Here is a 576,506-nt window from a genome sequence, read left to right as displayed (position 1 = left end):
CCTTAATGTCATTTTTCATTTCTGCCATTTAAAGCAATACGCTGGCTTGGTAAATACATAAATCATGTTAATTTACATGTATTTCTGAGGTCCCTTTCACACTGCCGTTGCGAGAACAGTCATTAAAGTCTTTTTTTTTTTGTGACTTTCCATTCTCATGACATGGAGCAACAGGCAACAATGGGTCCCGCCGGCTACCATTTACTAACTCCCGTTATTTTTTGATGGGACTTGCGGGACAAAAAATTTTCTCCTGCTATTTCACCGGGCTCCCCGAATGGCCATCACACTGCTGTGTGCTAACTGCAGCCTGAAAGAAGCCCAAATGTAGATCTAAAACTTGCATTATGGCTTCATTGCAGGAAGGAAGCTTATTAACACAGCCAATCAGGTTTCTCCTCCTCGCCTTCTACGAGCCATAACTTTTTTTTTTTTCACATAGCCAAATGGGGGTTTGTTTCTTGCGTAGCCAGTTGTACTTTTGTTATGATAGTTTTCATTTTACAATGTATGGTGCAATGAAAAAATTATTTGTGGGAGGAAATCCTGCAATATTGCAACTTTTTTGGTTTTTATGCATTGCATTATACAGTAAAACTGACATTGTCTCTTAAAGGGGTATTCCAGGCCAAAACTTTTTTTAATATATCAAAAGGCTCCGGAAAGTTGAACAGATTTGTAAATTAATTCTATTAAAAAATCTTAATCCTTCCAATAGTTATTAGCTTCTGAAGTTGAGTTGCTGTTTTCTGTCTAACTGCTCTCTGATGACTCCCGTCCCGGGAGCTGTCCAGCTCCTATGGGGATATTCTCCCATCATGCACAGCTCCCGAGACGTGACATCATCATTGAGCAGTTAGACAGAAAACTTCAGAAGCTAATAACTATTGGAAGGATTAAGATTTTTTAATAGAAGTAATTTACAAATCTGTTTAACTTTCCAGAGCCAGTTGATATATATATATATATATATATATATATATATATATATATATAAGTTTTTGCCTGGAATACCCCTTTAATGCTGTGGGTCAAAACAATTAAAATGATACTCATGTTTATATGCTTTTCTAAAGAAACTCACACTTTTTAACAAAGTAAGTATTCTTAAAATTGCACTATTCTGACCCATAAACTTTCTTATTTTTTTTTGTCAGTTTCTTTCTTATTGTTTCGGGCACTATGAGAGCTCATTTATTCATCAGTCCTCTATAGTTTTTTCGTAGATTGGAGAGGGCGACTGAGCACCGCAAGCAAGGAGAGTAGGAGGATCTCGGCAGCAGTGGTATGTGGATGGCGGTGGGGGTGGGATGAACCTGGTAGCAAGGTGTGGAGTGGTACTCACATACAGTCTGAACAGCGAAATAAAACGGGACCAAGAAGAAAGGAAATAGGAGCACACACCTGTATCTCTTGCTTGAAGTGGTTTTATTCCATGAGGTACAAATCCAACATCCCGACACCCCTAAACCAGACAGAGCCGGAGCGGCAGGAGCTATCCCTGTGAAACTGTGCGGTCGTCCAGGTGAATAGCTCCTGCCGCTCCGTCTGGTTTAGGGGTGTCGGGATGTTGGATTTGTACCTCATGGAATAAAACCACTTCAAGCAAGAGATACAGGTGTGTGCTCCTATTTCCTTTCTTCTTGTTCACCCTCGATAGTTTTTGATGGCACCCCTTACATGCATGGCACATTTTGCAAACTTTTTATTCAGTTTATTTTATTTTTTATTTTATGGGATAATCAAAAATGTAATAAAAAAATCTAATTATGTTCATCATATTTATGCCGTAACCTGTTTATTGTAATAAATTTTATCTTAATAGTTAACATTTACGCATGTGACTAGGGATCGAATCTTGAGAATCCAAATTTGTTACGAATTTCTGGAAAAATTCAATTCACAAGGAATGTGAATATCGCCGGGATTCGATCGTGCGAATCGCTTTATTAAACTCTATTTAGTGCGGTCCAGGCTCCAGGGCATCTAAAATGGCGGATCCACATGTGAGGACAAGGAATCCTGGGAAGGGGGGAACAAGGGTAGGCGGGATGACCTTGAAACAAATGCAGCATGCTGCCTATCAGCAGCCAGTCACCCCTGTGGTGTCACAGCCCTATATAATCGGCAGCCATCTTGCGGCCAGTCACTTCAGTGTTCTATTGCAGAGAGAGAGGGACAGAGAGCAGTGTGTTGCACAGAAAAGCTTTTTTTACAGCAGCGAATTACCCAGGGGCGTATGATATGGGGGTGGGGGGGGGGTTAATGGAGGGACATATTCCCCCCCCATGAATTCATGCGGATGACCAATAAAGATGGATGTGACACCCCCCCCCCCCCCCCCCCCAGATTTGTCTCCGCCACTTTAATTAACATTACTGTGCCGCTGGGTACCTAAAGAACCAGTCTGCTACTTCTGCTGCTGAGTTTCCAACTGGCTACAGACTCCTGCCGGATGCCGTCTCTTTAAGAATGAGGTGCATGATAGGAGGAGCAGACAGGCCTGCACACACCTCAGTCACTGCATGTCTCCATCTCCCTGCCACAGGGGAGTTGTGGTGTATGGAGCTCCTGATTCACTACAGTGTGCAGAAAGGAAAAGGCAAGTTTAGTAGTGTTCTGTGTGAGGAGGGGATTGTCAGATTATACATGTGAGGGGGGATATACATGTACATAGGGGATTATTAGATTATACATGTGAGGGGGAATATACATGTACATAGGGGATTATTAGATTATACATGTGAGGGGGAATATACATGTAAATCGGGGATTATTAGATTATACATGTGAGGGGGAATATACATGTACATAGGGGATTATTAGATTATACATGTGAGGGGGGATATACATGTACATAGGGGATTATTAGATTATACATGTGAGGGGGACTATACATGTACATAGGGGATTATTAGATTATATGTGAGGGGGGAATATACATGTAAATAGGGGATTATTAGATTATACATGTGAGGGGCAATATACATGTACATAGGGGATTATTAGATTATACATGTGAGGGGGGATATACATGTATATAGGGGATTATTAGATTATACATGTGAGGGGGGCTATACATGTACATAGGGGATTATTAGATTATACATGTGAGGGGGAATATACATATAAATAGGGGATTATTAGATTATACATGTGAGGGGGGATATACATGTACATAGGGAATTTTTAGATTATACATGTGAGGGGTGATATACATGTACATAGGGGATTATTAGATTATACATGTGAGGGGGGAATATACATGTAAATAGGGGATTATTAGATTATATGTGAGGGGGGATATACATGTACATAGGGGATTATTAGATTATATGTGAGGGGGGATATACATGTACATAGGGGATAATTAGATTATATGTGAGGGGGAACATACATGTGCATAGGGGATTGTGAGATTATACATGTGAGGGGGAATATACATGTACATAGGGGATTATTAGATTATATGTGAGGGGGGAATATACATGTAAATAGGGGATTATTAGATTATACATGTGAGGGGGAATATACATGTACATAGGGGATTATTAGATTATACATGTGAGGGGGTATATACATGTACATAGGGGATTATTAGATTATACATGTGAGGGGGCTATACATGTACATAGGGGATTATTAGATTATACATGTGAGGGGGAATATACATGTAAATAGGGGATTATTAGATTATACATGTGAGGGGGGATATACATGTACATAGGGGATTTTTAGATTATACATGTGAGGGGTGATATACATGTTCATAGGGGATTATTAGATTATACATGTGAGGGGGGAATATACATGTACATAGGGGATTATTAGATTATACATGTGAGGGGGGAATATACATGTACATAGGGGATTATTAGATTATATGTGAGGGGGGATATACATGTACATAGGGGATTATTAGATTATATGTGAGGGGGGATATACATGTACGTAGGGGATTATTAGATTATACATGTGAGGGGTATATACATGTACATAGGGGATTATTAGATTATACATGTGAGGGGGAATATACATGTACATAGGGGATTATTAGATTATGCATGTGAGGGGGAATATACATGTACATAGGGGATTATTAGATTAAACATGTGAGTGGGGATATACATCTACATAGGGGATTATCAGATTATACATGTGAGGGGGGGATATACATGTACATAGGGGATAATTTGATTATATGTGAGGGGGAACATACATGTGCATAGGGGATTGTGAGATTATACATGTGAGGGGGGATATACATGTACATAGGGGGTTGTTAGATTATATGTGAGGGGGGAATATACATGTAAATAGGGGATTATTAGATTATACATGTGAGGGGGAATATACATGTAAATAGGGGATTATTAGATTATACATGTGAGGGGGAATATACATGTACATAGGGGGTTATCAGATTATACATGTGAGGGGGGATATACATGTACATAGGGGATTAATAGATTATACATGTGAGGGGGGAATATACATGTACATAGGGGATTATTAGATTATACATGTGAGGGGGGAATATACATGTACATAGGGGATTATTAGATTATATGTGAGGGGGGATATACATGTACATAGGGGATTATTAGATTATATGTGAGGGGGGATATACATGTACGTAGGGGATTATTAGATTATACATGTGAGGGGTATATACATGTACATAGGGGATTATTAGATTATACATGTGAGGGGGAATATACATGTACATAGGGGATTATTAGATTATGCATGTGAGGGGGAATATACATGTACATAGGGGATTATTAGATTAAACATGTGAGTGGGGATATACATCTACATAGGGGATTATCAGATTATACATGTGAGGGGGGGATATACATGTACATAGGGGATAATTTGATTATATGTGAGGGGGAACATACATGTGCATAGGGGATTGTGAGATTATACATGTGAGGGGGGATATACATGTACATAGGGGGTTGTTAGATTATATGTGAGGGGGGAATATACATGTAAATAGGGGATTATTAGATTATACATGTGAGGGGGAATATACATGTAAATAGGGGATTATTAGATTATACATGTGAGGGGGAATATACATGTACATAGGGGGTTATCAGATTATACATGTGAGGGGGGATATACATGTACATAGGGGATTATTAGATTATACATGTGAGGGGGCTATACATGTACATAGGGGATTATTAGATTATACATGTGAGGGGGAATATACCTAGGGGATTATTAGATTATATGTGAGGGGGGATATACATGTATATAGGCAATTATTAGATTATACATGTGAGGGGGATATACATGTACATAGGGGATTATTAGATTATACATGTGAGGGGTGATATACATGTAAATAGGGGATTATTAGATTATACATGTGAGGGGGATATACATGTACATAGGGGATTATTAGATTATACATGTGAGGGGGGAATATACATGTACATGGGGGATTATTAGATTATACATGTGAGGGGGAATATACATGTACATAGGGGATTATCAGATTATACATGTGAGGGGGGATATACATGTACATAGGGGATTATTAGATTATACATGTGAGGGGGAATATACATGTACATAGGGGATTATCAGATTATACATGTGAGGGGGGATATACATGTACATAGGGGATTATTAGATTATACATGTGAGGCGGGCTATACATGTACATAGGGGATTATTAGATTATACATGTGAGGGGGAATATACATAGGGGATTATTAGATTATATGTGAGGGGGGATATACATGTATATAGGCAATTATTAGATTATACATGTGAGGGGGGGATATACATGTACATAGGGGATTATTAGATTATACATGTGAGGGGTGATATACATGTACATAGGGGATTATTAGATTATACATGTGAGGGGGGAATATACATGTACATAGGGGATTATTAGATTATGCATGTGAGGGGGGAATATACATGTACATAGGGGATTATTAGATTATACATGTGAGGGGGGATATACATGTACATAGGGGATTATTAGATTATATGTGAGGGGGATATACATGTACATAGGGGATTATTAGATTATACATGTGAGGGGGAATATAAATGTACATAGGGGATTATTAGATTATACATGTGAGGGGGGATATAAATGTACATAATGGATTATTAGATTATACATGTGAGGGGGGAATATACATGTACATAGGGGATTATTAGATTATACATGTGGGGGGGAATATACATGTACATAGGGGATTATTAGATTATACATATGAGGGGGATATACATGTACATAGGGGATTATTAGATTATACATGTGAGGGGGGATATACATGTACATAGGGGATTATTAGATTATACATGTGAGGGGGGAATATACATGTACATAGGGGATTATTACATTATACATGTGAAGGGGGAATATACATGTACAAGGGGAATTATTAGATTATACATGTGAGGGGGATATACGTGTAAATAGGGGATTATTAGATTATACATGTCAGGGGGGAATATACATGTACATAGGGGATTATTAGATTATACATGTTGGGGGGGAATATACATGTACATAGGGGATTATTAGATTATACATATGAGGGGGATATACATGTACATAGGGGATTATTAGATTATACATGTGAGGGGGGATATACATGTACATAGGGGATTATTAGATTATACATGTGAGGGGGGAATATACATGTACATAGGGGATTATTAGATTATACATGTGAGTGGGGAATATACATGTACATATGGGATTATTAGATTATACATGTGAGGGGGAATATACATGTACATAGGGGATTATTAGATTATACATGTGAGGGGGGATATACATGGACATAGGGGATTATTAGATTATACATGTGAGGGGGAATATACATGTACATAGGGGATTATTAGATTATACATGTGAGGGGGGAATATACATGTACATAGGGGATTATTAGATTATACATGTGAGGGGGAATATACATGTACATAGGGGATTATTAGATTATATGTGAGGGGGGATATACATGTACATAGGGGATTATTAGATTATACATGTGAGGGGGGAATATACATGTACATAGGGGAATATTAGATTATATGTGAGGGGGGATATACATGTACATAGGGGATTATTAGATTATACATGTGAGTGGGGAATATACATGTACAAAGGGGGTTATTATATTATATGTGAGGGGGCATAAACATATACATAGGGGATTATTACATTATACATGTGAAGGGGGAATATACATGTACAAGGGGAATTATTAGATTATACATGTGAGGGGGATATACGTGTAAATAGGGGATTATTAGATTATACATGTCAGGGGGGAATATACATGTACATAGGGGATTATTAGATTATACATGTTAGGGGGGAATATACATGTACATAGGGGATTATTAGATTATGCATGTTAGGGGGAATATACATGTACATAGGGGATTATTAGATTATATGTGAGGGGGGAATATACATGTACATAGGGGATTATTAGATTATGCACGTTAGGGGGGAATATACATGTACATAGGGGATTATTAGATTATGCATGTTAGGGGGGAATATACATGTAAATAGGAGATTATTAGATTATACATGTGAGGGGGGATTATGATAATCTTCTCTTATGTATAATTCCCTCCTTATTTGTATAATCCTCTAACACATATAATCTGATAATTCCCTGCCACATCCCCTAACATGTATAAATTGAAAATCCCCTCCCATGTACAAATCCCCTCATATATAAAATATGGCTGGACATTGTATATACAGGGTCCTCACTCCTCTTGTGTCTATTTCCTCATAGATTGTAAACTCTTGTGATCAGGATCCTCACTCCTCATGTCTCCTATTTTCTCATAGATTGTAAACTCTTGTGATCAGGATCCAGGATCAGGCAACTTTGCTGTTCTAGGACAAAACCAAAATGACTTCCATTATGTTTCTCACAGGAATCATCTTCCTAGATACCAGAGTGACAGATGTATTTAATGATGGAGGTATTTTGGACTGCCAGCGTATAGTTACATGATTGGGCAAATTTGCTCTTCAGGATTCTGGGAAAGCTGGGTGACAATCAGTTGTCATCCAGATACCTAAGTGTCAAATATGCCTTGTCATGAGTGTATACAGAAGTATTGGATATATTGCCCAATTTAAACGCTGGATAGGCGAATATGCTGCTCAGTTGCGTAACAGGGGAACGCACCTTTAAGTGTTCCCTGTTTAGCATTCAGAAATCTTGGATGATGGTTTCTAAACAACTGATGCAGTTGTGGTGAGTTTTAGGCTGAGTTCACTGAGCTGTACGCCGAATATATGTGAATCCAATCTAAATGGTTATTAGCAGGGCACCATTTTGTTAACTGGCTGCAGTGGAGGACACAGGGCGTACATGTATGTCCTGTGCCCGCTCCCACTGTGTGAAGCGTGCTCAGGAGCTGATGCTCTTCATACCGAGTTGGTCCCAGTTGATATCAGCAGCCGGGACCAACAGGTAATTCCAGAAATCGCCATCTGGGCCAATATCCAGCATTAACCCTTCAGACACTGCAATCAAACAAAAAAGTTGTGTATCTACAGTACAGACCAAAAGTTTGGACACACCTCATTCAGAGTTTTCTTTATTTTCATGACTATGAAAATTGTAGATTCATATTGAAGGCATTAAAACTATGAATTAACACATGTGGAATTACATACATAACAAAAAAAGTGTGAAACAATTGAAAATATGTAATATTATATTCTAGGTTCTTCAAAGTAGCCACCTTTTGCTTTGATTACTGCTTTGCACACTCTTGGGATTCTCTTGTTGAGATTCAAGAGGTAGTCACCTGAAATGGTTTTCACTTCACAGGTGTGCTGGTGTGGAGGAGGAGGTGTGATGGTGTGGGGGTGCTTTGCTGGTGACACTGTTGGGGATTTATTCACAATTGAAAGCATACTGAACCAGCATGGCTACCACAGCATCTTGCAGCGGCATGCTATTCCATCCGGTTTGCGTTTAGTTGGCCCATCATCTATTTTTCAGCAGAACAATGACCCCAAACACAGCTCCAGGCTGTGTAAGGGCTATTTGACCAAGAAGGAGAGTGATGGGGTGCTGCGCCAGATGACCTGGCCTCCACAGTCACCGGACCTGAACCCAATCAAGATGGTTTGGGGTGAGCTGGACCGCAGAGTGAAGGCAAAAGGGCCAACAAGTGCTAAGCATCTCTGGGAGCTCCTTCAAGACTGTTGGAAGACCATTTCAGGTGACTACCTCTTGAAGAGAATGCCAGGAGTGTGCAAAGCAGTAATCAAAGCAAAAGGTGTCTAGAACCTAGAATAGGACATATTTTCACACTTTTTTGTTATGTATATAATTCCACATGTGTTAATTCATAGTTTTGATGCCTTCAGTGTGAATCTACAATTTTTATAGTCATGAAAATAAAGAAAACACTGAATGAGAAGGTGTGTCCAAACTTTTGGTCTATACTGTACATGAACCTGTTGGGGACGGAGGGCGTACCATCGCCCACTCCCTTTCTATAACGCAGGGCCACGGTGTGGCCCCACCTCATAGCGGGTCGGGCCTGGCCTCTAACAACGGCCGAGACCCATGGCTAATAGCGTGCGGAACTGATCATGGTGCTTCGCGCTATTAACCATTTAGACGTGGCGTTCAATGTTGAATGCCACGTCTAAAGTGAAAGTAAACGAATGCCGGTTAGCTCAGGGGGCTGTTCACCGCAGCGAAAACACGGCATCCCGAAAAGCTGTAGGACAGCAGGAGAGTCCCCTACCTTACTCCTCGCTGTCCGATCGCCGAAAGACTGCTCAGTGCCTGAGATCCAGGCATGAGCAGTCAAGTGGCAGAATCATTGATCAATGGTTTCCTATGAGAAACCATTGATCAATGTAAAAGATCAATGTGTGCAGTATTATAGCCAGTATTATAGATATAACATTGCAAAAAATTTTTAACCCCTTCCCTAATAAAAGTTTGAATCACCCCCTTTTTCCCATTTATAAAAAAAAAAACAGTGGAAATAAAAATAATCATATGTGATATCACCGCGTGCGGAAATGTCCGATTTATAAAAATATATCATTAATTAAACCACACAGTCAATGGCGTACGCGCAAAAAAATTCCAAAGTCCAAAATAGCGTATTTTTGTTCACTTTTTATATAATTAAAAAATTTATAAAAAGCGATCAAAAAGTCCGATCAATACAAAAATGGAAACACTAAACACTTCAGATCGCGGCGCAAAAAATGAGCTCTCATACCACCTCGTACGCGGAAAAGTAAAAAAGTTATAGGGGTCAGAAAATGACAATGTTAAACGTATACATTTTCTTGCATGTAGTTATGATTTTTTTTCCAGAAGTACAACAAAATCAAACCTACATTGGGGATCAAAAGTTTGGGCAACCCAGGTAAAAATTTGTATTAATGTGCATAAAGAAGCCAAGGAAAGATGGAAAAATCGCATCAAAAGGCATCAAATTACAGATTAGACATTCTTATAATATATACAAGCAAAAAGAAAAATAGCCAGCACAACAACCTAATACACGGGTGCACACTGCTGTGGCAGATACAGAGTATACAAAAAAGAAGATTGCAGCAGCACACATTGGTCAAAAAATTGAGGCTCTCAGCGCACTTTTTTTTTTATCAAAAACGTGTCCCCCATCCACCACGGGGAGGTGGCCTCATTAAGGATGGGACCCTAACACACATTCTGAGCCTAACACTCAACTATCCACTCACCTCTGCTGGGCATATCGCCTCTGACTGGGTGACATGCTGGATCCATATACAATTTAAAACAATTTAAAACACATCCCAGGTGGTGTTTTAAATTGTATATGGATCCAGCATGTCACCCAGTCAGAGGCTATATGCCCAGCAGAGGTGAGTTGGTATCTGAGTGTTAGGCTCAGAATGTGTGTTAGGGTCCCATCCTAAATGAGGCCACCTCCCCGTGGTGGATCAAAACAGTGCGCTAAGAGCCTAAATTTTTTGACCAATGTGTGCTGCTGCAATCTTCTTTTTTGTATATTCTTATTATATGTCAACAAAAGTTAGATTTTATTTCCATCATTTACACTTTCAAAATAACAGAAAACAAAAAAATGGTGTCTGCAAAAGTTTGGGCACCCTGCAGAGTTAATATCTTGTACTGCCCCCTTGGGCAAGTATCACAGCTTGTAAATGCTTTTTGTAGCCAGCCAAGAGTCTTTCAATTCTTGTTTGAGGTGTCTTTGCCCATTCTTCCTTACAGAAGTCTTCCAGTTCTTTGAGATTTCTGGGCTGTCTGTCACGCACTGCTCTTTTAAGGTCTATCCATAGATTTTCAATTATGTTGAGGTCAGGAGATTGTGAAGGCCATGGCAAAACCTTCAGTCTACGCCTATTGATGTAGTCCCCTGTGGATTTCGAGGTGTGTTTAGGATCATTATCCATTTGTAGAAGCCAGTGGCGTAGCGTGGGTTGTCAGCACCTGGGGCAAGGCAAGTAATTTGCGCCCCCTAACCCGTGGATTTTAGCACTCGAGTCTATTCCACTAGATTAGTTAAAGAAACCCTTACCCCCTAAGCACATGTATTGTTTGTTATGAAAATACTGATGTAATTAAAGTAAAATGCATCTAAATACAAGTTTATTTTCAAACACTTTATTGAGTGCGAACATGCATTACACATTCTCCACATTTTCAGCAGGTCTATGAATACAAATCTACAAATGTGGTAACGTAGCATGGGCCATGCTATTATATGTCTTCTCACAACCATTGTAAACTACAAAAAATATCAAGAACAAAAACTAAACATCAAAATGAAACCATACCCTGGAGATGATCCAAGACTGGGCTAGATGGAGCCAACTTCCTCAATCCTGTACCTCTAATTGTAATTCTTTAATAGAAGTGCAAGATATCGATCTGTATATAATTAGGTAGGCAGTAAAGTTCCCCCACATTAGGTAGGCAGTATAGTTCCCCCCACGTTAGATAGGCAGTATTGTTCCCCCACATTAGGTTGCAGTTCCCCCACATTAAGTTGGCAGTTCCCCCACATTAGATTGCCAGCTCCCCCACATTAGGTCGGGAGTTCCCCCACATTAATAGGCAGCTCCCCCACAATAGTAGGCAGCTCCCCCACATTAATAGGCAGCTCCCCAACAATAGTAGGCAGTTCCCCCACAATAGTAGCAGTTCCCCCACAATAGTAGACAGCTCCCCCACATTAGGTCAGCATTCCCCCTACAATAGTAGGCAGGTTCCCCACAATAGTAGACAGTTCCCCCACAATATTAGTCAGCTCCCCCCCCACAATATTAGGCAGCTCCCCCCACATTTGTAGGCAGCTCCCCCCCACATTAGGTTAGCAGTTCCCCCACAATAGTAGGCAGCTTCCCCCCACCCCACAGACATACAGCTTCCAGCCATATACAGTGTATGGCTGGAGGCTGTATGTCTGTACTGCTGCCCCCACAGTGATTCGGTCACCGCTCCTCCGGCCCGGGGTGACATCTACTGCTATGGCCTATGGACCATAGCAGTAGGTGCCGGGACCGGGGGAGCGGTGACCGGAACACTGAAGAAGATGACGCGCCGCCGGTCACTTACCAGGCCCCGGCCAGCGCGAGTCCTCCTGCGATGATCCTGCGGTCCTCCTGCGTCTCTATGGTTGTACGCACGGGACGTCAGTGATGTCCCGTGCGTACAAACATAGAGGCGGAGAAGCGAAGGACCGAAGGAGGACCGGGGAGGACGCGCGCTGGCCGGGGAATGGTGAGTGACCGGCGGACATCCTTATGTCCTGAAAAGATTTTTCGGGACACAGGGATGTCCGGGATAGGAATACTTCTTTTTATGTGCCCGGGCCGGCTCCCGTGTGTGGCTGCAGTCGGGGGCCGACCAGAGCATATAAAACTAATAGTGTATACTAAAAACCAGGGGGCCTCCAGCTGTTGTGAAACTACAACTCCCAGCATGCCCGGACAGCCTTTGCCTGTCCGGGCATGCTGGGAGTTGTAGTTTCACAACAGCTGGAGGCTACCTGGTTTTTAGTATACAGAATTAGTTTTTATATGCTCTGGCCGGCCCCCGCCTGCAGCCACACATGGGAGCCGGCCCGGGCACATAAAAAGAAGTATTCCTATCCTGGAAAACGCGCCCCCCAGATGTTGCGCCTGGTGCGGCCGGCCCCCCCTGCACCCCCCATGCTACGCCCCTGGTAGAAGCCATCCTCTCTTTAACTTCAGCTTTTTCACAGATGGTATCAAGTAAGCATCCAAAATTTGCTGAAATTTTATTGAATCCTTTTTTCCTTCTACTCATGAGCTGTTCCCTGTGCCACTCGCTGCAATACAACCCCAAAGCATGATTGATCCACCCCCATGCTTAACAGTTGGACAGAGGTTCTTTTCATTAAATTCTGTTCGCCTTCTTCTCCAAACGTACCTTTGCTCATTCCGGCCAAAAAGTTAAATTTTAACCTCATCAGTCCACAGAACTTGTTTCCAAAATGCATCAGGCTTGTCTATGTGTTCATTTGCAAAGTTCAAATGCTGATTTTTGTGGTGAGGACTTAGAAGAGGTTTTCTTCTGATGACTCTTCCATAAAGACCGTATTTGTACAAGTATTTCTTTATAGTGGAATAGTGTACCACAACTCCAGTGTCTGCCAGATCTTTCTGGAGGGATTGTGCAGTCAAACGTGGGTTTTTCTCCCAATCCTGCGAGCTGTTCTGTCTGATATTTTTCTTGGTCTTCCAGATCTTGCTTTAACTTCCACTGTTCCTGATTACTGCCATTTCTTAATTACAGTCCAAACAGAGGATATTGACATCTGAAAATGTTTTGCTATCTTCTTATAGCCTTTTCTAGCTTTGTGAGCGTCAACTATTTTCAGTTTCAGATTTCTAGACAACTGCTTAGAAGAACCCATGGTGCTGATTGTTGGGGCAATGTCAGATGAGTCTGGGCATTTAAAACCTTTGAGATTGACATCACCTGGTCTTCCCAGATGATGATTGAGAACAATCCATGACACTGGCAGGTCTCAGCTTTGCAGGGGGAAGTGCATGCTATAAATTCTGCAGGGTTCCCAAACATTTCCAGATGACATTTTTTTGTTTTCTGTTATTTTGAAAGTGTAAATGATTGAAATAAAATCTAACTTTTGTTGACATATTATAAGAATGTCTAATCTCTAATTTGATGCCTTTTCAAGATTTTTCCATCTTTCCTTGGCTTCTTTATGCACATTAATACAATTTTTTACCTGGGGTGCCCAAACTTTTGATCCCCACTGTATATAAGTAGAGTATCATTTTAATCATATGGACCTACAGAATAAAGAGAAGGTGTAATTTTTCACAAAAATGTACTGCGTAGAAACGGAAGCCCCCAAAATTTACAAAATGCCCACAGTACTAATGATGAGCGGCATTGTCCATATTCGAATTTGCGATATTTCGTGAATATATTGTCGAATATTCTTCCTATATTCGCAAATTTCAGGTATTCGTTATATTTGCATATGCGAATATTCGCATATGAGAATATTTGCATATTCACATATTCAAATAAGAAAACAGTGAGGGGGTGGGCAACTTTACTATTGGTTGCTAGGGATGTTGTTAATAACCACTGACAAGTGTATTTGCATCATTTTAGTTGGCCCCCAAGTGAATAGAAGGAATATTTGAATATTCACATATGTGAATATGCAGAAAAAGGTGAATATTCATAATTTCGAATATATAGCGGATATATTTGCAATATTTGCGAATTTGCGATATTCGCGATAAAAATTCGAAATATGAATATTCGCGCCCAACACTACCCTGTACATGATGACAGATATCCATGAACCAGTCCAGAATTTTTTTTGTATATATAGAGTCCCATAGAACCCCCCCCCCTTTTCCCCACCACCCAACCTAAACTAAACCCCAACACAATGTGATGAACCAACCCCTAGAAAAAAAAATTATATGCTAATATATACAAACAAATATATAAACACTAAATATATATAAATACACAAACAGAAATATATACAAAAATAGTACAAACCAAACAACAAGCAACAATGAGACTTTCCAGCCACACAAAGCCCAAGTTCAGCGCCTGCAAGTCCTATATTACCATATACCTACAGCACAAAACAGAAAGACTAATGTGTCAGAATCAGTCAACCACCAGGGAAGGAGACAACAGGCTAAGGCACTTTAAAGGCAGAGCCCCTCCACAGACGAGAAGCCCTGCCAGCACCCAGCCTCTAGTACTCCAGAGAACGCACCTTCAACAGGTAACCCAGTATGTTCCTAACCACCACACCCACAGGGAGGATTTTATGCTGCATCGACACTAAACACCGTGCATTCCACGTGTAGTACCTGACCACTGAGCTAACTAGAAATAAAGTGCTCCAGTCCCAGCCTCCAAGGTTTCTGAATGCCCCATAGGCCCATTCTGCATAGGAGAGACTGGCCAGCCTAGGCCAACCGATGGAAGCACCTACCCTGTTGTAAACCTCTGTGTTAAAGGGACAATGAAGCAGAAAATGCTCCATTCCTTCCAGCATGCCTCCACACTCCTCGCATGGACATCCCCGGTCCTCAGAGCTCCTGTACTTCAGGTTGTCCCTCACACACAGTTTACCATGGAAGCAGCGCCAAGTCAAGTCCCAAAACTTTAAGGGGATCCTGATAGAATTTAGAAGCCTTAAACCAACCTCCAGATGCCGACTTGGGCAATCCTTAAGTGCCTTAAGCGCCTCTGGAAATGAGAAGACAGAACCCTCTTGTCAAGGAATTTCCTAGACAGAGTCCTAATCTCCCACATCCCCAGACCACACCGACGAATAACCTTCAGAACCAGGGTAGCATAAGCCGGGAGTTGCTCATGTGGTGTGCGAAGATCCTTCACTTGCCCTCCTGTCTCCCATTTCTGGAAGAAAAGCCGAAACCATCCCCTACAGAAGGATACCCACGGAGGAGCCCTCTCTTTCCAGAGGTTTGCAATATTGGTCTTAAGAAAGGTATTCACTAAGAATACCACAGGGTTGACCATACACAACCCGCCTAGTCTCCTTGTATGGTAAGTAACCTCCCTCTTCACTAGCTTCAGTCTATTCCCCCATAACATTTGGAAGAACACACTGTAGACCCGGATCCAGAGAGGTTCAGGCATCATGCAAACACTGCCCAGATATATCAGCAAAGGGAGAAAGAATGTTTTGATAAGGTTAATCCTTTCCCGGAGGGTTAAAGACCAACCCTTCCACTGATCCACCTTCTGAGCGGTGATCTTAAAGGTGTAATCCACCCCTAGACATCTTATCCCTTATCCAAAGAATAGGGGATAAGATGTCTGTCACGATTCGGCTTACAGGTTGTGGATCCTCTGTGTCAGCGAGGGATTGGCGTGGACCGTGCTGGTGGACCGGTTCTAAGAGGCTACTGGTGTTCACTAGAGCCCGCCGCAAAGCGGGATGGTCTTGCTGCGGCAGTAGCAACCAGGTCGTATCTACTAGCAACGGCTCAACCTCGCTGACTGCTGAGAAGGCGTGGGACAGAAGGACTAGGCAGAGGCAAGGTCAGACGTAGCAGAAGGTCGGGGCAGGCGGCAAGGTTCGTAGTCAAGGTGGATAGCAGGAGTTCAGGTAACACAGGCTTTGGACAACACTAAACGCTTTCACTGGCACAAGGCAACAAGATCCGGCAAGGGAGTGCAGGGGAAGTGATGTGATATAGCCAGGGAGCAGGTGGAAGCTAATAAAGCTAATTGGGCCAGGCACCAATCATTGGTGCACTGGCCCTTTAAGTCTCAGAGAGCTGGCGCGCGCGCACCCTAGAGAGCGGAGCCGCGCGCGCCAGCAGATGACAGCCGGGGACCGGGACGGGTAAGTGACTTGGGATGCGACTCGCGAGCGGGCGCGTCCCGCTGTGCGAATCGCATCCCCGACGGCCATGTCAGTGCAGCGCTCCCGGTCAGCGGGACTGACCGGGGCGCTGCAGGGAGAGAGACGCCGTGAGCGCTCCGGGGAGGAGCAGGGACCCGGAGCGCTCGGCGTAACAGTACCCCCCCCCCCTTAGGTCTCCCCCTTTCTTTGTCCGGTAACTGCTTCCCATGGGATGAGGACACCGGGAGTGATTGAAGGGTTTCCTCAAAGGCAGGCCGTACAGCAGGAGTGGGAATGGGGAGGGAGGGCAGAGGGTGAAGCTTAGCACGGGGCAGGGTGACACCAGGACGGGGGCCATGAGGAGGCACTGAGGCTTGCCTGACGGGACTGGGAGGGGGGGAGAGGCATTTCTTGTGGCAAGCAGAGTCCCAGTTCTTGATCTCCCCGGTGGTCCAGTCAAGGGTGGGAGAATGAAGCTGGAGCCATGGCAGACCGAGGAGGACCTCAGAGGTGCAGTTGGGAAGGACGAAAAATTCAATCCTTTCGTGGTGGGGTCCAATGCACATTAAGAGGGGTTTTGTGCGGTAACGCACGGTGCAATCCAATCTAACTCCGTTGACCGCGGAAATGTAGAGCGGCTTGACGAGACGGGTCACCGGGATGCAGAATTTATTCACCAAAGAATCCAAAATGAAATTCCCAGAGGCACCAGAGTCCAAGCAGGCCACGGCTGAGAGGGAGGAGTTGGCGGAGGAGATGGTTGCTGCTGTAGCAGAGGCAGAAGTTGCTGTAACGTGGCGGTCAACTGCGACAGCTGCTGTCCTTGTTGGGCAATTTGCTGCGATTGCTGAGCGACCACCGTGGTAAGGTCAGCGAGACTTGGCAGCGGCACCTCAGCGGGATCCATGGCCGGATCTACTGTCACGATTCGGCTTACAGGTTGTGGATCCACTGTGTCAGCGAGGGATTGGCGTGGACCGTGCTGGTGGACCGGTTCTAAGAGGCTACTGTTGTTCACCAGAGCCCGCCGCAAAGCCGGATGGTCTTGCTGCGGCAGTAGCAACCAGGTCGTATCCACTAGCAACGGCTCAACCTCGCTGACTGCTGAGAAGGCGTGGGACAGAAGGACTAGGCAGAGGCAAGGTCAGACGTAGCAGAAGGTCGGGGCAGGCGGCAAGGTTCGTAGTCAAGGTGGATAGCAGGAGTTCAGGTAACACAGGCTTTGGACAACACTAAACGCTTTCACTGGCACAAGGCAACAAGATCCGGCAAGGGAGTGCAGGGGAAGTGATGTGATATAGCCAGGGAGCAGGTGGAAGCTAATAAAGCTAATTGGGCCAGGCACCAATCATTGGTGCACTGGCCCTTTAAGTCTCAGAGAGCTGGCGCGCGCGCCCTAGAGAGCGGAGCCGCGCGCGCCAGCAGATGACAGCCGGGGACCGGGACGGGTAAGTGACTTGGGATGCGACTCACGAGCGGGCGCGTCCCGCTGTGCGAATCGCATCCCCGACGGCCATGTCAGTGCAGCGCTCCCGGTCAGCAGGACTGACCGGGGCGCTGCAGGGAGAGAGACGCCGTGAGCGCTCCGGGGAGGAGCGGGGACCCGGAGCGCTCGGCGTAACAATGTCAGATTGCCGGGGTCCTGCTGCTGGGGACCCCCGGGATCGCCGCTGCGGCACCACGCTATCATTACTGCATAGAGCAAGTTCGCTCTGCGCGTAATGATGGGCAATACAGGGGACAGTGCATCTTTACGTCATGGCTCCGCCCCTCGTGATGTCACTGCCTGCCACCTCAATACAAGTCTATGGGAGGGGGCGTGGTGACCGCCACGCCCCCTGCCATAGACTTGCATTAAGGTGCCGGGTTGAGATGTCACAAGGTGCGGAGCCATGATGTCACGCTGCTCTGTCCCCTGTATCGCCCGTCATCACGCGCAGCGCGAACTTGCTCTGTGCAGTAATGATAGCGCGGTGCTGCAGCGGTGATCCCGGGGGTCCCCAGCAGCGGGACCCGGTGATCTGACATCTTATCCCCTTTGGATAGGGGATAAGATGTCTAGGGGCAGAGTACCCCTTTAAGCCTGCTTTCCCAGTTTTGTTTTGGGCAATCCCCTTGGCCAAATTCGATGCCGATGACTTTTGCAGATTACTGGGGCTCTGGAAGGGCATCCGGGAGATCAAAACCAGGATCTACACCTCCCAGGAAAAGACTCTCACACTTATCCTGGTTGATCTTGGAACCGGATGACTCCAAGTATCGGTCCACCTCTGACATCAACCATTGGCCCTCCTCTTGTGAGGAGACAAACAAGGTGACATCATCAGCATACGCTACTGCCATCAGAGCCGAATTCGGCACCACCATGTCCATTCTCATCCCTGCCAATGGTCCACAATCAATCCTCCTAAGGAAAGGATCAATTGCAAACACGTACAGCAACAGGCTCAAAGGACAACCCTGACGGACGCCAGACCCAACCTCAAAAGATCGGCCAATCCAACCATTCACAAGCGGGAAACTCTCTGCCCCTACATACAAGGTCTTAAGCCAAACCCCTCCGGCAGGCCCCATCTCAGAAGAACAGACCAGAGGTACTCATGGTTAACCGATCAAATGCATTTGCCTGATCCAAGGACAGCAAGTACCCCTTCCAGTGGCCAGCTCTACCCTGCTCCACAACCTCTCGGACACTGAGCACAGCACTAAATGTACTGCGGCCCAGTCAAGACAAGGTGCTCAAGGACCCTGTACAAGCGATACCCGTTTAGGCTTCTGAGGCCTGAGAGCTGTTGGAAGAATCTTGCAACCCTTTTTTTGAAGATCCCCCACCACTTTGACTTACTGCTACAAAGGCCCAGCAATGGTACCTGGCTCTGAAGAAAATCCTCAAAGGACTGTCTTATCTCCACTTCTTCCAAGAGAGACAAATTGAGCTTCCAATAGCCTCTGCCCATCCGGGGGGTCTCTGTGACATTCAGAGAAAACAAAATTAAACAGTGGTCAGAGAACTCCACCTCAACAAAAGACACTGCTGAAGAGATGGCTGGCTTCCTCCTTTAAATAAAACCTGTCTATTCTGGACCTACAACTACCCCTATGATAGGTGAATCCCGCGTGACCTGGGGTGTACCGGATGTGGACATCCACCAGGCGAGCCTCACTCGCTATGCTATTAAGGACGACGCTATCATAAGTCAGCTTGTCTCTGGAACCTCCCCTGTCTTGGGACCTCATGACCGCATTAAAGTCCCCTCCAAAGATCACCTGCCGACTTGTAAAAAGATAGGGCTTGATCCTCATAAAGAGACATTTCTGGTCCCACTTAGACTGGGGCCGTAGATGTTAATAAGGTGAAGTTCTTGTCCATTCATGAGGACATCTAAAATCAGGCACCTCCCCAATTCTAACTCAACCCATCGGCATTCTACCGCTGCAGTAAAAAGGACCGCCACTCCGCTATACGGCTCTGCCGCAAGAGACCAGTAGGATGGCCCATGCCTCCACTCCCTTCTGGCTTTAAATATAGATGATATATCTGTTAACCTAATCTCCTGCAAAAATAAATATCAGCATTAATACAGCTAAAAGAATCAAAGGCCGCAAATCGAGCCGTATCTAACTTAACCCCTTAAGAACTCAGCGTTTTTCCATTTTTGCATTTGCATTTTTTCCTCATCACCTTCTAAAAATCATAACACTTTCAATTTTGCACATAAAATTCCATATGATGGCTTATTTTTTCCAATTCTACTTTGCAGTGACCTTAGTCATTTTACCAAAAAATCCAGAATCCAAGAAACGGGAAAAAAATTATTTGTGCGACAAAATTGTCATTTTGTAAATTTTGGGGGCTTCCGTTTCTAGGCAGTGCAATTTTTGGTAAAAATGACACCTTATCTTTATTCTGTAGGTCCATACGGTTAAAATGATACCCTACTTATATAGGTTTGATTTTGTCGTACTTCTGAAAAAAATCATAACTACATGCAGGAAAATTTATACGTTAAAAATTCTCTTTTTCTGACCCCTATAACTTTTTATTTTTCCACATACGGGTGGGTATGATGGCTAATTTTTTGCGCCATGCTCTGAGATTTTTATCGGTACCATTTTTGTATTGATCTGACTTTTTGATCGCTTTTTATTCATTTTTTCATTATCTAAAAAGTGACCAAAAATACGCTATTTTGGACTTTGGAATTTTTGGGCGCTTACGCCATTAACCATGCAGTTTAATTAACAATATATTTTTATAGTTCAGACGTTTCCACACACGGCAATACCACATATGTTTATTTTTATTTACACAGTTTTTTTGATGGGAAAAGGGGGGGGGGGGTAATTCAAACTTTTAAAAGGGAAGGGGTTAAATGACCTTTCTTAACTTTTTTTTTTACTTTTTTTTTTGCAGTGTTATTGCTCCCATAGGTCCCTTTTAAATACCAGGCGCAGGGCGTACAGGTACGTCCTGCGTCCTTAAGAGGTTAATTCTGGCGACATTATTGGACGCCAGTGTCAACGGAGAGGGTGCTGCCATCGAGGGTGATAAAGTTAGACAGCTTTCATTTTCCCACTTCTCTTCACCCTCTTGAGAGATACTGAAGTATCCATCACACCAAACACATTTTTACTTTCCTCGTCTCCGGACACCAGGCCAATCCCTTCCCCTGGGGACATAAACTCCTCAGGAGAAGAGGACTCGGCACCCCCCGGAAGCCCCACCATCACCTTCAGAACCTCACCCTCAGCCTCCCCTTCCGAATAAGAGATGTCCTTGAGGGGTCGGAATGGATTGGAAAGGCCAATCAGAGGGGAGCCAGTTTTGCCTTCCTTTGGCACCTGAACCAGGGTGGGAGAAGATCTTAAATCTTCCCTTTTTCTACTTGTACCCCGCTTTCGTGTCTCCTTCTACCATCCCTCATCATCCTCCTCCACTCTGAGGAGATGGCACCTTCCTCATTCTGGATCCTCCTGACCTCCTTATCCTGCTCATCATTCCTCAGGGTCTCAGCAGCAAGGTTAGCCTCTGGGACAGGATTAAAGGTAATCTCGGTAACCTGGGCTTTCCCCATCACCCTATCCCTTTGGCGTTTATCAAGACGTCTTAGTTGGGCTGGTGTCTTTTTCTTGCTTTTCCTCACTGACCCCTCAGTTCCCTCCCCTCTGCTAGTCCCCTCCCCAGCAGATTACGGCTCGTGATCTTCATCCACTGGGGCCAAGACTGCATTAGCGAAAGAAAGAGGACAACGACTGAATGGGTGACCTAAGTCCCCACACAGGTGACACCTAATCTCTGCACAAGATACGGCAAGATGGCCTATACCCCCACACAAGGCATATTTCTGTACCGTACAGTTTGCACTGAAGTGTGTGGGGTCACCACACATGTGACAGAGCTTCGGTAGACCCCGGTAGAAAATCTTGATACGATCCCTACCGAGTAAGGCAGAGGATGGAATATGGGTAACTGTATTTCCTGAACGTTTAAGTTTTACCAAAAATGTCCAGGCTCCTGACCAGATGCCAAACTCGTCCCTGTACTTCTGGGGAACCCCCATTGCCTTGCCATACCGTCCTAACCAGGTGATGATGTCTACACAAGAGAGTGATTCGTTACGGGTCAAAATGGTCACTCTCTTGATTTTGTTTTGACGAGAGAATGCCTGCACAGCAAAGTCTCGCCAGCCAGGCTCATTCTTCACCAATTCATAGTTCGACCAGAAAAGCTCAAGCCCCTCAGGCCGAACAAAACTGATATTGAATTCAGGAGAACATAGGGATGTATCAGGGCATATATATCAACTGCCTTGAAGCCTATCTTTAGCAATATCTCAACCACTTTGGTCCTTGATGGACACATATCTTTGCCCTGCCACCGAAGACAAACCACATTCCTACGGTTACTACCTGGCCCGGCTCTTGGGAGGGACCACAAAGTACCCCCCCCCCTCTTTCCTCTCAGAAGGCAGAGAGACCATGCTTCTCTACCCTCTACATTGATCGACCTTTCCACCTTTTTCAGAGCTTCCAGGAGACCCTGTTGCAATAAACCGTCCCTAGAGTCAGGAGACAAGGAAAGTATCCTACTACCCCCAGCAATGACATTTGCATAGCTCCTAGGGTCTGTCACAACTGGGGGGCAACCGGACCAGACCCTACACCACTATTTTTTACAATACCCTCATACCCAGTCACATTACCACCACCCCCAAGAACAGTATCTCTAAGCAAATCACCACCCTCAATAACAACATCCCCACCCCACCCCCAACAACAACATCAGCACCAACCCCAATAACATGGTCCCCAACAACATTTTTTCTAGCCCCATCACCACCACCCCCAACAAGAGGAACACCACCACCTTCCCCCAAAACTCTTTCCCTGGTAATATCAACTTCCATCCTCTCCCCAGTCATACACCCGTACCCCCATTTACCTTCTCATTCACACTGGCTGGACCAGAATCAGATAAATCAGCAGCAGATGATGATAATGATCAATTTTCAGTCCATTTTGCCTCGGCATCACGGCACTAGGGCTGGGACAACCTCTGCTGGCCCTTTAAGGGACCAGGCAGCATGCTTACCCAGTCTAGAGGAGGCCCCAGCACTGTTCTTATTAGTGCCCTCCACCTCATCAGCAATTTCTCCAATCTTATCAGGGTGCCGCTGATCAATGAGATCAGCGGCACCAATGCAAAACAATATTTTTCCCTTACTAACCAGCCTTTTGGCCGATGCCTTCTCTGCTCCATCCCTGCTACTGCAAACAGGCATGGAGCTCTGTGCCCTTTTAGTACCTATACTCTCCCCGCAGCTTTGCACCAAGTCCACCACAGAACTCAGGCTGGGCTGGGTAATGGGGCTCGCACAATGAGCTGACCCTGCGGCCGACTCAGGGTTTACAGGGAGGGGGGTGTAGATGTAACTCACCACTTCTTGATGCTTTGGCTTGGTCTTCTTTTTCTTATCCCCAGGTGCCTCATGTGAGAGTTCATTTCTGAATACCAGGACACACTGGGGATTCCAGCATTCTGATCTGGGCCATCAGCACCCCTCCCTGGCTGCTGCTGTCACTGTCCTCCCCTGAGTCCTCCTGAGACTGTATGGGGCCTGCTGGTTTTGCTGCAGGCTACCAGTTGGATCTTGCTGTTGCTCTCCGTCCATCTCCTCCGCATTATCCACCTGGCTCTCAGGTTGCAGCCCCATCAACCTTCTCTCTTTGTTTTCAGCCATTTCCCCGAAGCGGTCGTTGTTTTCCATTTTCTCTTTAAATGGGCCACTCATCTCACTTAACACTGCTTTCCTGTCCTCCAAGGCATCAATTTCAGCCATAAGTCTTTTTATCTGTGCCTGAATTTCTGGCTTCCTCTTCTTCGGAGTAACATCAGCCCTGGCACAGACACACCTTAGTTCCTCCTGAAGCCTCCGGGCAGCTTTGCTGGCGTCTTCATACTCACGGAGGTGACTTATTACCCGGGTGCCAGCTTTCCTGAGTTGGGATTTTCATTTCCAGAAACCTTTTGGCTTCTATCCTCTGTGGGGGGAGTTGGAGCAACATTGCTGCGACTCCGGGTGGAACGCCTCACCCCCACATCCTTTGATGTACAGGCCGCTTGCTGGCCTCTCCTGCTCCCTTGCGGTCTACTGCGTGGGTGCAGAAGCCTGGGCCTCGCCTCCCTCACTCATCCCTGGAAACCCACTCCCGCCCTGGGGAGGAGTAAGCAGGCTCCAGATGAAACAGATGGAAATTCCTAGAGCTCAGGAGGCACATCAGACACAGCTGAATTGAAGCACGACCACAACCACCACTAATTGGTCAGCACTCCAGAGCTGTACGCACTAGTCTGCTGGTGAGGTCACTGTGTACATACATTACAAGACTTATCCTGTACTGATCCTGAGTTATATCCTGTAGATCTTTTATTAAAAAATATAAAACATTACAAAAAGAACAAACATCACCATAACAATAATACAAACAACATACACCTGTATAATATATACAAAAATGAGTCCATATTAGTCCAAAAATGTCCAACCAAGTATCTTCTGGTCCAGCCTCATTCTCACCAAACACACCGCTATAATAACAACAACTACTAAACACTCTACAATAATAATAATACTTAGTAATAATAGTACAGTAATAATAATAACAACAATAATAACTAAAAAACTGGTCCGGTTGCATTTCCCCACCCAAAATAATAAATATGTCAAACCACCAACAAACACCGCAAACAGAAAAACAGAATATACAATGTATTTTTTATTTTTTTTTTGGCCCTGAGCTGGTCCCGCATCCCATGCCCCCAGTACATGATAACAGACGTCCATGAACCAGTCCAGAATTTATTTATTTTTTTATAAAAAGTCCCACACAGAAACCCCCCTCCCCCCATCTACCCACCACCCAACCTAACACTGAACCCCAACACAACACAACCCCTAGAAAAAAACACAATATATATATATACATATATACACATATACATAAATGTACAAACAAAACAAATATATACAAAATAATGCAAACTATACAAACCAAACAACAAACAACAATAAGGCTTTTCAATCACACAAACCCCTAAAGCTCAAGTTCAGTGCCTGCAAGCCCTATATTACCATATATCTACAGCACAAAACAAAAAGACTAATGTGCCAGCATCAGCCCACCACCAGGGGGAGACAACAGGCCAAGGCACTTTAAAGGCAGAGCCCCTCCACAGACGAGAGGCCCTGCCAGCACCCAGCCTCTCGTACTCCAGAGAACGCACCTTCACCAGGTCACCAAGAATGTTCCTAACCACCTCACCCACAGGGAGGATTTTACGCTGCGTCGGCACTAAACACCGTGCGTTCCACGTGTAGTACCTGACCACTGAGCTGACTAGGAATAAAGTGCACCGGTCCCAGCCTCCAAGGTTTCTGAATGCCCCATAGGCCCATTCCGCATAGGAGAGACTGGCCAGCCGAGGCCAACCAATGGAAGCGCCCACCCTGTTGTAAACCTCTGTGTTAAAGGGACAATGAAGCAAAAAATGCTCCATGCTTTCCAGCATGCCTCCACACTCTTCGCGGGGACATCCCCGGTCATCAGAGCTCCTGCACTTCAGATTGTCCCTCACACACAGTTTCCCATGGAAGCAGCGCCAAGTCAAGTCCCAAAACTTCAAGGGGATCCTGATAGAATTCAAAAGCTCTAAACCCACCTCCAGATCCCGACTTGGGCAGTCCTTGAGCGCCAATGGCCTCTGGAAATGAGAAGACAGGACCCCCTTGTCAAGGAATTTCCTCGACAGAGTCCTAATCTCCCACATCCCCAGACCCCACCGACGAATAACCTTCAGAACCGGGGTAGCATAAGCCGGGAGATGCCCGTGTGGTGTGCGAAGATCCTTCACTTGTCCTCCTGTCTCCCATTCCTGGAAGAAAGGCCGAAACCATCCCCTACAGGAGGATACCCACGGAGGAGCCCTCTCTGACCAGAGGTTTGCTATATTGGTCTTAAGAAAGGTATTCACTAGGAACACCACAGGGTTGACCATACACAACCCCCCTAGTCTCCTCGAACGGTAAGTAACCTCCCTCTTCACTAGGTTCAGTCTATTCCCCCATAACATTTGGAAGAACACACTGTAGACCCGGGTCCAAAGAGGTTCTGGCAACATGCATACACTGCCCAGATATATCAGCAAAGGGAGCAGGAAAGTTTTCATCAGGTTAACCCTTTCCCGGAGGGTCAAAGACCAACCCTTCCACTGATCCACCTTCTGAGCGGCGATCTTAAGCCTGCTTTCCCAGTTTTGTTTGGGGTAATCCCCTTGACCAAATTCGATGCCGAGGACTTTTGCGGATTCCTGGGGCTCTGGAAGGGCGTCCGGGAGATCAAAATCAGGATCTCCCCCTCCCAGCCAGAGACTCTCACACTTATCCTGATTGATCTTGGACCTGGATGCCTCCGAGTAGCGGTCCACCTCTGACATCACCCATCTGCCCTCCTCTTGTGAGGAGACAAACACGGTGACATCATCAGCGTACGCTACCGCCCTCAGAGCCGAATCCGGCACCACCAGGTCCATTCTCACCCCCGCCAACGGTCCACAATCAATTCTTCTAAGGAAAGGATCGATTGCAAACACGTACAGCAAAGGGCTCAAAGGACAACCCTGACGGACACCAGACCCAACCTCAAAAGAGCGGCCAATCCAACCATTCACAAGCGGGAAACTCTCTGCCCCTACATACAAAGTCTTAAGCCAATCAACAAACCCCCCTGGCAGACCATATCTCAGAAGGACAGACCAGAGGTAATCATGGTTAACCCGATCAAACGCTTTTGCCTGATCCAAGGACATCAAGTACCCCTTCCAGTGGCCAGCCCTACCCTGCTCCACAGCCTCTCGGACACTGAGCACAGCACTAAATGTACTGTGGCCCGGAACAGAGCAATGCTGAGCCCCCGAAAGGAGCCGGGGTGCAAACTCCACCAACCGGTTAAACAGCACTTTTGCCAGAATCTTTCTGTCCGCATTGAGAGGTGCTATGGGACGCCAATTCTCCATGTGGGACGGGTCTTTACCCTTTGACAGGATGATCAGCGCTGACCTCCTCATTGACTTTGGCAGAGTGCCCGAGGATAGACACTCATTAAAAACCGCGGTCAAGAGGGGAACCAAAGTGTCCTTAAAGGTCTTATAGAACTCAGATGTTAAGCCATCCGGACCGGGTGACTTCTTGAGGACAAGCCCATCAACAGCCGTCCTGACTTCCTCTTCCCGGATCATCTCTGTCAAAATGTCAAGAGAGGGGTCTACTCCTGGTTCAGGGACGGTTTCAGCCAAGAAAGCTGATACCTTATCTCGATCTAGATCCTTCCTTCCCAAAAGGTGCGAGTAGAAGGATCTGACGACCTCCAGGATCCCTGATCTGGACCTTTTCAAGGATCCCGTACTATCAATCAGTCCTGAGACTACTTTACTATTCACTGACATCTTGCAGTTTCTGTAAGGGTCGGGCGAGCGGTACTTCCCGTAATCCCTCTCAAAAACCAAAGATGCGTGCCTATCGTACTGGCACTTCATCAGCAAGGACTTCACTCTGGAGATATCATCACGACTACCTCCAGTCGAGACAAGGTTCTCAAGTTTCTTCCTCAGGCCCTGGTACAAGCGGTACCTGTTTAGGCTTCTGAGGCCCGAGAGCTGGCGGAAGAATCTCGCAACCCTTTCCTTGAAGATCTCCCACCACTCTGACTTACTGCTACAAAGGCCCAGCAATGGTACCTGGCTCTGAAGAAAATCCTCAAAGGACTGTCTTATCTCCGCTTCTTCCAAGAGAGACGAATTCAACTTCCAATAGCCTCTGCCCATCCGGGGGGTCTCTGTGACATTCAGAGAAAACATAATTAAACAGTGATCGGAGAACTCCACCTCAACAACAGACACTGCTGAAGAGACGGCTTCCTCCTTTAAATAAAACCTGTCTATCCTAGACCTACAACTACCCCTATGATAGGTGAATCCCGCGTGGCCTGGGGTGTGCCGGATGTGGACATCCACCAGGCGAGCCTCACTCGCTATGCTATTAAGGGCGACGCTATCATAAGTCAGCTTGTCTCTGGCACCTCCCCTGTCTTGGGGCCTCGTGACAGCATTAAAGTCCCCTCCAAAGACCACCTGCCGACTTGTAAAAAGATAGGGCTTGATCCTCATAAAGAGACACTTCCGGTCCCACTTAGACTGTGGGCCGTAGATGTTAATAACGCGAAGTTCTTGTCCCCTCATGAGGACATCTAAGATCAGGCACCTCCCCATTTCTAACTCGATAACCCGTCGGCATTCTACCGCTGCGGTAAAAAGGACTGCCACTCTGCTATACGGCTCGGCCCCAAGAGACCAGTAGGAGGGCCCATTCCTCCACTCTCTTTTAGCCTTGTAGATAGATGACATATCTGTTAGCCTGGTCTCCTGCAAAAATAAAATATCAGCATTAATATGGGCAAAAAAATCATAGGCAGCAAAACGAGCTGTATCTGACTTAATGCTGGCGACATTAATGGACGCCAGCGTCAACGGAGAGGGTGCCGCCATCGAGGGTGATTGAGTTAAACAGCTTTCTTTTTCCCACTCCCCTTCTCACCCTCCACATCAGAAGAACTCTTCACCCTCTTTAGAGAAATAGAAGTGTCCATCTCACCAGACGTCGTTTTACTTTCCTTGTCTCCGGATTCTAGGCCAGTCCCTTCCCCTGAGGACATAACCTCCCCAGGGGAAGAGGACTCGGCGCCCCCTGGAAGCCCCTCTGCCACCTCCCCCTCATCCTCCCCTTCCGAAGAAGAGGAGGAGATGTCCCTGAGGGGTCGGAATCGATTGGAAAGGCCAACCAGAGGGGAGTCAGTTTTGCCTTCCTTTGGCACCTGGACCAGGGTGGGAGAAGATCTTAAATCTCCCTTTTTTCTACTTGTACCCCGTTTTCGTGTCTCCTTCTGCCATCCCCCATCATCCTCCTCCACGCTATCTGAGGAGATGGCACCTTCCTCATTCTGGATCCTCCTGACCTCCTCATTCAACTCGCCATCCCTCGGGGTCTCAGCAGCAAGGTTGGCCTCTGGGACAGAATGAGAGGTCGTCCCGGTGACCCGGGCTTTCCCCATCACCCTATCCCTTTGGCGTTTATCAAGACGTCTTAGTTGGGCTGGTGTCTTTCTCTTGCTGTTCCTCACTGACCCCTCAGTTCCTCCACCCCTGCTAGTCCCCTCCCCAGCAGATTCCGACTCGTGATCTTCACCCGCTGGGGACAAGACCGCATTAGCGAAAGAACGAGGACAACGACTGAATGGGTGACCTAAGTCACCACACAGGTGACACCTAATCTCTGCACAAGATGCGGCAAGATGGCCTACACCCCCACACAAGGCACATTTCTGCACCGTACAGTTTGCACTGAAGTGTGTGAGGTCACCACATCTGTGACAGAGCTTCGGCTGACCCCGGTAGAAAATCTGGATACGATCCCTACCGAGAAAGGCAGAGGATGGAATATGGGTAACTGTATTTCCTGAACGCTTAAGTTTTACCAAAAACGTCCAGGCTCCTGACCAGATGCCAAACTCGTCCCTGTTCTTCTGCGGGACCCCCATTACCTCGCCATACCGTCCTAACCAGGTGATGATGTCAACACAAGAGAGTGATTCGTTACGGGTCAAAACGGTCACTTTCTTGATTTCGTTTTGACGAGACAATGCCTGTACGGCAAAGTCTCGCCAGCCGGGCTCATTCTTTACCAATTCATAATTCGACCAGAAAAGCTCAAGCCCCTCTGGCCGAACAAAACTGATATCGAATTCAGGAGTACCGTAGGGATGTATCAAGGCGAAGATATCGACTGCCTTGAAGCCCATCTTTAGCAAGAGCTCAACCACTTTGGTCCTTGAAGGACACGTATCTTCGCCCTGCCACTGAAGACGAACCACATTCCTACGGTTACTACCTGCCCCGGCTGTTGGGAGGGACCACACAGTATCGCCCCCTCTTTCCTCTCAGAAGGCAGAGAGACCGTGTCTCTCTATCCAGAAAGACAGATCAACTGCTCTACCCTCTACATTAATCGACCTTTCCCCCTTTTTCAGAGCTTCCAGGAGACGTCGCTGCAATAAACCGTCCCTAGAGTCAGGAGACGAGGAAAATATTCTACTTCCCCCAGCAGTGACATTGGCATAACTCCTATGGTCTGTCACCACTGGGGGGGCAACCGGACCAGACTCTACACCTACACCACTGCCAATGACAACATCCCCACCACCCCCAATGACAACATTAGCACTTCCCCCAACAACATTGTTTCCAAGAGCCTCATCTGTAGTCCCATCACCACCACCCCCAATTACAGCAACAGCAAAATCACCTTCTCCAATAACATTAACCTCCATCCTCTCCCCAGTCATACACCCCGCACCCCCATTTACCTTCTCATTCACTCTAGCTGGACCAGAAATAGCAAATCCGGGAAACGAGGATGATGATGATGATGATGTTTTTTCCCGTTTTGCCTCAGCATCACGGGGCACTGGGGCTGGGACAACCTCCGCTGGCCCTTTAAGGGACCGGGCAGCATGCTTGCCCAGTCTAGAGGAGGCCCCAGCCCTGTTCTTATTAGTGCCCTCCGCCTCATCAGCATCATCTCCAGTCTTCTCATGGCGCCGCTGATCAATGGGATCAGCGGCACCAATGCAAAATAAACGTTTTTCTTTGCTTTTAGGAGTGTCTATTATGCCCTTTGTTACCTCCGGCACTGAGTCACCCCCCTCTCCCACAGGGGAGCGAACTACAGCACCGGAGTCTGCCTCTATGCCCACCGCTGGGCCGCCCTCACTGTACGGCCTTGCGGCCGATGCCTTCTCTGCTCCATCCCTGCTACTGCAGACAGGCATGGAGCTCTGCGCCCTTTTAGTATTTAGTATCTGTACTCTCCCCGCACCTTTGCACCGAGTCCACCACAGAACACGGGCTGGGCTGAGTAACGGGGCTTGCACAATGAGCTGACCCTGCGGCCGACTCAGGGTTTACAGGGAGGGGGGTGTAGATGTAACTCACCACTTCTTGCTGCTTTGGCTTGGTCTTCTTTTTCTTCTTACCCCCAGGTGCCTCATTTGGGAGCTCATCTCCAAACACCAGATTCTGAGGACACACTGGGGATTCCAGCATGCGGATCTGGGCCATTAGCGCCCCTCCCTGGTAGCTGCTGTCACTGTCCTCTCCTGAGTCGGCAGGTGATACTGCTGGTTGCTGTGCAGGGGGCCCACTGTACGGGGCCTGCTGCTGTTGCCGCAGGCCACCAGGTGGATCTGGCTGTAGTTCTTCCTCCATCTCCTCCGCATCATCCACCTGGCTCTCAGGTTGCAGCCCCATCAACCTTTTATTTTTTTCTTCTTCTGTCACCCTGAAGCACTCCTCATTTTCCAATTTTTCTTTAAATGGACCACTCTTCTCCAGTAATGCTGCTCTCCTCTCCTCCAAAACTTGCATGTCAGCCATAAGTCTTTTTATCTCTGCCTTGATCTCAGTTTTTTTCCGTTTAGGAGTTACCTTGGCTCTGGCACGGGCACAGCGCAGTTCCTCTCGGAGCCTCCTGATGGCCTTACAGGCGTCTTCATACTCACGGAGGTGACTTTTTACCCGGGAGGTATAGGTGGAAATAGACTCCCGGGTCCTCAGCACTCCCCAGCCTTCCTCACTGAGGTCGGCTTCACCTCCGTGAGCACTCTGCCTTCTTCCGGACGAACTCAGCTTTCCACTGGCAGCACCCAGCTTTCCCAAGGAGGATCCCACCTTGGAGCTTCTCGCCTCTGTGGGGGGAGTTGGAGCAGCATTGCTGCGACTCCTGGTGGAACGCCTCACCCCCAAATACTCCGATGTTCCGGCCGCTTGCTGGCTTCTACTGCTCCCCTGCGGCCTAGTCCGAGGAGCAGAAGCCTGGGCCTCGCCTCCCTAACTCATGCCTGGAAACCCACTCCCTCCCTGGGGAGGAGGAAGCAGGCCCCAGGTGGAACAGATGGAAATCCCTGGAGCTCAGGAGACACAGCAGACACACGCAGCACAGCTGAAGCACGACCACACCCGCAACTAATTGGTCAGCACTCCAGAGCTGTACGCACTAGTCTGCTGGTGAGGTCACTGTGTACATACATTACAAGACTTATCCTGTACTGATCCTGAGTTATATCCTGTATTATACTCCAGAGCTGTACTCACTATTCTGCTGGTGAAGTCACTGTGTCCATACATTACATTACTTATCCTGTACTGATCCAGAGTTATATTTTGTATTATACTTCAGAGCTGTACTCACTATTCTGTGAGTGGGGTCACTGTGTACATACATTATATTACTTATCCTGTACTGATCCTTAGTTATATCCTGTATTATACACTTATACTGTACTCACTATTCCACTGGTAAGGTCACTGTGTACATACATTACATTACTTATACAGTCTTAAAGGAATAGTCCGGCATGCACTTTTCTTATTTTATCCAATCTGGGCTGAAAAAAAAAATGAAAATAAACTTTCTCTTACCTGCCAACGCACCCCAGGAGCTCTGGTACAGGTGTTCAGTCGCCGGGCTGTTTGCTTCCTACTTCCTGTTAGCCCGGCACGTCACACGGAGCTTCAGCCTATCACCGGCTGCAGCAATGTCGCTCCTCGGCCGGTGATCCACTGAAGCTCCGTGTGACATGCCGGGCTAACAGGAAGTAAGAAGCAAACAGCCCGGCGACCAAACACCTGTACCGGAGCTCCTGGGGCATGTTGGCAGGTAAGAGAAAGTTTTTTTTTTTTTTTGCAGCCCGGACAACATAAGAAAAGTGCGCGCCGGACTACTCCTTTAATTGGAAGACAGGACCTTCAGCTGTATGGGGTAAAATTCTTGTTGGTGGCCTCGGTTGTGACCACATGGAGGCAGATGCGGCTCAAGGCTGTGCTTATTATACTAACAGGGGGACGAGGAATCAGTTCAGCCAGGCTTAAGGCACTAGAGGTAGCTTGTCTTTCTGTTGCCCAATGCCCAGCTGCCCGGACTCCACCTCTCTCCGTAGGGGCACATCATGAGTGTGGTGCATGGTGTCACTGAGGAAGCTGGAGCCAGTTCTTCTCCCATCTGGCCTGATTCCAGTCTCAATAGGGACATATGGGTCTGGGCCAGATGAAATATATGACTTAATTGCGCCTACACGGGCTGTAAAGAGCCTGACCCCACACACGGCCTGCCATGGTCCTGAATTGCTAACTCCTGAATTCAGTGCTCCATGATGGTACCTTTAATAAGCCTGCAGCTCAATTTTTTAGCGTCCTGCACCATTGGGTTGTTCTGCTCCTCTTGTCCCCTCCCTTTTTGAAGCCTCCCTTTTTGTGGCCCCACCCTCACATTGCCACGCCCAGTTAACATTCTGTCCTCCCCCAGATTTGTAGGAGTTCCTATGCCCCTGGATTCACCTCAAGCCCAAATCCAGCCTAGAAGCACAGATAGAGAAGGGAGAGAGATTGAGAGAGAAACTGCAGTTGTGGGTATATTACAGCAGTGATTCACCTCAAACCCAAATCCAGCCTAGAAGCACTCATACGGAAGGAAGTGAAATTTTGAGTGTAGTACACACACCTGTGTGTTGCAGCACTAAAAGTGTATTGTCCTCTATTAAGTGTAACCAGTGCGTACATGTACGTAGCGTACCATTTTGTTCCTGTCTTAAGTCTTAAGGGCCTAGATACTGTGAAAGGACAGCCAAAAGTACACACCTGCTCAAAAGTACACACCTGCTGGCGTTGTAGACAAATACTGTTTTAAGCGTAGTGGAGCATATTCTACTCCCCACATAGGTGCATACCACATATGTACATCTAAGTGGTGTATTATTTTGTTCCTGTTAAATTCTTAAGGGCCTAGATACTGTAAAAGGCCAGCCAAAAGTACACACCTGCTCAAAAGTACACACCTGCTGCTGTTGTAGACAAATACTGTTTTAAGCTTAATGGAGTGTATTCTACTCCCCACAAAAGTGCAAACCACGTACGTACATGTACATGGTGTATCATTTTGTTTCTGTTAAAGTCTTAACCTCTTGGGGACAGAGCCCAATATAACCCTAAGGACAGGATCATTTTTTTCAAATCTGACCTCTATCAATTTATTCATTAATAACTCTGGGATGCTTTAACTTATAAATTTGATTCCGAGATAGTTTTTTCGTGACATATCCTACTTTCTATCAGTGGTAAATTTTTGTCGATTCTTGGTGAAAAATTCACAAATTTCTCATGAAAAATGTAAAAATTTTGCATTTTTCTAACTTTGAAGCTCTCTGCTTGTAAGGAAAAGGGACATGTATAATAAATTGCATATTGATTCACATATACAATATGTTAACTTTATGTTTGCATCATAAAGTTGACATGTTTTTACTTTTTGAAGACATCAGAGGGCTTCAGAGTATAGCAGCAATTTTCCAATTTTTCACTAAAATTTAAAAATCAAAATTTTTCAGGGACCAGTTAAGTTTAGAAGTGAATTTGAGGGTCTTTATGTTGCAAATCCCCTATAATGGACCCCATTATGAAAACTGCAGCCCTCAAAGTATTCAAAAGGGCATTCAAAAAGTTTGTTAACCCTTTAGGTGTTTCACAGGAATAGCAGCAAAATGAAGGAGAAAAATCTAAATCTCAATTTTTTACACTAACATGTTATTATAGCCCCATTGTTTTCATTTTTACAAGAGGTGAAAGGTAAAAAGGCCCCCCAAAACTTGTAATTCATTTTCTCTCTAGTAAGGAAATACCTCATATGTGGATGTAAAGTGCTCTATGGGTGCACTAGAGGGCTCAGAAGGGAAGGAGCGACATTGGGCTTTTGGAGAGTGAATTTTGCTGAAATGGGGGTTTTTTTTGGGGGGGGGGGGGGGGGGGGGCATGTCGCATTTAGGAAGCCCCATGATGCCAGAACAGTAAAAAAAAAAAAAACACATGGCATACTATTTTGGAAACTTTACCCCTCAAGAAAGATAACAAGGGGTAAAGTGAGCCTTAACACCCCATAGGTGATTGACGAACTTTCATTAAAATGGGACGTAAAAATAAAAAAAATGTCAATAAAATGCTGGTGTTACCCCAAATTTTTCATTTTCACAAGGGGTAATAGGAGAAAAAGCCCCCAAAAATGTGTAACCCCATTTCTTCTGAGTATGGAAATACCCCATATGTAGATGTAAGGTGCTTTGCAGGCATACTATAATGTTCAGACGAGAAGGAGCACCATTGGGCTTTTGAAGAGAGAATTTGGTTGGAATGGAAGTCGGGGGCCATGTGCATTTACAAAGCCCCCATGGTGCCAGAACACACACACACGTGACCCCATTTTGGAAACTACACCCCTCACGGAATGTAATAAGAGGTGCAGTGAGCATTTACACCCCACTGGCATTTGACAGATCTTTGGAACAATGGGCTGTGCAAATGAAAAATTTTATTTTTCATTTTCACGGACCACTGTTCCAAAAATCTGTCAGACACCTGTGGGGTGTAAATGCTCACTGCACCCCTTATTACATTGCATGAGGGGTGTAGTTTCCACAATGGGGCCACATGTGGGGGGGGTCCACTGTTCTGGCAGCATGGGGGCTTTGTAAACGCACATGGCCTTCAATTCCAGCCTAATTCTCTCTCCAAAAGCCCAATGGTGCTGCTTCTCTTCTGAGCATTGTTGTTCACCAGCAGAGCACTTTACATCCACATATGGGGTATTTCCAGACTCCCTATTTCCATACTAAGAAATGGGATTACAAATTTTGGGAGCCTTTTTTACTATTACCCCTTGTGAAAATGATAAATTTGGGGTAACACCAGAATTTCAGGGGGGAAAAAACAATTTTTTTTATTTTCACCTCCAACTTTAACGACAATTCGTCAAACACCTGTGGAGTGTTAAGGCTCACTATACGCTTGTTACATTCTGTGAGGGGTGTATTTTCCAAAATGGGGTCACAGGTGGGTATATTTACTTTTGTGTTTATGTCAGAACCGCTGTAACCAGCAGCCATCCCTGTGCAAATAACCAATTTAGACCTCAAATGTACTTGCCGCTCTCTCACTCCTGAGCCATGTTGTGCGCCCGCAGATCACTTAACGTCCACATATGGGGTATTTCTATACTCAGAAAAAATTGCACTACAAATTTTGTGGGTCTTTTTCTCCTTTTACCTCTTGTGAAAATGAAAAGTTTGCGGCAACACCAACATGTTAGTGTAAAAATTTGTATTTTTACACTAACATGCTGGTGTGGCCCCTAAGTTTTCCTTTTTATAAGGGGTAAAAGGAGAAAAATCCCGCCAAAATTTGTAACACAATTTCTCCTGAGTACAGAGATACCCCATATGTGGCCCTAAACTGTTGCCTTGAAATACGACAGTTCTCTGAAGTGAGAGAGCGCCATGCGCATTTAAGGCCTAAATTAGAACTTTGCAATAGGGGCGACCCGGATACAAGAATGGGACTGGTCTCCACCAAAACCCTATGGCAGTGTTTCCCAAACAGGGTGCCTCCAGCTGTTGCAAAACTCCCAGCCTGCCAGGACAGTCAATGGCTGTCTGGCAATACTGGGAGATGTTGTTTTGCAACAGCTCGAGACATACTGCCGTATGAGACCTTTTTCATTTTCATTGGGGGGGGGGGGGGGGGGGTTAACTGTGCAGGGGTATATGTAGTGTTTTACTTTTTTATTTTGTGTCAGTGTCGTGTAGTGTAGTATTTTTAGGGCACATTCCCACAGCTCAAACTTGTAGAAGGAAACCCACTGTAAACCCGCCCGTGTGAATGTACCCTGTACATTCACATGGGAGGGGGGCGCCCCAAACCTTCAGCTGTTGCAAAACTACAACTCCCAGAATGCACTGACAGACCGTAAATGCTGGGTTGTAGTTTTGCAACAACTGTAGGCACACTGGTGGGGAACCACTGAGTTAGGAAACAGACTCTAGCGCAGTGATTAAACCCGTGTGCCTCCAGCTGTTCACCACTACACAGTGGTCTCCAAACTGTGGCCCTCCAGATGTTGCAAAACTACAACTCTCAGCATGTACAGTCTGTCAGTGCTAGAGATGAGCGAACTTACAGTAAATTCGATTCGTCACGAACTTCTCGGCTCGGCGGTTGCTGACTTTTCCTGCATAGTTCAGCTTTCCGGTGCTCCGGTGGGCTGGAAAAGGTGGATACAGTCCTAGGAAAGAGTCTCCTAGGACTGTATCCACCTTTTCCAGCCCATGGGAGCACCTGAAAGCTGAACTAATTTATGCAGGAAAATTTACTGTAAGTTCGCTCATCTCTAGTCAGTGCATTCTAGGAGTTGTAGTTTTGCAACAGCTGGAGGCACACGGGTTGGAATCACTGAGTTAGGAAACAGACTCTAGCTCAATGTTTCCCAACCAGTGTGCCTACAGCTGTTGCAAAACTACTATTTCCAGCATGCCCAGACAGTCAAGGATGCTGGGCGGTGTAGTTCTGCAATATCTGGCCCTTCAGATGTTGCAGAACTACAACTCCCATCTTGGAGTTGTAGTTATGCAACAGCTGTGGAAGAACAGTTTGGAGACCGCTAAGTAGTGGTCTCCAAACTGTAGCACTCCAGATGTTGCAAAACTACAACTCCAGGCATGCCCAAACTGTCCAGACATGCTGGGAGTTGTAGTTCTGAAACAAATAAAGGTCTAGATATTGCAGAACTACACTGCCCAACATCCGACTGTCTGGGCATGCTGGGAATTGTAGTTTTGCAACATCCGGGGGGGGGGGGGGGGAGTGGGTGTACAGTTTAGAGACCACCCTATAGTGGTCTCCAAACTGTGCCACTTCAGATGTTGCAAAATTACAACTCCCAGCATGCTCAGACAGTCAGTGCATGCTGAAAGTTGTCATTTTGCAACATCTGGAGGACCAAAGTTTGGGGACCCCTACACAGTGGTCTCCAAACTGTGGCCCTCCAGATGTTGCAAAACTACAACTCCCAGCATGCCCAGTGAAGGCCACAGTGAAGATCACTTATCGGCGATCTTCACTTCAGCCTCCTCTGCCACACTTTCCGGCCGCACTCCTGATGTCTCCATCGCCCACCACTGCTCAAGTAAGTCCGGTCTCCCCCCCTTGTTTCCCCCCCGCTCTTCCCGAAATTTGATCGGTGGGCAGAGCAGGGAAAATTAACTTTAACCCTCCCGTCCCCAGCTGCCATTGGTCATCAGCCTGATCGACCAATGGCAGGGGATAGGAGGTGGTGAAGCACTGCCACCTCGCTCCTATCCTTAAGCATGGTTGGAGCTGTCTGTGACAGCTCCGATCACTGTTATTTTCCAGGCGATGGGTCACCAGTGACCCCATTGGCCCCAAATCGTTGCAAATCACCGGTCTGAATTGCCGACATGGGGGGGTCTCAGGCCCCCCTAGGCATTGCCACGGGATGCCTGCTGATAGATATCAGCAGTCATCCTGGTCCAATCACAGCCCCGGTGAGCGTCTGTGATTGGAAATGCAGAGGGCATACAGGTATGCCCTCCGTCCTTAAGTGATAAGACACGAGGGCTTATCCATATGCCCTCCATTCCCAACAAGATAAGGGCCTAGATACTGTGAAAGGCCAGCCAAAAGTACACAACTGCTCAAAAGTACACACCTGCTCAAAAGTACACACCTGCTGCTATTGCAGACAAATACTATTTTAAGCGTGGTGGAGCGTATTCTACTCCCCACATAAGTGCATACCATGTACGTACATGTACGTGGTGTACCATTTTGTTCCTGTTAAAGTCTTAAGGGCCTAGATACTGTAAAAGGCCAGCCAAAAGTACACACGCTTAGTGGAACGTATTCTATACCCTTCATATACGCACTAAGTATGTCAGGCAGAGAAGTGTTAGGATGTGCACAAAGGAGTGGCAGAGGCCTAAATTCATCTGGCGCAGGCAGAGGTTGGAGCAGCCTAGGCGCAAGTGGCAGCATAAGTCGCACCGAGAGGCCTGAGCTCCTTGTATCAGCTAGCGGTCGTGTCTCGAACAGCAAGCCATCTGCTGTCATTGACTGGTGAACTTGGTCATCCATTTGATCACAAGTGACATCTGACACTCCCAGTCAACAGTTGGTGGGTTCCTCAGACACAACCATCAGTTGGCATGGCCTGGTAACAGTCCCTGTCCTCCAAATACCTCTGTACTATGCTGTTCCCTCCCCCATAGAAGTATCCTATGCTGTGGGTTCAGCTCCACTTTTTAGTCAGGATGATCTACTAGAGGACAGTCAGCAGCTACTGCCCAGCCAAGAAGTGGAGAAGACACCCCCCTTCCTTCGCTAGGCAGGAAAGTAGTGATGAGGAGAGTGGTGTGGTAGGTGCCGTTGGGAGCGTCAGGCTCCTGAAGCAGACACTGTTGAGGAACCTGAGGAGGATATCAATGACATGCAGACACAACTCGATGATGATGAAGCCCATTGCACTTGGGAGCCAGGTGCAGAAGGGGCTTCATCACCATCAGGAGAAGAGTGTGGCAGGTTGCCCGTGAGGCAGCAGTTGAGCCAGCAAGGTGGTAGCATGGTTGGAAGTCAAGCATGGTGGCAGCAGTAGGAAGTGTGGAGCCAAATGTGCCCGTGGTAGATCACCTGCTTTGCGGCAGCCTACCTGCCCGGGAAGTAGTGGAACAGGGGTCCCTGGAGTCGGCGGCAGTACCAGTCAATCAGTGCGGACTGTTGGGGAGAAAATCAGCTACTTAGCGGTGTGGCAGTTTTTCATCAAGCATCTGGAGGATGTTTACATGGCCACATGCAATTTAAAAAATTATATTTAATATTTTCAATTGTGAGGCCCTTTGGTCTCGTCAGGCTGTGTCCTTGTGCCGCCATGTGGTCTCCTCCTGCTGCTGGCACATTACAAAATTTTTTTTGTGTTAAAGTATTTAAAATCTTCAATTTAAATTTTAAAATATATCTTTAATCTTTTAAATTGTGAGGCTCTATGGTCTCCGCATGCTGCTGGCGCATTACATAAAATTTTATATGATAATCTATTTAAAACCTTCAATTTAAATTACAAAATATATCTTTAATCTTTTCAATTGTATGGTCTCCTCTTGCTGTTGCCACCTCAAGGCTTAGTCATTCTGCCACTATATGGTCTCCTTATGCTGCTGCCACCTCCAGGCTGTGTCAATGTGCCGCCATATCTCTTCATGCTGCTGGCACATAAAAATTTAAAATAAACAATTTTAATAAATTTTAATAACTTAATTTTAATACATTTTAATAAATAAATTAATTTTAATTAATCATTTTCATAAAAATGCCCCTCCAGCATACCATGTCTGCTGGGCACGGCGGTGTCACGCTGTTCTTCACATGGTTTTCCTTGGCAAATGGAGTCAAACAGGGGAGGAACTGCTAAAAGTCATTCATCAAGAAATCGAATCATGGTTTACTCCACAAAAACTGGAAATGGGAGCCATGGTGACTGACAATGGGAAGAACATCTTGTCTGTGCTGCTTCAAGGAAGCCTGAGCCATGCTCCCTGCATGTCACACGTGTTCAATCTGGTTGTCAATCGATTCCTGCAAAACATCCTAACCATGGGAAGAAAATTTGGCATACACTTCAGCCACTCGTACAGCGCAAAGCACACCTTCCTTGAGCTGCAGCGTCAGTACGGCATCCCCCAACATAGTCTGATTTGCGACGTTTCAAGACGTTTGAATTCCACCCTCCGTATGTTGGACCGACTATATGAACAGAACATTTTCTTATAAGAGAAAAGCCATTACCATTTCTTGATGATCCAAGCGGATAGGGGGACTCCCCTGTGTAACTTCAGTGTCAACCAGTGGCAGCTCATATGTGACACCTGCCGTTTGCTCAGACCCTTTGAGGAAGCCACATTATTAGTCAGTTGCCAGGATTACGGGATAAACTACGTCATTCCACTATTCATTTACCCCAACACGTGTTTGAAACGATGGCTGATCAGGGCATTGGAGACGTGGTGCCTACAGCTCAAAGCCACATGAGCACAGGCAAGGTTTTGCGAAATGGGTGGTTTTTATAGTCATCTGACAGGAGAAGAGGAGCAGGAGCAGGATGTGGAGCTACAGGGTGATGAGGAAGACGAGACAGAGGACCCAGACACACCGTGGCCATGTGCTCTCCTCATGCTGCTGGCACATTAAATTAAACTTAATCTATTTTAAATTTTCAATAAAAAATTTCCAAAATATCTTTGATCCTTTCAATTGTGAGGCCCTGATGTCGTCAGGCTGTTGCCACCTCCAGAATGGGTTATTCTGTCACTATATGATCTCCTATTGCTGACGCCAATTCCAGGCTGTGTCATTCTGCCAGATTATGTTCTCCTCATGCTGCTGCAACCTATAGGCTGTGTTGTTGTGCCATCATATGGTCTCCTTATGCTGTTGGCACCTTAAATAAAACTTTTTATTTTATTTTAATCTATCTAAAATCTTCAATTTAAATTTTCACAAATATCTTTAATCTTTTCTATTGTGAGGCCCTATTATCTAGTCAGGCTGCTTCTACCTCTAGGCTCTGTCATTGTGCCGCCATGTGACTCCTTGTTATATTGGGTTTTGTGGTCATACAGTATTAGTTCAAAGTAAATGCTTTGAGCAGCCGGGACATTAAACTTGTGAATCTAATCAAAATCCTAAATTTAAAGAAATCCATGTAATCTTTTCAAAACTAAGGCCCTATGGTTGTCGACGTCATATATTACCTGTGGAATTACCACAAGAATCCAATCAAACAGGTTGGAGCAATAACAGTGAACCATAACTGATTAAATAAAACATTCACACTTTCACAGATTCGGGGGGGGGGGGGGGGGTACTGAGGGGCAGGGACTGGAACAGGTGGTAGCTTACCTGGTGGAGGACCGCCAGCTCAATTTTAATATAAAAGTACAAGCTTTTTCACTGCAGCCTTTTCACTGCAGCCAGTTCTAGCTTTATGCACCGACTTATCCAAGGGCACAGAAGCTGAATGTGCTCCTGTCCAAGTTGCTGGGGCTGCAGTCCCTCCCTTTTGAGGTGGACACTCAGTCATGAGCATGGGGGTGCGCTGAGAGGCAGGGGCTGGTACAGGCAGTTGCAGTCCTCGTGGCGGACCACCAACTTGATTTTAAGATACAAGTACAAGCTTTTTCACTGCAGCAACTTATACACTGCAGCAAATTTTACACTATTGGAGCTGGAACTCTTTTTATTATAAAATACAAAAACTTTACAATACAGAAAACAAAACAAAACAATCGTAACCAGCTATAACATAATTACAAGAACAAAAACCCTGCCTAACCGGCCAGCCCAGCTTTACTGAAATACTAAACTAATCCTACTTTCCTAACCAAACTCAACTTATCAAATCAACAAACCCAAACATCCCGAAAAAGAACAAAAAAATAGCCCAACTTGGCTTATATAAACATAAAAGTTAGCACTACCGGCTTTAACTGAAAAACTTCCCCCCAAAAAAACCCACAGAAACCTAACAAAAACATAACACACCACTGCAAACTTTTCCTCCTCCTTTTTTTTTCTTTTTAATTTAAATTATTATTATTTTTTTATATAATATATTTGTTTATGTAACTAAAATAAAATTTTGCACTGCCCAGCTATAACTCATACCATCCATACTTGGAAAAAGAAGACGAAAAATAAATAAATAAATAAATAAATAAACAAATAACAACAAAATAACATACAAAACCACACACACACGTAATGAAAGTACCAACCAAAACATAACAGATCCTGGACAAACAAAAGTATAACAGATCATCATAAAAATATTTGTGACACCACACAAACACACATATTAACATAACATCTGGCCCGACTGCCTTATCTACTATGATGTATAACATACAAAACAAAATATACATATACATTTTTTTTCCTTCCTCTACAATATAAATGTAATTATAAATATAGTATAATAATATATACAGCAGAAACTTACAAAACAATAGAAAACCCATAGAAAAACCCTACACTAAAACTGTCCCCTCCCCCCACACCTCCTGTACATGGGTCAGAGTCCATAGTGTCCATACAGTTCACATAAGCCCAGTCCTTACCTGACCCATGTCAGGTCCCCCAAACCGAACACAAATACACCCACCCCATCTAGCACTCCTCCCAACCAACTTATACACAAACTTACACACACAAAAACACAACCCACTTTAGGCCCAAGTTTGGTTGCCTGTAAGCCCTTCATACCATGTCAACCTAAAACAAAACAAACTCTCTGCCCCTGCATATAAAGTCACAAGCCAATTCACAAAGGTACCCAGTAAGCCATATCTCAGAAGGACGGACCAGAGGTACTCATGGTTCACCCAATCAAATGCTTTGGCCTGATCCAAGGACAGCATGTACCCCTTCCAAAGGCCCACCATACCCCGCTCCACTGCTTCCCGGACAACGAGAACAGCACTTAAGGTGCTACGGCCTGGAACGGAGCAGTGCTGAGCCCCCGAAAGGAGCCAGGGTGCAAACTTGGCCAACCGATTAAACAGTATTTTGGCCAGAAGCTTCCTATCCGTATTGAGAAGAGCTATGGGCCTCCAATTCTCAATACGGCTTGGATCTTTACCCTATGACAGAAGAATCAGGGCTGACCTCCTCATCGACTTTGGCAGAGTACCCGAGGAAAGACACTCATTAAAGACCTCGGTCAAGAGGGGAGCTAAAGACTGCTTAAAGGTCCTGTACCACTCAGATGCCATCCGGACCTGGCGACTTCTTATGGGCAAGCCCCTCGATCTCCAGTCTCACTTCCTCTTCCCTGATTTCCTCAACCAAAATGCCAAGAGAGGGGTTTACCCCTGGCTCAGGAACAGTTTCAGTCAGGAAAGCCGACATCCTGTCTCGATCTAGATCCTTCCTTCCCAAGAGGTGGGAGTAGAAGGATCTGACAACCTCCAAGATCCCTTATCTGGACCGATTCAAGGATCCTGGACTATCAACCAGTCCCGGAATGAACTTACTACTCACTGACATCTTGCAGTTTCTGTAAGGGTCGGGCGAGCGGTACCTCCCAAAATCCCTGTCAAAAACCAAAGATGTGTGCCTATCATACTGACACTTCATCAGCAAGGATTTCACTCTGGAGATATCCTCCTGGCTATCTCCAGTCGAGACAAGGAGCTCGAGTTTCCTCCTCAGACCCGGATACAGCCGATACCTGTTCAGGGACCTGAGGCTCGAGAGCTAGCGGAAGAACCCCACAACCCACTTCTTGAACATCTCCCACCACTCTAGCTTATTACTACAAAGGCCCAGCAAAGGTACCTGGCTCTGAAGAAAATCCTCAAAGGACTGTCTTATCTCTGCTTCCTCCAGGAGAGACGAATTGAGCTTCCAGTAACCTTTGCCAATCCGAGGAGTTTCTGAAACATTCAAAGAATAAGAAATCATACGGTGGTCGGAAAACTCTACCTCAAGCGCGGACACTGCAGAAGAGACAGCTTCCTCCTTTAAATAAAACCTGTCTAGTCTAGACCTACAGCTACCTCGATGATAGGTGAAACCTGCATGGCCTGAGGGGCTCCGGATGTGGGCATCCTCTAGGCGAGCTTCCCTAACTATGCTATTGAAAGCTATGCTATCATAAGCCAACCGATCATTGGAGCCTGTCCTATCTTGGGACCTGGTGACATTATTGAAATACCCTCCAAAGATCACCTGTCGGCTCGTAAAAAGGAAGGGCTTAATTCTCATAAAGAGATCCTTTCGCCCCCACTTTGTCTGCGGGTTGTAGATGTTAATGAGCCGAAGCTCTTGTCCCTTCATGAGGACATCCAAGATCAGGCACCTCCCCATTTCTAACTTAATAACCAGTCGGCATTCAATCGCTGTGGAAAAAAGGACCGCCACCCCACTATACGGCTCAGCCGCAAGAGACCAGTGGGAGGGATCGCGCCTCCACTCTCCTGGCTTTAACCAGAGAGGCAAGATCTGACAACCTGGTCTCTTGTAAAAAGAAAATGTCGGCTTCAACACGGTCGAGAAAATCAAAGGCTGCAAATCTAGCCGTATCAGACATAATACTGGCGCAATTAATGGACGCCAGCATCAGTGGGGGGAGTGCCGCCATCATTGGTGATTGAGTTAGATGGCCTTAACCCCCTCATTTTTGCCTTTTCTTGGCCCCTTCATCCCCAGAAGAAGAGGCCTCCTTGTTTTTGGTCCTTTTTTTGGATTCTGTTTGATCCATTATCGGGTCCCCGTCTATGCCTGGCTCCAGGTTGGCCCCACCCCCAGGGGAAACCTCCCCTGCAGGACAGGGCCCAGTTCCCCCCAGAGGCTCCCCCACTACAGGCACCCCATCCCCGGCTCCCCCCCCCTCCAAGTAGGGGGAGGAGATGTATTCAAGGACGGAGTACCAGTTAGACAGGCCAATCAGAGGGGGGGGGGGGCGGTAGGCTTCCGCTCGGGACCCTGTCTGCAGCACAGGGCTTTACAGAGGACACCGACCTCTTCTTCCCCTTCTTCCCCTTTTTATTGCCCTTCACTTTTGGCCTCTCCTCCCTCTCCTCATCCACACTTCCATAGTGGGAGGAATCAGAAAGAATGGCCCCACCACCTTCCTCATTGGAAATTCTCCTCATCTCCTCATCCAGAACGTCATCCTCCAGAGCCTCAGATTTTTCGATTACAGGACTAACCTCAGGAGCAGGACCAGGAGCTGCCTCTGGTTCTTCACCCCTTTTACGGCTATCCTCCCGCCTTGGCATAGCGGGATCTTTCCTCCTCACTGACCCTGTTGGGCTATGCCCCACACTCGTGCCCTCCCCAGCAGGGGCAACATTAACGCTCTCCCCGGCATAGGCAACCATCGCATGGGAAAAGGCACTAGGACAACGACTGAATGGGTGCCCTAAAACACCACACAGGTGGCACCTGATCTGCCTACAAGATGCAGCAAGATGACCTACTCCACCACACAGCACAGACCTGTATAGTACAGGCCGCACTAAAGTGGGTGGGGCTGCCACACCTGTGACAGACCTTGGGCTGCCCCTGGTAGAAGACCTGGATCCTGTCTCTCCCAAGAAAAGCAGCCGAAGGGATGTGGGCAACAGTGCTCCCCGAACGCTTTAATTTGATGGAAAACGTCCAGGCCCCAGACCAGATCCCATACTCATCCAAATTCTTTTTAGGCATGTCCGTCACTTCGCCGTACCTCCCAAGCCAGGTCATGATATCATAACAAGAAAGTTACAAGTCAAACCGGTCACTTTCTTGACTAGGTTCTGGCGCGGAACCACCTTTACGGCAAAATTACGCCAGCCGGGCTTACTCTTCACCACCTCATAGTTCGACCAGAAGAGCTCCAGCCCCTCCGGCCGAACGAAGCTGATGTCGAACTCGGAGGTACCGTAGCGGTGAATTAGGGCAAAGATGTCACTTGCCCTGAATTCCATCTTGAGAAGGAGCTCAACCACCTTACCCCTAGGTGGGCACACATCTTTGCCCCTCCAAACCAAGCGGACCACATTCCTATGACCACTCTCCGGCCCGGGTGTCGGGAGGGACCAGACCACCTCCCCATTCTGCTCTCGGAAGGCCCCCAACCCGTGTCTCTCTATCCAGAAAGACAGGTCAACTGAACCCCTCCCCTCTACCTGGATTGACCTATCTCCCCTACGCAGAGCCTCTAGGAGGACCCCAAACCTGCAAACGCATCAAAAGCCTCACTAACCATTTTCTTGTCAATGGCATCACAAACACCCCTCTCATTTACTCCACTAACACCCCTCTCATTCACACCACTTGCACCCCTCTCATTCACGCCACTTGTACCCCTCTCATTCACTCCACTAGCACCCCTCTCATTCACTCCACTAGCACCCCTCTATTCACTCCACCAGCACCCCTCTCATTCACTCCACCAGCACCCCTCTCATTCACTCCACCAGCACCCCTCTCATTCACTCCACCAGCACCCCTCTCATTTGATCCACTAGCACTCCTCTTATCCATACTGCTGGCACCCATCACTTGCAAACTGCAATCACTCTTTCTACTCCCAGCGGCCATTTTCCCTTTATTAGATTCACTGCTCTTATTTAAACTTTCACCTTTGTTAGCTGGCCCGGCCTCCGTCCTCATCTGTTTAGATGCAGCAGGCTTGTTGGATCTCTCCGACATCACGGGCTCAGGGACATCTTCTGGCATAGGCGCAGGTTACCCCGCCCCCTTTCTTGACACCGCCGCCATCGACCTGGGTGGGAGCTGCCCCTCCGAGCGCACTCCCGCCCCACCTCCTACTCCCAAGCGGGGGACCCCCGTGACACCAGATCCGTCCTGGGGACCGCTCCCTGAGCCGACAAGGTCTGACGCCCGGACACCCCCCCCCCCTCACAGGGGGGTGTCCCACAGCACCATGACCAGCACCAACCTTTTCACCCAGGGGACCGCCCCCTGAAAGGGGGATTTCGCTCACAGACCCCAGTGCCAGGACACCCCATCCCCCTCACAGGGGGATGTCGCATAGCACCAGAGCCGCTCAGGGGACCGCCCCCTAAGCCAGTTTGGGAATGCGTATAGAGACCCCGAGTATGCCCTGCCCATCCCTACCGACAGGACACCCGGCAGAGTCTCCGGCATCCCCTATAGCACTCGCTGCCATCTTGAGCGCACCACTGTACCCCCCATGCTGGCCCAGTTCCACTTCAGAAACGGGGTCTGGCAGTTTCGGGGGCCTGACCAGCAGGTCCAGACTGCTGGAAAGAAGAGAAAACAAACTTAGTTACTTCTTCTTTCTTTTGTTTTTTCCTTCCTTTTTTCTTCCTCTTCTTTCCAGTCTTGTCAGGACCCATTTCGTCACCAAAGGTAAAGTTCTCAAACCGAGTGGGGGACTCCTGCATGACAATGGCCTGGAGCACCCCACCCTCCAGGAGACCGCTGCTACTATCTGACTCATATTCACTGTTATCCGAGGAAGGCAGGGTGACCCTCTGGGCTGCATCCAGGTGATCCTCACTGAGGGGAAAACTGGGGGTGGGGGTGACACAGGCACCAACAGGCAAAGCCTCAACAGTTACTACTGAACCCCCCTTACTACTCCCAGCCACTTCACCACCTTCTCCATCTTTACTGCCAATATCTTCACTGGGGGGAAAAGCAGGGATGGGGGTGACAAAGACACCAGCAGCCACACTATTGCTAGCCACTGTATTAGCTTCTGCACCCCCCTCACTTACCCCAGCCACTTCACCATCTTCTCTGCCATGACTATCTTCCATAGCCTCCACCTGCTCCTTCACCGACAGCACTTCATCTTCACCACCACTACTCTGCCCATCATCCTCCACCACAACCTCCTTACCTGGGGTTTGGTGGCGAATCTGTTGTCGTTTAGCAGCTTCTTGAAGATACCACTGCCTTCCACCATTTCTTGCCTCCTCTCCTCCAGCTTTTACATTTCTAGCTTTAAAGAGTCCATGCGTTTATTTAAATCTGACCTCTTCTTTTTGGATCCAGTGTTATGAAGGTTCCTTAGCAGCTTCAGGTCTTCTCTTGCTGACTGAAGCTCTTTACCGCAGGCTTCGTATTCCTTAAACCTCACTGTCATACAGCAACAGAAGGTGTCTGTTGATTCCCTGGGTCCTCTGTTCCCCCACATCTCCACATCAGCCACAGTTTTCTTGCTTTGCTTTTTCTTTGCTGTCGCCTGGGAAGCAGAGTCTGTATTGCTACAGACTCTGCTTGATCTTCTCCCATAGGCCGGAATGTTGGCTGTAGCAGGCTGCTCTCCACCCCCCGCCAGCCTAGAACGGGGAGTGGAGGCCAGGCATTCCATGCAGGAAACTCTCCCAGAGAGGCTGCCACACTCCTGGGAAGATGCTAGTTGGAAACTCTGCTGGCTTTGGATTAGTTCCTGGCCTAGTTCCCATAGCTTTACAGCAGGAGTCCAGGACATTACAGCTGCCGCAGTGAGCATTTGCACAAAGGGACTCCAGCGGTGCCAAGGTTCCTTTTTTCTCCCATATTGCATATATTAGAGATATGTTGTATGTTAATTTTACATTTTTAAGTCCACATAGAGGACTATTTAAATGGTAACTCTCATTAAAAATAATTTTTGCTATTGCATTCCTTATGTTAAATAAAAAATATTTCTAATATACATTGACCCCCCGACCTACGATGGCCCCAACATACGATGATTTCACCTGAGAGGCCATCGCATGTTGAAGGCAGCATCAACATACGATGTTTTTCTATGTCGGGGCCAACGCATAAACGGCTATCCGGCAGCACTGACTGCTTCAGCTGCCGCCGGATAGCCGTTTACGGTGCCCAGTTTGCTCCGGTGATGGTCTCCTACCTGTCCTCGGGGCTGTGGAGCGTCATCTTCGGGATCCCCTCCATCGCCGGCGCTCTCCATCGTCGTCATCACGTCGCCGCGCACGCTGTCCCATCATCCAATAGGAGCGGCGTGCATAGTGACGTGATGATGGCGATGTGAGAGCGACGTACCCAGGCAGCAGAGACATTTCGGAGCCCACGGGGACGAGGCGACAGCGATGGAGGGCGACATCCACGGCAGCGGTGACCAGCGGTGACGGGTCCGGAGTGGCGGGGACAGGTGAGTACAACTTCCTATTCTTTACATTGCCTCAAAATACGATGGTTTCAGCAAACGATGGTTCATTTGGAACGGATTACCATCGTATGTTGAGGGACCACTATACAGGGTGGGCCATTTATATGGATACAGCTTAATAAAATGGGAATGGTTGGTGATATTAACTTCCTGTTTGTGGCACATTAGTATATGTGAGGGGGGAACTTTTCAAGATGGGTGGTGACCATGGTGGCCATTTTGAAGTTGGAGATTTTAGATCCAAATTTTGTTTTTTCAATAGGAAGAGGGTCATGTGACTCATCAAACTTATTGGGAATTTCACAAGAAAAACAATGATGTGCTTGGTTTTAACGTAACTTTATTCTTTCATTAGTTATTTACAAGTTTCTGACCACTTATAAAATGTGTTCAATGTGCTGCCCATTGTGTTGGATTGTCAATGCAACCCTCTTCTCCCATTCTTCACACACTGATAGCAACACCACAGGAGAAATGCTAGCACAGGCTTCCAATATCCGTAGTTTCAGGTGCTGCACATCTCGTATCTTCACAGCATAGACAATTGCCTTCAGATGACCCCAAAGATAAAAGTCTAAGGGGGTCAGATCTGGAGACCTTGGGGGCCATTCAACTTGCCCACGACGACCAATTCACTTTCCAGGAAACTGTTCATCTAGGAATGCTCGGACCTGACACCCATAATGTGGTGGTGCACCATCTTGCTGGAAAAACTCAGGGAACGTGCCAGCTTCAGTGCATAAAGAGGGAAACACATCAAGTGGATTGGTCACCGTGGGCCAGTTGAATGGCCCCCAAGGTCTCCCGTTCTGACCCCCTTAGACTTTTATCTTTGGGGTCATCTGAAGGCAATTGTCTATGCTGTGAAGATACGAGATGTGCAGCACCTGAAACTACGGATACTGGAAGCCTGTGCTAGCATTTCTCCTGGAATGTTGCTATCAGTGTGTGAAGAGTGTGAGAAGAGGGTTGCATTGACAATCCAACACAATGGGCAGCACATTGAACACATTTTATAAGTGGTCAGAAACTTGTAAATAACTCATGAAAGAATAAAGTTATGTTAAAACCAAGCACATCATTGTTTTTCCTGTGAAATTCCCAATAAGTTTGATGTGTCACATGACCCTCTTCCTATTGAAAAAACAAAAGTTGGATTTAAAATGGCCAACTTCAAAATGGCCGCCATGGTCACCACCCATCATGAAAAGTTTCCCCCCTCACATATACTAATGTGCCACAAACAGGAAGTTATTATCACCAACCATTCCCATTTTATTAAGGTGTATCCATATAAATGGCCCACCCTGTACTATGTGTTAAAAAAACACCGAAGCCCAAACACAGGAAGTGCAGCCTGGAGTGCTGAGGGGGGGGGGATCCAACCAACAGCATATGGCAGTTAAGTGTGAGAGGAGCTATGATTGGAAGAGGTTGGACACACTCCCTCAGCACTCCAGGCTGCACTTATTTTGTTTGGGCTTCGGTCCAAAGTCTGTGTATGAGATGGGGGAAAATGTGCTCTTGAGCTTTTTTAAGCACAATTAAAATATAGAAAACAAAGTATATTAGAAATATTTTTTATTTACCATAAGGAGGGCAATAGCAAAAATTAGTTTTAATGAGAGTTACCATTTAAGTTCTAGTCCTCATTGCTAAAGTATTTATGCCTCCCCTATAAATAAAGCCTTAGAATAATTATTTGCTTATTTGATGTCAATTCCAGACAGACCCATATATTGCACATAAAGATGCAGCATTAAGGGTTTATCTGGGAACCTAAAAAACTTGTTGTGTGGAATGCACTTTCTTGTTTCTGGTACCATTCACTGCTCACTGATGCACCGTCCTCCTCTGTCCACTGCTCCATGTTTCCTCTGCTCCCTCCTCCTGCATACCCTATTAAAACTACATTTCCAAGCCATACTCACTGCCGAGACTGAGAGAAAGGGGGTATGGCTTGCTGTTATGATGTTAGAAGGGATGTGGCTTGATTAGCTGTGAAAAAGAAGGGTGGTTTGTTTGGACAATGTTATAAAGCGGGCACGACTTGTTGGTATGATGTCGGTATGGCTTGGCTTACAAGGTGAGGATGCTGAAAGCCAGTACAAAGTGTCACATGATCTCTTTTTGGGGGCAGAGGGCATAGAGAAGACAAAGTGGACAGAGGATGGCAGGTTTTTCTTCACTTCCTGCCTGTATATTCACAATATACAGCATATTCCAACAGGAGAAACAGCTCAGTACAGGTACTAAATGTATATTACAATAACGTTTATCTAGCCACGAGAGAACAAAATATAAATAATTGTTGTGGAGTACCCCCTTTAGCCACTATTTTTACTCTTAATATGTTGCCACATCAATATGGTAGTCCATAGAAAAGGATTGTATTTATCCTCTGGAGACAACACATCTGTGGAAAAGATAGAGAAGTGCCTTTGATTTAAATGGGGAATAGAGTTTGGTGTTTTGGGGGGTTTTAATCTACATGAGCATACTGGAATGCAATAAATAACTATATTTGTATATAGCAGATGGGGAGCGGAGGGGGGGGGGTAAAAGTTTGATTCTGTGATGGGAGTGGCGGTGGAGGTGGCTAATCGGGCAGGAGCCAGGAGGTGAGTAGTTGCCTAGCAACATCCGGAGGGCCACAGTTTGGAGACCAGTATGCAGTGGTCTCTAAACTGTAGCCCTCCAGGTGTTGCAAAACTACAACTCCCAGCATGCCCAGACAGCTTTTTGCTGTTTGGGCATGCTGGGATTTGTAGTTTTGCAACATCTGGAGGGCCACAGTTTGGAGATCACTGTGCGGTGGTCTCTAAACCGTGGCCCTCTACATTTTGCAAAACTTCAACTCCCAACATGCACGAACAGCAAATAGCTGTCTCGGCATGCTGGGAGTTGTACTTGTGTGGGAGTTGTAGTTTTGCAACAGCTGGAGGCACACTGGTTGGAAAATTCTGAGTTAGGTAACAGAACCTAACTCAAGGTTTTCCAACCAGTGTCTGTCAGTGCATACTGGAAGTTGTAGTTTTGCAACAGCTGGATGTTTGCCCCCCCCCCCCCCCCCCCCCCATGTGAATGTACAGGGTACATTCATACGGGCGGGTTTACAGCTTTCCTGCTTCAAGTTTGAGCTGTGGCAAATTTTCCGCCGAAGCTCAAACTCCTAGCGGGAAACTCACCATAAACCCTCACCCATGGGAATGTACCCTAAAAACACTACACTACACTAACACAAAATAAAGGGCAAAACACTACATATACACACCAGTACACAGCCCCCCCCCCCCCCCTTAATAAAAATCGTATTGTACTGTTTCCAAAACAGAGCCTCCAGCTGTGGGAAAACAACAACTCCCAGCATTTCCAGACAGCCACTGACAGGCATGCTAGGAGTTTAGCAACAGCTGGAGGCACCCTGTTTTGGAATCACTGGAGTCGAATATTTTTGGTAGTGGAGGCAATTGTAAAGCTTGCATCATAGTACACCCCTATGCAAATCCCTAATTTAGGCCTCAAATGCACATGGTGCTCTCTCACTTCGGAGCCCTGTCATATTTCAAGGAAACAGTTTAGGGCCACATATGGGGTATTTCAGTACTCGGGAGAAATTGCGTTACAAATTTGGCGGGGCTTTTTCTCCTTTTACCCCATATGAAAAGGAAAAGTGTGGGTTTACACCAGCCTGTAAAAAAAAAAGAAATGTTATGCTAACATGCTGGTGTTGCCCCATACTTTTAATTTTCACAAGAGGTAAAAGGAAAAAAAAGACCCCCAAAATTTGTAACGCAATTTCTCCTGAGTACAAAAATACCCCAAATGTGGACGTAAAATGCTCTGCATGCGCACAACAAGGCTCATGAGTGAGAGCGCACTATGTACATTTGAGGCCTAAATTGGTGATTTGCACTGGGGTGGCTGATTTTACAGCGGTTCTGACATAAGCACAAAAACATAAATACTCACGTGTGACCCCATTTTGGAAAATACACCCCTCACAGACCATAACAAGGGGTATAGTGATCCTTAACACCCCACAGGAGTTTGACACATTTTTGTTAAAGTTGGATGAGAAAAAAGCCCGCCAAAATTTGTAACCCCATATGTGGATGTAAAGTGTTTTGCGGGCATATACAATGCACAGAAGGGAAGGAGCACCATTGGGTTTTGAAGAGAAAATTTGTCCAGAATTGAAGGCTACGTGTGTTTACAAAGCCCCCATGGTACCAGAACAATGGACCCCCCCCCACATGTGACCCCATTTTGGAAACTACACCCTCACGTAATAAGGGGTACAGTGAGTATTTAAGCCCCACAGGTTTTTTGACAGATTTTTGGAACAGTGGTCCGTGAAAATGAAAAATTTTGTTTTTCATTTGCACTGCCCACTGTTCCAAAGATCTATCAAATGCCAGTGGGTTGTAAATGCTCACTGCACCCCTTATTAAATTCTGTGAGGGGTGTAGTTTCCAAAATGGGGTCACATGGGGGTGGCTCCACTGTTCTGGTACCATGGCAGCTTTGTAAATACACATGGCCCCTGAATTCCATTCCAAACAAAGTCTCTCTCTCTAAAAGCTCAATGGCGCTCCTCCTCTTCTGAGCATTGTAGTGAGCCAGCAGAGCACTTGACGTCCACACATAGGGTATTTCCATACTCATAAGTGCTGTTTTTGCTGTTCTGGCACCATTGGGGCTTCCTAAATGCAACATGCCCCCCCAAAAACCATTTCAGCAAAATTTGCTTTCCAAAAGCCAAATGTGACTCCTTCTCTTCTGAGCATTGTAGTTCGCCCTCAGAGTATTTTACGTCCTAACATGGGGTATTTCCATACTCCGAAGAAATGGGGTTACACATTTTGGGGGGCATTTTCTCCCATCACCCTTTGTAAAAATGGTAAATTTGAGAAAAAAACTGTACTTTAGTGAAAAAAAAATTCATTTACACATCCGACTTTAACAAAAAGTCGTCAAACATCTATGAGGTGTTAAGGCTCACTGTGCCATGTGTTTTTTTTTTTGCTGTTCTGGCACCATAGGAGCTTCCTAAATGCAACATGCCCCCAAAAACCATTTCAGCAAAATTTGCTTTCCAAAAGCCAAATGTGACTCCTTCTCTTCTGAGCATTGTAGATCACCCACAGTGCACTTGATGTCCACAAATGGGGTGTCAAATTTTGAGGAGCATTTTCTCGCATTACCCCTAGTAAAAATGTAACATTTTGGGGAAAAAAACTACATTTTAGTGAAAAAAAGAATAATTTACACATCCGACTTTAATGAAAAGACGTCAAACACCTTTGGGGTGTTAAAGGTGTACTCCGGCGGTAAATTTTTTTGACTATATGGCATCTTCTATGTAAGTTTAGTTTTTTTGCAATATACATGTATTATATGTTTTGGCAGCATGAGTGTGTTTGCTTACCTGTTTGTTGGGCAGGAAGTTCTGTAGTTCAGAGGTTTTTTTTTTTTACTGTCGTCCATGTTCTGAATCTTCTGAATCTCTTGTGGACAAGACGTCAGAGCTTTTTTTTTTCTCTCTGTCTGCATGACAGGAATAAGCCACGCCCCCTCATTTCCCCCCTCCCGGAGTTCTGCATAAGAAGCCATAGTACACAGCTCCTTATCTCCCCTCCCCCCCCCTGCTCTGCTCCTGAGGACGCAGGTCTGCACAGGAGAACGGAACACAGAAGATAAGTGTGTTATCTGAAGGGAAGGATTACAAGGTGCACGGGCCGGGGATGTACAGACTGCAGGGGAAGAAATCTCATACTGGATCTCTATATGTGAAGGGGGAGGGGGACTCCTGAATGACACATGCTGGGAGTTGTAGGTTGTAGTCCCTGTTATGTGTGTGTATGCTAGTGTTTCCAAACCAGTGTGCCTCCAGCTGTTGCAAAACTGCAACTCCCAGCATACCTTGACAGACTTTGGGCATGCTGGTAGTTGTACATTTGCAACAGCTGGAGGCACACTAGTTGGGAAACACTGTTCTAGCCTATTCAGCATACACATCATTTTACATCAGTGTTTCCCAACCAGTGTGCCTCCAGCTGTTGCAAAACTGCAACTCCTAGCATGCCCAAAGGCTGTCAGGTCATGCTGGGAGTTGTAGTTTTGCAACACCTGGAGGCACCCTGGTTGGGAAACACAGGTGTATGCCCTATAGAGGTGTGGTGGACTACAACCCCCAGGAGACTACAGAGGCAGCATGCTGGTGTTATACCACAGACTGAAGTAGTCCCTTTTGCGTGTGTATGACAGTGTATCCCAACCAGGACTGATTATATTAGTGTGCTGTGTATAAGGGGGCTGACCCGGGAAAATAGTAGGATGGGTAAAGGGCGGAACAAACAAACAAAAAAAAAAAAAGCCGCCCCAAACCAGCAAGGCTTGTGGCATGCTGGGATTTGTAGTTTTCAGCACAGCAAGAAACAGGAAATAGAAGCAAAGATAGGAAAACAAAGTGGGGGATAAAACGACAACAAAAAACGGAAATAGAGTAGCCTAAACAACAAGAATAGAAATGAAACAAAACAAATAGGGTAAGTAAAAAACGGAAAAACATGTTGGCCACCGGAGTACCCCTTTAAGGCTCACTGTCTCACTTGTTACATTCCCTGAGGGGTGTAGTTTCCAAAATAGTATGCCATTTTTTTTTACTTTTTTGCTGTTCTGGCACCATGGGGGCTTCCTAAATGCGATATGCCCTCCAAAAACCATTTCAGCAAAATTCACTCTCCAAAATCCCATTGTCACTCCTTCCCTTCTGAGCCCTCTAATGCACCTGCAGAACACTTTACATCCACATATAAAGTATTTGCCTATTCGCAAGAAATTGCGTTACAAATTTTGGGGGGATTTCTCTCCTTTTACCCCTTGTAAAAATTTAAAAAATGGCTCAACAAGAACATTCGAGTGTAAAAAAATTAAGATTTTGAATTTTCTTCTTTACTTTGCTGCTATTTCTGTAAAATACCTAAAGGGTTAACAAACTTTATGAATGTCATTTTAAATACTTTGAGGGGTGCAGTTTTTATAATGGGTCATTTATGGGGTATTTATAACATGAAAGCCCCTCAAATCCACCTCAAACTGAACTGGCCCCTGAAAAATTCAGATTTTTAAATTTTCGTGAAAAATTTGAAAATTGCTGCAATACTTTGAAGCCATCTAATGTCTTCAAAAAGTAAAAACATGTCAACTTTGTGATGTCAACATGAAGGAGACGTATTGTATATGTGAATCAATATGTAATTTATTTGGGATGTCCATTTTCCTTATAAGCAGAGAGTTTCACAGTTTAAAAAAAATGCAAAAATCTCAATTTTTTCATAAAATTTTTGCATTTTGCTGAAAATTTACCACTAACATAAAGTAGAATATGTCAAGAAAAATAAACATCCTAGAGTTATTAATGCATTAAGTGACAGTGGTCAGAATTGCAAAAAAGGGGGAAATTAGAGTCCTAAAGGTGAAATTGGGAATAAAACATAATACTGGTTTTGATTTTACAAAACATTGGATGAATGGATGTCAGCACTTTGGTGTAGCAGAACTTTTAAAACTCATATTACAATAAATATGTCTGTATATTATGTGAAAGTACCTGGTATAGAAATTGGTGACTGAAAATATATTAAACAACTGAGACGTCCCCAGTACACTACGCCTGTGTTAGAAGATAATATCGCATGTACATAAATAACTTCTTAGCTTTCAGATCACATTTTTTGCTATTGGCAAGTGAAAGTGTAGCAGTCAATTCTTGCTTCTGGACAATAAAAAGCTGAGCTTGAGCTTTATCTCTCTCATGAATATGCAGTGGAAAAATGTCATCTGTGTTGTTTATGATTGTGTTATACATGTTAGGACATACCCTGCCTCTGGTCAGACAAAACACACACACATATCTATATATATATATATATATATATATATATATATATATATATATATATATATATATACATATATATATATATATACTGAAAAATAAAAGTAATTATGGAGAGTCTTCCTTAAAATTTTAGTTTATTTTACAGTAACATGAACATTTCAAAATTATTTCTGGTAGTAAACACAAAGAAGATACTTGTAAAAACAACTGTTTTGCCAGAAGCTTAAACATCATATATATTTTAAATCAGTACCTGTAGGTTATTTTTCTTACTGCTTGGCCGCTATATAACTCATGAGCTGTAAGGACAGTATAGAGACAGTGTCTAGAGGGGGCTGAGGTAGTCTAAGACACACCTCCTGTCTTGGTATTGGTTCAGGCAGCTTCTCTCTCCCGCCTCTCTGCAGTTTTGCCTACACAGATTGGCTGATGTGTATAAATACTAGTCTGTCAAAAGCTTGGCTAAAAGTCATTGCAGAATAATTACAAACTACTTAAACACAAAAAAAAATATGAAAAAATTTGAAGGTAAATAAATTATAATAAGTAGAAGACTGCAGGAACACTTGGATGGGGATATGAAGACATAGGTTGTTAACCCAAAATGCATTTAGAATACTGTACTGAAGAGCTGGGAATTGAAGCATACATATGTTCTTTGTAAAAACAGGCAGGACAAGCAGGGCTGTGTGCAAGCTCCCTGTGGCCTACACCTACTCTGGAGAGGATCCTGCTGCCTACACCTACTGTGGGGGGACCCTGCTGCCTACACCTACTGTGGTAGGGGACTCTGTCTGCTGTGTGAGCCAGGGGCATATCATCTTTGCACAGAGACACATAGGCAATAGCTGCAGGGACATAACAGCATTTTTTTAACCCAAAAATATACATATTTTTTAACCAATGTATATTACTAATATACATATAATTTTATTATCAACCATATAGAAAAAGTTTTTGCAAATGACAGCTCCATTTTAATGCTTTACTTTCAATACATTTTAAACATATATGTAGGGCTTTTATATGACAATTTTTTTTAACTTACTTTTGCTTATATGCGAGCTATTTATCAAATAGTCACATGACCTTGATAAATAAATCACACGTAAGCAAAACCCAGGAAACCCACTTAAAAAAGCATTTTTTAAAGAAGAAAAGTTCTCCCTTATTTCAATAGCCGAAGTTCTTTATCTACCCTTTATTACCAGTAGTGTTGCTAGAGAGTGATGGAGAGGGGGCATACCGCATCGGGTGACATCGGTACTCTGCTGCCTACACCTACTGTGTGTGTGGGGGGGGGGGACTCTGCTGCCTACACCTACTGTGTGGGGGGAACTCTGCTGTCCACACCTACTGGTGGGGAAACTCTGATGCCTACACCTACTGGGGGAACTCTGATGCCTACACCTACTGTGGGGGGACCCTGCTGCCTACACCTACTGTAGGGGGAAACTCTGCTGCCTACACCTACGGGGGGGACTCTGCTGCCTACACCTACTGTGGGGGGATCCTGCTGCCCACACCTACTCTACTGTGCGGGGACCCTGCTGCCTACACTTAATCTGGGGAAGATCCTGCTGCCTACACTAACTGTAGGGGGACCTTGCTGCCTACACTTACTGTGGGGGGACCCTGCTGCCTACACCTACTGTGGGAGAATCCTGCTGCCCACACTTACTGTGGGGGGACTCTGCTGCCTACACCTATTGTGGGGGGACCCTGCTACCTACACTGGCTGTGGGGGGCCCTGCTGCCTACACCTACTGTGAGGTAACTCTGCTGCCTACCCCTACTGTGGGGGAACATTGCTGCCGACACCTACTGTGGGGGAACTCTGCTGCTTACATCTACTGTGGGGAAACTCTGCTGCCTACACCTAATGTGAGGGATCTCTGCTGCCTACACCAAATGTGAGGGACTATCTACTATATTCCTGTCTAGCTAATTTGTGGACAAATTACCAAACTAATAGGAGGGCTAACTACTACCTACATAGGGGGTTTTCATACAGGGGGCCACTATCTGTGGGATTTACCTACAAGGGGCATGACTACCTATCTGGGGGACATTAACTACCTGGGGCAATGATCTACTAGGGGCCACTACGTCCTGAGGATATTACCTACCTGTAACTTCCGTAAGCAATACCTTATTTTCTGTTCAGAGACTAGACTCTGGATCCACCGCTGGATGAAGGGGGGATGCTGGCTACCTACTTGATTGACTACCTGGCTACCTAACTTTATACCTGGATGCTTAACTACTTACCTACATACCTGGCTATCTAACTACCTACCTACATACCTGGCTACATAACTATGTACATACCTAGCCATCATACATGGCTGCCTAACTACCTAGCTAGCAACCTAACTAGCTGGCTAGTCACCTACTTCCATATCTGGATTCCTGATTTACCTACCTAGTTACCTATTTACCTGGCTACCTACATACCTGCCCTTTACTGTGCAGGACACCAAGGAGGGCAGTATTACAGTTTGTGGGCCTATAGATGGGAAGATTGTGTAGAGGAGGGGAGAGCACTGGAAGAATGCAGAGTCTAACATGTTTGTCCTGCAGATGTTAAGAGATCGACAAGGCGGTCTCATCCAGATGGAGAAGAAAAGGAAAGAGGATGCCGCTGATCAGAAAAGACAAAATTGTGAGTCCATGGATGTAACTGTAATCACTTATATGGTATACACATCCTGTGTACAGCTGATATCTACTGCCATATGGTCCTGTGTATAATCACATATTGTATACAGATCTCTGTACAGCTGGTATCTACCGCTATATGGGCACTGTATATAATCACTTATATAGTATACAGATCTTGTAAAGTATACTGGTCTGTTTTTAATGCTTACACCATATACTGTATGGGATCACTAACATTATATTTTGATTGTTTGGATATTGACGCATGTGGCAATACCACATATGTTTATTAATTATATATTTTTTTTATCCTTTTTGCGATAAAATGGGAAAAAGGGGCCATTTACATTTTTATTGGGGGAAGGAGCTTTTTCTCTTTTTTTGGGATGGGGTGGGGGGACTGTTTCTCCACCTCTCCCATGGAGATAAGTGGAGAGGGCATGTTTCGACCAGATGACATGCTGGGTACGAAACGCGTTCTAGCAGCACAGAGCTAGGGCCAAGCCGGAGCCCCATACGGGAGACCAAAGGGGGTCCCAGTGGTCGAATTCCCCCAATCGGACATTTATCTTATACATTTTTTAGCACTTGACTTCTCGATAACCCATGGTAATTAACAGCTTGCTATTTACAGTAGGGGTTGTTGTATGTTTATTAACGCTAAAATAAAGCTACAAAAAGTATCCTGGGTTGTTGGCAGATGCCTGCCGGTGTTAAAATGCAGGAGAAAGTATCGGAAGGCACAATGGCTTTTCCAAGCATTCCAAAAATCATCCCTTTTGAGAGTAGTAACAGGTTTTAAGTTTGACAAGTTAAGAAGATAGCATGAAATGACTAAGCATTCTAAAAAGTATCCCTTTTTTAGGAGCAACAGGATTGGTGTCCCAAAATAGTGAAGAAGAAATTGCTTTTGTAGGAAAAGACAAAAATCATGGGTTCTGTATGTGTAGGCCTGGCTGGAAGTAGCAGCAGCTAGGGTCATGGCAGACTGGTGGGATCCATAGTAACCAATGAATGGCAGGAGGTGGCGGACTTGTAGTAGACAGTATAGAGAAGGAGGTGACAGAATGTAGTAGCCAGCGTTCAGCAGAAGAGGCAGACATGTAGTAACCAGCATAAAGGAGGAGATGACGGACTTGTAGCCAACAAACAGCAGGAGATGGCGGACTGGTGGGATGTGTAATAGCCAGTGTATAGCAGGAGGTGGTGGACTGGTGGGAGTTGTAGTAGCCAGAGAACAGCAGGGGTTGTGGTAGTACGGTATTATCAGTGGCATCCGGCATAAGAGGTTTAAATTCCTCTCTGTTCCATGCCTGATTCATTTTAACAAACACAAGTTTTTCCATATTGCTGCCAGACACTCTTCATCTCTTAGGGGTGACTGCTGCACTGAACACTCTCTTTGATGCTACACTGGTAGATGCCTGCCAGTCTTAAGTGCAAACTAAGGTATCAAAAGATAAAATTATTTTTTCAAAGAGTTCCAAAAATTATCCCTTTTTGCGAGTTGCAACAGGATTAGTTACGGTGTTTAAAAATGGTGAACAACCTCATGACAGTGAAGCAACTGCTTTTGTTAATATTGAAAAATGTTTAAAAAAATTATGCAAAATTCTCCTTTTGGCACCTGCAACAGGAACCTGCATACCGTAAAGAAGTGTTTTTTTGTTAATTCTTTAAAAAAGTTTTTAACATTTTCAAAACAATGTTTTTTAATTTAAAAAAAGGACATTTACATTTCTCATTCAGTTTACATTCATCAAATGTTTTAAATTTTAAAGATATAAAATTCTCCCTTTAGAGGAGTTCCAATTGTATCAAGAAGAACCTGTAGAAAAAAGTGAAAAAAGTTAGATTTTTTTTATATTTTAACCCCTTTAGGACGCAGGGTTTTTCCGTTTTTGCACTTTCATTTTTTCCTCATCACCTTCTAAAAATCATAACTTTCAAATTTCCACCTAAAAATCCATATGATGGCCTATTTTTTGCACCACCAATTCTACTTTGCAGTGACATTAGTCATTTTACCCAAAAATCCACGGCGAAACAGAAAAAAAAATTCATTGTGCGACAAAATTGAAGAAAAAATGTCATTTTGTAATTTTTGAAGGCTTCCGTTTCTACGCAGTGCATTTTTCGGTAAAAATAACACCTTATCTTTATTCTTTAGGTCCATACGGTTAAAATTATACCCTACTTATATAGGTTGGATTTTGTCGTACTTCGGAAAAAAATCATATGCAATCATATGCAAGAAAATTTATATGGTAAAAATTCTCATCTTCTAACCCCTATAACTTTTTTATTTTTCCGTGTACGGGCCGGTTTGAGGACTCATTTTTTGCGCCGTATTCTGAAGATTTTATCGGTACCATTTTTGTATTAATCAGACTTTTTGATCGCTTTTTATTAATTTTTTCATGGTATAAAAAGTGACCAAAAATACGCTATTTTGGACTTTGGAATTTCTTTGCGCGTATGTCATTAACCGTGTGGTTTAATTAACAATATATTTCTATAGTTTGGACATTTCCGCACGCGGCAATACCACATATGTTTATTTTTATTTACACTGTTTTATTTTTTTTATGGGAAAAGGGGGGTGATTCAAACTTTGATTAGGGAATCATTTTTTTTTGCAATGTTATAGCTCCCATAGGAAGCCATAACACTGCACACACTGATCTTTTTCACAGATCACTGGTGTGTATTAACACTCCTGTGATCAGTGTTATCGACGCTTGACTGCTCCTGTCTGGATCTCAGGCACGGAGCAGTCATTCGCCGATCGGACACCGAGGAGGCAGGAAGGTCCCTCCTGATGTCATATAAGCGGTTTGGGATGCCGCGATTTCACCACGGCAGTCCCGAACAGCCCGACTGAGCAGCCGGGATACTTTCGCTTAAGACGCGGCGGTCAGCTTTGATCACCGCGTCTGAAGGGTTAATACAGGGCATCACCGCGATCGGTGATGTCCTGTATTAGCCTCAGGACCTGGCCGTTGATGGCCGCCGGGACCGACCCGATATGACGCGGGGTCACCGCGTGACCCCGCGGCATATCGCGGGAGCCAGAGGAGGACATAAATATACGTCCTTCGTCGTTAAGGGGTTAAACATTAGAATTTGTTTTTTTATAAATAGATAGATCTGTTATACCTCATTCTTCTATATATAGGATGTTAGTCAGTCATATATATATATATATATATATATATATATGTATCATACTACATGGGGGCAGTATAGGGGCTTACTACTGTATAGAGGCCCACTGCTATATGTGGCCAGTATGACGGCATGCTTCTTTATGGGGGCAGTGTAGGGGCACTATTACTGTGTGGGACAATACACATGGGGGTTTAAATAAAGGTTGGCATAGTGCTAGAGAAAGGAGCCTGGAATGTTTGTCCAAATTTCAAATTCTGTGGTGACAAGAGAAGTCTACAATGAGGTCTTGGCCAGATAGAGAAGAAAAGGAAAAGTGAATGATTCCAATCAGAGAAGACATCTCCTGTGAGTCAATAATTATCACAAATGTCACTTATACAGTCTACAGAGCCTGTGTAAAGCTAGTATCTGCCACTATATGACCTACTACTGCTGTATTGTGGCCTAACTACTGTATGGGGGCCTAACTTCTATAAAGAAGGAGGCTGGGTGTGTTTAGGCGTGTCTGAGGATGTGGTTGGGGACTTGTCTGAGGGAGCGGCAAAGGGAATATCTGAGGATGTGGTTAGGGTCATGGCTGGGCTGTAGGTTCTAGCCTTGGGTCTTTTGGAGCATCAACAGCACCCCAGCTGCAGACAATGAAGAATCCATTGACAGCTGTCTCACTATCATATTTTCAGACTTTTCTTCCTTCTCCTGAGAAGACTTTGAACCTGTCAATTGGGGCCATACTATCTTCTGAAACCACACAACCCTTGGAAGACAGGGAGAACATTTGTTTGCTAAAGTAGCTGCTATTACTACCACCAGGCACCTCGGTACTGCTGCAACCTAGTACTGCCCCCAACATTGTTACAGGTAGACAACATGGCAGAGGGGTTCTGTCCTCTACTTTGTCCAGCAATTCCTTTACCAGACATTCTTTTATTATTATAAAAGATTTCAAGGTTATTTTTACATTTTTTGAGTGAATTGTCACTATTGGTCAACTATCTTTCTCAATGCTTTTAACTGCTTTAAGTTATACCCACAGAAGGAATACTGTTTGTGTGATTAAACCAAGAAAATACACATAAATGCACTTTAGATGGCTAATGCGTGTTCAATGTACACACTTTAAGCTGTTATGTTACAACAAGGTAGAAATACTTTGTGTGGGGGCGGAGCCTAGCCGCGGAAAGAGATGGACGCGTGAGCTCTCGGCTCTCCCGTCTGACCAGGGATTCAGCACCCTTAACTCCCTTGTTTTACACGAAACATGGTCAAATACGGCAAGTCAGCTCCAGGAGATCCTGGGGATTCACCAAGACCTGTGAGGAGCCAGGCTGACATGGCGAAATTCTTCAAGAAGAAAGGAGGCCTCTCTCCTGCTCGCCTGCCCAAGATGGCGCAGGACGCGCACCCACTAAGAGACTCTGGAGATGAAGGCGAGCAGGAGAGCGAAACTGAAGAAGGAGCTCCGACGCAGCTCACCCAGCAGTTTTTGAAATCCTTCATGAAGAAAGCCCTGACTCAAGCTATCAAGCCGGTACTAACGGAGCTGGCGGAAATTAAGTCGGAGGTCCAGGCCATTGGCTTCCGCACGGAAGCACTGGAGTCTGCCTGCGCGGCGTTGTCCACACATTCCTCTGCTATGGTGGACCGGGCTGCGCTAGTGGAGTCCCATCTGAACTCTGTGTATGCGCAAATCGAGGACCAAGAAAACCGCAGCCGACGCAAGAACATTCGTCTCAAAGGACTCCCTGAGACTTGGGCAAATGAAGCGCTGCCCGGAATAGCCGCTGAAATCTTCGCGGGCTTACTGGGCGCAGACCGAGCCTCTAAAGTGGTCGTTGAACGGATCCACAGAGCCCTCAGACCGAAGCCTAAGCCCACCGAGCCACCGAGAGATGTCGTTTGTGGGCTGCTATCTTTTGTTAACACAGCGGAGATCCTTCGGGCGGCAAGAGAGCAAAGACCTATTCGCTACGGGGATGCCCAAATCGCACTCTATCAGGATATAGCTCCCTCTACCTTGGCCAAACGACGCCTCCTGAAACCCTTCCTAGAAAAGCTAAGGGAGAAAGGCCTAATGTATGCTTGGCTATATCCTTTCGGCCTATCGGTCACCTGCAATGGGCGCAGAATCACCATCAGAACCCCCGCGGATCTCGACAAGGCCTGGTCAGCTCTAGATCTCCCCCCGATGGAGGTCCCTTCATGGCTCCCGATCTCGGACCTAGCCCTGCTCCCCCCGCTGCCGAGGATGGACGACTGGAGAGTGGCCTCCCGCACGAAGCCCGGCAAGACCAAGAAGGCCGCTGGTAAAGAAAACCCCCCGCAGCGCTGAGGTGGGGAGTGATGGAGTCCTCGCTCTGCTGTAGACGGTGAACCTGCAAGCTGACAGTTGAGTTGTACTCTCACCTGATGCGACCAGGCGCTCATGAGAGCCTGGATATGTTTTGATGCCCAAGCGGACTCTCCTGGAGGGAAGGTACTGTACGAACTCCCTGTCCCTATCCTCCCTCTCCCTCCCTGGCCTTAGTTGTGGCCCGTCTTCTTCCCATCTTCTTGGCCTTGCAGCACACCCATGAACGCCCCAAGCCCTCGCCTCTTTCCCGCAATAACTGCAGTCCCCTACACGCAACAAGATGGACTCTCAGAACCTGGGCTTACTCCATTGATCCTACCTTAATCCTCCCAACCCTAGGTCCTCTCTTTCGCAACTTCCAATATCAACAATTGACAGTTGACTCCTCGTTTGTATCTGAACTCATACACTCCCGGTCCCCTGGAAGAAGCAGGTCTCACTCACCTCCCCCTCTACCCCTCCCTCCCCCCCCCCCTCCTATCCATTAGGAGGATTGATGCTCATGACTGTTAGTTGATGGACCCCGGTCCACACACAAGCCGCCTGCCACTGAACTCATTAGGCTCGATCTCGAAATAACCATGAGAAATGGCTATTACATGAAGGATCTAGGAGGGGAACCACCTCAGGGGTTCTCTGTGGGTGTTGCATCACGCCTGTGTTTCCTGTTATTGTGTGCAGCGCTCTTCCATGTATTCACATCTTATGTACTTGAAGCATCTTATCCTCCCCTTTTCCCTGCGCTCCCTCTACCTCCATTTCTCCCCCTCTTCCCTGAACTTTCCCCAAGCAGCTTACTGTCCCACTGTCCCCTCTCCCCCCCCTCTCTATCCCACTCCCATTCTTCCCTACCCCTTCCTTCTCCTCCCTTCCCTTCCCTCCCTCACCATACCCCCCCCCCCTTTTTGTTCCTCCACGTCCCTACCCCTGTCTCTCCCTCTCTTCTTCTCCCTTTTGCACTGGCACCCTGCCCCCTCCCCCCCCCCTACCTCCCGTTCCCCTTCCGTCCCCTAACTTTCTCTCATCTCTTATATCCTTCCCTCAACTCTCCTCTCCTTTCTCTCCTTCCACTATCGCTTGGTTAACCATCCTTTCTTCTCTCCAGCGCTGCCTTCCTTCCTCGACGGTCTGCTACTATCCTGGCTGCGGACCTGGGTTGCCTCGATTGTTCTGGTTTTCTGCCAGACCAGGCCTGGTTGCTTATTGTTATACGTGTTGATATATGCTCCTTGCTATGTTATAATTAGGTTGATCTGTATGTGTATATACTAGTAGGGTGCTGTACCCTGGTGCACTCAGACTAGGATTTGTACTTTGTACACCCCCCCCCCCCCCGCTCGAATTGGTACACTGTAAGGTATATCCTTTATTGAGCGATCACTATCCATTCACCCGCCCACCCTTACCTCCCCCACCCGATACTCCGTTTCCCCACTTTATCCCTCTCACCAGACTATCTCTTCGACCCCTCTCTCCCTGCTCTATCCCCTTTCACCCCCCCCCCCTCTACCGGTCTTCTAATTAGCTCTGCTACAAACCGGCTATGTCAGTTGTGCATTTCGCTTCTTTTAATGTTAGAGGGCTTAATACTCCTGAAAAAAGACATCATGTGGTGGACCATCTCAAGGGTCTCGGAGTCTCTGTAGCTTTCATGCAAGAGACGCATTTCAAGAGAGATGGGATACCTAAACTGCCGATTAAGCATTTTTCACAGTGGTTTCACTCCTGCCATGGCTCCTCGGCGTCGAAGGGGGTTTCAATAGCCTTCAGCTCATCCCTGCCAGTTGAAGTTTTGAAACAATACGAGGACTCCGAAGGTAGGGCTTTGTTTCTGCGTGTTCGCCTATTTAACTCCACCTACACATTGGCAAATATTTATGCCCCGAATCACGCCCAGGTGCCATGGCTCATCAACACACTATCCGCCCTGAAAGCTTTCTCAGAGGGACCCATTATCCTGGGCGCAGATTTGAATGTAACCTTAAACCCCTGCCTAGACTCCACATCAATGCATGTCGGCGTCTCACAGAAACAAATTGCTAAACTTCACTCTAAACTTGCTGATCTCTCCCTAACAGACTCCTGGCGGTTTCGGAACCCTTCCGTTCAAGATTACTCCTACTTCTCGTCACAGCATAAAACCTACCAGAGGATTGACTACATCCTAATTCACGCCTCCCTACTACCACTGGTGAGTGATGCCCGTATTGGGGTGATTGCGATCTCGGATCATGCACCTGTCTCTCTGTCTCTGTCCCTCTCCCCTTCCCCCATCTCTGCTCCCACATGGAAACTGAATGAATCTATACTAGAAAATCCCGATGCTCTAGCTGACCTCACGTCTCACCTCAAGCAGTACTTTGACACTAATTGCACACCTGACCCCTCCTCCCCCTCCCCCCCTCTAATCTGGGAAGCCCATAAAGCCTACATTAGAGGCATTTTCATTTCATGGGGAGCTAGGTTAAAGAAAGCTTACAGAGAGAAGACTGACCGTCTGCTAACCGCCATCTCAAATCTGGAGAGGGCGCACAAGAGATCTCTGGTGGAGGCTACTTTGGTGGAGCTCAAGGCACTTAGGGACCAATTGCTTTCCCATCTGCACGATAGATCCTCCAAAGCTTACCTGCATCACCAGCAAAAAATATATGCACATGGAAACAAGGGAGGAAGACTAATGTCTTCTCTCTTAAAAAAAAGGAGAGCCAAACAGAAAATACATCAGATTAAGGATAGGACTGGTAAAACACTTACGGACACCTCCCACATAGCTACAGCTTTCCATCAGTTCTACACAGACCTTTACAATCTCCCTTCGCCCCAGCTCTGCACCTCCCACCCAACCCTGCCCTCAGCCCAAGAAGCCTTTCTTGGAGACCTACAGCTCCCTCAGCTGGACTCGACCATGACCTCTGCCCTACTCTCCCCGATAACGGAACTAGAGGTCGCTAAAGTCATACAATCCTTCCCCCAGGGGAAAAGCCCGGGACCTGACGGTCTACCCCTTCGTTACTACACTAAATTCATGGACCTACTGGTCCCACATCTTGCTAACTCTCTTAATCATCTACTGAAAGGGGGAACTATACCTCGACAAGCCTTAGAGGCCTATGTGACCCTCATTGCCAAGGAGGGGAAGGATCCGGCGGAGTGTGGGAGTTATAGACCCATCTCCTTACTGAACTTTGATCTTAAGGTATGGGCCAAACTTCTCTCACAGCGCCTCAAACCATTGCTGCCTCATCTGATAGCGCCTGAACAATCTGGTTTCGTCCCGGGGAGGGAGGGCAAAACCAACACAATCAAGCTACTTTCATGTGTGCACTACGCACACTCTCGCAACCGCCCCTTAATCCTTCTCGGTGTAGACGCCGAGAAGGCCTTCGATAGGGTTAGCTGGTCTTACATGAAGGCAGTCCTCCTCAAGTTCGGTCTACCTCCCGTTTTCATAGACGCAATATTTTCTCTGTATTCGGATCCTTATGCCTCCCTACGCATAAATGATTCATTGTCCCACCCGTTTTCGATAGCGAATGGCACCAGGCAGGGATGTCCCTTATCACCCTCGTTGTTCATCCTGGTGATGGAGACCCTTCTCCAAAAAATCAGGCAAACGCCAGAGATCAGGGGGTTTGAAACCCCTGAGGGGGAACTCAAGACGCTAGCATTCGCTGACGACTTGCTCTTCCTTCTGCCAGACCCATTAAACGGGCTTCCCTGCCTGGTGTCACTTTTCTCAGAATTCGGCATTGTATCAAATTTTAAAGTTAATGTTCACAAATCAGAACTTCTCAATATTACGCTGCCCCCCCGAATTGTTGCCACTCTGCAAAATAATACCCCTTTCCCATGGGCCCGCTCCTCCTTAAAGTACCTGGGAGTCCATATTACACCAACTATCCCTCAACTTTATAAAGCCAACTTCGAACCACTCCTCACAGAAACCCAGCAGCTTTTGACTGAATATGACAATCCCTTAATCTCATGGATAGGTAGACGCAATGTTTTGCAAACATACGTAGTACCGAAAATAACATACAAGCTAAACATGCTGCCCATAGCCCTCCCTACATCTTTCTTCCTCTCCCTACGCAGAACGTTCTCACGATATTTATGGAAGAACAAAAAACCCCGCCTGGCGAGATCCCTGCTAGCTAGGCCTATTAACAGGGGAGGTCTGGGAATGCCAGAGATCCATGATCACTATAGAGCCATACAGTTGAGAAGATGGATCTCCTGTTATAGGTCATCTCACTCTTCTCACACTACGCAACAATTTAGGGAAGCGTTGTGGTCTCATTGGGCGTATGGCCCGGATTTTGTTCATCATCTCTGGATTCCTAAACGACGAGTGTTTTCACATTCCCACCCCCAACTTCTCTTCCTAGGTCTCTTCATGGTCTGGGCTTCTCTGGCTCCTATTCTGTCCCCTTCGCTCTCCCCTCTGCTACCTGCTTCTCTCATTCCGGTGATCCTGGATCGCATGACCCCCACATACGGCTCACTCTGGTCTAAATTGGAGGGTTTCACAATCAACCAGATTTTCGACAACGGAAGGGTTCCGGACATGGGGGAGATCACCTCGCTGCTGCCAGCGGTGAGGTTGTCTTTTCTCCAGGTGTCACATCTCAGATCTTGTTTCGAGGCGTTCTGGAGGGGTGTGACTCAGCTGAGAGAGCTAACTGCTTTTGAGATCGAATTAATGTCGCCGCAGAGAGGATGGTTTCGGCTCTCGTACTCAAGGAAGTGGTGTGCCTCAAGTGGCTCAACCTCAACCCCTGGCTACCTCACCTCATGGGCGAAGGAGTTGAATGTGGTCCTCTCTGACGGTGATGTAGAATATATCCTAAGGCACTCACAAGGGTTTTCTAGATGCATAAGACTGAGGGAGATGCACTTTAAACTTTTGTCCAGATGGTACAGGACTCCGGAGTTCCTGCATGCACATGGTCTGTCCCCTTGTAAACTGTGTTGGAGATGCAACACGCACACTGGCACCCACACGCACATCTGGTGGACCTGCCCAGCCCTGACCCCTTTCTGGACGGAGATAGAATCGAAGATAAATGAGATATTTTCCACTGATCTTAAATTGCAACCGGAGATGGTGCTGATTGGCAAACCTTCACCCTCCTACCAGCCCCACAAAACCAAACTCCTCTCTCACCTCATATCCGCTGCTAAATCCTTAATACCCTTAAAGTGGCTTTCCCCCACACCGCCTAAGATCTCTGAGTGGGAGGCGAAGGTCCACCAGATCTGCCGATTCGAAGAGATGGCGAGCAGGGTCGATCGGACACATGAAAATTTCCTTGTTACCTGGTCCCCCTGGCTGTCATACAAAAAGGGTCTATGAGACAACACCTCGTGGTAGATATGGTACCTGCTATACGTCGCCAGCAGAGAGGAAAACATCGTAACAAAAACTTATATGGAATTGTACTCAATTGTGGGTTTTATTATTTGCACACAAATGACGTTGTCGCACTGATTCCCACCCACCCACCCCCCCAGAGATATGCGCAGCCGCGCACGATACCCCCTTCCTCTCCACCCCCCCTTCTTCACTCCTGTCTCTTCTCTCCCCCCTTCTCTCCCCCCTTCTCCCCCCCCTCTCCCTTTGTTGCTTCTCCCAAGCCCCCTCCTTAGCTCCCCCCATACCCACACACCCAGACTGCGCTTAGGCGCAAATCCTTTTCATAAGTGTTAAACTATTTGTTTATATTGCAAGGAAAGTTTATCTCTTGTATCTTCCTTATGATATCCTGATATTTTGTGGATGTTTGTGTTGGAAAACCAATAAACATTTATTTGAAAAAAAAAAAAAAGAAATACTTTGTGTGCAGTTTAACCAAGAAAAGTAAATGCGCTTTAGATGGCTATTGTGTATTTAATTTACACGCTTTAAACTATGTTGTTATCTTACAACCAAGTAGAAATATTGTGTTTGTGATTAAACCAAGAAAATACATGTAAGTGCACTTTAGATGCCTAAGCGTGTTCCATTTACACACTTTAGCCTGTATTGTTATCTTGCAACCAGGTAGGAATACTGTGTGTATGATTAAACCAATAAAATACATGTAAATGCATTTTAGATGACTAATGCGTGTTCCGTTTACACGTTTTTAACTGTGTTATCTTACAGCCAGGTAGGAATACTGTGTGTGTGGTTAAACCAAGAAAATACACATAAATATGCCTTAGATGGCTAATATGTGTTCAATTTAAACACTTTTTATAGGTTTTCTATGTAACCAGGTTATGGTAATGTTTAACCAGGTAGAAACACTTTGTCATTAAACCCAGAAAATACACATACATGCGGATTAGATGGCTAATGTACATGCATTTTCTGGGTTTATTCGCACACAAAGTATTTTTACCTGGTTGTAAAATAACACTGCAATTAATAGTGTTTGAATTAAATGCACATTAGCCACTTAAAGGGCATTTACGAGTATTTTCTGTGTTTATTCATACACAAAGTATTTCTACCTTGTTGTCACATAACGCATTTAAAAGCATTTAACTTAAACATGCTTGAGCAATCTAAAGCACATATATGTGTCACAACGAGCGCTCCGGTCCCCTCCTCCGGACCGGAGCGCCCGCTTCTTCAGCCCCCCTCCTCAGGATCCCAGCACCTCCCGGTCAGACGCGCTGACCGGGAGCACGGTGTGTCGGGGACGCGGCTGCCGTGGCGGCTGGTCCCCACTCACGTGCCGCGTCCCGGTCTGTCTCACCTTGCTCCTCGCTCCCTGCGCTGACGGTCTCTGCCTCCTGGCACGCGCAGCCCTCTAGGGCACGTGCGCTCTCTAGGGCACGCGCACGCCGGCTTCTGTAAATTTAAAGGGCCAGCGCGCCATTGATTTGTGCGCTGGTTACTGACCTCTGGTACCTTCCCTATAAATGTAACCTGCCCCTTCCTGCCCTTGCCGGATCTTTGTGCCCTTGTGCCTCTGAGAAAGTGTTCCCTGTAGCCTTGTTTTGCCTTGCCTGTTGCCGAACCCGTTGCTACCGACTACTCGCCTGTGAACCCTTGCTGCCTGCCCTGACCTCTGCTACGTTCGACTTCGCTCTTGCCTGCTCCCTGTGTACCACGCCATATCAGCTGCCAGAGAGGTCGAGTCGCTACTGGGGGACACGACATGGTAGTTACCGCCACAGCAAATCCATCCCACTTTACGGCGGGCTCTGGTGAAGACCAGTAACTGCTTAGAACCGATCCCTCAGTACGACCCGCGCCATCGCCTCTCTGGTCTAGAGGATCCACTACCTGTCCTGCCAGTTCGTGACAGTAAGATCTGGCCATGGATCCCACTGATGTTCCCCTGCCAAGCCTAGCGGACCTCACCACCATTGTGGCCCAGCAGGGTCAACAGCTGGCTCAGCTGACCGCTATGATGCAGCAGCTTCTGTCTTCTCAGCAACAGCCAGTCCCTCCGTCTGCACCTGCTGCATCACCTCCGCCTGCAGTAGCCTCCTGTTCCAGAGTCCGTTTGTCCCTGCCTGACAAATATGACGGAGATCCGAAGCAGTGCCGTGGGTTCCTGTGGCATTGCTCTCTCCACCTCGAGCTACTCTCCGACCAATTCCCTTCTGAGCGAGCCAAGGTAGCCTTTATCCTCAGTTTGCTGTCCGGGGGAAGGCCCTGGCCTGGGCTACACCGCTATTGGACCGCGCTGATCCAGCCACCTCTTCCGTTCAGAGCTTCTGCCAGGAGTTCCGGAATGTTTTCGAGGAACCTGCCCGGGTTACCTCCGCAGAGACTGCCTTATTTAACTTGACCCAAGGAGGTTCTACCGTGGGTGACTATGCCATTCAGTTCCGCACCCTAGCTTCTGAACTAAACTGGAACAATGAAGCTCTTTGTGCCACCTTCAAGAAGGGACTTAACAGCGAGATAAAGGACGTTCTGGCTGCACGTGAGCTACCTTCCACCCTTAGTGACCTCATTATGCTGGCCACTAGGATAGACAAGCGTTTCACCGAGAGACAAGAGGAGCTCCTCCTGGAAAAGGATAAAGCTCGTCCTAGACGCTACCCTCGTCTGGCTCCTGTTTTTCTGCGTCCACCTCAACCCGTTACTGGGCCTCCCGCAGTGGAGGCCATGCAGGTGGATCGGTCACGTCTGACTCCGCAAGAACGAAGCCGTCACAGAGACGAAAACCTGTGTCTGTACTGTGCTAGTACCGAGCACTTCCTTAGAGATTGTCCTCAATGTCCACCGCATTCGGGAAACGCTCGCACCTAGTAAACATGGGAGAGTCGTTGCTAGGTGTGGACTCTTCCTCTCCACGCCTCATCATACCCGTGCAGTTGTCCCTCTCTTCCAAGTCCTCTTTCTCCGCTGCTGCCTTCTTGGATTCCGGTTCAGCTGGCAACTTCATCCACGCCTCTTTGGTAGACAAGTACCGTATTTCCATAATCCGTCTATCCAAGCCGTTCCTCATCTCTACTGTTAACGGTGAGAGACTCTCTGCCACAGTGCAGTACCGTACCCAGCCTCTGCAGATGGACATTGGGATATTTCATACAGAGACTTTGGAGTTCTTTGTCCTTCCCTTCTGCTCTACCAAGCTCATCCTGGGCCTGCCGTGGCTTCAACGTCATTGTCCTGTCCTCAATTGGTCCACCCAGTGTCTCAAGTCTACTCTTGTCAAACAGGACCCGCAAGTTTCTCCGCCTCCTGGTCTGCCCAAGCCATACCATTCCTTTGCGGATGTCTTCTGCAAGAAAAAAGCCGAGGTCCTTCCTCCTCACAGACCCTATGATTGTCCGATCGACCTTATACCCAGTTCTACCCACCCCCGGGGCAGAATTTATCCTCTCTCACCTCCTGAGACTCTTGCCATGTCTGACTATATACGGGAGAACCTAGAGAGAGGATTCATAAGAAAGTCTTCTTCTCCTGCTGGGGCAGGTTTCTTCTTCGTGACTAAAAAGGACGGCTCCTTCCGCCCCTGCATCGACTACAGAGGACTTAATAAAATTACCATCAAGAACCGTTACCCTCTGCCCCTAATCCCTTAACTTTTTGATCGTCTCCGAGGGGCAAAGGTCTTCACCAATTTGGACCTTCGTGGGGCCTATAATTTGATCCGTATCCGTGAGGGAGACGAGTGGAAGACCGCCTTTAACACAAGGGACGGCCATTTCGAGTACCTGGTGATGCCCTTTGGCCTCTGTGACACGCCTGCCGTCTTCCAGGAATTTGTCAACGATATTTTCAGGGACTTACTTTACACCTGTGTGGTCGTATACTTGGATGACATCCTTGTCTTTTCCTCCAATTTGGACAACACCGGGGCCATATGCGACAATTTCTCACTCGTCTTAGGAGAAATCACCTATATGCCAAGATTGAAAAATTTATTTTTGAACGGTCCTCCCTGCCTTTCCTGGGGCACATTATCTCAGCCCAAGGACTTCAAATGGACCCAGCCAAACTCTCGGCGGTTCTGGATTGGCCACGCCCCTCAGGACCCCGAGCCATACAAAGATTTCTGGGCTTTGCTAATTACTACAGACAATTCATCCCTCACTATTCCACTCTGGTGGCCCCTATTGTGACTTTAACTAGAAAGGTCGCTAACCCTAAATCCTGGCCATCCCAAGCTGAAGAGGCCTTCCAGTCTTTGAAAGCCGCCTTTGCCTCAGCACCTGTTCTCTCTAGACCAGATTCCACCAAGCCCTTCTTTCTTGAAGTGGATGCCTCCTCGGTTGGAGCCGGAGCTGTGCTCACCCAAAAGTCTTCCAGGGGCAAGACTGTAACTTGTGGCTTCTTTTCGAAGACATTCTCTCCCGCATAGAGAAATTATTCCATTGGGGACAGAGAACTGCTGGCTATTAAATTAGCACTGGAGGAATGGAGACATCTACTCAAGGGCACCACACATCCTGTGAATATCTTCACGGACCACAAGAACCTGGCTTATCTCCAGTCTGCTCAGAGACTAAATCCCCGTCAGGCTCGGGAGTCTCTGTTCTTCGGCCTCTTTAATTTTGAGATCCATTTCCGTCCGGCTTGTAAGAACATTAGGGCAGATGCTCTGTCTCGCTCTTCTGATGTGGTGGGCGACGAGATAACTCCTCAATATATTATCCCACCAGAACGCCTTATTGCCGTCGCTCCCGTGGACCTGCGCCTTCTTCCTCCTGGCAAAACCTACGTACCTCCACGTCAGCGGTTGCAAATTCTCAAGTGGGGCCACGCTTCTCCTTTTGCCGGTCATTCTGGGGTGCAAAAATCTCTCCAACTAATTTCCAAGAGGTACTGGTAGCCTTCTCTGGAGAAAGATGTCTCGGACTTTGTCCAAGCCTGTATGATTTGCGCCTGAGATAAATCGCCTCGCCAGAGACCAGCGGGTCTCCTCTTACCCCTACCTGTTCCGGAAGTTCTCTGGTCTCACATCGCTATGGACTTTGTTACAGATCTTCCCTCCTCCCATGGCAAGTCTGTTATTTGAGTCGTGGTGGATCACTTCTCCAAGATGGCTCACTTTGTGCCCCTGCCCGGTCTTCCCTCTGCACCCATGCTGGCCAAACAATTCTTCCAACACATCTTCCGCCTCCATGGCCTTCCCAAACATATTGTTTCGGATCGGGGAGTACAATTTGTCTCCAAATTCTGGAGGGCTCTATGTGGTCAGCTCGGGATCAAATTGGACTTTTCTTCTTCCTACCATCCTCAGTCTAACGGCCAAGTAGAACGGGTGAACCAAATTTTGGCTGACTATCTGCACCACTTTGTATCCTCTCGCCATGACGATTGGGCGGATCTACTTCCCTGGGCAGAGTTCTCCTACAATTGCAAACAATCCTCTGCCTCCAACAAGTCTAATTTCTTTGTAGTTTTTGGCCGTCATCCTCTTCCACCTCTGCCACAGTATCCCACTCCTTCTTCTGTACCTGCCGTTGACAGTCTTGTACAGGACTTTCCCTCCATCTGGCGAGAAACTCACGCCGCTCTCCTCAAGGCTTCCGCCCATATGAAGGTTCAAGCTGACAAGAGACGCAGAGCTCCTCCGGAATTTCGCCCGGGTGACAAGGTATGGCTCTCCTCTAAGTACATCCGATTTAGGGTCCCAAGTTACAAGTTGGGCCCTCGTTACTTGGGGCACTATAAAATCAAGAGTCGTATCAATCAAGTCTCTTATCAGCTCCATCTTCCCCCCTCCCTCCAAATCCATAACTCTTTCCATGTCTCCCTTCTTAAACCTGCTGTCATTAACCGTTTTTCTCCCAAGCTTTTTTCTCCCACCCCGGTCGCCGACACCTCTGATATATTCTCTTGGCGACCAAGTTCTCTCAGGGGAAAATATTTTTTTTGGTCAAATTGGAGGGCTGAAGTCCTGAGGAAAGGTCTTGGGAGCGTGAGGAGAACATTTTAGACCGCAGCCTCATCCTCAGTTTTCTGGGTACCAAAAAGAGGGGGAGACCTAAGGGGGGGGGTACTGTCACAGTGAGCGCTCAGGTCCCCTCCTCCGGACCGGAGTGCCCGCTTCCTCGGCCCTCCTCCTCGGGATCCTGGCGCCTCCCGGTGAGACGCGCTGACCGGGTCCCCTTGTGTCGGGGACGTGGCTGCCGTGGCGGCTGGTCCCCGCTCACGTGCCGCGTCCCGGTCTGTCTCATCTTGCTCCTCGCTCCCTGCGCCGACGGTCTCTGCCTCCCGGCGCGCGCGGCCCTGCTCTCTAGGGCGCGCGCACGCCGGCTTCTGTAAATTTAAAGGGCCAGCACTACATTGATTGTTGCGCTGGTTACTGACCTCTGGTTCCTTCCCTATAAATGTAACCTGCCCCTTCCTGCCCTTGCCGGATCTTTGTGCCCTTGCGCCTCTGAGAAAGCGTTCCCTGTAGCCTTGTTTTGCCTTGCCTGTTGCAGAACCCGTTGCTACTGACTACTCGCCTGTGAACCCTTGCCGCCTGCCCTAACCTCTGCTACGTCCGACTTCGCTCTTGCCTGCTCCCTGTGTACCACGCAATATCAGCTGCCAGAGAGGTCGAGTCGCTACTGGGGGACACGACCTGGTAGTTACCGCCGCAGCAAATCCATCCCGCTTTGCGGCGGGCTCTGGTGAAGACCAGTAACTGCTTAGAACCGATCCCCCAGTACGACGCGCACCATCGCCTCTCTGGTCTAGAGGATCCACTACCTGTCCTGCCGGTTCGTGACAATATGTAGTCTCTGGGTTTATTCGGACACAAAGTATTTCTGCCTGTTTGTAATTTAACAAAATTAAATTATTATGTTACAACCAGGTAATAATACTTTGTGTGCTAATAGACCAGGAAAATACACGTACATGCACTTTTGATAATGTGTGCTTAATTTAAACACTTAACTTTTTTCTGTTATGTTACACCAGGTAGAATTACTTGGTGTGTGATTAAACCAAGAAATTACACGTAAAGGTGCTTTAGACGCCATGCTGCGTTCACTGCACTTTTAATATGTTTTGCTAAAATACAGGTTAACCCACTGTTTTGCTCAGTTTTATGGATATTTGAATGTGATACTTGTTATGTTGTGATTTGTAGTGCACAATCAGACTTTTGCAGGTAGGGACATAACAGGAGGTCCTTGATATCAGCTCACAGGTTAACACTGTGCTTAGTTTGCTGTGAAATTTAATAGATTAGGATTTGTGCTCAGCTAGTTCTGCATTTGTGAAATTGTATATTTTAGAATATGGGTATAGCTAGTTGTGGATTTGGGGAATGGTATAGATTAGAGTTTAAGCTCAACCTTCTGTGGATTTGTGGAATTGTATAAATTAGAGCTTGCTCTAAATCTCACTCTCTTTAGAATGGTGGCTGGACTTTATCTGTGTCTAAAATCTCACACCTTTGATGTTTCGTATTGGCTTGGGAGCTGATTACAATTATTTTATAATCTGGGGCCATCATGTGATAGTTGCAAGGTATGCAGGGTATTACGCCGAGCGCTCCGGGTCCCTGCTCCACCCCGTAGCGTTCGCGGCGTTCCGCTCTCTGCAGCGCCCCGGTCAGACCCGCTGACCGGGAGCGCTGCACTGACACTGCCGGCGGGGATGCGATTCGCATAGCGGGACACGCCCGCTCATGAATCGCATCCCAAGCTACTCACCTGTCCCGGTCCCCGGCTGTTACGTCCTGGCGCGCGTGGCTCCGCTCCTTAGGGCGCGCGCACACCAGCTCACTAAGATTTAAATGGCCAGTGCACCAATGATTGGTGCCTGGCCCAAATTAGTCTAATTAGCTTCCACCTGCTCCACGTCCATATAACCTCACTTCCCCTTCCCTGCTTTGCCGGATCTTGTTGCCCTTGTGCCTAGAGAAAGCGTTTACTGTGTTTGCCATACCAGTGTTCCAGACCTCTTGCTATCACCATTGACTACGAACCTTGCCGCCTGCCCTGACCTTCCGCTACGTCTGACCCCGCCTCTGTCTAGTCCTTCTGTCCTACGCCTTCTCAGCAGTCGGCGAGGTTGAGCCGTTGCCGGTAGATACGACCTGGTTGCTACTGCCGCAGCAAGTCCATCCCGCTTTGCGGCGGGCTCTGGTGAATACCAGTAGCAACCTAGAACCGGTCCACCGGTACGGTCCACGCCAATCCCTCGCTGACACAGAGGATCCACATCCAGCCTGCCGAATCGTAACAGTAGATCCGGCCATGGATCCCGCTGAGGTCCCGCTGCCAGTTGTCGCTGACCTTACCACGGTGGTCGCCCAGCAGTCTCAACAGATAGCGCAACTAGGACAACAGTTCGTCCAACAAGGACAGCAGCTGTCGCAGTTGACCGCCATGCTACAGCAACTTCTGCCACAGCTACAGCAGCAACCATCTCCTCCACCAGCTCCTGCACCTCCTCCGCAGCGAGTGGCCGCTCCTAACCTCCGCTTGTCCCTACCGGACAAATATGATGGGGACTCTAAACTCTGCCGTGGTTTCCTGCCTCAATGTTCCTTACATTTGGAGATGTTGTCGGACCAATTTCCCACAGAACGGTCAAAGGTGGCTTTCGTGGTTAGTCTCCTGTCTGGGAAGGCCTTGTCATGGGCCACACCGCTCTGGGACCACAACAATCCTGTCACTGCCACTGTTCAGTCCTTCTTCGCTGAGGTTCGTAGTGTCTTCGAGGAACCAGCCCGAGCCTCTTCTGCCGAAACAGCCTTGCTGAACCTGGTCCAAGGAAATTCTTCTGTAGGCGAATACGCCATCCAATTTCGTACCCTCACCTCTGAATTATCTTGAAACAACGAGGCCCTCTGCGCGACCTTTAAAAAAGGCCTATCCAGTAACATCAAAGATGTGCTGGCCGCACAAGAAATTCCTGCCAACCTGCATGAACTTATCAATTTGGCCACCCGCATTGACATGCCTTTTTCTGAAAGACACCAGGAGCTCCGCCAGGAAAAAGACCTTGATCTCTGGGCACCTCTCTCCCAGTATCCTTTGCAATCTACCCCTGTGCCTCCCGCCGAGGAGGCTATGCAAGTGGATCGGTCTCGCCTGACCCATGAAGAGAGGACTCGCCGCAGAGATAAAAATTTATGTCTGTACTGCGCTAGTACCGAACATTTCCTAGTGGATTGCCCTATTCGTCCTCCACGTCTGGGAAAGGCACGTACGCACCCAGCTCACGTGGGAGTGGCGTCTCTTGGTATGAAGTCTGCTTCTCCACGTCTCACTGTGCCCGTGCGGATTTCTCCTTCTGCCAACTCCTCCTTCTCAGCTGTGGCCTTCTTGGACTCTGGTTCTGCGGGAAATTTTATTTTGGCCTCTTTTGTTAATAAGTTCAACATCCCTGTGACCCGTCTCGTCAAGCCGCTCTACATTTTCTCGGTCAACGGAGTAAAATTGGACTGCACTGTGCGTTACCGCACAGAACCCCTGCTCATGAGCATTGGACTGCATCACGAAAAAATTACATTTTTTGTTCTGCCCAACTGCACCTCGGAAGTCCTCCTCGGTCTGCCATGGCTCCAACGCCATTCTCCTACCCTTGACTGGACCACCGGGGAGATCAAGAGTTGGGGTGCTGCTTGCCCCAAAAAATGCCTCACGTCGGCTCCAAGTCCCGTCAGTCAAACCTCTGTGACTCCTCCTATACCAGGTCTCCCCAAGGCCTATCAGGGCTATGCCGATGTTTTTTGCAAAAAACGAGCAGAGATTTTGCCTCCTCATAGCCCCCTTCCTGGTAACACTCTGCCCCATTGCAACCTTCACCTTCTGCCCCCCCTCCCCATTCCCACTTCTTCTGGACTGCCTGCCATGGATGAATTTACCCAGGACTTCTCTGTCTTCCAGAAAGAAACTCAAGAATCGCTTCCAATAGCCTCATCTCATGTGAAGCGACAACCAGACAAAAAGAGGGGGAGACCTAAGGGGGGGGGGTACTGTTACGCCGAGCGCTCCGGGTCCCTGCTCCTCCCCGGAGCGCTCACGGCGTTTCCCTCTCTGCAGCGCCCCGGTCAGATTCGCTGACCGGGAGCGCTGCACTGACACTGCCGGCGGGGATGCGATTTGCATAGCGGGACGCGCCCGCTCACGAATCGCATCCCAAGCTATTCACCTGTCCCGGTCCTCAGCTGTCACGTCCTGGCGCACGCGGCTCCGCTCCTTAGGGCGCGCGCGCGCCAGCTCTCTAAGATTTAAAGGGCCAGTGCACCAATGATTGGTGCCTGGCCCAAATTAGTCTAATTAGCTTCCACCTGCTCCATGTCCATATAACCTCACTTCCCCTTCCCTGCTTTGCCGGATCTTGTTGCCCTTGTGCCTAGAGAAAGCGTTTACTGTGTTTGCCATACCAGTGTTCCAGACCTCTTGCTATCACCATTGACTATGAAACTTGCTGCCTGCCCTGACCTTCTGCTACGTCTGACCTCGCCTCTGTCTAGTCCTTCTGTCCTACGCCTTCTCAGCAGTCAGCGAGGTTGAGCCATTGCCGGTGGATACGACCTGGTTGCTACTGCCGCAGCAAGTCCATCCCGCTTTGCGGCGGGCTCTGGTGAATACCAGTAGCAACCTAGAACCGGTCCACCGGTACGGTCCACGCCAATCCCTCACTGACACAGAGGATCCACATCCAGCCTGCCGAATCGTAACACAGGGCTACCGTGATGTCATCTCACTGCCCTAGTACTTCCTGCTTTCCTCTGCACGCCAAAACACATGTGTTCCTCATACCTTCTGTTATTATTGTGTGATCCAAACCAGGCAATGTTCGAATGCTCTGCAAGCCATAGCAACCCCGAAATTGGGGGTCGAACCTGGGTTTGCAGGGCTCACTGATCTCTAGTTGTGACACTTCATGGAACATCCCTCATGTTTTGTGACTGACTACTGATATTCATTTTATATGATTATTCATATGTACAAATAAATAAACAATCAAAAGAAACTTTAGATCACAAACTGAATATTAAGCTAAAAAATGTAAAAAAAATTAATAAATCTGCAGTCTTTTATGATGCTATCAGATCAAAAATGTATTGGAACACCAGCCACAAAAACAGTGGCAAGAAGATTGGGAGTCAAAATAACCATGGTATTTTATGCCCTTCTTTTTTCTGTTAGGCCGAGTTTACAACACAGAATTTCTGAGGGCAGCACTAGGACTAAGCATATTGCATTGCCGTTCCCATAGACAGCAATTTTTTTTCTGAGCGGATCTATCAAAGGAATGTTCAATTGGTGGAGCCAATCTCAGGATCTCCGTACAGAATTCCAGCAGGAAATTCTCTGGTGTGACTACTTTAAGGGATTCTCCGTTTACACAGGATCTCTCACCCCAGTACCCGTCTTGTTTTTACATATATTTTTTAACATTATTTATCTAATGATATTATTATGAATTTAATCTGTATTATGAATTAAAGGCATACCCTTTAATAAATGCAATAAATAATATATTTTCAACCATGTAGTTGGTACGAGCCGCTACGAGCAGACACTACTGTGATGTACGAGTTGCTGCACATGTGCGATGTACTCGCACACATCGCGGCCACTCCCCCTGCTCCCTGAGCTAGGCCGAGAGCAGCCGTGATGTGCGAGTATACTGCGCATGCACGTGGCGTCTCGCACATGGCAGTGTGTATGCTCATATCGGCGGATTGCCGCTCCGAGCAGGCACCTGTAAAGGCAGCACACAGCCATGCTTCAGAGGCGGATCCACGCGCAATCCGCGATCAGGATCCACTCATGTGAATGTACCCTTAGGCCCTTTTCACACTACAAAAATTCTCTGTTTTTAAACATCCGTACGAAGTTCTGTCTGAAAACCAGTTGAAAACGGCAGTAGCAAAATCCAATACGTCCATTAGAAAATCCCATTATAGTCTATGGGATCTTTCTAATAGCCGTTTTAACCCGTTATAGTCCGTTATTGATAACGGCCATTATATTGTGATGGACGATAGTACGGAAGAAAATAGTTAATTAACTATTTTCTTCCGTACTATCTTCCGTCACAAAAAAATTATCAAGATCATGCCTGATACACCATGTGTTCATCTTCATACAGATTTTTCAAGTTTTGGCGTAAATGGGACAGAAAAGTCACATTCTTTTTATATAAAGCAGCTACATATGCTTTTTGATCATTTCCTCACAATTTGAATAAAATAAAATATAATAAAACAGCCCTTATGTGTCACACATAGCATTTTTAGGCAAAAACAACACTTTTTTTTTTTGCTTTAAAAAGCCTACGTTTCCTTGCCTTAGGTTAGGTTCACACAGTGTTTGTTCATGTATATTTCATTTGCAAAAATGTGTTTGCAAAATCGCAGACAAATTGGGGGGAGATTCTCAAAAAGTACTGTAATTTCTGTTCTAGCGATATTATTCACACCTTTTTTTTCTCCTCACATTTTCAAAGGTCTCTTGTGCTGCTTTGAAAATATGTGAAAATTAATTTTCGCGCCACTTTTGTTTTTTTGGGGCAAATTTTTTTTATTTGTTGCCGCCATATTGGATTTTACTTTTTGCGCCAAAATTAAAAAAAATTTGTGCCAAAATTAACAATTTTTGTGCCAAATTTTACATCCCAGAAAATTCTGGTGGAAACATCTCACAAAATATTCCATGGTTACTAGTGCCCAAACAAGTGATAACTGTATAAATAAAACATTTCAGAGTTTAAATGTGAGTGTAGGTGCAGGGACCATGAAAAAAAAAAATTTTAAATAAAAATTTTCAATAATAATTTTTTCTTTTTTAATAATTACTTAAATAATACCTCCCCCCCCCCAAAAAAAAAAACAAAGAAAAAAACAATAAAACTATAACCATTTCTGTGATTTCTAAACTATTAAAAAGGTGATGTGAAATTTTTTATGTAAACTGGACTCTCACCTGTTTGAAAATATCATGGAAAGCAGACAATATACGTGGACATGCCCACTATTACAAAACTGACGAGAACAGTGTAAACCGCAGAACAAAGCTCTTTGAATCTCCCCCATTGTGTCCACATTTTTAACATTATTGTGCACAGACTTTGTAAATCTATGGTAAAGTGGTTGTACACAAAATATGTAAAAAAAAATAAAATACGTACATATTTTGTTACAGCAGCATAAATGAGTGACAAAATAGTTTTTACTGTTTATGGTTACCATGTTTGGATTTTTCAATGTTTCCTTATTTTCTAATCTGGTGATATACTTGCTGTTTAATTGTGTGTCATTGCTGTCTATATTCTATGACTGGTACCTTCCGGTTGGAAGGTGTATTTTGTCACCTATAACAAAATAAATCCTCGTTTAAACTACAGTACCTCTCTATTTTGTTGTATGGTGCATAAAGTAGCCAGTCCTCAATAGTCCTCAGGTAAACTTTTCTGTGGTCGACGACTAAGGACTGAATCTGACTACAAAATCTCCTCCGGGAGTTGTCCATCACTACCGTCTTTCACAGTCCACCCACCCTGCTCACTCCCCTCCCACAGTATTTCTGCTGCTCTACACGGCAGACTATCTGTCCACAGAGAAAGTCTGCCAAAGATGCTGTAGGGAGATGGTGATGTAGGCTATAGAGATTTTGACATTATTCAGGGGTAGGTCTTGAGCTCAGAGATAAGATCTATTTATGCCTCCTGAGACAGCAAATAATGATGTGCTGTCTCGGGAGAGAAGGTTGGAGTCGGGAGCTGCCAATAACTTCACAACATAACTGCAGAGCAATAACCTGATTTAATAATCTGAGGACATGCTTATGTTGTGGGTTATCAAACCTGTCTCTATGTTTTGTAAAGGTAAGCCAGTTGTTTTAGTTTACCAGGTGCGTAATCCCGGCATTCATCAAGTTTACCATTTGTGTAATCCCGGCATTCATCAAAAGTTCCCATCCCTGCAAATGAATTAAACAGATATCATGGATTAGAACATATCTGCTGTCCTCCAAAAACAACGCCCCATCTGTTCTCTGGTGATGTGTGGAACTGACTTACCACACAAACTGAAGACAACAGTGGTACTGTTTATGGAACAAATCACCTACATTTTTCTAATTCTGGATAATCCTTTAACCCTCCCAGTAGTTCCAAAGTGGCCACCATTTAAGACCCCCCACTGATTCTGTACACTCCCTTGATATTAATACTTGTATAGCTAGCAAGTGTAGAGGGAAAATTGTGCATTGGTAAGCCAGTTATTTACTAAGAGTATATAAGCAGGAATTGCTGCTCAGCAGAGCAGCAGGGGGACAGTATGGCAGCATAAACAGGGAATTGGGCAGGTGAGCATAAGTTCTTTTTTAGGTGTGAGCCAGATGGAACCCATAACTTAAAATGTTGTGGATCCAGACAAACCCTTTAAAGCACAGAGCCACCTACAGACCTACAGTAGCACCCTCAGACCCAGAGCCTTACCACAATGGAGGAAGAAAGTGGCCACTTTAACATCATCTACAATAGATGAGGCCTCCACCAGTTCTGGAGACAAAATGAGAGATGCAGTCTCAAATTTGTGTCTCTTAATTTCTGTATTATTTCCAGATGCCTGAGAAGCATATGGAAAGTCATAAAAACATATACAGTGTTTGTTATGGACACCACAGAACCGACCATATTCCCTGCAGGACCGCAAACAGACAGAGCACTGCTGGAGTTAGTAACGTAGGTTATCTCCTTCAGGACGAAGGGTGTACCTGTACACCCCTCGCCTGGTCCCGGTGTTTAAAACGGGGTCACGCCGTGACCCCGCATCACACCGGGTCGGTCCCAGCTGCTAACGATAGCCAGGATCCTGGGCTAATAGCCTGCGGCACCGATCGTTGTGCCACGCGCTATTAACCCTTTAGACGAGGCGATCAACGGGAAAAAAAATTTATTGTGCGACAAAGTTGAAGAAAAATGTCATTTTGTAACGTTTGGGGGCTTCCGTTTCTACGCAGTGCATTTTTCAGTAAAAAAATAACACCTTATCTTTATTCTGTAGGTCCATATGGTTAAAATGATACCCTACTTATATAGGTTGGATATTGTCGTACTTTGGAAAAAAATCATAACTACATTGGATTTTTGGGTAAAATGACTAATGTCACTGCAAAGTAGAATTGGTGGCGCAAAAAATAAGTCATAATATGTAATTTTATGTCCAAATTGAAAGCGTTATGATTTTTACAAGGTGATGAGGAAAAAAATGAAAAAGCAAAAACGGAAAAACCCTACGTCCTTAAGGGGTTATTGGTCTGTAGCAGCACTTCTGTGTCTCTAGATTTGTTTCAGATTCAGATGCCATCAGTGTAGGCCTTTTCAGTCAACACAAGGGCTTGGTTATTAGAGTCCCTAGACTCTCTCACACAATGATTTACATAGAAGACAAAGGATCACCTCAGTGCACACCCATTCTGTGACATCCAGAAAGTGTGGAACCACAAGGTGCCACATTTACACGCATAGGGGAGTAGGCAGATATAACTCTAGGGAAAAATTGCAGGTGTAAAACAGTGTTTTGACTGGACAAAGTACATTGTCTATTCAGGATAGGGATTTGTGGGTTGGGAAATAACATGAGAATTTCTTTCCTCTTTAATGCAAGAACCTCTATGCAACATTCCACCTCACAGTGTTTAATCATTTGGTCAATGTCATTACCCATTCCCAGTAACTGGATCTCAGACCTCTAGTTAGCCTATCCAGGACAGGTTTTGGTAACATGTTAGTAGTAGTGTTAAAGGAGTAGTCCAGTGCTGAAAAACATATCCCCCATCCTAATCTATGTTTCAGATTGCAAGGGGTCTGACGGCTGGGCCACCAGCTGGAGATTGCCGAAGGCAGCGCTCCGGCTCTGCAATAGAGTTGTATTGAGGGGGCGTGTCAGCTGCCGCTTCATGCGGTGGTCAACATCAAAGGACAGGGGATAAGATGTCTGATCACGGGGGTCCCACCACTGGGACCCCCGCGATCTCTTCTGCAGCACACCAGTCATCCGGTGCGCGGTGAGAACTTCTGGATGACTAGTGATGCCGCACCGGAGGCTCATGACGTGAGGGTCCCCCCTCGTGACATCATGCCCTCCCTCTCAATGCAAGTCTACGGGAGGGGATGTGATGGCTGCCACGCCCCCTCCCATAGATTTGCATTGAGGGGGCATGGCTTTACATCACAAGCGGGCATGGCCGTGACATCACGAGCCTCCAGCGTAGCAGCTGGCATTCTAAAAGAACACCGGTTGCTGCAGGAAGATCGTGGGGGTCCCAGCGACAGGACCCCTGCAATCAGACGTCTTATCCCCCCATACCCCCCCCCGGCAATGCCACTGGGGAAGAACATGAAATAGGGATCCATAGTGATTGATACGGATAAAAGTTTCAGCCTCAGAAAAACAATGTTACCTGTAGACAGTGGTGCAAGCTATGATACAGGGCCCCTTTGAAAAACCTGTAAAAGGGCACGGAGCTATAATGCTATATTACTGGTCTACCCATCAAGAGAAGCAAGACCTTATGAAACTCTGAGGCTCCGGGGCCTAGGTAAAACTGCACCCCCTATACTTACACCCTTGCCTGTAGATCAAACAATTTCTCTCAGGCAACTGTGCCCACTGATATTGCTTCTTTTGTTATTTTGCAAACAAATCTTGGGAAAGTATATATATGCACATTTCTTGTTAAAGATCACTGTTTTACAGTGCCATAGTCAGGATTTTCTCCTAGTCTTTACAATTAAGCTGCTGCATACTGAGTGGCTTTGGTGGAGCCTGGAGGTATAGGGGCCTGATGTTCCCTGTTAACCATCAAGACATCATCACCAAAAAGCTTCTGAAGCCATCACTCTGCATACTGCTCAGGTACGATCCCTTGTTTTTTTTGTTTTTTTTTATCAGGCAGGCTAAGTCTCCACTTGGTTTCTTGCACTGCGTTTTTAGGGATTAAAAAAACGCCTGAAAAATCGCCAGTGCAAGTGACGTCATCATGCGTTTTTTCTTGCGTTTTTTCTGGCGTTTTTTTTAGGGCGTTTTTTTCATTTGTGTGAAAATTGCACCTTGGCGTTTATTTTTTTTTTGGTACCCCAAATTTCTTGGGTACCAAAAAAAAAGGATGCAGCAGTGATGGAAATTTTTTTATTAAACGCATTGTATATATTTTATAACCCAATTTTTATTATTTTTTAATAAAGTGTGTGTTTCACTTTTTTTTATATACATTTTTAAAATTTTTAATGTAGTACTACTACTCCCAGCATGGAACAGAATGTTCCCTGCTGGGAGTGATAGTACCTGTACCATAGACATATATCGTCCATAATATAGCAGAGAAGCGAGCTGGTGTATACATTGCTCGCCTCTCTGCACTATACTCCGGCCCCTGATGTCAACAGAAATTCATATTTCCCACCCAGAGCTGTGATTGGCTGGATGGTTTCAGCCAATCACAGCTCTGAGGAAAAGATGAATGAATGAGTGGCCGGCCCGGAGTATAGTGCAGAGCAGGGATGCGAGCGATGTATACAGTCGCTCCCTCTCTGCTATAGACAGGACGATCACAGAGGGTGTCAGTAGTGACATCCACTGTGATGTGTCCTTAAGCAGACACTACTACTCCCAACATGGAGCACACTCTGCTCCATGCTGGGAGCTGTAGTACCTGTATTAATAGACAGATCGCAGCAAGTGTAACTTCTGACACCTGCTTCGAACTGTCTATTAATGCAGATACTACAGCTCCCAGCATGAAGCAGAGTTGGGAGTAGTATTACCTGCAGTTCTGGAAAGATCACTGCGGGTATCACTCCTGACACCCGCTGTGATGCTCCTGTATAATGTATAGATGCAGCAGCCGCTCTCCTGTGGTCCCCTACACGGCCGTATATATACACATGTTTCTATTTCTCACAGAGAGCTGTGATTGGCTGGAACCATCTGGCCAATCACAGCCCTGCGGGAAATATGAATAAGCGTAAATATACGTCAGGGCAGGGGACCATAGAAGAGCGGCCGCCGCATCTATATATTATACAGAAAGATCGCAGCGGGCGATCTGTCTATTAGTACAGGTAGTACTACTCCCATCATGGAACAGTGTGTTCCATGCTGGGGGTAGTAGTACTAACTAAAAAAAATGTAAAAAATAAAGCAAAAAAGTGAAAAACACACACACAATACATTTTTATAATTGTCGGCTACATTTTTATTTCCCCGCACACATAAATTGATCCCTGTTTAAAAAGTAATAGTTTTTTTTTTCAGTAATATATATTTCGTTAGATACTATTTTTTCCTTCACTACTGTATATTTTTGAAAAAAAAATTTTAATGATACCCTACGAAATTTTATTAAAAACAGCTATCTACATCACGTTTTTGGATCGCTAAAGTCCAAAAAAGATTAAAAACCGCCTGCAAAAACGCCAAAGTTAAAATCCACATAGCGTTTTTCTTGGCGTTTTCTCACTCCCATAGACTTCTATTGGAGCAAAACGCCACGATTTTGACAAAAAACACCGGTTTGAGGGAACTACAGCGTTTTTTCAAAATGCCAAAGAGCGGAAAAAAATGCAGAAAAAGTGAAAAAACGCCAAAAGGATTAAAAAAACGCCAAAGTGAAAAAACGCAAAGTGGAATTCGAAATTAGCGATTTCTCATTGACTTACAGCTAACATCTGGCCGCAGCGTTTTTTGACCAAAAAAACGCCATGCGGCAGAATTGGCGTTTTTCTTTGCGTTTTGCAAAAAAAAAAAAAAGTGGAGACTTAGCCTAAGACTTGTACATTGTTGTGGTGAAGTCTCTGGTCTAGTCTCTAGTTCTCTAGATTGTCAGCTTTCATGTGTCAGCTTGGGTAGCAATGTCATAGACCACGCTGCAAAGGGTTCGGACCTAATCCTCCATGTTAGACACATGGGTCTTGATCACTGTTTTATGGGGGGAGGGGTTAAAATATTGTCAGAATAAGCCTAGGTTTCCACTTGTTTTTTTTTGTACACCTAAAAAAACGCCAGCAAAAGCGCCAGAAAAACTGCCACAGGTTTTTCCTGAGTTTTGGCAGTTTTTCTGGCGTTTTTTCTGGCGTTTTCCCTGGGGTGTGGAAACAGCCAAATTTGTCCCCTGTTTCAGTTTTTTCACTGCCTTCTGGGTACCACTCTGTGGGTCGGATGCTGAGCGCCCGGTCCACAGAGTGTAAAGAGATGAGGAGTGATGTACAGCATCACTGCTCACCTCCCCCGGCCGTATAGTATACAGGGGGGCATAGTGTACCAGTGTATACTATACAAGAGCAGGGAATCCGGTCACCAAACTGACAGGACTCCCTGCTCCTATAGCCCCTTTGGGCGGTATACAGAATATACAGCTATCTATACATAGCTTTATATAGTGTATACAGAACAGGAGGTCCACTTACCTCCCTCATTTCTGTCACCGCCGATCCGTGTAGCTCAGCCCTAGTGATGACGTCATTAGGGGCGGAGCTACATACAGGATTCAGGCTAGTCTGAAGCTCTGTTCACATTGTCCGTTTTGGATAATGGGAACAGACCCTTCTGCAAGTGTCTACCCAGACAGGGAGACTCCAGCTGTTTCTAAACGTCAACTCCTAGCATGCCTTTGGCTGTCTGGGCATGCTGAGAGTTGTAGTTTTGCACCAGTGGGATGCTCCCTGTTTAGGTAGACATTGCATTATGGGCGCTCTCCCCTGCAGAGAGCGCAAAAAATGTCCTAACCCATTTTTTTGTGTTTTTTTTTCTTCTCGTTTCAGATCCGTGTATGCAGAGGATTACAACGGATTCGATGGATTAATAACTTGTTTTTTTTATTTTAATAAAATGGTCAACGAGGGCTGTGGGGGAGTGTTTTTTAAAATAAAATAATTTTTCCAATGTATTAAGCCGGGGCTTAGCGTTAGCCCAGAAAAAACAGCTGGCGCTAACCCCCAATTATTACCCTGGTACCCACTGCCACAGGGGTGCCGGGAAGAGTCGGACCCAACAGGCCCGGAGTGTCAAAAATGGCACTCCTGGGCCTAGGTGGTAACAGGCTGGCATTATTTAGGCTGGGGAGGGCCAGTAACAATGGTCCTCGCCCACCCTGGTAACGGCAGGCTGTTGCTGCTTTGTTGGTATCTGGCTGATACTGAATATACAGGGAACCCTATGCGTTTTTTTCATAAATAAATAAAAAATAAAATAAAAAAACGCATAGGGTTCCCCCTATTTTCAGTATCAGCCAGATACCAACCAAGCAGCAACAGCCTGACGTTACTAGGGTGGGCGAGGACCCACCTGTGGCGGTGGGTAATGGGGTAATAATTGGGGGTTAGCGCCAGCTGTTTTTGGGTCTAACGTTAAGCCCTGACTTACTAATGGATTCCGTCTATTAGACAGCCTCCATTACTAAGCCTGAATATTCAATAAAAAAAAAAACACAACACATTGGAAAAATTATTTAATTTAAAAAAAAACACTCCCCCTCAGCCCTCATTAACCATTTTATTAAAATTAAAAAAATCAAGTTCATCCGTCGTAATCCATCGAATCCGTCGTAATCCTCTGCATACACGGATCTGAAACGAGTAGAAAAAAACACAAAAAATGCAGGGGAGAGCGCCCATAATGCAATGTCTACCTAAACAGTGAGCCTCCAATTGGTGCAAAACTACCACTCCAAGCATGCCCAGACAGCCTTTGGCTGTCTGGCATGCTGGAAGTTGTAGTTTAGCAACAGCTGGAGTCTCCCTGTCTGGGTAGACACTGGCAGAAGGGTCTGTTCACATTATCCAAAACGGACAATGTGAACAGAGCTTCAGACTTACTAGCCTGGATCTCGTCTGTAGCTCCATCCCTAATGACGTCATCACTAGGGGGCGGAGCTACACAGACCCGTGGGGACTGGACGGAGGTAAGGGGACTTCTCCATCTTCTATATACACTATATACAGCTATCTATAGATAGCTGTATATAGTGTATACCACCCAAAGGGTTAACCTACACTGTCCAGCAGTGTAAGTTAACTCTTTCCTTGCCGTCTGGCTTAGCGCACAGCTCAGCAAGGGGTTAAGTGAGCCAGCAATGTGAATACTGTATACACATTGCAGGCTCACTGTAAGTTCTTGCTGGGCAGTTGGTATACGATGTCTATCTACTGCTCAGCATCAGCTGATCTCCCGCCTCTGTAGCCTTGAGAACAGCTGGTCCCGACAGTCACTTCAAGAGGATCGCAGCGGGTGTCAGGAGGAGTGACATCCGCTGTGATCTGTCCCTTACTGCAGGTACTACTGCTCCTAACATGGAGCACACTCTGCTGGGAGCAGTAGTATCTACATTAATAGACAGATCGCAGTGAATGTCACTCCTCCTGACACCCGCTGTGATCCTCCGGTATAATGTATGGATGCGGCGGCCGCTCTTCTATGGTCCCCTGCACTGACGTATATATACACATATTCTTATTTCCCACAGAGTTGTGATTGGCTGGAACCATCTGACCAATCACAGCTCTCTGGGGAAATATGAATATGTGTATATATATGGCAGTGCAGGGGACCATAGAAGAGCGGCCGCCTCATCTATACATTATACAGGTGCGCAACGGACCCCGGCGATCTTTCAATTAGTACAGGTAACTACTACGCCTATCATGGAACAGTGTGTTCCATGCGGGGAGTAGTAGTACTACCTAAAAAAAAATAAAAAGTGAAACACACACACACTACATTTTTATTATTGTCGGCTACATTTTTAGTGCCCTACCCGCGCACATAAATTGATCCCTGTTTAAAAATTAATTAAAATTTTGTTATAAAAAAGATAAATTTCGTTAAATACAATTTTATCCATCACTACTGTATCTTTTTTATTATTATTTTTTAATGGTACCCTACTAAATTTTAATAAAAAAAAGGTATCTCCAACACTTTTTTGGATCGCTAAAGTCCAAAAGAGAATAAAAACTGCCCGAAAAAATGCCAAATTTAAAACCCACATGGCGTTTTTCTTGGCGTTTTTTCACTCCCATAGACTTACTCCCATACCGTATTGTGTTTACAGAGAGCAAAATTGCATTTCTGTCATTTATTTAATAAATTATTGTAAAGTCAATGGGGGAAATTTACTAAGACTGGTGTATCCCACTGATGTTCCTGATCGCACCAGCTTTTAAATGAATGATCCTGTGCCTCGATAAACCTATGCCAGCTCTGAGCTGGGGTAGATTTACGCTATGATTTATACCAGGTCGCTAGTGTAAATCATAGTAAATCCAGAGAGCCACTGTGACCACTTCCCCTTTTTACCATGCCCCACCCACTTTTTTTTAAAGCTGCCAAAAAGTTGTAAAGCCTTGTTGAAATACCAAAGGGAGGAATGAATCATTAGGAGCAAACTGTGGAAATCCGCAAAATGTTAATGGTTCAGTTTTGTACAACATTTTTTAAAGTTTTTAAACTTAACCTCTCACTCACCAAGTGGCTGCAAAATGAGATGTGGCTTCCTGCTACGCCAGATTTTTTCAAATTCAAAAGGGTTTTTATTTCGGAAAAGAATGAACAGAGATATACATAAACATGTGAACAATATACAAGCCCGACAGCCAGGGTAGGCCGAGTCTGCGAGGGGTAACAAAATACAGTAAGATACCAATCGTTCCACAAAAGTGCAATGGAAAATGCGTGCATCAAACAAATAGCATAGCATGAAATATACAAAGAACAGAAAAGGCGTTCAGGATATAACAGCGAGCCAGCCATACCCACAGTTTGGAATTCAGATTATGCGCCCAGTCCAAAACACGTGCATGTACACAAGCCAAAAAATATAGGCGACAGTCAGGTAATCTAGTACCTCCTGACAATTTAGGTCTGGAAAGGAGGGTACGATTCAGGCGAGGACGTGTTGAGGACCAGACGAACAAGCCGAAGCATTTGCGCACTGAGAGCCAAAAAGAGGCAGGGACATGGATAGGCAAAGTCTGCAAAAGGTACAACAGACGAGGCATTAAAGTCATTTTTAAGATATTCATTCGGCCGAACCAGGAGAACTCCCTCTTATTCCAGGATGACAAGTCAGCATGGAAACGAGCTAATAGAGGAGAGAAATTAAGAGAGAACAATTGGGAGAGGTCAGATGTAATCCGGGTCCCTAGGTATGATATCCCCCCAGATGGCCAAGTAAAAGGGAATGCAGAGCGAAGGGAGGCTTCTATGTGCCTCCCAGAAGGTCTCGAACAACACAGTCCAATTCCTCCGGAGAGAAAGGAGCCTCTAGGGCCTCAACCGATTCTGAGGACAGAGTTGGGAACGGGGATGCGGGAGGGGGAGGGGGAGGGGGGGGTGGGGGAGGAGGGAGGTTATAGAGATCGGAAAAAAAGGACCTGAAAGCGGAAGCTACCTCATCAGTGGAATGAACAACCCGGCCAGAGGGGGTATGAATGCAAGGGATATGGGATTGAGCTATCTTAGAACATAGCACCCTAGCCAGCATGCTGCTACGCCAGATTTATTACAATTTGCAAAATTAGCATCTATACTAGCTTGATAGTAGCATAAAGTTCAGTACATCTTACACAGCACTTGAAAATGAGTTTTTTCACTTTTTTTACATAACTGGAAGCAACATAAATAAAAGGTAGCAGAGAAATGTGAGTGCCAGGAAAATATGATCTGTGTGTGACACAGAGCTATAGCTAGCTCCTTTTGCGCCCAAGGCAAAAACAGAAGATTGTGCCCCCTCCCCCATTTGGGCTCAGGGCACCCCTCTGAATTATTTTTTTGTCTGCGGGCCACCCCGACCAAATTTTTTTTTTTATGTTTCTTATGTAGCTTACAGTACTGCTATATGCAGTGACTCACAAATGACATATTCACTGATCGGAGTCATTCTCTTTTTCTTTTCTTCCCCACCTGGCCCAGGACATCATGACGATCTCTTCTAGACAAAACTCTTCAGTGCAGAACCTGCAACGTAAACATATTAGACTCTGCCCTTTTCCAGCATTATCCTCCCCTTTTCCCCACAAATGCCTCCAGCCTCCACCAAACACAATGCACCTGCCTTCCTACAACGCACAATGTTTCCAGCCTCACTCAAATGCATACATCCCCCCCCACAAGCACACACAATGCTTCCTGCCTTACCGATATTCCTCCAGCCTCACCCACACACAATGCCTCCAGCCTCACTCAAACACAATGCCTCCAGTCTCACCCCACACAGTGACAGAGGGGTGTACATGGGAGACAAAGGTGTACAGGGGTGTACATGGGTGACAGAGGGGCATACAGGGGTGACAGAGGCGTATAGAGGGTGACAGAGTGGTGTAGAGGGTAACAGAGTGGTGTACAGGGTAACAATGGGGTGTACAGTGGTGACAGAGGGGTTTAGAGGGGTGACAGTAGGGTGTAGAGGGGTGACAGAGGGGTGTGCAGGATAACAGAGGGGTGTCCAGGGGTGATAGAGAGGTGACGAGGGGTGCCAGAGAGGTGTAGAGGAGTGAAAGAAGGGTGGAGGTGCACTACCTGAGGCTAGGTAGGCCTCTGTCAGCACTGCCCCTGCTCCTTCCCTACATCCACATCATTCTGCTGAGGGACCAGGGAGAATACAGAATCCACAGCTGCGTCACAGGAGAAGGAGGATACACGGGGATCAGAGCTGCAGCATCCAGTCCCGGCAGTGCGCATAGACGTCTCCTCCCCCTGGCCTGCGCGCCTGTGACTCACTCACAGGTGTGCAGGCCGGAATGGAAAAATCAACAACATTGTTGAGTCATCTTTTCCACTGGAGTGTCCTGGAACCCCTGCCAGAGCACCCTGGTTGGGAATCTCTGGCAAGTGTAATGTGTGCTGGACATCCTTAGCAGATGTGCCCCCTTGCAGCAGCATGCCTAAGACAATCATCTCAGTCACCTTATGGGAGCTACTGCCCTGGTGTGACAGATATGATAGTGCAGTGAAGCACAAGGTGGATACAAATAGACATGTTAAATTTATTATCACAAATAGCTTTATTGACAAATGACAAGCTCCCTCCCCTACTGTAATTTATTTTTTTGTTTTTGTAACACAGGAATACAAGGATCGATATCATAAAGTACTGGCCTTGTGGCTTAAACTCCAATCTTCATCTAATCTATTAGTGTCATGTGTAGTCATAGGAATCATGTGTTCCTGTATTTGGTGAAAAGATTATAGAGCAGTAACGTGGTAGGAAACGAGTGTTTAGCTCACTGTCTAAATTCTTCATTATGCCCTTAATCACATTTATGATTTGTACTCCATACAGTAGAGAGACAACTCATGGGGGCAACTACTAAATGCAGATGATTTAATTGTGGAAATACAGTAAGTTATTGTATTTGATGTCCAACTTACATGACCAGTACAAATGTAAAAAGGCTTTTGGTCATGAAATAATTATATCATCACTTTTCAAGTGATTAGATCTCTTTCCATGTCAAGTGTGATCATTTCATTTATGGTTAACCATTACACCACCAATACTGAGAGACCTAATGTCACTTTCTATGGGGAAAAATAAGACGACCTGATTCAAATCCTAATATGAAAATGTAGTATTCTATGTTTGCAATTTATGGAATGTTGTCCTAGTGAAACAAGTTCAAATGTTTTCAATTTCCCTTGGCATTCAAAGTGTTAACTTGTAAGCATGGATGAGCATGTTATGAATGGGGGCAGAGTCTGACGCAGTTTATTATTGATAAGGCTCTTGACGTCACCCACATGGCATATTAAAATACAGGGCTGATTTAATACTACCCTAGGCTACATTTTCTATTACTATCCCAACAATTGGTACCTAAGAATTCTTCTTGCTTGCTTTCCTACCCTAGCCATGCATGCTGCAACACACTCAGAATCATATTATTATTATCTGTAGAACTGTTTTATTCACTTGCTGGGTAACAGACAGTTACAGACTTAAAATTAGAAGGAAAAAAAAACTAAGTAATCTGAAAATACAGTAGAATAGTGGTGACTATCTTATTACCACCATCAATCACAAGATCAGCTACAAACAAGCTAGAGGAGATACAAAACCATGTGTTGCTCCATAGATGGTTTTACAATCCAAAAACCTTAGGGTTCTCACTAACTGTACTAGAGATGTGCAAAAAAGGACAATTCTCTGTCAGGGTATGCAAAAAGTGTTGCCTACTCCTTCCTCTTAGGATCTGACCTATAGAAACTACATCCATTGTAAGAAATTATCAGAAGGAAGAAAATTATCAATTGTCTGGTAAAAACATTGAACCCTAAAACTTTTGTTGATTACACAGAAATAGAATCATAACTACTGCAAAGGCAAAGCGGAGGAGTTTCCAATAGCAACTAATCTGGTCTATAAATATCAACCAAATAGGGCCTAACTATGATTAATCTGATTGTCGCAATGGGCAATGAGCCTAGTATGCCTTTGCATTATTTTTTATAAATACATTTAATTGTGCTTTAGAGTAAATAAAAGCCAACATCAACAATTCCACTCCAAAAAGGCAATTACTAAGAGCACTGTTTGCAGGATTCAGAGCAAGAGAAAGCAGCCAGTGAGGCATACAGTATGCATAGTAATTGTACATAGCAGAGACTCCTGTGTTTGACAGGAGTCCCTGCTACTGTATGTATTTTCTCAGAGCTTTACACAAATGTGTTGGAATGCCCTGTGATAAATGATGATACTGTATACATCACTCCTTACATTCACTATATCTGCTGGGCTAGGTGCTTTCCATTCGGCTTAGAGAATGTTAAAGGGGTACTACCGTGCTGACAACTTATCGCCTATCTAAAGGATAGGGGATAAGTTGCTTGACCGTGCGTGGTCCCACCGCTGGGGGCCCCTGTGATCTCGCACGCAGCACCCCACTTTCATCGCTCCATGTCTGATGACTGCCGATCACAGGGCCGGAGTATCGTGATGTCACGGCTCCGCCCCATGTGACATCACGCTCCGCCCCCTCAATGTAAGTCTATGGCATTGAGGGGCGGAGCATGACATCACATGGGGCGGAGCTGTGACATCATGATCACCATCCCCGTCATCAGACCCACCGCGGATGTTCGCTCCGGGACCACACGCAATCAGGCAACTTATCCTTTAGATAGGGGATAAGTTGTCAGGACGGTAGTACCCCTTTAACCCCTTAAGGACCAAGGGTTTTTCATTTTTGCACTTTTATTTTTTCCTCCTTACCTTTAAAAAATCATAACTCTTTCAATTTTGCACCTAAAAATCCATTTGATAGCTTATTTTTTGCGCCACCAATTCTACTTTGTAATGATATCAGTCATTTTACCCAGATATTGACAGTGAAATGGGAAAAAATCATTGTGAGACAAAATTGAAAAAAAAAATGCCATTTTGTAACTTATGGGGGCTTCTGTTTCTAAGCGTAAATTTTTTGGTAAAAATGACACATTCTCTGTATTCTGTAGGTCCATAAAATTAAAATGATACCCTACTTATATAGGTTGAATTTTTTTGTACTTCTGAAAAACATCATAACTACATGCAGGAAAATGTATACGTTTAAAATTGTCATCTTCTGACCCCTATAACTTATTTATTTTTTCGCGTATGGGGCGATATGAGGGCTCATTTTTTGCGTCGTGATCTGAAGTTTTTAGCGGTACCATGTTTGTATTGATCGGACTTATTGATCGCTTTTTATTCATTTTTTCATGATATAAAAAGTGACCAAAAATACACTATTTTGGACCTTGGAATTTTTTTGCGCGTACGCCATTGAACGTGCGGTTTAATTAATGATATATTTTTTATAATTCGGACATTTCCGCACGCGGCCATACCACATGACAGGACAGAGATGTCAGCAGAGAGCACTGTGCTCGTGATTCAGCAGACAGCTCTGTGTTTCAAACGGAAAAGAATTTCCACTGTAGTATTCAACAGCTAATAAGGACAGGAAGGATTAAGATTTTTTAATAGAAGTAATTTACAAATCTGTTTAACTTTCTGGCACCAGTTGATTTAAAAAAAAAAGTTTTTCACCGGAGTACCCCTTTAAATATGTGGTAAAACATATCTTGTAAGCCTCACCACACTCTATGCAGGAACAAGGATTCCTGTATTTTAACAGAAGTCCCTGCTCCTGTACCATTCCAAATCGGCTGTCGAATCTGATGGCTAATTCAATTGAATCCTTTTTAAATGTATGAATCACAGATTATCATGATGCAATTTAGGGGTGCGTTCACACAGGTGGATTTTGTTTAAACTGAAGTCAATGTGGTCTGCAGTAGATTTTTAGCAGTGGGGAAACCCGCTGCAAGTTTGAAACAAAAACCGCTCATGTGTAAAAGCCCTTAAAGAGGTTTTCTTATCTTATGCAGAGATGTCTTATGGCTAGAATATGGCATCAGTTTATGATCGTGGGAATTTGACCTCTGGGAATTCCACTGACATTGCTTGTTTAGATAATGGGAACGATAATTTAGATAAGAAGTTTTCATGTTTATTTCTTCCTGCCCCTTGCTGAAATTGAATTACTGTTACAGAGCTGCATAATAATACTGTACCTAAGCTGTTGCAAATTGGAGTGACTGCAAGCAAGATGTTTTAAGAAATCTATTCAAACTATTTTTACAGTGCTTTACAATAATTGCTAAAAAAAACGGTATGCATTCAAAGCATTTTTGGTAGCATTATTTATTTAGTGCATTAGATCTCACGTATCTCTATGGGAGAGCTGGAGATACAGCATTCAGGTATCTCCAGCTCTCCCATAGTGATACATAAAGGGGGCGTGTTGGCCACCGCTTCATGTGGGGGTCGACAACCCTCATTCCTGGGGACTGCCAGAGTGCCGTGCAGAAGATTGCGGTCTCTTTATCATAATGAAAGCAGCTGCCATGAAGTAATGAACTTGGACAGGCACAATGCTAGACAAGCCATTCTATACATGTGTCCATACACAGGTGCCAGAGGACTTAGAGACCAAGAAAGCAATCCCCACACTATTACACCACCATTAACTCTTGACACCTGACTAGAATTAATGCTGGATTATAAATCTAGATTAACCTAAACAGGCAATGTTTAGTTTTCCCATTGTTTAGTGATCCTTTGTTTGCCTCACAGAGAGCAATTGTACCAAAGGTGGATAGTTATAGGGAATTTTTGCTAAGGAATGACCAGGTGTGTTATTGGACACTTTAGTTGTATTTCTCTTTACTTTGCTTAAATGTGTGCAGTTTGTTCATCAAAATGCTTGTTGATATCTGTTACGCCGAGCGCTCCGGGTCCCCGCTCCTCCCCGGAGCGCTCGCTTCACTCTCCCCGCGGCAGCGCTCCGGTCACGTCCTCTGACCCGGGGCGCTGCGATTCCGCTGCCAGCCGGGATGCGATTCGCGATGCGGGTAGCGCCCGCTCGCGATGCGCACCCCGGCTCCCCTACCTGACTCGCTCTCCGTCTGTTCTGTCCCGGCGCGCGCGGCCCCGCTCCCTAGGGCGCGCGCGCGCCGGGTCTCTGCGATTTAAAGGGCCACTGCGCCGCTGATTGGCGCAGTGGTCCCAATTAGTGTGTTCACCTGTGCACTTCCCTATATCACCTCAATTCCCCTGCACTCCCTTGCCGGATCTTGTTGCCTTAGTGCCAGTGAAAGCGTTCCTTGTGTGTTCCTTGCCTGTGTTTCCAGACCTTCTGCCGTTGCCCCTGACTACGATCCTTGCTGCCTGCCCCGACCTTCTGCTACGTCCGACCTTGCTTTTGCCTACTCCCTTGTACCGCGCCTATCTTCAGCAGCCAGAGAGGTGAGCCGTTGCTAGTGGATACGACCTGGTCACTACCGCCGCAGCAAGACCATCCCGCTTTGCGGCGGGCTCTGGTGAAAACCAGTAGTGGCTTAGAACCGGTCCACTAGCACGGTCCACGCCAATCCCTCTCTGGCACAGAGGATCCACTACCTGCCAGCCGGCATCGTGACAGTAGATCCGGCCATGGATCCCGCTGAAGTTCCTCTGCCAGTTGTCGCTGACCTCACCACGGTGGTCGCCCAGCAGTCACAACAGATAGCGCAACAAGGCCAACAGCTGTCTCAACTGACCGATATGCTACAACAGTTACTACCACAGCTTCAGCAGTCATCTCCTCCGCCAGCTCCTGCACCTCCTCCGCAGCGAGTGGCCGCTCCTGGGATACGCTTATCCTTGCCGGATAAATTTGATGGGGACTCTAAGTTTTGCCGTGGCTTTCTTTCCCAATGTTCCCTGCATCTGGAGATGATGTCGGACCTGTTTCCCACTGAAAGGTCTAAGGTGGCTTTCGTAGTCAGCCTTCTGTCCGGAAAAGCCCTGTCATGGGCCACACCGCTCTGGGACCGCAATGACCCCGTCACTGCCTCTGTACACTCCTTCTTCTCGGAAATCCGAAGTGTCTTTGAGGAACCTGCCCGAGCCTCTTCTGCTGAGACTGCCCTGTTGAACCTGGTCCAGGGTAATTCTTCCGTTGGCGAGTATGCCGTACAATTCCGTACTCTTGCTTCAGAATTGTCCTGGAATAATGAGGCCCTCTGCGCGACCTTCAAAAAAGGCCTATCCAGCAACATTAAAGATGTTCTGGCCGCACGAGAAATTCCTGCTAATCTACATGAACTTATTCACCTAGCCACTCGCATTGACATGCGTTTTTCCGAAAGGCGTCAGGAACTCCGCCAAGATATGGACTCTGTTCGCACGAGGCGTTTCTCCTCCTCGGCTCCTCTCTCCTCTGGTCCCCTGCAATCTGTTCCTGTGCCTCCCGCCGTGGAGGCTATGCAGGTCGACCGGTCTCGCCTGACACCTCAAGAGAGGACACGACGCCGTATGGAGAACCTCTGCCTGTACTGTGCTAGTACCGAACACTTCCTAAGAGATTGTCCTATCCGTCCTCCCCGCCTGGAAAGACGTACGCTGACTCCGCACAAAGGTGAAACAGTCCTTGATGTCTACTCTGCTTCTCCACGTCTTACTGTGCCTGTGCGGATGTCTGCCTCTGCCTTCTCCTTCTCTACAGTGGCCTTCTTGGACTCAGGATCTGCAGGAAATTTTATTTTGGCCTCTCTCGTCAACAGGTTCAACATCCCGGTGACCAGTCTCGCCAGACCCCTCTACATCAATTGTGTAAATAATGAAAGATTGGACTGTACCATACGTTTCCGCACGGAGCCCCTTCTTATGAGCATCGGATCTCATCATGAGAGGATTGAACTTTTGGTCCTCCCCAATTGCACCTCGGAAATTCTCCTTGGACTTCCCTGGCTTCAACTTCATTCCCCTACCCTGGATTGGTCCACTGGGGAGATCAAGAGTTGGGGGTCCTCTTGTTCCAAGAACTGTCTAAAACCGGTTCCCAGTAACCCTTGCCGTAACTCTGTGGTTCCTCCAGTAACCGGTCTCCCTAAGGCCTATGTGGACTTCGCGGATGTTTTCTGCAAAAAACAAGCTGAGACTCTACCTCCTCACAGGCCTTATGATTGCCCTATCGACCTCCTCCCGGGCACTACTCCACCCCGGGGCAGAATTTATCCTCTCTCTGCCCCAGAGACTCTTGCCATGTCCGAATACGTCCAGGAGAATCTAAAAAAGGGCTTTATCCGTAAATCCTCCTCTCCTGCCGGAGCCGGATTTTTCTTTGTGTCCAAAAAAGATGGCTCCCTACGTCCTTGCATTGACTACCGCGGTCTTAATAAAATCACGGTTAAGAACCGCTACCCCTTACCCCTCATCTCTGAACTCTTTGATCGCCTCCAAGGTGCCCACATCTTCACTAAATTGGACTTAAGAGGCGCCTATAACCTCATCCGCATCAGAGAGGGGGACGAGTGGAAAACGGCATTTAACACCAGAGATGGACACTTTGAGTATCTGGTCATGCCCTTTGGACTGTGCAACGCCCCTGCCGTCTTCCAAGACTTTGTCAATGAAATTTTTCGTGATCTGTTATACTCCTGTGTTGTTGTATATCTGGACGATATCCTAATTTTTTCTGCCAATCTAGAAGAACACCGCCAGCATGTCCGTATGGTTCTTCAGAGACTTCGTGATAACCAACTCTATGCCAAAATTGAGAAATGTCTGTTTGAATGCCAATCTCTTCCTTTTCTAGGATATTTGGTCTCTGGCCAGGGACTACAGATGGATCCAGACAAACTCTCTGCCGTCTTAGATTGGCCACGCCCCTCCGGACTCCGTGCTATCCAACGCTTTTTGGGGTTCGCCAATTATTACAGGCAATTTATTCCACATTTTTCTACCATTGTGGCTCCTATCGTGGCTTTAACCAAAAAAAATGCTGATCCCAAGTCCTGGCCTCCTCAAGCAGAAGACGCCTTTAAACGACTCAAGTCTGCCTTTTCTTCGGCTCCCGTCCTCTCCAGACCTGACCCTTCCAAACCCTTCCTATTGGAGGTTGATGCCTCCTCAGTGGGAGCTGGAGCTGTTCTTCTACAAAAAAATTCTTCCGGGCATGCTGTCACTTGTGGTTTTTTCTCTAGGACCTTCTCTCCAGCGGAGAGGAACTACTCCATCGGGGATCGAGAGCTTCTAGCCATTAAATTAGCACTTGAGGAATGGAGGCATCTGCTGGAGGGATCAAGTTCTCCTGTTATTATCTACACCGACCACAAGAACCTCTCCTACCTCCAGTCTGCCCAACGGCTGAATCCTCGCCAGGCCCGGTGGTCTCTGTTCTTTGCCCGATTTAATTTTGAGATTCACTTTCGTCCTGCCGATAAGAACATTAGGGCCGATGCTCTCTCTCGTTCCTCGGATGCCTCAGAAGTTGAACTCTCTCCGCAACACATCATTCCACCTGACTGCCTGATCTCCACTTCTCCTGCCTCCATCAGGCAGACTCCTCCAGGAAAGACCTTTGTTTCTCCTCGCCAACGCCTCGGAATCCTCAAATGGGGTCACTCCTCTCATCTCGCAGGTCATGCGGGTATCAAGAAATCTGTGCAACTCATCTCCCGCTTCTATTGGTGGCCGACTCTGGAGACGGATGTTGTGGACTTTGTGCGAGCCTGCACTATCTGTGCTCGGGATAAGACTCCTCGCCAGAAGCCCGCTGGTTTTCTTCATCCTCTGCCTGTCCCCGAACAGCCTTGGTCTCTGATTGGTATGGATTTTATTACTGATTTACCCCCTTCCCGTGGCAACACTGTTATTTGGGTGGTCGTTGATCGATTCTCCAAAATGGCACATTTCATCCCTCTTCCTGGTCTTCCTTCTGCGCCTCAGTTGGCTAAACAATTTTTTGTACACATTTTTCGTCTTCACGGGTTGCCTACGCAGATTGTCTCGGATAGAGGCGTCCAATTCGTGTCTAAATTCTGGAGGGCTCTCTGTAAACAACTCAAGATTAAATTAAATTTTTCTTCTGCATATCATCCCCAGTCCAATGGACAAGTAGAAAGGATTAACCAGATCTTGGGTGATTATTTGCGACATTTTGTTTCCTCCCGCCAGGATGACTGGGCAGATCTCCTCCCATGGGCCGAATTCTCGTATAACTTCAGGGTCTCTGAGTCTTCCTCCAAATCCCCATTTTTCGTGGTGTACGGCCGTCACCCTCTTCCCCCCCTCCCTACTCCCTTGCCCTCTGGTCTGCCCGCTGTGGATGAAATTTCTCGTGACCTTTCCATCATATGGAGAGAGACCCAAAATTCTCTCTTACAGGCTTCATCACGCATGAAGAAGTTCGCGGATAAGAAAAGAAGAGCTCCCCCCGTTTTTTCCCCTGGAGACAAGGTATGGCTCTCCGCTAAATATGTCCGCTTCCGTGTCCCTAGCTACAAGTTGGGACCACGCTATCTTGGTCCTTTCAAAATTTTGTGTCAAATTAATCCTGTCTCTTATAAACTTCTTCTTCCTCCCTCTCTTCGTATCCCTAATGCCTTTCACGTCTCTCTTCTCAAACCACTCATCCTCAACCGTTTTTCTCCCAAATCTGTTCCTCCCACTCCTGTTTCTGGCTCCTCGGACATCTTCTCGGTCAAAGAAATTTTAGCTGCCAAAAAGGTCAGAGGGAAAAATTTTTTTTTAGTGGACTGGGAGGGTTGTGGTCCTGAAGAGAGATCCTGGGAACCTGAGGACAACATCCTAGACAAAAGTCTGCTCCTCAGGTTCTCAGGCTCTAAGAAGAGGGGGAGACCCAAGGGGGGGGGTACTGTTACGCCGAGCGCTCCGGGTCCCCGCTCCTCCCCGGAGCGCTCGCTTCACTCTCCCCGCGGCAGCGCTCCGGTCACGTCCTCTGACCCGGGGCGCTGCGATTCCGCTGCCAGCCGGGATGCGATTCGCGATGCGGGTAGCGCCCGCTCGCGATGCGCACCCCGGCTCCCCTACCTGACTCGCTCTCCGTCTGTTCTGTCCCGGCGCGCGCGGCCCCGCTCCCTAGGGCGCGCGCGCGCCGGGTCTCTGCGATTTAAAGGGCCACTGCGCCACTGATTGGCGCAGTGGTCCCAATTAGTGTGTTCACCTGTGCACTTCCCTATATCACCTCACTTCCCCTGCACTCCCTTGCCGGATCTTGTTGCCTTAGTGCCAGTGAAAGCGTTCCTTGTGTGTTCCTTGCCTGTGTTTCCAGACCTTCTGCCGTTGCCCCTGACTACGATCCTTGCTGCCTGCCCCGACCTTCTGCTACGTCCGACCTTGCTTTTGCCTACTCCCTTGTACCGCGCCTATCTTCAGCAGCCAGAGAGGTGAGCCGTTGCTAGTGGATACGACCTGGTCACTACCGCCGCAGCAAGACCATCCCGCTTTGCGGCGGGCTCTGGTGAAAACCAGTAGTGGCTTAGAACCGGTCCACTAGCACGGTCCACGCCAATCCCTCTCTGGCACAGAGGATCCACTACCTGCCAGCCGGCATCGTGACAATATCCTGTTCTGACCCCTTTCTGGGAACAGGATTCTCTTTCCCTGAATGTTTTTCTTCAGTTCACAATTCTCAGTATACTCTCACTGTTCCAGGACAAAGCCCTATAAAAAACACCCACCAGTTCTGGGTTTGCTTTTCACAAGAAGCATTGCCTGATGTGAGTGATGCCTTGCACAAAAGAGCTCTCAGAAGACCTACAATTAAGAATTGTTGACTTGCATTAAGCTGGAAAGGGTTATAAAAGTATCTCCAAAAGACTTGCTGTTCATCAGTCCATGGTAAGACAAATTGTCTATAAATTGATAAAGTTCAGCACTGCTACTACTCTCCCTAGGAGTGGAAGTCTTGTAAAGATGACTGCAAGAGCATTGCGCAGACTGCTCAATAAAGTGAAGAAGAATCCCAAAATTTCTGCTAAAGATTTACAAAAGGCTCTGGCATATGCTAACATCCCTGTTAGCGAGTCTACGATACGTAAAACACTAAATAAGAATTGATTTCTTGGGAGGATACCACAGAGGAAGCCACCACAAAAAACATTGCTGCACCTTTACAGTTTGCACGAGAGCACCTGGATGTTCCATAGCAATACTGGCAAAATATTCTACGGACAGATGAAACCAAAGTTGAGTTGTTTGGAAGAAACACACAACACTATGTGTGGAGAAAAGAGGCACAGCACACCAACATCAAAACCTCAATCCAACTGTGAAGTATGGTGGTGGAGGCATCATGGTTTGGCTGCTTTGTTGCATCAGGGACGGGACGGATTGCTAATAGAGATGAGCGAATCGAAGCTGACGGATCCGAATTTCATGAAAAATCGCTTCATTAAACTCTAGTGTGGTCCAGGCTCCAGGGCATCTAAAATGGCGGATCCACATGTGAGGATATGGGGCAAGGAACTTTGGGAAGGCGGGAAGGCAAGGCGGGTAGGCGGGATGACCATTAATCACATGCAGGATTCAGCCTATCAGCAGCCAGTCACTAGTGTTGAGCGGCATAGGCCATATTCGAATTCGCGAATATTCGCGAATATATGGACGAATATTCGTCATATATTCGCGAATATTCGCATATTCGTTATATTCTCGTTTTATTTTTCGCATATGCGAAAATTAACACATGTGAATATTAGCATACACAAAATTTGCATGTGCAAAAATTCGCATGTGCGAAAATTCGCACATGCTAATTTTCGCATATGCGAATATTCGCACATGCTAATTTTCGCATATGTGAATTTTCGCACGCCAGTCTCACACAGTAGTATTAGAGCCTTCTTTACACCACACAAGCTGGAAGCAGAGAGGGGTGATCACTGTGATGTGTACTGTGAAGAAAAAAAAAAAAAAAAAAAACACGAATATTCGTAATTACGAATATATAGCGCTATATTCGCGAAATTCGCGAATTCGCGAATATGCGATATTCGCGAATAATATTCGAATTGCGAATATTCGGGAGCAACACTACCAGTCACCCCTTTGATGCCACAGCCCTATATAATAAGTAGTAGATATATCCTGGCTAGAGACTTCATTCATTACACTGCAGAGAGACAGCCTGCTTTTTCCAGCAGCATTTCACCTCCTAGTCACATCAGTGTTCTGGTGGACAGAGAGCAGTGTTTTTTTCCACTGAAAATTATTTTTACTGCAGCCATTAACCTCCCAGTCACTTTCTACAGCATTGTATTACAGAGAGGGGCAGAGAGCTGTGTGTTGCCTCATACATTTCAACAAGCTGCCTCACCTTCATAAACCTTAGCAGAGGAGGCAGGAATAATTTTTCAGCACAATTCTTTGTTCCACAACAAATCATCTGCTGGTTATACTAGTCTGTAGACGGTATAATACCCAGCAGTCAATCCATAATAGTCTTTGACAGAGTGCAATTTTGGGTTTAGTACACAGCTGTTGTGTGCTGCAGCACTGTTGTGTACTGCTGGTGTTCTGCAAAAATATGCTTTTTTTTAAGTGTCCTGTAGCACATTTTTTCTGCCCTGATAAGTGCATGCCACATACCTACATCTAAGTAGTGTACTATTTTGTACCTATTAAGCTCTCAGGGGCCAAGATACTGTGAAAGTCCAGGGAAAAGTAATCACTGGCTGGTGTTTTCCTAAAATACGTTTTTTTTAGCGTACTGTCGCGCATTTTCTGCCCTCTTTGTTCAACAACAAATGGTCTGCTGGTTATACTAGTCTGTAGATGGCATAGTACATACCCAGCAGTCCATTCCTAATAGTTTGTGAGAGAGTGCAATTTTGGGTTTAGTACACAGAGACACACAGCTGCAGCACTGTTGTGTACTGCTGGTGTTGTGCAAAAATACATATTTTTAAGTGTACTGTAGCACATTTTTCTGCCTTCATAAGTGCATACCACATACCTACATCTCAGTAGTGTACTATTTTGTACCTGTTAATCTGTCAAGGGCCTAGATACTGTGAAGGGACAGCCAAACATACACACCTGCTGCGGTTCTAGACAAATACTGTTTTAAGCATAGTGAAGCGTATTGTACTCCCCTCATATACGCACTAAGTATGTCAGGCAGAGAAGTGCCAGGACGTGCAAAAAGGACGACTGACGAAAAAGCCGGAACAGCTTTGAAACGCGTTACATGGATCCTTTGTGTGCAATAAATTTACCCATATATACTTCTTGTGGCAGCGCGATTTATCTCCCTTTCTTGGATCTACTTTTATCTATATTTGCGCCTGGACACTGGGAGCCGCAGCAGCCGCGATTACAGGATTCAAGCACATTGAGTGTTGTGCCTCCATTCGCTCAACTCACATAGGTAGGTGCGTTTTGATTGGGCTCTTCACTATCTCATCCATCAGGTTCCATACAGGGGCACGCACACTGTTCTCTATTGTATATGTGCAAAGAGGTGTGGCAGAGGCCTATTTTCATTAGGCGCAGGCAGAGGTCGCAGCAGACTAGGGGCGAGTGGCAGCAGAAGTCGCAGCTAGAGGCCTGAGCTCCCGGTATCAGCTAGGGGTCGTGTCTTGACCAGCAACCCATCTACCGTCATTAATTGGTTAGCAAGGTTATCCACTTCATCACAAGTGAAATCTGATACCCCCAGTCGACAGTTGGTGGGTTCCTCAGACACAACCCTCAGTCGGCATGGCTCGGGAGCAGTCCCTGTCCTCCCACTGCCTCTGTCCTATGCTGTTCCCTCCCATAAAGAAGTAACTTATGCTGTGGGTTCAGTTCCACTATTCAGTGAGGACGATCCAATAGAGGACAGTCAGCAGCCACTGCCCAGCCAAGAAGTGGAGTAGACATCCGCCGCTTCCTCCGCTAGGCGGGCAAGTAGTGATGAGAAGAGTGATGTGGGAGGCGGTGTTCAGAGAACTGATGGCTTGTGCCAAACCCGAGGTGGAGAGTGCCAAGCCGTCATTTCTTTGCGAAGAAGGCAGTACCAGCCCTGCACAATTTTGTGGACGAGAAGGTGGGCCAATCCTTGAGCCAGTCGGTGTGTACCAAAGTGAGGTCTGGAGCTATAACTATTGTCAGGCACAATACATGTCCTTTATGGCTCACTGGGTGAATGTTGTCCCTGCACAGCCAAAACACCAACTTGGACAGGTCATGCCGATTTCTCCTGCACGCTCTCAGGCCATTGGTCCTGTGACAGTGTGAGACTCTGCCTCCTTCTCCTCCACCGTGTCCTCAGCCTCCACTGCCCAGACAAGTCTCAGTGCCCCTTCAGCATACCATGTGTGCATGGCACGGCGGTGTCACACTGTTCTTCACATGGTTTGCCTTGGAGTCACACAGGGGAGGAACTGCTAAAAGTCATTCATAAAGAAATCAAAGCATGGCTTACTCCACAAAGACTGGAAATGGGAACCATGGTGACTGACAACGGGAAGAACATCTTGTGTGCACTGCGACTGGGACGGCTGAGCCTGCATGGCACATGTGTTCAATCTGGTTGTCAAGCGGTTCCTGAAGTGTTCCCACAATTTGCAAGACATCCTAACAAAGGGAAGGAAACTTTGCATGCACTTCAGCCACTCGTACACGCCAAAGCACACCCTCCTTGAGCTGCAGTGTCAGTACAGTATCCCCCAACATAGTCTGATTTGCGATGTTCCACCCTCCATATGTTGGACCGAGTATAAGAACAGAGAAAAGCCATCATCAATTTCTTGATGATCCAAGCGGATAGGGGTACTCCCCCTAACTTCAATGTCAACCAGTGACAGCTCATACGTGACACCTGCCGTTTGCTCAGGCCCTTTAAGAAAGCCACATTACAAGTGAGTAACCAGGATTACAGGATGAACAACGTCATTCCAATGCTTCATTTCTTACAACCCGTGTTGGAAACGATGGCTGGTCAAGGCAATGGAAACAAGGTGCCTACATCTCACGGCCACATGAGCCCTGTGGGGGCTGAACTGAAGGAGGAGGAAGGGCACAGTGGAGCACAGTTTAGGTTCCACCAAATGGGCAGTTTTTCTAGCAATCTGACAGGAGAGGAGGAGAATGACAAGCAAAAGGAGCAAGAGGGTTATAAGGAAGGCGAGACAAAGGACCCAGAAACACCGTGGCAGTATGCAGTAGTGTTGCTCGCGAATATTGGCACTGCAAATTTTATTCGCGAATATCGCATATTCACGAATTTGCAAATATTCATGAATATAGCACTATATATTCGCAATTACGAATATTTTTTTTTTTTTTTCACAGTATACATCACAGTGATCATCCTTCTCTGCTTCCAGCTTGTGTGGTGTAAAGAAGGCTCTAACACTATTGTGTGAGACAGGCGTGTGAATTTTCACATACGTAAATTTTTGCATATGCGAAAATAGAACGCGAATATTACGAATATGCGAATTTAGCGAATATATGACGAATATTCGTCCATATATTCGCTAAATATCGCAAATTCGAATATGACCTATGCCGCTCAACACTAGTATGCAGTGGAGATGGAGGTAGAGAGTCCCTCCAAGTCACTTGCACAAATAGCAAGATGCATGCTCACTTGCTTATGTAGTGTTGTCACCATTCGGCAGCGGGATGACTTCTGATTCTCCATCTTATTAGACCCTCGCTACCTCCACAAAATAGGGGCATTTTTTACACCCACTGAGAGGGAGGACAAACTGACCTACTAAAGAGGCATCCTATGTAGTCAGTTGGCCGATGCCTATCGGTGCCATCGTCCATCCTCTCACAGGTCTGAATAGGGGGCCCTCTGCGCTGACCTTCCACTGCCATGGCTGCTGGGGAGTGGTAGGTAGCAGGACCAGTACCAGCTCCATCAGCAGCAGCCTGAGTCTACAGTCCATGATGAGTACCTTTCTTCACCCGCATAGTGAAGCAACTAATCAGCAGCATGTAGACCTGGAGCAGGACCTGAAACAGCAGGTCTTGGCATACCTTGACATGCCCATGCCAACACACCTTAAAGATCCGCTGGACTTCTGTGCAGCCAAACTTGATTTGTGGCCGCAACTAGCAGAGTTTGCCCTGGAAAAGCTGTCCTGTCCAGCCAGTAGTGTGCCATCAGAGCGGGTGTTTAGTGCGGCGGGAGCCTCAGTCACTCCAAGGAGAACTCATCGGTCCACGAAAAATGTGGAGAGACTGACCTTTGTGAAGATGAATCAGGCATGGATCAGCCAGGATTTCCACCCACCAATGCCTGATGCATCAGAGTAGATTGACCATGGTGCCACATCAACACTTCACAAATATGGATAGTGCCAAACAGATTTAAGATACTGCTCCCCAGTTACAAATATTCCTCCGCATCAGACCTTTTTTCACCCACCTTCATCACCGGGTACTGGTAATGCCACCCACGACACCACTTTATTAGTGTTGCTCACGAATATTCGCAATTCGAATATTATTCGCGAATATCGCATATTCGCGAATTCGCGAATTTCGCGAATATAGCGCTATATATTCGTAATTACGAATATTCGTTTTTTTTGTTTTTTTTTACACAGTACACATCACAGTGATCACCCCTCTCTGCTTCCAGCTTGTGTGGTGTAAAGAAGGCTGTAATACTACTGTGTGAGACTGACGTGCGAAAATTCGCATATGCGAAAATTCGCATATGCGAATTTTCGCATGTTAATTTTAGCATATGCGAATATTCACATATGTTAATTTTCGCATGCGCGCATTTTCGCAGATGCGAAAATAAAACAAAAATATAACGAATATGCGAATATTCGCAAATATATGACGAATATTCGTCCATATATTCGCGAATATTCGTGAATTCGAATATGGCCTATGCCGCTCAACACTGCACTTTATCACTGGAACACTTTCAGGACTCCTGATGCTGCTGCCACCCCCAGGCTGTCTCATTCAGCCACCATATCGTCTCCTCATGCTTCTGCCAACTCCAGGTTGTGCCATGCAGCCACTATATGTTCTCCTCATGGTTCACCACCTCCAGGCTGTGCCATTCAGCCACTATATGGTCTCCTCATGCTTCAGCCAACTCCAGGCTGTACCATTCAGCCACTATATGGTCTCCTCATGCTTCACCACCTCCAAGCTCTGCCATTTAGCCACTATATCGGCTCCTTCTGCTTCAGACAACTCCAGGCTGTGCCATTCAACCACTATATGATCTCCTCATGTTTAAGCCACCTTCAGGCTGTGCCATTCAGACACTATATGGTATCCTCATGCTGCCACAAACTCCATGCTGTGCCATTCAGCCACTATATGTTCTACTTATACTGCCGCCAACTCCGGGCTGTGCCATTCAGCCTCTATTATGTCTCCTCATGCTTCAGCAACCTCCTGGCTGTGCCATTCAGCCACTATATGGTCTCCTTATTCTTCAGCCACCTCCAGGCTGTGCCATTCAGCCACTATATGTTCTTCCCTTGCTTCACCACATCCAAGCTCTGCCATTTAGCCACTATATGGTCTCCTCCTGCTTCAGCCAACTCCAGGCTGTGCCATTCAGCAACTATATGGTCTCCTCATGTTTAAGCCACCTTAAGGCTGTGCCATTCAGACACTATATGGTCTCCTCATGCTGCCACAAACTCCAGGCTGTGCCATTCAGACACTATATGTTCTACTCATATTGCCGCCAACTCCGGGCTGTGCCATTCAGCCTCTATTATGTCTCGTCATGCTTCAGCCACCTCCTGGCTGTGTCATTCAGCCACCATATGGTCTCCTTATCCTTCCGCCACCTCCAGGCTGTGCCATTCAGCCACTATATGTTCTACTTATACTGCCGCCAACTCCGGGCTGTGCCATTCAGCCTCTATTATGTCTCGTCATGCTTCAGCCACCTCCTGGCTGTGTCATTCAGCCACCATATGGTCTCCTTATCCTTCCACCACCTCCAGGCTGTGCCATTCAGCCACTATATGTTCTTCCCATGCTTCACCACATGCAAGCTCTGCCATTTAGCCACTATATGGTCTCCTCCTGCTTCAGCCAACTCCAGGCTGTGCCACTCAGCCACTATATGGTCTCCTCATGTTTAAGCCACCTCCAGGCTGTGCCATTCAGACATTATATATGGTCTCCTCACGTTGCCACAAACTCCAGGCTGTGCCAGTCAGCCACTATATGGTCTACTCATACTGCTGCCAACTCCAGGCTGTGCCATTCAGCCACTATTATGTCTCCTCATGCTTCAGCCACCTCCTGGCTGTGCCATTTAGCCACTATATGGTCTCCTCATGCTTCAGCTAACTCCAGGCTAGGCAATTCAGCAACAATATGGTCTCCTCATGCTTCTGCCAACTCCAGGTTGTGCCATGCAGCCACTATATGGTCTCCTCATGGTTCACCACCTCCAGGCTGTGCCATTCAGCCACTATATGGTCTCCTCATGCTTCAGCCAACTCCAGGCTGTACCATTCAGCCACTATATGGTCTCCTCATGCTTCACCACCTCCAAGCTCTGCCATTTAGCCACTATATCGACTCCTCCTGCTTCAGACAACTCCAGGCTGTGCCATTCAACCACTATATGGTCTCCTCATGTTTAAGCCACCTTCAGGCTGTGCCATTCAGACACTATATGGTATCCTCATGCTGCCACAAACTCCATGCTGTGCCATTCAGCCACTATATGTTCTACTTATACTGCCGCCAACTCCGGGCTGTGCCATTCAGCCTCTATTATGTCTCCTCATGCTTCAGCAACCTCCTGGCTGTGCCATTCAGCCACTATATGGTCTCCTTATTCTTCAGCCACCTCCAGGCTGTGCCATTCAGCTACTATATGTTCTTCCCTTGCTTCACCACATCCAAGCTCTGCCATTTAGCCACTATATGGTCTCCTCCTGCTTCAGCCAACTCCAGGCTGTGCCATTCAGCCACTATATGGTGTCCTCATGTTTAAGCCATCTTCAGGCTGTGCCATTCAGACACTATATGGTCTCCTCATGCTGCCACAAACTCCAGGCTGTGCCATTCAGACACTATATGTTCTACTCATATTGCCGCCAACTCCGGGCTGTGCCATTCAGCCTCTATTATGTCTCGTCATGCTTCAGCCACCTCCTGGCTGTGTCATTCAGTCACCATATGGTCTCCTTATCCTTCAGCCACCTCCAGGCTGTGCCATTCAGCCACTATATGTTCTTCCCATGCTTCACCACATACAAGCTCTGCCATTTAGCCACTATATGTTCTCCTCCTGCTTCAGCCAACTCCAGGCTGTGCCACTCAGCCACTATATGGTCTCCTCATGTTTAAGCCACCTCCAGGCTGTGCCATTCAGACATTATATATGGTCTCCTCACGCTGCCACAAACTCCAGGCTGTGCCAGTCAGCCACTATATGGTCTACTCATACTGCTGCCAACTCCAGGCTGTGTCATTCAGCCACTATTATGTCTCCTCATGCTTCAGCCACCTCCTGGCTGTGCCATTTAGCCACTATATGGTCTCCTCATGCTTCAGCTAACTCCAGGCTAGGCAATTCAGCAACAATATTGTCTCCTCATGCTTCAGCCACCTCCAGGCTGTGCCATTCAGACACTATATGGTCTCCCCATGCTGCCACAAACTCCAGGCTGTGCTATTCAGCCACTATATGTTCTACTCATGCTGCTGCCAACTCCAGGCTGTGCCATTCAGACACTATATGGTCTCCTCATGTTTAAGCCACCTCCAGGCTGTGCCATTCAGACACTATATATGGTCTCCTTATGCTGCCACAATCTCCAGGCTGTGACAGTCAGCCACTCTATGGTCTACTCATACTGCCGCCAACTCCAGGCTGTGCCATTCAGCCACTATTATGTCTCCTCATGCTTCAGCCACCTCCTGGCTGTGCCATTTAGCCACTATATGGTCTCCTCATGCTTCAGCTAACTCCAGGCTAGGCCATTCAGCCACAATATGGTCTCCTCATGCTTCAGCCACCTCCAGGCTGTGCCATTCAGACACTATATGGTCTCCTCATGCTGCCACAAACTCCAGGCTGTGCTATTCAGCCACTATATGTTCTACTCATGCTGCTGCCAACTCCAGGCTGTGCCATTCAGACACTATATGGTCTCCTCATGCTTCAGCCGACTCTAGGCTGTGCCATTCAGTCACTATATGGTCTCCTCATGCTTCAGCCAACTCGAGGCTGTGCCATACGGCCACTATATGGTCTCCTCATGCTTCAGCCACCTTCCGTCTGTGCCATTCAGCCACTATATGATCTCCTCATGCTTCAGCCAGCTCCAGGCTGTGCCATTCAGCCACTATATGGACTCCTCATGCTTCAGCCACCTCCAGGCTGTGCCATTCAGACACTATATGGTCTCCTCATGCTGCCACAAACTCCAGGCTGTGCCATTCAGCCACTATATGTTCTACTCATGCTGCCGCCAATTTCAGGCTGTGCTATTCAGCCACTATATGGTCTCCTCATGCTTCAGCCACCTCCAGGCTGTGCCATTCAGCCACTATATGTTCTCCTCATGCTGCCACAAACTCCAGGCTGTGCCATTCAGCCACTATATGTTCTCCTCATGCTGCCACAAACTCCAGGCTGTGCCATTCAGCCACTATATGTTCTATTCATGCTGCTGCCAACTCCAGGCTGTGATATTCAGCCACTATATGGTCTCTTCATGCTTCAGCCAACTCTAGGCTGTGCCATTCAGCCACTATATGGTCTCCTCATGCTTCAGCCCACTCGAGGCTGTGCCATATGGCCACTATATGGTCTCCTCATGCTTCAGCCAAATCCAGGCTTTGCCATTCTGCCACAATATGGTCTCCTCATGCTTCAGCCACCTTCAGTCTGTGCCATTCGGCCACTATATGGTCTCCTCATGCCTCAGCCATCTCCAGGCTGTGCCATTCAGCATTTATATGTTCTCCTCATGCTGCCACAAACTCCAGGCTGTGCCATTCAGCCACTATATGGTCTCCTCATGCTTCAGCCATCTCCAGGCTGTGCCATTCAGCATTTATATGTTCTCCTCATGCTGCCACAAACTCCAGGCTGTGCCATTCAGCCACTATATGGTCTCCTCATGCTTCAGCCAACTTCAGGCTGTGCCATTCAGCCACTATATGGTCTCCTCATGCTTCAGCCACCTCCAGGCTGTGCCATTAAGCCACTCTATGGTCTCCTCATGCTTCAACCAACTCCAGGCTGTGCCATTCAGCCACAATATGGTCTCCTCATGCTTCAGCCTCCTCCAGGCTGTGCCATTCAGCCACTATATGGTCTCCTCATGCTGCCACAAACTCCAGGTGGTCATCCAGCCACTATATGGTCTCCTCATACTGATGACACCTCCAGACTCTGTCATGTGCGATTAAAAATCTGCATCATGTGAACATATTGGGTGCCTTTCGGCACTTTCGTGATGTTCACTGCGGTGATATATCTTCTTTAACCTTCTATGGCATAGAATTAATACATAGACCAGCACATGGAGGTGACGGTGTGAGACTTCTACGTAATTGAGAGGTCTTTTGGATTTACAATCTGCATACAACACAACCGCATGGATTGAATCTCAAGACAGATCTTATACTTCATTACTAGTGTGTCAGTGTCTCATATTTACTTTCAGGTTATATTATATTATAATCTTTTCCATGTGTATATATACTTTTGCATTTAAGATTTTTATTCCATCTGATCAAACACACAGCACCGTTTTTCCATATTAATGTGTATTTTTATCCATTATTTCATATGTATATGATTTGGATATCATTGTGTCCGAACATTATTGATAAGTTCACTATGTACTGGATGTTTCGATTGTGGAAGGTAAAGGTTAATTTCCAGGATTGTATCCTAGAACTCTGCCTTTTCCCCTTCCGAATCCCTATATATGCTTTGACTATACTTGAGACCTTGTGTGCATAGACGAAGGTTTATATCCAAAACGCGTCCACACTGTCTCTCTGTTGCTTTTTTAATGGCTGTTCCGCATGTTTTGCGGCTTTTATTTGCATCTCAATAAAGAATACATCTTTACCACTGGCATATCTGCATTTTGTCTATACAGGAAACATTTGGTTGAAGTTATTGCTGCAAAAGGAGGTTCAACCAGTTATTAAATCCAAGGGTTCATATACTTTTTCCAGCAGCACTGTGAATGTTTACATGGTGTGTTCAATAAAAACATGGTAAGATTTAATTCTTTGTGTGTTATTAGTTTAAGCAGACTGTGATTGTCTATTGCTGTGACTTAGCTGAAGATCAGATCACATTTTATGACCAATTTGTGCAGAAATCCATATCATTCCAAAGGGTTCACATACTTTTTCTTGCAACTGTATATATCTTACACAATATATCTTGGCTTGCTTCATAGACTTATAATGGTTCCAATCTAGGGCAGCTAGAAGGAGATCTCGGCCAGCCGGGGAGTATAGTACACTGCTGTGCGTTTCTCCCAGCGATATGTAGAGATTGGTCAGCATCTGATCACTTAGGCCCCTATGTGATGAAAACTTTAGACATACATTCAAAGTTTTTATACATGACAGGGACACTTTAAACATCTATAATAGGCTGTAAAATGTGTAAGTAATGTGAACTAGACTTTGGAGATAATAATGAAAATTACATTTTACAGCTATTCTGAAATAAAAGAATACCCATTTATCATTGGAACAAATGATTAATTCCGGCAAATACTAAAAAGACCCTTGGACTCACCGCTGTGACTTCCAAATTCATTTTTGGAGTGAGGGAAGTCTAATATGTGTCTTCGATTCTGTAATTACCTACAAGCTCAGAAACTATGCTCATCTAAATCTCAGCTGGACTAAAGTAATTCTAGTAGAGAGTAAACTTTAATTCAGGCTATATTAAAAAAATATTAATTTATATCCAACGACATAACTGGTGTCATAGAAACTGTTGCACTCTCTTTGGGACTTGTCACAGCTAGCGCTCCGGTCCCCGCCTCCGGACCAGAGCGCTCGCTTCCCCGCTCCCCCTTCCCGGGAGCACGGCATCCCTTGTGTCAGGGACGCGGCTGCCGTGGCGGCTGGTCCCCGCTCACGTGCCGTGTCCATGTCTGACTTACCTGGCTCCTCATTCCCGGCGCAGACTGGCTCTCCCTTCCGGTGGGCGCGGCCCCGCTCTCTAGGGCGCGCACGGCCTCCTTCTGTAAATATAAAGGGCCAGCGCACCATTGATTGGTGTGCTGGCTAATTATCCCTGCCTCCTTCCCTAATAAAAGTCTCCTGCCCCTTCCTGCCCTTGCCGGATCTTTGTGCCCTAGTGCCTTTGAGAAAGCGTTCCATACTGTGTATACTGCCCTGCCTGTTGCCGTACCCTTGCTACCGTCTACTCGCCTTTGAACCCTTGCCGCCTGCCCTTACCTCTGCTACGTCCGACTACGCTCCTGCCTGCTCCCTGTGTACCACGCCATATCAGCTACCAGTGAGGTCGAGTTGCTACTGGAGGATACGACCTGGTGGTTACCGCCGCAACAAGTCCATCCCGCTTTGCGGTGGGCTCTGGTGAAAACCAGTAACCACTTAGAACCGGTCCTCTGGTACAACCCACGTCATTGCCTCTCTGGTCCAGAGGATCCACTACCAGTCCTGCCGGTACGTTACAGTAAGATCCGGCCATGGATCCAGCTGAAGTTCCTTTACCAAGCCTAGCGGACCTCACCACCATTGTGGCCCAGCAAGGTCAGAAGCTGGCCCAGTTAACCACCATCTTCCAGCAGCTCTGTTACGCCTAGCGCTCCGGGTCCCCGCTCCTCCCCGGAGCGCTCACGGCGTCTTTCTTCCTGCAGCTCCCCGGTCACTCCCGCTGACCGGGAGCGCTGCTCTGTCATGGCCGTTGGGGATGCGATTCGCACAGCGGGACGCGCCCGCTCGCGAATCGCATCCCAGGTCTCTTACCCGTTCCCGTCTCCTGCTGTCATGTGCTGGCGCGCGCGGCTCCGCTCTCTAGGGCGCGCGCGCGCCAGCTCCCTGAGATTTAAAGGGCCAGTGCACCAATGATTGGTGCCTGGCCCAATTAGCTTATTGTGTTCACCTGTGCACTTCCCTATATCACCTCACTTCCCCTGCACTCCCTTGCCGGATCTTTATGCACTTGTGCCTAGTGAAAGCGTTCCCTTGTCTGTTCCTAGTCCGTGTTCCTGACCTCCTGCCGTTGTCCCTTACTACGATCCTTGCCGCCTGCCCCCGACCTTCTGCTACGTCCGACCTTGCTTCTGCCTACTCCCTTGTACCGCGCCTATCTTCAGCATCTTCAGCAGCCAGAGAGGTAGCCGTTGCTAGTGGATACGACCTGGTCACTACCGCCGCAGCAAGACCATCCCGCTTTGCGGCGGGCTCTGGTGAAAACCTGTAGTGGCTTAGAACCGGTCCACTAGCGCGGTCCTCTCCATCCCTCTCTGGCACAGAGGATCCACTACCTGCCAGCCGGCATCGTGACAGTAGATCCGGCCATGGATCCCGCTGAAGTTCCTCTGTCAGTTGTCGCTGACCTAACCACGGTGGCCGCCCAGCAAGCCCGACAGATCGCCCTTCTAACCCGTCAGCTGTCGGAAATGTCCACCATTTCGCACCAACTTCAGTCGCAACTTCTCCAGCAATCTTCTCCTCCGCCAGCTCCTGCACCTCCTCCGCAGCGAGTGGCCACTCCTAGCCTCTGCCTGTCCTTGCCGGACAAATTTGATGGGGACTCTAAGTATTGCCGTGGCTTTCTTTCGCAATGTTCCCAGCACTTGGAGATGATGTCGGACCAGTTTCCTACTGAAAGGTCTAAGGTGGCTTTCGTGTTCTGCCTTCTGTCTGGAAAAGCCCTGTCATGGGCCGCACCGCTCTGGGACCGCAATGACCCCGTCACTGCCTCTGTACACTCCTTCTTCTCGGAAATTCGAAGTGTCTTTGAGGAACCTGCCCGAGCTTCTTCAGCCGAGATTGCCCTGCTGAACCTGGCCCAGGGTGTTTCTTCCGTTGGCGAGTACGCCATTCAGTTCCGTGCTCTTGCTTACGAGTTGTCCTGGAATAGTGAGGTTCTCTGCGCGACCTTTAAAAAAGGCCTATCCAGCAACATTAAAGATGTTCTGGCCGCACGAGAGACTCCTGCTGACCTACATGAACTCATTCATCTAGCCACTCGCATTGACATGCGTTCTTCCGGATGGCGTCTGGAGCTCCGCCTGGATATGGACTTTGTTCGCACGAAGCGTTTTTTCTCTCCGGCTCCTCTCTCCTCTGGTCCTCTGCAATCTGTTCCTGTGCTTCCCGCCGCGGAGGCTATGCAAGTTGACCGGTCTTGCTTGACACCTCAAGAGAGGACACGACGCCGCATGGAGAATCTTTGCCTGTACTATGCCGGTACCGAACACTTCCTGAAGGATTGTCCTATCCGTCCTCCCCGCCTGGAAAGACGTACGCTGACTCCGCACAAAGGTGACACAGTTCTTGATGTCAACTCTGCTTCTCCACGCCTTACTGTGCCTGTGCGGATATCTGCCTCTACCTTCTCCTTCTCTACTATGCTCTTCTTGGATTCCGGATCTGCAGGAAAATTTTTTTTGGCCTCTCTCATCAACAGGTTTCTACGTTCCTGTGACCAGTCTCGCCAGACCCCTCTACATCTATTGTTTTTACAATAAAAGATTGGACTGTCTCGTACGTTTCCACACAGAACCCCTCCTAATTTGCATCGGACCTCATCACGGAAAAATTGAGTTTTTTTTCCTCAGGTTCTTTGGCCCCAAGAAGAGGGGGAGACCCAAGGGGGGGGGTACTGTTACGCCTAGCGCTCCGGGTCCCCGCTCCTCCCCGGAGCGCTCACGGCGTCTTTCTTCCTGCAGCTCCCCGGTCACTCCCGCTGACCGGGAGCGCTGCTCTGTCATGGCCGTTGGGGATGCGATTCGCACAGCGGGACGCGCCCGCTCGCGAATCGCATCCCAGGTCTCTTACCCGTTCCCGTCTCCTGCTGTCATGTGCTGGCGCGCGCGGCTCCGCTCTCTAGGGCGCGCGCGCGCCAGCTCCCTGAGATTTAAAGGGCCAGTGCACCAATGATTGGTGCCTGGCCCAATTAGCTTATTGTGTTCACCTGTGCACTTCCCTATATCACCTCACTTCCCCTGCACTCCCTTGCCGGATCTTTATGCACTTGTGCCTAGTGAAAGCGTTCCCTTGTCTGTTCCTAGTCCGTGTTCCTGACCTCCTGCCGTTGTCCCTTACTACGATCCTTGCCGCCTGCCCCCGACCTTCTGCTACGTCCGACCTTGCTTCTGCCTACTCCCTTGTACCGCGCCTATCTTCAGCATCTTCAGCAGCCAGAGAGGTAGCCGTTGCTAGTGGATACGACCTGGTCACTACCGCCGCAGCAAGACCATCCCGCTTTGCGGCGGGCTCTGGTGAAAACCTGTAGTGGCTTAGAACCGGTCCACTAGCGCGGTCCTCTCCATCCCTCTCTGGCACAGAGGATCCACTACCTGCCAGCCGGCATCGTGACAAGCTCCTGCCGTCTCAGCAACAGCCAGCTCCTCCACCTGCATCTGCTACATCTCCTCCGCTTGCAGTTGCCTCCCGTTCCAAAATCCGTCTGTCCCTGACTGACAAGTATGACGGAGATCTTAAGCAGTGCCGAGAGTTCCTGTCGCAGTGCTCTCTCCACCTCGAGCTACTGTCTGACCAATTTCCCTCTGAGTGAGGCAAGGTAGCCTTTATTCTCAGTCTACTCTCCGGGAAGGCCCTGGCCTGGGCTACACCGCTGTGGGACCGCTCTGATCCTGCCACCTCCTCCGTCCAAAACTTCTGCCAAGAATTCCGGAATGTTTTCGAGGAACCTGCCCGGGTTACCTCCGCAGAGACTGCCTTACTGAACTCGAACCAAGAAGCCTCTACCGTGGGTGACTATGCCGTTCAGTTTCGCACCCTAGCCTCTGAGCTGAACTGGAATAATGAAGCCCTCTGTGCCACATTCAAGAAGGGACTAAACAGTGAAGTAAAGGACGTTGTGGCTGCACGAGAACTTCCTTCCTCCCTTAGTGACCTCATCTTGCTGGCCACCAGAATCGACAAGCGTTTCGCCGAGAGACAAGAGGAACTCCTTCTAGAAAAGGGAAAGGCTCAATCTAGACGCTACCCTCGTCTGGCTCCCGTTTCTCAACGTCCACCTCAACCCCTTTCTGGGCCATGGAAGCCATGCAGGTGGACCGGTCACACCTGACTCCGCAAGAACGAAGCCGTCGCAGAGACGAGAACCTGTGTCTATACTGCGCCAGTACTGAGCACTTCCTACGTGATTGTCCTCTCCGTCCACCGCGTTCGGGAAATGCTCGCACCTAGTAAACGCGGGAGAGGCGTTGCTAGGTGTGGATTCCTCCTCTCCACGTCTCATCATATCCGTGCAGTTGTTCCTCCCTTCCAAGTCCTTCTTCACTGCCGCAGCCTCATTGGATTCCGGTTCAGCTGGCAACTTCATTCAGGCCTCCTTGGTCGACAAGTACCGCATTCCGGTTGTCCGTCTAACCAAGCCCCTCATCATTTCTACGGTTAACGGTGAGAGACTCTCTGCCCCTGTGCAGTTCTGTACCCTGCCACTGCAGATGGACATTGGAATTTTTCATACAGAGACTCTAGAGTTCCTTGTCCTTCCCTTCTGCTCCTCCGAACTCCTCCTGGGCATGCCGTGGCTACAACGTCATAGTCCTGTCCTGAACTGGTCCTCCGATGAGATCCTGCGTTGGGGTACCTCCTGTTCAGACCAGTGTCTCAAGCCTGCTCCAGTCAAGCAACTTCAGCAAATTTCTCCGCCTCCCGGTCTGCCAAAACCACACCACTGCTTTGCGGATGTCTTTTGCAAAAAACAAGCCGAGGTCCTTCCTCCTCACAGATCCTATGATTGTCCAATTGACCTAATGCCTGGTTCCCCTCCACCTCGGGGAAGAATTTATCCTCTCTCACCTCCAGAGACGCTTGCCATGTCTGAATATATTCGTGAAAACCTCCAGAGAGGATTCATAAGGAAGTCTTCTCCTGCTGGGGCTGGCTTCTTCTTCGTGACCAAGAAGGACGGTTCCCTTCGCCCCTGTATTGACTACAGAGGACTCACCATCAAGAACCGTTACCCTCTGCCCCTAATCTCTGAGTTATTTGATCGTCTCCGAGGGGCAAAGATCTTCACCAAATTGGATCTTCGAGGGGCCTATAATTTGATCCGTATCCGTGCGTATCAGGCGTATCAGGCGATGAATGGAAGATCTCCTTTAACACCAAAGACAGTCACTTTGAATACTTAGTGATGCCTTTTGGACTTTGTAATGCACCTGCAGTCTTCCAAGAATTCGTTAATGACATCTTCCGGGACCTTCTTTACACTTGTGTAGTAGTATACCTTGCTGATATTCTTATTTTTTCCTCTAATTTGGATCAACATCGAGTTCATGTCCAACAAGTTCTCACTTGGCTCAGAAAGAACCGCCTCTATGCCAAGATTGAGAAATGCCAGTTCGAGTGTTCCTCTTTGCCCTTCCTGGGGTACATCATCTCAGCCCAAGGACTCCAAATGGATCCTGCCAAGCTCTCTGCGGTCCTGGACTGGCCACGCCCCTCTGGTCTCCGAGCCATACAGAGGTTCCTGGGTTTTGCCAACTATTACAGACAATTTATTCCCCATTACTCCACCCTGGTGGCCCCCCTTGTGGCTTTGACTAAGAAGGGTGCTAATCCCAAAACCTGGCCTACTCAAGCTGAAGAAGCCTTCCAGTTCCTGAAAGCCTCCTTTGCTTCCGCATCTGTTCTTTCCCGGCCTGGTCCTTCCAAGCCATTCTATCTTGAAGTGGATGCATCCGCGATGGGAGCAGGAGCTGTGCTTACACAGAAGTCTTCCAGAGGCAAGACCATAACTTGTGGCTTCTTTTCTAAAACCTTTTCTCCTGCCGAGAAGAATTACACTATTGGGGACAGAGAACTGTTGGCAATTGAATTGGCTTTGGAGGAGTGGAGACATCTTCTCGAGGGTGCTCCTCACCCTGTGACCATTTGAACCTAGCCTACCTCCAGTCAGCTCAGAGACTCAATCCCCGCCTAGCCCGTTGGTCCATCTTCTTCGCCCGCTTCAATTTCCAAATTAATTTCCGTCCTGCTGCCAAGAACGTCAGAGCGGATGCCCTTTCTCGCTCTTCAGATGTGGTGGGTGACGTACCTACTCCTCAACACATTATTCCACCTGAATGTCTCATCTCAGTGGCACCTGTGGACTTGCGACTTCTTCCCCCGGGTAAAACCTATGTTCCTCCTCGTCAGCGGTTACAGGTTCTCAAGTGGGGTCACGCTTCCCTCTTTGCCGGTCATCCTGAGATTAAGAAGTCTCTTCAGTTAATCTCCCAAAGATATTGGTAGTCCTCGCTGGAGAAAGACGTCACTGAGTGCGTCCAGTCCTGTGCGATCTGCGCCCGTGACAAGACTCCTCGTCTAAAACCGTTGGGTCTTCTTCTGCCCCTTCCAGTTCCGGAGACCCCTTGGTCGCACATCGCCATGGACTTCATAACTGATCTCCCTTCTTCTCATGGTATGACGGTTATTTGGGTCGTGGTGGACCAACTTTGTGGCTCTGCCTGGTCTCCCGTCCGCGCCTCAGTTGACCAAACAGTTTTTCCTACACATCTTCCGCCTCCACGGTCTTCCCAGACACATCGTCTCTGACCGTGGGGTGCAGTTCATTTCCAGATTTTGGAGGGCTCTTTGTGGACAGCTCAGGGTCAAGCTGGACTTTTCTTCCTCGTATCACCCTCAGTCTAATGGCCAAGTAGAACGGGTGAACCAGATTCTGGGAGATTATCTATGCCATTTTGTGTCCTCCCGCCAAGATGACTTACTCCCTTGGGCAGAGTTCTCTTATAATTTCAAACAATCTTCGGCCACCAATATGTCTCCATTTTTTGTGGTTTATGGTCATCACCCTCTGCCACCACTACCTCGGACCTCCGCTCCCTCTTCTGTACCAGCTGTAGAGGACCTCCTTCAAGACTTCTCTTCCATTTGGCGAGAGACCCACTCAGCCCCCCTCAAGGCCTCGACCCGTATGAAATTCCAGGCCAATAAAAGTCGTAGAGCTCCTCCGGAATTCAATCCTGGTGACAAGGTGTGGCTTTCCTCGAAATACATCAGATTTAAAGGGGAACTCCGGTGGAATTTTTTTTTTGACAAATCAACTGGTGCCAGAAAGTTAAACAGATTTGTAAATTACTTCTATTTAAAAATCTTAACCCTTCTAGTACTTATCAGCTGCTGTATACTACAGATATACTACAGAGAAATGTGTGAATTTCTTTTCTGCCTGACAACAGTGCTCTCTACTGACACCTCTGTCCGTGTCAGGACTGTCCAGAACAGGAGGTTTTCTATGGGGATTTGCTTCTAACCTGACAGTTCCTGACACGGACAGAGGTGTTAGCAGAGAGCACTGTTGTCAGGCAGAAAAGAAATTCACAAATTTCTCTGTAGTATATCTGTAGTATACAGCAGCTGATAAGTACTAGAAGGGTTAAGATTTTTAAATAGAAGTAATTTACAAATCTTAAAAATAGGATATTAGTCCTCAGCTCAATATCAAAAAGATTAATGGGGGATGTCTGGTATCAATAATAGAGAAGAAACTAAATTGGTATATTAATGATATTTAATAGATATTAGATATTAAATAGTGGGTTCCCGCAGGGCCCTACGGTAGCGCACAATTAGTTAAAAAGTAATAAATATAAAAATGCAACAAGTTATTACACTACAGAGCGAATAATACTCCTAATAACAAATGTATCTATTATGGCTAACAGCCGTATAATGATACACTGGGTGATGATGTGACATACAATGTTACTCTGATCAGAATGGTGGTAAATTCAATGTGCACAGAAAATAAAAATAAATATAAAACGTTCCTCCTGGAAAGGAAATGGCTTATTGGAAAAAATAATAAAAAAAATAAAAATAAAAAAAATAATAAAAAATGCAAAAAAAGTCCTGAAAATAAAAAGTGACAGTGCAAAAAGTCCTGTAAATAAAAAATGATGGAATTGTGTCCTGTAGGGTGGATCCTACAATTGACCTGAAATAATGTCCTGCAAAAAAATCGTATGCTGTATATGATTATAACATCTGAATTAGTTGGAATTGGATCGCTGTTGCCGGTTTCTCCACTCCACAGCCAGATGGTCTGCAAATAGAAATATAGTCGCTGGCACAATTGTGCCACTCACCGCACCGCTGGTGGACAGATGGACGATGGACAAATGCGCTCTAGCCGGGGCGGCGTGATGGTCACAGGATATACAGCCGTTCTCACCGGCGAGCTGTCCCTTGGCATCAGGTGTACTCTAGCCGGGGCGGAGTGTTGGTCGCGGAATATCCAGCCGCTCTCACCGGCGAGTTGATTCTTGGCGTCTGACGTAGCAGGTCAGCTGATGGCAGGTCAGCTGACCTTGTGCGGGAGGTTAGTTGATACTAGATGACGTTGAATATCAATAATGCATGCAGATGGAGATATTAATCCAATGATGGAGGGCTCTGCACCGGTTCAGCAGATGGATTGGAATACAGGACCATGTAATGGATGAATAGTAAATCAGATCTCTCTAGAGAGGAACTATCCGATCAGTGCTTGTATAACCGCAGCTGTAGTGTGAACTAGACCAATATAAAAAGGCTCAATCACAGTCACCAAACGCGTTTCGGGGTTCAAAGCAGATTAGTAGTGCCCCTTCCTCAGTGGTGTAAGTGGCTACACCACTGAGGAAGGGGCACTACTAATCTGCTTTGAACCCCGAAACACGTTTGGTGACTGTGATTGAGCCTTTTTATATTGGTCTAGTTCACACTACAGCTGCGGTTATACAAGCACTGATCGGATAGTTCCTCTTTGGAGAGATCTGATTTACTATTTATCCATTACATGGTCCTGTATTCCAATCCATCTGCTGAACCGGTGCAGAGCCCTCCATCATTGGATTAATATCTCCATCTGCATGCATTATTGATATTCAACGTCATCTAGTATCAACTAACCTCCCGCACAAGGTCAGCTGACCTGCCATCAGCTGAGCTGCTACGTCAGACGCCAAGAATCAACTCGCCGGTGAGAGCGGCTGGATATTCCGCGACCAACACTCCGCCCCGGCTAGAGTACACCTGACGCCAAGGGACAGCTCGCCGGTGAGAACGGCTGTATATCCTGTGACCATCACGCCGCCCTGGCTAGAGCGCATTTGATCGCGGCGATGTGCGGTATTAACCCTTTAGAAGCGGTGGTCAAAGCTGACCGCCGCTTCTAAAGTGAAACTGAAAGTGACCTGGCTGCTCAGTCAGGCTGTTCGGGACCGCCGCGGTGAAATCGCGGCGTCCCGAACAGCTGATCGGACACCGGGAGGGCCCTTACCTGCCTCCTCGGTGTCCGATCGACGAATGACTGCTCCGTGCCTGAGATCCAGGCAGGAGCAGTCAAGCGCCGATAATGCTGATCACAGGCATGTTAATACACGCCAGTGATCAGCATAGGAGATCAGTGTGTGCAGTGTTATAGGTCCCTATGTTAATAAAGGTCATTTAACCCCTTCCCTAATAAAAGTTTGAATCACCCCCCTTTTCCCATAAAAAAAATAAAACAGTGTAAAAAAATAAATAAATAAACATATGTGGTATCGCCGCGTGCGTAAATGTCCGAACTATAAAAATATATCATTATATTTTCGCATTATCGCACGGTCAATGGCGTACGCGCAAAAAAATTCCAAAGTCCAAAAAAGCGTATTTTGGTCACTTTTTATACCATTAAAAAAATGAATAAAAAGTGATCAAAAAGTCCGATCAAAACAAAAATCATACCGATAAAACTTCAGATCACGGCACAAAAAATGAGCCCTCATACCGCCCTGTACGTGTAAAAATAAAAAAGTTATAGGGGTCAGAAGATGACATTTTTAAACGTATACATTTTCCTGCATGTAGTTATGATTTTTTCCAGAAGTGCGACAAAATCAAACCTATATAAGTAGGGTATCATTTTAACCGTATGGACCTACAGAATAATGATAAGGTGTAATTTTTACCGAACTATGCACTGCATAGAGACGGAAGCCCCCAAAAGTTACAAAATGGCGTTTTTTTCCGATTTTGTCGCACAATGATTTTTTTTTCCGTTTCGCCGTGCATTTTTGGGTAAAATGACTAATGTTACTGCAAAGTAGAATTGGCGACACAAAAAATAAGCCATAATATGGATTTTTAGGTGGAAAATTGAAAGGGTTATGATTTTTAAAAGGTAAGGAGGAAAAAACGAAAGTGCAAAAACGGAAAAACCCTGAGTCCTTAAGGGGTTAAGGTACCAAGTTACAAGCTGGGCCCTCGTTACTTGGGTCCCTTCATAGTTAAGAGCCGCATTAATCCGGTGTCCTACCAGCTCCATCTTCCTCCCTCCCTCAGAATTCATAACTCTTTCAATGTCTCCCTTCTCAAACCTACCATCTTTAATTGCTTTTCTCCTAAACTTTCTCCCACCCCTGGTCACTGGTACTTCAGATATTTTTTCGGGTAAAAAATTCATAGCTACCAAGGTCTCTTGGGGAAAAAGATTTTTTCTGCTTGACTGGGAGGGTTGCGATCCTGAGGAGAGATCCTGGGAGCCTGAAGAGAATATCCTGGACCGCAACCTCATCCGTAGTTTTCTGGGTACCAAAAAGAGGGGGAGACCAAAGGGGGGGGTACTGTCACAGCTTGCGCTCCGATCCCTGCCTCCGGACTGGAGCGCTCGCTTCCCCACTCCCCCTTCCCGGGATCCCGATGCCTCCCGCACAGTCACACTGACCGGGAGCACGGGATCCCTTGTGTAGGGGACGCGGCTGCCGTGGCGGCTGGTCCCCGCTCAAGCGCCGCGTCCCTGTCTGACTTACCTGGCTCCTGGTTCCCGACGCAGACTGGCTCTGCCTTCCGGCGTGCGCGGCCCCGCTCTCTAGGGTGCGCGCGACACCTTCTGTAAATTTAAAGGGCCAGCGCACCATTGATTGGTGTGCTGGCTAATTATCCCTGCCTTCTTCCCTAATAAAAGTCTCCTGCCCCTTCCTGGATCATTGTGCCCTAGTGCCTTTGAGAAAGCGTTCCATACTGTGTATACTGCCCTGCCTGTTGCCGTACCCTTGCTACCGTCTACTCGCCTTTGAACCCTTGCCGCCTGCCCTGACCTCTGCTACGTCCGACTACGCTCCTGCCTGCTCCCTGTGTACCACGCCATATCAGCTACTAGTGAGGTCGAGTTGCTACTGGAGGATACAACCTGGTGGTTACCGCCGCAGCAAGTCCATCCCACTTTGCGGCGGGCTCTGGTGAAAACCAGTATCCACTTAGAACCGGTCCTCTGGTACAACCCGCGTCATCGCCTCTCTGGTCCAGAGGATCCACTACCAGTCCTGCCGGTACGTTACAGGACTAAATGTATAGGGAAACATATGAGCCTAGTGGGCTGTTCTGACATATTTGGTATTTTTCAGTGGTCAATTCAATGTATGCCCTCTATGGAATTCATTCACTGCCGTTACATGAAAGATTCTATACAGGGCACCATCAACATTGAATAAATATATTACAAGTTGAATTTTGGAGAGTTTCCACCTGTGAGCAATGTCTGTTAGCAATGCATCCAGTGTTAATTGTGATCCAAAGGAGAAATTTTCAAAATAAGTACTCTCCAGTTTCCCCCCCCCCCCCCTCTTTTACTATTTGGTCATTCTTGCAGTGCTGATTCCCATATGCAGGGACATAGCTAAAGGGATGGCCTGTATCTGGGTTCCACCATAAAGCCATGTTCCCATAACAGAGATTCTGCTATTCCGCTTAAAGCTTGCAGCAACATTTTTGCAGTTTTACAGAATCTTTGACGGAATTCCTGAGTGCTCAAAACACAGAGTTGTGACTGAATTTAAAGCTTCATTGAGTTCAATGGGATTTGGTCCGGAAGCCTACAAAGCAAGACAGATCAATTGTCCAGAGCAGGATAGGTTTGCCATGAAGATTTGTTCCTTCTCTGGACAAATAATGACATGGAGAGAGGTATCAGCAAACAGCACTGTGGTCAGACAGAAAAGAAATTCAAAAAGAAAAGAACTTCCTCTGTAGCATACAGCAGCTGAAAAGCACCCTTTAAGGGTATATTCACACGTACAGTATTCTGCGCAGATTTGATGCGCTGGATTTTCTGCTGCAGATCTCAATGTAAACTGAACACATCTTGAAATCCTGCGCATCAAATCTGCGCAGAATACTGTACGTGTGAATAGACTCTTAAGGACACAGCCAGTTTTATTTTTGCATTTTTGTTTTTTCCTACTAGTTATTTAAGAGCCATACCTATATAAAGGCTGTTTTTTGCACAACCAATTGTACTCTATAATGACATTATTCTATTTACCATTTCATGTACGGAAAATAAAAAAAAATAATGTTTGTTGTTGGGAAAATGAAAAGAAAATGAAAAGCAATTTTGCAAATTTTGGAGGATTTTTTTCTATGCTGTATACTTTATAACAAAACATTCATTTGATTCCCTCCCCTAAAATTTTTATTAAAGAGTAGCTCCCACCATCCGTTCTCACTACCAGGCAGACTTCCCCAGCAGGCACTACGTCACTGATGCCTGCTGGGCCAACACTTCCGCCCTTAGTTCATCTATACAGGGTGCCTACAGCTGTTTTACCACTACAACTCCCAGCTTGCCCTGACATCTATTGGCTGTCAGGGAATGCTTGGAGTTGTAGTGGTTAAAAAACTGGAGGCACCCTGTGTTGAAAGCAATAACTTTGTTAGGGCCATGGCCACAGTGCTACCCCGAACCCCGCTCTCCCCCCTCTGTTGAAAACAAGTTTTAGGGCCACGGCGCTACCCCGAACCCCCGTTTGCCCCCTCCCCTCTGTTCAAAACAAGTTTTAGGGCCGCGGCGCTACCCCAAACCCCCGCTCTCCCCCCCTCCCCTCTGTTCAAAACAAGTTTTATGGCCGCAGCGCTACCCCGATCCCCCACTCCCCCCCCTTCCCTTTGTTGAAAACAAGTTTTAGGGCCGCGGCGCTACCCTGAATCCCCGCTCTCCCCCCCCCCCCCACAAAAGACATACCCGAGTGCAAAGCAGCAGCAGCGTGTAGATGCCGGGAGGCGGGGCTGGCGTGTGAGGCCAGGGAGCCAATTCGCTCTCAGCACTCGCTCCCCCTGTCTGATTGACAGGCAGGGAGTGAGTGCAGGCTGAATTAATTAAGACCGATTGCCCGGCCGGCATCGGTCCGAATTCAGATGTCACGCCAGCCTGCAGCCTGCGGAGGGAGACCCCTAGTGGCCGGTTTTCGAACATAAATTACAATATATTAATAAAAAAAATATATTATGAAAATATATTAGAGATATGTTGTGGTACATATGTACTAGAACATATAAAAAAAAAAGTTGATGACAGTGCCCATTTAAGATATGTTAAGAGAAAAAATTGTGAATCACACTTTAAACCCTTTAAGGACGAAGCCCATTTTGACCTTAAGGACCAGGCCAATTACTTTGTAATGACATCAATCATTTAAAGGGGTACTCTGGTGGAAAACTTTTTTTTTTAAATCAACTGGTGCCAGAAAGTTAAACAGATTTGGAAATTACTTCTATTAAAAAATTTTAATCCTTCCAGTACTTATCAGCTGCTGTATAATACAGAGGAAGTTCTTTTCTTTTTTGAATTTCTTTTCTGTCTGTCCACAGTGCTCTTTGCTGACACTTCTGTTCATGTCAGGAACTGTCCAGAGCAGAAGAGATTTGCTATGGGGAATTGTTTCTGGTCTGGATAGTTCCTGACATGGAGAGAGGGATCAGCAGAGAGCACCGTGGACAGAAAAAAATTAAATAAATGAACTTCCTCTGTAGTATACAGTAGCTAATAAGTACTGGAAGGATGAAGATTTTTAAATAGAATAATTTACAAATCTGTTTAACTTTTAGGCACCAGTTGAGTTAAAAAAAATATGTTTTCCACCGGAGTACCCCTTTAATAACATAATCTACAGCAAAACAAAAAAAAATATATGTATTTGTGGGGTGAAATTGAAAAAAAAAAAACTGCCATTTTGTAACCTTTGGGGGCTTCTGTTGCTACACAGTGCACTTCTCAGTAAAAATGGCCCCTTATCTTTATTCTGTAGGTCCATGCGGTTATAAGAATTCCCAATTTATGGTTTTATTTTATTTTTCTACTTAAAAAAAAAATGATAACTACATGCAAAGTTAGTATGCTTAACCTCTTAAGGACTACAGGTTTTTCCATTTTTGCACCTTTTGTTTTTTCCTCAACACCTTCTAAAAATCATAACGTAATTTTGCACCTACAGACTCATATGAGGGCTTATTTTTTGCCCTCAATTGTACTTTGTAATGACATCAATCATTTCACCACAAAATTTGAGTCAAACCAAGAAAAAAAATATTTGTGGGGCAAAAATGGGAAAAAAAAGTCATTTTGTACATTTTGGGGTCCTTTCGATCCTATGCAGTGCATTTTTCGGTAAAAAGTATGCCATATATTTATTCTGTAGGCCCATACGGTTACAATGATACCCAATTTATATAGGTTTTTCTTTATTTCACTACTTTAAAAAAATTATAACTACGTGCACAACAATTTGTATGTTTAAAATTGTCCTCTTCTGACCTCTATAACTTTTAGATTTTTCCGTATGCGTAGTGGTATGAGGGCAATTTTTTTGTGCTATGATCTGAAATTTCCATTGGTACCATTTTTGTTTTGATGGGACTTTTTGATCAATTTTTATAAATTATTTGAGAGTACACAAAGTGACCAAAAATACGCAATTTTGGACTTTGGTATTTTTTTACGTATACGCCATTGACCGTGCGGTTTAATTAACATTACATTTTGATAGTTCGGACATTTACGCATGCGGCGATACCACATATGTTTATTTTTATTATGTATTTATATTTTTTTTATATAGAATTTGGGAAAAGGGGGGATTTGAACTTTTAATAAGGAAGGGGTTAATGTGTGTGTTTTTTTAAACATTTATTAAACTTATTTTTTACACTTTATTAGTCTCCTTAGGGGACTTTTAGGAGGAATCATTAGATTCCTTATACAGATCAATGTGGTTCATAGAACCACATTGATCGGTGTGATCTGTGCTCCATTGATAAAGCCTCGGCCTGGGCTTTATCAATAGGAGAGCTGGGACAGCTGCAGCAGCAGAGGTAAGCCCTCCAGCTACCTCCACAGTGGTTTGCCCCCTGCAATAGCACTGCTGGGGTACGATTCACCCCACTGGACCACCAAGGAGTGTTCACAGCATCCTTTAGACAACGGCGATCTAAAGGGTTAATAGCCACCGCATGTTGGCTATTAACACCGGCCCCCAGCTACAAGAATCATTTGGGGGCTAGTCAGTATGATGCGAGCTCGAGTCGTGAGTCCGCGTTGTACAACGGTTAACTGGACATGGAGTATGCACGTCCATGGTCGTTAAACAGTTAAAATTGTTATCTTCTGACCCCTATTACTTTTTTATTTTTCAGCATAGGGGCTATATGAGAGCTAATTTTTGCGATGTGACCTAGTTTTTATTGGTACCAGTTTTATTTTGATGGGACGTTTTGATCACTTTTTATAAAAAAAAATTTATGATATATGAAGTGACCAAAAATTTGCAATATTGGAATTTATGCACGCGGCAGTACCGCATTATTTTTATTGCATTATTTTATTTTTTTTAAATGGGAAAAGGGGGGTGATTAAAACTTTTATTAGGAAGGGGTTAATTCACTTTTATTAACTTTTTTTTTATTCCCCATAGGGGGCTATACTATGCAATCTTTTTATTGCACATACTAATCCATAGCATAGCATTGATCAATGTTATCGGTGCTCTGCTGCTCCAGCCTGCTGAAGCTCCTGGAGAAGAAGAGGACCAATCGGATGGCGAGGAGGCAGATAAGGGCCATCCCGCTGTCCACTCAGCTGATCGGGACATCACAATGGTCCCAATAAGCTCTGCTGAGCTGCTGGGATAGTTTCACTTTAATTTTAGACACCGCAATCAACTTTGATCAGCCCGATCGGTAATGCCCGTCATGAACCGTGGGTCCCGGCTGCTGATAGCAGTCGGGACCCACCTGTTTTGAAGCATTATCTGCTTGTTAGAATGGTTTAAACTCCGATAAAGGGATCAGGGTGTACAGTTACACCCTCGGTCCTTAAGGTGTTAAAATCCCAGCCCTTCTGTGTCTTGTAGTAAATATAATGGATATTAAATATTAAGGAATTTACTTTCTTGTAATCAACAGTTTTGGGGGGAAAAGGGGATCAAAAATGTGGATCAACTGTTTGTAGATTGTGGAGTTTTCAACGCTTGAACGAGAATAATGGGGTTAAACAAAAAGAATTGTTTTACTACGTGTAACTACAATTTGCAGTAAGTAAAACGATAGATAAAAATATTTTCAAGGTATATAGGCAGGCTGGAATAGAAGCACTTTTGCACTTCGGGAAGATGAAAAGGGTATTATCGATAATGTCTAATAGTTTAAATAAACTAATAGGAGACTTTTGCTTTAGAGGATTTTTAGAACATGATGCATTCTAGACAGAAAAATGCATTGGTGCTGAATTTATGTACAGCGACTTTTTGGCGAAAAATGGCATTGGCCGAAAGTACGATGAAATGTCACACCATGCTGGAGCAGGTTTAAATACAGTCTAAACCATAGATCCCGAAGTCAGTGCGCAGAATATATCAAGAGCTGTGTGACTTTTGATAAATTAGGCACACAATAGACTGGCTTAACGCTCTGTAGGTTGGTCTATATTGATGCGGGAAATAGACAACTTTGATAAATCTCCCCCATTGAGTTGTATTGGATTAAAGTAGTAGAGGAAACTGAAAGGAGGACGAGTAGGAGCTTAGTGGGAAATTGAGAGATGCTTATAATGGGAAACATTGACGTAGAGGGAAATTTAACTGTCATTATATGTAAGGTACTTTTTTACGCCAGGTTGGCCATTTTACGTAAATGGATAAATTCAGAACCACCTGACCCAAAAGAATGGCTGCATGAATTGCAGCTCCTAAAACGGAGAGAACAGATATGGATTAAAGGGGTCCTCCGGTGGAAAATATTTTATTTTTAATCAACTGGTGCCAGAAAGTTAAACAGATTTGTAAATTACTTCTATTAAAAAAAATCTTTATCTTTCCAGTACTCATTAGCTGCTATATACTACAGAGAAAGTTCCTTTCTTTTTGGATTTATTTTTTTATCTGTCCACAGTGCTTTCTGCTGACACCTATGTCCATATCAGGAACTATCCAGAGCAGGAACAAACCTTCATAGCAAACCTATACTACTCTGAACAGTTCCTGATAGGGACAGATGTGTCACCAGAGAGCACTGTGGAAAGAAAAGAAAAAAAGAAATCCAAAAAGAAAGGAACTTTCTCTGTAATGTACAGCCGCTAATAAGTACTGGAAGGATAAAGATTTTTTAATAGAAGTAATTTACAAATCTGTTTAACTTTTTGGCACCAGATGATTTAAAAAAAAAAGTTTTCCACTGGAGAACCCAACCCCTTAAGGACCCGGGGTTTTTCCGTTTTTGCATTTTCGTTTTTTCCTCCTTACCTTTAAAAAATCATAACTCTTTCAATTTTGCACCTAAAAATCCATATGATAGCTTATTTCTTGCGCCACCAATTCTACTTTTTAATTACATCAGTCAGTTTACCAAAAAATCTACGACGAAATGGCAAAAAAAATAATTGTGAGACAAATTTTTTTTTTTAAATCCTATTTTGTAACTTTTTGGGGCTTCCGTTTCTACACAGTTAATTTTTCGGTAAAAATTACACCTTCTCTTTATTCTGTAGGTCCATACGATTAAAATTATAACCTACTTATATAGGTTTGATTTTGTCGTACTTCTGGAAAAAATCATAACTACATGCAGGACCATTTATACGTTTAAAATTGTCATCTTCTGACCCCTATAACTTTTTTATTTTTCCTCATATGGGGCGGTATGAGGGCTCATTTTTTGCGCTGTGATCTGAAGTTTTTAGCGGTACCATTTTTGCATTGATAGGACTTATTATTCATTTTTTCATGATATGCCAATGACCATGCAGTTTAATTAATTATATATTTTTATAATTCGGACATTTCCGCACGCGGCAATACCACATATGTTTATTTTTATTTACACAGGTTTTTTTTTAAATGGGAAAGTGGGGTGATTCAAACTTTTTTTTGGGTAGAGGTTAAATGATCTTTATTCACTTTTTTTCCCACTTTTTTTTGCAATGTTATAGCTCCCATAGGGGGCTATAACACTGCACACACTGATCTTTTACATTGATCAGTGGTTTCTCATAGGAAACCACTGATCGATGATTCTGCCGCTTGAATGCTCATGCCTGGATCACAGGCACTGAGCAGTCATTCGGCGATCGAACAGCATGGAGGCAGGTAGGGATCCTCCGGCTGTCTTGCAAGCTGTTCGGGATTCCGCCATTTCACCGCCACGATCCCGAACAGCTCCCTGAGCTAACCGGCATGTTTTTTTTTTTCCTATATTTTATTTAACAAATATGCCAAATACAATAACAACACATACCAATTATAAACCTCATTCAATATTATTTCCTTATCTTACCCATAACCCCCCCCCCCCCCAAAAAAAAAAAACCCTCCCCTCCCTCTCTCTCACCAATGTTCTAACCATCCCCCTAATTATTGGGAATTTCCGCCATTTCTTCCCCAGCAGCTGCCCTGACTCTAGCACCTGGAAGATGTCGTCGTACCTTTCTTTAGTATTATCTATGATATATTTATACAATCCAAATTTCCTCGATTCTGTCAAAAAATATAATTGCCCTGCCAATACATCTGGTAAACCTATACCTACCATATCCTTTCTTTGACATAAATAATCAATCTTTATCCGCGTTCTCTTTCTCCCCCATATAAGTGCATTAAATATAGCGATAATCTTCCCAAAAATATTTTTATCACACCACAAAGGTGCAGACCCAAATTTGTAAAGGATTTTTGGTAGTACTACTGTTTTAATAATAACTATCTTTTCTGCCCTTGATAACCACATGTTATTCCAGACATTTACTTTTTTTTAAAGTTATTAATCAGTGGGATAGTGTTAAGATTATGATAGTTTTCAACTTTGTCTGATATTTGTATACCCAGATAACTAAATTTATCTCCTCTTTCCAATACCTTGATCTCCTGGGAGGGTCTGATATCATTTATACCTATAGGTAACATAATTGATTTCTCCCAGTTTATTGCCATGCCTGAAAAGGATCCATAATCCTCTATTGTGCTAATTATCCTATCTATAGAATTTTCAGGTTTATTTAAAAAAAAGGGTGTCTCCCTATCTCCTCGACATCAATCAACTCCAACCAGTAAGGGTTCATTTTCCTCATCTAGCATGTTTTTACTTTCACTTTAGACGCGGCGTTCAACTTTGAACACCGCGTCTAAAGGGTTAATAGCGCGCAGCACCGCGATCAGTGCTGCGCGCTATTAGCCACGGGTCCCAGCTGAGGCCACGTGTTATAGAACGGGAGCGGACTCATGACGTACCGGTACATCATGGGTCCCTAAGAGGTTAAAGGGAAAAGGGGAAGGTCCCAGTGGGAGAAAAATCTGAAGGTTTGGTAACGCATTATATGCTGATCAATTGGTTCGGATAAATATATATATATATATATATATATTTTTTTTTTTTTTTTTTTTTTTTTTCCTCTGGCTAGCAAAGAGGGAGGGGAAGTAGGGTTGTATTTATATAATATTTGACGCAACTATGCTATGCATTATTGTTCTTTAAAATAACAAAACATTTGAAAATGTGTACTTTATTGACTTTGACTCATCTTTTTTTCTATTGAAACTGTTACAATGTATGTATTTATAATAAATGACAATAATGCTGTTAAATTTTAAAGTGCTCAATTAAAGAATATAGAATAAAAAAAATATATAATGGATATGGATCACAACAGTGATCAGCAATTTGTTATATGTAACACTGGTCCAAAGGTCTGTAGTCTCACTGAACCTCCAATCACACTGGGCTAATTATTAAACTAGCACCAACTATGCCCCCCCCCCCCTGTACATGTTTGTTATAACAGTAACGTCCTCAGGAGGAAAAATGGGCATCAACTCATTCTGCCAACTACTTCCGTATTTATGTCCTCTATGACACATCAATTCCCACCCTCTAACCAAACTCCGCCTATTACAACATTTCTAGCAATCATCACTTCCATCCTTACCAATCCCGATGTTCTGCTTGTTATTTTCCTTACTTACGCTCTGCTTCTAACCAATCTGCAAAGAGTATATATGCCGCATCATCATTACAGCGTAAGTGCCATGTTTTCTTTATTCTGTGGGTCAATATGATTAAAATAATACACATGTTTAAAGGGGTTGTGAGCTGCCCTGACTTTCGGAGCTCCGCTCACAGCGTCCGGAAGTTCATTACTCCGAACGCTGTGTGCGGGCTTCCGTGTTCGCGGCCACTGGGCGTGATGTCACGCCCATCCCCTCGTGACGTCATGCCCGCCCCCTCTACCAAAGTCTATGGGAAGGGGGCGTGACAGTGGTCGCGCCCCCTTCTCATAGACTTTCGTTGAGGGGGCGAGCGAGACATCACGCCCAGCATCTGCGAACACGGAAGCCTGCACACAGCGTTCGGAGTAATGAACTTCCGGACGCTGTGAGCGGAGCTCCGAAAGTCAGGGCAGCGCACAGCCCCTTTAATGCTTTTTTATTATTGTACTTACTCAAAAATACTAAATTATTTTCATTAACCTCTTAAGGACGCAGGGAGTACCTGTATGCTCTGCGCTCGGTCCCGGTCTATAACGCGTGGTCATGCCATGACCCAGAGCCATAGCGAGTCAGTCCCGGCGGCTAATGAAAGTCGGGACCCTGGGCTAATAGCGTGCGGCACCGATTATTGTGCCACGTGCTCTTAACCCTTTAGACATGGCGATTAAAGTTGTTTGCCATTTCTAAAGTTGAAAAAATTGAACCGCGGTGTCCCAATCAGCTAGGACGCAGCAGGAGGGTCCCTTTCCTACCTCTGGCGCATCCGATCGGCGATTGAGATCAAGGCAGGAGAAGTCAAGCCCCAATAACACTGATCGTCCGCATATAGTTCTATGCCGATAATCAGCGTTAGGAATCAATGCAATGCATGTCATAGCTCCTAGAGGGGGCGATAACATAGCAAAAAAAAGTGGGGAAAAAAGTTACTGATGATGAATGAACCCCTTCCCTAATAAAAGTGAAAATCACCCCCCTTTTCCCATTTTGAAAAAAAAACTGTGTAACTAAAAATAAACATATGTGGTGTTGCCGCGTGCGTAAATGTCCGAATTATAAACATATATATCACACAAAAAAAATTCCAAAGCCTAAAATAGCGTCTTTTTTGGCACCTTTTACAGCACAAAAAAATGGAAAAAAAAAGTGATCAAAAAGTTTAATGAAAACAAAAATGGTACCGATAAAAACTTCAGATCACGGTGCAAAAAATGGGCATTAATACCGGCCAGTATGTGGAAAAATAAAATAAGTTATAGGGGTCAGAAGATGACAATTTTAAACATATACATTTTCTTGCATGTAGTGATGATTTTTTTTTTAGAAGTAATACAAAATCAAACCTATATAAGTATGGTAAAATTTTAACCATATGAACCAAAAGAATAAAGATAAGGTGTAATTTTTACCGAAAAAGCATTGTGTAGAAACGGAAGCCCCCAAAAGTTACAAAATGGCATAAGTAGAATTGGTGGTGCAAAAACAAAGCCATAATATGTAATTTTTAGGTGCAAAATTTAAACAGTTAGGGTTTATAAAAGGTAAGGAGGAAAAAACTAAAGTGGAAAAACCCTGTGTCCTTAAGGGGTTAAGATACACCAGAATAGAAGATTAAAAAATCTTACCCATAACAGATATTAAACTTACAGGCCTATAGTTCCCAGGATCCCTTTTTGACCCCTTTTTTGAATATTGGTAGCACATTAGCCAAGCACCAGTCCTATGGAACAATTCCTGTCATTATAGAATCTTTAAACATAAGGAATAAGGATCTGTCTAACACGATACTTCATTCCTGCAAAACCCTGGTATGGATGCCATCTGGGCACGGAGATTTGTGTGTCCTACTTTGTTACTAAAGTGGTACCGTACTTCTTGTTGGGTTATACAGGTGTGATTTGTGGAAATTTTACATTATCCCTTCCCTTGACCTCTGACATTGGATTTTAAATTTTTTGCTAGTTTTATTTCTTTTTACAAAATATATTCCTCTCCTTTTTAACACTTCCCCACTACCTTCTTGTTTTATTAGTCTGTATGCTTTCCTTTTATCATTTATCGCATCCCAACTGTTTTGGTTAACCAAATTAGTTTTCTCCTATTTGTAGCCCGTTTATACCTGTAGGGTATGTGTCGTTCACTAGATCAAGTTAGGATGCTCTTAACTACTTAGGGACACAGGGCATACAGGAACGCTCCCGTTCCCAAATCCTTAACCCCTTAATGACCAAGGGTTTTTCCATTTTTGCATTTTCGTTTTTTCCTCCTTGCCTTAAAAAAACTCTTTCAATTTTGCACATAAAAATCCATATGATGACTTATTTTTTGCGCCACCAATTCCACTTTGTAATGACGTCAGTCATTTTGCCATAAAAAATCTACGGCAAAACAGGAAAAAAAATCATTGTGAGACAAAATTGAAAAAAAAAACTACGTAGTACATTTTTCGGTAAATTTTTTTTATTCTGTAGGTCCATACGATTAAAATTATATCCTACTTATATAGGTTTAATTTTGTCGTACTTCTGGAAAAAATCCTACTACTACATGCAGGAAAATTAATACGTTTAAAATTGACATCTTCTGACCCCTATAACTTTTTTTATTTTTCCGCCTATGGGGTGGTATGAGGGCTCATTTTTTGCGCCGTGATCTGAAGTTTTTAGCGGTACCATTTTGCATTGATAGGACTTATTGATCTCTTTTTATAAATTTTTGGGACTATTTAGTACTTTGGAATTTTTTTCTCGTACGCCATAGACCGAGCGGTTTAATTAACTATATATTTTTATAAATCGGACATTTCCGCACGCGGCAATACCATATATGTTTATTTTTATTTACACTGTGTTTTTTTTTATGGGAAAAGGGGGGTTATTCAAACTTTTAATAGGGAAGGGGTTCAATGATCTTTATTCACTTTTTTTTTTTCACTTTTTTTTTGCAGTGTTATAGCTCCCATAGGGACCTATAACGCTGCACACACTGACCTATTACATTGATCACTGGTTTCTCATAGGAAACCAGTGATCGATGATTCTGCCACTTGACTGCTCATGCCTGGATCTCAAGCACTGAGCAGTCATTCGGCGATCGGACAGCGAGGAAGCAGGTAGGGATCCTCCAGCTGTCCTGTAAGCTGTTCGGGATGCCGCGATTTCGCCGCGGCTATCCCGAACAGCTCCCTGAGCTAATCGGCATGCTTTCACTTTCACTTTAGATGTGGTGTTCAACTTTGAACGCCCGTCTAAAGGGTTAATAGCGCGCGGCACCACGATCAATGCCGCGCGCTATTAGCCACGGGTCCCGGCCGTTGTTAGAGACCGGGCCCGACCCGCTATGACGTCGGGCCCGGCCGTGGCCCCGCGTTATAGATCGGGAGTGGACACATGATGTACCGGTATGTCATGTGTCCTTAAGGAGTTAAGGACGCAGGATGCACCGGTACACCCTGGTCCCGTTACCAGCATTTAAAGCGTTCTCATGAGCAGAGAACGCTTTAAACACGGTGGGTCCCGACTGCTATCAGTAGCTAGGACCCAGGGTTAATTCCGGGCATCACCATTCGTGCCGAACCCTTTATATGCCGTAATCAAAGTTGATTGTAGCATCTAAAATGAAACTGAATGCATCCCGGCAGCTCAGCAGAGCTGATCGGGACTATCACAATGAAATCGCAATGCCCCAATCAGCTGAGAGGATGGGGGGAAGGCACTTACCTGCCTCCTTGCTGTCCGATTGGTGTTCTATTGGTCCAAGCCTGCCATGCAGGATGGAGCAGCAGAGCACCGATAACACTGATAAATGCTATGCTATGGCCTAGCATTAAACAGTGTATGCAATCAAAAGACTGCATGGCATAGCTCCCTATGGGGACTAAAAGAAAAGGTAAAAAGTGCAAAAAAAATTATAAATGTGAATAAGCCCTTCCCTAATAAAAGTTTGAATCACCCCCCATTTCCCATTTTTTAAATACAATAATGTAGTTAAAAATAATCATATGTGGTACCGCCACGTGTGTAAATGTCTGAACTATTAAAATATAAAGTTACCTAAACTGCACGGTTGATGGTGTACAAGTAAAAAAATACCATTTTAATAGACCATTTTTGGTCACTTCACATCTCATAAAAATATTAATAAAAAGTGATCAAAAAGTCTCATCATAACAAAAATGGTACCAATAAAAACTACAGACCACAGCGCAAAAAATGAGTCCTCACATAGCCCCATATGCGGAAAAATTAAAAAGTTATAGAGGTCAGAAGAGGACAATTTTAAAAATACAAATTTTGGTGCATGTAGTTATAATTTTTTTAAGTAGAAAAATAAAACCTATATAAGTTACTTATCCTTGTAACCGTATGGACCTACAGAATAAAGATAAGGTGTCATTTTTACCGAAAAGTGCACTCTGTAGAAACGGAAACCCTAAAAAGTAGCAAAATTGCATTTTATTATTTTTATTGCACCCCACAAATAATTGTTTTTATATAGTTACATAGTTACCGTATATACTCGAGTATAAGCCGAGTTTTTCAGCACGATTTTTCGTGCTGAAAACACCCCCCTCGGCTTATACTCGAGTGAACTCCCCCACCCGCAGTGGTCTTCAACCTGCGGACTTCCAGAGGTTTCAAAACTACAACTCCCAGCAAGCCAGGGCAGCCATCGGCTGTCCGGGCTTGCTGGGAGTTGTAGTTTTGAAACCTCCGGAGGTCCGCAGGTTGAAGACCACTGCGGCCTTCAACATCATTCAGCCCCCTCTCACCCCCTTTAGTTCTGAGTACTCACCTCCGCTCGGCGCTGGTCCGGTCCTGCAGGGCTGTCCGATAAGGAGGTGGTCCGGTGAGGAGGTGGTCCGGGCTGCTATCTTCACCGGGGAGGCCTCTTCTAAGCGCTTCGGGCCCGGCCTCAGAATAGTCACGTTGCCTTGACAACGACGCAGATGCGTCGTTGTCAAGGCAACGGCTCTATTCCGGGCCGGAAGCGCGGAGAAGAGGCGCCCCCGGTGAAGATAGCAGCCCGGACCACCTCCTCACCGGACCACCTCCTTACCGGACAGCCCTGCAGGACCGGACCAGCGCCGAGCGGAGGTGAGTACTCAGAACTAAAGGGGGTGAGAGGGGGCTGGATGATGTTGAAGGCCGCAGTGGTCTTCAACCTGCGGACCTCCGGAGGTTTCAAAACTACAACTCCCAGCAAGCCCGGACAGCCGATGGCTGCCCGGGCTTGCTGGGAGTTGTAGTTTTGAAACCTCTGGAGGTCCGCATGTTGAAGGCCGCAGTGGTCTTCAACCTGCGGACCTCCGGAGGTTTCAAAACTACAACTCCCAGCAAGCCCGGACAGCCGATGGCTGCCCGGGCTTGCTGGGAGTTGTAGTTTTGAAACCTCTGGAGGTCCGCATGTTGAAGGCCGCAGTGGTCTTCAACCTGCGGACCTCCGGAGGTTTCAAAACTACAACTCCCAGCAAGCCCGGACAGCCGATGGCTGCCCGGGCTTGCTGAGAGTTGTAGTTTTGAAACCTCTGGAGGTCCGCAGGTTGAAGACCACTGAGGGCGAATGATGAGAAGAGGATGATGAAGGGGGGGGGGGGTGTGGGGATGATGAAGGGGGGTGGGGATGATGAAGGGGGGGGGGGGTGTGGGATGATTACAAGGGGATGATGAAGGGGGGATGTGTGGGATGATAAGGGGATGTGTGGGATGATGACAAGGGGATGATGAAGGGGGGATGTGTGGGATGATAAGGGGATGTGTGGGATGATGACAAGGGGATGATGAAGGGGGGATGTGTGGGATGATAAGGGGATGTGTGGGATGATGACAAGGGGATGATGAAGGGGGGATGTGTGGGATGATAAGGGGATGTGTGGGATGATGACAAGGGGATGATGAAGGGGGGATGTGTGGGATGATGACAAGGGGATGATGAAGGGGGGATGTGTGGGATAAGGGGATGTGTGGGATGATGACAAGGGGATGATGAAGGGGGGATGTGTGGGATAAGGGGATGTGTGGGATGATGACAAGGGGATGATGAAGGGGGGATGTGTGGGATGATGACAAGGGGATGATGAAGGGGGGATGTGTGGGATGATAAGGGGATGTGTGGGATGATGACAAGGGGATGATGAAGGGGGGATGTGTGGGATGATGACAAGGGGATGATGAAGGGGGGATGTGTGGGATAAGGGGATGTGTGGGATGATGACAAGGGGATGATGAAGGGGGGATGTGTGGGATAAGGGGATGTGTGGGATGATGACAAGGGGATGATGAAGGGGGGATGTGTGGGATGATGACAAGGGGATGATGAAGGGGGGATGTGTGGGATGATAAGGGGATGTGTGGGATGATGACAAGGGGATGATGAAGGGGGGATGTGTGGGATGATAAGGGGATGTGTGGGATGATGACAAGGGGATGATGAAGGGGGGATGTGTGGGATGATGACAAGGGGATGATGAGGATGTTAATGACGGGTCTGGATGATGACAGGGGGGGATGAGGTATTTCCCACCCTAGGCTTATACTCGAGTCAATAACTTTTCCTGGGATTTTGGGTTGAAATTAGGGGTCTCGGCTTATACTCGGGTCGGCTTATACTCGAGTATATACGGTACATAGTTAGTACGGTCGAAAAAAGACATATGTCCATCAAGTTCAACCAGGGAATTAAGGGGTAGGGGTGTGGCGCGATATTGGGAATGGATGAGATTTTATATTTCTTCATAAGCATTAATGTTATTTTGTTCCAGGAATGTATCTAATCCTGTTTTAAAGCTGTAAATTGTTCCAGCTGTGACCAGTTCCTGAGGTAGACCGTTCCATAAATTCACAGTCCTCACGGTAAAGAAGGCGTGTCGCCCCTTGAGACTAAACTTTTTCTTCTCCAGACGGAGGGAGTGCCCCCTCGTCCTTTGGGGGGGGTTTAACCTGGAACAGTTTTTCTCCATATTTTTTGTATGGGCCATTAATATACTTATATACGTTTATCATATCCCCCCTTAAACGTCTCTTCTCAAGACTAAACAATTGTAACTCCTTTAATCGCTCCTCATAGCTAAGATGTTCCATGCCCCATATTAGTTTAGTCGCGCGTCTCTGCACCCTTTCCAACTCCGCAGTGTCCCTTTTATGGACAGGTGCCCAAAACTGAACAGCATATTCCAGGTGAGGCCGTACCAATGATTTATAAAGGGGGAGTATTATGTCCCTGTCCCTTGAGTCCATGCCTCTTTTGATACATGACAATATCCTGCCGGCTTTGGAAGCAGCAGCCTGACATTGCATGCTATTCTGTAGTCTGTGATCTACAAGTACACCCAGATCCTTCTCTACCAGTGACTCTGACAGTTTAATCCCCCCTAAGACATACGATGCATGCAGGTTATTAGTACCCAGATGCATAACTTTACATTTATCCACATTGAACCTCATTTGCCAAGTGGATGCCCAGACACTTAGTCTATCCAAGTCATCTTGTAACTTATGCACATCCTCTATAGACTGTACTGTGCTACAAAGCTTGGTGTCATCTGCAAAGATAGAAACAGAGCTGTTAATACCATCCTCTATATCATTGATAAATAAATTAAACAACAGCGGTCCCAGTACTGAACCTTGGGGTACACCACTAATAACCGGGGACCAATCAGAGTACGAATCATTGACCACCACTCTCTGGGTACGATCCATGAGCCAGTGTTCAATCCAGTTACAAACTAAAATTTCCAAACCCAAAGACCTTAACTTACCTGTCAGACGTCTATGAGGGACAGTATCAAACGCTTTAGCAAAATCCAGAAACACTATATCCACAGCCATTCCTCTGTCAAGGCTTCTACTCACCTCTTCATAAAAGCAAATTAGATTGGTTTGACAACTTCTATCCTTAGTAAACCCATGCTGGCTATCACTTATAATACAATTATCCCCTATGTATTCCTGTATGTAATCAATGCACGTTAAACTTACCGGTCTATAGTTTCCTGGGGAAGACCTAGAGCCCTTTTTGAAGATTGGCACCACATTCGCCTTGCGCCAGTCCCTTGGCACAATACCAGACACCAGAGAATCTCTAAATATCATGAACAGGGGTACAGATATTACTGAACTTACCTCTCTAAGAACTCTTGGGTGTAGTCCATCCGGTCCTGGGGATTTGCTTACATTTATATCACTTAACTTACCTTGTACCATCTCTACATTAAGCCAGTTCAGTACATTACATGATGTGTTACCAGCACTGACCTGGCCAATGTCAGCTCCTTCTTCCATAGTGTATACAGAACTAAAGAACCCATTCAGTAGCTCCGCCTTCTCTTGATCGCCTGTGACAACCTCCCCATTATCATTATTAAGGGGTCCTACATGCTCTGTCCTAGGTTTTTTTGCATTTATATATCTAAAAAAATATTTAGGATTAGTTTTGCTTTCTTTGGCCATCTGTCTCTCATTTTGAATTTTTGCTGTTTTTATTACATTTTACAGATTTTATTAAGCTCCTTGTACTGTTTAAATGTTATAGCTGACCCAACAGATTTGTATTTTTTGAAGGCTATTTTTTTGTTGTTTATTGCTCTTTTAACATCATGTGTCAGCCATGTAGGATTTAGTTTTAATCGTTTATATTTGTTCCCCTTTGGTATATATTTAGCTGTATAGTTATTTAGAGTTGATTTAAAGATGTCCCATTTACCTTCTGTATCAGTATTTGACAACACCTCCCCCCAGTCTATGTCCTGTAGTGCAGCCCTCAGCCCAGGGAAATTTGCCTTTTTAAAGTTATATGTTTTTGCCTTCCCCGCCTGTCTTTGTTTTCTACATTTTAAGTCAAAAGTAACTATATTGTGGTCGCTATTACCAAGGTTTTCCCGCACAGTTACATTACCAACCAGCTCTGCGTTGTTGGAAATGATCAGATCCAACAAGGCATCACTTCTTGTTGGGTCCTCCACAAACTGGCCCATAAAATTATCCTGCAATAAATTTAGGAATTGTCGCCCCTTTGTAGTTTTAGCCAACCCCGGACCCCAATCTATATCTGGATAGTTAAAATCTCCCATTATTACCACTGTACCTGCCCGGGCGGCCCTCTCTATTTGTTTATGAAGCCGAACTTCTATCTCTTCAGTGATATTAGGGGGTCTGTAGATTACACCAAATACTATTTTTTCAGTATTTCCCTCCTTTTGTAATTCTACCCACAATGATTCCACATCCTCAGAATCATCACACACTATGGCATCGTTCACACTGACTTTCATACCACTTCTTACATACAGACAGACTCCACCACCTTTTCTGTTCATTCTATCCTTGCGAAACAATGTAAACCCCTGCAGATTGACAGCCCAGTCATGCGAGGAGTCCAGCCATGTCTCAGTGACCCCAACTATATCAATATGTTCCTCCAGTATCAAGGCCTCAAGCTCCCCCATTTTATTTGCTAGACTTCTGGCATTTGTGAACATACACTTTACATTTCCATCCTTTATGTTATTGGGGTTAATGGGATTCAAGGGTGTAAGTTTTATTTTCCTATGAAGCTTATTCCTATTAACTATTCTAACCCCTCCCTCCGCTCCACCCCCAGGTACATTTATAATTCCCACCTCTCTATCTACACTATCTTCCCCCTCTTTGCTGTAGGTTCCCTCCCCCCAAGTCCCTAGTTTAAACACTCCTCCACCCTTCTAGCCATCTTCTCCCCAAGCAAAGCTGCACCCTCCCCATTGAGGTGCAGCCCGTCCCTACGGTAGAGCCGGTAACCGACAGCAAAGTCAGCCCAGTTCTCCATGAACCCAAACCCTTCCTTCCTACACCAGCTTCTGAGCCACTTGTTTACCTCCCTGATCTCCCGCTGCCTCTCTGGTGCGGCTCGTGGTACTGGTAGTATTTCAGAAAAGACTACCTTGGAGGTCCTTGCCTTAAGCTTGCGGCCTAAGTCCCTGAAATCATTTTTAAGGACACTCCACCTACCTCTTACTTTGTCATTGGTGCCAATATGTACTATGACTGCTGGGTCCTCTCCAGCCCCGCCCAACAACCTGTCAACCCGATCCGCGATGTGCCGAACTCGTGCGCCAGGCAGACAACACACTGTTCGGCGATCCCGGTCTTTGTGACAGATTGCCCTGTCTGTCCCCCTAATAATTGAGTCCCCCACCACTAGTACCTGTCTGGCCTGCCCTGTACTCCTCCCTCCCTCCTTACTGGAGCAGACACCCCCCTGGCGGTCAGAGGCGGTATCCTGCTGCAGTTCTGCTAGCTCTGTAATGGCATCCCCCTCATCTGCCAAGCGGGCAAACTTGTTGGGGTGTGCCAGTTCAGGACTAGCCTCCCTGACACTTTTTCCCCTACCCCTCTTTCTAACTGTAACCCAGCTAACTGCCTGACTGTCCTGCAACTCCGTCCCACTGTCCTCCCCCACCTCTATTCCCGAGAGTGCCTGCTCAGTGAGCAGGAGACTCCTCTCCATGTTGTTAATGCTTCTCATTGTTGCCAGTCGCCCCTCTAGATGCAGGATCTGGGCTTCCAAACGGACAACTAGCACACATCTCGCACAACAATATGCACCCTCAAACTGTTGTTCAAGGATTGCATACATTGAACAGGATGTACATTGGACTGCATTTTCCAACATGGAGGCCATCTAGTTATGGGGATTTCACAAATGTATAGGAAAAAACAGACAGTCAAAATTACACTTAAAATTTTTTGTAGACCTTGTGGGTTCAAAAATTAAAACTCACAGCGATCTCAACCTCCTGCTTTCAAACTCCAGTTTTTGAAACTCCTCTTTCACGCCCCCTGTTACACAGCAACACTCAGAAAGAGCAAGCTCTCAATAAGAGTCCCAAGCTAAGATTTATCCCCCTGTGCCCAATCTACTCCTCCTCCCCCTAGAGGTGGAACAGAGAAAAAAAAAAAAAATGAAAAAGGGTGTTTAAACTCTAACAGTTATCCCACTATGTGCAAAAGAGAAAAACTTACCCAAAATATGAATGTGGGCTATAGGCAGTCGCACCCACTCCACAGATTCACTCCGCACAACAGATAATCACAGTTTTTGAAACTCCTCTTTCACGCCCCCTCTTACACAGCAACACTCAGAAAGAGCAAGCTCTCAATAAGAGTCCCAAGCTAAGATTTATACACCTGTGCCCAATCTACTCCTCCTCCCCCTAGAGGTGGAACAGAGAAAAAAAAAAAAAAATGAAAAAGGGTGTTTAAACTCTAACAGTTATCCCACTATGTGCAAAAGAGAAAAACTTACCCAAAATATGAATGGGGGCTATAGGCAGTCGCACCCACTCCACAGATTCACTCCGCACAACAGATAATCACAGTTTTTGAAACTCCTCTTTCACGCCCCCTCTTACACAGCAACACTCAGAAAGAGCCGCAGATTATGTTGTAATCATTACAAAGCACAATTGGTGACATGTTATGATTTTTAGAAGGGGAGAAGGAAAAAATGAAATTGCAAAAACCAAAATGGGCTCAATTCTTAAGGTGTTAAAAATTTCCCATTTAGCTTATGTATTTTTATTACAGAGGGCATGGTCCCAATCTATGCCACTAAGGTCCTCTCTTGGTGAAAATTGTCCTTCCTGAAGTGTAATGTTTTTGTTGCCCCAGTAGTGGCCATCCTGCTATACAGTGGGGATCAAAAGTTTGGGCACCCCAGGTAAAAATTTGTATTAATGTGCATAAAGAAGCCAAGGAAAGATGGAAAAATCTCCAAAAGGCATCAAATTACAGATTAGACATTCTTATAATATGTCAACAAAAGTTAGATTTTATTTCCATCATTTACACTTTCAAAATAACAGAAAACAAAAAAATTGTGTCTGCAAAAGTTTGGGCACCCTGCAGAGTTAATATCTTGTACTGCCCCCTTTGGCAAGTATCACAGCTTGTAAACGCTTTTTGTAGCCAGCCAAGAGTCTTTCAATTCTTGTTTGAGGTATCTTTGCCCATTCTTCCTTACAAAAGTCTTCCAGTTCTTTGAGATTTCTGGGCTGTCTGTCACGCTCTGCTCTTTTAAGGTCTATCCATAGATTTTCAATTAAGTTGAGTTCAGGAGATTGTGAAGGCCATGGCAAAACTTTCAGTTTACGCCTCTTGATGTAATCCCCCGTGGATTTCGAGGTGTGTTTAGGATCATTATCCATTTGTAGAAGCCATCCTCCCTTAAACTTCAGTTTTTTCACAGATGGCATCAAGTTAGCATCCAAAATTTACTTAAGTTTTATTGAATACATTTTTCATTCTACTCGTGAGATGTTCCATGTGCCACTGGCTGCAATACAACCCCAAAGCATGACTGATCCAACCCCATGCTTAACAGTTAGACCGAGGTTCTTTTCTTTTTTTCATAATAAAGTTTTATTGACATTCACAATGTGACAATCAAAAGACTGTAAGATAGCAAAATATATATACAAAATGAATAGGCAATATGCAACGCATGCACAAGTGTATAGTAAGTCAACAGAACAAGCTACAAAGCGCATGTGTAATCATATTATTGTCCACTGCCAGCAAAGCAAGCTATGGGTCAGTCCTATCTTGTGTCATGACTGGCAGTGAGATATAGGTGCATATGCCCTACTGGCACATATAACGTAACAAAGCAACAAAACAAGAGGGAAAGAGAAAAGAGAGAAGGGAGGGAAAGGGAAAAAGAACAGAAAAGAAAAGAAGGTGGAAGCAAGGGTGTGGATATGAATGGTGCATACCTTTAGTGGTCGTGCACACGGATCAGGCCCCAACCGTCGAGCAGCTTGACAGAACTAGACGGGTCACACATCCGAGAAAAGGCACAGCTATCTATTGAGGAGGGCTATTCTGTGCGTGTAGTGACCTATATTCGGGGGAGGATATGAAGGAAGTCCAGGGGTGCCATATCTGGTAATATTTTGACAGCTGCCTGGTGGAGTCAGCTAAAAGTTCCTCCATTCTGTGAACATGGGACAATTCTTGCAGCCAGTCTGAAAAAGTGGGAGGGGAGATGGATTTCCATTTCCTAGGTATGACTGATTTAGCAGCTTATAACATGAATCTTATCAAACAGGAGTATTCCATGGGCACCGAGGGAGAATGGACAGGAGGAGGGAGGCCTGGTCGAGGGTGAGACGAACCTTAGTTAGCTTGAAGATCAGGCTGATCACTTGTTTCCAAAAGGGAAGAAGCAACGGGCAATGGAGCCAGATATGAGACATGGTACCACCCTGCACACCACATCTCCAGCAGTTATCAGGCTACCCAGGGTAGATACGGGACAGGAGGGTAGGCACCTCTACCACCTTGTCAGCACTTTATAACAACTCATCTGTGCTTTACTAGAGATGGAAGTTTTATGGCAAAAAGAAATTGCCTGTCCCCACTCCCCGTCGCACGGTTCAATTCTCTCTCCCAACCACTACGGAAGGGAAGAGGGTCATCTCGGAGCGTATCTATGAAGAGAGCATACAAAGTGCTAATCGGGCGGACAGAAGCAGAGCTAGAAGTGCATAACTTCTCAAACGGGGAGAGGGCACGGCAGAGGCCAAGATGCACACCCCCAGCAGCACAAAAATGACTCAATTGTGTATATTGAAAGCTAGCAAGGGGCCAGGGTAAGGGTACAGGGAGCCGGTCAGTTAGCGGCTTCAGGCCCGAGGGTGTTAAGAAATGCGAAAAGGAAGTACCCGCAGTTCTGGAGTAGCCCAGGAATCTAGCTGAGTCAAAGGCAGGCGGAAACGCCTGATTGCCGAATACAATCACCCGACTGGTGTAGGAGGGAGTTCAGCAGAAGAGAGCGGTGAGCTCTAGCAATAGAGGACGTGACTTGACAGAGGTTCTTTTCATGAAATTCTGTTCCCCTTCTTCTCCAAATGCCTTTGCTCATTCCGACCAAAAAGTTCAATTTTAACCTCATCGGTCCACAGAACTTGTTTCCAAAAAGCATCAGGTTTTTCTGTATGTTCATTTGCAAAGTTCAAACACTGATTTTTGTGGTGAGAACGTAGAAGAGGTTTTCTTCTGATGACTCTTCCGTGAAGAATATATTTGTACAATTATCTCTTTATAGTGTAATAGTGTACCACAACTCCAGTGTCTGCAAGATCTTTCTGGGGGGGATTGTGCAGTCAAACGTGGGTTTTGAATTGTTTTTCTCACAATCCTGCGAGCTGTTCTGTCGGATATTTTTCTTGGTCTTCCATTTCTTGCTTTAACTTCCACTGTTCCTGATGACTGCCATTTCTTAATTACATTCCGAACAGAGGATATTGACATCTGAAAACGTTTTGCTATCTTCTTATAGCTTTCTCCAGCTTTGTGAGCGTCAACTATTTTCAGTTTCAAATTTCTAGACAACTGCTTAGAAGAACGCATGGTGCTGATTGTTGGGGCAAGGTCAGATGAGTCTGAGCATTTAAAATCTTTGAGATTGACATCACCTGGTCTTCCCAGATGATGATTGAGAACAATCCATGACACTGGCAGGTCCCATCTTTGCAAAGGGGACAGTGCATGCTATAAATTCTGCAGGGTACCCACATTTTTGCAGGCGCCATTTTTATGTTTTCTGTTATTTTGAAAGTGTAAATTATGGAAACAAAATTTAACTTTTGTTGATATAAGAATGTCTAATCTGTAATTTGATGCCTTTTGGAGATTTTTCCATCTTTTCTTGGCTTCTTTATGCACATTAATACAATTTTTTTCTTGGGGTGCCCAAACTTTTGATCCCCACTGGAGTATAAGTGAAAACTGAATATGCTGTGGTCACTATTACCAAGATGACCCCCTACCTCTACCTTGGTTACTATGTCTGGCCTATTGGTTAGTATAAAGTTCAGAAGTGACCCCCTCTTGTTGGGTCCTGATCTAGTTGGGAAAGGTAATTGTCCTTTATTATAGCCAAAAACCTGTTTCCCTTGCTGGAGCTACAAATTTCAGCTCCACAGTCTATATCAGGGTAGTTAAAATCCCCCCTTATAATGACTTCCCCCTTTTTTGCTGCCCCATCTATTTGTCTTGTTAGTATGTTTTCTGCTTCCATTAGACTTGGCACCTTATAACAGACCCCTATCAGTAATTTATTATTCTTTCTCCCTCCTCTTATTTCTGCCCACATAGACTCCACATGATTCACCTATGTCCTTGCACATAATTGGCCTAAGACAGGATTTTACATATAAGCAAACCCCATCCCCTTTCTTACTTGGACGATCCTTTCTGAAGAAACTGTATATTAACGTGCCAGTCATACCTCGCATTCAGCCATGTCTCACTTATTTCCACTATATCGTAATCTTCTTCCAACATTGAGGCTAGGTTCATTCACACTGCGGAATCTCTGGGCAGAAAATTTCCGCCCGGAGATTCCGAGTGCGGCCAGCACCGACTGAGTCAGTCGGTGTTGGGACCATGCGGACATTGCAGTTTCCAACAGACTGCAATGTGTTCCGCGAGTATTTCCGCCTGAAGAATGAGCAATGCCATTCTTCAGGTGGAAATTTTCAAGCGGATTTTCCGTTCACAAATTCCGCTTGACAAATTCCAAAGTGTGTATTTGTGGACAGAAACCCATTCACTATACAGTACATTTTAGTAAGCAGAATTTCTGCCTTCAATTTCAAAGCGGAATTGCAGGCGGTAATTCCGTAGTGTGAACCTAGCCTAACAGTTCCAGTTCATCCATCTTATTATTGAGGCTTCTGGCATTAGTATACATGCACTTGGGAGATTTATCAAAACCTGTGCAGAGGAAAAGTTGCCCATATCAACCAATCAGATCACTTCTTTCATTTTTAACAAGTGAAAGAAGCGATCTGATTGGTTGCTATGGGCAACTTTTCCTTTGCACAGGTTTTAATAAATCTCTCCCTTAATGTTTTCTTTCCTATTTCCTTTCCTCTTATCACTGTTTTATTCCCTCCCTCTGCTTCTCCCCAGTTTTATTACCTATCCCTATCTCTCTATCTACACTATCTTCCCCTTCTATATTGTATTCACCCCCCAGTCCCTTTTCTTGTTAACCCTATGTACCATGACCTGCTTTTTTGACTTGTGTACTGTGTTGTCTATTGTTTTGGACCTTGTTACTGAGAACAGAGACCGCCATCCAGTTGAGGATCCATTGTTTACGGCAGAGACTCAAGTAGGCGGGGAAAGTAGCTGTGCGTGAGCTCAGGGCTGCACATATCCCTGCCCTATGTCACAGTCTGGCTTTGTTTTCCAGTCTGCACTGTTTCTATCTGACTCCGTAATGTGGACACATTCAATCTAGACAGATTTGCTCTTTAAACCTACCTGTTAAATGAAAATAGGTTTCAATTGCAAATGTTGACATCTTTCCTCCCTGTATTAGATATTCTAAGGCATGAGACAAAGAGTTAACGTAATTTGTGCCTGGAAAGTATTTTCATAAGCAAACTATTTATTTCAGCTTATTCTAGCATACAAGTACGTCTGTCTCTGAATAATATCTTCTTTATTATCTAAACAGAGATAAAAATCCCCCTTTTATTTTATAAGACCATTTTCATGCACACTTCAATTAGAAGGTACAACATGTATTATAGAGTGAGCCTTTGGTCATTGAATTTTTGCTGCCAGTGAAGCTAAATAGTCCCTATGTGAATTATCAATGAAATGTATTACTTAGGTGAACAGAAAATGTATTTTCATTCCTAGAAAACCTAAACCATGAATTACGAATAAAACTAATAGCAGTGCTTAACCTACTTGTGAACTTCCAAGTAATAATATTGAAATTGTTCAGGTAGATATGTCTACTACTTCAGAATGCATAGCGATAGAGTAATGTAAATTAGATGTGCTGGCGTAACAGGAAATAAGTGGTGGGCTAAAAACTGTGCCCTTCACCATATTTTCTTGCTCCCTTGACTTGTAGCTGTACTGAAAATAAAGTATTTTAGTTTCCCAAAAAATCTAATAACATAGCTAAATAATATAAGACTGTGTATAGCAATTGTAGGGCAGGATGCAGTGAAGAAGAATGGGGGAGCTGGAGCTACTCCAACAATCATTCATAGGCTGCAGCCACTTCAGGCCTGCAGCCTATGAGCTACTGGAACATGATCCCCACTCTGGCTGGTGTCATGATATAGCATCATAGCGCCTGACCAGGATCCTGTCCCTGTGGCTCACAGGCTGCAAGCCTGAAAGAGCAGCTTTATTTATTATTGGAAACAGAACTAGGTTTTTTTTCCACTGTTTTCTGTTTGGCCACAATGGGGCACTTAAGACCATTTGGGGGAACAGAGAGCATAATTACTGGCACATTGGGCATTAGAAGTATTCTGAATGAAAGCACAGGGGGCATTATTACCATTTTGGGGCACAGGGGGTATTATTACCATTCTGGATAAAGTTGGCTTTATTACTATATGGTGACATTATTATTGTATTAGAGCACAGGGGCATTATTACTGTATGGAGTCATAGGGGGAATTATTACTGTATGGTGGTGTACATTAAGTGTATTGTGTACAAAAACAACTTGCTCTTCTACTGACATAGACCATGAACAAAAATAAGAGACCAATTGAGACTGTAGTTTTAATCTTTTGTTTTTTTGCTCACTTTTAAAAATCATAATAAAGTTCCATTTTATTCTATTATAGACATATGAACCTGGAGGACTTTTGGAATTCCTCTAGGGATTCTTTTGTTGTAATTGTTCTTGCTCTTCTACTGACATAGACCATGAACAAAAATAAGAGACCAATTGAGACTGTAGTTTTAATCTTTTGTTTTTCTGTTCACTTTTAAAAATCATAATAAAGTTCCATTTTATTCTATTATAGACATATGAAACTGGAGGACTTTTTGGAATTCCTCTAGGGATTCTTTTGTTGTAATTGTAGTAGCCTCCTCATGTGTCTTGAGGCGAAAATTTTTGGTTACATAGTTAGTATGGTTGAAAAAAGACATCCATCCATCAAGTCCAACCAGGGAATTGAAGGGAAGGGTGTAAGGGGATAAGGGAAAGGGATGTAGTTTTATAATTCTGCATAAGCATTAATGTTATTTTATTGTGTTGTCTTTATTACTGTATGGGGGCATTTTTACTAAGTGAGAGTACATGAAGCACTATTAATGTATTGGGGACATTACACAGGGGTACATTAGGCAATATAATAAAGTGGGGGTACCATTAAGGCATTACTTGTAAATGAGATCACAGTAGGGGCATTATTAGTGAGTGGAGGCAAAGTTGGGGCATTATTAGTAAGTGGAGGGTCACAGTTAGGGCATTATTAGTGAGAGGGGAGTTAGGACATTATTAGTGAATGGGGCACGGTGGGTGCATTATTAGTAAGTGTGAAGCTCAGTTGGGGCATTATTAGTGAGTGGAAAGCAAAGTTGGAGCAAATATAAGTTTGGACATTATGGTATGGTACACTAAAGGGGGCACCATACTGTGCAAAGACAAGTCACATTTGGGTAAAGTCTTCATGGCCTTCTGAGTCAAACAAAGAAGTAAAGGGAAAGAGAATGACTCTGATTAGAGAAGACATCACTTATGACTCACTGGATGTAACCACTTTAGTTTCTTATACAGTTTGCAGAGCCTATCTTGTATTGGTATCTACTGCTATATGGCCATTGTATGGGGGTAATATTGGTTATCGTATGGCAGCCATTCCATTTCAGTGTCTGTTAACCCATTGAAAGGGTTGTCCAATGGGATTTTCGTATTGTCCTCAGGCTGTCTAATTTAAAAAAAACAACAAAGAATTAATTTTAACTGACCTTTCTCTGCTCTCTCACATCTCTGGTATCAGGGTGCCCCATCGTTGGCCAGTCTCTGCTGACAGTCTAACTTGATGTGACGTCACAGCACTGCTCCAGCAATCACTGGCTATAGCGGTGTCCCATCTCAGCCAGTGATTGGCGAGAGGCCTGTCAGTTCCCCCAGCTGTAGACGCCTGGCTCTGCAGCTCAGGGGAAAGCAGAGTCACCAGCCGTGGACAGGGTGCCACCAGCCGTGGACAGAATTACAAAGGAGCGAAGGAAGGCAAGTTAAAATGATTATTTCATTAAACAGGCTGGCGACAATAAAGAAATATTAAATTACATTGGACAACATCTTAATGACACAGACCATTTTGCTCTTAGGACACAGCAAATTTCCTTTTTTGTGTTTTCGTTTTTTCCTCCACGCCTTTATAAATGCCATAACTATGTTATTATTCCATCCAAAGACCCATATGAGGGCTTGTATTTTGCGTGTCAGTACAAATAAATTGATACCTATTTTTACACGCTTTTCTATTATTTGGTATTACTTTAAAAAATTTTTTTTTAACAAAAGAAGTATGTTTAAAATTGCTATAATCTGAACCCCCTATAACTTTCTTATTTTTCGGTATACAGGGCTGTAACAGGGCTCATTTTTTGCACCGTGATCCGATCTGTGTTTTCATTGGTACAACTTTTGTATATATGTGAATTTTTGATTACTTTTTATTTTTTTCTGGTATGTGATGTGACCAAAAATCAGCAATTTTGCTGAAAAGAGGGGAATTTCATTTTTTATTGAGGGAGGGGTTTATTCACATTTATCACAGGGGACGATTTTTGCAATCTTTAGATTACTAATACTGATCCGTGGATATAGCACTGATCAGTATTATTGGCAATCTACTTATCTGTACAACCACCGCATACTTCAAATGCCGTGATCAGTATTGATTACTTCATCTGAAGCATTAATGGTGGACATCAGCATGATCACTGATGTCCACCATTACCTGCAGGTCCTATCAGCAGCCGGGACCCGGGGTCTATGATGCGAGGGCAGCTCCAGCACTCACTTCATAGCTGGGACGGGGCTCAGAACATACATGTATGTCCTGGTGCGCCAACTACGTATGCAGGGTTGTAGGAGGGCTAATTTTTTCTTTTTTTTGCACCACTATCTGTGTGTTAATTGGTATCATCTAATTGCATATATGGCTTTTTGATCACTTTTTATTCTATTTTCCTGGGATGTGATGTGACACAAGTCAGTTGTTTTGGATCTCGGACATCTCTGCACATGGTGATACCAAACAAGTTGGATTTTTTGGTCTTTATTTAAAAAATGGGAAAATAAATGTTAATAAAGGGAGAGGCTTATGTGTTTTGAAAAACATTTCATTATTAATTTATGCAAACTTTTTAAGACTTTTACTTTAGACCTTCACATTTATAACACTGAGTATTGCTCTGCTATTGCATAGCATTAATTAATATTAATAGCGATCTACTGATAAAGCAGGTAAGAGAAACTCCAGAGAGCCTGTAAACTGATCGGGCCCCTGTGAACATGTTGCAAGGGTGCCAATTGGTTAGGGAAAAAATCATTGCAGGGCTTAAGTGCCGTGATTGTTATTTATGACGGCACTTAAAGGAGTACTTTGCTGGAAAACATTTTTTTTTATTAACTGGTGCCAGAAAGTTAAACAGATTTGTATATTAAAAAGAAAAATAGCCAACACAACTAACAAATAAACTGGTACACTTTGCTGCTGTGGCAAATACAAAGTATACAAAAAAGAAGGTTGTAGCAGCACTCTTGGTCAAAATATGGAGGCTCTTAGCACACTTTTTGATCAAAATGTGTCCCCCATGCACCACCCGGAGGTGGCCTCATTTCGGAGGTCCCTTCCGCAATGAGGCAACCTCCACGTGGTGGAAGGGGGACACGAAAAGTGCACTAAGAGCCTCCATTTTTTGACCAAAAGTGCTGCTGCAACCTTCTTTTTTGTATACTTTGTATTTGCCACAGCAGCGTGCACCCGTGTATTAGGTAGTTCTGCTGGCTATTTTTATTTTTGCTGTGCAATTTAGGGGAAGTGGCAACCCCTGTAGCCGTGCACCCCTCCCTATTTCACAGGTTTTTTAAATTGATAGTGGATCCAGCATGTCACCCAGTCAGAGGCTATATGCCCAACAGAGGTAAGTGAAATGAGTGTTAGGGTCTCCTCAACGTGGTGGATGGGGGACACGTTTTGATCAAAAAGTGCGCTAAGAGTCTCCATTTTTTGACCAAGAGTGCTGTTGCAACCTTCTTTTTTGTATAGATTTGTAAATTACTTCTATTTAAAAAAAACGTTATCCTTCCAATACTTTTCAGCTGCTGTATACTACAAAGGAAGTTCTTTTCTTTTTGAATTTCGTTTCAGTCTGAACACAGCGCTCTCTGCTGACACCTCTGTTCATGTCAGGAACTTTCCAGAGTAGGAGCATATCCCCAAAGCAACATATCCTGCTCTGAACAGTTCCTGACATGGACAGAGGTGTCAGCATAGAGCACTGTGGTCAGACAGAAAGGAAATTTAAAAAGAAAAGAACTACCTGTGGAGCATACAACAGCTGATAAGTACTGGAGGGATTAAGATTTTTAAACAGAAGTAATTTACAAGTCTGTTTAACTTTCTGGCATCAATTGATTTCTAAAAAAAAAAAAATCTAGTGGAGTACCCCTTTAAGGGAATAATGATGGAGAATGATTATTGTGTATTAAGGTGCAATACTTCCTGGTGTGTTCAGAACCAGGGCACCAGAATGTTAATTTCCGACCATAGTGCTAAGGGGTTAAATTTCAACACAGGAAAACCTCATTTTATTTAAAGGAAAACTGTCAGCAAGTTCACCCACACTAAACCCAATACACTGGGTTATAGTGTGGGTGAACAGGAGGCCATACAGGGATCACTTACATTTTTTGGTTGGGTTACCGCCGAGTTTTCGTCCTTTAAAGTCCTGTAATTCACCCCCTTAGTTGCACTCTCTGCAGGTGTGTCCCCCACTGGCAGTCATACTTTGGGGCCCAGAGGAAGGTGCCTAAGCCCGCCCCCCTTATTCGCATATGCATTTTCTTCAACTCCATGTCCTAGTGACATGGAGTCACACACACCCCCTGAGCGCTGCGCTCTGTATGCAGAGCGCATGCGCTAAAGATTTTACGCAGCCCTCATGTCCTGATCATGTGAGGGCTGTGCATCTCCGGAGAGCGCTCTGCACAGTGTAACTGCGCATGTGCCAGGCCCTTGCTACTCCCGACTTCTGTGGACAGGGCCCGGTGCATGCGCACAGCTCTAACGTGATCAGGACGTGAGAGCTGCGTAAAATCTCCAGCACATGCACTCTGCATACAGACCGCATTGCTCAGGGGCGTGTGACTCCACATCACTAGGACATGGAGTTGAACAAAATGCATATGCGAATAATGGGAGCAGGTTTAGGCACCTTCCTCCGGGACCCAAAGTATGTCTGCTGGCAGGGCACATGCCTTCAGAGCGCAACTAAGGGGGTGAAATATGGGACTTTACAGGACAAAAACTCGTTGGCAACCCAACAAAAAAAATATAAGTGACCCCTGTATGGCCTGCTGTTCACCCACACTATAACCTGGTGTATTGGGTTTAGTGTGGGTGAACTTGCTGACAGTTTTCCTTTAATGAGTTACTGATTAAGTGATTACCCAAACCAAATCTAATTTAATGAGAAACTGTATAAAAGCCACTGTTGTGGATTTCACTATCCTGTTACAATAGGAACAGTTGGACGGCAATCACATTGCAAGTAGTACCTAAAAGGAAAAGGGATTTAAATTTAAAAATAACTATTCAGTGTGACAAAAAAAGAGTTGAAAGAGACAAGCTATGAGTATGGAAAGTAAGGGTTCAATTCTGCCTTTATTGGCTACAATTAGGGATATAATGAACATCTGTTTGATTCCATCCTGGAAATTTCAAAGACGGGGGTTTATAAGAACAAGGTCCAGCAAAGGACATTGGAGACAACAAAGCTACAGACTCGCAGGTGACAAAAATTACTGTCCACTAATGGAGATTTGGATGCCACTTAACAACCATAGGATGACATCAAGTGACCTACAAAAAGAATGGAAAACAGCAGGTGGGGTTAAAAGCATGGCGAGCACGGTTCGAGACATGCTCCTAGTGGCAGGATTAAAGTCATGCAAAGCTAGAAAATTGCCCTTCATCGGTAAGAAGCAAAGGAGCCATGCTGAAGTTTACAAAAGCCCATAAGGATTGGACCGTAGAGGAAAGGGCTAAGGTCATCTTATCTGACAAGTCAAATTTTCAGATTCGTCCAACATCTGATCATCTATTAGTTAGACAGAGACCTGGAAAGGCCTACAAGCCACAGTAACTTGCACCCACTGTTAAATATGGTGGAAGGTGATGATCTTAGGATGCTTCAGCAAGGCTGAAATCGGGTAGATTCGTCATTGTGAAAGACTCATGAATTAAGTCAAGTACAAGGTTCCCCCTGGAAGAACACCTGCTTATTTCTGCTCTGACAGTGTTCCCCAACTCTAAGAATTGTTTTTTTTCCAGCAGGACAATGCTCCACAACACACAGCCAGGTCAATAAAGGTGTGGATGGAGGACCACCAAATCAAGACCCTTTAATGGCCAGCTCAATCTCCAGACCTGAGCCTTGTTGAAAACCATTGTAATTTCCCTGTCTGCATGTTCTCTATAAATGTTCAAAAACCTCTGTTTCCAAAGGTCTCCAAAGGAAAAGGGTTAAACAAAATGTTTGAGGGGAGGATGGGAATGCAGTAGAATTTTCATTGCCATTGTCTTTTCTGTAAAAAAGAATGAGGAGACAAAAACATAGGTAACCACCATATACTTTAATACCTGAATGGAGAATGGAGTATCATGGAAATCAGAATCAGTTCTAAAAATCCAATAATTACATAGTAAGGCAACGTTCACACACTGGATTTTTTTTAGTCTTATTTTTACGCTTAATTTTCACATACAGTTTTTTCAGTCGATTGTTGCTTTTGGTCTATTATTTTAGCAGTTTATGGCTCAAAAATGTATGAACATAGCCTAACTCAACATTTTATGCTAGAAATAGGTGCTCATTTAATGATATTTCTTATATTTCTATTGAATTCTTAGACAGGCTTTCAGACTTTGCCCACAATAAATGAGAACAATGCAAGCAATGTTCAGAAATGTGTAGAAGCAGCAGAGTACTGGATGGACTATATGAAGGCAGGGACAGGTAGTCAAGTAACCCTCTGTTACTATTTATTTATTTATTCATTCATTTATTATTAATTGGTGTGTAGGAGACAAATTAAAACCTTAGATTATATGATGGTTTGCCTTATAAATGATTAATGTCATTCAATGATAAGTAAACATCAGGTGCGTGAGGTCCCGGCATTAAATCGATAATATATTACCTACTACACTGAAGGTAAATTAACTGGCTGTACAATGCAGACCAGGGATAACAAATCAAGAAAATAATCTGTCCAAGCTGAATATACCCCAGTCAGCAATAACATTACTACCACAGAAAGGTGAAGTGAATAACACAAAATATCTTGGTATAATGGCTGCTGTGAACAGGTGGGATACATTAGACAGCAATTGAACAGTCAGTTCTTGATAATAACAGTTCACTAAGAATGTCTATTTTACTATGTGGTCTGGTCTGCAGGAAACATAACATAGCAGTATACTTACCCGCCCCGCTTCCCTTCACTGCCAGTTTCCTGAATGCTCATTCTTCACTGTAGTCTTCTTTTACACTACTTCTGTTGATGTGCCATGTGGATAGAAAATGCCATGAATGGACATTTCCTGTCTGCGTGGCACATCACTGGAAGTAATGAAAAAGAGAACAGGGGAAAAGACTAGGTGATCAGAAAATCGTCGGGGCTTCAGTAATGTATTAAATATTGGAAAAAATAAAAGCATTAAACTGTGATAATTTGTAATTGTGATATGTTACAAACTGTATGTTACAATCCTCACAAAAATGGGTGTACTTTTTCAATTAACAGGTATTACTGTTCAATGTCATGACTGGCCTGCAACCTGTTTATTCTACTTTTAGTTCTATGCTGATCTCAAAGATATTTTAGAGATTTTTATATTACACTATGTGATGTAACCTTTATGTAGGCTTTGACACCCACTGTTGCTATAAAAAGAAGCGTAGAGGGAATCCATGGAATAAGAATATGACTGCCATATAGCATGAGCACCTGTAGGGAAAAAGAAAGGGGTAGACAGCATTTTGTGTGGTACCATATGAGTGGGTTGTTTTGTCCCCCAATGTCTGTTGTCTCAATAAATTGGACTTTCACCTTGAATCAATTTAATAGGGGCCAAGAAGCTTCAACCATGATGCCTTCTTGGACCTGTAAGGATAGTAGAAATGCAGTAGACAATTGACACTACCAAATTAATCAATACTTTTGCAGATTTGCAGATTTTAGGTTTGATGGTTTTTACATTAAGCAAAGACAGGAATGTGTTCCTGGAGTAAATCCCCCCTTCATTAAATTAGCAATACTTGCCTTATCAGCTCCTCTAATGCCATCAGCCTAGGAGTCAGCAAAGAAGGGAGGTAATGAGAGAGGGTTCCATCTTTCTTTTGGAAGGGTAAAATTGATCTACCTGCACCAAAACATTTCATAGAGATGCCAATTCATACAGCCAGTTACAATTCAGATTTTTTTCGCCATATACACAGATTAGGAGAGGAGGTAACCGAGCAAAATTGTTATGTCAGAAGAAATTAAAATGGATCTACACATATTCCTTTTTCCATTCTGTTCTTATAGAAAATGTGCATGTTAATGATTAATGTTTATTTCCCTTTGTAATGTAATATAGTACTGTCACTTATAGAACTTCCACAAAATGTTTTTATAGTATATAGCTTCAATTTTTTTTCAATATAATGGAGCGCTACCGTGCCAAATTGATTTGAAATCTCTACTGCTTTTGAATATGTGTGATTAATTTGGATTGGAGGTTCCATGCTTTAAACTATGACCTCCAACCCGGTGTACTACATATACTAATTATACTACAACCATATTCTGCACTCACCACCCTGATGATGTTACCTATAGATAAGGTGACAGAAACACATTGGCAGTGTTGTATGTAAAGGCGGTGTTGTATGTAAAAATCCAACTACCTTGAACTAAGAATATACCCTGCTCAGAGTTGGTTGTGACTAAATATACATTTAGAGATGCACAAATTCGGTTCAAGGGTGTAGTTGTGGGATATAATGTGGACCGAGTTCCCATTTTTTATTAGTTATGGATTAACACTTTAATAATTTTAGAGGTTTTTAATGTATACTAATAAAACGTATTAAAGGGGTACTCCACTGTAAACATCTTATCTATGTACTAGCTGTATTCCAGATGCCATTGCTACAGGTCCCCGGCGGAGGGACCCCCGCGATCTAACATTGGATAGGGGATAACATGTTTACAGCAGAGTACCCCTTTAAGGCTCACCTTTCTGCACATTGGTGTTTATTTTTTATTTATTTATACTGCCTCAGGTGAATCTGCAAAAGAATGGGCTACATGTGGCCTCTACCTTTGCATATATGATTGTCCAGAATGATGGGGGAAACTTCAATTTTAAAATTTTATCACAAGGCCTCAACATAACAAAATGTTAAAACAATGCAAGGGTCTAAAGACTTTCCAAATGCACATGTTTCTTTTAAGTTGTTCCATAGTTGGCTGTACCCCAATGGTAGGGACAACATTAGTTAACTAAGGAAAATATGTTATATGTGACAACACATGTTCAGAAAAAGACCCTCTTCCTCATGCCAGTCTGGTGCAGTAATAAGGTGTCGCTTAGTTCATATAGAGGGTATATTAGTTATAGAATTATGAGGATAGTTCAGGGGCAGCTTGTCTACACAAATCATGTATGACTTGAATTCACTGTTGCTGGAACTAAGGATGGCAGAGGGCCCCAAGGGTAGTCCACAGAGTGAGAAAATTACTATAAAGCCAGAGCAGTATTTGTCCAGCCAGTTTCTCCAGTGTGATCCACCTGAGCCAGCAAAGAAGGGACCTAATAGAGGCAGTGAAGAGAGACAGCCCCCTTAATAAATAAAATAAAAAAATGTAAACTGTTGTTTTGTAACAAAAGTGACTCCGAAAATATCTGATGGAAATCCGCTACTCATATTGCACAAATCAATCAGTTGCAACCTGAACACCTGTTTACTCAGACTTTATTTTAGGGCACTGTATATAGCATCTAACATCACCAACAACTGGGGGAAACAATAGAAATGTGTGCCCCACTTATGTGTTATGTGGTAAAAACAGGAAATTGCAGCCATTATGAAGGAAGCCATCCAAATGGCAAGTCTTGTGGGGTGTTTCTCATATCTATTGATTAGTTCCTACCAAAATTGTTCAACCAGAAAGGGCCACCAGTGAACCATCAGCAGAACAATGGGCATTCAAGGCACATTTGGTTTTTTTCCTTCCTTTTTTTTGTTTAGTTTAAACACACACAAAGGGAATAAACATGTGTATAGCAAAACATGTGTTACTGCAATCCATTTCTGTGAGAAATACTTCATTTTCAGGGGTGTCAACATTTACGGCCATGACTGTATAACATTACTGATGACCCATTTGTTCTCTTGCTATATTATGTTGTAACATTGGCCCGCTCCACCTTCTTTATGGATACCCTTATCTATTTACACATTTGTTTTTGCATAAAATACACTTATGTATGTTTTTAAGCAATTTGTTAATAAAAACGTATTTTTAATAAGTAGCAATTGCTCTAGTTATCTTTGTATACTATACATTATTAGGCAGGTGGCTTTAAAGGAGTATTCCAGTAAAAAAAAAAAAAAAATCATATCAACTGGCTCCAGAAAGTTAAACAGATTTGTAAATTACTTTAATGCTATAACTGATCAGTGTATATCCTTTATATACTTCCTCATAAGCTCATTAAATGGGCTGTTATGGGATCTCTGTAGTGCATACACACATAGGCAAATGCTACACAGGTGTAGTGCCAGTGGATTGTTATAAAAAGACCCTTTTGTCATATACTTGGCAATAATGAACTGTTTACATTATGACTGAATGTGAAAAATATACAAAGACCAATAAGTAGTTAAATCATAACCAGTTTTTCATTGAAGCTACATAATAGATGATCACACTTGCAAATGAGCCTTAACTTTCAGCAAAAGCAAAATATAAAAGAATATATGCACTAAAAATATGATACACAAACCCCCAAAATAACACTGGAAACAGTCATTTAAATAAAAGATAAATTAACAATACAATTATTTCCCATTGAAAACAAATTCAAGTATTTTTTTTTAAATGTTTTCAGATAGTTGTGCAATTCATAACGTTGCATAGTAAAGAAAAAACAGAAATTGAAGATACAAATAGATTTGATCGAATCAACATGCACCTAAACAATGTTCAATGAAAGAAGACAGCTGTCATACAGGAGGCTTAGTCTATTAAAGAGGAGTCGTGCAGAGAGTGTAGCAAAAATGATGTTTTAGAGCATTTTTAGTGAGAAACTGCAATGCCTTTAGGGCAATATTCATGATCTGTAGACATTACCAGTTTTTTTCACTCTAAGGCTTCACACATTGTAAACTTACATGAGCAATACCAACTAAAAATTGTTATAAAAAAGGCTGCTATTTAATGTAATAATGTGGCCTATGCAAGTTCATGGAAAAGTGGCCATCAGTACCCACAGTTTGAAAAAAAAAGTCCCTAAGTCCGTAGTTGGATTTACAGACAATTTTAAAAACATTGTACATTGTGTGAACTAACCGCCACTATTCCATAGACTTGCATAAAGCACATTATTACATTAAAAAATATGGCTATTTTATTATACCTATTTTATAGCCGTATTTTGCTTTTCCTTTAAAGGTGTGTCAACCCAGCCTGAATATGTGCATGCTATGAAGGAAAAAAAAATATATGTCATGAAGAGGGCCATTGTCAAGTTCTGTGAAAATTAAGGGAAAAATGAGAAAAACTTAGAAAAAGTTTGCTTTGCATACCTATAACACATTTTACATCCATTTTTAGGAGGCTTGACTTTTAGTGTACATTATTTTACTTTAGTGAGTTTTTCAACTGAGGTATAGATAAAGCTATGTTTGTTTTAATTGAGGCATGAAGCACATCTTGTGGTTGTGGGGCTTTTTCCCATTCACGTAAAGTGGAAAAAATGCAATGTAAAGTCCATATTAAGGTTTTTCACCTGCAGCCCCCGACATGCGGTTCCAGTAGAAACATCTCTTAGAATTTTCATGGTCAAGTGTGGTGTTTGCAGTAAAATCTGCAATTCGTGTAACTTACTGAAAGAAATTTGACGGGAGGTTTGCAAAATCCAAATTCACATCAGGTATGTCCGGCAGGTCTAGGATATGAGTGTTGGACTAAAATACATGTTTCCTATTGGCTTAAAGGACACAAACACTCCAATCATCTCTGCTCCCCACATTTGAAGCCGTTAAGGAGTTATGGTCCTATTTGTATAATGTACGATTATGTTGTAGAGACTCAGGTCAGTGTTTGTATCTCAGTTTTTAGTTTGGATTAGTGAGAAAAAGGAAACTCTGACTTTAAATAAGACATAGTGTGTGGTGAAGAATTATATTGTGTAAAAATCTATTATTTAAAAAGTGTGCATCTGCTTGCCATGAGGATTAGATAAATGTAAGATAAATAAAAGCCATCAAAACATGCTTTGACATGCATTATGGCAGTAACACATTGCCACTGATTTAGTCCAATTTTTCCATTCCACATTGAGGACTTTCAGCTTCATGGCTAGGCCTACACAACAATGTTGGGTGTGATAAGGGTCATGTGATCAAAAATCAGTGTCACAATCTGTTGCACCTAATGTAAGTAAATGTGGTCCCATTTCAGCCCACAAGTGGCTGCAACCTGACAGTCACAAAAAAAAACATGTCTTTGTGGCCATTTGTGGGTTGCACTGTGAACCCATTTATATTAGGTGTGATGCAGAGCACAGCGATTTTTGGTTGTGCAGCCCCTTGCACACCCAAAATCATGGTGTAGCCTCAGCCTTACACAATGGACTGAAGTAATTTCTTTTTTTTTAATAAAGGCATCCATGATCTACACAGAAAATGTAGTTCTTGATATATTGGTTGCCTAACTAATATACCGGTTGCCCAGCTAGAGCATTTATTGTCAATATATAGGCTCTCCAGCTGTTGCAAACCTACAACTCCCAGCATGCTCTGACACCTTAACTTCAGAGACATAGGTGGATACCACTGGACAAGTCAATTACATTGCATGGAAATTATGCTGCTGTTGTGTTAGGGACCTTGACAACAAAATCTGGAGTAATCCAGGATTAATGGTGAAAATAATGACTAGTACAGAGAGGTAATATTTATATTACACTGATGTGTGTTTTCTTCTAACAAAAAGATGTCAATCAAATAGCAAATTCTAAAAGGGTCACATGTGTTACTCCTTATTCCTTATGTGATAAACATGATACCCTAGTCTGTGAGAGATGAACTACACACAAATGATTGTTGACAGTGTATCAATACAGCAAGACAATTACGATGCAGTCCTATTCTTTTCAGAAACGTATTCTATTCCGATATTAGACAGCTGACGCTTTAACGATTTCAACAATGATCGTCTTGATTGGTGAACATGAATAATGACTTCATACTGACTCTCTTATATTTGTCATATGACTCATCTACATTCATTTCTTCATTCGTTAAGGACTAAGGAAATTGAATCCTACAATGTTTTCTTCTCTATTACATTCACACACTCAAGCTTATCTAATGCATTTCTAATTGCATTACTAAAAGATTTGATTGTTCTTGACTAAGGTCATCATGGAAGTTAAACTACAGATGATACAAACATAACATATCTCTATATAACTAGAAATATATTTTAAAATCCTAAAAAGTGACTATTTACTAATGTACATTTTCCCGCTGCTCTATACAAAGGAGTGCCAATGAAATTGTACAGAGAAAATGATTCCTATTAATTATTTTTAGATACATATCAGAAAACTGAAATGATGTCTGGTTTACAGTATTATCCCTCTGGATCACCATTATGGTTATGAACCCATATTTCATTAAGTGACCTGACTATTATTAATCAGCACATGTAAAATATAAATTCTAGTCTTATAACTGTATTGGAATATCTAGATCCAAGTTATCCTCAGATATAAACATTTAAGTGACTGCAGTTACCCACAATTCCAGACCCCCTATATCATACTCACAGGGTCTAAGAAGCAGAGACACAAGTTTTTGTTTTCCTTAGCTCTTTACAATCATAGACATAGCTATAAGGAATGCAATGGTGGGAGCTGCACCCAACCCTAGTGCATGAGGAAGCCCCTCTGAAATACACATTGGGGGGTATTTATCAATACTAGTGGTTCTAGTTAATTTTTTACCCTTTTTTTGTGGTTATTTTGACGGACGTGGGCCAAAGTTATCATTTGTCGCACGTTGTTTAATAACTTTGGCGCAAATGCTGAAAGAGCCGTGGCACTGCGTCTTTTAGTAACAAACGACCGCCATACCTTTCTTGCTGCTGAAAACGTTGAATTTATCCCTTTTTTCCGTCATTTCTCCAGAACTAAAGGTATGTATAATGCTTGTGGCCTTCTTGTGAGTTCATATGGATTTAGGCATGTATTTTTCATTGTGAATCTTTACTCGTCTGGTCTCCCCTCTCATCTGTCTTGTTTTTGGATGTTGAAGCTGTCATGTTTGCCGAAATGTCTTCTGAAGGAGAGGGTATTTCGCAGCTAAATGCCTCACAAGTCAGTGAAATCCTCCCTCGCAAGTGTAGGGTCTATCAAAAAAAGAAGAACTTCTCGGTCCAGGAGATAGCAGTGTTAGTTGCTGGGGTGAGATGCTGAAGTGTGTTTCTGTTTGCTTTCTCTCTATATTGTTGTAAAGTTTGTAATGGTGGTTCATCTTCTTCCCTTTTTACCTCATTAAAAAATATGGTCTCATGGCTCACTGTGTGAGTCACATCTTTCATATTTTACTTAACGTTTTTAAAATGTCCTCCATAATTACCTACTTGAGTTAAAATTTCATTTAAGTGGTCTAGGTTTAGTTTAGGTTGCCTTTCGGGAGGATACGCATATTTCCTAGATGTGTTTTTTTGTGGCGGCCAGATGCGCCTAAGTTGCGGTCCAACGGTGATCATTTGCGACAAACGTTAAATGTCGCAGATAGTAAATTATCGTGTACTGCAGCAAAAGTGGCTATGCCGCGTTAAAAATAAGTATAGACTGGAATCCAGCGGAAAGCATTTGTCGCATTGAAAGTCGCAAATCTAAAAAGTCGCACGAAAACTGCGACAAATATAAGCCAAAAAAACGGAGTAAATACATTGATATATAACCCCCCATTGATCCCGTTTTATTCATGGGACACAGATTTTGGATTACAAGCTTCAAGTTACATCACTGCTTGCAATGTAGAGCTGCTTCAGTCATCCTTGACCAAGGACATGGAGGGAATACTGTCAGTATTCTGCTTTCACTAAAAAATAGCAACCAAGCATGGTTCAAAAACAAGTCCTCATATCTCTGCTTCTTGAACACGTGCAAATATGAAATACAAGAGAATGAAACATCCTATAGGGTCAACTTCAGTCAATTTTTTTCAGTAAACTTTTTTGCCTAAAATGGCATAATGATTTTAATCAGTATATGTAGAATACCAATAGATCACTAGAAATCCTCCAAACTGAGGAACTACATTATGAATTAAACACAAATAACTTTTCTATGTATAGGTAGTTAGCAAATGTGATAAATCAGTAATCATATGTAAAAAAAAATAGATTTAAACATAGTTAAATTAAAAGTTATTTAACATTCTAAAGTTAAAGGGGTACTCCAGCGCTTAGACATCTTATCCCCTATCAAAAGGATAGGGGATAAGATGCCTGATCGCGGGGGTCCTGCCGCTGGGGACCTCGTGATCTTGCACGCCGCACCCCGTTTATAATCAGTCTCCGGACCGTGTTCGCTCTGGGTCTGATTACTGTCAATCATGGGGCCGAAGCGTTGTGACATCAAGGCTCCGCCCCGTGTGATGTCACAATCCGCCCCCCCTCAATGCAAGCCTATGGGAGGGGGCATGACAGCTGCCACACCCCCTCCCATAGGGTTGCATTGAGGGGGCGGACAGTAATCGACAGTAATCAGACCCGGAGCGAACACGAGCCGGGGACTGATTATAAACGGGGTGCAGCATGCAAGATCACGGGGGTCCCGAGCGGCGGGACCCCCGCGATCAGGCATCTTATCCCCTATCCAAAGGATAGGGGATAAGATGTCTAAGCGCCGGAGTACCCCTTTAAATGTATACACTTCAAAGTAAATGTTTCTTCCCCAATGTATAGACAAAATTAAATAATATATAAATCATAAAACACAAGGGTTTTCTATGAATATACGTTTTATTATATCATATATACATGTGCTGGTTTACATAAAATCTTTCACTTACCAATATAGTATTATTATAAATAAAGGGCCCCCATTCTAGAAACCTGTAGCCACATGTAAACAATGTGATCACAATTGATGTGTCATCCATACTCAAATGAGGGCCCAGTAAGTACAGTCGCACAGGGGATAAATCTTAATAAAACACTGTATTGGTAAGAAAAATTATTTAAATGAAGCAGCACATTCATACTTGGAAATGAAAAATTACTGACAATCTCTTCACTCTAGAAAACTGAGCATATTGGGCCTAATATATCAAAACTACATTAGAGTTCAGCTATCATTTTCCAAACTGGAAAAGTTTATTGATGTTTCTTTCAGCTGAATGCATAAGACCTATTTAAATGGGCACTGTCAGATCCAAAAACTTTTTATGTTGTTACTGGTGAAAATTAAAGACCTTTTGCATTATGGTTGTTTACATATTTTTTTAAATATTTAATAAAGAAAATGGCTCCTGAAAATCCCACCACTAGGGGTCCCCATACCTACTAGGAAACTAACCAGTCCTGAGCAGCATCAGGCTTGTCCATGAGTCATGGACAAGGCTGCATGAGCAGACACACCAATCAACTCCCACCACCAAAAGGGAGGGACACGTCCCCTTCCCTTGGAAGGATTTCTAACACTGTGAGCTAATGAAAAGAGGTATTTTTATAATAAATATAGGTAATAGAGGCAAAAAAATAACATGTATATGATACATGTCAGGATTAGGTACTGAGTAACATAAAAATAAATTTGTGGGATCTGACAGGTACTCTTTAATGTATTTGTAGATTAAAATGTTACTTGTTCAATCATATAAAATTACATTCAATTTAAACTTGGTACACTTACTGTTTATGTGGACATCATAAGCTAGTACAGTACCTCTAAAATCACTTATTGTAATAGAACTTTGCATAGTTTGTGTATGGGACTCTACATTTATTTCTATATTATTACCTGATGATGATTACTTCTGAATGGGACAAATATTTATCCTAGGGTTATAATGTTAAAATTAAAGTGTCAAGAAAGGTTAAAAAAGAAGAACTTGTAGGACATAATATAACAAAGTTAAAAGTTACTTTAGATTTATAGAGCAGGTAAATTTAGCAATCACCATATAAAGCAATATGCTAAGAAAATTGGTATGTAATAATAAATGGTTGATCTGAAGCTAAAACATCGTAATTAAATAAATGTGTATCATAAAGAGGCCATACATATTAGGTAAATGTTATCTAACACCCAACATAAATAAGCCCAATATGCATGGTTATGCTGGAGTTAGAAAAAATAACTATTGGCCAAATCAGGGTTTAGCTAACGTTTACCTGAAGTGCATGGTCAGCTATAGGTCTAAAGTACATTTCCATGAATTTGTGTTTATTGGATTGATGTAAACTATAATTATCAGTCACTAACTTGGTCTTAGGAGATACAATAATAAAAACTCTGTATCCTCAGCATTAGCTGTAAATTAAAGTGTACCTCAAATGTTGTGGGCACTTTTATTAAAAATGACTATAGAGCAGCACTGTGCACAAGTTATTTTTATATGTCCCGTTCAGTTTGATTTTGGCATCCAAATACCTTCATGGAGTGCCTGTTCTCCCCACACCTTGCTGCTTATAACTGTACATTAAAAGAGAGAGCTTCCTGCTCCATCTCCCAGCACCCATCTTTATTGTGAGGGTACAGGCGCTATAGAGACAGAACAGGAAGCTCTGTGTCCTCATGCACAGTTAGAAGAGGCTAGGAGAACAAGTGCTCTGTGAAGGTATTTCAGCGCCAAATTCAAAATGTTAGGGGTTATAGGCGCTTGTTTCTTTTTCCTGAGGTGAGCAGCCATCTACGAGAGGTATCAGTTGTTGACTACTAGTATCTATCACTCTACAGAGGGTAATATACAAGGCGCCGTCCATCGTGGTCTCTCCTTTTTTCTATTTTACTATAAATTCAAAATTAAAGTAATGAAGAATAATAACCATCTTGCACAGTACTGCTCTTTAGTCCTTTTCCATAAAAGTGCCAACAACATTGGAGGTACACTTTAAATATTAGCATATTAAGAAGAATTAGCATGTAGTGTATAGAAATAACCCCTCCTAACTCATTTTATACCCTACAATATCAAATGATGGTTAGTTTTTACCAAAATGTTTTACCTGGCCTGATGCAACATTTCTAATGGGTAATGTTCAAGAACCAAGTTATGACCTTTCCATGTTTGACTTATGGGCAATATTATTTCTAGTGATACTAAGGGAATTATCTCTAGGGACTTCTAATAAAAGTGTGTTTAATGCCTAAACCAAGTGTCTATACATAAAGGTCAGAAACAGACAGACAAGGGTCTAGAATTCTTAATCACATAAAATTTACAGACACTGGAACTGATTTATGAAAACTGATTAAAGGAAAAATGGACCTTGATGCTCATAACATTACAGTGCAACTTTTGTTACTTTTAAGAGCAAAATACAAAATGAGCTGCAATTGGTTGTTATGGGCAACAAATCCTATATCTATGTGGCAGTGCCTAATTCGTGCAGTTGTTAGAAGGGTTTTCCAAAGCTTTAGGGTACGGTCATATGTAATATATGTGCTGCAGATTACCCACAACTGAAATTCTGCTTGCAGATTTTCTGATGTGGAAATTCTACTTAAAGGGGTACTCCGGTGCTTAGACATCTTATCCCCTATCCAAAGTTTAGGGGATAAGATGCCTGATCGTGGGAGTCCCGCCGCTGGGGACCCCCGTGATCTTGCTCGCGGCACCCCGTTTGTAATCAGTCCCCGGAGCGTGTTCGCTCCGGGACTGATTACCGGCGACTACAGGGTGGGCGGCGTGTGACATTACGCTCCCGCCCCCATGTGATGTCCCGCTCCGCCCCTCAATGCAAGCCTACGGGAGGGGGCGTGACAGCTATCACGCCCCCTGCCGTAGGCTTGCATTGAAGGGCGGAGCGTGACATCACACGGGGGCGGGGGTGTGACGTCACACGCCGCCCGCCCTGTAGTCACCGGTAATCAGTCCCGGAGCGAACACGTTCTGGGGATTGATTACAAACGGGGTGCCGCATGCAAGATCATGGGGGTCCCCAGTGGCGGGACAAATTTGTCAGACACTGTTAGATAGCTGTTATCTGTTATAGCGGGTAAAAAAAACAAAGTGTTCCTTTCATGGAACTGATGGAGATTGCCAAATTTATAAAATCTCATTTTTATTTCTCAGCCAAATGTCATTGAGGCGGGGCCTGCCATACTGTCTTCACCCACAGCTTCTCCTTGTTTGACATATAAAGATGTGGCACATGAGCATTGTTCCACCTCCTTGACACTTGGATGAGAAATTGTTTATATTTATAGGTTTATATAGAAAGCAAAAAGAACAAAACAGGAGAGTGGACCTCGAACTCACACACATAGAATGCAGAACAATCTTTTTTGAAGTACTTAAAAGTAATTACGTCTATGAGAGGAGTAAAACAACTACTCACCTTCCATTCTCATCATGGATCAGTCTAAGTTTGGCTGGGAACCTTCTTGCTAACCCTCTTGCTTCGTCTCCATTAGCAGACTTGTTACTCCATTTATTTGTGATATAAAATAATAATGAAAAAAAGAAAAAAATATCCTACAAATGGATATTTGTATTGATTTTTGTAATTAAAAGTGTTGTTTACAATTGTGTTATTATTTTATGTCACAAATCAATGCATTTTCATTACTGAAGCTAGTAGTCTAATAAATTGAAACAACAGGTGGCGGAACAAGTTTGTAAAGGGAGACAAAGTACGAAGAGAGGATAAGAGATACGGTTCCCAGCCCAACCTCAGTTGATCCATGTCAAGGATGAGACATGCTGTCCAGGCCTGAGGAAAGTAGTTGTTCAACTGTTTTTGTTCTTTTTGTTTCTAAGTATTCATGTTGGGTAAACCATGAGTTCCACAGTAGGGTTTAAAGCAGATCAATGAGGATTAATTGTTTTGACTTTGTGGAGTTGTGAGTGGTAATTTGTACCACTCACCAAGTGTGAGTGCATTATTTTTTTTTTTCAATAATCTGAATAAGAAGGTCTATGTTGGAATAGAGTTGCTCCAGATGTTATGCATTTTTTCTTCTAATATTTATACATTTGGCAACCACCACCAACTTCAGGGAAGGTGCTATCCAACATTATCTGCAGTCCTTAGCAGCAAACAGAGCTACCAAATTCTCTTTAATATTTATAGCCTATTCTTAGGATATACCACCAGTATCAGATCAGTAGGGGTCTGACTTTGTCACCTCTGTCACCTCTAACAATCAGATGATTGAAGAAGGGGCAATGCACCAGCAGGCACTGCAGCCTCTTCTTTATCAGGCACAGGTTAATACATTTTGTAATGCTCTGCCTGGCACTGCAGCTTAATTCCATAAATTATTATTAAATTAAGCTGTGCCTGAGGAACAATGAAAAGGTTCTGCAGTACTGATCAGTGGGGGTGCTGGGAGTTAGATCTCCACTAAGGATAGGCCAGCAATATAAGAGTGCCAGAAAACTCTTTGACTTACACTGACTTACTTTCTCTCCTAGCCTCATAAACAACCCATTAGTTTAGAAAGGGATGCAAACAGTTACATATTTACGTGCACAATGAAGAAGATGTGATAAAAGAAATGTGCATATGATCTTGGCACTTTAGTGAATAATTTGAGTATGTAGCTATATTTCTGTTTTCATACATTATGTACAAAATTAGCTTGACACAAAAAAATGGAACTTAGAATTTTTAAATACATATCCATTTACAGTATATACTTAAATAAAGGTGTATGTTTTTGGTTTCAAGCATACAAACCCTAGAGCACATCTGTTTTGTGCCAAAATTTCCTGCATGTACATGCTTAATCTTCCTTATTTATGTATGCAAGCCCAGCGTGCCTACCCTACATGCTAGAAAAATGAGGGGGCAGAATATATATATATATATATATATATATATATATATATATATATATTCATATATGTGATATTTATAAAATATATAGCACATACCTATATACATATAAATATATGCATATATTTCAACATATTTCAATATATTATTTATACATACACATAAAGCTTTTGTTGTCAGAAAATCTTTCAATACACTTGATATTTAAAGTTTTCTATTTTCATATGTACAGGTCCTCAATAATTTGTTATTCATTGAATGACTTCATGTCTAATCTGCGGCTGCAGAGAAATCATGGCTTGGATTTCAGCAAAAGTTTGCTTTAAGTTTAAAAGAATGAAAAGCACATAATGATCTGACGTCATAAAATAGTCTTGGTTTTCTCCCTCTTCGATATTTTGGGGGTGGCGCTGAAGATCATCAGCCTAATAGCTGGTTGTTAGCACTGTGCCATGCAGCTTTGCTCTATTTTGAAAAAAATAAATAAAAAATGACATGCCTTGGATTTTCCCAGTGTTCCTTTAGGAAAGTTAGTCATGCTTATGCTAGACAATGTTTATCAAACACTTCAGTTGCTTCTCATAATCAGCCCTGCATTTGGCAAAAAAAAAATTAAAAATACTATTGCATTTATTTTATGAGATGTCTTGTTGTTGATGCCCTTTTCAGAAGCCGTATGATTTCTTAGGCCTGTATAAAAAAGCCATTGATAATATTGTTTTGTAGTATTGAAGGCTTAACGTATATGGATGATGAAGATATGGAGACAGTGCAAATTCCACACAGATATGAACTTGCGCTCATTGATACTGAAGGAAGACGTTGTGGCAAAGTTGCTTTATATTCCAGACTGAGATGGGTCGTATCTTCTCTTTTTGACATTTCTTCCAAAATGCATCAAAGAAAAGATGGAAATGTGAGAGAAAAGCAAAGAATCATTAGTTTACATCTTATATCCCTCAAACAATGGCTACGTTCATGGAAGAGCAAGCAGGTCACCATGAGGCAGTGTCTGGATAATGTTCAATGTTAGGAAATCCAACACACCCGTATCAAGCCAATCACTCCAGATTTTTTGAGTATTACAAAAGAAAAGTGCTAAAGAACAACAGTGCCAGTTGGTGAATGTTGCTTTACCAAAGAAGCCAACAAATTTGTACAAAAAAGAAAAAAAGTGTAAATAAATTCCACAAAGATAATGCACACCAAGGGGAATGGACCCATTAATTGGTTAGTGAATAATTACAGCTGGGAAGGTTTTGTTAAATGATAAGTACACAGCACACTGATGTCCATTCTCCTTATACAGTGGTACAGTCTGTAAAGAAATACAGCATGACATTACAAGGCAACATACACTGGGTGCAACCCCCCTATTATCTGGCTTTATGTGGGGCATCAAGCAAAGGGGCTCATGCATTCAGTTTGGTAACACTTGGCATATGCACCACTACAGCCACCAGTTTCACATGCAAAACACAGAAGAGTAGTATTAAAATATACATATACAGCCATGTGTTCTGTGACACGCGTGTGAATCGCTTCATTAATCCAAACAAAAAAGTGATTTTAAACACATCTTTAAGACACAAGTTAAAGCAGGCAGTTGTAGATATATGTGAATTGAAAATGCACAAATGTGGCACATAAATATATACATATACTAATATATGAGGATACATTTATATGTGGAGAGACGCTGTAGAGGTGAAATATTTAGTAATACAGGTGCCTACATATGTTTAAAGTCACTGATAGTAACTAGGCTCGCAAGAAACTGCAATAATCAAAGATCCTTGCATTTTGTTACACATTATTATTACATCTAATAAGTGACATAGAACGTTCAGTTCCTCATTGCAATACATTCAGTATTTTCTTTAGAACTTTCTAACAGACAACACATAGTATCTTTATATTGTGGTCTGAAAGTAAATAAGTCCTTCAGGCTTAACGTAATAGTGCAAGGCTAATATGATTAAATCTAATCCAGCCTAAGGACCAATTCATATTTGATAGTTTTTCTGGACACATTTTAGGTACAACCAGCAGAAGATTGTAAAGGGAGAAGAAGTCATTGTTAGTGTGGCTGCAAAATTCCACAACAACCAAAACTTATACTACAGCTTTATCCACTAAAGCCTAAATGACTCATTCTCTGTGGTTCATTGTTAACAAGTCATCATTTCCCTTTCTCCCGTTTTACTTAAAAAATCATAATTCCCCATTCTCCATCTTTACCCTCCCCCTATTCTCTTCCTCCTTCCTTTTCCTTTTGGTCTTCCTTGGCTTACATTTATTCCATTTGGGTCTCTTTATATTAAACTCTCTTTATTTTAAACTACACAATCTGAAACATTCTTCTGGGACCTATTCTACAAACCTGTGCTTCCTTAACTATTGTTAAAAAAAAGGATGGGAGGGGATGGTAATAAAAAGAAGGTGGGTGGGGGCTGAACCCGGAAATACTGATCAAACTACAAAAATTTGATTAGCATTCAAACAAGGATTATATACATTTACAAAAGTGTTTATATTATTTTGTACTGAGAAATCATCTGGGCCTGTCTTGAAGACATCAACTGTTTCTGGTAGACCTGACTTGACATTCCCCGTAAGTAAAGTATCAGAAAAAGCCTTGTCACCTCTGGAGAGAAGACCTATGTGGAGTGCCCACTTGCCTTTTTAGATGACCTTATATGCAACATATTTTCACCGCATTATTATATGTTGATTGAAATAAATGTTGATATTGTTGTGCTAATTTTAGACATGGCCTTAGATTTCCTGTTAACAGGGTACTCCAATAGAAAACATTTTTTTTAAATCAACTGGTGCCAGAAAGTTAAACAGATTTGTAAATTACTTTTCTTAAAAAAATCTTAATCCTTTCAGTACTTATCAGCTGCTGTTATGATCCACAGGATCATAACAGCAGCTTTTTGAATTTCCTTTCTGTCTGACCACAGTGCTCTCTGCTAACACCTCTGTCCATTTTAGGAACTGTCCAGAGAAGAATAGCTTTTCTATGGGGATTTGCTTCTTCTCTGGACAGTTCCTAAAATGGACAGAGGGGTCAGCAGAGTGCACTGTGGTTAGGCAGAAAGGAAATTCAAAAAGAAAAGAACTTCCTGTGGATCATAACAGCAGCTGATAAGTACTTTGAGAATTAAGATTTGTTTATTAGAAGTAATTTACAAATCTGTTTAACTTTCTAGCACGTTTATTTAAAAAAAAAAAAAAACGTTTTCCAGTGGAGTACCCCTTTAAATGCATAGAAACCTGTGAAATATGAGTGCATAAATAACTATAAAATGTGATTTGCCTTTTCAGCTATTGTTCATTTAAAGGGGTACTCCGGTATTAAAAATTCTTAATCCTGTATTTACTAGCGGTAAATAGGTGTCAGCAGAGAGCACTTTGATCGTGACAGAAAAGAAATCCAAAAAGAAAATAATTTCCTCTGTAGTATACAGCCCCTAATATATACTGGAAGGATTAAGAGTTTTTAATAGAAGTAATTTACAAATCTGTTTAACTTTCTGGCACCAGTTGATTGGAAAAAAAAAAAAAGTTTTCCACCGAAGTACCCCTTTAAATGGAGAGATGACACTTTTAGGTCAGGTTAATCAAATGGTAGTTTTATACAGTAACAGCTGCCATTATATTTCTCATGAGGGTAATATTAACCTTTTTTAGGCTAAAACATAACATATATAACAGCTTAGCTTTCTGCCTGGGTTTATAGAGTGCAATATAACCCATTAAATTAAGAAGAATGAATGCAGAGCTCAGTTCATTTCTCAAGTGCTGTAAATTTACACTACCTTATCTTTGATATACCTGATATTATCAGTTGTAAGGGTGATTATCAGCTAGTTTATCAATCTAAAAGTATCAGTGTAAATACTAAACTTTATCAGCTGTGTCAAAAATAAACTCAGAATCCACAATAACAGGAAGTGGGTAATATACATAGAAAAAGACCAGGCATTAGTAGACTGTTATCATGTGTGCACATTATAATCACATGTTACCTATTCCGTATCCAATTCAGGATTGTTGACATAAATTTGTTGTTGGAGGAAGAGTAAAGCTCATTTAGGTTTTGAATGACTGGACAGTAAACCTTTTTATTCTAAATTAGTGGTCAATAAAATTATGATAGCACTGTTTATATGCAGTTACATAAATGGTTGGAAAAACACAAGGGTCCATCCAAACCAACCTATAATCCTACAGAATTGATCAAGAGGAAAGTAGTTGGTATTTTTATATATACGAAATAAAAAAATGTAGTTTAACTACAGCCTGTTTACGCCTTTCGCCTCGACTGTTAACCCCTTTCCCTCCTGGGACATATGGATACGTCCTTACAGTAGGCACATTCCCATGACAGGACATACCCATAAGCCCTACCTATTTCTTCCTCTGTGAGACGTGCTGCAGGAGATAGGTGGCAGAATATGGCTGTCAGTCATGGAAGGGATCCCACTGCAACTTTTGAGACTGAGATTGCGATGGTTTTGGCATTTTTAACCACATAGATGCCATGGCCAGTACTGACCACAGCATGTAGCAAAATTTGCTAAATAAATCATGATGAAAAACAACATTTATCGGGGAAATTTATCAATGTTTTTTGTAGGCTTTGGTTCCTTTGTTTGGTGCTAAAATTAAGAACGCCGTGCAAAAATTAGCAATTCTTTTAACACAAGTTTTCTGCTCAGAGCATTGATAAATCCCCCCTCAATATGTTTTACTCAAAGCATAACAAGAACATGGAACAATCTACATATATGAGCACTGTATCTTAACACCGGCATACAATTGCACCCTGTGTATCCTGTCTTCCCCCCCCCCCCAAGATTATAATGTAAGAAACTGATGACTTAAACATACAGTAAGTAACATCACCACAGCTAACCCCTAACCAGACGAGCAATTTAAGTCTATTCTAATGTTCCCATCCCCTTGAATAATAACATGCACGTCAAGCTGTGTGCTAGGCCAGGCCAGAGATAGAGGTTCTGCTACAGCAAATAATTAACATTGCATTCCTTTTTCTGCAGTTATCAGGGGGAAATCAAATTTAATTTTACTTTTATATTAAATGACAAAAAATGACACTTGGGTGCAAAGATAGCAGCTAAAAAAGATTTTGGTGAAAAATGCTATATAGATTGCCTTTACCTTGACTGGCAGCTATGTAATGTTTTTTCCTTTTAAGTCAAATCACTTAATTTAAACTTCAGTAACATTCTACATTGGGATAATTATGTTTTTATTATTATAACAAAGAATATATTGTACTATGTTGAAACCAAAAATCAAAACTTTTTTAATGTTATCTTAATGTGGTCAATTTCTCTTAGTAAACATTGTTTAACTGGAGACAAGGTGGGCAATATTGAATGACTTTTCAATACACTATACAGTTACATTTTTACTTTTCTTCAGGCCACAACATGGCTGCAGCAGCTACATCAAAAGTATTTGTCTTTTTTTTTTTTTTTTTTTACTTACTGAAGTGCTGCCTTCTCAACACTGCTGCCCTAGGCACAGGCCCACCAGTGCCTAATGGCAAATACAGTACTGACAATGAGTAATCAGTTTTTTCAACCCTATGTTTGCTGTGTTAGATGAATGATGCTCAAGAACCTTTGAGGTTACTTATATTATAGGAAAAAGCAGGATCAGACATGGAAAACATAGCTTTATTAATCTACATTATACCTATGTCCAGGTCTTGTGAAAAGTCACTTCATGTTTATGGTCAGCTTTAGATAATCCTTTTTACTGTTTGCACTCATCTTTTACAACCTTATTAGAGTATGATAAAATCTGACTAGTTCATATGATTCTGTACCATCACTTAACATAGTTTTCTTATCATATACTTTCATCATTTGTAATATCTTATAAGAGGCTACAGCATAAACTGCATGAGCGGATATGAGTACCATGGTGTATACTACCAGATATATCTTTATGTGTTATAAGGAAACCTGGCAGATTAATTTACAGCTGTACATTACTGCAGTGCAGATGAATACCTGTAAGTATGCTTTATTATATCAGATAACAGAAGTTTTATAAACATGTTTTTTTTTTTTATATACGTTTGATAACATACTTAGGGGGGACAAATATTTCTGTCATTTGCACTTTACATAAGCATTAATGCCACTTTTGGCCAACTAAAACCCTAAAGTATTACTTCCATTGCAGGAAATCATGTTACTCTAGTTGGCAAACAAGCTAGCTAAGTAAGGCTACATTCACATCATGATTTTGCCATACTGTTTTGCATCAGTTTTGTTTATTGCAGAATGTATGCCTTAAAAACCGAAAAAAACTGTATGCATATGCTCTGAAATTAAACTGCATACAGTTTTAAACCATATGCGGTTTGAATTTAGAGGTCTGGTTCCATCAGTTTTTGTAAAAAAAAATTAATAATAATTATACATTTTTTTGGTTAACATTTTAGTGCAATAAAGTTTAAACATTTTTTATTGAAGTTCCAAGGAAAGTAGGTTTTTTGTGCGAGAAAAAAACCCCATATGCTATCTCAAAAACCATATGGTACCGTAGACACCTGTTTTTCATTGACTTCAATGTTAAAAAAACATATAAGGTTGGTAGACTGCGGTTTTGTGTACAGCAAAAAAAAAAAAAATCAATACAAGCCGTATACTGGAACCGTATAGCAAAATCGTGGTGTGAATGCACCCCCTGACATTAACATCTGTATGCTTAGCAACAAAATAAACTAATGCTACAAATATTTGTTATAAATTGCAAATACAAAAGTTTAAACTTACGGTGCTTTTTGTGTTTACCATGTTTGATCTGATAGCCCTGCTAGAACTATAATGGTGTGAATGATTAAAATATGTTGGAATCCTGAACTTTATAAGCACTAAAGCTTCATACTAATTCATTTAAACAAGAATGAGGCAGACTGGATGTGACACTGTGTCAGAAGGCATTGGGAACTACTGATATTTACAGCAGTGCTGAATAGTAGATTTGTCTATAGTTCTTAAAGGGAGCCTTGCACAACTTTCATGCTGCCTGAAAGAAGAGTCATCAGGGTGGTCTCTGATGGCTTCTTCCCACCCCACTAGCCTTGGTTGACAGATCTCTTCCTGTTTGGGAATAGCGAGAGATCTATCAAGCAAGACTTGTAGGGCAGAGAAAAGGGCAAAGAGATATGTAATCAAGTCTGGTGGGGCGGAGAAATGCCACCAGGGACTGACCTGATGACTTGTGGTTCAGGCATCATGAAAACAATTACAGGTTCCCTATACAAATTCAACATGCAGTTTTTCATAAGTAGTACCATACCAAGATCTGATTTTGCAGTTGGCTGAGTAAATCTGTATTAGACAGGAGGCAATAGGACAACACACCCATCTTCTGCGTAGACATGACAACATGGAGCTCAGACCCTAATCATCACAGCCTCAATATAAGACATAGATTTCTTTCTTCTATTTTTCTCAGCTATCTCATCACCCAAGTGGCATTACATTTTATTTATCTTTCATGGTTTAATGAACATTCCTGATTAGTGAAACCTCAGAACCATGTAGCAGAAACTCAAATGTGATATACAGTAAGCAGAAAGAGTTATGGCATTGCCATTGAAGAGAAGACATGCGTTGTTCCTTACTTAAAGCCCCATCCAGTCCCCCCAAGGACAATAGCTGCTACCAGGATGGCACCAGCGATGGACCCTATTATAAGGTTGGTGGCACTAGGACCTGTAGTAAAGGATTATGGGAAGAAAAACATAAGAACCAACCACAAAAGGGAAACGCAGGCAAATAATCTTGACTTCTAACCTGAGAAATACATTCAGATTAATCTCTATTAATCTCGGATTTTCACCTCATCAAGCAAATGTGGATTTTTTAATACATTTGCTACACTGGCCCCATTTCATTAAGCTTTTAACTGCTAATAATTTAACAGAACATTATTTTGCAATAAAAAAGGTTAGTGGGAATTCTATACAATACGGTTTTGTGCTTTTAGTAATAAGGTATTTAAAGGGCAATACGATTTAGATTTTTGCATTTCCATTTTATTGTTTTTTATCAACTTTTACACATTCCATAGTACTCAAATGATAGAATATGAGTTACATGATGTTACTGTATACAGTTTCTTTCTTATTCCAGGAGAACACACTGTTAGTTAATATCAGGATATATAATTATTTTATTTGTTCACTTAATTCCGCCACCAACGTAAAAATTGATATTGCTCTCTTTATGTGAACTCTGTTAACTATATTTAAACTTTAATTATTGTATCAAGGGTTTCCATGTTCATTGGACAATTAAGAACATCAAAGCAATTTATTTGACATTTACATGAACCATCAAACAATGTCAGGCAATGAGCAAACTTAAAAGAAAAAGGCACTAGATGAGAGATCTCTGTGGATAATTTTCCCATAGAGAACACTTAAAATTTGAATGATCCTTGAAATAACTATCTCATAGTCACACCTTGACATTTCCATAAAGTTGTCTCTTTGTACTTACTTCTACAACCCATATGCTGTTTGTGCAGAACATTGCCATGTTTCTTATACAGACTTTAGTTTTTCTAGTACAAAATTAAGGTTAGAGAATTTCCAGACCAAATTAAAAATGTTACTTTCCTGTCATTATGTTGTCATGCAGTAAAAACGTTATATCTATCTGGCAAATCTAGTGAATTCAGGTATTTTATGTGCCCAGGGTTGATACAAGGTATATCTAGTTTACATATTTGATGCAGATATTACCATTATATGTATATTTGTAATATACACTGGTTAAAACATATATTTTTGGGTAAAAAAGTATTTTGGGTAAAAAGAGTCTTGTCCCTGAAGCTGTTGCCTGTGTGTCTCTGTGAGAAGACAAAATACAGGAAGTGAGGGCAGGACAAGCAGGGCTCTGTGCAGGCTCCTGGCTTTTCAATAAGCCTACGTCACAGAGCCTCAGTGTACAGAGCCCTGCTTGCCCTCAGTGTACAGAGCCCTGCTTGTCCTAAGTGCACAGAGACCTGCTTGTTCTCAGTGCACAGAGCCGTGCTTGTCCTCGGTGCACAGAGCCCTGCTTGTTCTCAGTGCACAGAGCCCTGCTTGTCCACCCTCACTTCCTGTATTTTGTCTCTGCACAGAGACACACAGGCAATACAGTCATGTCCGTAAATGTTGGCACCCCTGATATTTTTCAAGAAAATGAAGTATTTCTCACAGAAAAGAATTGCAGTAACAAATGTTTTGCTATACACATGTTTATTCCCTTTGTGTGTATTGGAACTAAAACAAAAAAGAGAGGACAAAAAGCAAATTGGATATAATGTCACAAATGGGCTGGTCAAAATTATTGGCCCCCTTAACTTAATATTTGGTGGCACACCCTTTGGAAAAAATCAGTTGCTTCCTATAACCATCAATAAGCTTCTTACACCTCTCAGCCGGAATGTTGGACCACTCTTCCTTTGCAAACTGCTCCAGGTCTCTCTTATTGGAAGGGCGCCTTTTTGCAACAGCAATTTTAAGATCTCTCCACAGGTGTTCAATGGGATTTAGATCTGGACTCATTGTTGGCATCTTCAGAAATCTCCAGTGCTTTGTTGCAATCCATTTCTGGATGCTTTGGAGTCATTGTCCTGCTGGAAGACCCAAGATCTAGGACGCAAAGCCAGCTTTCTTACACTGGGCTCTACAGTGTGAAATCCGTTGGTAATCCTCAGATTTCATGATGCCTTGCACACATTCAAGGCACCCAGTGCCAGAGGCAGCAAAACAACCCCAAAACATAATTGAACCTCCACCATATTTCACTGTAGGTACTGTGTTCTTTTCTTTTTAGGCCTCATTCCATTTTTGGTAAACAGAAGAATGATGTGCTTTACCAAAAAACTCTATCTTGGTTTTTACAAATATGTGACGAAAAAGAAAGGAGACTGCACTCACCGTCCAGTGATCATAGTTTTACTTGGGTCCGTAAGGCATATACATAGCGTGCAGAACAGGCATCATAGACTGTGAGGCAGAGGTGATGACAGGACAGTACTGTTTCGCACACTAAGTGTGCTTCCACTTGCCGACACCTGGCGTCTCTCTGTGTGCAAGCGCACTTTATATAAAAGACACCGGAACAGGTAAGAAACAGGTAAAGTCATGTGGTCGCAACAAATAGATGCAAAAACAGTATATGTGTTATACAAAGTAAAAAATGTATTAAAAAAAACATACATATATATATATAAATCAACGGCATATAAAAGCTATTGGACACAGAAACTGCAGTTACTATAAAAAGGGGCTAAATTCATAGCAATCATTAAAGCCAAGAGCTCCTGTGGCATCAAGCTTAATGATCCAGCGTATGTCTATCACTGCCATCTGAGGGTGGGTATACTGATTCTAGACCTGCAAATTTAAGTAAGGTGGTATCACTATTGTGGATCTCGCGCATGTGGGTGATACGACGTGTAGCTCATATTCCGGTTCTGACGGATCTCAAATGTTCATGAATGCGGACATGGAGCTGACGAATTGTCTTACCTACATAGTAAAACCCACATGGGCAGATTAATATGTAAATGACAAATGTAGTTCGGCATGTTATAAGTTGGTTAACTATATGTATGTAATTTCCCAATTTTAAATGCCTGCTAGCCCAATTCTGTGAAGAAAAAGAACAGCTCCTACATGGGAAATTTCCTTTCAAGGAATAACCTCTTCCAAGAGGAAGAAGTTGTTTTTTGTGTATTGATGTCAGAATTTTCAGGCGGTCACCTATGGTGACCTTTTTTTCTGAAGGTAATCAAAGGTTTTTCACTGTTACATGTTTGAGGTCAGCATCTGTTTCCAAGCATGTACCAGTGACGATGTATTGCTCTAATAATGATGACTTAATTTAGATTGGAGTTGCTAAGGGAGAAAACGAATCGCCTCTCATTGTCGTTATTTTTAAGATTTTTATTTGGTAGCAATAAGTCAGATCTTTTTATTTCCCTATCCCTATCTAAAGCTGTATCAATAACTGATAATGGGTTGTTCCTGGCTAGGAGACAAGTTTTAAGTTCATCGGCTTGATCTTCAAAAATCTGGCTATCACTATTAATGCGTCTCAGACGTAGAAATTGTGAGTATGGAATTCCCTGTTTTGTGTGTAGTGAGAGCTCTGAAGGTGAGAGAGAGCTCTGAAAGAATTACGGGCGATGGGTTTGCGATATCCCATTGTCACCCATATGTCTCCAAAGATTTTCAGCTTCACCTCTAGGAATTCGAGCTCTGATCCGCCAAACCCAATGAACAGCATATTTTCTTGTATGCATATATTCTTCTAAGTATGTCACGAATTCTTGAAATTCTGTCTCCTGGCCATCCTATACTACCAAAATGTTGTCGACAAAACGAAGGAAGAGTTTAATGTACCTAACATAGGGGTTGAGATTGGAAAAGATGTAGCGTCGTTCGAAAAAGGCGAGGAACAGATTGGCATAGATGCAGGAGACCGGTGTGCCCATCGCAGTACCGGTCTCCTACTTATACCAATTCTCTTCCTCTTTAAACTCATTATGTGACAAGATGAATGAAAGGGCATCACATATGAATAAAGTAAATGCTTCAGTTTTATTAGTCTCTAAAAGAAACTCACGAATAGCCTGCACACCCGCATCCCGAGGAATGCGGGTGTACAAACTCTCGATATCGATGGAGGCTAGTCGATAATTGGTGTGCCATTCAAAACTCTCAAGGTGTACCAGGAGATCTCCAGTGTCCTTAAAGTATGTCGGTGTATGTCTCAATAGGGGTTTTAACAGCAACTCAATGTATTGGGATAAGTACTCAGTCGCAGAGCCAATCCCCACAACGAATGGCGACCAGGGGGTTGGCTCTGCGACTTATGCACTTTAGGTAAAAAGTACCATTTAGCAGGCCTAGAGTTGGAAATAGTTTTTCTGTGGTATTGGGAGAAATTATACCTTGTTCAGATTGATGTCTAAGAAAAGAAAGTAACTGATTAAATGTTTTATGTGTAGGATCTGAGGGGAGGCGTACATACGTGATGCTATCTCCTAGCAGTCGTTGTGTTTCAGGCATGTAGTACTCAGTGGGCATAACCACGGTACTCCCACATTTGTCTGCCCGTGAAACTTTCAAATCTGGTCTGCTGGCTAGCCATCTAAGTGCGCGTTCTTCCCCTTTAGATAAATTGCTAGTTGCTTGCAAATACATCAATGCCTTCACATCTTTATGAATGGCCTATATGAACAGGTCCAAAGGGCTGCCTGGTGAAAAAGGAGGAGAAAACTTGCAGGGATTACCTCCTTTAAATCTATCTTGGTTTCATCTGTCCACAAAACATTTTCCCAGAAGGATTTTGGCTTACTCAAGTTTTGGCAAAATGTAGTCTTGCTTTTTTATGTTTCTGTGTCAGCAGTGGAGTCCTCCTGGGTCTCCTGCCATAGAGTTTCATTTAATTTAAATGTCGACAGATAGTTTGCGCTGACACAGATTCTCCCTGAGACTGCAGGAAAGCTTGAATATCTTTGGAACTTGTTTGGGGCTGCTTATCCACCATCCGGACTATCCAGCGTTGACACTTCTCATAAATTTTTCTCTTTTATACACGCCCAGGGAAATTAGCTACAGTGCCATGGGTTGCAAACTTCTTCATAATGTTGCGCACTGTGGACAAAGATAAATCTAGATCTCTGGAGATGGACTTGTAACCTTGAGATAGTTTTTTCCACAATTTTGGTTCTCAAGTTCTCTTCTCCTCTTTCTGTTGTCCATGCTTAGTGTGGCACACACAGACACACAATGCAAAGACTAAGTAAACTTCTCTCCTTTTTATCTGCTTTCAGGTGTGATTTTTGTATTGCCCACACCTGTTACTTTCCCCAGGTGAGTTTAAAGGAGCATCACATGCTTTAACAATCTTATTTTTCCACAATTTTGAAAGGATTCCAATAATTTTGTCCAGACCATTTTTGGAGTTTGGTGTGACATTATGTCCACTTTGCTTTTTTTTTCCTCCCTTTTTTGGTTTAGTTCCAATACACACAAAGGTAATAAACATGTGTATAACAAAACATGTTACTGCAATCCTTTTCTGTGAGAAATACTTCATTTTCTAGAAAAATTTCAGGGGTGCCAACATTTACGGCCATGACTGTAGCTGCAGGAACAAGATAGCATATTTTACCCAAAAATATACAAATATTTTAACCAATGTATATTACAAATATACATATGATGTTATTCTATATATTAAATATAAAGTTTTTGCAAATGACAGTGCCTGCTTAAATTACATAAAACACACATGTTTATTTATTGTTTGAGAGCCCAAAACCAGGCTTTCTGATTGGTTAATATGCGTTGCAAAATGTATGAAGGATGCAGCCTCTCTCTAAAAGCAAAAAAGACATGACCCTGCAAAGGCCGAAAACAAGTGGGACCTCAGTCCTGACTTACAAAACTAGATGACCAACCTTTTTGTGCTCTAAAGTTCAAGTCACCAAGAAGATACCCCATTTTACTTTACTTAATAGTGTCAATAAAACCATTTCAAACATAGTGCTACTATGCCTAAGTAAAGCCTACTGGAATGAAATATTAGATATACAGTTACATGCTTACTTCATTCCAGTAGGCAAATAGATTTTGGTGTTGGTTGCAAAGTCTTAAAAAGGGAGTAAATGTAATGTAGCTATAAAACCTGTTTTTAGTAGAATCACTTTTTAGACAGGTGGTAGTAATAAAGTATTATTGGTTAATGAGTTACAAAAGAGTAGGCAGGAGAGAAAAAGAAAATACATTTATGGGTATAAGAATGCTGCTGAAAATCCACTTAATGATAATGATGGGTTTAATATAATGTCAATTTTAAATGTACACATTGCAATTTATTAAAGATTTGCATTACCTGCAATTTACCTACAGGCTATTCACACATTTGAATTTTTGTATGTTTTCTCTGAACTTTATTATGGTACAAAAACTCTTTCTCCATATTTTTTTTTTATAAAAGAAAAAAAAAACTTAGTTTATTTCTTCTATATCTTTCTGCTGTGTCTTGTTAACAGTAAAGTCCACCAGAGAAGCTAGTTTGTATAGTCTCTTTTTAGCCCCTATATCAACTCCCCTGAGCTGCCCTCTAAGCTAATTTGTGACCAGATCAAAGGAGTTAAGAGCTAAAATCAAACCTATCGGAGAATAGCTTTTCCTTCTCTGATGGACATCACTGATAACAGAACAATGCAGAGGCTGCAGAAGAGAAAGTTAACACAATTTTTTAATCCATTGCAATAAAGGATTTTTGTATAATAAGTACTGAGCAAGTATAAGAATGTTTTTAAAAGTGCCCATAGCCCTTATAAAATCTCATTGGGAGACATTTATTATTGGCTTTACACCACTTTAATGTTCTAAATGTCTCAGCAAGTTTTGCATTATTAGCACATTTTTTTAGCGACATTTTCTGTTCAAAGTTGTCCACTGTTTGGTGCACTGTACACCACTTTATACTTTTTTTGTGCAAACCTACACCACCTTATAGGACATGTAAATATGTGTCAGATGCCAGAGCACAAAGCTTAAACCTAGCTCTGCAGCTCACTGGCATATATAATTGTGAAGAATTTATCAAGTCTGTGCACCATTTTGATAAATTTGGTAAAAAAAATACACCAGGCAAACTATACTTCCAGGTAAAATCTATACTTCTTCACACCAACATTGATAAATGTCCCCCATAATGTCTACTGTTGGTGCTATTAGAACAGCTTAAAACAGGTTTGGAGAAAGCAAATTCCAGCCTGGTTGCCCATGGAGCCTGTCAGGGACGTGGGATCATAATGCCACAATCATAATTAGTACTTAGACTCACAGCTTTTTGCACTACCATACATGTCTATTAGGGAACTTTATTTATGGAGATATCCTTTCCTTAAAGCAGTGCTCTTTATGCCAGTTAGGCTTGGTTCACGTATGTCTGGCATCCGGCATAGGTGAACTCAGCCTAGACCTTGACACAACTAATGTATGGCATCCGGCGTCCTTTGCTTCTGCAGGACGGACAGGGGAACGCAGCAAGCAGCATTCCCCTGTCCTTTGCTATCCGAGCTGGATGATTGTGAACTGTCCCATTTAAATGGATGGGATCAGTTCTAGCATTAGTTTCCCTCCGATGCATGCCGGAGGGAAAACTATGCCGGACGCCTGATATATGTGAACCCAGCCTTAGGCATACAAAGGTACAGTAGAGGCCATCTAAACCTCTACGACAGCCCTATTATAGCTCAGTACAGTCCTCCTTACAGTCGTTCTTGGTTGTTGATAATTCAATTTTTATTGTAATGCAATACCCCAATACATTAATATAAACAAAGCACAGTACATATTAAAAGTAAGTAAAACAATTATGAAATAATCTTTGATATAAGAATGATGCTCTTACAAACCTTACGTTATTCAGTAGTATTGCTAACAATGATAAGTTTTCTCTCTAAGTACCTTCACCAAAACTGTGATATATAACGTACTAATGAATGTTGAAAAATAAATGCATTTTTTATAGTATACAAATGTAGTATATAAAATACTACATTTGCACTGGTGCACCCATTGGAATGCACTAATATGTTGAAAGCAGCAGAATTGAAATTTGAAAAAGGGAAACATGCAAATTGTGACAGATGTTCTTATAAAAGCAATAGCACTTTTGTGTGTCCTATCAAAAAGTCTTATAGTACTTACCTTTATTAAACATATTCAGTACATACCATTATAACATCTGCTATTAATAAAAGTTTAATGTTTGGGATGCACAATAATAAAGCTTTAATGACACCTGTAGTATATTCTATAAACATAACATTTTACACTAATATGTTTATTATTTGTATGCCATTAACTAAATTTTTACCTATATTGGCCAGCCTAAAAAATATACATTTTACAGATATATAAGAAAGTACACCCTCTTTAAATGATATGGTTTTAAGTATCATAATAATATAAAAAATCTAGTCCTTAGAATATCTTAAAATTAGGTAAACACATTAGATGAACAACAACACATGGCAAAGTACACAGTGTCATTATTTATTAAAAAAAAAACAACGATGCCATAATGCAGAAGCAGTGTGTGAAAAAAATAAGTACACCCTTACTGCGTGCAGGAATTAAGAGGGTAAGTGGCTGCTAATAAAATGCTCTTGATTTATTGATCACACTGGACAACACATTTAAAAAAAGTCTTTGTTCCTGAAAACTTTTTGGTGATTATTAGACCCCCTCCAGAGTGAACACTTTGGTAAGAATTTTGAGAAACATGAACTTAGTTTTTATTGACTACAGAGTGTTTAGTTGCATACATTTTCTGACACGCTGCATAAGTTCAATTGTTTGGCTCCTGATTTTCGTGTGTACTTGCGTCAGTTCCATGTCTTTGTAGTGACCAACAATGGCAAGCATTAACAGATCCCAGTTGCCAGGACACCGTTTTTCCATTGTGGCAATGTCCTGGCGAAACCTTTGACCATGTTCATCACTGACTGCACCAATATTTCTGGGGAAGAAGCCCAAGTGTGAATGCAGGAAATGACACGTGACATGCTGCACCTCATGGTTTTGTATGCTTTAAGACATTTGCACTTGATGATTTTGACATGCTGTACTTCATGGTTTTGTATGTTTTAAGACATTTGTAAATGAGCTTAATGTAGTTTGGTGCTCTCTTTGAATCATGCTGCATTTCACGAAGCAGAGCCACAACTTTTAGATCTCCACAGTTGTTCCAGTTGTACTTGGTGTACTGGATGTGACTCAACAACAGTTTCATATTTTCATATGTTTCTTTTGTGTGTTGCCATTGTGTAACAAGATAACCTTCATGATGCTTAAAGGAAAATGGTCATACTGTTCACCCAAATTACCCCCATTTTCACCATAAGGACCCAAGCTTATTTTGCACATTTGACCACTGTCACTTCCACCCTTAACCTCTTGGGGACGCAGGGCGTATGCATACGTCCTGCATCCCCGAACCTTAAGGAATCAGGGCGTACCTGTATGCCCTGGTCCCATCTACCAGGTTTAAACCGTTCTCACCAGCAAAGAATGGGTTAAACCCCATGGGTCCCGGTTGTTACGGGCAGCCAGAACCCATGGCTAATGCCGGGCATGGCCGATCAGGCAGATTCTCGGCATTAACCCTTTAGATGCCGCAGAAGTTGATAGCGGAGTCTAAAACTAAAGTAAAAGAATCCCGGCAGCTCAGCAGAGCTGATTGGGACTATCACGACAAAATCGCAATGTCCCGATCAGCTTTCCGGACTACGATAGGGTCCTCACCTGACTCTCTGTTGTCCAATCGGCCATCTACTGCTCCATGCCTGTGTAGCAGGCAGAAGCAGCAGAGTGCTGGTAACACTGATCATTGCTTTGCAATGGCATAGCACTGATCAGTGTAAAAAAATGTAAATAAAATTTCATTAACCCCTTCCCTATTAAAAGTTAAAATCACCCCCTGTTTCCCATTTTTTAAATAAAATATTGTAATAAAGAATAAAAATAATCATATGTGGTACGGCCGCATGCGTAAATGTCCGAACTATTAAAATATTAGGTTAGCTAAACCAAAAATACCAGTCCAAAATTGTGCATTTTTGGTCACTTAATATAAGATAAAAAAAATATTAATAAAAAGCGATCAGAAAGTCCCATCAAAACAAAAATAGTACCTACAAAAACTACATATAACGGTGCAAAAAATGAGCCCTCATACCGCCGAGTAAACAAAAAAATGTAAAAGTTATAGGGGTCATAAGATGCCAATTTTAAACATACTAATTTTGGTGCATGTCGTTTATATTTTTTTTAAAATGGGCACTGTCACCAAACTTTTTTTGATATGTTGTAGTACTTATGTACTACAACATATCTCTAATATAAATGTCTACATTTTTTTTTCATTAAAATAGTTTATTTTAATGTTGAAAGCCGGCCACTAGGGGTCTCCCTACTAGTGGCTGGCTGCAGGCTGGCTGCAGGCTGGCGCGACGTCACGCATGAATTCGGACCGATGCCGGCCGGGCATCGGTCCTAATTCATTTAGCCTGCGCTCGCTCCCTGACTGTCAATCAGACAGGTGGGAGCGAGCACTGAGAGTGCATTGGCTCCATGGCTTCACATGCAGGCCCCGCCTCCCGGCATCTACACGCCGCCGCCGCTGCTGCTCTGCACTCGGGTATGGTTGGGGGGGAGGGGTAGCGCTGCAGCAACTATTGATTTGAACGGGGGGGGGCGGGGTTTGGGGTAGCGCTGCGGCAACTATTGATTTCAACAAGTGGGGGAGAGAGCGGGGTTCGGGGTAGCACCGCGGCCCATGCAAATCTATTGATTTCAACAGAGGGGGGAGAGAGTGGTGTTCGGTGTAGCGCCACGGCGCTAACAAAGTTATTGTTTTCGACACAGGGTGCCTCCAGTTATTTCACCACTACAACTCCCAGCATGCCCTGACAGCCAGTAGATGTCAGGGCAAGCTGGGAGTTGCAGTGGTGAAACAGCTGGAGGCATCCTGTATAGTGAACTAAGGGCGGAAGTGTCGGCCCCAGCAGGCATCAGTGACGTTGTTCCTGCTGGGGAAGTGAGCACACTACCAGGCAGACAAAAAGCCATTTTTAATATAGTAAAAAAAAATGTAAAGACAGGGAGGCGGTTAGGGATAGATGGGCAGTAGGCAGGGACAGAAAAAAATGGATGGTGGGAGCTACCCTAAGTATTAAAATAAAACCTATATAAATTGGGTATCCTTGTAACCATATGGACCTACAGAATAAATATAAGGTTTTAACAAATACTGCACTGCGTAGAAACGGAGCCCTCAAAAGTTACAAAATGGCATGTTTTTTTTTAATTTCACCCCACAAATAATTTTGGTTTGGTTTTGCCGCAGGTTTTATTATCAAATAAGTGATGTCATTGCAAAGTACAATTGGTGACGCAAAAAACAAGCCCTTAAATGGGTCTGTAGGTGCAAAATTGAAAGCGTTATGATTTTTAGAAAGAAAGGAGGAAAAAGCAAAAATGCAAAAAACGAAAATTTGCTGAGTCCTTATGGTGAAAATAGGCTGAGTCCCTAAGGGGTTAATAACTCTGGGATGCTTTTACTTTTCATTCTGATTTCGAGATAGTTTTTTCGTGATATATTCTACTTTATGTTACTGGTAACATATGTTCGTCGATACTTGCATCATTTCTTGGTGAAAATTTCCCAAATTTGCTGAAAAAATTTGAAAATGTTGCATTTTTTTTTACTTTGAAACTCTCTGCTTATAAGGAAAATAGACATCCCAAATAAATGATATATTGATTCACATATACAATATGTCTACTTTATGTTTGCGTCATAAAGTTGACATGTTTTTACTTTTGGAAGACATCATAGGGCTTTAAAGTTCAGCAGCAATTTTCCAATTTTTCACAAAATTAGCAAAATCAGAATTTTTCAGGGACCAGTTAAGCCTTGAAGTGGATTAGAAGGGCCTTTATATTAAAAATACCCCATAAATGACCCCATTATAAAAACTGCACCCCTCAACGTATTCAAAATGACATTCAATAAGTGTGTTAACCTTTTCGGTATTTCACAGGAATAGCAGCAAAGTGAAGGAGAAAATTCTAAATCTTAATTTTTTACACGTGCATGTTCTTGTAGACCAAGTTTTTGAATTTTTACAAGGGAAATCTCACTAAAATGTGTAACCCAATTTCTTTTGCGTAAAGGAAATACCTCATATGTGTATGTAAAGTGTATATCAGGTGCAGAAGAGGGCTCAGAAAAGAAGGAGGGACAATGGGATTTTAGAGAGTGAGTTTGGTGCCAGAACAGCGAAAAAATAAATAAATCATGGCATACTATTTTGGAAACTATAGTGAGCCTTAACACCCCACAAGTGTTTGACAACTTTCTGCTAAAGTTGGATGTGTAACCGATTTTTTTTTTTTATGTATTGAAATATCTCATGTGTGGACGTCAAGTGCACTGCGGGCGCACTACAATGTTCAGGAGAGAAAGAGTCACATCTGGCTTTTGGAAAGCAAATTTTGCTGAAATAGTTTTTGGGGTTCATGTTGCATTTAGGAAGCCCCTAGAACAGCAAAAAAAAAAAAAAACACATGGCATACTGATTTGGAAACTACACCCCTCAAGGAACATAACAAGCAGTACAGTGAGCCTTAAAGGACATCTGCAGCGCTCATACATAAAAAAAAAAAAAAAAAAGTTTACCTCATCTGATAGCTCTTTCAAAGACCTTTCCAACGATGCCTCATTTGTCAAATTTGGCCCAGCCATTCTCTTGTAATTGCCACCTGTAGCAGTAAGCAGCCATGTCATAAAGACTACATTTCCCATGACTCCCTGTGACAGCTTCCTGTTAGCTGCTGCTCTCTCCCCCTCCTCTCCCCCCCACCGAGGAAATTATAATAAATTATAATAAAGTGACGACCACAGCTCCTTCCCTTGTGGTTATCTCCTCACATCCTCCCCTTCCCAGCTCATCAGTCCTCTCCACCCTCACCACATGTACTGTACTGGCCCCTAGTGCTGGGTGGTATACCGGTATGAACCGGATACCGGTTTTCTTTTTCTCCCACGGTATGGATTTTTGCCCATACCGCTATACCGGTCGGGCCCCTCCCCCACCCTCCAGATGAATTGTAGAGCCCAGCGCGGCGCCCTCACTTGTCCCAGTGTGCTTCTGTGGCCCGATAGAAGCTAATCCATTTACTGTGTCCCCCCGCTGCGCCTGTCAGCCAGTGTCCACGCGAGCACGATCAATCCCCACCGCTAGCGGGATCCATGTGCCCACTAGCGGTGTCACAAGAATGCCTCCCATGAGCGCGAGCGCTACCATCACCGCTAGCGGGGTCCCTGTGCCCACTAGCGGTGTCACAAGAATGCCTCCCGCGAGCGTGAGCGCAACCATCACCGCTACCGGGGTCCCTGTGCCCACTAGCGGTGTCACAAGAATGCCTCCCGCGAGCGTGAGCGCTACCATCACCGCTAGCAGGGTCCCTGTGCCCACTAGCGGTGTCACAAGAATGCCGAGCGCGGCTCTGTTCCCTGTCCCTGTCAGCTCTCAGGGTACTGGAACAGATTTAAAAGCCTCACGCGCGGCTAACGTAGTACTGCGCAGGTGCAGCACTACGCAAATAGCGTAGGGCTAACGTAGGCAGCACTAGGAGCCTAGCGTTAGCCCTACGCTATTTGCGTAGTACTGCGCATGCGCAGTACTACGTTAGCTGGGCGTGAGGCTTTTAAATCTGTTCCCGTACCATGAGAGCTGACAGGGACGGGGAACAGAGCCGCGCTCGGCATTCTTGTGACACTGCTAGTGGGCACAGGGACCCCACTAGCGGTGATGGTAGTGCTCGTGCTCGCTGGATGCATTCTTGTGACATCGCTAGTGGGCACAGGGACCCCGCTAGCGGTGATGGTAGCGATCGCGCTCGAGGGAGGCATTCTTGTGACACTGCTAGTGGGCACAGGGACCCCGCTAGCGGTCATGGTAGCGCTCGCGCTCGCGGGAGGCATTCTTGTGACACCGCTAGTGGGCACAGGGACCCCGCTAGGGGTGATGATAGCGATCGCGCTCGCGGGAGGCATTCTTGTGACACCGTAGTGGGCACAGGGACCCCACTAGCGGTGATGGTAGCGATCGCGCTCGCGGGAGACATTCTTGTTTTAATAGGAGAAAATGTCACCGTAAATTTGTCAATATATTTACCTCATATTAGGACGTAAACGGCTCTGCGGGTGCACACCAGGTCTCGGAAGGGCAGGAGCGCAGTCGGGGGCCTTGAGCATTTACGGAGCTATCTATAGAGCCAGAACAGTGCCCCACCCCCCTCAAGGAATGTTACATGGGGTACAATAAGTTAGTAAAGTGGGGTATAGTGGGCCGTAATATGACAAAATAGGTTATGTTCCCAGAATGATGACCAAGAGCATAGCCAAAACTAAAAAATATGCCCATCCCAAACCCTATGCTCTGAATCATCATTCTGGGAATGTGATGTCTGTGGCCGTCCCTAACCTGTTGCCTCAAAGGAGCACACCATTCAGGTGGAGAGAGAGCTCTGCACATTTGAGGCAATATATAAAAGTCCTCGATGCTAGTGACCCATGACCCATTTTTGGAAAAAAAAAATACCCCCAGAGGTCTTATCAAGTTTTTCTTTTTTATGAAACAGTTATTTGGGGGCAATTTAGTGGTTATAAGTCATAATAACTAAAACAGTCTATTTCAGTGTATCCGGCCATGTCAATCCGGATTCCTGAGTCGCCAACAAACTCAGGAATTCGTGGCTGATATCCCTCAGGGGGTCTCCAGACAGGTTCACCGTAAAGGGGGCTCCGGTATGCTTGTCTGGGGGGTCGGACTCCTATGACGAGTGGCATGGATGCTCATACTAGTGTCGGCCACTGAGTCAAATGGGGGGTGTAGCCTCGTCTGGCGGTGTCTCTACCGCCTTCTGGGGGGCTCATCATCAGTGTTAGATGAGGAGGACGAGGAAAAACACAGAAAAGTAGGATCTTCCTCGTCCTCAATGGCAGATTCTGAGTCGGAGGCAAGTAAAGCATATGCATCCTCCACCGGGGGGGAGGGGAAGTGTGTGTGAGGGGGTGGGGATGGGTTTAGTGTATGTGCTTGGTGTATACTATATATAACGGTGTGTGATTATAAATCACACCGTTATATATAAAAAAAGGGGGGGCCCAAATGCTGCACCCTGAAACCCATATAGGGCCCGGGTCACGCTGCAAAATCTGCGGCGGACCCTTTAGGGCCTATTAGGGGGTCAGGGGGGGATTTTTTTAAAAACATTTTCTTACTTTATTTTTTAACCTCCTACCTGTCCATGTGCCCTGAAGCTCACCCTGACTACACAGCTCTTCTTTAGCCCTGAGGGGCACAGATCTTGGTAGTGGGGGGTCCCTGGCTTCTTATCTCAGCTCTGCCCGCTGACTGAACTTGGTGGGCTAGCAGAGCTGAGAGAAGGGACATTAACCCCTCCTCTGCCGGCTGATATTGGTCGGGCGCTCCTTGGGAGGTGACGGGATCACCACCTCCCGCCCAGTTACAGAAGATGATTATTCTGGGTCATCGGGTCACACGTGACCTGTATGACCGGAATCGTCGCAGATCGCCGGTGTGGACCCCCCTCGGCATTGTCATGGGATGCCTGCTGAATGATTACAGTAGGCAACCCGCAATTCCCACGGGCGTACAGCTATGCCCTGGGTCCTTAAGTTCCAGGGCATCAGGGCGTACCTGTACACCCTGGGTCCATAAGTGTCAGGATCCGGACTGGCGGCTGGTGAGGACACAGGAGGTGGATCATCTGTGCCGGAGAGGCGATAGCACGGGTCGTACTGGGGAATCGGTTCTAAGTAGTTACTGGTGTTCACCAGAGCCCGCCGCAAAGCGGGATGGACTTGCTGCGGCGGTAATTACCAGGTCGTGTACCCCAGTAGAGACTCGACCTCTCTGGCAGCTGAGACTGGCGCGGTACACAAGGACTAGACAGAGGCGAGGTCAGACTTAGCAGAAGGTCAGGGCAGGCGGCAAGGTTCATAGTCAGGGGCAACAGCAGAAGGTCTGGATAGGCAGGCTAGGGAACACACTATAACGCTTTCTCAGGGCACAAGGCAACAGGATCCAGCAGGGACAGGAAGGGGGAGTGGGTTTTTATAGTGTAGGGAGTGATTGGAACTAATTGGGCCAGGCACCAATTAATGGTGCGCTGGCCCTTTAAATCTGAGAGACCTGGTGCGCGCGCGCCCTAGAGAGCGGGGCCGCGCACGCCGGGACTGAGCAGGAGGACGGGGCCGGTGAGTGACACGGAATGCGACCCACGGGCGGGCACGTCCCGCCACGGGGATCGCATCCCCGCCGAGAGACACAGAGCAGCGCTCCCGGTCAGCGAGTCTGACCGGGGCACTGCAAGCAGGAGTGTAACGCTGTGAGCGCTCTGGGGGAGAAGCGGGACCCTGAGCGCTCGGCGTTACAATAAGTGGTTAAACCCAATACACCGGGTTATATTGTGGGTGAACAGGAGACCGAAGCGAGGTCTCTGACAAAGATACCTACCTTCAGTCCAGCGCTTGGTCCCTCTGAAGATCGGCTTCTATCTTTGCTGAATTGAGGCACAAGCGCTCACCTGACCAGCGATCATGAATATTCATATTCACCCGGCGGGCACGCCTCCAGTGCGCAAGTCAGCGAAGATAAAAGTTGATCTTCAGAGGGACCGAGCTCCGGACTGAAGGTAGGTATCTTAGTCAGAAACCCTGCATCGGTCTTCTGTTCACCCGCACTATAACTCGGTGTATTGGGTTTAGTGTGGGTTAACAGGATGACTGTTTTCCTTTAACACTGATAAATCACTAAAGAAATACCATTTTTGTGGTCATACTCAACCCAAACATGTGAACAACCCATAAATGTCAGTACAGAAAACAAGGTTGTCAGCTTGGTGTCAAAAAGTACTAAAATGTAATAACTAAACTTTTTGCACAAACTCAATCTAAGTCCCTCACCAGATCGATTCATTTCAACTGTGTAATGAGATGAGGTTTACCAGACATACATGGTTCAAAATCCAGAGCAATCCAGTCAATATCCATGCTCAGCTCGTGCGTTGCAGCATCTTTGATCTGTTTAGTCTAAGCTTTACTTCTCAGGTGGCTCTGGTATTAAAAGACTGTCGTCATGTGGCACTCATCTCATGGCTAAGGGCAGATTAGGGTATTACATTGATTTCTAATTTTTTACAGAAAACCCAGAGACATTAGTCAAGCAGATGTAACAGTCTGTCACGTGATCCTTCTGCTCTCGCTATATCATTGGGAGGGACAGCATTGCTTTCGCACCACAAATGTGAGGAGTCCAGGCCTTGTCTTGATCAACAATCTTACAAACAACGTAGAGATAATGTGCTTTCTTAGCAAGCTCAGTCATTGTGCTTCTTTGGGGCTTAAGCGTATATTTGTCACAAATGTAGCAGAACGTATCATGGCTGTTGTGACATTGTCAAGTCATTTATGCTGTCATTTATAGCCCTGAGTCTATAACTTTCTTACTTATAAAGTAAGTACCGACAAAGAAACTGTCCTTCCTATATGTAGGCTCCAGTAAAAATCAATAATTTCTAAATTATGAGTTAGGGGTTTACAAGAACCAACACTTAAATATAGAACCTATAGGTGTGTGGAACACACCAGTATGTGAGACCCCAAGGAGTAAAACCGAATACGGTGTATGGTTAAACATATTTTATTAAATAATTAATAGGGTAAGCATACAAAATCAATCAATACATATAAATAAATATATTATTAAATAAAAGGCGTAAATATATAGATTAAAAGAAGTGGGGTACTGGGGTTAAAATTTATGTCTAAGAAAACAGGTAAGTAAATAGATATAGCATAAATATATGGTATAGAGACCTGACTCGACTGTATAAAGTGCTGGTGCTCTAGGAGTGCAAACAATGTGCAGTTAAACTGAGTGAAAGAAAAAAGGTGTTAAATCAATCCATAAATAAATAAAATACACTCATGTGAAACATCTATATAACAGAAGAAACAGGTGACAGTGCAAATAGCACCAGATACCATGAAAATAGCAGCAAATACCATGAGAATAGCAGCAAAAACAAGGAATAAGTGACTGTGCAAATATCAACAGTGCCAGTTAAAGTAGCAGCCAATATACAGATAGACAGCTTGTGCAAGGAAGACAGGACTTACCCCAGCCCCACACCACAACTCTGACGCGTTTTACCAGGAGCGGCTTTATCAGTGAAACCCCGCAATGCTAGAAAAAACTGCAATAACCGAAGAGCTCCATCTTAGTCTACAGGATTCAGTATGTTAACCCCTTAACGACCAAATGCAGTGCTCACGTCATGCACTGTAGGTCCCGGCTGCTATCAGCAGCTGGGGACCTGCCGGTAATGGCGGACATCAACGATCACGCTGATGTCCGCCCTTAACCCCTAGGATGCCGTGATCAATACAGATAACGGAATCTGCAGCAATGAGCGTGTTTGAAAGGATGATCGGATCACCTGCGGCGCTGCCGCGGGGACCCGATCATCTAAGATGGCGGACAGAGTTCCCCTCACCTGCCTCCGTTTGTCTCCTGGGGTCTATGCATAGCACTGAACAGTATTAGCAATCAAATGATTGCTATTAATAGTCCCCTATGAGGACATGGAAAGTGAAAATATGCAAAAAAAAAAAGTGAAAAAAAGTGAAAAAATTTTTAAAAATCCCCTCTCCTAATAAAGATATAAATCTTCCCTTTTTCCCACTTTACTACCAAAAAGCATAAAAAAATATAAATGAATAAACATATTTGGTATCACCACGTGCATAAATGTCCGAACTATCAAAATATAATGTTAATGTGAACGGCGTAAATGTTAAAAAACAAAAAGTCCAAAATTGTCCAAATTGTCACATTCTATTCCCAAATTTTTTTTAATAAAAAGTGGTTTAACTCCTTAGTGACACAGGACGTATATTTACGTCCTGCGCCGGCTCCCGTGATATAATATCCCGTGATGGGTCAGTCCCGGCGGCCACCAACGGCTAATACCGGACATCACCGACCGGTATTAAAAGTTTACACGCGGCGATCAAAGGTGATCACCGCATCTGAAGTGAAAGTTAAAGCTTCCCCACAGCTCAGTGGTGCTGTTTGGGACCGCCGCGGGGAAATCGCGGCATTCCGAACAGTTTGCAGGAGATGAGGAGGATCCCTACCTGCCTCCTGCGCGTCCGATCGCTAAATGACTGTTCTGTGCGCTGCTATTGCATGGCAGTGATCAGTGTAGGAAATCAATGTGTGCAATGTTATAGTCCCCTATATAGGTCTATAACACTGCAAAAAAAAAAAAAAAAAGTGTTGATAAATGTGATTTAACCCCTTCACTAATAAAAATCTGTATCACCCGTTTTCCCATTAAAAAAAAAAAAACTATGTAAATAAAAATAAATATGAACATATGTGTTATCACCGCGTGCGTAAATGTAGAGCTATAAAAAAATATTGTTAATTAAACCGCATGGTCAATGGCATATACACGTAAAAAAATTCAAAAGTCCAAAATAGCGTATTTTTGGTCACTTTTTATACAATAAAAAAATTAATAAAAAGCGATCAATAAGTCAGATCAAAACAAAAAAGGTACTGATAAAAACTTAAGATCACGTCGCAAAAAATTAGCCCTCATACCGCCCCGTAAGCAGAAAAATAAAGTTATAGGCGTCAGAAGGGCATTTTTTTATTTTTTTTGTGCATGTAGTTAAGATTTTTTCCAGAAGTAAGACAAAATCAATATTGACCCACAGAATAAAGACAACATGTCATTTTTACCGTAAAGTGTACAGCGTGAAAACAAACCCTTCAAAATTAGCAAAATTGTGGTTTTCCTTTCAATTTCTTCACTAAAACAAATTATCTTTTGGGCTCGCTGAACATTTTATGGTAAAATGAGAGGTGTCATTACAAATTTCCAATGGTCTTGCAAAAAAAACAAGCCCTCATATGGGTCTGTGGATGGAATTATAAAAGAGTTATAGATTTTAGAAGGTGAGAAGGAAAAACGAATATGCAAAAATAAAATTGGCCCAAGAAGTGGAAGGGGGCGTGCCAACCCCCGCAAGAAGCCACGGCCAACACGCCCCCTCCATGTATCTCTATGGGATACATGGAAGGGGTGTATCGGCCGCTGTTTTCCATGTGGGGGTTGGCACGACCCCTTCCAGCAGACTGCCGGGGCCCCTTTCAGGAGATCACGGAGGGGTCCCAGCGGTCGGACCCCCTGCGATCTATAAGTTATCCCCTATCCTTTGGATAGGGGATAAGTTATGTTTCACTACAGAACTCCGTTAAATGTTCACGTTCACGTGCAATTAGTAAAATACTGTACAAATATGGCTTGTTTGGAAGGGTTCCCAAGAAAAAGCCTCTTTTTAAAAAGAACATGACTGCATAGATTTAATTTAGGCCATAATGCAAAGTACTATGTTTGGTGAAAACCAAACACAACACATCAGCACAAACATTTCATATCAACTGTAAATGCACGTGTTATGAACGCCCGTTATTAAAAGAGGGGAAATCGGCAGTTATACGGCCGGTACAAAATCACTAACTGATAGTAACGGGAGAATTAGTGCCTGCACTCTTTCTCCCGTTCATTCGCACCTCACAAAATAACAGCCGTTATTAATAACGGGAGATAACAGGTTAAAACGACTATTAGAAATATCCATAGACTATACTGGGATTTTCTAAGAGCAGTTAGTGATCTTGTACCGGCCGTATAACTGCCGATTTCCCCTCTTTTTATAATGGGCATTCATAACGGGTGCATTTTTATAGTGTGAAAACACCCTAGTGGAGGGGTGTTGATTTGGACTTTTCAGCCAGAGGACATTGACCATGAACTCCTCTGGATAAAGTAAACAATTCCCCACAAACCTCAATGCAATGAAGCAACAATGTAAAGAAGAGTGATTCAAAACTCCTTCAAAACAATGTAAAAGACAATCGCTCATAAGGGTGGTTCAACAAGCTATTAATTCATGGGGTGTACTTCATTTTTCACGCATGGCTTTTGCATATTGGTTTAATTTTTGTTACATAATCACAAGGTGGAATCTGTTGTTTATTGTTGTTCATGTGAGGTTGCATTTACCTAGATTTAGAACCATCTAAGGGATACATATATATATATATATATATATGTGTGTGTTAAAGGGGTTGTGCGCTCACCCGCCCCCTCAATGAAAGTCTATGGGAAGGGGGCGCGACCGCTGTCACGCGCCCTTCCCATAGACTTTGGTAGAGGGGGCTGGCTTGACGTCACGAAGGGGCGGGCATGACGTCACGCTCGGCGGCCGCGAACACGGAAGCCCGCACACAGCGTTCGGAGTAATGAACTCCGGAAGCTGTGAGCTGAGCTCCGAACTGCAGGGCAGCGCACAACCCCTTTAAAAGGCATTCATTCCTTGTTTTATTCCTATACGCCACAGTTATTCCCTATATTAGAACTTCTTTACTATTACATAATGACAAAAAAACGTATCACTACATCTGCAACAGATTACAAAGATCAAACTACACAAAGATGTAATACACAGCATGTAGGAAAGGCTACACCAAACAAGAAAAACCTTTCCAGTGAACACTTACTGCAAAGTGAACCCACATAGATACAAATCACAGTAACTCATGGCCACACGACTAATATATAACATTATAAAAGACTGTTCTTGAACACATTTAAACATTTAAACCAAGCATGTTTGTGTACTCTGTAAATTAATACAAGCATACAATTTGTGACCAAAACTACATGTGAAATCTGATGATAACTGGCATTGTATCTGGTCTGGTCATTTCATCATGTGTCTGGTAATTAGAAAAGTTGTTGCCTCTATTAACAAACATTGCACATACATCTCAGCCAAACATGAATATTATTTATATGGAAATGGGAATATGGGTGGCTGTCATATATCTTTAGGTTCTTATCTCAATGAAGCAATAGAAATACACTGTAAAAAATCAGATCTTGAATAATTTAGGCAAGTTTGGTCGCAGACAGTATCAACAAAACTGATGACATTGTCTGCAATGGAATGTGTACTAGGAACTACAGTTTGTGCAAACGAAATATAGAAAATATTAAATGGCTTAGTTCATTACAGAAAGGCAGTAATAAAAAAACAATTCACACAATGAGTATCTCTACAACCTCAAGGACCTGGGGCATGGTAGCACTCTAAATAAATGGGATACAAAGGTGTACAGAAGTTTCTTGGTATTGGTCATCAATGTATGATTGGAATGGGTTTGACCCGCAGAGACTGTGCACTGCAGCATCATTGGCCCCTTTATTGTCTATTCAGACACACAAGAGTCATTGTGCTGGATCACTTGAATGGAGTAACCTGCAGACACAGACCCCATAAATTGTGCACAACTTTTTTACTGGGAACCTGATATCATTGCTGCCTGAACTACAAGTCATTGGGGTGATTTCTGGTGGCTTTTTCCTGGCCCACAAGCCTTGATGGATAGATCTCTCCCTCTTTGGGTATAGGTAGGGCTCTATAAATCAAGGCTGGTGGGGCAGGCAGAAGCTACAAGGGACTGATTACTTGTGGTTTAGGCAGCATGAAAGTGATGTCAGGTTACCTTTAATGTTTACCATACAACACAACTTCTGGTGTATGTGTCAAAGAGGACAAGGGTAAATTACTTTAGAATGACACTGCAAGATTACATACAGCAGTAACCAAGCATGATCTCTTTAAGAACTGCACTGGGGCGTAACAACGAGTCCTAGGATTCATTGACTGAGTGTATTAGAATATGAAATTAACCAAGATATAAGGACTATTTTAGTATAAGAAAAAAGCACCATGACTAGTAGGTTAGTATGGTAATCATATAACTTGTACACATTTCTGTAAAACATGATAATTGAAGCTTAATCAGGAGTCTTACATAAATAAATATTTGCACAGCTTTAAAGGTTGCATTTTACATAACAAAATTTTCCTACCATAGACCAATTTAGACAAAAAATGAAGACACATCCAGTTCTGATTGGGGTGAGGGAACAAGGATATAAATTGGTATTATGCCCCACATTGTCCCAGACAGGAGAGGGTCAACACTGCATGAGCAAACCACATGACATGGACACGGTCAAATCACATGACTAGTACGGTCATCACCACATGACACAAAGCCAATGGGACAAGTACACATAAGGCTCAGACACACAGTTTACTTTTACCTCACACACTAGGCACCAGACATGAAACTTTGAAAAAATGCTTACTCTATTCCCCACCCTGTTCCTCCAAATATCACCCCCAGGGCCAGAATGGTCCCTGCCACTGCACCTATAAGTCTGTTAGTGGCCATGCTCACTGTTTGAAAGGGAAAAGGTAGATTATTTTCAAGAAATTAGTCAATCTTACATGAATATAAAAACATAGCTACTAGTGGAATATGAAAAATTGTACAATCTCTCAAGCATTGATCACATAGTTCAGTTCTTGTTTTCTTTTTTCTGGATTTAGTCTGGATTTGCATTGAAACATCTGCATCAAATCTGCACTATGTGGACAAGGCCTAAATCTAAACCAATAATAACCAAACTGAGTTTAAAATCTAATAATTAGGCAAAAACACTTTAATCAATCCGTCTGATTGAGCACAAAACTGAATACAGAAACTGGTTATCAGTACCAACCAATCTCAGCTCAGCTTTTATTCTACCAGAGCTAGTTAAACTACTAAAGCTATGCTGTGATTGGTTACTATGGGCAAAACCAGACAGTTTTTGTCCTTACACAGATTGATAAATCTAGGCCTTTCTGTTTAAAAAATATATTTTATGAATATTAGGACAATAAATCATCTGTTAATAAAACATTTGGTAAATTGCATCAACAGAGCACAACATATGAGTCCTGCACTGCAACAAGCATAATGGGGGCACAAAAACTGGGTTAGGACTGAATTCATTTTTCTTCCCTCCCCCATTTGGAGCTACATTAAAGGGTACCTCTCATCAAATAAACTTTTGATATATTTTAGATTAATGAATGTTGAATAACTTTCCAATAGCATGTTAATGAAAAATATGCTTCTTTCTATTGTATTTTTCCCGATCAGTCCTGTCAGCAAGCATTTCTGACTCATGCTGGAGTCCTAAACACTCAGAGCTGCCAGCCTGCTTTGTTCACAGCCAAACAGGCTGTGAACAAAGCAGGCTGGCAGCTCTGAGTGTTCTCCTTTGTGAACAAAGCAGACTGGCAGCTCGTAGTGTTTCGGACTCCAGCATGAGTCTGAAATGCTTGCTGCCTGGACTGGTAGGGAGACCCCTAGTGGTCATTTCTTCAAAGTGGAAAATTAAATAGAAAGAAGCATATTTTTTAATAACATGCAATTGTAAAGTTATTCTGCATACATTAATCTATAATATATCAAAAGATTTTTTGATGAGAGGTACCCTTTAAAGTATGTATTAAGACATTTCATATACAGCAATTTCTTCAAAGGGAAATACAACTAAAAGAGAGATCTTATAATAAATAACAGGGACTTTGTTACCAAGTTTCCTCTCAGCAACAGCCTGTAGCTTGAAGTCTATTTAAATAGAAGCCTGTATTCTCCTCACAGATCTGCAGTACCAACACTGGAATTTGTTCACAACCCTGCATGTAAATGCTGGATCACTTCCATAGGTGTTAAAATATCAGTTTGTAGTCACACAGCCCAAAATGGAGGTATTAAAAGCAACACTTGCTTGTAGTTTAGAAACCAATGATTATCATGATTCATGAACTTGAAATTTGTATAATAAAAATATAATTGTTTCTAAACATGCAAGGCTACATGCAGCTAAGGCTATGAATGAGGCCGAATTCAGTAGGACTTAGCACAGAAGGTTAAAGGACATCTGCAGCAAAAGACAACTTATCCCCCATCCTTTAAGCCTTGTCCTTTAAAGGGGTACTCTGCACCTCTAGATATCTTATCCTCTATCCAAAGGATAGGGGATAAGATGTCTAGGGGTGCAGAGTACCCCTTTAAGGCTAAGGCTTAAACTAGGACAAGTCTAGGCAGAACAGCCAAATTCTTTTTTATATATATATATATTTTTTTTTTGGTTTTGCTTGTTTATTATCATGTGACCACATTTCTGACAAGAAATGTACCGTATATGTGTAGACAGAATGTTAGTCTGTACTGTGTTACTGACTTTTTGTGAACTACAGGATTACCAGTATTACATTATTGTTTTCAGATCCCCTCTGGCAGCTCAGACCCCTCCCAGCTCATCCCTATTTGTTCCTCTCTATGTCCCCATGCATAAACTGCTGTTGAAGATAGATTGTCAGCCCTATCTTAAAGACCATAGAGCAGTGATGTAGTAGGGTAGGTGAGTTGATATAATGATTAGCTGCAGAGTTGTACTACTCCCCTGAACAGATAAATAAAAAAAAATGTGGCTCCTACAAGAGATACATCAATTGAAAGAATGAAAACATCATACAAGATGTAAATTCTACAAGCTGTGTGTAAGATGGCGCAGCAATAAGAATCTTACTATAAGACAGCTTTACTCTTACTATAAGACAGCTTGATATATATAAGAGGAAGGTTATAAAAGGAAAACATTCCGGTAGACAAAGAAAGACAACAAAATGCCAGGATAGAAAATGCAAAGCACAATAAAACAAATGAAAAACAATAGATGGAAAGAGGAAACAATGTTTTTGAAACGTCTGTAACAATCGGCTAATGGGATTTCATATATAAAAGCAGAGTGAAAAACACCTAAACATCTAAAGCAGTGGTGCTCAGGTCCAACAGTAGTAAATGTACCATCAAGGATTTATTCATGTAGCTCCTTTGTTAAAGGGATTTTCTAGGAAACCTCAATACTTACGCTTATTCATCTCTGTAGCGTTGTTCTTCCTTCTTCCGGTGGTATTCTGCTCCTCATTCAGTCAATCTCAGAGCAGAGTCGGCGAGTGGGATATAACAAGAAGAAGAAAGAACAACATAGGAGAGGCAAGCTGAAGACATGACAGCTACATTGTCAGGTAAGTACGCACACGTTTGTTGTTTTAAGGCACCTCAGCATTTAATTAAAAAGGTTACATGAATGAATCCTTGGTGGTAAAGAGAGAGAGAAAGAAAGAAAGAGAGAGAGAGAAAGAAAGAAAGAGAGAGAGAGAGAGAAAGAAAGAGAGAGAGAGAAAGAAAGAGAGAGAGAGAGAAAGAAAGAAAGAAAGAAAGAAAGAAAGAGAGAGTCTACTGATTGTGAGGAAATAATGCAGGACAGATACGGAATTTATGAACTTATGAATTGGAGATGACTTATGGAGGAGGTGTAAAATGGAGGAGTTTCCCATTTTAGTTATCAGGGGCTACCCTCGGAAAATGAAAAGGATAGTGGGGGAGATTTAGCGGAGGAACAATGGAGTAGCTGTCCATAGCAACCAATCAGATAGCTTTTTTCAAATAATATGTTTTATTCAATTTTGTGCACATAAAGAAATATATGCAATATCATGAAGCAAGTGACAATGGCAATATTACATGAGAGAGGCATGCCAATGGAACACGAAAGAATAATCGGAACAGCAAATACACAGGTATAACGGAAAAACAGGCAGCGGCAATCCAATCAAGCAAACATCAACCCTCTTAGGGGGGAGGGGGGGAGAGGCAGATAGCTCTTTCCAATAAAAAAAAAAGCCTCTGAAAAATAAAAGCAGGAATCGAATAGGTTGCTCTGAGCAGCTACTGCACATGTGTTGATAAATGTCCCCCAATGTTATTGGTCCCTATGGGCAGCTGCTCCTCTGTTTCTTTGCATGTGGTTTTGTATACCTTACACAGTAATATTGTGTCTGTTCCAGGTAGAACAGCTGCCACTACAGTTTGAATATTGCAGCAAAATAGTGGTACATAAATAAAGCCTTTATTCATTCTGATCTGACCCTTATCTAGAATAGATAAGAAACACTAGAGAAGTCGCTGTGACTGGATATAAGTTATCTACAAAGAGCCCTTGTGGCAGTATTGTTTATTGTACCTGCAGCTTGTATACAGGCCCATGTATGAATAGTAACAGGCTACAAGTAAAACCAGTATACTTTGATTTTAAATGAGGAAATTCAGCAAGGAAAATCCTTTACAATCCTGGTGTTTACATACCCTTACAGTAAGATTGTCGTCGTTACTCATAACAACTAATCACAGTTCAGCTTTCATTTCTCATATTGCTCTGGTAAATTAAAAGCTGAATTGTGAATGGTTGCTATGGGCAACAATGAGAACCTTACTATAAGACAGCTTGATAAGTTCCCCCATACACCCTACTATCTGACAACTACGGTACTTCTTTCTAAAGATGGCCATATACATTAGATGAACGTAGGTTGAACGATCATTTCACAGATGCAGCTATACAGATTTTTGTCCATATTTGTCTTTTAAGTTGTTTAAACTGGTCGTACCTGATCAATGAAACCAGGCAAAGGAAATTATTTTTTGTGAATATTCTGAAAACATTCGGAGAATATTCTTTTCTGAAAGATTGTTTGTGAAAGCTCTTAAGGTTTATGGGCAACTTTATACTTTGTTCACATGTGAAATGTAGCCTATGTCTGGGGTATACATCAGCATAACAGCAGAATGGTATGTTGATGTATCCCGCAGTATACCCATGCAAAGTCAATGGAACAAACATAGTGATACTACTAATGACTAATCTGATCCATTTCCAGTGTATACTGTTATATTTCAAGCCTCAAAAGCATGGACACCTGCAATAAATGTCCATGGTGTCCTGCAATAAAAATATTATTAGCTCAGAAATGGACCATAGACTGTGTTCAGGCTGTTGAACTCAATGTACCCAGCCCAGGTACTGCAATGTATACAAACATCCTGAGAGGCCAAAGAAGAGTAAGCTGTATCTAGTTTACTTTTCTGAAATAATAAAAAAGGTACTGTAAAAATCTATGGTGGTTCATGAGACAAAATCCCTGCCATTCAGAGTTTCACATGTCCAATAAATATATCATGTTTTTAGGAAAAACCTGTCCAAATTTTGATATCACAATTGACTGCTGTCAATTTGGCCTTTGCGCTCCTTTCAGCATGTATAAATATTCACCCTCTGCCCACTCAGGCTGGCATTTTCTTTAGCTGCGATCACACATTGGCACTAATGTGGTCACATAATCACTGCTGATAAAAAAGCCAGTAAGGTACATCTGACAGACTGACGCACAGATAATAAACATTGAGGCATGCAGTATAGTTCTTGAGTCCCTGTTCCTGAAGTGATTTGTAAAACAATAACATTTTGACAAATTCAGTTTTGAAAGGAGAAAGATAGCATCAATCTCCCTGCTCAAGTTACAAAAACAGCTTGGGTACATAAACTGTGAAAAACAGCCAGATCAGCTGTTTTTGGAATTCTTGCCAGCTTTAGTGACCGCAAATATGCGGAACAGGGCTAGAGGGCCCTTGTTCTTTAGAAAATGCAGGTCCATGAGGTGGGACCAGCATGTATGGGATACCAATTACTGGTTGCAGCGTTGTCCTGTCTCGGCCAATGATTGGCTGAGCAGGCACGTCCTTTACAGAGCTCTTGTCTCAGATGTAGAAAGAACACAGAAGATGTGGGAACTGGAAGGAGAAACACAGGAGCTGTGGGGGACCAGCATGAAATTTGGGGAAGGTAAACATAGCCCCAGCAGATTTTAAATTTTTTTTTTTTTTGGAAACATCAGAACCTCCCTTTAATATACAACATTTACAGAATTTTTTTGCTATGTAGTCTTTTAGTATTTTATAGCTGTAAAGAACAGACATGACTATAAAATATGTGTGTACATGCTGCTCTGAAGCTGTCCTCTTATATCTTTAATACCTTCTCTGATGGCAAAAATTATTTCCCAGATCCCTAAAGATAAGCAACAACTCTATGTGAACATATAATACCTCAAATATCACTCCTTATTCTTAAATTTTTTTTTTCTCCTTTTTTTTTCTAAGGGTGCATTACACATTTGGCTGATACGGGAAACTGGCAGCTACTGTATCCCCACTGGACCCGGTATGCCGCGTATTTCAGTCCAGCTACAAAACCGGATACGGTGCAAAAATTAGCCGACCGGAGTCACAATCTGACTCCGGTCGGCGCATTTAAATAAATGAGATGTGGTGCTAAGTCCGGCGGTGACAGTATCAGCTAAACGTCGTGTGAATGCACCCTAAGGCTTCAATAATCTAATGAAATATCTAATTTCCCCATCCTCTTGGTAAAGCCCTGACCAAATTTATTTACTGGTAAAAGGAGATCCAAGAAAGGTATAAGGTAAATGTATTGCCCACAAAGGATCCACGCAACGCGTTTCAAAGCCGCTCCGGCTTTTTCGTTAGGCCTGATGAAAAAGCTACAGCGGCTTTGAAACACGTTGCGTGGATCCTTTGTGTGCAAAAAGTTTACCTTATACATACTTCTTGTGGCAGCGCGATTCATCTCCCTTTCACCTATATTTTCGCCTGGACGCTGGGAGCCGCAGCAGCCGCTATCACAGGATTCCTGATCAAGCACATTGAGTGTTGTGCCTCCATTCCCACAACTCACACAGGTGAGTGCGTTTTGATTGGGCTCTCCACTATCTCATCCATCAGGTTCCATCCAGGGGTGCGCACCCTGTTCTCTTTTGTACATTTCTTTACTGTAATTATATGCAATTTTTTTTATTTAATAGACACATTTACACTTTTGACTATGCTTACATCTATCCAACAGCTGAATATTTTAAGATATATGAAAGTATATTGACTAAACCTTAAAGGGGTATTCCAGGCCAAAACTTTTTTTTATATATATCAACTGGCTCTGGAAAGTTAAACAGATTTGTAAATTACTTCTATTAAAAAATCTTAATCCATCCAATAGTTATTAGCTTCTGAAGTTTTATGTCTAACTGCTCAATGATGATGTCACGTCCCGGGAGCTGTGCATGATGGGAGAACATCCCCATAGGAACTGCACAGCTCCCAAGACGTGACATCATCATTGAGCAGATAGACAGAAAACAACAACTCAACTTCAGAAGCTAATAACTATTGGAAGGATTACGGTTTTTTAATAGAAGTAATTTACAAATCTGTTTAACTTTCCAGAGCCAGTTGATATATAAAAAAAAGTTTTGGCCTGGAATCTCCCTTTAAGACTCACCAGTAGCCCATTATATAGTACTGTGAAACTGATATAGAGAAATCTATAATGAAATGTTTTTTTTTTTTTTTTTTTAAGGACTCACTTCTTGTTTTGGCTACAACAAACAACAAAGACAACCATAATACTGACCAAATATTGTGTATGAACCTAGCCTATCTCTAACTGCCACCCTGGCTATTGAGGCTAAAGAAGTATTCTGTATCCAGTAATAACAAATACATTCTATTAAAACAATAGCAATAAATGCAAAATAAGTTTGAATTTCTTCTACATAATATAATATGTATACAACAAAATGACACAAACCCTTTGGTCCTTCATCCTTTCTAACAGCCGGCTCTTTCTTTGGGTCATAAATGCTGCAGTCAGTTCCAGCCCACGTCGAACTGCATATACATGTGGCTTCATTGCTGCAAACCTAAAAAAAAAACAGTGTTAAGACAATGATGTTCAAACTGTTAAAAAAACAGACAAAAAAAAAAAAATCTAATGTTGCAAAGATATGTATAAAGGGAAACTAATCCTTAGTTAAAGAGAACCTGTAACCAATCCCCAAAAATGATGTTACATTACCATTAAATAGCTTAGGGTACCCTGATCACATACCTTTTTTTTATATCTTGATATGCCCTTCCATTCCCAAGAAATGTGGGTTTATGGTTTTGTCAGGAAATCAGTCAGATGCATGCAAATTTTATTTTAATAATGGTTGTACATATGAGACAATGGACAGTTTTATACAGTCAGAGGCTGTGTATTGGACATACATGCCCCTCAATGTACAACATTCATACCCCCTGATTGTATAATCTGTCCATTACCTGATATTCACTTTCAGTATTAAAAATTAAGTTCACACCCATCTGACTGATTCCCAGACAAAATATAAATCCTCATATCTAAGAAATGGGAGGGCATATCAAGAAACTGTAAAAATGTATGTAGGGCACCCTAAGCTATATATTCAAAGTGAAATCAAATGTTTTGGGGTTGGCCACAGGTCTTCTTTAAAGTGTACCTAAACTGTCACACTTTCAAAAACCATTGTAACTAAGTTGCCAGCAATGTGACCTAGTCAATCTCATTCAATTCTTTTGTAATCATACATATCGTTTTACCCTTGTTATTGGCCATACACAGCCAAGGGTCCAGATGGGTTGACCAGGAGGCATACATTTAGTATCCAATCAGCCAGGAACAAATTAAAAAGCGATGATGTGCATCACCATTTAAGTCTTTTAGGGCTTGAGGGGTTAAAGAAGATGCCCAGCGGTAAGGGTCTGATCACAGGGGTCCGACCGGCAGGCATGGCGAAGATCCCAGTCCAGGATCAAAATGTGTTGTTTCTTATTGACAATAAATTGGTAGAAGCGCCATTGCAAAATCCATTTTCCAGGATATGGTATATCCGTTAGTTAACCTGGTTCACCTTGATGATCGCCGGAGGGGCAACTGATCCAATAATCTTCTTTATGAGACTACTAAGGTGTTATACTCTGAATATAACCTGCTTTTTTAAGAAGTAAAGCTACTGACCTTTGTATAAACACCTGCAGAATGGGTTCACTAGGTGCGCACCATTTTTTTTTTTACCGCTGCACAGTACTGTAGAAGAGTAGAACACCTGTCAAAATAGTGGAACTAATACTTACTCCACCCTGCTCCTGGATGTGTCCTGGCATCTTCAGCTTAACTGCATCCTCTAGGGATCACATGATGGTCCCTGGAGGCTGTAGCATAGAGTAGGCAACACATAGCCTGGAGCAGAAAGGGGTGATTGTTAAAGTTATGTTCCAACCTTGCATTTGTGTTGGATTCAGTGGGCTATGTGAATGAATGCAGGGAACATATATATATATATATATATATATATATATATATATATATATATATATTTATTTTTTTTAATTATTATTATTATTATTTTTTTTATTCATTTTTTATAAAATGGTCAAAAAGGGGTGTGGCTGGTTTTATTTTAATAGAATTTTTTATAAATAAAGAAAGAAAAAAAGAAAAGAAAAACATGTTAGTAAACAAAGGACATGCAGTTATAAACTACAGGTGGGAATTAGACTTGCCAATTAAAGCAGGGCACATCCAGGTTTGTCCTGTAGTATACAACTGCACTCCCTAGCTTCAGCCATTGGTGCAGCAGGGAATCAACAACCAAAAAGTGTTCTAAGGGAACATACTGACTTTACACTCACCCCTCCTTGCTGTGTCCTGGCCTCTTCTACATTTCAACTATTAGAGACCATCAGAGGATCCCTAGAGACTGCTTAAGATCCCAGGACATAGACAGGAGTGGGGAGGGGAAAGTGTTTGTTGGGAGCGGGTCAGGATGGAGAGGAGGCGGGGAGGCCTCTCAGACTGTTCACCTGGATTAGAAAACAATGCAGATATAACTTTACTAACTGCATCCACAGTAAACAATGGTCCATCTCTTAATGCCCTAACTACGGGTGTCTGCCGATCCTTACCTACAAACGGAGGTAACAGTTGCTCCTTTCTTGCTGAATGTATGCCTCTTGCTCAATTTAAGCTGGGCCCGTGGTTGTATGGCCATAGGCCCAGCTCAGCAGCAGATTGTGTGCCAAATCTGGTGCAATTTCATCTCTTGAGCAATAATCTCCATTCAAAGGACTCCTTAAAATAACAAGAATCTGAATCCTGTACAGTTAACAGCGGTGAGTTATGCAGTTGATGCTATGAATTACCACTTAACACCTTCCATTCTGTGGGCTGGTTCCTCTGCACTCAACTCATGTAAAGTAGAACCTGCATTAATGGTGCAAATTTAGTTGCGCATTTGCTAACCACTGAAGTCAATGTGTAGCAAATATGCAATGGATTACTACCAGCTAAATCCACTGCATGAAAACCCCAGCGGATGCATTACAGGTCAATGTACCCTAATAGTAAAACTTCCTTTGTTGCCCAAAGTTACCAATCAGCTTTAACTCAGGTAAAATGAAAGCTGGCCTCCAAGTTTTTACTATTAGCAACAAATGTCGTTTTGTATTACACCCCCACCTCCCCCAAACACACATACCACTGTCTATAAAATAAGAATTATTCTAGTTAACAAACTTTAGCATTATACTGTTCTTACCCCGTGCCCAGAGCAGACTTTCCCATTAGAACCCATTGGGCAATTGCTAATATTCAGTGATGCAATAGGTAGGCACTTTCTGTCTAAGCACATCATTGATGGGCCACATGGTGTTCCATCTTCCACATATCCCATGTCAGTCTCATCATCCAAAAGTATATGAGCACCACTGTATAACACAGAATTTTTTTTCTTTTAAATGTCTTCATAAAAATACATACTTAACATTGTTCCCTAAAACACATGTAAACTAATAGTGGGAGAAAAAAAACACATACACATCAATAACATGTTCACATTACACTTTCACTGAGGTGTATCAAATATAAATTTGTAATCTAAATGCTTTAGGTGGTAATGGTGGTAAAATATAATTTTATGGTACGTTCACACATGGGTATTTTCTGCAGCAGATTTGCTGTAGCAGATTCTGCTTCCCATTAAAGTCAATGGGCAGCAAACTCTGCAGCAGAAAATCTGAAGCAGATCAGCAGCAAAAATGTGCATGTGTGAATGTAGCCTAAAAGCGTTATACACGCATATGAAAGCTTAAATGGGCACTGTCATTTAACATGATTTTTAACATTTGATTGGTTATGCAAAATACATAACTTTTATAACTGGCATTCATTAAAAAAAAAAAAAAAAAGTTTTATGTTAGTTTTTCTGTTGTATACTTCTGGCCATCAGGGGTATCCCTTCTTGGCTAGAACACATTCTGTCTGGTCGAAATCTCAGATTTTGGTCTCCTGCTGTGTTTCTCTGCACTGAGCTTCATTGGCAGCTACATAGAGCCTCACTTAAAGCTGCACAGACTGAAAGCTAAACAGAGCCTCACTGAAAGAAGCACAGACTGAAAGCTGCTGCACAGAGCTTGAGGTCTTTTATTCATTACAGCGCTGTATCGATGTGAGGGCGGAAGTGGTCCCTCAGCAGCAGCAGGCTTCAGTGATGTCATGCCTGCTGGGAAACGCCCACTTTCTTCTGCTGAGAGATTTTATTATGTGAGCAAGAAGAAAGGTATTTTTTGTAAGGGTGGAAGGGGTGTTAGCAGTAGTTAGGGAACATAGCCTGAGATAGTTTAGAAACATTTATTTAGTGACATGTACTCTTTAAGTAAAATACCTATATGTGTGAATGCTTACCAGATGCTATCCCCATATCTGAGCAGTAATTGTTTTTCATTAAGTTGAATAGCTCTGTGTAGCACAGTTGTTAAAGCTTGCTTTGAGACAAAAGTTGTACAAGGAGTAAGGTAGAGCTGTATTCACTCACTTTATACACAAAACAATTCTGCCCATCATGTAAAACACAATCCCTCCACAGGGAGGATGGGGGCAATCAGGGAGCATAGGAGACAGGATACCTGTGATGTATAGCATCCTGTACGACAGGATGGGGAGAGAGAGGAGATAACCACTATTTCATGAATAGGATAGCTTGGTCGTATAACTGCATGTGAGATATAGGTTAACTATTTGCAACAATTTTAAAAATGGGACCACTTGTTAAGGTAATGCTACTGGCTAATGGAAAACCACAGATAATACAATATGCTGTGACAACATGAATTTTCTATATACATGAGTATGTCATATAATAAAATGCAGGTCTAATAGAACTATATCTACAAGTTACTGTTTCAGAAAGTACCAAATCCATTCACTGACACTGAAAATCACACTGGGTGGAATCTGAATGCTTACCTGCAGTCCATTACTTTCCCTTGGTAGTTGATGTATGTTGGAGGTATGTCACCAGCTAATTTACCAATGCGGGGAATCTTAGATACATTTGCACAAAGTAAGAAACCACAGAATACATCACTATAAAACAGAAAACCATTTCATGCATTAATATGTGTACTAATGATAGCATATCCCTTAAGCATATACACTGAAACATTGCTGATACAGTAATAAAGAGAAAGTTAGCAGCCAAGAGTCAAGAGAAATATTATTATCATTATTATTATTTTTAATCCAAACATTTGTGTGTCTCTCACGTGGAGGCCCAAGGCCAAGTCCTGCACTACCTATCCGTACTTCAAATGATTACGAATTTTAAAATAACTGACGTCCATGAATATTATCTAATTCCAGTATAATTTGTGTTTTATTCATTTCAACCTCTGCCTATTATATGCTTAGAAGTCTTAGACAGGAATGGACAGCAACAGTATCTGACTCCTAAGCATTGAATAACAGGCTTTAATTACTGTATATACTCGAGTATAAGCCGATCCGAATATAAGCCGAGGCCCCTAATTTCCCCCCAAAAACCCAGGAAAAAGTTATTGACTCGACTATAAGCCTAGGGTGGGAAATACATCATCCCCCCATGTCATCATCCAGACCCCCTTCATTAACACCCCCGTCATCATCCCCCCCTGTCATCATCCAGACCACCGTCATCATCACCCCCGTCATCATTCCCCCCCTTCATCATCACCGCCTGTAAATCCCTTCATCAGTGGTCTTCGTCATCATCCAGACCCCACTGCGGCCTTCGTCATCATCCAGACCCCCCTTTAGTTTTCTACTCACCTCCCCCGGTGGGAAAGAAGGATGAGCTGGTTCGGGCCATCTATGCTGCAGGGACCATCCGGTGGGGAGGGTTAGTCGTTTTGGGCTGTCCATTTTCACTGGGAGGCCCTCTTCTCCGCCACGGGCCGGCCCCGGACTAGTGACGTTGCCTTGACGACGACGCACAAGGACGTTCATGTGTAGGTACGTCTGCTGTGCACGGACGTCCCTGTGCGTCGTCGTCAAGGCAACGCCACTAGTCTTGGGCTGGCCCGGAGCGGAGAAGAGGGCCTCCCAGTGAAAATGGACAGGCCGGAAAGACTAACCCTCCCCACCGGACAGACGGTCCCTGCAGCATAGATGGCCCGGACCAGCTCACCCTTCCTTCCCACCGAGGGGAGGTGAGTAGAAAACTAAAGGGGGGTCTGGATGATGACGAAGACCCGGCAGTGGTCTTCAACCTGTGGACCTCCAGATGTTCAAAACTACAACTCCCAGCATGCCCGGACAGCCGAGAAGGGATTGGCAGGCGGAGAGTTCACTCGAGTATAAGCCGGGGGGGGGGGGGGGGGGGGGGGGGGGGGGCGGGTGGTCGTTTTCAGCACGAAAAATCGTGCTGAAAAACTCGGCTTATGCTCGAGTACATACGGTAAATCAAATATAAACTATACTAAATTTTTTCGATCAACCTTCCCAACTCCTTATGTTCTATAACACAATGCCACAGATCTGTTCCCTTTCAATCCCCTGCTGATCCAGCTCTCCAGTCGTTTAATTTGCTGCAGCATTGACATTATGTATAGCCATTTGAATGCAGCAGGCAATTACAGGCCTCAGTGGTCTTTTGCAGCACATGCAAGTGTCACCGCTAGGGAAGTAACTGGCTGCAGTGGTTACGTAGCACTAACATTACTACTGCAGCATAGTAAAGGAAGTGTGGCAGGAACTGCTGGAGCACCAAAGGATTTAACAGGTGAGTAATAGTTGTCTTCTTATTTTGTCACTTTTAATCTCCCATACAAGCTCTTGCAGTGCTACTGTTACTAGTAAGAATTTAACTTTTTTTTTTACTTACTGTTTGCTGCACTGAATCCAGCTATCTCCATCCTTCCCACAATTTCCTTTCTCTGTGCCTTCTGTATTCAACTTTTCATAGCAATGCTTATCTGAGCCTGCAGCTTCTATGAATGTGAAGAAAGATAAATTAGATATCTATTAAGGATATTATACTGCTAATACGGTGACATAGGAAAAAAAATATCCTACCAGTCTCCCATCCTTAAAGGGGTACTCCACTGGAAAACACTTTTTATTTAAAAATCAACCGGTGCCAGAAAGTTAAACAGATTTGTCAATTGTTTCTATTACAAAATTGTAACCCTTCCAGTACTCAGCTGCTGAATGTTCCAGAGGAAGTTCTTTTTTTAAAATTTATTTTCTGTCTGACCACAGTGCTCTCTGCTGACGCCTCTGTCCATTTTAGGAACTGTCCAGAGTAGGAGCAAATCCCCATAGAAAACATATACTGCTCTGGACAGTTCCTAAAATGGGCAGAGTCAGCAGAGAGCACTGTGGTCAAACAGAAAGAAAATTCAAAAAGAAAAGAACTTCCTGTGAATCATAACAGCAGCTGATTAGTACTGGAAGGATTAAGATTTTTAAATATAAGTAATTTACAAATCTGTTTAACTTTCTGGAAAAAAAAATGTTTTCCAGTGGAGTACCCTTTAAGAAAAGTCTTACATTTCCACATACTGTTATCTATCTCCTTTTTCTCAGAACCGATAGGTGAAATAATAGGTCCTTTTTAAATAGAATGGGCAATCTGCCTACAACTGAAAGTAAAAGCCTTGAAATACAGTTTTCTTCCTCTCTTGCTAATTATTAAAATTTTCATTCAAATGTTATAAAAGATACTTTCCACTAGTGATAACCAATGTTCTGCATATCTGAATCTGAATTGTTTCTACCACATTTGCATTGGCTTTTTACAAATTCCATTTACCGTAAATATACGGGACAGATTTCAGTCACAGAAAATACAAAAAAATAAAATCTGCCACCAATGAATAGATGATAAAAAGTATATACTGAACTTCAGTCCAAGTTTTGAAGCAGCTTTGACAATGGTCACTCACACTATAGCCAGAAAATTGTCACAAACCAATGTACAGTATATAATTCATCTTACTTTGTCCCCAGATGTGTTTGCACTGATTGTCTCTTGTTTTGCATTCACCATTGTAACAGCGGCCCTACAATAACAATAGGATCAGTTAATCGTATTGGCCAAGTGTTTTACAGAAAAGTATTAGTATTTCCACATTGTATAAATATTATAGAAGGCATAAATATAGTCATAAAATCTGTATTATACTATGAACAGAAAAAATGTTCCTGGTCCCAGCATGGAGATCCAAACCCAAAAATAAAGGGCAGCTATACAGTAATGGATACTGTCAGCATCCTCCAGAACAAAGAAACCATTCAACAGTTATCACATGGTATAAAATACATAAGTCCCAAAATGCGTCACAGATCTACGCTATAAACCCAAATAGGTAAACACCAAAGAAATAAGCGTTTAACGACCAAAATATAATAAAAATAATAATTTTTATTAAACATATTTGCTCAAAAAGACAGACATATAAAAAAAACTTTAAAAAGAAGCACGGAAGCATGGTGCGGAAGGACCGTAAAAATGGAAGGCTACACACAAAGATAACAACAGCTAGGTAGCTGAGGTAGGTAAGGTCAAATGTATTTAACAATAACTACATTTTAAGTAAAGTGATACAAGAGTGCAATATAGATACAGAACACAGTGGTTGCTTTCCACAACAAGGGTAAAGTGGCATAGTGCAAGCAAAAAAATTATAATAAATAGAGTAAGAAGGTAAGCTGAATACACTGAACAAACTGAATATAGTTACCACAGTGGGAGAAGGTATAAGCGTGTGCCTCCACCACCCAACGTTTCGCTCAGGGCTTCATCCGGGGACTCCAGTTTGTTCAGTGTTCAAAGGTCTCAGGTGTAAATCGATAGCAGATGTCTTAAATTTGGTGTTATCACTGAAAGTTCAACATGGCACTTAATGGCAGAGCCATACATTTCTAATCCTTGTCAACAAAAGTGAGTACACTGGGCCCAAAGTAACATTGCCTTAAAGAGTACCTCTAGTGATCTTGTTAAATTTTATAACCCTCCTAGTTCACTGCCCCCATTATGATACCCCCCCTCTGCCTTTATTTTTGATATTTTTTCGTCTTCTACCTTGATATTGATCTGTATTTTCTGCTCCGTCTCAGTCAGATTTACAGACTGGGAAGGGGCGTTACCCAACAGGCGTGACATCATCTTAAGCCATACAGGGGAGAACTTCCTCCCTCACTCTGCTACACACAACCCAGAGTAGTTCAGTGTGTGAGATGAGCTATAGTACTTGTTTGCATTCATGGTTCCCTTAATGAACTGTATCTTCCTAGTGCCAGTAGCACTCATGCAGCTTCAGACAATGACTCCCACCACCATGCTTGACTGTAGATAATTTTTAATTAAGGACTTTTTTTTAGCAATATTGTATTTATTACAGTGGAGTATTATTAATTCTCTTAGGTTAATGAAAATTAAGAGTATTAAGAGTATTTATTGAAGTTTTATTATATATATATGTATTTATTTGGAATCTACTGTATATGGGTAATTCTTGCTAATATTAATGCCTCTTTGGAGACTTGTAGTTCTGACTCTGGTAGTCTATACCTTGATTATATATAAGTGGTGACTTTAAGTGTCACATTACTTATGGTTTTGATATAACCATTTTCTTAGCTATATTCCCCTTAATTGTTTTGCCAATATTTATTATACCCATGTCTATTGTAGGTTTGTGGTTATAAGCGCCCATTCGATGTTATACTTTTATGTCTGCACAGAATCCGAGCGCACCCCTGTCCTGTCATAGCTGTGCTGCGTGTTTCTGACAGCGATATGGCAACCACGACTCGTTCTGACTTTCCCGGAAGTTGTCGGGGTGAGCGTGTAGTCCTGTCATAGCTGCGCTGCGTGTCTCTGACAGCGTTCCGGCAACCACAACTCTTTCTGACTTTCCCAGAAGTTGTTGGTGCGAGCGTGTAGTTTGCCGGTCCCTGTATTGATTTGACGGACAGTGCGGCATGACTACAAGGCAAAGCATGCCCGGAACTCCCCTTCTGGAACGCCAGATACGATATACGGAGTTATACATGTAGGTATGAATTATTAAAGCTTCCTATGCATCCTTAGGATGATATAATTGGATGTCCGGCATATGGATTTCAAGAGGTATATGTCCCCTGATATTTTTAGTAGAGGTCTCTTGCAGTTGTAATATGAATTTCCTAAAGATGATAATTTATTTGATGTGTAATGAGTTGTTGTTGTAATCATGAATTATGTATTAGTGAATAGGGCTTCCTTTGGGGTCCAGGAGCTGATTACATTACTGTGATTGCACTATACAGTGTTCATTACTTTGGTATTGTTGACGCCTTTGTTTACTCTTTTATCATTGGTGGTATTTTGTGTGAGGGTACCGGGGCACCACCCCTGGTGACTATTTAAGTCTATGGACTTCCTGTTTGTTCTTAATGCCATTTTTACACATCTGAGGAAGGGGCGTTGTATGCCCTGAAACGCGTTATGTTGTGGCCAGTATTCACTTTTTAATTGCATTACATTTTTTTGGTGTAAAAAATATAAGTGCACCATCTCCTCTTTGAAACAAAGCGGTTGCGCCTGGATCTTGTTTTTTTCGTTGTGTGTTTGTTATCTTGGATTCTCACGGTGGATCAGTGGATCTTCATCCAGCACCTGGTGGCTGCACTGCATATTTGATTGATAAAACGCTATAAGTTGTTGTGTCTTACCCACACAACAACAACAGGTGAGTGGGTCTTAAACTATCCACTAGCCTATTTCTTTGTTTGAAGACTACTATGCAATGAGAGGCTCTGCTATTCCTTTTGTTCACATATAGATACTGCGCATTGACTGTAGATAAGACACACTTGTCTTTGTACTCCTCCCCTGGTTGCCGCAACACACATGATTGATACCAGCTTAACGGTTTACTCCCCTGGAAAAAAAATGTTTTTAAATGAACTGGTGCCAGAAAGTTAAACAGATTTTTAAATTACTTCTATTTAAAAATCGTAATCCTTCTAGTACTTATCAGCTTCTATTTGCTCCACAGGAATTATTTTCTTTTTGAATTTCCTTTCTGTCTGACCACATTGCTCTCTGCTGACATCTCTGTTAATTTTAGTAACTGTCCAGAGTAGGAGCAAATCCCCATAGCAAACCTCTCCTGCTCCAGACAGTTCTCTAAAATGGACAGAGGTGTCAGCAGAGAGCACTGTGGTCAGACTGAAAAGGAAATTCAAAAAGAAAATAACTGCCTGTGGAGCAAACAGAAGCTGATAAATACTAGAAGGATTCAGATTTTTAAATAAAAGTGATTTAAAAATCTGTTTAACTTTCTGGCACCAGTTGATTTAAAGAAAAACATTTTTTTTCCAGGGGAGTACCTCTTTAACCAAATATGTTTATATTGGTCTCATTGGACAACAGACATAGCTCCAGTAATCTTAGTCTTCAGGTAACTATTTGCAGGCTTTCTTGCGCTTCATCTTAACAAAAGGCTTTCTTCTGGGATGACAGCCATTTAGACTAATTTGATGTAGCATGTGGTGTATGGTTTGAGCACTGATGTTACGCCGAGCGCTCCGGGTCCCCACTCCTCCCCGGAGCGCTCGCAACATTCTCGCTACGGCAGCGCCCCGGTCAGATCCACTGACCGGGTGCGCTGCGATACCGCCTCCAGCCGGGATGCGATTCGCGATGCGGGTGGCGCCCGCTCGCGATGCGCACCCCGGCTTCCGTACCTGACTCGCTCTCCGTCGGTCCTGTCCCGGCGCGCGCGGCCCCGCTCCCTAGGGCGCGCGCGCGCCGGGTCTCTGCGATTTAAAGGGCCACTGCGCCACTGATTGGCGCAGTGGTTCCAATTAGTGTGTTCACCTGTGCACTCCCTATGTATACCTCACTTCCCCTGCACTCCCTCGCCGGATCTTGTTGCCCTAGTGCCTAGTGAAAGCGTTCCCTTGTGTGTTCCTAGCCTGTGTTCCAGACCTCCTGCCGTTGCCCCTGACTACGATCCTTGCTGCCTGCCCCGACCTTCTGCTACGTCCGACCTTGCTTTTGTCTACTCCCTTGTACCGCGCCTATCTTCAGCCGTCAGAGAGGTTGAGCCGTTGCTAGTGGATACGACCTGGTTACTACCGCCGCAGCAAGACCATCCCGCTTTGCGGCGGGCTCTGGTGAACACCAGTAGTAACTTAGAACCGGTCCACTAGCACGGTCCACGCCAATCCCTCTCTGGCACAGAGGATCCACCTCCTGCCAGCCGGCATCGTGACAACTGACAGGCTGGCAGCACTATGTCTGTTTCCCAAAGTTAACCTCTGGATATGATAAACTTCTGGCTTTTCCTGTGAAACCGCTGTATGGTCTTGCCCACCAAGTTAAAGATCAGTTTAAGGGTCTTGGCAATCTTCCTATAGCCTAGGTCATCTTTATATAGAGAAAAATTTACATTTACAGATTCTCAGAGAGTTTTTTGCCATGAGGTGCCATGTTGAACTTCCAGTGACTAGTATTAGAGAATGTATAGAATGATAACACCAGATTTACACCTGCCATCCATTCACACCTGAGACCCTTTAATATTAACTAGCCACATGACACCAGGGAGGGAAAAAGGCTCACTGGGTCCAATTTTGACAATTCCACTTAGGGGTGTGCTCACTTTTGTTGTCAAGATTTAGACACTTATGTCTGTGTGTTGAGTTATTTTGAGGGGATAGCAAAATGAAATGCCATTATACAGGCTGTGCACTCACCACTTTACAATGTAGCGGAGTGTCATTTCTTCAGATAAAAACTATAATAAAATGTTTACAATAATGTGAGTAGTGTACTCACTTCTATGAGATACTGTAGTTTGTGTAAAAGTGGCCCAATTTTTTTTTCAGCACAAATTAAAAAAATGTGGGAATTTGTGATGTGTTACTTATTCTATGTATATTTTGCACAGAAAATATGACAGAAAACCAGGATGATGGTTAACCCCATAGTATAGGGCTAAACGGCAGATGGAACATATTTTGCAGAATATTTTTCCACCTGGTGTGTGCACATACCCTAAATATGTTGCTGTAGCTGCAGTGCTCACCCATGGTCCTGTAGAAGGCCACACGGTCACCTCCCTCTACTTCCAGTCTATTCTTAATTTCAGAATTAAACTAATTAGATTAAGTTGTGTTGGGGTGTATTCAGACAGCAAAGGTTAGGTTTGGTATCATAGGTTTGATGTGGCTTATTACTGCATCACAATTTGTCACTCAGAAATTACACTTAGTCACACAGTTTTACAGCTGAAAAACATTTATATGTTTCAACTGTAAAAAAATGTCCTAGTTTCCCCTAGATTCAGTATTGATGCAGTTTTTTTTATCTCATCAAAACTGCACCATGTATATGCACCCTGAGACTCTACATACAAGTCAGAGTAAGAGCAGTACTGCAGTTGAAAAGATGTCTTCTCACCAGCGAGGAGAGATCCCTGGGTGTAATAGGTTAATTCTCTCCTCTCTCTGGCCATGTGAGGACCATGGAACTGCATGGCTGTCAGGGAGATGAAGGGTGTTGAGGAGTGTGCCTGTAAGTGTATGATGGAAAAAAAAAAAAAAAAACATACAAAAACATGCCCTGTACTACTCCCCCCCACTCAATCTGGTTACCTCAGGTCACTGCACTTTCTTTCTTTCCTCCATCCCGCCTACCAGCAGAGATACTGTAAAGAGTTGATAGTCCTCCCCTGGTTTGGCTGTAAAGCACCACTGTTTAAAGGAGTACCCCGGTGGAAAACTTTTTTTTTTTTTTCAGAAAGTTAAACAGATTTGTAAATTACTAGAAAAAAATCTTAATCATTCTAGTACTTATAAGATGCCGAATACTACAGAGTAAATTATTTTCTTTTTGGAACACAGAGCTCTCTGCTGACATCATGACAACAGTGCTCTCTGCTGACATCTCTGTACATTTTAAGAACTATCCAGAGTAGGAGAAAATCCCCATAGAAAACATATGCTGCTCTGGACAGTTCCTAAAATGGACAGAGATGTCAGCAGAGAGCAATGTGTTCCAAAAAAGAAAAGAATTTCCTCTGTAGTATTCAGCAACTAATATATACTGGAAGGATTAAGATTTTTTTTTTTTTTTTATAAAAGTAATTTACAAAGCTGGCACCAGTTGATTTTAAAAAATAAAGTACCCCTTTAATAGCAATACAGTTGTTGGCAATCAAAAATGTGGGTACAAGTAAACCTACAGCTCTAGCCTTAGGACCAAGCCAGTGGTTCTCTGCCAAGGCGGCAACCCTAAGCCAGGGACCTCCTGAGGCCATGGGCCACTATAGCTGCTAGAGCAATTGTTATACCTCTGAGCACTAAATTGCCTTTAAACTTGGCCCTTTTTGGATGAATTTCTGTGGCCTGAGACAACATTTTTATTGCTGTTGCTATAGTTTGACATCAGAGATAGTTTTTTTTGTGACAAATTCTACTTTATGTTAGTGGTAAAATTTTGTCGATACTTGCATCACTGGTGAAAAATTCCCAAATTTGATGAAAAAATTGAAAATTTTGCATTTTTCTAGCTCTCTGGTTGTAAGGGAAATAGACATTCTAAATAAATTATATTTTGATTCACGAATACAATATGTCTACTTTATGTTTGCATCATAAAGTTGACATGTTTTTACTTTTGGAAGACATCAGAGGGCTTCAAAGTTCATTCAGCAGCATTTTTCCAATTTTTCACAAAGTTTTCAAAATCGGAATTTTTCATCAACCAGTTAAGGTTTTAAGTGGATTTGAAGGGCCTTCATATTATAAATACCCCACAAATGACCCCATTATAAAAACTGCACCCCTCAAAGTATTCAAAATAATATTCAGTAAGTGTGTTAGCCCTTTAGGTGTTTCACAGAAATAGCAGCAAAGTGAAGGAGAAAATTCAAAATCTTCAATTTTTACACTCGCATGATCTTGTAGACCCAGTTTTTGAATTTTTACAAGGGGTAAAAGGAGAAAAATCCTCTCAAAATTTGTAACCCAATTTCTCTTGAGTAAGGAAATATCTCATATGTGAATGTCAAGTGTTCGGCGGGCGCAGTAGAGGGCTCAGAAGGGAAGGAGCGACAATGGGATTTTGGAGAGTGAGTTTTTCTGAAATGTTTTTTGGGTTGCATGTCACATTTAGGAAGCCCCTATGGTGCCAGAACAGCAGAAACACCCCCCACATGGCATACCATTTTGGAAAATACACCCCTCAAGGCATGTAACAAGGGGTCCAGTGAGCCTTAAGACCTTTACAAAGCCCCCCGTGGTGCCAGAACAGTGGACCGCCCCCCATGTGACCCCCAGAATTTAATAAGGGGTGCAGTGAGTATTTACACCCCACTGGCGTTTGACAGATCTTTGGAACAGTGGGCTGTGCAAATGAAAAATTACATTTTTCATTTTCACGGACCACTGTTCCAAAAATCTGTCAGACACCTGTGGAGTATAAATGCTCACTGTACCCCTTATTACATTACATAAGGGGTGTAGTTTCCAAAATGGGGTCACATGTGGGGGGGGGGAGGTCCATTGTTCTGTCACTATGGGGGCTTTGTAAACACACATGGCCTTCAATTCCAGACAAATTTTCTCTCCAAAATCCCAATGGCGCTCCTACTCTTCTGGGCATTGTAGTGCGCCAGCAGAGCACTTTATATCCACATATGGGGTATGTTCTTACTCAGTAGAAATGGGGTTACAAATTTTGGGAGGCTTTTTTCCTATTTTCCCTTGTGAAAATTAAAAATTTAGGGTAACACCAGCATTTGTGAAAAACTTTTTTTTCCCATTTTCCCATCCAACTTTAATGAAAACTCTTCAAACACCTGTGGGGTGTTAAGGGTCTTTTTTTCCTTTTACCGCTTGTGAAAATAAAAAGTATGGGGCAACACCAGCATGTTAGTGTAAACATTTCTTTTTTTTTACATGAACAGGCTGGTGTAGCCCCCAATTTTTCCTTTTCATAAGGGGTAAAAGGAGAAAAAGCCCCCCAAAATTTGTAGTGTAATTTCTCCCGAGCACGGAAATACCCCACATGTGGCCCTAAATTGTTTCCTTAAAGGGGTACTCCGGCACTTAGACATCTTATCCCCTATCCAAAGAATAGGGGATAAGATGCCTGATCGCGGGGGTCCCACCACTGGTCTTGTACGCCGCACCCCGTTAGAATCAGTCCCCGGAGCGTATTCGCTCCGGGTCTGATTACTAGTGATCATGGGGACGGAGCATTGTGACGTCAAGGCTCTGCCCCTGTGTGACGTCACGCTCTGCCCCCTCAATGCAAGCCTATGGGAGGGTGCCTCCAGCTGTTGCTAAACTCCCAGCATGCCTGGACAGTCAGTGGCTGTCCGAAAATGCTGGGAGTTGTTGTTTTGCGTTTTTGGAAACACTGCTGTACAATAAGTTTTTCATATTTATTGGGGGGACTGTGTAAGGGGGTATATATGTAGTGTTTTACCCTTTATTATGTGTTAGTGTAGTGTAGTGTTTTTAGGGTACATTTGCACTGGCGGAGGTTTACAGTGAGTTTCCGGCTAGGAGTTTGCGCTGTTTCAAAACTACACCAGCTGTTTCAAAACTACAACTCCCAGCATGTACTGACAGACTGTACATGCTGGGAGTTGTACTTCTGGAGGCACACTGGTTGGAAAACCTTCAGTTAGGTTCTGTTACCTAACTCAGCATTTTCCAACCTGTGTGCCTCCAGATGTTGCAAAATTACAACTCCCAGCATGTACTGATAAAAAGGCATGCTGGGAGATGTAGTTATGCAACAGCTGGAGGTACGCAACTACAACTCCCAGCATGCTAAGACAGTTGTTTGCTGTTTGGGCATGGTGGGATTTGCAGTTTTGCAACATCTGGAGGGCTAACGTTTAGAGACCACTGCACAGTGATCTCCAAACTGTAGCCCTCCAGCTGTTGCAAAACTACAAATTCCAGCATACCCAGACAGCAAACTGCTGTGTGGGCATGCTGGGAGTTGTAGTTTTGCAAGATCTAGAGGGTTACAGTTTAGAGACCCCTGCACAGTGATCTCCAAACTGTAGCCCTCCAGCTGTTGCAAAACTACAAATCCCAGCATGCCCACACAGCAAACAGCTGTCCGGGCATACTGAGAGTTGTAGTTTTGCAACATCTGGAGGGCTACAGTTTAGAGACTGTATAATGGTCTCAAACTATAGCATTCCAAATGTTGCTAGGCAACTCACCGACTTCCGTAGGATCCAGGGAGCCGCATCACTGTCCACTTCTGCCGCCGATCACCACCCACTGCCGCTGCCGATGGGTGTGTCGGCTTCCCCGTTCTGTCCGGCCTATTGTGGGTGGACAGAACGGGGAAACCGAAAGTTAACCCCCCCCAGCCCCCGATCTGCTATTGGCCATCGCTTCTGGACAACCAATAGCAGGGATAGGAGGGGTGGCACCCCTGCCACCTCACTCCTATCCCTTTAGGGGGATCGTGGGTGTCCTGAACAACCCCGATCCCCCTTATTTTCCGGGTCACCGGAGACCCGTATGACCCGGAATTGGCACAAATCGCCGGTGTGAATTCACCACGGTACGCCAGCGGCGGGGACCGAAATTCCCACAGGCATACAGGTACGCCCGTGGTCCCTAAGTGGTTAATGTAATGGAGTTTGAATAGTTTTTATATTGTTTTTTAACATTCTACTGAGAAGGCAATGGAGAAATGCTTGGGAAAACATTGATGCTTTTGACCACTGATTAAAAAACCCTACTTAGATGCTAAAGATCATAACAATATGAATATAAAGGGCAACTCCAGTACCCTCCAGTATCTGCAGGATAGGCGATACGTGTCTGGTTGCAGGGGGGGGTCCAACTGTCAGGAGTCCCTTGATCTCCTGCCCAACGCCCCAGATCTCTATGGAAGAGCTAGAGGCACATAAATGCTGTATCTCTGGCTCTCCCATAGAGATGCATGGAGGGGTAGTGTCGACCACTACTCCATCACCATTCAGTTCATGAAGCAGTGGTTGCTCCTTGCCTTAGGAGAGCTTGGCAGGTGATCGCAGCCTTCCCAACAGTCCTGCGGATAAGAATTTCAATACTGGATTTACCATGTTTTTTTTATTATTTTTTTTACTTGGTGAGCAATGTTTAATTCCCCCCTCTTGCCTCCAAAAATTTGCAAAAGACAACAGAAAACACTGCCGAATGCTATGTGTTAAATTTTCATGAGAAAGGTATATGTCCATCTTGTACTAGTTTTATATTTAAAAAAATAATAATATATAAAGCAAAGAAAATTATAAGGCTGGTCCCAATCTGAGGATTATGAGAAAGAAGCCAATTCATAGTTCATGTAAGAAGGTTATAGATATTTGTTTAATTTACCTGATTTGAATCACAGGCATATCCATCTTGTTTACGAAGATTAGGCGGACACTATGAACACAAAACAATGCACAGTTCAACATATTGGGATGACATATTGTAAAAAAGAAATATCTTCCTCAAATATTCTTTACTATACAGCATACTGACTACTTATGACAGATTAAAAGGAGTCAGTGCTGCAATGCATGCGTTTGCACTTTTACATCAGTTCCAGTATTTGAGAATGACACACATTTTGGTTTTCCCATTGTTTGCTGCTTCAGTATTTTTAGACCTTTTAGTTAGATGTTTCTATTTTATACTGAAGTACAATTATAAGCATAAGAATTTTTTAAACTTTTATTGACAAATAGATCAAGTTTATGTAAAGATTTAACATATACAGTGTTGACCCTTCTTTGTCAAGACTTCTGCCAAATCCTGTCTGATAGTAACCCATTCTTACATAATCTGCTTTAATAAACGTTATCACAATTTCAGTTTTTTTGTTTGTCGACCCTTTTCTTGAGGATTGATCACAGGTTGTAAATGGGACAGAGATCTGGGGAGTTTCCTAACCATGAACCCAAAATGTCAATGTTTTGTTCACCAAGCCTTAGTTATCACTTTTGTCTTGTGACATGGTGCTCCATCATGCTGGAAAAAGCATTGTTCATCACCAAATTGCTCCTGGATCATTGGGAGAAGTTTGAGGATGTTTAGATATTTTTCTTTATGCATGGCAGTGTTCTTAGGCAAAAATGTGAGATAACCCAATCCCTTAAAGGGGTACTCTGCCCCAATCCCTTAAAGGGGTACTCCGCTGCTGAGGACCTCGGGGATCGGCGCTGCGGCACCCCGCCATCATTACTGCACAGAGAGAGTTCGCTCTGTGCATAATGAAGGGCGATACAGGGGCGGAGCAGCGTGACGTCATGACCCCGCCCCTTAATGCAAGTCTATGGCAGGGGGCGTGGCAACCGCCACGCCCCCTTCCATAGACTTGTATTGACGGGGGCAGGCCGTGACGTCACGAGGGGCGGAGCCGTGATGTAACGATGCTCCGGCCCCTGTATTGCCAGTCATTACGTGCAGAGCGATCTCGCTCTGTGCAGTAATGATAGCGGGGTGCTGCAGCAGCGATCCCAGGGGTCCACAGCAGCGGGACCGCGGCGATCTAACATCTTATCCCCTATCTTTTGGATAGGGGATAAGATGTCTAGGGGCGGAGTACCCCTTTAAATAAAAAGCAACCCCATTCATGAATGGTCTCAGGATTCTTTACTGCTGTCATGACACAGGACTTATGGTAGCACTCTTTTTCTCTCTCTAGAAAATCATTCTTTTAGATATCTTATACAATCTGAAAGGAGACTTCATAAGAAAAAAAATTCTGAAGAATGTCTTCAGGATGTGGCTTCTTGTGGCCAGCCTCCAAAAACCTTTGTCTCGCTGTGCTCGCAAATGCACTGACACCTGCCTGCTGCCATTCCTGAGAAGGTTCTATGCTGGTGTTGCGCCGATCCAAGTTTTTTCTGTCAGTTTTGGAATACTGCCACTGCAGTTTTTGAGCCAAATTTAAAAGTGGATCCAGTAGGAAGCAGAAGTATTGTTCCTATATATATTTCCCATTCCTTCTGAATACAGTTCTGGCTTTGGTTCAAAAACTGCAGTGTCAGTTTTCCAAAAAATGACAGAAAAATCAGAAGCCCCCTGCTGTAGTTTCTGAGATCGATGTAGGAGCAATCTAGACAGTAACAGAAGGATAGCGTTTACTATCTGAAATGTATGCTAGAGAATTTTATTTTAAATGGTTGGCAGGATTGCTGTTTTTTACAACTTGCTGCAGCTTTGCACAATAGTATAAGCATCACTATAGACCTCTTTTAGATTGTCTTCACTTTTTCCAGAATGATTACGCACAACATCACAAGGCAAAAGTGATGACTAAGGGGCTTCTAATTACACTTCAGAATGCCACAGAGACATCTCTAAAAGATCTAAAAACACTGGAGCAGCAAACTTTGTGAAAACTGCTATTTGTGTCAGTCTCAAAACTTTTTGCAGTATAGTTGGTAACAAAATTCACATGAAGTCACCTGGCCTGAATCTCCAGTGCAGTGCTCTGTGATGTCACATTCATTAACAGCATATCGACAGTCATACTCCCGTGGAAGAAACTGTAAAGATATCATATAATACAGACAATGGCCGTAAACGTGTTATCCATCTAAAGAAATATAAAATTATGACTATTGCAATAGTAAGAGACAGACAAAAACTTTCAGTTTCTCTGCGCTTAGTTCTGTTTCAATTCTGCATTAAGTTGATCATGTAAAATCTGAATTAGGTCCAAATAATGCAATAATAACAAACAAAGTAAACATAACAGGATCATACAGGGAACAACGAGCATAGCCATACATATATATTGACAATACAGGGTAGTAAACTGAAAACCACATAAACTAACAATGAAAGTGGCTTACAAAGTACATAACAATGCAAAACAGCGCAACTAGTAGTAAACAATGTGCAAGCCAAATGCATTGTAACTGGTCAACACTCTAGACGACAGGTACTTTCTCATCAGGTTCCAGTTCCATGTTCCAGTTTAGCCTATTCTAACACATGGTGAAAATGATCACTATTATGAGATACTTAAACTGTTACTATCATTATACAACTTTTTTGACATGTCGCAGGGACATGTCAAAAGGTTTCATAAGTTGGGGTTTCACTGCTGAGACCCCCACTTATCACGAGACATTGCCAGGTGAGGCGCGTCCCAATAGCCTGCTTTACTCCCCGGCTTGGCGCTCAGCCTGTGTGATTGCCGTGCTCCACCCACATAGGTAAAAATCACATAGGTTTTACCCATGAAAACAGGTGATTGGGTTTCTGACAGTATACTAAATTAACAATCTGAAAAATCATGTGTGTGTTTTATTTTTAACCCAACATTTCCAAAATCATTATCAAACAGATAACATTTTATAAATTATACCTCGCATAACTATGTTGAATTACAAGGTAACTGATGTTGCTTCATTTAAGTGTGGAAACAAAATATAAAATATCAATTAAAAACATTTTATTTGTGGATACTTCTCTTGTCTACTGAAGTCGAAAGCCAAAATCCACAACAAACAATGGACAACAAACCTGACATGCTGCATCTTTTAAAACCTGCAGGCAAAATCCTATGCAAACAATGTATGCAGCATGTGGGTAAGTTTCTCATTCACCGATACCACATTCCGCTGTGAAGCATTTCCCTCCCATATTTACCCTGTTAAAGAATATCTTTACTCACCAAGCAGGAGGTGTTACAGCAGGGCCCATCGCTACAGTGCGCTCCATTGGATAGGGAGCATTTCTTGCAACAGTCTCCAAAACAATCCTGGATAAAATGTTTTGTCTATGAGAAAGGTAGAACATGGACACTCCATGTTGGAAATATAAAGGTGATAAGCTGATGCTCATCAACCCATCTTAGCAACATCACACACCAATAGCACAGCATTAGATTTAAGTCATAGCACAGCATTTACACCATTTTGACTCAAAAAGCCAGACAGACAGTCTATTTAGCTATAATCAAAAGTATTTTTGCCACATTTCCTCTGGCCTGTAGTTAGTAAATGGCTTTAAAGGTTTAAATATAAAAAATTAAAAAAAGGACATAAACAAACATGATTTCCCTTTACACATACTGACCCAGAATCTTTGGAGCTATATATGCCCATTACTAAAATCTTAAATGTCCTAAAAACAGTGAATCGTTTACCCTGGTGTGGCTTCACAAACCTAAAGTCGAATAACCATTACCTCACAAAACTAAAATAATGGTGGCTCTTTGCATATCTTCTTAGCTGGCTTTTTCTCTCCTTACAGAAAACATTCATGTCATGTCGCGGTACTATTTGTTGTATATTATAGTTGACTTACTGTCCGTGAACCACAGTCGCACTCTTCTCCTGGCTCCACGTAACCATTGCCACACTCTGTCACTTCGAAAAGCTAAAATTACAGAAGCATTTGCACTTTTATTAGTCCTTCACACTGATCACAAACACCTTGATGGCTTGTCCAGAGAAAAGGCCATTAATAGCTTGTCAGCAGGGTGCCAACTCCCGGAATACCCCATCAGTTGTTTGGGCCAGCCGTGGCAACAGAAGTAAACAATGTTTTAGAGCAGGAAGCCTTCGGGTAACCTAGCACCACCACTACCTCAATGCATAGCTGTTTGAGACTGGCCCGTACAGCTCATGAAAATAATTCTGAACACAATTCTACATCTTATTTGGATGTAAGCTTATCAGAATTAATGTAAAGGATTAAAAGAGTATTCCAGCAAAGCAAATGTTTTTTTGTTTTTTTTTAAACTGAGTCATGATGCTTTAAAAATAAAAACAATGCATACTCAGCTGCCCTGATACCCTGTACCTCCAATATTGTTGTCTCTCAGACCCCACTGCTCTCCTCTTCCTATGACATACTGCCTCTGCAGGAAATAGCCACCTAATCAGTCACTGGCTGAACAACATACAGCGGAAAAAACGGACCTTGCACAGCCCGAAAATTAAGGCAAGTTAAGTGTGAATACTGATATCAGCTTAGGTTATATATTACATTATCAGAAGAGAGGGCCAAAACATTTTAAATCCATAGTTGTATTTATTAGAATGCATATACGGTAATACAATTAACAAAAAAGTTTGCCAAGGTGTCCATGTGCTTTTCACTTTCACATCATTGTACAAAATCGCTGCTATACTGCTACCTGGATAAATATTAAAAAAGGGAAGACTAAGTTTCCTTTTTGAGTTTTCTGTTCCTATAAAATGCTAATTAGGACTAATAGAAATACTATTAAACATAAATAATGGTACAGCACAACATTTTTTATTTTGGTCCATAAGAAAAACGTGGTAAAAGTTTTGGTAATTTTTTTATTTTTTTTATTTGAAATCTGGAGAATACTTGAATTAAGTGTATTAAATAATGCTTATAAAGCAACTACCTAATACAGGAACTTGTGTCCTTTTCAGAGGAAAAAAAGACAAATAACTAAAACAAGCACAAAGAGTGATCTAACTAACTATCAAGTCTAAGGGACACATGGCAGATTTACTGCTGTAAATTTTATATAAATGCTACATTGTAAAATATTATCTATACGCATAATGTAACAGTACAGCGAAGTGTGTGTTTACACTGTGGAAATTTATAGTAGAGAGTTGTGACTTCTCTATATAAATGACAAAAAGAAGACCAGCAATTTACAACTTTGGTAAGGTTACTTATTGGGCAAACAATTTATATAGATAGTCTTAATGTACCTTTGTTGGTCTATTGAAAAGACATAAGCCTCCTCCACGGGAAAGGAATTCCTTGAACTCAGCAATGCTGCACTTAGAAAATCTACGAGAATGGTATACACTACAAGATAAAAGGAGAAAACAAAAAATAACATTAAAATCAGAAATCTAATTAAAAATCATTATGCCATAATGTTTAAAAATATCTATTGGAAACCCATAACAAGTAGTAGTTTTTTGTTTTGTTAAGGCTTTCTTTATCTTTTAAGGTCTATTCACACGTACAGTATACTGTGCATTTTTGATGTGCAGGATTTAAAGCTTCAGATTTGACGCTGTGTTCAGTCATTTAGTTTACACTGAAATCCGCAGCTTCAAATTCTGCCCATCAAATATGTGCTGCATACTGTGCATGTTATTCCACCCTTAGAGTAGGGTCACAAACAGCACATACACATCTGCCGGGAAGCAGAAAATACTTGGTGTATGCGCTAGGCGCAGACAGAGGCGGCCCTAGCACTAGGCAACTTGAGCTGTCGCCTAAGGCCTCGCTTTGGCCCCCACCACAAGTTCAACAGCGTCTGGCCATTGCGTTCTGGTCACCCCTGTGGCTGTCACGCATAGGCATGCCTGTCTTGTCCATACCCGGCCCTGCCCCACCCCCAGATGCTCAAGGCAAGGAAAACAAAGTCGCCGGCAGGGCCTGTGAGGTGAAGAAAATCTCCATGCAGAGAGGCAGGGAGATAAAGAGCTCGCACCGATGTCTCCCCTCCCTCTGCCAGTGAAGTGACGACACCTCTGGTTAAAGGAGGAAGTTCTCCTCTAAAACCTGTGGAATGGATGAGGTAAAGCGTCATTCACACGTTCATATTTTTCTACCCGTTGACTAGCAAAATCAGCTGCAAAAAATCAGTAGCAAAATATGCAATGTGAACATTCCCTTATAATGCAGAATGAGGGCTTGTACATAGAGTATATAAAAAAAAGTTTTTAAAATTCACCCCCATAGAAATTCAGGTCACTCCCTTTTCCCATTTTTTTTAAATAATAAATTCCAAACTGCAAAAATAAAAGAACATATTTTGTATTGCTACATGTGGGAATGTTCAGTCTAATAAAAAAAGAACATTATTGATCCCACGAGGTGAACGCTGTACTTAAAAATAAAAAATACCCAATCTCAGAAGTAGTTTTTTGTAACATTACATCCCACAAATAAAAACTACAGATCACAGAACAGATAATGACCCTCACACAACTCTGTTAATAATTTGTCCAGTCTGCAGTGAATGGTACGCTACTGAGTACATCTGTTTATATGATCACTGTATTCACTGACAGTACAGTCCTAATATTGACGTTCTTCCCACATGCCGTAATTTGCTGCGTATTTGCAGCTGCAAAGTGTCTTTCCCATTTAAGTCAATAAGTAGCAAAATACGCAGCTGATTTTGCTACCCATTGACTTCAATGGAAAAGAAAATATGCAGCAACAAATACACAGCAAAATATGGCATGTGGGAATGTGCCCTAAGGCTAAGTTTCCACTCGTTTTTGTTTTCTGGCAGTTTTTGGAATACTGCCACTTAAGTTTTTGAGCCAAAGTCAGAAGTGGATCCATAAGGGAGGAGAAGTATAAGTCCTTCCTTTATATTTCCTATTCCTTTTGAATATACTTCTGGCTTTGGCTCAAAAATTGCAGTGGCAGATCTCCAAAAACTGCCAGAAAAAAAAAAACTAGTGGAAACTTAGCCTAAGGGTGCGTTCACACGTGCGTATTTTTGCAGCAGATTTTCTGCTGCAGATTTAGCTGCCCATTGACTTTAATGGGGAGTTAAATCAGCTGAAGCAAATCTGCAGCAGATCTGCAGCAGAAAATACGCACATGTGAACGCACCCTGAGGGTACATTCCCACTTGCCGTATACTCAGCGTATTTCACAATGCGCAAAATCTGCAGCAGCAGTGGGAAATACGCTGTGTATCCCTCACTTCCCATACACACAAGGCTTTCTGGCAGCAGCCCTATGTGTGCAGTGAGTTTTGGAGGCGGGGCCGTGTGCCGGCGGGACTGTGACGCGCGGCTCTGCCTCCAAAACTCACTACAAACATAGGGCTGCTTCCAGAAAGCCTTGTGTGTAAGGTGAGCAAGGGATTCACAGCGTATTTCCTGCTGCTGCAGCAGATTTTGCGCAGCGTGAAATACGCTGCGTATACGCCAGATGGAAACGTACCCTTAGGGCACGTTCCCACGTGCTGTATTTTGCTGCATATTTGCTGCTGTGTATTTTCTTTCCCATTGAAGTCAATGGCTAGCAAAATACGCAGCTGTTTTTGCTACCCAATGACTTCAATGAGAAAGAAAATACATAGCAGCAAATACGCAGCAAAATACAGCACGTGGGAACGTGCCCTAAGGGTATGTTCCCACCTGGAGTATACGCAGCGTATTTCACGCTGCACAAAATCTGCAGCAGCGGGAAATACTCTGCCCTTATAGCATAATTATAATTTTTACTCAGTCACAGTTTGGTGGTACGATATGGTGGTATTGTTTAGTTCTGGTATGGTAGTGTTATTCAGTCACGGTATGGTGGTATTGTTCAGTTTTGGTATGGCATTGGTATTCAGTCACGTTATGGTGACTGAATAACACCACATCCACTAATCTGCAAGCACGTGTGTAAACCGAAAACTCTGTGCTGTACCCACTGCCCTGGCTGGCCTATGTTACCTGTAATGTTATATCACTGTCCTCAACATTGTACTGTGACATCACTGTGTCTATCAGCCCTGAATTGGGACATCACTGACTGTATATCAATCCTGTATTGTGACATCCTTGTGTACATTAACCCTGAACTGTGATGTCATTGCGCATATTAACCCAGTATTGTGACTCACAGTACAGGGTTAATACACATAGAATGCCACATTACAGGGATAATATCCAGTGATAAAACCCACATGGCATACTATTTTGGAAAATATACCCCTTAAGGAACAGAACAAGGGGTACAGGGAGCCTTAACACCCCACAGGTGTTTTATGACTTTTCGTTAAAGTCGGATGAGTAAATGGGAAAAAAAAAATTTCACTAAAATACAGTTTTTTTCCCCAAATTTGAAATTTCTACAAGGAGTAATAGGAGAAAATGCCCCCCCCTCAAATTTTTAACCCTATTTCTTTTGCGTATGCAAATACCCCATGTGTAGACGTCAAGTGCTCTGCTGGCGCACTACAATGCTCAGGAGAGAAGGAGCGCCATTGAGCTTTTGGAGAGAGATTTTGGTTGGAATAGAAGGCAGGGGGCCATGTGCGTTTACAAAGCCCCCCGTGGTGCCATAACAGTGGACCCCCCCACATGTGACCCCATTTTGGAAACTACACCCCTCACGGAATGTAATAAGGGGTTTGAAAGATCTTTGGAACAATCGGCTGTGCAAATGAAAAATTACAAAAATCTAAAATGCTAAAATCTGTCAGACACCTGTGGGGCGTAAATGCTCACTCCACCCCTTATTACATTATGTGAGGGGTGTAGTCTCCAAAATCGGGTTACATGTGGGGGGGGGGGGTCCATTGTTCTGGCACTATGGGGGCTTTGTAAACACACGTGGCCTTCAATTCCGCACAAATTTTCTCTCCAAAAGCCCAATGGCGCTCCTTCTCTTCTGAGCATTGTAGTGCGCCCGCAGAGCACTTTACATCCACATATGGGGTAGTTCTTAGGCTGCTTTCACACTATGAGCATTCATCCGTTATTAAATGTCCTTTTTCTGTGTAAAAACGGACGTTTAATAACGGATGAAATAAAGGGTGCTAACGGCTAAATAAATATTCATCCGTTACCCTTATCCCTCATGTATGGCCAAACACCTCTGCCTACAGACTCCCACAGCCGGGACTACTACTGCTCCCATCATGGAACAGACTTGTTTCCATGATGGGAGTAGAAATTCCCTGGCAGCAGGAGTCTGCAGACAGCTAGGGAGGCTACATTAGTGCTTCTACTACTACCCCCATCATAGAACAGACTCTGTTCCATGATGGGGGTTGTAGTACAGGGGCTGAGGGATTGATCGCACCGGGTTTCACTTCTGAGATCCGATGCGATCAAAAGTAATTAAGCAGGGGAGCAGGCAGCATGCTCCGCAACCCTGCCATGTATCAGTGTGTTTTACTTTCATTTTTGAATCCCCCGCGGGGAGCCCTGAATGGCCGATCAGGGCTCTCAGCGAGAGATTGAAAAATGAACTTTGAGAGTAGCAGGGGCCAAAGAGCACTGTGGGGGGCAAGATATATAGCTGCAGAGGGGTGGGGTGGGGGGGCAGACATATAACCTATATATCTAGCCCCCCAGCAGCGCATTAGATATGACCACCGCCTGCGCATTAAATATTTACCCGCTGGCGCATTAAATATATACCCCTGCCGGCGCATTAAATATATACCCCCGCAGCGCATGTATATGTGCCCTCGCAGCTCTTCTATATACATATGCCCCTACCGCCGTATGAATGAAAAGTGTTTCTATTAGCAGGGCATATTGCCGGGAGCCGACTCTATGCGCTGCTAATAGAAATACTTTTCATTCAAACGGCGGCAGGGGCATATGTATATAGAAGAGCTGTGGGGGGCAGACATATAGCGTTATCTGCCCCCCACAGCTCTTCTATATACATATGCCCCTGCCACCGTATGAATGAAAAGTATTTCTATTGGCAGCGCATAGAGTCGGCTCCCGGCACTATGCGCTGCTAATAGAAATACTTTTCATTCATACGGCGGCAGGGGTATATGTATGTATAGAAGAGCTGTGGGGGGCAGACATATAGGGTTATCTGCCCCCACAGCTCTTCTATATACACATGCCCCTGCCGCCGTATGAATGAAAAGTATTTATATTAGCAGCGCATAGTGCCGGGAGCTATGCTGCTAATAGAAATACTTTTCATTCATAGGGTGGCAGGGGCATGTGTATATAGAAGAGCTGTGGGGGGCAGACATAAAGCGTTATCTGCCCCCCCAGTGCTTCTACATACATATACCTCTGCTGCCATATGAATGAAAGGTATTTCTATTAGCAGCGCATAGTGTCGGGAGCCGACTCTATGCGCTGCTAATAGAAATACTTTTCATTCATATGGTGGTAGGGGCATATGTATATAGAAGAGCTGCGAGGGCACATATACATGCGCTGCGGGGGTTCATATTTAATGCACCGGCACGGGGTGTATATTTAATGTGCCAGCGGGTATATATTTAATGCGCAGGCGGGGGTCATACTTAATGCGCTGCTGGGGGGGCTAGATATATAGGCTATATGTCTGCCCCCCCTTCTGCAGCGCTATATATCTTGCCCCCCACAGTGCTCTTAAGCCCCTGCTACTCTCAAAGTTCATTTTTCAATCTCTCGCTGAGAGCCCTGATTGGCCATTCAGGGCTCCCCGCGGGGGATTCAAAAATGAAAGTTAAAACAAACTGATACATGGCAGGGTTGCGGAGAATGCCGCCCGCTCCCCTGCTTAACAACTTTTGATCGCATCGGGTCTCAGAAGTGAAACCCGGTGCGATCAATCCCTCAGCCCCTGTACTACAACCCCCATCATGGAACAGAGTCTGTTCCATGATGGGGGTTGTAGTGCAAACACTAATCTAGCCTCCCCAGCTGTCTGCAGACTCCCGCAGCCGGGGAATTACTACTCCCATCATGGAAACAAGTCTGTTCCATGATGGGAGTAGTAGTCCACCCTCAGCACTGCAGGAGTCTGCTGATGTCACCTCTTCTGAGCATGCTCAGAAGTAGGATATAATAAACTGTGTGCAAACGGATGACATAAAGGCTCATCCGTCAGCCATAGACTTCAATGTTAAAAATAACGGCCGTTAATTTACACGTTTCTTGTGACGGAAGAAAAATTAGTGCATGTGCCGTTATTTCTTCCGTCACAACTAACGGCCGTTATTCATGACGGACTATAATGGATCATAAAGGATAATCAAAAAATTCCATAGACTTTAATGGGATTCTTTAACGGCCGTTTACCAGGGCTTTTCTAACGGACGTTTGTAACGGATGAATTTTTATAGTGTGAAAGCAGCATTACTCAGAAGAAATGGGGTTACAAATTTTGGGGGATTTTTTTTTTCTCCCTACTTTCCCTTGTGAAAATGAAAAATTTTGGGTAAAAACTAAAGCATTTTAGTTAAAAACTTTTTTTTTTTCATTTTCCCATCCAACTTTAATGAAAATACGTTAAACACCTGTGGGGTGTTAAGGTTCACTATACCCCTTGTTCTGTTCCGTGAGGGGTGTAGTTTCCAAAATGGGGTCACACATGGGTATTTTTTTTTTGCGTTTATGTCAGAACCACTGTAAAATCAGCCACCCCTGTGGAAATCACCAATTTAGCCCTCAAATATACATAGTGCGCTCTCACTCCTGTTGTGCATCCGCAGGGGGTGTATATGTGTAGTTTTCTTAGGGCACATTTGCACAGGCGGGGGTTTACAGTGAGTTTCCCGCTAGGAGTTCGCGCTGCGGCAGAAAATTTGCCGCAGCTCAACCTTGAAGCAGTAAACTCACTGTAAACCCGCCGGTGTGAATGTACCCTGTACATTCACATGGGGGGTGGGGCAAACCTCCAGCTGTTGCAAACAGCTGGATGTACGCAACTACAATTCCCAGTGTGGTGAGACAGCCTTTACGAATCTCTGTTCGTACATGCTGGGAGTTGTAGTTTTGCAAGATTTAGAGGGCCACGGTTTAGAAACCCCCGAACAGTGGTCTCCAAACTGTGGCCCTCCAGATATTGCAAAACTACAAATCCCAGCATGCCCAGACAACAAACTGCTGTGTGGGCATGCTGGGAGTTGTAGTTCTGCAAGATCTAGAGGGCCATAGTTTAGAGACCACTGCACAGTGATCTCCAATCTGCAGCCCTCCAGCTGTTGCAAAATTACAAATCCCAGCATGCCCAAACAGCAAACAGCTGTCTGGGCAAGCTGGGAGTTGTAGTTATGCAACATATGGAGGGCTACAATTTAGAGACCACTGTATACTGGTCTCCAAACTGTAGCCCTCCAGATGTTGCTAGGCAAAAACTCACCGGCTTCCGTAGTCGCAGAATAGTCGCCCGCCGCCATCGATCGCCGCCAGTAAGTGGAGCTCCACTGCTGCTGCTGGTCATGAGACAGTTCCCTTGTTATGCCCTGTCTACCATGGGTGGGCAGAACGGGCGAACCGAACTTTAACCCCCCCCCCCCGCCCCCAATCTGCTATGTGTCTTGGACATCCCCGATCCCCCTTATTTTCCGGGTCACTGGAGACCCGTATGACCCAGAATCATTGCAGATCGATGAAGTGAATTAACCGGCGATTTGCGGCGATCGTCCACATGGGGGGGGGTTATCAGGTCCGCATTCATGAGTGATGTCACGCCAGCCTGCAGCCGGCCACTAGGAGGGAGACCCCTAGTGGCCGGTTTTGAAATGTAAAATAAACTAGTTTAATGAGAAAAAAAATGATAGATCTATATTAGAGATATGTTGTAGTACTAGTACATGAGAAAATATGTTTGGTGACAGTGCCCATTTATATGTGAGTGCAAGTGCAGTGACCAAGAAAATAACATTTTTCAATAATAATAATTTTTTTTTTTTTTTTATATTTACTCCAATAATACCTTCCCCACCCAAAAAAAGAAAAAAAAAAACAGCTTTCTGTGATTTCTTCACTATCAAAAAGCTGGTGTGAAATTTTTTATGTAAACTGGACTCTCACCCCTTTGAAAATATCATGTAAAGCAGACAATATACGTGGACACGCCCACTTTTACAAACCTGACGTGAACAGTGTAAACCGAGGCACAAAGCTCTTTGAAAATGTGGTCGATACTTTTCACGCCCAAATTTTGGCGCAAAAATAATTTTTTGGGGGGGCGCAAAATTCTTTGAGAATCTCCCCCATTGTCTATTTTGTGGGTGATTGTAAGGTGAAACGTTTAGCAGCACAAATAATAGTGTACTACAGAAGAGATACGCTGAAGAGCCCACAATGGCAGGATTGAATATATCTATGTGTAACACATATAAACTACTTTTATGTAATTCTATTCATAACAATCGAAATGTACAGTAACCAAACATAATACAAGATATAATGATAACAGGTTGCAGAACTGCCATACATACCCAGTTTCCTCCATAATGCATCCACCAAAGTTCTCTGTACAGTCACATTCTTCTGAAAGAATATTCATAATGATATAAATGATAATAGAAATAAAACATATTACTGAATATAATCTTTTAATATTGCCCCTGTGCATGTATCTGTTCATTTTAATCTATTGTAGTATTACCAGCAATAACATTTGGATTACCTTGGAGAACAAACCACTGAAATAAATAAAAGTGAAACAGATCATGAAAAATGTTTAAAGAGAATCTGTCAGCTAGTTCACCCACACTAAACCTAGTATACTGAGTTATAGTGCGGGTGAAGAGCTCTGAAATGAGAGGTTACTCAATAAAATCTGTTGGTTAGATGCTACATTCTTTTTTGGAAATAGCTGTATTCCTAATGTGACCCAGCATGCATTGGAGACGGACGGGGAGCTGGTTGCCTTAGGTCCTGTGTCCCCTCCATATTCCCCCGTCGGCCCGCCCCTCACTTGTGGCCTTCATTAGCATAATAATGAAGGGCGAGGCCAATAGAGGAATATGGAGGAGACACAGAATCTCAGGCAGCCAGCTCCCCACCTCCGCATTAGGAATACAACAATTTACAAGAAGAACGCAACATCTAATCAACGGATTTGAGTGAGTAACCCCTCAATTTACCGCTGTTCCAGTATACTGTCTTTAGTGCGGGTGAACTAGCTGTCAGATTCTCTTTAAGTGAATTTTTACTTATGTGTTCAGATTTAAACCAGGATAACAAATAATATGCATACATACTATATATCCACATAGTGATACTTACTTGGTTTCATTTTTCTGGAGGCTGGTTCCCACTGTATACCAAGGTTTTGCGCTAAACTTTGAGCCAGCTGCTGGGCCATTGCCATCAAAAACCCATACTGTGACACAAAAATATAGCAAATAATGTGTAATAATGTAGAGCAACATTTCCTATTGAAAATATATAAACATTATATAATCATGATAGATAGATAGATAGATAGATAAATAGATTATTTTTTTATTCATTTTTCCTTGCATATACATCCAGGTGATTGTTACGATTCGGCAGGCTGGATGTGGATCCTCTGTGTCAGCGAGGGATTGGCGTGGACCGGTTCTAAGTTGCTACTGGTTTTCACCAGAGCCCGCCGCAAAGCGGGATGGTCTTGCTGCGGCGGTAGCAACCAGGTCGTATCCACCGGCAACGGCTCAACCTCGCTGACTGCTGAGAAGGCGTGGGACAGAAGGACTAGGCAGAGGCAAGGTCAAACGTAGCAGAAGGTCGGGGCAGGCGGCAAGGTTCGTAGTCAATGTGGATAGCAGAAGATCTGGAACACAGGCTTTGGACAACACTAAACGCTTTCACTGGCACAAGGCAACAAGATCCAGCAAGGAAGTGCAGGGGAAGTGAGGTAATATAGACAGGGAGCAGGTGGAAGCTAATTAGGCTGATTGGGCCAGGCACCAATCATTGGTGCACTGGCCCTTTAAATCTTAGAGAGCTGGCGCGCGCGCGCCCTAGAGAGCGGAGACGCGCGCGCCAGAACATGACAGTCGGGGACCGGGACGGGTAAGTGACTTGGGATGCGATTCGGGAGCGGGCGCGTCCCGCTATGCGAATCGCATCCCCGCCGGCAATGTCAGTGCAGCGCTCCCGGTCAGCGGGTCTGACCGGGGCGCTGCAGAGAGAGAGACGCCGCGAGCGCTCCGGGGAGGAGCAGGGACCCGGAGCGCTCGGCGTAACAGTACCCCCCCCCCTTAGGTCTCCCCCTCTTTTTGTCTCCTTGTCCCTTCAAAAGAGACGAGAACATAGGGGACGCCTCTTGAGTCTCCTTCTGAAAAAGAAAGTCCTGGGTAGCTATTAGTGTTGAGCACATAGGCCATATTCGAATTCGCGAATATTCGCGAATATATGGAGGAATATTCGTCATATATTCGCGAATATTCGCATATTCGTAATATTCTCGTTTTATTTTCGCAAATGCGAAAAATTCGCGTATGCGAAAATTAACATATGCGAAAATTAGCATATAAAAAAATTAGCATCAGCGAAAATTTGCACGCCAGTCTCACACAGTAGTATTAGAGCCTTCTTTACACCACACAAGCTGGAAGCAGAGAGGGGTGATCACTGTGATGTGTACTGTGGAAAATAAATAAATAAATAAATAAATAAATAAAAAAAAATAATATTCGTAATTACGAATATATAGCGCTATATTCGCGATATTCGCGAATAATATTCGAATTGCGAATATTCGCAAGCAACACTAGTAGCTATACCAGCGGCAGGTAGTTCAGAAGAAGTGGGAATGGGGAGGGGGGGCAGAGGGTGAAGCTTGTCACGGGGCAGAGTATCACCAGGACGGGGGCTATGAGGAGGCACGGCACAGTCCAGATAGGCCTTGAGGAGACCAGGCACAGGAGGAGACACTGAGGCCCGACAGACGGGACTGGGAGCAGATGTGAGGCATTTCTTACGGCAAGCAGAACCCCAATTCTTGATCTCCCCGGTGGTCCAGTCAAGGGTGGGAGAATGATGCTGGAGCCATGGCAGACCGAGGAGGACTTCAGAGGTGCAGTTGGGAAGGACGAAAAATTCAATCTTTTCGTGATGGGGTCCAATGCACATTAAGAGGGGTTCTGTGCGGTAACGCACAGTACAGTCCAACTTCACTCCGTTGACCGAAGAAATGAAGAGCGGCTTGACGAGACGGGTCAGCGGGATGCAAAACTTATTCACCAAAGAGTCCAGAATAAAATTTCCAGAAGCACCAGAGTCCAAGCAGGCCACGGCTGAGAGGGAGGAGTTGGCAGAAGGAGAAATCCGCAAGGGCACAGTGAGACGTGGAGAAGCAGACTTCGTACCAAGGGACGCCACACCCACGTGAGCTGGGTGCGTGCCTGCGTTTCCTAGACGTGGAGGACGAATAGGGCAATCCACCATGAAATGTTCAGTACTAGCGCAGTACAGACATAGATTTTTTTCCCTACGGCGAGTCCTCTCTTCATGGGTCAGGCGAGACCGATCCACTTGCATAGCCTCCTCGGCGGGAGGCACAGGGGTAGATTGCAAAGGATACTGTGGGAGAGGTGCCCAGAGATCAAGGTCTTTTTCCTGGCGGAGCTCCTGGTGTCTCTCAGAAAAACGCATGTCAATGCGGGTGGCCAAATGGATAAGTTCTTGCAGGTTGGCAGGAATCTCTCGTGCGGCAAGCACATCCTTGATGTTACTGGATAGGCCTTTTTTAAAGGTCGCGCAGAGAGCCTCGTTATTCCAAGATAATTCGGAAGCGAGAGTACGAAATTGGATGGCGTACTCGCCTACTGAAGAATTACCCTTTACCAGGTTCAGCAGGGCAGTCTCGGCAGAAGAAGCTCGGGCTGGTTCTTTGAAGACACTACGGACTTCAGAGAAGAAGGACTGGACTGTGGCTGTGGCAGGATCATTGCGGTCCCAGAGTGGTGTGGCCCAAGACAAGGCCTTTCTAGAAAGAAGACTCACTACGAACGCCACCTTAGACCGTTCTGTAGGAAATTGGTCCGACAACATCTCCATATGTAGGGAACATTGAGATAAGAAGCCACGGCAGAGTCTAGAGTCCCCATCAAATTTGGCCGGCAGGGACAAGCGGAGGCTAGGAGCGGCCACTCGCTGCGGAGGAGGTGCAAGAGCTGGCGAAGGAGATGGTTGCTGCTGTAGCAGTGGCAGAAGTTGTTGTAACGTGGCGGTCAACTGCGACAGCTGCTGTCCTTGTTGGGCAATTTGCTGCGATTGCTGAGCGACCACCGTGGATAGGTCAGCGAGACTTGGCAGCGGCACCTCAGCGGGATCCATGGCCGGATCTACTGTTACGATTCGGCAGGCTGGATGTGGATCCTCTGTGTCAGCGACGGATTGGTGTGGACCGTGTCGGTGGACCGGTTCTAAGTTGCTACTGGTTTTCACCAGAGCCCGCCGCAAAGCGGGATGGTCTTGCTACGGCGGTAGCAACCAGGTCGTATCCACCGGCAATGGCTCAACCTCGCTGACTGCTGAGAAGACGTGGGACAGAAGGACTAGACAGAGGCAAGGTCAGACGTAGCAGAAGGTCGGGGCAGGCGGCAAGGTTCGTAGTCAATGTGGATAGCAGCAGATCTGGAACACAGGCTTTGGACAACACTAAACGCTTTCACTGGCACAAGGCAACAAGATCCGGCAAGGAAGTGCAGGGGAAGTGAGGTAATATAGACAGGGAGCAGGTGGAAGCTAATTAGGCTGATTGGGCCAGGCACCAATCATTGGTGCACTGGCCCTTTAAATCTTAGAGAGCTGGCGCGCGCGCCCTAGAGAGCGGAGCCGCGCGCGCCAGAACATGACAGCCGGGGACCGGGAAGGGTAAGTGACTTGGGATGCGATTCGCGAGCGGGCGCGTCCCGCTATGCGAATCGCATCCCCGCCGGCAATGTCAGTGCAGTGCTCCCGGTCAGCGGGTCTGACCGGGGCGCTGCAGAGAGAGAGATGCCGCGAGTGCTCCGGGGAGGAGCAGGGACCCGGTGTGCTCGGCGTAACAGTGATATTAAGGTACTTAGGTACCAATCTATATATCCTATATTAACTGGATTTGTTTTAAAGATGTTCAAATACATTAATAGTGTTTAACTGAATCCTATACAATCAAGCTGATTGAATGTACAAGAAAAAGTAAAAAAGAAAGTACAAGAAAAAGTAAGTAAATAGCTTTATCATTCACTTACAGCATTATCAGCATTATAGCAACAAAATCTTTACCAAAATTCCAAGTTATTTCTTAAACTTTGTTTACAAAACAGTTGGATGAAAAAATAGAGGTTGCATGCTGTGGTGTTTCGACACAACTCAACCACACCATAAGGTAACCAAGCAAGATGGTCCATAGGTCCATTTCAGCCTTTAGTACACTGGATAGGACACCAAATGCAATGGATCCAGTTTGTTGCACCTGGTGCTATCATACGGAATGGTTCTGCATTGCTGGACATTTGTTTTCCTGGCCTCAGCAGTTTTTATGATTCTGCAAGCTTAACTAAATGAACAGTGATACTGCTATAAGTTCCACTTTTCTTTTTTTATTAAATAAAACTGGAATACTGTTCAGTATTGGAAGTATCAGTATACCAGTGTACACCAAATTAAGTTTAACATAGCTTTATTAATATACATGGCTGGTACCATTCAAACATCAACACAAATAGTTAAGCAATAAGGTGAGTTTGGGAATGAAAATTGGATAAAGGGAGAGATCACATAGAAAAAGGAGAGTTAAGAGAGAGTGGGAATAAGTTATTCACATTGCTAAAAGCCCCAAAACTAAAGTTGGAAATTAAGTTTCCCATTAATAACAATTAAAGAGGACATGTCAGCTCTCTGGACATATCTGCCTAAAGGGGTATTCTGAAATCGCAGTGGATACAGTGCATGGCTATCTCCAACAGCTCCACAGACATTGAATGGAGCGATGACGAATGTGTCCACTCGCCACTCCATTCAAAATAAAGCAGTTGGGATGCAGTTCTGGAGATTGCAGGGATAACTAGCTGAAAGCGGGGAGTCTAACCACTGGGGTACCCCCCACAATCTCAAGAACAGGGTCTTCATTCCATTTATTCTCTATGAGAGCTGCCGGAAACAGCCAAACACTGTACTATGTTGTTTTCACATCTTTCATAGAGAATGGATTGAGTGGGTGGCTGGGGTCACCACTATCGAGATTGCAGATGGTTCCAGTGGTCATATCCCCCCACGATCAGCTAGCTATCCCCTATTCTGTGAACAGTAGTGTTGAGCGGCATAGGCCATATTCGAATTCGCGAATATATGGACGAATATTCGTCATATATTCGCGAATATTCGCATATTCGTAAAATTCACGATTTATTTTCGCATATGCGCAAATTTGCGTATGCGAAAATTAACATATGTGAAAATTAGCATAAGCAAAATTAGCATAAGCAAAATTAGCATGCGCAAGAATTCACATATGCGAAAATTAGCATATGCTAATTTTCGCATATGCGAAAATTCGCACACCAGTCTCACACAGTAGTATTAGAGCCTTCTTTACACCACACAAGCTGGAAGCAGAGAGGGGTGATCACTGTGATGTGTACTGTGAAAAAAAAAACGAATTCGCGAATATGCGATATTCGCGAATAAAATTCGTATTGCGAATATTCGCGAGCAACACTAGTGAACAGGTGATGTTTAAAATGGAACAGTCCTTTTAACTGTAAATGTATTTAAACATTCTAAGAGGTCAACAGAGGAATGGCATGTAGCAATGTTATCAGGAATTATGCTCAAGAATTGTGATCTCATGGGGAATCAGGAGAGCTCTTCACATAGAAGGCCTGATACATTTCACACAGACACAACACAAAATATGAATGGCATTACTTTATGTAATATGAAAATTTACCTCATTAACTCCTACGCCTCTAGAGGTGGAACAGACTCCTCCAAAGAAACTCATACTGCTTCTTTTATAGTGGAAAGTTCCATTCCTTTATAAGCAATACAAAAATGCATATTTTAAAAACGACCCAGCCTTAGACACTATTTTAAATTGTAGCAAATAGTAATTTAGTCAATGAAAAGAAACAAATGCTCACCTCATCAATATCCCTGCTGCCCTTCTGAATGTACCTTAGCCCCTGCTCATCTTTACTACCAGGTCCCAATCTTGACAAACATAAAAAGACATGAAAAGTCTATTCAACCAATCACAGGCCACAGTGGTGACCTACTTAAACCATTAAATGTCTGCAAAGACATTTTTTTGTGGCAGGACGGGGACAAGGAAGTGGAGATCAGCAGGTTCCAGCCACCAGGGGCAGGGGCAACAGTAGTGGCAGGGATCGTTAGGGTGAGTACTCCTTTATCTTTTTTACCCTGCCTGCCCCTTTTGTTTTATTTTATACTGCCAGGACACTCCTTTAAAGAGTACCTGTCACTAAATAAACTTTTCTAAACTAACTCAGGCTATGTTCCCTAACTACTCCTAACACCCCCCCCCCCCCCCCCCCGCCCTTAAGCTCTGTATCTCACCTCTCTTCTTGCTCACATGGTGTGAGCTGCCGGCAGGAGGATATGGGCGTGCCCCAGCAGGCGCTATGTCACTGAAGCCTGCTGTGGGGACTGTTTCTGCCCTCACTTCGCTGAGGAAAGCAGCAGCGGCAGGGGGGGGGGGTTTGGGGTGCAAGTGAGCCCGCATTTGCAGAGCCCTACTTGTCCTCAGTGTACAGAGCCCTGCATGTCCCCAGTGTGCAGAGCCCTGCTTGTCCTCACTGCACAGAGCCCCGCTTGTCCTCAGTGCACAGAGCGCCACTTGTCCTCAGTGCACAGAACCCTGCTTGTCCTCACTGCACAGAGCGCCGCTTGTCCTCAGTGTACAGAGCCCTGCGGGGTAAGCTAGTGAGCACAACGCTCCCGCCTGTCTGACTGACAGGCAGGGAGCTGCGCTGAGCTGGTCACGTACTCAGCCAGCGGTCTGCGATTTTGGACTTACTGCCAGGCCAGCGTGAGCTCGAAATCAATGCAAAAGCTTGGGGCCAGGGACTCCTCGGGAGACCTCTAGTGGCCACATTCAAAACGTAAAAAGGCATACAAGGAAGCATTTTTTTTTAAATAAAATCTTATTAGAAAGTTGTTTAATATGGAATGATCTATAACAAATAAAAAAAAATTGATGACAGATACTCTTTAAGTAAAGCTCCACTTTAACCAGCCTAGCGGTATTCCCGAGCGTGACTCGGGGTTAATTTTCGCTGCTAGAAGCGGTAACCCCGAGTCACGCTCGGGGTAGAATTGCAGAGTTGCTGTGCGGGCTGCACAGTATATCGCAAAAGCAATCAAATCGCGATTTTTGCTTTTTGCGATGTAGTGATGCAGCCCCCGGGAAAATATGTGATTATCTGCTCGGGTCGGCTCCCGTTGCGGGGGCCGGCCAGAGCAGGTAAAGACATATACTAAAAGTCAGTGTTTCCCTACCAGGGGGCCTCCAGATGTTGCAAAACTACAACTCTCAGCATGCCCGGACAGCCAAAGGCTGTCCGGGCATGCTGGGAGCAGTAGTTTCACAACAGCTGGAGGCCCCCTGGTAGAAAACCCTGAACTAAGTGTAAAAGTAAGAAGGAAGAAAATAAAAAAACCTTTTGCTCACCTAATCCCGGTCCCTGCAGATGTCGTTCCCCTCCGTGCGCTCTGGTCACTGCTCTATTCATCTTACAGGACCTTTCCCTTTTCAGCCAATCACAGGCCGCAGTGGTGTAAAGCCTGTGATTGGCTGAAGGGGAAAGGGCTTGTTCTGCAGCAAATACACTAGGTTTGAAATCTGCCTGGCAAACCCAGTGTATTCTGCTGCAGGACAAGAAAAGGTGACAGAGGGGGGAATGTGACACAGGGGAGAATGAAACAAGGGGGGGGGGAATGTGACAAGGGGGGGGGGAATGTGACATAGGGGGGTATGTGACATAGGGGGGAATGTGACAGAGGGGAGAATGTGACAAGGGGGGGATGTGACAGGGGGGGAGTGGAATGTAACATGGAGGGAGGAGAAGGTAACAAGGGGGGGGGGAGAATGTAACAAGGGGGGAATGTGACAGGGGGGGATGAATGTGACGGGGGGAGAGTGTAACAAGGGGGGAGAATGTGACAGGGGGATGAATGTGACAGGGGGGGAGAATGCAACAAGGGGGGGGAATGTGACAGGGGGGGAATGTGATATGGGGGGGGGAATGTGACAGGGGGGGAATGTGATATGGGGGGGGGAAATGTGACAAGGGAGGGGGGATGTGATGGGGGGAGATGTGGAATTTCAATGCAAAAAATTGTACCGCTTTTGGTACAAATTTCCAGACGGAATCGTACCGCTAGGGAGGTTAAAGGGAAACGGTCATCTGTTCACCCACACTGACTGAGCGCTCACGTGACGCGCGACAATGAATATTCAAATTGAGCCGGCGGGCCCGCCTCCAGTGCACAATTCACTGAAAATGGAAGACGATCTTCGGAGGGACAGATCTCGGGAATGCAGGTATGTATTTAACCCATTAACCCCTCATCCGTCTCCTGTTCACTATCAATATAACTCAGTGTATTGGGGTTAGTGTGGGTGAACAGATGACCGTTTTTCTATAAAGAAATAGATTAGATACATACGTCAACAGGTGTACAGCATCAGCATGTTGTTTGATGCTATTCTGCCGATATTTGGAAAAGTCATGTAACATCTTCACTGGATCTGGACCAATTGTAATACGGTCTTTGTCTGTCCATGTTTCTACAGCAACTAAAACCACACGTGTGTTCAGCTGTTCCTTATATATCTGAAAGTGCAAAAAAAAAACTGGTTTGGTAACAGAAGATATGCAACATTTAGGGGAAATTGCACTTTTCAGAGGTCAGCTCCTTTTGGATAGTTGAAGAATAAGGCAGACAGACTGGACCAAATTGGAAAGCTGCCTTAGGCCTCCATCACAAACTGTTTTTGTCAGCATATTAAAATACAAGTATTTTGCCCTAAAGAAGACCATAATGAAAATGGGCTAAGGAATTCATACGATTAGACAGACTTCTGGCCAACATCAGACAGATTTATGTTGCACAGCATCAGAGAAAAGGACAGATTTATATGTCAAAAAAAAAAAAAAAAGGACAGCTTTATAGAGCTTTATAAGTGTGACATTTCCCAGCAAAGTATGTAACTAAAAATAATGATCACAGGAAGAAATAGTAATAGCGGAGCATCTCACCTGGTATACTGAAGGTGATTCAACCGAAAAACATTGCGGTCAGGCGAGGAAGCAGCGAAGCTGGGGCCTGACGAAGCACCAAAAGGTGCGATATGGCTGTGGCCCGACGTCTGACTTCCCCCCGTAACATCTTCAGCATCCCGCTGCTACCTCGCCTGACCGCAAGGTTTTTCGGATGAATCACCTTCAGTATACCGGGTGAGTTGCTCCGCTATTACTACTTATTTCTGTGATCATTATTTTTACCTGTGTCATTGGTGTAAGAGCACCACCCATAGGAGATTGCATACCTGCCATACCAAACCACGTTGTATCAGGAGTTTTCATTCAGAGATATATAGGGCTGTGCCGGAGCTGTTTTTTCTTCTGGGTTCACATTATGTAACTAAAAATGTGACTAGATGCGATATGTAAAACAAGACTGCAAATTGTACATGTATTAACATAATACTGTTTTAAATAGATTAAAACTGGAATGAAACATATGTTAGGCACATATCCTAAAAGATCCTACTGACATTAAAGGGGTACTGCAGAGAGAAAAAAAATTAACTGGTGCCAGAAAGTTATACAGACTTGTAAATTACTTCTATTTAAAAATGTCAAGCCTTCCAGTACTTCTATCAGTTGTGCGTGCTCCAGAAGAAGTTGTTTGGCTCTTTTCAATCAGACATGGCACTTCTTGCTGCTGCCACATCTGTCCATGTCACAAACTGTCCGAAGCAGGAGCAAATCCCCATAGCAAACCTCTCCTGTTCAAGACATTTTCTTATATGAACAGAGGTGTCAGCGGAGAGCACTATGGTCTGACTGAAAAGATTACACAACTTCCTGTGGAGCATACAGCAGCTGATAAGTACTGGAAGGAATAAGAAATAATTTACAAATCTGTAGAAATTTCTGTTGCCAGTTTGTTTCAAAATCATTTTTTTCTCTGAATTCCCCATTTAATGGGATCTGTCAGGTTTCCATTTTTATGTATTATTATAATTTTTTTTTTTTAAAGCTTGAACATTGTCACAGATTTTGCTATTCTGCCCATGAGAGAAGAGAAACCAGACAAAACAAAAATAATCTGAAGCCAACCAATTACACAAACATCAGTGCTAACTCTTTAGTGACCAAGCCTTAAAGGGGTAGAAGTTTGTATGACTTTTTGATAGCTACCTTTACCATATTTTGGTAGGTGAACTAACACAATACTGTATTTTTTTAAGAATTTTTTTTACAGCGATCACTGTGCGGAATAAATAATGATATATTTTTATAGTTCTGGCCGTTGTGGCGATACCGAAAATGTACAGATTTTTTTTTTATTATGTATTTTTTTTTTACTCATATGTATTTTTTATGGGGAATGTATGCATTTATGGGGACTTTTATTTATCTATTATACTTTATGTTTTTAATTTTAAAGTAGTTCCACTAAGGGATTTTCACCAGCATCGCTAATATAACACACTGGATTACGAATGCCATTTGGCAATCTATACAGATGTTCCTTCAGCATGGCTCTATGAAGGCATATCCATGTCAGATCTGGGGGTCTTCATAAGACCCCCAACTGCCATGGAAACCCTTCAACATTTGGCGATCTTGCTAGGCTGCTGATGAGGTATGGAGAGGCAGTGTTCAGTGTCATGTTTTAACCAAGGCATGTAATGGGTCAACTGTCAGGGACAGAGGTTTCTCTACTCTTGGCAGTAATCACGGGGTCCTAGCTGTCATACTGAGACCTGTGCCAAGCGGTAAGGCTGCCCAGAATTTGCAGGAGGCACTCACCATACGGAACAGAGGACTTCGAGTGAACAGGGTGATAGCTTGTAACAATACGATTCCTGCCGTAGGTTTCCTATATCCTGTGATTTGTATGCCTTTTTCTTGTTTTATAAGCAGAACATCAAGGAATTCTAAAGAATGAGTACTTATTTTATACATAAATTTTAAATTCATAATATTTGTGCTGTTGATGTGATGCATAAACTTTTTAAAGTTATTTTCCTTATCAGTCCATATTATGAATACGTCATCCACAAAACGAAAATATCTGTGGATATGATGTAAATATGGATTGCTGAAATTAAAAATAAATAGTTTTTCAAAAATGGCCACAAATAGGTTGGCGAGGGTTCCCATCGCCACCCCACTGACTTGAGCATACCATAATCATCATTAAATTAGAACGTATTACAAATTAAAATGAGTTCAAGGGAATCACAGATGAAATTTATAAAATCTTCGCTTTTGCCTGTGTCGACAAGGAGATCCCTATTACACGAGATCCCCAATTGTTGGGAGATACACATGTGTATGTGGGACTCAATGTCGACAGAGGCAAGAGCGAAGCCCTTTGGCTTCATTGCCATACAGCAATGTGACACCATTGATACCGAATGTTTGGGTAATTTGCTGGATTTGTTAGATGAAAATATACCCACCACTGATAATCCTGACTTCAAATGTGTTTCCACATTTAAAAGTGGTAATAAATCATCTTTTTGCCCCCCTACTATACCAGGTTCTAGCATTGACCTATTCTGGAAAAAAAGTATTATTAGATATGCAAGCTGTCATGTATCCACAAGACCCTCCAAATTTGTCTGCCCAGGAACGTGTCGCATTAGACAAATTAAAACGTAGTAATAATAATGTTATTATTAAAAAAGCAGACAAAGGAGGGAATGTGGTTTTGATGACAACTACTTATTATCTAAATGAAGCCCTCCGTCAACTGAACGATCATAATATCTATCGTAAACTCACTCATAATCCCACTCAAAAAATACTAGATAAACTACGCCCTATACTTAGACACTATTCAGACAAAGTTTTCTCTGAAAAAAAACGCACTCAAACTTTTGCCAACGCACAGAAAGCGGCTCAGTGGTACTTTTTGCCTAAATTATATAAGAATCCTGTAACCCCACCCGGGAGACCTATTGTCTCCGGGATGGGGTCTGTGACTGAATTTTTATCCAAGTTCATTGATTGACTACTAAGACCGCTGCTGCAATCGGTCCCTGCATTGGTAAAGGATACTAGTGACTTAATTTAAAAGATTTTGACTGGCCTGAGGCATTCGCTCTTGCCTCTGTCAACATTGAGTCCCTATACACTAGTACCCCCCAACAATTGGAGATCTTGTGTATTAGGGATCTCCTTGTCGACACAGGCAAGAGCGAAGATTTTATTGATTTCATCTGTGATTCCCTTGAACTCATTTTGACTTGTAATACTTTCCAATTTAATGATGATTGGTATGCTCAAATCAGTGGAGTGGGGATGGGTACACCGGTCGCATGTACCCTCGCCAACCTATTTGTGGCCATTTTTGAAAAACAATTTCTAATTCCAGCAATCCATATTTACATCATATCCACAGATGTTTTTGTTTTGTGGATGACATATTCATAATATGGACTGATACGGAAAATAACTTTAAGAGTTTGTGCATCACATCAACAGCACAAATAATATGAATTTAAAATTTACGTATAAAATAAGTACTCATTCTTTAGAATTCCTTGATGTTCTGCTTATAAAACAAGAAAAAGGCATACAAATTACAGGATATAGGAAACCTACGGCAGGAAACACATTGTTACATTTTCAAAGCTATCCCCCTGTTCACACGAAGTCCTCTGTTCCATATAGTCAGTTCTTGCGCCTCTGCAGAATCAACGACACATATAGTGAATCTTTGAAGCAAGCCAGTGATTTATATGATCGGTTCCGACATAGAGGTTACCCCTCTAAGATTCTAGATCAAGCTCTGGCAAAAGCTCATTCAAGGAATTGCGTGTGGTTGCTTAAAAAAAAGAAGCAAGAATGAAAACAATGACAAAGAAAAACATTTTGCTTCTTCATTTCGGTTCAGCCCCCTAGTTAATATCATAAAAGAAACTATCTATACACATTGGTTTATTATTCAAAACGATCCAGACCTTAAAGAAATTGGAAATAAAAAACCTTTAATCTCTTTAAAAAAATTTCAAAATTTAGCAGAGATAATAACTTGCAGTAAATTTTCCAATAGGCATAACAAAAAAAAATGGTTGGATAAAACTGCTCCTAAAGGTAACTTTAAATGTGCATCCTGCACATGGTGTCCTTTCATGTTTAACGGGAAATTCGTAAACCTGGGAGGTACTACAATTGATTTCAAGGAACGTATCTGCTGCAGAACATCTTACCTTGTCTATGCCATCTTCTGTCCATGCAAACGTTTCTATATCGGCTGCACTATACGTGAGCTCCACACTAGGTTTAGAGAACATGTCCACTCTTAGAAAACGAAAAAAGGTGCTCCCCGTTTTATTTCCCACATGGAAGAATTTCATAATAATGATCATAGTTGTTTTTTAAAAACGTGTGGCATTGAACGTATTCACACAGTGGAAGGTATAGACAAGAACAAGTATCTTCTACAAAAAGAAGCAAGATGGAGCTCTGGGCAATATAGGCACGAATGACAGATCTGATTTGAGCATGTTTATTTAAACTTCTTTCTTCTTTTTGTATTTTGCTACTGTAATTTTTTTAAACTTTATACAAAGGCATCTCTTGTTTTTAATGCACTGTTATATTTGTGTACGCCTCTCACCTGGATCACATGACTTAGGAGGATTCTTAACCTCCGTCACACAGTTGAGACAGCACAACCTGATGAAACTCCATGGCGGAGTGAAACGGCTGTAGTTGTGAAGCCCGGTCCCCAGCGTCTGTACCTGACCATGCTTACCTTATTGCACGTATGAAGAATAAAGTCTGCTTATTATTGAAGTATGGTGAGTGCTTCCCGCAATCTTCTTTTATACAGTCTTGGATGTCTTTGTTTCTCGGGATATGAACACCACTAAATAGCTTCATTCACCTACATGCACTACCCCCTGTGCATGCCTTCAAGTTTGCTGCATAGGATAATAGTGCAGGTAGTGCCGGTATCTACTTCTACTCCTATGCTATAGATTTGTTAATTACTTCTATTAAAAAATCCCAATCCTTTCAGTACTTATTAGCTGCTGAATACTACAGAGGAAATTCTTTCTTTTTGGAACACAGAGCTCTCTGCTGACATCACGAGCACAGTTTTCTCTGCTGACATCTCTGTCCATTTTAGGAACTGTACAGAGTAGGAGAAAATCCCCATAGTAAATATATGCTGCTCTGGACAGTTCCTAAAATGGAAAGAGATGTCAGCAGAGAGAGCACTGTGTTCCAAAAAGAAAATAATTTCCTCTGTAGTATTCAGCAGCTAATAAGCACTGGAAGGATTAATATTTTTTTAATAGAAGTAAACTTTCTGGCACCAGTTGATTAAAAAAAAAAAAGTTTTCCACCGGAGTACCCCTTTAATACATGTAGCATGCAGCATTATTCTTTAAAAAATAAAAATTCACAGCAAATAAATAGATCATTACAGGTCCTTCCATCCTTTTAAAGGGTTACTCCGCTCCCCAGCATCCGGAACATTGATTTCCTGAACGCTGTGTGCGGGCTTCCGTGTTCACGCCCTCCCCCTCAAAACGTCACACCCCGGCATGTGATGTCACGTCCCGCCCCCTCAATGCAAGTCTATGGGAGCGGGCGGCCGTGAACACGGAAGCACGCACACAACGTTCAGGAACTCAATGTTTCGGGCACTGGGGAGCGGAGTAACCCTTTAATCTGTGCACCAAAATGTGTGACTTTAAAAATAAATGAATGAATGAATGAAAAATGCTATTCACAGTCAGTTTTGTAAGCCAGGTCTGGGCTGGTATAGATTTGCAACAATTTGAGGGCATTGCAACAAATTTGCAAAAAATTGGCTGTGATAAATTCCTAAAGCAAAAATTTGCAATGAAAAGTTTCTTAATAGCAAATGAGACAAATTGTGGGACAAATTAACACCACTAAAACAGGGTAAAACCAATGCTAAATTCCCTCCTATATTTTTCATTGCTACTAGGCAATCCTTTAATTTTTCAAAACGCAACTGAAGATTCTCTAAAATATTTAACAAAGAATAATAACAAAACAATCATATTCATCATCATCAGAACAAAACTCCAAATTTGGCAGTTAGAATAGTCTGGCTCTGAAAACACAAATTGTTCTATAAACATGTTTGACTTTTTAAATGTGTGGATATAAACTGAGCAACTTGAAGATAAAATGTTTTGTTAAAGTGTAGGAAGTAGAGACTAGAATGTCTCAAGAGAGATAAACACAGCAATCATCAATGGCCTTTGATATTGTCAATTGTACATAATAGCCCTCATTCTAGATTACTTTGAATTACAAGTGTTCAACCCAAATATGAAAACTCCAATCAAGAACATAATGCAACTATGAGTTAGAACAAGAACCACAATTATTCCTACTGCGCAATTACTGGACCCCCTTATTGTAAATGGTGATACATTTGATCTCAAGTTCAGTTTAAAATGAAACATAAATGTGCTATTTTATAATTATATTTATATGGAAAAAACACTTCACTCAAAAGACAACAAAAGCTAATAGGATTGAATAGATGTATATACTATAAAACAGTGACAGGAAAGGTCATCAGAGATCTCTATATTTCTCCAACATACCTGTCATATGTGGATACCACGTTTCAGGAAGCGCACATCTCATCCTGGAAAAGCTGGATGAGATATGGAAAATCTTGAAATAGTTAAATTACTGGGAATTCTAAGCTTACAAGGGACTTTTGGTAAGTCCTGTTATCAGGCCTAGATTTTTACCGGATGAAAGGCAGACTTTGTAGTGGGACTTCTTTTCCCTTTCCTTTCAAAATAGCCCAGATCAGCACAGGTGCTGAAGACAGTTTTTCACTGGGTTTTAAAACTAGGTGAGAGTCAGTCTGTAAGTAAGGTTGTCAGGAACCTGCACCACTGATGAGAGTTTGAATCCGTTTGCAATTTGAAAAGTGGACATGGTAACATGTGTACGTAACACATTTGTTTACTGTTTTGTTGGGTGGCTGGTTGTCAACCGAGATCTGTATAGTTAGCACTGGACAAGCAGGATTTGATTTTATGTTTATGCCTGAACAATAAAGACATAAGAAGCCCTGTTTAAATGTTACTTTCGTGTCCATGTCTCTGACTGCTATTTTGGCGCTTTATGATTGGTTCTATGGAGCTAATCTCCCAAAGATTAAAAATTACTAAAATTCCAGATCCCATCATTATACCCCTTCACAGTCCCTACCTAAAACATAACTTTAAGTGTTTAATAAATAAAATATAGTGACACACAAACAATGTTAAAACACCTATTGGCAAGTAAAAAAAAAAAAAAAAAATAATCCAGATGGCACTCACGGTTATGTAGTAGACATTTATTCTAACATGACAGGTACAGATGTGGTTCTGGCCAACAGAAAGCTAATTACGCTTCCTCATGACCTGTTCCTGTCTTGTTGGAATGAACTTCTACTGCATAACATTGAGTGCCATTTCAATTTCTTTTTAGACTTTTACTTGCCACTTATTAATCTTTTATGGATTGAGCACCATGGATAAAGTTGGCAGTTCATTAGGAAAAAAATAGTATAGCCTCCTGTATACACCTTCCTCAGAATACCCCTTAAAGCTAATATGGGGAGATTTATCAAGCTGTCTTATAGCAGGATTCTCTTTGTTGCTCATAAAAACCAAACAGAGCTCAAATTTCATCATATTGCTCTGGTAAAAATAAAAGCTGAACCATGACTGGTTGATATGGGCAACAAAAAGAATCTTACTATAAAGACACTACATGTGATTCAGTAGCAATGCAATATAAGTGAAGAAAACCGCCACTGTTATAGACTCCAGGTCCAATTGGGTGCTCTGCAATTCAAGGCTTGACTCTGTGCCCCATATCACAAATATCCAACATTAGAAAAGCGGCACTCCATGTGAACTTGAAAAAAAGCGATTCTCTATTCACCCATTAGGTTACAGAAAAGAGCACTTTTCTGTAACCTGATGGGTGAATAAAGATTCACTTTTTTTCAAGTTCACATGGAGTGCCGCTTTTCTCATTTTAAATATCTGTGATTCAGTAGCTGTAATTTATAGTTTAAAGGAAATCTTTTAGCTCCATACCAGGTACAGAACCTGGGATCCCTGCAGAAAGGATTAGGTAGATAAAGTTAATCATAACTTTAGTTTATCTGATTTGTAAAGTTATAAAAGTTGCTTTTTTGTAGGCAACTGAAGAGTCAAAATGCTGGTGCTGAACTGCCGATGCACGCTTTCTCCCTCCCCAACCACCCTGCATTATTAATGTACAGGGCTCAGCTTCCAGCCCTGGATGTCAATCAGTCAAAGCAGGGTGAGAGGGGGAGAAAGTTAATACTGCAGCTCAGCACCATTAATTTGAGTTAGCTGAGTTTTATGACTTTACAAACCGTGATCAAATAAGCTATTGGGGGCAGGAGTGTACAAATTGTACACCCTCTCAAGAGCTGCAATACTACTTAAAGAAATTCATATTTGAGACATTTATGGTATATAAAAAGGTAATGCCATAAATGTCTGGTAGGTCTTGGTTCTACTTATGAGCCATCCATCTATTGGTAGAATAGGAGTGCCCCACCCTATTTTAAATAATCAGAATGACATGTGGAGATGTGAAAATCCTTTGAGCTGTTGTGTGAATAATGATCTGCAGCATCTCAATGTAGGGGAAACCTGCTACTTATACTAATTGATCATTATTCCATCCCAATAATAAGCATGACAGCATCTGAAGGTGAACCTTTGTCTATCACATGGTGTAAGCATAATAAGGAAAACATTATTTAAATGGGTTTTTCAAGAAATACATTTAAAATTGAAACATACTTGTGCTGAGGTAAAAATAAAAAATAAAGTGTACTTACCTGTCCCAATTCACATCACTGGTATTCTGACAATGCCTGATCCTGCTTTTCAACACATCCTGGTCTAGGTCACAAGGAAGTGCCCACTCAAATAATAACTAGCTGTAGAGGTGACCAGCCTCAAGCAAAGATTGGCTAAGCGGGCACATCTCTGTGTTGAGACTGAGACCAGTCAGTGCTGTGCAGAGAGACCCCAGGATTCCACAATACTGAGAAAAATTATAATTCTTGCTCTAATTCAGCCTTTATCTGTGTCACATATTACATTTTCATGGAAACTACCTGGTATTGCTTACCACCACCTGTAAACTGTAATTGCATTGATATTTTATGTAGTGTGAATTACCTCGCTAGTAATGCGTCACTCAGCTACCCTTCCCTCACTTGGCTCAGCCAGGTGGCGTCACATATACTATGTTTATTTACTTTTAAATGATTAGAAGCTGTCAACAGGTTGCTGATTAATGTGCATCAATAAAATGGTAATCTTTATTGCACTACTCTCAAACCAAGCAGATGTTCCTCTCTCTATCTGAATTTCTTTTTTGACTTAGAATTTCATTGTGATAAAGTATAATCTAGCAAATACTAGTTTTACTAAAACATACATTTTGCTATAAATAATTTAAAGTTTGACATCTGCCTAACAATGCTTATATAAAAAAACCTGTTATATCTTGTGATAGTATACAACAATGATTGTTAACAAAAAAATGATTGTCATCAGGTATTGCATGTCAAGTCATTAAATTCAGCATGAAGTCTACTTGTTGGGTATTTATGATGGTCAGAAGTGGAAGAAAAACAGAAAGCATAAAAAAAAACATACCTAGGCCCTCAATCGAGTGCACCACTCCTATGCACAAAAAAAATAACATGTAAATAAAAATAAATATAAACATATGTGGTATTGCCGCGTGTGTAAATGTCCGAACTATAAAAATATATTGTTAATTAAACCGCACGGTCAATGGTGTATGTGCAAAAAAATTCCAAAGCCCAAAATAGCGTATTTTTGGTCATTTTGTATACCATAAAAAAATGAATAAAAAGCGATCAAAAAGTCCCCAAAAATCTTCTAAAAAGTGGTTTAACTCCTTAACGACGCAGGACGTATATTTTCATTCTGCGCCGGCTCCCGCGATATAACGATATAGTCATATTGGGTCGGTCCTGGCGGCCACAAACGGCTAATACCAGACATCACCGATCAGTATTAACCCTTTAGAAGCGGCAATCAAAGCTGATCGCCGCATCTGAAGTGAAAGTGAAAGCTTCTAGGCAGCTCAGTGGTGCTGTACGGGACCGCCGTGGAGAAATCGCGGCATCCCGAACAGCTTGCAGGATGTGAGGAGGATCCCTACCTGCCTCCTGCGCGTCCGATCGCCAAATGACTGCTCTGTGCACTTCTATTGCATGGCAGTGATCAGTGTAGGAAATCAATGTTTGCAATGTTATAGTCCCCTATGAAAATAAAGTGTTAATAAATGTGATTTAACTCCTTCCCTAATAAAAAATCTGTATCACCCCCCTTTTCCCATTTAAAAAAAACAAAACATGTGAATAAAAAATAAATATAAACATATGTGGTATCGCCGCGTGCGTAAATATCAGCACTATAAAAACATTGTTAATTAAACCGCATGGTCAATGGCGTGCAGTTTACTTCTTTAAAAAAAATTCCGAAGTCCAAAATAGCGTATTTTTGGTCACTTTTTATACAATAAAAAAATGTATAAAAAGCGTTCAAAAAGTCAGATCAAAACAAAAATAAATCTTCAGATAACGGTGCAAAAAATGATCCCTTATACCGCACCGCATGCAGAAAAATAAAAAAGTTATAGGGGTCAGAAGATGACAATTTTAAACGTATACATTTTCCTGCATGTAGTTATGATTTTTTTCAGAAGTAATACAAAATCAAACCTATATGAGTTAATCGTATGGACCTAAAGAATAAATAAAAATAAATTTTTGGGTAAAATGTATGATATCATTACAAAGTAGAATTGGTGGCGCAAAAAAAAAGCCATCATTTGGGACTGTAGGTGCAAAATTGAAAGGGTTATGATTTTTAAAAGGTGAAGAGGAAAAAACTAAAGGGCAAAAATGGAAAAACCCTGAGTCCCCAAGGCAAAAATTCCTTAGAAATTCCTTAGCGCTTAAGGAGGTGGCATTTATATTGATGTGGAAAGCCTAAAGCGGGGGTAGAGTTAAGAGCTGTGACATAGTAACATAGACCATAAAGTTAAGACAAAGTTCCTTCAAGTTCAAGCGATATCCCTAATGTGTCCCTACTGTGTTAATCCATAAGAAGGCAAAAAATCCTTAAAGGGGTAGTCCAGTGGTGAAAAACTTATCCCCTATCCTAAGGATAGGGGATAAGTTTGAGATCGCGGGGAGTCCGACCGCTGGGGCCCCCTGCGATCTTTCTGTACGGGGGCCAGGCTCTCCGGCCAGATAGCGGGTGTCGACCTCCGCACAAAGCGGCAGCCGACACGCCCCCTCAATACATCTCTATGGCAGAGCCGGAGATTGCCGAAGGCAGCGCTTCGGCTCTGCCATAGAGTTGTATTGAGGGGGCGCGTCGGTTGCCGCTTCGTGCGGAGGTCGATGGTCACCACTCATCTTGAAAAGTTTCCCCCTCACATATATTAATGTGCCACAAACAGGAAGTTAATATCACCAACCATTCCCATTTTATTAAGGTGTATCCATATAAATGGCCCACCCTGTATATTCATCATAATTCCAATGAAAACAGAAACTCTGATGACACTGTTAACTGAGCTTTACAAAATGAAAAGTTATAAATACTATATGGGGGTTGAGGGGATTGCCTGGATTACATCTAAGCATGTAGCCAAGGTAAGGTAAACATGTCAATTATATGTCATTACACTCATAAACTGCATTGGCACGAGGAAAGTCAGGCAGGCCAGATTAGCAACACACAGGCAAAGTAGAGCCAGAGTCAGGACACGTAAGGGTCAAACCAGAAGGTTAACATTGTACAAAGTCAGCAGGCAATGGCAGGGTCAAGTCAAAAGCAGAGTTCAGGTCAGATTACAGGGATAAGAACGTGCTGTGCCATTAACAGGATGATGAAGAACGCTACCTGCTGCTCTGAACAGGAATAGTAGATGGCGCTGGGACTAGGCCAGGTATATTTATTACAGAATGACTTATTGACTGTTTGTGGAAAATTAAAGATATTGGCCCTGATTTACTATTGTACACCCAACATGTTTGTTGGGCTGTGAGGCAAATTCTGGTGCATTGTGCCAGAAATTCTGTCTGCGCCAGAATTTGCACCAGAATTGAAAAAAACACGACAAACTCTCCATTTTACTGAGAAAATCCGCGGACGGGGCGTGGTTGCCAAAAAGGGGGCATGTCCCCTGACATTTTCGAAAAAATCCCAACATATTTACTAAGGTTTCCACAAAAAATGTGGTGGATTTGAGCTGAGGAAACCCTACAGCTCATAGCATGTGTAAAAAAGCAAAATGTAGGGAATAGTGCAAAATGTACAAAAAGTAGGGGAACATTAGTAAATATCGTGGAAAAATAACTGTTGGCGAAAAAACCCACAAAGAAAACTACCCTCCATTATATAAGTACTTTAATTAACACATATGTATTGTTATGTAATTTTTAATGGTATGTAAAACTGCAATATTATTTTAATATATATATCTGTACAGGATATCTTGAGGACAGGTAAGCAATTTTTTAGTTAAACAAATCTGTTCATCATCACGTAAACTGGACTGGATAGCAACAGTCAACATGTACCTGCCAGACCCCACAACATAAAAAAAATTATAATAATTATACATATATATATATATATATATATATATATATAGTGATAATTTGTCAAGGAAAGGGTGTATTTCCTTGGCTCACCCTGGAGAAACCTCCACCTGTGGCCTAATGAGGGCAGAGAGGGGAGGTGTTTATAAGGAAACGATTCAGTGTAATCTTGGAACCTCCCTAGGAAACAGCTGGCTGGTTGTAAGGGGGAAACATGGGCCCTGTTGAGGAAAACACAACCGGAGCTGTGAGTGGTCCAAGAAGTGGTGTGAACTGTGAGTAGCAGGTTGCAGGAGGCACATGTTTAACTGGCTGAGGGTAGCTCACCAGTTAGTAGTCAGGGCATGCTGATATGTGTAGTCAGTGACCAGATGGTCTAGGATTTTATTTTGTTTCTGCGTTATGTTTGTTTTTTCCTGCAACCTGTCTAAATAAAGCTGGCAAGGTAAGGTGCCAGACTTGCATCAATAACTGTTGTCTGCCGATTTATTGAGAGAAAACGTGTCCTGTGGCAGTGTCCAGGACAATCCCAGAGCTATCCCCAAGGAGAAATCTTCACAATATAAATATATATATATATATATATATATATGTATATATATATATATATATATACATATATATACAGGGTGGGCCATTTATATGGATACACCTTAATAAAATGGGAATGGTTGGTGATATTAACTTCCTGTTTGTGGCACATTAGTATATGTGAGGGGGGAAACTTTTCAAGATGGGTGGTGACTATGGCGGCCATTTTGAAGTCGGACATTTTGAATCCAACTTTAGTTTTTTCAAACTAATTGGGAATTTCACAAGAAAAACAATGATGTGCTTGGTTTTAATGTAACTTTATTCTTTCATGAGTTATTTACAAGTTTCTGACCACTTATAAAATGTGTTCAATGTGCTGCCACTCCCACTCTTCACACACTGCTAGCAACACTGCAGGAGAAATGCTAGAACAGGCTTCCAGTATCCGTAGTTTCAGGTGCTGCAGAATGGGCAAAACAAAAATTGGAACAGGACCCTCAGTTTCCGCAGAAGATTTTGTTCAGTGATGAGGCAAACTTTTATGTGAATGGTGAAGTTAACAAACAAAACCACAGCTATTGGTCTGACACTAACCCACATTGGATAGATCCCTCCAAGACTGTTGGAACACATAAATTGATGGTATGGTGTGGTATATGGGGTACAAAGATAGTGGGGCCATTCTTCATCAATGGAAGCCTCAAGGCCACTGGATATGCAAAATTGCTACATGATGATGTGTTTCCCCATTTATGCACTGAAGCTGGCACGTTCCCTGAGTTTTTCCAGCAAGATGGTGCACCACCACATTATGGGTGTCAGGTCCGAGCATTCCTAGATGAACAGTTTCCTGGAAAGTGAATTGGTCGTCGTGGGCCAGTTGAATGGCCCCCAAGGTCTCCCGATCTGACCCCCTTTGACTTTTATCTTTGGGGTCATCTGAAGGCAATTGTCTATGCTGTGAAGATACGAGATGTGCAGCACCTGAAACTACGGATACTGGAAGCCTGTGCTAGCATTTCTCCTGCGGTGTTGCTATCAGTGTGTGAAGAGTGGGAGAAGAGGGTTGCATTGACAATCCAACACAATGGGCAGCACATTGAACACATTTTATAAGTGGTCAGAAACTTGTAAATAACTCATGAAAGAATAAAGTTACGGTAAAACCAAGCACATCATTGTTTTTCTTGTGAAATTCCCAATAAGTTTGATGTGTCACATGACCCTCTTCCTATTGAAAAAACAAAAGTTGGATTCAAAATGGCTGACTTCAAAATGGCCACCATGGTCAAAACCCATCTTGAAAAGTTTCCCCCCCCCCCCCTCACATATACTATTGTGCCACAAGCAGGAAGTTAATATCACCAACCATTCCCATTTTATTAAGGTGTATCCATATAAACGGCCCACCCTGTATATATATATATATATATATATATATATATATATATATATACATATATATATATATATATATATATATTAATATGTTACTCAGTACCTAATCCTGACCATGTACATCTCATTTTTATGCCTCTATTACCTATATTTAATATTAAAATACCTATTTACATTGGCTAACAGTGTTAGAAATCCTCCCAGGGGAAGGGGGTGTCTCCCTTCCTTGTGGTGGGTGGAGGTGACTGGTGTGTCTGCACATGCAGCCTTGTCCATGAGTCATCTCTTGTCCATGACTCATGGACAAGCTGCTACTGCAGGACTAGTTAGTGTCCCAGTAGGTATAGGGACCCCTACAGGCAGGAATTTCAGGGGTAGTTTTCTTTATTAAATAATCAAAAACACAAAAACATATAAAAAGTTTTTGAATCTGAAAGGTCCATTTAAATAGTATAATTAAGAATTCATGAAACCATTGACAATGACACAACAGTAAACAGATAGAGAAAGGTCAAGAAAACCCTACTACCCTTACCTTAGTTTAACCCCTTCCCACTATAGGACGTATGCATACGTCCAAGCATCCAACATGTTCGCGCATTTGGACGTATGCATACGTCCTAGCGATCTCCACCACTGCCACGGGCAGCGCAGGAGATTGGCGATGGGACCCGGCTGCTAATCACAGCTGGAGTCCCACCGCAGCTGCCGGAGCCACGATCACGCCGGTCTCGGCAGCATTAACCCCATAGATGCCGTGATCAATCCTGATCACGGCATCTATGGTGTTGACAGGGGGAGCGCTCTCCCCCTGTTCACCAACGGCGGCGGCGCGATACAATCACGGGTCGCCGTTGGTTGCTATGGCAGCAGGAGGTCAGATCATGACCTCCTGTCTGCCTGCTACGGAAGCCTGTGAGATCTAGCCAGAGGCTGGATCGTACAGGCTGTAGTGTGTGCAGCTAATCAGATCATACTGTGCTGAAGTACAAATGTATTGCAGCATAGTATAACCTGTAAAAAGTGTAAAAAAATTTATAAAAAGTTCTTCAATAAAAGTATGAAGTGTAAAAAAATAAAATAAAATGCCCCTGTCCCAATAAAAGCCCTGTATTATCACCAAAAAAGATCAAAAACACAAATCATATACATTATAGGTATTGCCACATCCGTAATGACGTGTACTATAAAATTATCAATTAAATTATCCCGCACGGTGAACGGCGTAAAAAAAAATAAAGAAAGCGCACAATTCACCAATTTTGGTAAAAATAGAGGACTAAAAAAGATCAAAAGCTAGCACGTAACGTAAAAATCATACCAATAAAAAGAACAGCTCATCCCGCAAAAAATGCACAGGGTACATTCACACAGGCGGGGGTTTACAGCGAGTTTTCCGCTGCAAGTTTGAGATGCACCAAATTTTCCGCTGCAGCGCAAACTCGCTGTAAAACCACGCCCGTGTGAATGTACCCATAAAACACTACCCTAACACAAAATAAAAAGTAAAACCCTACATATACACATACCCCCTACACAGTCCCCCCCAATAAAAAGAAAAAATGTCTTGTACAACACTGTTTCCAAAACAGAGCCTCCAGCTGTTGCAAAACAACTCCCAGTATTGCCAGACAGCCATTGACTGTCCAGGCATGTAATTTTGGTATCGGAGGCAAGTCTAATTATTGCATCCGAGTCCGTCCCTATGCAAATCCCTTCTTTAGGCACTTCAGAGCCCTGTCGTATTTCAAGGCAAGAGTTTAGGGCCACATATGGGGTATTTCTGTACTTGGGAGACATTGCCTAGATAATTTTGGGGACTTTTTCTCCTTTTACCCCTTATGAAAAGGTAATGTTGGGGTCTACTCCAGTATGTTATTCTCATAAAAAAAAATTTACACTAACACGCTGGTGTTGCCCCACTTTTTTCCATTTCATAAGAGGTAAAAAAAAGACCCCCAAAATTTGTAATACAATTTCTTCTAAATACGGAAATACCCCATATGTGGACATAAAATGCTCTGTGGGCGCACAAGGCAGCTCAGGAGTGAGAGCGCCATGTGCATTTGAGGCGATTTGCACAGGGGTGGCTGATTGTTACAGCGGTTCTGACATAAACGCAAAAAAAAAAAAACACCCACACGTGACCCCATTTTGGAAACTACACCCATCATGGAACGTAACAAGGGGTATAGTGAGCCTTAACACCCCACAGGTGTTTGAATAATTTTTGTTAAAGTTGGACATGAAAATGAAATTTCTTTTTTTTCACTCAAATGCTGGTGTTATCCCAATTTTTTCTTTTTCACAAGGGGTAATAGGAAAAAATCCCCCCAAAATTTGTAACCCCATTTCTTCTGAGTATATAAATACCCTACATGTGGATGTGGATGTAAAGTGCTCTGCGGCGAACTACAATGCTCAGAAGAGAAGGAGCGCCATTGGGCTTTTGGAGTGAGAATGTGTCTGGAATTTAAGGCCATGTGCGTTTACAAAGTCCCTACGGTGCCAGAACAGTGGATCCCCCCCACATGTGACCCCATTTTGGAAACTACACCCCTCACGGAATGTTATCAGGGGTGCAGTGAGCATTTACACCTCACAGGTGTCTGACAGATTTTTTGAACAGTCATCCATAAAAAAAAAATATTACATTTTTCATTTGCACAGCCCACTGTTCCAAAGATCCGTCAAAAGCCAGTGGGGTGTAAATTCTCACTGCACCCCTTATTACATTCCATGAGGGGTGTAATTTCCAAAATGGGGTCACATGTGGGGGGTCCACTGTTCTGGCACCATGGGGGCTTTGTAAATGCACTTGGCCTCCGACTTCCATTCCAAACAAATTTTCTCTTCAAAAGCCCAATGGCACTCCTTCTCTTCTAAGCATTGTAGTTCGCCCGCAGAGCACTTTACATCCAAATATGGGGTATTTCCATACTCAGAAGAAACGGGGTTAACATTTTGGGAGGCTTTTTCTCCTATTACCCCTTTAGTGAAAAAAAATCTAATTTTTCAATTTCACGTCCAAATTTAGCAGAAATTTGTCAAACACCTGTAGGGTGTAAAGGCTCACTTGCACCCCTTGTTTCACTGTACCAATTGTTACGTGCCTTGAGGGGTGTTGTTTCCCAAATAGTGTGCCATGTGTTTTTTTTTTTTCTGGCACCATAGGGGCTTCCTAAATGTGACATGCCCCCCAAAAACCATTTCAGCAAAATTTGCTTTCCAAAAGCCAAATGTGGCTCCTTCTCTTCGGAGCATTGTAGTACGCGAGCAGAGCACTTTATGTCCACACATGTGGTATTTCCATATTCAAAAGAAATGGGGTTACAAATGTCGGGGGGCATTTTCTCCTATTACCTCTTGTAAAAATAGTAAATATTGGAAAAAAAACTGCATTTTAGTGAAAAAAAATAATTTTCATTTACACATCCAACTTTACAGAAAAGTTATCAAACACATGTGAGGTGTTAAGGCTCACTGTACCCCTTATTACGTGCCTTGCAGAGTGTAGTTTCCAAAATAGTACCACAGGGGCATCCTAAATGCGACATGCCCCCCAAAAACCATTTCTGCAAAATTAATTTTCCAAAATCCCATTGTCGCTCCTTCCCTTCTGAGCCCCCTAGTGCACCCACAGAGCACTTTACGTTCACATATGAGGTATTTCCTTACTCAAGAGAAATTGGGTTACAAATTTTGAATGGCTTTTTATCCCTTTACCCCTTGTAAAAATTCAAAAACTGGATCTACAAGAACATGTTAGTGTAAAAAATTGAGATTTTCTCCTTCACTTTGCTGCTATTCCTGTGAAACATCTAAAGGGTTAACTCACTTTCTGAATATCATTTTGAATACTTTGAGGGGTGCCGTTTTCATAATGGGGTCATTTATTGGGTATTTCTAATATAAAGGACCCTCAAATCCACTTCAAAACTGAACTGGTCTCTGAAAAATTCCCATTTTGAAAATTTTGTGAAATATTTGATCATTGCTGCCTAACTTTGAAGCCCTCTGATGTCTTCCAAAAGTAAAAACATGTCAACGTTATGATGCAAACATAAAGAAGACATATTGTATATGTGAACCAAAATATTATTTATTTGGTATGTCTATTTTCCTTACAAGCAAAAAGCTTAAAAGTTAGAAAAATTTAAAATGTTCACATTTTTCATGAAATTTTGGAATTTTTTACCAAGAAATGATGCAAGTATCAACAAACATTTACCACTAACATAAAGTAGAATATGTCTCAAAAAAACTATATCAGAATCAAATTCATAGGTAAACGCATCCCAGAGTTATGCATCCCAGCTTAAAGTGACAGATGTGCAAAAAATGCTCTGGTCCTTAAAGGGGTACTCCGGTGAAAACCTTTTTTCTTTTAAATCAACTGGTGGCAGAAAGTTAAACATATTTGTAAATTAATTCTATTAAAAAATCTTAATCCTTCCTGTACTTATTAGCTGCTGAATACTACAGAGGAAATTCTTTTCTTTTTGGAATGCTCTCTGATGACATCACGAGCACAGTTCTCTCTGCTGACGTTATTATAATAATAATAACGCTTTATTTATTGTTGTCCTTAGTGGGATTTGACCCAAGTCCCCAGCACTGCAAGGCAGCAGTGCTAACCACTGAGCCACCATGCTGCCCTTAGCATACATCTGCTATGCATGGTTGCTAAAATGGACAGAGATGTCAGCAGAGAGCACTGTGCTCGTGATGTCATCAGTGTTCCAAAAAGGAAGGAATTTCCTCTGTAGCATTCAGCAGCTAATAAGTAATGGAAGGATTAAGATTTTTTAATAGAAGTAATTTACAAATATGTTTAACTTTCTGCCACCAGTTGATTTAAAAGAAAAAAGGTTTTCACCGGAGTACCCCTTTAAGGTGAAAATGGGCTCGGTCCCCAAGGGGTTAAGAAAAGAACAGTTCAACTCAGAATCCAATACTACTCATTACAACAATTTAGAGAAACCTTTTTAGGGTCTAGTCACACAGTATTCAGCGCATTTTGAAGCGCAGAATTTTTGCTGCAGATTTCAACATATACTAACTGACTAAACACGGCATCAAATCTGCGTGGGATCTTTAAGGTATGTTCACACATAACTAATTAGATTTGAGCTGTGAAATTCTGCATGTTCCGAAAATTTGCAAGCTGATTATATTGCTACCCATTGACTTCAATGGGTAGCAACATTATCCGCTTGTGGAATTTCTCCAGCCAAAATTTCCGTTTGTGAAATTCCTCATATATGTGCATATTTGATGCTGCAGATTTCAAGCTGAAATTTCATTGAAATCTGCAGCATAAAATGTTCGCACACTACTGTATGTGTAAATACACCCTTAAATAGTAACCAACAGTTAAAACCAACTGTATATCACTGAGCATAATCATTCAGTAAAAAAATTTCAGAAAGTCTAGGTAATGGAAGGAAAGAAAGTCTGCAGTGGTTCAGAAGGAGTGGAGTTTATTTTAAAGAATGAATGTGGGAGAATGTGTGTAAGTATGTAAGTACCTGGTTCACTAAACAGAGGGTGGTTATTAGTGGTACTTATTCTGATTGGGTAACTGTTACTAGAGGGGTCAGTTTTGGGTCCTATTCTATTTAATATATGTATTAATGACCTTGTTGAGAGATTGTATAGTGAAGTAGCAATCTTTGCAGAGGATACTAAACTCTGTAAAGTGATTAACACAATAGAGGTATGTGCACTGTTACAAATGGATCTGGATAGGGATAGAGGCTTGGGCTGGGATGTGACAGATGACGTTCAACACTGATAAATGTAAGGTAATGCACATGGGGAGGAAAATCCGGGCTGGGATTATGTATTAAATGGGAGAACACTTGGGACGACTGACGTGGAAAAGGACTTAGGAGTCTTAGTTAATAGTAAATTTAGTAGTGTAGTGACCAGTGTCAGGCAGCTGCTGCAAACTAGAGACTCAGTCCCCGCATAGAATGCGGGTGCTGCAGGGAGATCGCAGGGGGGTCCCAGCAGCGGGCCCCCTGCGATTGGACATCTTATCCCCTATCCTTTTTGCCCGGAATACCCATTTAACTTTTCCTTGTATTGACAGTAAAGCAGATGCTGCTGGAAAAGTCTGACTCATTTCTTCAAAAACAGAGTGGAAGGTAGCCAATAATGTTTGCAGATCGAAAATTTCAGGCCCACCCTGTTCCCAGGGAGAATTCTACCAAGCCAGTTCCTCATCTAACAAAAAGAAGAAAATGAAACTCACAGAGGCACAATCCATGGGGAGATCAAAATGGATAATAAGACACTGATTTAAGAAGTCTCAGCATGTCTTTAGGTTTCCATCATTTCAAGGAGGCAAGGGCAGATCCACTCGGGTACTGCTGCTGTGTGAACACTGTGCTACTGTAGCTGTGGTGCAGATTGAGTAGGAGGTACTGTAAAATTCAGCACTTAGCAGCCACATTTAGAAGTTTGTTTCACCCTTAATTGTTCCACATAATTCTTTGTTTTTTTTTTTCCAGATACCGGCTGTAAAGCATGGTAAAGGTAATGTCATGATTTGGGCTTACTATAGTGTATTATGGACTCCACATAACAGAATTGGCTAACAGTTCATTGCATTAGACTAGAGGATAAGACCATCTGTCATATGACATAAATTCAGTTGAAAGTTAAAGTCAACCTATCATATTGAGCTGACTATTGGTTTATTATTAAATAAACCTAGATGGCTTACAAAGAAAGAGTAATTGTAAGTAATAATAAAAAAGGCAGTATTTTGTATCAGAATAACATATAATATTAAATACTGTACACAAAATTATACCTGTCAGAGACCAACCACCAGACACCCCAAAGTACGTTTTGCATACTCGCTTCGCCAGGGGGCGTGTCTCAATCTGGTGGTCTCCGACAGGGTGTACATGGCAGGTATTTTCATGCTTTTGGCATCCATGTGTATGACTTTGTCTTCTGTGATGCTTTAATGTCAGATACCCTTATGTCATTGTAGCATTCGCCTTGTATGCTTTATCTGTTTTTGCCCATTTTTACTACTATTTCATATTTCTGACAACCTATATAACATTTATAACCTGTCATTGCTACCATTCTGCATATGTATCCAAAGTACCTAATTTCCTCTTCTTTCTTTGTTTTCATCAAATGTTTGTTTTTGATATTTTATAAAGTATGTTCAAATGTTTGTATTAACCTTTTGTAGCTGGTCCTTATTTTAGTTTTTATTATATGACATATAATATTACTTTCATGCCCAGGCCTATTCTGAATAGTCGGCATGTAATAGCGCCACCTAATGTTCCCAGCTTACCTTGTGGTCTGCATCTTCCCTTCACTGATTATTAGAATCAACAAGTTCTTGCTATTGTATCAGGGAGATCTTCCAGTCACGCTTACGAAGCATGATCTCTTGCAGGCCGCTAGGTAACATCTGCAGTAACATCTGGCAGCACTGGCAGTAATATTATATGTAATTTTAATAAAATAAAAAACTTGAGGAACAAAAGCTTGCTGCACCCAGCTGCTCATCCAGTTTAGTTTATTTTGCAATCTTGGCCGAGATTGGGAAAAAATCTGGATCCGCAGCTACTGTACTCTACTTAAAAAAAAAAAAAAAAAAAAAAAAACAGCATGTTTTTTTTTAGTTAGCCACCTAGAATTAAATTGAATAATACAATCAGTAGACAGCAACCATTGATAGATCTTCTTTCACATTGCAACATAAAAACCTTAGTGAAAGCCCTGATCTAAGGCTCATTCCTTATATTTAAAGATTCTATAATGACAGGGATTGTTCCACAGGACTGGCGCTTAGCAAATGTGGTACCAATATTCAAAAAGGGGTCAAAAAAGGATCCCAATCTTTAGTTTGAGGAAGCCCCACAGATGCTCAATAGGGTTCAGGTCTGGAGACATGTTTGTCCAGTCCATCACCTTTACCCTCAGCTTCTTTAGCAAGGCAGTAGTGGTCTTGGAGGAGTGTTTAGGGTTGTTATCATGTTTTACTATTGCCCTGCAGCCAAGTCTCCAAAGGGAGGGGATCATCATGCTCTGCTTCAGTATCTCACAATTGGTATTCATAGTTCCCTCAATGAACTGTAGCTCCCCTGTGCCAGCAGCACTCATGCGGGCCCAGACCGTAACACTCTGACCACCATGATTGAATGTAGGTAAGACAAACTTGTCTTTGTACTCCTCACCTGGTTGACACAACACACGTGACACCATCTGAACCAAATACGTTCAATTTGCTGTTCCCTTAGAAAGAGCTTCTTTCTGGGATGACAGCCATGTAGACCAAATTGATGCAGTGTGAGGTCTGAGCACTGACAGGCTGACCCCACTCCACCCCTTTAACTTCTGCAGCAATGCTGGCAACACTCATACATCTATTTACTAAAGACAACCTCTGGATATCACGCTGAGCATGTGAACTCAACTTGTTTGGTCAACCATGGCGAGGCCTGTTCTGGCTATCTGGGCCCAATTTGGACATTTCCACTTAGGGTTGTACTTACTTTTGTTGCCAAGGTTTAGACATTAATTGTTGTTTATTGAGTAATTTTGATAGGACAGCAACATTAAACACTCACTACATTACATTCTAGAAGAGTGATATTTCTCCAATGTTGACACATAGATGTAACAAAATATTTTAAAAAAATGTGAGGGGAGTGAGATTATGTGAGATATCTCTAAATGCGTGTAAAAAAAAGCCCAGGCAAGATGGCAGCCTCCATAATAATGTAATAAAAATTTCAACAAAAGAATAGAAACAGATAAGAAAAAAAAGAACATATTTCGGTATCTGGTTCTAATTAATTAAAACAAAATCTAGGTTATATATTCCATTTTATAGTAAAGTGGGAGTTTTATTTAACCACTGTAGTTCTGGACACATTCTTTTCTGTATATAGTTAATACATATTGATATTGGTAAACATTGTATAACTTCTCTTTCACAAAACCAGAAAAAAATATAACATACTTACGGAGTCAACAACGTTTACCACGGATTTTGCAAAATTGCTGGTATGAATGGAAGAGGAGCGTTGTTTCTTGTACTAGAAGGAAAATAAGCGATCAATGTACATTAACATTTTACATCTAATCCCTAGTTCACAAGAACGCAATGGATTTTACAAAGATACAATACTGCAATACTGCCACCATGTGGTGAATGAAAAAGTTGTCTTGAAGCAATCAGTAACTGGGTGCCTAAAGTTCCTGTAGCCTCCCAGTGTTTCCCAATCAGTGTTCCTTCAGCTCTAGCAAAACTACAACTCCTAGCAAGCCTGGGCAGTCAATGGTCAAAGGTACTAGAGGCTGCAGGTCTGGCTGCATGTCCTGTAAAAAACTGTATCCAGCTGCATTATGCTAACAATGGAAGTGAATAACATTGGGATTCCACAGTATAGGCATATGGCGGTATCCTTTTTTTTGCAGCTTACTTTACTATGATATATTCAATTTGTACATCCACTGGTAGCAAAATGTGGTGTGCAATTGTGTTACGGTACATGTACAGACCAGGAGTCTAGTGGTGCCTCTCTGAGGTACCATACAGAGCTGCATGTACAGTGTGGAGAGCAAGTATTTGAAACACTGCCGATTTTGCAGGTTTCCCTACTTACAAAACATGTAGAGGTCTGTATTTTTTATCATAGGTTCTCTTCAACTGTGAAAGATGGAATCTAAAACAAAAATCCCAAAATCACATTGTATGATTTAAAAAAAATAAAAATTGCATTTTATTGCATGACATAAGTATTTGATCCCCCACCAACCAGTAAGAATTCTGTCTCTCACAGACCTGTTATTTTTTCTTTAACAAGCCCTCCTGTTCTCCACTCATTACCTGTATTAACTGCACCTGTTTGAACTCGTTACCTGTATAAAAGACACCTGTCCTTACACTCAATCAAACAGACTCCAACCTCTCCACAATGGCCAAGACCAGAGAGCTGTGTAAGGACTTTAGGGATAAAAATGTAGACCTGAACAGCCTGGGATGGGCTACAGGACAATAGGCATGCAACTTGGGGAAAAGGCAATAACTGTTAGCGCAATTATTAGAAAATGGAAGATGTTCAAGGTGACGGTCAATCTCCCTTGGTCTGGGAGTCAATGCAAGATCTCACCTCGTGGGGCATCAATGATCACGAGGAAGGTGAGGGATCAGCCCAGAACTACGCGGCAGGACCTGGTCAATGATCTGAAGAGAGCTGGGACCACAGTCTCCAAGAAAACCATTAGTAACGCACTACGCTGTCATGGATAAAAATCCTGCAGCACACCCAAGGTCCCCCTGCTTAAGCCAGCGCATGTCCAGGCTCGTCTCAAGTTTGCCAATGACCATCTGGACGATCCAGAGGAGGAATGGGAGAAGGTCATGTGGCCTGATGAGACAAAAATAGAGCTTTTTGATCTAAACTCCACTCGCCGTGCTTGGAGGAAGAAGAAGGATGAATACATCCCCAAGAACACCATCCCAATTGTTAAGCATGGAGGTGGAAACACCATTCTTTGGGGCTGCAAAGGAGACATGACGACTGTACTGTATTGAGGGGAGAATGGATGTTACCAAGTATCGCAAGATCTTGGCCAATACCTCCTTACCTCAGTAAAAGCATTGAAGATGGGTCGTGGTTGGGTCTTACAGCATTACAACGACCCCGAAACACACAGCCAGGGCAACTAAGGGGTGGCTCCATAACAAGCATCTAAATGTCCTGGAGTGGCCTAGCCAGTCTTCAGACCTGAACCCAATAGAAAATCTTTGGAGGGAGCTGAAAGTCCATATTGCCCAGCAACAGAAGGTCTGTATGGAGGAGTGGGCCAAAATTCCTGCTGCAATGTGTGCAAACCTGGTCAAGAACTACAGGAAATGTTTGACCTCTGTAATTGCAAACAAAGGTTTCTGTACAAATATTAAGTTATGCTTTTCTGATGTATCAAATACTTATGTCATGCAATAAAATGCAAATTATATTTTTTTAACTCCTTAACGATGCATGACGTATATTGACGGCTCCCGCAATATAACGCGGGGTCACACGGTGACCCCGCATCATATCGGGCCGGCCTGGTCCCAGTCCTTATAATGCCGGCTCCCGCGGTATAACGCAGGGTCACACGGTGAACCTGCATCATATCGAGTTGGTCCCAGCAGCCATCAACGGCCAGGACCCACGGCTAATACCGAACATCAACGATCATGGTGATGCCCAATATTAACCCTTCAGATGCGGTGATCAAAGTTGACCGCCGTGTCTGAAGTGAAACCGAAAGCATCCCGGCAGCTCAAATGGGCTGTTTGGGACAGCCTCGGTGAAATCGTGGCATCTCGAACAGCTTGCAGGACACCAGGAGGATCCCTACCTGCCTCCTGCATGTCCGATCGCCGAATGACTTCTCCGTGCCTGAGATCCAGCCAGAAGCAGTCGAGCGGCGATAACACTGATCAGTGCCATGTTAATGCATAGCAGTGAACAGTGTAGGAAATCAGTGTGTGCAATGTTATAGTACCCTATGGGGGCTATAACATTGCAAAAAAAAAGTGGAAAAAAGTGTTAATAAATGTGATTTAACCCATGCAAAACCCATCATGCATTAAAAACACAGTCATGTCAAAAGTTGATTGGTTGGGGTCTCAGTGTGGACCCCCCCCGACACACACAATCTGTAGATATAGCCGGGAGAAGCACTGCCACATGATTCACCCAGCTATATCTAAACATGTTGTTAGACAGTAAGCCTAGGTTTCCACACAGGTTATTTTCTGTCGTTTTTTGTAAAATTGCCACTGAAGTTTTTGAGGGAGGACTTATATTTCTCCTTCCTACTGGATCCACTTCCAACTTTGGCTCAAAAACTGGAGTGGCCAGAAAAAAGGCCAGAAAAAACCTGTGTGAAAACCTAGTTCACTTCAATAATACACACACATGCATTTGTGGTATACCAGAAAAGAAAGTACCATAACAATACCAATACAAAATAGGCGACCGCCTAGAGCGCCACTTTAACGGGGGAGGCAGCAGGGACGTGCACACATAGGAGTGAAAGGGGGCTGGAGCACCTGCCCTTTTCCTCACCTGCCCCTCTAGTGCCCTCACAAAAGGGTGACAGGTGCAGACTCAGGGTGACAGGTGAAGTAAAAAGGATCCATTGCTGGGGAGATTTGTATGTGGTTTAATGGAGGGTGCTGTGCCCTCCCTGCAGCAAGGGGGTGCCACTTACCCTGTCATTATCTGCCATTTCTCTGCTTCTCTCCACACGGAGGAGACAGGAGCAGAGGAGGCAGAGAGAAGCCCCACCCACAGCATGTCCGACCACAAACTTCAGTCTATGCAGCCCTTACTGTAAGTAACTGTAAATATATGTGAGTGATTGTATGTCAGTGTGTGTGTATGTATATATGTGTGCGTGTATCTCTATGTATGTGCCTGTGCAGAGAGGGATGGCTAGGGCCTTAGTGTAAGTTACTGTGTATATATTGAGTGACTGTATGTCAGTGTGAGGTGTATATATGTGTGTGTGTATCTCTATGTATGTGCCTATATATGTGAGAAAGGGAATCTATGTATGTATGTGTGTATGTATGTATGTATGTGTGTGTGTGTATATATATATATGAGCAAGTGAATCTATGTCTATGTGTATATATATGAGCAAGTGAATCTATGTATGTGTGTATGTATGTATGTGTGTGTGTATGTGTGTGTGTATATATATATGAGCAAGTGAATCTATGTATGTGTGTATATATCTGTGAGTGATTGTATGTGTGTACCTGTATGTATGATGTGCTTATTGGCTATATCTTTTAGTATATATTCCATGTTATATGTGTGTCTGTGTATTTATTTTTCTATATGTATATTTGTACCTGTATGTATGTGTCAAAGTGTCTCTTTGTATGTGTGTATATTACCTATGTACTGTATGTGCCTTTATGTTAAGTGCTTGTATTTATTGTATGAAGCACATTATTAGGGAATTATTGGAGGAATGTAAGCACAGTATATAGGGAATTTATGGAAGCACAGTATATATTTCATTATATTGGAACATTATATTTTTATGTATGCTGGCACTGTGCAGATCTGTTGCAGATTTTGCTGCTGCAGATTTTGCTTCCCATTGATAATGGGAAGAGAAATCTGCTAAAGCAAATCTGCAGAAAATACGCACGTGTGAATGCACCCTTAGTGGTGGCACAGTATAGTTAAATAATAGTGGCACAGTATATAGTTCATTAATGGTGGCACAGTATATAATTCATTAATGGTGGCACAGTATATAGGGAATTAATAGATGAATGGTGGCACAGTATATAGGGGAATTAAGGGTGCGGACCCCACCGGGTGGCACCCCCCCCCCATTCCCCCTACCCCCCTGTTCTGTGGTAATAGCATCAGCTGGTGGATGATGGGGGTGCTACTGCTGGGGGCACGGTGTGTGAGGTTTATATTCATAGAGTGTAGTGTATACTAGGGCTGCACGATATGGGAAAAATGTGCGATTGCGATTATGGGCCTAAATATTGTGATTTCGATATGTGATACAATGTAATAAATAAATAGTGAAATCCCCTTATTTCATGTCCAATCTCCTCAATTTTACAACTATTCACCCATTTTATGCCCACCGCCCATTTCACATCTCACCATTTAATTTCTATCTCCCCCCCTCACATTCCCCCCTCTTGTCACATTCTGCCCCTCCCCCTCTTGTCACATTCCCCCCCTCTAGTCACATTCTGCCCCTCCCCCTCTTGTCACATTCTCCCTCCCCCTTGTCACATATTTCCCCTCCCCCTTGTCACATTTCCCCTCCCCTATGTCACATTCTGCCCCCCCTTGTTACATATTCCCCCTCCCCCTCCTTGCCACATTCCCCCTCCCCCTTGTCACATTCTGCACCCCCTTGTTACATATTCCCCCCCTGTCACATTCTGCCCTCCCTTGTTACATATTCCCCTCCTTGTTACATATCCCCCCCCCTTGTCACATTCTGCTCCCCCTGTCACATATTGCCCCCTCTTGTCACATTCTGCCCCCCCTTGTCACATTCTGCCCCCCCCTTGTCACATTCTGCCCCCCCTTCACAATCTGCCCCCCTCCCCGTCACATTCCCCCCTTCAACATTCTGCCCCCCTTTAACATTCTGCCCCCTCCACCCCTTATCACATATTCCCATCACATTCCTCCTCCCCGGTAGCACACACGCTAGGTTTGTGTGTGTTTGCAGACCTTTGAGGACTTTTACATTTCAGCCAATCACTGGCTTGACATGTGACACCGCTGCGGCCAGTGACTGGCTAAAGGTAAAGGTCCTACAGCTTGTATTGAGACACCAGGACCGCACGGAGGTGTACAGCTGCAGGGACCAGGAAGAGGTGAGCATAATGTTTTTATTATTTTTTGTCCCTGCGCCCTTTATTTAGATCAGTGTTTCTCTACCAGGGTGACTCCAGCTGTTGTGAAACTACAACTCCCAGCATGCCCGGACAGCTTTTGGCTGTCAGTGCATGCTGGGAGTTGTAGTTTCATAACAGCTGGAGGCACCCTGGTTGGGAAACACAGACTTTTAATATTTTAATTTGTTTTTATCTGCCCTGGCCGGCCCGCGCTGCAGCCGCACACGGGATCCGCCCGGGCACATAATTGCAAATTTTCCCGGGGGCCATATCGATATATGGCAAAAAGCTAAAATCGCGATTCGATTGTTTTTGCGATTTATCGTGCAGCCCTAGTGTATACTAGTTTATTATATTTAGAGGATACAGTGTCTGGCAGGTTTATAATAATAATTATTATTTTCATATAGAGGATCAGAATGCGGTGACATAGTGAGGAGCCGTCTGGGCGTCACGTTCTGCAGAACATTTAGCTGGACCCGGTGGTATGTTCCATCTGAATTAGATAAGGAAAGACTATAGAGAAGACATCATCTGTAGTTACTGATATCCTTGTGTATTCTCCTTACTATAGAGAAGACGTCACCTGTAATCACTGATATCATTGTGTATTCTTCTCACTATAGAGAAGACGTCACCTGTAATCACTGATATCATTGTGTATTCTCCTCACTATAGAGAAGACGTCACCTGTAATCACTGATATCATTGTGTATTCTCCTCAATATAGAGAAGACGTCACCTGTAATCACTGATATAATTGTGTATTCTCCTCACTATAGAGAAGACGTCACCTGTAATCACTGATATCATTGTGTATTCTCCTCAATATAGAGAAGACGTCACCTGTAATCACTGATATAATTGTTTATTCTCCTCACTATAGAGAAGACATCACCTGTAGTCACTGATATTATTGTGTATTCTCCTCACTATAGAGAAGACGTCACCTGTAGTTACTGATATTATTGTGTATTCTCCTCACTATAGAGAAGACATCACCTGTAGTCACTGATAATATTGTGTATTCTCCTCACTATAGAGATGACGTCACCTGTAATCACTGATATCATTGTGTATTCTCCTCACTATAGAGAAGACGTCACCTGTAATCACTGATATAATTGTGTATTCTCCTCACTATAGAGAAGACGTCACCTGTAATCACTGATATCATTGTGTATTCTCCTCAATATAGAGAAGACGTCACCTGTAATCACTGATATAATTGTGTATTCTCCTCACTATAGAGAAGACATCACCTGTAGTCACTGATATTATTGTGTATTCTCCTCACTATAGAGAAGACGTCACCTGTAGTTACTGATATTATTGTGTATTCTCCTCACTATAGAGAAGACATCACCTGTAGTCACTGATATTATTGTGTATTCTCCTCACTATAGAGAAGACGTCACCTGTAATCACTGATATCATTGTGTATTCTCCTCACTATAGAGAAGACGTCACCTGTAATCACTGATATCATTGTGTATTCTCCTCACTATAGAGAAGACGTCACCTGTAATCACTGAAATCATTGTGCATTCTCCTCACTATAGAGAAGACGTCACCTGTAATCACTGATATCATTGTGTATTCTCCTCACTATAGAGAAGACGTCACCTGTAATCACTGAAATCATTGTGCATTCTCCTCACTATAGAGAAGACGTCACCTGTAATCACTGATATCATTGTGTATTCTCCTCATTATAGAGAAGACATCACCTGTAGTCACTGATATCTTTATGTATTCTCCTCACTATAGAGAAGACGTCACCTGTAATTACTGATATCATTGTTTATTCTCCTCACTATAGAGAAGACGTCACCTGTAGTCACTGATATTATTGTGTGTTCTCCTCATTATGTCCTATCAGAGCTGTAGTCACTTGTAAGTTCTGAAGTTAAGATGAGTGAAACTTATCTCCCAGCATAACCTCACCACTGCTTAAAGGGGTAATCAGCTGCAAAACATTTTCTTTTGAATCAACTGGTGCCAGAAAGTTAAACAGGTTTGTAAATTACTTACTTAAAGGATTCAGATTTTAACTTCGTGGCACCAGTTGATTCAAAAGAAAATAATTTCCAGTGGAGTACCCCTTTAAGTAATTCTGGGAGTTATAGTTTTAAATGGTGAAAACCTCTTTAGCGCTTTTTAGCTCTTGTCACCTGAAACATGTGCAATGCTGCAATTTTATGGTTTTCATATGAAAATCTGTTTACAATTAAAATGTTTTATTTCAACATTCTATTTTATTATTTTTATTTTTTGGTCAGAAAGCTGATTGGGGGGCTGGGGAGGAGGGATTGTAATTAGGCTACTGTAGAATATCCAAAATTAGCTGGTCAAGTAAAATGTTGCATGCTAAAATCCTTCAACAGGTAGATCGTCAGGAAAAGGGGCGGGCCAGAGCGCGGAGCCAGTGGGCGGAGTCAAGGGGCGGCAAAATAAGCTTTCACCTAGGGTGGCAAAAATCCTTGCACCGGCCCTGCCAATTTGGCATGATGTTTTATTTGTTTTTGTAGTATGGGTTTTTGTTTGTATCCGTTTGCATACATTTTAAACGTATACTTTTTTTGTTACTAAGTTAAAGGGGTTACCTGGCGAATAAAACTTATTCCCAATCAACAGGATCACCGAGCGATCTCCAGAATGGGGCCCATCTCTTATCTCGGAGTACTCTGGCCCCCAGGTCAGCTCCCCTACAAACAGACACTTATTTCGTATCCACAGGATAGAGCTACATTATATTTACCAAGTAACCCCTTTAAACTACCGTATGTATAAACTGTAAAACAAGCAAAAGATTAAAAAATTTATTACCACACAATACGTCACTAATATACTTCTATAAGGAAAGAAAATCTATACCACAGTATACAATTTTTAGGTGGTACAGAAAAGTAGTGGATGCAGAGCTTTTCTGTCCCACAAAAAATCGGACAAGTACAGGTCCAAACTGACATACTATTGCCAGGTTTTTCCATATTGGAAGTCAATGGGTATACCACAGTATAGGTACCATTTAAAAATATTTCCCAATGTACTACTGTTGTATAAATGTAAACAAGCCCTAATCCTAACCTAAAAGTCCCCACTTTGGCTATTTTGGACATCTAAAGCAGTGTTTTCTAAACAGTTTGAAAAACACTGATCTAAAGGATGATAAGCACAATGGTCCAGATTTATCAATCTTATTTGTACATAGTAACCAAGCACAGCTCTTAAGTCTCAAATTGTTCTGGTAAAATGAAAGCTGAGCTGTGATTGGTTGCCATGGCAAAATCTTACAATGTTTGTCTCAGACAGATTGATAAATCCTGACAATATTTTTTCCCACAAAAAGAACACTAGAGAAGACTTATGAACATATTTATGCTAGCTCCCAGGTGTGTATATACACCGAGAAAGATGACCATAGTTACCATATAAACCTTTTTATTACTCTTTTTTTTTAGCACACATGCAAGTTATTTATCAAGATTTTACAACACTTGTGCAAAGTAGTACAACTTCCACTGTGACAATTTATTTAACAGTGAATACAATTCCGGGTGAATATGTCGCACAAAGAATGTGTGTGTGTTGGGGGGGGGGGGGGCATCCCACCATTTGGTGAGCTGGCATTGATAGATCTACCACACAGTCTTGTTGACTGCTTTGCCTTCTCTTTTACTAGTTGTCGGCATCATGTAAGTGTGGTAACAGAACTGTATTGCGCATTGAATCTTTTAACAATTATACTAGAAAAGTGATTTATGCTGATGGTCTATTCATGAATTAATAAAATATTCCCTCTGTTGTGTCATGAGGCAACATTTCTTATATAATAATGATCATTTTCAATTCATAGTGTCAGATAAAAGAATAACTCACTGAATAGGAATTGATAAGAATTGCTTGTGTTCACTGCCACCAAGTGGTGAAACTTTTGAATCATATACAGCTAAATAGAAAAGCATTCCCACGAAGCAAAGTTGGTAAAATCAGATGCGTATCACATACATATGTAAAAGAGTACAAATGTGCTTTTTATGTAAAATATCATAAACCCCTGCACAAAATGCATCATTATAGACCAATTTGTCTCAATGGGACAACCTCTTTGATTCAGTCTAAAATCCCCTTGAAATTAAGAGAAACGTTTTCTCCCCAGAGTTATTTATAATTATAAATAATCAGTGTGGAACTGCTGTGTTGATTTTGGTGCTTTTCATGATTTTTTTATTTTTTATTTTTTAAAGCTCCCACTGATTTCCACATGTTTCCATGTTTTTTTTTTAACATTCCCCATTGAAGTCAAACTGCGCAGGTATTGATGTAGTTTTTGGCATAGCATTTCTCCATGTAACTCTAAATTAACCGTGGACCAATATGATTAAAGGTTACTAAAGAGAAACTCATCCACGCTATACTCAATACACAGGGTTATAATGCTGGTGAACTGGAGTAAAATAACGTATTACTTACTATGATCAGTGGTCCCATTGTAGACTTAATGAGCAGTGGTGGATATAATCCAGGAAAAATAGGAATTACCATCGGGCGCTTCTCCTCCTGTGCATGATAAGCAAAAGCAGAGACCTGGGAGCAGTCTACAAGTCGGACCTAATACTGCTGTAATTTGGTTCCTGGTTTTGCTTATCATGCACAGGAGGAGAAGCGCCCGATGGTAATTCCTATTTTTCCTGGATTATATCCACCACTGCTTATTAATTATCCAGCAGACCGAGAGGGACCTGGAAAGGAAACCGTGGCTGCTGACTTCCACTTCATTTGTGATTATATATGCCTGCAGAGGTGTTGTGCTCTAAGCACAACATTATCCGGTAAGCCTCCCATTTTTTTGCGCACATTGAAGCCAAAACGAAAAAACTGTCTGCACTAGGAGCGCACCTGTCTTTTTGTCTTTTTATTATTATTGTAGACTTAGGCCTTGTTCACATTGCCTTTGGACTCCACTATTCAAAGTTAAACCAGCAATCCGGCCAGAAGGACAGGAGTTTAGCAGAGAAAAAAAAAGTGAGAGCACAATTTTTTTCTCCGCTAATTTCTTGTAAAATTACTGGGTCACCAATGGACCCAAGCCAGTGAATAGGGTCCTTTGGGGCCCAATAGTAGCCATTTGCTTCCGACCCATTTTAGGGTCCGTTTGGCTCAAAAGTCGGACCTGATCGGACCCTTAATGGGTCGGATGCGAACGGCAATGTGAAACAAGCCTTAGAGCCTCTGTTGCTAATATGCAAATATACTTCTTTGCGCAATGGAAGCAGGAGTCAGCTCTTTGGGGGAGATTTATCAAAACCTGTGCAGAGGAAAAGCAGCTGAGTTGCCCATAGTAACCAATGAGATTGCTTCTTTCATTTTAAACAAGGCCTCTGCAAAATGAAAGAAATGATCTGATTGGTTGCTATGGGCAACTCAGCAACTTTTCCTCTGGACAAGTTTTGATAAATATCCCCCTTTGAGTTTCCCTGCGTCTCTTCCTCCCTGTAGCCATATGCCAGCCCATCTCTGACTATGCCTATCTTCTTCAGAGTGTCACATCCTAATGGTGTAAGAGCCTATGCCTACATGACCGCTCTGAAGAGAATAGGCATAGTCAGAGATGGGCAGGCATATGGCTAGAGAGGGGCACGGGGAACGGAGACAGGGAAGCTTGTAGAGCTGGATCCTGCTTCCATTGTACTAAGGAGCATATTTGTATATTAGTAACAGAGGCTCAAAGTCTACAACTGGACCAAGGATCAGAGTGAGTAATACATCCTTTTACTGTTTATTGCGGGTGAACCGGCTGTCAGTTTTCTTTTAAAGATAAAGATTCCAGGGCCCCTAGAGTCAGCCTATGGAAGTACACTGGAATCAGAGCATACAGGCCCTGAGTTATCAAAATGTGTAAGAGAAAAACTGGAGAGATTTTGCCTGTAACAACCAATCACAGCTCTGCTTTAATATCCTAACAAGCTCTGGTAAAGTGAATGCTTGTTATGGGCAAAATCTCTCCAGTGTTTCTCTCACACATTTTGATAGATCAGGGTCTGTGTGTTTGTGAACAGATGTACAGCCTAAGCGTAACTGTGCAATGAGTAAGGGTGAAAGGCAATCGCCCAGGGCCCTCCACCACCCAGGGCCCTCACTAACCAAATTTTCTCTTCCAATAGAAAGCAAGTGTAGCTTACCATTTGATGATCATTTACAATCATAAGTTCCACATATTTCATTTCTTCAAATACTCCACGGGGCACCTGTTGAGGATATATTGTAGTGAACACACTTAGGCAATATTTCTTGACATTTAGTGTAAAAAGGAAGTAAAGATGGAGGGATCTGAAATTGAAAATAATTTCCCTATGTTTTTCATCAATGCTAGTGAAAAACAAGTACAAAACACAAAGGTACATCAAAGAACAATTCCAAAGTAGAGCAGATGTCCAGCTCACCCTTTATTGCCCAGAGGGTCTCGGACCGGAATAGGCCAATTCCATGTAATCTTAGTAAAATAAACGCAATGGTCCAGTGCAGGTTCGGAGAAATATTGAGGATTTTATTAAACAGATACAGGTACAGTCATTGTGATGCATTTCGGTTGCTAGTTCACAGCCTTAGTTATACAGAGATTAAAACACACTGAGGATTCCTAAGTAGGGAAGGAAGAGGAGGAGTCACCAATCAGGTAATACATCACCTGAGATAGACTGCCTACCTCTATCACTCCCCTACTATCTGTGCGATACTTCTACTAAAAATACAAAGTAGAAAAACATCCAAATTAAATAGAATTGAACATAGTCCACACACATGAATAAAAATGCATATAACTAATGGTAACATATCCATTAACCATTGTTCTTGTGATATGGTATGGAACACTGAAGCAGACCAAAATAAACTATAAAATGTAAAGAACATTACCCAACTTAAAAAAAGGGGGGTTTATGAAATGCAGTTGTGCAGCTTTCTGTGTTCGGTGCCACAAATGGCTATGAAACTCACAAAAAAGAGATGACTGTAACTAGTAGCAATTATGGAAGATGGAAAATGCAAGTTCTATTGAAAAAGGTCCAGGTTTTATTTATGGCATTCAAGAGATATTGGATGGGCCTCTTGGGTTGTAACCCCTAGCAACTAGAAAATAAAATAAAAATATTATATTAATAATGTAGAATAACGTCCTGCCTGCGGTTCAAGCCAGTAGGAAGCCGTGTTTGCAGTTTAAGTATCCAAAAAATCTAATAGTTTTTGTTTTGATCCCCCCCCCCCCCGATAGGTGGAAAAACTTTTCCAATACCTCGTACTTGAAGTGTAAAATATTTCCCGTCATGTTTCCCATCATATGCTGTTGGTTGGACACACACCCTCAGCACTCCAGGCTGCACTTACTGTGTTTGGGCTTTGGTCCAAAGTCTGTGTATGAGATGTGGGAAAATGTGCTCTTGAGCTTTTTTAAGCACAAATAAAACATAGAAAACTTCATTTAAAAAAAAAAATAAAGTATATTAGAAATATGTTTTATGTACCAGTGCAATAGCAAAATTTTTTTTAATGAGAGTGACCATTTAATATACCCCAGAATGAGTAGTATAAGAGGTTGTAGATACGCGTCAACCCATTCACACAGTTGTTCATTTAACGACCCTATAGCAGTAACGATGGGTCTCATTTTTGAGGGAAATTGTTTCTTGTGGATTTTTGGGAGTGAGTGGAAGATAGGAATAATAGGATTCTTGACTAGTATGTAGTCCGCTTCCTTTTTCGTGAGGAAGCCTCCACTCACTCCAGAATCCATGTCACGTACTTGGATGTGGATGTCATGGAGCAGGTCTACCTGTGTGGCTGATAACTTGGACCATATCGAGGAGCGGAGTCTAAGGTGCCGCTGGTCTTCACCAGAGCCCGCCGCAAGGCAGGATGGATTTGTTGCGGCAGACGGCACCAAGGTCGCTACCCCCGATACGGCTCGACCACACAGGTACTGGGCAAGGCGAGGTACAAGAGGATGAGAGAGAGGCACAGTCAACATAGCAGAAGGTCAAGGCAGGCGGCAAAGGTTCGTAGTCAAAAAACGTAGCAAGGAAGTCTTGTAACACAGGTAGGCAAAACAGGCAATGGGAACGCTTTCTCTTAGGCAATGAGCACTGAAGATATGGCAGGGATATGTGGGAGGTGCAGGGATTTATAATGTAGTGTTCAGGTGCACTTGCTAATTTTGGGCGCACTAGCCCTTTAAATTTCAAAGCTCTGTCGCGCGCGCGCCCTAATGGACGCAATGCGAATCCCGGCCCCGCCGGTGACCGGGGACATGGGGCTACTGCGCTCACGGCCGGTGCTAACCGGAGCGCAGTATGTAACAATCCACAATAGACTTAAATGGGCACTGTCAGATCCCAAAACTTTTGATATGTTGTAAAGCATGCAAAATCAATAGGTTTTGCAATTGCTTTCATTAGAAAATGTTCAGTATTTCATACTGAAAAAGCCTGTCAAACAACTGCCCCCACCCCCCTGCCTGCTTGGACACATACTAGTCCTGCTAAGTCAATGCATCATCACCTATGTCTTGGACTCACTTCCCTGATTGACAGCTGTGAGCGCAGGGCTCACAGCTGGAGGAAAAATCCTTCCACTGTCAGCTTGTCTCCCGCTACTGTCAGTGAGGACAAGCTGGGAGTTGTAGTTTTGCTAATTCTATGGGAGATGTGAGCAGACAGCATACTGAGGGAGGGGGCGGAGACCTGCACAGTGAGGCCACGCCCCTTCCCTTTGAGAGGAATTCAGACAAGTGAGCTAAATTAAAAGTGTAATAAAAAAAAAAATAAAGGTGCTAGACACATAAAAATTAGATGTACATGGTAAGGATTAGCTACTGAGTGATATATTTGGATCTGACGGGTAAGCTTTAAGTTGAATCTGGAAAACACTGGTCGATTTTTTTCGGTAGCTGTCTATAAGTACTATTATCAAAGGTTTTCTTCATTTAATTTACAGTATGACCCACTATCTAGCACCACAATGCCCCCACCTTTGTCCGCTCCTCTTATCACAATATTATCTGCATGTTCTAACTCTTTCAGAGCATTACTTTCAGAGCGTGTCATATTACCAAAGGTGGGGGCATGTCGTTGCTGAGACAGATGTAATAAATCCTGTTCAACATATTCCTGAAATTGGTCAAGGACCGAAGTCCTGGATATAATAGGATAAAATTCAGAGTTGACCATGTTAAACTTGGGTATCGGTACATCACTGGCATTGATCTGATTTATCTGTAATTCAGAAAACACCATGAGTGTTACGCCGAGCGCTCCGGGTCCCTGCTCCTCCCCGGAGCGCTCGCGGCGTTTCTCTCTCTGCAGCGCCCCCGTCAGACCCGCTGACCGGGAGCGCTGCACTGACACTGCCGGCGGGGATGCGATTCGCATTATGCTCCTAATCTGGGGGACATCTATGCTGCCTAATCTGGGGGACATCTATGCTCCTAATCAGGGGGACATCTATGCTGCCTAATCTGGGGGACATCTATGCTCCTAATCTGGGGGACAACTATGCTCCTAATATGGGGGAAACTGATGCTTCTGGCCTTGGGCCTGTAATTTTTTGAAGTTTAGCAGTAGCTAAATACATGCTTAATGCAAATGTAAACATTGATCTTTAAAGGTAAGGGGTTATGAAACGCTCTTGGGTACTGCGAATGACTGCTCCAGACTCATTCTGTGTCTTTCACAAACTACTTGCCTCACTGGTGCCTCAGGTCTTGGGCCTGTAATTTTTTGAAGTTTTGCAGTAGCTAAATACATTCTAAATGCAAATGTAAATTGATCTTTAAAGGTAAGGGGTTATGAAACGCTCTTGGGTACTGCGAATGACTGCTCCAGACTCATTCTGTGTCTTTCACAAACTACTTGCCTCACTGGTGCCTCAGGCCTTGGGCCTATAATTTTTTGAAGTTTAGCAGTAGCTAAATACATGCTTAATGCAAATGTAAACATGATCTTTAAATGTAAGGGGTTATGAAACCCTCTTGGGTACTGCGAATGACTGCTCCAGACTCATTCTGTGTCTTTCACAAACTACTTGCCTCCCTGGTGCCTCTGGCCTTGGGCGTAAATTTTTTGGATGTTTAGCAGTAGCTAAATACATGCTTAATGCAAATTTCAACAATGATCGTAAAATTCTCGGCGCTCTGCCAGGGCCTTCTCCTACCCTGTCTGGGCCGATCCGAGGACCTCACTAACCAATCCAATCGGTTGTAGCGACGGGCGGTGTGTACAAAGGGCAGGGACTTAATCAACGCGAGCTTATGACCCTCACTTACTGGTAATTCCTCGTTTTAAGGGTAAATAATTGCAATCCCAGATCCCTATCACGAACTGGTTTCAGCGTGTAATACGCACCTGTTCTTGAAAGATAGAGACACGCTAATCCATTCAGTGGAGAACTAGTGCGGCCCAAGACATCTGAGGCCATAACACACCTGTTATTGCTTGATCTTACAATTGATCGGGCAAGGTAAGGGGTTATTAAAGCCTCTTGGGTACTGCTGAGGCCTACTCCTGACTGTTCCTGGTGCAATGTATGGGGTAATTAAACACTCTTGGGTAGTGTTATTGTTAAATTTACTGATAATTTTATCAGTAATGAAATTGAAATTTGCAGAATGCTAACCGTTACACAACGGAACGCTTGTTGCGTGTAATTTTTTTAATGAAAATAAAAATAAAAAAAAAATTCCAGAGAGGGATTTACTCTGCTTAATCATTTTTGGCGAAAAAAATCCTTTGGTGATCTGATCTTTTGGAGACAGATGCTCTTACACACATTTTTTTTTTATAATTTCAAACATTGTGTGGTTTATTATTTTTGAGAAGAAAGTCTTTGGGTGGTCCACCGTCCTGCATTATAGAGTCTTCTGAAATGTTGGATATGCGCTTGTTCTTACACAAAGGTATAAATTTTTTATTTATTTATACAATTTTGTTGATTTTGGGGCGGATTGTGAAGCCCTGTGTGTACTGGTGCATCAGCCAACTCCAGGCTGTGTCCTTCAGGCAATATATGGGTTCCTGATGCCGCAGAGGTGGGGCCTGGGTCTGGGAATTAAAACATTTTGGATAGCGGGTGTTACCTATGAGAAATCGTTTTCAAACATTTCTCATTTTGTGTTGTTTTTTTGGGGGGATGGTGAAGCCCTGGTGTGTAGTGTACTCGTGCATCAGCCAACTCCACGCTGTGCCATTCAGCCACTATATGGTGTCCTCATGCTGCCAACACCTCCACGTTGTGCCATTCAGCCACTATATGGTGTCCTCATGCCGCCAACACCTCCACGCTGTGCGATTCAGTTGATTCAACATTTATTTGCATTCCCTTAACGCTGTTACTAAGACCTGGGGTAATGGTTTTCTGCTGTGAAATCTGGATGGTCTTGGTAATGTTTATGGATGGGGACCATTGAGCCATGGCGGAGTTCATAGTGATGGCCGGTGCACTCCTCTTCAGGCTGATATTTTCCCGGGCCTGCAAAACCCACCTGCTGCTTTTAAAATTCAACATCTCTCGGGCATCTTGCACTTTACCCTTTATTCTGAAATGTGCATCTTTGGCGACCATTTTCTCGCGGGCATCCTTCATGCCTAGCTTCAGACGGGCATCTGTCACGCCAATCTTCTGACGGGCATCAAACGTTCTCTGGAAACTTTTTTGCAGGGATGCACGTTTCAGAATAAAGGGTAACGTGCAAGATGCCATTGCAAGCCAGCTTGTCCTGGTATGGTATAGTAAGTTTTATCTTCCAAGGATGTCCTACATTTGGGGAAACAGGGTAATAAATTTGAAATTTCCAGAAGGATAACCATTACGCAACGGAACGCTTATTGCATGTGATTTATTACGTAAAATTTTACTTAAAAAAAAATACAAAGAGGGATTAATTCTGCTTCTTCATCCTTTTTGGTGAAATTTATGATTTTTGGTGGTCCACCATCCTTAATTTTGGGGCCTCATCAACTCGTTCATTTGAGATTGTTTTTATCAAAAAAAAATTTTAAATCTTTGTCAAAAAATTATCATTATTTTGTTCTTGGGGGGAAGTTGTGAAGCCTTGGTGTGTACTCTTGAATCAGCCAACTCCAGGCTGTGTCCTTCATGTAATATATGGGTTACTGATGCCGCAGAGGTGGGGACTGGGTCTGTGAATTTCAAAATTTGGGATAGCGGGTGCTACCTATGAGAAATCTTGGTCATAAATTTCTAATTGTGTTGTTTTTTGGTGGGGATTGTGAATCCCTGGTGTGTACTCTTGCATCAGCCAACTCCAGGCTGTGTCATTCAGGCAATATATGGGTTACTGATTCCACAGGGGTGGGGCCTGGTTCTGGAAATTTCAAATTTTTGGATAGCAGGTGCTACCAATGAGAAATCTTGGACAAAAATTTCTCATTGTGTTCTTTTTGGAGGGGGGATTGTGAAGCCCTGGTGTGTACTGGTGTATCAGCCAACTCCAGGCTGTGTCCTTCAGGCAATATATGGGTTACTGATGCCGCAGAGGTGGGGACTGGGTCTGTGAATTTCAAAATTTGGGATAGCGGGTGCTACCTGTGAGAAATCTTGGTCATAAATTTCTAATTGTGTTGTTTTTTGGTGGGGATTGTGAATCCCTGGTGTGTACTCTTGCATCAGCCAACTCCAGGCTGTGTCATTCAGGCAATATATGGGTTACTGATGCCGCAGGGGTGGGGTCTGGTTCTGGAAATTTCTAATTTTTGGATAGCAGGTGCTACCAATGAGAAATCTTGGACAAAAATTTCTCATTGTGTTCTTTTTGGAGGGGGGATTGTGAAGCCCTGGTGTGTACAGGTGCATCAGCCAACTCCAGGCTGTGTCCTTCAGGCAATATATGGGTTACTGATGCCGCAGAGGTGGGGCCTGGGTCTGTGAATTTAAAAATTTTGGATAGCGGGTGCTACCTATAAGAAATCTTTGTGAAAAATGTCTCAATGTCTTGTTTTTTTGGGGGGGGGATTGTGAAGCCCTGGTGTGTAATGTACTAGTGTATCAGCCAACTCCACGCTGTGCCATTCAGCCACTAAATGGTATCCTCTTGCTGCCAACATGTCCATGCTGTGTCATTCAGCCACTATATGGTGTCCTCATGCTGCCAACACATCCACGCTGTGTCATTCTGCCACTATATGGTGTCCTCATGCTGCCAACACCTCCACGCTGTGCCATTCAGCCACTATATGGTGTCCTCATGCTGCCAACACTTCCTCGCTGTACCATTCAGCCACTATATGGTGTCCTCATGCAGCCAACACCTCCACGCTGTGCCATTCAGCCACTATATGGTCTCCTGACACTGATGCCACCACCAGGCTCTCTAATTGTGCTGCTGTGCGGCAGTGATTCTAAGAGCGATGCCGGTAATCTGCATGCTATTCTGAATAACAATATTATTTCACTACCCCAGCACACTCCATATGCGTTTTGGGACACAGCAAAGTGTTCTATACCCCTATAGAGGCTTTGCGTAGGCTAGAAATAGCCTTATTTAATATTGATTCGGCCGAATCGAATTTTTGAAAAGTTCGCTCATCTCTACATATGACATTTGGAGCATCAAGTTCATTATGTAAAATATTTATGTCATTATCAGAATGATCAATAACACACAAATCCAGCAGTGCATCATTATCAAAAAGATCATCCCCAACTATGATATTCCCCAAGTCCACAACAACTTTAGATGTTTGTTCCACCTGCTGTTCTCGTTCCTGTATGTTCAAATTTTTTTTACATACGGTAATAGACCGAACAAATTTGTTAATGCCTAACATTATTTTATAGAAATCAAAATGACAGGAAGGTGAAAATGACAGACTTTTTGTGAGAGCTGAGATCTGTGGGGTTGTCAGAATGGAGGCGGACAGATTGAAAATTGGGACAGCAGCTATTTCCGAGCCGGCATCTGTCTCGTGGCCCTCTTTGGACTTGCGATGCTTATGTCCACTACATTGTTTTTTGATAATGTGCGTTTCCTGTATGGAGCTTTGTGCTTGGCAAGAGGGGAAGACGTGGCTTCAGGAGAAGATAGACTGTATGACGGCTCCTGATGCTGTTGTATCCAGTCTGTGTCATTAAAACTGACCTTTGAGTGCTTTTTATTTCTTTGTCTCCTGCTATTCTTTTTGCGACTATTTTTCAGAATGGATCGGGGTGTTACAGTCCCTTTAGAGTTCTGCGGCCACTCATAGATATTATCCATTTTGTAGTCTTGAATGTCTCCCAAAAATTAGTTTTCCTTAATTTCGGAAATACTATTTTCCAGCTTTGCCAGATTGTCTGTAATTTTTTGTTCCAGTTCCATAAAAGCAGGATGAGACTCAAACTTTACAATAGAAGCTTGTAAGTCCTGGATCTTGGTATTTAATTCCATTAGTGATTGATTGTTCTTCATCTTTAATCATAAATTTCATAAATCTGATAAAGGAATCTGTAAGGAGCTCCTCCCATTCCGATTTGAACACATCACTAAATATTGTGGTGGGGTATTTTCTTATCCTCAAGCCTCTTGGCACCAACATGTGCTCGACATACTTTTTAAGGGTAGGCAGATCCCACCACAGTTTTGTTTCCAAAACCAGGACTGATTCTAGTTCAAGCATTTGAATGCGTAAGTCAACAGTATAATCAGTACCTGTGTTTGATTTGTTGAATATTTGCTTGAACTGCAGGCAGGACGTTATTCTACATTATTAATATAATATTTTTCTTTTATTTGCTCGTTGCTAGAGGTTACAACCCAAGAGGCCCATCCAATATCTCTTGAATGCCATAAAACCTGGTCCTTCTCTCTGATGTGTTACCTGATTCCTTCCCTACTTAAATCAACTGGTGCCAGAAAGTTAAACAGATTTGTAAATTACTTCTATTAAAAAATCTTAATCCTTCCAGTACTTATTAGCTGCTGAATACTACAGAAGAAATTATTTTCTTTTTGGAACACAGAGCTCTCTGCTGACATCACGAGCACAGTGCTCTCTGCTGACATATCTGTCCATTTAAAGAACTGTCCAGAGTAGGAGAAAATCACCATAGCCAACATATGCTGCTTTGCTCAGTTCCTAAAATGGACAGAGATGTCGGCAGAGAGCACTGTTCTCGTGATTCAGCAGAGAACACTGTGTTCCAAAAAGAAAATAATTTCCTCTGTAGTATTCAGCAGCTAATAAGTACTGGAAGGATTAAGATTTTTTAATAGAAGTAATTTACAAATCTGTTTAACTTTCTGGCACCAGTTGATTTAAAAAAATAATAATAATTTCCACCGGAGTACCCCTTTAAGAATCCTCAGTGTGTTTTAACCTTTGTAGGACTAAGGCTGTGAACTAGCAGCCAAAACGCATCACCATGACTGTACCTGTATCTGTTTAATAAAATCATTGATATTTCACCGAACCTGCACTGGACCATTCCGTTTGTTTTATCAAAGTACAGTAGATGAAATTGAGAGAGATTGAGATGACATAGTCCATTATTGATTTCCAAAATGGAAGGGCTTCAGGGCTTTAAAGGACTGCTGAAAGGTTTCTGTTATTATAGATCTCTGACACAATCTTAGTAAAGCATCATTGATAGGAATGGCAAACATTGGTCAGATATATCCAGTGAGTAAACCCTGGTGAGTATGTAAGGGGTTTCATGTTCTATAGTTTTGAAAATTAGCAATGGTCTAAGGATAGAGACCTAATCAATGTGATCTATGATCTTCCCTTAATAGGACATTACCTCCTTAAACACAAAAAAACACAATGAAGTGTAAATTCTTGAAAGATCCTCTTCAGACAAAAGAATATAATTGCTATTCAGCTATTTCTTGTGATCTCCAGTGATCACAAGATCTCCAATCTTTCATAGGTGTTGTGATACACTTAGGCCCAGATTTCAAAGACAGAGTAAACTTAGACTAGAAAATCTAAGCTTGCACCAGAGTTATAAGAGGTTCAGGATGTTTGTTAAATCTGTCATATTCTTGAACTTGTCTAGTCTAAGTTCAAATTTTAAACAGTGCCAGATTTTTTTCACCAGACGATTCATATCTTAATTAAGAATAACAATATCACCACAATAAGCTTATAAATCGGAAGCTTGATCTGTGCCATTTGCGCATGAATAAACCTGTGCTGCTTTCTAAGCAATCAGCTTCTCTTTTCTGAGAGACTGAAGTATCATCTACCTGAAGACATTGCAGTCGGTGATGAAGAACATCCACTATAGGACATCCATTCATGAACTCATGTTAATACCCTGTAAATAGTTATTATACTTACTTCGATGTTCATTTTTGAAATAAAAAATAGCTGAATCTTTAGCTGGATAAAATGCCACTTACATTTAGCGCTCTTTTTCTTCTTCTTCGCAGCCATTGTGTTTGTGCAAAGAATGGCTGCTCATTGGCTTTCCTTTCTATATCTGCCAGACGCATGAAATAAGCAAATAAAGGAAAAGTTCAATGAATCAAAATCACAATACCAACAGTATTGAACAATACAATTGTGAGGGTTCTAAGTTTAAAGGGAACCTGTTGCCATTTTTAGGTAGCCTAAACAGCCAGCAGCATAATTGAGGTTTCAGCTGGGCACTCACCTACTGGTGCACTTTTTGAACTCCCCCTACTCGTCTGATGTCTACTATTTTGTGACCCCCTGCAATTGTGAGGTTGTATATCATTAGAATAAAATTGTAGTTATTTAACTGTGATTGGGTTCTACTAGGCAGGAGTTGGGTTTACATAGGGCTGCATACTAACAAGACAGTTTATTGGGGACAGTTGCACACACAATAGTGGGGTTTGAGCGCCCTGGAGGTGGGATCCATGGCCTCCACCCCATGTGGAGTTTTTTGCCTTTTCATGGGCATGTTTTAATTGATTTTAGAGGGTTTCCGTGTATTGTGTATCATGTGTAATTAATAAAGTATTGTATTTTCCATTATTTGGTGATCGCCATTTTGGAGTGGTTTTTCTTTTCATTCTTTTTTTGAATGGCAGCATAAATCTATGGTAATTTCAGAGAAATACACTGCTCAAAAAAATAAAGGAAACACTTAAACAACACAATGTAACTACAAGTCAATCACACTTCTGTGAAATCACACTGTCCACTCAGGAAGCAACACTGATTGACAATCAATTTCACATGCTGTTGTGCAAATGGAACAGACAACAGGTGGAAATTATAGACAATTAGCAAGACCCCCTAATAAAGAAGTGGTTCTGCAGGTGGTAACCACAGACCACTTCTCAGTTCCTATGCTTCCTGGCTGATGCTTTGGTTACTTTTGAATTTATGGATGTGCGACCATATCTGTTTTCTCTACTTGAATTCACATTGTGTTTTCTATCCCCTCCTTTTTTTTTTTTTTTTCACTTGTGTCAGCACTTCGCCCCACCCCCTCAGCCCAACCCTATATAAGTAGCAGGTAGCTACGCAGGGCCCTTTCATTTCTGGCAGACTCCCAGTCTGACTGGGAGCACATGGTAAGTGAGCTTTTACACCTTGTTCACACTGGTGTGGTGCTGTGGGGCGTCCATTGCTGCCGCGGCGCCGTGTCTGTGGGGAGGTGCGGCCCAGAGACTGGTCTCAGTGGCATTGGGGCCGCTCTGCCAGTGGGTCATTCCCCCTGTGGGAACTGGTGTTGCGGCGGTGGTCGCCACCCAGTGAAATGCCATTTTATGCTAGGGATGTTAGGGACCAACTCTATATAGGTGGCCTTGACGTGGCGAGTGGGCTTCTACCTTTTGATCAAAATGTATACTAACCTGTTAGTTTTTTAATTCATGCTGAGAAGCAATTAGATCACAATACAATTTGTGGATGTGTGACCATGTCTGTTTTCTCTACTTGAATTCACGCTGTGGCAAGAAGGTTTGCTGTGTCTGTCATCGTAGTGTCCAGAGCATGGAGGCGCTACCAGGAGACAGGCCAGTACATCTGGAGACTTGGAGGAGGCCATAGAAGAGCAACAACACAGCAGCAGGACTGCTACCTCAGCCTTTGTGCAAGGAGGAGCACTGCCAGAGCCCTGCAAAATGACCTCCAGCAGGCCAAAAATGTGCATGTGTCCACAGTCAGAAACAGACTCCATAAGGGTGGTATGAGGGCCCGACATCCACAGGTGGGGGTTGTACTTACAGCCCAACACCATGCACAACATTTGGCATTTGCCAGAGAACACCAAGATTGGCAAATTTGTCACTGGCGCCCTGTGCTCTTCACAGATGAAAGCAGGTTCACACTGGTACACACACTAAGGAGACCAATATATGGAGGGTAAATTATAAATCATACACTTATAGGCTGCCAACGGGCAACCCAAAAAGACCCTGTTTTCCCATATACCCAAATCATATGATTAAAAGTGCAATCTTTATTGATTAGTATGCGCACATATAAGATTAAAACATACAAGTGCCGTGTGGTCCTATTAATAATTATATATTCTGACCTTCTGGTCTAGTGCAAAGTACACTAGTCTGATATAATGCAGGGTACCTGCAGACACACGCGCATTTGTGGATTTAAGACATCGGCACTTGATCTAAAATCAATGTGGAATGGGCACTGAGTTCCAAAACGCCGTGCATGGGGTTATAAAACCTCCCCTCATGATGTCACAGCTTCGATCACGTGATGCAAAAAGATATTAACCAATGAGTTATCCATGCTTTTGATCAGTGGGTCAACTGACCAATAAGGATTCCTCATTCCTACCACCAATCAATTTCAGTTATTCATTATCCAATAAAGATGATGACATAGATGATTGACATTCCATTTGACCAAGGATCCTGTGTAGGATCAGTGATGACGTGGTGCGCTAAGGATGCCTGCGCAATTTAATAGATTTCTACCCGATGTCTGTTAATAGATGCTTCCATTTGCGCATGCGCGGCCATCCGATGGCCGCTCTGTCAGCTTCCGGCTGCGCATTTTTACATGCGCCAGGAGTCAGAGATGCACAGTGAAGGTGCGCAAATACTTAGAGCTAAGTTCCGAGTGCTGCGCATCACACAGTGTACCAGAACCTAAATGAATATTAGATGCGCAGTTAGTATGCAAGGGAGTATTTCTATGGGAGGGGGCCTAACGGCCGCAACACCCCCTCCCATAGACATGAATGGAGGGGTGTGGCATGACGTCATGTCCCCGTCTCGGAAGCCTGGAGGTTTCCGAAACTTCAGACGCAGCTACGCATAGAATGCGGGCTGCTGCAGGGAGATTGCGGGGGGTCCCAGCGGCGGGCCCCCCACGATCAGACATCTTATCCCCTATCCTTTCGATAGGGGATAAGATGTTTTTGCCCAGAATACCCCTTTAATATATCCAATTGTAATGGGGTGAGTTCACAGGAGGATAGATTGATTATTTGCATCTCATCTTTCAATGCCTCGACTGGGCGCGATAAGCCCATTTTTCTCGATCCCAAAGCCGTATTCCTCCCCCTAAAAAAGTAGCAGGTGTAGGTATGCCCATTTGTCCTGTAGTCATAATTGTAGCTGCCGTGGTCATCACCGGTTGTTGGGCCAAAGGTGCAAAATGGGCCGAGGAGGAGTAGGCAGGCATAGAAGATGATACAACCCCTCCCATATTCTGTCCTTCCATATTTGCGCTTCGGGGTGACATGGTGGTTGAAGATGAGATGTTCCACTATATAGTTGGTTAGAGGAGTGGGTACCTATCGGTACTGACCCAGAAGCCTGTTGGTGTTGGCCCGGGTATCGTGCAGGAGGATTCTTAGAATAAGGAGGTCTATTATATTTCCTCCATTTGTTCTTATATCTTGATTGGGTGGCCGCGCTGACCCGTTGGATATGTCGTCAGATTCAGAGATCTCTGATTCAGATATATCCGTATATAGATTAGGGAAATTAGTTTGTGGTCTTTTGATATAGATTTGACCAGTGTCAAAATCCCTTTTGTCCCTAATATATTTATTGTGTTTCCTTTCTTTTCTATCTGACTGAAGTTCTCTATGTGTTTCTGTAATCTTTCTTCCAGATTAATAAATTCCGGATTATTTTTTTAAAATCTGGATCTCCTGTTGTGCATTTACATTAACGAAGGCTTTTCTCTCGTATGTTACTAAATAGTCAAGCATACACAGAGAATTCTCTGTTTAGAGCTGATGCCAACCCTGTATGAATTCCGCATCTTCCTGGTGGGAGTTGGGCAAGACATTAATCCTTAAGCCCCTATAGACATTTTGTTGCATATAAGTCTCTAAACTCGCTGTCTCCCACCAGGAGCAAATATATTTTTTGTAAGTTTATTGTAAATTGCAGAAAGCTGATTGTATATCAATCTGATTTAACGGTAAGTCATTAGCTGAAAATACGTGTTGTGCTTGTGCTAAGAGGTCTGGATTTAATTTTCCCGATAGGAAACCTGTCATTCTAATTGCCTCTCAGGCTATGTCTTAAACATATGGGGGGGGGGGGGGGGGAGATTTATCAAAACCTGTCTAGAGGAAAAGTTGCCCAGTTGCCAATAGCAACCAATCAGCTTGCTTCTTTATTTTTCAACAAGGCCTCTGCAAAATGAAAGAAGCGATCTGATTGGTTGCTATGGGCAACTGGGCAACTTCTCCTTTGCACAGGTTTTGATAAATCTCCCCCAAGGGGTTTTGACCCAAAAGAAATCGGTACACACACTAAGGAGACCAATATATGGAGGGTAAATTATAAATCATTCACGTATAGGCTGCCAACTGGCAACCCAAAAAAAAAATGTTTTCCCATATACCCCTTTCATATGATTAAAAGTGCAATCTTTATTGATTAGTATCCGCACATATAAGATTAAAACATTCAAGTGCCGATGTCCTAAGTCCACAAATGTGGGTGTATCTGCAGGCAACTTGAATCATATCAGACTAGTGTACTTTGTACTAGACCGGAAGGTCAGGATATATAAATATTAATAGGACTACACGGCACTTGTATGTTTTAATCTTATATGTGCGGATACTAATCAATAAAGATTGCACTTTTAATCATATGATTTGGGTATATGGGGAAAACAGGGTCTTTTTGGGTTGCCTGTTGGCAGCCTATAAGTGACAGGTTAGCATTGAGCCCATGTGACGTGACAGAGTCTGGAGACGCCGTGGAGAACGTTCTGCTGCCTGCAACATCCTCCATAATGACCGGTTTTGCAGTGGGTCAGTATTGGTGTGGGGTGGCATTTCTTTGGGGGTCTGCACAGCCCTCCATGTGCTTGCCAGAGGTAGCCTGACTGCCAGTAGGTACCGAGATGAGATCCTCAAACCCCTTGTGAGACCATAAGCTGGTGCGGTTGACCCTGGGTTCCTCCTAACGCAAGACAATGCTAGACCTCATGTTGCTGGAGTGTGTCAGCAGTTCCTGCAAGAGGAAGGCATTGATGCCATGGACTTGTCCGTCCATTACCCAGACCTGAATCTGATTGAGCACATCTGGGACATCATGTTTCGCTCGATCCACCAATGCCACGTTGCACCACCTCATCAGGAGCATGCCCAGGTGTTGAAGGGACATCATATGGGCACGTGGAGGCCACACAAACTACTGAGCCTCATTTGACTTGTTTTAACCCCTTAAAGGGGTAGTCCAGTGGTGAAAAACTTATTCCCTATCCTAAGGATAGGGGATAAGTTTGAGATCGCGGGGAGTCCGACCGCTGTGGCCCCCTGCGATCTCTCTGTACGGGGCCCCGGCTCTCCGCCGAGATAGCGGGTGTCGACCCCCGCACGAGCCGGCGGCCGACATGCCCCCTCAATACATCTCTATGGCAGAGCCGGAGATTGCCGAAGGCAGCGCTTCGGCTCTGCCATAGAGTTGTATTGAGGGGGCGTGTCGGCCGCCGCCTCGTGCGGAGGTCGACACGCCCCCTTCCCGCGGGCTGTCGGGGCTCCGTACAGGAGATCGCAGGGGGCCCCAGCGGTCGGACCCCCCGCGATCTGCAACTTATCCCCTATCCTTAGGATAGGGGATAAAGTTGCTCACCACTGAATCACCACTGGACTACTCCTTTAAGGACCACGGGTTTTTCCGTTTTTGCACTTTCATTTTTTCCTCCTCACCTTTTAAAAATCATAACCCTTTCAATTTTGCACCTAAAAATCCATATGATGGCTTATTTTTTGCGCCACCAATTCTACTTTGCAGTGACATCAGTCATTTTACCCAAAAATCTACGGCGAAACGGAAAAAAAAAATCATTGTGCCATTTTGTAATTTTGGGGGCTTCCGTTTCAACGCAGTACATTTTTCGGTAAAAATTACACCTGATCTTTATTCTGTAGGTCCATACGATTAAAATGATACCCTACTTATATAGGTTTGATTTTGTCGTACTTCTGTAAAAAATCATAACTACATGCAGAAAATATATACGTTTAAAATTGTCATTTCTGACCCCTAAAGCTTTTTTATTTTTCCACATATGGGGCGGTATGAGGGCTCATTTTTTGCGCCATCATCTGAAGTTTTTAGCGGTACCATTTTTGTATTGATCGGACTTTTTGATCGCTTTGTATTCATTTTTTCATGATATAAAAAGCGACCAAAAATACGTTATTTTGGACTTTTGAATTTTTTTGCGCGTACGCGATTGACCGTGCGGTTTAATTAATGATATATTTTTATAGTTCGGACATTTACGCACGCGGCAATACCACATATGTTTATATTTCTTTTTATTTACATGGTGTTTTTTTTATGGGAAAAGGGGGGAGTGATTTGAACTTTTATTAAGGAATGGGTTAAATCCCATTTATTAACTTTTTTTACACTTTTTTTTGCAGTGTTATAGCACTGATTGCCAGCACTGTTCACTGCAAAGCCATAAAATAAATGTTATTTCCATTGATCATTTTTGTATGATTTTGTTGTCAGCACATTCAACTATGTAAAGACGAAAGTATTTCATACGATTAGTTCACTCATTCAGATCTAGGATGTGTTATTTTAGTGTTCCCTTTATTTTTTTTGAGCAGTGTAGTTTAAAAATAGTTTTAAAAAAATGCTGCCAGGACCCACATAATTAGTCACGGGATGCGGTCCAAGCAGCTGCTCTTCACCTTGCAAGCGAGTGCTTCACTACTACTACTACTACTTCCCTTCACATAAGTAGTGCTTGCAGGGAAATGCCCCAATGACTAGTTACTTGGGTCTTGGTAGCATTTTTTAAATATAAGTTCTCTGAAATGCTCAAGCATATAAGAGTAAGGACTGGGTCACGTGGGCGCATCATAAGCATATTTCACGCTGCGGATGTGCTGACGGCATCACAGAGGGACTTCAGAGCGAGCTCCCGGCTGTGGGCTGGTAGCTCTGTGCTTTCGCTCGTAGCAGCAGCTTTCTACAGCGGAAAATCCGCCACTACGAGAGGACACACAGAGCTACCTTGCTGCAGTCAGGAGCTCGCTCACCATCTGCGTATCTGCAGCATGAAATAAGCTACGGATGCGCCCCATGTAACCCAGCCCTAATTCATAGTGTTCCGGAATTACACTGCCTGCTGCAGTTTTATGCTGCCTAGGTTTGAGCAGTATAAAACTGGTGACAGGTGCACACAAGGGGTTGAGTACATGATTTTTTATTGTAGACTGTAATGGACTTGAAGTAACACTGAGCAGGTTAATTGAAACACAATAAAATACTTGGGGGAGATTTATCAAAACCTGTCCAGAGGAAAAGTTGCTGAGTTGCCCATTGCAACCAATTTACCTGAATGGTTTGAAAGTCGGGAGATTTGGGAACCTTGGGCTTTTTCTATAATGTGTGGTCGACTTGTGCTTTCCTGTGGAAAAAAAAAAAGCTAAATTAAAGTGCATTTATTGTCAAACAATTGGCACTCAGACTTGACATCAGGAATAGGTATTGAAAGTATTCACCAAATGTATAGCCCTGGCATATGCTGTGAAAATCTATATGTCCCATTGTGAGTCATTCAAAAAAGAGGTATGCTTTACAGCAAGACACAGGGACATAGGCACAATAGACTAGGCATACTTTGTGACCTGTACTACGGTCATTGTGCATGGAGGTGGGGGAGGGGTCTTTTAGCATAAATTATTATCAATAGCCTAATGCCATTTCATCTATTCACCTCTCATTGTAATCTTGTCTGTATGATAAGGAGGAGAATGATGAAAAGTAATGTTTCCACATCAGAAAGTTTCATCTTAAAATTAGAGGCCAGAATAAAAACCTGCAAGATTTCAGGATTATTTTATAATACAGATATGAAAATTGAAAATTTGAAAAAAAATACCAACCATTCTTTAATATATGTTAAATATTTATTAAAGCTTAAAGGGGTATTCCAGGAAAAAACTTTTTTATATATCAACTGGCTCCAGAAAGTTAAACAGATTTGTAAATTACTTTGATTAAAAAATCTTAATCCTTTCAGTACTTATGAGCTTCTGAACTTAAGGTTGTTCTTTTCTGTCTAAATCCTCTCTGATGACACCTGTCTCGGGAAACGCCCAGTTTAGAAGCAAATCCCCATAGCAAACCTCTTCAGAAGCTCATAAGTACTGAAAGGATTAAGATTTTTTTATAGAAGTAATTTACAAATCTGTTTAACTTTCTAGAGCCAGTTGATATATATATATAAAAAAAAAGTTTTTTCCTGGATAACCCCTTTAATTTAAACAGCAGGCCATTTTCTGTTGACACATTCCCTTTAATAAATACAGGCAGAGATGGCTGTGTGGAAACAGGTGGAACTACCACTTCTTTACCCCTTAAAGGGGTACTCAACTGGAAAAAAAAAAATTAATCAACTAGTGCCAGAAAGTTAAACAGATTTGTAAATTACTTCTATTAAAAATCTTAATCCTTCTAGTACTTATAGGCTTCTGTAAGCTCCACAAGACGTTATTTTCTTTAAAATTTCCTTTCTGTCTGACCACAGTGCTCTCTGCTGACACCTCTGTCCATTTTAAGAACTGTCCAGAGTAGGAGAAAATCCCCATAGAAAACGTATCCTGCTCTGAACAGTTCATGACATTGACAGAGATGTCAGCAGAGAGCACTGTGGTCAGACAGAAAGGTAATTCAAAAAGAAAAGAAATTCCTGTGGAGCATACAGAAGCTTGTAAGTACTAGAAGGATTAAGAATTGTTAATAGAAGTAATTTACAAATCTGTTTAATTTTCTGTCATCAGTTGTTGAGGACCGAGCCATTTTTCGTTTTTGCTCTTTTGTTTTTTCCTCCTCACCTTCTAAAAATCATAACGCTTTCAATTTTCCCCTTTCAGACCCATATTGTGCAACCAATTCTACTTTGTAATGACATCCATCATTTCACCACAAAATCTACGGTGAAACCAGAAACATTTTTTTTGAAGGGGCAAAATGAAAAAAACTAAACGCCCTTTTGTAACTTTTGAGGGCTTTCGATTCTACACAGTGCACTTTTTGGTAAAAATAACACCTTATCTTTATTGTGTCCTTACAGTTACAAGGATACCTACTTTATTTAGGTTTTATTTTATTTTACTACCTAAAAAAAATTATAACTACATGCACCAAAATTAGTATGTTTAAAATTGTCATCTTCTGACCTCTATAACTTTTTTATTTTTCCGTATAAGGGACGGTATGTGGGCTAATTTTTTGCACCGTGATCTGAAGTTTTTATTGGTACCATGTTTGTTTCAATGGGACTTTTTGATCACATTTTTTTAAGGTATACAAAGTGACCAAAAATATGCAATTTTGGACTTTTGGTGATTTTTTTATGTAAACGCCATTGACTGTTCGGTTTAATTAACGTTATAGTTTTATATTTTGGACATTTGTGCACGCGGTGATACCACATATGTTTATTTTTATTATGTTTACATATTTTTTATATTGAATTTGGGAAAAAGGGGGTGATTCAAACTTTTAATATGGAAAGGGTTAACTTTTAATATGGAAAGTTTTTTAAAACTTTTATTCAACTTTGTTTTTTACACTTTATTAGCCCCTTAGGACTTTTAGGAGGACTCATTAGATTCCTCGTACAGATCAATGGAATTCCATAGAACTCCATTGATCTGTGTGCTCTGCGCTCAATTGATAAAGCCTGGTTCAGCCAGGCTCTATCAATCTCAGAGCCGCAGCAGACAGGAAGCAGAGGTAAGCCCTCCGGCTACCTCCACAGTGGATTGCACCCCAGCCTAAGGTTCAAAATGATGAAGGAGACTCTCAGTTTTGTTGGATTGTTTCAAGAAAAAGGATATACAAAGTAGCTTTAGTGCCACATTTTGCAGTAAGCATCACTTCAAGTCAATACTTCTTCTAAAATCCCGTAGAACGTGACTGGGAAAAAAGGGGGTGATTTTCCTTTTTTTTTTTTTTTTTTGATAGTTTTTAGCTCTGCTAGGGGCCTATTATAAGCAATCATTTAATTGCTTATATAGGTCAATACAATGCATATGCAATAAGCTATCACAGTACAAGCAGATCAGTGGGCTGACATTAGACAGAGACCTCCTGTCACCTGCAGTGCCGAGCCCAGTTGGTGCACTACAAATCCCAGCCAGCAGTGAACAAGCCCATAAACGCTATCACATTACAATGCCTAACAAGATGAGCAAAGCAGTGGGCTGGCCTGTAATTTAACATAAATATGCATTAAAAAAATTTGAACATAGAATGCACATTCTCAGGAGAAGTTATGTGTATTTTCTGGGCTTAATCACACAAACAGTATTTCTACCTGGGTTTGACATAACTGCACATTTAAAAGCATTGTGAGTAAACGCAGTATAGCCATCCAAGGACAAGTTATGTGTATTTTCTAGGTTTAATTAAAAAAAAACATAGCATTTGTTGCTGGGTTTAACATGAATATGCATTCCTCCAAATATTTTTCAATAAAAAATATGTTTGGTAAAGGAATTGTTGAGCAGGGTAGATGGCATGTCCTCTGCCAGTAAGAATGTCAAGTTTTATTGGGGAATCTATGTCATACAGACAAACAGTATTTGCCCAGTCACCCTGCTGAAGTCTGCCTTAATCCACACCTGGACAAGTTGTTAAAGGTGCATGCGCTACCATACCATCGTGTCGACTCCACCCTTTTTTTTTACAACTAACTGGGTGTTCCAAACCCAGGTGGCCCATGCCTAGTCAGCCTGCAGAACTAGGCCCCACTGTAACAAGGCCAGGAAATAGTAGTGACACGTCTACGGATGCACTGAGATGGTTCATCTTCTGACACCTATCTTCTCCCTCCAGGTCCTCCTCCATGGACATCTTGCCTCCCCCCACAGGAAAGGGCCACTAGCACAGTGGGTTTTTAGACATCCCTTTAAATTCCAGCCGGGGTAAGCTGCCAGGAGGCCAAGACTTGGTGTTACCATGGATATCTGCATGCCACCGTAACTATGACATTAACTTATCCATAAAACCACTTAAAAAAATGTTAATACATTCCTAGGTTACCCTAGCAATGTTATGCAGGACTTTAGAACTTCTAGGCAGTGTTATGCATGTGGCTTATTTTTGTATTGCTTCACGGAAAACCTGTACACACTGGAGGTAACCTGGGAGCAGGCAGTGAGTCTGACCTACCTAATGCTGCTGTAATTGCCCACTGGCCCCTGGTTTTGCTTATCATGCACAGGTAAGATAGTGTTACTTGAGAAACCTTGGCGTTGGTGTGCGGGCTCAGGTATGTCCTTCATATAAGAATATATTGGCTAATGTCTCAATTTTACATCAGTTTTGAGGGTTAGCTAATGTCATCGTTTACATCTACCACAGTAGTGCACCTAAATTCTTGCATTGTAGTGAACTAGTTAATAGCAATTAATGCTAAATTTATCCAAGCACAGAATATTTAGCACCATGATCTATTACATTGTCAATATGATTAATGCCTTGTGCCAAAAATGCTCAGCAATGGGGCCAAATGCTGTGTGGTAATGGCAGCTATTCATTTTTATGCTTAATGCAGACAAACAAAACTAGAACATTTTGCTGGTTCAAATCTACAAACATACTGAAATGCTGGGACCAGGCCCTTCACAAGCCTCTTCAGAATTGTTTGAACAAACAGTAAGAAATCAAACAAGGCTGAAAGATAAAGCAACCAATAAGACACAGAAGTATTGATGAATAATTTTAAAACACATCACATTTTATTCCGTATACCTACCTGCAGCTTTAGCATACACGGGTAAACTCTGCTTTTTGAAGCTGTGGTCCATGCAACTTTTTTTTTTTTGGGGGGGGGGGGGGGGTAGCTGCTTTAGCAAATGCTCAGTTAAATAAATACTGAAACTGATGACATTCTGAAATACACATGTAGCTGAGGTCTTTGGGGTCTTAACTGCAAGACTGATCTCTGTTTTCTCACGCTTGTCTATTTACACAGCAATCTCTATGCAATCATTGCCCAATACAGATTCATTCATGTGTGCAGTAGGTGTAAAAAGATTAATCCAGCAAGCGTAGAAGTTGGGAAAACTTATTAGAGACCTAGATCAGACCTGCAGTAGAGGTGAGTGGTAGTTTCTCTAATTTGAAGGACCAGTGTGGCCTTCCTGGATACCGCCTATTGCTAGGCCACCTGGTAGAAGACTGCGGCTGCCCAACTATTGTGTGAGCAGCACTGTGTTGGCTACCCATTCTGCTCGCACAGTAACTGATAACTGCGCGAGAAGGAAGCAGATCCCAGGAGGACTACAGACCAGAACTGTAGGAGCAAACAGTGACATTGACACACAGCACAGGTCCTCTGTAGGGCTGCTCTGTGTGCAGTCTGCTTTCTTCTTCCCTTTCCTTGGCACTGTAAGCATCCTCTTCCTTCCCCAACCTCTAGTGTCTGTGCAGTGCTGGCTCCTAATACCCCCTAATACCCCTGGCCTTCAGCACAGTGACTAGAGGTTATAAAGTGTGCCCGGCATGTCGCCTTGGGTTCCGTTGCTGCTGCGAGCCTGAGGAAACTCTGATGAGTGCAATGACTGCTTTAGTGAATAACCTCCTTACCTACCATTCTACACTGCTCAAAAAAATAAAGGGAACACTTAAACAACACACTGTAACTCCAAGTCAATTACACTTCTGTGAAATCACACTGTCCACTCAGGAAGCAACACTGATTGACAATCAATTTCACATGCTGTTGTGCAAATGGAACAGACAACAGGTGGAAATTATAGGCAATTAGCAAGACACCCCCATAAAGGAGTGGTTCTGCAGGTGGTGGCCACAGACCACTTCTCAGTTCCTATGCTTCCTGGCTGATGTGTTGGTCACTTTTGAATGCTGGTGGTGCTTTCACTCAAGTGGTATTATGAGACGGAGTCTACAACCCACACAAGTGAATCAGGTAGTGCAGCTCATCCAGAATGGCACATCAATGCAAGCTGTGACAAGCATAGTGTCCAGAGCATGGGGATGCTACCAGGAGACAGGCCAGTACATCAGGAGACATGGAGGAGGCCATAGGAGGGCAACAACCCAACAGAAGGACCGCTACCTCCGCCTTTGTGCAAGGAGGAGCAGGAGGAGCACTGCCAGAGCCCTGCAAAATGACCCCCAGCAGGCCAAAAATATTCATGTGTCCACTCAATTGGTCAGAAACAGACTCCATGAGGGTGGTATGAGGGCCCGACGTCCACAGGTGGGGGTTGTACTTACAGCCCAACACCGTGCAGGACGTTTAGCATTTGCCAGAGAACACCAAGATTGGCAAATTTGCCACTGGCGCCCTGTGCTCTTCACAGATGAAAGCAGGTTCACACTGGGCACATGTCACAGAGTCTGGAGATGCTGTGGAGAATGTTTTGCTGCTTGCAACATCCTCCAGCATGACCGGTTTGGCGATGGGTCAGTAATGGTGTGGGGTGGCATTTCTTTGGGGGGCCGCACAGCCCTCCATGTGCTTGCCAGAGGTAGCCTGACTGCCATTAGGTACCGAGATGAGATGCTCAAACCCCTTGTGAGAACATATGCTGGTGCGGTTGGCCCCGGGTTTCTCCTAATGCAAGACAATGCTAGACCTCATGTGGCTGGAGTGTGATGCATTGATGCTATGGACTGCCCGTTCCCCAGACCTGAATCCGATTGAGCACATCTGGGACATCATGTCTCACTCCATGCACCAACGCCATGTTGCACCACAGACTGTCCAGGAGTTGGCAGATGCTTTAGTCCAGGTCTGGGAAGACATCCCTCAGGAGACCATCCGCCACCTCATCAGGAGCATGTCCAGGCATTGTAGGAAGGTCATACGGGCACGTGAAGGCCAAACACACTACTGAGTCTCATTTTGACTTGTTTTAAGGACATTACATCAAAGTTGGATCAGCCTGTAGTGTAGTTTTCCACTTTGATTTTGAGTGTGACTCCATATCCAGACCTCCATGGGTTGATAAAGTTGATTGCCATTGATAATTTTTGTGTGATTTTGTTGTCAGCACATTCAACTATGTAAAGATGAAAGTATTGCATACGATTAGTTCATTCATTCAGATCCAGGATGTGTTATCTTAGTGTTCGCTTAATTTTTTTGAGCAGTGTATATAGTGTACATTGCCTTGTGATGCCCTATAACAGATGGGTGAGGCGGTGGTGATACACTTTAAAGAATGGGGGTGAGTGGTTGGTAAACTCTAAAGCAGTGTTTCCCAATCAGTGTGCCTCCAGCTGTGGCAAATCTACAACTTCCAGCATGCCTGGACAGCCTTTGGAGTTTTGATACAGCTGGAGGGGAACTGGTTGGGAAACACTCTATAAAGTATGGAGGTTGAGGGTTTTTTGCTGTGTGACTACAGTGTGAGGGGAGGATGCTGGAGTACGAATATATTTGGGGGTCTGTGGAATGAATGTTATTAGTGGGTCTTAAAATAAGGACATATTTAAGAGGACAGAGGTATAAATGTATTTGGGGGTCTGAGAATATGAATATATATTTAGGGGTCTGGGCATGTGAATATATTTTGGAGGTCTGTGGATATGAATATATTTAGGGGTCTGGGGGATAAGAATATACTTTGGGGTCTGGGAATATGAATATATTTAGGGGTCTGAAGAAATAAATGTATATAGGGGTCTTGTGATATAAGTATATTTAGGAATCTGGGGATATAAATATATTTGTAGGTATGTGGATATGAATGTATTTATGGGTCAGGGCATAGAAATGCATTTTGGGGTATGGGCAGATGAATATATTTAGGGGTATGGTGTTGGGATATATTTAGGGATCTGGGCATATGAATATATTTAGGGATCTGGGGGTATAACTATATTTAGGGGTCTGGGGATATGAATATTTTTAGGGGTGTGGAAAATATAATTTTTTTCCGGGGTGTGGGGATACATTTTTTCAGGGTCTCGATGATTGCAGAAGTAATGGGCTAAAGGAGTTTCAGAAGCATACTCTGAGGTCGTCATGGAGGCAGAATAAAAACGTGAACGACTCTGATCAGAGAAGACGTCACCTTTGAGTGACTGGATTATAGCGGAGCTGTCACCTCTGCTGACCTGTCTGTTGTATTAAATAATTGTATTACCCATGAGAAAATAATTCTGGAGCATCTTAAGTTTCAACTCTTTGTTGTGTTCTTCCTTTCTTATTCCTCCTAGAAATGTAAGACTAAGACCTGGCCTAAAATGAGACTTTTAGTGACACAGCAATAACATTTTTTTGAATATGGGATGGGGATTTGTATGTGGGCTGGTGGGGTTTGTGATCAAGGACTGCTTTCTAGTCCCAGCCTGGCATTACTGATTGGATACTGAGTAGCCATTACTTGGATATAAGAACCTGGTAACAATTTCAGCATTAGTTTAATTAATAGAGTTAACAATGTCAATGTTAACAAGTCTTTCCCATATGTCTTCCAGAATTAAATTGTATGGCTTTTGCACATGGAAATGTATTATGGCTCAGTTTACAGATTAACAGTGGCAAAAAAAGAGTTTTTGCTGTCATAATTGATATGAATCCATCAGAAGAAAAGAAGAAAAAAAACTGCCATGTTGAATTTGACTTTAAATTCACATTAGTATTCTCCCCTGGAAGCACTGCCTCTAAGAGAAATATCTCCATGTGAATGTGAACTAAGAAGTAGTACAAAAAAAAAAAAAAAAGGCAAAGTGTCAACTGTTCATATGGCTTGTGTCATATACAGCGTTATTTTGGAGAGCTGCCACAGTAGTTTTTTAATGCAGCGTTTTGAACCAAAGCCAAAAGTGGTTCCAGCAGTAAGCAGAAGTATAAATCATTCCTTGGTATTTCCATTAGGTTTCAATCTATTTTTTCCTTTGGCTACAGTTTAATGTGTGATGCTACCTTTTAACAGCATGTTCTGCCTCCTCACATTGGGGGAGATTTATCAAAACCTGTGCAGAGGAAAAGTTGCTGAGTTGCCCATAGCAACCAATCATAGTAACATAGTTCATAAGGTCTAAAAAGACCAGAGTCCATCAAGTTCAACCTATAACCCTAATGAGTCCCTACTGAGTTGATCCAGAGGAAGGCAAAAAAAACTCTAATACTAGAGGTAAAAATTCCTTGCCGATTCCAAATATTGCAGTCAACATAAATCCCTGGATCAACGTTCTGTCCCTAAAGATCTAGAATCCACAACCTGTTATGTTATTACTCTCCGAAATGCATCCAGGCCCCTTTTGAACTCTTTTACAGAGTTCACCATGACACCTCCTCAGGCAGAGGCAGTAAAGAACCCCTGTCTGTGCTGGTGTAGAAACCTTCTTTCTTCTAAACGTAGAGGAAGAATCAGATAGCTTCTTTCATTATTGAAAAGGCCTCCGAAAAATGAAAGAAGCAATCTGATTGGTTGTTATGGGCAACTCAGCAACTTTTCCTCTGGACAGGTTTTGATCAATCTCCCCCATTGTTCTTACCGTTTTGTAAGGAAGTATATTTGTTTTAGGGCACGTTCCCACTTAGCGTTTACGCAGCGTATTACACACTGCACAAAATCTGGAGCAGCAGCGGGAAATACGCTGCGTATCTCTTGCTCACCATACACCCACAGGGCTTTCTGGTGGCAGCCCTATGTGTGTAGTGAGTTTTGGAGGCGGAGACAGGTGTCACAGTCAAGATGGCACACAGCCCCGCCTCCAAAACTCACTACACATAGGGCTGCCGCCGGTGTAGTGCCGTAGATTGTGTTTTGCCATAGAATGTGATAGGGTGACTCAGCACTTTTCAGTGCTTGAGCATCATCACATTCAATTGGCTGACACTCGCACACACACGCCCCCTTCCATTGGTCACTGCAGGGGGCTGGGGGGGGGGGGGACTGCGAGTGTCACGTTACATATATATTAATCCCCAAACACCATTCACTGCAGTGCAAATACTTCAGCTACCACAGCAAGAGGATGTCTCTTGCTGTGATAGCTGAAGCTTCATGGGGGATTGCGGGAGGATGGATTTCTCCTCCCGCTGTCAGCCCTGCGCCCGTGGCTCATAGTTTACTGAATACCCTGTATCAGCGCTGCGGGTAACATGTAACACATTCCCCTGCCATGGGGACACAGCGCGCATGGAGGGAATCAGTGTATCAGAGCTGCGGCTGACAGTTAACCCATTCCCTGACATGGGGACCGTGCACCTGCGGGGGAATTGGCTATTATGATTTCCCCAGCGGGCGCACGGTCCCCATGGCAGGGGAATTAGTAACATGTCAGTCACAGGGCTATCATGATTCCCCCAGTGCGTGCACGGTGTTCTTCTCACCCTGCAAGCGCGCTGTCCCCACATCAGGGAACTAATCATTTGTGCTCCCGTGGCTCACAATGGCTTTCAGTGCTTGCAGGGGGAGGTGACAGCTTCTGTTCTCCCATCCCCGGGGAACTGAAGCCCTGCGCCCGCGGCTCACAAATCATTCATTCCCCGACTTGGGGAGAATGTGTTGTGGCTCACAGTTAAACCTTTCCCCAATGCTGGGACATTGCTTTTGGGGGGGAGAAGCAGAGCAGCGCCCGCGGGTCACATATGATTAGTTCCCCGATGTGAGCTAATTCTGCTGACAGAATGAGGAGCCAATGGCATCTGGGCAAGTTCTGTAGAGAGAAGATTTGGCTGGAACACGTCATAGTGTTATGTACACTCTGAATTAGATAAGGGAAGACTATAGAGAAGACGTCACCTGTAGTCACTGATATCATTGTTTATTCTCCTCACTATGTCCCATCAGAGCTGTAGTCACTTGTAAGTTCTGCAGTTATGATGAGTGACACTACCAACTCCCAGCATACCCTTACCACTGCTAAGCTCATACTGGGAGCTGTAGTTTTACATGGTAAAAACATCTTTAGCGCTTTCCCATTACGTGGCAATTGGCACATTTGATTGTTATACAGGAAATTATTTTCCACAATGCACTAAACCACTGGCATCCTTCACAACAGGCTATAAGATTAGTTTATGGGGCTTGTATGGGGTGACACTATTTTCTACTGCACTGGGTGACACCATCCCTAGCAACGCCACTGTGTCCTGACGTTGTGCGTGACTGTGCCGTCATAAAGAAGCAGAGAATGGTGGGAGCAGAGCGGAGGATCAAGCTGTTTATCATATGCTTATTGGCTGATAAGGTAGCTTTGACCTGCTGAAAAATCATCGGCTGTCAGCGGCACTTCTTCCTATGTAATAGGTTATGTGCAGCTGACAGCTGATTACAGCAAAGAGCCACACGAATGATGCAGGGATCTTTGTAATAGGCTCTGCAAATGAGTGCTGATCTATAAGACCAGTGCTCGTTTACACATGAGCTTGAAAGTCTAATAGTCTGATGCCAGAATGCTGGATGTGATTGGTTAGGACTTTGGTAGAGTTTCCATGTTTTAGCCTTTATAAGGATCCAAGATCTATAAATCAAATGCATAGGCCTGCTTTCATGTTTTGGACTTGTATTTCTTCATTACTCACTTGCTCCCTGTTTGTGTTATCCTGATTTTATTATTTGGTTAATTTGGTTGGTATAAGTTAAAGTGTCTGTTGAGGTTGTTTATTATCAACTTAATTCAGCCATCATATAATTTTGCTCTTATTTATTCTATTATTGTTACATGCTTGTATTACTTTCTTTACAACTGTTGGCAGACCATCCTATTCCACCCTACTATAAGTCCTAGAGGTAACAGAGTATTGGGAACCATTGTAAGGATCCAGGAAAGGAGACTGCTATAGGTTAGACCTAGCTCTATAATTATTATAGATTGGTGGTGAAGATGTAAAACCTTGTCATCATCTGCCTCTGACTAAAACAACCATTCAGACACAACTAACATATGTAAACCCAACCTAACAGTGTTGTATAAGGAAAAGAGCTCTACCATATAGCTATACTTCTTTAGCCCACAACAAAAGAAATAAACCAAATCATTTTGATGACTATTAGAATCCTTGAAAAGTTCTCAGCAGGAGCAATTGGTGGCTCTGGTCACGTCCTGCTCCAGTGGAAAAAGCTAACAGCGTCGACAAGTATGAATCAGCAAAATTTTACTGTCTCGGACACTGGAACGCCTATGCGATTTTCCAAGCAGAACATTTGCTGTCAGATATCACGCAGTCATTCTGAAGGTATAATTTAAACTGGTAAGCAGAAAACTGCACTTAACATCTATGTAGGCAGCAAAATTAACAAAAAGGAATGTCCTTTATAAATGTAACATTTTTTGGTGATGAATGTACTTTTCAATAGCAGATGCAAAGATGATTTTTATGCAAAGCATAGTTGTGGTGATTTTATTCAACAAATAAGATGTGATGATTCTTCTCATATTGAAAATGCAACTACGACGAACAAGTAAGCTTATAAGTTTATAACCCAAAATACAAAAATAAGACCTTTTAGGTGATTTAAAAGCTGCAAAACTGTTTGAGGATTGCTTTTCAGCCTCTAGCAGATACCCTACATTTAAATAAGAGGCTCTCTATATTTTGTAGATGTGGAACTATATGCCATTGGTAGTGATCCTACAGCAAGTATAGTTATTGGAGTCATTTCATAACTACATTTCAGCCCAGCAAATCAGAATGAGTTGATAATAATGGGGGGACTTTAACTATCCTGATATAAACCAGGAGACTAAGACCTGTGAATCTTATAAAGGAAACAGGTTTCGGACTATAGCTAAAGACAATTATCTGTCCCAAATGGTGCAGGGTCCAACCAGAGGGGGCGCACTACTGGACTTAATATTAACCAACAGACCTGACAGAGTAACTAATGTGCAAGTAGAAGGACACCTAGGAAATAGTGATCATAATATAATACATTATAGCTTGTTCTTCAATAAAGGAATCTCTCGAGGGGCCACAAAAACAATGAACTTTAGGAAGTCAATGAGTTTGATCAACTCAGAGAAGCCCTTCACAATATAAAATGGGATAATGTCATCAAAAAGAATACTGACACTAAATGGGAGACTTTTAAAAATATCTTAAATTCTCACTGTAAGATGTATATACCTTATGGGAATAAAAGGGTTAGAAATAAAAGAAAACCAATATGGATGAATAAGAACGTTAAGGGGGCAATAAATGACAAAAATAAAGCATTTAAACTCCTAAAACAGGATGGCAGTGAACAAGCATTAAAAAGCTATATAGAAAAATGTAAAATATGTAAAAAAAAAAAACAGATAAAAGCCGCAAAAATAGAGACAGAAAGACTCATTGCCAAAGAGAGTAAAACTAACCCCAAAATGTTCTTTAACTATATAAATAGCAAAAAGCTCAAACATGAAAGTGTAGGCCCTTTAAAAAATGATGAGGAAGAAATTATAAACAGGGATCAGGAAAAAGCAAATATATTAAACAAATTCTTTTCCACTGTATTCACTGAGGAAAATGAAATGCCAGGTGAAATACAGCGAGATTAGTTGCAGATTGGTGGGAGTGGGATCAATCTGCAACTAATTCAACAGCTGTAGGCACCCTGATTGAAAACCACAGGTCTTTCAATAGATGCAGCTCATTTATGTTTTAATGGGTGGGGTGGCTGATGTGTGGGAGGAAGGAAAATGGAATTGTGGGATTTGTAGTCAAAAAAAGAAAAGTCAAACAGGAAATACCAGTTCACAAAAAGCTAGCCACAGTATTATGGTAATCTCACCACATAGCCATTTAGCCCCAAGACAAGCGCAGATCCTTCCTAAGCATGTCCATTACTGTCTGCCAGGTACGTACTAAAATCACCTTGTGGTGGATAACCTCTTTAACTTCTGTTGTATGTAAATTTTTGAGAGTTTTCTAAGGGATGTTATTTTGGAGTATCTTGATAAAAATAAATGTATGACTCCATATCAGCAGGGCTTTATGAGGGATTGGTCCTGTCAAACTAACCTGATCAGCTTTTATGAGGAGGTGAGCTCCAGACTGGGCAAGGGGGAATCGCTGGATGTCGTATATCTGGATTTTTCCAAAGCATTTGATACGGTTCCACATAAAAGGTTGGTGCATAAAATGAGAAGGATTGGGATGGGGGAGAATGTGTGTAAGTGGGTAAGTAACTGGCTCAGTGATAGGAAACAGAGGGTGGTTATTAATGGTACTTATTCTGATTGGGTGACTGTTACTAGTGGTGTACCACAGGTGTCCATTTTGGGTCCTGTCCTATTAAATACATTCATTAATGACCTTGTAGAGGGGTTGAATAGTAAAGAAATAATCTTTGCAGATGATACTAAACTCTGCAAAGCGGTAAACACAATAGAGGACAGTGAACTGTTACAAATGGATCTGGATAGGTTGGAGGTTTGAGCTGGGAAGTGGCAGATGATGTTCAACACTGATAAATGTAAGGTAATGCACATGGGGAAGAAAAATCCGGTCTGGGATTATGTATTAAATGGGAGAACACTTGGGGCGACTGACGTGGAAAAGGACTTGGGAGTCTTAGTTAATAGTAAATTTAGCTGTAGTGACCAGTGTCGGGCAGCTTCTGCCAAGGCAAATAAAATCATGGGGTGCATTAATAGGGGCAGAGATGCCCACGACAAGGAAATAATTCTACCACTGTACAAATCACTAGTCAGACTACACATAGAATACTGTGTACAGTACTGGGCACCAGTGTACAAGAAAGATATAGTGGAGCTGGAGAGGGTTCAAAGACGGGCAACCAGAGTAATACGGGGAATGGGAGGACTACAGTACCCAGAAAGATTATCAGTATTAGGGTTATTTAGTATAGAAAAAAGAAGGCTTAGGGGTAACCTAATAACTATGTATAAATATATCAGGGGACCGTACAGAGATCTCTCCCATAATCTATTTATACCCAGGACTGTATCTATAACAAGGGGGGATCCTCTACGTTTAGAGGAAAGAAGGTTTCTACACCAGCACAGACAGGGGTTATTTACTGTTAGAGCAGTGAGACTGTGGAATTCTCTGCCTGAGGAGGTGGTCATGGTGAACTCTGTAAAAGAGTTCAATAAGGGGCCTGGATGCATTTTTGGAGAATAATAACATCGGTCATGTAGACTAGATTTATAGGGACAGAACATTGATGCAGGGATTCATTCTGACTGCCATATTTGAAGTCGGGAAGAAATTTTTACCTCTAGTATGAGGGTTTTTTGCCTTCCTCTGGATCAACTCAGTAGGGACTCATAGGGTTATAGGTTGAACTTGATGGACTCTGGTCTTTTCAACCTTATTAACTATGTTACTATAAAAACTGCAGCAGGTGCAGGCCCGGTAGATATGTGGTGTTTTTGGTTGGGTCTGCACCACACTCGCCAAGTGGGCAGGCGAAGGAGGGGGGGCGGAAGGAAAGGTGTAACATTATTCACATGTGTGAACAATGTCTATAGGCTGCAGGCGAGGGAGGGTGTTAACCATAGGTATTGAAATCACCCACCTCTACTTACTAACAGATCATGATTAAGAGCCATATACAGGCTTGAAACATGTAGGTTTTCTGCTTGCTACAAATATATTTTTCCATCACCATGTTTATGCACCTCACTGGTGGATTTTATATTTTTGTACTAAATAAACAAAGAATTTTACTCCGAACCAACGAGTGCTGAACCTTTTTCTTAGTTCTACTGAAAAACATCCCCTCGGCATGATGCTGCCGCCGCAATGCTTTACTATATAAATGGTATTGGGCAGGTAATGAGCAGTGCCTGGTTTTCTCCAGATGCTTAGAATAAAGGCCAACAATTTTAATCTTGGTTTCATTAGACCAGAGAATCTTGTTTCTCACAGTCAAAGTGCTTTTTTGCAAACTCAAGGTGGGCTTTTACTGAGGAGAAGCTTCTTTCTAGCCAAATCGGTGGATTTCCAGAGTGATGGTTTACCTTCTGGAATTTCCCCCCATCTGCACATCTTTGGAGCTGAGCTGGAGTGACCATTGGGTTCTTGTTCATCTCTTACCGAGGCCATTCTCCCCTGATTATGTCAGTTTGCTGGGGCTACCAGCTATAGAAAGAGTCCTGGTTGTTCCAAACGTCCTCCATTTATAATAACCTAATAACACAGCACCAACTTGGGTTTATGCAGGATCGGTTATATCAAACTAATCTGATAAGCTTCTATGAGGATGTTGGTTATAGATTGGACCAGGATGAAGCTGTGGACGTTGTGTATTTTGACTTTTCTAAGGCATTTGATACTGTGCCAGGGGAGGACACTGGGACTAGGGGAGGATATATGTAAATGGGTTAACAACTGGCTCAATGATAGGAAGCAGAGGTGGGGATCATTGGAACTTACTCTGGTGGGTTTCAGTTACAAGTGAGTACTAGGTCCACTTTGTTTCAATAATTTTATAACTGACCTTGTAGACGGATTACAGAGTAGAATTTTTATATTTGCAGATTATAGTAAATTGGGTAAGGTGATCACCAGAGAGGAGAATAATATAATATTACAGAGGGATCTGGGGAAGCTAGAGGCTTGGGCACAAACATGGCAAATTAAGTTTAAAAACTATCTGTCACCAAACTAAACTTTTTATATATTGTTTCTTATGTAATTATAAGACACTTTGGTATTTACTTGCAGTTAAATATTTCAACCTTTATATATTTTTAATATGATTAAAAAAACTCTGGAAGTGCGTGTGAGGAATGTTGAGGCACAGCTCTCAGGCTTCAGTGACGTCGCGCCTGCTGGGGAATGCCCACTTTCTCCTGGCTGAAGCTCACACAATGTGAGCAAGGGGAAAGGTATGATACAGAGCTTTTTAAAGCTCGGAAAAAATTTTTAAGGGCAGGAGGGGTGTTAGGGGTAGTTAGGGAATTTAATCTGAGTTGGTTTAGAAAATATGGATTGATGACAGGTACTATTTAATGTAGATAAATTTAAGGTCGTGCACTTGGGTCGTAAAAATAAAATTATGTGCTAAGCAATAAAACATTAGGTAAAACTACTATAAAAAAAGGACTTCGGGATATTGGTGGACAGTAAGCTCAACTTTAGTGGCCAGTGCCAGGCAGCGGCTGCCAAGGCTAATAAAGTCATGAGATGTATCAAGAGAGACATAGAGGCTTATGACAAGAACATAGGTTTATATCTGTATAAATCATTAGTCAGACCGCACATGGAGTATTGTATCCAAAGAAAAAGACGTCTTAGGGGGGATTTTATCACAATGTACAAATGTATGGATAGACAGTACAGAGATCTTTCTAGTGATCTTTTTATACCTAGGTCATTAACCATCACAAGGGGGCATCCTCTACGTTTAGAGGAAAGAAAGTTTCACCATCATCAAAGACGGGGATGTAAGAGCAGTGAGACTATGGAACTCTCTGCTACATGATGTTGTGATATCTGACTCAATAAACAAGTTCATGGGGTGCCTGGATGTTTGTCTGGAAAAATGGAAAATATAATATTACATGGTATGCATACTAGGCTTATAGGGATAGCACAGTGATCCAGGTATTTATTCTAATTGCCATATTGGAGTCCGGAAGGAACTTTTCCTCTGTAAGGCTAGGTTTCCACATAGGTTTTTTCTGGCATTTTTTGAAAAACTGTCTCTCTAGTTTTTTAGCCAAAGCCAGAAGTGTATTCAAAATGAATGGGAAACATAAGGGAAGTACTTAAACTTCTCCTTCCTTCTGGAACAACTTTGTACTTTGGCTAAAAAAACTGCAGTGGCAGCTTTAAAAAAAAAAGCAAAACAAAACCTGGGTGGAAACCTAGCCTTATGGACCAATTGGTTAGCCTTAAAGGGGTACTCCAGTGGAATTTTTTTTTAAATCAACTGGTTTCAGAAAGTTAAACAGTAAAAAAATCTTAATCCTTCCAGTATTTATCAGCTGCTCAGAAAGTTATTTTCTTTTTGCTCCTGCTCTTGACATGGACAGAGGTGTCAGCAGAGAGCACTGTGGTCAGACAGTAAAGAAATTCAAAAGGAAAAGAACTTCCTCTGGAGCATACAAAAGCTAATAAGTACTGGAGGGATTAACATTTTTAAATAGAAGTAATTTACAATTCTGAAAAAAATTGTATTAACCATACCTCAACAACCTCACCATACCATATGATACACAATGACGATAGTTGGAGACAGTTTGTATGAAACAAATGTATAAAATTTATAACACAATCATAAAACAATTGATCATAAATTAAATAAAAAATAACAAGTAAAATATAGAATAAAATGGTTAGAATGTTGCGCTACTTGACTATATGTTTTACCATAGGGCCCTAATGGTAAAACACTGCTAATGATGGTTATCTCACGTTTGCAATGGTGGTATTATCTGGTAATCCGGCAATTTTGAATAACCGGCACTTTGAAATAATCTACATCAAAGCCAGCTTAAATCAACTGAAGCTATCCGACCTACCACACCTGGGTCTCCACTCCATGTATTAGACACGCTGTCTGCTGGTCTGTTTGAGCCACAAGAGCCTCAAATCCAGAGACCGCTTGTGAGTTACCATCCCATCCAGTGCATACAGAGCTTGCTACCACAGACACCTAGTGCCCATACCATTCCAACGGCCGCAGGACTCCATTCTTGGTCCATCGCAGCAGGGGACCAGCGGCCGGAGATCAGGTGAGATATAACAACATACATACATACACGGCCTGACGAAGCACCAGTGGGCGTGATACAGTCTAAAACTCCCCCTGTATCATCTACTGCCTCCCCGCTATGGAAGACCGTGACTGAAGTCGGCTTTTCCTGCCTTTGAGTGCTCCATTTCTTTTTTCTTCTTTTTGCCACATTGTATAAATTTTATACATTTGTCTCATACAAACTGTCTCTAACTATAATCATTGTGTACCATATGGTATGGTGAGTCCTTGAGGTGTGGTAAATACAATTTATTTCATTTTTTCTTATATTTGGTCGGTGGGGATCGACCCTTTTAACCACATATACCTCAGACTTTTTGGTTGTGAGCTGCACACATAACTCTCTAATTCACAAATCTGTTTAACTTTCTGGCACCAGTTGATATTAAACTTTTTTTCCCCACCAGAGTACCCCTTTAAAGTGGGTTTTTGCCTTCCTCTGTGGATCAATACAGTAGGGTTTTAGGATGAACTTGATGGACTCTTGTCGTTTTTCAACCTTATAAATTATGTAACTAAGAGAAATGGGAGGCCCCAGCACTATGTTTCAATTGTCAGAGCAAAGGGTCTGAATACTTATATCCATTCACAATTTAGGTTTTTCGCATTCTCATTCTGAGGTATTTAATAGTTGTTAGGTACATGGGTATAATTACAATTACATGCTATATACTAGTATGTTGTGTAAATTTTTTCCGCATTTAATGTAATATGCTAATTATTCATTTGTCATTGTGAAATACTTACAGGATTGTGAGTTATGTCCACCGGATGTATGGTGTAGGTGTGGGTGCCATCATCAAACATTCCACTGGAAAAGAAATATATTGTTAGACAGATGCCAACATACAGCCTAGTGGTGAACAATTAAACTCAAATGGGGTATTTTGCCCTTTTAAAGTCGGAATACAGCATACATCTTTGTTCACAAACTTTTAAATCTAACTTCAAGAAAGCTTAACAGTTACATAGTATGGCTGAAAAAGTGTCCCATGTCCATCAAGTTCAACCGGGGAGGTGAACGGAAGGGGTATGGGTGAATGAAGCGATTCTATATTTCCACATGTGTATTTTTGTTATTCTTTATCTATGCCGGTTTTAAAACTCTGAACCGTTCCTGCTATGACTAGCTCCTCAGAAAGACTGTTCCATAAGTTTTTATGGTAAAGAGGGCTTGTCATCCATGGAGACTAAAGCTTTTTTTCTCCAGATTAAGAAAGTTACACCTTTTTCTTTTGAGTGGGTTTTACCTGGTATGTTTTTTTCCTTTTATTTTTGTATAGGCCATTTAAATAAGTTAATCATGGTTCCCTTTATACGTCTCTTCTCCAAAAAGTCTTGTACAGAATGGGGGAGATTTATCATAACCTGTCCAGAGGAAAAGTTGCCTAGTTGCCCATAGAAACCAATCAGCTTGCTTCATTCATTTTTAACAAGGCCTCTGCAAAATGAAAGAAGCAATCTGATTGGTTGCTATGGGACACTTTTCCTTTATACAGGTTTTGATAAATCTCCCCTAATGACACTATTTAAAGAGTAGCGCTACAGTTTTAATCACATTTATTAAAAACGACTATAGGCCAGCACTGTGCATAACTTCTTTTTAAATTTGGCAGCAGCATACCTCTGCTGAGTGCTCTTTCTCCACACATATACATTTGTGCATAAGGAGTCCCAGCACCTGTAGAATCCTATTATGCTGGATCTTGTGTTGGAGACAGGTGCTATGGTAGATGGAAAAGGAAGCTCTGTCTCTTAAAGGGGTACGCCACACCTAGACATCGTATCCCCTATTCAAAGGATAGGGGATAAGATGTCTGATCGCGGGGGTCCCGCCGCTGGGGACCCCCGCAATATAGCATGCAGCACCCACCTGTTTCTGGTCCGGAAGCGCTGGAGGGTCTAGGTCCCGACCACCGGTACGGGAGTCCGTGACGTCACAACCCCGCCCCCGTGTGACGTCACGCTCCATCCCCTCAATGTAAGTCTATGGGAGGACCAGAAACAGGTGGGTGCTGCATGCTATATTACGGGGGTCCCCAGCGGTGGGACCCCCCCGATCAGACATCTTATCTCCTATCCTTTGGATAGGGGATAAGATGTCTAGGGGTGGAGTACCCCTTTAATGCACATGCCCATAACTATAGAGATACACTTTAAAGGGACTTTCATGTACAAGATAACCTGAGGGCAGATTATAGAATATTTGATACAGTCCTAACCTAAGGAAAGAGATTTAGGAGTAAGCAATTCAGATGACTTAGGTAAGGCAGACAATGGTTGTCAGAAATGCTAACTTTCCAAACTGGGTGCTGCAAGGGCATTTTTGCCAGACAGAAAAGAACAACTCCCCTTCAGCAGCTCATAATTATTGGAAGGATTAAGATTTTTTTAATAGAAGTAATTTACAAATCTGTTTAACTTTCTGGAGCCAGTTGATGTAAAAAAAAAAAAAAAAGTTTTTTCCTGGAATACCCCTTTAAGGACTCAAAACAATCTTCGTTTTTGCACTTTCGTTTTTTCCTCCTCATCTTCTAAAAATCATAACGTGTTCAATTTTGCAACTACAGACCGATAAAAGGGCTTATTTTTTGCGTCACCAATTGTACTTTGTAATGACATTACTTATTTTATAACATAATCTGCGGCGAAATATAAACATTTTTATTTGTGGGGTGAAATGAAAAAAACCCTGCCATTTTGCAACTTTTTTAGGATTTCCGTTTCTACGCAGTACACTTTCGGTAAAAATGACATATGATCTTTATTATGTAGGTACATACGGTTACAGGGATACCCAATTTATGTAGGTTTTATTTATTTTATTACTTTAAAAAAATTATAACTACATGCACCAAAATTAGTATGTTTAAAATTGGCATCTTCTGACCCCTATAACTTTTTTATTTTTCTGCATTTGGGGCTAAATGAGGGCTTATTTTTTGCGCCGTGGTCTGTAGTTTTTATTGGTACCACTTTTGTTTTGACAGTACTTTTTGATCACTTTTTATTAATATTTTTATGGTATGTGAAGCGACCAAAAATTCACAATTTTGGACTTTGGTATTTTTTTTACATGTATGCCATCGACCGTGCAGTTTAACTAACGTTATATTTTAATAGTTTAAACTATTACGACACAGCGGTGCCACATATGATTATTTTTTTGTTACATTATTTTATTTAAAAAATAGGAAAAGGGGAGTGATTTAAACTTTTATTGGGGAGGCTTATACACATTTATTCTATTATTTGTTTACCACTTTTAACTTTTTTTTTAGGAGGCTATAGCATGCAATCTTCTGATTGCACACACTGTTCAATCCTATGCCATATGAATAGCATTGATCAGTGTTACCGGCGCTCTGTTGCTCTAGCATGGAGCGGTGGATCGCCGATCGGATGACCAGGAGGCAGGTGAGGACCCTCCCGTCGTCCAGTAAGCTGATCGGGACATCCATGCTCTAGCATGGAGCAGTGGATCGCCGATCGGATGACCAGGAGGCAGGTGAGGACCCTCCCGTCGTCCAGTAAGCTGATCGGGACATCGCAATTCTGTCCTGTCCTTAAGGACTTTAAGGGCCAAATATACCAAAGAGGAAAATTTGTGGCAAAAATATTTGCAATTGTCCAATAATCTAATAATATGTTAGTTTGTTTAAGTGTAGGTATTAAGTATATAAGCGTTTATATAAAGAAGCTGAGGGTTTTTGCTATTTTGAATGAATTGGATTTACATACACGTACACAAAAACATGATAAGAATGATCGCAATTTCTAATGGACAGTATGTAGACACAAATGTAGTATTAGATGAGAGAACATACAATAGATTCATGTTATTACTTTGTGTTTTGCTAGTTCCCCTCAGAGGAAAGAAGCCACGTAATAAGCAGGGTTAGTATAATATGTATTGTTCAGCAATGGATGCAGTCAGCTGGAAGTCAATATTCTTCACTGTCCTTGAGAATAAATGCTACATTATTAAATGTGTCTGGGGACATTGAAGTTGTAAGACTAGCAAAATGCCCTTTGCTAGCTTGCACAGGGCAGGAAGGGTGTTCTTAAAGCAACATTACCAGTGGCACAAGTGCAGAGTAGCATCATTTTGTTAATAATTTATTAGCTTGAAGTCTGAGGTCAGCTCCCAGTAACAGCTTTGGCTTTCTAAGAGCTTTAGGATTCAATGAATCACTTTGTTTATTTGACTGTTTATGAATAAATTTTCCTTTTATTGTTTATTTTGCTCATCTGAATGATGTGCTTATTTTACATGCTTACTACTGGTATGAACCAGCATATAATATGGTACCTTATTTTCTGTTTTGCTGTACAATTTTACCACCCAAAGATGCAATGAAAATAATCTATACAATCTGCAATTAATAGTTCTATATAGGCTGGTTACATACACAGCACTTAGCAGTCAATAAGAATATCAAAGCCATTTAGAGGTATGAAAGTACAAACTAAATAAAAGAGGAATCTGCTGATATTCAGAATGCAAATAATTTGTTCACTGCTCTAAATAAACTGTAGTTTATAATAGGGATCGACCGATATCGATTTTCTAGGGCCGATACCGATAATCTGTCACCTTTCAGGCCGATAGCCGATAACTTATACCGATATTCCGGTATAAGTTATCGGCTATTTCAAACCCCGGCGGGGCAGAAGGCATTGCAGATCAATGATTTAAAGCGGGCGCTTTAAATCAATGAACTGCAGCGGCTTTTGCCGGGCCAGAGACCGCCGCCGCCACCCGCTTCTCTCCCCCTGCCTGTCCTAGGGTCCTGAGTCTAACCACCACAGTTGCCCCATCGCCTCCCCCCCCCACATCCTCTGCCCACATACCGCCACCGCCCCATTGCCTTCTCCATCCCCGGTGTTATAATTACCTGTTCCTGGGGTCCGTGATACTTCTGGCTCTGTCAGCGTCCTTCGCTGTCACTGTGCAAACTGACGGTGACGTCGCGTTGGGGACGTCACTCGTCATTACGCAGCGCACAGCAACAGCACAGGAGCCAGAAGGATCGCGAACCCCGGGAACAGGTAATTATAACACAGGGGATGGGGGGGGAGGCAATGGGGCGGCGGTGGTATGTGGGCAGAGGATGGGGGGAGGCAATGGGGCAGCAGCGGCAGTATGTGGGCAGAGTATGGGGGGAGGCAATGGGGCAGCGGTGGCGACGGTGGTCTCTGGCCGGAGGGCGGGGCATTATCGGCATATCGGTAAGGTAATTGCCGATAGCAATAATGTGCAAAATCGTGATTATCGTCCGTTAATATCGGCCAAACCGATAATCGGTCGATCCATAGTTTATAATTGCATTATTTAAAAAATCATGAAAAATGGTCTGAGCTAAAGCATCTGATGAATAACACCAGACACAGATCATGTTCCTATCGGGCACGTTTTATTGTTACTTTCATACAAGCTTCCTACCATCACCATCTTCACAACATGGTTTGCTGCTGTTCTTGGATTGATTTGTATTTTTAGCAACAAAGTTTGTGAAGGTTTCCTGCTCATGTCATGCAAAGATGCATCTAAGCCTTGAAAGTAGACCTTAAAGGGATTATCCAGGTAAAAACTTTTTCTTATATATGAACTAGCTCCAGAAAGTTAAACAGATTTGTAAATGACTTCTATTAAAAAAATTGTAATCCTTTCAGTACTTATGAGCTGCTGAAGTTGAGTTGTTCTTTTCTGTCTAAGTGCTCTCTGATGAAACCTGTCTCGAGAACCGCCCAGTTTAGAAGCAAATCCCCATAGCAAACCTCTTCTCCTGAGACAAGCAGAGATGTCAGCAGAGAGCACTGTTGCCAGACAGAAAACAACAACTCAACTTTAGCAGCTGATAATTATTGAAAGGATTAAGATTTTTTAATAGAATTCATTTACAAATCTATTTAACTTTCTGGAGCCAGTTGTTATAAAAAAAAAGTTTTTCCTGGAATACCCCTTTAAAATCCTGCCAATTATATCATAATATGTCAATTCGCCTATTGGGAAGCTTTGCAAGAAATCACATCGGGGGAGATTTATCAAAACCTGTGTGGAGGAAAGTTAATTGCCCATAGCAACCAATCAGATTGCTTCTTTCATTTTGAAAAGGGTCTTTGAAAAATGAAAGAAGAAATCTGATTTGTTACTACAGGCAACTGGGCAACTTTTCCTCTGCACAGGTTTTGATAAATCTCCCTTATCCTTTTCTGGAATTTCCCAAGCTATTTAAAGGCACAGTAAACTTAGTAGAAAAGAACAAAATGATCCAGCACTGAAGAAATTTCCAGCTTTATTAGATCCTCTTAAAACCAGCATGGCAAGACACACTTCACATGGTCTGAACAATCTTGACGCGTTTCGAGCACATGCGCTCGAAACGCGTCAAATTGTTCAGACCATGTGAAGTGTGTCTTGCCATGCTGGTTTTAAGAGGATCTAATAAAGCTGGGAATTTCTTCAGTGCTGGATCGTTTTGTTCTTTTCTTCATTGTTGAACACGTAGAGCCTAAGTGAGGATCCCTGCACGATCCAAAGCAGGTGAGCTGGACTTTCCTTCATTTTCTTACAGTAAACTCAGTGTCTGTAAACTTCTGACCCACTGGAATTCTAATACAGTATAGTGAAATATAACTGAAAAGATCTGTTTCAAACTTAAACAACATGATCACACTAGAGTTTGCTAACATGGAATCTATTGAGGGGAAAAAATAAGAATTTTAGTGACCTTAACTTTAAGAGTATGGAAACGATTTTATGTGTTAGTCATAAATTGGAAAAATCTGCTTATTAGCCTTATAAAGCACCCAGCTTTCCCCCATATGTATGATGTGAATTCTTTTAATTCGGTTGCTAATCTTTAGTGCAGAACCAACATTGAAAATGATGCGGCGTCTACACATATGGAGAGTGATCTTAGACTATAGACATTACATTTACATATACAAACCAGAGACCCCACTTCAGAGTCAAAATTTCCAAATTTTTTCAAGTTACAGCACATTTTGTTCTAAGAACTCCTTTTTATAAAAAGTTTAAAAAGTTATATTCCATCTAAACAATAATACAGGTATACACAGTAGGCCACCTGAACATATAATTATGTCATCTTCCTGCACACATCAGTTTCTACACATACAGATAAGAGAATCTGACATCAGCGTCTCCCACAACTACAGGTAAATAGCGTGTGTGATGCTCACTCTGTTTTTACCATTTTTATTATTTTGTCCCTCAATTGCCCAGATATTCCCTAAAATGTAGAGATAAACATTAAAGGGTACCTCTCATCAAAAAAACTTTTGATATATTATAGATTAATGGATGCAGAATAACTTTACAATTGCATGTTATTAAAAAATATGCTTCTTTCTATTTAATTTTCCACTTTGAAGAAATGACCACTAGGGGTCTCCCTACCAGTCCTGGCAGCAAGCATTTCAGACTCATGCTGGAGTACTAAACACTACGAGCTGCCAGTCTGCTTTGTTCACAAAGGAGAACACTCAGAGCTGCCAGCCTGCTTTGTTCACAGCCTGTTTGGCTGTGAACAAAGCAGGCTGGCAGCTCTGAGTGTTTAGGACTCCAGCATGAGTCACAAATGCTTGCTGACAGGACTGATCGGGAAAAATACGATAGAAAGAAGCATATTTTTCATTAACATGCTATTGGAAAGTTATTCAACATTCATTAATCTAAAATATATCAAAAGTTTATTTGATGAGAGGTACCCTTTAAAGGGGTTCTCCAGTGGGAAAAAAAAAAATTCTAATCAACTGGCGCCAAATAGTTAAACAGATTTGTAAATTACTTCTATTAGAAATCTTAATCCTTTCAGTACTTATCAGCTGCTGTATGCTACAGAGGAAGTTAAGTTGTTCTTTTCTACCTGGCCACACTGCTATCTCCTGACACCTCTGTCCATGTCAGGAACTGTAGGTTTGCTACGGGGATTTGCTCCTACTCTGGACAGTTCCTGACATGGACCGAGGTGTCAGCAGAGAGCACTGTGGTCAGACAGAAAAGAACAACTCAACTTCTTTGTAGTATACAGCAGCTGATACGTATTAGAAGGATTAAGATTTTTTTAATAGAAGTAATTTACAAATCTGAATTCAGGTAGAAGACAGACATGGTGCACATCTACAATCTTGCACAATGATCTAATTGCTTCTCAGCATAATTTCAAAAACTAACAGGTTGTTAGTATATACGTTTTGATCAAAAAGTACAAAGCCCACTCGTGGCCACCTATTTAGAGTGGGTCCCTAGCATAAAATGGCATAGCACTGGTCAGCGACCACCATCGCCACGACACCAGTGCCCACAGGGGGAACGACCCACTGGCAGAGCGGCCCCAATGTCACTCAAACCAGTTCATGGGTCGCACCTCCCCGCAGACACGGCGCCGTGGCAGCAACAGACGCCGCACAGCACCACACCAGTGTGAACAGGGTGCTACAGCTCACTTACCATGCTCTCCCAGTCAGACTGGGAGGCTGCCAGGAAAGAAAAGGCCCATGTGTAGCTAACTACTACTTATATAGGGTTGGGCTGAGGGGGTGGGGAAGAGTGCAGACAACATGTTCAAACAAAAAAAAATTACAAATCTGTTCAACTTTCTGGAGCCAGTTGATGAAAAAAATAAATAATAATAATTGTTTCCACCAGAGTACCCCTTTAAGTGGTTTGGTGCACTCAGTGCATTCGTTAGCCCAAAGGGCGCAGGTACAGCTGGCCCACTTGTGTAGAACATCCAAATATTAATTTGCCTTCCCTAAGAATGCAGGCCATCCATGCTTGGATCTCTTTCAGGCTACGCTCCCAGCATGGAGGGCCTACATGCTTAGGGAAGAGAAAATGAATATGTATTAAGTGGTGTATTTACCAGGAACAAGCAGGCCTGCCATACCATTGCACCTCAGAGCTAGGGAACACCATGAGTGCACCAAACCACCTATCCGCATATATGAAAAACTGTAAAAACAAGTGTGGTCAGCTTCACCTGCACTATTAGCCTGTAGCAGCAGGTTAGTGTTGGTAACTCTGATGCCAGATTCCATTTAAAATGGATTAGCTATACAATAACTGTACAATAAACACACAGACAAATGCCGTAATGTCAGCTTTCTCCTTACTGTAAACCATTGCAAGTGGAAATCGCCACTCTGGAGTTTTTCACACTTCTGAGGGTACCATGATAGTAGCAGTGCTCTCCTCCCTGTGGAACATAAGAATGCATTCACAATCGAGTATTCACTCAGAATGAAAGTGACATTTAGCTTTTACATTCCACAGTGATAACAGAATACATGGCTATACAATTTACTATAACTGTTTAAAAACAAACACTCAATGGTGTTAAGCTACAAGGATCTGTTGGTAGTGGTCTATTTCTTTCACATACAATTATTTCCAGTTAAAATAGCAGACATTTATACTGTATATATTATTTACCAAAAGGGTAGTGACTAGCAGAGTTGTAATGTTTTTCTGATACGTAAACCCCAGCACAACTCCCTCCCATCAAAATACTATTACTAACCCATGCACCATGAAAATGTTTTTACTTTGCGAAATTAGTATTTCACGCTGCGCATTGTGCCAACAGCAGGCACAGAGAAGCTGCAGAGTGAGCTCCCGGCTTCGGCCGGGTAGCTCTGTGAGTCCGCTTGTAGCGTTGGATTTCTACAGCGGGAAGTCAGCCACTACGAGCGGACACACAGAGCTACCGGGACACAGCCAGGAGCTCGCTCTCCAGTCTCACTGTAATTGCTCTCTGCACATCCGCAGCGTGAAATACACTGTGGATGTGCCCCATTTGACCCTTCCCTTAAAGAGGGCCTGTGCTAAAAAAAATTAGAGACTTACTGTAACATAGCTTACTGAAGTAATCTGTCAGAGGAGATGGAACTGGGATAATAATATGGTAAGCGTGCAGTGCAGTTACTGTAACAGGGGGGTGTATATTCAGCACTGTACATGCTCAGTGAACATAATATCATAAACGCACAGCCAGCGCTGAATAAACTCCCCCCGGACATTAAATATTCATGCCCCTCATCACAGAAACCGCATCGAACATCACATATACTATATAGTCATGGTTCCTGAATTTCCTCAATTATAAAAGGGGCTACAAAGCCCTAGAGCTCAGGAACAGGAAGGGTTTTATGTGAGATCGACATGCTATAAAAAGTTTTGTGATCAGCCCCTTCTTTCACCTCATGGCTTGGTTTTTGCTCTGATATAAAACCTTATATAGACAAGGCTGTGCCTTCCCAAATCATGTCTTATTACTGAATTTACCACAGAGTGACTCTGATCAAGGTGCAGAAACATCTCACAGATGATCAAGAAAAATTGGAGGCTTCACAGCTATCGAGAAAAATTGGAGGCTTCACAGCTAGCCATGCAAACGTTTAGTTTTTTTATTTTAAATAAATTTGCAAATATTTCTAAAATTCTCTTTTCACCTTCTCATTAAGGGCCATTGAGTGCAGAATGATGGGGAAAAATGATATAATTTTTTTTATTTTAGCACAAGGCCACATATAACAAAATGTGAAAAAAGTGAAAAAGTCTGAAAACTATCCAAATGCATTGTTTATTGTTTGTCTTGTCTAGGATCACTCATACACAGTAATGTAGATGCACTTTCATGCCTAAAAGTGAGACCTCATGACAGTATGTCATAGCTGTAAAGAAACTCTGACTTCCTGGTAAACATACGATGGACTTGTGCTTATACACAGTAGTTACCATGAACAAGCAAGGCAGCAATGTGAGATATGGGGACGGAACATCACCAGGCTGGACCTCCCTGGCCTTATTCAAATGTTCTGGATTTCATGCAGATTTTAGTATTCACAGCTCATGCAAGTGAATGGGGTTTCTGTTACTCTGTTCACATGTAGCTGAAAATGTTTGCAAAACTTGTTGCCCCCGCTGTCGAAAAAATCATCCACAGATATATATGGATCCTGCTACCTATCTCTACAGATTCTGCACAGGCTTTGTTGCCACTATGCAAAAATCCACCACAGAAATACAGTAGATAGCCGGCTTCCTATTTCCACAAATTCTGCACAGAAAAAGCCAAGAATTAGCCCAAATGAATGATGGTGGGGCTATCCTTTGTGTAGATCTACAGCAGTTCACACTACTACAAATCTGTGGCACATTCATGGCAGAAATATAAAGGGTAACCTTGGAATACTGATGCAGAAATACATGTCGGATTTTAAGCTGACATGTAACCCTACCCTAATAAAACAAGAGATGGATTTTAGATTATCTCAGACTCCCAACAGGCATTGTAGCTAAGCAGCAGTCTTTAATCATAGCTGTGTCCTAATAATGCCGAGCTAAAAGGCAGCTAACACTGAAAGTGAAAGGTTTCCTCATAAATAATGAATAGAGTTTTAGAAGCACAACTGGACATCCTTTGTAAGTTATAAAATTCTAGGCAGCATGGGGGCATGTTAACCAAGAATCAAGGACACATCTTTCTCTTCACACAAATCAAGCGTTAATGTCATTACTAAGTCTGTGAGATTTCATTCAATTCTGTATAAAGCCGCCTCCCAATTTATAGTTTATACTGGCAGATGGGATCCTGTGGATGTTGTCAGTTCATACATTTTTCCAGTTATGTTGATTTATTAGTTTGTGTCATAAAGGTCAATTACACTAGAACAAATAAATATTGGAACAATTAGAAAATTCAAATTTTTTATTGTTTATCTGTGAATAATTCTACAAGATTCTAAATGAGGATTCTGATAAATTTAAGAAAATCTAAAGAATCTCATGAATAGGCATAAACACATAATAAATGCCTGTGTCTTGACATCTGTATTATTGTCTTATGTTTCCCCACAGGTTTTTTTCTGGCATTTTTTGGAGAACTGCCACCGCAGTTTTTGACCCCAAGTCAGAAGTGGATCCAGCACGAAGAAGTATACTGTATATACTCGAGAAGCCGAGTTTTTCAGCACGATTTTTCGTGCTGAAAATGCCCCACTCGGCTTATACTGTTTGTTAACAAACAAAAAAAATCTTATGGCATAGCTGTGAGGGGATGGGCCAGGCCATCCATCTTCGGCCATCTATGCTGCAGGGACCGTCCGGTGGGGAGGGTTAGTAGTTCCGGGCTGTCTATCTTCACCAGGAGGCGCTCATCTCCGCTCTGGGCCGGCCTCGAACTAGTGATGCTGCATTGACGCCACCGCGCAGGGACGTTCATGCGCAGGGATGCCCCGGACGTCACGGACGTCTGCTGCGCACGGATGTCCCTGCACGTCGTCATCAATGCAGCGTCTTTAGTTCGAGGCCAGCCCAGAGCGGAGAAAAGGGCCTCCCGGTGAAGATGGACGGCCCGGACCAGCTCACCCTTCCTTCCCACCGAGAAAGTAACAACTGGGGAGGTGAGTAGAAAACAAAAGGGGGGTCTGGATGATGATGAAGGGATTGAAAGGTGGTGATGATGAAAGGGGGATGATGATGAGGGTGATAATGACTAGTGTTGAGCGGCATAGGCCATATTCGAATTCGCGAATATTCGCGAATATATGGACGAATATTCGTCATATATCCGCGAATATTCGCGTTTTATTTTCGCATATGCAAAAATTCGCATATGCGAAAATTAGCATATACAAAAATCAGTTTAAGCAAACATTCGCATATGCGAAAATTCGTATATGCTAATTTTCGCATATGCGCGAATTCGCACACCAGTTTCACACAGTAGTATTAGAGCCTTCTTTACACCACACAAGCTGGAAGCAGAGAGGGATGATCACTGTTATGTGTACTGTAAAAAAAAAAAAAAAAAAAAAACGAATATTCGTAATTACGAATATATAGTGCTATATTCGCGAATATTTGCGAATTCGCGAATAAAATTCATATTGCGAATATTCGCGAGCAACACTAATAATGACGAGGGTGATAATGACAGGGTGATGATGACGGGGTGATAATGACAGGGGTGATGATGACGGAGGTATTAATGATGGGGGGTCTGGATGATGACAGGGGGGGATGATGTATTTCCCACCCTAGGCTTATAGTCGAGTGAATAACTTTTCCTAGGTTTTCGAGGTGAAATTAGGGGCCTCGGCTTATATCCGGGGCGGTTTATACTCGAGTATATACAGTAAGTGTGTTTTTCTTTTTTTTTCTTTTTTCCCCATTACTTTTTAATACAGTTCTGGCTTTGGCTCAAAAACTACAGAGACAGTTTTTCAAAAAATACCAGAAAAAAATCTGTGTGAAACCCCAGCCTTCCAGCTCTAAATTGATTAAAAGTCTTAAAAAAAAGACTGACTACTTAAAAGGGGTTCTCAATGATAAACAGTATACATTTTTATTTAAAGGGGTTTCCCAGGGAAAAATTAATGAGGGCACAGAATGTACAGAGCTGGAAGCCTCTGCTTTATACATTGTCTAGTGGTGGCACCCTGGTTACTGAAGAGGAGATGCACTGCAGTATCTTGGCACCAACACTAGACAATGAACTGAGCAATTTGTAGGAGACAAAGGATGAAATGGAAGCTTGATATGGCTCTGCTGGTAACTTGATCAAGTTACCAGCAGTGCGATATCAAGCTTCCATTTCGTCCTCTTTGTCTCCTGCATTACTCCACACCGGTGGATCCAGTGTGGGAAGCCGCTGACGCTGATATCCACTCTCTTCCATTTTCACGGTTGTCAGCGTTGTGCCTGGATTATGCACAACCGGACCAGGTGAGTGAGTTCTTTAACCCACCACTACAACCATTTCTTGCACCGAGGATACTTCACAAGGAAGCGCGCCTGTGTATTTTGTGTTTTCCTTAGCTATTTGTGTCTGGCTCTGTTAACTGTATACTTCCATGCAACATGGCTTTGCCGAATAGCTAACCATGGAGGAGGGGCAGTTACTGGGTGTCAGCAACCCACCAGTCAGCTATTATTGATCTATTCTGTGGACAGATCATGACTTATTTTTCCCCAGAAAACCCCTTACACTTTTGTCTCATATGTTTCTCTGACTTCTGCTTGTTTACTGACATTCTTTAGCCTGTCATTCTGTGCCCTGTTGTCTGTCTGGTTTGACCCTGATTACATTTGACTTTCCATCTGCTTAGTGTTTTGGTACTGCATTACTTTTTGGTTTTGACTTTGGCCTATTTTGACTTTGCTTTGTTTGTCAATCTGTTGGTTTCCAGTATTGTGCTCCGTATTTTGCGTTTGTTTGGTTAACTTATTGTGTCCTGGCATAATCCCTGACTTCCTTACAGTGTGTGTTTATATGCCCCCTGAGGAAGCTACTCTAAGAAGCGAAACAATCATTGGGGTTGGGTAGGTTAAGGTCTGGCACCCTGTATCCATTTTCAGATATGTATTTTTTGTGTCTGCAGCTGGCCTTCTGACATGGTTTTAGACTTGTGCCTTTATTTATTCTCTCTACCTGTTTAGGTTCCGGCTGCATTCCATTATTGTATATTCTACCAGTGTGTGTCTCACCGTCTACCTACCATTGGTCCATGTGTGTTTACTCTGGTGCTTATAGCTTTGTCCATTTTTATGTGTATTTTAAACAGTTTTGTGTTGCCTAACAATAAAATATTGTCTTTTTTCTCATTCTGCTTATGTGTGTGTATTATCTCTATTTGGTGTTGCATGTTTTGGACGTTGCCACGCCCCTGCACTTACTCAGAAAAGGGACCGCTGTCCAGTAAAGGTATAGTCACTTATGGCGGATACTCAAGTAGGCAGGGAAAGTAGCTGTTGGCTACTCAAGTAGGCAGGGAAAAGTGCTGCACTTTTCCCTGCCTTACGAGTCATCATGTTTGTAACAGATAACCCAAGCATTTTTTTGTAGTATTTGGTTTCCCCTCCTACCAACAGTCTGTGAAGTATATAGGACTCAGGACATGCTGTGGCAAGGCAGGCATCTCTGTGTATGGATGTCCTGTACATTGCACAGGCGGTAAAGGAGCGAGACCATGTACTGACAGTTACCCTACAACAAAACCAACATCAAATTTCAACAATGATACTGAGCTGCAAGTGATATCACAATGTGATTTATCAGGCACAATCAAGTTTAAGTATCATACGTGCACATAACCGTCATGGAAATCTGGTCTAAATCCACAGATTCCCAGTATAACAAATAAACAAGAAGCGGTGAAATCTTTACTTCTGTGCCCATTATGATACAAGGAAGCAATAAGTGCATATTAATACTTAGCAGACACATGACACATAAGTTTCTTAGCTGTGCCAAGGCTGCCACGTGAAGAAAGGCAATGATGTAAAAGGCATAACAGTAAAATTCTATCATCCCTACATAATCATTTCAGTAATTCTGACAGACCTTCATCTGTGACATGTCCTAAAACTGATGATGCTAAGGCCGAAATAGAAACTAAATGATGGTAAATAAATTGGCAAGATGAAGTGACACCAAGTTTAAAGAACAAAGGATTGATTTTTTCCTTTATTTTTATAATCTGGAAGGTCCAGTAGTCCAGTACCTTCCTGCCAGATTATCAATATTTGACTGTACTTCATGAAAGGCAGATTTAGGTACTTGGCACATGGCCTCAATATAAAAACAGAATGAGAAAACAGTAAGTTTTTAAATAAATATTGCACATCATCTTCAACATTACATTATAATATATATATATATATATATATATATATATACAGTGGTCCCTCAACATACGATGGTAATCCGTTCCAAATGGACCATCGTTTGTTGAAACCATCGCATGTTGAGGGATCCGTGCAATTTAAAGTATAGGACAGTGGTCTACAACCTGCGGACCTCCAGATGTTGCAAAACTGTCCAGGCATGCTGGGTGTTGTAGTTTTGCAATATCTGGAGGTCCGCAGGTTGAAGACCACTGGTATAGGAAGTTGTACTCACCTGTCCCCGCCACTCCGGACCGTCACCGCTCGTCACCGCTGCCCGGGATGTCGCCGTCCATCGCTGTCGCCGCGTCCCCGATGCTCCGACAAGGCCTCTGCTTCCCCGTCATCCGACAGGATGACATCGATGGAGAGCGCCAACGATGCAGGGGATCCCGAAGAGGACGCGCCGGAGCCCCGAGGACAGGTAAGTGATCGTCACCGTACCACACGGGGCACCGTAAACGGCTATCCGGTGGCAGCTGAAGCAGTCAGCACTGCCGGATAGCAGTTTATGCGATGGCCCCAACATACAAAAGCATCGTATGTTGATGCTGCCTTCAACATGCGATGGCCTCTGAGAGGCCATCGCATGTTGAAATTATCGTATGTCGGGGCCATCTTAGGTCGAGGGGTCACTGTATATATATATATATATAGAGAGAGAGAGAGAGAGAGAAATATAAATATATGGCTTGCCGGTAAGCATCTTGCATTGTTCCAGCCTTCTAAAATGTAATAAATTAAAATTACATTCACCTCCATCTATAATTTAATTGCTTACACTGTAAAATTCTACAAAGGGCACTTGACTCCATCCAGCTGTTAAAGCTAAATTTATAAGTGTATTAAGCCTTTTGTTGAAGTGTGCAAGTTACAGATAGTGGCTCGGTGCAGGGCTGCAGGAAGCTTTTACACACAGCAATGAATCTAAATGTTACCTAGGATGACTTTTGTTAATGGGTTTGCGGCTGACATAAGTAGTACAATCCCCAGAGATTTACCTACAAAATCAGGATCAAATGTCTGTATATCATCATATACTACACTGATCTTCTTAAAGACAGTCCTTCACTAGTCATTACGGGAAAAAAAACATTACATGTAACTTTTTCTCTTTAAAACCATGAAAAATGTAACCTTCATGTTATGGATAGAAACAAAGATGTAGGGGTAACTGCTGATTTAAGGTTCTGTTCACAACAGGGTCAGGGTTCTATCTTACCAAGTTTTCATTACCAATAAAGGGCAGAATAGTGGAAATAGGATGGACCCACCGTTAATAGTGTACTCTGCATTTATAAGGCCATGTGTGGTGTCCGGCGGGCTCTAGGACTACTTGGAAATGTGCCGTCTTATAGACGGTAATGCATTTCAGAGCGGAATCTGCATAAAGAATAGACATATCTATTCTTTCTGTGGCACCGGAATCGGGATTTCCGTGGCAGAAACATCCGAAAACATCATAAATTGCACTGTGTGCACAGTGCAGCAGAATCCCATTAAAGTCAATGGGACTCTGCTGCAGCGGAATTTCCAAGTAGAATATTCTTGCAAAATTCCCCCGTGTGAACATAGCCTAAGAGTAAAAACCACCGGAGCTGCTGGCCACATGCGGCTGAAATGAGGCAAATAATTGCTGTACAAGTTTTACGGCAAACTCATGTGGCACCTTCTGCATTTTGACTACATGTAGCTGACAGTTCATGTGCTTTCTCCCTAAGATGTATCAGTTAAATATTAGGTGTATGTTTTACATTATACATGTAAAACTAGCAAATGATTTTATAACTGTTGGTAATACATTGCTTTTTGATATAATGTTGTTTCATTACCTTATTCAGTTTTGCTTTTCCTTCATTAAACTCAATCTCCACGTAATCTGAGGACAACAGGTCACTGTAAGAAGCAGAGTAATGCAAAATACATGAAATTATGTTAGCTGCATTGAATACAAACAAGGCATAAACTTTCCAAAATGTGTACAATTTTAGTGTCCATGAACAAAATAACACAGTTTAGGTCACTTTCAGTGTCTAAAAACATTACCGTTACTATAGACATTACTGTATAAAAACAATCACTCTAATGGATGAGTATCTTCATATACATCATAGGGAGAAATTATTTGTACATCCATAAAATGCAATAATGTGCACTTATATGCCATAGTGTTATTCGTTCACCAAGGATGAACAAAACGCTAAAGACTCAAAGGGTGATTCAACATCTAAAATGAAAATGCTTCAAAAGCATATAACATTCCTTACCTGTCTGTTCCTGATCTAAAACCACCAAAAATTCATTTGTTTTAATTGTCTTTGTCCTATACTTCCTGGTTGAGCAGTTGCTTAGTACTACAATTGCCAGAATGCATTGCTTTCACTCAGAATGCATTGCTTTATCTCAATTCACCCACCTTGCTCTCTTCTCTCAAACAGCACTCATGCTATTTCCCCACCCAGAGCTGTTGCAGAATATCTAATTTCATAGCAGACAATCTCATAATCAATGAGGTTGCAGCACCTGCTATTCATTTCCTATCTGCTCCTCTGTGTGTGTCATTGCTTAGCATAAGGCAGCATGCTGTAAACACACATCATTCTTTCCTAAATGTCTTTATAAAGATATTTATGAATATGTGTATTTGACATGGAGATGGTGATGTAGTCTGTAAGTGCTAGTCAGAGTTCATGACATCACTCAGGGTGTGTAGATTTAGCTCAGAGAGAAAATTCAGCCAAGTCTCCTGAGGAGGATATCTTGGCTCGAGAGAGAGGAAGGAGACAGGAGCTATTATAATTTGTACTAACACTATCTTAGTTAGTTTTATATTTGACAATTTTACACATCTTAATAAATTATATATCGGCTTATTTAAACACAACTTTCTGAAACTGGAATACCCCTTTCAGTACAGTGAAACCATTTCAGGAGCCACTAGTCCTCCAGCAATAACCTGATTCCAGTGGTAGACTTCAACAGGTGGATGAATTAAGAAGTAATTTCCCAGCAGCACTACTATTGAAGAAATGAAGCATCACACAGTTTGAATTTAAATCAATGACTGTCAGAGTAAAACAAAGGCATAGTAAGTCCTTAAAAAGATATTACATTATCAGAAAACTGTATTAAAATAAAATTATCACCCCAACATATATATTTAGTGCATGTTTGCTTAAAATATCCATGACAGGAAGCATTTTCTGTGGTGTTGTTTCAGCTCCATGGCTCCTCCCTCTCTCTCCAGACAACACATCATCCTCCGCCGTCTTGTCTTTGAGTTCTAACCCCACTGCCTGAGTAATATCACCACCTCTGACCAGCCCCTACAGTCAACATCACCATCTTCCTGTGCTAAACAAAGCCATAGGCAGGGGAGCAGACAGGAGATGAATGCAGCAGGGGATACAGATTTACTGACTGCTGTGAATGTCTACTGAAATGTTCTACAACATCTCTAGGTAATGAATGGGAAGGATTGCTGTGGAACTGGAGTAGGCAGGGTGGGAAGACTGTGATGAAGAACTGAGGGAAAGTTATGCATTGTGGGAATTCTAATACTAAGCAAATAGTCAACCAGGGAGTAGTTAGAAGACATGGTAGGGGAGAGGATTGCAGAACTGGGCAGAAAGGTAAGCACTGCTATATGAACCCCTTTAAGAGCAGATAATGCTGTTTGCTGCCACTCTCTGCTGCTTAATAGATGAGGAATCTGAGAGGGAAACCCCCACAAATTTTTACTGCACATTTTCCTTATAAATGGATTTTCTAAACCAGTTAATCCCTTTAAACAATATGATAAATATATAGAGGGATACATAGGAGCCTTGCAAATGTAGATGTCTTGTAAAAATGTACCAATAAACTTATGATTTACGTACTAAAATGCCATCCTCTGTTTCTTTGCAGCCTAAGGACCTTGCCTGACCTCTTCTCATCAGCTATACCCTCAGCAAAAAGATGCACTCTACCGAGAAGCTATGGGCTGGGAATAGAACTAAAATAGAATCCATTCAGCTATTCAGATCCCACAGCTCAGTGAATTATTATTATTATTGGGCACATGTTCGTAGAAATATCAGCTTGTATAATTAGAGAATACTTGTTCCTATTTTAGTTTTTGGTGCATCTATGAATTCACATCTGCTATTTTTAACTGACAATATTAAAGTATATATTTCAGTTGCTATGAATACATAATTAAATGGGGATAAAAAAAAGTGCATGTTTAAAAGAGATTCATAGAAATAAAATAAATTAACTTCTTTACTGAAATGTTAGAACACATCAATACATTCATCCAAAAATCATGCTCCAGGGCCTACGCATGGACACAATGAGATCAATGTGACTAAGTGACATAACGTTTGAAGGTAATGTGATGGAGTCAAGTGACTTTTTGTTGGACAGATCTGCTGTATCAGTTTGAATCAGATTGTATCCATTTTTAAAGGGAACCTGTCAGCAGTTTTATGCTGCACGATCCGAACACGCTATGATTTATGCTGAAACGCTCAGGTGTTTCAGAGAAACATGCTGCTGGGACCAAAGTAACTAGTCATTGGGGCGGGTCCCGACAGTTGCTCTTCTCCCAGCAAGTGCTGAGTGTCTTGTCTCTTCCTGTGTATAGGGAGCGTATAGGGAGCGACACGTCATTCAGTGCTTGCAGGGCGGATGCGTCACTCAACAACTGCAGGAAAGAAAGCCCCTCAGTGACCACTTATTTGGCTATTTTTTTGTTGTATTTTACGCTATGATTTTTCTGAAATGCCTAAGCGTTTCAGCCTGCACCAGATTCATGCTGCCTTCGGCCTCAGTCACCCTGACCTCAGGGGTAATGCCCAGAATATTGTGTCTGGTGGGCTGGGCAAGTTCCAAAAGCTGCCTGAACTGTCAATAAATTAAGCAAACATCATAATGCACAGCACCACTAATATATATATACAGTGTGAGCCGGGGTCCTCCACGGTTCGTTGCCTGAGTGTCGGGTTACCGAGGAAGAGGAAAGGAGGTCTCACACCGCAGCCTACAAGGCCCAAATTGTTCTTCAGTACCAGGAATCTTGCAGGGCTGAGTGTGCATTGAAAATCAGCATGAAAATCAGCTGCCTTCTAAAATTTTGACTCCTTTACAGTCTTCAGTCTCCAATAACAAAAATCTAAAATCACCCATTGTTTTTCAAATTTTCAAATAAAATAAATTTATTAAAATTACATAAATTAACAAGATTAGTATGAACATGTGGGAAAATTTTCAAACTTTTAAAAAATAACATAATTTATCCTGCGCAGACATCATAAAAAAAACAAAAAACAATACCAGAATTGCCAATCTTTCATCACCAAGCATTCCAAAAAACACTGAATATAATGCAATGTATATGTATATTGTCCAGCAAGTTGACATTGGTGCACTGTTAGTACAGGTTTAGTGTCCATTGCCTGACATAGCGGCAAGCATTATTTTGCTCTCAGACTCCAGCATCACAAATAATCGAAAACTCTCCTATAAGAAAGCATGAGATCCATTCTTTCATCTGTTAGAGAGAAAGAGATTTGGATCACTGGACATGTGAACGTGGCCGAAGTAACTGCAAGAAAATCAGGTAGAATATATGTAAAAAAGGCCAAAAACTTTCAAACAGTTGAAACAAATTGCAGTTATTTAAGGCGTTTAACAGTTAGATGCTGCTTTATTACGCCCGCGATGTGTAAGTGACTACTTGGTGTATGAAAAGAATTTATTATGTAATGCTCTATTATATACAAGATGTCTTTCCTCAGCACTTTCTCTATGCTTATATGGGATCTTGTTTGTTGTTTTGCTAAACACGAAATCCTAAGTGTTGTAAAAAAAAAAAAAAAAAAGCGTTAACCCCTTCACTCCGCAGCTTCACATATTCCAATATTTTACATGTCCTTGTGGCTATGAAAATGGTTAATTTAATACAAAATACAAAAATATTTCAAGGTACACAGAGAAAACATCTGGACATATTATTTTATTTTTTCTTCTTCCTCAGTGTGGTAGCTTTACCCTATGGACTACAACATGCTAGATTAATTGCTCTGCAACACAGCAAAGCACTAATGTTGTTACCCTGGCAGCTACCCTGCACCTGCTTATACCATCTGTGTGACCTGATGGTACAGAGCTCATATACCCAGCATGGCTGACCTTCATCTTTCTCCGGGACAAAGTCATTTGGCTTTTACAAGCAAAGCGTGTCAGAAACATTAAATTAGCTTTGATCATCATTTGAGGTGTAGGAAAGGGTTACGATTCATGGTTCCAGTGCTCCAATGCTTAATGCTTAAGTATCTTCAAGGATAAGACAGGAATGAGGAATTAACCAGGAATTTTTGGGAGTAAGCAGAAATTTATAGTAAACACCCATATGTTTCATAGTAAATACTCTTGTCGATAGGAGTCATTCTTTAGGATGCATACTAAGATTCTTGGGATTTCTTCATTGGTTCTGATGCATATGGAAACTTAATGGTACATGGAAACTACTCTAAGTGCCATTCACCACAATTATTGTGTGTTTTAGACACTATTTGTGCCTCTCCAGACAAAGGGACAAAGCTCAAAGGGAAATGGGACAAGGCTTAGTAGGAAGGGGAATGGCTCAAATGTGCCATGTTGTAGCAAAGTTTTAGCAGCATAGCATGTAATAAACAAGTCTAAAAATGCAGAAAATGTATCTATCGCCACTGTAATAAATTTGGTTAATTTTGTCTATACTTGAGGCAGTATTAATAAATCTGTCCCAAAAGGAACATGGACATGGGTGTTGGTGCTTAACGCAACATGCATCTGTCGTTGGCAATTTGGCCTCTAGAAGTTCATGTATCCAACAGTGGTTTCCACCAGGTAAAAGTAAAACCAATTGATAGCTCAATATCGGCTTCTATACCATCAATGCCATTCTTCACTTATGTGCATGGTATAGAATGAAACTTTAAAGACCTGTGGTCCCACTGTCATCCTCAGGCTGGATTTCCACTTGGTAAAATGGAAAAAAGAATGTGTAGCTCACTTAGGGTTGAGAGAATATGTACCCAAGGTTAACTGTGATGCTTTCACCCAAAAAAAGGCCAAAAAATTTGTAAAAGACAATATAAATGAACCGGTCCTCAAAGGTACATTAGAAGAGAGAAAGGGGAGAAATTAAAAGATGTAATAAATAGATGATATAAAAAATGGATCCAGATAAACAGATTTATTAATATAAGTTTAAAATATATTAAATCAGCCTCCTATCGCCTTAGCAGGGCCATTGCCTCAGGCGAAGGGGCTCAGAATGACATAGTAATACAATAAAATATAATAAAAAAATATGTTCAAAATATGTATTAGTAATTCAGGCGTATATACTAACTGAGGAAGGTTGCAGCTGTAAGTGGTAAGGTGCACTTAGTTCATAGAATAGTTCGTTGGTGGTATAGTGCAACAATTAAATAAAAATATGGCAGTATTTAGCAGTAATTAGTTGGTGGTATAATGCAGCAGTTCAGTAATAATGTAGCAATATTTCATAGAATAATTTATTGGTGGCACAGTGCAATAGTTCGGCAGTAGTAGTAATAATGTCACAGGGAAATAGCCTCCACTATTGATGTATACTCGTTGGTGGTCTAATGGCACGGGATTAAAGCAGGTTGGTGCACGGCACCACTTCTTAGCGCCGGAAGCCACTGCGACCGCCTGGACTGTCCACCTTCTACATCCCCTACGGTCGGTGAGTGGTGCCTTGCACCAACCTGCTTTAATCCCGTGCCATTAAACCACCAACGAGTATACATCAATAGTGGAGGCTATTTCCCTGTGACATTATTACTACTACTACCGAACTGTTGCACTGTGCCACCAACAAATTATTCTATGAAATATTGCTACACTATTACTGAACTGCTGCATTATACCACCAACTAATACTCTATAAATTATTGCTAAATACTGCCATATTTTTATTTAATTGTTGCACTTTACCACCAATGAACTATTCTACTAACTAAGTGCACCTTACCACTTACAGCTGCTACCTACCTCAGTTGGTATATACGCCTGAATTACCAATACATATTTTTCACATATTTTAACATATTTTTATTATATTATATTGTATTATTATGTCATTCTGAGCCCCTTCGCCCGATGCAAGGGCCCTGCTAAGGCGATAGGAGGCTGATTTCATATATTTTAAACTTATATTAATAAACCTGTTTATCTGCATCCATTTTCTATATCATCTATTTATTCCATTTTTTTATTTCTCCCCTCTCTCTTCTAATGTACCTTTGAGGACTGGTTCATTTATATTCTCTTTTACACATTTTTGGGGTTTCCACTTGGTTTGTTGGAAACCTGCCTCTGCAGTTTTTGAGCTAAAGTCAAAAATGGTCAAAAGGTAGGGGGAAATATGATCTCTACTATTCATTCCTGCTGCATCCACTTCTGACTTTGCCTTAAAAACTGCATTGGGAGTTAAAAAATAAAAAATTGTGTGTGATGGCAGCCTAAGAGGTGGCTTAAAGGAGGATAACAGCATGTAGTCCTGATTGAGTAAGGCTTGTTCACAACACATTCTTGCCGCACACAATTGGCACTTTTTTTTTAATGCATACCACAAAGACACATATAATGCTAGAAAAGGATGCAATTGGATGCATACTGTGCATAGTCAGATCCTGGTGCCATTTATTTCAATTGCAAATAAAAGTGCAATTCTGTTTAAAACAGAGGTATAAACTACTTTCTTTACAATGTAGCTTAGGTATAGGTATCATGTGTCATGCTTTTCTTCTATCTCTTACCCTTGAATTTAATAGTACTTTAGACCTGAATTATATCTTGTGAGAACTTCAGAATGGTTGGTATCGCTCTTTACCCGAAGCATGATCTGAGTAGGTAGACTCTGACGTATGTTGGATGTTCTCTATTTTACTCTACGCAATTACACTTTTACCTCCAATATCTGAATGAAGTGCCTGAATGGGAACTGACAGGTTAGTGGTAAATGGATGTAGTCATTCCGGTGCCTTTACCCTCTGGCCTTATTTACCATATGACTGCTTCCGGATCTGCTGTGAAGCATCAACAACATCAGCTGTACTAAAACATTTTTATATGGCCATGAAACTCCATAGTTAATAATTTTAATAATGGGAGAGACTATAAGGTCATAGGCATCATAGCAATCTTAGGTCATCCCCATCAATGTAAAACATTCACACCCCCTGACCCTATAACCCCACCCATCACCCCATAGTCATCTCCATTATTAAAATTAAGCTCAAACTATAAACCCACAAATCTCAGGAATGGTAGGGGTTATTAATAAGCTGTAATAAGTGTGTGGTCAGGGTAGCCTAAGCTGTTAAATGATAGTTGGACACCAGTCCTCTTTAATGTATATCATTAAGGGTTATTTCTAGCTTCTTTTTTATCCTATTATAACAATAGAGGAGCTGACTATATCTTGAAGATCAATAGGTTGTGGCGGGAAGACACTAAACATATACAAAACCACTTCTATTAAACTGTCAGATAAGGAGACATGAGCCTTTACAGGTTTATGCTTTAGACGTGTTTATCAATTATTTACAGGACATTGTTTCCTTAGAAGCATCAATGGATTGGCCCTAAGACCCATAAAAGGAAGCTGATCAGCCATATGTATTGTTTTCTACATTTACATTGGATTTGGCAATTTGCACACTGTTATTAGTAAATTGTCCACGTGAAAAAATCTGCACTACTGTGATGAAACACTTGAGCTCTAGGTAGCCTACTCACATTGGGTTACCCTAATTCTCATCAAAGGAGTATTCTTTTTTTTCGTGTGTACCTTGGCATTTTCATGCCCCTGGAGCCTAGACCCAGACTTTATTTAACAGCTTTGACAGTGCAGGCCTAATTGGTATATTATACTGTTAATAGTAACTAGTGTTCTGCACAGTACATGTCACGATGCCGGCTGGCAGGTAGTGGATCCTCTGTGCCAGAGAGGGATTGGCGTGGACCGTGCTAGTGGATCGGTTCTAAGTCACTACTGGTTTTCACCAGAGCCCGCCGCAAAGCGGGATGGTCTTGCTGCGGCGGTAGTGACCAGGTCGTATCCACTAGCAACGGCTCAACCTCTCTGGCTGCTGAAGATAGGCGCGGTACAAGGGAGTAGACAGAAGCAAGGTCGGACGTAGCAGAAGGTCGGGGCAGGCAGCAAGGATCGTAGTCAGGGGCAACGGCAGGAGGTCTGGAACACAGGCTAGGAACATACAAGGAACGCTTTCACTGGCACAATGGCAACAAGATCCGGCAGGGAAGTGCAGGGGAAGTGAGGTGATATAGGGAAGTGCACAGGTGAAGACACTAATTGGAATCACTGCGCCAATCAGCGGCGCAGTGGCCCTTTAAATCGCAAAGACCCGGCGCGCGCGCGCCCTAGGGAGCGGGGCCGCGCGCGCCGGGACAGGACCGAGGGAGAGCGAGTCAGGTACGGGGGCCGGGGTGCGCATCGCGAGCGGGCGCTACCCGCATCGCGAATCGCATCCCGGCTGGCAGCAGAATCGCAGCGCCCCGGGTCAGTGGATCTGACCGGAGCGCTGCAGCGGAGAGAGTGTAGCGAGCGCTCCGGGGAGGAGCGGGGACCCGGAGCGCTCGGCGTAACAGTACCCCCCCCCTTGGGTCTCCCCCTCTTTTTAGGGCCTGAGAACCTGAGGAGCAGACTTTTATCTAGGATGTTGTCCTCAGGTTCCCAGGATCTCTCTTCAGGACCACAACCCTCCCAGTCCACTAAAAAAAAAGTTTTCCCTCTGACCTTTTTAGAGGCTAAGATCTCTTTGACAGAGAAGATGTCCGAGGAGCCGGAAACAGGAGTGGGAGGAACAGATTTGGGAGAAAAACGGTTGAGGATGAGTGGTTTAAGAAGAGAGACGTGAAAGGCATTAGGGATACGAAGAGAAGGAGGAAGAAGAAGTTTGTAAGAGACAGGATTAATTTGACACAAAATTTTGAAAGGACCAAGATAGCGTGGTCCCAACTTGTAGCTAGGGACACGGAAGCGGACATATTTAGCGGAGAGCCATACCTTGTCTCCAGGGGAAAAAACGGGAGGAGCTCTTCTTTTCTTATCCGCGAACCTCTTCATGCGTGAAGAAGCCTGTAAGAGAGAATTTTGGGTCTCTCTCCATATAATGGAAAGGTCACGAGAAATTTCATCCACAGCGGGCAGACCAGAGGGCAAGGGGGTAGGGAGGGGGGGAAGAGGGTGACGGCCGTACACCACGAAAAATGGGGATTTGGAGGAAGATTCAGAGACTCTGAAGTTATACGAGAATTCGGCCCATGGAAGGAGATCTGCCCAGTCATCCTGGCGGGAGGAAACAAAATGTCGCAAATAATCACCCAAGACTTGGTTAATTCTTTCTACTTGTCCATTGGACTGGGGATGATATGCAGAAGAAAAATTTAATTTAATCTTGAGTTGTTTACAGAGAGCCCTCCAGAATTTAGACACGAATTGGACGCCTCTATCCGAGACGATCTGCGTAGGCAACCCGTGAAGACGAAAAATGTGTACAAAAAATTGTTTAGCCAACTGAGGCGCTGAAGGAAGACCAGGAAGAGGGATGAAATGTGCCATTTTGGAGAATCGATCAACGACCACCCAAATAACAGTGTTGCCACGGGAAGGGGGTAAATCAGTAATAAAATCCATACCAATCAGAGACCAAGGCTGTTCGGGGACAGGCAGGGGATGAAGAAAACCAGCGGGCTTCTGGCGAGGAGTCTTATCCCGGGCACAGATAGTGCAGGCTCGCACAAAGTCCACAACATCCGTCTCCAGAGTCGGCCACCAATAGAAGCGGGAGATGAGTTGCACAGATTTCTTGATGCCCCCATGACCAGCGAGATGGGAGGAGTGACCCCATTTGAGGATTCCGAGGCGTTGGCGTGGAGAAACAAAGGTCTTTCCTGGAGGAGTTTGCCTGATGGAGGCTGGAGAAGTGGAGATCAGGCAGTCAGGTGGAATGATGTGTTGCGGAGAGAGTTCAACTTCTGAGGCATCCGAGGAACGAGAGAGAGCATCGGCCCTAATGTTCTTATCGGCAGGACGAAAGTGAATCTCAAAATTAAATCGGGCAAAGAACAGAGACCACCGGGCCTGGCGAGGATTCAGCCGTTGGGCAGACTGGAGGTAGGAGAGGTTCTTGTGGTCGGTGTAAATAATAACTGGACATCTTGATCCCTCCAGCAGATGCCTCCATTCCTCAAGTGCTAATTTAATGGCTAGAAGCTCTCGATCCCCGATGGAGTAGTTCCTCTCCGCCGGAGAGAAGGTCCTAGAAAAAAAAACCACAAGTGACAGCATGCCCGGAAGAATTTTTTTGTAAAAGAACAGCTCCAGCTCCCACTGAGGAGGCATCAACCTCCAATAGGAAGGGTTTGGAAGGGTCAGGTCTGGAGAGCACGGGAGCCGAAGAAAAGGCAGACTTGAGTCGTTTAAAGGCGTCTTCCGCTTGAGGAGGCCACGACTTGGGATCGGCATTTTTTTTGGTTAAAGCCACGATAGGGGCCACAACGGTAGAAAAATGTGGAATAAATTGCCTGTAATAATTGGCGAACCCCAAAAAGCGTTGGATAGCACGGAGTCCGGAGGGGCGTGGCCAATCTAAGACGGCAGAGAGTTTGTCTGGATCCATTTGTAGTCCCTGGCCAGAGACCAAATATCCTAGAAAAGGAAGAGATTGGCATTCAAACAGACATTTCTCAATTTTGGCATAGAGTTGATTGTCACGAAGTCTCTGAAGAACCATACGGACATGCTGGCGGTGTTCTTCTAGATTGGCAGAAAAAATTAGGATATCGTCCAGATATACAACAACACAGGAGTATAACAGATCACGAAAAATTTCATTGACAAAGTCTTGGAAGACAGCAGGGGCGTTGCACAGGCCAAAGGGCATGACCAGATACTCAAAGTGTCCATCTCTGGTGTTAAACGCCGTTTTCCACTCATCCCCCTCTCTGATGCGGATGAGGTTATAGGCGCCTCTTAAGTCCAATTTAGTAAAGATGTGGGCACCTTGGAGGCGAACAAAGAGTTCAGAGATGAGGGGTAGGGGGTAGCGGTTCTTAACCGTGATTTTATTAAGACCGCGGTAGTCAATGCAAGGACGTAGGGAGCCATCTTTTTTGGACACAAAGAAAAATCCAGCTCCGGCAGGAGAGGAGGATTTACGGATAAAGCCCTTTTTTAAATTTTCCTGGACATACTCAGACATGGCAAGAGTCTCTGGGGCAGAGAGAGGATAAATTCTGCCCCGGGGTGGAGTAGTACCCGGGAGGAGGTCGATAGGGCAATCATAAGGCCTGTGAGGAGGTAGAGTCTCAGCTTGTTTTTTGCAGAAAACATCCGCGAAGTCCATATAGGCCTTAGGGAGACCGGTTACTGAGGGAACCACAGAGTCACGGCAAGGGTTACTGGGAACCGGTCTTAGACAGTCCTTGGAACAAGAGGGCCCCCAACTCTTGATCTCCCCAGTGGACCAATCCAGGGTTGGGGAATGAAGTTGAAGCCAGGGAAGTCCAAGGAGAATTTCCGAGGTGCAATTGGGGAGGACCAAAAGTTCAATCCTCTCGTGATGAGATCCGATGCTCATTAGAAGGGGCTCCGTGCGGAAGCGTATGGTACAGTCCAATCTTTCATTGTTTACACAATTGATGTAAAGGGGTCTGGCGAGACTGGTCACTGGGATGTTGAACCTGTTGACGAGAGAGGCCAAAATAAAATTTCCTGCAGATCCAGAGTCCAAGAAGGCCACGGTAGAGAAGGAGAAGGCAGAGGCAGACATCCGCACAGGCACAGTAAGACGTGGAGAAGCAGAGTAGACATCAAGGACTGTCTCTCCTTTGTGCGGAGTCAGCGGACGTCTTTCCAGGCGGGGAGGACGGATAGGACAATCCCTCAGGAAGTGTTCGGTACTAGCACAGTACAGGCAGAGGTTCTCCATGCGGCGTCGTGTCCTCTCTTGAGGTGTCAGGCGAGACCGGTCGACCTGCATAGCCTCCACGGCGGGAGGCACAGGAACAGATTGCAGGGGACCAGAGGAGAGAGGAGCCGAGGAGAAGAAACGCCTCGTGCGAACAGAGTCCATATCTTGGCGGAGCTCCTGACGCCTTTCGGAAAAACGCATGTCAATGCGAGTGGCTAGGTGAATAAGTTCATGTAGATTAGCAGGAATTTCTCGTGCGGCCAGAACATCTTTAATGTTGCTGGATAGGCCTTTTTTAAAGGTCGCGCAGAGGGCCTCATTATTCCAGGACAATTCTGAAGCAAGAGTACGGAATTGTACGGCATACTCGCCAACGGAAGAATTACCCTGGACCAGGTTCAACAGGGCAGTCTCAGCAGAAGAGGCTCGGGCAGGTTCCTCAAAGACACTTCGGACTTCCGAGAAGAAGGAGTGTACAGAGGCAGTGACAGGGTCATTGCGGTCCCAGAGCGGTGTGGCCCATGACAGGGCTTTTCCGGACAGAAGGCTGACTACGAAAGCCACCTTAGACCTTTCAGTGGGAAACAGGTCCGACATCATCTCCAGATGCAGGGAACATTGGGAAAGAAAGCCACGGCAAAACTTAGAGTCCCCATCAAATTTATCCGGCAAGGATAGGCGTAGCCCAGGAGCGGCCACTCGCTGCGGAGGAGGTGCAGGAGCTGGCGGAGGAGATGACTGCTGAAGCTGTGGTAGTAACTGTTGTAGCATAACGGTCAGTTGAGACAGCTGTTGGCCTTGTTGCGCTATCTGTTGTGACTGCTGGGCGACCACCGTGGTGAGGTCAGCGACAACTGGCAGAGGAACTTCAGCGGGATCCATGGCCGGATCTACTGTCACGATGCCGGCTGGCAGGTAGTGGATCCTCTGTGCCAGAGAGGGATTGGCGTGGACCGTGCTAGTGGATCGGTTCTAAGTCACTACTGGTTTTCACCAGAGCCCGCCGCAAAGCGGGATGGTCTTGCTGCGGCGGTAGTGACCAAGTCGTATCCACTAGCAACGGCTCAACCTCTCTGGCTGCTGAAGATAGGCGCGGTACAAGGGAGTAGACAGAAGCAAGGTCGGACGTAGCAGAAGGTCGGGGCAGGCAGCAAGGATCGTAGTCAGGGGCAACGGCAGGAGGTCTGGAACACAGGCTAGGAACATACAAGGAACGCTTTCACTGGCACAATGGCAACAAGATCCGGCAGGGAAGTGCAGGGGAAGTGAGGTGATATAGGGAAGTGCACAGGTGAAGACACTAATTGGAATCACTGCGCCAATCAGCGGCGCAGTGGCCCTTTAAATCGCAAAGACCCGGCGCGCGCGCGCCCTAGGGAGCGGGGCCGCGCGCGCCGGGACAGGACCGAGGGAGAGCGAGTCAGGTACGGGGGCCGGGGTGCGCATCGCGAGCGGGCGCTACCCGCATCGCGAATCGCATCCCGGCTGGCAGCAGAATCGCAGCGCCCCGGGTCAGTGGATCTGACCGGAGCGCTGCAGCGGAGAGAGTGTAGCGAGCGCTCCGGGGAGGAGCGGGGACCCGGAGCGCTCGGCGTAACAGTACATACATGCCGACATGGTCTTTAACACAAGAGTCAAAGAGCTAATGCTCTACAGATCCTGTTGAGTTCTGTCCTGTTTCTAGCTATTATGTTCATTAATACTATATATTCAGCCGCTAATAGGCTCATGTACAAGGCCCTTTATTCTCTTACCATCGACATGAATAACAATAGTTATTGTCATAAATGTCTTATCAGTGGGGTTCCAGCCATTTGGACCATCAACCATCACATTCAGCCCCCATTCACAGCAGAGGGGTATGAGAAAAAGCCAAGCATGCGCACTCAGAATCAGAATAGTGGGGGGGGGGGGGTTAATAGTCTGCCCTCAATAAGTTATAACATATGGTATCAGTTAGCCTGCTAGTATATTTCCAAAAGAGACCCTCATGTATAGGTGCACTAAATTGGAATTGGAACTGTGGTTATGCCAATTTCCAATTTTTACAGCACTAGAAAAGTACCGTATACATTTTTCATAAACATACTTATGTTCATAGTCATACTAGTTGCATATATGAGGAAAAGATGGTTCAATCTGTCTCACGTCACTATCCAAAGTGTAAGCGGGTTGTTACTTAACTATGAAGTGTCCTGAGATCTCTGATATACTATTACTCCCTCCTTATGCTCTTTAGTGATGGCTCCAGTGGTCTCCTGGACGGACAATAATTCTAAATCCAAGCGAAGTTAGGAAGCATTTACAACAGAGAGCTAGGATACTTTAGACCAGGTTCACATCCTCATGAGAGGCTCCATTCAGGGCCTCTTTTACTGAATCTGTCAAAACAATAGGATATTAAAAAAAAAGCACAGTATGGGGTATTTTTTGTCTATTGAAATCCAGTCAATTGAATGGACATCATACCAGAAACCCAATGCACCCAATTAAAGTCAATGGGGTCCATAGGGCTCTGTTAGTGACGGGAGCACAGCATACCGTCCAATTCCGTTAGCTACTGTCTGTAACAGAGACCCGAATGAAGCCTGTGGATTGGGGATAAGTGTTATAAGCTTGATAACCCTTTAATGTACTGATAACCCTAGTACTGTACTACAAGAAATGTTTTAAAAAGTGACAGGTGTTTTTCCTAGAAACTGCGCTACTTTTGTACATGGCTATTCAAATGTTTGTGACTAAGCTGCTATACCATATACAGTGACAATGAAGAATAGTGCGACAATACAGCCTTTCTATATTCATGATGGAATTTTGCACATGGTGTATGCAATGGAGACTGCAAAGCACCATCCTAACTAGATTGTACATGTGAGATGTAAACTTGATTAAGTAATAACATTTATAATAAAGAACGTTCATAATAGAAAAATCACTGATGAAACAGATTTCCAGTGATAACAAATGACCATTTGGTTTCCATAGGGACGCAGACAGATATTTGACCCACATGCTATTTTTAATTAGCAGTAATCAAATGAACTTCAAGTCTCTGACCATCTTAAGACAGCTTTCATGAATTATGGTCTAGCCTTAAACACATAATATATGAGGTGCACAGCATGCAAGCCTATATTTGGCACAAATGATGCCAGAATTGTGGTGCTTTCTCAGTAGTAAGTCTCCCCCCTGTATGTGACAGATTTGTTATATCTGCTATTCTCCACTGTCATCTTTACAATTGCCAACATGGTCATTAACTTCAAATTGGGATTTGTTGGAACTATTTTTGTCAATTTATTTTTGTCATTTATTTTTTCTCATTTAAAGCCAGTTATTTGGGTCTACTAGTAATCCTGAAGCTTTTTTTGAATCTCAGCACACTATTATGACCCATCAGCATAATTTACAATTACTCTGAAATACAAAGAAACAGCACTATTATTCCTGGATAAATATCCAATTGTGCTGATTCATTTTTATTGAAACATGCTGAAGTAGAGCAAAAGTGTCGGATGTTGACTCAGCAAAATGCTGCTATTCTACACTGCTGGCACAGGAGACACAAGTTCCTTTTTGTATAACTTAACTGCTCTCTTTTCAGATTATGACACCTATCTAAAAGCATCGAGAATGGAGGCATGTTGCGGATGTCCCTGGCAAGGGATGTAACCCAAAATCCGACTTCTTCTTTAGCGCTTCACCGGGGTGACAAAGACAAGTTTCGCAGGTGTGATGTAATAACTTTTTATTTTCCAATGTACAAGGTATACATGGACAATATCAGTTATACAGTTTTTTGGTGCACAGGACAACATGCTTCCAGAGGGGGTTCCTCTCTTCGTCAAGTCCGTTATATTGCTGTGGTCACTGGGGGCTGGTCTATGATGTCAGTTCCTGTAACCTCGGGGAGGGATTTGCTGGAGGCTTAAATAGGGTTTACCTATAACACAGAGGAAATTTTCCCCATAGAAATCAATAGGCCCATTTGGGTCTATGACAAATTGCCCTGAGCATTGCTTTAAGCTAAGCAGCTCTGGGTATGGCAGAGAGCTGGATGGGAGACAGGAAGTGTGCAGCAATAGAAACAAGCTGCAAGTGTAATCTTTAAAGGGGTACTTTGCTGCTCAGCATTTGGAACTAACTGTTCCAAACAGGGAGCTTCTGACATCATAGTCACACCCTCACCCATAGACTTGCACTGAGGGGCTGGGGTGTGATGTTATGAGGGATGGGGCTATGATGTCATGAGCTGTTGGCTCCAGCGTTTGGAACAGTTTGTTCCAAACGCTGAGCAATGGAGTACCCCTTTAACTCTAGTTGCTTGAAACGGCCAACAGCGTACTGGAGATTGGCTGCTGGGTTGGGGGGGGAGCTGCATGTTAATGGAATGGTGCATAGAGGTCATATTGCATTATCACACTCGTAGGTAAGAAAGAAAGAGTAATGATATCAGAAAATGCATTAGAGCTGCATTGTTATGTGATTACATTATGAGTTCTGTGGCATCGTTCATAGATCCAGTACATATCTTGCTTTTTTAGTGCTGAAAATCTGTCGCTTCTGTGTGCTGGAATGTGGTCAATGGGACATATGGTGATGGGGTTGATTGTGTCGGGTGTTTTTCTGAGCAATGTTTGGAGAGGCTGTGGAGGGCGAATTTGCGTTTTATGTTGTTTCTGTGTTGATTGAGACGTAGGTGTAGTTCTTGGGTTGTTCTACCAATGTACTGTTGGTTGCAGATGCATATGATTAAGTAGATAACATAGCTGGATTTACAGTTGAGGGGGAATTTGATGTTGAACATTTCATTCTTTGATTTGTTGGAGAATGTTTTCTGTTTGTGATTTATGGTGGTGCAGCATGGGCATCTCTTTGTTTCACATCAGTATGATCCTTTTGTTTTTTTATTTTTGGTGGTGTTGTGACTGGTTGTGTGACGTCTTAGCCTGCTGGAGGCCAGTAGTTTTGTTTTTAGTGTGGGTGCTCGCCTGAATTTTATTCCCGGTTTGTTTGGAAGTGCGTTTTTTAGGATTTGATCAGATTGGTGTATGTGCCAGGGTTTCTGGAGAACAGATCGGATTGAGTTGTGGGAGAAATTATTGGTTGTGATGAAGTTGAGTTAGATTTTTTTGGGGGGGTTTTCTTTGTTTTCTTTTGGTTTCAAGCAGTCTTCTTTTGTTAGTGATTTGTTTCTGTTTTAAGCTTCGTTTAAGATGTTTGGCTTTTGGCTAAAAAATGGTTTTGGAGGGTGCGAACAGTACTGTTGGATGTGCAATTTTTCAGACTGTGTTTATATTGGTTGAAGGGTATGTCGGTTTTAAATTTTTTGTAATGTCTACTGTTAAATGACAAGTAACTGTTTGAATCAACTTTTTTGAAATGGGTAGCGATAATGATGTTGTTTTCGTGGTAAATCTCCAGGTCCAGAAAGTCAATTTTCTTGTCGGATTTGTTGGAAATGAGTGTGATACCCCAGACATTGTTGTTTATGGTGGTGATGAGTTCTTCGATTAACCCCTTCCCGATCTATGACATACCTGTACGTCATGGGTGGCAAGGTGTTACCGACCCATGACATACAGGTACGTCATGAACATTACTGCCACTACTCGCGGCATCCCGCAGCGCCCGGAAAGATGGTGGCTATCACTGATAGCCAGCCATCTTACCATGCGACCACGGGGGGTTTCATCCCCCCCCCCCCCCCCCCAGCGATCGCTGCTATCAGCTGGTCAAATCTGACTAGCTGATAGCAGCGTTTCGCTATGAAAATACTTAGCAGCGCGGTGTGTGAGTCCCGATCACGGGGATCGGGACACACACCGCTCTGCTAAGTGTCCCTGATCCGTCCCCCGGCGTCACTTACCCGTCCGAGCGGTGTCCCGAGCGGTCCCGGCGGTCCCGGCGTCCTCCATGCGGTCCCGGCTGCGCTGTGTCCCGGCGGTGAGTTTGCAGCAGCAGTGCGGCATCTTCATTGGCAGCAGTGAGATCGCCGTAAAGCGATCTCACTGCTGCCTCTGAGAGTTTCAAAACTGCAACTCCCAGCATGCCCAGACAGCCTTTGGCTTTCTGGGCATGCTGGGAGTTGTAGTTTTGCAACATCTGGAGGCCCACAGTTTGGAGACCACTGTATAATGGTCCCCAATTCTTCCAGATGTTGCAAAACTACAAATCTCAGCATGCTCAGTCTGTCCAGGCATGCTGGGAGTTGTAGTTCTCTAACATCTGGAAGAGCACAGATTGGAGACCATTATACAGTGGTCTCCAAACTGTGGACCTCCAGATGTTGCAAAACTACAACTCCCAGCATGCCCAGACTGCCCAAGCATGCTGGAAGTTGTAGTTCGGCAACATCTGATCCTTCAGATATTGCCGAACTACAACTTCCAGCATGCCTGGGCAGTCTGGGCATGCTGGGAGTTGTAGTTTTGCAACAACTGGAGGCACACTAGTTGGGAAACATTGTCCGTTTCCTACCTCAGTGCCTCCAGCTGTTACAATTGTTGCAAAACTATAACTCCCAGCATGCACTGACAGACCATGCATGCTGGGAGTTGTAGTTTTGCAACAGCTGGAGGCACACTGGTTTGGAAACACTAAGTTTGGTTGCAAAACACTTGAAAGTTTATTACTTAACTTAGTGTTTCCAAACCAGTGTTCCTCCAGCTGTTGCAAAACTACAACTCCCAGCATGCACGGACAGCCAAAGGGCATGCTCGGAGTTTGCAACAGCTGGATGTTTGCCCCCTCCCCCCAATGTGAATGTACAGGGTACACTCACATGGGCGGAGGTTTACAGTGAGTGCTGCAAGTTTGAGATGGCGCAAATTTTGCGCTGCAGCTCAAACTTCCAGCGGCAAACTTGCTGTGAACCTCTGCCCATGTGACTGTACCCTAAAAACACTACACTACACTAACACTAACCTAAAATAAAAAGTAAAAAACACTACATATACACATACCCCTACACAGCCCCCCTCCCCCCAAAAAATGAAAAACGTCTGGTACACTACTGTTTCCAAAACGGAGCCTCCAGCTGTTGCAAAATAATAACTCCCAGTATTGCCGGACAGCCATTGACTGTCCAGGCATGCTGAGAGTTTTGCAACAGCTGGAGGCACCCTGTTTGGGAATCATTGGCATAGAATACCCCTATGTCCACCCCTATGCAAATCCCTAATTCAGGCCTCAAATGCGCATGGCGCTCTCTCACTTTGGAGCCCTGTCGTATTTCAGGGCAACAGTTTTGGGACACATATGGGGTATCGCCGTACTCGGGAGAAATTGCCTTACAAATTTTGGGGGGCTTTTTCTTCTTTAACCCCTTATGAAAAGGTGAAGTTGGGGTCTACACCAGCATGTTAGTGTAAAAAAATAATTTTTTTACACTGACATGCTGGTGTTGCCCTATACTTTTCATTTTCACAAGAGGTAAAAGGGATAAAAGACCCTCTAAATTTACGGAGTACGGAGATACCCCATATGTGGGAGCAAAGTGCTCTGGTGGCGCACAACAAGGCTCAGAAGGGAGAGTGCACCATGTACATTTGAGGCGATTTGCACAGGGGTGGCTGATTGTTACAGCAGTTCTGACAAACGTAAAACAATAAATATCCATATGTGACCCCATTTTGGAAACTACACCCCTCACGGAATGTAATAAGAGGTGCAGTGAGCATTTACACCCCACTGGTGTATGACAGATTTTTGGAACAGTGGTCTGTGAAAATGAAAAATAAAATTTTTGATTTGCACAGTTCACTGTTTCAAATATCTGTCAAACGCCAGTGGGGTGTAAATGCTCACTGCACCCCTTATTAAATTCCATGAGGGGTATAGTTTCCAAAATGGGGTCACATGTGGGGGGGGGGGGTCCACTGTTCTGGCACCATAGCGGCTTCCTAAATGGGACATGCCCCCCAAAAACCCTTTCAGAAAAACTCACTCTCCAAAATCCCATTGTCGCTCCTTCCCTTCTGAGCCCTCTACTGCGCCCGCCGAACACTTTACATACGCATATGAGGTATTTCCTTACTCGAGAGAAATTTGGGTTACAAATTTTAGGGTGATTTCTCTCCTTTTACCCCTTGTAAAAATTCAAAAATTGGGTCTACAAGAAAATGCGAGTGTAAAAAATGAAGATTTAGAATTTTCTCCTTCACTTTGCTGCTATTCCTGTGAAACACCTAAAGGGTTAAAACACTTACTGAATGTCATTTTGAATACTTTGGGGGGTGCAGTTTTTATAATGGGGTCATTTATGGGGTATTTCTAATATGAAGACCCTTAAAATCCACTTCCAACCTGAACTGGGCCCTGAAAAATTACGATTTTGAAAATCTTGAGAAAAATTGGAAAATTGCTGCGGAACTTTGAAGCCCTCTGGTGTCTTTCAAAAGTAAAAACTTGTCAATTTTTTTTATGCAAACACAAAGTAGACATATTGTATATGTGAATCAATATGTAATTTATTTGGAATATCCATTTTCCTTTCAAGCAGAGACTTTCAAAGTTAGAAAAATGCTAAATTTTCAACATTTTCATGAAATTTTTAGATTTTTTACCAAGCAAGGATGCAAATATCAGTGAAATTTTACCAATAACATAAAGTAGAATATGTCACGAAAAAACAATCTCGGAATCAGAATGATAAGTAAAAGCATTCCAAAGTTATTAATGTTTAAAGTGACAGTGGTCAGATTTTCAAAAAATGCCCAGGTCATGAAGGTGAAAATGGGCTGGGTCATGAAGGGGTTAAATGTGATGGTTCGTTCCATAGCAAGAACAAATCATCTATATAATGGCGGTATAGTAACACATGTTGTTGGAATAATGGTTGGGAAGTGATGAATGTTTTTTTGAAAATCCCCATTACCTGATGTACGTATGACGGTGCCACCCGTGTGCCCATCGCAGTGCCCCGTGTCTGGCGTCTTATGTGAAATAATTGTGGTCAGATTTTCAAAAAATGCCCAGGTCATGAAGGTGAAAATGGGCTGGGTCATGAAGGGGTTAAATGTGATGGTCCGTTCCATAGCAAGAACAAATCATCTATATAATGGCGGTATAGTAAGACATGTTGTTGGAATAATGGTTGGGAAGTGATGAATGTTTTTTTGAAAATCCCCATTACCAGATGTACGTATGACGGTGCCACCCGTGTGCCCATCGCAGTGCCCCGTGTCTGGCGTCTTATGTGAAATAATTGTGGTTGAGAATTATCTCCAAGCAGTGCAGTAGAAATTGTCGCTGTTTTTGTGGGATGGTGAGATCTTCTTCCAGGATGAGTTTGGTACAGTCCAGGCCTATGTCATGCTTTATGTTTGAGTATAACGATGTGACATCCATGATCACAAATATAAGGTTTTCTTGCCATCTAACAAATTCAGATGATCTAATACAATTACTCCCTCCCATACAATGGCAAGAAAACCTTACATTTGTGACCATGGATGTCACAGTGTTATAATTAACATAAAGCACAACATAGGCCTGAACTGCATCAAACTCTTCCTGGAAGGAGATCTCACCATCCCACAAAAACAGCGACAATTTCTACTGCACTGCTTGGAGATAATTCTCAACTACAATTATTTGACATATGACGGTGCAATCGAGCCACTAGAATGCTGATCCATGCAAAGCTATGCAAAGGGTAAAAGATCAGTGTGTGCAGTGTTATAGCCCCCTATGGGGAAAAAAAGTTCATAAATGTCACTTAACCCCTTCCCTAATAAAAGTTTGAATCACCATAATATGGATTTTTAGGTGCAAAATTTAAAGTGTCATGATTTTTAGAAGGTGATGAGGAAAAAATGAAAAATGCAAAAACGGAAAAACACTGAGTCCTTAAGGGATTAAGTAAAATGGGAGTGGGTTCGGTTGTTTGAATTTTTTGGTCGCAATTTCTGGTGCAGACACAATTTGTGGTGCACTGTGCCACATTTTGGCGCACAAGGGCCAATATATTTAAAAAAAACTTCCACTTTTTCCATCTGCATAAATAAGTGAAATGTCAAGTGACATTTATGCGGATAAAAAAAATATGTCTGTTTATTTATATATTGTGTGCACAGACAAGCCCTTTCCCATAGATTTGCATTAAGCACATTAAAAATATGGCCGCATTTTTTTCTGTATTTTTTACAATAAAATACACCTGAAAATACACTGTGTGTATGATCCAAGCATGGAGCTGTAATCCTTTTAAGAGTAACTTTCTATACATATAAAAGTGAAGGATTCCATTTTGAAATAAAATAAAACACCACTCTTCACCTGTACAAATCTGTACAACTCTATCTAGACTTATGGGTTAGATATAGTGGACATTTACTTTGCTTATTGCTTAAACTAATCTATACATATTGAGCAACTGGGTTTAAAATTGTGTCTGAAACCTAATATCACCAGTAAAAGCCATTGATCACAAGTTAAGCTTTCAGGAAACAATCAATATGATCATATGTAGTACAAATGTATAGAAGTCATCCATTTAAAATGAAATATCTACTGTGCTCAGAGGTCCTGGACTAAATACAAGTGTCCTAATTTGACATATCCAATATTAACAATACTGTTAGAACACTATGGTGGCAAGTAGTGTTGAGCGGCATAGGCCATATTCGAATTCGCGAATATTCGTGAATATATGGACAAATATTCGTCATATATTTGCTAAATTGGCATATTCGTAATATTCGCGTTTTATTTTCGCATATGCGAAAATTCGCGTAAGCATTTTCGCATATGAGAAAATTTGCACGCCAGTCTCACACAGTAATATTAGAACCTTCTTTACACCACACAAGCTGGAAGCAGAGAGAGGTGATCACTGTGATGTGTACTGTGATAAAAAAAAGAATATTCATAATTACGAATATATAGTGCTATATTCGCGAATATGCAAAAAAAATTAGCATTGCGAATATTCGCGAGCAACACTAAGTGGCAAGCTTAGTGTATGTTCACACATGGAAGATGTGTTGTGGAAATTCCTGCAACTGCTTTGTACAGATGATGACGTCTTGTAAGAATCCATGCACATGTAGCAAAAAAGGGGCCAATTAGATCTATGGAACAGACACCCAGTCAAAAACATATGAAAATATATTTACTGCTAAAGTATAAGGCCTTTATACACTGCTGTACGGTCTCTGTTAGGGTTCATCTGTATAGACATATTCTCAGCGAGCAATGCTTATAGTGTAGACTTTATTCTTGTACTATACTAAACTGGCTTAATGTATATATGGCCCAAGGTAAATTAAATGAATTGAATGTAAGCAAAGCTCCAGGAACCAGATAGATTACACCCAAGTGTCCATAGAGAACTAAGTTCAGTCATTTCTGTACCCTTGTTCATAAAATTTATGGCTTTTCTGATGTCTGGTATTGTGCTGAGGGACTGGCACAAGGTAAATGTGGTACCAATCTTTAAAAAGGGCTCTAGGGGGGAGATTTATCAAAACTTGTGCAAAAAAAAATAGTGGTGAGTTGCCCATAACAACCAATCATATTGCTTCTTTAATTGTTAAAAGAGGCCTGTGGAAAGCGAAAGAAGCAATCTGATTGGTTGTTAAGGGCAACTGGACCACCTTTCCTCTGCACAGGTTTTGATAAATCTTCTCCTAGGTCTTTCCCAGGTAATTATAGACCGGTAAGCTTAATGTGCATTGTGGGAAAATAGTTTGAAAGGCTCATAAGGGACTGCATACAGGAAAACTTAGGGGATAATAGTGTTATAAGTAATAGCCAGCATAGGTTTACTAAGGATAGAAGTTGTCAAACCAATCTAATTTGATTTTATGAAGATGTGAGCAGAGGGATGGCTGTGGATAGTTTTTCTGAATTTTGCATAAGCGTTTGACACTGTTTCCTATAAACGTGGCCGACCCCGCAGCGCGCGCACAACGTTCAGAACTAATTGTTCCAAACGCAGCCGGAACACTGGCCAGTGGAGTACCCCTTTAAGGGCCGTATCCAGAGAATGGTGGTCAATGATTCCTATTCTGATTGGTCCTTGGTTATAAGTGATGTCCCCCCCAAGGTCTAGTGCTGGGCCCGCTTTTGTTGAACTTATTTATTATTATAAGAGGATTGGAACATCTTAGCTATGAGGAAAGATTAAAAGAATTGCATTTGTTTAGTATTGAGAAGAAACATATAAGAGGGATATGATTAACTTTATGACCCATACAAAAAAATATGGGAAAAAACTGTTCCAGGTAAGACCTTCTCAAAATAAAATTGGGCACTCCCTCTGCCTGGAGAAAAAAGTCTTAGTCTCAAGGGGTGACAAGCCTTCATTACCATAAGAACTGTGAATTTATGGAAAAGGATACATCAGGAATTGGTCCAATCAGGAATGGTTGAGAGCTTCAAAACAGGGTAAGAAACATTCTTAGAACAAAAAAGCATTAACCCCTTCCCGACCCATGACATACATGTACATCATGGGTCAGGTGGGCGGACATGATGGGGCCCGCGGGTCGGGTCCGTGTCATGACTGGGAGATGTCCGCTGCTATCAGCAGCAGACATCTGCCGGTAATGATGGACTTCGGTGATCGCACCAAGGTCCGTCATTTAATTGGTTAAATACCGTGAAAAAATTGTTTATTTTTATTTTTATATTTCAAGGTTTTAATTTTTTTTTCACAATAAAACAAAACAAAAATTATTCAAGTTTGGTATCATTGAAATCGTACTGACCCATAGAATAAATATGGAGCGTCAGATTTACTGTATTTTGAACTCTGAAAAAATGATTGCCCTACAAAATTGTACAATTCCATATTTTTTAAAAATATTTTGCCCTGCATATAATTTTTTTGGGGGGCTTTGTAATACATTGTAAGATAAAAAAAAAAAAAAATCATTGAAAAATCCAGCTCGTCATTCAGAAAAATAAGCCCTAATACAACTTTTTCAGTCGAAAAACAAAAAGTTTAGAATGTAAGGAGGAAAAAATCATGAGCCAGAAATCAAAATTTGCTAGGTCATGAAGGGGTTAAAGGGGTACTCCAGTGAAAAACATTTTTCTTTAAATCAACTGGTGCCAGAATGTTAAACAGATTTGAAAATTACAGCAATCAGCTGTTGTATGCTTCACAGGAAGTTCTTTTCTGTTTACAATTCTTTTCTATCTGATCACAGTGCTCTCTACTCACACCTCTGTCTGTCTCAGGAACTGTCAGGAGCAGGATTGGTTTGCTATGGGGATTTTCTCCTACTCTGGACAGTTCCTGACATGGACAGAGATGTCAGCAGAGAGCGCTGTGGTCAGACAGAAATGTAAAAAGAAAAGAACTTCCTGTAAGTGCTGGAAGGGTTCCGATTTTTAAATAAAACTAATTTACAAATCTGTTTAATGTTCTTGCACCAGTTGATTAAAAAAAAAAAAAAAAATCGTTTTTCACAGGAGTACCCCTTTAACCCCTTAAGGACGCAGGACGTAAATGTACGTCCTGGTGAGGTGGTACTTAACGCACCAGGACGTACATTTACGTCCTAAGCATAACCGCGGGCATCGGAGCGATGCCCGTGTCATGCGCGGCTGATCCCGGCTGCTGATCGCAGCCAGGGACCCGCCGGCAATGGCCGACGCCCGCGATATCGGGCGTCCGCCATTAACCCCTCAGGTGCCGGGATCAATACAGATCCCGGCATCTGCGGCAGTTCGCGATTAAAATGAACGATCGGATCGCCCGCAGCGCTGCTGCGGGGATCCGATCATTCATAACGCCGCACGGAGGTCCCCTCTCCTTCCTCCGTGCGGCTCCCGGCGTCTCCTGCTCTGGTCTGTGATCGAGCAGACCAGAGCAGGAGATGACCGAAAACACTGATCTGTTCTATGTCCTATACATAGAACAGATCAGTATTAGCAATCATGGTATTGCTATGAATAGTCCCCTATGGGGACTATTCAAGTGTAAAAAAAAATGTAAAAAAATGTAAAAGTAAAAGTAAAAAAAAAGTGAAAAATCCCCTCCGCCAATAAAAAAGTAAAACGTCCGTTTTTTCCTATTTTACCCCCAAAAAGCGTAAAAAAATTTTTTATAGACATATTTGGTATCGCCGCGTGCGTAAATGTCCGAACTATTGAAATAAAATGTTAATGATCCTGTACGGTGAACGGCGTGAACGAAAAAAAATTTAAAAAGTCCAAAATTCCTACTTTTTTAATACATTTTATTAAAAAAAAATTATAAAAAATTTATTAAAAGTTTTTTATATGCAAATGTGGTATCAAAAAAAAGTAAAGATCATGGCGCAAAAAATGAGCCCCCATACCGCCGCTTATACGGAAAAATAAAAAAGTTATAGGTCATCAAAATAAAGGGATTATAAACGTACTAATTTGGTTTAAAAGTTTGTGATTTTTTTTAAGCGCAACAATAATATAAAAGTATATAATAATGGGTATCATTTTAATCGTATTGACCCTCAGAATAAAGAACACATGTCACTTTTACCAGAAATTGTACGGCGTGAAAACAAAACCTTCCAAAATTAGCAAAATTGCGTTTTTCGTTTTAATTTCCCCACAAAAATTGTGTTTTTTGGTTGCGCCATACATTTTATGATATAATGAGTGATGTCATGTCAAAGGACAACTGGTCGCGCAAAAAACAAGCCCCATACTAGTCTGTGGATGAAAATATAAAAGAGTTATGATTTTTAGAAGGCGAGGAGGAAAAAATGAAAACGTAAAAATTAAATTGTCTGAGTCCTTAAGGCCAAAATGGGCTGAGTCCTTAAGGGGTTAATGCATGTGCAGAAATATGACTTAATGTGTCTTTTTTTAACAGTACTAACTACGTAACTATGTAATATAAAGTTCAATAGAACAAGACTTTCTTTCAAATTAATACAGAAAGGGACACTAAAAAAAATCTACAAGTCTCTGCTTTACATCAAAGCCATTCAAAGGTAGAATTACTTCTATTTAAAAATCTTAAGCCTTCTAGTACGTATCTGCTGCTGTATGCTCGAGAGCAAATTGTGTATTTCTACCAGTTCCTGACACGGACAGAGGTGGCAACAGAGAGCACTGTGGTAAGACTGGAAAGAATTACAAAATTTCCTATGGAGCATACAGCAGCTGATAAGTACTGGAAGGATTAAGATTTTTAAATAGAAGTCATTTACAAATATGTATAACTTTCTGGTAGCAGTTAAAAAATAAAACATAAAAAAAAGTTAATTGGTTCTACACTTACTTGTTCAACGTGAGGTCAAGGATGAACTTGGAACCAAAGGCCTCTATCTGGAAACTAGTCTGGGCAAGATGCACAGCCTATGAGAAAAATAAATATTGTAGTTACAATGGGCATAATTGTTTTTTTTATACAATTAAAGGAGTAGTCCAGCTTAGAAAATGGTATCCCCTATCCAAAGGACTGGATCTGACTGCTCTGTTGGGAACCCCCTCCAAGATCTCCTGCATAGTATCCTAGCTCTCCTCCTGCACAGACCTGTGTTGAACACCGCACAAAGCGATAGTCGACACACACCCTCCATGCATGTATGGGGGAGCCGAAGAAATCCAATACATTGCTTTGGCTTTTCAATAGAGATGAATAGAGGGAGTGTGCCGACCCCCCGCTCCATGCGGGAGGAGAGCTGAAGCTCCAGGCAGAAGATTGAGGGGGGTTTGTCCACTGAGATACATTTTTCTAAGCTGGATAACCCCTTAAATGCTATAATTATGTATTCAACTCATCATTACTACTACATTTAAGTCTCAAAAGCTGATATCTTAAATATCTTAAATGTAGTTTTTTGACTATTTTTCTTCACAAAGAATTAGAAGGAAACAATAAATATAAACAAAACATAGAAACAGAGAGTGATGCTATGTAAGAGAATCAGAAGTTAGGGTGCATTCACACCACATTTTTGCAATACAGTTCCCGTATACGTTTTCAATGTGAAAACCGCACGGAACCATATTCAAAACCGTATGCATTGACTCTCCCTTGAAAACCATATGCCGTTTTGCATCCTGTACGGTTTTGTCAGTTTTTTTTCCTGTACCCAAAACCGTAGTCTACCACGGTTTTTGGTCCGGTTGAAAAACTGTATTAAACCGTATACGTTTTTTTTTTTTAACATGGGAGTCAATGGAAACCGTACAGAATCGTATGTGCGTACATTTCCATCCGGTTTCCACCATACGTTTTTTGACTTTGCACAGTTTTTTTTTTCTTGGAATTTCAATCAAACAAGTGAAACTTTATTAAAAAGTTAAAAAATAAAAAAACGGATGCAACCGGACATAATTTTTCAAACTGTATACGGTTTTTAACTGTATAGGGGTGAAATATGTACACGTTTTGATACAGTTCAGTCAGGTTTTGAGGAATCAGTTTTTCATCAAAAACCTGATACGCTAACTGTATTGCAAAAACGTGGCGTGAATGCACCCTAAGAATTATTTGGGGTATTGTTTATTTTTCCACTGACGTATCACCAGCCAGAACATGGTGATGCCATGATCAATGTTAAAACTAAAAATGTACTTTAATTTAACTTTCATTTGTCTCCTGAGCTCTGTAGAACATTAAAATAAGCATAAAAGGAGTCAAATATTATGGGGAATCGGAGATTGTTTTAAAGACCAGAGAAAGGCCTGCGCACTTTGTCTATTTTTATGGTTACATAGTTACATAGTTCATAAGGTTGAAAAAAGACCAGAGTCCATCAAGTTCAACCTATATCCCTAATGAGTCTCTACTGTGTTGATCCAGAGGAAGGCAAAAAAAACTCATACTAGAGGTAAAAATTCCTTCCCGACTCCAAATATGGCAGTCAGAATAAATTCCTCGATCAACGTTCTGTCCCTATAAATCTAGTATACATAACCAGCAATGTTATTGCTCTCCAAAAATGCATCCAGCCCCTTTTTGAACTCTATTACAGAGTTCACCATGATCACCTCCTCTGGCAGAGAATTCCACAGTCTCACTGCTCTTACAGTAAAGAACCCCCGTCTGTGCTGGTGTATAAACCTTCTTTCCTCTAAACTTAGAGGATGCCCCCTTGTTATAGATACAGTCTTGGGTATAAATAGATCATGGGAGAGATCTCTGTTCTGCCCCCTGATATATGTATACATAGTTATTAGGTCCCCCCTAAGCCTTCTTTTTTCTAAACTAAATAACCCCAATTCTGATAATCTTTCTGGGTACTGTAGTCCTCCCATTCCCCGTATTACTCTGGTTGCCCGTCTTTGAACCCTCTCCAGCTCCACAGTATATTTCTTGTACACTGATGCCCATTACTGTACACTGTAATCTATGTGTGGTCTGACTAGTGATTTGTACAGCGGTAGAATTATTTCCTTGTCGTGGGCATCTATGCCCCTATTGATGCACCCCATGATTTTATTAGCCTTGGCAGCAGCTGCCCGACACTGGTCACTACAGCTAAATATACTGGTAACTAAGACTCCCAAGTCCTTTTCCACGTCAGTCGTCCCAAGTGTTCTCCCATTTAATACATAATCGCATACTTTACATAATCATTACTTTTTGCTGGCAGTTTTTCCTTTTACTTTTGGAACAAGCCTTTAAAACTGCCTCTCCAACTACAAACATCAGTTGTGCACACCTCACCAATCAGGTCCAACACACAGTTTAAGAAGCACTGCTGCATATACCAGCATCTAAGGATCAGGAATAAACTGTTTTGTAAAACTGATCTGAACAGGCTATGTATACTGTAAGTCACAATACACATGTGTCACTGTGCATATTAGCCACAAAAAGCATAAGGTAGCCATAACATGGACATGTGGATATCAGACCCATACTAGTTTTCTTGGCTGGTAACTGTATTACAATTAGGTAATTAATAAATGTTAGAGAGTACCTGTCATCAAATCATATTTTCTGTGCCTCGCTATGCCCCGCACACGCTTTGGTTTGGTCTCCTGCCAGGCCGGGAGGAAACCAAACTAACTGTTTGACTTGTGGCAGGGAAAAGAGCAGAGCCACCTAGTGGCTGTTTTTTGAATCCCATTAAAAACATATAAAGGTTGAGAATTTTAACAGCAAGCAAATAGCAAAGTGTCTTATAATTACATAACAAACAATATACAGGGTGGGCCATTTATATGGATACACCTTAATAAAATGGGAATGGTTGGTGATATTAACTTCCTGTTTGTGGCATATTATTATATGTGAGGGGGGAAACTTTTCAAGATGGATGGTGACCATGGCGGCCATTTTGAAGTCGGCCATTTTGAATCCAACTTTTGTTTTTTCAATGGGAAGAGGGTCATGTGACACATCAAACTTATTGGGAATTTCACAAGAAAAAACTTTGAGGCGCTTGTTTTTAACGTAACTTTATTCTTTCATGAATTATTTACAAGTTTCTGACCACTTATAAAATGTGTTCAATGTGCTGCCCATTGTGTTGGATTGTCAAAGCAACCCTCTTCTCCCATTCTTCACACACTGATAGCAACACCACAGGAGAAATGCTAGCACAGGCTTCCAGTATCTGTAGTTTCAGGTGCTGCACATCTTGTATCTTCACAGCATAGACAATTGCCTTCAGATGCCACAAAGTCTAAGGGGGTCAGATCGGGAGACCTTGGGGACCATTCAACTGGCCCACGACAACCAATCCGCTTTCCAGGAAACTGTTCATCTAGGAATGCTCGGACCTGACACCCATAATGTGGTGGTGCACCATCTTGCCGGAAAAACTCAGGGAACGTGCCAGGTCCGAGCATTCCTAGATGAACAGTTTCCTGGAAAGTGGATTGGTCATCGTGGGCCAGTTGAATGGCCCCAAAGGTCTCCCGATCTGACCCCCTTAGACTTTTATCTTTGGGGTCATCTGAAGGCAATTGTCTATACTGTGAAGATATGAGATGTGCAGCACCTGAAACTACGGATACTGGAAGCCTGTGCTAGCATTTCTCCTGCGGCGTTGCTATCAGTGTGTGAAGAGTGGGAGAAGAGGTTTGCATTGACAATCCAACACAATGGGCAGCACATTGAACACATTTTATAAGTGGTCGGAAACTTGTAAATAACTCAGGAAAGAATAAAGTTACGTTAAAACCAAGCACATCATTGTATGAAGAACCATGAAGAATGAAATTAAAAAGTAACCAAGTCCACTATATCCCACTATCATTACACACATTTCCCTTTCTTTGCCCATTTTGCTTCCATCTCTTTTCACTTAATCCATCTCGGATTTTCTTTTTCTTACCTTTGGATCCAATCCTGTATTTTACAACAAATTGAACACTCCATCCCATGTTTCTTTTTTTTTTTTTTACACCTTTTAACGCATCATCAGTATGAGACTATTTAAACCCCATTACTTACAGTATTCTGTTACCTACCACTACTGAAGAAAAGGCCCGAGGCCTTGAAAGGCATCTAGCATACTATATCAGCATTGGGAACCATATCTTCATCACATGCCAACCCGTTATTCCTAACTATCTACTTGCAACAGATGCATGCCCCCAGCTTTGAGACCACCATCATTCGCATGCACACAGCGCATCATTCACACGAGGAACGCCGGTCACCGCTCTCATACCGCTATCATCCTTCATCCTTCACTTGCGGCAACTACATCCCCTACGGCCGGATAGCTCTCCGTGCCAGCCGCTTTACCAGAATCACTTCTACCCACGAGCAGACGGACACCCTGCTCTGAGCCAGATACCTCCGTGCCAGCCCGACTGCACTTCACAGGACATCGATTGGTGAGCGGTGCCGTGCACCAAAACTTTTCTCTGTTATCTACACAATATCAGGAACAGAGACATCCGAACCAGTGTATGTTACAGTCTACCCCATCGGACACATTAGATCTACAGTCTATCTATTTTGGATACAATATATCTAACAGTGCATCACACTGTAGCTATGAACTGAGGACTTGTACTGTCTGATCGAATGCATAATTTCCCTTAATTTGTGCATCGCATATTGTCCATAGTTGGCATTAGACTATATGTTCCCATATTTATTTTTATCTATTTTTTAATCATTGTTTTTGTGCTTTTATTTTATTTTTAAGCTCCTGTGCCTGATGCTTGGGCCCCACTAAGGCACTTGGAAGCTCACTCTTTTACATCCTTTACCACTCATTAATAAATTAGTATTATTTTATTGGATCCCATCTCCCTTTGTCTTTCTTTTTATCCTTTCACCTAGTGACCCTAGAGGACTGGTTATTAATTGATCTATATCAATTATTGCATTTTACTATATTTTATTAGGCCTTTCTGAGTGAAGGCATCACCTTTAACCTCGGGTTCACTTTTCCATTATCCAAGTGAGCTGCACAATTTCCCCTTGTTCACATTTAGTTCTACATTGCATGGTTCAGAGACAGATGGGTCACAGCCATATGATACTTCTTAAGAAAGTGTCTCAAGTTCTGTAAAGATGGCCCAGTGCCTAGACCCCGAGGGAATTTAAGACATGTACAAGTGCAAACAATCACTGTGAAATACAAATATTGTTTTGTTAACTCAGAACCTCATTATATGTCCTACATATGTTTTACCAAATTTGGGCATCTCTCTGGTGGGTATGGACCATCTATGCATTATATAGAAAGCCTATTAGGAACCCGCACCAAGCTAACATATACCATTTCTCTGACCACTCTAGATATAGTATGAATGGTAATATTAAGAAAACCTGGAAGTACTTTAGACACTTGTCATTGTAAATCAGGTTGCACACTGCAGTTCTGCCATTACATTAACATTCTTTGTTAAATTAACAGAATATATTTATAGCATTTCTCTGATATTATAGCAATGTTACATTTGTATGATCTAGTATATAAAAATACATACCTTTATTCTGTACCAAATCTTAAATTTTGGGAACTAATCAGAAGCAAGGCCGCCACTCCCCCTCCCATAGACTTACATTGAGGGTGCGTGGCCTGATGTCACGAGAGGGCATGGCCGACCCCCGCAACGCGAGCACAGCATTTGGAACTAAATATTTTGAATGCAGCTGAAAGGCTGGACAGTGGAGTACCCCTTTAAGGTTCTCGTTAGTTGATGGGCTAAGCTACCATTCCTACAAACAGTATATGTTATTATATTCTTACATTCTATATACATCATAAAAAGAAATCTTTAGTGGCCAGTATTCTTAACCTTAGCTTTCAATTAGCTCAATTAAAATAGAAACACATATAAAGAGTGAATGCAAGTCAGGAAACCAAGATGATAGTTCCCTATCGGACGTCAAGGAAAGATGCAAAATATCATATAACTCACAGTTAAATATGCAAAAAAAGCAAGGTGCTTAAGTGTAATTATCACCGCATAGAATGCAAACCTCTCCTTGCCCTACGCGTTTCGGTCCTCATGTGTTTGTGACCTCATCAGGAGCTAATCAAGGTGTGTGTATGGACTAATATTAGATAGCATTCATACATATAGGTGACACACAGAGGGCTGCCAATACAGTCACATCCCCCATGTAATATGCCATAGCAAACCTGGCACCTAAACTTGGATTTGGTAAGGAGCCAAATATAGGTGACACACAGAGGGCTGCCAATACAGTCACAGCCCCCATGTAATATGCCATAGCAAACCTGGCACCTAAACTTGGATTTGGTAAGGACCAGGTACCTAAACTAAAGGATTTGAACAAATGGACCCGGTCATCGCCATCCAGATCATGATAAGTCAGTTACAGCATCCAAGTACCTCCTGCATGCACCCACTGTGGCGTGTTTTTTATTTTAATTGAGCTAATTTAAAGCTAAGTTTTATATGACTTCCCCCCCCCCCCCCTCCCTTTCATCATTTGATCTGATTGGGAGTGCATCTATATCTGGGTGGGTAGACACCTTTAAAACTTTTCTACGCTTTTCAGTCTTCTTAACCTGAAAGAACAAGTGTTATTAACTCATTGATCACCATCGTCAATCGTTAATTTGTGCCGTTTAGACTGGTGGCAGTTCAATTAGTACAGCACATTAAAGTTTATTCTGCAGTTATGACTGAATACTTTTGCTATAGAGCTGAGTCCCGTATACTTGCTCGTTGATGCACTTACCTTAGTGCAAAGTAGCTTGGGAAGAGACAGGTTCCCACACTCTAGCGTCAGCACATATAAGTATTGTTAAGTGTTGAGTTGTATTATGTCCTAGTTTCCTCAAAGAAGCTTTTTACAGCAAATTGCTTTTAGCCAAGAGGTTTATACGCTACATTAAAAAAAAAGGTCTCAGTGTGACTTAGTGACATCTTCCTCAATGTACTTTAGACACAACTAAATCTACAGTAGTATTGCTTGATTTAAAGATTCGCATACGTACAAAACCATTTTATATCATTAGAAAAATGTATCACAAGAAAAACACAGCAATGTATATAGCCCTTAGTAGAATCTAGTCAAGCAGCAACAAAATCAGTGCTCAGAGTATAGGAATGTAGGGAGATGACACTCCTTGGACCCATGGACCCATAAATTGGCATGTCTAATCCTGTGTGTGAGTCTGTAGCTTCAAAAGAAGAATACATAGAACAATAAAAATATACTAAACAGCTGCACTCAGGGATGAATGGAGGTACATTGAGCTTGACATCTGGACTCTTTATAGGGGTATTCCGGGCAAAACCATTTTATCCCCTATCCGTACAAAACTATTTTATCCCCTTTAATGCAAAATGCCAACATCTAGCTTTCCTTTGGTTTTCATCTCTAAGTTAGAAAACCAAAATGTAGTGTTTTTACAATGTCTGATTCATCCTGCAAAACATGAATGACAATGCGGTAAGAAGAAAAAGCGTTGGTACAAGAATGTATTAACACTATTTCATATTGTTTATTTATTGTTTGATTCTGTAACGGAATGCACAATCTCCTCCTATTAATCCTTAAACAACAATTCTAGGATTAATTAAGAGGGGGTTGTTGATCCCATGACAATATAAAACAATAAATAAAACAATACAAATGTTTAAAATGAGCAGAAATGTAAGAAAGGAAAATAGCATTCCATTGGGAAATTAAATGTAAAAAGGCACTGGAGTCAGAAGAAATGAAAAGAGAAAAAAAAATGTAATATTGGAGAAGGGTGAAAGGGAAAAAAAGAAAAGGGTAAAACAGATGGTCCTCACAAAGGTACACACTATATACCACTCCTCACAAAGTACCCAACCTTACCAATAATCTCCCAGCATTCAAAAAAGCAACAAACACACATAAGCTGCTATTTTGAGAGCTAAATGAGCACTTAATATTACAGTTAAAGTGTACCTTTACTATAAGAAGCTTTTTAAAAAGCTTTATGTCACGTAGGATTATCCCCTCAGAGATATGACAAGGAAATTTTGATTCATTCACTACTGTTATTAAGCCCCTAAGAGCCACCTCCATGGTGAGATTTCTCATTCTCTCCACTTCAGGGAGAAGGAGCAGAGCTGGGCTGTTTGCCAGTAGTACACAGTTATACACACAGTTACTTCCTCCCTTCGTTGTCTGGGTAATCATAGCACAGCACCTACTCTTAACTGGTGTGCTATATTGCTGCAGCTGCTGCTGCTGAAGATAAAAAAGCACAGGCTTGCAATGGGTTTCTGATTTACAGTACACCACTATATATATATATATATATATATATATATATATATATATATATATATCTCACGGGGAGGGGAAATAAAGAATGTACTGTGTACATAGAGTAGTAGGAACACAAAAGACAGCTGCATAGACCATTATGCTTGGTCAAAGCAGAGAGGGAAGATTTACCTTTTAGTCAAAGTATGGACCTTCTGAAGTAGGCAGATAGGCTCACAGAATACAGGTACATAGCCCAGGCTCTCTCTCTCGCTATCTCTCTCTCTTAATCCTGCACATAGGCATCCTGTGAAAGGCAATGAACAGCAGTTTCTAGGGAAGTGTGATACCTTGAGGCCAAGGTTTTATAGATATTTTTCTGGGGTAAGTTTGGGCACACCAAGCACTTTGGAACTGATCAGACCACACACATGGTTTCCTAGTTAATGGTTCATTTTGTATTCCTCTTACTGTGGATAAAATTCAGTTGAAACCCTTTTTTTTTTTTACTACCGGTATTCATAACATATAGAATAAAGTAGGGGGTTTTCCATCAGGTTCCCTTTTTGTCTATGGCATATACCGTAAAACAAGTAAAAATCAATCATCAAGTTATAAATGTCAAACTTTGGTCATGAGTAGTGTTGCTCGCGAATATTCGCAATTCGAATATTATTCGCGAATATCGCATATTCGCGAATTTCGCGAATATAGCGCTATATATTCGTAATTACGAATATTCGTTTTTTTTTTTTTTTTTTCTTCACAGTACACATCACAGTGATCATCCCTCTCTGCTTCCAGCTTGTGTGGTGTAAAGAAGGCTGTAATACTACTGTGTGAGACTGGCGTGCGGAAATTGGCATATGCGAAAAATTAGCATATGCTAATTTTCGCATATGCGAATGTTCGCGTATGTTAATTTTGTATATGCTAATATTCACATATGTTAATTTTCGCATACGCGACATTTCGCATATGCGAAAATAAAACGAGAATATAACGAATATGCGAATATTCGCGAATATATGACGAATATTCGTCCATTTATTCGCGAATATTCGTGAATTCGAATATGGCCTATGCCGCTCAACACTAGTCATGAGAAATGCTGTGAGGTATGTATGAGACACTATTTAAATCATATTGTTACAAGGCTCACTAACTACCTTATTACATGGCTCACTAACACTACTATTTGTACTAAAATACCAATAGATTGCTCCGTTCCAAAAGTAACACACCAGTGATCTGAGTGAATGTGTCCCTCTCTGACAGCAGAGTGTACAATGCAGACATTCGCAGTATACTGAATTGTTCCTTTATGCCCATAATGACATGTATAGAACATTTGTAATTTCCCTTTCGATTTGGTGTAAAGGTCTATAAGCTTATTTTGTATTATCAAGGTAAAACAACAGTAAATGGAAAAAAACTATTTTCAATGTCCATCAGGCAGGAAGGTCAGAGAAAGGGGGTTCTGCCAAGTTAGCAAAAAATATTGAGTGATGTGCACAAAGAGGACCTTGAGATTACCTTGCAACTAACCAATTCCCCAGAAATCCTCATTTTAATTAATTCAGATTTTAACTCATTTTCTGTTTTGACTGAGAATTGAATTAATTAAGGCCATTCGTTCACCTGATGGGAAGATTCAGATCACTGCTTATATCTCTCCTATACAAATAGATAACAGATATATAATAGGTAGAAATAACCGCTAGATACTTCAGTTGATAATAGGTAGATGGATGGATGGATAGATAGATGGACACATACATAAACTGTTTTATGAAATATTGTGCTGATGTCACAGTATAACTAAAGATTTAGTCTGCATATTTTGCAAAAGTTATGTTTATTTATTATTACAATATAACATTAATTGCTTTTCCCATTAAATAAGCTGTGAATTAGAAACATGTATAATTGCAATGCACAATATATGCACCATATTTCCTGGGGTATAAGATGACTTTTTAACCCAGGAAAATGTTCTCAAAAGTTAGGGGTCATCTTATTTCCACGGTGTTGTCTTATAGGGCGGGTGCTGCAGTCGGTGGATCCGTGGGGGGGGGGGGGGCAAACGGGGCAATTGCCCCCCCCCCCTCCCTCTGCAATTAATTTCTCCCGTCACATTCGGGACATCCCTGTGTCCCAAAAGATCTTTTCAGGACACAAGGATGTCCTGGTGACCTTTCTACGGCCCTGCGTTAACTTTAAAAATGCAGGGGCCGCCAGGAGGTAGCACACGCGGGGACGTCTCGGACATCCCGTGCGTTCGCCCATAGAAAAAGAGCAGAGCGGAGTGGAGCAGTTAGGAGGAGGACGCACGCATGGTAAGTTACCAGTGGCATGTCATCTTCGGTACTCCGACCACCGCTCATACGGTACCGGGACCTACTCCTTTGGCCTACAGGCCATAGCAGTAGATCATGACCTGACCGGAGGAGCGGTGGTTGGAGCACTGAGGTGGGGCAGTACACAGGCATACAGCCTCAAGCCATACACTGTATATGGCTGAAGGCTGTATGTCTGTGGGGCCACTGCCTACCTGATGTGGGTGGGAAGGAGGAGAAAAAACAATGGGGCGCTCCCTGTGTGGTATTTTATGGAAAAGTGAAAATGAAAATACCCGCCACCAACACCTATGGTGGCATACTGACCTTGAGTCGATAGTACACAATGGTGGTGAGAAGGAATGGTGACAGTCTGCTGCTCTCACCCCTTATTATTCCGTCTTCCCAAGGGGGACGGAGAAGAATGCAAAGTAGGAGGAGTAAAAATGGGGGGTATTTTGAGAGCGCTACTGTCAGATGGCGATGGTTGAAGTCAAGAAACGGTATGAGCCAGCACTTATGCAGGACTAACTTTTATTGAAAAAAGAAGTCAAGAAAGTAAAAACAGGACTTTTACTTTCTTGACTTCTTTTTTCAATAAAAGTTAGTCCTGCATAAGTGCTGGCTCATACCGTTTCTTGACTTCAACCATCGCCATCTGACAGTAGCTCTCTCAAAATACCCCCCATTTTTACTCCTCCTACTTTACCTGATGTGGGGGAACTACAACCTAATGTGGGGGGAACTATACTGCCAGCCTAATGTGGGGGAACTACAACCTAATGTGGGGGAACTATACTGGCAGCCTAATATGGGGGGGGGGGACTATGCTACCAGCCTAATGTGGGGGGAACTATACTGCCAACCTAATGTGGGGGGAAACTATACTGCCAAGGTAATGTGGGGGAACTATACTGCCAATTTAATGTGGGGGAACAATACCGCCAACCTAATGTGGGGGAACTACAACCTAATGTGGGGGAACTATACTGCCAGCCTAATGTGGGGGGGGGGGGGGAACTATACTGCCAACCTAATATGGGGGAACTATACTGCCAACCTAATATGGGGGAACTATACTGCCATCCTAATGTGGGGGAACTATACTGCCAACCTAATGTGGGGAACTACAACCTAAGTGGGGGAACTATACTGCTAGCCTAATGTTGGGGGAACTATACTGCCAACCTAATGTGGGGGAACTACAACCTAATGTGGGGGAACAATACTACCAACCAAATATGGGGGAACTATGCTGCCAACCTAATATGGGGGAACTATACTGCCAGCCTAATGTGGGGGGGACTATACTGCCAACCTAATGTGGGGGAACTATACTGCCAACCTAATGTGGGGGAACTATACTGCCAACCTAATGTGAGGGGGAACTATGCTGCCAACCTAACGTGGGAGGAACTATACTGCCAACCTAATGTGGGGGGAACTATGCTGACAACCTAATGTGGGATGAACCATGCTGACAACCTAATGTGGGAGGAACTATGCTGACAACCTAATGTGGGGGGAACTATACTGAGAACCTAATGTGGGGGGAACTATACTGCCAAAATAATGTGGGGGGAACTATATTGCCAACCTAATGTGGGGGATACTATACTAGCCAACCTAATGTGGAAGAACTATACTGCCAACCTAATGTGAGGGAACTATACTGCCAACCTAATATGGGGGAACTATGCTGAAAAACTAATGTGGGGAAATTATTCTGACAACCTAATGTGAGGGAACTATGCTGACAACCTAATGTGGGGGGAACAATACTGCCAACCAAATGTGGGGGAACTATGTTGACAACCTAATGTGGGGGAAAATATGCCGACAACCTAGTGTGGGAGAACTATGCTGCCTACCTAGTGTGGGGAAACTATGCTGCCTACCTAGTGTGGGGAAACTATGCTGCCTACCTAGTGTAGGGGAACAATTCTGCGTACTTAATGGGTACTCCACTACCCCGGCATTCGGAATATTTTGTTCCGAAGTCTGGGTGCGGGCTGCGGGGGTTGTGATGTCACAGAGAGAGCGGCGCTGTGCCCAGAAAAACATGCATCTTTAACCCATCCGGCCAGCCCTTTTATGTATCCTATTAACGTACCTCTTTGCCTCTCAGATCTTGCTCCTGAAGACTGCAATGAAGTGGCGCATGTGCGAGATCTGAGGTGGCGTAGGTGTGTATGTGCGAGATGTGAGAGGCGGCACAGGTGCGCATGTGCGAAATCTGACAGGCGGCGCTGGTGCGCATTTGTGAGATCAGAGAGGTGGAGAAGGCGGTACGGTAATGGGATACAAGGGTGGCGCATGTGCAAGATCTGAGAGGCAGAGAAGGAGGTACGGTAATAGGATACAAGGGCAGGCCAGACGGGGGAAAGAGGAATCTGATAGTCTTGGAGACAGGGAGGGCCGGGCAGGCAGGGAGAGCTGACCAATCCAAGCAGGCTTTGTATACAACAACCAGCCAATCACTGGTAAGGTACTTTGCCGTACAAAGCAGTCTTATACGGCGAGTATATCCCAAACTCTATATTTTAACTGTAAAAGTTGGGGGTCCTCTTATACGCCCAGTCCTCTTTTATGCCGGAAAATACAGTAAGTCTACAAAGTCTCTTTAGTGTATTTGTCAGGATCCGGGGTGGCAAAGAGTGAGGACACTGGAAGTGGATCCTCTGTGCCAGAGAGGTGATGGCGTGGGCTGTACCAGGGGAACGGAGTCTAAGGGGTTACTGGTATTCCCCAGAGCCCGCAGCAAAGCGGGATGGACTTGCTGCGGCAGGTAACCCCCAGGTTGTTCCACCCGGTAGCGACTCAACCTCCCTGGCAGCTGAGATGACGCGGCACAAAGGACAAGGCAAGGCAAGGTCAGACGTAGCAGAAAGGTCAGGGCAGGCGGCAAGGTTCGTAGTCAGGGGCAACAGCAAAGATTCTGGAAACACATGCAAAGGACACATTGGAACGCTTTCACTAGGCACTAGGCAACAATATCCGGCAAGGACAGGAAGGGGAAGTGGGTATTTATGTGTAGGGAGGTGATAGAGTGATTGGGCCAGGCACCAATTAGCGGTGCACTGGCCCTTTAAATCTAAGAAAGCCGGTGGGCGCGCGCCCTAAGGAGCGGGGCCGCGCGCGCCGGGACAAGACCGACACTGGAGTAGTGTTGCTCGCGAATATTCGCAATTCGAATATTATTCGCGAATATCGCATATTCGCGAATTCGCGAATTTCGCGAATATAGCGCTATATATTCGTAATTACGAATATTCGTTTTTTTGTTTTTTTTTCTTCACAGTACACATCACAGTGATCACCCCTCTCTGCTTCCAGCTTGTGTGGTGTAAAGAAAGCTGTAATACTACTGTGTGAGACTGGCGTGCGAAAATTCGCATATGCGAAAATTAGCATATGCTAATATTCGTATATGCGCATTTTCGCGCGTGTTAATTTTGTATGGGCCAATATTCACTTATGTTAATTTTCGCATACGCGAAGTTTCGCATATGCGAAAATAAAACGAGAATATGCGAATATTCGCGAATATATGACGAATATTCGTCCATATATTCGCGAATATTCGCGAATTCGAATATGGCCTGTGCCGCTCAACACTACACTGGAGGAGGAGGGTGAGTGGAATGGGACCCGATCGGACATGACCCGCCACGCGGATCGCATCCCCGCCGGCATGAACACAGCAGCGCTCGCGGTCAGAGACAGAGACCGAGCGCTGCTGTCAGCAAAACGCCGTGAGCGCTCCGGGTCCCGCTGTCCCCCCGGAGCGCTCACGGCGTTACAGTATTATCAGTGCTGAATGTAAATGATGAGAACAAAGACACAATAAGCATAAAGCCCAGCATTAAGAACACATGATTTCTTAGTGATGATGGTGACAAACATATATGTTTTGGTCTTCTCTATAAAGTGATTACCCACGATGTGGTGGCAGGGCTACTTTGCTGACGAACTCTACACTTCATTGGCTGGCCATATAATAACAAAAAATGAATTAGCTAAAAGCCATTATGAACCATGTGCTAAAGTGTTAATTCATCTCACAGATCATACAACGATTTGCATGTGCAGAAAATCTACAATACAACAGAAAAAAGTAATTTTCATTTACACCTTCCATTTAAAACACAACCAATATATTCTACCAAGTATGTGAAAAATTCTGTTTATTTATTTTTGTTAAATGATTTTTATTTACCAATTACCGTTACTCCTACTCCTTAAGTTCTGTTCAGTTTAAAAAAGCAGCATATCCGCTTGCTTCTAAGCAGGGAGATATTTACCAACTTATCTATGTCTATATAGGTGATCTTATTCCTATGGCCTACCTGCCTTTTGTTATATTCAAATTAATCTTATTGTCTTATGTTGTGGATCTACCCCATCTATGTCTTTTTCTTGTAATGGTTGAAAACTAATAAAAATTTATTTAAATAATAAATAGATAACATTATTTATCCTGCACAGTGTTACGCTATGCGCTCCGGCCTCACACGCTGGCAGTGAGGGCATGGTCCCCTTACCTTCTGCTGCCGACGGGGCTGGGACTCGTATCGCGGGACGCGTCTGCATGCGAGCCCCAGTCCATCACTCTCCGGGTGTTTCTCCAGCCTCTGCCTCCGCCTCTCTGCTCCGGCGTGCGCCCGCCGGAGCTTTAAGATTTAAAGGGCCAGTACGCTCATTAGTGTAACCACCTGTGGCTTATTTATAAATTCCCCCACCCTCCTCAGTTCTCTGCCGGATCTTTGTTGCCTTGTGCCCTAGAGAAAGTGTTCTATTGTATTGCCTTGCCGTGTACCAGATCTCCTGCTTTGTGACTTGACCTTGCTCCTTTGCCGCCTTCCTACTGAACTCCTGCTACGTCCTGACTACGCTACTGTGCTGCCTGCCCTGACCTACTGCTATCCCGACTACGAGTTGCCTCATCCCTCCTGTGCCTCACATCTCCTCAGCCACCTGTGTGGTCGAGCCGTGCCAGGGGTAGCGACCTGGGTGTCGCCTGCAGCTGCAAGCGGCACCTTAGACTCCGCTCCCTGGTACACTCCGAGTCATCTGCCACACAGGTCCAGCGGATCCACATACACCGGAGTTCCTGTCTTCAGAAACGTGAGTGTTACACACAGGGCCGGTTTTAGACTAAGTGTAACCTTGGGCAAAATAAAAAATGGGGCCCCCAAATTGAATGACCAAAGATTTTCCTGGTTTCCTATTTGTGATACAGAATACACAGCACTAGGTTACTGATCATGCAAAGCAAAGCATCTAAGGCCAAAACACAAACGTATCAGGGTCCAAATCTAATACCTATTGTAAATATTTTCTGTGTTCAACACCTTAACGATCATGGACGTGTATACACGTACAGGTAGGATGCACGTTCCCGCACCAGGACGAATATACACATCCATGGTTCTCTGGGCAGCACCCACAAGATCGCGGCAGGGACTCGTCTGTAACAGTTGGGACCCTTCCGCACTGCCAGGACTGAAGTAAACTTTGGTTCCGGCAGTTTAACCCTTACAGCAGTGGTCGAAAGTGACTACAGCTGTAAGTGTTATGACAGAGGGAGGGAGCTCCCTCTGTCATCCCGGCAGTTTAACCCTTACAGCCGAGGTCGGAAGTGATCACGATCTGTAAGGAGTTTTGACAGAGGGAGGAGGCTCCCCTGTCTCTCTTATATAGCACCTCGCAATGATTGTTTTTACAAGGTCTGCCCCGGTTATTGCCTGTAAGGACGTGCCGGAGGCACTTCCTGAAATGCTGCCTGCTAGTGTAAAACTAGCAGGCAGCATATATCTGCAATGCTGCAATGCTTTGAAATACTAAGTATTCCAAAGCATTAAAAATAAGTGTAAAAAAAAATATTAAATAAATAAAAGTGTAAAAACAATTTACTAAGAGTGGAGTGTAGGTTTCTTTGTGGGTTTTAATTCCCTACAATTTATTTTCCATGGTATTTACTAAGGTTTCCCTACATTTAGCTTTTTTTACACATGCTCTAATCTGTAGGTTTTCCTCAGCTCAAATCCACTACATTTTCTGTGGAAACCTTAGTAAATATGTTGGCTTTTTGTGAAAATGTCAGGAAAACGCCCCTTATCAGTGACTACGCCCCCCCCCCCCCCCTTTTTTTTTTTAGCAAAATGGAGAGTCAGTCAGGGTTTTTTCAATTCTGGTGCAAATTCTGGCGCAGACAGAATGCGCCAGAACCTGACGCACAACCCGACAAAACATGTCAGGTTTGCAATAGTAAATGAAGGCCAATATGTGTTTAAAAAAAAGTGTAAAAAAATGTTTAAAAAGATATAAAAAAGTGTAAAAGAATTAACTCCTTGGGGACAGAGGGCGTATGCATACGCCCTCACGTCCCGTCACTTAAGGACGGAGGGCGTATCCATACGCTCTGGATACGCCCTCGGTATTTCCGATCACTGCCGCTCGCCGGGCGGTGATCGGACCGGGATGCCTGCTGATATCTATCAGCAGGCATCCCGTGGCAATGCCTAGGGGGGTCCTGAGACCCCCCCATGTCGGCGATCGCAGCAAATCGCAGGTCAATTCAGACCTGCGATTTGTTGCGATCCGGGCAAATCGGGTCACTGGTGACCCAATCTCCCGGAAAATAAGCATGATCGGAGCTGTCAGAGACAGCTCCGACCAGCCTAAAGGACAGGAGCGAGGAGGCAGTGTGGCCACCCCCTCCTATTCTCTGCCATTGGTCGGTCAGGCTGACCACCAATGGCAGGAGGGGGGCAGGGGTTAGAGTTCATTTCCCCCCCGATCTGCCCACCGATCGAAGTTGGTTCAGAGCGGGGGGAACCCTTACCCGGACCTTCAGAGGCGGTGGAGGCGGCATCAGGAACCAGCGGCTGCAGCAGGAGGAACAGCGGCCGGAAAGTGTGGCAGAGAAGGCTGCAGTGAAGATCGCAATATGTGATCTTCACTGTGGCCTTCTAAAAGCTGCAAAACTACAACTCCCAGCATGCCCAGACAGCCAAAGGCTGTCTGGGCATGCTGGGAGTTGTAGTTTTGCAACATCTGAAGTGGCACAGTTTGGAGACCACTATATGGTGGTCTCCAAACTGTAGCCCTCCAGATGTTGCAAAACTACAATTCCCAGCATGGCCAAACAGTCAGGTATGCTGGGCATGTAGTTCTGCAATATCTGGCCCTTCAGGGAGTTGTAGTTCTGCAACATCTGAAGGGCCAAATATTGCAGAACTACACGCCCAGCATCCCTGACTGTCTGGCCGTGCTGGGAATTGTAGTTTTGCAACAGCTGTAGTCACACTGGTTAGGAAACACTGAGCTAGAGTATGTTTCCTAACTCGGTGATTCCAACCCGTGTGCCTCCAGCTGTTGCAAAACTACAACTCCCAGAGTGCATTGACAGACCGTACATGCTGGGAGTTTTAGTCTTGCAACAGCTGGAGGCACATGGGTTGGAATCACTGAGCTAGAGTCTGTTTTCTAACTCAGTGGTTCCCCACCAGTGTGCCTACAGCTGTTATAAAACTACAACTCCCAGCATGTACGGTCTGTCTGGGAGTTGTCATTTTGCCACAGCTGAAGGTTTGGGGCGCCCCCCCCCCCCTCCCATGTGAATGTACAGGTTTACAGTGGGTTTCCTTCAAGGAAACTTACTGTGAACCCCTGGCTGTGTGAATGTACCCTAAAAACACTACACTAACAAACAATAAAAAGTAAAACACTACATATACACCCCCTTACATGTCGCCCGCCCCCCCCCCCCCCAAATAAAAATGAAAAACGTCTCATACGGCAGTGTTTCCTAAACGGCGCCTCCAGCTGTTGCAAAACCACAACTCCCAGTGTTGCCGGACAGCCATAGACTGTCCTGGCAGGCTGGGAGTCTTGCAACAGCTGGAGGCACCCTGTTTGGGAAACACTGCTGTAGGGTTTTGGTGGAGACAAGCCCCATCCTTGTAACCGGGTCCACCCCTATTGCAAATTCCTAATTTAGGCCTCAAATGCGCATGGCGCTCTCTCACTTCAGAGCCCTGTCGTATTTCAAGGCAACAGTTTTGGGCCACACATGGGGTATCTATTCGGGAGAAATTGCGTTACAAATTTTGGGGGGATTTTTCTTCCATTATCCTTTGTAGAAATGGTAAATTTTTGGGGAAAAAACTGCACTTTAGTGAAAATTTTTTTTTTCATTTACACATCCGAATTTAACGAAAAGTCGTCAAACACCTGTGGGATGTTAAGGCTCACCAGACCCCTTGTTACATGCCTTGAGGGGTGTAGTTTCCAAAATAGTATGCCATGTGTTTTTTTGCTGTTCTGGCACCATAGGGGCTTCCTAAATGTGACATGCCCCCCAAAAACCATTTTGGCAAAATTCACTCTCCAAAATCCCATTGTCGCTCCTTCCCTTCTGAGCCCTCTACTGCGCCTGCCGAACACTTGACATACACATCTGAGGTATTTCCTTACTCGAGAGAAATTAGGTTACAAATTTTGGGGGGCATTTTCTCCTATTACAACTTGTAAAATTTCAAAAACTGGGTCTACAAGAACATGCGAGTGTAAAAAATGAAGATTTCGAATTCTCTCCTTCACTTTGCTGCTATTCCTGTGAAACACCTAAAGGGTTAAAATGCTGACTGAATGTCATTTTGAATACTTTGTGGGGTGCCGTTTTTATAATGGGGTCATTTGTGGGGTATTTTTAATATGAAGACCCTTCAAATCCACTTCAAACCTGAACTGGTCCCTGAAAAATTCCGATTTTGAAAATTTTGTGAAAAATTGGAAAATTGCTTCTGAACTTTTAAGCCCTCTGATGTTTTCCAAAAGTAAAAACATGTCAACTTTATGATGCAAACATAAAGTAGACATATTGTATTTGTGAATCAGTATATAATTTATTTGGAATGTCTCTTTTCCTTACAAGCAGAGAGCTTCAAAGATAGAAAAATGCAAAATTTTCTATTTTTTCATCAAATTTTGGAATTTTTCATCAAGAAATGATGCAAGTATCGACAAAAATTTACCACTAACATAAAATAGAATATGTCACGAAAAAACTATCTCGGAATCAGAATGAAAATTAAAAGCATACAGAGTTATTAATGCTTAAAGTGACAGTGGTCAGAATTGCAAAAAATGCTCCCGTCCTTAGGGTTATAATGGGCTCCGTCCCCAAGGAGTTAAATAAAAAAAATTTTTTTTAAATTTAATGAAAAATAAAAAAATGCATAATGGGTAGGATCACACTGTGCACATCCGCAGCATATGACATGCTGCGGATGCCCGCCAGCAGTCACAATAATGAGTTCCATGCTGCACCTGGGTAGATTTGTGTGCCCACTCATAGTGGCGGATTTCCCGACGGCAGTCATTAGCGGACACACTGAGCTACCCAGCTGCAGCAGTGATCTCACCCTCGTGACTGCTGGGGGCATCCGCGGTGTGAAATATGCTGCGGATGCGCTCTATGTGACCCTACACTGCATCCCGTACATACTGCGTTTCAGCTGTATGTTAAAGGTATCCGTCAGCATCATGTCAAAAAAAGTGATGCTGACATATACTGTAGCAGCTCCATTCCTTTCTGAATGAAACTCCTACCGTATACATTGGCATCCCTTTTTTGACATGACAACGGATACCTATACTTCAGAAATGCAGTATGAATGGGGACTATCACCCAACCCATCCTCCCTCCAACATAATAAACCAGTTTTTTCAAGATTTTATTTTTAATGCCCAGTGATGGAAATATTGACCATGAGTGGGTGCTTATTCCCACAAAATGCGGATATATCCATCAGGAACTTTAACTGTTACAGACAGCCACACGTCACTGCTAGCCGACCAAAGACCGGTCCCTGGTCCAGCCAATACACTTGTAGGGGTGCGGTATTGTTCTGACAGCTCCGATCCTCTGCAGGCATGGAGTGTGGTCTATAATTCATATAATGATGCCCTGAAAGCCAAAGGCGGCTCCTCTCTTTCTTGGTCCTACTGGCCAGCCCGGGACGAACAGAGTGATAAAATATGGGGGCATTTCCTCCATTTCAAAAGTGACTTACCAAAATGATGTCCCACAAATAAAGAATTTTTGGAAAACAAAGCTAATTGCTATTTTTTCCACTGACTTTGAAATAATTCTAGCATCACATTATGGGCTCAAAGTACTCACTTCTGCCCTAGGTGAATACTTTAGGAGGCATAGTTTCTAAAATGGGGTCACTTCTGGGGTGCAGTATTGTTCTGACAGCTAGAATGCTTTGCAAGATGTGCAGAAGTGCGGCCTATAATTTGTATAATGATATCCTGAAAGCCAAATGGTGCTCCTTTTCTTTTGGGTCCCACCATGTGGCCATGCAACCAAATATGGCCTAAGTGGGGGGTATTATTGGGACACGGGATGAACAGAGTAATAAAATATGCATTTTCTACTTTTCGGATGCAATGTAGAAAAAATATGTCGCATAAATGATGCATTTGTGAAAAATATATATATTTTTTTTCCCACAGAATTTGTAACCATTCCAGCCACACAAAAAGGACTCAAAGTACTCACTTTTGGTCTAGGGGTGTAGCTTCCAAAATGGGGTCACTTGTGGGGGTTCTGTATGGTTTTGGCAGCTAAAACCCTTTGAAGGCCTAAAATGGTACCCTGAAAGCCAAATGGCGCTCCTCTCCTTCTGGGTCCTACCACGCGGCCAAGGAACCAAATATGGCCTAAGCGGGGGTACTTCCATACATGGGCCGAGCAGCTCAAAAAAATATAGGCTGCATTTCTTTCAATATCAGAAGTAATGTACAAAAAATATATAAATAATTTACAAATGATGCATTTGTGAAAAAAAGCTAATTTCGAATTTTTAACACTGACTTTGTAATAATTTCTGCCTGTTAAAATACTCACTGTACCCCCTAGCGAATACCTTGAGGGGTCTAGTTTTTAAAATTGGGTCATTTAGGGGTCCCTATGTTCTACCACAATTTCTGCAAACCTTGCATAACACATAAAAAAGATGTACTTTTCAAATTTTCCAAATTTCACATTAAATTGTTAGGCTTCTAATTCATTTAAAATGTTAAAGGGGTACCCCGGTGGAAAACTTTTTTTTTTAAATGAACTGGTGCCAGAAAGTTAAACAGATTTGTAAATTACTTCTAAAAATCTTAATTTTAGTACTTTTTAGCAGCTGTATGCTACAGAGGAAATTCTTTACTTTTTGAACTTCCTTTTTGTGTTGTCCACAGTGCTCTCTGCTGACACCTCTGTCCGTGGCAGGAGCTGTCCAGAGCAGGAGAAAATCCCCATAGCAAACCTATGCTGCTCTGGACACTTCCTGACACAGACAGAGGTGTCAGAAGAGAGCACTGTGGACAAGAAATTAAAAAAATTAAGATTTTCCTCTGTAGTATACAAAAGAACTGGAAGGATTAAGATTTTTTAATAGAAGTAATTTACAGATCTGTTTAACTTTCTGGCATCAGTTCATTTAAAAAATAAAAATAAAAAAAGTTTTCCACCGGAGTACCCCTTTACTTAAGAAAAAGAAATGCTTTCAAAATAGAGTAAACTATTCGGTCAGAAAGTATAAATATATGCAACCTATTGGTGTTAACCCCTTAAGGACGCAGACAATTTTATTTTTACGTTTTCGTTTTTTCCTCCTCGCCTTCAAAAAATTATAACTCTTCATTTTCATCCAAAGACTAATATGAGGGCTTGTTTTTTGCACGACCAGTTGTCCATTGTAATGCCATCACTCACTTTACCCTAAAATGTATGGTGCAATCAAAAAAAAATACTATTTGTGTGGGGAAATGAAAAAGAAAACCGCTATTTTGCTAATTTTGCTAATTTTGCTAATTTTGGAAGGTTTCGTTTTCATACCCTACAATTTACAGTAAAAATGACATGTGTTCTTTATACTTTGGGTCAATAGAATTAAAATGATACCCATGATAACATACCTTTCTATTACTGTTGCGCTTAAAATATATCACAAACTTTTTAACCAAATTAGTACGTTTAAGATCCCCCTATTTTGAAGACCTATAACTTTTTCATTTTTCTGTATAAGCGGTGATATGAGGGCTCATTTTTTGCGCTGTGATCTGTACTTTTTATTGATAACATATTTGCTCATATAAAACTTTTTATAAATTTTTTTAAATAAAATGTTATAAAAAAGCAGCTATTTTGGAATTATTTTTTTTTACGTTCACGCCATTCACCGTACGGTATCATTAACATTTTATTTTAATACAATCATATAGAAGAAAGATGGCACTCACCACGTTGAATATACTGTGATTTATTTGTGAACTGGCAGGACACAACAGGTTGGGAGAGAGGGACGCCAGGTGAGCAATAGCTATTTCGTGCGCAAGCGCACTTCTTCAGGCCACACCCCACTGCCGTCAAAACCGGTAACATATACCTGAGGATGACGTCAGTGGGCGTATGTTAATAACCATACACCCATGATAAGTGCAACAAAGTGAAAAAGTAGAAAAAGGTTAAAAGCATACAAAATACACAATGTGAGTGGCAGGAGGACTACCTCCTAGCCACTATCGACATTGAAAGTTTGTATACGAATATTCCCCAAACACTTAGTATTCAATGTATCCGTGAGATACTGGCCATGTCCAGTAAAAGCCAGCTGTGTATTGATTTAATCTGTGACGCCCCCTCCCTTATCCTCACCAGTAATGCTTTCCAGTTTGACCAGGTGTGGTATAAGCAGATTAGCAGGGGGACCCCCGTGGCCTGTACCCTAGCTAATCTGTTTGTTGCGTTTTTTGAGAAAAAATATATTTTTTCCGCAACTAATCCACACCGAAAGTCCATTGGGAGCTACCACAGATTCGTGGATGACGTTTTTATCATCTGGCGGGGTACGGGAGAGGGCTTCTCAGATTTCATCAATTACATTAATAACAACAGTATGAATTTTAAATTTACATACAAAACCAGTACAGCAGAACTGGAATTCTTGGATGTTTTAGTGAGACCAGAAGAAGGAAAACTCACTACAAAAGGCTACAGAAAAAAGACAGCAGGAAACGCACTCCTGCATTTTCAAAGCTATCATCCGACTCACGTAAAATCGGCGATTCCTTATGGACAATTTTTGTGATTAAGGCACATAAACAGTTCGGATATTAGCTTTGTGATGCAGGCTAAAGATCTATCACATAGGCTAAGTTTGAGAGGCTACCCAAAGGAAGTTATAGAAACCGCCTTTAGTAGGGCGGTAGCCGAGGACCGCAATAATCTGTTGAGAGGGACTTCAAAAAATAAAAAAAGACATAAAAAATTAAATCTAAAAAGAACTTCAATTGCCCCAGAGGATCTTAATTTGAGCAGTTTTTTTATTTGTCTTTAATTATAGTCCTATGGCAAATAGGATAAAAAAAGCTATTTATGATAACTGGCCACTCCTTCAAAGAGACCCGTTGCTAGCGGATCTCCAAAACCTAGGTAGTTTACTTACCAGTAGTCGCTTCACTGCAGAAAAAAATAAAAGTCGGGACTGGTTGAGTAAGTCGCCCCATCGGGCAACCATTGTTGTGGCACTTGTAATTGGTGCCCATACCTGAAAAAGGGCAAAAATTACAAACTAGGAGGCGCACGCAATCTAATTTTCATTCAACTTTCATTCAATGTGTTTGTTGGCAAGATTATTACTGTATTTTAAAATGTCACATTGTGTATTTTGTATGCTTTTAATCTTTTTCTACTTTTTCACTTTGTTGCACTTATCATGGGTGTATGGTTATTAACATATGCCCACTGACGTCATCCTCAGGTATATGTTACCAGTTTTGACGGCAGTGGGGGGTGGCCTGAAGAAGTGCGCTTGCGCACGAAATAGCTATTGCTCACCTGGCGTCCCTCTCTCCCAACCTGTTGTGTCCTGCCAGTTCACGATTAAATCACAGTATATTCAACGTGGTGAGTGCCATCTTTCTATATGATTGTCATACCTTGCTGCGCTTTCTGGATTGAGCACCCCCGTTGCAATTATTTTGCGGACGGTTCTGGCTTTACAGTGTTTGCTTGATATTTGGAGCGGTGGCGGCTGTGCCGGACGCTGCTTCTTTGTCTCAAGATTTTATTTTAATAGTTCAGATATTTATGCACGCGGCGACACCAAATTTGTATATAAAAAATGTTTAACACTTTTTGGGGGTGAAATAGGGAAAATGGGATAATTTACGTTTTTATTGGGGGAGGGGGTTTTTCCCATTTGTTTACTTTTTTTTCTTACTTTTTTTACTTTTATTTTTACACTTTAATAGTCCCCATAGGGGACTATTTATAGCAATCATTCGATTGCTAATCCTGTTCAGTGCTATGTATAGGACATAGCACTGATCAGCGTTATCGGTCATCTTCTGCTCTGGTCTGCGGGAAGGCAGATCAGAGCAGAAGACCCATGGAAGGCAGCGGAGGCAGGTAAGGGGACCTCCGTCTGCCGTGCTGGATGATCGGATCGCAGCGGCAGCGGTGTGGGCGATCTGATCATCCATTTAAGTGACCGCGATGCTGCAGATGCCGTGATCTATATTGATCATGGCATCTGAGGGGTTAATGGCGGACATCCGCGGGACCACGGATGTCCGCCATTACCGGTGGGTCCCTGGCTGCGATCAACAGCCGGGACCTGCCGCGCATGATCCGGGCATCGCTCCGATGCCCGCAGTCATGCTTAGGACGTAAATGTGCGTCCTGGTGCATTAAGTACCACCTCACCAGGACGTACATTTACGTCATTCGTCGTTAAGGGGTTAAAATAGCAAAAGTTCAGTATTTTTTTTAAAACGTCATGCTTTTTGTATTGTAAAAAAAAGACACCTACAAATGATATCTGCTTACCGTATATACTCGAGTATAAGCCGACCCGAATATAAGCCGAGGCCCCTAATTTTACCCCAAAATCCCAGGAAAAGTTATTGACTCGAGTATAAGCCTAGGGTGGGAAATATATCATCCCCCCTGTCATCATCCCCCCTTCATCATCACCGCCTGTCATCGTCCCCTTGTCATCATCCCACACCCCCCCTTTATCATCCCCTTGTCATCATCCTACACCCTCCCTTCATCATCCCCTTGTCATCATCCCACACCCCCCCTTCATCATCCCCTCCCCCCTTCATCATCCCTTTGTCATCATCCCACACCCCCCCTTCATCATCCCCCTGTCATCATCCCACACACCCCCCCTTCATCATCCCCTTGTCATAATTCCACACCTCCCCGCCTTCATCATCCCCTTGTCAACATCCCCTCCCCCTTCATCATCACCGCTTGTCAATGTCTGATACAGTGGTCTTCAACCTGCGGACCTCCAGAGGTTTCAAAACTACAACTCCCAGCAAGCCCAGGCAGCCATCGGGCTTGCTGGGAGTTGTAGTTTTGAAACCTCTTGAGTTCCGCAGGTTAAAGACCACTGCGGCCTTCGACATCATCCAGCCCCCTCTCACCCCCTTTAGTTTTGTACTCACCTCCGCTCGGCGGGACGTTAGGGTGCGCTGGTCCGATGCTGCAGGACTGTGCGGTGGGGAGGTCGTCCGGTGGGATAGTGGTTCCATGCTGCCATCTTCACCGGAGGGCCTCTTCTCCGCACTTCGGGCCCGGAATAGAGGCGTTGCCTTGACGACGACGCAGAGGGACGTTGGTAACGTGACTATTGGTTGGTAACGTGACTATTCCGGGGCCGGGCCTGAAGCACGGAGAATCCACTATCCCACTGGACGACCTCCCCACCGGACAGTCCTGCAGCACCGGACCAGGGCACCCTAACATCCCGCCGAGCGGAGGTGAGTACAGAACTAAAGGGGGTGAGAGGGGGCTGGATGATGTCGAAGGCCGCAGTGGTCTTCAACCTGCGGACCTCCAGAGGTTTCAAAACTACAACTCCCAGCAAGCCCGGACAGCCGATGGCTGCCCGGGCTTGCTGAGAGTTGTAGTTTTGAAACATCTGGAAGTCCGCAGGTTGAAGACCACTGAGGGCGGAGAGTTCAATCGAGTATAAGCCGAGGGGTGTGTTTTCAGCACGAAAAATCGTGCTGAAAAACTCGGCTTCTACTCGAGTATATACGGTACTTTTACTATGTACATGAAGAACAATTTGTGACAAAAAAACAATGTCAGAATTATTGTGATTGGCAAAAGGTTACCAGAGTTATTGTCTAATAAAGTCAGACATCCCCAATTTGAAAAAACAGGCCTGGTCTTTCAGGGGCGTACAGGTTTACTTGTATTGGTCCTCAAGGGGTTAAGAGAACGTTCACACGTTCGTAACTAGCAGTAGGTTTCCACTGCAAGTTACGCTACCATTCACTTGTTTGGGCACATGGACAGTCTGCAATAGTGGCAGATTTGCAGACCCATTGAAATGAATGGTAGCGCAACCCGCAGCGGTTTTCCGCAGTGGGAAACTGGCTGCTAGTTACGAACGTTTGAAAGTACCCTGAAGGAGAACTTCAGTAAAAAAAAATTTTAGCCACTATGTCCGGGCTGCCAAAATAGAAATAATAAACTTTAACCCCTTAAGGACCCGGGCTTTTTCCATTTTCAATTTTTCCTCCTTAACTTGAAAAAATCATAACTCTTTAAAATTTTCACCTAAAATTCTATATGATTGCTTATTTTTTGTGTCACTAATTCTACTTTGTAATGACATTAATCATTTTACCCAAAAATCTACGGTGAAACGGGAAAAAAAAATCAATGTGCGACAAAATTGATGAAAAAACACTATTTTGTAAGTTTTGGGGGCTTTCGTTTTTACGCAGTACATTTTTTGGCAAAAATGATACCTTATCTTTATTCTGTAGGTCCATACGGTTAAAATGATACCCTACTTGTATAAGTTTGATTTTGTATCACTTCAGAAAAAAATCATGAATACATGCAGGGAAATTTATATGTTTAAAATGGTCATATTCTGACCCCTATAACTTTTTAATTTTTCTGGGCGGTATGAGGGCTAATTTTTTGCGCCGTGATCTGAAGTTTTTAGCGGTACCATTTTTGTTCTGATCAGACTTTTTGATCACTTTTTATAAATTTTTTTGTAATATAAAAAGTGAACAAAAATGCACTATTTTGGACTTTTGAATTTTTTTGCGCGTACGCCATTGAATGTGCGGTTTAAAAATCGATATATTTTTATAATTTGGACATTTCCGCATGCGGCGATACCACATATGTTTATTTTTATTTACACTGTGTTTTTCTTATTCTTGGAAATGCCGGGTGATTCAAACTTTTATTAGGGGAAGGGATAATTGAAAGGGTTAATGATTTTTTTACACTTTTCTTATGCAATATTATAGCTCCTATAGGGGGCTATAACATTGCATTGACTGATCTTTTACACTGATTGATCCATCTCCATAGGAATGGATCAATTAGTGTTTTCAGCGATTGAATGCTCAAGCCTGGATCTCAGGCTTGAAGCATTCAATCGGCGATCGGACAGCGCAGGAGAAGGTAAGAAGACCTCCTCCTGTGCTACAGCTGTTCGGGATGCCGCGATTATACCGCAGCAATCCCGAATAGCTCCCTGAGCAAGCCGGGCACTTTTACTTTCGTTTTTAGCCGCGCGGCTCAGCTATGAGCGCGCGGCTAAAGGGTTAATAGCGTGCAGCACCGCGATCAGTGCCGCGCGCTATTAGAGGCGGGTCCCGGATTCACTATGACGCCGGGCCCGCCGCTATATGTTGCCGGGTCACCGCGTTATATCACAGGACCGGGACCCAGGACGTACCCATACGTCCTGGCTCCTTAAGAGGTTAAAGGGGTACTCTGGTGGAAAACATTTTTTTTTTGCCAGAAAGTTAAACAGATTTCTAAATGACTTCTATTAAAAAAAAAATCTTTACCCTTCCAGTACTTTGTAGCAGCTGTATGCTACAGAGGAAATTCTTTTCTTTTTGAATTTCTTTTTTGTCTTGTCCACAGAGCTCTCTGCTGACACCTGATGCCTGTATCAGGAACTGTCCAGAGAAGGAGAAAATCCCCATTGCAAACCTATGCTGCTCTGGACAGTTCCTGATATGGACAGAGGTGTCAGTAGGGAGCACTGTGGACAAGACAAAAAAGAAATTCAAAAGGAAAAGAATTTCCCCTGTAGCATACAGCTGCTAAAAGTACTGGAAGGGTAAAGATTTTTTAATAGTCATTTACAAATCTGTTTAACTTTCTGCCACCGGAGTACCCCTTTAACTAACCTTTCACTGCTCCCCTGGTGTCGCCAATATCGCAGTCCCGTCCTCCGGTCCTGGTCTTCTTGATTCCGTACAGCGAACGGCATATATGTAAAGAAACAAACAACCTAAAATTTCTGCTTTTTGGTCACATAATTTATTTCCCAAAATGAAATAAAAATTGATCAAAAAGTCACATATACGTGAAACCAATAAAAACTACAGATAACAGTGCAAAAAAACAACCCTCATACGGTACATATCTGTATATGGAAAAATTATAAAGCTATAGGGGTCAGAATAGGGCAATTTTACATACCGATTTTGATAAAAAGTCTGAGTTTTTTTTTTAAAACCAGTACAATAATAGTAAAGCATGTAACCATGGGTATCATTTTAATCGTCTTGACCTACAGAGTGAAGGAAATATGTACTTTTAATGTAAAGTGTAATGCTTAAAAATTATACCCCCCAAAAGCTGCAAATTGTGGTTTTCTTTTTAATTTCCCCACAAAATAATATTTTTTGGGGTTCGCTGTACTTTTTATGGTAAAATCAGTAATGTCAAATGCAAAAATAAAACCTGGCTGTCCTGAGGGGTTAATATATTAAATCAGACCCCCACTCCCCATTTCTAAGGTGTAACTATACACTGCTCCCTATGGCAGCCCCCCATCCTTTCCCCTGTTACCTTCCACTGTCCTCTCTTAGGTTTGTTAAACCCATAGACAGCATACACATACTTACTATGTATCTTCCAAGACCTGGGATGACTCCTATTGGCTTAGAGTCCTGATGATGTCACCAAATGTTCTAGAAGATCCAAACTAAGTGTGAGTTCTGTATATGGGCTCTGTGCAGACTGGACAGCATTTGGGCTATATTCTCACTACTGTATTTTGCTGCAATTTGCTCAAAATCACAGCAAAAACGCTACGATTCTAAACTACAGTATTGTGAGTATGGATGTAAATATCTTCAGGGTCCCTCTTTTGGATTAACATATAGTTATAATAGTGTGTCCAACTCAGGGGCAATGGCAGGCCCGCTGTGACATCAGAACGCTTATTATAAATAACCCTATCAGGCCAATTATTTTTGCATTGTGAAGTTTTTATCAGTACCATTGTAGTATTGATCAGACTTTTTGATCTCTGTTTACTTAATTTTTTCTGGGATATGATATGATGAAGAAAACACAATTTGGCATTTAGTATTTATTTAGTTTTACGCCATTCACCATACAAAATAAATAATGTTATATTTTAATATTTAGGATAGGTATGCATGCGGGAATACCAAATTGGTTATTTTTATTATGTTTACATATATTATATATGAAAAATGGGAAAAGGGGGTAGATTTAAACTGTTAAAGGAATCATTATATTCCTCATACAGATCAATGCAGTTCAAGAGAACTGCATTGAAATGTGTGCTCTGCACTAGATAGAGCCTGCTGTAGACAAGCTTTATCAATAGCAGAGCCACAGCCAGCAAGGGGGAGAGGTCAGCCTTCCGGCTACCTCAACAGTGGATGCCAGGGGAGTGACCCACTGCACTACACTACCAAGGACTGTTTAAAGGACCTTTTAGATGCCGCTGTCAGCTTTGACAGTGATCTAAATCATTAATAGCTGGCCACAGCAATTGATGCATACAAGCTATTAGCACTGGCCCTCAGCTACTGCAATCAGTACAACCTTAGTGGCTCCATGATGTGTATGCACATCATGGGTTGTTAAGGGGTAAAGTGATTTTGTTGTGAAAAAACTATATCACAATAACAATCCCCAAGTGCATTAGCTTTTAGAAAACAACTGTTGGCTTCACATGCTCACTATACCCTTTACAAATCCCTTTAGCAAATTCTAAAATGGGGTCCTTTTTTGGGGCATTTTCACTATTTTTACACCTCTAAGCCTCTGTAATGAAAGCACAAGTAAGCTGAAATTTGGCTTGGTGTTAAAGTGTACCTGTCACTGACAAAAATGTTTTATATAATGTAGATAATATAATTATATGTATGTTTGCATTATACATTGATAAAAAATGTGTATATTTTTGGGTGAAAAAATGCTGTCCCTGCAGCTATTGCCTGTGTGTCTCTATGAGGAGTCCAAATACAGGAAGTGAGGGCAGGACAAGCAGGGCTCTGTGTAGGCTCTTGGCTTGTCAATCATCCTTATGTATGAGACGGGAGCATATCACAGAGCCTTACTGTACAGAGCCCTTCTTGTCCTCAGTGTAAAGAGCCCTGCTTGTCCTCAGTACACAGAGCCCTGCTTGTCCTCAGTGTACAGAGCCTTGCTTGTCCTCAGTGTACAGAGCCCTGCTTGTCCTCAGTGTACAGAGCCCTGCTTGTCCTCACTGCACAGAGCTCTGCTTGTCCTCACTGCACAGAGCCCTGCTTGTCCTCAGTGTACAGAGCCCTGCTTGTCCTCAGTGTACAGAGCCCTGCTTGTCCTCAGTGTACAGAGCCCTGCTTGTCCTCAGTGTACAGAGTCCTGCTTGTCCTCAGTGCACAGAGCCCTGCTTGTCCTCAGTGTACAGAGCCCTGCTTGTCCTCAGTGTACAGAGCCCTGCTTGTCCTCAGTGTACAGAGCCCTGCCTGTCCTCAGTGTACAGAGCCCTGCTTGTCCTCAGTGTACAGAGCCCTGCTTGTCTTCAGTGTACAGAGCCCTGCTTGTCTACCCACACTTCCTGTGTTTGGTCTCCTCACAGAGACACAGAGGCAGATAAACATTTTTAATGAATGTATATTACAAATATACATCTAATGGTATTATCTACATTATATAAAAAGTGTTTGTTAACAACAGGTGAGAGTGGTCCCGGAGGAAGCTGTTCCAGCAGTTTCCAGGAGACAAAAATATGTATGATGTCCTTGGCGCCTTGAGGATGTGTCAGAAAGAAACAAGTATCCTATGTTTTCTTTGGATACTTGTTTATTCAATAAAAAAATGATACAAAATAAAATAAATATTAAAATAAAAACAAAATGAAACTGATCTTGATGTGTGGGAGCAACGCGTTTCGTGGGGTGACCCCTGCTTCGTCAGGCTGGTATGGTACAACCACATACTTCTGATGTATATATTGACAATTTGTTTGAAGATTTGCAGGTAAAATATATCCGTGACGGAAGTGAGGTATACTCAGCTCAGTGATTGTCATGGTTGTCAAAAGACGCACACTGATGCGGTAATTTAGTCACTTTGACATGTTAGTCAGTTCACATAATGTGTAAAAATATTCCACTGGTACTCAAAAGAACTATATTGCAACACTATAACATTATAATGTTGTAAGATTAAAACCTCAGAACATTAGAATGTTAGCGGTCCGTATAGATGTAAAGTGCCGGTGCGCACCTATTTAACCTGCAGCGCTTCACGTCCGGAACATAGAATGAATGAATGAGTGCATTGTGCAGCTACTTGGAAGCAATGGCAGTATATAGCCTGCCCGATCAGTGATAAACTCAGTGGTAAGCCTTGTTATAGTGACCATTTGCTGTATAAATGCAGGTGGAACTGTGACCGGAGTGACCGTGCAGTGGAATTATTGCTGCACTAGGAGGGGCGTGAATAGTAAGAATCACAGTGGCTTTTGTGATATTTTAATGATGTAGAGACTGCAAGAGGTATACATATAAATATAATTTGTCACTGCTATTTGGGGACCTTTTATAGATGCTAGTTAGGCAGGGCAAAACTCTACATATATGGCGAGCGGGGGAGTTACTGTTTCTGAAATTACAGACATGAGTCCGCCTATCTGGCTGTGCTGCAATATAAACTATATTAATATTACTATTATAATATAAGTAATTAGAGCTTGGCGTTATGACCAAAAATGTGTATCACGGTATTTTTGTAACTTATGGTGGTTCCACGGTATATCACGGTATTTTTCCCCCACCCCCAAAATCATGTGACCCGCGAGCGCTGTTCTGCTTCTCCCCCACCCCCCCCCCAATTAATTATCAGCCAGCGATGCGCTGTCCCCATCGGGAAACTAATCACATGTCACCCGCAAGTGCTGCCTTCCTCGTCCTTCTGTTTGTTGCGGGCCGCCGGCGCTGGAACTCTATACTGTACGCTGTATCCCTATGCCCGGGCTGCAAAAGATAAACAAAATAAACTATAACTCACCTCCCGTTGGTCCGATACCGGCCTTACTTGCTTCCTGAGGACGGGAACATAATAGAGCCGTCAGCCTATCAGCGGCCACAGCGATGTTCCCCCTCGGCCGGTGATAGGTTGAGCCCACTGTCATGTAAGAAGCCGGCTTCTTACATGACAGTGTGCTCAACCTATCACCGGCCGAGGTGGAACTTCACTGCGGCCGCTGATAGGCTCACGGCTCTCCAACGGGGGAAGGTGAGTTAAAGTTTATTTTGTTCATCTTTTGCAGCCCGGGCATAGGGATACAGCGTACAGTACAGAGTTCCCGCGCCTACATATATACAGTATTTGATGAGAAAGACGTAATAAAATGTGCATTTATTATTATTTATTATTTTGGGAAGGCATATATAGGACAGCTTTTCTAGGATTGTGGATTTGGACTGGACTTGAATTTACTGAATAAGCTCGGTGGCTTCATTAAGCCCTCCTGGTGACTGGAGAGCCCAAATGATAGATCCAATACATTTCACACTTGATTAGTTCCTCCACACGGTTTGGAATCTGTTCACTGATTTGGTCAATTGTATAAATAGATATTGGGTCTTTCATCTCTGGATGACTTTCTTTGCAATATCGGGATAGGCTATGTAATAGATACCCTCTTTTGGGTAGTAAAAAGAAGATCGTAGGGACAAATCAGACCACACGGGGCATTTTTAAATGTGGGAGAAACCAATGTTTATGTTGCAAAACAATTAAGACCAGTCTAACAACTCATAAAAGTAACAGCTCAGGTGAAGTATTCCCCATAAAAACCATTTGGATTCTAGATCGTCATTTGTTCTGTATGTTATAGAGTGTTGTTGCGGCCTACAATATGTAGGCCGCACAACCCAAGAGCTCCACCTTCGATTAAATATTCATAGCCTGATATCTATTACACAGCCTATCCCGACATTGCAAAGAAAGACATCCTGAGATGAAAGACCCAATTTCTATTTATCCAATTGACCAAATCAGTGAACAGAGTCCAAACCGTATGGAGGAACTAATCAAGCGTGAAATGTATTGGATCTATCGTTTGGGCTCTCTGTCACCAGGAGGGCTTAATGAAGCCACCAAGCTTATTCTGTAAATTCAAGTCCAGTCCGAATCCACAATCCTACTGCACACCTAGAAAACCTGTCCTTTGTATGCCTTCCCAAAATAATATATATATATATAATATAGATTATATCGCTCCATTCATATCATACATTATATATATTTATATATATAATATATCGATTATATTGCTCCATTCATGCGCAAAGCAGGGTTGTGCCTGCAGCGCAACACGAGTAGGTGAGTGTGATACCTCCCTTCTATCTTATCCCGCAGTTTTCAAACAAATATCACCCAATGGCATTGGTTGCTGCTATTCATGGCATTGGTTGCTGCTATTCTTATCTTTGTTTTGACCACCATTTACTGCACTTAGATAGCGCCATTGTTTTTTCGGTTCCATTTATATATATATATATATATATATATATATATATATATATACTGTGTTAACAACAGGTACACTTTAAGTCTCACCTGAGCCCTGACAGCTTCCCAATCAGCAGATAACATGTTACATAAGGGGTACTTGGATGTTCAGGAGAAACTGCATGACAATGTTTAGGGTGCAAAAATTGGTGCAAAAATGTGTATTACCCATTAAGATGAATTCTTTGAGGTGCAGTTTCCAAAATTGGGTCTCTTTTTGAGTTTTTTCACAGTACTGGTACAAGAGTGGGCACCACAAGGTACAAGGTGTCAAAAAAAATTCTGCAAAACCTGCATTAAAAATGCAAAAAGGTGCTCTTCCAATCCCTGCTGTGTGCCCAAATAGCTGCTTATGATCTGACTGACGTGTTCAGGAGAAATTGTGTAACAAAGTTTGAGGTACATTTTTTCCCTATGTTTCTAGTGAAGATGTGAAAACTTCTGAAACTATATATTATTGTAAATGTGTCATTCTATAAAACACATATGTGGGATATTTCTAAAAACTGAAGCATTGGGGGTGATAAATACCTGTTAAAGGGGGACTCCCGTGGAAAACTTTTTTTTTAAATCCACTGGTGCCGGAAAGTTAAACAGATTTGTAAATTATGAAGAAAACAGGTAGATGCCAGCGATTAAGAAACTTCACCTTTCGCTGGCACCTAATCGCTGGCATCTATCTACCTGTTTTCTTCATATCCTTGGAGGATTATATTGCCGTGCGGTGGCCGGGTGAGCTGACTATCTTCCTACTTTGATCTGCAGATTTGTAAATTACTTCTATTAAAAAATCTTAATCCTTCCACTACTTTTTAGGGGCTATGCTTATCTTTTTAGATTTCTCTGATGTCATGACCACAGTGCTCTCTGCTGAACTCTGCTGTCCATTTTAGGAACTGTCCAGAGCAGGAGAAAATCCCCATAGCAAACATATGCTGCTCTGGACAGTTCCTAAAATGGACAGCAGAGGTCAGCAGAGAGCACTGTGGTCATGACATCAGAGAAATCTAAAAAGAAAAGCATTTCCTCTGTAGTATATTGCCCCTAAAAAGTACTGGAAGGATTAAGATTTTTTAATAGAAATAATTTACAAATCTGTTTAACTGTCTGGCACAAGTTGATTTAAAGGAGTAGTCCAGTGGTGACCCAGTGGTGAACAACTTATCCCTTATCCTAAGGATAGGGGATAAGTTGCAGATCGCGGGGGGTCCGACCGCTGGGGCCCCCTGCGATCTCCTGTACGGACCCCCTACAGCCCGTGGGAAGGGGGCGTGTCGACCTCCGCACGAAGCGGCGGCCAACACGCCCCCTCAATATAACTCTATGGCAGAGCCGAAGCGCTGCCTTCGGCAATCTCCGGCTCTGCCATAGAGATGTATTGAGGGGGCGTGTCTGCCGCCGCTTCGTGCGGGGGTCGACACCCGCTATATGGCCGGAGAGCCGGGGCCCCGTACAGAGAGATCGCAGGGGGCCCCAGCGGTCGGACCCCCCACAATCTCAAACTTATCCCCTATCCTTATGATAGGGGATAAGTTTTTCACCACTGGACTACCCCTTTAAAAAAAAAAAGTTTTCCACGGGAGTACCCCTTTAACCTCTTAAGGATGTAGGGCATACCTGTATGCCCTACGCCCAGTCCCGGTGTTTAAAACGGGGTCACGCCGTGACCCCGCATCACGCCGGGTCGGTCCCGGCTGCTAATCATAGCCGGGATCCTGGGCTAACAGCGTGCGGCATCGATCGTTGTGCCGCACGCTGTTAACCCTTCAGACGCGGCGATCAAAGTTGACCGCCGCGTCTGAAAGCGAAAGTAAATGCTTCCCGGCAGCTCAGTCGGGCTGATCGGGACATTGCGATAAAATTTATCGCGATGTCCCCATTAGCTAGGATGCAAGCATAGGTCTCTTTACCTGTCTCCGCGGCGTCGGATCGTCGATTGATTGCTCCAAGCCTGAGCTACAGGCTTGAGCAATCGAGCCCCTATCTCACTGATCCGTGCAAAGCTATGGCTATGCAGGGATCAGCATAGGAGATCAGTGTGTGCAGTGCTATAGGTCCCTATGGGAGCTATAACACTGCAAAAAAAAAGTGAAAAAAAAAAGTGAACAAAGGTCATTTAACCCCTTCTCTAATAAAAGTTTGAATCACCCCCCTTTTCCCATAATAAAAAAAAACTGTGTAAATAAAAATAATGGATCATGTATTTTACATATTAACTGCACAATTCCTCCCTCCATTCAGAACATATAAACGCCCTTGGTCGAGCCAAATGTCCATGTATTTGATGGGATCAGCAGGGATAGCCACTGGCTGACGCTGTCGCATGTGTAATAGTACCTTAGGTCTCACAAAAAGCTACAGATTTCAATCCCTGACTGTTATTAAATAGGAACATGCTGATTTTACAATAACGCAGCCCCAGATAAATCCTGGCCAAATTTTAAATTAAATATATACATATAAGAAGGCAGAGTAGTTATAAATAGAGGATAACTTCCATTTACAGATGAGAGAATGTACTTCAAACTGCAATAGGCAATAAACACATAGTAACTGCCATATGAGACGTAACGCCAGTGCCCAGCCTTGACACCTGTTACATTAAGGAATATTCAAGTAACATGAGTCTGTGACATATAAGCCATGTAAACATGCTAGAATCGCTAATTATGCTTGTAATGCAATCCAAAGAACCAGGAAAATTCTGACATTCAATCTAGTTCCAAAAGGAATGGCGCTATAAGGCGCCTGGCAAGCTTTGCACTCACAGATAGAGAATGCATGAAGGTTGGAACACTGTAATTCCCTACAACTCAGAAAAGTCACCATAGAGCAATCACAAAAGCAGCAGGGGCAGCCGGATATATTTAGGGCGACTATGTATTTGAATTCACCATGTACTTCTCTGCAGTTTCCCTGTGTGGGTGGACATGCCTTTGTGAAACAGTAAATCCTACATAATTCCCAACATTACTGCTCAACCCTACATCTTAGAGATTCGGGGGGGTCAGAACATTTCATGTCAGGTGACTTGTTCACATCATGAACAGGAGGAAAACTACTTCTTTCAGGATACCATTCTCCATCCTACACCAGTGATTTTTTGGCTTTTGTTTTTTCTGGGACCCTCATTAGACCACAAGCCTGGTCCAGTGGCAATAAAATATACACACGGCTGATATTATATATCACAAACATGTGCCCTTACTTTGTCTTATGAACACTGCAAGTGTCACAACTATACACTGCTCAAAAAAATAAAGGGGACACTTAAACAACACAATGTAACTCCAAGTCAATCACACTTCTGTGAAATCACACTGTCCATTCAGGAAGCAACACTGATTAACAATCAATTTCACATGCTGTTGTGCAAATGGAACAGACAACAGGTGGAAATTATAGGCAATTAGCAAGACACCCCCCAATAAAGGAGTGGTTCTGCAGGTGGTGACCACAGACCACTTCTCAGTTCCTATGCTTCCTGGCTGATGTGTTGGTCACTTTTGAATGCTGGTGGTGCTTTCACTCTAGTGGTAGCATGAGACAGAGTCTACAACCCATACAAGTGGCTCAGGTAGTGCAGCTCATCCAGGATGGCACATCAATGCGAGCTGTGGCAAGAAGGTTTGCTGTGTCTGTCAGCGTAGTGTCCAGAGCAAGGAGGCGCTACCAGGAGACAGGTCAGTACATCAGGAGACATGGAGGAGGCTGTAGGAGGGCAACAATCCAGCAGCAGGACTGCTATCTCCGCCTTTGTGCAATGAGGAGCAGGAGGAGCACTGCCAGAGCCCTGCAAAATTACCTCCAGCAGGCCACAAATGTGCATGTGTCCACTCAAATGGTCAGAAACAGACCCCATAAGGGTGGTATGACGGCCCAACGTCCACAGGTGGGGGTTGTGCTTACAGCCCAACACCGTGCAGGACGTTTAGCATTTGCCAGAGAACACCAAGATTGGCAAATTCACCACTGGTGCTCTGTGCTCTTCACAGATGAAAGCAGATGAAAGCATAACTGTTTTATGAAGATCTGAAGTTAGTATATATCCTGATCCCAGGGATAGCAGCAACAGCAGCCAACAGATGGGAGGGGTCTGAAAGCTGACACGATCCAGGATGGTACATCAATGCGAGCTGTGACATAATAGGTGATTATGTCATGCTGTAGTTAGCTGATCCAATACAGACCACTTCCTATGACACATAAATCCATATCATTTTCTGGAGTGCTGGTTACATGACCCAGCTACAGTATTGAAATTTCTGGATGCAGCAGAGCTGACATATAAGAGATGCCACAGTAGGAATAGTGGTGGTGAGGGTGCATTGTAATCTAGAAAAAAATATTTGTGGGCAAAATTGGGAAAAAAATGCCATTTTGTCATTTTTGGGGGCTTCCAATTCTATGCAGTGGACTTTTCGGTAAAAATGACACGTTATATTTATTCTGTAGGTCCATACAGTTACAAGGATACCTAATTTATATAGGTTTTATTTTATTTTACTACTTTAAAAAAAATCCTAACTACATGCACCAAAATTTGTATGTTTAAATGGGCACTGTCACCAACTTAATTTTTTGATATGTTGTAGTACAACATATCTCTAATATACTTTTATATATTTTTTATTTATTAAAATTGTTTAATTTTCATTTGAAAACCGGCCATTAGGGGTCTCCCTCCTAGTGGCCGGCTGCAGCCTGGCGTGACGTCACGCCTGAAAAAGGACCGATGCGACCGGGCATCGGTCCTTTTTCATTCAGCCTGTGCTCGCTCCCTGCCTGTCAATCAGACAGGCAGGGAGCGAGCGAATGGGCTCCCAGGCCACTGGCTGGGAGGCCACTCTTTCCGCACATCGCTGTCGCCGCCGCCGATGTCCCTGCACACCCGCTGCCGGACTCTGCAGTAAGTGTAATTGGGGGGGGGGGTTGGTTGTTGTGATGGATGGTATGGGGTATGGCGGGGGGGGGGGAGACGGAGGGGATGGGCTAGCGCCACATGTAACTAAGTTTATCTACACAGGGTGCCTCCAGCTGTTTCAATACTACAACTCCCAGCATGCCCTGACAGCCAATAGATGTCAGGGCAAGCTGGGAGTTGTAGTGATGAAACAGCTGGAGGCACCCTGTGTAGATGAACTAAGAGCGGAAGTCCCCCCCAGCAGGCATCAGTGACATGGTGCCTGCTGGGGAAGTCTGCCTGGTAGTGAGCACACTGCCAGGCAGACAAAAGGCATTTTTAATATATTAAAAATAAAAATTAAAAGCAGGGAGGGGGTTAGGGATAGATTGGCAATAGGCAGGGACAGAAAAAAAAAAATAGGATGGTGGGAGCTACCCTTTAAAATAGCATTTTCTGACCCCCGTAACTTTTTTATTTTTCCGCAAAGGGGGCTAAATCAAGGCTCATTTTTTGCGCTGTGGTCTGTCGTTTTTATCGGTACCATTTTTGTTTTGATGGAAATTTGTAGATCACTTTTTAGTAGTTTTTTATGGTATATGAAGTGACCAAAAATGCACAATTTTGGACGTGTACGCCATCGACCGTGCGGTTTAGCTGACCTCATATTTTAATAGTTCAGACATTTACGTAGCGGCACCACATACGATAATTTTTTATTAAATGATTTTGTTTAGAAAATGGGGGTAATTTAAATGGTTAATTCCCTTTAATAAAATTTTTTTATTTTTACACTTTATAGTTTTTTTTTTTAAACCCCATAGGAGGCTATAACATGCAATCTTCTGATTGCATACACCGATCAATGCTTTGCCATAGCATAGCATTGATCAGTGTAATCGGAGCAGATAGGAGCAGCTGATCGCCAAATGGACAATGAGGAGGCAGGTGAGGACCTCCCGTCGTCCACTCAGCTGATCAGGACCCAGGATGTCGCTGCGGATGTACCGATTACCTCCACTGAGCTACCGGCACCGTTAGCCCCACATGTTAGATGCCGCGATCAACTAAAGGGTTAATGCCGGGCATCGGCCCGATCGGCGGTGTCCGGCATTAGCCGTGGGTCCTGGCTACCTGTAGCAAACCCACCGGGTTTAACCCATTCTCCCCTCGTGAGAAGGGTTTAAACCCTGTTAACAGGTTCGCCCTTGGTCCTTAACGGAAAACTGTCACATTTTCACTCCCTCACTAACCACAGGTACTGACTGAATAGTGCAGGGGACACTGATTCATATGATCTCTAACTTGCCCGGATCCATCCAGCCGTTCGACCAGTTAGGAGCGGCGGGGAGAGCTAGAGCTAGAGGGAGGGGGGATGAATATTCAAAAGCGGGTGGTGCTGCGGACAGGCGGCGCTGACGTCACAGTGTCACTAGGTTCCTGAAAACCCTGCCAGTGCCAATTACAGCCACATTTGCATACATAAAAAAACTAAGATTGTGGGCGAAAGGCTGGATGGATCCGAGCAAGGTAGGGATCAAATGAATCAGTGTCCCCCGCACTATCTGTCAGTACCTGTGGTTAGTGCGGGAGTGAACATGTGACAGTTCTCCTTTAGGACCCAGGATGTGGTCCTGGTGGGGTTAAGGGGTTAATGTTTCCAAATACTATTGACCATTACTAACTCACCAACAGCTGGTACCAGAGTGAATGATTTTTCACTGGGGCGTAGATCGTGGAGTTAGAACCATCTATAACAGCACCACCCACTGCAGTGAGCCCCGAATTATGCACCAGCCTAGTATCGCTTATTTAGTGTAATTGTACTAATACATAATAGACAAATGCAATTGGTTTAGTAACAAATCAATTTTTGTATGAAAATTTACTCGGATATTTGGATCCATTCTAAGCTACAAACAAAAATTCATACATTTGTACAAATTCAATAACCTGAACAAATAATATGAATATGACGAAAATCTGAATAATACAGAAGACAAAAATGAAAACTGTGTAATAAAGAAAATATTCAAAGATTTTCGTTACATAATGAAATTGCATTCAGATTTTATCTATTTATTTTTGGATAGGCGGCGTTATTGTCATGTGTATCTTCTTTGACCAATCAGCTTACCCTTTTTGTAGTTCTGTGGAGTCAGACTGCAAAGAGAGAGGGTGTTGTTCATGGTTCACTAGGAGGTGGAGCAGTTCTTGTGACCAAGAGAGAGAAGTTGGGGGGAGATTTATCAATACCTGTACAGAGGAAAAGTGGAGCAATTGCCCATAGCAACCAATCAGATTGCTTCTTTTTATTGATAATCCATTTGAAAACAAATGTTAAGACAAATTGAAAGTAGCACAGTGCATATAGCTGGATAAATAGCAGGGAAATGTACACTTAAAGGGGTATTCCAGGAAAAAAAATTTTTTTTATATATCAACTGGCTCCAGAAAGTTTAACAGATTTTTAAATTACTTCTATTAAAAAATCTTAATCCTTTCAATAATTATCAGCTGCTGAAGTTGAGTTGTTGTTTTCTGTCTGGCAACCGTGCTCTCTGCTGACAGCTCTGTTTGTCTCAGGAACTGCACAGAGTAGAAGAGGTTTGCTATGGGGATTTGCTTCTAAACTGGGCGGTTCCCGAGACACATGTCATCAGAGAGCACTTAGTCAGAAAAGAGCAACTAAACTTCAGCAGCTCATAAGTACTAAAAGGATTAAGTTTTTTTTATAGAAGTCATTTACAAAACGTTCAAACGTACGTTTCGCGGCAATGCGCTTCGTCAGGGGCGGGGGCAAAACGTACATTGGGGTGAGAAAAACGCCATGTGGGTTTTAATTTTTGCAGGCGGTTTTTATTCTTTTTTGGACTCTAGCGATCCAAAAAGAGGATGGAGATACCTTTTCTAATACAATTTCGTGGGGCACCATAAAAAAAAAAAAAAAAAAAGATACAGTAGGGATGGAAAAAATTGTATTTAACGAAATTTATATTTTTTATAACAAAATTTTTATACAGTTTTAAACAGGGATGAATTTATGTGGGCGGGCAGAGAACTAAAAATGTAGCCTGCAATATTAAAAAAGTAGAAAGGGGCCATTTAAATGTAAAAATAATATATTGTTTTTATAATTAATGTTATTAAACTTTTTATTAGTAATGCATTCTAATAATGTGTTTAATAAAGTGTGTTCGTTTTTATCTTTTTTCACTTTTTTATTCAAATTTTTTAGGTAGTACTACGAAAGACTGTTCCATGATGGAAGTACAGACTGTTCCATGATGGGAGTAGTAGTATCTATACCAATAGACAGATTGCCCCGGATGTCCCTTCTGACACCCGTTGCGATCCTCCTATATAATCTATAGAAGCGGGTGGCACGGCCGCTTCTCCGCTCCCCTGCACTTTATTCTGTGATGTGAAGTTATCTTCACATCACAGATTCATATTTCCCGCAGAGAGCTGTGATTGGCCGGATGGTTTCAGCCAATCACAACTCTCAGCGGCATATATGAATAGGTATATATATATATATATGGCATATACTACAATGCAGGGGACCGAAGAAGTGCGGCCGTGCCACCCGCCTCTATACATTATATATCAGAGCGGGTTAAGTTTTATATATATACTAGCTGAGTACCCGGCATTGCCCGGTTTTTCCTTTCTATCTCGACCTCATATCTCGACCTCCTATCCCGACCTCATATCCCGTCCTCCAATTTCGACCTCCTATCTCGACCTCCTATCCCAACCTCCTATCTCGACCTCCTATCCTGTCCTCCTATGCCATCCTCCTATGCCGTACTCATATCCCGACCTCCTATCCCAACCTCCTATCCTGACCTCTTTTCCCGTCCTCATTTCCCGTCCTCATATCTCGACCTCCTATCTCAAACTCCTATCCCGACTTCCTATCCCGTCCTCCTTTCCCGTATTTCCCATAGACTTGTATGGGACTTTAAACAAAAACCCCGCCCCTGGCAAATGGGGGTGAGTAAGGGTTAAATTACCTATCCTATGTTTGTTGTTGACCTCCTAGCCTGACTTCCTATCCCGTCCTCCTATCCCATCCTCCGATCTCGACCTCCTATCTCGACCTCCTATCCCGTCCTCCTATCTTGAGCTCCTATCCTGACCTCCTATCCCGACAAAAACCCCGCCCCTGGCAAATGGGGGTGAGTAAGGGTTAAATTATCTATCCTATGTTTCTTGTTGACCTCCTATCCCAACCTCCTATCCTGTCCTCCTATCCCGTCCTCCTATCTCGACATCCTATCTCGACCTCCTATCCCATCCTCCTATCCCGACCTCCTATCCCGTCCTCCTATCTCGACCTCCTATCCCGTTCTCATATCCCAACCTCCTATCCCGACCTCCTATCCTGACCTCTTATCCTGTCCTCCTTTCCCATCCTCATATCTCGACCTCCTATCTTGAACTCCTATCCCGTCCTCCTATCCCGTCCTCCTTTCCCATCATCACATCTCGACCTCCTATCCAGACCTCCTATCCTGTCCTCATATCCCGTCCACCTATCTCAACCTCCTATCTCGACCTCCTATCTCGACCGGGAATAATGTGTACCAGGTATTGAAATATCTCCAGCCGTACTGAAGTTATTGTCACGATGCCGGCTGGCAGGAGGTGGATCCTCTGTGCCAGAGAGGGATTGGCGTGGACCGTGCTAGTGGACCGGTTCTAAGTCACTACTGGTTTTCACCAGAGCCCGCCGCAAAGCGGGATGGTCTTGCTGCGGCGGTAGTGACCAGGTCGTATCCACTAGCAACGGCTCAACCTCTCTGACTGCTGAAGATAGGCGCGGTACAAGGGAGTAGGCAGAAGCAAGGTCGGACATAGCAGAAGGTCGGGGCAGGCAGCAAGGATCGTAGTCAGGGGCAACGGCAGGAGGTCTGGAACACAGGCTAGGAACACACAAGGAAACGCTTTCACTGGCACAATGGCAACAAGATCCGGCGAGGGAGTGCAGGGGAAGTGAGGTATACATAGGGAGTGCACAGGTGAACACACTGATTAGAACCACTTGCGCCAATCAGCGGCGCAGTGGCCCTTTAAATCGCAGAGACCCGGCGCGCGCACGCCCTAGGGAGCGGGGCCGCGCGCGCCGGGACAGGACCGACGGAGAGCGAGTCAGGTACGGGAGCCGGGGTGCGCATCGCGAGCGGGCGCCACCCGCATCGCGAATCGCATCCCGGCTGGAGGCGGTATCGCAGCGCACCGGGTCAGTGGATCTGACCGGAGCGCTGCAATAGCGAGAGTGTAGCGAGCGCTCCGGGGAGGAGCGGGGACCCGGAGCGCTCGGCGTAACAGTTATGTGGGAACATACATTTCCCATTGATTTGCATGGGACTTTAAACAAAAACCCTGACCCTCACAAATGGGGTAGTTAAGGGTTAAATTAACTATTCTGTATTTTAAGTGGACATATAAGTAACATGTGACCAAGTATTATCAAAATATCTCCAGCCGTTTGGAAATTATGCAGTATCATATATTTCCCTTAGACTTGTATGGGACTTTAAACAAAAACCCTTTAACCCTTACGCAAATGGGGGTGAGTAAGGGTTAAATTACCTATCCTATGTTTGTTGTTGACCTCCTATCCCGACCTCCTATCCTGTCCTCCTATCCCGTCCTCCTATCTCGACCTCCCATCTCGACCTCCTATCCCGTCCTCCTATCTCAACCTCCTATCCCGTCCTCCTATCCCGTCCTCCTATCTCAATCTCCTATCTTGACCTCCTATCCTGTCCTACTATCTTGACCTCCTATCCTGTCCTCCTATCCCGTCCTCCTATCCCGTCCTCCTATCTTGACCTCCTATCCCGTCCTCCTATCTCGACCTCCTATTTTGTCCTCCTATCTCGACCTCCTATCGCGTCCTCCTATTCCGTCCTCCTATCTCGACCTCCTATCCCGTCCTCCTATCCCGTCCTCCTATCCCGTCCTTCTATCTAGACCTCCTATCTCGACCTCCTATCCCATCCTCCTATCTCGACCTCCTATCCCGTCCTCCTATCTCGACCTCCTATTTTGTCCTCCTATCTCGACCTCCTATCCTGTCCTCCCATCCCGTCCTCCTATCTCGACCTCCTATCCCGTCCTATCCCATTCTCCTTTCATGTCCTCATATCTCGACCTCCTCTCTCGAACTCCTATCCCGACCTCCTATCCTGTCCTCCTATCCCGTCCTCATATCTCGACCTCCTATCCCGACCTCCTATCTTGTTCTCATATCCTGTCCTCCTATCCCGACCTCCTATCTCAACCTTCTATCTCGACCTCCTATTCCGACCTCCTATCCCGACCAGTATACATGGTACAAATTATACTGTCACACAAAGCCTGGATAATAGCACCCTACTAGGTAAAAACCATTGTAAACAGACACACATTACTAATAATAAACAGTATACAAATAAAACAAGGGCCAAATAATACTGATGCAACAGGAACACAGTATAAATCACACAGTGACTGACTAATGCACCGTACTGAAGCAGGACAAAGGGGGAAAACAGCTGGAGGAGGCACACTATAGGGTTGAGTCATCCACATATCTGGTGCGTAAAATACACTACGGATCCATTACGTGTGACCCTACCCTAAGGGAACGTTCACACATACATGATCTGCTTAATATTTTCACAGCATATTATGTACAGCTGATTTTGCTACCCATTAACTTGAATGAGTAGCAAAATCAGCATAAAATATGCGGAAGATCCTGTACATGTGAACGTACCCTTACCCTGTAATGCAGACTTGTTGTAGCAGATTTTGCCAACCATTAAAATCAACAGGCAGCAATCTGCAGCAAAAATACGCACATGTGAACGTACCCTACAGGTAGTATTAGGTAGATTGATCTTTCCCTCCCAAGTCGGTAAATGTGATGGTAGGTAGGTTGTTAGCCAGGTAGGTAGGTAGCTAGTTAGGTAGTTTCTTAGCTAGGTAGGGAGACAGGTAGGTAAATAGCTAGGTAGTAAGTTATCCAAGCAGGAAAAGCAGCACAACCCAGTCAAGGTACAAGTGAAGTGGGTGCCAGCAGAGAATGCAGTCCAGGTCATGGTCTGCTATTTAGTCATATGCAAAAAAGAGGTTCCGCAGCACTCCAGAATCAATTCAAAGTGATTTCCCATGTAAAAGATATGTTTCACCGGCCTCACGCATGCATGCTTGAAAAAGCTGGCATGAGGCCGGTGAAACGTTGTATCTTTAACATGGGAAAATAAATCACTTTGAATCGATTTCCAGCATGCCCTGATATAGTCTATGAGAAGAGGACATTAGGATATCCTGGCAAAAAGTCCTGAGGAGAAAATCCGACTTGAAGTGCTTTTGCAATAATCAATGTCCAGTAGGGATGTATGGTGCAAGTAAAAGTATTTCAGGTACAGTATACAGTATGCTTTACCTGAAATAAAGCAACTTTTACTTGCACCATACATCCCTACTGGACATTGATCATTGGAAAAGCACTTCAAGTTGGATTTTCTCCTTCTTGCCAGGATATCCTGATTTCCTCTTCTCTTCTGCTTAAGGCTCCTATATGGTACCGCGTCCGACATCCAGCTGCTTCCACATATATGCCTAACCAGCACTAAACACTTATTGCAATACGCCTGCCAGCACAGCTTAGAAGGTAAGCACTAAAAAGAGTAGTAGTAGTGAAAAATAACTCATCCCCTATCCAAAGGATAGGGGAAAATTTATAGATCGCAGGGGGGACCGAACGCTGGGATCTCCGCGATCTCCTGCACGGGGCCCCAGCAGTTTGCAAGAAGCTGAAGTCTGACCCCCGCAGGAAGCCGCGGCTGGCACACCCCCTCCATATATCTCTATGGGGTACATGGAGGGGCATGTAGACGGCACTCCGTGCTGCCTTCAACACGCCCCCTTCCAGCCGACTGCCGGAGCCACATGCAGGAGGACTACAACTTCCAGCATGCTCTGATACAGCCTATGACTCTGCAGCTAACCCTAAACAACAACTCCCAGCATGTTGAACTTTAACTTGACAAACCTTAACAAGGTGACGCGATGCAGATGACTGCCGACGCGCTCATCACAAGCCACGCTCCCTTTCTGAAGCCACGCCCCTATAGTCCGTGCTTTTTTTTTTTGGTACCGAGTCGACCAAATTTAAAAAAAAAAAACGTCAAAGGGGCCATAAATTTCCACTCAAAGGCAAAAACAACAGAAAAAAACGCAAGAAAAAATGCCAAATGCAGGAAAATGTCATAGCATTTTTTCTGGTGTTTTTTCTGGCGCTTTTCTGGGCCAGAAAAAAATAACAAGAGGAAACTTAGCCTAATACATAATACCATAATACTTTTTTATGTAGAAAAGAATGGTTACTATGCAGTAAAACAAAATGTAAACTGAATATATCACAGAAAACACAATATTGCATAATAATAACCCAGGAAACATTCTTTAACCCCTTAAGGACTCAGCCCATTTTGGCCTTAAGGACTCAGACAATTTAATTTTTACGTTTTAATTTTTTCCTCCTCACCTTCTAAAAATCATAACTCTTTTATATTTTCATCCACAGACTAGTATGAGGGCTTGTTTTTTGCGCGACCAGTTGTCCTTTGTAATGACATCACTCATTATATCATAAAATGTATGGCGCAACCAAAAAACACTATTTTTGTGGGGAAATTAAAAAGAAAAACGCAATTTTGCTAATTTTGGAAGGTTTCGTTTTCACGCCGTACAATTTATGGTAAAAATGACATGTGTTCTTTATTCTGAGGGTCAATACGATTAAAATGATACCCATTATTATATACTTTTATATTATTGTTGCGCTTAAAAAAAATCACAAACTTTTTAACCAAATTAGTACGTGTTACGCCGAGCGCTCCGGGTCCCCGCTCCTCCCCGGAGCGCTCGCTACACTCTCCCCGCTGCAGCGCTCCGGTCAGATCCACTGACCCGGGGCGCTGCGATTCCGCTTCCAGCCGGGATGCGATTCGCGATGCGGGTAGCGCCCGCTCGCGATGCGCACCCCGGCTCCCGTACCTGACTCGCTCTCCCTCGGTCCTGTCCCGGCGCGCGCGGCCCCGCTCCCTAGGGCGCGCGCGCGCCGGGTCTTTGCGATTTAAAGGGCCACTGCGCCGCTGATTGGCGCAGTGATTTCAATTAGTGTCTTCACCTGTGCACTTCCCTATATCACCTCACTTCCCCTGCACTTCCTTGCCGGATCTTGTTGCCATCGTGCCAGTGAAAGCGTTTCCTTGTGTGTTCCTAGCCTGTGTTCCAGACCTCCTGCCGTTGCCCCTGACTACGATCCTTGCTGCCTGCCCCGACCTTCTGCTACGTCCGACCTTGCTTCTGTCTACTCCCTTGTACCGCGCCTATCTTCAGCAGCCAGAGAGGTGAGCCGTTGCTAGTGGATACGACCTGGTCACTACCGCCGCAGCAAGACCATTCCGCTTTGCGGCGGGCTCTGGTGAAAACCAGTAGTGACTTAGAACCGATCCACTAGCACGGTCCACGCCAATCCCTCTCTGGCACAGAGGATCCACTACCTGCCAGCCGGCATCGTGACAGTAGATCCGGCCATGGATCCCGCTGAAGTTCCTCTGCCAGTTGTCGCTGACCTTACCACGGTGGTCGCCCAGCAGTCACAACAGATAGCGCAACAAGGCCAACAGCTGTCTCAACTGACCGTTATGCTACAGCAGTTACTACCACAGCTTCAGCAGTCATCTCCTCCGCCAGCTCCTGCACCTCCTCCGCAGCGAGTGGCCGCTCCTGGTCTACGCCTATCCTTGCCGGATAAATTTGATGGGGACTCTAAGTTTTGCCGTGGCTTTCTTTCCCAATGTTCCCTGCATCTGGAGATGATGTCGGACCTGTTTCCCACTGAAAGGTCTAAGGTGGCTTTCGTAGTCAGCCTTCTGTCTGGAAAAGCCCTGTCTTGGGCCACACCGCTCTGGGATCGCAATGACCCCGTCACTGCCTCTGTACACTCCTTCTTCTCGGAAATCCGAAGTGTCTTTGAGGAACCTGCCCGAGCCTCTTCTGCTGAGACTGCCCTGTTGAACCTGGTCCAGGGTAATTCTTCCGTTGGCGAGTATGCCGTACAATTCCGTACTCTTGCTTCAGAATTATCCTGGAATAATGAGGCCCTCTGCGCGACCTTTAAAAAAGGCCTATCCAGCAACATTAAAGATGTTCTGGCCGCACGAGAAATTCCTGCTAATCTACATGAACTCATTCACCTAGCCACTCGCATTGACATGCGTTTTTCCGAAAGGCGTCAGGAGCTCCGCCAAGATATGGACTCTGTTCGCACGAGGCGTTTCTTCTCCTCGGCTCCTCTCTCCTCTGGTCCCCTGCAATCCGTTCCTGTGCCTCCCGCCGTGGAGGCTATGCAGGTCGACCGGTCTCGCCTGACACCTCAAGAGAGGACACGACGCCGCATGGAGAACCTCTGCCTGTACTGTGCTAGTACCGAACACTTCCTGAGGGATTGTCCTATCCGTCCTCCCCGCCTGGAAAGACGTACGCTGACTCCGCACAAAGGTGAGACAGTCCTTGATGTCTACTCTGCTTCTCCACGTCTTACTGTGCCTGTGCGGATGTCTGCCTCTGCCTTCTCCTTCTCTACTGTGACCTTCTTGGACTCTGGATCTGCAGGAAATTTTATTTTGGCCTCTCTCGTCAACAGGTTCAACATCCCAGTGACCAGTCTCGCCAGACCCCTTTACATCAATTGTGTAAACAATGAAAGATTGGACTGTACCATACGTTTCCGCACGGAGCCCCTTCTAATGAGCATCGGATCTCATCACGAGAGGATTGAACTTTTGGTCCTCCCCAATTGCACCTCGGAAATTCTCCTTGGACTTCCCTGGCTTCAACTTCATTCCCCAACCCTGGATTGGTCCACTGGGGAGATCAAGAGTTGGGGGCCCTCTTGTTCCAAGGACTGTCTAAAACCGGTTCCCAGTAACCCTTGCCGTGACTCTGTGGTTCCTCCAGTAACCGGTCTCCCTAAGGCCTATATGGACTTCGCGGATGTTTTCTGCAAAAAACAAGCTGAGACTCTACCTCCTCACAGGCCTTATGATTGTCCTATCGACCTCCTCCCGGGCACTACTCCACCCCGGGGCAGAATTTATCCTCTCTCTGCCCCAGAGACTCTTGCCATGTCTGAATACGTCCAGGAAAATTTAAAAAAGGGCTTTATCCGTAAATCCTCCTCTCCTGCCGGAGCCGGATTTTTCTTTGTGTCCAAAAAAGATGGCTCCCTACGTCCTTGCATTGACTACCGCGGTCTTAATAAAATCACGGTTAAGAACCGCTACCCCCTACCCCTCATCTCTGAACTCTTTGATCGCCTCCAAGGTGCCCACATCTTTACTAAACTGGACTTAAGAGGTGCCTATAACCTCATCCGCATCAGAGAGGGGGATGAGTGGAAAACGGCATTTAACACCAGAGATGGACACTTTGAGTATCTGGTCATGCCCTTTGGCCTGTGCAACGCCCCTGCTGTCTTCCAAGACTTTGTTAATGAAATTTTTCGTGATCTGTTATACTCCTGTGTTGTTGTATATCTGGACGATATCCTAATTTTTTCTGCCAATCTAGAAGAACACCGCCAGCATGTCCGTATGGTTCTTCAGAGACTTCGTGACAATCAACTCTATGCCAAAATTGAGAAATGTCTGTTTGAATGCCAATCTCTTCCTTTTCTAGGATATTTGGTCTCTGGCCAGGGACTACAAATGGATCCAGACAAACTCTCTGCCGTCTTAGATTGGCCACGCCCCTCCGGACTCCGTGCTATCCAACGCTTTTTGGGGTTCGCCAATTATTACAGGCAATTTATTCCACATTTTTCTACCGTTGTGGCTCCTATCGTGGCTTTAACCAAAAAAAATGCCGATCCCAAGTCTTGGCCTCCTCAAGCGGAAGACGCCTTTAAACGACTCAAGTCTGCCTTTTCTTCGGCTCCCGTGCTCTCCAGACCTGACCCTTCCAAACCCTTCCTATTGGAGGTTGATGCCTCCTCAGTGGGAGCTGGAGCTGTTCTTCTACAAAAAAATTCTTCCGGGCATGCTGTCACTTGTGGTTTTTTTTCTAGGACCTTCTCTCCGGTGGAGAGGAACTACTCCATCGGGGATCGAGAGCTTCTAGCCATTAAATTAGCACTTGAGGAATGGAGGCATCTGCTGGAGGGATCAAGATTTCCAGTTATTATTTACACCGACCACAAGAACCTCTCCTACCTCCAGTCTGCCCAACGGCTGAATCCTCGCCAGGCCCGGTGGTCTCTGTTCTTTGCCCGATTTAATTTTGAGATTCACTTTCGTCCTGCCGATAAGAACATTAGGGCCGATGCTCTCTCTCGTTCCTCGGATGCCTCAGAAGTTGAACTCTCTCCGCAACACATCATTCCACCTGACTGCCTGATCTCCACTTCTCCAGCCTCCATCAGGCAAACTCCTCCAGGAAAGACCTTTGTTTCTCCACGCCAACGCCTCGGAATCCTCAAATGGGGTCACTCCTCCCATCTCGCAGGTCATGTGGGCATCAAGAAATCTGTGCAACTCATCTCCCGCTTCTATTGGTGGCCGACTCTGGAGACGGATGTTGTGGACTTTGTGCGAGCCTGCACTATCTGTGCCCGGGATAAGACTCCTCGCCAGAAGCCCGCTGGTTTTCTTCATCCCCTGCCTGTCCCCGAACAGCCTTGGTCTCTGATTGGTATGGATTTTATTACTGATTTACCCCCTTCCCGTGGCAACACTGTTATTTGGGTGGTCGTTGATCGATTCTCCAAAATGGCACATTTCATCCCTCTTCCTGGTCTTCCTTCAGCGCCTCAGTTGGCTAAACAATTTTTTGTACACATTTTTCGTCTTCACGGGTTGCCTACGCAGATCGTCTCGGATAGAGGCGTCCAATTCGTGTCTAAATTCTGGAGGGCTCTCTGTAAACAACTCAAGATTAAATTAAATTTTTCTTCTGCATATCATCCCCAGTCCAATGGACAAGTAGAAAGAATTAACCAGGTCTTGGGTGATTATTTGCGACATTTTGTTTCCTCCCGCCAGGATGACTGGGCAGATCTCCTTCCATGGGCCGAATTCTCGTATAACTTCAGAGTCTCTGAATCTTCCTCCAAATCCCCATTTTTCGTGGTGTACGGCCGTCACCCTCTTCCCCCCCTCCCTACCCCCTTGCCCTCTGGTCTGCCCGCTGTGGATGAAATTTCTCGTGACCTTTCCATCATATGGAGAGAGACCCAAAATTCTCTCTTACAGGCTTCATCACGCATGAAGAAGTTCGCGGATAAGAAAAGAAGAGCTCCTCCCGTTTTTTCCCCTGGAGACAAGGTATGGCTCTCCGCTAAATATGTCCGCTTCCGTGTCCCTAGCTACAAGTTGGGACCACGCTATCTTGGTCCTTTCAAAATTTTGTGTCAAATTAATCCTGTCTCTTACAAACTTCTTCTTCCTCCTTCTCTTCGTATCCCTAATGCCTTTCACGTTTCTCTTCTTAAACCACTCATCCTCAACCGTTTTTCTCCCAAATCTGTTCCTCCCACTCCTGTTTCCGGCTCCTCGGACATCTTCTCTGTCAAAGAGATCTTAGCTTCTAAAAAGGTCAGAGGGAAAACTTTTTTTTTAGTGGACTGGGAGGGTTGTGGTCCTGAAGAGAGATCCTGGGAACCTGAGGACAACATCCTAGACAAAAGTCTGCTCCTCAGGTTCTCAGGCTCTAAGAAGAGGGGGAGACCCAAGGGGGGGGTACTGTTACGCCGAGCGCTCCGGGTCCCCGCTCCTCCCCGGAGCGCTCGCTACACTCTCCCCGCTGCAGCGCTCCGGTCAGATCCACTGACCCGGGGCGCTGCGATTCTGCTTCCAGCCGGGATGCGATTCGCGATGCGGGTAGCGCCCGCTCGCGATGCGCACCCCGGCTCCCGTACCTGACTCGCTCTCCCTCGGTCCTGTCCCGGCGCGCGCGGCCCCGCTCCCTAGGGCGCGCGCGCGCCGGGTCTTTGCAATTTAAAGGGCCACTGCGCCGCTGATTGGTGCAGTGATTTCAATTAGTGTCTTCACCTGTGCACTTCCCTATATCACCTCACTTCCCCTGCACTTCCTTGCCGGATCTTGTTGCCATCGTGCCAGTGAAAGCGTTTCCTTGTGTGTTCCTAGCCTGTGTTCCAGACCTCCTGCCGTTGCCCCTGACTACGATCCTTGCTGCCTGCCCCGACCTTCTGCTACGTCCGACCTTGCTTCTGTCTACTCCCTTGTACCGCGCCTATCTTCAGCAGCCAGAGAGGTGAGCCGTTGCTAGTGGATACGACCTGGTCACTACCGCCGCAGCAAGACCATCCCGCTTTGCGGCGGGCTCTGGTGAAAACCAGTAGTGACTTAGAACCGATCCACTAGCACGGTCCACGCCAATCCCTCTCTGGCACAGAGGATCCACTACCTGCCAGCCGGCATCGTGACAGTACGTTTATAATACCTTTATTTTGATGACCTCTAACTTTTTTATTTTTCCGTATAAGCGGCGGTTTGGGGGCTCATTTTTTGCGCCATGATCTGTACTTTTTTTTGATACCACATTTGCATATAAAAAACGTTTAATACATTTTTTATAATTTTTTTTTAATAAAATGTATTAAAAAAGTAGGAATTTTGGACTTTTTTTTTTTTTCGTTCACGCCAGTCACCGTACGGGATCATTAACATTTTATTTTAATAGTTCGGACATTTACGCACGCGGCGATACCAAATATGTCTATAAAAAAGGTTTTTTACGCTTTTTGGGGGTAAAATAGGAAAAAACGGACGTTTTACTTTTTTATTGGGGGAGGGGATTTTTAACTTTTTTTTTACTTTTACTTTTACATTTTTTTACATTTTTTTTTACACTTGAATAGTCCCCATAGGGGACTATTCATAGCAATACCATGATTTCTAATACTGATCTGTTCTATGTATAGAACAGATCAGTTGTCACGATTCGGCTTACGGGTTGTGGATCCGCTGTGTCAGCGAGGGATTGGCGTGGACCGTGCTAGTGGACCGGTTCTAAGAGGCTACTGGTTTTCACCAGAGCCCGCCGCAAAGCGGGATGGTCTTGCTGCGGCAGTAGCAACCAGGTCGTATCCACTAGCAACGGCTCTACCTCGCTGACTGCTGAGAAGGCGTGGGACAGAAGGACAAGGCAGAGGCAAGGTCAGACGTAGCAGAAGGTCGGGGGCAGGCGGCAAGGTTCGTAGTCAGGATGGATAGCAGAAGTTCAGGTACACAGGCTTTGGACACACTAAACGCTTTCACTGGCACAAGGCAACAAGATCCGGCCAGGGAGTGCATGGGAGGAGGTCAGATATAGTCAGGGAGCAGGTGGAAGCCAATTAAGCTAATTGGGCCAGGCACCAATCATTGGTGCACTGGCCCTTTAAGTCTCAGAGAGCTGGCGCGCGCGCGCCCTAGAGAGCGGAGCCGCGCGCGCCAGCACATGACAGCAGGGGACCGGGACGGGTAAGTGACCTGGGATGCGATTCGCGAGCGGGCGCGTCCCGCTGTGCGAATCGCATCCCCGACGGCCATGACAGTGCAGCGCTCCCGGTCAGCGGGACTGACCGGGGAGCTGCAGGGAGAAAGACGCCGTGAGCGCTCCGGGGAGGAGCGGGGACCCGGAGCGCTAGGCGTAACAGTACCCCCCCCCTTAGGTCTCCCCTTTTTTTTGTCCGGTGACTGCCTCCCCTGGGATGAGGACACCGGGAAAGAATGGATGGTTTCCTCAATGGCAGGCAGTACAGCAGGAGTAGGAATGGGGAGGGGGGGCAGAGGGTGAAGCTTGGCACGGGGCAGGGAGACACAAGGACGGGAGCCATGAGGAGGCACAGAGGCTTGCAAGACGGGACTGGGAGGGGGGGAGAGGCACTTCCTGTGGCAGGCAGAGTCCCAGTACTTGATCTCCCCGGTGGTCCAATCAAGGGTGGGCGAATGAAGCCGGAGCCATGGCAGACCGAGGAGGACCTCAGAGGTACAGCCGGGGAGAACGAATAGCTCAATCCTCTCGAGGTGGGGTCCAATAGACATGAGGAGGGGTTCTGTGCGGTAACGCACGGTGCAGTCCAATCTGGCTCCGTTGACCGCGGAAATGTAGAGCGGCTTGACGAGACGGGTCACCGGGATGCTGAATTTATTAACAAAGGACTCCAAAATAAAATTCCCGGAGGCACCAGAGTCCAAGCAGGCCACGGCTGAGAGGGAGGAGTTGGCTGTAGGAGAAATCCGCACGGGCACCGTGAGACGTGGAGAAGAAGACTTAGAACCAAAAGATGCCACACCCACATGAGCTGGGTGCGTGCGTGCGTTTCCCAGGCGTGGAGGACGGATAGGACAATCCACCAAGAAATGCTCAGTACTGGCACAGTACAGACAGAGATTTTCTTCTCTACGGCGATTCCTCTCTTCCTGGGTCAGGCGAGACCGATCCACTTGCATGGCCTCCTCGGCGGGAGGCCCAGGCGAAGACTGCAAAGGATGCTGTGGGAGAGGTGCCCAGAGATCTAAGTCTTTTTCCTGGCGGAGCTCTTGGTGTCGCTCAGAAAAACGCATGTCAATGCGGGTAGCCAAATGGATGAGTTCTTGGAGGTTGGCAGGAATCTCTCGTGCGGCCAGCACATCCTTGATGCGACTGGATAGGCCTTTTTTAAAGGTCGCGCAGAGAGCCTCATTATTCCAGGATAGTTCAGAAGCAAAAGTACGGAATTGTATGGCGTACTCGCCAACGGAAGAATTACCCTGGACCAGGTTCAGCAAGGCAGTCTCAGCAGAAGAGGCTCGGGCAGGTTCCTCGAAGACACTTCGGACTTCAGCGAAGAAGGACTGGACTGTGGCTGTGGCAGGATCATTGCGGTCCCAGAGCGGTGTGGCCCAAGACAAGGCCTTTCCTGAAAGAAGGCTTACTACGAACGCCACCTTAGACCGTTCTGTAGGGAACAAGTCCGACAACATCTCCATATGCAGGGAACACTGAGACAAAAATCCACGGCAGAGTTTAGAGTCCCCATCAAATTTGTCCGGCAGGGACAAGCGTAGGTTAGGAGCGGCCACTCGCTGCGGAGGAGGTGCAGGAGCTGGCGGAGGAGATGGTTGCTGCTGTAGCAGAGGCAGAAGTTGCTGTAACATGGCGGTCAACTGCGACAGCTGCTGTCCTTGTTGGGCAATCTGCTGCGATTGCTGAGCGACCACCGTGGGAAGATCAGCGAGACTTGGCAGCGGCACCTCAGCGGGATCCATGGCCGGATCTACTGTCACGATTCGGCTTACGGGTTGTGGATCCGCTGTGTCAGCGAGGGATTGGCGTGGACCGTGCTAGTGGACCGGTTCTAAGAGGCTACTGGTTTTCACCAGAGCCCGCCGCAAAGCGGGATGGTCTTGCTGCGGCAGTAGCAACCAGGTCGTATCCACTAGCAACGGCTCTACCTCGCTGACTGCTGAGAAGGCGTGGGACAGAAGGACAAGGCAGAGGCAAGGTCAGACGTAGCAGAAGGTCGGGGGCAGGCGGCAAGGTTCGTAGTCAGGATGGATAGCAGAAGTTCAGGTACACAGGCTTTGGACACACTAAACGCTTTCACTGGCACAAGGCAACAAGATCCGGCCAGGGAGTGCATGGGAGGAGGTCAGATATAGTCAGGGAGCAGGTGGAAGCCAATTAAGCTAATTGGGCCAGGCACCAATCATTGGTGCACTGGCCCTTTAAGTCTCAGAGAGCTGGCGCGCGCGCGCCCTAGAGAGCGGAGCCGCGCGCGCCAGCACATGACAGCAGGGGACCGGGACGGGTAAGTGACCTGGGATGCGATTCGCGAGCGGGCGCGTCCCGCTGTGCGAATCGCATCCCCGACGGCCATGACAGTGCAGCGCTCCCGGTCAGCGGGACTGACCGGGGAGCTGCAGGGAGAAAGACGCCGTGAGCGCTCCGGGGAGGAGCGGGGACCCGGAGCGCTAGGCGTAACATCAGTATTATCGGTCATCTTCTGCTCTGGTCTGCTCGATCACATACCAGAGCAGGAGACGCCGGGAGCCGGACGGAGGAAGCAGAGGGGACCTCCGTGCGGCGTTATGAATGATCGGATCCCCGCAGCAGCGCTGCGGGCGATCCGATCGTTCATTTAAATCACGCACTGCCGCAGATGCCGGGATCTGTACTGATCCCGGCACCTGAGGGGTTAATGGTGGACGCCCGCGAGATCGCGGGCGTCGGCCATTGCCGGCGGGTCCCTGGCTGCGATCAGCAGCCGGGATCAGCCGCGCATGACACGGGCATCACTCCGATGCCCGCGGTTATGCACAGGACGTAAATGTACGTCCTGGTGCGTTAAGTACCACCTCACCAGGACGTACATTTACGTCCTGCGTCCTTAAGGGGTTAAAGGGGTACTCCCGTGGAAAACTTTTTTTTTTTTTAATCAACTGGTGCCAGAATGTTAAACAGATTTGTAAATTACTTCTATTACAAAATCTTAATCCTTCCAGTATTTTTTAGGGGCTGTATACTACAGAGGAAATGCTTTTTTTTTGGATTTATCTTCTGTCATGACCACAATGCTCTCTGCTGACCTCTGCTGTCCATTTTAGGAACTATCCAGAGCAGGAGAAAATCCCCATAGCAAACATATGCTGCTCTGGACAGTTCCTAAAATGGACAGCAGAGGTCAGCAGAGAGCACTGTGCTCGTGACATAAGAGAAACATTTCCTCTGTAGTATACAGCCCCTAAAAAGTACTGGAAGGATTAAGATTTTTTTTGTTCAACTTTCTGGCACCAGCTGATTAAAAAAAAGTTTTCCATGGGAGTACCCCTTTAATACTGGAGGATATAAGCAAAGGTAATTCTGGCAAATATGTACATAGGAGAAATGAGAGTGAATTCAGATACTATATACTACAAATCAATGTATATCTGATTATAAAGGGTCAGTCCTCACGTCTGCCTATGTAATTACTGTGATATTGAACAAAGACATTAACTTGCTTAACCCAAGATATTTGACAGTAGACCAGCATATGCTAACCAGATTTTATTCATAATCTCAGTAACATTTCCTTTATTTTTCCTTTGCGCGTTGGTAACTATACCTTATTATGCTTCTGCTGGTCCCTTGTCTTTGTATCCAATATGTGATATGGACTTTCAGATTCCTTGTTAAGGTAATAGACCAGTCTTGAAGGAAGTGTGATTTCTTTGTGCATTTCATTGCTCTGGTTGTGTCTAGTACTTTCCCTACTGCTGCTGTTATGCTGTGATGCCTGTTCTTCATCTGCCAATGTGCCAGCCTTGCCTCCTGCAGTCTCATTGCGGTTTGGAGCTGGTGGAGAGGGGAAAAAAAAAAACATTTTACTGCATTCAGTCTTTGTCTTATAACAGATTATACGGAGATCACCAATAATGTCCTTCATCCTAAAATACACATTTCTCTGAGTCCTTTAATATAAATATATAAATGACATATGCAATTAAGTTATTGTCAAGATATGTACATTTATATACATTTGAGAAGATGTAAATCTCCAATTGTATATATTCTAGTGTATAGTTATACTGCTGACACCTATCATTTAAAGGGTTATCAGGAATTAGAAAATAATAGGTACTTTCATCCAAAAACAGCACAATTCATGTCCTCGGGCTGCGCGTGGTAGTGCAGCCCTATTTCCATTAAAAGGGAACCAATGATGTGAATTTTGTGTCAACGCATTATATATTGTAAAACTTTATCCTCACCATCCCCCAGGGGACCTTCCAGTCCGCAGACATAGTAAGGATATAAGGTTAAAAGTCTTCCCGCTAACTAGTCCCCTGGGCAGAGAGCTATACTTACCTATTCCAAGTCTTCTCGGCTGTAATCACGCTAGAGCTGCAACTAACCATTATTAAAAAAATCGATTAGTTGCCCGATTTTTAATCGATTAATCAGATAAAACAAAAAGAATGCGGGATTAGGGTTAACAGGGGGAAAGAGAGAGGTACAGCACCTGAAGGGTTAAGAGGGGAGAGAGGGGACAGCAAAGTCAATCTAGGAGTCAAAGCCTCGCTGCAGGGGAGAAGGAGCACTTCACAGACCTTAGTGATGGTGTCCTGCTCCCTGCAGGAGGAAGATCTGTCACTGCAGAGAGAATGGGGAACGGAGCTTTTGGCCGGACTGAGGGGGCTCCCGCAATGACAGGACCGTAGGTGCCGAGGACCAGGAGGTGGTGCCATCTCCAGACTGCACTCCAGGCTGAAGAAGCAGCATCTTCGGGAAGGCATCGGAGGGTAAGGGGATGCACCAGAGAGGAAGGGGAGGAATTGGAGAGCAAGGGGAGGTTTTTCATGTTTCTATGCCCCGTCCCCTAACGATCAAGGTCACAGCCCTAACTACTAATTATTTGATAACAGAAATCATTATCAATGATTCCCTTTATCAATTTTTATTGATGAAGTCGATTAATCATTGCAGCCCTAAATCACACCCATTCAGCATGATTGACAGCTCGCGTCACCTCTCTGCTCCCTAAGCAGATGGAGCAGAGCGATGACACTGCAGAGTTGTTGACTATGGGGGAGGCAATTTCTGCACGGTCCTACTCAGAGTCTCTGGATGGATTTTGTCATTCTGAAGTGTGAACCCGGCCTTACTCATTCATTTTAGTGGAACTAAGCTGCAGTACACACAGTGCAGTACCTGGAAAACCCCTTTAACCCTTTAAGTACGCAGTTTGTACAGATATGCCCTCGTCCCCTGGTACTTAAGGATTCAAGGCGTACCTGTACACCCCAACGTCTTAAGTGGCTTTAAAGCGAGCACAGGAGCTGCTCTTGCTTCAGAGCAGTGAGTGTCACCTACCATTAGTAACCAGACACTCACTGCATATGGCAGGCAGGGGCGATCCTGCCGCTGCCTGTCATTTAACTCTTCCAATGACGGGACCTAAAGTGAAAGAAAACATCTGCGGTAACTCAGAGAAGCTGGGGTTTGGTAAGCTAAAATGGCAAAGAAGGGTACCCTTACGTGCCTCCTTCAGCCGATCACGATTCACTGTTGTAGCCTGGCTTGGCCAGGCTATATCAGTGGATCGCCAATCTCACTGTTTAATTCTATGCCATAGGAATAGTATTATACAGTGAATGCAATCTAATGATTGCATATGAAAGTCCCCTGTGGGGACTTAAAAAGTGTAAAATGAAAACAAAAAAAAGTCTCTAAAATTATATAAAATCCTGTCCCGTAATAAAAAAATAAAATACCTTATTTTCCCATTTTACAAAAAAAGAACAAAAATTCGGTATCGCTGCGTGTGTAATATTTATGATCTTGCATGGTAAACGTCAAAAAATACCAAACACCAAAAATACAGATTCTTAATTGCATCTTATATCAGAAAATCATTTATAAAAAGCAATCAAAAATTTTTATCCAACAACTGCAATTAAAAACCTGAGTGTGTAAACTTACAATATAGGCTTCCATAAAAAGATATAAGCTTTGCACTCACCGTTCCTGTAGAATATTTCATACGGACATTCCGTTCCAGCAGGGAGACTTCATAGATGTGGGGTGCTCAGAGGCCAACAGCCGTTTTCGCACAGTAGGGGTGTGTGCTTCTTCTGCCTTGAGGTCGGAAGAAGCACACACCTACTGTGCGAAAACGGCTGTTTGCCTCTGAGCACCCCGCATCTATGAAATCTCCCTGCTGGAACAGAATGCCCGTATGAAATATTCTACAGGAACGGTGAGTGCAAAGCTTCTATCTTTTTTATGGAATTCTGCACCTTCGTCTAGTCACTCATTAGCGTTGCACCCCGTTCAGTAGTCTCTCACACTGTTATCCGGCTGCTGTCCTGTTCACATTTGAGTATCCCTGGACCGTCTATGCATACAGACTAGTCTGACAGTGCTCTTTGTATTTCTCTTTTTTTGGATTACAATATAGGCTACAGAAGCATCAATTTGTTGGATCAGTACATTTACAAAGGGTCCTTACAGAATCTATTCAGCATTATTTTCTATTGCATTATGTCTAGTCCACCTAATACTACAAGATTAGATAAGAAATCATGTGAGAAGTCATGACTCAACATTACGAACCTCACCCACCAACAGCTGTACTGATACACTGCCTATCAAGTGACCTTTTCCATCTTTTTTAGGGCTATCTTGTGAAAGCTGTTTAAGATGATCTTTAGACGCTCTTGTGCTTTAGCATTTCTTACAATACCTAGGCAAAGGAAAAGTCCATGGGCCTTGTATGGACAGATTTTTTTCATGCAACAACCAGTGAAACATGGATACATTTTTATGTGAACAGCTTTTGTATCACTTTTTTCGTCTGTTCTTTCTTCTATCTCATGTTTGTCAGTTAAATGTACAGTGAAGAATATACCATCTGTTTAACAGCATAAAAAGATGGGATGAGCAAAACAGTATTTAATGCAAACAAAGTCATTTCCAAACACAGTTGCATAAATAAATCCTGTACCAGACATAACATTAGCTGATATTATGCTAAAATCAGTATTGAGATACATACATTAGCATTGGCTTAAAGGAGAAACCCAACTAGAATGATCTTCAGATATGAAAGTCACATGCAAAAAAATTGTATAGAAATCCTAAATCCCTAAAGTACAAATCTGTCTTTGATATAGCGATAACAGACAATTGGAAAATATGACTAAAAAGCAAAGTATAAGTACAATCCTGTTGGTTTGCTGGTATAAGGCCACGAATTATTGATATAACCGCTCATATTTTTATCTCTATGTTTTTTTTTTTAGACATTGTTTAATTTTATATAACATGACCTACAAATCTGCAAAGTTATTACCACTCATCAATCAAGTTAGGTTAAGTTCACATCTGTGTCAAAGGCTATTTTTTTTTTTTTTTTGGCCCTCGCGAAGCCCAAAAGATCTCACTGACTTAAATGGCGTCTGTCAGATTTCTGATATGGTGTCAGTGCATTTTACTGGCTTTGATCAGACAAAAAAAAAATACTGCACTCATTTGACTTGATTATGCAGTGGAGGTCTGAATGATACACGTGTGAATCTACTTTTAACTGTGTGGTCTTACTCAACTGTATTTATATTTGAAGGGATTCTACCAGATGAACCACAAAAATAGCTTATTGAGCAATGTAAACCTTCTAAACTTTCATTAACCACAATAATAATAAATAAATAAACAACAACAAATAACAATGTCTGTAAGCAGGACCTCCAACCAGTACGTGATGTCTTTTATTTACATTTTGCTACAAACTTTCATATGAAAGTCTGATAATATGAGAAAAGTGGCATAGGCTGAAGACTTTCTGCTAAGTAACAGCAGACCACTACTGAACATAGAAACATAAAATGTGTCGGCAATGTGTACGATAATTATACTGCTGACCTTGTCCAAGACCTTGGCAACCCAGTGTTTATATTTCCAAATATATAAAAGCCTATAAAATGATGAACACAGAACAGAAAGCTACTGCAGAATGACCTGGGCTAACACATGAGTTGGGCTGAAAGCAACTATTGATGGTGTCTTAGGGAAAATTGTAAACTGTTACCTCCAAACCCCCTACAAGTTATCAGTAAATAGGTAAAAAAAAAAACTGATTCTGAATCTATAAATTACATTTTACTACTCACTGGCATTCCTCTGTTGTAAAGGACCCCCATGCATCTTTCAAAGAAGTCACTCAACCCTGTCAATATTGGTGGAACCAGACAACTCTCTAATGTAAATGGGGGCCTCCAGACTCTCCCCTGACAGTTGATGTTGGGGGAGAGAAGGATCGGGTATGTTGGATTTCAACTGCCCTACCCTTTTATCTTTTAGGGAAGTAAGCCACCATAAGAGGTGTCTCGCAATGGTTCTCCTCTCCTTATTCACACAAGTAAACAGCAGAGCCGAACGTTTATGTACCGTATATACTCGAGTATAAGCCGACCCGATTATAAGCCGAGGCCCCTAATTTTACCCCAAAAACCCAGGAAAAACTATTGACTCGACTATAAGCCTAGGGTGGGAAATATATCATCCCCCCATGTAATCATCCAGACCCCGTCATCATCCCCCCCCCTTCATCATCACCACCTGTCAATCCCTTTATCAGTGATCTTCAACCTGTGGACCTCCAGAGGTTTCAAAACGACAACTCCCAGCATGTCCGGCTGTCCAGGCATGCTGAGTGTTGTAGTTTTGAAACCTCTGGAGGTCTGCAGGTTGAAGACCACTGCGGCCTTCGTCATCATCCAGTAATTCCCCCCCCCCTTTTGTTTTGCACATGAACGTCCCTGTGCGGCGTCATCAAGGAAATGTCACTACTCCGGGGACCGGGGCCGAAGCGCGGAGAAGAGGCCCCCCGGTGAAAATGGACAGCCCACAACAACTAACCATCCCCACCGGACGGTCCCTGCAGCATAGATGGCCCGGACCAGCTCACCCCAACGTCCCGCCGAGGGGAGGTGAGTACAAAACAAAAGGGGGGGGGGGGCTGGATGATGACGAAGGCCACAGTGGTTTTCAACCTGCGGACCTCATGAGGTTTCAAAACTACAACACCCAGCATGCACTTCCGCTGTCCAGGCTTGCTGGAAGTTGTAGTTTTGCAACATCTGGAGGTCCGCTGGTTGAAGACCACTGATGAAGGGATTGACAGGCGGAGAGTTCACTCGAGTATAAGCCGAGGGGGGCGTTTTCAGCGCAAAAAATTTAACTGAAAAACTCGGCTTATACTCGAGTATATACGGTATATGGAATTACATGTTCATGTGTATGGAAGGAGCAGAAGAGCTATCTGTTGGCTAAACAAAATGTCAGCTGACATTTATTGGAAATGTATGGGCACCTTCAGCCCGGATAAAGAGAATATGCTGTCCTGAGATATAATGGATACTGCTGCCTCTATACAACTTTTCCCAAAAAGCTATGGGGGGAATTTATCATTGTCTATTGTGTAAATCAAGTTATTTTTACCCCCTGTTTGCCTGGGCATATGTCATGTGTACTTCTCCCACATTTATGGAAAAGAAACAAGTTCTTCACAAAGAGCAAAGTATCTTAGATGTAGACAAATTTCGAAGTGTGTTCCTTGCCGACGAGAGATTGCACAAAAATAAGGGTTTTCACAAAAATGTTGCAAAAATTTTAAAAAGTTGCAATTCATACCCAGGCCACCCTACATTCAAGATTAAATGCGTTGCGTAAAGATTTGGCAACTTTTCACCAACTGCACAAAAATGTGTGACTTTTTAGCACCAAAAAAGGATAAAACCAATGACAAATTCCCCAATACATCTATCAGTTCCTGCTTTATTCCATGATGCCAGGTTTCCTTTTCGAATAGATTAAAGGGGTACTCCGGTGGAAACTTTTTTTTTTTTTTTTTTTTTTTAATCAACTGGTGCCAGAAAACTAAACAGATTTGTAAATTACTTCTATTAAAAAATCTTAATCCTTCTAGTACTTATTAGCTGCTGAATACTACAGAGGAAATTATTTTCTTTTTGGAACACAGTGCTTTCTGCTGACATCACGAGCACAGTGCTCTCTGCTGACATCTCTGTCCATTTTAAGAACTGTCCAGAGTAGGAGAAAATCCCCATAGCAAACATATGCTGCTCTGGTCAGTTCCTAAAATGGACAGAGATGTCAGCAGAGAGCACTGTGCTCGTGATTCAGCAGAGAGCTCTGTGTTCCAAAAAGAAAAGAATTTCCTCTGAATTATTCAGCAGCTAATAAGTACTGGAAGGATTAAGATTTTTTAATAGAAGTAATTTACAAATCTCACAGCAAAAATAAAAAACAAAAATGTAGCCAGCACCTATACCCAATACACGGGTGTACGCTGCTGTGGCAAGTACAAAACATGTAAAAAAAGAAAATGGCATGTTTTGTACTTGCCACAGCAGCGTGCACCCATGTATTGGTTTCAGGTGCAGGCTACATTTTAGTTTTTTTTTGTTTTTGCTGTGCAATTTGGGGGGAGTGGCTCCCTCTGTAGCCATGCATCCCCTCCCCTATTTCGCAGGAGGTGGTTTGGATTAATAGTGGATCCAACATGTCAACCAGTCAGAGGCTGCATGACTAGGGGATATTATAGCTGCTGTAACCTACCTCCCACCAACCCCTTTGTCCCCATAACAACCCCTTACCTTAAACACGACAGACACAATGTTGGTGGTAACAAGGCCACAGCAGCCCCTTTATTAAATAACACAATTAAAACGTTGTAATGCAACTATAGTATGAACATCATACATAAACATTGTATAAACATCCTTAAACATAATTTAACATAAGTTAACATGTCTCTAATACATGAGGAGGAGGACCTGAAGGCACTGTTACCGAGCCCAAACTAGAATGGGGCCTCCCTTACTCCTAGCCGTGAGCACCTGCACAGGAGCACCGTTTTGTGAGGCCCCCCGACCATCCTGGGACCCATGTCCCCTTGAAGAATTTCTCCATCGGGCTGGGAACCGCTCCCAGCCCACCTCCACACTGTATCCCATCACCTCCATGCCATCCACATGTACCTCCAGGTCTCTCTCCTGCCACCGCTGCCGTGACAATAAACAAGGGCAGGCGGGCGGGTACACTTTCCTTCCTGCGTCCCGACTGACCCTAACTTCCTATTCCTTCCCTATATCCCCCTTCTTAACTCCTCCCTTTCCTCTAACAGCTTCCCGCTCAACTCCATTTAACCCTATCCCTGCTGCATAATTCCCCTGTCATGTGCCCCTCCAGTCCTATTCTATCCCTTCCAGGGCATTCTTGCCCAGCAGAGGTGAGTGAGTGTTAGGGTCCCATCTGATATAAGGCCACCTCCGCATGGTGGATGGGGGGGGACACACGTTTTGATCAAAAAGTGCGCTAAGAGCCTCTATTTTGTTGACCAAGTGTGCTGCTGCCATTTTCTTCTTTTATTTTTTTTTATTTTTTTTTACATAATTTACAAATCTGTTTAACTTTCTGGAACCAGTTGATTTAAAAAAAAAAAAAAAAAAAACGTTTTCCAAAGATAATATAACATTTATTTATTTTTTTATTCTGTAAATTTCCGCCTATAATTCTGCTGTCCTGCTCTGACCCGAGGTAGAGCATTTTTACAAGACATGAAGCTTTGTCACTCTGAGAGTAGGTAGTCTATTCAAGTCAAGGTCTGAACATGGCTAATTTTCTTCATTCAATGACAGGTGCTTATAATGAAACCAATTACAGTTACTCTAAATCATCCAGATAATTACTATTGTTTTCCCCGCACAAAACTCTTGACTTTTTGTGTATAGCTGAAAGAATAGAATAAAATCAGCAGGTTCTAGTCATCTTTGCTATCTCACCTTTTTCAGATGTTGAGACTGAAAACTGAGCTAAAGTTCATGAAATGTTTTTGAGTGAAATGACATAATCCTTTACTTTATATACTGGTAAAGGCGATTGTGTTACTACCCTTTGGAATTAAAGTGGCATAGTCAAGGATGCCATGATCTCTCTGTAACATTTATGAAAATGGGTGCGGCTGTCACCATTAAATATGGAAGATTTGTTATAGCTGAATAATGTGAAAAGATGTCAAGAACAACTCAGAAATTCAACAAACATAGAATGTGTCAACAGATTTGGCCCATCTAGTCTGCTCAATATTCTGAACACTATGGGGGACATTTACCATTGTTGCTTTGGTAAGCAAGTTCTGTAGGCATTTTTATTTTTTTGCTTTAGTTTTGCTTATGTATGACACATTTGGTTTATATAAGCAAAAACCAATAAATCCCTTTTGAATACCATTTTTTTTAGCACACGGGCAAAAACGAATAAATCACTTCAGAACACCAAAATGTGTGTGTGTGTGTGTGTATATATATATATATATATATATATATATATGTATGTATTTCATATATATATATATATATATATATATATATGTGTGTGTGTGTGTGTGTTTATAAAAAATGGTACCACTTTTTTTCTCCTAAATGTACTAACTCATTAAAAAATTTTTTTTTACTTCTCATTTCAGATCCGTGTATCCTGTGGATTAATAAAATGGTTAACGAGGGCTTTTGCAGGAGTGTTTTTTTTTGGAATAAAATTTTTTTTAAACGTGTTGTTTTTTAAATTTTTTATTTACTTTACAGGCTTAGTAGTGGAAGTTGTCTTTAAATACGGAATCCATTACTAAGCCGGGCTTAGTGTTAGCCACAAAAACAGCTAGCGCTAACCCCAAATTATTAACCCGGGACCCACCGCTACAGGGGTGCCGGGAAGAGCCGGTACCAACAGGCCTGATGCTTCAAAAATGGCACTCCTGGGCCTAGGTGGTAACAGGCTGGCGTTATTTAGGCTGGGGAGGGCCAGTAACAATGGTCCTCACCCACCCTGGTAACGTCAGGCTGTTGATGCTTGGTTGGTATTGGGCTGAGAATAAAAATAGGGGGAACCTTATGCTTTTTTTTTTTTTTTTTTTTGCATAAATAATTAAATATAAAAAAAAAAAAAAGAATTGGGTCCCCCTTATTTTTATTTTCAGCCAAATACCAACCAAGCAGCAACAGCCTGACGTTACCAGGGTGGGTGAGGACCATTGTTACTGGCCCTCCCCAGCCAACATAATGCCAGCCTGTTACCACCTAGGCCCAGGAGCGCCATTTTTCATGCTCCAGGCCTGATGGTATCAGCTCTTCCAAGCACCCCTGTGGCGGTGGGTACAAGGGCAATAATTGGGGGGTTACAGATAGCTGTAATTGGGGCTAACGCTAAGCCCCGGCTTAGTGATGGATTCTGTCTATAAGACAGCTTCCACTACTAAGCCTGTCAAGTAAATAAATAAAAAAAACACAACTTAAAAAAAAAAAATTCCAAAAAAACACTCCCCCCACAAGCCCGCATTAACCATTTTATTAACATTAAACTGAAGGAAAAAAACGCTGATCATCGACACAGTCCACCGAATCCGAAGTCTTCCACAGGACAGACGGATCTGAAATGAGGAAAAAAAAAAAAAAAGAAAAATAGGTTAACACATTTATTTTCACCCGCCGCGCATCTCCTGTGCAGCATGACTACAATTCCCAGTATGCCCTTACAGTAAAGACATGCTGGGAGTTGTAGTCATGTGGTGCGGGAGACGTGCAGGCGAGTGACAAGCTTGTCACCTACCCCCGCTGCATGACTACAACTCCCAGCATGCCCTGGAGTTGCTGGGAGTTGTAATAGTGCGGCAGGGGGCAGGTGACAAGCTTATCACCTGCCCCACAACTACAACTCCCAGCATGCCCTTACAGTAAGGGCATGCTGGGAGTTGTAGTTGTGCAGCGGAGGGCTGGTGACAAGCTTGTCACCCGCCACCGCCGCACAACTACTACTCCCAGCATGTCCTTACTGTAAGGACATGCTGGGAGTTGTAGTCGTGCAAGCCAGGGAAGCGGGCGGTAATGTTCTCCGCTCCCTGGCCGGCGGTGATCAGAAAATCACTGTAAATTCATATTTACCACTGGGTCCCGTGACACGGGACCTGGCGAGAAATTTGAAATGACAATAAACTGTGCGGCGCCGTAGCAAAGGGAGCCCGGGCTGACATAACACTGCAGCCGCCCGGGCTGGGAGATGTGCAGGAGCTGTCCCTGCCATCCCTCAGCATGTACCACAGCGCTGAGGGATGGCAGGGATGGCTCCTACACATCTCCCAGCCCATCTGCAGGAGTCCCGGGCGGCTGCAGAGTGATGCCACCCAGGGCTCCTTTTAACATATAACAGAGCCGCGGAGTTTGTAAGATCAGATCTTCCGCCGGGTCCCCTGATTGGCTGCTTGGTCCCGGCCTATCACAGGACCCAGCAGGGAATGTGAAATTACATTAGAGACTCTAACATACCTCGGCGACGCAGAGTTTTTGAAGGAGCCCGGGCGGGCATCACTCTGCAGCCGCCTGGGCTCCATCTGATTCTATCCCCGCTACCCTCACTTAATGACGGGGGCACTGATTTACATCCCCCCTTGACTCTTACCCGCCCGCACCACACATCTCCTGCCCGCTACCTGCTACAAGACTACAACTCCCAGCATGCTCTCACTGTAAGGGCATTCTGGGAGTTGTAGTCTTGCAACAGGTAGCAGACAGATGGGGATGTGCGATGCAGCGTGGGCGGGTGGGAGACAAAGTGGAGATGTAAATCAGTGTGATCTGTGATCAGGTAGTCAGAAAAGCAGAAACATAAGCAAGGTTCAAGCTGGTGCAGATTCCAGGAGATTTTTAATCAGATGCGTCTAGATCTGCGACAGTCGCAGTTGATAAATCAGGGTGCACTGGAAAGTGAAAAAATGTCTACGTGAGCAAGATGTCAAAATGAGCGGTGGGATGTAAACAAAAAGAAAGTCGCAAATAAGCGGAGTTGCGCCAAAGTTGCGCCAAAAATACGGGAAAATAAGCTCTACAAACTTTGATAAATCTGGGCCTATGAGTAGACCCTGGTCATATCCTATAAGAATGATAGCCTTATGCCTATGCTATGCTTACTTTAACTCCTTCAATGTATTTGCAGCTACCACTCTTAAGAAGGTAAAATGGCTGTGCAAGTAGTAAGGGATAAAAAGAATATTATTTAAATGAAACCAACCTGAGAAATAATGTTGACTGTGTTACTTAGATTTAGATATTTTTTAAAGAATGTTTACGTACATTAAAGTAAAATATTTTTTGACCTGACAAATAAAGAATTAGACTAGGGCTACACAACACTGGTTGTATGGCCAAAGATTACAACTCGTGAAAGTGAATGGGGTCACATTGTAACATAAAAGTTTCTACAACCGCAAACAGAAATCAATCCTGGATTAGATCTACAACTACAACTTGTGGGTCACAACACAATCCGATTCACTGTTTGCATCAAGACATCGCCACATTCTCTAGCCACATGATCTGTATTGTCGACAACGTTTCCAAGTCTAGTATGTGATATTTTTATATGAAGGCCTTGTCCACACACAGAAATCTATGGGCCATGTCTGAGACTGACTTCCACCCTACCCCTGTCCTGGTCTTTTTTATGCTAACAATGCACAGTATGATTCTTGGAATTCATATCATGAACAACCACTTAAAGGGGTACTCCTGTGGAAAACTATTTTTTTTAAATCGACTGGTTCCAAAAAGTTTTCAAAAGAGACTGGTTCCAAAAGAGATTTGTAAATTACTTCTATTTAAAAATCTTAACCCTTCCAGTACTTATCAGTTGCTGTATGTTACAGAGGACGTTGTATAATTATTTCCAGTCTGACCACAATGCTCTGTGCTGACATAGTATCGCTGATTCAGAATTAGCCTTGAAATATGGTTGAGCTGTTTATACACTTCAAGTGTTATTTTTACTTAAAGGGTATCTCTCATCAAAAAAACTTTTGATATATTATAGATTAATGTATGCAGAATAACTTTACAATTGCATGTTATTAAAAAATATGCTTCTTTCTATTTAATTTTCCACTTTGAAGAAATGACCACTAGGGGTCTCCTGGCAGCAAGCATTTCCTGGCAGCAAGCATTTCAGACTCATGCTGGAGTCCTAAACACTACGAGTTGCCAGTCTGCTTTGTTCACAAAGGAGAACACTCAGAGCTGCCAGCCTGCTTTGTTCACAGCCTGTTTGGCTGTGAACAAAGCAGGCTGGCAGCTCTGAGTGTTTAGGACTCCAGCATGAGTCAGAAATGCTTGCTGACAGGACTGATCAGGAAACATACAATAGAAAGAAGCATATTTTTCATTAACATGCTATTGGAAAGTTATTCAACATTCATTAATCTAAAATATATCAAAAGTTTATTTGATGAGAGGTACCCTTTAACCCCTTAACGACGCAGGACGTATATTTACGTCCCGCGCCGCGATCCCGCATCATATCGCGTCGGTCCCGGCGCTCATCAACGGCCGGAACCCGCGGCTAACACCACACATCGGCGATCGCGGCGATGTGCGGTATTAACCCTTTAGAAGCGGCGGTCAAAGCTGACCGGCGCTTCGAAAGCGAAAGTGATAGTGACCCGGCTGCTCAGTCAGGCTGTTCGGGACCGCCGCGGTGAAATTGCGGCGTCCCCAACAGCTGACAGGACACCAGGAGGGCCCTTACCTGCCTCCTCGGTGTCCGATCGGCGAATGACTGCTCCGTGCCTGAGATCCAGGCAGGAGCAGTCAAGCGCCGATAACACTGATCACAGGCGTGTTAATACATGCCTGTGATCTGTGTAAGAAATCAGTGTGTGCAGTGTTATAGGTCCCTATGGGACCTATAACACTGCAAAAAAAATGTAAAAAAAAGTGTTAATAAAGGTCATTTAACCCCTTTCCTTAATAAAAGTTTGAATCACCCCCCTTTTCCCATAAAAAAAATAAAACAGTGTAAAAAAATAAATAAATAAACATATGTGGTATTGCCGCATGCGTAAATGTCCGAACTATAAAAATATATCATTAATTAAACCGTACGGTCAATGGCGTACGCGCAAAAAAATTCCAAAGTCAAAAAAAGCGCATTTTTGGTCACTTTTTATACCATTAAAAAATGAATAAAAAGTGATCAAAAAGTCCGATCAAAACAAAAATCATACCGATAAAAACTTCAGATCACGGCGCAAAAAATTAGTCCTCATACCGCCCTGTACGTGGAAAAATCAAAAAGTTATAGGGGTCAGAAGATGACATTTTTAAACGTATAAATTTTCCTGCATGTAGTTATGATTTTTTCCAGAAGTGCAACAAAATCAAACCTATATAAGTAGGGTATTATTTTAACTGTATGGACCTACAGAATAATGATAAGGTGTAATTTTTACCGAAATATGCACTGCGTAGAAACGGAAGCCCCCAAAAGCTACAAAATGGCATTTTTTAATCGATTTTGTCGCACAATGATTTTTTTTTTTTTGTTTCGCCGTGCATTTTTGGGTAAAATGACTAATGTCACTGCAAAGTAGAATTGGCGACGCAAAAAATAAGCCATAATATGGATTTTTAGGTGGAAAATTGAAAGGGTTATGATTTTTAAAAGGTAAGGTGGAAAAAACGAAAGTGCAAAAACGGAAAAACCCTGAGTCCTTAAGGGGTTAAATTAACTTGCCCCCCCCCCATCCTCTCATTTGAATAGTTCCTTGTTTTGAATAGAGTGGTCTGTCGGCATATGCACGGCTGCTCCATTCATTGTCTAAGGGGCTGTTGGATATAGCAGCACTCGGCTATGTCCAGCGGCTCCATGGATAATTAATGGAGCAGCGGTACGTTTGCCAACCCAATGCCAGCCACTGTCAGATATAAAAACTTTTTATATGTTGTATATCTTGGCAAACAATAGTTTTTCTAATATACTTCTTTAAAAAATGTTCACATTTTATTAAAGAAAACTGCCCCCGAAAATCCCACCACTAGGGGTCCCCATACTTCCTAGGACACTGATGAGTCACACAGCAACATGAGGGTATCCAAGGGTCATGGACATGAGATGGATGATTGACAAGGCTGAAGGAGGAACACAGCCTGCATCAACACTGCTGTAAGAGAGTTTTACCAAACATGTGCCTCCAGCTGTTGCAAAACTACAACTCCAAGCATGCCTGGACAGTCAAAGGATGTATGGGCATGCTGGGAGTTGTGGTTTTGTAAAAGCTGTAGGCACACAGCTGAAGGTAACACTGTTGTAAAAAAGAGTTATCCAAACACTGTACCTCCAACTATTCCAAAACTACAAGTTCCAGCATTACAGGACTGCCAAAGCATGATACACATGAATGACATATGAAGATGTTAGTTATACACTCACTATATTGTCTTTGGTGGTAGAGTACAGGCAATCTCAAATAAACATTGTGTGTGTGTTCATCATGAAACCAGAGAGGAAAGGGTTACAGAGCAGGGCTGCCAGGCTCCAGGGAGCAGTGAGCCAGCGGAGTGAGGAATCGGGAGGAGTCATTACAGTGCAGGCAAAAGAAGGACACACACCCTCCCTTTGAGTCATCGCTCTTCTTCCTAAGCATTTGCCGGGCGGCCGAGGGGGACTTTATAACTTAGTATCTTCACCATCTCTTGTCCCCCGGGGAGGGTGAGGATAATGATTATAGCATACATAACGCATTGCCAAGCGTTATATATGCTAAAATCTGCTGATTGGTTCCTTTTAATAGCATAAGGTCCAAATATTGAAGTAGAAGGAGCATAATTTATTATCTACACAATTTTTTTTTTGGTGTGGCTTAAAGGGGTACTCCCCTGGAAAACATTATTATTTTTTTTTAATCAACTGGTTCCAGAAAGTTAAACAGATTTGTAAATTAGGAAGAAATATGTGCAGCTCACAATTATATCACCAACCGAGGACAAATGGGTAATGCACCTATACCTATGGTGCCAATAATAAATATTAGAAAAAGAGACAAAAATACCCAGAACTCAAGGAAGGTAAACTATCTGAATCAATTGAAGGAAACAAGGAACGAGCTTCAATTATAATAGGATATACAGATTTTATTAAAAATGTATATAAAATATAAAATATTCCTCCTCACAAGGGGCCCCTTGTGAGAGGAGTATAGATTTGTAAATTACTTCTATAAAAAAAATCTTTATCCTTCCAGTTCTTGTCAGCTGCTGTATACTCCAAAGGAAATTATTTTCTTTTTGAATTTCCTTTCTGTCTGACCACAGTGCTCTCTGCTGACACCTCTGTCCATTTTAGGAACTGCCCAGAGTAGGAGCAAATCCAAATAGCAAACCTATCCTGCTCCGAACAGTTCCTAAAATGGACAGAGGTGTCAGCAGAGAGCACTGTGGTCAGACAGAAAGGAAATTCAAAAAGAAAAGAACTACATGTGGAGCATACAATAGTTGATAAGTACAGGAAGGATTAAGATTTTTTAATAGAAGTAATTTACAAATCTGTTTAACTTTCTGGCACCAGTTGATAAAAAAAAAAAAAGTTTTCCAGGGGAGTACCCCTTTAACAACTGTCCACCTACTCTTCCTTTTATTTCTCAAATGAGAACAGGTATAGGGAGGTAAAGATGCTGTCTTAAAAGGTATCTAGTTTGTTCTACAGAAACACTGGCTAAAGGTACTTAGAGTCCCCACTCTTATTCTTCTAGTGCTAGATAACGGTGACCCAGTTACCCAGAAAAGTTGAGTTTCAACAATGTATCTGGTACAAATATTTGAATTAAATATAAAAGAAAATAGCTATGGTTCAGTTAATGCTCATGTTGACCTTTCCAGCACTCCCAGGAGACTGTATTGGTATTAGAACAGTATGTCCTGCCTAGTAGTTTAGAGGTGGCATCAATTACTTTTAATATTATAATAAATTATATCTTACACATAAAAAATCACTGATACACTTCTTGATACGTTATTAAGCTATCCATAAAGGAATCAGAATACAGCTTAAACCAGTTTCCCCATTGATGAACAATGACTCATCTGAGTTTCTTTCTACTTTAATAATCTTTCAAATATTCAAGAGGTTTCATTTTATTAATAATTAATATCTTCAGTAGGATCTTTACTAGAGATTCTACCAGCAAAATTTTGCATTTGATGAAAAACCTCACATAAATGACTGTACAAAGCTGAGCAGGTGAAGGATCGGCGCCGCTCCTGTTCATTTTGTGGATAGGCCATAATTAATTTTACAAACAAAAAAAAAATGCCAAGAAAAGCCGAATGCTCCGAAGATCTTCACCCAGCTATGCTGCCAAGTCTTTGATGCATAAAATTATACACATCCGAGAAGAACATGAAGTCATTTAAATGCATGGATGTCTTTTTGTGTCAGAAGAGATTGTCTGCTGGTTAAATAGATTAAGGTGTAAGGGAGAAAAGTGTGTAAGGCAACGGTATACAATATGACCTGTTTATATCATCTATCGATATTGTGTAACCACCTTTAGTCAATTCTTGCCTGTAGAACTTTTGCACTAAATGTAAAATAAAAAACAAAACTTTGTTTAGTAAATAAATTAATAGACACTGTTGTTGCTACATAAAAATCCACTGATGTCAGAATAATGCCTTATATACATTTAGCTCTCTTATATCCTGTAGTGTAGTCAGGGGTACAGAGCATGCAGAGTGTGCGGCCACACCCTGGAGACTGACGGGGTCCAAAAGGTTCATTTACCCTATGTAATAGACAGTACTATAAATGATGATCATAGTTCAGAGGCCTGATACTTTTTTCATTCAGAAGCTTCTTTAAAGGGGTATTCCAGGAAAAAACTTTATATATGTATATATATATATATATATATATATATATATATATCAACTGGCTCCAGAAAGTTAAACAGATTTGTAAATTACTTCTATTAAAAAATCTTAATCCTTTCAGTACTTATGAGCTTCTGAAGTTAAGGTTGTTCTTTTCTGTCTAAGTGCTCTCTGATGACACCTGTGTCTGGAACAGCCCAGTTTAGAAGAGGTCTGCTATGGGTATTTGCTTCTAAACTGGGCAGTTCCCGAGACATGTGTCATCAGAGAGCACTTAGACAGAAAAGAACAACTCAACTTCAGCAGCTCATAAGTACTGAAAGGATAAAAAAAAATTAATAGAAGTAATTTACAAATCTGTTTAACTTTCTGGAGCCAGTTGATGTATAAAAAAAAAGTTTTTCCCTGGATAACCCCTTTAAGTTACGTCTCTAATAGTTATCTGTTGTGACTGGGAAATTGATAACAACAATCGTATAATAAATAGCACAAGATTATAATGAGTAAAATGCTAAACTTTGCTGTAGGTAGTAATGGGTATGTGAGATTTAGTGGCCAAGCACATTGGCGAAGTTATAGGAAGTCTGAAGATAGCACAGGCACCTAAACAGGCCCAAAGGCCACATTGGACGTACTTCAATAGCCCATGGTTGAGGGCGAGCCCTATTACCTATTGCCCAGGAGCTTCGATTTTGTTTGGCTTCTAGTTCTTGTAGTGCAATAATTCAAGAGTGTCCACCTACAGTCCTACCTGGGACATGTAACAATAAAGAAGTGGTGTGCTTAAAAGTTTCCCCTATGAGAAACTGTACTGTCCTGATACAGCACATTGTATCTGTTAATACTACTACATTTCACTTCCCATTTTCAGTAGGCAAATGTGTTCTTTCTTTAATGGAAGCCTTTAGATTTTATCAAATACAATGATGTGAAATAACGAAGCGGAATCTCTAGACTCTTGCGAAAAAAAATCTTAAAGTAGAAGAGAAGATAGCTACAAATTGAAAGGTAACCCATGGTTTGTGAATCTTGTTATGCATTCACAAGGTCCCAGAAAAGACTTAAAGGGGTTATCCAGGAAAATACTTTTTTTTATATATCAACTGGCTCCAGAAAGTTAAACAGATTTTTAAATTACTTTTATTAAAAAATCTTAATCCTTTCAGTACTTATGAGCTTCTGAAGTTAAAGGAGATATCCAGTGGTGAACAACTTATCCCCTATCCTAAGGACAGGGGATAAGTTGCAGATCACTGGGGATCCGACCGCTGGGGCCCCCCACGATCTCCTGTACGGGGCCCCGACAGCCCAGGGGAAGGGGGCGTGTCGATCCCTGCACGAAGCGGCGGCCAACACGCCCCCTCAATACAACTCTATGGCAGAGCCAGAGCACTGCCTTCGGCAATCTCCAGCTCTGCCATAGCGATGTATTGAGGGGGCGTGTCAGCCGCCACTTCGTGCGGTGGTCGACACCCGCTATCTGGGCGGAGAGCCTGGCCCCCGTACAGAGAGATCGCAGGGGGCCCCAGTGGTCGGACCCCCCGCAATCTCAAACTTATCTCCTATCCTTAGGATAGGGGATACATTTTTCACCACTGGACTAACCCTTTAAGGTTGTTCTTTTTCTGTCTAAGTGCTCTCTGATGAAACGTGTCTAGGGAACCGCTCAGTTTAGAAGCAAATCCCCATAGCAAACCTCTTCTAAACTGGGCGTTTCCCGAGACACGTGTCATCAGAGAGCACTTAGACAGAAAAGAACAACCTTAACTTCAGAAGCTCATAAGTACTGAAAGGATTAAGATTTTTTAATAGAAGTAATTTACAAATCTATTTAACGTTCTGGAGCCAGTTGATTTATAAAAAAAAAAAAAAAGTTTTTTCCAGGATAATCCCTTTAAGAAAAGACTCCACTTTCAGCTATTAGAACATTGTAGCATAATATTAAGCTCCTACACAGTCAGCAGAGCATCTAGTCTTCTGGGTCATAAAGATTGCAGATAAATATGATTTGTTAAGTACAGAGCAAAATTGATCTGAGAATTGTGCCATGCAAACATTTTCCTCTTCCTGAATCCAGAGTCAGCAGAGGCTTTTTAGTGCCATTATTGCAGCTGGCCACTGCAGTAAGGGAAGATATGAAATGAAGGCAATGTCCTACCTAGGCCACTCGGCTACACTGGCAATGTCACCAGCTGCCAGGAACACATTTAACATGTGGTTATCAGTCATTTGGGCAATGGTCCATGGTGACATCTAGCACTGGGCAGGGCGAATATACCAGCACCCTTCTGAAGTGGATGCTGGTGGGCAGATAAGATTCCACCCAGGATAAACAAACTTAAGACTTGGTCACCCTCTCCTAGGAATGACTGCTGCACTGCATTGCAGAAGGGTATATGCGACCAAAGGGTTAAACAGCGGCAGCAAGACCAGCGCACAAAGTTGCTTCAGGTGACGGTAAGCGTCTTGTAGTAGTAGTAGTTCCCATTATCTGCATTTCATTTGGTGCAGTGCTTCCTTATGCAACATCCAGATGACTTCCTTAAACAGATCTGATCCTGCAGCTGTTACACCTTGCAGAGGTCATTGCAGATTTCTGTATTTGTGGCGGATTTCCTAGATTCCTGTGCTGTATGAATTGCCCTACGCCAGGGTTTCCCAACCAGGGTGCCTCCAGCTGTTGCAAAACTACAACTCCCAGCATGCCCGGACAGCCGAAGGCTGTCCGGGCATGCTGGGAGTTGTAGTTTTGCAACAGCTGGAGGCACCCTGGTTGGGAAACACTGCCCTAAGCCATGAAGAGCCAGGTGGTCAGTGGATAGTGAACAGAAGGAACACATGGCTGAGCATACAGCTACTTGGGCAGCATTGACTTCATGGGCAGACAGCTGCCAGAGTCCTAGGGGACAAGACTAAGTCATGCCTCGATTTTGGGTGCAGATGGAAGTTTCTGCTGCTGGGGGGGGGGGGGGGGGGGGGGGGTCCTGTAAACTTAGTGGGCTCTGGGTGGCACACTGCAGGTGCCAGCACTGTAGACTGTTCCCATAACATGACAATGGCATAGGAAGTAGAGAGAAGTGTCACTCACCTGTCTGTGTGGCAGAGGCTCCCCAGGGCTGGGGGCAGGAGAGCAGCAGTAGACAGAAGAGGTGCAGCAGTGCAGGGCAGGAGAGCTGAGAGGACAGATGGGACATGGGAGAGGATGACCGGGGATGCCGCAGGGAGCTGCCTGCTTCCTCCATATCTCATAGCTCTGCAGACCTGGGATACAGCTCAGTGTCTAGGTGGCACCAGCACACTCCTCATTGGCATGCTCTTGTCTCCAGCACAGGGGGGCTCGGACACCCCAGCAGGGGTTATCTGGCTCCCATTTGGATCTTCGCTACCGCTGCATCAGCTATTGCAGCACTCGCATCCCTCTCCCTCAGTATCCACCCGTCTGGCTCGCTCTCCTATTTTTTCTGCACATTGCACCTCCCTCCCGCCCCCTTGGTGCATGACAGAGGATGAGCTGCCTCCTCCCCCCAGTTACTACTCGATGCAACACAAGCTGGTGCCGCCGTGCCGCCCTCCCCTGGGCTGGTGCTGATGCTTCTGTTGCTAGGAGAGGAGCTGGCTACTGAGCATGCGTGCTGCAGAGCTAGAAGAGGCTCCCCAAAGGATGCAGTGCACAACCTGGAGAGCAGAGCAAGCAGTGCCAGGACATGTTCTGCACTCACTCAGCCCTGCACTGTGGATACTGATGGAAGGGTGGATAAGAATTTGTCTTAATACAAGGCATTGTAGAGGTCTACGTCCTTATACAGGGAACGGTCAGTCTATGCATTCCATAAGTCTGTGTTTCCCAACCAGTGTACCTCCAGCTGTTGCAAAACTTCAATTCCCAGCATGCCTGGGCAACCTGTGTTTTCCAATCAGTGTGCCTACAGCTGTTGCAAAACTTCAATTCCTAGCATGCCTGGACAACCTGTATTTTCCAACCAGTGTGCCTACAGCTGTTGCCTTTGGCTGTCAGGGCATGCTGGGAGTTGTAGTTTTGCAACAGCTGGAGGCACTCTGGTTGGCAAACACGGCCATAAGTAGTGCAGCATGTGTTATTCAGTGCAGGAACTTGTCACCTTGAATATACTGTCCTGTCTGCACATATCATGTTATTGAGGTGCTGAGCAGATTGATATAGAGCATTGTTTCCCAACCAGTGTGCCTACAGCTGTTACCTTTGGCTGTCAGGGGCATGCTGGGAGTTGTAGTTTTGCAACAGCAGGAGACACACTGGTTGGCAAACACGGCCATAAGTAGTGCAGCATGTGTTATTCAGTGCAGGAACCTGTCACATTGAATATACAGTCCTGTCTGCACATATCATGTTATTGAGGTCCTGAGCAGATTGATATAGAGCATTGTTTCCCAACCAGGGTGCCTCCAGCTGTTGCAAACTACCACTCCCAGCATGCCCAGGAGTTGTAGTTTTGCAACAGCTGGAGGCACCCTGGTTGATAAACACTGTTTTAAAGTAAATGATAGAAGCAAGCAAAATCAGCTCTCCCACAATGGACCCACTGCAGCTCGGACAGGTGCGGATTCACCAGTACGTAATCAAGAATGAAGGAGTCCAGAACAGCTATTCCAACAGAAATGCAGTTTATTTCATGCAAGCAGGACTCAAGACAATCGTGGAGATGACGCGTCACCTCCACGATTGTCTTGTGTCCTGCTTGCATGAAATAAACCGCATTTCTGTTGGAATAGCTGCGCTGGACTCCTTCCTTCTTGACTGTTATAGAGTGTTCTGGAGGAAGTTCCAGGATAACTTGGTGGCGGTTCTCCTCGGTGACTGACAGCTCTCTCTATATGCATACTTGTACAGAGAGCTGTCAGTCATTGAGTAGGACCGCCGACATGACTATTTGGCCAGCAATGAGCAGAGATTTACATGAATAAATGGCAAGTTATCCTTGAACTTTTCCCAAAAAACCATAGATCAATCCTACTGCTCTAGAACATGGTGCCTGCAGAGTGGAATGTATTCTCTATTTGACAATGTCATTTAAGACAATATAGTTATTTGTCCTTTTCACCTTATAATGTGACTAGATTGAGAGGAAGAAAGATAGAGGCTGGAGTTAGCAATGCTACAATCCATTCAGAGTATCCATTCATGAACTCAACTTTTCCAAAGGTTTGGAGCAGGGATGACATTACAAAGGGGGGGGGGGGGGGGGTCTAAATAACAGATCCTGGATAGTTGGGAAAAAAACAAGCTAGCAAAAAGGGGGGGCTGATATCAGTGGGCAACAGCTGGAAAAAAGATTCAGAGAGCCTTTTATCAGTGAGAAATAAGTGTTAAAAAAAATGGGGGAGTCATTGATATCAGCCATCAATAGCTGGCTAAAAACTAGTGTCCAATATCAGCGAGCAATAGCTAGCAAAACAAATAGGAGGCTTCTGGTATGAGGAAACAATGGCCGGCAAAAAAAAAAACACACACACACACAGGGTGCTCTAAGTGTCGTTATCCAGGTAGTATACGTGTAAGGAAAGCAGAAAACTCGACAAACTTATTGTGTTGTGTTGTATTGTGGGCACAACACCAATATGCCCTGCATCACAAAGGAGCGCTATATGCAAGGGGGCCAGGATCAGCCGATGTCCTTCCGCAATCCAAGATCTTCGGACCAGCGTTAAAATCGAAAAGGTCAACCCTCAGAGAAGCCTCAGTGATGCTGAAGATCCCCAGGAGTCTAGAGAAAAATTGGGCATCCAGAGACAAAGCTCCTGGCTGAATGAAATGAACGACCTGTACCCGAAATTAACGCATAGTAATTAGAGATGAGCGAATTTTTGAAAAATTTGATTCGGCCGATTAGCCGAATTTTCCTAAAAAATTGGGTTCGGTCCGAATTTATCTGCGATGAATCACTATTAAAAACGGCTATTTCTGGCCTACAGAGAGGCTCAATAGGGGTGTAGAGCACTTTGCTTTGTCCTAACACGCATAGGGAGTGTGCTTGTTAGTGAAATAACACTGTTATTCAGTATGACATGCAGATTACAGGCATTGCTATTAGAATCACTGCCGCAGAGCGTCTGGATGTGGCAAATTTTTTATGTAATTTTTATTTTATTTTATTTGAATTTATTTACATTTTTTGATTACCCATTTTGGTGAGCATTGAGCTGGTGGTGCGCTCAGTGCACTCCCATACTTGAAAAGGGAGGGACTGCAGTACCAGCAACTTGGACAGGAGCACATTCAGCTTCTGTGCCATTGGATAAGTCAGTGCATAAAGGTTGAAGTGGCTGCAGTGAAAAAGCTTGTACTTGTATCTTAATATCGAGCTGGCGGGCCTCCACCAGGCAAGATACCACCTGTTCCAGCCCCTGCCTCTCAGCTCCCCCCTGACTGTGAAAGTGTGAATGTTTCATTTAATCAGTTATGTTTCATTGTTATCACGCCAAGCTGTTTCATTGGATTCTTGTGATTATTTTACAGGTAATATGGTGGCAACGACCATTGGGCCTCAGTCTTGAAAAGATTACATTGATTTAAAAAAAAATGTAAGCTTAATATTAGATTCCCAAGTTTAATGTCCCGGTGTTTACTTTGAACTAATACTGTATGACCACAAAAAACAAACAAACATGGAGTCACATTCTACAGCTGAAAAAATGTATTCGCTCACCTGGTTGGGTTGTGCAGAATCCAGGCACAACACTTACAATAGCGTGGATATAATGTAGCTGCTGCGGCTTCCAATGCCGAAGGACTGATGAAAGGGTTCTTCTCAGAAACGCGTCACAAGAAAGAAATAAAAGATGAAATACCTTATATTTATCACGTCCTATTGCTTTGTGCATTTGACCATCTAGCAGCGCGATTCCAGCTTCCCATCCTCTCCTATCCTTGCTCAACTGATCTACCAGAGCCTAGAGGTGGCAGCAGCTTCAGGAGACCATAATCTGGCAGAATGACACAGCCTGGAATTGGCGGCAGCAAGAGGAGACCATATAGTGACTGAATGACACAGCCTGCAGCTCGCGACAGCATGAGGAGACCACAGGGTCTCACAATCCCTAAGATTAAAAGATGAATTTTAAAATTTAAATTGAAGATTTAAGGTAGCTAGTGCTACCATAAAAATTTGTAGGTAATATCCCAGGCCCAGGAGCATCAGTAAACCATATAGTGGCTGAATGACACAGCCTGCAGCTCACGGCAGCATGAGTAGAATTTATTATAGTGGCTGAATGGCACAGCCTAGAGTTGACGGCAGACGAGGAGACAATATGGTTTTACAAACCCTAAGATAAAAAGACGAATTTTCAAATTTGAATTGAAGATTGCATTTTTTAGGTTATGTCCCAGGCCCAGCAGCATCAGTAAACCATATAGTGGCTGAATGGCACAGCCTAGAGTTGGCGGCAGCATGAGTGGAACATATAGTGGCTGAAAGGCAAAGCCTAGAGTTGGCGGCAGATGAAGAGACCATTTATAGGCTGAATGGCACAGCCTGGAGTTGGCGGCAGCATGAGTAGAACATATAGTGGCTGAATGGCACAGCCTGGAGTTGGCAGTAGCATGAGTAGAACATATAGTGGCTGAATGGCACAGCCCGGAGTTGGCGGAATATGAGGAGACCATATAGTGGCTGAATGGCAAAGCCTGGAGTTGGCGGAAGCATGTGGAGACCATTTGGTGGCAGAATGAGACAGCCTGGAGGTGGCAGCAGCAGCATCAGGAGTCCTGAAAGTGACCCGGTGACAGAGGGGTGTAGTGGGTGGCAATACCAGTACCCGGTGATGAAGGTGGGTGAAAAAAGGTCTGATGCGGGGGAATGTTTGTAATTGGGGAGCAGTGCCTTAAATCTGTTTGGCACTATCCATATTTGTGAAGTGTTGGTGTGGCACCATGGTCAACCTACTCTGATGCATCATGCATTGGTGGGTGGAAATCCTGGCTGATCCATGCTTGATTCATTTTCACAAAGGTCAGTCTCTCCAGAATTTTCATGGACAGACGAGTTCTCCTTGGGGTGACTGTGGCCCCCGCCGCACTAAACACCTGCTCTGATGGCACTCTCCTGGCCGGGCAGGACAGCTTTTCCAGGGCAAACTTTGCTATTTGCGGCCAGAAAACAAGTTTGGCTGCTCAGAAGTCCAGTGGATCTTTAAGGTGTGTTGGCATGGGCAAATCAAGGTATGCCACCACCTGCTGGTTCAGGTCCTGCTCCTGGTCTTCCTGCTGCTGATGAGTTACTTCACTATGCGGTTGAAGAAAGGTACTCATCAGTGACTGTAGACTCAGGCTGCTGTTGATGGAGATGGTACTGCTCCTGCCACCCTTCCCCAGCAGCCTTTGCAGTGGAAGGTGAGCACAAAGGGCCCCCCCGAGTCAGACCTGCAAGAGGATGGACGATGGCGCCGATGGGCATCGGCCAACTGACTACGTAGGATCTTTCTGTAGTAGGTCAGTTTGTCCTCCCTCTCAGTGAGTGTAAAAATGGCCCCCATTTTGTGGCAGTAGCAAGGGTCCAATAAGGTGGAGAGCAAGAAGTCATCCCGCTGCCGAATGGTAACAATTCGGTGGTCACTACGCAAGAAAGTGAGCATGCATCGTGCCATTTGTGCAAGTGACTTGGAGAGACTCCCTGACTCCATCTCCACTGCATACTGCCACGGTGTGTCAGGGTCCTCTGTCTCGCCTTCCTCATAACCCTCTAGCTCCTCTGACTGCTCCTCCTCTCTAGTCAGAAGACTAGAAAAACAGCCTATTTTGCGAAACCTAATCTGTGCTCCACTGTGCCCCTACCCCTTCTCCTACAGTTCAGCCCCCACAGGGCTCATGTGGCCTTGAGATGTTGGCACCACATCTCCAGTGCCCTGACCAGCCATCGTCTTTAACACTTATAGGAAATGAAGCAATGGAATGACGTTGTTCATCCCGTAATCCTGGTGATTGACTAATAATGTGGCTTCCTCAAAGGGTCTGAATAAACGGCAGGTGTCACATATGAGCTGCCACTGGTTGACATTGAAGTTACACAGGGGAGTCCCCCTATCTGCTTTGGATGATCAAGAAATCGGTGATGGATTTTCTCTGTTCATATAATCAGTCCAACATATGGAGGGTGGAATTCCAACGTGTGGCAACGTTGCAAATAAGACTATGTTGGGAGATACCGTTGTGATGCTGCAGCTCAAGGAGGTTGTGCTTTGCGGTGTACGAGTGGCTGAAGTGCATGCAAAGTTTCCTTCCCATTGTTAGGATGTCTTGCAAAAGGGGGGGAACAATTCAGGAACTGCTTGACAACCAGATTGAACACGTGTGCCATACAGGGCGCATGGCTCAGTCTTCCCAGTCACAGCACAGACAAGATGTTCTTCCCATTGTCAGTGTCCATGGTTCCCATTTCCAGTTGTTGTGGAGTAAGCCATGCTCCGATTTCTTTCTGAATTACTTTTAGCAGTTCCTCCCCTGTGTGACTCCATTTGCCAAGGCAAACCATGTGAAGAACAGTGTGGCACTGCCGTGCCCTGCACACATGGTATGCTGAAGGGGCACTGAGACTTGTCTGTGCAAATGAGGCTGAGGACATGGTGGAGGATGAGAAAGTGGAGTCGCACACTGTCACAGGAACAATGGCCTGAGAGCGTGGAGGAGGAAGCGGTGTGACCTGTCCAAGTTGGTGTTGTGGCTGTGCAAGAACCACATTGTCCCTGATCATAGTTACAGCTCCAGACGTCGGCACTTCCGTGCACTTTGGTACACACCAACAGGCTCAAGGACTGGCCCACCTTCTCTTCCACAAAATTGTGCAGGGCTGGTACTGCCATCTTCGCAAAGAAATATTAGCTTGGCACTCTCCACCTCGGCTTGGCACAAGCCATCAGTTCTCTGAAAGGTGCAGAGTCATCCACTTGAAAAGGGAGGGACTGCAGCACCAGCAACTTGGACAGGAGCACATTCAGCTTCTGCGCCATTGGATGAGTGGGCGCATACTGTTGTCTCTTGGACATGGCTTCGCCGAAGAATTGTTGGCGAAATGACTGACTAAAAGTAGAAAGAGCAGGAGCATGTAGAGCGACAGAAGGAGGGTATGACACACAGCACCCTTTGGCTGAGGTGGTGGAGCCTTGGCTGGCTGAAAGAGGGAGCGGCGTGCCACTGTATGATGCAGCCGGCTGGACCACTACATCGGAGCCATGATTCTCCCAGGCTGCTTTATGGTGACGCAGCATATGTTGACGCAGGGCCTTGTTGCCAACATTGGGACCCTGGCCACGCTTCACCTTTTCCCGACACATCTTGCATGTGGCTATGTTAACCTCCTCCGGATGCTTGATGAAAAACTGCCACGCCACCGAGTAGCTGATTTTCCCTCCAGCAGTCCACACTAATTGACTGCTTCTGACGCCGTCTCCAGGAACCCCTGTTCCACTACTTCCCGGGAAGGTAGGCTGCCACAAAGCAGGTGGTCTCCCCCGGGCACATTTGGCTCCAGAATTTCCACTTCTCCCACCATGCTGACTACCAACCATGCTACCACCTTGCTGGCTCAGCTGCTGCCTCACGGGCAACCTGCAACCCTCTTCTCCTGATGATGATGAACTCTTCTGCACCGGCTCCCAATTACTATCACCTTCATCATCATCAACAAATGTCTGCACGTCACTGATATCCTCCTCAGGTTCCTCAACAGTGTCTGCTTCAGGACCCTGAACGCTTGCAACATCGCCTCCCATGTCACTCTCCTAATCACTACTTGCCCGCCTAGCGGAGGAAGTGGCGGCTGTCTTCTCCACTTCTTGATTGGGCAGTAGCTGCTGACTGTCCTCTATTAGATCGTCCTCACTGAATAGTGAAGCTGAGCCCACAGCATAAGATACTTCTTAAGGGTAGGGAACAGCATAGGACAGAGGCAATGGGAGGACAAGGACTGCTCCTGGGCCATGCCAACTGAGGGTTGTGTCTGGGGAACCTACTGACTGTTGACTGGGGGTATCAGATGTCACTTGTGATGAAGTGGATGACCGTGTTAACCAATCGATGATGGAAGATGGGTTGCTGGTCGAGACACGACCGCTAGCTTATAACGGGAGCTCAGGCCTCTAACTGCGACTTCTGCTGCCACTTGTCCGTAGTCTGCTGCAACCTCTGCCTGATGAATTTAGGCCTCTGCCACTCCTCTGTACACATCCTGACATACTGCGTATAAAAGGGGAGTGCAATGCGCTTCACCACGCTTAAAACAGTATTTGTTGGGAACAACAGCAGATGTGTACTTTTGGCTGTCCTTTCACAGTATCTAGGCCCTTGACAGATTAATAGGTACAAAATAGTACACTACTTAGATGTAGATATGTGGTATGCACTAATGAGGGCAGAAAAATGCGCCACAGTACGCTTAAAAAAGCATTTGAGTATAACATCAGCCGGTGATTACTTTTGCCTGGCCTTTGACAGTATCTAGGCCCTTGACAGATTAACAGGTACAAAATAGTACACTACTTAAATGTAGGTATGTGGTATGTACTTATGTGGGCACAAAAATGCGCTACAGTACACTTGAAGAAGTGGTGGAGTAAACACCAGCCGGTGATTACTTTTGCCTGGACTTTCACAGTATCTAGGCCCTTGACATAAATATGGTATGGTAAAGTGCAATAGTCATACACATTAAATATTAATGTGTATAACTATTGCACTTTACTATACCATATATATGTGCCTCTAATACAGGGGTCTACTTATGCACCTTATTTGTATCTACCTCCCTGGAGTCCTACTATCATGATTAACATTTGACTTCATTACTGTAATAATTATTTGGGACCCTAGTCACCGCCTTTTGGTTTCTTGTACACTGGACTACCATTTCTGGATTATCATTTGACCTGTTTTTAATTGTTCTTATGATTCTTTTTTTTTTTTCCGTATTGTATGTGATTTTGTCATAATAAAATTGTCATAATAAATTGTATATGCTAATTTTCGCGAATTGTCGCATATGCGAAAATAAACCGAGAATATTACGAATATGCGAATTTAGCGAATACATGACGAATTTTCGGCCATATATTCGCGAATATTTGCGAATTCGAATATGGCCTATGCCGCTCAACACTACTTATGAGGGCAGAAAAATGCGCTACAGTACGCTTAAAAAAACTTATTTTTGCACAACACCAGCAGTACACAACAGTGCTGCAGCACAATGTCGCTGTGTACAAAACCGAAATTTCACTCTCTAAAAGACTGTTAGGAATGGACTGCTGGGTATTATACCATCTACAGACTAGTATAATCAGCAGATGTGGAACAAAGACACAGAGTTGCGCTGAAAAATTATTCCTCCATTGTTCCGCTTTTGTAAACTCAATCTGCAGTGCAGCCTGTGACAGGGACGGTCGGAGGTCTGTGCAGGAAAGAGATATCGCAGGGGACTTACCCTCCTCTTCCCTCTCTGCTGATTGGCAGTTTCCCCTGCTCTGCTAGGGTCATGTGACACCAAAATGTCACATGACCCCAGCAAGCAGGAAGTGCCTGGAGAATACAGGAGCCCAGCAGCGCAGAAGGTGTCCCCCAAACTCCCCCCCCCCCCCCCCACACCATCCCTGTCCACCCTTTTCCAGCATCATCCCTCCCCCTTCCCAGCACGATCCCTGCTCACCCCCCCCCCCCTTTCTCACCAGGGGTGCCTTCAGCTGTTGCAAAACTACAACTCCTAGCATGCTGGCAGTTGTAATTTTGCAACAGCTGGAGGTACCCTGGTTGGGAAACACTAAAATAGGACATAGATCAGTGTTTCCTTAACAGGGGGACTCCAGCTGTTGCAAAACTACAACTCTCAGCATGCTGGGAGTTGTAGTTTTTCAATAGCTGGAGGTACCCTGGTTGGGAAACACTATAATAGGACATAGATCAGTGTGTCCTTAACAGGGTGCCTCCAGCTGTTGCAAAACTACAACTCAGCATCCTGGGAGTTGTAGTTTTGCAACAGCTGGAGGCACCCTGCTTGGGAAACAATAAAATAGGACATAGATCAGTGTTTCCTTAACAGGGTGCCTCAGCATGTTGGGAGTTGTAGTTTTGCAACAGCTGGAGTCACCCTGGTTAGGAAACATTGATCTATGTCCTATATCAGGGGTACTCAACTGATGGATCGCGGTATAGATAAGGACTGCGTCCGCCAGTCATTCGGACCATCCACTGGATTTCCCCTTATTAATTTGTAGCGGTTCTTTAAGACGCCAATACAAATGAATAGCCGCGGCTGTGTCCCTACCCTGCACTTCTCCTATGATGCAGGTGGCACGATTAGCTGCCTGCATCATCTGCTCTGGCCAGGCCTGACTAGAAGAGGCCAGAGCAGCGGAGCAGTGCGGGACCTGGGACGGCGATCCTAAGCTCTCAGGTAAAAATTTGTGTTCCCCCATCTGTGACTCTCCAGTTATTGTAGAACTACAGCTACCATGATGACCTTCTGTCTATGCATGATGGGAGTTGAAGTTTGCAACAGATGAAGAGTTACAGTGGCAAAGTTCATGTAGGGGAACAGTTTATATGGGGGCACAGTGGCATCATTAATTCTGGGGGCACAGCAGCATCCTTAATTCTGTAGGTACAGTGGCATCCTTAATTCTGGGGGCAAGGCGGCATCATTAATTTTGGGGGCACAGAAGCATCATCAATTCTGGGGCACAGTGGCATCATTAATTCTGGGGCACAGTGGCATCCTTATTTCTGTTGGCACAGTGGCATTCTTAATTCTGTGGGCACAGTAGCATCCTTAATTTTGTGGGGCAAAGTGGCATATTTAACTCTGTGGGCAAAGTGGCTTTCTTAATTCTGTAGGTACAGTAGCATCCTTAATTTTGTGGGGCACAGTGGCATCCTTAATTCTGTAGGCACAGTGGCATTCTTAATTCTGTGTGCACAGTGGCATCCTTAATTCTGTAGACACAGTGGCACTCTTAATTCTGTAGGCACAGTGGCATTCTTAATTCTGTAGGCACAGTGGCATTCTTAATTCTGTAGACACAGTGGCACTCTTAATTCTGTAGGCACAGTGGCATTCTTAATTCTGTAGGCACAGTGGCATTCTTAATTCTGTGGGCACAGAAGCATCCTTAATTTTGTGAGGCATAGTGGCATCCTTAATTCTGGGGGCACAGTGGCATAATTAATTCTGTGGGTACAGTAGCATCATTAATTCTAGGGGCGTGGCATTATTAATCCTAGGGGCACAGTGCAGTGGCGTCATTTATTTTGTGGGCACAGGGTCTTCATTTATTGTGGAGGCACAGTGGCATCATTCATTTTAGAGACACAGAGGTACAATTAGTCAGCATTAGGGCATAGCATGTGCCAGTAATATTGCAGGGGAATAGTGTGTGGCAGTATTATATTCAGGGTGTACAGTGTGTGGCAGTATTATATTCAGGGGCCCAGTGTGTGGCAGTATTATATTCAGAGGATACAGTGTCTGGAAGTATTATATTCAGGGGTACAGTGTGTGGCAGTATTATATTCAGGAGTACAGTGTGTGGCAGTATTATATTTAGGGTACAGTATGTGGCAATATTATATTCAGGGATACAGTGTGTGGCAGCATTATATTCATGGGTACAGTGTGTAGCAGTATTATATTCAGGGTGTACAGTGTGTGGCAGTATTATATTCAGGGGTACAGTGTGTGGCAGTATTATATTTAGTGGGTACAGTGTGTAGCAGTATTATATTCAGGGGTACAGTGTGTAGCAGTATTATATTCAGGGTACAGTGTGTGGCAGTATTGTATTCAGGGATACAGTGTGTGTCAGTATTATATTCAGCGGTACAGTGTGCAGAAGTATTATATTCAGGGGTATAGTGTATAGCAGTATTATATTCAGGGGCTCAGTGTGTGGCAGTATTATATTCAAAGGATACAGTGTGTGGCAGTATTATATTTAGAGGTACAGTGTGTGTCAGTATTATATTCAGGGGTACAGTGTGTGGCACTATTATATTCAGGGGCCCAGTATGTGGCAGTATTATATTCAGGGGTATATAGTTACATAGTAACATAGTTAGTACGGTCGAAAAAAGACATATGTCCATCAAGTTCAACCAGGGAATTAAGGGGTAGGGGTGTGGCGCGATATTGGGGAAGGGATGGGATTTTATATTTCTTCATAAGCATTAATGTTATTTTGTTCCATGAATGTATCTAATCCTGTTTTAAAGCTGTTAATTGTTCCTGCTGTGACCAGTTCCTGAGGTAGACCGTTCCATAAATTCACAGTCCTCACGGTAAAGAAGGCGTGTCGCCCCTTGAGACTAAACTTTTTCTTCTCCAGACGGAGGGAGTGCCCCCTCGTCCTTTGGGGGGGTTTAACCTGGAACAGTTTTTCTCCATATTTTTTGTATGGGCCATTAATATACTTATATACGTTTATCATATCCCCCCTTAAACGTCTCTTCTCAAGACTAAACAATTGTAACTCCTTTAATCGCTCCTCATAGCTAAGATGTTCCATGCCCCATATTAGTTTAGTCGCGCGTCTCTGCACCCTTTCCAACTCCGCAGTGTCCCTTTTATGGACAGGTGCCCAAAACTGAACAGCATATTCCAGGTGAGGCCGTACCAATGCTTTATAAAGGGGAGTATTATGTCCCTGTCCCTTGAGTCCATGCCTCTTTTGATACATGACAATATCCTGCCGGCTTTGGAAGCAGCAGCCTGACATTGCATGCTATTCTGTAGTCTGTGATCTACAAGTACACCCAGATCCTCCTCTACCAGTGACTCTGCCAGTTTAATCCCCCCTAAGACATACGATGCATGCATGTTATTAGTACCCAGATGCATAACTTTACATTTATCCACATTGAACCTCATTTGCCAAGTGGATGCCCAGACACTTAGTCTATCCAAGTCATCTTGTAACTTATGCACATCCTCTATAGACTGTACCGTGCTACAAAGCTTGGTGTCATCTGCAAAGATAGAAACAGAGCTGTTAATACCATCCTCTATATCATTGATAAATAAATTAAACAACAGCGGTCCCAGTACTGAACCTTGGGGTACACCACTAATAACCGGGGACCAATCAGAGTACGAATCATTGACCACCACTCTCTGGGTACGATCCATGAGCCAGTGTTCAATCCAGTTACAAACTAAAATTTCCAAACCCAAAGACCTTAACTTACCTGTCAGACGTCTGTGAGGGACAGTATCAAACGCTTTGGCAAAATCCAGAAACACTATATCCACAGCCATTCCTCTGTCAAGGCTTCTACTCACCTCTTCATAAAAGCAAATTAGATTGGTTTGACAACTTCTATCCTTAGTAAACCCATGCTGGCTATCACTTATAATACAATTATCCCCTATGTATTCCTGTATGTAATCCCTTATAAGTCCTTCAAACAATTTACCCACAATGCACGTTAAACTTACCGGTCTATAGTTTCCTGGGGAAGACCTAGAGCCCTTTTTGAAGATTGGCACCACATTCGCCTTGCGCCAGTCCCTTGGCACAATACCAGACACCAGAGAATCTCTAAATATCTTGAACAGGGGTACAGATATTACTGAACTTACCTCTCTAAGAACTCTTGGGTGTAGTCCATCCGGCACTGGAGATTTGCTTACATTTATATCACTTAACTTACCTTGTACCATCTCTACATTAAGCCAGTTCAGTACATTACATGATGTGTTACCAGCACTGACCTGGCCAATGTCAGCTCCCCCTTCTTCCTTAGTATATACAGAACTAAAGAACCCATTCAGTAGCTCCGCCTTCTCTTGATCGCCCGTGACAACCTCCCCATTATCATTATTAAGGGGTCCTACATGCTCTGTCCTTGGTTTTTTTGCATTTATATATCTAAAAAAAATATTTAGGATTAGTTTTGCTTTCTTTGGCCACCTGTCTCTCGTTTAGAATTTTTGCTGTTTTTATTACATTTTTACAGATTTTATTAAGCTCTTTGTACTGTTTAAATGTTATCGCTGACCCATCAGATTTGTATTTTTTGAAGGCTATTTTTTTTGTTGTTTATTGCTCTTATAACATCATGTGTCAGCCATGTAGGATTTAGTTTTAATCGTTTATATTTGTTCCCCTTTGGTATATATTTAGATGTATAGTTATTTAGAGTTGATTTAAAGATGTCCCATTTACCTACTGTATCAGTATTTGACAACACCTCCCCCCAGTCTATGTCCTGTAGTGCAGCTCTCAGCCCAGGGAAGTTTGCCTTTTTAAAGTTATATGTTTTTGCCTTCCCCGCCTGTCTTTGTTTTCTACATTTTAAGTCAAAAGTAACTATATTGTGGTCGCTATTACCAAGGTTTTCCCGCACAGTTACATTACCAACCAGCTCTGCGTTGTTGGAAATGATCAGATCCAACAAGGCATCACTTCTTGTTGGGTCCTCCACAAACTGGCCCATAAAATTATCCTGCAATAAATTTAGGAATTGTCGCCCCTTTGTAGTTTTAGCCAACCCCAGACCCCAATCTATATCTGGATAGTTAAAATCTCCCATTATTACCACTGTACCTGCCCGGGCGGCCCTCTCTATTTGTTTATGAAGCCGAACTTCTATATCTTCAGTGATATTAGGGGGTCTGTAGATTACCCCAAATATTATTTTTTCAGTATTTCCCTCCTTTTGTAATTCTGGGTACAGTGTGTAGCAGTATTATATTCAGAGGTACAGTGTGTGGCAGTATTATATTCAGGGGCACAGTGTGTGTGGCAGTATTATATTCAGGAGCCCGGTGTGGCATCTGGCAAAGTAGGGGTGTACTCCATATATATATACATGGCCACAAAGTGATACGCCTGCACTCTGCGGCCGTTAGCTTGCACAATGACACAGTGCTGTGGGGCTGGTATGCAATAATTTCCAGGGCTGGTTTTCATCCCCAGTCCAGCCCTGGCTGCATCCTGCATGTGATTCAGGGTCATACCGCCTACCCGCCTTCCTGCCTTGCCTTCCCAGAGTTCCTTGCCCCATGTTCTCACATGTGGATGCCCCCCACCCACCCCCAGTCACCTCCGCTGTTCGGGATGCCGTAACAGTCCTGAACAGCCCTACTGAGCTGGCAGGAACTGTTTACTTTCACTTTAGATGCGGCGATCAACTTTGATCGCCACGTCTAAGGGGTTAATGCTGGGCATCACCCCGATCTGTGATGTCTGACATTAAACACGGTCCTGGCAGCTGATGACGTGGGGTCAGCACATGACCACGTGTCATAGCAGGGGAGCAGGACCAGGGGCGTAAAGGTATTAGACAGGACGATGTGTGGCCGAGAATTTAAATCAGGGGTCCTCAAACTACGGCACGCGGAGCGCATTTACCCGGCCTGCCGGGTGTTTTTGCCTTAGGACACCCCTGTGTTCCGAAAGATGCTTTCGGAACACAAGGATGCCTCTGTGAAGTCCCTGCGGCCCGCGTATACTTTAAAAACGCGTGGACAGCTGGGAGCAGGCGCACGCAGCGACGTCACTGACGTCCCATGCGTGTGCCCATGGCAACGGAGCGCGGAGCAGCAGAGAAGAAGCGAAGAAGCAAGGACGCGCGCGCTGGTAGTAGGTAAGTGTTTACCAGTGGCACGTCCCTTCGGTGTTCTGACCACCGATCCTCCGGTCCTGCTATGGCCGGAGCGGTGGTCGGAACACTGAAATGGGGCAGTACACAGGCATACAGCCTCCAGCCATACTGAATCGCTGGAGGCTATATGCCTGTGGGGGAACATACTGGCAACGTAAACTGGGGACTATACTGCCAGCCTAATGTGAGGGAACTATACTGCCAATGTAATTTGGGGGACTATACTGCCAACCTAATGTGGGGGAACATACTGCCAGCCTAATGTGGGGGAACTGCAACCTAATGTGGGGGAACTATACTGCACCTAATGTGGGGGAACATACTGCACCTAATGTGGGGGAGCATACTGCCAGCCTAATGTGGGGGACTATACTGCACCTAATGTGGGGGAACATACTGCACCTAATGTGGGGGAACATACTGCCAGCCTAATGTGGGGGACTATACTGCACCTAATATGGGGGAACATACTGCACCTAATGTGGGGGACTATACTGCCAGCCTAATGTGGGGGAACTATACTGCCAGCCTAATGTGGGGGACTATATTGCACCTAATATGGGGGAACTATACTGCCAACGTAATGTGGGGGACTATATTGCACCTAATGTGGGGGAACTATACCGCCAGCCTAATGTGGGGGACTATATTGCACCTAATGTGGGGGAACTATACTGCACATAATGTGGGGGACTATACTGCCCCTAATGTGGGGGAGCTATACTGCCAGCCTCATGTGGGGGACTATATTGCACCTAATGTGGGGGAACTATACTGCCAGCCTAATGTGGGGGACTATATTGCACCTAATGTGGGGGGACTATACTGCCAACATAATGTGGGGGACTATATTGCACCTAATGTGGGGGAACATACTGCCAACGTAATGTGGGGGACTATATTGCACCTAATGTGGGGGAACTATACTGCCAGCCTAATGTGGGGAACTATATTGCACCTAATGTGGGGTAACATACTGCAAGACTAATGTGGGGGACTATATTGCACCTAATGTGGGGGAACTATACTGCACCTAATGTGGGGGAACTACAACCTAATGTGGGTGAACTATACTGCACCAAATGTAGGGGGGAACTACAACCTAATGTAGGGGAACTACTACCTGATGTGGGGGAACTATACTGCCAACCTAATGTGGGGGAAGTATACTGCACCTAATGTGGGGGAAGTGTACTGCACCTAATGTGGGGGAATTGTACTGCACCTAATGTGGGGGAATTGTACTGCACCTAATGTGGGGGAATTGTACTGCACCTAATGTGGGGGAACTGTACTGCCAACCCTAATGTGGGGGAACTGTACTGCCAACCCTAATGTGGGGGAACTGTACTGCCAACCCTAATGTGAGGGAACTACAACCTAATGTGGGGGATCTATACTGCCAACCTAATGTGGGGGGAACTGTGCTGTGTACTTAAAGTGGTAGTCCACTAATAAGATATATAAGTGTGCATAGGAATTTATTCATGTTTTGTTATCTATAGTCCGGCCCTCCAACGGTCTGAGGGACCGTGAACTGGCCCCCCGTTTAAAAAGTTTGAGGACCCCTGATTTAAATAGTGGCATAAAACTTCTAAATCATCAATTGCTCATTTGTTGGCTTATCGCTGGCCCTTTCTAGGAATGCTTAGGACAGGGTCAGATGGGATGCTTCCACAGTGTACTTCCCGCTGTAGATGTGCCAATGGCAGTCACAGAGGGACTGCAGAAAGAGTTTCTGGCTGCGGTTGGGTAGCTCTGTGTGTCCACTCGTAGTGGCGGATTTCCCGCTGTAGAAAACCACCACTACGAGTAGACACACAGAGTTATCCTGCCGCAGTGGGGAGTTCCCTCTGCAGTCCCATTGTGACTGCCTTCAGTGCATCTACAGCGTAAAATATGCTTCAGATGCGAGCTGTGTTATCCTACGCTTAAAGTGTATGTCCAGGGGGCGCATGCGCGCAGCTCACCGGAAGAGATGCCTGTGATGTGAGTGCCGTGCCGGTCTCACCTTAAAAAGCCTCTCTTAGCGCCCTGAGGGCTCCTACAACGGTGAATCCAACCTGTACTGCCATCTGATATGCCCCGGTCCACTCAGAAGAGAAACTGCAAGCTTTGCCGGAGGCTTTCCCAGTCCATTCTGGACTTTTTCAGATCCTCACCTCGATCCAATATGGCGGCGGCCGCATCCCCGCTGTGCCCTGAGATGGTGTCTGAGGGAGAGGAGGAGATCGCTCCGGAGCAAATGTCTACAGCTGATATGTTCCGCCAGATTGAGCAGATGTTCCAGACGGAACTACAGAAGGCTGTCTCTGACTTCTCAGCCCAACTGCAGGACCTAGGCCAAAGGATCTCGGACAATGAGAACAAGCTGGACGACCTAGCTGACGCAGCCGAAGCCGACCCTAAAGATATTGAATCTGAAACGCTTTACCTGGGTACTCCTACCCACACTCAAAAACTGATCTCTTTAAACTTTGACTTTCCTGACCCTACCCCCACTCTCTCCTATCTTGGAATTTGCCTTACTCCTGAGATTGCTTCCTTGTATGGGGCCAACTATCCCTTAGTTTTCCATTAGACGAGATCTTCACACATGGGACTTATCTCATCTGTCATGGATCGGCAGGGTACAAACTGTGAAGATGGTCGTTTTTCCCAGACTGCTTTACCTGTTTCGTGCCCTGCCGGTTCCTGTCTTGATGGCGGATATTAGGTCTCTGCAGACTGATGTATTCAAGTTTATCTGGAAATCTAAAACTCCCCGCATTGCACGTTCTACCATGCATTACCATAAATGGTTGGGTGGGTTGTCGGTGCCCAACTTTCAGAAATATTATTACGCTGCTAGACTGGGCCAATTGGCGTGGTTTCTGGCGGAGGGGGAAGTCCCGTTGTGGGTGCACCTAGAGTCCTCCCTTATAGCTCCATACTCTTTTCCATCCTTAATGTGGTCTACACTCCCGGTTGCTAAACATGTCCCGTATTCTGCGCTGCTTACTCTCCATTCCCGCTGATATCAGCTATTCCCTATCACTAGCCTAGTTGCGCTGCCGCGTCAATTTCATATATTATTACCTGTCGACACCTTTCTGATTAGGTTTTCGATACTGTCTCCAGACCCACGTTTGTTCTTATTTTATTGTTATGTGACCTGTATTTGCTTCGGGTTGCATCCCGATACGTTTTATATGCACTGTATTGATATTCCATTTGCTCTCTTAATAAAATTGATATGTTTGACACTAAAGTGTAAGTACAGTCTTCCATGTGCCCTTTCTCATCCATAGGTGCTGCATGCACCGATCCTTGGCAACTGTATTGCCCAGCATGACCTGTGTCTTTTCGCACCAAGCTTAGCAGAACAGGTGAGAGACCAATGCTTAAGGTCATCTAATGGGAGTGAAGTGTGAGGGCACAGATGTGTACTATAACCTACATGTCCTGATCTTTATATACTTTCCATTTTCTCTTGTTTTTTTCTTTTGTTCTGAGGATATCACAAGAGGCACAGTCCTAACATGACTAAATGTGGACAGGCTGTATGACTGCACCTAATGGACATGTCCCTTTGATAAAGCTAGGTTTTACTAGTGAAATGTCAAGGCAGGCATTTGATTTTAAATACAGTTAGTGATCTCCATGACTGTTGTTGTAGAGATACTCTCTCTGCCATAATAATAACAAAATAGTGACAAACAGAGCAGAAGGAGAGTAAGATCTCTAAACAGCCATACAAAAGCACCACCTAGTGGGCTTAGAGCAACTTGGAGATAAAGCACTGACTGATCTTTTTAATCTCACTGTGTGTATAATTGTGAATTGGTGTAGGCACAATTATGTGGGTATAGCTATTCGCTGTCACAAATCTTTCACTATTTTATGGCACTATTGTGACCAAGTACAGAATGACCATTCAGGCATTAGGACAGTGCCAAGGACCTGTGCCAACAAGCGGCCAACAGATGCTTTGAAAGTTCAAGTTCCGGGTCAGCACATCAGAGATACAGTTATGTTCAAAAGTTTGCATATCCTGGCACAAATTGTGATTATGTTTATTTTTTATTTTTTTTTGCTTTGATTTTGAAGATATGACTGCAAAAAAATCTATCTAAAATGTCTGACTTGGTAAACAAGTTTTAGGAGGGCCTGGATGTTTTCTGGAAAAATATTAATTTACAGGTTATGGATACTAGATATATAAGGATTTATTCTGATGGCCATTTTGGAGTCGGGAAGGAATTTTTCCTTTGTCATGGCGCAACTGGCATCAGCCTCATGTTTTTTTGTTTTGCCTTCTTCTGGATCAATGCAATTGGGTTTTAGGTTGAACTCAAGGGACTTTTGTCTTTTTTCAACCTTACAAACTATGTTACTACAGGGAGCAATGCACGGTATTAAGAAATAAGGGTATGCAGACTATTAAACAAGGGTCATTTATTTTTTTACTTGTACTGACAATATTGCTATTCTTATCAAAGATGAATGTCTGGTGTGTTGTGACTGTTCTAAACCTTTCTAGGTCTAGACAGCTTATCCTGCTACATACACTTCATGTGTGTTTATTTAAAAAACTTTAAGAAACATATTGAAAAAAATATATAGCGTTTGGAGTTGTTGTGAAGCCATCTGTGACTCTGTATCAAGAAAATGTTATGTAATAAAAATTTTTATAAACCAGCCCTCAATGGTGCATAGAAAGGAGTGTTAGAAACAGAATTATATATCCAATAGCGATAGAATAATTAATTATAACAATGTATTAAATATATGTGTGTGTATATATATATATATATATATATATATATATGGAGCTGAGATCTAGCACAGGGCCCTTGCGCAGACTCAATAAAATGATAAAATAAATAGTATGACTAGTAATAATTAGGAGCGGAGGAAGTATTCCCCAATGACTATGGAATGTTTGTCCGTTCCATAGATCTTTAGATAGCTATGTAACAAAAGATCTTAACAAGTCCAAACCAAAAGCAAGATTTTAAGTTTTTGCCTGGAATGACCCTTTAACCTGTTGGCAACCCATGATGTACATTGTCTTCATGTTGCCATTAAGGGTATGTTCACACTACGGAATTTCCCGCGGAATTCCGCGGTGTGAACTTAACATTAGTGTGAATGGGTCTCCGCGAGACCCGTTGACACTGCGGAATTTCAGCGGCGGACAATTCCGCCACTGAAATTGTCCCACGCAATGAAAGAACATGTTCATTCTTTGTACGGAAGTACACGAGCACTGCATATTAGTAGTAATAGTAGTAATATAGTATAAAGAAAAATAATCTAATAAAGGTTTTACACATATACATTCAGCCCTTCTATACTAAAGGCAGGATCACACGGGGTGCATCCTCAGCATATTTCACACTGCGGATGCGTCGACAGCAGTCACAAAGTAGCTTTGTATGTCCGCTCATAGAGGTGGTTTTCGTGCTGTAGAAATCCATCACTACGAGCGGACACTTGGTCGGACACCCGGCCACAGTCGAGAGCACGTTCTGCAGTTCCTCCGTGTCTGCCGCATCACTTCGTGAAATACGCTGCGGAAGAGCCCCGTGTGATCCTGCCATCAAAGTTTAAAACACTCAACCTTTTCCCATTTTTTTTTAAGTAAACATAATAAAAATAAACATTTGGTATTGTAGTGTGTAAAATTGACCGAATTCTTAAAATATATAATTATTTATCCTGCATGATGAATGTCACATGACATGCCAGAAAAAAACTGAAAAAAAAAAGTGATCAAAAAGTCAGATCAACAACAAAATGGTAACAATAAAAACTACAAATCAGGGCAGAAAAATGAGCCCTATATGGAAAATAAAAAAGGTATAGCGTTAAAGGGGTCAGAAAATGGCAATTTGATTTGTTGTTTATAAAAAGTTTAGAAGTATTGTTGGAATCTTGCTGATAACATGACAGTTTGACCACATGGAGAATGGGGTAAATTAAATGCCCCCCAAATTATGAAAATTATTTTGTTTGTTTTATGTTTTTTATTTTCACCTCACAGAAAGTTCAGAGCGAGCATATGTGTTAGGAGTTGTGCTGCGGTCAGACATGTTGGCCGTGGACGTACCCCTCCCGCAATGCGATCACAGCCTGTCAACCACCTTCCCTGTCATCTCCGCTCTCTTCCTGCTTGCTGGCGCGTGCCTCCGCCCCCTAGGGCGTGCGTGCGCCGGCTCTGTGAAATTTAAAGGGACAGTACACATTTAATTGCTTCTTGCTTTCCCATGACCCTATAAGTACAGGCACTTCCTTTTGACCCTTGCCAGATATCTGTGCCTTATCAGAGAAAGTGTTCTGTTTGTGCATTGCCGTGTTCCAGACCCTGTTGCTACGTACCCTGACCTTGCTTCTGTGCCAACTGCCCTCTGACCTATTGCTTCATGACCTGACCTTGCTCCTGTGCTGCCTGCCCTGACTGTCTGCCTGTCCTGACTGTGAGTTGCCTTATCCATACAGTACCACGTACATCTCGGCCGCCTGTGTGGACGAGTCGTATCAGGGGTAGCGACCTGGGTGCCGCCTGCCACAGCAAGTCTTTCCGTTTTTGCGGCAGGCTTTGGTAAAAACAGAAAGATTCCACTCCCTGATACGGCCCACGCCATCATCCTCACAGGTAAGCGGATCCACTACTCCTCAGCCATAACAATATGTTATGAAAAATTGAAAATAAAGGAAGTCATTACAAAGTACAATTGGTCACGCAAAAACACAAGCCTTTACATGGGTGTGTAGATGAAAAATAAAATACTTATTAGTATTAAAGGGCGAGGAGAATTTTTTTTTTGCAAGAAACACCTGATCTTGATCTTTAAAAAGGACTGGTGGCCAAATAAGAAAATGTAGATTTTACTGTCATTAAATAGTACCTGTCACCAAACTTAACTTTTAAAATATTGTTCTTATGTAATTCTATAAGACACTTTGCTATTTACTTGCTGTTAAAATTCTCAACCTTTATATCTTTTTAATGTGATTGAAAAAACGGCCACTAGGTGGCTCTGTTCTGATCCATGCACAAGTCAAACAGTTAGTTTGGTCTCCTCCTGGCCTGGCAAGAAACCAAACTCAGGAAGTTCATGCGGGGCATAGAGGGGCACAGCTCTCGCAGGCTTCAGTGACGTCGTGTCTGCTGGGGAACACCCACTTTCTCCTGCCTAGAGCTCACAGGAGGGATGCTCGGACTAGTTAGGGAATATAATCTGAGTTAGTTTAGAAAATATTGTTTGATGACAGGTACTATTTAAATAGCTTAGGAAGCCTGAACACACATTTAAAGTGTGTTGATACGTCTTCCTGTTCCTGATTTATGTGGGTTTATGGTTTGTCTGATAATTCAGGGAATTAGTCAGATGGGGGTCAACTTAATATTAATAATGGGAGTAAATATGAGATGATGGGCGGTATTATACAGTCAGGGGTTGTGAATGTTTTACATTAAGGGGTATGTATGCTTAATACACAAACCCCTGACTGTATAATGCTGCACATCACCTCATATTCACTCCCAATTTTTAAAATTAACTTGATGCCCATCTGACTGATTTCCGAAATTGCTGCACATACTAAAAACCCACATATCTCCGGGACGGAAGGGTGTATCAAGGAACTGTAAAAAGATGTGTGATCAGCACACCCTAAGCTAGTGATAATGCAATCTCAAATTTTGTGGGTTGGCCACAGGTTCTCTTTAAGGGGTTAAAGCACATTAATACTTCATGACATACAAAGACCAAGAGAGTTATCAGATCACAGCCTTCACGTTGGAGGAAAATACATCAACACAAATTAAAATATGGCTGTATTTTAAAGGTGTGTCAACATACCCTGAGGCTATGTTCATACATTGTTTTTTAAGCCATAAATAGCTGTAAAAAGGGCTAAACATAAAAAACTGCAGTTTGCAGCTTTTTTGCTTTTGGTCTGGTTTTTAGCTGTACAGGGCTCACAATAAGGATGGTTTCACATCTCAGTATTTGCACAACCAAAGTTCTGATTCCATTTTTTTTTGGTTTACAAATACTGATGCATACTGTAATACTGAGCCAAATACTGCCATGTGAAACCAGCCTTAGGCTAAAAAAACACAGTGTGAACATAGTCTGATGGTGTATTTTCTCCAAGACAAATTTTAGGCAGCGGAATCTCCACTGCGGAAAATTTGCTGCAGACGTGGAGATTCTGCTGCCGAAAATCTGCTGTGAACAGCCCTTGGAGAGGAAACAAGCTATGAGTTTGAAAGAAAATATGCATGTGTAAATGCACCCTTAAAGGGGTACTCCGGTGGAAAACTTTTAATTTTTAAATCAACTGGTGCCAGAAAGTTAAACAGATTTGTAAATTAGTTCTATAAAAAAAATCTTAATCCTTCCAGTACTTATTAGCTGCTGAATACTACAGAGGAAATTATTTTCTTTTTGGAACACAGAGCTCTCTGCTGACATCACGAGCACATTACTCTTTGCTGACATCTCGGTCCATTTTAGGGACTGTCCAGAGTAGGAGAAAATCCCCATAGAAAACATATGCTGCTCTGGTCAGTTCCTAAAATGGACAGAGATGTCAGCAGAGAGCACTGTGCTCATGATTCAGCAGAGACCACTGTGTTCCAAAAAGAAAATAATTTCCTCTGTAGTATTCAGCAGCTAATATGTACTGGAAGGATTAAGATTTTTTTAATGGAAGTAATTTGCAAATCTGTTTAACATTCTGGCACCAGTTGATAAAAAAAAAAAAAAAAAAAGTTTTCCATTGGAGTACCCCTTTAAGGCTGGGTCCACCTGCAGTATTTTCTTAGTATTTAGTCAATATTTATTTTTCATCAATATTTTTAGGCAAAACTAGGAGTAGGTTCCAAAGGTGTGAATTTTACCCTAAGGCTGGTTTCACACAGTAGTATTTGCTCATTATTTTGCATCAGTATTTGTAAATCACCAATATAACAACACTGTATATAACTAGAGATGAGCAAATCGAACTTGACGAACCCGAATTCGTTACGAATTTCATGAAAAATTTGATTTGCAACGAATACGAATATCGCCGCGATTCTATAGCACGAATCGCTTCATTAAACTCCATTTTACAGCGTTCCAGGCTATTGTAGAGCTAAGATGGCGGATCCACATGTGAGTACATGGGGCAGGGGATTATAGGAGGGCGGGAAACAGCGGCGGGAATGAAGGTAGGCGGGCTGACCCTGAATCACATGTGAGATGCAGCCTATCAGTGTTCACTGACCCCTGTGATGTCACAGCCCCTATATAATCGGCGGCCATCTTGCCTTTCTTCATTTCATCTATGCACTCAGATAGAGAGGACGGGACTGAGTGTGTGTGAATAGCTCATACCACAGCGTTACACTGCAACTGCTAGTCACATCAGCATTAGGGAAAGGCAGGAGTGCAGAGTGCTGTGCTGTTACACTGAGAAGGATCCCCATTGATAGCTAAACCTCCTATTCACGTTATTGAGCATTGCAGCAGAGAGGGACAGATAGCTGTTTTGCCTCATACAGATCAACAAGCTGCCTGAACTTTCTGAAGCATCTTATCTCCTCATTTTTCAGCCCAATTGAGTTTTTTTTGCTCCACAAATCTTCTGCTGCTCAGACTTGTGTGACAGAGTGCAATTTAGGGTTTAATCCCTGGATTTTTTCTTTTGGTGGTGCTGCACTGTTGGGTCCTGCTGCTGTTCAGAAATAAGTCATATTAATGTGGACTTTAGTGCCTTTTTACCATTTTTCACCTGTTACTCTGTCTCTGTGCTAAATTCAGTGTTATACCACACGTTATACACCTACCGGTGTATTAAAGAAAAAAATAGTTTTTCCTGAGTACAAATACGCTTAACAGTGGCCTTATCATTGCAAAGGGCCTAAATACAAGCAAATAGCGTACCATATACCACCTTTTTTTCTGTCTCTGTGCTAAATTCAGTGTTATACCACACGTTATACACCTGCCGGTGTATTAAATAATTTTTTTTTTTCCTGAGTAAAAATACGCTTAACAGTGGCCTTATCATTGCAAAGAAACAACAATTTAACCCAAAGGGTTAACTAATTCTCTATAATTCAAATGTGCTCTAATAAAACTTAACTTTTATTGAGTTCAAATAATAGGTGAGGAAACTGTTTAAAATCACAACCCTATTGTGTGTCTACTTCCAGACATTGATCTCTATCCACATGAAACCTGCTGTGCACCGCAGGTCCATATGTAATATTTATTTGGTATATACCACTATGCTTTTGTGTTTATGGTATAGGCGCACTAGGGTTGCTGATTAAAATATAGTACTGTCACACCTCGACATGTTTCGCCACTGAATGTGGCTTTATCAAGGAGACTACTGACATCAGAAGAACGAGAGAGGGCATCGGCCCTAATGTTCTTGTCAGCAGGGCGAAAATGGATTTCAAAGTTAAAACGGGCAAAGAACAACGACCACCTAGCCTGGCGAGGGTTCAGTCATTGGGCAGACTGGAGATAGGAGAGATTCTTGTGATCAGTGTATATAATAACTGGATATTTGGATCCCTCCAGCAGGTGCCTCCATTCCTCAAGCGCCAATTTAATGGCCAGTAGTTCTCGATCACCAATGGAGTAGTTTTTCTCCGCCGGAGAGAAGGTCCTAGAAAAAAAACCCACAAGTAACAGCATGCCTGGAGGATTTTTTTTTGTAGAAGAACTGCTCCAGCTCCCACTGAGGAGGCATCTACCTCCAATAGGAAGGGTTTAGATGGGTCAGGTCTGGAGAGCACGGGAGCAGAAGAAAAGGCAGACTTGAGATGTTTAAATGCGTCTTCCGCTTGAGGAGACCAGGACTTAGGATTGGCGTTTTTCTTGGTTAGAGCCACGATAGGGGCCACAATAGTGAAGTGTGGAATGAATTGTCTGTAATAATTGGCGAACCCCAAAAAACGTTGGATAGCACGGAGTCCGGAGGGGCGTGGCCAATCTAACACGGCAGATAGTTTATCTGGGTCCATTTGTAGTCCCTGGCCAGAGACCAAGTATCCTAGAAAAGGAAGAGACTGACATTCAAAGAGACATTTTTCCATTTTGGCATAAAGTTGATTGTCCCGAAGTCTCTGAAGAACCATGCGGATATGCTGGCGGTGTTCTTCTAAGTTGGCAGAAAAAATCAGAATATCGTCCAGGTAAACCACAACACAGGTATATAGGAGATCACGAAAAATTTCATTAACAAAGTCTTGGAAGACGGCAGGGGCGTTGCACAGGCCAAAGGGCATGACCAGATACTCAAAGTGTCCATCTCTGGTGTTAAATGCAGTCTTCCATTCGTCCCCCTCCCTGATGCGGATGAGATTATAAGCACCTCTTAAGTCCAGCTTGGTAAAGATGTGGGCGCCTTGTAGGCGATCAAAGAGTTCCGAGATAAGAGGTAAGGGGTAGCGTTTTTTTACCGTGATTTTATTAAGTCCGCGGTAATCAATGCAAGGGCGTAGGAAGCCATCTTTTTTGGAGACAAAAAAAAATCCAGCTCCGGCAGGAGAGGAGGACTTGCGGATAAACCCCTTTTTTAAATTCTCCTGGATGTACTCCGACATGGCTTGGGTTTCTGGAGCAGACAGAGGATAAATTCTGCCCCGGGGTGGAGTAGTACCCGGGAGGAGGTCAATAGGACAGTCATAAGGCCGGTGAGGAGGCAAAGTCTCTGCTTGTTTTTTGCAAAAAACATCAGCATAGTCCAGATAGGCCTTAGGGAGACCAGATACCGGGGGAACCACAGGGTCACGACTGTGAGTACTGGGAACCGGTTTAAGACAGTCCTTGAAGCAAGAAGTACCCCAGTTCTTGATCTCCCCTGTGGTCCAATCAAGGGTTGGGGAATGGCGTTGAAGCCACGGTAATCCAAGAAGAATTTCTGAAGTGCAGTTAGAGAGGACCAAAAATTCAATTTTTTCGTGATGGGGTCCGATGCACATTAGGAGAGGTTCCGTGCGGTAACACACGGTACAGTCCAATCTTTCATTGTTAACAATTGATGTAGAGGGGTCTGGCGAGACTGGTCACCGGGATGTTGAACCTGTTGATGAGAGAGGCCAAAATAAAATTTCCTGCAGATCCGGAATCCAAGAAGGCCAAAGCAGAGAAGGAGAAGGTAGAAGAAGATATCCGCACCGGCACAGTAAGGTGTGGAGAAGCAGAGTTCACATCAAGAGCTGTCTCACCTTTGTGCGGAGTCATCGTACGTCTTTCCTGGCAGGGAGGACGGATAGGACAATCCTTCAAGAAATGTTTGGTACCGGCACAGTACAGGCAAAGATTCTCCATGCGGCGTCGTGTCCTCTCTTGAGGTGTCAAGCGAGACCGGTCAACTTGCATAGCCTCCACGGCGGGAGGCACAGGAATGGATTGTAGAGGACCAGAGGAGAGAGGAGCCGGGGAGAGAAACCGCCTCGTGCGAACAAAGTCCATATCCTGGCGGAGCTCCTGGCGCCTTTTGGAAAAACGCATGTCAATGCGGGTGGCAAGATGAATAAGTTCATGCAGGTTAGCAGGAATTTCTCGTGCGGCCAGCACATCTTTAATGTTACTGGATAGGCCTTTTTTAAAGGTCGCGCAGAGGGCCTCGTTATTCCAGGATAATTCGGAGGCAGGTTCAGCAGGGCAGTCTCGGCAGAAGAGGCTCGGGCAGGTTCCTCAAAGACACTTCGAATCTCCGTGAAGAAGGAGTGTACAGAGGCAGTGACAGGGTCATTGCGGTCCCAGAGCGGTGTGGTCCATGACAGAGCTTTCCCAGACAGAAGGCTGACTACGAAAGCCACCTTAGACCTTTCCGTAGGAAACTGGTCCGACATCATCTCCAAGTGTAGGGAACATTGCGAAAGAAAACCACGGCAAAACTTAGAGTCCCCATTAAATTTATCCGGCAAGGATAATCGAATGCTGGAAGCGGCCACTCGCTGCGGAGGAGGTGCAGGAGCTGGCAGAGGAGAAGATTGCTGGAGCTATGGTAATAGCTGCTGTAGCATCACAGTCAGTTGAGACAGCTGGTGGCCTTGTTGCGCTATCTGTTGCGACTGCTGGGCGACAACCGTGGTGAAGTCGGCGACAACTGGCAGCGGGACCTCAGCGGGATCCATGGCCGGATCTACTGTCACGATTCGGCTGGCTGGAGGTGGATCCTCTGTGCCAGAGAGGGATTGGCGTGGACCGTGTTGGTGGACCGGTTCTAAGTTGCTACTGGTATTCACCAGAGCCCGCCGCAAAGCGGGATGGTCTTGCAGCGGCGGTAGCAACCAGGTCGTATCCACCAGCAACGGCTCAACCTCTCTGACTGCTGAAGATAAGCGCGGTACAAGGGAGTAGACAAGAGCAAGGTCGGACGTAGCAGAAGGTCAGGGCAGGCAGCAAGGGTCGTAGTCAGGGGCAACGGCAGGAGGTCTGGAACACAGGCTAGGAACACACAAGGGAACGCTTTCACTGGCACAATGGCAACAAGATCCGGCGAGGGAGTGCAGGGGAAGTGAGGTATAAGTAGGGAGTGCACAGGTGATAACACTGATTAGGCCTGCTGCGCCAATCAGTGGCGTAGTGGCCCTTTAAATTGCAGAGACCCGGCGCGCGCGCGCCCTAAGGAGCGGGGCCGCGCGCGCCGGGACAACACAGACGGGGAACGGGTCAGGTACGGGAGCCGGGATGCGCATCGCGAGCGGGCGCCTCTCGCGTCGCGAATCGCATCCCGGCTGGGAGTGATATTGCAGCACACCCGGTCAGCAGGTCTGACCGGGGCTCTGCGAATGAGAGGATGCTGCGAGCGCTCCGGGGAGGAGCGGGGACCCGGAGCGCTCGGCGTAACAGTACTATTTAGTACCTGTATTTCTGTCTCGGTGCTAAATTCAGTGCTATTCCACACATTAGTATACACTGGCTGGTGTATACAACATAAAAGAGTTTTTTTCTGCGTATAAATACGCTTAACAGTGCGCTCATCATTGCAAAGGGCATACATACAACAAAGGAGTGTACTATTTAGTAACTGTTATTCTGTCTAGGGCCTATATACTTTGAAAGGACAGCCGTATGTAATCGCCTGCTGCTGTTCTATACCCTCATAAACACACTAAGTATGTCAGGCAGGGAAGTGCCAGGACGTTCACAGAGAAGGGGCAGAGGCCTACATACGTCAGGCAGAGTTGGCAGCAGACTTGGGGCAGCAGGAGTCGTAGCAATAGGCCTGAGCTCCCGTTAACACCCATCTCTCCTCATCAATCGGTTTGCACACTCATCCCCATCATCACAAGCGACATCTGACAACCCCAGTCAAGAGTCGGTGGGTTCCTCAGACACAACCCTCAGTTGGCATGGCCCGGGAGCAGTCCCCGTAATCCCATTGCCTTTGTCCTATGCTGTTCCCTCTCCCAAAGAAGTATCTCATGCTTTGGGTTCAGCTCCACTGTTTAGCGAGTACGATGTAATAGAGGACAGTCAGCATCTAATGGGCAGCCAAGAATGTGAGGAGACATGCGTCGCTTGCTCCGCAAGGAGGCCAAGTAGTGATGCGGAGAGTGACGTGGGAGGCGGTGTTTCAATTGTTCAGGGTACTGAGGCAGACACTGTTGTGGAACACGAGGAGGACATCAGTGATGTGCACACATCTTTTGATGATGATGAAGCCGATCGCAATTGGGAGCCGGGTGCAGAAGCCGGGGCTTCATCATCATCAGGAGAAGAGATTTGCTCTTTGTCTATGAGGCAGCAAGGCGGTAGCATGGTTGGCAATCAACGTGGTGGTGGCAGTAGTGGAAATTCAGGAGCCAAACGTGCCAGGGGGAGACCACCTGCTTCGTGGCAAGCTACCATTCAGGGAGGTAGTGGAACAGGGGTTCCTGGAGACAGCGCCAATAGCAGTGAAAGAGTGCAAACTGCGGGTGGGAAAATAAGCTACTCTGCGGTGTGGTTGTTCTTCATAAAGAATCCGGAGGACCTTAGTGTAGTCACATGCAAAATCTGTGGGCAGAAAGTGAAGCGTGGCCAGGGTCCCAAACTCGGCACCACGGCCTTGCGTCAACACATGATTCGCCACCATAAAGCGGCCTGGGATATCCGTGGCTCCGAGGTAGTGGTCCAGCCTGCCGCATCACCCAGTGGCCATCCGCTCCCTCCTTCATCCAGCCAAGGCTCCACCACCTCAGCCGAAGGGAGCATTGTGTCAAACCCTCCTTCTTGCGCTCCTGCTTCCTCCGCTCATAGTCAGCCATTCCGCCAACAATCGATCGGCAAAGCCATGTCCAAGAGACAACAGTATGCGCCCACTCATCCAACGGCGCAGAAGTTGAATGTGCTCCTGTCCAAGTTGCTGGTGTTGCAGTCCCTCCCTTTCCAACTGGTGGACTCTGCAGCTTTCAGGGAATTGATGGCTTGTGCCGAGCCGAGGTGGAGAGTCCCAAGCTGTCATTTCTTTGCGAAGAAGGCAGTACCAGCCATGCATAAGTTTGTACAAGAGAAGGTGGGCCAGTCCTTGAGCCTGTCGGTGTGTTCAAAAGTGCATGGCAGCGCCGACGTGTGGAGCTGTAACTACGGGCAGGGACAATACATGTCTTTTACGGCCCACTGGGTAAATGTTGTTCCTGCACAGCCACAACAGCAACTTGGACAGGTCACACCGCTTTCTCCTCCACGCTCTCGCTCCCAGGCAGTTGGTCCTTTTACAGTGTGCGCCTCCTCCTCCCCTGTGTCCTCGGCCTCCACTGCACATCCAAATCTCGGTGGCCCTTCATCGTACCACGTGTGTAGTGCACCGCGGTGTCAAGCCGTCCTTCACATGGTTTGCCTTGGCGAACGGAGTCACACAGGGGAGGAACTGCTGAAGTTCATTAGGGAAGAAATCCGAGTATGGCTTACTCCACGAAATCTGGAAATGGGAACCATGGTGACCGACAAAGAAAAGCCATCGTGGATATTTTGATGATACAAGCAGATAGGAGTACTCCCCTGTGTAACTTCAATGTGAATGAGTGGCAGCTCATACGTGACACCTGCCGTTTGCTGAGGCCCTTTGAGGAAGCCACATTTTTTGTTAGTCGCTCAAATTACCCCATGAACGACGTAATTCCACTCCTACATTTACTCCATAAAATGATTGAAAACATGGCTGGTCACGGCAATGGAGATGTTGCGCCTACATCAGAAGGCTACATGAATCCTGTGGGGGGATGAACTGGAGGAGGATGATGAGGGGCAGAGCAGAGCACAATTTACGCTGGATGAGATGGCCGGTGTTTCTGGTCATTGGACAGGGGAGGAGGAGCAGGAGCAGCCAGAGGAGCTGGAGGGTTATTACGAAGGAGGCGAGACAGAGGACCCAAACACACCATGGCAGTATGCAGTGGAGATGGAGGCAGGTAGTCCCAGCGAGTCACTGTCACAAATGGCACGATGCATGCTGAGTTGCTTGCATAGTGACCCCCGAATTGTCAAAATTCGTCAGCGCGATGACTTCTGGATCTCCACCTTATTAGACCCTCGCTACCGGCCCAGAATGGGGGCCTTTTTTTACACCCACTGAGAGGGAGGACTAACTGACCTACTTCCGGGAGCTTCTACGTAGTCGGTTGGACCATGCCTATCGGCCACATGGTCCATCCACTCGCAGGTCTGACTCGGGGGGCCCTCTGCACTCACCTTCCGCTGCCACGGCTGCTGGGGAGGGGAGGGGTGGCAGGAGCAGTACCGGCTCAATCAGCAGCAGCCTGAGTCTACAGTCGCTGATGAGTAGCTTCCTTCAGCCACATAGTGAAGCTACTCATCAGCAGCAGGTGGACATGGAGCAGGACCTGAACCAGCAGGTGGTGGCTTACCTTGACATGACCCTGCCAACAACCGTTGAAGATCCGCTGGACTTCTGGGCAGCCAAACTCGATTTATGGCCGCAACTAGCGGAGTTTGCCCTGGAAAAGCTGTCCTGCTCGGCCAGTAGTGTGCCATCAGAGCGGGTGTTTAGTGCGGCCAGGGCCATAGGCACCCCAAGGCGAACTCGTCTGTCCTCTAAAAATGTGAAGAGACTGACGTTTGTCAAGATGAATCAGGGATGGATCAGGCAGGATTTCCAGCCACCAATGACAGATGGGTCTCAGTAGATTGACCATGCTCCTACAACAAAATCCTCTGGGGCAGACCTGGGCATTGTACGGCCCGCTTGCCACATACGGCCCTTTGATTGGCTCTGACCGGCCCGCGCTGATTGGGGGACAACTATGCTGACTAATCTGGGGGACATCTATGCTGCCTAATCTGGGGGACATCTATGCTGCCTAATCTGGGGGACATCTATGCTGCCTAATCTGGGGGACATCTATGCTGCCTAATCTGGGGGACAAGTATGCTCCTAATCTGGGGGACATCTATGCTGCCTAATCTGGGGGACAAGTATGCTCCTAATCTGGGGGACATCTATGCTGCCTAATCTGGGGGACAAGTATGCTCCTAATCTGGGTGACATCTATGCTGCCTAATCTGGGTGACATCTATGCTGCCTAATCTGGGGGACAAGTATGCTCCTAATCTGGGAGACATCTATGCTGCCTAATCTGGGGGACAAGTATGCTCCTAATCTGGGTGACATCTATGCTGCCTAATCTGGGTGACATCTATTCTGCCTAATCTGGGGGACAACTATGCTCCTAATCTGGGGGACATCTATGCTGCCTAATCTGGGGGACAAGTATGCTCCTAATCTGGGTGACATCTATGCTGCCTACTCTGGGGGACAAGTATTCTCCTAATCTGGGGGACATCTATGCTGCCTAATCTGGGTGACATCTATGCTGCCTAATCTGGGGGACAACTATGCTCCTAATCTGGGGAACATCTATGCTGCCTAATCTGGGGGACAACTATGCTCCTAATATGGGGAAAACTGATGCTTCTGGCCTTGGGCCTATAATTTTTTGAAGTTTAGCAGTAGCTAAATACATGCTTAATGCAAATGTCAACATTGATATTTAAATGTAAGGGGTTATGAAACCCTCTTGGGTACTGCGAATGACTGCTCCAGACTCATTCTTTGTCTTTCACAAACTACTTGCCTCCCTGGTGCCTCAGGCCTTGGGCCTATAATTTTTTGAAGTTTAGCAGTAGCTAAATACATGCTTAATGCAAATGTAAACATTGATCTTTAAATTTAAGGGGTTATGAAAACCTCTTGGGTACTGCAAATGCATGCTCCAGACCCATTCTGTGTCTTTCAGGAACTACTTGCCTCCCTGGTGCCTCTGGCCTTGGGCCTTACATTTTTGGATGTTTAGCAGTAGCTAAATACATGCTTAATGCAAATTTCAACAATGATCGTTAAATTCTCGGCGCTCTGCCAGGGCCTTCTCCTACCCCGCCTGGGCCGATCCGAGGACCTCACTAACCAACTCACTAACTAATCCAATTGCTTATAGCGACGGGCGGTGTGTACAAAGGGCAGGGACTTAATAAACGCCAGCTTATGACCCTCACTTACTGGTAATTCCTCGTTTTAAGATTAAATAATTGCAATCACAGATCCCTATCACGAACTGGTTTCAGCGTGCAACAGGCACCTGTCCTTGAAAGATAGAGACACACTAATCCGTTCAGTGGAGCACTAGTGCGACCCAGGACATCTGAGGCCATAACACACCTGTTGTTGCTCGATCTCGCAATTGATCGGGCAATGTAAGGGGTTATTAAAGCCTCTTGGGTACTGCTGAGGCCTACTCCTGACTGCTCCTGGTGCAATGTATGGGGTAATTAAACACTCTTGGGTAGTGTTATTGTTAAATTTACTGGTAATTTTATCAGTAATAAAATGGAATTTTGCAGAATGCTAACCATTACACAACGGAACGCTTGTTGCGTGTGATTTTTTTATGAAAAAAAATAAATAAATAGATGGAGAGGGATTAACTCTGCTTAATCATTTTTGGCGATTAGAATCCTTTTGCCATCTGATTTTTTGGAGACAGATGCACTTACACACATGTAATAATTTTTTTAACCAAATTTCAAACATTGTGTGGTTTATTACTTTTGAGAAGAATGTCTTTGGGTGGTCCACCATCCTGCATTATAGAGTCTTCTGAACTGCTGTATATGCGCTTGTTTTTTTAACAAAAAGGTATTTTGTCCAACAATGTCGATAAAATTTTGCGTTTTTTTGGGGTGGATTGTGAAGCCCGGGTGACGGGTGTGTAGTGTGTACTCGTGCATCAGTCAACTCCAGTCTGTGTCCGTTAGGCAATATATGGGTTACTGATGCAGCAGAGGTGGGGCCTTGGTCTTGGAATTTCAATTATTTAAAAAAATTTAACATATTGTGTGGTTTATTATATAATAGAAGAATGTCTTTGGGTGGTCCACCGTCCTGCATTATAGAGTCTTCTGAACTGCTGTATATGCGCTTGTTTTTTTTTATTTTTTTTTAAAAAAGGTATTTTGTCAGACAACTTCGATAAAATTTTGCGTTTTTTTGGGTTGGATTGTGAAGCCCGGGTGATGGGTGTGTAGTGTGTACTCGTGAATCAGTCAACTCCAGTCTGTGTCCGTTAGGCAATATATGGGTTACTGATGCAGCAGAGGTGGGGCCTTGGTCTTGGAATTTCAATTATTTAAAAAAAATTGAACATATTGTGTGGTTTATTATATTATAGAAGAATGTCTTTGGGTGGTCCACCGTCCTGCATTATAGAGTCTTCTGAACTGCTGTATATGCGCTTGTTTTAATAAAAAGGTATTTTGTCAGACAATTTTTAAAAAATTTGCGTTTTTTTTGGGTGGATTGTTAAGCGCGGGTGTGTACTCGTGCATCAGCCAACTCCAGGCTGTGTCTTTCAGGCATACTATGGGTTACTGATGCAGCTGAGGTGGGGCCTGGGTCTAGGAATTTCAATTTTAAAAAAAAAAATTCAACAATTGTGTGGTTCATTATTTTTGAGAAGAAAGTTTTTGGGTGGTCCACCGTCCTGCCTTATAGAGTCTTCTGAAATGTTGGATATGCGCTTGTGCTTACACAAAGTTGTAAATAAAATAAAAAATGTATACAATTTTGTTGATTTGGGGGCAGATTGTGAAGCCCTGTGTGTACTGGTGCATCAGCCAACTCCAGGCTGTGTACTTCAGGCAATAAATGGGTTCCTTATGCCGCAGAGGTGGGGCCTGGGTCTGGGAATTTAACATTTTTGGATTGCGGGTCCTACAAAAAAAGATGGACACACCCTAATCCGTTCAGTGGAGCGCGCCTGCGGCCCCGGACATCTGAGGGCATAACACACCTGTTATTGCTCGATTTCAGGAGAAGGGGGGTTCATCATCGGGAGAAGAGAGTTGCAGGTTGCCCTTGAGTCAGCAAGGCGGTAGCACGGTTGGCAGTCAGCGTGGTGTGGCAGTAGTGGAAATTCTGGAGCCAAACGTGCCCAGGGGAGACCACCTGCTTCGTGGCAGCTTACCTTTCCGGGAGTTAGCGGGTTACCAGCACCGGTCGATGAAAGATAGAGACACGCTAATCCGTTCAGTGGAGCGCGGCCCCGGAAATCAGAGGGCATAACACACCTGGTATTGCTCGATCTCGTAATTGATTGTGCAAAGGTAGGGGGTTATTAATACGGACAGGGATTAACTCTGCTTCATCATTTTGGGCTAAAAAAGTCCTTTGGTGATCTGATCTCTTGGAGATGCGCTTACACACATATTGAATTAGTTTTTGTAAAAAAATTTCAAACATTGTGTGGTTTATTATTTTTGAGAAGAATGTCTTTGGGTGGTCCACCGTCCTGCATTATAGAATCTTGTGAACTGTTGGATATGCGCTTGTTTTTAAAAAAAAAAAAGGTATTTTTAAAACATTTCTAAAATGTTGTTGTTTTTTGGAGGGGATTGTGAAGCCTGGGTGTGTACTGGTGCATCAGCCAACTCCAGGCTGTGTCCTTCAGGCAATATATGGGTTCTTGATGCCGCACAGGTGGGGCCTGGGTCTGGAAATTTCAAATTTTTGGATAGCGGGTGCTACCAAGGAGAAATCTTTGACAAAAATTTCATATATTGAGTTGTTTTTTTTTTTTTTGGGGGGGGGGGGGATTGTGAAGCCCTGGTGTGTACTCTTGCATCAGCCAACTCCAGGCTGTGTCATGCAGGCAATATATGGGTTACTGATGCCACAGGGGTGGGGCCTGGTTCTGGAAATTTCAAATTTTTGGATAGCGGGTGCTACCAATGAGAAATCTTTGGCAAAAATGTCATATATAGTGTTGTTTTTTGGGGGGGGATTGTGAAGCCCTGGTGTGTACTCTTGCATCAGCCAACTCCAGGCTGTGTCATGCAGGCAATATATGGGTTACTGATGCCACAGGGGTGGGGCCTGGTTCTGGAAATTTCAAATTTTTGGATAGCGGGTGCTACCAATGAGAAATCTTTGGCAAAAATGTCATATATAGTGTTGTTTTTTGGGGGGGGATTGTGAAGCCCTGGTGTGTACTCTTGCATCAGCCAACTCCAGGCTGTGTCATGCAGGCAATATATGGGTTACTGATGCCACAGGGGTGGGGCCTGGTTCTGGAAATTTCTAATTTTTGGATAGTGGGTGCTACCAATGAGAAATCTTTGACAGAAATTTCTCATTGTGTTGATTTTGGAGGGGGGATTGTGAAGCCCTGGTGTGTACTGGTGCATCAGCCAACTCCAGGCTGTGTCCTTCAGGCAATATATGGGTTACTGATGCTGCAGAGGTGGGGCCTGGGTCTGTTAATTTCAAATTTTTGGATAGCGGGTGCTACCAATGAGAAATCTTTGTCAAAAATTTCATATATTGTGTTGTTTTTTTGGGGGGGATTGTGAAGCCCTGGTGTGTAGTGTACTAGTGCATCAGCCAACTCCACGCTGTGCCATTCAGCCACTAAATGGTCTCCTATTGCTGCCAACATGTCCACACTATGTCATTCAGTCACTATATGGTCTCCTGACACTGATGCCACCACCAGGCTCTGTCATTGTGCTGCTGTGCGGCAGTGATTCTAAGAGCGATGCCGGTAATCTGCATGCTATTCTGAATAACAGTATTATTTCACTGCTGGGGTACACTCCATATGCGTTTTAGGGCACAGCAAAGTGTTCTATACCCCTATAGAGGCTGTATGTAGGCTAGAAATAGCCTTTTTTAATATCTATTCGCCGCAAATAAATTCGGATTGAAACAAACTTTTCGGGAAAATTCGGCGAATCGGCCGAATCGAATTTTTGAAAAGTTCGCTCATCAATATTTGTTACGCCTAGCGCTCCGGGTCCCCGCTCCTCCCCGGAGCGCGTACGGCGTCTCTCTCTCCGCAGCGCCCCGGTCGGTCCCGCTGACCGGGAGCGCTGCACTGTCATGGCCGTCGGGGATGCGATTCGCACAGCGGGACGCGCCCGCTCGCGAATCGCATCCCAGGTCACTTACCCGTTCCCGTCCCCTGCTGTCATGTGCTGGCGCGCGCGGCTCCGCTCTCTAGGGCGCGCGCGCGCCAGCTCCCTGAGACTTAAAGGGCCAGTGCACCAATGATTGGTGCCTGGCCCAATTAGCTTAATTGGCTTCCACCTGGTCCCTGACTATATCTGACCTCCTCCCATGCACTCCCATGCACTCCCTTGCCGGATCTTGTTGCCCTTGTGCCTAGTGAAAGCGTTTTGTGTGTCCAAAGCCTGTGTACCAGAACTTCTGCTATCCACCCTGACTACGAACCTTGCTGCCTGCCCCGACCTTCTGCTACGTCCGACCTTGCTTCTGTCTACTCCCTTGTACCACGCCTATCTTCAGCAGCCAGAGAGGTTGAGCCGTTGCTAGTGGATACGACCTGGTCACTACCGCCGCAGCAAGACCATCCCGCTTTGCGGCGGGCTCTGGTGAAAACCTGTAGTGACTTAGAACCGGTCCATTAGCACGGTCCAAGCCAATCCCTCTCTGGCACAGAGGATCCACCTCCTGCCAGCCGGCATCGTGACAGTAGATCCGGCCATGGATCCCGCTGAAGTTCCTCTGCCTTATATCTCTGATATCACCACGGTGGTCGCCCAGCAATCCCGACAGATCGCCCATCTAACCCACCAGCTGTCGGAAGTGTCCACCATTGTGCAGCAACTTCAGTCGCAACTTCTGCAGCAATCATCTCCTCCGCCAGCTCCTGCACCCCTTCCGCAGCGAGTGGCCACTCCTAGCCTCCGCCTGTCCTTGCCGGACAAATTTAATGGGGACTCTAAGTTTTGCTGTGGCTTTCTTTCGCAATGTTCCCTGCACTTGGAGATGATGTCGGACCAGTTTCCTACTGAAAGGTCTAAGGTGGCTTTCGTAGTCAGCCTTCTGTCTGGTAAAGCCCTGTCATGGGCCACACCGCTCTGGGACCGCAATGACCCCGTCACTGCCTCTGTACACTCCTTCTTCTCGGAAATTCAAAGTGTCTTTGAGGAACCTGCCCGAGCCTCTTCTGCTGAGACTGCCCTGCTGAACCTGGTCCAGGGTAATTCTTCCGTTGGCGAGTACGCCATACAATTCCGTACTCTTGCTTCTGAACTTTCCTGGAATAATGAGGCCCTCTGCGCGACCTTTAAAAAAGGCCTATCCAGCAACATTAAAGATGTTCTGGCCGCACGAGATACTCCTGCTAATCTGCATGAACTCATTCATCTAGCCACTCGCATTGACATGCGTTTTTCTGAGAGGCATCAAGAGCTCCGCCAGGAAAAAGACTTAGATCTCTGGACACCTCTCCCACAGTCTCCATTGCAATCTGTGCCTAGGCCTCCCGCCGAGGAGGCCATGCAAGTGGATCGGTCTCGCCTGACCCTGGAAGAGAGGAATCGCCGTAAGGAAGAGAATCTTTGTCTGTACTGTGCCAGTACCGAACATTTTTTGGTGGATTGCCCTATCCGTCCTCCACGTCTGGGAAACGCACGCTCGCACCCAGCTCTCGTGGGTGTGGCGTCTCTTGATGCTAAGTCGGCTTCTCCACGTCTCACGGTGCCTGTACGGATTTCTTCTTCAGCCAGCTCTTCCCTCTCAGCCGTGGCCTGCCTGGACTCTGGTGCTTCTGGGAATTTTATTCGGGAGTCCTTGGTGAATAAATTCCGCATCCCGGTGACCCGTCTTGTCAAGCCACTCCACATTTCCGCGGTCAACGGAGCCAGGTTGGATTGCACCGTGCGTTTCCGCACGGAGCCCCTCCTAATGTGCATCGGACCTCATCATGAGAAAATTGAGTTTTTGGTCCTCTCCAATTGCACTTCTGAAATTCTCCTTGGACTACCCTGGCTTCAACACCATTCCCCAACCCTGGATTGGTCCACAGGGGAGATCAAGAGCTGGGGTACCTCTTGCTTCAAGGACTGCCTTAAACCGGTTCCCAGTACTCCCTGCCGTGACCCTGTGGTTCCTCCTGTATCCGGTCTCCCTAAGGTCGTTATGGACTCTGCCCGCCTTAAGAAGTGCCTCTCCCCCCCTCCCAGTCCAGTCAGGCAAGCCTCGGTGCCTCCTCGTGGCCCTCGTCCTGGTGTCACACTGCCCCGTGCCAGGCCTCGCCCTCTGCCCTCCCTCCCCATTCCCACTCCTGCTGTACTGCCTGCCTTTGAGGAATCCCTCCATCCTTTCCCGGTGTCCTCTTCCCAGGGGGGGCAGTTACCGGACAAAGAGAAGGGGAGACCTAAGGGGGGGGTACTGTTACGCCTAGCGCTCCGGGTCCCCGCTCCTCCCCGGAGCGCGTACGGCGTCTCTCTCTCCGCAGCGCCCTGGTCGGTCCCGCTGACCGGGAGCGCTGCACTGTCATGGCCGTCGGGGATGCGATTCGCACAGCGGGACGCGCCCGCTCGCGAATCGCATCCCAGGTCACTTACCCGTTCCCGTCCCCTGCTGTCATGTGCTGGCGCGCGCGGCTCCGCTCTCTAGGGCGCGCGCGCGCCAGCTCCCTGAGACTTAAAGGGCCAGTGCACCAATGATTGGTGCCTGGCCCAATTAGCTTAATTGGCTTCCACCTGGTCCCTGACTATATCTGACCTCCTCCCATGCACTCCCTTGCCGGATCTTGTTGCCCTTGTGCCTAGTGAAAGCGTTTTGTGTGTCCAAAGCCTGTGTACCAGAACTTCTGCTATCCACCCTGACTACGAACCTTGCTGCCTGCCCCGACCTTCTGCTACGTCCGACCTTGCTTCTGTCTACTCCCTTGTACCGCGCCTATCTTCAGCAGCCAGAGAGGTTGAGCCGTTGCTAGTGGATACGACCTGGTCACTACCGCCGCAGCAAGACCATCCCGCTTTGCGGCGGGCTCTGGTGAAAACCTGTAGTGACTTAGAACCGGTCCACTAGCACGGTCCACGCCAATCCCTCTCTGGCACAGAGGATCCACCTCCTGCCAGCCGGCATCGTGACAATATTCTAATGGTGTCTGATGCTATCCTATTACAATAGTTTTGTTGTGACCAATTATCTTGTGGCCAAATCTAAAGCAGGAAAATATTCCTGTTATACTGCTTCTAGGGGTGAATATCTCTGTGTTACTTTTTATTGTTTCCATAACTACATAAGTGCATAAGGAGGAGTTCTGTAGTAAAAGGAGGGAAATGTCATGTGATAGTAGATTGGGTAATGGAATATAAGAACGTGAAAGATATGAAAGTGAAAGGTATAGGGATAGTATAAGATGAATAGGAGGCTGTATCTGGAGATGGTGGGAGCTGTATGAGAGATGATGGGGAAGTAGTATAGACAATGGTAACATAGAAAGGGCTTATTCACACAATTTTCTATATTGAGTCCAGAAAATGTAGTTATAAATCATGAATATTTTCATCTGTATGGAGTTTGTCCAATTATCCAAATTCCATCCCAAATACAAACTTCTGTGGTCCTTCCCACTGAATAAGGATCCGATATGGATATTGTGTCTTCCAAGTATAACAGATGTTAATATTTTGGGTCTCTATAAACTTCTTAGGGAATTTTTGGCCACAAATCACTGTGTGGGCCCATAATGTAAGCAATGAGATGATAGAACTGCTGTCACTATTAGGCCTCAACCTTTCTATAAACTAGAACTATTCGAGTTTTGTAGATGAGGGTTAATTTTTCATTTTCATGGACCACGGTTCAAAATATCTGTCAGTGTAAATGCTCACTGCACCCCTTATTACATTCAGTGAGGGGTGTAGTCTCCAAAATGGGGTCACATATGTGTGTGTGTGTGTGGGGGCGGGGGTCCACTGTTCTGGCACTATGGGGGCTTTGTAAATGCACATGGCCTTCAATTCCAGCCAGATTATCTCTCCAAAAACCTACTGGCGCTCCTTCTCTTCTGAGTCCTGTAGTGCGCCCGCAGAGCATTTTATATCCACATATGGGGTTTACTCAGAAAAAATGGGGTTACAAATTTTGAATGGCTTTTTCTCCTATTACCCCTTGTGAAAATGAAAACTTTGGGGTAACACCAGCATTTTAGTGAAAAAATAGAATTTTTCATTTTCACGTCCAACATTAACGAACATTTGTCAAACACCTGTGGGGTGGTAAGGTTCAATATACCCCTTGTTATGTTCCGTGAGGGGTCTAGTTTCCAAAATGTTGCCACATGTGGGTGTTTTTTTTTTTTTTGCGTTTATGTCAGAACCGCTGTAACAGCCACCCCTGTGCAAATCATCAGTTTAGGCCTCAAATGTACATGCGCTCTCACTCCAGAGCCCTGTTGTGCACCCGCAGAGCCCTTTACGTCCACATATGGGGTATTTACGTATTTAGAAGAAATTGCATTACAAATTTTGGGAGTCTTTTTTTCTTTTTATCTCTTGTGAAAATGAAAAGCATGGGGCAACACCAGCATGTTACTGTAAAAAAAAAAAAAAATTTACACTACCATACTGGAATAGAACCCAAATTTATCTTTTCATAATGGGTAAAAGGAGAAAAAAAAAATTTGTAACGCAATTTCTCCCCAGTACGGAAATACCTCATATGTGGCCCTAAACTGTTGCCTTGAAATTCGACAGGGCTCCAAAGTGAGAGAGAGCGTAATGCGCATTTTAGGCCTAAATTAGGGATTTGCATAGGGACAGACCCAGATGCAAGCATTACACTTGCCTCCGATACGAAAAATACCCTATGGCAGTGTTCCTCAAACAGGGTGCATCCAACTGTTGCAAAACTCCCAGCATGCCTAGACAGTCAATGGCTGTCTGGCAATACTGGGAATTGTTGTTTTGCAACAGCTGGAGGCTGTATATTCACATGGGGGGAGGGGGCAGCTGTTACAAAACTTGCAAAACTACAACTCTAAGCATGCACTGACTGAACGTGGATGCTGGAGGCTTACTGGTTGGGAAACACTGAGTTAGGTAACAGACTACCACAGTATTTCCACCCCTGTATACCTCCAGCTGTTGCAAAACTACAACTCCCAGCATACACGGTCTGTCAGTGCATGCTGGGAGTTGTAGTTTTGCAACAGCTTGAGGCACACTTGTTGCGAAACAGTGAATTAGGTAACAAACCCTAACCCAATGTTTCGCAACCAGTGTGCCTTCAGCTGTTGCAAAACTAAAACTCTCAGCATGCATTGACAGCCAAAGGGCATGCTTGGAGTTGTAGTTATGCAACAGCTGGAGGCACAACTACAACTTTCAGCATGACCTTTGTCTGTCTGTGCATGCTGGGAGTTGTAGTTATGCAACAGCTGGAGGCACACTTTTTCATAGAAAAAATTTGCCTCCAGTTGTTGCATAACCACTCCCAGCATGCACAGACTTCCAAAGAGCATGCTTGGAGTTGTAGTTGAGCCTCTAGCTGTTGCATAAGTACAATTCCCAGCATGCCCTTTGGCTCTGCATGCTGAGAGTTGTATTTTACAATAGCTGGAGGTACACAGCACTGACCTCCCAGCATGCACAGCCAAAAAGCATGCTGGGAGTTATAGTTATGCAACAGCTGGAGGCACAACTGCAACTCCCAGCATGCCCTCTGGCTGTCTGTGCATGCTGGGAGTTATAGTTATCCATATGTCTGACCCCTACCCCGCATCTATATATACAGGTGCCGGCTCACCGCTATGAATGACAAGTAAAGCAGTGCAGGGAGGCTCACGCTGCTGCTGCCAATAGCTTACTTGTCATTCATAGCGGTGAGCCGGCATTTGTATATGTATGCTGTGAATGTCAGACATATATCCATATGTCTGACCCCCACAGCATGATATGCAGCTGCTGCCCACTGTGAATGACAAACTCTTAGCAGCGAGAGCGGGCAGCAGCCCTCCGCTCCCCCGCTAATAGAGTTTTCAATCATTGGCAGCCAGGGGAGGGAGAAGATGAAGATTAATATGCGCAGCTTGGGGGGGGGGGCAGTATATATATAAATATGCACAGCGGGGGTTAGTATATGCGCAGCGGGGGTCAGTATAGATATATAATAGCGCTGGGGGGGCAGTACATTTATTCAAGCGCAGCGGCCACTAAGTTTGATATAGCACAGCAGGGGGAAATATATATAGAAATGCTGGAGGGGCCAGATATATACCCCCCCCCCCCCCCCCCCAGCGATTCTATACATCTTTGCCCACCACAGCGCTTCTATATTAAAACCCTGCCAGGAGGGCTTCTGGTGGGGAATTTAAAAATGAAAGTTTACTGTACATTGCAATGGATTGGAACATGTCGCCCGCTCCCCTGCTTAATAACTTTTGATCGGATCGGGTCTCAGAAGTGAGACCCGATGCAATCAATCCCTCAACCCCTGTACTACTACCCCCAACATGGAACAGACCCTGTTCCATGATGGGGGTAGTAGTACAAGCACTAATGTAGTCAGAATTTTCAGAGACTTTTTTCTGCCGCACAGAATGCATTTTGTGCGACAGAAAAAAATCCTGTGACAGAAAGAAAGGGAAATTGGGCGACAGATTAGTAAATCACAAGGAAAAAAAAGACGAGTACACTGAAGAAAGAAAAAAAACCTAACCGACACTCCAGTTTTTGTAAATGAGGGCCATTGTATTTGTGAATCAATATGAAATTTATTTGGAATATCATTTTTCCTTACAAGTAGAGAGCTTCAAAGTTAGAAAAATGCTAAATTTTCTAAATTTTCATGAAATTTAGGAATTTTTCACCAAGAAAGGATGCAGGTAACACTGAAAATTTACAACTAACATAAAGTAGAATATGTCACGAAAAAACATTCTCAGAAAAGCATCCCAGAGTTATTAATGCATAAAGTGACAGTGGTCAGAATTGCGAAAAAGGGCTGCGTCCTTAAGGTGAAAATGAGGTGCGTCCTTAAGGGGTTAAATGAACATAAAAGCTCTATTAGAAATTATAAGAGAAGAAGTGAGATAAAAGATGAAAATAAAAAAGACAATTTTGGTGAAACGAGTATATTTCTGAAAATGGACACCAGGTATATGATGTATGGTGGATGATGCTAGAAGAGGTAGAGAGTACAGGACAGGAAGAGTTAACTAGAAGAAACCTACTGAAGCGTGAGGTATATTGGATTCAGAAGTTGGGAACGCTAGCCCCGAACGGGATTAGTGAAAATTGTTCTATATCTATTGCACTATATCTATTGATGTTTTAATGTCCTTTTTCTATTTGTTATAGAACTAATGTTCTCGCGAGAAGTATAATGTATTTAATCATGGTGGTGGGTGTGCACATGAGAGGCTTGAGAAAGGGAGTTCAGTCTCCTGAAACGTCGCCTGATCTATGGTCGGCGCTCGGATCTTCTGAGCAGCTCAACCTTCAGCCCGCAGGAGATGCAATGAATCATGGCTAGGAATAGAAAACCTCGGAGAGGCTGGTGAAATCCTAAAAGTAATATATAATAAGAAATAATTATATAACCAGTCCTCAAGAAGTAGTGAAAAAAAGTAGTGAAAAAAAGAATGAATAAAAAGAGGGAAGTATTAGTGATTTCAAATACAAAAATGTACAGTGATATGTGAATAGAAATAAAAATAAAAACAAAAGTAAAGATAAAAATGGAAACAAAAAAGAGAAAAAGGAAAAGGGAAAATAAAATAAAAATAAAAGTGAGTATGAAAGTGAACAATATCGAAGAAAAATAGATAAGAGCAAAGTAATAATTCGAAAAAATGAATGAAAGTGATGTGAATATTAATAATTGTTAGATATCAAAAAACAAAAAATAATGAAAATGCCTGCAGAAAATGGTAATTCTTAAACAATCATATGCATTTATTAAAAATAATAATAATTGATGCCTGGGCAGGGCCCTTGCTCAGGCATGCAGTATAAATGTTCCAATAGAATAATAAAAAATGCCAACTATCTCAAAATACAAAAATTAAAAAATAGTCCTTTGTAGCCGAAAAAATCAAGTGATGTGAATAGCAACAGTATTGAATGTAAAATCCGGCGATCGGAGAGACTGTGTACTCCAGTGATACTCCTATGTAAAACACAGTCACCTTAAACTGTAGTGAATGTTTCAATGTTTCATTCAGAAAATGTGATTGCTCACTGTTATCAACTTGTGTCCCACAATAGATGTTTGTGGAATAGCAATATTAATAGCAAGATACAGTTGCTTATGTGAGATCAGGCACAGTACCTTATGATTTTGTTCACCGTGATGATCGGCAGCTGTATATCTCCAGAGTTGCAGGCTCCGGGGACTGTGGGAGCCCAGTGCCCGCACGGACCGGATCAATCACTGCCCTGGTATGGGTAAGGAGGTACTTTTCGTGCCCTGGTTGGAACGATGTGATGATCCTGATTACGATGATGTAAACCGCTGGGTAATAGATCGTAACCAAGTAGGAGTATCGTGCTTCGCACAGCTCAGTGGCCGGTCTGTGGAGAAATCAGCAGCGGCTGCCCGGCGTCCTCGTGGCGTGTGAATGGCGCGCCAATTCACAGTGGTCCACTAGTCCGGGTCCTACAGCGCTGTCTAGGCAGTATCGGCTGATACAGGTATAAAACCAGATTTGAGATAGGGATGGCTGATAGATATGAGACAAGGCTAGACGCGTTTCACGACTTAATGTCGCATTCCTCAGTAGCCTGATTATATTAATTTAATCAGGCTACTGAGGAATGCGACATTAAGTCGTGAAACGCGTCTAGCCTTGTCTCATATCTATCAGCCATCCCTATCTCAAATCTGGTTTTATACCTGTATCAGCCGATACTGCCTAGACAGCGCTGTAGGACCCGGACTAGTGGACCACTGTGAATTGGCGCGCCATTCACACGCCACGAGGACGCCGGGCAGCCGCTGCCGATTTCTCCACAGACCGGCCACTGAGCTGTGCGAAGCACAATACTCCTACTTGGTTACGATCTATTACCCAGCGGTTTACATCATCGTAATCGGGATCATCACATCGTCCCAACCACGGCACGAAAAGTACCTCCTTACCCATACCAGGGCAGTGATTGATCCGGTCCGTGCGGGCACTGGGCTCCCACAGTCCCCGGAGCCTGCAACTCTGGAGATATACAGCTGCCGATCATCACGGTGAACAAAATCATAAGGTACTGTGCCTGATCTCACATAAGCAACTGTATCTTGCTATTAATATTGCTATTCCACAAACATCTGTTGTGGGACACAAGTTGATAACAGTGAGCAATCACATTTTCTGAATGAAACATTGAAACATTCACTACAGCTTAAGGTGACTGTGTTTTACATAGGAGTATCACTGGAGTACACAGTCTCTCCGATCGCCGGATATACATTCAATACTGTTGCTATTCACATCACTTGATTTTTTCGGCTACAAAGAACTATTTTTTAATTTTAGGATTTTGAGATAGTTGGCATTTTTAATTATTCTATTGGAACATTTATACCGCATGCCTGAGCAAGGGCCCTGCCCAGGCATCAATTATTATTATTTTTAATAAATGCATATGATTGTTTAAGAATTACCATTTTCTGCAGGCATTTTCATTATTTTTTGTTTTTTGATATCTAACAATTATTAATATTCACATCACTTTCATTCATTTTTTCTAATTATTACTTTGCTCTTATCTATTTTTCTTCGATATTGTTCACTTTCATACTCACTTTTATTTTTATTTAATTTTCCCTTTTCCTTTTTCTCTTTTTTGTTTCCATTTTTATTTTTACTTTTGTTTTTATTTTTATTTCTATTCACATATCACTGTACATTTTTTATTTGAAATCACTAATACTTCCCTCTTTTTATTCATTCTTTTTTTCACTACTTTTTTTCACTACTTCTTGAGGACTGGTTATATAATTATTTCTTATTATATATTTCTTTTTGTTGATTACTGGGTCTTTTGGGGTTTTCAGACCTACCAGTTAACCTCGGAGTAGATGGTAGATTGAGCTGCACTGCCTCTTTGTCTTTTTTTGAAATCCTAAAAGTGCCATTTTAATTTTTTTTTGCTACTTTATCACTGGGTGACTATCCTTGTTGTATCCATTCTATGCCTGTTTTTGTATGACAGTTGAAGAATTTAAGGATAAAGTCATTGGGTAAATGCAATCCCCGCTTGTTTTGCATTCATTTACTACATATTGTGAAGAAAAAGCTTAGCAAGCTGTGGTGCCGATGGAAGCCCAGGCAATGGCACAAAATGAGCCATTTTAGAAAATTGGTCCACTACCACCCAGATGACTGTATTGCCACCGAAAGACAATAGATCAGTAAAGAAGTCCATAGTAATATCGGTCCAGGGGAGCTCAGGGACAGGCAAGGGCTGAAGAAGACCTGCTGGTTTAGAACAAGGGGTCTTGTCCCAGGTACTGACTGAGCAGGAACAGACAAAATCAACGACATCCTGTTTTAAACTTGGCCACCAATAATGTCTAGAGATGAGCTGCAGAGACTTATGAATTCCAGAATGACCGGCCAGAAGAGAGGAATAGCCCCATTTCCAGACTCGGAGTCTCAAACGGGGAGATACGTAAGTCTTACCAGGAGGCCAAAGACTTGCTGGTGCTGCAGAGATGAGAAGTTCTGGAGGAATAATATGCTGAGGAGGAGATTCACGGTCAAGCACATCAGAAGACCTGGAAAGAGCATCAAGTTTGGAGAAGATCCTTGCTCCACGCAGACGATCATATAATTCCGAGATCAAGGGAAGTGGGTAGCGATTCTTGACGGTGATTTTATTCAGGCCACGATAGTCAATGCAAGGTCGCAAAGAACCGTCTTTTTTCTCTAAAAGGAAGAATCGGACTCTGGCAGGGGAAGATGGCTTCCTGATAAAGCCTTTTAGAAGATTTTCTTGAATATATTTAGACATGGCCTGATTTTTGGGAATAGACAATGGATAAATTCTTCCACGAGGAGGAGTGCTCCAGGGCAATAGGTCGATAGGACAATTGTAGGGATGATGAGGTGGCAAAACTTCAGCTTGTTTCTCACTGAAGACGTCCGCATAGTCCTGAAGATACGAGGGCAAAGCAGGCAGAGAAGCAGAAGGAGGCTCCAACTTAGACGGACATGTATGAATACAGTGGTTGATGCAATAAGGTCCCCACCGGAGAACTTCTCCAGTATTCCAATCTAGCTGCGGAGCATAGAGTTGTAACCAAGGAAGGCCAAGCAGGGGAGGAGAGGTACAATGAGGAAGTACATAGAAGGACAAGTTCTCCTTATGCAAGACTCCAACCTGCCTAGGTAACAGTTCTGTGCGGAATAGCACAGTACAGTCCAGATTTTCTCAGGTGACCGTTAAGATGTACAAGGGCTTCAACAGGCGAGACACCTGCAGATGATACCTATGTACTAAAGAGGTATCAATAAAATTTACTGCTGAACCAGAGACCAGGAAGGCAAGAACGGAAATAATCCTTTTGGAGGGTAGAGAAAGCTGGACCGTCAAATTCAAATGTGGAGAAGAGGTGTTCACACCTAGGGAAGTCTCTCCCACAAACCCTAGGTGCGAGCGTTTCCCTGTGACTGTAGACGCACAGGACCATCCCTGAGGAAATGATCTGCACAGACGCAGTAGAGGCAAAGATTCCCCGATCGGGGGGGGGGGGGCGACTTCTTTCCTGCAAAGTCAGGCGAGACCGATCCACATGCATAGCCTCCACAGTGGGAGGCAACGAAGAAGTTTTGTGGTGGTTGCTGGAAGACTGGTGCCAGGCGAGGAAAGCGCCGAGGATGTGCAGACTTCCTTTCCTGACGTTGTTCCTCACATCGTTCAGAGAAATGGATATCAATCCGAGACGCCAACTGTATGAGATCATTCAGAGTAGAAGGCAATTCTTGGGCTGCAAGGACATGCTTAATATGGCTAGAAAATCCTCTTTTGAAGATGGCACAAAGAGCTTCATTATTCCAAGACAACTCTGAAGCCAGGGTACGGAAACAGATGGCATACTCGCCCACAGAAGAGTTGCCTTGGGAAAGACTCAGCAGTGCCGTTTCAGCGAAAGAAGTATGAGTAGGTTCTTCAAATACCCTTCGGAATTCTGCCAAGAAAGCCTGAAGACTGGCAGTGAGTGGGTCATTGCAATCCCATAACGGGGTTGCCCAGGCCAGGGCCCTTCCGGTTAACAGACTGACGACAAAGGCTTGTTCGCCATTAGCTCGATGTGCATGGAGCACTATGTCACAAAACCACGATAGGACTTGGCATCCTGCTCATACTTCTCGGGAAGGGACAGACAGAGCTTGTATCCCGTGGTGACTGCAGGAGCGGGAGGCATTACTGGAGCAGGAGGAGGCCGTGGCTGCTGCGGTTGTTGCTGGTCAGAAAGCAACTGCTGCATCATGGCGGAAAATTGGTTTAACTGCTGTGCCTGCTGGGCCAACTGCTGCGACTGGAGAGCCATGATAGCTGCAAGATCCAGATTATCGGGCAGAGGTACCCCAGTGGGATCCATGGCCGGATCTTGCTGTAACAGAGCTTGATGTGGATCCACTGACCTGTGTGGCTGATGACACGGCTGTATCGGGGAGTGGAATCTAAGGTGCTAGTAGCCTTCACCAGAGCCCGCCACAAGGCAGGATGGGCTTTCTGCAGCAGGCAACACCCAGGTCACTACCCCCAATACGACTCGACCACTCAGGTAACATGGCGAGGCGAAGTCGGACTAAGCAGAAGGTCAAGGCAGGCGGCAAAGATTCATAGTCTAAATAATGTAACGGAAGGGTCAAAACATGGGCTAGGCAAACAGCCGGGTCCCTTACCTTCCTCTGCACCCCTGCGCGCGCACCCCCACCTCCAAGGGCGCGCGCGCAGGGGTGCAGAGGAAGGTAAGGGACCGGCCGCGATTCGCATGCGGGCACATCCGTGATGTGAACCGCAGCCCGGAACCGGGAGAGCAGGGCGGCGAACGCTCACGGTCAGAGCGCCGATCCGGAGTGCTCACCCTAACAGGACTATTATTTGTCCCTGCCTAACCTAGGACGATCGGTACTACCTTCGGGTGGTTAAATAGGCAAACCACGCCCTGGCATCACGAACACTAAGGCCCCTTACACCTCAATTCACACCCGACTCCACAATTACATGTAAAAAATTGTGAAAAAAATTGTACAGAATATATAAATATATAAAACTCAATGTGTGTATGTGTGTGTGTGTGTATGTATGTTCCAGCATCACGTCCAAACGGCTAAAGATATTTACATGAAACTTGGCACACATGTTACTTATATGTGAAGAACAAACATAGGATAGGTAATTTAACCCTTACTCACCCCCATTTGCCAGGGTCGTTTTTTATTTTTTTAAGTCCAATACAAGTGTATGGGAAATATATGTTACTACATAACTTCCAAACGGCTGGAGATATTTCGACAACACTTGGTCACATGTTACTTATATGTACACTTAAAATAAAGGATATTTAATTTAACTCTTAACTACCCATTGTGAGGGTCAGGGTTTTTGTTTAAAGTCCCATGCAAATCTATGGGAAATGTATGTTCCTGATTAACTTCCGTACGGCTGGAGATATTTCAATAATACCTGGTACACATATTACTTATATGTCAAATAAAAATATATGATAGTCAAATTAACCCCTATCTATACCCTTATATAAAAGATGAGTTTTTGTTTCATGTCCCATGCAAGTATATGGGACTTCCAGTACCTTACTCCACAAGCTCCGCTCTGCATCTCCTGGTGAATGTGTCAGTCCCGTTTGCAAGCCACAAACCATCTAACAAAGACACGCCCACTGTTTAAGCCCTGCCCCTTTTATTATCTACCCTTTTTGTGCATCGGTCTGGCTTGAAAATCACACCCATTCCCACAAAGCCACGTCCCCTTCTATTTTCAGTTTAAAGTATCTTCATCACAAATCAGTCCCACCTGAATACAGGATATGAGGATGGGACATAAGGAGGGGATATGAGGACACATATGAGGACGGGATATGAGGTTGGGATATGATGACAGCATATAAGGATGGTATATAAGGACGGGATATGAGGTCAAGATAAGAGGACGGGATATGAGGACAGAATATGAGGTTGAGATATGAGGACGGGATATGAGGTCGGGATATGAGGACGGGATATGAGGTCGAGATAGGATGACAGGATAGGAGGTCGAGATATGAGGACGGGATATGAGGTTGAGATAGGAGGTCGGGATATGAGAATGGGATATGAGGACGGGATAGGAGATCGGGATATGAGGATGGGATATGAGGTCGAGATAGGAGGTCGGGATTTGAGGTCGATATATGAGGTCGGTATATGAGGACGGGATAGGAGATCGGGATGTGAGGATGGGATATGAGGTCGAGATAGGAGGTAGGGATATGAGGACGGGATAGGAGATCGGGATATGAGGACAGGATATGTGGTTGAGATATGAGGATGGGATAGAAGGTCGGGATTTGAGGTCGAGATATGAGGACGGGGTATGAGATTGAGATATGAGGACGGGATATGGGGTTGAGATATGACAACAATATATGAGGACGGGGTATGAAGTCAAAAGCTTCCTCCTTTGTTGATTTTCCTCCCCAACAAGGATTAGGAAGGAAAAACTGAGCAATTATTAGCAGTTAATAAAGCCCCTTCCCTAATAAAAGTTTGAATCAGCTATCTTTTCCCATTTATTTTAAATATAAAATAATGTAAACAAAAAGAAACTTAAACATATGTAGTATTGCTGTGTGTGGAAATGTCTGAACTGTTAAAATATAATGTTAATTAACCCCTTAACGACGCAGGACGTAAATGTACGTCCTGGTGACGTGGTACTTAACGCACCAGGACGTACATTTACGTCCTGAGCATAACCGCGGGCATCGGAGCGATGCCGGCATCATGCGCGGCAGGTCCCGGCTGTGGATCGCAGCCTGGGACCCGCCGGTAATGGCGGACACCCGCGATCCCGCGGATGTCCTTCATTAACCCCTCAGATGCCGTGATCAATACCGATCACGGCATCTGCAGCATCGCGGTCACTTAACAGGATGATCGGATCGCCCGCAGCGCTGCCACGGCAATCCGATCATCCTGCATGGCAGACGGAGGTCCCCTCACCGTGCTCCGCTGCCTTCCGGGAGTCTTCTGCTCTGATCTGCCTTCCTGCAGACCAGAGCAGAAGATCACCGATAACCCTGATCAGTGATATGTCCTGTACATAGCACTGAACAGGATTAACAATCGAGTGATTGCTTTAAATAGTCCCCTATGGGGACTATTAAAGTGTAAAAATAAAAGTAAAAAAAGTAAAAAAAAAGAAATAAAAATTTTTTGAAAAACCCCCTCCCCCAATAAAAACGTAAATTGTCCCATTTTCCCTATTTTACACCCAAAAAGTGTAAAAATATAATTTTATATACATATTTGGTATCGCCGTGTGCGTAAATATCCGAACTATTAAAATAAAATGTAAATGATTCTGTACGGTAAACGGCGTGAACGTAAAAAAAATAAAAAAATGTAATAAAAGTTTTGTATAAGCAAATATGGTATTATTAAAAAGTAAAGATCACGGCGCAAAAAATGAGCCCTCATACCACCGCTTATACAGAAAAATGAAAAAGTTATAGGTCTTCAAAATAGGGGGATTTTAAAAGTACTAATTTGGTTAAAAGGTTTGCGATTTTTTTTAAGCGCCACAGTAATAGAAAAGTATATAATCATGGGTATCATTATAATCGTATTGACCCAGAATAAGAATAAAAAACACATGTCATTTTTACAATAAATTGTACGGCGTGAAAACAAAACCTTTCAAAATTTGCAAAACTGCGGTTTTCTTTTTTATTTCCCCACACAAATAGTATTTTTTGGTTGCACCATACATTTTATGATAAAGTAAGTGATGGCATTACAACGGACAACTGGTCGCGCAAAAAACAAGCCCTCATACTAGTCTGTGGATAAAAATATAAAAGAGTAATGATTTTTTGAAGGGGAGGAGGAAAAAACGAAAACGTAAAAATAAAATTGTCTGAGTCCTTAAGGTCCAAATTGGCTGAGTCCTTAAGGGGTTAAGGTTCAATAGCATAAACGTAAAATAAAATACCAAATCCAGAATTGATGATTTTAGTGTTAAAAAATGTTGATGTCCTTAATGGGTTAAGTGGTAATAACTTTAAAATGCATTTACTGATCAAAGTGGTCCAGAGAGAGTTTCTTCAGGACATATTGTACTTTATTTTAGTGGTGCATTTTTGTTGATACATGCAGCAGTTTTTGTGAAAAATTCCATAATATTGTGAAAAATTGGAACCTTTTTGGCTCTTTTAAATTTTTTTTTTTTTATAGTGTTGATTGTGTGGTAATGTGTTGGGCCCCCTGCTACATTGTCTAACCTGTAATAGAGTAAAATAAATGTCATGTTATGTATTATTTTACCTGTAACCTGGCATTGGCATATTTATTATCCCGTGCCTGGCCTAGGAGAAGCTGTTGTATCCTGCCCTTGCGTCACAAAATGAATAATCCAACCACCCCGAGTCACGTACCACAATCTGTCTAACTCTCCATAGCTGCCATAAATTAGGAAACACCCCTAGTGTCAATAGTGACTTTCAGAGCAAGAAAAGCATCTGCAGTGCGCCTGTGTATGCGCCATTTGTGTACGGGACTGTGCTTAATTGTGAAGATAGTGCAAGAAAATAGAGGGGGAAAAGTTTATTGCAAGTTTATTAAATAAGCATTGAGGTGAGTTTATGCTGCACCACAGAGTCTGCTCTGCACCAGCAGAGGTTAATCCAGTCTCTAGAAAGTGAACTGAAAAAGCCTGCAAAACTCTCTGTCCCACCCCCTGTGGGGGGATAAATAACATTATGTATTATGCAAAGTTTTTTTAAATCTAATGTAACATATAAATCTGATGCAATGTATGTCAATAAAATAGCTTAACATTAACTTAAGACATTGTCGTATTACAGCACGTTAGCTGATTGATAAAGTGAAGGAATTTTACTAGAATAAGCCATAATTTTATGATTGGAGGGGACCTCTCAAACCAGCACTGATCCTGAAAAACAAAGGATACACAACACCAGTGAAATGTCATCACATTATAAGTTGGGAATATCCTTATAAATGTTTAGGTCAGTGAACAATGGTCAAACCCTTATAACACATTTTAAGGTTAGGTTTCCACAAAAGGTTTTTTTGTGGCATCTTTTGGAATACTGCCACTGCAGTTTTTGAGCCAGAAGTGGATTCATGAGGAAGGAGAAGTATAAGTCCTTCCTTCATATTTTCCATTCCATTTGAATACACTTCTGGCTTTGGCTCAAAAACTGCAGTGGCAAAATTCCAAAAATCACACATGCCGTATTCTGCTGCGTATTTGCTGCTGTATATTTTCCTTCCCGTTTAAGTCAATGGGTAGCAAAATCAGCTGCATATTTTGCAACCAATTATATTAAATGGGTAGGAAAATATGCAGCAGCAAATACGCAGCAAAATATGGCACGTGTGACACCACCCTATTAGTGAAAAATCCTAGCCTACTCTTAGCATATCAAGAAATTCAGCACAGTGCTTCAATAGTCATCTGTTATTTTTTTTTTTAAATACATTTTATTCCAAAAGTATGCAATATACAATATACAGATCTGGATGACCGCATCCAACATCAAGCAGAATTAGCTGACATGGTAATCTATAGTAGTTACAAAAACCCCTGACATAGGATATAGGCATGCATATCTTCTGGTATTTTACATACATTATAGGAAAGAAATAAGAGGCAGATGTGCAAAAATGTACATAAACCATGGAATAAAAGCAACATTAAACAAAATAAAACCAAATAACCTTCCCATTGCGGTGTGGTCAGAATAAGAGAAAAAGAAAAAGACTGTTACACTATGCAAGACCTCGAGTGACCCATTGTATTGCGAGAACTTCTAGCAACCTATTAAACACCATTGCTCGTTCATCGTCTGTCTCCGTACCCCTTGGCAAAAATGGAAACAGAAACAACTATTACCAAAGCTCAAAGAGCTCACTCAAAGAAGGTCTTAGGATCAGATTAGTCTGGTAATTTAAGGTTTCCCAAAGAGTTCTTCAGATTTTCCAAGCTATACCAAGAGGTAGATTTAAAATGGCCCACTATTCTATAACGTTCCCCAACGTCAGAGAGGTAGTGAAGGTAAGCCCTCCACTTTTGAAAAAAGGATTTGGCATGTAATTCTGAATTACGTATGGCTAACAGCATTTCTTTATGTAAAACTGAATGGAACTCAGACTTAACAACGTCTAAGTGCGGTACCGATGGCACCAACCAGTGACGTAGCAGGCATTGTTTTACAACCAGGAATAACAGATGAATACCTTTAGACAACCCTCCACGGTCAGGGGGGTCCGACTCCCGGACAGGTAAATAATGGAACAAATACGGTTCTGGAGATAGTGGTAAAGAGCGGCCCCAGATTTGCAATAGTAAGTCCCGAACTTCATCCCACAAAACCCCAACCTGAGGGCAGTCCCACAAACAGTGCCATAGATCTGCTCCGAAAAGCTGACATTTCGGACAATGGGTAAGATAAGGGGGAGGGGGGGTCCCACCATGCCACTTAAATGCATATGTTGCTTTGTGTACTACCCTCCAGTGTATTTCTCTCAACTGTGCATTCGGAGTAGCCCCAGCCACCGCAGTCAAACCGTCTTTCATATGTGCTTGTATGTCTGTGCCATCCAAATGAGCTGACCATTTGATGAGTGCCCTTGCCGCCGCTCCCTTTAACGCTACATCCCTGATGGTTGCGTAGATGAACGAAAGGTTATAGTGTGTCGCCCCGGCACCCATCAACCTGTCAAAGTCATTTCGTCGTTCCACCACCGTATATCCCCGTACCAAGGCACCAAAATAAGAACAGAACTGATTGTACAGCCACCGGTGAGAGGACGGTAGGTCATATTTAGTCCTGAAATCTTCCCAGCCTAGGAACATTCCACTGACCTCGTCTAGAAAATCTTTAAAGGATAGAATGTTTTTAGATTTCCACAATCTACCAATTGGGTTTCTAGCACAGTGCTGCAAAGCGGGTGTGTGCCATAACTGGTAAAACTTTGATAAACACCACGGTAGTCCGTAGAGTTTGCGGACTGTTTTCCAAGTGGCTAGGGTGTCACTAAACAACACATTGGTACGTATGGCACGGGGCAAATCTTTATACGAGAGATGAAAAAGCGTTTGTAGCGACCCTAATGTACAGAGCTGTAGCTCCAGAGTTGTATTAGAAAAATATGAAGTAGTATGGGCCCAGTCTCTCACATGTCTTAAAAGTGCTGCAAGGTTATAGAATCGCACATTGGGTACCTGCAATCCTCCATCACTCCTACTCAAACACAGTGTGTCATATGCCACTCTAGGTCGTTTTCCGGCCCATATAAATTTAGTGAAGCTGCCGTGAATGCGTTTAACATCTGCATGGCGTAAAAGTAAAGGAATCGTTTGCAGGGGATACAACAATTTTGGGAAAGACACCATTTTAATGAGATGGACCCTACCCGATAAAGACAGAGGAAGAGACACCCAACGGTCCAATTCTTTCTCTAGTTTCGCTATTAAGGGCGGATAATTAAGATTATATAGAGACAAAGGTGTACGCCCTATCTTTATGCCCAAGTAAGTGAGGTATTGTTTAGCTATCTGGACAGAGGGAACTGACAACGGTGTTGGTGAGGGGTGACCCAGATATAACAGCTGACATTTATCTATGTTGACCTTGTAACCTGAGAAAGAGCTAAATAAAGAAAGCACATCAAAGACCCTACCAAGCTGTGCAGAGGGATCCTGTAAGTACAATAAAGTGTCGTCAGCAAAGCAGCTTATTTTAATTTCAGATGCGTCCACCTTTATACCCTGATATACAGACATCTGCAGGAAGTACTGGGCCAGGGGTTCTAAAGCTAAATTAAATAACAGGGGTGACAAAGGGCAACCCTGCCTAGTCCCCTGATGGAGAGGGAAGGGAGCCGAAAGATATCCCGGTATATGTACTCGGGACAACGGGGCGCTATAGAGAGCTGACAAATACGTTCGGAAGGGTCCCACTATATTCGCCCTTGAAAGGACCATATCCAGCCAGGCCCAGTCAACGTTATCGAAAGCCTTTTCGGCGTCTAAGGCCAAGAGAGCCGGGGCCTGACCGGAATATGACCCACAGTTGACCGCTCCCTGTACTGCTAGTACTGTTCGGATGTTAGATACCGCCGCCCTACCCCTTACGAAACCAACCTGATGTGGGCCTATCAGGCGGGGCATCAAGGTGGCAAGTCTATCTGCGTATATCTTTGACAATATTTTGACATCAACATTTATCAATGAGATGGGGCGGTAGCCCCCTGGAGAGTTGGGATCCTTACCCTGTTTATGTAATACCTTAATGTGCGCCATGTTACCAGATTGTGGGAGGGATCCTGTTGCTAGAATATTAGTGTATACTGTCTTTAAGGTAGGGCTAAGTTTATCTTTTAGTAATTTGAAAAATTCCCCTGTATATCCATCAGGACCTGGCGCCTTATTGTTTTTTAGTGAGTTAATAATTCCTATTATCTCTTCAGATGTAATCGGGGCATTAAGAATATCTCTGTCTTCATCAGACAAAGATGGCATAGAAATGGCATCTAGGAATTTCAATCCCGCTTCTCCATTTAAGTGTCTTTTAGCGTAAAGATCCCGATAAAATTGTTTAAAAATATCAACAACTTTCTTGGGATGTTTATGTAGTATCCCCTGCCCATCTTTCAATGGTCTAATCGGCTCCATCAGCCTTTGTCCCCTCGCCAAATTAGCCAAGAGTCGCCCGGATTTGTTCCCGTGTCTGTAGAACTCCGCCTGGAATCTGTCTCTATGGTAAGTGTCCACCGCCGCCTGAGCTGTCTCAAAAGTACGCTGAGCCTCCACCCAAGCCCTTTTAGTTTCGTCAGATGGAGAAGTCAGGAAAGTAGTATACGCCTTTCTCAAGTCAGATGTCAGGGTGTCATATTTTTCCTTGGCCTTCTTTTTATGATATGAGACATGAGCTATTATATTACCCCGGAGCACCGCTTTCCCCGCTTCCCAGAAGAGGAAGGGGTCAGAGACATGCTCTGAATTATTCAATGAGTATTCCTCCCACCAATGTCCCAACAATTGCGTGAAAAATTCGTCTTTCGACAAATAAGTAGGGAATCTCCACACTACATCCGAACCCGGGGGTAATGTCGGTGCTAGTTCCACTCCTACCGGTGCGTGGTCAGAGATAACCAAATCATAGATGTGGTCTCGTGTCACCTTCGAGAGTAAAGAGTGCGATAACAAGAAATAATCTAACCTGGACCACGACCGATGGGAATGGGAGTAGTGTGTGTATTCTCGTTCCGTCGGGTTATGGTGTCTCCAAGAGTCATACATCCCCGTCGCGTCAAGAAAAGATTGTAGGTAAGTCTCATCCTGTATTGAGGTAATAAGGTTAGTACGTTTTCGATCCTCCTGCGTATGTAATACAGTATTGAAGTCTCCCCCTATAATGATATTAGGTTCTAAATCCCCCTGAACGCGTGTGGCAAGGGCATCAAAATAAGAGGATTTGTGCACCTGAGGGCCATACACATTATACACGCTAAATTTTGTCTCCCCCTCCCCCAATAACAAGTGTTGCAACATGCCCTCCCCATCTTCCCAGTGTGACAGTATGGATTGGGCTTTGTTCCTATGTACCAAAATTATCACACCTCCCTTTCTACCTACTGCCGGTGATCCCAAGACCGCCCCCACCCACCTCTTTTTAAGTCTAAAAAAATCTTCCTTTAATAAGTGGGTTTCTTGCAACAGGGCCACATCTGCTTTCAGTTTCTGTAAATGTCTGAGCACTAAGGAACGTTTCCCTGGAGACCTCAAACCCTTCACATTCCACGTAATAAATTTCATGTTACGATAACAATGGTCACATGGATGTACATGCAGGTCCAAAAAAGCATATTCAGCATTAGAGTGGGCATAAGAGAACTCAGAACCTGGAAAAGTGACACAGTAGGAATGAACACCACCTCATGGGAAGTAAACCATAGAAATACTAGCATAAACAACTGAGAAAAACTCCCCCATACCCCCTCCCCCTCTAAACAAGTGGGAATCCCACTCCCCAGCAGGTAACAGGTAATCAAGACTTCACTTTTTTCGCGGATGTCCACTGGGATCCCGCTTTCCCAGTGTGCACTACCATCATAGCCGGACATCCGTACCCAGTGTGCAACCAACCTTTCCCCGACCATTTGAGTAAGGTGAGACCAGCATTAGGTAGAAAGTGGTTATAGAAACAAGGAATCAAATTTTAGTTAGTAAACAGAGAGACCAAAAAGGATGAGAAAAAAGGCAGCCAAATTACGGAAACATGAGGAAAACATGAGAGATCCCCCACGATAAACCCCAGAGAAGGAGTATAGCAAAAGAAAGATGAGAAAGAAAGACGTGGGAAGAAGAACTAGGAGATATAAAATATAATAGGAACAGAGTTCGTTTTCCCCGTTCTACGCATGATGGCAATCCTACATATCAGACATCACACTAGTGCGGAGTCCCCACACGTCCCCACCAAAAGTCCTCCAGGGGTAGTTTGCCTGGCACAATCTGAGGCCAAAATAAAAAGAAGAGAGAAAAAAAAAAAAAAAAAAAAAAAAAAAGAAAGAAAACAAAAATCCAACTGTCAGACTCCATGCAGTCCAGGAAAATATCAAGTGCCTCAGTCCTCCTACGTGAGAGAACAAAAAAAAAAAAAAGTGCGAATCACTGGAAGTGAGGGGCTGAAGAATCTTCAAAATCCATGATCCATCACGGAAGAGAAACAGTAGACCATCTCACTCCATCATAGTGACCGGCTGTGGCGGGCTTGTGTGACGTCGTCTCTTGTTATGTTCCGTGGCAGTATTAGCCTCCACCGCCGCTCTCAAAGCTAGCACCGCTTGAGCCTCCTCAGGTGTGCGGTAGGTGTCAGTAGAGCCATCTGGTTTGAAAATGCGTAATGTGGCTGGATACTGTAAGACAAATTTTCGTTGCTGAGCAATCAGCTGGGAACAAATGGGTGCAAAAGCCTTTCTTCGCTTAGCCACCTCGGCCGAGAAATCATTGAAGAGGAGGACACGGTGCCCTCTTATGAGCAGCGATGAGGTCATCTTCTTGTAGGTAGACAAAATGAGTGCTTTGTCTGCATAGTTGAGATATTTGGCAATGGCTTGTCTCGGCCGGCCAGCATCAGAGGAGGACGCAGTAACGCCCTGCGATTTCTGTGGCCCCAATCTATGTGCTCTTTCAACAGCATACTTTGTGTTCAGTCCCAACGCCCGAGGTAACTCCTCGGCATATATAGATAGCAGCTGGTGTGCTGGGATTGTTTCAGGTAAGCCCACCAATCTCAGATTGCTCCTTCTGGAACGATTTTCTAGGTCATCTGTCTTTTCTTGTAGGGCTTTAGTGAGTTTCAATGACTGTTGGAGCTGCTGTTTAGTGGACATTATTTCCTCCTCTACTACACTCAGTCGTTCCTCCAACTCTGCTATCTGCCCAGTATGGAGCGCCACCTCCCCTTGTACAGTGGAGAGCGCTGCAGCGATGGTGCCTTCCAGCTGCTGTTTTATGTCAGGTAATATAATCTTTGCCACCTCTGCTGCCATTAGTGTGGCCAGTGTTTTAAAAGACATAGGCAGTCCAGGTATGAGCAGTTCATCTGTACCTGAGTCCTTAAAAGGTGTCATCTCTCCTGTCTTCTGTGCGGCCTCGCCTGTGGCGCGAACCTCCGCCATCTTGCCGACACTCGTCTCCCCTTGCTGCTGCGATGTGTTATCTGCACGCTGGCCGCGTCCGTCCCCGCTCCGGTGTAAAAATTTGTCCATCCGGACCTCTGGGCGTTCCGGAATCTGTTGAGTACGGGTAAGGACCCGAGAATGCTGATAATAGCAGCGGGGGACGGCTGAACAGTCGCGGTCGGTACGGAGCTCAGTCGCTTTGCTCCCTACATCCGCGCGCCGGAACCGGAAGTCCGTCATCTGTTATTTTAAAGCATAACTGTCATTTAGAACAACTTTGAACATATTGCCCAGACCTGTCACAGTTAGGTTTACACCAGGTCTCACTCCTGATACCCCCTGTGGTCGGGAGTTATAAGTTGGTGAAGTGCACAGCAGCATGCTCAACTCCCTGGATAACCAGCAAATCTGACCTTTACACTTCATAGACATATGCAGTGAAAAGGTTGGATTTGATTGACAGCCAGGGAGTGAGGGGTATGCTTCATCTGGTTGTATCTTACTATTGCAGCAGGTATCAGGACTGAGATCCAGTGTGATCTCAAGTTTTGACATGTCTCAGCAACATATTAAAAGTTGTTCTAAATGACAGGGATGCTTTATGGATTTTCATGTTCTCTTTATTAATGCATGAGTTTTCTCTGGACACTACAGCTTCCTGCCACTTTGCCAATAAAATAATGCTCATAGATTAATTGACTTCCAATGAAATTGGACCTATCATGTAAGCGGGACTGTATTCCAGTAAGGGCTAAATAAATGTGGATACAATAAACAAGATTTAGTAAACTACGGTAAATGTGCCTCAATTTGTGCCAAAACTGGCATGCATGCTTTGCACCACATTTTTTATGTGTTTTGAACTCTTCTTGTATTTCTTGAGACAAGGAGGGGTGACTTGGCGGGAAGAGGGCATAGCTTGAAATGCAACAACATGCACCAAATTTGTGACATTGGTGTAAAATAAGCCTACCAATCAGTGTCATAAATAGAAGAAATGGGACCACATATCAAAGATTGAAACGGGCCTCCTATTTTGGCATCAAATTTTGCCCAGCACGGAAAGGTTTGATGTTTATGTGCACTTGCTTACCATGACTCTTTGGTAAATACTCACATCACTTTATTAGCTGACAATGCAGTTCCCTAGATAGAAAAGTCCTGCCCAGCTTTCTACCTAGCAAAAGGAATGGGACCATCCAGGGCTGGGCTCCCTTTCTAAGAGCTCCATAAAAGCCACATGGTCTGTCCTTATGGTATATATACCCTTAACAACTATAATTCTTGTTCTGTAGGTTGCTTCCTAAGCAAGGTTATCAACTTCACAATGTTTATGTCTAATTTCACCATGTGAGGTTTCTATAAACTATTGTATAAGTATATAAGTATACGTACATATTGTAAATATGACAATGCCAGTAGCACTTTAAATTATGCAGAAAATGTTTCTACTGGCTTTTTAGGGATACCTCTTGGTAACTACATCTCATGGTAACTACTGTATGTTAGTCTGTTGAGTATAATAAGAATAATTGTAACAAGCCTTGCGTTTCAAATGATGTAGGGATTAGTGTGCTGATATCTACCTTCCCTGTACAGCTTAAAGAGGTTATCCAGGAATAGAAAAAGCAGACCTAATTTATTTAAAAAAAAAAAAAACAGCTCCACGTCTGACTCCAGGTTGGGTGTGGTTTTACAACTTGGCTCCATTCACTTTATAGAACTGAGCTGCAGAACCACAACCAACCTGGATACAGATGGGGAGCGGTTTTGAAAGTAGCGGTGTTTTTCTATTTCTGGATAACCCCTTTAACACTTTTACGTTGGCAGATTTTATCTGCCTTTTTCAACTATTTGCAGTAGACAAGATGGGCTTCCACATAAAGGAGTATTGTGTACAAGATGAGACTAACACAGCTGCAGCTGCCTTTGGCAAAAATATCCATTAAAAGAGGATGTACAATTTTACAGCCATAAGTGCTTATAATATCTTTTGTATGAGGTTAGTAATAAGATTCAAGACAACTACTCATAACTATGAGGGTTACACTAAAGGTCTTTGTGAATTGAAGATTATTGTAGGACGAAACAAGAAGGAAACAGGCATTTGTGTAGAAGAAGGACATAGCTAAACTACAGCAGGTGCAGGTGCGGGGGACCATGGGAATTAAGGGATTGAGTATACTGCAGTACAAAAACAGGATATCAAGCATATGGTTAGGTGAAAAGACATCTTAGGGATAATCTCATTACTATGCACAAATATAAGAATTGGCAGAACAGAGATATTTGTAGTAATGTTGTTATACCTAGGCCTGTAACCATGATAAGGGGCATCCTTCATGTCTAGAGGAGAGAAGGCTTAACAGTCATCATTCTATAGGGTATGTTCACACATACAGGATCTGCTGCATATTTTGCTGCATATTTCTGCAGCTGATTTTGCTACAGATTGAAGTTCATGAGTAGTAAAATCAGCTGCAAAACATTTGCAGCAGATTCTGAAACAACTTTTTTGGGAGTGATTTATTAATGTGATCCCAACTCTTGTTCTCTTTTGTGTCGCACGTCTCATGTGCCAGCTTTTGTGTCCAAAAAAACTTGAACGAGAAACACAAAAAAGGGTTGGCCATCTGAAAAGGGGTGTGGCCACATAAAAGGGGCATGTCCCAGACAGTTTGACACACAATTGTAATAGCTGTGGTTAGATGGATCCACTGACCTGTTGAGGAAGATGGCTTGGGCCGTACCAGGGAGCGGAGTTTAAGGTGTTGCTGGTTTTCACCAGAGCCCGCTGCAAAGCGAGATGGACTTGCTGCGGTAGGTGGCACCCAGGTGGCTACCCCTGATACGACTCATTCCCACAGGCAGCCGAGGTATAACGTGACACAGGAAGGATGAGGCACAGACGTAGTCAGGACAGGCAGGAGGTCAGGACAGGTGGCAATGAAACAAGGTCAGCTCACGTAGCAGGAGGTCAGAAGGCAGGCGGAACAGGAGCCAGGTCAGTATAGGTTTCAAGGAATCAGATACACGGCAAGGCAAGACACAAATATACACTTTCTTTTGGATACTAGGGCACAAAGATCCAGCATGGAACTGGAGGAAGTGCTGGCAGTAAACAGGATTAGTTTGAGACACGCACCAATTATTGGTGCACTGGCCCTTCAAATTTAGAAAAGCCGGTGGGGACGCGCACACTGGCAGGGGCAGGCAGGAGGAGAGGAACAGAGTGGGTCTCGCAAGCGAGCGTGCCCTGCAACGTAAGGAGAAGGTCCAGAGGGGACAGAAGAGGACAGGGATGAAGGCAAGCAGCAGTCCGGGGTTCACATGCGGGCGAGTCCCGCAATGCGAACCGCAGCACTGCTGGGAGCAGAGGGCAGAGCCCTAACAATACCCCCCCCCCCTGGGGTCTCACCCTCTTTTGGGTTCCGAAGTAAGTCATGATCCAGTATATTCTCTTCCGGCTCCCAAGATCTCTCCTCCGGACCGAAACCTCTCCAGTCCACCAAAAAAATAACATCTCCCTCTTACAGTTTTCGTAGCTAAGATTTCTTTGACCTCTTGGACGTCAGAAAAACCAGAAACAGGAATTGAAACAATAGACTTTTGCGAGAACCGATTGATTACAACTGGCTTGAGAACAGAGACATGGAAAGGGAAGAAGGCATACAAAGTTTATAGGAGACCGGATTAATCTTTTGTAAAACCTCAAAAGGTCCCAGGAAACGAGGGCCCAACTTGTAGCTGGGAATCTTGAAATGGATATATTTGAAGGATAACCAGACCTTATCACCGGGAGAGAAAGATGGAGGTGATCTTCTTTTCTTATCCGCCTGAGATTTCATACGGGAGGAGGCTTGAAGCAGAGAATGCTGAGTCGGTTGCCAGATGGACATGAAATCACAAACTAGTTCATCAATGGCTGACATGCCCGAGGAGACTGGAAGAGGAAGAGGAGGACGAGGATGAGGACCGGAGACAACGAAAAATGGAAAAGACTTCGTGGCATCAGAGTCTCTATGATTGTAGGAGAATTCCGCCCAGGGTAAAAGATCAACCCAGTCGTCCTGTTGGGCCGAAAGGAAGTGACGAAAAATTCTCCCAGAACTTCATTTACTCTCTCTTGCCCATTCGATTACGGGTGATAGGAAGATGAGAAATCCAACTTGATTTGTGTTATGAAATACTAATCCACTGTCCCTCTATACATGAGCCATGGTCCCAGTAGCTCATTATACATTTATACCCCTTCTCATATCTCATAGCGCTTTGTGCTCCATGACATTGTGCTTAAATACTAGATATGGCTTTTATTTTGCTTTGACAGCAGTACACAGCTGTCCCCACCCACCTTATACAGCTGATCGCATCCCCGCTGGTGTTCCTATCCCTGTATACTATGGGGCATGGAGCTAATCATGCCCCGCTCCCCGATTGGCTATAAGCAAGTCACATGACCATCCTTCTCAGCAACGCATCCTCAGTGACCCTAGCGCCAGCGCAGAAGCCAGCAAATCTCCGCTATGGACAGCGTAACTTCCATATTTCACTGACACCTATGTTTTCTCTAATTAATAAATGTTTCTGCAATACCTGTTTGACATGTATACCCCAATATGTTGCTAACTATATTAATTAACTTTTTTGTTATTATGTCTTGTATTCTATGAACTCATTTGTTTTACCATCTATGACATCCCACATCTGGGCCAAGCCCCTTTATGTTTTTGGAGTCTTTTTTGTATTTAAATAGGCCGCAGTCTCACTGTGTTGTATACTTGATCTGAGGAAGGGGAGATCCCCCCCTCGAAATACTTCATCTGTCCTTTTTATAATTTTTATACAAATTAACAACATTTAAAAACGTAAGGTATATTTGGGCTTATTCCACTGCCTGATGACCAAGCTGGCAGCGCCTGGACTACACAGGTCTTTTTGCCTCTCTCCTTGATGACTGCTTCAGGACAAGAACCTGCTTGTTTCCTGTGACCTCCTGCTTAGCAGCTCCTTGGACTTCAGTAAGTATCCCATTAAGGGTTAATATGCGCTACTGTTTATTGCTTTCGGTGAACAGTCACCAATAAGACCCGTGGGGCTTCCCACACAATTTTTTTTCAATTTTAAAGGGAAATACACGAGGCGCCATTCTCGTTTTTTTCTTCCTTTAACCTCTTTATAATCTTCTAAGGCAAGTTTTATAGCGAGGAGTTCCCGATCGCCAATAGAGTAATTCCTCTCCGCTGGTGAAAAGGTCTTGAAGAAAAAACCACAGGTCATATTCTTGCCCTTGGAGGTTTTCTGAGTGTGCTGGGGCAGTGAAATAATACTGTTATTCAGAATGACATGCAGATTACTGGCATCGCTTTAAGAATCACTGCTGCAGAGTGGCACAATGACATGGCATCAGTATGAGGAGACCATATAGTGGCTGGATGACACAGCGTGGAGCTGTTGGCAGCATGAGGAGACCATATAGTGGCTGAATGACACAGTGTGGAGGTTTTGGCAGCATGAGGAGACCATATAGTGGCTGAATGACACAGCATGGAGGTGTAGGCAGCATGAGGAGACCATATAGTGGCTGAATGACACAACGTGGAGGTGTTGGCAGCATGAGGAGACCATAGAGTGGCTGAATGACACAGCCTGGAGGTGCTGTCAGCATGAGACCATATAGTGGCTGAATGACACAGTGTGGAGGTATTGGCAGCATGAGGAGACCATATAGTGGCTGAATGACACAGCGTGGAGGTGTTGACAGCATGAGGAGACCATATAGTGGCTGAATGAGACAGCGTGGAGGTGTTGACAGCATGAGGAGATCATATAGTGGCAGAATGACACAGTGTGGAGGTGTTGGCAGCATGAGGAGACCATATAGTGGCTGAATGACACAGCATGGAGGTGTAGGCAGCATGAGGAGACCATATAGTGGCTGAATGACACAGCGTGGAGGTGTTGGCAGCATGAGGAGACCATAGAGTGGCTGAATGACACAGCCTGGAGGTGCTGTCAGCATGAGACCATATAGTGGCTGAATGACACAGTGTGGAGGTATTGGCAGCATGAGGAGACCATATAGTGGCTGAATGACACAGCGTGGAGGTGTTGACAGCATGAGGAGACCATATAGTGGCTGAATGACACAGTGTGGAGGTGGCGGCAGCATGAAGAGGCCATATAGTGGCTGGATGACACAGCTTGGATGAGGCTGAAACATGAGGAGACCATGTAGTGGCTGAATGACACAGCGTGGAGGTATTGGGAGCATGTGGAGACCATTTAGTGGCTAAATGACACAGCGTGGAGGTGGTGGCAGCATGAGGAGACCATATAGTGGCTGAATGACACAGCTTGGAAGAGGCTGAAGCATGAGGAGACCATATAGTGGCTGACTGACACAGCGTGGAGGTGTTGGCAGCATGAGGAGACCATATAGTGGCTCAATGACACAGCGTGGAGGTGTTGGCAGCATGAGGAGACCATATAGTGGCTGAATGACACAGCGTGGAGGTGTTGGCAGCATGAGAAGACCATATAGTGGCTGAATGGCACAGCCAGAAGTTGGCAGCAGCATGAGTAGACACTAGGCCTTCACAATCCTTAAGATTATAAAATGAATGATTATAAGATGAATTCTGAAATTCAAACCGAAGATTTTGGGTAACTAGTGCTACCATAACAACATTTTTATTCCCAGACCCAGTCCCAGCAGCATCAGTAAACCATATATTGCCTGAATGACGCAGCCTGGAGTTGGCAAGGGCATGAGAAGACCATTGAAATATTAGAATTTTAAATAGAAATCTAAGATTTTGAAATTGAGGATTTTGAAATGGAACTTTTAACTCCCAAGTTTTAGTGTCCCGGGCCCCAACGTGTGGGTACAAAGGACATAATTTAACAAGGAGTCACATGGCAGCACAATGACACAGCCTGGAGGTGGCATCAGTAGGAGGAGACTATATAGTGTATGAATGGCCCAGCCTGGAGTAGGCTGAAGCATGAGGAAACCCCAGGGCTTCACAATCCCTAAGAAAAAAAAGACAAAGTTTGGAATTTAAACTGAAGCTTTTTGGTAGCCAGTGCTACTATAACAAAAATTTTTATTCCCAGGCCCAGGCCCAGCAGCATCAGTAAACCATATATTGCCTGAATGACACAGCCTGGAGTTGGCAAGGGCATGAGGAGACCATTGAAATATAAGAATTTTAACCCCTTAATGACCCGGGCTTTTTCAGTTTTTTCATTTTCTATTTTTCCTCCTTAACTTTAAAAAATCATAACTCTTGAAAATTTTCACCTAAAATTCTATGTGATGGCTTATTTTTTGCGTCACTAATTCTACTTTGTAATGACATTAGTCGTTTTACCCAAAAATCGACGGTGAAATGGGAAAAAAATCAATGTGCGACAAAATTTATGAAAAATGTTACGCCGAGCGCTCCGGGTCCCCGCTCCTCCCCGGAGCGCTCGCTACACTCTCCCCACTGCAGCGCTCCGGTCAGATCCACTGACCCGGGGCGCTGCGATTCCGCTTCCAGCCGGGATGCGATCCGCGATGCGGGTAGCGCCCGCTCGCGATGCGCACCCCGGCTCCCGTACCTGACTCGCTCTCCCTCGGTCCTGTCCCGGCGCGCGCGGCCCCGCTCCCTAGGGCGCGCGCGCGCCGGGTCTTTGCGATTTAAAGGGCCACTGCGCCGCTGATTGGCGCAGTGATTCCAATTAGTGTGTTCACCTGTGCACTTCCCTATATCACCTCACTTCCCCTGCACTCCCTTGCCGGATCTTGTTGCCATCGTGCCAGTGAAAGCGTTTCCTTGTGTGTTCCTAGCCTGTGTTCCAGACCTCCTGCCGTTGCCCCTGACTACGATCCTTGCTGCCTGCCCCGACCTTCTGCTACGTCCGACCTTGCTTCTGTCTACTCCCTTGTACCGCGCCTATCTTCAGCAGTCAGAGAGGTTGAGCCGTTGCTAGTGGATACGACCTGGTCACTACCGCCGCAGCAAGTCCATCCCGCTTTGCGGCGGGCTCTGGTGAAAACCAGTAGTGACTTAGAACCGATCCACTAGCACGGTCCACGCCAATCCCTCTCTGGCACAGAGGATCCACTACCTGCCAGCCGGCATCGTGACAGTAGATCCGGCCATGGATCCCGCTGAAGTTCCTCTGCCAGTTGTCGCTGACCTCACCACGGTGGTCGCCCAGCAGTCACAACAGATAGCGCAACAAGGCCAACAGCTGTCTCAACTGACCGTTATGCTACAGCAGTTACTACCACAGCTTCAGCAATCATCTCCTCCGCCAGCTCCTGCACCTCCTCCGCAGCGAGTGGCCGCCTCTGGTCTACGCCTATCCTTGCCGGATAAATTTGATGGGGACTCTAAGTTTTGCCGTGGCTTTCTTTCCCAATGTTCCCTGCACCTGGAGATGATGTCGGACCAGTTTCCCACTGAAAGGTCTAAGGTGGCTTTCGTAGTCAGCCTTCTGTCCGGAAAAGCTCTGTCATGGGCCACACCGCTCTGGGACCGCAATGACCCCGTCACTGCCTCTGTACACTCCTTCTTCTCGGAAATCCGAAGTGTCTTTGAGGAACCTGCCCGAGCCTCTTCTGCTGAGACTGCCCTGTTGAACCTGGTCCAGGGTAATTCTTCCGTTGGCGAGTATGCCGTACAATTCCGTACTCTTGCTTCAGAATTATCCTGGAATAATGAGGCCCTCTGCGCGACCTTTAAAAAAGGCCTATCCAGCAACATTAAAGATGTTCTGGCCGCACGAGAAATCCCTGCTAATCTACATGAACTCATTCACCTAGCCACTCGCATTGACATGCGTTTTTCCGAAAGGCGTCAGGAGCTCCGCCAAGATATGGACTCTGTTCGCACGAGGCGTTTCTTCTCCTCGGCTCCTCTCTCCTCTGGTCCCCTGCAATCCGTTCCTGTGCCTCCCGCCGTGGAGGCTATGCAGGTCGACCGGTCTCGCCTGACACCTCAAGAGAGGACACGACGCCGCATGGAGAATCTCTGCCTGTACTGTGCTAGTACCGAACACTTCCTGAGGGATTGTCCTATCCGTCCTCCCCGCCTGGAAAAACGTACGCTGACTCCGCACAAAGGTGAGACAGTCCTTGATGTCTACTCTGCTTCTCCACGTCTTACTGTGCCTGTGCGGATGTCTGCCTCTGCCTTCTCCTTCTCTACTATGGCCTTCTTGGACTCTGGATCTGCAGGAAATTTTATTTTGGCCTCTCTCGTCAACAGGTTCAACATCCCAGTGACCAGTCTCGCCAGACCCCTTTACATCAATTGTGTAAACAATGAAAGATTGGACTGTACCATACGTTTCCGCACGGAGCCCCTTCTAATGTGTATCGGATCTCATCACGAGAGGATTGAACTTTTGGTCCTCCCCAATTGCACTTCTGAAATTCTCCTTGGACTTCCCTGGCTTCAACTTCATTCCCCAACCCTGGATTGGTCCACTGGGGAGATCAAGAGTTGGGGGCCCTCTTGTTCCAAGGACTGTCTAAAACCGGTTCCCAGTAACCCTTGCCGTGACTCTGTGGTTCCTCCAGTAACCGGTCTCCCTAAGGCCTATATGGACTTTGCGGATGTTTTCTGCAAAAAACAAGCTGAGACTCTACCTCCTCACAGGCCTTATGATTGTCCTATTGACCTCCTCCCGGGCACTACTCCACCCCGGGGCAGAATTTATCCTCTGTCCGCCCCAGAGACTCTTGCCATGTCTGAATACGTCCAGGAAAATTTAAAAAAGGGCTTTATCCGTAAATCCTCCTCTCCTGCCGGAGCCGGATTTTTCTTTGTGTCCAAAAAAGATGGCTCCCTACGTCCTTGCATTGACTACCGCGGTCTTAATAAAATCACGGTTAAGAACCGCTACCCCCTACCCCTCATCTCTGAACTCTTTGATCGCCTCCAAGGTGCCCACATCTTTACTAAACTGGACTTAAGAGGTGCTTATAATCTCATCCGCATCAGAGAGGGGGATGAATGGAAAACGGCATTTAACACCAGAGATGGACACTTTGAGTATCTGGTCATGCCCTTTGGCCTGTGCAACGCCCCTGCCGTCTTCCAAGACTTTGTTAATGAAATTTTTCGTGATCTTTTATACTCCTGTGTTGTTGTATATCTGGACGATATCCTAATTTTTTCTGCCAATCTAGAAGAACACCGCCAGCATGTCCGTATGGTTCTTCAGAGACTTCGTGACAATCAACTCTATGCCAAAATTGAGAAATGTCTGTTTGAATGCCAATCTCTTCCTTTTCTAGGATACTTGGTCTCTGGCCAGGGACTACAAATGGATCCAGACAAACTCTCTGCCGTCTTAGATTGGCCACGCCCCTCCGGACTCCGTGCTATCCAACGCTTTTTGGGGTTCGCCAATTATTACAGGCAATTTATTCCACATTTTTCTACCGTTGTGGCTCCTATCGTGGCTTTAACCAAAAAAAATGCCGATCCCAAGTCTTGGCCTCCTCAAGCGGAAGACGCCTTTAAACGACTCAAGTCTGCCTTTTCTTCGGCTCCCGTGCTCTCCAGACCTGACCCTTCCAAACCCTTCCTATTGGAGGTTGACGCCTCCTCAGTGGGAGCTGGAGCTGTTCTTCTACAAAAAAATTCTTCCGGGCATGCTGTCACTTGTGGTTTTTTTTCTAGGACCTTCTCTCCGGCGGAGAGGAACTACTCCATCGGGGATCGAGAGCTTCTAGCCATCAAATTAGCACTTGAGGAATGGAGGCATCTGCTGGAGGGATCAAGATTTCCAGTTATTATTTACACCGATCACAAGAACCTCTCCTACCTCCAGTCTGCCCAACGGCTGAATCCTCGCCAGGCCCGGTGGTCTCTGTTCTTTGCCCGATTTAATTTTGAAATTCACTTTCGGCCTGCCGATAAGAACATTAGGGCCGATGCTCTCTCTCGTTCCTCGGATGCCTCGGAAGTTGAATTCTCTCCGCAACACATCATTCCTCCTGACTGCCTGATTTCCACTTCTCCAGCCTCCATCAGGCAAACTCCTCCAGGAAAGACCTTTGTTTCTCCACGCCAACGCCTCGGAATCCTCAAATGGGGTCACTCCTCCCATCTCGCAGGTCATGTGGGCATCAAGAAATCTGTGCAACTCATCTCCCGCTTCTATTGGTGGCCGACTCTGGAGACGGATGTTGTGGACTTTGTACGAGCCTGCACTATCTGTGCCCGGGATAAGACTCCTCGCCAGAAGCCCGCTGGTTTTCTTCATCCCCTGCCTGTCCCCGAACAGCCTTGGTCTCTGATTGGTATGGATTTTATTACTGATTTACCCCCTTCCCGTGGCAACACTGTTATTTGGGTGGTCGTTGATCGATTCTCCAAAATGGCACATTTCATCCCTCTTCCTGGTCTTCCTTCAGCGCCTCAGTTGGCTAAACAATTTTTTGTACACATTTTTCGTCTTCACGGGTTGCCCACACAGATAGTCTCGGATAGAGGCGTCCAATTCGTGTCTAAATTCTGGAGGGCTCTCTGTAAACAACTCAAGATTAAATTAAATTTTTCTTCTGCATATCATCCCCAATCCAATGGACAAGTAGAAAGAATTAACCAGGTCTTGGGTGATTATTTACGACATTTTGTTTCCTCCCGCCAGGATGACTGGGCAGATCTCCTTCCATGGGCCGAATTCTCGTATAACTTCCGAGTCTCTGAATCTTCCTCCAAATCCCCATTTTTCGTGGTGTACGGCCGTCACCCTCTTCCCCCCCTCCCTACCCCCTTGCCCTCTGGTCTGCCCGCTGTGGATGAAATTTCTCGTGACCTTTCCATCATATGGAGAGAGACCCAAAATTCTCTCTTACAGGCTTCATCACGCATGAAGAAGTTCGCGGATAAGAAAAGAAGAGCTCCTCCCATTTTTTCCCCTGGAGACAAGGTATGGCTCTCCGCTAAATATGTCCGCTTCCGTGTCCCTAGCTACAAGTTGGGACCACGCTATCTTGGTCCTTTCAAAATTTTGTGTCAGATTAATCCTGTCTCTTACAAACTTCTTCTTCCTCCTTCTCTTCGTATTCCTAATGCCTTTCACGTTTCTCTTCTTAAACCACTCATCATCAACCGTTTCTCTCCCAAATCTGTTCCTCCCACTCCTGTTTCCGGCTCCTCGGACATCTTCTCCGTCAAAGAGATTCTAGCATCTAAAAAGGTCAGAGGGAAAACCTTTTTTTTAGTGGATTGGGAGGGTTGTGGTCCAGAAGAGAGATCCTGGGAACCTGAGGACAACATCCTAGACAAAAGTCTGCTCCTCAGGTTCTCAGGCTCTAAGAAGAGGGGGAGACCCAAGGGGGGGGGTACTGTTACGCCGAGCGCTCCGGGTCCCCGCTCCTCCCCGGAGCGCTCGCTACACTCTCCCCACTGCAGCGCTCCGGTCAGATCCACTGACCCGGGGCGCTGCGATTCCGCTTCCAGCCGGGATGCGATCCGCGATGCGGGTAGCGCCCGCTCGCGATGCGCACCCCGGCTCCCGTACCTGACTCGCTCTCCCTCGGTCCTGTCCCGGCGCGCGCGGCCCCGCTCCCTAGGGCGCGCGCGCGCCGGGTCTTTGCGATTTAAAGGGCCACTGCGCCGCTGATTGGCGCAGTGATTCCAATTAGTGTGTTCACCTGTGCACTTCCCTATATCACCTCACTTCCCCTGCACTCCCTTGCCGGATCTTGTTGCCATCGTGCCAGTGAAAGCGTTTCCTTGTGTGTTCCTAGCCTGTGTTCCAGACCTCCTGCCGTTGCCCCTGACTACGATCCTTGCTGCCTGCCCCGACCTTCTGCTACGTCCGACCTTGCTTCTGTCTACTCCCTTGTACCGCGCCTATCTTCAGCAGTCAGAGAGGTTGAGCCGTTGCTAGTGGATACGACCTGGTCACTACCGCCGCAGCAAGTCCATCCCGCTTTGCGGCGGGCTCTGGTGAAAACCAGTAGTGACTTAGAACCGATCCACTAGCACGGTCCACGCCAATCCCTCTCTGGCACAGAGGATCCACTACCTGCCAGCCGGCATCGTGACAAAAAAACACTATTTTGTAAGTTTTGGGGGCTTCCGTTTTTACGCAGTAAATTTTTCGGCAAAAATGATACCTTATCTTTATTCTTTAGGTCCATACGGTTAAAATGATACCCTACTTGTATAGGTTTGATTTTGTATCAATTCAGAAAAAAATCATGAATACATGCAGGAAAATTTATACGTTTAAAATGGTCATCTTCTGACCCCTATAACTTTTTTATTTTTCTGTGTCCAGGGCGCTATGAGGGCTTATTTTTTGCGCAGTCATCTGAGGTTTTTAGCAGTACAATTTTTGTTCTGATCAGACTTTTTGATCACTTTTTATTCACTTTTTTATGGTCTAAAAAGTGATCAAAAATGCGCTATTTTGGACTTTGGAATTTTTTTGCGCGTACGCCATTGAATGAGCGGTTTACAAAGCGGTATATTTTTATAATTCGGACATTTCTGTACGCGGCGATACCACATATGTTTATTTTTATTATTATTTTCACTGTGTTTTTTTTATTCTTGGAAATGCCGGGTGATTCAAACTTTTATTAGGGGAAGAGATAATTGAAAGGGTGAATGATTTTTTTACACTTTTCTTATGCAATATTATAGCTCCTATAGGGTGCTATAACATTGCATTAACTGATCTTTTACACTGATTGATGCATCTCCATAGGAATGGATCAATCAGTGTTTTCGGCGATTGAATGCTCAAGCCTGGATCTCAGGCTTGAAGCATTCATTCGGCGATCGGACAGCACAGGAGAAGGTAAGAAGACCTCCTCCTGTGCTACAGCTGTTCGGGATGCCGCGATTATACGGCGGCGATCCCGAACAGCTTCCTGAGCTAACCGGCAACTTTCACTTTAGTTTTTAGCCGCTCGGCTCAGCTTTGAGCGCGAGGCTAAAGGGTCAATAGCACTCAGCACAGCGATCAGTGCCGCGCGCTATTAGAGGCGGGTCCCGGCTTCACTATGAGAGGTTAAATAGAAATCTAAGATTTTTTTATTGAAATTGAGGATTTTGAAATTGAACTTTTAACTCCCAAGTTTTAGTGTCCCGGTGTGGGTACAAAGGACATAATCTAACAAGGAGTCACATATGTCACATGGCAGCACAATGACAGAGCCTGGAGGTGGCATCGGTAGGAGGAGATCATATAGTGTCTGAATGGCACAGCCTGGAGTAGGCTGAAGCATGAGGAGACCCCAGGGCTTCACAATCCCCAAGAAAAAAAGACAAAGTTTGAAATTTAAACTGAAGCTTTTTGGTAGCTAGTGCTACTACAACAAAAAAAATTTATTCCCAGGTCCAGGCCCAGCAGCATCAGTAAACCATATATTGCCTGAATGACACAGCCTGGAGTTGGCTGAAGCATGTGGAGACCCCAGGGCTTCACAATCCCTAAGAAAAAAGACAAAGTTAGAAGTTTTAACTGAAGATTTTGGGTAGCTAGTGCTACCATAACAAAAATGTTTATTCCCAGGCCCAGGCCCAGCATCATCAGTAAACCAGATATTGGCTGAATGACACAGCCTGGAGTTGGCTGAAGCATGAGGAGACAATGTAGTGTCTGAATGGCACAGCCTGAAGTTGGCAGTAGCATGATGAGACCATTGAAATTTATGATTTTTAAATTTAAATTTAAGATTTTGGAATTGAAATTATTGATTTTGAAATTGAAATTTCACTACTCTGCCTGACATACTTATGCGTAAATGAGGGGAGTACAATACGCTTAAATTCGCTTAAAACAGTATTTTTCTAGTACAGCAGCAGGTGTGTACTATTGGCTGTCCTTTCACAGTATATAGACCCTTGACAGATTAACAGGTATAAAATAGTACACTACTTAGATGTAGGTATGTGGTATGCACTAATGAGGGCAGAAAAATGTGCACAGTACGCTTAAAAATACTTGTTTTTACTTGTGTCCCAGATTACAAAATTCCTTTATAATCAGAAATTGTCAGAATACCACCTGACATTCAAAACAATAAAATGATAGATATATTCTCTGAAGAAAAGGATCCTTCATTAGATGACAATATGAGTATTGTGTGATCCAGTAACATTAGCTCATCGGAGGAGCAGGAAAACATGATACAACTTAATTCTGCAACTGAAGAACCACAACAAGGAATGAACAACTTAAAGCCTACTGGAACTGAGGAACTTTAAAATGGTAAATCTACCACATGGGATAGTCAGTCAATCCCAACAGCCGGTGGTCAGTATCCACAGTTCCCTGTTTCTGCTAGTCCTTGGCAATATTCCTTTTTTACTGGTCTGGTATCAACATGGCAATAATACTGGGAGAGTAACTCAAGGATAGCCACATGTTTCCTACAATACATAGTCAATATAGAGAGAGCATATAGTGGCTTAATGACACAGCCTGGAGGTGGCTGAAGCATGAGGAGACCATATAGAGTCTGAATGGCACAGCCTGGAGTTGGCGGCAGATGAGGAGACAATAGGGCCTCACAATCTCTAAGAATAAAAGATGACATGTCCCAGTGGATTCAGTGACACGACCATCAATGGCTGCTGCTGACATCTACCTTGAGAAAATTGTCAGAAAATGCTGAAAAATCACTTCCTGTGCGTCTGATCAACATACAAGGCAAAATTACCCATCATCTTGTGGAGCATTTTGAATGGGAATATGATAATGGTGATTCAGGGGAAACATCTCAGCTGATGAAATGCTTGCAGATCATTGGAAGAATCCTCCCTACAATAGACTGACTACCTCAAGGGATCTGGCGCTTGGAATAAGTTCCGTTTTTGTTTCTTCTGCTGCCTATACCATTACCGGACCAGACGCGGCCTGGGATCGGGGGAATCAAGCTGCAGGATCCCATTCTATGATATATGCGATACCAGATGTTGTGCTCTGAGCGCAACACCACAGGGTGAGTGTTATTACCAGCATCTCCCTACCTGTGCCTAACGTACTTCACCAGTGTTCCTTTTTTTCTCTTTTTATCTTCAAGTTGGGGTTGTGGCTGTGCAGGAACCACATTTACCCAGTGAGCCATAAAGGACAATGTATTGTCCCTGACCGTAGTTACAGCTAATTCCAGACGTCTGCGCTGCCGTGCACTTTGGTACATACCGACAGGCTCAAGGACTGGACCAACTTCTCTTCCACAAAATTGTGCAGGGCTGGTATTGCCTTCTTCGCAAATAAATGATTGCTTGCCACTCTCAACCTCGGCTCGGCAAAAGCCATCAGTTCTCTGAAAGGTGCAGAGTCCCCCACTTGAAAAGGGAGGGACTGCAGCACCAGCAACTTAGATAGGAGCACATTCAGCTTCTGTGCCGTTGGATGAGTGGGCACATACTGTTGTCTCTTGGACATGGCTTCGGGGATGGATTGTTGGCGGAATGGCTGACTAAAAGTGGGAGGAGTAGGAGCATCTGGAGCAACAGAAGGAGGGTATGACACACTGCTCCCTTCGGCTAAGGTGGTGAAGCCTTGGCTGGCTGAAAGAGGGAGCGGCTTGCCACTGGGTGCTGCAGCTGGCTGGACCACTATATCGGAGCCACGGTTCTCCCGGGCCGCTTTATGTGGTGAAGCATATGTTGACGCAGGGCCGTGGTGTCAACATTGAGACACTGGACCCGCTTCACCTTCTGCCGACATATCTTGCATGTAGCTATGTGAACCTCCTCCAGATGCTTGATGAAAAACTGCCACACTGCCAAGTAGCTGATTTTCCCATCAACAGTCTGCACTAATTGACTGCTACTGCCGCCGTCTCCAAGAACCACTGTTCTACTACCTCCGGGGAAGGCAAACTGCCACTTAGCAGGTGGTCTCCCCCGGGCACGTTTGGCTCCAGAATTTAAACTTCTGTCACCACACTGACTGCCAACCATGCTACCGTCTTGCTGGCTCAGCTGCTGCCTCAAGGGCAACATGATTTCTTCTCCTGATGATGATGAAGCCCCTTCTGCACCCGGCTCCCAATTGTCAACAAGTGTCTGCACATTACTGATGTCCTCCTCAGGTTCCTCAACAGTGTCTGCTTCAGGACCCTGAACCCTGGCAACACTGCCTCCCACGTCAAACTCCTCATCACTACTTGCCTGCCTAGCGGAGGAAGCGGTGGATGTCTCCTCCACTTCTTGGCTGGGCAGTAGCTGCTGACTGTCCTCTATTAGATCGTCCTCAGTGAATAGTGGAGCTGAACCCACAGCATAAGATACTTCTGTAGGAGAGGGAACAGCATAGGACAGAGGAAATGGGAGGACAGGGACTGCTCCCGGGCCATGCCAACTGACGGTTGTGTCTAAGGAACCTGCCGACTGTTGACTGGGGGTGTCAGATGTCACTTGTGATGAAGTTGATGAACATGTTACTCCGGTACTGAGATATACAAAAAGTATGATAAGGTTCTCCTACCAAAACTTCTGGACATTTTTAATCAGTCATTGAGAGATGAGTTTTTACCACCCTCAATGACTGAAGCTATAATTGTCGTCATCTTAAAAAAAGATAAAAAGCCTCTTAACCCTGCTTCCTATAGGCCCATATCTTTGCTGACTAGTGATGTAAAGCTATTGGCAAAAGTCCTGGCTCTACGCTTGAATAAAGTGATCGCAAAATTGATCCACCCAGACCAAACTGGATTTATTCCGACCTGATCAGCATCAATGAATATCAGGAGGGTGTTCTTGAGTCTTCAGGTTCCTCCCGACTCTCCCAAAGACAGGACCATTTTTTCATTAGATGCGCAGAAAGCTTTTGATTCAGTAGAGTGGCCCTGTCTTTGGGCGACTCTGGAGGCTATGAGGTTCGGGGCAAGATTCATATCTTGGATAAAGATACTGTACAAAAGTCCGATTCAGATTAAATGGGTGTACGTCTGAAAGTTCTCCAGTATATCAGGGGACAAGAAAAGGGTGCCCACTGTCTCCTTTATTGTTCGCTATTATAATGGAGCCACTGGCTGAATATGTGCGGACCTCATCGGAGATAGTGGGCTTCCAATATGGGGATTATTCTAATAATATTTCTTTATATGCAGACGACATTTTACTTTTCCTGAACGATATAGGTTCCTCACTCCGGACTACTATCGAGACGTTTGCTCGCTTTGGCAGTTTCTCCGGAATAACTATAAACTGGGAGAAGTCATATTTACCCCCCTTGGATAATCAAGCTACATATATACAGATTAATAAGGACCTTACGATTGAATGTGCTAAACAGATCAAATATTTAGGTATAGAAATCTCCCCCGGGGTACAGGAATATGAAAAATTAAACATACTTCCGTTACTTAATCGAATTAAAAAGAAAAAGACAGCTTGGAGTAAAATAAATCTCTCCCCAATAGGTAGAATAAATCTAATAAAAATGATTGTTATGCCACAACTCCTATACTTCCTGCACAACTCCCCTATTTGGTTGTCTTTCTCCCTGTTTCACAGGATAAATGTCCAACTCCATGACATGATTTGGAACGGGAGAAAGCCAAAACTGAAACTAGAATATCTTCAGAGGGAGAAGAAGGATGGGGGATTGGCATTGTCGAATCCATGGCTATATTTCCTTGGATCACAATGTCAGCATATTAGGGGCTGGGATCTAGAAGAATATAATATGTGTATTATGATGATGCCCTTGCTACAAATAATTTAGTGATGGCATTAGAAAAAGGAGAGTTCAAAACAAAGAAACACCTATATCTCCCAACATTCAGTTTAATCCATAAAGCATGGAATAAGGTAAAACAAATCAGAGGGGTGGGCACATTCACTGAATATACTCCAATATGGGAGAACCAAACTTTACCTGAGGTAAGAAAATTACAAGGGTTCGGTAATTGGAGAAAACTCGGTATCATTTGGCTAAAGGATATCGTTAGGAATGACTCTATTCGTACTTTTTTAGAACTTCAGAATGATTTTCACCTACCCTGAGAGGCATTTTTTCAATACCTACAGCTATCCCATGCTATTAAGTCCCAGCAGAGATATTTGTCACTTAGTATATTTAAAGATACAGCATTGGACTTTATACTGAAACAAAAAAAGCAAAAAGGGTTTATCTCGCAGGTATATCGTTTTTTAGCTATCAAGGGATGGACAAATCAAATAATACCGGTTTTTCAGAAATGGCAACGGGAGGGAGAGACCTCTGAGGAACAGTGGAAGTCTATTCTTAGGAATGTACCATTGCAAGCACTAGGAGAGGGAGCAAGACTAACCCAATTATATATTCTTTATAGGTCCTATAGAACGCCTACCTTTTTATACAAAATTGGATATCGTACTGATGATAAGTGCCCTCGGTGGTTCAAGGGATGGGGCAGACCTGATTCATTTGTTCTGGGGGTGCCCGCAGGTTTAGGAATACTGAAGATGTATATTAGACTACATAGGGAGGACTTGGAAACTTGTGCTCCCTATGGAGATGAAAACTTGCATACTTGGATATGTGGATAGTACACATCTGTCTTTCACAGGTAAATTGGCCCTGGGAAGACTACTGTATAATGCCAGAAAATTGCTGGCCCAGCAATGGAAGGATTCAAGGGCCCTCACAATGGAGCAATATATTAGAAAAATGGAGAGGATAGTGTCCTGGGAAAAGGCGATATACTGTAAAAGGGGACAGGAAGATAAGTTTAATTTGATATGGAGGGTATGGTTGGACAGACTATAAGTTGAGATGTGATATAGGAAAGGGTTTTACTATCCTTTTTTCTTTTTTCTTCTTTATCTTTCTTTACCCTGGATGTTTAATGTAATACACTCTATCGCTAATAGTTTTGTATTCTGATATATGGTTTGTTATGTTATACATACTATCTTTATCTATTATGCTCTGTGTAATATGTATAATATTATGTTGGATACTATGTATTGTCAGATATGAAGAAATAAATTTATAATAAAAAAAAAAAAAAAAAAAAAAAAAGATTAATCCCTAGGACACCGATTGAAGGGCTTTCCCGTATCACGCAGTATGAGTAAATGTACTGAGCAATGTCTGCTTGTTGCCAAAGGCAATAAAAAAAAAATCCTCAATGTGCAAGTGGCAAATTTTACGAGCTTCAGTTTTATTTGAGAGGACTAGCCCAAAAGTGCAGATTACTAGCCACATAGTTTCTTACCAATTTAGTACAAGTACAGTCTGTGGTAGTTAAACTGTCATCAAGATGAATCATAAATGTAAATCAATATTTTTACCTGAAAATAAAGGACATATTTTGGCATATTTAAAAAAACAAAAAACAAAAACTTTTTTTTTTTTTTTAATCAACTGGTGCCAGAAAGTAAAAACAGATTTGTAATTTACTTCCATCAAAAATCTTAATTCTTCCAGTACTTATTAGCTACTGAATACTACAGAGGAAATTCTTTTATTTTTGGAACATATAGCTCTCTGCTGATTCATGAGCACAGTGCTCTCTGCTGACATCTCTGTCCATTTTAAGAACTATCCAGAGTAGGCGAAAATCCCGATAGCAAACATATGCTTCCCTGGACTGTTCCTAAAATGGACAGATATGTCAGCAGAGAGCACTGTGTTCCAAAAAGAAAATAATTTCCTCTGTAGTATTCAGCAGCTAATAAGTACTTGAAGAATTAAGATTTTTTAATAGAAGTAATTTACAAATCTGTTTAACTTTCTGGCACCAGTTGATTTAAAAAAAAAAAAAAAGTTTTCCACCGGAGTACCCCTTTAACCAATCGATGATGAAAAGTGGGTAGCTGGTCGAGACACGACCACTAGCTGATAATGGGAGCTCAGGCCTCTCGCTGCGACTCCTGCTGCCACTTGCCCCTAGTCTGCTGCGACCTCTGCCTGAAGGATTTAGGCCTCTTCCACTCCTCTGTGCACATCCTGGCACTTCTCTGCCTGACATACTTAGTGCGTATATGAGGGGAGTACAATACGCTTCACTACGCTTAAAACAGTATTTGTCTAGAACAGCAGCAGCACTTTTTGCTGGTCTTTCACGGTATCTAGGTCCTTGACAGATTAACAAGAACAAAATAGTACATTACTTAGATGTAGGTATGTGGTATGCACTGATGAGGGCAGAAAAATGTTCTACAGTACACTTAAAAAAGTACCAGTCGATGAGTACTTTTGCCTGGACTTTCACAGTATGCAGGCCCTTGACAGATTAAAAGGTAAAAGATAGCACAGAACTTAGATGTACATATGCAGTATGCACCTATGAGGGCAGAAAAATGTGCTACATGTATGAGGCAACACACAGCTATGTTCCCCTGGGAGGTTAATGACTGCCGCTGCAGTAAAAATCCTTTTCAGTGAAAAAAACAATGCTCTCCGTCCACGAGAACGCTGATGTGACTAGGAGGATGTTAAACGCTGCTGGAATGCGCTTTTCTCTGCTGTAACACACACACAGGCTGTCCATCCTCTCTGCAGTGTAATGAATGAAGTGGCTGGCCGCAATATGGCTGCTGATTATAGAGGGCTGTGACATCACAGGGGTGACTGGCTGCTGATAGGCTGAATCCTGCATGTGATTCAGGGTCATACCACCTACTTCCCTTCCTGCCTTGCCTTTCCACCTTCCCAGCAGCCCTTGCCACATGTACTGACATGTGGATCCGCCATTTTAGATGTCCTGGAGCCTGAAACATTGTAAAATGGGGTTTAATGAAGCGATTCCTGCAATAGAATCATGGTGATATTCATATTCGTTGCAAATCGAATATTTCATGAAATTCGTAACAAATTCTGGTTCGTCAGCTTCAATTCGCTCATCTCGGTAGTAATTGGCAAACCCCAAAAATCGTTGAATAGCCCGTAGACCAGAAGGATGTGGACATTCCAATACCGCAGAAAGCTTTGCAGAATCCATCTGTATACCTTGGTGGGAGACAATGTATCCAAGAAAAGGAAGACTTGTTCTTTTAAAGAGGCATTTCTCAAGCTTGGCATACAGATGATTCTCCCTGAGACGCTGAAGTACAAGACGGACATGGAAACGATGAGCCTCCAAATTGGCAGAGAAAATCAGAATACCATCCAGGTATACTACCCAGGTATACAACAGATCTCGGAAGATGTCATTAACAAATTCTTGGAAGACCGCGGGGGTGTTGTAGAGACCAAAAGGCATGACAAGGCACTTAAAAACGCCGTCTCGGGTGTTAAAGGCGGTCTTCCATTCGTCACCTTCACGAATTTGAATAAGATTGTATGCTCCCCTCAGATCCAACTTAGAGGAGATTCTGACTCCCCGTAAACAATCAAAAAGTTCAGAAATCAAAGGCAAAGGGTTGCAATTTTTGATCGTAATTTTGTTTAAACAATGATAGTCAATACAGGGACGCAGAGATACATCCTTTTTTCCTACAAAGAAGAATCCAGCCCCGGCTGGAGAGGTGGACTTCCGGATGAAAGCCTTATGTAGATTTTCTTGGATGTATTTAGCCATAGTTTGCATCTCAGGTACTGACAGTGGGTAAATTCTTCCCCGGGGAGGAGTAGTGCCAGGTTGAAGATCAATGGGGCAATCATAGAGACGATGTGGTGGAAGAGTCTCTGCCTGCTTCTTGAAGAACACATCAGAATAATTTCGAGAAAGGAGATGTAGGCTCGACTTAATAGAAGAAGATGGGGCCATCTTAGGCTGGGTGGACTCCAGACAGTGTCCATGACAGAAAGTTCCCCAATGAGAAACCTCTCCAGTGTTCCAGTCAAGTTGCGGAGAGTGATGCTGAAGCCAAGGAAGTCCTAGAAGAAATTCAGAGGTACAATGAGGAAGCACAAAGAACTCTATCTTCACCTTATGTAATACTCCCACCTGCATGATGAGAGGTTCAGTGGAAAACAGGACCGTACCATTGAGGTTCTTTCCATTGACTGAAGAAATATATAGAGGCTTGACAAGCCGAGACATAGGGAGATGATGCTTTTGGACCAAGCATCAATAAAATATTGAAGCATCAATAAAATTTCCTGCAGAACCGGTATCCAAGAAGGCAGAAGTGGAGAAAGAAGTCTTTGTGGAGGTATAGAACTTGAATAGCTATGGTCAAATACGGAGAGGTACTCTTCACACCCAGGGATGCCTCTCCTATGTGCCCTTGGTGCAAGTGTTTCCCGAATGCTGCGGACGTATTGGACAGTCCTTAAGTAAGTACTCCGAACTGGCACAGTAGAGACACAAATTCTCCTCATGATGACGAGACCTCTCCTGTGAGGAACAATCTAGTCTGATCCACCTGCATAGGCTCTTGCTCTGGTGGCATTGGAGAAGAATGAAGTGGACGCAGGAACACTGGTGCCAGGTGAGGGAACTGAATGAAGTGTTCGGACAGGTTTTCTTTCACGACAAAGCTCTTCCTGTCTCTCAGAAAATCGGACATCAAGTGGCCAAGTTGCTTATGTAACTCATGGAAGTCGGAAGGTCTTGTGCAGCAAGGGCATCCTTGATTCTACTAGTAAGTCCTTTTTTGGCTTCTACCCGCTCTGCTATAGCATTTTTTTGTGTGCTGAAAAACTGAAAAATGCATCCAAATTCAGTATTCTCCAGTTAAAAAAAAGACAGGAGCTAGAAGCAAGCCATAAGTAAAATGTAAAATTAGAATATTGTAATAAATATCAATTAGGCTAAATCAGCAATATTCAATAATACCTATATCCCAATATAGTGTTATGTGATTGATTAGTTTGTATCTAATATAAACTATAATACAGAATTGTAATATGCACTCCGTAGGTTACACGCCCTATGCTGTAGTTCTCCCCCATAGTCTCTGAGTGCCTCCCAGATGGGTTCTCCTTATTCAATTATTAAACTGTTTCCTACATAAATTTCCACCATATTGCCACTATACATTGCTTTAACAAGCTTTATGCTTTCAAATGTGTTCATAAATATTAGCAATAGTTATTATTAATTCAGAGGGCTCGCAAACCTGTGTGGACATTCCAATTGTTGGATATATTTTTGGTTATTAAATAAAGAATACATTGGAATATTACATCTAGAAATAGATGAGGGTATCAAATAATAATGATTTTATGGATTCATTTCTGTCCAATTTATTCAGTTTTAAGCTTATAGTGAGATAGAGACTGTCATTTGGAAAAACTTTTGACATGTTGCCCAGATATCATACTGGGTCTCAGTCCTGTGATCCGCTGCATTCGCAAGTTACAAGCCACTTGATCCGATTTATTCCCTATAGTCTCTTATGTATAGAATGAGTCAGATAGGGCACATTTGAGTAACAGCCAGGGACTGAGGCGGGTGCTGCCGTGTACTTAGCCCGGCTGTAATTTACGATCACTTTGGATCTCAGGACTGAGACCTGGTGAGATGTTCACTTTTGACATGACTGGAAAACACTTCAAAAGTTTTTCCAAATGATGGTGACACTGTACCTTGTCACGATGCCGGCTGGCAGGTAGTGGACCCTCTGTGCCAGAGAGGGATTGGCGTGGACCGTGCTAGTGGACCGGTTCTAAGCCACTACTGGTTTTCACCAGAGCCCGCCGCAAAGCGGGATGGTCTTGCTGCGGCGGTAGTGACCAGGTCGTATCCACTAGCAACGGCTCACCTCTCTGGCTGCTGAAGATAGGCGCGGTACAAGGGAGTAGGCAGAAGCAAGGTCGGACGTAGCAGAAGGTCGGGGCAGGCAGCAAGGATCGTAGTCAGGGGCAACGGCAGAAGGTCTGGAAACACAGGCAAGGAACACACAAGGAACGCTTTCACTGGCACTAAGGCAACAAGATCCGGCAAGGGAGTGCAAGGGAAGTGAGGTAATATAGGGAAGTGCACAGGTGAAAACCCTAATTGGAACCACTGCGCCAATCAGCGGCGCAGTGGCCCTTTAAATCGCAGAGACCCGGCGCGCGCGCGCCCTAGGGAGCGGGGCCGCGCGCGCCGGGACAGAACAGACGGGGAGCGAGTCAGGTAGGGGAGCCGGGGTGCGCATCGCGAGCGGGCGCTACCCGCATCGCGAATCGCATCCCGGCTGGCAGCAGGATCGCAGCGCCCCGGGTCAGAGGACGTGACCGGAGCGCTGCAGCGGAGGGAGTGAAGCGAGCGCTCCGGGGAGGAGCGGGGACCCGGAGCGCTCGGCGTAACAGTACCCCCCCCCTTGGGTCTCCCCCTCTTCTTGGAGCCTGAGAACCTGAGGAGCAGACTTTTGTCAAGGATGTTGTCCTCAGGTTCCCAGGATCTCTCTTCAGGACCACAACCCTCCCAGTCAACTAAAAAAAAATTTTTCCCTCTGACCTTTTTGGCAGCCAAAATTTCCTTGACCGAGAAGACGTCCGAGGAGCCGGAAACAGGAGTGGGAGGAACAGATTTGGGAGAAAAACGGTTGAGGATGAGTGGTTTGAGAAGAGAGACGTGAAAGGCATTAGGGATACGAAGAGAAGGAGGAAGAAGAAGTTTATAAGAGACAGGATTAATTTGACACAAAATTTTGAAAGGACCAAGATAGCGTGGTCCCAACTTGTAGCTAGGGACACGGAAGCGGACATATTTAGCGGAGAGCCATACCTTGTCTCCAGGGGAAAAAACGGGGGGAGCTCTTCTTTTCTTATCCGCGAACCTCTTCATGCGTGAAGAAGCCTGTAAGAGAGAATTTTGGGTCTCTCTCCATATAATGGAAAGGTCACGAGAAATTTCATCCACAGCGGGCAGACCAGAGGGCAAGGGGGTAGGGAGGGGGGGAAGAGGGTGACGGCCGTACACCACGAAAAATGGGGATTTGGAGGAAGATTCAGAGACCCTGAAGTTATACGAAAATTCGGCCCATGGAAGGAGATCTGCCCAGTCATCCTGGCGGGAGGAAACAAAATGTCGCAAATAATCACCCAGGATCTGGTTAATTCTTTCTACTTGTCCATTGGACTGGGGATGATATGCAGAGGAAAAATTTAATTTAATCTTGAGTTGTTTACAGAGAGCCCTCCAGAATTTAGACACGAATTGGACCCCTCTATCCGAGACAATCTGCGTAGGCAACCCGTGAAGACGAAAAATGTGTACAAAAAATTGTTTAGCCAACTGAGGCGCAGAAGGAAGACCAGGAAGAGGGATGAAATGTGCCATTTTGGAGAATCGATCAACGACCACCCAAATAACGGTGTTGCCACGGGAAGGGGGTAAATCAGTAATAAAATCCATACCAATCAGAGACCAAGGCTGTTCGGGGACAGGCAGAGGATGAAGAAAACCAGCGGGCTTCTGGCGAGGAGTCTTATCCCGGGCACAGATAGTGCAGGCTCGCACAAAGTCCCCAACATCCGTCTCCAGAGTCGGCCACCAATAGAAGCGGGAGATGAGTTGCACAGATTTCTTGATGCCCGCATGACCTGCGAGATGGGAGGAGTGACCCCATTTGAGGATTCCGAGGCGTTGGCGTGGAGAAACAAAGGTCTTTCCTGGAGGAGTCTGCCTGATGGAGGCAGGAGAAGTGGAGATCAGGCAGTCAGGTGGAATGATGTGTTGCGGAGGGAGATCAACTTCTGAGGCATCCGAGGAACGAGAGAGAGCATCGGCCCTAATGTTCTTATCGGCAGGACGAAAGTGAATCTCAAAATTAAATCGGGCAAAGAACAGAGACCACCGGGCCTGGCGAGGATTCAGCCGTTGGGCCGACTGGAGGTAGGAGAGGTTCTTGTGGTCGGTGTAGATAATAACAGGAAATCTTGATCCCTCCAGCAGATGCCTCCATTCCTCAAGTGCTAATTTAATGGCTAGAAGCTCTCGATCCCCGATGGAGTAGTTCCTCTCCGCTGGAGAGAAGGTCCTAGAGAAAAAACCACAAGTGACAGCATGCCCGGAAGGATTTTTTTGTAGAAGAACAGCTCCAGCTCCTACTGAGGAGGCATCAACCTCCAATAGGAAGGGTTTGGAAGGGTCAGGTCTGGAGAGCACGGGAGCCGAAGAAAAGGCAGACTTGAGTCGTTTAAAGGAGTCTTCTGCTTGAGGAGGCCAGGACTTGGGATCAGCATTTTTCTTGGTTAAAGCCACGATAGGAGCCACAATGGTAGAAAAATGTGGAATAAATTGCCTGTAATAATTGGCGAACCCCAAAAAGCGTTGGATAGCACGGAGTCCGGAGGGGCGTGGCCAATTTAAGACGGCAGAGAGTTTGTCTGGATCCATCTGTAGTCCCTGGCCAGAGACCAAATATCCTAGAAAAGGAAGAGATTGGCATTCAAACAGACATTTCTCAATTTTGGCATAGAGTTGGTTGTCACGAAGTCTCTGAAGAACCATACGGACATGCTGGCGGTGTTCTTCTAGATTGGCAGAAAAAATTAGGATATCGTCCAGATATACCACAACACAGGAGTATAACAGATCACGAAAAATTTCATTGACAAAGTCTTGGAAGACGGCAGGGGCATTACACAGTCCAAAGGGCATGACCAGATACTCAAAGTGTCCATCTCTGGTGTTAAATGCCGTTTTCCACTCGTCCCCCTCTCTGATGCGGATGAGGTTATAGGCGCCTCTTAAGTCCAATTTAGTGAAGATGTGGGCACCTTGGAGGCGATCAAAGAGTTCAGAGATGAGGGGTAAGGGGTAGCGGTTCTTAACCGTGATTTTATTAAGACCGCGGTAGTCAATGCAAGGACGTAGGGAGCCATCTTTTTTGGACACAAAGAAAAATCCGGCTCCGGCAGGAGAGGAGGATTTACGGATAAAGCCCTTTTTTAGATTCTCCTGGACGTATTCGGACATGGCAAGAGTCTCTGGGGCAGAGAGAGGATAAATTCTGCCCCGGGGTGGAGTAGTACCCGGGAGGAGGTCGATAGGGCAATCATAAGGCCTGTGAGGAGGTAGAGTCTCAGCTTGTTTTTTGCAGAAAACATCCGCGAAGTCCATATAGGCCTTAGGGAGACCGGTTACTGGAGGAACCACAGAGTTACGGCAAGGGTTACTGGGAACCGGTTTTAGACAGTTCTTGGAACAAGAGGACCCCCAACTCTTGATCTCCCCAGTGGACCAATCCAGGGTTGGGGAATGAAGTTGAAGCCAGGGAAGTCCAAGGAGAATCTCCGAGGTGCAATTGGGGAGGACCAAAAGTTCAATCCTCTCATGATGAGATCCGATGCTCATAAGAAGGGGCTCCGTGCGGAAACGTATGGTACAGTCCAATCTTTCATTATTTACACAATTGATGTAGAGGGGTCTGGCGAGACCGGTCACTGGGATGTTGAACCTGTTGACGAGAGAGGCCAAAATAAAATTTCCTGCAGATCCAGAGTCCAAGAAAGCCACTGTAGAGAAGGAGAAGGCAGAGGCAGACAACCGCACAGGCACAGTAAGACGTGGAGAAGCAGAGTAGACATCAAGGACTGTCTCACCTTTGTGCGGAGTCAGCGTACGTCTTTCCAGGCGGGGAGGACGGATAGGACAATCCCTCAGGAAGTGTTCGGTACTAGCACAGTACAGGCAGAGGTTCTCCATACGGCGTCGTGTCCTCTCTTGAGGTGTCAGGCGAGACCGGTCGACCTGCATAGCCTCCACGGCGGGGGGCACAGGAACAGATTGCAGGGGACCAGAGGAGAGAGGAGCCGAGGAGACGAAACGCCTCGTGCGAACAGAGTCCATATCTTGGCGGAGTTCCTGACGCCTTTCAGAAAAACGCATGTCAATGCGAGTGGCTAGGTGAATAAGTTCATGTAGATTAGCAGGAATTTCTCGTGCGGCCAGAACATCTTTAATGTTGCTGGATAGGCCTTTTTTGAAGGTCGCGCAGAGGGCCTCATTATTCCAGGACAATTCTGAAGCAAGTGTACGGAATTGTACGGCGTACTCGCCAACGGAAGAATTACCCTGGACCAGGTTCAACAGGGCAGTCTCAGCAGAAGAGGCTCGGGCAGGTTCCTCAAAGACACTTCGGATTTCCGAGAAGAAGGAGTGTACAGAGGCAGTGACGGGGTCATTGCGGTCCCAGAGCGGTGTGGCCCATGACAGGGCTTTTCCGGACAGAAGACTGACTACGAAAGCCACCTTAGACCTTTCAGTGGGAAACAGGTCCGACATCATCTCCAGATGCAGGGAACATTGGGAGAGAAAGCCACGGCAAAACTTAGAGTCCCCATCAAATTTATCTGGCAAGGATAAGCGTATCCCAGGAGCGGCCACTCGCTGCGGAGGAGGTGCAGGAGCTGGCGGAGGAGATGACTGCTGAAGCTGTGGTAGCAACTGTTGTAGCATAACGGTCAGTTGAGACAGCTGTTGGCCTTGTTGCGCTATCTGTTGTGACTGCTGGGCGACCACCGTGGTGAGGTCAGCGACAACTGGCAGAGGAACTTCAGCGGGATCCATGGCCGGATCTACTGTCACGATGCCGGCTGGCAGGTAGTGGACCCTCTGTGCCAGAGAGGGATTGGCGTGGACCGTGCTAGTGGACCGGTTCTAAGCCACTACTGGTTTTCACCAGAGCCCGCCGCAAAGCGGGATGGTCTTGCTGCGGCGGTAGTGACCAGGTCGTATCCACTAGCAACGGCTCACCTCTCTGGCTGCTGAAGATAGGCGCGGTACAAGGGAGTAGGCAGAAGCAAGGTCGGACGTAGCAGAAGGTCGGGGCAGGCAGCAAGGATCGTAGTCAGGGGCAACGGCAGAAGGTCTGGAAACACAGGCAAGGAACACACAAGGAACGCTTTCACTGGCACTAAGGCAACAAGATCCGGCAAGGGAGTGCAAGGGAAGTGAGGTAATATAGGGAAGTGCACAGGTGAAAACCCTAATTGGAACCACTGCGCCAATCAGCGGCGCAGTGGCCCTTTAAATCGCAGAGACCCGGCGCGCGCGCGCCCTAGGGAGCGGGGCCGCGCGCGCCGGGACAGAACAGACGGGGAGCGAGTCAGGTAGGGGAGCCGGGGTGCGCATCGCGAGCGGGCGCTACCCGCATCGCGAATCGCATCCCGGCTGGCAGCAGGATCGCAGCGCCCCGGGTCAGAGGACGTGACCGGAGCGCTGCAGCGGAGGGAGTGAAGCGAGCGCTCCGGGGAGGAGCGGGGACCCGGAGCGCTCGGCGTAACATACCTGTCACTTAAAAATAAAACTTTTGCCATGTCCTAGAGACAAGTCAAAAGTTTTGAGCAGTCAGGTCATTCTGGACCCCCATCAATAGCAGGGAACACTTCTCTCCCTGTCTCGCTGTAGAGGATGGTCTCATATACTTCTATAGGAGTCTACCTTCTGGCATGAGAACAAAGCTGAAGGAGAAGTGAGCACCTTCTCCCACTGGTTCTAATAATTGGTCAGGGACTTTGCACTAAGACCCAAACCAATCAAAACTTTTTACATGCATGTCAAACTATTCTCCTTGGCCATGACTTTCCCCCTCTCCCTCTCCCCCTCCCCCCCCCCCACACCCCTTTTCATTTATTTCCCCCCTATTTATTATTTTTTTTTTACCTCCTCCCTTTCTCTTCTTTCTTTGTGGAGTTACTGTCTCATAGTCATAGGATTACCATCTCATTATGGGCATCTGGCTCTTTGTGTCCAGACTTGAAATAGACCATCTAGAGAAGTTGATTATTTATCTGGGGTCATTGCCCTTCAGTTTATTAGCAGGTTGCTTCCTCTCTCCTTATATGTATGCTGTTTGGTTTCATGTTTTTTCTATGGCTTCCTTTATGTTGTTGTAATGCACCTTATTTTGTTCAATCCATTTGGTCCTAATATGCTTACCATATTGTATTTTGCTCACAACTGTGAGTTATAACTTGCAATAAAAAAAATGTAAAATAAATAACTTTGATGTAAAATTTTGCACCAAATGTGTTAACCTGGCCTTGCACAACCACTGGAAATGTTATGCAGTAGATTGATCAAGCACAGAGCACAGCCAAAGTTTGCAGTGATAAACAAATTTATTATTAACTTTTTTTTATTATTTTCTTATTTTTATGATCTTCGATGTGCTACATACATAACATTTATTTATTTATTTTTTTTGTCAAAAATAGTCAGTATAATTATGGGGGAGAGATCAGATACAAGAAAACATGCCTGATATAAGGATCTGAAATTCAGCACACATTCGCTATGGACACAGGGAACAAAAATATTGCTCTGGCATCGGTTAATAAGGAATGACCTGTGGTCATTGGCCTGGGACAGGTTTAGGTGTGTGAACTGGTACTATAAAAAGCAGCAAAGGTGTCTGCACCCTACAGAAACAACAGAGACAAGAGCAGATGCATGGCAGTGGAGAAGAGCATGGGCCAGGTACCAGACGGAAGGTAATCCAGTGGCTGTGCATACTGGTAGCAGAGGTGCTCAGCAATAACAGACGTCCGGCATTACAGTGCCTAGCAGTATTATTATGTTACTATAAGGTGGGATTATCTGGGCATAATTTATAAGAGAAACTGTAAAAATGGCAACCATGGGAATATTGGCTAGTGTATCATCTCCCAAAAATAATAACATAATTTATTATGTATTATGAAAAATAACAATAAAATGTGGAATTATTCTATGTTAGACTCCTAAAAATGTAAACATTATTAATATTATGATGATGGACAAAATGGGACAGTACATGTACAGTGGGGTAAAAAGTATTTAGTAAGCCACCAATTGTGCATGTTCTCCCACTTAAAAAGACGAGAGAGGCCTGTAATCTTCATCATAGGTATACCTCAACTATGAGAGACAAAATGAGAAAAAGAAAATCCATAAAATCACATTATCTGATTTTTAAAGAATTTATTAGCAAATTATGGTGGGAAATAAGTATTTGGTCAATAGAAAAAGTTCATCTCAATACTTTGTCATATACCCTTTGTTGGCAATGACAGAGGTCAAACATTTTCTTCACAAGGTTTTCACACACTGTTGCTGGTATTTTGACCCATTCCTCCATGCAGATCTCCTCTAGAGAAGTGATGTTTTGGGGCTGTCGCTGGACAACATGGACTTTTCACTCCCTCCAAAGGTTTTCTATGGGGTTGAGATCTGGAGACTGGCTAGGCCACTCCAGGACCTTGAAATGCTTCTTACAAAGCCACTCCTTCATTGCCCGGGCGGTGTGTTTGGGATCATTGTCATGCTGAAAGACCCAGCCACGTTTCATCTTCGATGCTCTTGCTGATGGAAGGAAGTTTTCACTCAAAATCTCACAATACATTGCCCCATTCATTCTTTCCTTTACACAGATCAGTCGTACTAGTCGCTTTGCTGAAAAACAGCCCCAAAGCATGATGTTTGCACCCCATGCTTCACAGTAGGTATGGCGTTCTTTGGATGCAACTCAGCATTCTTTTTCCTCCAAACACGACAAGTTGAGTTTCTACAAAAAAGTTCTGACCATATGACATTCTCCCAATACACTTCTGGATCATCCAAATGCTCTCTAGCAAACCTCCGAGAGGCCCGTGCATGTACTGGCTTAAGCAGGGGGACACGTCTGGCACTGCATGATTTGGGTCCCTGGCGGCGTAGTGTGTTACTGATGGTGGCCTTTGTTACTTTGGTCCCAGCTCTCTACAGGTCATTCACTAGGTCCCCCCGTGTGGTTCTGGGATTTTTGTTCACCATTCTTGTGCTCATTTTGACCCCAAGGGTCAGATCTTGTGTGGAGCCCCAGATCGAGGGATATTATCAGTGGTCTTGTATGTCTTCCATTTTCTAATAATTGCTCCCACAGTTGATTTCTTCACACCAAGCTGCTTGTCTATTGCAAATTCAGTCTTCTCAGCCTGGTGCAGGTCTATAATTTTGTTTCTGATGTCCTTTGATAGCTCTTTGGTCTTGGCCATAGTGGAGTTTGGAGTGTGACTGTTTGAGGTTGTGGACAGGTGTCTTTTATAATGATAATAAGTTCAAACAGGTGCCATTAATACAGGTAATGAGTGGAGGACAGAGGAGACTCTTATGAAGAAATAGTTATTTAAGTGACCAAATACTTTTCCACCATAATTTGCAAATACATTTTTTTAAAAATCAAACAATGAGATTTTATGGATTTTTTTCTCATTATGTCTCTCATAGTTGAGGTATACCTATACTTTTTTCCCCCACCGTATCTGCTTCTTTTCATCAACAGTAGAGCACCTTTAGGATTTGCTTAGGCTAAGTTCACATCACTGATCAGCTATCAGAATTTAGAATGTTAGTCAGGTCAGTCACATAGATATGTCAGAATTCCAGGGATTCAAATGTATTCTCCACTGGAAAATAAAGTAATAATAATACCAAGTATTTTCTGTGCAATTGTCCTGTCACATGCCTCTAGCAGGACAGGGTTAAGCTAGTGGACATGGGAATAAGTGATACAGAGATAGGCTTAGTAGCAGATGGCATTTTGTCTGCTCCCATCTGTTACTATAACCATATCTAGACATCAATTTGGGACAAGTCTTTGCTAAACTGGTCTATGTGTACTGCTAACAGAAAAGATGACTGATCATCATATGGCGAAACACAATGGCCAGTCATGTGTACTGAAACCTTTGGCTTGGAAAGGGTAAAGCTGTGTTAAAAAAAATGCATTACTTTCCTTTCCTGATAACCAAGTTAACATTTTGCTGACGTGACAGGGTCTTTTATTTGACAAGTGACAGTTCACATTATGCTCCTCTGACTGTGTCATTTCTATGACTAATTGCCTTTAGCCTTCACTCAAAAGGTAATGATTTATCCATCATATCCACGGCATCTCTCAGCTCACCCCTGGGAAAACTACCCCCAACAATCTCTCCCCACCTACATCCTTCCTGATCCAGACAGCCGCTAAATGGGATCCCAGAGGACCCTACATGTCAGCATAAAGTATTCTCTATATGTAATAAAATATACTTCTCTATGTAGACAGAAGTAGCAAAACTCGCCTATTCTCAAAGAAAGTTATTTGTCAAACAAATAAGGATCTGACAAAATAAGCTAGGTACAGTGTGTTTTTATAGTAAGTACATGCTCCCATTCTTTTTGTATGCCATAATACTGAACATTGTCACACAAAAATTAACCGGGTTATTAAGGATTAGAAAAAACATAGCTGATTTCTTTCCAACACAGCACCACTCTTGTTTATGTGTGGTATTGCAGCTCACAGATGTGGTGTTGTTTTTGGAAGAAATTAGCAATTTTTTTTTATCCTAGATAACCTCTTCTCTCTCATTTATTTAATTTTCTCTTCAGAGTACTGGAACCTGTTCACATGCTGGTAACTAGTAGCGGATTTCCCTGTGGGAAATCCACTACGAGTTATGCTACCATTATATGGGTTAGTGGACAGTCCGTAGTGACTGATTTACAGACTACCAGTGGACCCTTTCACATGAATGGTAGCATAATTTGCAGCAGATTTACCGCAGCAGGAAATCCCCCGCTAGTTACCAGCAAGTAAACATACCCTTAAAGGGGTATTCCAGGCCAAAACTTTTTTTTTATATATATCAACTGGCTCCGGAAGGTTAAACAGATTTGTAAATTACTTCTATTAAAAAATCTTAATCCTTCCAATAGTTATTAGCTTCTGAAGTTTTCTGTCTAACGGCTCAATGATGATGTCACGTCCCGGGAGCTGTGCATGATGGGAGAATATCCCCATAGGAACTGCACAGCTCCCGGGACGTGAGTCATCAGAGAGCAGTTAGACAGAAAACAACAACTCAACTTCAGAAGCTAATAACTATTGGAAGGATTAAGATTTTTTAATAGAAGTAATTTACAAATCTGTTTAACTTTCCGGAGCCAATTGATATATAAAAAAAAGTTTTGGCCTGGAATACCCCTTTAAGGTAAGTCCACATGTGCGTATTTTTGCTTTAGATCTGCTGTGGATTTGCTGTTGTAGATTTTGCTGCCCATTGACTTCAATGGGTAGAAAAACTTTGCTACAGCAAATCTGCAGCAGAAAATGTGCATTTGACTCAATTATTAGGGGGACAGACAGGGCAATCTGTCACAAAGACCGGGATCGCCGAACAGTGTGTTGTCTGCCTGGCGCACGAGTTCGGCACATCCCGGATCGGGTTGACAGGTTGTTGGGCGGGGCTGGAGAGGACCCAGCAGTCATGGTACATATTGGCACCAATGACAAAGTAAGAGGTAGGTGGAATGTCCTTAAAAATGATTTCAGGGACTTAGGCCGCAAGCTTAAGGCAAGGACCTCCAAGGTAGTCTTTTCTGAAATACTACCAGTACCACGAGCCGCACCAGAGAGGCAGCGGGAGATCAGGGAGGTAAACAAGTGGCTCAGAAGCTGGTGTAGGAAGGAAGGGTTTGGGTTCATGGAGAACTGGGCTGACTTCGCTGTCGGTTACCGGCTCTACCGTAGGGACGGGCTGCACCTCAATGGGGAGGGTGCAGCTTTGCTTGGGGAGAAGATGGCTAGAAGGGTGGAGGAGTGTTTAAACTAGGGACTTGGGGGGAGGGAACCTACAGCAAAGAGGGGGAAGATAGTGTAGATAGAGAGGTGGGAATTATAAATGTACCTGGGGGTGGAGCGGAGGGAGGGGTTAGAATAGTTAATAGGAATAAGCTTCATAGGAAAATAAAACTTACACCCTTGAATCCCATTAACCCCAATAACATAAAGGATGGAAATGTAAAGTGTATGTTCACAAATGCCAGAAGCCTAGCAAATAAAATGGGGGAGCTTGAGGCCTTGATACTGGAGGAACACATTGATATAGTTGGGGTCACTGAGACATGGCTGGACTCCTCGCATGACTGGGCTGTCAATCTGCAGGGGTTTACATTGTTTCGCAAGGATAGAATGAACAGAAAAGGTGGTGGAGTCTGTCTGTATGTAAGAAGTGGTATGAAAGTCAGTGTGAACGATGCCATAGTGTGTGATGATTCTGAGGATGTGGAATCATTGTGGGTAGAATTAAAAAAGGAGGGAAATACTGAAAAAATAGTATTTGGTGTAATCTACAGACCCCCTAATATCACTGAAGAGATAGAAGTTCGGCTTCATAAACAAATAGAGAGGGCCGCCCGGGCAGGTACAGTGGAAATAATGGGAGATTTTAACTATCCAGATATAGATTGGGGTCCGGGGTTGGCTAAAACTACAAAGGGGCGACAATTCCTAAATTTATTGCAGGATAATTTTATGGGCCAGTTTGTGGAGGACCCAACAAGAAGTGATGCCTTGTTGGATCTGATCATTTCCAACAACGCAGAGCTGGTTGGTAATGTAACTGTGCGGGAAAACCTTGGTAATAGCGACCACAATATAGTTACTTTTGACTTAAAATGAAGAAAACAAAGACAGGCGGGGAAGGCAAAAACATATAACTTTTAAAAAGGCAAATTTCCCTGGGCTGAGTGCTGCACTACAGGACATAGACTGGGGGGAGGTGTTGTCAAATACTGATACAGAAGGTAAATGGGAAATCTTTAAATCAACTCTAAATAACTATACAGCTAAATATATACCAAAGGGGAACAAATATAAACGATTAAAACTAAATCCTACATGGCTGACACATGATGTTAAAAGAGCAATAAACAACAAAAAAATAGCCTTCAAAAAATACAAATCTGATGGGTCAGCTATAACATTTAAACAGTACAAGGAGCTTAATAAAATCTGTAAAAATGTAATAAAAACAGCAAAAATTCAAAATGAGAGACAGGTGGCCAAAGAAAGCAAAACTAATCCTAAATATTTTTTTAGATATATAAATGCAAAAAAACCTAGGACAGAGCATGTAGGACCCCTTAATAATGATAATGGGGAGGTTGTCACAGGCGATCAAGAGAAGGCGGAGCTACTGAATGGGTTCTTTAGTTCTGTATACACTATGGAAGAAGGAGCTGACATTGGCCAGGTCAGTGCTGGTAACACATCATGTAATGTACTGAACTGGCTTAATGTAGAGATGGTACAAGGTAAGTTAAGTGATATAAATGTAAGCAAATCCCCAGGACCGGATGGACTACACCCAAGAGTTCTTAGAGAGGTAAGTTCAGTAATATCTGTACCCCTGTTCATGATATTTAGAGATTCTCTGGTGTCTGGTATTGTGCCAAGGGACCCCTGTTCATGATATTTAGAGATTCTCTGGTGTCTGGTATTGTGCCAAGGGACTGGCGCAAGGCGAATGTGGTGCCAATCTTCAAAAAGGGCTCTAGGTCTTCCCCAGGAAACTATAGACAGGTAAGTTTAACGTGCATTGTGGGTAAATTGTTTGAAGGACTTATAAGGGATTACATACAGGAATACATAGGGGATAATTGTATTATAAGTGATAGCCAGCATGGGTTTACTAAGGATAGAAGTTGTCAAACCAATCTAATTTGCTTTTATGAAGAGGTGAGTAGATTCAATGTGGATAAATGTAAAGTTATGGATCTGGGTACTAATAACCTGCATGCATCGTATGTCTTAGGGGGGATTAAACTGTCAGAGTCACTGGTAGAGAAGGATCTGGGTGTACTTGTAGATCACAGACTACAGAATAGCATGCAATGTCAGGCTGCTGCTTCCAAAGCCGGCAGGATATTGTCATGTATTAAAAGAGGCATGGACTCAAGGGACAGGGACATAATACTCCCCCTTTATAAATCATTGGTACGGCCTCACCTGGAATATGCTGTTCAGTTTTGGGCACCTGTCCATAAAAGGGACACTGCGGAGTTGGAAAGGGTGCAGAGACGCGCGACTAAAGTAATATGGGGCATGGAACATCTTAGCTATGAGGAGCGATTAAAGGAGTTACAATTGTTTAGTCTTGAGAAGAGACGTTTAAGGGGGGATATGATAAACGTATATAAGTATATTAATGGCCCATACAAAAAATATGGAGAAAAACTGTTCCAGGTTAAACCCCCCCAAAGGACGAGGGGGCACTCCCTCCGTCTGGAGAAGAAAAAGTTTAGTCTCAAGGGACGACACGCCTTCTTTACCGTGAGGACTGTGAATTTATGTAACGGTCTACCTCAGGAACTGGTCACAGCTGGAACAATTTACAGCTTTAAAACAGGATTAGATACATTCCTGGAACAAAATAACATTAATGCTTATGAAGAAATAAAAAATCTCATCCCTTCCCAAAATCGCGCCACACCCCTACCCCTTAATTCCCTGGTTGAACTTGATGGACATATGTCTTTTTTCGACTGTACTAACTATGTAACTATGTGTGAATGTACCCATTGGGCTCATTCACACGAGCGGATTTTTTTTCAAACTTGCAGCGGATCTCCCACTGCGAGTTTGAAAGGGGGTGGGGTCTCTGTGCGCTATCCGCAGAAGATTTTTGCCAGTGGAATCTCCGCTGTTGAAAATCGCCACAGACCCTATTGCTATCAATGGGGTCTGAGGCGGATTTAGCCACATTTAGTTAGTGGCTCTGAAAAAACTTTTGTTATTTTCACTGTTTGGAGGTATTCACACAAGGGAGCACCTTCTGTTTTGTCAGTTTTTACTAAGACACCAATAAAGTACATACTGGCCCAGATTTACTAATGCAAGGGCACTAGAATTGTTGTCAATGACTTGGTCCATATTTATAATGAGATTTAGCCATCTTTTGGATACTTTGGGTGTGGCCTCTGTAAAAGGCCTTAATGCGCCTAAAACATTGACGCACTATTCTGCTTTGAAGTAAACCAACTAATAGTTGGTATAAACTATTCTAGACAATCTACAAATACACCAGATTTATTAACCTGATACACTTTGATGAATTTGGCTCATTTATCTATGTTTGCATCTAACATGTAAGATTTTGACAGTAAATCTGGGCCATTGTTGGTAATTGCTGCATCGGCTTTCCTTTATCAGCAGGTGGTAACACAAAAATGGGGTTCCCAGATAAGTTAGCATTTGAAGAGCAGATTTACAGTTTTCAGCTTCTACATAGGGTTTTCCTTCAGTGACTTTACTGACTCAAATGTAATATATGTTTTGAGAATAATTCAATGAAGGATAAAAAAAATGAAAAGTGTAAGTTGCCTGCTGTGAAGCAAGCTACACTTAGCTAAAATATCTTTTATAATGAAGAATATTGATCTTTACAGTAAATATGTTAGACCCACGCAAAGATTGAACACCTGGAATGCAGCACTTTGCCTTGTAGGTAGAATACTGTATGGAGAATATTTTTACTGCATAGACATTTTGCACTGACATAAATAGGCAAACACATTCCATCTATACATAAAAATGTAAAAGCATAACCGTGTCTTGACATGTATTCCAGATTAATGTAAGCTTTTCAGGATTCTAAAGCACTTGAATTTTTTATCATTTTAAAGTGTACCTGTCGCCAACAAAAACTTTTGATATAATGTAGATAATACCATTATATGTATATTTGTAATATACATTGATTAAAAAATTTGTACATTTTTGGGTCAAAAAATGCTGTCCCTGCAGCTATTGCCTGTGTGTCCAAATACAGCAAGTGAGGGTAGGACAATCAGGGCTCTGTGCAGGCTCCTGGCTTGTCAATCATCCTGCTGTGTGAGCCGGGAGCGTGTCATAGAGCCTCAGTGTGCAGAGCCCTGCTTGTCCATCCACGCTTCCTGTATTTGGTCTCCTCATAGAGACACACAAACAATATCTGCAGGGACAAAAATATACACTTTATTTTAAACCAATGTATATTACAAATATACATATATTATCTACATAATATAAAAAGTTTTTGTTGACAGGTACATTTTAACATATGTTTATTTCCCCTTAACTTTACTAGCCTTTTATGGTGTACAAGAACATCACTATATGCACATGGCCCCTGGTGAAAAAATTCTGCTTGGGCCCGCCCTTCCCCCAAGCAACTGCTGACTCCAACCCTCCTATATCTTTCACCTGCATTGCTGACAGAGTTCAGTGACAGTGTTCCCTCATGTAGTTTCCTCAAGTCTATGTAGTGAAGACATTGGGGGTGATTTATCAAAACCTGTCTAGAGGAAAAGTTGCTGAGTTGCCCATAGCAACCAATCAGATTGCTTCTTTCATTCTTGAAAAGGCCTCTGAAAAATTAAAGAAGCAATCTGATTGGTTGCTATGGGCAACTTAGCAACTTTTCCCCTGAACAGGTTTTGATAAATCTCCCCTATTGCATTTTCTCCTTTTACTGTGGTCAGAGCAGTATCCTCATTCTCCCTTTTAGTCACAGCAGTCCTCTTGACTTGTGGCATTAGTCATTGCAGGCTCCTTTTGTCTTAGTAGCCATATCAGGGCCTTCAACATCTGCTCACCTCCAATATTTTCTGCAATATATGCCCTGCTGGCAAGAAGAATCATGTGAGCAGACTGATGAATAATGCTTCCTACTTCTGCATGAATCTGTTGCAGGAAGATTGCACATCATATATAAATATTTTACAGCTGTACTGTGCTCTCTCTGCCCACAGGAACAATCTGGGACTGCCTCTGTCAGCACCCTTCAAACACCGTAAGCCATAGCTATGGACCTAATAGGAACCCTTCCCTGCTTTTGTGATTACAGAATAACAAAATGTGATTTTATAAATTACCTAAATAACTTTCTAACAGCATTAACAGTGTAACGGGTCACGGCAGGTGGTGAATCCTCTGGGCCTGTGTGGATGAAGACGTGAGCCATGCCAGGGAGCGGAGTCTAAGGTGTCGCTGGTTTTCACCAGAGCCCGCCGCAAAGTGTGACAGTCTTGCAGCGGCAGGCGGCACCCAGGTCGCTACCCCTGGCATGACTTGTCAACACAGGTTGCTTTGATGTGGCGTGGCACAGAAGGAAACTGGCAAGACGTGGTCAAGGTAGCAGTAGGTCAGGGCAAGCGGCACAGGTGCAGGGTCAGATGACGGAACAAGGATCTGGTACACAGAAATCAGGAACACAGAAACACAGTAGCTTTCTCTAGGGCACAAAGGCAACAAAGATCCGTCAGGGAACAAAGGGAGGAGCTTATACTTAAAGACAGGGTGCAGGTGTAAACACTTAATTAAATGAGTACTGGCCCTTTAAATGTAAGAGCTCCGGCTGCAAGGACAGGAAGAGGTGAGTGACGGGCTGGGATTCGCATGCCTATTCCATCCCCTCTGGCAGTGGGGACAAGACAAGAGTGCAAACAGGGTGTCATGAACCTACCTAGATAAATATTATCATTCAAACCAAGGCCACATAAAGGGATATAGCAATAAGTGGAGTCAGGTTTAATTATTTAAAGGCAACTTATCATTACTTTCATGCTGCCTAAACCATGAGTCATCCGGATGGTCTTGCACCTGTTCCGCAGGCCTTGATTGATAGGTCTCTCCCTATACCCAAAGAATAGAATGTTGCAGAATCATGTAATACCTTTTCTGATTGGACCAACAGTATTTTGTAGTGACAAGCTTTTGGGAGTCCTCCTGTAATGTAGTCAAAAGCATGACCTGATAATGAGGGGACTACCAGAAGCTTGTCGTTATCAAATACTGTTGGTCCAGATATTTATTACAAGATTCTGAAACATTCCATAATATTGTATCCACATTAGTGAACTAATAGGGCTACTCCAAACTACTATACCCAAACAGGAAGAGATACGACTTTCTTACTATTGATATACAGGTGAAACTTGAAAAATTGGAATTTTGTGTTTATTTCAGTAATGCAACTTATAAGTTGAAGCTAATATATGAGAGAAACTCATTACATGCAAAGCAAGATAGTTCAAGCTGTGATTTGTCATAATTGTAATGATTAGAGGTGAGCGAATTTTTTAATTAGCCGAATAAAAAAAATCAATTTGATCCGAATAAATTCTCGGCAAATTTTTATTACTAATGTCTTTAATAATGTGTTTAATAAAGTGTGTGTGTATTTCACTTTTTTCCTCAATTTTTTTATTTTTTTTAGGTAGTACTACTACTCCCAGCATGGAACAGACTGGCACCATGGGGGGCTTTGTAAATGCACATGGTCCCGACTTCTATTCCAACCAAATTCTCTCTCCAAAAGCTCAAAGGCGCTCCTTCTCTTCTGAGCAATGTAGTCTGCCAGCAGAGCACTTGATGTCCACACATGGGGTATTCCCATATTCAGAAGAAATGGGGTTACAAATTTTGGGAGGCATTTTCTCCTATTACCCCTTGTAAAAAAAAAATTGGGGGGAAAAAAACAGCATTTTAGTGAAAAAAAAATTTTTTCATTTACACATCCGACTTTAACGAAAAGTCGTCAAACACCTGTGGGGTGTTAAGGCTCACTGTATCCCTTGTTACGTTCCTTGAGGGGTGTAGTATCCAAAATAGTATGCCATATGTTTTTTTTTTTTTTTTTTGCTGATATGGCACCATAGGGGCTTCCTAATTGCGACATGCCCCGAAAAACCATTTCAGCAAAATTTGCTTTCCAAAAGCCAAATGTGGCTCCTTTTCTTCTGAGCATTGTAGTACACCTGCAGTGCACTTGATGTCCACACATGGGGTATTTCCATACTCAGAAGAGACGGGGTTACAAAGTAATTTACAAATCTGTTTACATTTCTGGCACCAGTTGATTTAAAAAAAAAAACCTTTAAGGTGAAAATGGTCTGGGTCCTTAAGGAGTTAACACTAATAGGTTGCATATATTTATACTTTCTGACCAAATAGTTTATGAAACATATATCGGTACTTTCAGATGTCTACTTTATTTTGGAAGCGTTTCTTTTGTTTTTTTATTAACATTTTAAATGAATTAGAAGCCTAACAATTTAACTTGACATTTTGAAACTGTTGAAAGTTTGAACAGTACATCTTTTTTTTTATGTGCTATGCAAGGTTTGCAGAAATTTGACGGTGGTAGAACATAGGACCCATTTGGCTTTCAGGGCATCATTTTAGGCCGAATGGATTATAAGCCACACTTCATGCCTGCAAAGGGTTTTAGCTGTCAGAACCATATAGAACCCCCACAAGTGACCCCATTTTGGAAACTACATCCCCTAAAGTTTTCACCTAAACTAAAGGTGAGTATTTGAGTCCCTTTTTGTGTGGCTGGAATGGTTACAAGTCAGTGGAAACATTTTTTTTTTCCACAAATGCATCATTTGTGGGACATTTTTTTGTACATTGCATCTGAAAAGTCGAAATTATGCCCCATATTTTATTACTCTGTTTGTCCTGTGTCCCGATAATACCCCCGCTTAGGCCATATTTGGTTGCATGGTCATGTGGTGGGACCCAAAAGAAGAGGAGCATCATTTGGCTTTCAGGATATCATTATACAAATTATAGGCCGCACTTCATCTTGCAAAGCATTCTAGCCGTCAAAAAATAATGCACCCCATATTTTTTCACACTGTTCATCCCAGGCTGGCCAGTACCCCTACTTAGTCTATATCTGGTTGCCTGACCGCCTGGTAGGACCACCATTATATGAATTATAGACTCCAATCCATGCCTGCAAAGGATCGGGGCTGTCAGAACAATACCGCACCCCCACAAGTGTATTGGCTGGACCAGGGACCGCTCTAATCAGTCCTTGGTCGGCTAGAAGTGACGTGCGGCTGTCTGTGATAGTTAAAGTTCCTGATGGATATATCCATCAAGTTGTGGGAATAAGCACCCACTCATGGCCAATATATCCATCAGTGGGCGTTAAAAAAAAAATCTTGAAAAACTGGTTTATTTTGTTGGAAGGGGGGGGGGGTTTGGGTGATAGTCCCCATTCATACTGCATTACTGCAGTATAGGTGTCCGTTGTCATGTCAAAAAATCCGCCGCTATGAGTGGACACACAAGGCTGCAGCATGGAGCTCATTATTGTGACTGCTGGCAGGCATTTGCAGCATGTAATACGCTGCAGATGTGCACCATGTGATCCTTCACATTATGCATTCTTATTTTTCATTATATTTATTTAAGAAATGTATTTTTTATTTTATTTTTTCTTACACTTTTTTACATATTTATTTTATATAATTTTTTTACACTCTTCTTTTATGCTTTGGAATACCTAGTATTGCTGCCTGTGTAGTTATATGCTTCCTGCTAGTTTTACAGGCAATAACCGGGGCAGACCTGGGGGTCCTTGTAAAGACCTCCGGCTGCCCAGGTAACTAGCAGCACCCCACAATCATTGTGGGGTGCTAGAGGAGAGAGACAGAGAGAGCCCCCTCCCTCTGTAAAAATTCCTTACAGCTCGTGATCGCTTCTGACCAAGGCTGTAAGGGTTAAACTGCCGGGACCTGAAGTTTACTTCGGTCCTGGCAGTGCGGCAGGGTCCCGCCCACTGGGGATCACACACAACACCTCACAATCGCGCTGCGGGGTGCTGCAGGGAAGACAGAGGAAGCTCCCTCTGTCAAAACACTTACAGCCCGCAGTCACTTCCAACCGCAGCTGTAAGGGTTAAACTGCCAGAAATTAAATTTACTTCGGTCCTGGCAGTGTAGCAGGGTACTGGTTGAGTGTTACAGCAGAGTCCCTGCCACGATCTTGTGGGTGCACTGGGCAGCACCCATGAGAACCATGTCCATGGTTGTTAATGTGTTGTACACGTCCATGGTTGTTAAAGTGTTAAACACAATATTAAAATACATTACTAATAAATAAAAAAATTAAAAAATGTATTATAAAAATATATTATTTTTACATTTAAATTGCCCCTTACTACATTTTTATTATTGTCGGCTACATTTTTAGGTCCCTACCCGCCCACATAAATTGATCCCTGTTGAAAAATTAACATTAACATTTATATATTTATTTTTTTGTCTTTCAATTGTCGGGAGCGGGCAGGGACCAGAAAATTCAGCACTCAATATTAAAAATGAATGAGGAGTGCATTTCTTTTTTTTTTTCCAGTTTTCATTCTAAATCATACATTTTTTTTATTTTCACTTTACTTTTTTAGCACTGAATTTTCTGGTCCCTGCCCGCTCTAGAAAATTGAAAGACAAAAAAAAAAAAAAAAATGTTAATGTTAATTTTTAAACAGGGATCAATTTATGTGGGGGCGGGCAGGGACCTAACAATGTAGTCGACAATAATAAAAATTTAGAAAGGGGGACATGTAAATGTAAAAATAATATATTTTTTATATGTAATTTTATTTTTTTAATTTATTAGTAATGTATTTTAATATTATGTTTAATAAAGTTTGTTTCACTTTTTTTTCTCTATTTTTAAAATGTTTGGGTAGTACTACTACTCCCAGCATGGAACAGACTGTTCCATGATGGGAGCTGTAGTACCTGTACTAATTGACAGATCACAGCAGGTGTCACTCCTGACGCCCCAGCGATTGTCTTTCTATTGCTGAGATGGAGCGGCCAGATGGTTCCAGCCACTCACAGCTCACAGGGAAATATGAATAATAGGTATATATACGGCATATACTAATACTACAGTGGGATCAGAGAAGAGCGGCCGGCTGCCCGCATCTATACATTATACAGGACGATCGCATCGGGTGTCAGAAGTGACACTTGCTGCGATCTGTCTATTAATGCAGGTACTACAGCTCCCAGCATGGAGCAGGGTGTGCTCCATGTTAGGAGCAGTAGTACTTGCTGTTAAGGACAGATCACAGCAGGTGTCACTTCTGACACCCAATGCGATCGTCCTATCTATTGCAGAGATGGCGCGGCTTTCTCTTGCATTTGCATCTCTGCACTATACTCCAGCCAGCCAGTGATGTGAATAGAATTCACCTCACTTATTCATATTTCCTGCAGAGTGCTGTGATTGGCCAGATGGTTCCAGCCACTCACAGCTCTCTGCGGGAAATATGAATAATAGGTATATACACGGCATAAACACATACTACAGTGGGACCAGAGAAGAGCGGCCGACCACCCGCATCTATACATTAAACAGGACGATGGCAGCGGGAGTCAGAAGTGACACTCACTGCGATCTGTCTATTAATGCAGGTACTACAGCTCCCAACATGGAGCAGAGTGTGCTCCATGTTGGGAGCAGTAGTACCTGCAGTTAAGGACAGATCACAGAGGATGTCACTCATGACACCCCTACCCCTTAATTCCCTGGTTGAACTTGATGGACATATGTCTTTTTTCGACCGTACTAACTATGTAACTATGACACCCGCTGCACTCGTCCTATAAATTGCAGAGATGCGAGCTCAGGAGAAATCGAATTTCGAATCGAGTCAAAGTCTGGATTCGGTCCAAATCGAATTTTTCATTAAATTGGGAACGAATTTGACTTCGTCCAATTCAATTCGCTCATCTCTAGTGATGATTATGGCTTACAGCTTATAAAAAACCCAATTACTATGATTTGGGGAGCCATGTCATCTGCTGGTGTTGGTCCACTGTGCTTCATTAAGTCCAGGGTCAAGGCATCCATCTATCAGGACATTTTGGAGCATTTTTAATGCTTCCTTTCCTTTTAAGTTGCATTAATGACATGCAATTAACTTTTTCACTATATTCTAATTTTTTGAGTTTCACCTGTAGATATAGTTGAAAGTGGCACTTGCCTGGGGATCCAGGTGTGTACCCAAGATATCCAGATCCAGCGATGGCACAAACAAGCCCCCTTCCCTCGGCCTCAATGTGGATGCACCCTATGAAACTGCAATAATGCTGGGATTCTACATGTGGATGTGGATCCAGTAGGAAGTAGAAGTATAAGTCCTTTCTTCATATTTCCTATTCCTTTCTTAATCTACTTCTGGCTTTGGCTCAAGTACTGCAGTGGCAGATATCACAAAAAAACTGCCAAGTGGAAACCCAGCTAAAGGGTGATTGACTTTCTGATAACTTGTAAAATGGCGCACTCGTGAACAATTGATTTGAATACAGCAGCTCATGACAGCAACATTTTTGGCTTTTATTTTGCTGCTATGTGCCAACCCACCTTTCACAGAACATGTCATAATCCCACCTTAGCAAATCTCACCCATTGGGACAGAGGAGATTCATTTCCTGCCTGCTGCACCCTCTATCTACCTCTGTGAAGATATGGCTGAACACAAATGCATCCCCCTCCACTGAAGTGTATAGAGATAGTGGCAGGGCTGTGGTAATATTTGAATGTAGTAGTAGGGAGGCCCCAGCAACAATTTTACTATAAGGCCCTAGATGTCTCAGTCCAACACTGTGCAGGTCAGTATTCTAATGTTTTTTTTTGTTTGTTTGTTTTACCTTCATGTGTTTCTGACAATTTCTGTAGTTTTAGCAAAACTAAAATACCGTATTTTCCAGCGTATGAGACAACTGGGCATACAAGATGACCCCCAACTTTTACAGTTAAAATATAGAGTTTGGGATGTACTCGCCGTATAAGACTACCCCTCAACCACGATGCGGTACCTTACCATAGTTCCCTCACACTAGGTAGGCAGCATAGTTCCCCCTACATTAGGTTGTCAGCATAGTTCCCTCCACATTAGGTTGTCAGCATAGTTCCCCCACATTAGGTTGTCAGCATAGTTCCCCCACATTAGGTTGTCAGCATAGTTCCCCCACATTAGGTTGTCAGCATAGTTCCCCCACATTAGGCTAGCAGTATAGTTCCCCCCACATTAGGTAGGCAGTGTAGTTCCCCCTACATTAGGTTGTCAGCATAGTTCCCAACATCAGGTTGGCAGTATAGTTCCCCCACATTAGGTTGTAGTTCCCCCACATTAGTTGTCAGCATAGTTCCCCCACATTAGTTTGGCAGTATTGTTCCCCCACATTAGGTTGTCAGCATAATTCCCCCACATTAGGTTGGCAGTATAATTCCCCCTCATTAGGTTGTAGTTCCCCCACATTAGGTTGGCAGTATTGTTCCCCCCACATTAGGTTGTCAGCATAGTTCCCCCACATTAGGTTGGCAATACAGTTCCCCCACATTAGATTGTAGTCCACCCCATTAGGTTGTAGTTCACCCACATTAGGTTGTAGTTCCCCCACATTAGGTTGGCAGTATAGTTCCCCCCACATTAGGTTGTAGTTCCCCCACATTAGGTAGGCAGTGGCCTCCCACAGACATACAGCCTTCAGCCATACACAGTGTATGGCTGGAGGCTGTATGCCTGTGTACTGCCTCACCTCAGTGCTCTGACCACCACTCCTCCGGAGATGACGTGCCACTGGTAACTTACCATGCACACGTGTCCTCGCTGCTCTGCTCTGCCATTTTCATGGGCGCATGCACGGGACATCAGTGACATCCCTGCGTGCACTACCTCCCAGCGGCCCCTGCGTTTTTAAAGTTACCAGAGGTCTAAAGTTTATATTTCTTCTGCCTTCTTCCCAAGTATCGGATCCAGTGCATTAACAGGTGGGTGATAAATACATTTTATTGTTTTGATGATATTAGGCTTTTATATCATGAGAATTATTTACAAAGCTATAAAATTACTCTGCAGCATTGCATTCAATTGGAGCAACTCCAAAAGATCAATAATTCTGCAGGAGGCACCGTGGAAATGGTTCTGATTTTCAAAATAAGATACAAAGCATTTTCCCTTAAAGTTAAATCTTAAGTCTAACCAGGGCTGGTGCAAGGATTTTTGATACCCTAGGCAAAAGATAATTTTGCCACCCTTGACCTCTCCCATTGGCTCCACCCTTTGACACACCCCACTTTACTACTGGGAGTAGACACTGTAACAAACCTCCTCGTCATGTAATCACGTTACTACAGAGGTGACACACTGTCACAAACCCTCTCCTTATGTAATTACCTTACACCAGGGGTTTGGTGGGTAAGGTCAGGCACCCTTAATAATTCTATGGTCCATTGATTCTTTTGTTGTACCTCCACTTAGCTGTTGCCTTTAGGCTCAAGCTTATGCTTGATTCACCAGTTATGTACCCTAGTTCACACTCTGTTATGTTGGTCATACTTTGTCTAGCACTTTAACCCCTTAAGGACCCACACAATTTTCAGTGTAGGACTCGGCCATTTTTTGCACATCTGACCACTGTCACTTTAAGCATTAATAACTCTGGGATGCTTTTACCTTTCATTCTGATTCCGAGATTGTTTTTTCATGACATATTCTACTTTATGTTAGTGGTTAATTTTCGTAGATACTTGCATCATTTCTTGGTGAAAAATTAAAAAATGTCATGAAAAAATTGAAAATGTAGCATTTTTTTTTCTTTGATTGAAGCTCTCTGCTTGTAAGGAAAATAGACATTCCAAATAAATTATATTTTGATTCACAAATACAATATGTCTACTTTATGTTTTTACTTTTGGAAGACATCAGAGGGCTTCAAAGTTCAGCAGAAATTTTCCAATTTTTCACAAAATTTAGAAAATTGGAATTTTTCATGGACCAGTTCAGTTTTGAAGTGGATTTGAAGGGCTTTCATATTAGAAATACTCCACAAATGATCCCATTATAGAAACTGCACCCCTCAAAGTATTCAAAATGACATTCAGTAAGTGTGTTAACCCTTTAGGTGTTTCACAGGAATAGCAGCAAAGTGAAGGAGAAAATTCAAAATCTTAATTTTTACACTCGCATGTTCTTGTAGACCCAGTTTTTGAATTTTTGCAAGATGTAACAGGAGAAAAAGTGCCCCAAAATTTGTAACTCAATTTCTCTCGAGTAAGGAAATATCTCTTATGTGTATGTCAAGTGTTCGGCGGGCGCAGTAGAGGGTTCAGAAGGGAAGGAGCAATAATGGGATTTTGGAGAGTGAATTTTGATGAAATGGTTTTTGGGGGGGCATGTCGCATTTAGGAAGCCCCTATTGTGCCAGAACAGCAGAAAAAAACCCACATGGCATACCATTTTGGAAACTACACCCCTCAAGGCACGTAACAAGGGGTCCAGTGAGCCTTAACACCCAAAGGTGTTTGAAGACTTTTCATTAAAGTCGGATGTGTAAATGAAAAAAACATTTTTCACTAAAGTGCAGTTTTTTCCCCAAATTTACTATTTTACAAAAGGTAATGGGAGAAAATGCCCCCCAAAATGTGTAACCCCATCTCTTCTGAGTATGGAAATACCCCATGTTAGGACGTAAAATGCTCTGTGGGCGAACTACAATGCTCAGAACAGAAGGAGTCACATTTGGCTTTTGGAAAGCAAATTTTGCTGAAATGGTTTTTGGTGGGCATGTCCCATTTAGGAAGCCCCTATGGTGCCAGCACAGCAAAGAACAACCCACATGACACTATTTTGGAAACTACACCCCTCAAGAACCGTAACAGGGGTTGAGCCTTAACACCTCACAGGTGTACGACTTTTTGTTAAAGTTGGATGTGTAAATGAAAAAAAAATGTGTTCCCTAAAATGCTGGTTTTTCCCCAAATTTTACATTTTTACAAGGGGTAATAGGAGAAAATGACCCCCAAAATTTGTAAACCCATTTCTTCTGAGTATGGAAATACCCCATGTGTGGACGTCAAGTGCTCTGCTGGCGAACTACAATGCTCAGAAAAGAGTGCGAATGAGCTTTTGGAGAGTGAATTTGTTTGGAATGGAAGTCAGGGAAGTCAGTGTGTTTACAAAGCCCCCCGTGGTGCCAGAACAGTGTACCCCGACACATGTGACCTCATTTTGGAAACTACACCCCTCACAGAATTTAATAAAGGGTTCATTGAGTATTTAAACCCCACTGGTGTTTGACAGATTTTGGAACAGTGGTTTGTGCAAATGAAAAATTTAATTTTTCATTTTCACGGACCACTGTTCCAAAAATCTATCAGACACCTGTGGGGCGTAAATGCTCACTGTACCCCTTATTACATTACGTGAGGGGTGCAGTTTCCAAAATGGGGTCACATGTGGGGGGGGGGTCCATTGTTCTGGCACTATGGGGGCTTTGTAAACACACGTGGCCTTCAATTCTGAACAAATTTTCTCTTCAAAAGCCCAATGTTGCTCCTTCTCTTCTGATATACGGGGTATGTTCTTACTCAGAAGAAATGGGGTTACAAATTTTGGGGGGCTTTTTTCCAATTTTCCCATTTGAAAATGAAACATTTAGCGATTGGGGCCGGGGGCTGGCTAAAACTACAAAGGGGAGAAAATTCCAAAATTTATTGCAGGATAATTTTATGGGCCAGTTTGTGGAGGACCCAACAAGAAGTGATGCCTTGTTGGATCTGATCATTTCCAACAATGCAGAGCTGGTTGGTAATGTAACTGTGCGGGAAAACCTTGGTAATAGCTACCACAATATAGTTACTTTTGACTTAAAATGTAGAAAACAAAGACAGACGGGGAAGGCAAAAACATATAACTTTAAAAAGGCAAATTTCCCTGGGCTGAGAGCTGCACTACAGGACATAGACTGGGGGGAGGTGTTCTCAAATACTGATACAGAAGGTAAATGGGACATCTTTAAATCAACTCTAAATAACTATACAGCTAAATATATACCAAAGGGGAAAAATATAAACGATTAAAACTAAATCCTACATGGCTGACAAATGATGTTAAAAGAGCAATAAACAACAAAAAAATAGCCTTCAAAAAATTCTAATCTGATGGGTCAGCTATAACATTTAAACAGTACAAGGAGCTTAATAAAATCTGTAAAAATGTAATAAAAACAGCAAAAATTCAAAATGAGAGACAGGTGGCCAAAGAAAGCAAAACTAATCCTAAATATTTTTTTTAGATATATAAATACAAAAAAAACAAGGACAGAGCATGTAGCATAATGATAATGGGGAGGTTGTCACAGGCGATCAAGAGAAGGCGGAGCTACTGAATGGGTTCTTTAGTTCTGTATATACTAAGGAAGAAGGAGCTGACATTGGCCAGGTCAGTGCTGGTAACATATCATGTAATGTACTGAACTGGCTTAATGTAGAGATGATACAAGGTAAGTTAAGTAAAGTAAATGTAAGCAAATCTCCAGGGCCGGATGGACTACACCCAAGAGCTCTTAGAGAGGTAAGTTCAGTAATATCTGTACCCTTGCTCATGATATTTAGAGATTCTCTGGTGTCTGGTATTGTGCCAAGGGACTGGCGCAAGGCGAATGTGGTACCAATCTTCAAGAAGGGCTCTAGGTCTTCCCCAGGCAATTATAGACCGGTAAGTTTAACGTGCATTGTGGGTAAATAGTTTGAAGGACTTTTAAGGGATTACATACAGGAATACATAGGGGATAATAGTATTATAAGTGAGAGCCAGCATGGGTTTACTAAGGATAGAAGTTGTCAAACCAATCTAATTTGCTTTTATGAAGAGGTGAGTAGAAGCCTTGACAGAGGAATGGCTGTGGATATAGTGTTTCTGGATTTTGCCAAAGCGTTTGATACTGTCCCTCACAGATGTCTGACAGGTAAGTTAAGGTCTTTGGGCTTGGAAACTTTAGTTTGTAACTGGATTGAACACTGGCTCATGGATCGTACCCAGAGAGTGGTGGTCAATGATTCGTACTCTGATTGGTCCCCGGTTATTAGTGGTGTACCCCAAGGTTCAGTACCGGGCCCGCTGTTGTTTAATTTATTTATCAATGATATAGAGGATGGTATTAACAGCTCTGTTTCTATCTTTGCAGATGACACCAAGCTTTGTAGCACGGTACAGTTTATAGAGGAGGTGTATAGGTTACAAGATGACTTGGATAGACTAAGTGTCTGGGCATCCACTTGGCAAATGAGGTTCAATGTGGATAAATGTAAAGTTATGCATCTGGGTACTAATAACCTGCATGCATCGTATGTCTTAGGGGGGATTAAACTGGCAGAGTCACTGGTAGAGAAGGATCTGGGTGTACTTGTAGATCACAGACTACAGAATAGCATGCAATGTCAGGCTGCTGCTTCCAAGGCCGGCAGGATATTGACATGTATCAAAAGAGGCATGGACTCAAGGGACAGGGACATAATACTCCCCCTTTATAAAGCATTAGTACGGCCTCACCTGGAATATGCTGTTCAATTTTGGTCGCCTGTTCATAAAAGGTACACTGCAGAGTTGGAAAGGGTGCAGAGACGTGCGACTAAACTAATATGGGGCATGGAACATCTTAGCTATGAGGAGCGATTAAAGGAGTTACAATTGTTCCAGGTTAAACCCCCCCAAAGGACGAGGGGGCACTCCCTCCATCTGGAGAAGAAAAGGTTTAGTCTAAAGGGCCTTCTTTACCGTGAGGACTGTGAATTTATGGAACGGTCTACCTCAGGAACTGGTCACAGCAGGAACAATTAACAGCTTTAAAACAGGGTTAGATACATTCCTGGAACAAAATAACATTAATGCTTATGCAGAATTATAAAACTACATCCCTTCCCCTTATCTCCTTACACCCTTCCCTTCAATCCCCTGGTTGGACTTGATGGACGTATGTCTTTTTTTCAACCATACTAACTATATGTAACTATGTAACACCAGCATTTTAGTGAAAACATTGTTTATTTTTTTCATTTTCCCATCCAACTTTAACGAAAATTCGTCAAACACCTGTGGGGTGTTCAGGCTCACTATGCCCCTTGTTACATTCCGTGAGGGGTGTAGTTTCCAAAATGGGGTCACATGTGGGTATTTATTTTTTTGCGTTTATGTCAGAACCGCTGTAAAATCAGCCACCCCTGTGCAAATCACCAATGTAGGCCTCAAATGTACATGTTGCTCCTGAGCTTTGTTGTGCGCCCGCAGAGCATTTTACGGCCACATACGGGGTATTTACTAGAAATTGCGTTACAAATTTTGGGAGTCTTTTTTTTCCTTTTACCGCGTGTGAAAATAAAATGTAAGGGGCAACACCAGCATGTTAGTGCAACATTTTTTTTTTTTTTTACACTAACAGGCTGGTGTTGCCCCCAACTTTTCCTTTTCATAAGGGGTAAAAGGAGAAAAAGCCCCCCAAAATTTGTAGTGCAATTTCTCCCGAGTACCTCATATGTGGCCCTAAATACCTCATATGTGGCCCTAAACTGTTTCCTTGAAATACGACAGGGCTCTGAAGTGACAGAGCGCCATGCGCATTTGAGGACTAAATTAGGGATTGCATAGGGGTGGACATAGGGGTATTCTATGCCAGTGATTCCCAAACAGGGTGCCTCCAGCTATTGATAAACTCCCAGCATGCCTGGACAGTCAGTGGCTGTCCGTAAATGCTGGGAGTTGTTGTTTTGCAACAGCTGGAGGCTCTGTTTTGGAAACACTGGCGTACAATACATTTTTCATTTTTATTGGGGGGGGCAGTGTAAGGGGTGTATATGTAGTGTTTTACCCTTTATTATGTGGTAGTGTAGTGTAGTGTTTTTAGGGTACATTCACACTGGCAGGTGTTTACGGTGAGTTTCCCGCTAGGAGTTTGTGCTGCGGCGAAAAATTTGACGCAGCTCAAACTTCAAGCAGGAAACTTACTGTAAACTCGCCCGTGTGAATGTACCCTGTATATTCACATGGGGGGCAAACCTCCAGCTGTTTCAAAACTACAACTTCCGGCATGTACTGACAGACTGTGCATGCTGGGAGTTGTACTTTTGCAACAGCTGGAGGCACACTGGTTGGAAAACCTTAAGTTAGGATCTGTTACCTAACTCAGTATTTTCAACCAGTGTGCCTCCAGCTGTTGCAAAACTACAACTCCCAGCATGTACTGATCGCCGAAGGGCATACTGGGAGATGTAGTTATGCAACAGCTGGAGGTACGCAACTACAACTCCCAGCATGCCGAGACAGCTGTTTGCTTTTTGGGCATGCTGGGATTTGCATTTTTGCAACATCTGGAGAGCTACCGTTTAGAGACCACTGCACAGTGATCTCCAAACTGTGGCCCTCTAGATGTTGCAAAACTACAAATCCCAGCATGCCCAGACAGCTGTCTGGGCATGCTGGAAGTTGTAGCTTTGCAACATCTGGAGGGCTACAGTTTAGAGACCACGGTATAGTGGTCTCAAACTGTAGCTCTCCAGATGTTGCTAGGCAACTCACCGGCTTCCTTAGGATCCTGGGAGCCAGCCGCATCACGCATCACTGCCCGCCGATCTCCACTGTCGATTATCGCCTCGGCTGCCACCGGATGGGTAAGTGGACTTCGGCACCGGTCCTCCTCAGTTTCCCTGTTCTTCCCTGCCTATTGTGGGTAGGCAGAACGGGGAAACCGAAAGTTAACCCCCTGCCCCCGATCTGCTATTGGTCGTCGCGTCTATATGACAAATAGCAGGGATAGGAGGGGTGGGGTCTTGGACAACCCCGATCCCCCTTATCCCCCGATCACCATAGACCGGTATGACCAGGAATAACCGCAAATGGCAGGTTTGAATTCAACCGCGATTTGCGGCGATGGGGGGGGTCTGATGACCCCCCCTGGGCATTTGTGCGGGGTGCCTGCTGATCGATATCAGCAGTCACCCCGATCTGGTCCCCGCCTGGCGCGCGTCGGGGACCAAAATTCCCACGGGCATACAGGTACGCCCTGGGTCCTAAACTACCATGGGGTGACACACTGTAACAAACCCACTCCTTATGTAATCTCCGTGCTATTGGGGTGACACAATGTAACAACCCTCTTCTTCATATAATTACCTTACTACTGGGGTGACATGCTGTAACAAACCTTCTCCTCATGTAATTACCTTACTACTGGGGCGACACACTGTAACAAACCTCCTCCTCATGTAATTACCTTACTACAGGGTGGGCCATTTATATGGATACACCTTAATAAAATGGGAATGGTTGGTGATATTAACTTTCTGTTTGTGGCACATTAGTATATGTGAGAGGGGAAACTTTTCAACATGGGTGGTGACCATGGTGGCCATTTTGAAGTTGGCCATTTTGAATCCAACTTTAGTTTTTTCAATAGGAAGAGGGTCATGTGACACATCAAACTTATTGGTAATTTCACAAGAAAAACAATGATGTGCTTGGTTTTAACGTAACTTTATTCTTTCATGAGTTATTTACAAGTTTCTGACCACTTATAAAATGTGTTCAATGTGCTGCCCATTGTGTTGGATTGTCAGTGCAACCCTTTTCTCCCACTCTTCACACACTGATAGCAACACCGCAGGAGAAACGCTAGCACAGGCTTCCAGCATCTGTAGTTTCAGGTTCTGCAGAATGGGCAAAACAAAAATTGGAACAGGACCCTCAGTTTACGCAGAAGATTTTGTTCAGTGATGAGGCAAATGTTTATGTGAATGGTGAATTTAACAAACAAAACCACCGCTATTGGTCTGCCACTAACCCACATTGGATGGATCCCTCCAAGACTGTTGGAACACAAAAAATTGATGGCATGGTGTGGTATATGGGGTACAAAGATAGTGGGGCCATTCTTCATCAATGGAAACCTCAAGGCCACTAGATATGCAAAATTGCTACATGATGATGTGTTTCCCCCTTTATGCACTGAAGCTGGCACGTTCCCGGAGTTTTTCCAGCAAGATGGTGCACCACCACATTATGGGTGTCAGATCCGAGCATTCCTAGATTAACAGGTTGGGGCAAGTGTATGGAGGTGCGCGCGATGTCAGGATGCTGGACGGACCTGACCTGCCTGTCTGCCTTGAAGGTGGCAATGCGCTCCTCCAGTAGGCTGAAAAATGCAAATTATTATGGTAACGGGGGGGGGGACGTGCTTTGACGGCGGTTATGGCTGGGCGGATGCGTCAGATGAGCGGGTGCTTCGGTTGCTGGCTGGCTACTGACTTTCTTGCAGCAGGAAGAGCGGTGCCCTATTTTTCCTATAGGCAGAACCGGCCTTGTATACATTGGTTGAATAATGTGTATATTTTATCCCCGCAGCTATTGCCTGTGTGTCTCTATGAGGAGTGCAAATACAGGAAGTGTAGACAGGACAAATAGGGATCTGTGCAGCGAGGACAAGCAGGGCCCTGTGCACTGAGGACAAGTAGGGCTCTGTGCACTGAGGACAAGTAGGGCTCTGTGCACTGAGGATAAGCAGGGCTCTGTACACTGAGGACAAGCAGGGCTCTACACTGAGGACAAGCATAGCTCTGTGCACTGAGGACAAGCAGGGCTCTGTACACTGAGGGCAAGCTGGGCACTGAGAACAAGCAGGGCTCTGTACACGGAGGACAAGCAGGGCTCTGTGCACTGAGGACAAGCAGGGCTCTGTACACTGAGGACAAGCAGGGCTCTGTGCACTGAGGACAAGCAGGGCTCTGTACACTGAGGACAAGCAGGGCTCTGTGCACTGAGGACAAGCAGGGATCTGTACAATGGGGACAAGCAGGGCTCTACACTTAGGACAAGCATAGCTCTGTGCACTGAGGACAACCAGGGCTCTGTACAATGAGGACAAACAGGGCTCTGTACACTGAGGATAAGCAGGGATCTGTGCAGTGAGGACAAGCAGGGCTCTGTGCAGTGAGGATAAGCAGGGCCCTGTGCACTGAGGACAAGCAGGGCTCTGTACACTGAGGACAAGCAGGGCTCTGTGCAGTGAGGACAAGCAGGGCTCTGTGCAGTGAGGACAAGCAGGGCTCTGTGCAGTGAGGACAAGCAGGGCTCTGTGCAGTGAGGACAAGAAGGGCCCTGTGCACTGAAGACAAGCAGGGCTCTGTACACAGAGGACAAGCATGGCTCTGTAAACTGAGGACAAGTAGGGCTCTGTACACTGAGGACAAGCAGGGCTCTGTGCAGTGAGGACAAGCACCGCTCTGTACATTGAGGACAAGTAGGGCTCTGTGCACTGAGGACAAGCAGGGCTCTGTACACTGAGGACAAGCAGGGCTCTGTGCACCAAGGACAAGCAGTGCTCTGTACAATGAGGACAAGCAGGGCTCTGTACACTGAGGAAAAGCAGGGCTCTGTGCAGTGAGGACAAGCAGGGCTCTGTGTAGTGAGGACAAGCAGGGCCCTGTGCACTGAGGACAAGCAGGGCTCTGTACACTGAGGACAAGCACGGATCTGTACTCTGAGGACAAGTAGGGCTCTGTACACTGAGGACAAGCAGGGCTCTGTGCATTGAGGAGAAGCAGGGCTCTGTACACTGAGGACAAGCAGGGCTCTGTGCACCGAGGACAAGCAGGGCTCTGTACACTGAGGACAAGCAGGGTTCTGTACACTGAGGACAAGCAGGGCTCTGTACAATGAGGACAAGCAGGGCTCTGTACAATGAGGACAAGCAGGGCTCTATATACTGAGGATAAGCAGGGCTCTGTGCAGTGAGGACAAGCAGGGCTCTGTGTAGTGAGGACACGCAGGGCCCTGTGCACTGAGGACAAGCAGGGCTCTGTACACTGAGGACAAGCAGGGCTCTGTACACTGAGCACAAGCAGGGCTCTGTGCAGTAAGGACAAGCAGGGCTCTGTGCAGTGAGGACAAGCAGGGCACTGTGAAGTGAGGACAAGCAGGGCTCTGTGCAGTGAGGACAAGCAGGTCTCTGTGCAGTGAGGACAAGCAGGGATCTGTGCACTGAGAACAAGCATGTCTCTGTACACTGAGGACAAGCAGAGCTCTGTGCATTGAGGACAAGTAGGGCTCTGTACACTGAGGGCAAGCAGGGCTCTGTGCACTGAGGACAAGCAGGGCTCTGTACACTGAGGACAAGCAGGGCTCTACACTGAGGACAAGCATAGCTCTGTGCACTGAGGACAAGCAGGGCTTTGTACACTGAGGGCAAGCTGGGCACTGTGCCCTGAGGACAAGCATGGCTCTGTACACTGAGGGCAAGCAGGGCCCTGTGCACTGAGGACAAGCAGGGGGCTCTGTACACTGAGGACAAGCAGGGCTCTGTGCACTGAGAACAAGCAGGGCTCTGTGCACTGAGGACAAGCAAGGCTCTGTACACTGAGGACAAGCAGGGCTCTACACTGAGGACAAGCATAGCTCTGTGCACTGAGGAAAAGCAGGGCTCTGTACACCGAGGGCAAGCAGGGCTCTGTGCACTGAGGACAAGCAGGGCTCTGTACACTGAGGACAAGCAGGGCTCTACACTGAGGACAAGCAGGGCTCTGTGCACTGAGGACAAGTAGGGCTCTGTACACTGAGGGCAAGCAGGGCTCTGTGCACTGAGGACAAGTAGGGCTCTGTACACTGAGGACAAGCAGGGCTCTACACTGAGGACAAGCATAGCTCGGTGCACTGAGGACAAGCAGGGCTCTGTACACTGAGGGCAAGCTGGGCCCTGTGCACTGAGGACAAGCATGGCTCTGTACACTGAGGACAAGCAGGGCCCTGTGCAATGAGGACAAGCAAGGCTCTGTACACTGAGGACAAGCAGGGCTCTGTGCAGTGAGGACAAGCAGGGCTCTGTGCAGTGAGGACAAGCAGGGCTCCGTGCAGTGAGGACAAGCAGGGCTCCATGCAGTGAGGACAAGCAGGGCTCTGTGCACTGAGGACAAGCAGGGCTCTGTACACTGAGGACAACCAGGGCTCTGTGCAGTGAGGACAAGCATAGCTCTGTGCACTGAGGACAAGCAGGGCTCTGTACACTGAGGGCAAGCAGAGCATTGTGCACTGAGGACAAGCATAGCTCTGTACACTGAGGACAAGCAGGGTTCTGTGCAGGAAGGACAAGCAGGGCTCTGTGCAGTTAGGCTCTGTGACATGCTCCCAGCTCACACAGCAGGATGATTGACAAGCCTGGAGCCTGCACAGAGCCCTGCTTGTCCTGCCCTAACTTCCTGTATTTGGTCTCCTCATAAAGACACACAGGCAATAGCTGCAGGGCCAGCATTTTTAACCCAAAATATATCCATTTTTATAACCAATGTACATTACAAATATACATATAATGGTATTATCCACATTATCTAAAATGTTTTTGCTAACAACAGGTACACTTCAACCCCTTAAAGGGGTACTCTGGTCCTAACTCATCTTATCCCCTATCCAAAGGATAGGGGATAAGATGCCTGGTCATGAGATCCGGCCACTGGGGACCCCCACATTTTTTTATGCAACACCCCGCTATCATCAGCCTCCAGAGTGTACATCGCTCTGGGTCTGGTAACTCACCATCATGTGGCCGGAGTACCGTGACGTCACGGCTTTGCCCCTGTATCACGTCACGCTCCGCCCCTTCAATGCAAGCCTACGGGAGGGTGCATGCTGTCGGTTGTGGAAGTGCTCCGGAGGCTGATGATAGTGGGTGCTGCATGAAAGATTGCGGGGGTCCCCAGCGGCAGGATCCTTTGGATAGGGGATAAGATGTGTTAGGGTCGGAGTACCCCTAAAGGACTTAAGGACTCAGCCCATTTACTGTAGGTCCATACAGTTACAAGGATACCCAATTTACGTAGGTTTTATTTATTTTACTACTTGAAAAAATTATAACTACATGCACCAAAATTTGCATGTTTAAACTTATCATCTTCTGACCTCTATAACTTTTAGATTTTTCCACCTACAGGGCTGTATGAGGGCTAATTTTTGCACTGTGTTCTGTAGTTATCATTTTTGTTTTGATAGGACTTTTTGATTGCTTTTTATTAATATTTTTATGGTATATGAAGTGACCAAAAATTCACAATTTTGGACTTTGGTATTTTTTTACGTGTACGCCATTGACTTTGCGGTTTAGCTAACCTTATATTTTAATAGTTTGGACATTTATGCACGCGGCGGTACCTCATATAATTATTTTTATTTTATTACATTTTTTTTTTAAATAGAAAAAGGAGGGTGATTCAAACTTTTATGGGGGGAGGGGCTTAGTCACATTTATTCGCTTAAGTGTTTTACCACTCTTTAATTTTTCACTTTAGAAGCTGCGATCAACTTTGATTGTGGCGTATAAAGGGTTAATGCCGGGCATGAGCCCGGTCGAAGGTGCCTGGCATTAGCCGTGGGTTCTGGCTGTCTGTAGCAACCGGGACCCAGGGGGTTTAACTGTTCTCCGCTGGTGAGAACGTTTAAACGTACAGGTACGCCATGAGTCCTTAAGGACTCGGGAATGGGGGCATACCTGTACGCCCTGCGTCCTTAAGTGGTTAAAAAATTTTTATGTGTAGATCATGGTAGTAAACAAGTTTGCATTTGGCTTCATGTAGCAAACTTGCCTGGTTTAGTAGATATTGCTTCTTATCTCCCCTCTCCCGCTGGTAGCCATGGTTCCCTTCCATTAGCTCTACTTTAGGGGGCAGTGAAGTCAGTGTGTGTCACTGTGTAGAGTGGCCAGAAGAGCTCAGGGTGAACATCAGGCTCCCTGCTTTGACAGCTAGAGGCATATTACTTTAACTTTGGAGCTGTCAAACACAGACACACAGAAGATATCCTGCCTCTACCCCCCTCCCCCCTTCCACCAGCAATCCCAGGTGTGTGTGCTGACTGCATCAGCAAAAAGAGTGAGAGAGGGAGATGAGACAACCCTTTAAATAGAGTAGAAAACCTGATGCAACAAATTTTAGTCTGTAGCATGCCTAAAATACACAGGATTGTTTTCCAGATACACTTTCATTGTGCAGGTATTTCTTACTTGCTCTTTATTTTCCTCAGTAAATGCTGCTTTGTTGTATTATAATTCAGCCCCATTAGGACAGAGCTGTGATCTGTGACTTCATTTTGGCTAGAGTGCCTTTGTGAAGTCCGGGAAAATCCTGAGACACAATTCCTGCTGTTAAAAATGATACTGACTAATAGGGAAGTCAGTACTATTATCCATCTCTGCTGTGCAAATTTAGTATAACATATTGTACATTTTATTAACAGCTAATTAGGGAGTTTGGTCCAAAGGGAACATAACTGTACTTCTATGTGTATCTACCTGCCCGCCTGCTGCTCCATTAGTGCCTCCTCATGAACATTTATCCGTCCTTCTGTAGTGAAGCAGCCCAAGGCATGTGTTACAGCCAATCCGCAGGCATAAGAATTTAGACGACAGTCATTTGAGTTATTCACACAAGTGTGCTCATGCTGTATGAAAATGGACATGTCACTTTAGAACAGCTCTGCATATATCTGAGCCTTAGACCTCAGTTTTATTCTTACTGTGACAGCGGGACCAGGACCTTTGACCGTGTGCAGTGTGTGCCTATTGGACCACCCACACACATGGCCAAACCAGAAAGCTATGCTAAGCCTGCCACAGGACAGACAAGGTAAAGGAGCAGTTGGGTAAACTCCTTAAGGGTAGGATCACACATGCTGCATATTTTACTACCCACTGAAGTTAAAGGGGTATTCCAGGAAAAAAATTATATATATATATCAACTGGCTCCAGAAAGTTAAACAGATTTGTAAATGACTTCTATTAAAAAAATCTTAATCCTTTCAGTACTTATGAGCTTCTGAAGTTAAGGTTGTTCTTTTCTGTCTAAGTGCTCTCTGATGACACCTTTCTCGGGAAACGCCCAGTTTATAAGAGGTTTGCTATGGGAATTTGCTTCTAAACTGGGCGTTTCCCGAGACAGGTGTCATCAGAGAGGACTAAGACAGAAAAGGACAACCTTAACTTCAGAAGCTCATAAGTAGTGAAAGGATTAAGATTTTTTTAATAGAAGTCATTTACAAATCTGTTTAACTTTCTGGAGCCAGTTGATATATAAAAAAAAAGTTTTTTTCCTGGATAACCCCTTTAATGGGTAGCAAAATCAGCTAAAGAAAATATGAAGCAAAATACAGCATGTGACCCTACCCTTAGGATCTATTCACACGTGCAGTGCCCTGCACATATATAATACACAGGATTTGATGCTGTAAATTTGTTGCTTCGTTCAGTCATTTAAAATCTCTGCATAAAATCTGCATTTTCAAATCCTGCACATCAAATATGCACAGGATGCGTAGATGTGAATAGACTTTTAACACAGTTAAGTCAACACAGTTCGAGAGCGTTGTACAATGGGTTACTGTCTCTATAGCAATCCT

At 43.6% G+C, this 576,506-nt stretch overlaps 1 protein-coding gene across 10 annotated transcripts; it reads right to left on the bottom strand.

The window, feature by feature from the left end:
* Positions 1–175,878: 175,878 nt before the first annotated feature.
* ADAM23 (ADAM metallopeptidase domain 23) lies at positions 175,879–452,597 on the bottom strand. 10 transcript variants are annotated; one of them, XR_008847068.1, is made up of 27 exons: positions 452,134–452,596; positions 431,897–432,126; positions 373,233–373,309; positions 345,839–345,902; positions 337,451–337,533; positions 329,054–329,117; positions 309,987–310,059; positions 302,610–302,689; positions 292,402–292,467; positions 280,788–280,859; positions 256,573–256,739; positions 253,832–253,916; positions 248,194–248,290; positions 247,401–247,452; positions 239,227–239,326; positions 237,833–237,904; positions 237,198–237,302; positions 235,981–236,061; positions 233,900–233,950; positions 223,506–223,569; positions 222,390–222,495; positions 220,496–220,615; positions 218,790–218,958; positions 215,981–216,092; positions 208,727–208,817; positions 185,432–185,522; positions 178,586–178,634 (listed from the first exon to the last, which is right to left on the bottom strand). XR_008847068.1 is itself a non-coding variant. In XM_056534976.1 (26 exons), exons 1-26 carry the CDS (start codon positions 452,285–452,287, stop codon positions 178,589–178,591), a joined length of 2,463 nt encoding a protein of 820 aa, XP_056390951.1. In that variant the 5' UTR covers positions 452,288–452,597; the 3' UTR covers positions 178,446–178,588. The 10 variants fall into 10 exon arrangements, 6 of the variants coding, with proteins under 6 accessions (XP_056390947.1, XP_056390948.1, XP_056390951.1 ...); XR_008847065.1 differs by lacking the exon at positions 185,432–185,522 and adding an exon at positions 211,349–215,165 and having other exon boundaries at positions 452,134–452,595; XR_008847067.1 differs by lacking the exon at positions 208,727–208,817 and adding an exon at positions 211,349–215,165 and having other exon boundaries at positions 452,134–452,595.
* Positions 452,598–576,506: the final 123,909 nt, after the last annotated feature.

This window comes from Hyla sarda, chromosome 8 (assembly GCF_029499605.1).
Source record: "Hyla sarda isolate aHylSar1 chromosome 8, aHylSar1.hap1, whole genome shotgun sequence".
Taxonomy (NCBI): domain Eukaryota; kingdom Metazoa; phylum Chordata; class Amphibia; order Anura; family Hylidae; genus Hyla; species Hyla sarda.
The sequence above is the reverse complement of the archived record's forward strand: the minus strand, read 5'-3'. Positions and strand labels throughout refer to the sequence as shown.

Coding starts and splice junctions, on each gene's coding strand:
- ADAM23 (XM_056534972.1), bottom strand. CDS start 452,287: ATGGAGGAAGCAGGCAGCTCCCTGCGGCATCCCCGGTCATCCTCTCCC. Junction 222,496..223,505: donor CAAACACATCTGGGGACAAA/GTAAGATGAATT, acceptor TCACATTCATAG/AAGCTGCAGGCTCAGATAAG. Junction 220,616..222,389: donor TGGATTCAGTGCAGCAAACA/GTAAGTAAAAAA, acceptor TCTGTTTTATAG/TGATGTATTCTGTGGTTTCT.